We start from the raw sequence: 576716 nt of genomic DNA, 5'->3' as shown, positions 1-576716 counted from the left end.
GATCCCAACTGTGCAAGGTCATGTCAAAACATAGATATTCAGGTCAGCCGTAGTTGCATACCTAGAATTCCAAAGAGCTCTGTGCCAAGAACAACAGAGAGATTACATGCTCTTTCAATTATGGACTTTCTGGAATCACATATGGTAAAAAAAAAAAAAAAATGCAGTTGAAATGGCGTGTTTGCATATAATATTTTTAACTGAGTGATATGTTCGTCTTACTTTACCATGCATAGAAGATTGGTTTCCTAGTTAAGAATTAACTGCAATACAGTGCCTCCTAATTTACAGTGGAGTTGCCATTCTTCTTGTTAAGGTTATACTACATGAGAAAATGTATATATTAAAAACAAAATATGTCAATTTTATTTTGTTTAACTCACTATGTTGTACACTATGTTGTTGAATTATAGTAAAATATAGCCACATTGGTGTCTGAGGATGCATCAGAGAGATGCACTTCTTTTGTTTCTTGGTCCTATGTTACATGAAAGATATCTCATGATATTTTCATAAGGATTTCCCAGAAAGTCATGAGTTGTTGCCTATTATTTAATCCTCTCTGAAAATCTATTACTTTCTACTATAATGTAAAGAAGATTCCTTACTTTCAGTACTGCAAACACTGTTTAGTGATACATCTCAGGGTACTCAAAGTTACTTCAGTGTCTAATCTTTTAACATTTATTTTGAAAATATGAATTGGCAACCAAAACTAGAGATAACAGAGCTAATACTACTGGGATAGTAGTAACAGTTTTCTATCACCTTTGTAAACTCTGACATACCAACAGCATATAGGCTTGTAGTAGTACTAGTAGTAATTTATTTCAGTCAAAAATCAGATTACACATAAACTTCTAATATATGCACATGCATCTTCTCCAGTCTGATGGCCAATCTACTGGTTGAATGAGAAATCCCTTATCAAATATTTTAATGTCTTATTTCTTTTACTTAAAACAGTCTTAAGCAGCATGGGGTAAGATGCCATTTTCCTGATCTAAGTTCACTGCTGTGCTGCAAATTACTCTTATTCTCACTGAGGAAAAAATAGTTTGGCCTTGAGATTTCTTAAAAACCAAATAAAGATTATAAATCTGTCAGTCATCATCTCATAGACTTACTGTGAAAGTAAATGAATGAAGAAAATCATATATACCACCCTGGGCTCACTGAAGGACTGATGGGATAATATAAAAATCAAATACAGTGGTAACTCGGTTCACGAACTTAATTCGTTCCGCGACCCGAATCAAATTTTCCCATAAGATTCAATGTAAATATGGTTAATCCATTCTGACCCCTATGAATTTGGTCACCAACCGATTTTGGTTGTGACCCGAATCAAATTTTCCCATAAGGTTCAATGTAATTACGGTTAATCCGTTCTGAACCATATGTATTTTTTTTTTAAACCACAAAAATATGACACAAAGTACAGTACGAAGAGAGAGAACGCTAACCTTGCTCGACGCGACGTCTGGCGTGGAGGACAGGAAGGCGGGTGGGGAGGCGGTTATTGCTTGGAGGGAGAGTCCCCCTCCCTACAGGAAGCCATGACCATGTGTCACGGGAGGGAAAATGGCCGCGGATCCTGTTCGTCACCCGATCCGGCGTTCGCGAACGGAAGCAAAATTTTGTGAACGGTGCTGTTCGTGACCCGAATTGGTCATGAACAGAAGCGTTCGTGACCCAAGGTACCACTGTAAAATGCTCATTGTTTTCTCATTACAATGATTGTGACTATGAATTTGAAATGCTATTTATCCCAAGTGGAATACTCAGAACAGAAGGGGGGAAAAGTATGTAATTCTTTATGTATCAGATTCATCTGCTGCCTATTAAGACATCAAAGGCCCTGCCTTGTTAGGAGCTCAATGAGTGTAAGAGAACTCCAGCTAAGTATCTTAGACTGAATTTAAAAGGTACATAGAATTCAAGTGGAACCACACATAATGGGTGTGTTAGCAAACTCTTGAATCCTCTGTGGAATTGAGATGGTTTTACCACACTTCATCTTGCAGAATCAAACTCTTCATGCATATAAACAGCACATCTTAATCTCACTATATTTGCACAACTGCCAGTGAATTAAAGTTGTATGTGATGAAATAATGACATCAAGGGGAAGAAAACTCTCTTTTATTAAACTGAAAATAATGCACTTTTTAAATCTGGAACAACTGGTATTCAGCAGGAATTGGAAAAGCATGGGGAAGTAGGAAAAAAGGGTGGACTGAGGATCTTGCAAGGGCAAGGAGACAGAGTTCCTTACTCTGTTTTAATAGCAGGAGGATTATTTCATTTTGACATTCATGGATAAATAGACTATACAAGATCCTTCTGCTGTAGTTCACTGAAGCAGCCTGTTTAATTGCAAGGAGATAATTTGATTTGTGAAGTGGGTTTAATCAGATGTGGCAATCCATTTGCAATTTTGTGGAATAGGCTCTTGAAGATCTGTTTCGCTGATCATAACAGCAGCGATGAGAAAAGAAGCAGCAGCAGCAATATTTTCAAATATGGAAAATATCAAGTCAGAATGACAACTGCCAGTCAAACGTATCAGGGACTAAGCATAAAGCAGGGTAACCCTCACCCCCCAGAAAACTGAGTAGGAAGACAGGCACCCCCACACAGAGGGACACACAGACTGTGGGAAGCTGCCTTGGGCCATCAGTCCTACTAGCTGCAACTCCCACTGAGCTCCCCCCCCCCCCGCTTACTTCTTGGGAACTGAAAATTGCCTACTTAAGATAGCATTCCTGATAGGTAATGTCCAAAAGCAGTCAGATGCCCTGTTGTCAGATGTCATATTGCTCTTAGCAGCAAATACTCATATGCCAGCTCTCTATACAGATTTGTGAAATTAAGGCCCATGAGATGTTCTAGTAAAAACAACAACTTGAAGAAAAATAGGTTCCCTTTTGACCTTAGCTTTCCCATCAATTGACACACATTAATAAGTACATGTACAACAAAACTGCACTGAACTGGAAATGGTAAGCAGACACTGAACATTCTTTAGAGAGATCTGTGCTAAAGCTTTCATTTCCACTTTCAGAAGGCTGATTCTGCAGGCGGGTTGGCTGGTATTGGTAACAAATCTGTGGCAGGGAGTGAGGGACACAGTATCAACATCAGCACTCATTCATCCTACCTGAAATATAGTTTAGAACCCTTTCAAAACTCCATGTTAATATATTGTAACAAATTTTGTGACTGAAGTAGAAGCACGTACACATACAAATGATATCCTCACATTGTAAATATGTTTCATTTTTCTACCTGTTAATAAAACAATGCTTAATATTTTCTTTACTTTTAGATCTAGGGTTATTTATATAACTTCCACTGAAATTAATAGAAGCAATATGAGAAATCAACTACCCCAGGAAATATACTTGTCTCCGTTTAGTTCCAATGAGTGGGAATGTGATCTTGTGCAGTTCCAACTGATTTTAATTAGGCTTCTGCAAAAAAGCTAAACTTAAATAGCTATTTCAAGGATTTTTCAATACAGTCTTCCCCAGCCTGATGCAAGGCAATCCTGTCTTGAATTCTTTTTCTGCCGTATGTTCATGGCATTCTTCTATATCCCAAATGTGCTACAGTTGATGCAGGGCAGGGAAACCATGCCACTACTAAGCATGGTTTGAGCCCTAGAGGGCAGAGTAACAACTTCCTCTTGTCAAGGGTATCAGTCATCAACATCTTGGAGAGTCTGTTTTTACATGCCTCTTCTCCCTTGTGCTTCTCTTTGCATTTCCTTTCCCATCAAAGGCTTTTAAACTGATCTGCAGAAGCTTCCTGGTTCAGACAGTAAGCATCTCCACCCTGTTCCAGTTGCAGGGAGAGGGAGAGGCTGGGAGAGGAGGGCAGGACTAACCAGAAGTGCCTGCAGTGAGATCTTAATCTCTTCATTGTGAATACAGACAACACGTTCAACAGATCTGTTCTTTGATGGCAATTCCCTTGCTGCCATGAACTGACCTTGTGAATGTTGAGGCAACATCAGTCACTTCATTAGCAGCAAAATGTTCTGCAACCCATTTACAATTTCATTACAGGAACAGCTGACGACCACTTTCATCAGCATTAATTTTGTTAATCCATCACCCAACAATGTACTTCAACTCTAAGTCATAATTCTTATCTGAACATCACCAGTTTGTCAGGCCAATGGCTCTATTGCTCATACTGCACAGCAATCTTGTTCAGCTGCTCCTACACATGCTGAGCTACAGCACTGGGGCCTGCAGACTTAGGATATCACGGTGGGTAAATCAGCTGTTCCATTGAAATGCCTATTGGGGGCCATAGCTTCTTGTGCACTAAGGCAGAGGTCAGCAATCCTTTTAGGCAATTGTGTTTTTAAAAAAAAAAAAAAAGTATAAAAACTGCAAAATTTTGGCTCATATTCATCTGTCTCTTTTGAGATTTAAAGCGAGAACACGGGACCCTCAAGATGTGGCAATCTCACTAGGCATTATTATTTTAAAAACATAATTAAATTTGGTTTAATTGTGAGGTTCCACCTTTATGGAGATGTCTTATGGGTCAGATATGTACCACATTACCAACTGCTGCTCTGTGGATACAGTCTGCATTGCCACAGTCTACCTTGGCCTAATTTACCCATTGCTGGTAGCTTTGGCATGGTAAGAAAATGTTTAAGAAAATGGCTACATAAAATAGTTGCACAAGGAGAAAGCAGACACTTCTGACTTAAGAAGCTGCAGTTATTCTGACAGACCATCAACCTAGAATTGCTTGAAGAATACTCCTTGCCTTTTTCTCCCTCTGAGGAGAGGAAACAAATTGAGAGCAAGGAAAGCCTTTAGCTGGAAAGAAAGAGTCTTGCTTCTAGCTGGGCTTTTTCTTTCATCTTCTGGCAGCTACTCCTCCTTCAATAAACACCGGAAAGCCGCAGCAGGAGGGGCGGGGGGGAAGTAGCATAGTCAGCAGCAAAACAATGTCATGTCTCCTTTTCTGAAACAAGGACCTTTTCTTCCTCATATCTGTTTCCTGGAACAGCAGAACAAGGTGGGGCCTTCAGTCCCTGCTACTGGGATACATGTGGGAAGGAGACTTTGGGAATTCTAAGGGGCGAAGATTGGCCTTTTCCCCCAGACAAGGGCACAAAGGGCAGCCCGATCCCTCATTCTGAAGCCTGTGAGCAATCTGGAGATAAGCTGCAAGAATGTCAAAAGGTCCTCTTGGAGGCGCTGCACAAGAGTAGGATGGGAAAGCAGTATGAAAAAGGACTTTTATGACTTATATTAGAGATTGAGGTTTGTGGTAGCTAAGAGAATTAGAGTGCAACACTGTGATCCCCACAAGGGCATCATAGGATACTGTGGATCTTACCCTCCATGGGCAAAGAATCTGTGGAAGGAAGGTCTACCCTTGATGAAAAATGTATCTAAAGATAAATTGATAAATAATTGGGAGAAAATAGTTAAAATTAAAAAGTTAATTTCTTTCATCACTGAACTCAGCATAATAGTGTTAGTGTTGATCAAGCAGCATAGTTAAATGACAGATGAGCTCATGTGAAATCCAGGTATATACTGCAATTCAGCCATGAAATCTATTATGGCCAGTTATTCTCTTTAGACAGTGTTCTAAGTAAAATCTTTTTTGTTGTACAGAAGAAATGAAAAAAATGTAACAAACAGTTGCAAGCTGATATATTTTGTAATTGCTTGGCTTGGGTGTAATTATGAACCAGAAGTTACAGATGTTGCAGTCTTTTGTTCAAGGCATATCAAAATAGTCCAATATGACACACTGACTGCATGGTTCCTATGTTTTCTTCATGTTGGATTAGCAACACCCTAATCTGTTGTGCAAGCCTAGAAAGAGAGACAGGCAGACACTCTGATTCCACCTCTTTTTAAATGTAAATCCTTCAAGGCTGAAGAAAGAATGATAAAGGTTAAATATGCCTTTGCTATTCATGACAACTATGAAGAAGGTGGAATTGTTAAAACAGGCACACACAGATAAAGATTTATAAAAGAATGTCATTCAGTGATAAGGTACAGGTAGTTCTTGCCTAATGACTACAATTGGGACTGGAACTTCCATTACTAAGTGATGCGGTCATTAAGTGAAACATCATGTGATCACATCGCTTAGTGACCACAATCCTGGCAGACCTGGTTGCTATCGTTAAGTGAATGCCTTGGTCGTTAGGCGAGACAACTTCCTGCCGGCTTCCCACAATCAAGTCAATGGGGAAGCCAGAAGGAAGTTGCAAGCCCCAGGTGCTACTGGCTGGGGGAGGGAGCGAGGGGGTGCATGGGGGTCCATGGGAGGGTTGGGCGGGGTGCCCGGGGGCATGGTGCAGGTGAGTGTATGAGGGCCTCAGAACTGCTTGGATTTTCAGTGCTAGTGTAGTGTAGTGCTGGCATTGAAAATCCTCCATGGCTGAAAATCCTGCCTGGATTTCAGCCTCTCCACTCTGAGGCTGAAAATCCTCTGTGGCTGAAAATCCTGCATGAATTTTCAGGCAGCCCCCAAAGCTGCATGCAGTAAACACCCCGTGCCAGTGCATTTAGCACACAGAAGTTTGGGGACTGCCTGAAAAAGCTTCATGCCAAAAATCTAAGCAGGATTTCGGCACAGGACATTTAGTGCACAGAGCTTTGGGGGCTGCCTGAAAATGCCCCGTGCCAAAATCCTGCTTGGAGTTTGGCACGGAACTTTTTCAGCCTGCCCTCAGAGATAAGAGGGAGCTCTCTCGGCAGGTGGCAGCGGCTTGCGACCTTCCCTGCCTGCTTCCCCATTGACTTTTCCAGCAGGCGGCAGGGAAATTGCAAATGGTGATCACATGATCACGGGGCACTTGGCAACCGGTTGTAAAGGCGAACCGATTGCCAAGGACCTAGAATGCCGTAACTTCAGGTACAGGTCATAAGTCCCTCCATTCAGTGCCGTTGTAACTTCAAACAGTTGCTGAATGAATGGCCGTTAAGTGAGAACTACCTGTATATATTCATAGGTGCCCATTAGAAGCTACAATGATGCCATGTGTCATAACAACTTCATGTAAATGATGCTGATTATCTAATTTGTATCTATTGCATCATGGTGTCATGATTTGGACAATGTCACTTCTCCTGCCACCCCACCTCCCAATAGCCAGCTATATATCATAGTTGTAGGGAAAGTATCTAATTTTCATCTGTCTAAGGTAAGTCTGCCCTGGAATTACAACAGTCTTCAAAATGATTAAAGCTGAAAAGGTAACCATTAACTGTGTTATACATTACAGAAAAGATGGGTAACTAGATGTTGCTACATAGAAAACAACCAATAATATACATATCAAATAGGGCTTGTTAATAGGGCAGGCTTTGTGATCTCTCAACATTGAGGTTGGGAACTCTAAAATGGCAGCAGCTTTGTCATCACATCACCAGCAAGGATGATAAATTTTGAAATGTAGGCCTAGAAGTATGCCTCTGAAAACTACTTGATAGACAACAAAGTGCAAGGGTGTGATTGCATCAATATGCTGCTAGAGGGCTTCCCATAGCAATCTGGTTGTCACTGTGGGAACAGAACAGTGGATCAGAGAGGCCCTGGTCTAGTCAGCTAGTCTTGTTCTTTTTAGATTCTGCTGAATTACAACTTCCAACCTCTACTCCAAGTATAGCACATTATTCATTGCCCACTAGCAAATGTATTATCCTAGCTATTATATACTCACTCAAATATTTATAGCCTTGTTTCCCCACAATGCCTACTTATGCATTGTCTCATTTCATTACCAGTGATGACCACATAACCTACTTTACAACTCCAATATAACTAATATAACAAAGAGAGAAAAAAGAGTCTTTGTTGCCACAGCCAAAGTGGACACAACACTGAAAAAGATTATTGTATAACTTGTCTCTTTCTTGCTGCTTTTCCAATTGGAAAAGGTATCATCCATCATGTTTGCATTCCAATTTTTCTATGCATTTTTTTAGCTCATAATAATGTAATCATGTTTCTTCAATTTTTTCCAGTCACTGATAGATACTTTTTTTAATTATATGGCACTAAGCACACAGTATAAGACTGGAGGCTGTGAGGGTCTGGATGTGGAGGAACTGACTTCAACTCAACTCTGGCAAGATGGAGTGAGGTTTGGGGTTTTGGCCCCCCAGGGTCCAGTGATATGCCATCTACCTCTGGATGGGGTGGCACTCTCCCAGGCATAGCTGATGCACAATTTGGGGGTCCTCCTAGACTTATGGCTACTGCTTGATGAGCAGGTGGCAGCCATGGCTGGGTGGGCCTTTGCACCAATTCTCTTGTGTGCCAGTTGTGCCCTTCCTTGGACTGGAAGGCCTGGTCACTTCCTGTTTGGATAACTGCAACACCCTCTGCATGGGGCTGCCCTTGAAGACCACTTGGAAGTTACAACTGGTCCAGAATGCAGCAGCACACACAGTGTTGGATGCTTCTAGGTTTACCTGCGTTATACCTCTGCTATGTGAGCTCTACTGGCTCCTAGTTTCTTTCCAGGTGCAATTCAAGGTGCTGGTTTAAAGCTTTACATGGCATGGGACCAGGTTATCTGAGGCACCGCCTCTCCCTGAGGGTATCTGCCTGTCCCACCATAGTGGATAGGGTAGGCATGTTCCAGGTCCCTTCCCTTAAACATAGCCACCTTGTGGGTCCTCGAAAGCATACCTTTTCAGTTGCAGCCCTTGCCCTATGGAATACTCTCCCCGGATGTCTGACAGGCCCCACCCTTTTAACCTTCCAGAGAGCACTCAGGACCTGGCTTTCTCCCCAGGTGTTTGGATAGGGTGAGGTCAGAGCAGGATGAGAACGCAAGGAGTTGCATCAAGAATGTGTGGCTGCACCACCAGATTTTTCTCATTTTCTCATTTTTGTTTTTAGCTGTACATATTGTTTTTATGGTTGGGTTGTAAGCCGCCCAGAGTTTGGTTTTAAGATGGGCAGCTATACAAATGTTTTAAATAAAACGAATAAATAAATAAATTATTGAAAGGAAAAGCGTATGTTTCTGAGGTAAAGGGAAAACAGTACTGGGGAACAAAAGTTTTGAATTATTTTACATCTTGAGAATGACAGCAGCATGGATCATGCCCTGCCTTAGTTCCAATGAGGAAAGAACGATTTGTGTGAAAAGTCCCTCAGCTATAGGAACTAATGTGCTAAAGGACTTTGAGCACTACAGACTGAAAACCACTATGGAACTATACTGTTTTTTCTTTTTAACACATTTTGGCATAAGAAAAAAGGAAGAGGAAACAATAGGAAAAGATAGGGGGGAGAAATGTCACATGACATATTTTGGGTGCTGTAAATGTCACATGATATATTTGGGACACTGTAAATTTTAATTCTACTTTAGAAGTATCTTTTGGAAGGGCCCTCAGCAAGGTTGCCCATTTCTATAATGAACTGGTATAATATTTCTATAGGTTGTAATGAAAACACTTGGTTACAATTACAAAAACCAGTGCTAGCTTTTCACAATTTTCATCAGACCCAGGTTAGAACCCATATTTGGCCATAAAACCTATGGGATGATCCTGGTCCCTGCTCACTCACTCTGCCTCTCTCTTTCAACTTAATCTGCTTGAAGGGGCTGTTGTGAAGATAAAACAGGAGAGGAGAATTATGAGTTCCACTTTGAATTAGACTGAGGAAGGATGGAACACATGTTGCCATCATCATCATCATCACCATCATCATCATCACATATGGTGCCAAAAGCATCTATTGCATCAAATCTTTCATCATTCTAGAAGGGGCAGACATTCATCAACACATTTGACATTTATTTCCTAACAAAGTTCTGTGCAGATGACTAAAATGCATAGTGTAATCAGGCAGGTTAGTTTTTTGAATAATGTGCACTAGTAGAAAATCTGATAATACTGCTTTCCTTATGAATGCTAGTAGGAGAAATATTAAGTATTCTGAAATATATGCTACTCTTATTTTGTATGCACCACTATGTGTATCATTTGCAATCTGATCTTGTGCATGTTAATACAGAAGCAGGTCTCACTAAGTTTAATATAGCTCACTCCAAGGAGTGCGTAGGAATGCAGATTTTAGAACCTGTGAATGATATTGATAGTTACTATGTATTGTAATAACTAATCATAGATAAAGAACAGAACAGATACAAAAATAAAATACAATTTTTGGTAACAGAATTGTTATATTAACTTTACTGTAAAATAATCAGTCTATGTTATACTGATACCATCATTATGGCTGTAGCACAAAAATAAGTATCTATCTCTATCCTTTCTGGATATTGGTCAGCTTAAGGAACACACATATAACATTCCTTGATCCCACTTGGAACACTGGCTCAAAGATCAGAAATGATCAAATTGACAGAACATGCAAGTAAGATATATTTCTTGTGGTTGGAGGTTGGAATGCCAACACTGGAAATAATAAGGAAGAAAATGTAGTTGGACTGTATGGCCTAGGAAACAGAAATAAAGCAGGACAACAGCTTAACAGTTTCTGCCAATCCAATGATTCTTCAGTACTAACACAGTTTTTGAACAACCAAAATGATGTCTATATACATGGACATCATCAGATGGAGTACAGGGTACAGAAACCAAATTGACTATATAATCCATATAACATGGAGATGGAAAAGCTCAATTATAACAGCAAAGACATAGTCAGGTGCTGACTATGGAACAGATCACAAACTGCTTGTGTGCAAGTTCCAAGTCAAGCTAAATGGGAAGAACAAAGCCAACCAGTTTCCACAATAAGATATGAGCATGGGTGAAGGTTGGGAGTGGGGCTTGAGTGATCTGATGGGAGGCGACAGTTAGCTTGGTAGACTAAATGCTACGTGCTGAGTGTTGGGCAGAAGCATGCAGGTGCTAGAGCCAATTTGTTTTTGCCTAGCTGTAAGGTGGGATGTGATGGGACTACAGACCTGGGAGTGGAAGGTAAGGCTTGGGAATGATGAGTGTTGGGGGAGAAAAGGCAGGCAGTAACATCGTGGTGGTGAAGGCTTAGGGAGATATGGGGGGAGACAGGGTGGACCACTCTCAGGAAAGGTGGCCCTGGTGCCATATTCCAGCCCCCTGCACTCACTCCCAAGGCATGGTCATTGGAGCTTGGCCCTGGATTTCGCCTGTTGCTCTTGAATGCCAGATCGGCCTGTAATAAGGCTTCCCTCATCCATGATGTAATTGTGGATGAGAGCACCGTCCTGGCATGTATCACGAAGACCTGTTTGTGTGAGGAGGGGAGATTTGTTTGTGAAGCTGGGCCGTAAGGATCAGATGAGGCTGCTGCCTGTGTACCAGCCACCTTGCCGTACAATGGCTTCCCTGCCTGAGCTGCTTGACCCTGTGGCTAGCTGGGGTGTGGAGTTCCCCAGGCTTATGGTTCTGGGAGAGTTCAAACTGCCTTTGCTAGGCCTGGAGTTGGAGGCAGCTCAAAAGTTCATGGCTACCATGGTAACCATGGACCTGGTCCAGATTAGTGAAGAACCGACTCATGGGGAGGGGGTGTATGTCACATGTTAGATCTGTTTTTTGTCTGGAGCAGTAGTGACTTAATCTGGAGTTGATTGATATCAGTTTTCAGGGATGGATCATTCCATTAGCTTTGGAATTTTCTGTGGCTACCTCCCTCTGCAGGGAGGAGGGACCTTTGATTGGTTTGCCCCAAGATCCTGAAGTTCTGATGCATGGTTCAACTGAGGCTTTAGTTGCTGCTTGGAATGAGCAGGTGATGGCAGACTTAGTTTGGATCATGCCTATATCATGCCTCTCTGTGTCCTTGGATCCTGGAGGGCCCCTTGTTTTTGGAACAGCTCAGGGAGATGAAGCAATGAAAGAGATGGCTAGAACATTTGCTGGAGGAAGACAAAGAGCGAGTTCAACTAAGCTTAGGTACAAGCCTATATTAAGGACTACCTTGTGGCAATAAGGATAGCAAAATATACTTATTTCTCTGCCTTTATTGCGTCTGCAGATAGCTTTCCAGAGACCCTGTTTTGGGTGACTTGGTCTCTTCTTCTTGGGGAACTTTGTGGGGCTGCTGGGAGGTTTATGCAAAGTTTCTGTTGTATAAAATTGCTTGTATCTGTTCAGAGTTAGACTCTGGCTGTGCTGGTCTTGTGGAAATGACTGGGGCTGGGTTGACCTGGACTCACGGCTCCTACTCAAAACTATGAGTATCTTGGAATACCAGTTCCATCCACAGTTCTTTTGATTTTCTATTAAATGAATAAATAATGGATATATTTCTATTAATAAATACAATGTAACCTAGATATTATGGGTATCTAGGCTTGCAATATGCAAAACCAAATAAGGCTTTTTTGTTATCTCATTTTACAGCTTTCAGCAAAGCTCTAAATTTGTAGGTGCGATGAAAAAAAAACCAGTTGAAGAGCTCACAAGAATCTGCAAAATAGCAAATCAAGGCAAAAGGATATACCCTGAGGAGAAAAAATAACAGAATTCAGTTTCCGTGTTCTAAAATATTATTATGAATGATGGGTGCCAGATTGGAGAAGGTTAATATAAACTAATATCAGTCTGTTGATTTGGCTCCTTATTTCATTGTAAGTACTTGGGTTCTTTGGATTTGATTCCAAAAAGGTGCTTCAGAGCACACAGAGATGTGATCATGACACTTATCTGTAATCCTTTAATGCACCCATGCAATTCCAGGAAAAAGTGTGATTGTTTTAAAGAGTTGCTACCTCACGCTCTAAAACACCTTTTCAAACGTCTGAAGCATTGCACACCTCTAATATGTACTCTTGACTTGTATTTCAGAGACCCAAGGGAGTAATCCACAATGAATTCCATTGCTCTGGAGAATGTTTTCCCCACTGTCATCATTTTTGTTTCTACTTAGGACTGATTTTAAAGCTTCAGTCATTCTAACCATCTTTACTATTAGATATGAATAGTAGTAGTAGCAGTAGTAGTAGTAATCTTTATTGTCATTGTACTTCTCGTACAACGAAATTAAATGCCACCCCAGTGCACCTTTAAAAATATAAAAACCATAAAACACATAAAACACAACCTCCACATTCCATTCACCATTGCACAACCCCTGATGCTGCATTAATACTGCACTATACAGTAGAGTTCAGTATAGTTACAGCTCTGAGATAAAAGCTCAATATATTGCAGATCAGTGGTTTTTATGTTTAATATATGTATGTTTACATAAAGTAGCCATGCAGTCACTATAATGTTACATCAGCAATAAGTAAATCAATTTATAAACATGAAGAATTATCATTACCTGACTCAGGCATCTTGATAGCAATGCAGAGGCTCACATATCACTAAACAGGAGGGCACAAAAGACTGCAAATTTACATGTAATATTTGCATATGCTAATTTATACAGAGTTGTACAAATTTAGAAATAATTACTATAATTACTGCAATTAGAAATACAATAATCTCCTAATCGTGGGGAAGACTACCATAAGTTGACCTGCACAACTGTTCTCTCTGTTCTCTGGATGTTAACTGTTCATGGCAAACTCAGTGCCTCCAATTTCTGTCCTTAGGCTTGTTCTTCTTTAATTAGACAGTTTCAAACAGAGGACTGTCCACAGGTGGTCCTTCAAATGGAAGGCTGTCTTTTGTAAAATACTGTGCACGTCTTCTCTTGTTAGTAACTAACAAATTTATTAAATAAGCTGTTTCCAGTTTCCCAGCAAGACTTAATGCATGCCTGTAGTGGGATTTTTCCTATCTATGTGAAGAGGGAAGGGAGCTGAGTTGATTTAAGTGAACAGTGCAGAATTAATGTGCCTGAACATAATACCAATGGGACAATATTTATTTTAGACTGTGACTCAGTTGCCACTCTTCTCACCCTTTCTAGATTTAGAAGATTGTAATCAAATAAAAATAAATACACAGTTATCTGAGTCAAAGCATTAACTCTAAATAAAATCAGAGCAAAAATATTGGATGTGGATGTGGAGCAGGGATAGGGGGAATCAGATTCACAAGAAGACAGGGCTCTTGATACTTTCATGTTAATGCAGCAGATGGCATTTTAGCCGGTGGAGTGAGTTTGTCCAGCAAGCATTACCAGCTGGCTATTCCTCTTCTGTTAAGAAAAACGAGGCTGCCATCTTTTGTACTGTGCCATCCTGACTTTGGCAACTGCAGAGCACCATCCCTAATTTGCATCAGTTATCCCAGTCAAATTCCTTGTTGCAGTTCTGATCGAATCTCTTTAGATTATTTTCCCAAAGCTATTTTTATAAATACATGTCAACTCAGGCAGAAAAAACAGAAATGCCAGCCATCAGTGAAGGTCTCACTGAGCACCAATGTGCCACTGTCACATGACACTATTACAAGTCTCACACAGAGCCAAGTCCAATAATATTGAGCCAGACCTATTTATAACTCCTGGCTTTCACTAGATCCACATGAGACTCTAACATAGAAAGTACTGCTTTGTGTCTGATTTTATCTGCATTTGCACTGCTTTCTTCCTTCTAAGTTTCCTTAAGATTCAAAAGCCACAAAAACAACAGAGACAAAGAGACAGGTAAATATGCCTTTTAAAAAAATTAACAAATGATGAGGGGGCAGCTCAGGATTCATGGATGGCTATGTGGCTGAACGCTGAGTTTGGATGACTGTGTGATATTGTTATATAAGTCTGCAGTGGAGGCTATAGATAGGCCTTAGGAATATACAGAAGTAAGAGTTTGCACCATTTTCAGGAATAAGAGTGTTGTTGGCTTGCAGTGTCCCTTTACATCTAGCTGTCTATGGGATTCTTAGCACAAAACTATTTCATTGTACATAAATGCACATTAACATTGCCCCTTAAATGTTGCCAATTGCCTATAACAGAGCATAATCTGTGCCTCTATGAGGTGGAGGAAATATTAAAATAAGGCAAACTTGCCTCCCATCCAAAAAAGGTTTCAAACAAAGAAGCAGTTGAAAGGATTGGGAATAGACATTAGCAACCCATTTTCCAGAATTACTTTCACAAGTCATGCTCTGAGAAAAAAAATATCAGTCATGACCATGAAGTTACGATTTTAATTTGATCCATTACTGTGCAATGTAAGATTGCAAGGCAACCTATCTGACTGTGATATAGCATTAATTGCTAAATTGCTGATAGAAGGATTCTAAATTGTATGAAGATTGTTTCATGCTGATAAAATGATTAAAGTAACATACAAAATGGGCACCATTTTACAGGGGTTCTTTTTCTCTGAGGCTGGTTTCAGCTGGTGTTGGTTGTGGGGGGAGAGATTATTCCCTTAGATCCCTCCTTTGTGGTGTGATACAGGATTGTACTCTCTCCCCTCCTATTCAACATCTGTATGAAACCACTGGGTAAGGACATCTGCCAGTTTGGGGTTTTGTATCATAGTACCCTGATGATACTCAATTGTATCTTTCAACCCTGGACCAGTTGAGTGAGGTTTTTAAGGTTTTGTCCCAGTGCCTGGAGGCTGTGTGGGTTTGGACGGGGAGGAACTGTCTCCAACTCAGTCCTACCAAGAACAAGTGGTTGTGGGTGTTTGGGCCACCCAGAACTGTGGATGTTTTGTCTCTAACTGTGGATGGGTAGTACTTCCCCATTTAAGTGTGGTGTGAAATCTGGGAGTCCTCCTGGACTCACAGCTCCTGCTTGATGAATAGGTGGTAGCTGTGATCAGTAAAGCCTTTGCATAACTTCATCTGGTATGCCAGTTGTGCCCCTTCCTAGATTGGGAGGGCCTTCAGACAGTCACTCATGCCCTAGTCATCTTGACAACTGCAATGGCGCTGCCCTGTAGGACCACCCAGAAGCTTCAACTAGTCCAGAATGCAGCAGTGTGGGCTGTGATGGGCATGCCTTGATATGCTCATGTAATGCCTCTGCTTCGCGAGCTGCATTGGTTGCCAGTTTGCTTCCGAGTGCAATTCAAGATGTTGGTTGCTACCTATAAAGCCCTACTTTGCATAGAGTCTGATTACTTGAGGGACTGCCTGTCTCCCATAGTATCTTGCCTGGCTCATTTGATCTAGTTGATGCACTTCAGGTTGCTTCAATTAAAAAACACCATTTGTTAGGTCTCTGGAAGCACACTTTCTCTGTCACAGTGCCTGCCCTCTGAAATGAGGTTTCTCCCCAAGATCTGGCTGGCCCTCACCCTGCTGATGTTCAAAGGGCCTTGAAGACCTGGATCTTTGCCCAGGCCTTTGGTGAGAGTGAAGTTCCTTTTAGGTGATGTGGGTTTTTTTTGCTCCTATCTGGTTTTCTGTCTTTTATTCCTTGTTCCTATCTATTATTATATTGCTTTATTCCTTTTGATGTGGTTTATTTGTGAACCACCCAGTCATGGAAGTTGGGTGGTATACAGATTTTGATAATAATAAAAATGTCAAATACTGTCAGTGATCAATGATAAAAGAACAACATTTAACATAATGAGGTTTTTCATAGTAGTACTGGAAAAATTAGCCAGCAACTTCTGAAACGCAGCTTCACAGATGCCATTGCCAAAACATATGTAGCATCATTGTTAACTCAAGATTCTTGAGTTTAAAGATTCTTTAACACATAGGGCTGGTAAGTTCCTTTGCTAAAGGAAACTCTGGAAATGCCATACATCTTTTATGTCATGCTAAATTGACATTTATACCAAAGTCATGCTACAACTTTGTTCTGTAAAGAGTGGAAATGAAAATCACACTTGGTTATTTACTGAAGATACTCCATTTGCATTTTCTGATATTTCCCATGAAGGCTTATCAGAAAATGTCAACATTTACCAGTTTCTTTTCCATTTACGGTAACATATCAATTCCCTCAGGAGTGGGAATCATTGCATTATCTGAAATTGGGTATGTGACTCAAGAGCAGTTATATTTGTTATGAAGCTTTTCCTCATCGTGCGTACTGGAATGAAAACATTAAAATTGTGTACTATTTAATGAAAAGAAAAATTCTGAACCAGCAACATTCTGAAAAAATCTATTTCAAAGTATTGGTAAGATTATCTTTAATATGCCAATACTTGCTAATATAATCAGAATCAAGCTAAAGAAGGGCTGTATACAAGCTTTTATGATTGACAAACCATTCAGGCAGACCTATGCACATTGTAAGCCCAATTTGTTTAAGTAAAGGACCTCCATGTCCAGCTCGACTCCTGGTGACTATATCCATGCACTTTCTCAGCATGGTTTGCCATTGCCTTTTCCAGCTCCTCATTTGCTGCATTCTGAGGCCCCACGCTGGACTTGTTGCCATTACAGATTTGAGCCGCAGCATCTAGGCAGTGAAATGCCCTGCTTTTGGATGCCCTCTCTGTTGGCACTTGGTTTCACTGAGATTTTCACTTGGCTTGGTCTTTTTCCCTTCCAAATATTTTGACATATGATTAGACTGCCAGAATTGTGACCAAGGTCTTTATAAGTCATGAAAAAGAAAGACTGAATTTTCATTAATTCAACTGAATAGTTAACCATTATTTTTTTTATCACAGTCATAACAGAAATTTTTGCATGAGATGAAAGCAATAAAAATCTATATCTATCCCTGGAATGTGATCCCTGTCAATAAATTTACTTCACTGTGTCAGATCTTTGATTTGAATGCAAACCAGATCCTCAAGTCTTCAGTGGCTACAACAATTAATCAGCTGTGCTATCTAAAAACTTAGGAATTCCTTCACATTTGAATCATGCTTAATGCTTTGATGTTGGAAATGTGATTGGGGCTTACTCTCAAGTAAATGCAGAAAGTAATATGCTAAAAATATACCAAAAGTTTCAAGATAATATATTCAATCAGCAAAGAGTATTTTGAATGAGTGAGGCTGCAGGACAATCTGGATGATTATTCCATGCATACCATCTCTGGATTTAAAAAAAAAAAGGAATAGAAATTTATCAATTCTTTATTGAGCACATTTTTATGGAATCTGAAGCCAGTTTTTGTTTTATTTGGCACAAAGAATGAAAATTTAAAATTCTTGCCTTTTGCACGTGGACATAGTCCACTGAGTTCAATGAAGCTTATTTCCAAAAAAAGAGTAAACAAGGACAGTTATCAATCAAGCTGGTTAGTCAACTATGCTAGATGGGAATTTATTATGGAATGGACCAGTTGGGGGAATGTTGAGCTAAAACCTTAAGTAGAAGTACATATTCCTATTGTAATTTTGAGATTCCAAATACATGATTTGGCTGTAATAGTACAAGATGGGATAATTGTTCATTTGCTACTACCCATGTTCATTCACTTTACTGGTATACACACACAAAAAAATTGCAAATCAGTAAAAATCCTGAGCAGTAAAGCCCATGCTCTTAGGATAATATTTCTGTTCAGCATTTTTTTTACATATTTTAAATTCCTAGCATCTCACAACACAAAGCTTTGTAACTGGCCTGTGCAGCAACCCAAATTTCAAAGGGAAAAGGTGATTCAGAGCACATGTGGATGTGCATGTTGCAATTATTGCCATTTTCTGAAATCATGATCTCGCTTCAGTGGAACATTACAGAATAGCAAACTATTGTTGTTCTCAACTTTCAGAATGAATTTTCTCATAAACTGAATGAGAAACTGCAATAAATTGAAAGTATTATCAACATATCTAAGCCAGCATTTTGGCTGTAGAAAGCTAGATTCTACAGTCTCCTGCTCAAAGTTTTCTGTAAAGATATTGGCAACAGCTGGTGACAAAGGCAACCCCATAACTGTTCATTGTACTAAATCAGATGCAGAACCCAAGCATATAAGGATGCACTTTAGTGGAAACGTAAGATCTACAGATCACAAACTGTGCTGCATCTGATTATCATAATATAAAAATTGGCTAAATCAAAGATAAGCAAGCAAACATTTGGAATGGTAAAATTATACAAAAGTCTCATTCACAAAATGGCTGCACTGGGAGACTTTTCTACTCAGAAAATGGTTGGATTGACAAAACTGGACAGTCAAAAACATCATTTACCAGAAAGCAAGTTATCCTCAGAAATGTTTCAGTTTGTGGAACTTAAAAATATTGCTCAAATACTTACGATGGTAGTGGCTAGTACTTTCCTATGCAACGTACAAAGCTTGCTATTATTTTTTAGTCAAAAATGTATTTTTTAATCAAAAATGTATTGAGGTGGGGTAGGGAGTCAGGTGGTCAGCAAGGGAAATGTTTGGGCATGGCTATGCATGAGATAAAATGGTTATGGGTATTTACATAAAATTGCCTAGGTTTGGGTCACTGATCTACCTATAGTCCAGACTTTAGCTACAACGGAGGCAGTGTTAAAGCAGAACAAGATGCATTTCAAACGGTATGCTCCTGGCCCAAGCCTTTGTTTTGAAGAAGGATAGTATTGAGATATGGTTTAAATTAGAACATGTAGTTGGCAAGACAGAAAGATTTATGCTTTCCATTGTAATTTGCTCATTGAAGAACTACTAATTTTAATGTAGATTGAGAGGGATAGCTGATAAGATAAAATACTATTACTTTTACTATGATAAGACAACCAAAGTGTCATCATAATTAAGAACAATGATCCCTAGGATTTATAGCTTCCAGATATTCAGTTTGTGAGAAAAAGTCAACTATTTCTCTCCCCAGCCCCTCTCTTACCATACTTATCATACTGCCATAACTAACTACAAAGAACCAAAGGTGAGCTTGTATTAGGGGGTAATGATATTTATGTGGGAGGGAGTCTCTGTGGCAAATATATGAAAGCTGCATTCCATTATGCTTGGTTCCTTGTCCAATTGATGGTTTCATCCTGGCTCAAAAATACGTACAGTCATTCTGTTGTTGTTGTTGTTTAGTCGTTAAGTCGTGTCCGACTCTTCGTGACCCCATGAACCATATTGCGCCAGGCCTTCCTGTCCTTCACTGCCTCCCTGAGTTTGCTCAGTTTCATGCTCATTGCTTCAGTGATGCTATCTAACCATCTCATCCTCTGCCGTCCTCTTCTCCTTTTGCCTTCAATCTTTCCCAGCATCAGGGTCTTCTCCAAAGAGATCTCTCTTCGCATTAGGTGACCAAAATATCTGAGCTTGAGCTTCATTATCGATCCTTCCAATGAGCAATCAGGGTTGATTTCCTTTAAGATTGACTGGTTTGACCTCCTAGCAGTCCAGAGGACTCTCAAGAGTCTTCTCCAGCACCACAGTTCAAAGGCATCAATTCTTCGGCGCTCGGCCTTTTTTATGGTCCAGCTCCCACAGCCATACATTACTACTGGAAAAACCATAGCTTTGACTATGCAGATCTTTGTTGGCAAGGTGACGTCTCTGCTTTTTAATATGCTATCTAGGCTTGCCATAGCTTTCCTCCCAAGGAGCAAGCGTCTTTTAATTTCATGGCTGCAGTCTCCGTCTGCGGTGATCTTGGAGCCCAAATAAATGAAGTCTGTTACTGCTTCCATTTCTGCCCCTTCTATTTGCCAGGAATTGATGGGTCCAGATGCCATGATCTTAGTTTTTTTAATGTTGAGTTTCAAGCCAGCTTTTGCACTCTCCTCTTTCACCCTCATCAAGAGGCTCTTTAGTTCTTCTACAGTCATTCTAGAGATTTCTAAAAAATGACTAGAGATCTCAGCAGTGTATCTCTGCCCTGACATCTGGAAACCTTTAACTGAAGGTGCCTGGTATAATATGCAAAGCATGCAACTTACCATTATGTCCATAATGCTGCTTTCCTTAAACCCAGAATAAATACAAATTCAAGATGGGAATATGGTAAATATGATGTAGTTTGGCCGCTGCAAAACTTTATGACAGTTTTGCAATAACACTTACTGTAACTACCTGCCTGTTAATTTTAAATAAAATATACCATAAATATTTTTCAGTAGTGTTCCAGTTTCTCATCTCCATATTTCGATTACATATAGGTAGAACTTGGTTAATGACCACTTGTTCAGCGACCATTCAAAGTTATGACAGTGCTGAACGAGTAGTGGTTATGACTGGTCTTCAAAGTTCTGCGGTCACATGGTCGCAATTTGCGACCTTCCCTGACAGCTTCCCACAAGCAAAGTCAAGGCGGAAGTTGGCAGGGAAGGTCCCAAGTTGCTTGGGTAAGTCTCCCCCACCCATGCACCCTCCCCCAGCCCCTCTGCCTCGCGGGCCACCCACACACCCTTGTGCACCGTCCCCAAGCCTTGCTGCACTTGTGCTGTGCCTCCCCCACCACTTGTGCACCCTCGCACACCCTCCCCAGCCTCACTGCACTTGCACTGCACCTCCCTGGCCACCCATGCACCCTCATGCACCCACCCTGAGCCCTGCTGCATTCGCACTGTGCCTCCCCATCCACTTATACACCCTCCCTCACTCGGCAGTAGCCATCCCAAGTCCCACTGTGCTCATGCCTCCCCGGCACCCATGCACCCCATCACACCCTCTTGCACCCGGCAGCAGCCACTTACCTGCCTGCCAGCCTGCTTGCAAGCTGCCTGGGATGTGCAACTTCCTGCCGGCTTCCCCACTAACTTTGGTTAATGGAAGCCAGCAGGAAGTTGTGAGGAGGTACTCATTTAACAACCCACAATCCTCACTTAATGATGGCAACAGGGACTGCAGGGATTGCTGTAGCTAAGCGATGCAGTCATGTGATGTCATGCTTTACAACCGCATTACCTAGAGACAGAAATTCAGGTCCCAACTGCCGTCGTAACTCGAGGACTACCTGTAGTATTATGTAGGATTAGAAATGTAGAGGGATGTTTCCTCTTTCTAGGGTGAGGCAAAAAATAGAGAACAGTCTCTTTTATAATTATGTAATAGTCCGTTCCATAACAATAGTACTTTTCCAGAGCCACAACAAGAGTGATATGATCTAAAAAAAAAAAAAAGAGGTGGTTTTGTGGATGAACTTTTTATGCTTAAGGGGAAAAGTATTGCTTTTACTCCAATTTCCTCTTCATGTTTTCATTTAAACATAGACACTTCTTTGCTCTGTTGTTTCTGTTTCACCACAATGTCAATAAATGTAGAGTGGGATGATCTAAAGCCGACATATATGTGATTGCACAGGATTCCCCACAGACCCATATGCATCCAGCTGTTGTGGAATATGTGGGTGGTTCATAATGACATCATAGGATCCCTGGTAATTCCATAAATTAACAAACTACAGCTATCAATGTGCCCTGAGGCAAAGCCTCTTGAGACCTGACAAAAGTTCAAAATAAAATTCTGCTGATGCGCTTAAAAAAGAGGTATAATGCCCCCAGAAAATACAGATGATGACTGAAGATAACCCATCTTTTTCCTCCCAATAGACAAGAGGAAGAAACAAGGAAGCTGTGCATATGGCAGGAATTAGTGCTGGGAATGGGTAGGAACCAAAGGCAGAGACTGTTATCTTGCAAAAAAACTTCGTGGTGCTGTGGGTTCCTCTAGAAATCTGATGTTGAACAGGAATGTGTGGGAGTGTGAACAGCCTGTATAAATGTGTAAATAACATGGGGAAGTACTAGAATCTGTGAATTTCTCACATGGAAATGAGCTGCTTGAATATCATACGTACATACATACATACATACAACAGTCCATTCAAGCTTTCTCCAATTGTTCTGTTTCTGTGGGTACAAGAGATACCTATATATAAACTGTCCACAGAGAGGGCTGTTTATCTGTGACTGATCCTGGAAACTGAGCTTTAGAGTCCCTCTGACTGGAGAGGAGCCCCCCATGCACAGTATAAAGGGTATCCTTTATATTGAGAAGGAGTGGTGTATCACCTACACTCAGACCCTACTGCCAGAAACGTACTTGTCTGTGGACGGAGATGTGTGTTGTGTGCTTATACACCACCCTTCTTTCTAGAGAAGTCCAGACTGGTTTCTAATGCATAGTCTTAAGAAAAATTAAAACAATCTCATTAGGGGAGTTCTTATATGGAGGAATTCTATCAACATTCATTGTTACTTGTTTCATGGACTTTTTCACATGTACTGAATTACTGAGTAACTAATTGCCAACCTTGCTGGTGGTAAGGACAAGGCTAATTCACAGTCTCACAGATTCTTCAGGTGCTTTCTTAAAGCACATATACATACACACATCAACATACGGTTCATTTGAACCTTCCACATGAGTGGATGCTGCATGAAAGGCACTTTGCCGATATAGTCAAGAATATACGTAACACAGAAAAAATGTATTTGTTTACCCTAATCAAATTATGGTTCCTCAGATAGGGAAGATCCTGACTGAATGGTGCACTGAATCCTATTCTTCTAATACATGGATTGGAAGAACATGGCTGATTGGCCATATGTAGCTCATTGCAACTTGAATTCAGCCTATGAAGCATCCAGAAATCATCTCTAAAATCCAAGGTTAAGGATGGTAATGGGAGTGTAAACCCTCTGGGTGGTGAAAATCTCTTCCAACGCTTAATTCTCCTCCCAAGCTCAAAGAATTAGAAGAATGGGCCAAACATTTCAGCCCGCCCCCCCTTTGGTTTATCATTTATGGATGACTGCTGGTCAGAAGCTACATTTTATGTAATTGTTAGTTATATATTCTGCTTTCCTCAAAGCTCAAGGCATTGTATACTGTACCCCCTTCTCCAATTTTATCGTCACAAAACCAACATTGTGAGGTGGTTTGGGAAATAATACATGACTCAAGGTCACCAACTGAACTTTAATGGTGGATTTGAACTTGAGTTTCTCCACTCATGATCCAGCATCTTAGTCACTAAAGTATACTGCTCTCAATCTTGGTTGTGAGTCTCTATCCAGGAACAGATACCTACTCCTATCATTTTGGCTGTAATGGTAATTTTGCAGCATCAAGGCACAATATATTTTTTGTAGAGAAATCAATTAATTCACAAACAGCAACAAGTATTCAGAAAAGGTGCTAACAAGATGAGATAATCCTTCTCTAGTAACAGAAAGCAATAGATATGTATTATTTTTATTGTCATTTTTTTCAAAGTGTTCAGAGTAATGCAAACACACATGGTTCTTCCTGTCCAAATGTATTTCCACAATTGGGGTGAGAAATTATAATGATTGGTCCAAGATAATTCAGTAAGCATCATACTTGAGTGCAGATTTGAACTAAAAATCTATCCACCCCGTCCTATTTGCACTCAAAGACCCATATGAGTAGTGCTCCTCCATGTGAAGAAGAATTCTGCACCAACATTAACACAGGCATATGGCATCTTCACTGAATGTGCTAATCACTCCAGTGGAGTCATGGCTAGCATACGAAGTAGCAGGAGGACTATGAAGTAGGGCTCTGCAATGCCCTCAGTTGTTCATTTAGCACATAAGAATGTTCAGACAACTCTTCTATTAAGCAAACATTTAAAGTTGAATATTAATAAAAAAACATTTCTTTTGCTGACTTCAGAGCAAGGTGAATGACACTCTTTACACAGCTAGATATGAATTGTTTTCTCAACTCACTGTCCATATGCATTATTTATCTCGTGTCTATTTTTCACTCTGTTATGTCTCCTGCAGTTACCTGGCCTGACTTAGGTTTTGCTTAGACTTGTATATGCCTGCTCAGGAATTAGCATATTGAGTACAAAGGGATTAAGTCTGTTAAATAGGTTCATATAGGATTGCACTTTTATAAATAGTTATTTTTGTATTTCTCCACAGTGTTTTGAGTACTTCCTAAAACATTTAGACACAACAGATATACAGGATGCTCTTCAAGCACAGTTGCTAGAGTTTTGTTAAATAATGTGAAAGCATGCTGTGTTAACTACCCTAATAATTACTAAATTTAAGCCAGAGTTACTGAAGGGAAACAAAATTAACATTGTCAAGACAAAAAAAGGCAACCAATAGATGCAATGAAAAGGAAGCTTGAAGTTTGTCCTTTTTTCCTGTGCATTAAGGGCTTAATGCTATTCGCATTATTTACAGCAACATACTACAGATTTAGTAAGCTATTCAAGACTTAGCAATTAGAGAAATTGTAGAATTGGAAAGAGCTGCAAGTTAAATGCAGCTGACACAGTTTCATAATATATTGTTAATTTTATTATACAATTCATTAGGCAAGGAGAAGGATTTTTATTCTGCACTTTGGCACTGTACTATATTACAATGTTACAATGGCGCTGAAAAAGTGACTTATGACCAGTCCTCACACTTACAACTGTTGCAGTGTCCCCATAGTCACATGATCAAAATTCAGGTGCTTGGCAACTGGCATGTATTTACGATGGTTGCAGTGTCCTGGGGTCACATAATCACCATTTGCGACCTTCCCAGGGGGCTTCCAACAAGCAAAGTCAATGGGGGAAGCCAGATTCACTTAACAACTGCATGATCCACTTAACAACCACAGTGATTTGCTTAACGACAATGGCAAAAAAGTTGTAAAATGAGGCATGATTCACTTAACGCTTAGCGATGGAAATTCCTACCCCAACTGTGGTCATAAGTCGAGGACTACCTGTACAATCAATCCACAAGGAATAACAGCCAATAAAATTGAAACTTTAGTGGGAAGGGTATGAAACCATAGTAAAAAAGACTGTGGGAAGAAGCAATCAGGGACAGACTTCTCAAAAATCTGGGCAAGACCAAGGAAGCAAGAATTCTACAGATTTCAGTAAAACTTCCTTAATGGTAATTCTGGGCTAAATACAGAATTTTGGAAATGGTAATAAGAATTTCCCAACCTCCTTTATAGTAAGTTAATGAAAGCAGAGCTTTTTTTACTTTGAGATGCTTTTCCCCAGATTTCTCCCTGCCTGGGCTGAATTGCCATTTATGAGATTAGCTGTCAGTGACTTTGCTAATGTTTGCCAATTCCTTTCCCAGTCTTCCCACAATCTCACACATCAAGAAACAATCCTTTCACAACCAAAGTCTGCTTCAAATAATAAATACTTCAAGCCCTACCACTTGATGATTCTATCACACATCTGTTACCATGCCCATAGCAAGGTGCCAACAAGCAGTAACATGTTGCAAAGGGATGTTTTTGTGGCCTATATGCATATGTTGAGAGTTAACATGCTTTTCAGAGCTTGTTGTTTGGCACTATATGAAAGAAAGAATTGATGCTCCTCTGCATTTGGTAATAGTGTCTATCTTTCCTTGCAATAGCCCTGTTGCAGCCTCTCAGGAGGAAGGCTTTTGCAAACCACCAAAGACATGTGGATGAACACCTGGATAATCTGTTTGGGTGGGGGAGTAATACTTGCAACTTTTAAACTTCTCTTTTAGGAATGGAAGGTGAAAGACTGTTAGTTATTTCAGAAGCTCTGGAAGTTCAATGAATTCAAGTAATTGGGAAATTTAAAGTGGAGAGAATGAATGGGGATTGGTTTATATTCTGCTGTTGGGTAGTTTGGACTGAGCAATGGTTGGCTGAAAGTGCTGCCTGCAAATTATAAACTTTTGCCTGCAAGATTCAGATTTTAAAGCTCATATTCTTGTGTTCCATGTGTTGGTGGTCTGCAAATGGTGGGGAACACATGGGTTGGACTTAAAGTGGGTTGGAAATTGATTTGTGATTCATCAACCACACCGTTCTTACAAAAATGGATGGATTAGCCCAAACCTAATGTGCTGTTAATAGAAGAATCACAGAATAAGTTAACAATGAAATGAAATTGGAAATTTGTTAGAAATCAGTGGCCTGCTTCCATACCCGTCCCTGGGGGTGGTTAGCCCCCCCGATGATGCTCCCTGGAATTGCTTGCCAATTTTCCATCTTCTTGGAACTTATTTATTTTTGGGATTGTTTTTATGTTGTATTTTAATGAATTTTTATCTTGTTGTAAACTGCCCAGAGTCATTTCACGAGATGACAGTAACAAATTTGATAAATAAATAATAAAATAAAATAAATAATATTAATTTAAATTAAACAGGATGTTACTGTTTTTGTAATTTTTTTGGAAATATAAATTACTTTTATTTTATTTATTTATGCAAGTCATCTACTGCCTCAGTAGTAATGGACTTGAGGAGATATATTGATACTAGTGGTAAAATACAATAATAATAGTGCAGTAAATAAAAATAACAATGACAATGACAATATACTACTGGTGCCAATGACTCCATAGTTGTCAGCCTTATCAGGTAGACCAGACAGGAAACATGGCCAGATAAGCTAATTTTACTTTATTGTAAAGCTACATTAACAGAATCTTGCACGTCTGAAAGAACAATTCTCCCACCGTCATCTTTACAGCCTGATAACTTAAGGAGGGTCTCTCCTGAGCCTCTTGCTCCACCCTCTATGCAACTTTGGGCTATGCTCCCTCTTATCTGACTGTTCCCTAGGCAGCATTGCATTTGACCAATCTCCCAAGGTCATTCCCACATACCATTACAACAGTGAATCCCCAAATGCCTTCCAGAAAAGCAGGGTTTTTACCACCTTCCAGACAGCCATGAAAATGGGAGCCATGTTGTCTTTCAGAGAAGGCTATTCCATGGGGGAAGGACCCACAGAGCATACCTGCAGTTATGTCCACTCCTATTGCACCTCATGGTAAGTGGGGACTCTAAGCAGTCCCCACTGCTGTATGACCATGAACAAATGAATGGCTGCAAATGTTGTATCACTACAAAACCAATCTGTAACTCAAGAAAATTAAAAGATAACTCTCTGGAACTCAAATACTCTAAGATTAGATTGTCTTCCTTAGATATTTAATTCACTTTCCAAATGTAAAGACAACTATTTCCAATAAACCTAGCATTTTAAAAAAGTCAAATGTTAACTAATATTTGCAATAGTATTCACTGATGGGTATTATTAGAAGGAATGTTCACAGACAGATCTGAAAACTGAAAAAAAACCCTATGCTAAATAGGTCATTAAAAGAAGGAACATAAACATGTTTCAAAGAAGTACAAAAACATGATACATTTCTTTTGAAAATCAAGGAATGATCAGGTGGCATGAAAGAAACAATGAAATACCCTGATCATTCAGTTTAATTTGTTTAAATAAAAGCAATAATTCATAAAAGCAATACACTTACATTTTGAACACTTTGCAACTTTAAAAAAAAATCTGCATGTAGTCAGCCTACGTATTTCCAGTTATTGATGGTTAGGTATTGCTGGTTAGACTGCATAACAATGTAAACATCTTCATAGTCATAACCTTGTGCTGTCCTTTACCAGTATCACACATGAGATTTTAATTCTGACATGATATTAGAGTCATGGATTTCACCTATTTTACCAAATCACAAAAGCACAGTCCACTAATTTTTTTACTGTTATGTTATGTTCATTAGAACTACCGTCTTTGTTGTGGAGAAAAGAGGAGGCAGGAGGATTAGCTATGTTTGTCACCTTGAGTTATATAAAAAGGTGGGATAAAATATAATATTATCATCATCCCCACACCATCTCACCCATGCATCCTCTAAATAGAATATCACATCAAACCTTAGAGTAGCATTATTTCAAAATAGTTACCTATGCCTTAGTGACATCCTTATTAGATAACCTGAATTACATTCCTCATACAGTTACCCTGAAGAGAGTCCAGAAGCTTCATCTGGTGTAAAAATGAAACAAAGAGGCTGCTAAATGCTGCATAGTCCTGGGATCATATTCTCTTTGTGCTGAAAGACTTACACTGTTTTAAACTTTTAAATCTCAAGATAGCTTCAAAGCTGATTACCCAAGACTGCCTATCTCAACTTTAACCTCCCCAGCCTTCAAGATCAACAAGAGAGGCCCACTTAAAGAAACCCCCATTTCAAAGGCCTGCTTGTTGCCAGCACAAGTGAGGGGCTTCTCTCGTATCACTCCAAGCCGTGGAAGAGGCTCCCTTGAGAACTACCCTTAGCTCTCCCTTTTCCCACTGTCAGGGAAGGAATTAAGGCCTTCCTGTTCCGCCAGGCCTTTTGATTATATGATTGTTAAAACAACAACAATAAACAATCCATTTGAGGGCCAGTTTGGTGTAGTGGTGAAGGGGCTGGCCTAGAAACCAGGAGACAGCAAGTTTTAGGCCTCCCTTAAGCATGAAAGCCGGCTGGGTGACTTTGGGCTGGTCCCTCTCTCTCAGTGCAGTCCACCTCACATGGTTGTTGTGGAGAAAAGAGGAGGCAGGAGTATTAGCTATGTTTGTCACCTTGAGTTATATAAAAAGGTGGGATAAAATATAATATAATCGTCATTATCATCATCCCCACACCATCTCACCCAGCCATCGAATCATTTTCTTGGGCCTGTTCTTTTTGCTTGCTGCTTTTGGTGATCGCAGAGGGAAGGTCTCCTGAAATGCAACCGCCGAAAGGGAATTTGAGGGGTCTCTGCTGGCAGGAGGACAGCCTCGCGGAGGACTTTCTCCCTGAGGATTGTGGGTATGCAGTGCAGTCGCGTATTCATCCTTTTAAGACAGCAGCTGTGGTTGTCACCCAACCTATGCCCAAGTTGTAACTAAAGGCCTTTAACACGGGCGGCACTCAGCTTTGACAAATAATCCACTTCCTAAAATTTGTGCTCAGCATGCCTAACGTGACTGGAATTTCAGAGCGGATTGACTGAAGGCCAGCCTTGTTGTGCAGCCTTGTAAAACGTCCAGCTTTGAGGCAGGAGAAAGAATGGTCCTCCAATGTTTGGGCCTGCACCACTGAACTCAGTAGATTGCTGAGCCCCTGCAAGTGATTATGCACAGGGTGGGGTGCAAGTTGCCAGGAGTATTTTGGGATGGGGCCCTGAAGGAATGCCGGAATCTCACTGTTTTTACACTGTACAAGACAGGCTTTCTGCAGGAAGTTGAGCTCACATCTTTGCATGTGTTTGGTCTCCCATGGCAACCTGCATGTCCAGGAATAAAATAGTATGTTTTACTTATCCCCAATCCAGCCTTTCTGATAAGCTGTTAGGAGTCTAGGAAGGAGAGATGATGTTCTTTCCCGCCTCTCCTTTGTGTTCCCCGTGAGCTGCTGGATTCACAGCTCTACCTAGGTAGCTCCATCAGACCAGCTTGTCTGCTGCTTTTGTTCTTAGCGTTATCCCACTTGGTTGCAGCATCTGCTTGTTTTTGCATTGTGCTTACCTAGTTCTCACAGCAGAGCTATCAAATCATGTGTGATTCAGTGAGGGTTTTTGTTTTCCAGCTGGCTTGTTGCAGCTGGAGGCCTGGCCCAAGATCACACAGTGGGCTTCCATGCCAAAGGGAGGACTAGAACCTGGGTCTCCCTGCTCCTAGTTCAGCATCTAAACCAAATACACTGTGCTGGCTCTCTGCAAACCAGGATATCTAATTCAAAATGTTATCAAAATGTTATCTCAGTGGGAGTCTTCTATGCATTAAGAGCTGGTTTGTGAATCATATCCAGGATTTGATGGGGGTATGGAATCTAGCAATGTTCCTCTTTTAATGTTGAAAAGACATTAAAAGAGGAAAAAGTGTTCTTGTGGAAAGCTTAATGCGAGATTCTAACAGATGGATTTCACAAATAACAGCATTAGCATTTACCTATGTGTACAGCATAGAACTGGTGATTGGATTCTCTTCCATTGTAGGATTAACCAAAATATTCATACTGGACCCAGAACATTTAAAGAAAGTTGCAGCATAATTTAATTCAGAATCAAAGTATCTGTGCCAAATGTTTTGCTGAAATCCACACTGAAGATGAAAACTAAATAAGAATTTATTTTAAATAGGCATAGATGTAGTGATTAGTGAAATACATTAGATAATATGTAAGAATTTCGAATGGATAAAGACCACAATGTTTCTTTTATGAACCTATTAATATTATATAAAGACTAAAACTTACTCAATATTGCATGAATTCTTAGCATTTATATAATGAATATTGTGTATGTCAACGTAAACATTACAGTATCTGATTAGACAGAAATACTAAAAATAAACCAGCTGCAGAATCAAAATATTGTTTGGGCATGAAGCTTCTTCATAATTGTTGTTCAGTTGGAAAATCAAGCTATCCATTCATTCATTCCACAGTTTTTCCAATCCGCAAACACTGGATGGCATATAATAGAATAAAAATAGTGAATTAAAAAACAAAGAAAAACTACAGCTAAAAAACAACCCAGTTGGCCACCATACCATTATCTGGGAACAGTTTGATCCTGTTGCTTCTGAGGAAGTGGACATAATCCTGGGGACTGTGAAGGCCACTGCTTGCCATCTTGACCCATGCCCCTCCTGGCTGGTGAAAGCAGCTTGGGAGGTGACATGTGGTTGGATCCAGGAGATGGTTACTACATCCTTTCAGGAGGGAGTGTTTCCAGCTGCTTTTAAGGAGGCGTTGGTGCACCCGCTCCTCAAGAAACCCTCCCTGGATCCTACTATACTGGACAATTTTCGTCCAGTCTCCCACCTCCCCATTTTGGGGAAGGTGGTTGAGAAAGTGGTGGCATCACAGCTCCAAAGGGTTCTGGAGGAAACGGATTATCTGGATCCCTTCCAGTTAGGTTTCAGGCCTGTTCAGGTTATGGAATGGAAACGGCATTGGTCGCACTTATGGATGACCTCTGGCGGGAGCGGGATGGTGGAAGTGTGACCATCCTTGCTCTCCTTGATCTCTCAGCGGCTTTTGATACCGTCGACCACGTTATCCTGTTGGGACGGCTCAGGGAATTGAGGGTGGGCGGCACGTTCTTGTGCTGATTCACCTCCTTTCTCCAGGGCCGATCCCAATTGGTGGTGATAGGGAGCGAGAGGTCCCATCCTCGGCCCCTCCTCTATGGGGTGCCGCAGGGTTTAGTTCTCTCTCCGCTCTTTTTCAACATCTACATGAAATCTCTGGGTGAGATCATCCGTCATCATGGGATGAGGTATCATCACTATGCTGATGATACGCAGTTATACATCTCCATCCCAGTTGAAGTAAGTGATGCCATGACCGCCCTTTCATGGTGCTTGGAGGCTGTAAGGATCTGGATGGGGAACAACAGGCTTCAGCTGAACCCTGGTAAGATGGAGTGGCTGTGGGTTAATGGCTCCTCTGTATCCAGGACTTTGTCATCTTTGGTGCTGGATGGGATGGCACTGCCCCAGACAGACCTAGTGCATAATCTAGGGGTCCTCCTAGACTCACGCCTCCTGCTTGAAGAGCAGGTGGTAGCCGTGGCAAGGAGGGCCTTTGCACAACTTCGGGTTGTGCATCAGTTACGCCCTTTCCTGGATCGGGATGCCCTTCGAACAGTCACTCACGCCCTTGTTATCTCCCAGATAGACTACTGCAATGCGCTCTACATGGGGCTACCCTTGAAGAGTATCCGGAAGCTACAGCTGTCCAGAATGCAGCCGCGCGGGCTATTTTTGGAGCCCCAAGGAGGGCCCATGTAACGCCACTGCTCCGTGAGCTGGATTGGGTACCAGTTTGCTTCTGGGTCCAATTCAAGGTGGTTATCACCTTTAAAGCCCTACATGGCATGGGACCAGGTTACCTAAGGGACCCTATGACTTCAACCCGTCCCACCCGATCACACAGAGAGGGCATGCTTCATACCCCCTCAGTAAGAACTTCGATTAGTGGGGTCCAGAAACCGGGCCTTCTCTGCGGTAGCCCCCACTCTTTGGAACATTCTGCCCCCGGAGGTGTGATTGGCCCCCTCACTCCTGGCCTTCCGTAGGGCTTTGAAGACCTGGTTCTGCCACTTGGCCTGGGGTGGGGAGGGAATACCTCAAGCATGGGGACGGCTAGCCCCATAGAAGCCTCCTGTCTTCAGCCCCAGATTTTTCATTTTCTTGGACTCTCCTTTCCCTTTTTTAGAAATGTTTTTAAATTGATGTGTTATGTATTTATGTATATTTATGGTTTTAAAGTTCTGTGTGAGTCGCCCAGAGTACCCCATTGGGGGGAGATGGGCGGGAAAGAAATTTAATAAATAAATAAAATAAATAAATAAACATTCATTCTGATTAAAAACATGGTAGGACACTGCTCTTTTGATGGCTTCACAAATTGCCAAAAGGGAACGTGCTTCACAAATCTCTGGGTGCAAAGAATTTAGTATACAGAGGCCACAACAGCCTAATTCCATACCTCTGGGGCAGTGCTCCAACTGCTGCATAGATCTTTTGTTCTAGCAAAGCCACATTAGTACATATTTCTGATCCATTTGCTCAAAATATTTACAGCCTTTAGACCATAACTATATGATTTGACTGTCAGAATTTTAAACATTTGTTCATATAGCAAATTATATGTTTCTCTTTCTCCTCTCTAGGAATAAAATGATGAAGGAATTTCATTCTGAGAGCTCTCAGATGTACAAATAGCTGTTTCAAAACTCCAATAAGCACCAGAAAAGATTTAAAAATACATTCTACTATGGATTACAAGGTTGGAGGTAAAAGGAAGCAGCAGCATAGCTTGAATTTACTGGATCAAATAAAATGTATGAAAGATTTAACTGAAATGATTGATGTGGTGTTAGTGGCGGAAGAAAAAAAATTCCCTTGCCACAAATTGATCCTGGCTGCTTTTAGCCCCTATTTCAAAGCAATGTTTACTTGTGGGTTGATGGAAAGCACACAGAGAGAAGTTGTGCTACATGACATAGCAGCCGAAAGTGTATCTGTCCTCCTACACTACATGTACACCTCTGAGTTGCATCTCACTGATTGTAATGTGCAAAATGTGGCCATTGCTGCCTTTTTCATGCAGATGGAAGATGTGTTTAGCCAATGTCAGACCTACATGATGGATCATATTGAAGCTTCCAACGCTATAGGAATTTATTACTTTGCAAATCACATTGGGGCAGAAGAACTATCTGAACGAGCCAGGAAATATTTGTATCAGCACTTTACTGAGGTGAGCCAGCATGAAGAAATATTAGAGATAGAAGCTCAGCAACTGCTAAGCCTGATCAGGTCCGATGATCTGAACGTATCCAGAGAAGAGAGTATTTTGGACTTAGTCCTCAGATGGGTTAACCACAGTCAGAAGTTGCGTGTAGATCATCTCATTGAACTCCTGAAGCAAGTAAGGCTGGTACTTGTAAGTCCTTCATTCTTAGTGGAAGCTCGGAAAAGGAACACGGTGCTTCTGAGTAATTCCCAGTGTATTGACATGATTGAAGGAGCCTTAGAAACAATTAAAAAATCCAGTCAACCTTCTCTCAGCCTTCGATATGGCATGGAGACCACTACCCTTCTGCTTTGCATTGGCAATAACTCAGGGGGGATCCGATCAAGGCGGGGTAATTATGCTGAGGCCAGCTTCTGTTATGCACCTCTAACGCAAAAGACCTACTTCATTTCCTCTCCAAAATACGCAGAAGGCCTTGGCTGTATATACACTGGTGTGGTTACTGAGAACAACAGTATTGTTGTTGCAGGGGAGGCAAGTGCTGCCAAGATGTCCAGACAAAAGACCAGGATGATTGAACTTTATAGGTTTGTATCCTGGGGCATGAAGACACAAAATGTAACTGTATCATTCCCACCCCCAACACTTCAAATTACAAAGGGGCACATGGAAGGAAAGATTTAAGTGGTACTCCCCAAGAATTATTCAGTGCTGTGTGATCTAAAACTTTTCCTCTAAGCCTATGATATAACTTTTAACCTCCAAAGTTAACCACCTAATAATATCTTTCTTTGGCTTCTTTTCTAGATCAGTTGTTTTCGTAGTGCTGGAAGGCAATCTTAACTAAATGCAAAAAAGGTTTTGGACAATTCTAATTCTTTGTCCAACTTTATAAATGGTGTTTGCAAAGTTAACAGGCAATTGTCAAGGGGTGAAGTTCTTGTAGAATATTTTAAAAGATTGGATGGAACCCTGCAGGTTGTACTGTTGTTTTATAAACATTCCATTGGCTTCTGTAGTTGACTGAATATAACATATACACTATATATAAAATAGAAGTCTTTCAAGTAGAGTTACTTCAGGTTGTGAACTAAGCGATTAGGTGTTCGCCCATTCATTAATGACACAATGACTAGGTCTATAGTGCCCTCTAGGTGCCAAATATAATTCCATAAGCAACTTCTTTCCTTCTGGAGTTATTTTGTCCTTATTCAATCATGGGGACAATAAAAATGTACATTTTTAGTGCTTTTATTCTGGGCTGCCTTTGTTACTACTGAAGGAAAATGAAAAGTGTAGTCCTTGCCATAGATTCCACTGAAATTCAGGAAAATTGCTTTAAATACATTTGGTTAGGATTGATCTTCTAAGGATACACATATGCACTGCTAACTCAGGTTTTGCCTTTTTAATAAAAAATTGCAAGGGAAGAGGATAACAGATTTTCTAGCAGGAAATTTCCTTTCCTACTGATTTCATCCCAATCTCTTAATGATGGGTATGTCTGAACCTGTGCCTCAAGGTTCAATGCTTTTTTCGCAGGGGATCTTTAGCATAATTCAGCCCTTACTGTAGTGACATTAGATCTTGCTGGGTTAACCATGTGCTACCCTGACTGTTGCTGTCCTACTTAACTAACATATTTATTATTCACTTGGTGTGTGGGGTGGGGGCAAACAGAATATTTTAAAGATGCTGATTGGGTGATGAATAGCTAGTGAAAGACATTTTTCCCTGAACTTCTAATATTCAGGCACCTCTCCTGACAATAATGACTGATCAAGGCTATAATGATTTGGGGGGGGGCAGTCATTTCCCCAAACTGAGTGGGTGGGTGGAGGGAGAGACAGGATAATATTTACAAAATTTGCCTCTGTGAAATCATAGCATTTTAAAAGGCTTACCAATTTATGCCATTGAACTTTTGTCAAAATTAAAATTCTCTTTTGACCCATGTTGATCCTATTTAAAAATAAAAGATGTACTTGAGGAGAAAAAGTTAGGTATAAATACGTGTATAAACTGTGACCAAGGAAATTCTAATATGAGGATTCATTACAGGTATGAGGGTCATGGAAATCGATTTTGGCAAAGCCTGTGCACAGCTCAGTTTCGTGAGCTATATGCTTTGGGCACCATCCATCATGACCTATTCATCATAGGAGGGCAAATGAAATTGAAAAACCAATACCACATTACCAATATTGTGGAGAAGTACTCCATGGAGCAGGAGAACTGGAGAACTTTGGCTCCCATCCCAGTGCCGCTGGCTTGCCATGCAGTGGTTGCCGTGAAAAACAGGCTGTATGTCATTGGAGGATGGACCCCACAGGTAAGGAACATTGCTAAGCGTTTCAGGACATGCATCGCTCTCTGACGCCATTGTCTGCTTGTTAAAGCAGCCTTCACAGTTGGAATGTAACTGCAATCATTGCCATTCAGAAAAATTACAAAAGCCACTGCTGATGGACATGCTTGCTTTCGGGCAGTGGGGCAATACTTCTTTTCTCTTGCCTTTTTAAAAAATTCTTTTGGCTTTGTGGTCTTAGTGCATATGCTGGATCAGTCTGTGTATTCAGTTAATCCAGTTACTGTCTGCTGTAATTGGTAGAGACTCTCCAGTGTCTCCTCAGACAGTCTTTGCCACTGGCTGCCTGAGACTTTTTAGGCTGAAGAATTCTGATTTGCTCAAGATTGAACAATTATGTATTCAGAAGGAAAATGAGATTTTAACTGGACTTTCCAGCTCATTCTCTTGACTAATGCAATACACCAATTTTCACTAGTGTATCAGTGTTCAGTTACTTTGGTTTGAAAGTCACTGAGGGAGGGGGGAGATATGTCGATGAACTATATATTCTACCACACCAATGCTATCTGTCAGTACTTGATGTGACCTTATTGATGGATAGGGAAAGATAATCTGCCCTTCATGGCAGACTTTGAGACTCATTTCAGAGAAAGCAAATTATAAATTATTCTGGTTTCTTCTAGAAAGGTGGCTTCTAGTGCTACTCACTGATTGCTATTCTGTAGTAAATTAGAAGTGGATTTACAATAGATTTTGCACTTTATTAAGAATACTGCTGTTTTTATGTGAGGCTTGCCAGACTGCTAAGCTATCTGTTTCCCAAGCATTTGTCACTTATATTGAAATAAATTTTGAATACTTCTGAGTTGCCTGTACCTTTTCCGATATATGCTGCTAGTCCTAACACCATAATCATGGGCATGTCTGTATTTTTGTGTGTCTAAAGCTGTCAGAAAACATCAAACAGTGTTTCACTGCAATTATGCAGTGTGAAGTAACAAAAATCTATTCATCCTTTTGCCACAAAAATAGAATAACTTACTAACTGCCCCCTCCCCCTCTTAATACATGTATTTTATTATTCAATATGCATTTTTTACATTTATCCAGTAATTGCAAAGAAAAAGAAAAGCCTTCTGAGAGACTGCTCTGTGGAAAGCAAGGGTGAGGGAAGATTGGTTTTTAAAAAATTAAATCAATGTCCTTGGATGTAGCAACTCTATAATGTCCATGGTGATATAGCAGGAGAACTATATAGAAAGGTCCTGAGTGGCTGCAATCATGGTTGTGGCAACGCAGCCAAAAAATCCTACAACCTCTATATGAAAGCCATTATGAGTGTCCACAAGCTTGGTATTATGTTACCCTTCCGTACAGAAGCCTTTCTGAGCGGTAGCGATGAGGGAGTTAAGGAAGAACAATCAGCTGGAACACTCGCTGCTCACATTAAAACTGTCTTTCAGAAAGGATGAAACTTTGGCAATAGCAGCACCAACTGTATACCATTTTCTTCTGAAAAATACCCATACTTTTCTGCAGTTTAATTTTTCACAGGGAAAATCTAAAATATAATTACTGGATGATGAAGTGGTATTAGATGCCCTCTAAAAAGTAAGTGAGTACAGCTTGGCACTCCCTGACCAAATATATTGAACAGAAGTATCATTTCTATATTGTATTTTTACAGCTGGAAGTGAGCTCTGTTTGTATTTTCTGTCCTTAGATATGAAAATGTGTTGTGCAATTTCTGGATATGGCACTACTGTACATACGGAAGATCAGCAGGAAGCATTTTATTTAAACTTGTGAAAAACTAACGTGGATAGGATTGCAATTTGAGATTGGGTGTTCTGCTATGATGCATACTGATGCTTCTATCTCAAGAATTCAAAATACAAAAAAGTAAATTCAAATAACAAATTATATTTTGGGAAAAAGAACACTTCCTATCTTATTGTGGCATTAGCCTCTGATGCAAGAAAAGAAAAATCATATAGAAAAGTTAGGTCAACATAAAACTCATTTAATTCAGGAAAATAAAGCCTAGAGACTATTGGGCTATTTAGGTTGCATTTAGGCTATTTATGCACCTAACTTGGACTAATTCCATTTAATAAGATTTATTTCTGATTTAACAGGATTGGACTGCAGATGAGGCAATAAATTACAATAGTGATAGCTAAACAACTTTCAAAGAGCAAAAAAATTGCTTTAGGTTTGCTGACATATCAATACAAAAACTGCTGTATTGAGAAAATTTTGTGAGGTCTGTAAATATGTCTTCTTTGGCAAAGGTTAATGCAAGAAGCCTAGTTCTGGGTAGACTTTTTAGAAAATTTTAAGGCTTAAAAATCAGAACAGCTCATGGATTATGGAGTGTATGTTAGCTACCCTATTAAATCCATAGTACTGTATATTGTGGAAACCTGAGACAGAATGGGCCACAGCTAGCCCTTCCTTTGGGCAAAATGAGACAGTTGTCTCAGATAATAGGTGCTGAAGAAGGGACAAGATATTAGAGGAGAGAGTGTGTCACACACAGCCTGTGCTGCACTTCCCAGTTTAGATTTGGTCATTTTGTTATCTGCTTCAAGAGGCAAAATATATTAATCTAACTGTTGCTAGATCAAGTTCATATTCCTTTTTCCATGCTGAGGAAATTGTAGCTGGAAATGGCAGGAGCAATTGGAGCCACATATCTGCCAAAGTCCTGAAGGAAGGGCAGAAACAAGAAACTGAAATAGAGCAAGGTTGCCAAGGTTTAGCAGTTCCAGGCTAAATTGCAAGATTAGATTTGGAGGGGGGAAAAGTTAGAACCATCACATGAGGAATTTGGGAATGGGAAAGGTTGAGCCAAGCTGATAAGCTTTGCAGAAGGATTTGATGGACCTCTGCATGAAACAGGACGCAATGTGGTTGAATGATCTCATAGAGATCTTCTCATGTTCTTATGTATGAAAGCAGGGCAGGTCTTCTTAATACTGATCTTGTGTGAATCAGGAGGCTAACTGCAACTTCTCTCACAAAAATTGGAGACAATTCATTTAAAATGAACCTTTCAGTCTAGTGGATATAAATTGTGCCCCACAGAGCCTATTTGACAAATAATAAAGGCAATGGAAAGCATGAAGGCAGGCAAATTCCTATATAGTTTGCTGTAGCAGAACTGCAGATATCTGGAGATGTATTTAATACACACAAATATTGATCCACTTCCTGTTCTGTGTGAATTTTATTGTTTTATGTATTAAAGAGAAATAGTTTTGGAAAACATGGGAAAGGTGTTTAGGTATTATATTAGTCTTGACATTGGAATGTCTACATATACAAAGTGCCTAAAATTTACAAAATGCTGCATAAAGATTAGAAATAAGATAGTCCCTACTCATAGGGGATCTACAGTCTAAATGATACAATGGAAAATGAAAAGAGAATGAGGGGTGAAGAAGAAATTGAACAAATCAGTATATCAGTTTAATCCTTAGATGATATGATACCTTGCATAAAAGTACCAGCTCCTTAATCTCATAATTCCACAAAACTACATCTCAAGGGCCCTTTTATAGTTTCAGCCAATTAAAAAGCAAACACTTGCTATGGACTCAAGTGTAATATATGAGGTGAAATAGAAAAGAAGAAAACAGTGGCATTGTTGGTGCTTTAAAGACGATCTATTATTTCAAAGTAAGCATCCATCATTTTTATTATTTTAGAGCAGGCATTTTGTGGGTGAGCTTGTACATTCATATTAGTCCATTTTACCTCATTTGCAAAATGGGAAAGTTCCTTTGGAGCGGAGAATTTGTCAGATGAATGATAGTATCAGGCCTATTTATATATGGTACAGGTTGAACAAGCAGAAACAAACGCATAAGCAGTATTGCTTTCCCAACAATAGCACTCCAGATCCCTTCTTCAGGCATTTTGCACAGAATTTTAGTTTCTGCCTTCCACCATTCTGCCTGCAAGGGAGACTCTCTATATATTCTCTGAGACAAAGTGCAGTAACACTTACAAGCACTGACCATCTATGTTAAGTGTAAAGTTTTTCAAGTGTACGTTTTATAGGAAAGCTGTGTTAGTCTACACTTTATTAAAAGGCTGTAGCTTTCATGAGCATATGCCTTGTAATAAAATTTGTTAGTTGGAAAAGGTGCTATTAGACTCCTGATTTGTTGACAAGCTTAGGTTGAAAACTCTCTCTGTTCTGAATGGGACATGGTTCTGAAAATGTCCTTAAAATGAGGACCAAATTGCCCATTCTTTTTTTTACCTTAAAGTTTATATGCCATAAATATTTCATCTGAATATGCATCTCAGATGGTGAGAGTTGATTATTGGTTTATCTGCTGTCTTCCATTTAAGAGCTCAAGGTGGCATTTATAGCACCCCTTCCTCCCATTTCCCCCGCAGTAACAGCCCTGTGAGGTAGGTTGGCTGAAAGAGACTGATTGGCCCCAGCTTACCTTGTGGACTTCCATGGCTGGGAGTGGATTTGAATCTGGGCCTCCCCAGTGTAGTCAAACACCTTTACCACACTGGCTGTCATGATCACACCCTCATTACTCTAATGCAGCAAAAGCAGCTCTCAACTTGTAAGAATCCAGTTAAATTCGGTGTCACAGAATGATTTAAAGCAGCAAAAAAATCCCTTATGGTAATTTTTCCAGAATGAAAAATGAGGGATGAGGAACTGATGGCCCACCAGCTACTGTTGAACTATAGTCACCATCAACTCCTATCACTAGCTATGCTGAGTGGAGTTGGAGGGCTACAGACTATGCATCCTGTTTTAGAGTTGCCAGTACCCTCTTTTGCTTAGTTGGCCATAGCTGGCTGCAAAGAATGACTACACTCAAAGCAGTTTATTGTATAGTGTAGTATATTGTATAGTAATCATTGCAGTAACATTTCAGGATATGCTAGAAACTTAAAATGGAGACCTCAGAGTCCACAAAACCATTTCTTCTGTTAACTACTGAAACAAATCAGGACTTGGCTATCCTAGGTGTCAGAATACTATTAAGCATTAGTGCCATTAAACAACAAGCTATTAACACCATTAAGTATTATTACCATTAAGTAATAACTACATGTCATTCATTCAGTTATCAAACTGATTGTTGGGACTACTGAACAATTCTGATTTAAAAAAAAGAAATTAAAAAATCTATTAGGCTTTGTTCATCTGTTTAGTTTTCTGGAGATTCATGGTTTAGCAGCAACATGTGGCTGCATGAACCCAACTCCATCCAATCTTGTCAACATTTTTATTGAAGAATCCAGACATGTTAGTTTTCTATATGTATGTAGTTTATAAATTATATTTCCACTGGTATCATCCTAGCATTTGACCAAAGAATCTATTTGTTTCAAAGAAGGTGGCAGAGCCAGAGGTTTGAAGGCTGCCAAAAATAAAAAGGAAAAAGGAAAAAAAAACAATAACCCACAGATGGTTGTAAAGGAATCAAATTTTCATTGTCTGTGTACTTCCTCCATTGATTAAAGGTAATTGTTCTCATGAAGCTGCAGATATATGCATATATAATTGCTGGTCTTATAGCCTGATTAACTAATCTGTGAGAGTACCTTTAAATTCATCAGCCCTTGGAAGGACACATAGTGAATATTTAAGGCACTTCTTAAGATAGCTTTTGTCAGTCTTATCATGCTACAACCTGTTTGGTATGCAAGGTGTCCCTAATGGGGAACAAACTTGGCCAGCTGATCATCTGTGTTATTTCCACTGACACATTGTAATCTGCAGCTAGGAGGCAGTGAGTGTAGCTAGGAGTCAGCATGTCCAAAGTGAAAAACAAAGTTTGGGAGATGCATGACTGTGTGAACTTTCTGTAGTAGAGATGTGGAATCTCATTTCTGGTGTTTGCAGAGCAATCAGAACTTGGGGCTGCTTGAAAAGATCTGCTGCTGGATTGCAGGTGGAAGTGTTGAAAGTCTTAGGGAAGTCTCCTGGAGTAGAAATTCATGTTTCCCTATGTGTGATAGAATTCAGCATTGTCCTGTGGTATGGCTTTTCCATGGTTCAGTTTAATTAGCTTTCATTCAGTCAAGGAGCCAGGAAGTCCCCGAAGGTTTTCTTTCATTCCCTAGAATCACTCTGTATCCTACGGTTTGTGTTCTACACAACCCTAAGTCTACCTTCCAAGAATTTAAGCCCTTTGGTTTCTTTGAGACTATCTTTGATCTTGTCTTTCCTTTTCAATAATTGGTGAGAACAGGCTTGCTGTCAGAGAACTGAAGATTAGACCAGAGGTTGCTTGGTCTCCTAGCACTATGCCCATTTTACTCTGGCTCTTATCCCACTAGGTTCCTCCTAACCCTTTTTCTTGAATTACTTTATTGCTTTGTGTAATAAGAAAAAGAAAGCTGTACTACCCATTGATCCCAAGTTTATTTCTAAATATTAACTGCAGCTCCTTCTTTGCATTTTGCTTCTCACACAGCTTCACATTCTCCATATGTTGTTAATAATGAGTTAGTGCTAATGGTGAGGCAGGGAGTCTAGAGAGTCACGCACAAATATTTAATCACATTTTAAAGTTTGGAGTATTTTTTTTAGTTATTTCTTCTTTATCCTCATCAAGTTCCTTGCCTTCTTCTCCAGTCATTTGATATTGAAGGAGGAGCTCCATTTAAAATTCTCTGCTTACAACTACTGTACCCAAACACTAGAAAATCTGAGAGATCTCCATGGATAACTGCAGTCACCAGCCCCTGAGCTTTGTCCATATATTTTCCATTCCATATACTTGCCCTGCTATTTCCATTACATCTCTTGCCAATCTTTATTTGGCCAATCTTAATTTGTTTGCCTCCATCTGTAACTTACTGGTCCATGTGGTAGAATAGCGAGCTAGCTGCTGATCTTTTTTCTAACAGGTATATGTACTAAAAAGAAAATATGTGTATTTTAAACTTGTGTATTGTTTTAGCTATTTTCCTTCCTGTTCCAGAGCCACTATTTCCCAGTTTGTTAAAATATAGTGAATAAACTCTGGAAAAGATCCCCTATTTCCTAACATCTATCTTGACACACATGCATATTACAGTTTGAATACACATATGAACGGAGATACATTCATAAAATCAGGTCTAATAATTGTTTTCCTCCCTTACCCTCCCCTCCCTGATGACAATATGTGAGAAAAAGAAATGGGGCATGGCGTGCTAAAGATAAGTTCAAAATCCTTTCAAAATTAAAAGAAGTGCAGATTTTAGTTTTTACAGTTATGTTATCTTATTTCACCTAAAGCATTCTTATATAAATCTTTAAACTCCCTCTGGAAGTTGTGGCCTAATCAAATAAGAAGCTAAATCAAAATTTGATCTCAAGGGGGAAGTAAGAGGTTTTTGACTTTCTTCTTGTGACTTCATGGCATCCTTGTAAAAAGAGCTATATGCTGTCAGAGCTGTGTCTATAGATGGTTTGTTATTACCCAAATTCTCAGCTTCCTTGCTGCAGAATATAAATGTGTCGTTATTCCTGTGTCTTCTGTAACGTACTTCTAAGCCACAAGTCATGGGTTCTGTGAAAGCCTAGTCAGTATGAATCACTTCGCAGCTATAATTGATGTGTTTATGTTATTTATCTGCTCAGCTGTCCTCTGTGATTAATAGCATGCAAGTGTGTGTAGAGGGCTCCAAATGTTGTATTATTATATGGCTGTCATATTTCACACAGATGGATCTTCCTGATGATGAGCCTGATCGATTAAGCAACAGAACGTTGCAGTATAACCCAAGCCAAGACAAATGGACAGAGTGTGCACCGATGAAGTATTCGAAATACCGCTTCAGCACAGCTGTAGTAAACCATGAGATTTATGTCCTGGGTAAGAGCAAACAGATTTTTAACAGATAGAGGGACCACTTTTTATTTTTTCCTAGCAATTTGCTTCTATGAAATGAAAGATTTCATTCCCCTACCACTCTCTTTCTTGTAAGTTAAAGAAAAGGGGCAGAGAGAATATATATAAGAAGTGTTGGTTTGCCAATGAACTAAGGATGAGCAAACTTTATTTTTGCTAGTAAAGAAAACCATATAAAAGAACTGGCAGAGTAACAACAGTTATCTCCATTTTATGCACTTACTGTATTAAGCTTTTCCTTAATTTGATGTATTTCCTGCCTCACTCTGAAAACTGTATACTTTCTCACCAATCAGGGGGCATAATTTGGTCCTGCTACTTTTTATTTTAAGACAACAACAATGTAACCACTCCAACCCATGTTTTTGATTAGTATGCTGGTTGGAAATTTCTGGGAATTGCAGAATATCTGGAGGGTGAAGGTGCCATGTTGGGAATAGCCTGCAATAGTACATTAAAAATCTCTCTGCAGATTAAATTATTGTTATGACCGAATGGGATGTCAGCATAGGTATGTCATTCTGGGTCAATTTACGTACGTAAAAATACTAGGTAAAATAGTGATATAAAGCTCAGCCACCACAGGCTTCCAGTACAAAGTATAAACACAGAAACATGGAAGAAATGTGCATTGCAACGTCCCAGCATGAATCCAGGCCTTTCATATTTGTGTCCCAAGGTTGAACACAAGTGTATGAATGAGATGGCTTACATTATGACATCACATGTTTTGTCATTTTTTCCTCAGTCCCTATGGCAGGAAAATCCTGAAAAAATTTAGTCTCACCTTTATATGTTGGTGGAATTGCCACAAGGAAATTAATTACCTTTATTAATGTGTGTGGATTCATTAAATTATCTCAAACCTGCTCACTATGGCATTTTCAGCATCTTAGTCTCAATGCTTCAGACTTTTCAATTCAGTATGATTGCCCCACGAGAATGAAGCTTAGGCTACTTGAGTACATGAAAACATTATCTAGGACCTTTACTGTATATTTGCTCAGATTTTCTACTTTGATCACTATCCCACCTGAATCTTTGTGATGCTAGGAAACAACTTCCTCCATACAAAGATTCCCACAGAGTTTCTCCTCCTTAAAGATACAGGAGAAGGACATAGAAATAATCTCTGCATATGAAAAAGCAATGGAGGAGGATAAACAGGGGAGGGAAAGAATAATTGACAGCCCTGCTCAATAAATTATTATTTAATCCATTAACCAGTCATGAACTCAGAAGGGCAGTAAAGGCCTATGCCAGACCTTTGAATTGGACAGATGTATGGGATTTGGCACAAGCTAACTGCTTGAGGTATTATTTCTATTTGTTTGGATTCCAGTAAGAAAAAGCTTTTTTCTGCTTGGAAGGTCCTGCTGTTGCAGTCATTCCGGGGGTGTTGGCGGAGAGAGGTAAAAAAAGTGGAGGACTTTGATTGCGTGATCACAGCCACCATCCTGACTTTTTTTTTTACACTCACACACCATGGGCACCCCTGAGGTGTTCTAGCAAAAGAGAAAAAGAATGGGTTTTCTTTCATTTTGATTTGGAATTGAAGGATATAGACTAATGGGATTTAACTATGGAGGGTAAACACTGGGTATTGGTGGGTTTTTAATTCTAAACTAAATTATTGAGGGAACTATGAGACAGTTTATGACCCAAAAAGAGAAATGCAGGGAATTGAAGGAGAAAAAACCCTGCAAGCTATTTTCAAAGCCCTTGTTTTTCATGTTGATATATGTTTATGTGTATATAACAAGTGAAGTAAGTGAGGTAAGATTTACTAAATGTGTTAAGCTGGATCTAGGAAGAGATATTTTAGTCTATTTATGACAAGAGGAAAAATAGTTTCCAGGTCAAAAAGCCTAGAATTTCTATCCTAAAGAAAGGCCTGGGATAACAACAGTAACTGCAGAATAACGCCTGCTTAGCATGACCTAGAGGGGGATGCGGTGGCGCAGCGGCTTAATGACGCTGAAAGTTGCCGGCCAGAAATGGTCGACGCTTCAGCGGTTCGAGTCCAGCCTTCGCGTTAGCAGGGTGAGCTCCTGTTTCCTCCCCAGTTCCTGTAAACCCAACAATTCGAAAACTCACGTGAGTAGATAAATGGGTACTCTCACTCCGGTGGGAGGAAAAATGCTGGTGCGGCGCCTTGCAAAAAAGGAGTCGGGAGCAGTTGCCGAAAAACCGTGCGTGCCCAAAAAGGGCGCGAAGCAACGGAAACCCTGCCTCCTGCGCTCGCCAGCTGGGCTCTGCCCTAGGAAGGAGGCTCTGGCAAACCACTTCTGAAACAATTGCCTTGAAAACTGCAAGGACTCATCCAAGCAGTCACTGCAGAGTCGGTAACGACTGAGCGCAGATTAAAAAAAAAAAAAAAAGCATGACCTAACATACAAGATCTAGTCACCTGAAGAAAAAGGAAAATATATTTAATGAATAAATTCAATAGGCACAGTTGAAAGTGATTTGGAAGAACTACATCAGAGGTCCTGCAGCACCTCTCTGGTACTAATTAAAGTAGCTTGATTTTTTCAGGCTTTTGGCCAAAGTGCCTTTTGAAAAAAATGGGTCCTTTATGGAATCTTAAAGCAGCAGCACCTGTTTTTTTTCAGGCTCACACAGAAGCCTGAAAGAAATCAGGTTGCTTTAAAGAGTACCATAGAGGTATTGCATTCATAGGATCTCTGATGCAGTTCTTCCTAACCATTTTCAAAGTGTGCATAGTCCTGATCTATACTACCTTTGCTTCAGTTCAAGTTCTGTATACACCCTTCTTCTTTACTTTCCAGTCTGCTCTACCTTTGGACCCATCTCCCTGCCTGAAGAGATGATAATGAGCTCAGTATCCCTACCTGCCAGTACCTCCCACCTATTTTTGTCTCTATTTAAGACCGAAGCATAGGGGATACTCAATTAGTATCCCATACAACTGAGAAGAGAACAGACCATCAAGACCAATGCCCAGAAAACATGTCTAGAGAAGAGATGTAGACAACCAATGTTGGATCAATGTTTTTCAAACTTGGCAACTTTAAGATGTGTGGACTTCAACTCCCAGAATTCCCTGCACAGCATAAAAAACACTGATCTAGATACTTTTGATATCATCTTCCACCACTCCTTATTGCTTATGCTGATTGAGACTGTTAGAAGTAAAGATTAAAACATCTATCTCTGCTCTAAGACATCTCTCTGTGGGATTGTATGTGGAAGGAGATGGGGCATGCATCTGTGGGTGATCTGCCCTTAACCTTATTTTTCATGTTGATACCTCTATACCCCTTGTATAATAGTACCAGGACAGATTTATTTAATTTATATTCTACCTCTCATTGACAAGCTAAGGTAGCATTCATAGCACTATACTTGGACTATTCCCCTCAACAACCCTATGAGGTAGGTTGGCCAGAGAAAACTGACCTATCCAAGGTTACCTAGTGAGTTTCCATGGCTGAGGGTAACCTGGATTGGGGCCTCCCCTCTCTTAGTTCAACAGCTTAACCACTACACTACACTTCATTGTGTAATATACTATTTTTCTTAAATTCAGTTATGTTTTAAGGAACAGAGCTACATTCATAAAGTATAAACACATGGGGGTGGGTTGCAGAACCAAAGGTCTTGGGAGGAGAATTAAGTCCTCCCACTGCATGTGTTGGTCTCAGTCTGGACCAGGCCTTAGGATATATGTATTAAGGTAGAAAAAAATGTGGGTCACCTGCAAGCTGCATATCTACTGTATCATGTAGTTTAAACTTTGTGCCATTGCAAAGAAAGAGGATGGGAAGAAAACCGGAATTAGTTGGTTCTCCCAATCATTGGCTGCTCTTTCTTCTTCCCAACAGGCATCGTGTCACTGATCTTGATGCCCTAGTTAAAATTTCTTGAGACTCCCTTGCTACTTAAATGATAAATAATCTTTTGAATAAAAGGAACATTTCCTGAGGATCTAAATCCTTTATTCTATTCACAGTGACTGATCTTAGCTGTTTCTCCCCATTTCCCAGGAACATAACTATATTTGTTCAGAAGCCCAAGAAAGAGTGGTATTGTGTTCCTAATGACAGACCCAATTGAATTCAACTACTTTTGGAAGAAAACCAGATGGGGAAGGCACTGTTTGAGGTCATGCATTTTAATCTCTTGCATTAAAAAAAAAGGCAAAAATCCTTCACAGCTGAGTCTCTGGAAATTCATTACCAACAATTGGCAAATTAGAAGAGGCCTTGCCAAGGGCACCAGCTCAAACACTTCCAGAAGAATGGTACTTTGTGAAATATAAGTCATCAACAAGGGAAATAGCCTGACTAAAAAGGGTGTTCCTGCAACATTGTTTGTCTGTTATGTAATCCCTGATTTTTATAAATAAGAACATACAGGCAGCATTAAAGAAGAAATCCTATTATACAAAATTTGGAATATCAAAGAATCTCTGTTTATCTTCCTCAGTCTGGAATTCCATCTCATTAAAATCTTGTTTTCCCCACAGCTCTAGCTGGGAGCTTTTTAGAAAGTTTTAAGCAGTTAAATGAGGTTCAATTAAATTCTGAAAATCGCCTTCATAAAATACTTATTGAAATGGTACCAAGGGAGCTGTCTGAAAGGAAATATTAGAATAGGGAGGACACAGGAAGAGTTTTTTTTTAAAGCTACATTACTTTAGTGTGAAGAGTTAATTATACAACTTCTAAAATAAACTGATTTCTAGATTCTTTTAGGGTTTTCTTAAAGAATGAAAAGCAATCAGCTCAGTTCTGATAATGAAGTCACTAATATTACAAGAGTTAAATATGAAACAATAAAAACTGGCTGTGTTCTGTCAGTACACTTACCCATGGTTTGCTTAATCATGGTGTACTCAGTGAACTCAATGTGGGCACGAACTAGGCTAAAATGTGTCTTGCTTGATTGTGATTCAGTGTAGTACATGAAAAAAGCCAGTGTGACAAACTCTTCTAGATCTGAAGGACTCGTTCTAGCTTCTGAAAAAAGAAAGAAATGTAATAGGGATCTTTTCTCTCTCATATGTCGTTATCAAGTTTGCTATACCAATTTTATAACTATAGATTCACTCATTGCATTAAGCCATAGTTAGTTCATTATGATTTATTGAATGCATAGTAACTAGCTATGTTCACATGCTAAATCTAACAAATTCACCATAAATAAGATTCAGCATCCTAGAGGAGCCTCCACTCTTAGACATATTTACTTGGGAGTAGCTCCTATAATTGCAGAACCATAGACTTGTTCTCATTTCAGTTCTCTACAAGCTTGTCAGCTTTGTTTTTAGAGCTTCTTTATTTCTTTTTGAAGCCTGTTATGCACACCTGGATTACAGAGAATGAGGGAGCAATGCACTGAATCTCTTCGCTTGATTACTCTTAAGAACAAGTAAAGGGAAAGTTACATGAAAGATTGCAGCTCTTAAATTTTTGTATATTCCAAAGATCAATGCAATAGTGAATTATTTTGCCAGAAATTGGGGGTGGAAGCAGGGCACCTATGGGGGAAGGGGAGTGTCAAGATGGTGGCCATGTCCAAACAGCCTAAGCCCCGCTCTTTTTTTATGTGCAGTGCACGCTCATGGCTGCCATCTTTTTTGAACCTCCCCCAGCGACACCTATGTGTAGAGGGAAAGATTAGAAGTCTATTGTACTACAAACTGTGTTTGGTTGTGGGAGATTTTCCCCTTTTTCTCATCTTTCCAGAACAAAAAGTACTAATGTAAAATACTAATAAAAACATAATTTATTGATTGGAAGTAATGAGATGAATGAAATTAGAGTTATAAAACTGAAGGCTTTATTCTGCACTAAGATAGGCATAAATAAGTAGTCAAGTACTTTAAATCACATGGCGCTACTCCAGCTGTCCTAGTCTGATCCCTCTGAGGGTGCTGGGCACATAACTCCAAAATTCCCAAACAGCAAGGCCAGTCCATGGGGAGGCACAATGTTGGAGAGAACAGTATTAGCTTCCAGAGATGATGTTTTGAATTGGGGGGATCAAAGGATGCTAACTGTGCTCTTGGTCACTCAGTTGTCTAAGACAGCATGGTGGAGATTCACCCATAGGTGTAGTTTGGATGCATCTCTGCTGGATATAACTCAAATAGGAGGCATATTACATCATGCAGTAGTTTAGCCTTCCCTCCCCTGGTGTCCTCCAGATGTTTTGGAACTCAAATTCCCAGAATTCCTAACTACCACAACCTAGAATTCTGGGAATTGAAGTCCAGCACATCTTTTAAAACTACTTGTATTATATCAGGCAAACTAGGCATGTAATTGTGATTATAACGTGATACAACACTAACATTTTAAAAAAGAAAGAGGGAAGAAAAGCCCAGAATAAGCATACAACTCCTCAAAATTTGATCAAATCATTTGAAACTTTTCTTCTTTGACCCTTCCTCACCTTCCATTGGCTGTTTTCCATGTACAAAATGTACATAATTCTTGGTATCTTTGTTCCAAATACTGAGGTTATAGTCTAAAAGAGCATATGCATCTTTGAAAAGCAGCTATTGTTCTAAAGTCATGTTAACCATCTTTCTGATGGCAATAGTAGGATAAGCATGTCAGAAAACGACAGACACGGGTTCGGTTGTCCAGTAGACAGAAGTTTTTATTGGGCACGTTTGCAAAGGTGGGTCCCTCCCGCAGCAATGGAGGAACCCCGAAGCAAGGTCTGACAGGTTTTTATACCCCCTATCTGTCCTCCCCCTCCTACGAGGGCTTGGCTCACAATCTCACCTTTTTTACCGCCCCGGAGCGCCGCTAATTAACCGCAAAACCGCAGACATTCCACTCAATCAGCGCAATACACATTCCAATCCCCACTTGACCCGACAGCCGCCCCCTGCCGTTTCTCTCCACTCTGGTGCGAACGTGCCTCTTGCCTGCAGTCTTTCCTCCCTCCTGCCGCCCCTCTCCACTCTGGTGCGAGTGTGCCTTCTGCCCATCCTCCCTCCTGCCACCCCCCCCAAGGCTGCCCCATGGTGCACAGCGCTCTCCCCTAGCAAACATGGTTCGTTTGAGGCCCTCACTTCTCCCTGCCTTCTCACAATCCCCCTTTTTCTTTTCACGCCTCTGTTGGGCCTCAAACCTGGCTAACAGGATTGCTCCCTCGTCCCGGACCCGGGGCTTCACACACTGGGACAGGTAATTCCCACAAGCAGGGAGGCATTGCATTAAGCAACATACTAGGACCAGTAAGGCAATGAAGCCAATAGCTAGTACAGAAAGTTGTTTTAACCAAGCAAAGTTAGGTAACCAACTAGTGAGCCACGACCAATTCCATCCCTCTGGATCCTCGGATATGCGAGAGGCTAAGGTCTTCAACTTGGCTAGTTTTGCTTCAATATAATTCTCATTGTTGGTTAGGTTAAAGCAACAAAGACCTTGAAAAGATTCACAGCCTTGTCCTGCCCTTAATAGGAGATAGTCTATAGCTATCCGATTTTGAATGACCGCCCTCCTGATCTCAGTGACTTCTTCAGTGAGGGCTGCAATGAGAGAGGATGTAAGGTTGACACTTTTAGCCAGGAGGCAGGCCACCTTCCTTAGGTCCAGGTAAGCTCTTCCGCTTAGTGCAGGGACCCCTACTAAGGAGAGGGCCAGAGCCATGGCTTCTGTTTCGGACAAGAGTGTCACATCACTCTCACAATCAGATGGCAGCTCCCTTTTTCTTTTTTCTTTTGATGGGTGCGCTTGCATTGGAGGCAGGGCATATAGAGAGGTCAGGCGCCCTATGGCACAAGGGCCCCCTGAACTATAGGCTGGAACATAGGTGTAAGCTTCATGTCCACATAACAAAAAGAAACCTTTAGGTAGGTATAGAGGGGTTAAGGCGTAAGGGATATTATAGATCCCTCCACAAGTGAAAGCAGGACCTTTTGAGGGCAACGGGGGTACAGTTCTGGGTATTGTTGAAATATACACATTGAGTTGCATTGGTTATCCCCAAGAGATTTAGAGCCATTTGCCTTTGATTAGTCCAGGGTCTTGGTATGGGAGAAGACCCAAAATGATAGAACATCCCCCCCCCCCACGGGGATCATCCCCAGTGATCAAAGCTGTCTGTGCCAATTCTACGCCTTTATGTTGGTCATCTCCTCCCCTGCCTTAGTTCAGTTCCTTTTAAGTTTTACTTTGAGTCCGTCTCCTGGTTGGGCAGTCCATGGTCGGGGGTCGGGAGCTCGCTTAACCCGATGGTAGTGGGTCCAACCCCCCTGTCAGGTCCGAACCGCTGATTCAGTTGTCAGGAGAACTTGGTATGGTCCCTCCCAAGATGGTTTCAGCTTCTCATCCTTCCACGTCTTTATCAGGACCCAATCCTCTGGCTTGTGGGGGTGTTGGTCTTTCAGCAAGGGGGCCGTTGAGCAAGGAGTCCCTGTTTTCTTAGAGACAAGAGAGATTGTGACAGTACCAAGAGATACTTTCTTAGGAAGGCATCCTTTAGCTCGGGGATAGGCTCTCCCATTGGAGCCAGGAAAGGTCTTCCCATCATCAACTCGAACGGGGAGACCCCCACATCCTTGCGAGGGGCTGTCCGCATTCGAAGCAGGGCAACCGGAAGTGTCTTTGTCCAAGATAGCCCTGTTTCCAATCCCAGTTTGGTGAGATGTTGCTTCAACACCCCGTTGGCCCTTTCCACTTTCCCACTGGAGTCAGGATGCCAAGGGGTGTGGAGTTCCCATCGAACTCCCAGGCTCCAGTACCACGGCTTTACAGTGTCTACCAAAGCCTGCACCCCCCAGTGAGACCCTTCATGCAGTTTCTCCACCATCCCCCTCATGTCAGCACGGCTCACTACTGGGGTCCCCTCAATTGTAACCCAATGACCTGCTTCCTCCCTGCAACCTTCCCTTTCCAGCAGCTGTGAGTAAACCCCGTTCCAGCCAAATTTTCCTGAAAGTGTGCACTACTCCCCAGGCGTATCACGAGTCTGTGTAGACGGTGAGGGACACTCCCTTTCCCAACTCTAGTGCCCGTTTCAAAGCGTGCACTTCACACAGCTGAGCCGACCAGTCCGCTGGTAGTGCCCCCTTCTCTATTGTCTCTCCCTCCGCCGTCACTATCGCATATCCTGACTTCCTTTGTCCCTGCTCTACTCGGCTAGACCCATCCACAAACCAGACCTCACCCTCCTCCAGCGGGACCTCCTGCAGGTCCTCCCGGGTCTTTGTTTGCAGCTGCAACAGGGTGGAGCACTCGTGCTCCGCCGGCTCCCATTCTTTCTGCTCCCCCGCAAGAAACTCCGCTGGGTTCAAATTCCTGTCTGTTCCTACCACCACATCAGGACTTATCCGGAGAACTGTCTCATATTTCAACATCCTTCCTTCTGTCATCCAAGCAGCCGCCTGCTGACTAAGCACACTTAAGATCTGATGGGGCGAATGGACAATCACGGGGCTCCCAAAAGTGAGTTTTTTCCCTTCTGTCACTAGCACAGCAGCGGCAGCCACTGCCTGCACACAAGTCGGCCATCCCCTCACCACCGGTTCTAGGGCTTTGCTCAGGAAGGCCACTGGTTGATATTTCCCAGCCCGTCTCTGAGTCAGCACTCCAATGGCGGTTCCCCCATGGGCTGTGACGTACAGGTGAAAGGGGAGGGCCAGGTTCGTTAGAGCCAGAGCCGGGGTCGTCACCAGGCTCCTTCGTAATTCTCCCCACTTCTCTGTGTCCCTCTCTGTCCATTCTACCCTGTCAGATGATCCTTTCAACTTCTCATACAGAAACTGAGCCTTGCTCATGTACTCATCTATCCATAGCCGGCAATATCCTACTAGACCCAGAAACCGCCGCACCTCCGTTTTAGTATGAGGGGGCTTCAACTGCATTATCCCCTGTATCCGAGAAGGATCAATCAACTTCTCGCCCTTCCGGGGTACATGTCCTAAATACTTGACCTCCCTTTCCACAAATTGGACCTTCCCTTTTGACACCTTCAATCCTTCCTCAGCCAACCAGTTCAATAAAGCCACTGAGTCTTCTCTCACCTTTACTTCCTTCTCTCCAGACACCAACAAATCATCCACATACTGCAGCACCTGAGAACCCCCAGGGGCCCGGAACCCCTGGAGTTTCTCTTCCAATGCCTGTCCAAACAAGAGGGGGCTCTCGGTGTACCCCTGGGGCAGCACCGTCCATCTCAGTTGTTGCTTCAGCCCACGCCTCCCATCCCGGGACAGCGGGTATTGGGCTTGCCGCAAACCCGTCACCCCTGGTTTCAAGGGGATGCTAATTGGGGCGATGCGAAACCAACCCGCCCCCCCTTCTCCTGCCCATACCTCAGGGTTCACTACCTCCACGTCCGCCTCCCGCAACAAACACATCCTTTCTGCCTGTTCCACATTCCACAACTCCATTCCTAGACTACCCATTAGATCCCTTTCCAGCAGGTTCACTCCCGCCTGTGGGATCAGTAACACATCTGCAGTTACCTCCTTCCCATTCCACTCCAGTCTCACTCCCTCCAGTACGTCTGCCTTGACCAGAGAGCCTCCCACCCCCATCACCGATACCAACGCGCCCCGGGATTTCGCAATCCCTGGGATCGGTTGGCACAGCGATGTTCGAGAGGCTCCGGTGTCCACGAGGAACTGCTGTTCCTCGCCGGTAGGACCCACCGTGATGTTTTCCAAGGGTTCCCCGTGGGTCCCGGTTGGGGAACCATGACCCCCCTAGTCGTACAGGGGGAAACTCCTCTCATGTTCTCCCGATGTTCAGCATTATTGGGATCCCAATTTGGGTCTGCCAGAGGGAATTTAGTATTCGCGGCCGGGGCATTTAGGACATTTGCATTCCTTCGCTCCCAAGCCCCGAGCGCAGCTCGCCGAATCTGGCCCCTCTCTTCTGGCGTATAGAGGTGGGCTAAAATGTAATTCAGTTCCCCCAGGAGTATTCCACCAGGCCGAGAAAAAGTTCCAATTGTTCGGCGGCGGTATGGGCGTTCTCTTGCATACAAGGGAGGGTCTCTTTTTTTTTTTTTTTTTCCACAACTCACTGGGTTTGATGGGAACCGTTAAGTAACTGGTGACAGCCACCTCCTGTGCGTTCGTTCCATTCGGGACCTCCAGGACGGGGAAGGCACTGGCCGAACTTAGAATAAAGGGCAAGTTCTGAATGTCTTGGTTCAGCTGGTCCAGCTCTTTCCGCAGCCCGGGATAGGGTGGGGGCGCCGGAGGGGGAGCAGTAGGAAGAGGAGGAGGAGGAGGAGGTGGCGGCCCCCATTGAGGTCCAGTCAGCCAGAGGTCCTCCTCATCCTCCTGTTCTTTTTGGACAAAAATTTTGGCTAACTTGGGTCGAGGCCCCTCCCAATGAACATGGAACCAGACTTCCACATAGGGTTCCTGTGTTAACATTTTATGCTCCACAATGTAGTTTTTTAGTTGGGTCACCCAGTAATTACTGGGGATTCCAAGAGTATCCCAATGGTAGGGGAATTCGGGGTCCACTAGTGGATATTTTGGCCATTCTTTAGTGCACAAAGTTATCATGGTCGGTTTTTCCAGACCCCTGGTGAATGGACACAACCAGGGTGTCTCCCATTGTTGCAACAATTGTCCTAATGGAGAATCCGTGGGGATTCCCCCTACTGCGTTTTTCCCACTGGCCCCTGGCCTTACACTCTTACTCTGCGCCTTACCCATTCTTCCTGACTACGTTTCCCACCTTACAGAAGGTCCCGGACTCTTCTGTCCCCTTGCGGCGTCCAACGCCTCGTAACCACGCTAATCTCCCCGAGATTATGGGTAGGTTGTACTCACCAGACCTCCCAGAGGTCCCCTCGTCGGCCGACTTCCTCTTTACTTCTGTCTGACTGGCGATTGGAGTCCTGTCCCGGACCCAACTTCGGGGAAAACGGGAGACACCTCAACGGGGTGTTACGGCCGATTACTCACCGGTCCCCACAGTCCGGTCCACGTCGAGGACTCCTGGCTGGCTCGCCAATTTTGTCAGAAAACGACAGACACGGGTTCGGTTGTCCAGTAGACAGAAGTTTTTATTGGGCACGTTTGCAAAGGTGGGTCCCTCCCGCAGCAATGGAGGAACCCCGAAGCAAGGTCTGTCAGGTTTTTATACCCCCTATCTGTCCTCCCCCTCCTACGAGGGCTTGGCTCACAATCTCACCTTTTTTACCGCCCCGGAGCGCCGCTAATTAACCGCAAAACCGCAGACATTCCACTCAATCAGCGCAATACACATTCCAATCCCCACTTGACCCGACAGCCGCCCCCTGCCGTTTCTCTCCACTCTGGTGCGAACGTGCCTCTTGCCTGCAGTCTTTCCTCCCTCCTGCCGCCCCTCTCCACTCTGGTGCGAGTGTGCCTTCTGCCCATCCTCCCTCCTGCCGTCCCCCCAAGGCTGCCCCATGGTGCACAGCGCTCTCCCCTAGCAAACATGGTTCGTTTGAGGCCCTCACTTCTCCCTGCCTTCTCACAAGCACATAGCATGTAATTTAATGTTCCAACTCCTGAATTTCATTGCAAACAGTGAGGTGATTGCAATCATCTCTTACTAAATATTATTTGCAGGACATGGCATTGGAATAAACTGTATTACTGGCTGTGTTCTGCTGATCCTACATTGCCATATTAGAGGATATTTCCTTCAGACATATTGTGTGGTGGGATGATGATGATGATGATGATGATGATGATGATGATGATGTTAACCTGGTTAGATTGATGCATCTGGTTATGCCCAAAGTATCCTTCATACAAAGCTGCAGACACTGATGGCCTGTGGGATTGACTGGTTTCTTCACAAGTGAAGCTGGCACCTGCAGACTGGCCAATGTGCTTTTCAGCTGAGACTCCACCTCTGACTGGTTTAGTTTGCACACCCTCCTTGCCCAGAGCACCCATGAACAGAGGATAGTTCCCAAAATGTGTTTCAGTATCTTGCCATGGAGGAACATTACTGGGCCTGGCATTGTGCTCTATGACTTGCTTGCAGTTGAGCTGCAACATCTTCATTTTTATGCAACTCTTAGTTGCTAAACAGTTGTACCCATGGCTTCAGATTGCAGTTACAATCTTTTAAACACCCTATTTCTTTGGCTGCCCTTCCTGTATCTTTGCTTCAACCCAAATATTGAGGAATGCTACAGTTTCCTCCTTCTTCCAGGTAAAAATCATGTTGGCTCTTCAGAGGCTGGCATACCAGCTGGGTTATATTTATTGTAACTGTAATTATACAGCAGTGAGAAAAAGGGAGTGAGAAGGAGTAAACAGCAGAGCAGAGCAAGAACAACAGAGAGAGACTAAAATCTTTCTCTGGTCAAGGGCCATAGTAGCACAGGTTGAATGGATGAACTATTGAAAAAGAAAGAAAGCGGAAGACAGAAAAAGAGACTGATTTTCAGGTTTGTCTCCAGCTACTGCTGCAATCAAATGCCAGTTCTGGCAGCACTTCTAATCTCATTTCCACCATAGCAACTTACCCATGAAAGAATAGAAACAGTGACCTCAAACAACTTTGTGACACATAGATCTGGGAAATAGCCTCATAGAAGATATCACATCATACCGCCCCACACATCAATCTGCCTCTTTTCAGAGACTGTACAGTGTATTTAAATTTCAAATAGATCAATGTTAAAGAAAAAAATGGAAACCAGGGGGAAATTAATACTGAAGTACCTTGTGGAATATATGAATGCCACAGAACCCCAAAGTAATGGAACTAAAAAGACTATGTACTCCTAACCACAGCGGATTAATTATTGATTTTAGTTTAAATTCCCTTTTGTGTGTGTGCCCTCAAGTCAGTGTTAACTCCTGGTGCCTAAGGCAGGACTAGAACTCATAGTCTCCCAGTTTCTAGCCGAGCCTTAACTACTACACCAAACTGGTTCTCTTAAATTACTTAGATAGCAATGAATATTTAATACTGGGCTATGGGTCTATCCCGTGATTAATAATCCAACTTAAAAGGAGACATACACACCACAATATAGTCAATGAGAAATCATGGCATCTCTTCCCCCGAGCACAAACCATTGATAATGACTACTTTGATGAACTGGGAAACTGAATTTGGGAAAGGGGCTTTTCTGAATGAAATGAGGCATACAACTGCTAAGATGGTGTTTGCACAGGTGCAGCAATTTTCTTTCTGAGGTGCCACCCACCTCATAGGTGGATATTACCAAGCCAGAACTGAAGAGGCTGAGCAAGCCTGATCTGCAGTTTCCTTCACAGCCAAAACAAAATGGCTGTTGAGGAGCAGGGCCCAGCAACAGGAGAGGGAGTGGGCTTTCCTGCAGGAGACCTCCTCACAGGCCTACTGGAATTAAGCAGACTGCTGCCCATGACTATTTCATCCCTGGGCTCCTCCCAAAAGTGCTCTAGATTATCTGCAAGAGAAGTTTTACTGTAGGTCAGGAGGAGAGGGAAAAGGAGGAAGACAATAACTCCTTCCAAATTGGAAAAACTACAGGTGGTTCCTGGCTGCCTCAGCAGTGGGGTGGGGATGAGATGGAGCCAATGTCATGAAAGTGTTTCTCTCAACAGCAGTTAGTAAGGCATCTTCAAGCCACAACAAGCAGGACATGAGGATGAGTCCTTAGACTTAGGTGCAGTGCTGTTGGAAAACAATTAGGATGAAGCAAAGAGATTTCATAGGAAGAAAATAATTGAAAGGCTACTCAGAATTTCCATGCACCTTTCATGATAACAGTACCCCCCAAACCACACAAGTAAGCAACAGTGTAAACCTTTAGAATAAGAGCCAAATGTTTATTTTAGCATAAGGCAAAAAAGCCCAGCCAAAACTCTATAGTGCAGAACCAAACTTCCCCCTGTTGAATTTGAAGCATCTACTGTTACTAACCTGTTTCTCATACAACAGAGTTCTAGACTCATCCTGATGTTTCACTATCACAGTGGATGACGATACCTAGCTCCTACCTTTCCCCCCTCTTCCCCCTCACTCTCATTCTTCACACACACACACACAGACCTTTAACTATATCACATAACCTTATGGCATCCCTGATACACCACATTTTTAAAATGTCCACTATCCCTGTGCTTCTTATACAGTGGTACCTCGGGATACGAACGCCTCTACTAACGAACTTTTCGGGTTATGACCAGCTCCAGCCGCAAAAATTTACCTCGATGTGCGAACTCCGCCTTGGGGTATGGTCATTTTTCCGCTCTGACACGTGGTCCATGGCCATTTTTCCGCCCCTGACACGTGGTCCGTGGCCATTTTTCCACCCCTGACATGTGATCTGCAGCCATTTTTCTGCCCGACACGTGGTCCGCAGCCATTTTTCCACCCCTGACACGTGGTCCGTGGCCATTTTCCCGCCCCGCCGCCTGGCCGTTTTCCCGCCCCTGATGCGTGGTCCGCGGACACCAGAACGGATTAACAGTAATTACATTGAACCTTATGGGAAAATTTGCTTCGGGGTGCGACCAAATTCGGAGGGCGGAATGGATTAACCAGATTTACATTGAACCCTATGGGGAAATTTGCGTCGGGTTACGACCAACTCGGGATACGCCCAGAGTCACGGAACGGATTAAGTTCGTATCCCGAGGTACCTCTGTATTCAAAAACCAAAGAAAAGAAACAAGATGCATCTGTGAAAATCAAATGGAAAAAAGCACATGGGGAGTTTGGGACCTGGACTTTCTCATCTATGTTATTTCTGGAGAGTTGGCATCCATCATCATCCTTACCAAGCCACAAACAAAAACGAATTATACTGGTTTGCTATAGACTTACATTTCTTGCTACTGCTCTCTTAGATAGTAGTGCTAATTTTATTTGTACCTATAAGTGTGTTTCAAGGTATTTAAGGTATATAATATATAATATACAAAATGGAGTCTGCAATTAAACTCAAATTATTCTTCAGTATAACATCTAGTTCCATAAGTTAAAATATATCTGGCAGAATAAACTCAGCTAGATTCTAATACAGATGCAAGTAGAAATCAGCAACCAACAAAATATATACTGTATAACCAATTTCACACAATTCCAATCTCTGCCAGCTTCCATATCATAGTACTATAAAACATGACCCAGTTATATTATCCAATTAATATAAAATAGCAATAATCCACTTTCGTAGGTCATTAAATAACACTGTTTTAGCCCCTTTTTAAAAGTTTATTAACAGATGCTGACTGAAGGCCAAATACATCTGTTTCCACAAAACTGGCATCTTTGGTGGAAGTGGCCTTCCATATTTACTTCACTGACATGTGGAAGATGTGAAGATCCAAAAGATTGCTTTATAATCCCAGCATTTTAATGGCAGTAACCTTCCCATTTATTTATATATGTGTGCATGTGTTCTACAAACACAGCTGTGTTAATTTTAAAAACCATTAAACTCATCACTTATATGCAAAAGCACTTTTAATTGCAAAGCCGCTCAAGCGTGTTATGGAAAGCTTTGAGGAATGAAGTCATGAAAATATTTCTCTGATGGTTTGCTGTAGTTGCTCTGTGACATCTGAACTATTTCTTGTGGAAAAAACAAATGATGGAAGGGTTTGTACTTCACACTGTCCCCCAAAGGAGGAATATTACAAGAGTAAATTCTTTTTTTTTTTCTCACATTTTGCATGTTAAAGGGAAAAGGGGAAAAACACCGAGAGCCAATTGTGTTCAATCAAGAAAGTATTTTCTTCTGACCTACAAGCTTTCCAACTGTGTGGAGATTTTAATGCAGGCACATTCTCCAACAAGCCATTTCCTAACATACATTCTGAGGAAATAGAATAGCATGACACTTGTATTATTGAACATTGGAATTGAATTTCAAGACTCCAGGCATGAAATCCACTTCTCTCCAACCAAGGTTGCTTTCAGACAACAGATTTTCTCACATGATGTAGCATTACAGCAACTATGTGGCAGGCTGCCAGTCACCTACAAAACACATGTTTGGACAGAGAAAGATGGGAACTTCTGCATAACATTGTTACTTCACATGTCCAGTCCATTATTAATAGGGAAATGCATGTGTATGGAGGAGTGTGGATATTATTTGGGTCTTTCAGACAACTAGCCTTTTCATCTTCCAGTTTTTTCTCAATGCAGCAAATAATACCTAAGACTGAATTGAGTACTTTCATAGTGTCATAGAATGTAAAGTTTGAAAGATACCACACAGATCATCTAGTGTGATCTGCTGCCCAGTAAAAGAATCCATTACAACTGTATTCCTAACAGATGACCATCCAGCCTCTCTTTAAAAACCTCCAGTGAAGGAGAGTCCATCACTTTTTGAGGCAATCCATTCCATTGTTGAACAGCTCTTACTATTAGAAAATGTCTACACAATGTTCTACAAAAATCTACTTTGTTTATATTGAATACCTATTTTCTTTTGTAACAAATCTTAACAATTCTGTTCCATCTTCTACACAACAGCCATTCAGATACAGTGGGGCAAAAAAGTATTTAGTCAGCCACCAATTGTGCAAGTTCTCCCACTTAAAAAGATGAGAGAGGCCGGTAATTTTCATCATAGGTATACCTCAACTATGAGAGACAAAATGGGGGAAAAAATCCAGAAAATCACATTGTCTGATTTTTAAAGAATTTATTTGCAAATCATGGTGGAAAATAAGTATTTGGTCAATATCAAAAGTTCATCTCAATACTTTGTTATATATCCTTTGTGCCAATGACAGAGGTCAAATGTTTTCTGTAAGTCTTCACAAGGTTTTCACACACTGTTGCTGGTATTTTGGCCCATTCCTCCATGCAGATCTCCTCTAGAGCAGTGATGTTTTGGGGCTGTCACTGGACAACACGGACTTTCAGCTCCCTCCAAAGGTTTTCCATGGGGTTGAGATCTGGAGACTGGCTAGGCCACTCCAGGACCTTGAAATGCTTCTTACAAAGCCACTCCTTCGTTGCCCGGGCGGTGTGTTTGGGATCATTGTCATGCTGAAAGACCCAGCCACGTTTCATCTTCAATGCCCTTGCTGATGGAAGGAGGTGTTCACTCAAAATCTCACGATACATGGCCCCATTCATTCTTTCCTTTACACAGATCAGTCGTCCTGGTCCCTTTGCAGAAAAACAGCCCCAAAACATGATGTTTCCACCCCCATGCTTCACAGTAGGTATGGTGTTCTTTGGATGCAACTCAGCATTCTCTCTCCTCCAAACACAACGAGTTGAGTTTAGACCAAAAGGTTCTACTTTGGTTTCATCTGACCATATGACATTCTCCCAATCCTCTTCTGGATCATCCAAATGCTCTCTAGCAAACTTCAGACCTGGACATGTACTGGCTTAAGCAGGGGGACACGTCTGGCACTGCAGGATTTGAGTCCCTGGCGGCGTAGTATGTTACTGATGGTAGCCTTTGTTACTTTGGTCCCAGCTCTCTGCAGGTCATTCACTAGGTCCCCCCATGTGGTTCTGGGATTTTTGCTCACCATTCTTGTGATCATTTTGACCCCACAGGGTGAGATCTTGCATGGAGCCCCAGATCGAGGGAGATTATCAGTGGTCTTGTATGTCTTCCATTTTCTAATTATTGCTCCCACAGTTGATTTCTTCACACCAAGCTGCTTGCCTATTGCAGATTCAGTCTTCCCAGCCTGGTGCAGGTCTACAATTTTGTTTCTGGTGTCCTTCAACAGCTCTTTGGTCTTGGCCATAGTGGAGTTTGGAGTGTGACTGTTTGAGGTTGTGGACAGGTGTCTTTTATACTGATAACAAGGTCAAACAGGTGCCATTACTACAGGTAACGAGTGGAGGACAGAGCAGCCTCTTAAAGAAGTAGTTACAGGTCTGTGAGAGCCAGACATCTTGCTTGTTTGTAGGTGACCAAATACTTATTTTCCACCATGATTTGCAAATAAATTCTTTAAAAATCAGACAATGTGATTTTCTGGATTTTTTTCCCCATTTTATCTCTCATAGTTGAGGTATACCTATGATGAAAATTACAGGCCTCTCTCATCTTTTTAAGTGGGAGAACTTGCACAATTGGTGGCTGACTAAATACTTTTTTGCCCCACTGTACTTGAAGACAGCTATCATGTCTCCTCACAATCTTCTTTTCTCTGGGCTAATCATAGTAGCTTCTTCAAACATTCCTCCTACATTTTTTTCCAGCCCCTTATTAGTTTGGTTGCTGTTTTCTGGACATCCTCCAGTTTGTCAGTGTCCAGTTCCTAAATCGTGGTGTCCATAACTGGATATAGTTTCCTAGGTGTAGCCACAGAATATAGAGGAATGCTGATCTTCTCTTGATCTTGACACTATATTTCTACTGATGCAGCCTAAGATTACATTTGCTTGGTTCATGTTCAGTTTATGATCCACCAAAACACCCAGACTCCTTTTCCATGTATTGCTGCCTAGTATGTTTGTCCATCCTATATCAATATCTGTGATTTTTTTTCTTACTCAAATCCATTCGTTTTTGTTGAAATTCATTTTATTGGTTTCTGCCATCATTCCAACTTGTCAAGATGCTCCTCAATTTGATATTATCTGCCAAGTTTGTTTGTTACTCCCCTTATTTTTGTGTTATCTGCAAAGTTGACATCCAAGTCATTTATAAATTTGTTGAACACTACATGACCTAGAATGGAGCCCTGCAGTATACCACTTAATGGTGTTTTTAACCTATCCCACATGTTATTGTCAAAATAGCCCTGTTATGTAATAAGAAAAGCAATGGGTAACTCACTGCATGGATTTGAGTCTAGTTCTCCTAATTCCTAGCATGGCAGCACTATATTGTATCAGGCTTCTCTCACACATGGAAGTAAAAAACAAAATGGCTAAAAGAGTACTGAGGTCATATTTGGACCTCTGTATGTATATGTATGTTCATATGTGCTTGTTTACATGGACCCATAAGCACAAATCTGATCTTTGGATGATGTATTGCATCTGTCAGTTCTTAAAGGGAGTCAAGTGCTATTGCTGATAGACCAGAATTACAGTCCAAGTGCATGTCTGTGTGATTGCTGACCTTTATTAATAAAACCAAATTGCATTTTGAGTAAGTTACAAAAATAGCTTGTGAAAAGGAATAAATACATGAAAATGGCTTGTTCATGATGATTAACAAATTGGCATAGAAGAAGATCGATTCTTCTTAAAGACAAACCAAGTTCATAATTCCACGAGCTTTCACAGATATAAAAGCTTCTGCCTTTGCTTGAGATGTTGCACATTGAAAGCAATTCTCCAGCTTCTGCCCCTGACCTCTAGGTCACGACTAGATGCAGGTGTATTCACTGACAAGGCCATGACCAAAGTCTGGATCTGAAAAAAATGGAAATTTATGACTATGCCCCAAATCAATCTGTAACACAAAACAATCAATGGTATAAGCTAGAGGAACTGGAGTATAGCATGCGGACTGTTAGTTGGGCATATCCTTACATATTTCTTATATATTTCTATGTATGAATATAACTCTGATGATATCAGCTCACCAAGCTAGTGCCCATTGTTAGATGTTCTCCACAAAGCAAATAAGCAAGTCTTTTCTATAGCTTTTTGGAACATAGATATCCCACTCTCGATGTTAAGGAATACTATCATCAAAATAAACATCCTATTACCCATAATATGGATTCATAAATATGTACTTACTGCCCATCTCATTTTAACAATATTGCAAATTCTTAGAATTCACTGCAGTAGTAGAGTTCTGAGAAGGCTATTAAAAATCAGAAAACATTGCATTGAAGAGGCAGCTCCAGTGCAAATCAGTACAGTTAAAAAACAGATACATAAAAAAAAAAAGTTACTTTGCCTATTATATAAGCATCTCAGGAGGATGGGTACATCATAGATATATAAATGGGCATACTCGTATGAGGGCTTTAAATTAAATCTGAAGACCACCATATGCTGTTAAATTTAATTAAAGAATAAATCTGTTTTTAATTGTAAATGTACAAAGGTTCCTACTGAGAGAAAATAAGATCGTATCATATGCAGTTCCTTGTTTTATTGCTTCTGAAAAGTGAGTCTTCTCTGAATCTACAGTGTGTACACTATTTACTTGCTAAATCTCTTTCAGCTTGTAATATTTACAGCCAGTGATGAATAAGCTTCTGCTTTGTTCTCACCCAAAATGTGTGATCTGCTAAGTAGAAACACATTTGAGGACCTGTTGATTATCTGGCCTTGCTGAAGCCACCTGAGAACTTGTCTGTCAACTAACATTTAAAATTGACCATTGATCATTATCAGCCCTTGACTGGCTGTTTTTGTCATGTTTTATCTAGTGATATAGATGCAGGAGTTTCTGGGTGATGTTCAGCATGATTTAAAAATTATGAATTACCTACTTAATTCATACAGGCAAAAATATCAAACACAGTTCTACAATCTGATCCAGAGCAAGTTATGAAATCAGTGGTATAATTTCATATTCTCTAGGCACATGGACACATTTGAATTTTTTTTTTTAAAAAGTGTTATGAATATCATCCCATAGAACCTCACATAAACATGGCACCTCATTAAAGTACACACATCTTTTTTCACATTTCCTCCTAAGCCTGAAAAAAGATGCAGATGATTTAAGAGTTCCATTAACTTAGTGTGCATAGCCCTAATAGGCAGCATGGTCTGTGAGAAAATGGCTGCTGTGTGGATGTGGCTAATCATAAAATGTACTTCTGTGGCAGAACAGTAATTTCACCCAACAAGTAACTTGCACAAGTAACTGAGTACCAGTAAGAGGCAGGACCTGAGCCTAAGTACACAAAAACACGAAAACACAAGAAGAGTAGAATCTGAACCCGAGAACATAAAGCTAGTCATGGGAATCCTGATGTTTGCTTCAACAAAACACCCAAGTTGCAAAAAACAGCCCAGTCAAGTTAAACATCTATTAATTTGCCAAATAATTTCTTTAGCCATTCTCTCAGAATCACACTTTCCAATCTTTCCTCTTTCTTATTCTGTCTCTGTCAAGATCATTCTCCCTGTTTTTCTTTCTCCCACATACAGTATAGAGCATTCTTTCATCCACAAATGTGTGTGCCTCATTCATCTCTCTCTCACACACCCTGACCCCTATCTCTCTCCCTTCTCCCATCATCACTTTCCCATTGTCCCCAACCCACTGTCATTCTCCATCTTCCACTGTCTTCCCCCCTCCCCAGCAAACTTATTAATTCCTTTTGGGAAAAAAAATTGGTAAGTGGCCCATTTTTAATACAGAGACATTTTAAATAAATAACTGGAATTGCTTTGGATTGCAAAATGTTTCCCAGCTAAACAAATAAATGCAAATAAAAATTGGGAAGGGACACCATGACAAGGAAGGCAAGTGGAATCTGTGGAGCTCTAGATCTCAGTCTTGATGTGGCTTGCACTACAAAGAAAAGGGCTGTGCTGATATTTATATGGACATTTTTTCCCCCATCCTCAAAAAGACAAATCTTGAAACAAAGTTGAAACAAAGAATGAATAATTGTGCAAAAATAGGTAAAGAAATGAACTACGATGCCTTGCCTGTTGCAAGATCAAAAGCCAGGAATACGTCTTTGGAATCTGTCATGAGTATGCAGAAAGGATGGATCAGTAAAGCTTTGGAAGGGAAAAGCTTTAGATCTGCTTCTGTGCTGGGAAGATATGTAGGTACCCATGAGAATTTGGATGCCCTATGAGACATTCTGCTCCAAACGATGCAATGTTAGTAGCACAACATGAGTTTATCTAAGATACCTCTGGGATGATAAACCAATCAATGTCAAAACACACAGCTCAGGCCTCTCAGTTCACTTATAATTGGTAGAGTTTCCTTTTGTCAAGAGAATTATAATGAGGATGCCAATTAGCATTTACTGAATTGGTGAAGCAATTCAGAAATATTGTTATGTCAGATTTAGTGTGGGGTTCTTAAATGACACAACTTTCACTATCTTAGGCTGTACAGAGAATATAGAAACAAGCATTCTGAACCACAGTTAAATTGCTTGCATTAGCAGGGGAAAGGCTGTAGGTCAGTGATACAGCTATGCATATAATTGTTTAGTGTAGAACTCTGCACCCCTCATTTACAAAGGCACTTCCTGGTATCTCCCACAAAAAAAAGATCTTGAGTTAGGAAGAACCTCCACCTGCAACACCCTTAACCCAAATCAAGTCTGAAATAGGAATATAGAAACCCCTGCTCACTACTTTGGATTCTTCCATATACTACACATATTTGTATGCATGTATGAATATATGGCTGTATGGATGTATTTATAAATAATGGAAACATTAAAAAAAAAAAAAACCAAGGCAAGCCAAAAGCCTCGTGGGCACCAAGAAGAGTTTTTACCAACACATAGATAGCCATCTGCACCTAGTCTGAGAATCTGATTTAAATAACTAGATTAAATCAGTGCTTAGGTTTATCATACTTCAACTGTCTGACAGCCACAGGGGCAAGCTAGTGAAAACAAAATATGAAGGTCATATAGTAAAATAGATAAAAAATTTAACACAATACTTTATTTGAGTCCTTTATTATAACAGTTCTCATTTGTACAGAATGGAAAGGGCCAGCCAACATCCTTCAATCTTGGATTTTAAGCTTGTTTAAACTTTCCCAATGAAATCAGTAGGATATAAATGGACTTGCACATGCATTAGAAGTATAGCTCCCAGAATTCCCAGCCAACAAGTGAGCTGCAATTTGAGAATGTCTGGAAGGAGCAAAGTTAGGGAAGGCTGTGTAGCAAATCATGATGTAAATGTATCTGTTCCTTCAAATTGCATGGCTTAAAGCTGGAGTCTCCAGCATGGCACCTTTAAACATCAAAGTGCCTGGGGAACTTCTACAGTCTGCCAGACTCCCTATTTTACCTGTTATACCACTACTTTTCTTTTTAAGAAAAATAGTAGATATTTTTAATTAATAAAAAAGCTAGCATACTATAAAACAAAAACAAAAAAACCCACAATTTCTTCAGAAATAGTTGTGAGGCCCAAAAATGATGGGGGACTACAGTTCAGGATTTTCTTTAGATGTCTGTCCAACTGGCCAGAAAAACAAGATGAAAGTAACTGGGATGGTTGGGTTATTGTGGCGGAGAGGGGGGGAAGCGCTTAAAATAGGTGGCAAGGAGCAACTTCAACATTTTACTATTTGGAAAATGGTTCTTCCATAACTTCCCATCTCTAACACAGCAGCCACTTTGTGACAGTGGCCATGATAATCTAACCACAGGAATAAAGACATCAGCCAAACTGAACACTATTTATAACGCTTAGGTTCCATATATACATTTACCCAAAATTAAACACCATTGTAATCTGTAGGTGTCAGTTCTGGGGAATTGTTTGAAGGATCAGAGCCTGAGACTGACCCGAAGTAACAGAATCAGTTAAACGTTTTGCTGATGATTGTGGTTACAGTACATGAACATTTCTCCTTATTTGATTGTGTAAACATTTGCAAAGTGTTTATCAGAAATTTCATTTCTTGTGCATTTCTGGGTAACCAAGTAGCAAGTTTTACACATGACTTCCATCAAAATGAGAATTCTACAGATGGAGAAGTTTTATAGTCCAAATCCAAATAATGTTTCATCAAGCATTTTATTACCAGACCAGACACTCAGACAGATAATTCCCATTTCACATGAATGCACTTTTGTGCAAACATTCCATTAAACGCATGTTATCATTTCCTTCCATCCTAACTCAACATTGTGTGTCTTTTGATATGGGGGATGAGTTCTGTGCCCCAACAGCAAATATGTAGTCTTTGGTAGGCTAGTTTAAACTATTACATCAGAGGATATTCCTGTACATATACCTCTGTTTTTCAAGGGTACATATTAAGCTTCTGAACAAGCAACTTTTCCCTCCTCTTTCTAATAGAAGGAGACATTAGTTAGCTCATCTACTGAAATGAATGTGAATACCTATTCTTCCATCTAGGCATTGGAATGCTGGCCCTATAAAAAAAAAGGAGTAGGGTGTATGCTCACTTGTGCAGAGGGATATGTTTTTGCCAATAAACCCTCTCTCTCTAAAACTAGAATATTCTGGGAAGGGCTATGTGCACCTTTTCCTGAGAAAAAACCTTCATATTAATCCTAGACATTTGCTGTACATGGATGTTATTTCAAAGTACACAGTCATATGAAATTCTTCCATAGAATTGTGGGAAATCTTATATGGCCCAAGTACATAGCATGCCCATCTAGGTCCATCTGTTGATTTCAGGAGAGTTGACAAATGCATAACCATTAAGGCTCTTTCCCTTTGTTCTCTTGGATGCAGTTCTGAGTTACCATGTGAGCAATTTGGATATAAGTGCTACAAGTACATCCTAATAAACTATTTCTGCCATTTTCTAAAGATACTTCTTGCTCTAGCTGCAATTGACAAAGGGTTGTAGGAGGTTTCTTTCTGGCAGAGAGGCAGTGATTTCTTTTTTGTTCTTTTGTTTAATTAACAATATTGAAATATGAGTTCTTTCTCTCTCTGCGTGTATGTGTGTGCACATATGCATACATGATAGCTTTTGCTTTTTCTCTGTGGCACAAGACTCACATCCTTCAATTCACTTCTTTTCTGCAGATATCATATTTTACAAGATTAAACCACAGTATTTTGTATCTGGGAAAATGAGTGCATTCCTTGCTTTCATGATGACAATGAGGAGGAATATGACTCTTTGAACGTAATAGATAATGTATTCTTCAGAGTCTGTATTCCCCAGAAATAAACATTCAGAGAGACAAAGATTTCTAAATTTCTCCCATTTTATTTTCCATCATGTGGTGATTCTAGATCATTTATTCATTCATCCCAAATTCTTTAGAGAGTCTTCTGCTTTGGAATACAAACTTAGCATGTTTTTCTAAGGGGAAGGGGATATTTTTCCAATATACAAGATAATTTCTTCCTCACAGAATGTTGGATTGTTCCTTTTTGCAAAGGGGAAAGACACTGAAGTTGTGGGGTTGGATAGAAAAGGATAACTCAGCTGCCAGAAAGTGAGAAGATCCACTCTAATGAGCCATTTTTATTCTCTTTGGAATCTCTCTTTCTCTCTCCCTCTGCAGGTGGAATTGGCTGCCTTGATCGTGACAGAGGACAGGCACGACAATGTCTTGACGTTGTGGAGATCTATAACCCTGATAGGAATTACTGGCGAGACGGACCTCCTATGCCTTACCCTCTTCTTTCCCTAAGAACCAACTCTACCTGTGCTGGTGCTGTGGAAGGGAAAGTCTATATCTGTGGGGGATTTCGTGGAGCAGGTCTGGAGAAATCCAAAGAGAATGCTATGTTTGCAATGTGCTTCCTCTGCAAACTGACATAAACTTGAGATATTCCAAGTTACTATTATATAGGACCAGCAGAGGTCCACATAAAACTAAGATTTTTGTCAAAAGGATGAAAAGAACATTGTGATATCACGACACAAGATTTTGCCCCTTATGCACCCTAGAGTCACGCTAAATATCACTGTCCTAACAAACATTGCATCCCAATCAATTTGAATTATTTTTTCATATTTCTGATTCCAGCACCATAAAAAGCCTGAGCAAGCACTGGTCCGTGGGTGTTCATGAGGGGAGCAAATGACAAAACATGCATCAGTGTTGCAATACAAACTCTGCATCTTTTGTGTTTGTATGAGGATGCTGCATGCAGGTGCATAAGGGGCAAAGTCTTGTGTCGTGATATCACAATGTTCTTTTCATCCTTTTGACAAAAATCTTAGTTTTATGTGGACCTCTGCTGGTCCTATATAATAGTAACTTGGAATATCTCAAGTTTATGTCAGTTTGCAGAGGAAGTTCAAAGTCTCATACATTTCTACAAATAGATCCTTATAATCATATAGCAATTATGGTCAAACAATTTTGACCTTGATATAAGTTCTTCCACATGCATATTGTCTGAGTTCATATTTATTTATTATCTACATTTATATTCCACTTTTCCTCCAGGGAGTTCATAGCATTATATATGGTTTTCTCTCCCCCCCCCCCATTTATAATCAGAACAAACCTATGAAATAGGTAAGACTGAAAGTATCGTCAAAGTCACCCAATAAACTTTATAGCTAAGTGGGGGTTGGAGCTGGATATCCCCAATATTAGTTCTATACTGTAATCACTACACCATTGTTCTTTATTGTCATACTACAAATAACAGCTTTCTTTGCATATGTGTATGAGCAAGTGCAGAATCAGATGCTAGTTTTCTCATGAAACAGGACAGCATTCATGCTTTCAGAAATAGGACAACACTTATTGTCACTTAAGGGCAATGTAGTCCTATTTCTGTAAATGTTAGTCTACAATCCTCCAAGGAAAGCTTTTCCCATCAAACAGCAAAAAGATGGAACGCTCAGCCCACAGTTTTGCATTTTCATTGTCACAGCAGCAACAACAGAACCAATTATTGTCCTTCCTTTCCTAATTCAGCAGCACATTTGTTTTTGTTGCCTTTTTAAAAAAATAAGTAGTTTCAGGTGTTCAGTATTACTATTATAGTTGTAGGTGTTTGAGTTATAGACCATAGTCTATAACTATGTTATTGATACACATTAATTTATAATGCCAGCTGACATATGGAAAAGGCAGTGAGGAAGAGGTGATCAAAAAGTCCCAATGGCAGCCAGAGCCATTGGTCCCTAAAATGCATGTAGAAAAGGGACGGGGCTTTGATCATGTGGCTGTCATCTTTACTTTTTTGACACACCCTCAGTGGACATCCCTGGAAGGTAAATTGTCTTGCACTAACAAGTGTCGGGTTAGGTTAGATGATTTGGTCACAAACGCTTTAAACTTCACATCCATCTTTTCTGCAGCAGTGGTTCTTGCTGCCCTGTATGTCATCTGAGTTTCACATTGTTTAAACACTTACTGTACTGGATTCTGATTAATGTTGTGCCCAAACCTGGGTATTTCCACAACTAGTGTTTTTGCCTTCCCACCAAATTTCCCCACTGCTGCTGAGAAATTAACCAGTGTCTCACTAGTTATACAAGGGAAAGTAACAAAAATTGGTGCTCCAGCCAGTACTCTGTTCTTATTGTTCTTGTTGCTGCAGTTGTTTTTTAGTGGGGGGAAAAAAGGATCATAGTGCATTAGAGCAGCAATGCAGCCTCACAAATCCAGTGAGCAAGATGAAGAACGGGAGCAAGGCGCAATAGTGCCTTACCTTCAGGACAGGGGGTGATCTAAGGAGCTGGGAGAGAGACAGAGTGAGTGTTTCCCCCATGGAAAACCACCTGCCTCATAACTCCATAACAAGAACCACAATACTCTATTTGTAGCATTGGCTGTGCACCAGAACTTAGTTGCTGAAGACCTCCACAAGGCTGAGAGCATCATGGTGTCACAGGGATGTGGAACCCATCTCAGATTGGAGTAACTGAGATGTGCATGAAGGGCCTCTGTTTTCCAGTTACCTGAAAGTGTTTTTCCTCTGGAAAAGAGAACACTTTAAGGTAGGAAAATAAAGGGTCATAATGTAGAATAATAATTAATAGAAGGTGCTGCTATTTGTTATTGTTTTCTCCATTCTGCAGTCAGCTTTACTGCCCATCCTTTCACTTCTGGAATTTCTGTTTTGAAGGACATCCTTCATGAGATCATTCCTTCAATCTGTAAATTACATGTTATTCTTGGAATAACCATAGTCTTTAAACACAGAGTTCTCATAAATGTCCATAGGATTTCAGTGAATCTAAAATCAGTGGTTTGCAGGTGACAACCTCAGAGATATTTACAATCTTTCATTCCTTTTCTTGGCCTATTCACCTATGTTGTAAATTATCACTAGAAGTCTTATTAGTAAACAACATTGCACTATTAGATAGTTTTACTAAAGCTTTCCAACCCCAGGAAGGTAGCGAAGGCAATTCCTAAATAGAAAAATTGCTTGCTTACTTTGTTTATATGCTGCACGTTACCAAAGGTTAGTCAGCCAGAACAGAAACATATTGACTCTTTTCTCTCTTGTTTTCTCCATCAACATTTGCTTTTATTTACATCTGTGATAACAACAAAGTAATCTGTTGTTGCTTCATGTATATAGTACGGTAATAAATTAACTGGTATCTAAATTAGTGCTGGATACACCTGAGGACCACAATATTAGCATGAATATACAAGTCTCATTATATGTTTGTACTGCAAAGTCATCAAAATGGGGCCAAAGTCCTTGACTGCTGCTTCTATGTTTATTTAGTTAGAGTTTAGAAAGCACTTATAATTCAAAGTAACTTACAACTGATGAGATTAAAATAAAATTCAGGCAAGAACATAATTAAAACATAATAGAACATATTAACATAACAGACTCAATTAAACAGTCAACTATATTTGCAGGCCAGACTAAATAAAAACATTTTGACTGCCAGGAATGATAGCAGAGAGGGAATTAGCTTGAGTCCTCTTGACTGGTAGTTCCAAACTATGAAAGGATGTTTCAAAAAGTCACTAGACCTCTTCTCACATGTTTCCCTCAAATGTTCCTCTAATGGTGATGAGATCAAGAGGAGGACCTCTCCGGACAATCATACAGCCTGGAAAAGTTGGCTTCTCAAATAACTGGATTCCAAATAGTATGAGGATATATATATTAGAACCAGGATTCTGAATCATGCATTTTAACAGACTGGTAGCCAGTGGAATGACTTTGACAAAGGAATCACGTGATTTCTATAATTTCTCCTGATTGCTAGGGTGATTTGGCTGTAAACATTCTGGGTCAGCTGAAGTGTTTAGACCAGTGTTCTGGTCTAAACACTTTCCAAAGTCACCTTATTCAGAATGTGCTAAAGCGTTCTAAGCAGGGTAGTGACAAAAGCATGTATCATTATGACCAGAATGGTTATTTCCATTAATGGGCATATGTAGCACACCAGCAAAGGCAAAAGCATTCCTGGCCCCTGCTGAGATATGTTCACAACTGGATTCAGAAGAGCCCCAACTGGCAAGTTGAGTCTTCAAACTGAATCCATTTCCTACTCTGCCTGTGTGTTGTTCAGAAATACCTTTGCTTTACCTGGATTAAGCCTCAATTTCTTTGCCTGAGTGCCTGCTTTAGAGGAGGATGGTTAGGACAATTGCCCTGGGCTGCCCACATGGAAAGGCCTGCACCAAAATATAATTCAGTATTTGAAGTAGAATCATAGAGTTGGAAGGTATCGTAAATAAAATCTAGTCCAACCCCCTGAGCAGTACAGGATCCAGTACAACATCTCTGACAGCTGCCCATCCAGCCTGTGATTGAAGACCTCTAGTAAAGGAGAGTTCATCATTTCATGTGCTAGTCTATTCCACTAGCTGATGGCTTGCATAGTCAAAAAGTTCTTCCAGATTTCTAATCTGAAGCTGCTTCCTTGTAATTTTAACAGTTGGTTCTGGTCCTGCCCCCTGGCAATGTAGAATAAGACTACTCCTTCTCCTGGGACAACTCTTCAGATATCTCCCCTCAGTCTTTTCTGTAGGCTAAACATACCCTGATCCTTTAACTGTCTCTTAAAGGGCTTGGTTTCCAGACTTTTTACTATCTTGGTAGCCCTCCTCTGAACCTGTTCTGCTTTGCCACTGTTGTTTTAGAACTGTGGTGCTCATATCTGGATACAGTATTTCCAATGGGTTCTGACTGGGGCAGAGTATTGTAAAACAATTACATCCCATGATCTGGATTCTATGCACCTGTTAATGTGCTCCAAGAAAGCATCTGACTCATGTGGTTGACAGGGATACTCAGATCCCTACTGCCAAGCCAAACCTTCCCCATCCTACACAAATGCCTTACATTTTTCCTATCCAAATACAGAACTAAATATTTTTTCCTCCCTATTATAGTCTATCTTATTCATTTTAGCCAACTGCTCAAGCTGCCCTATTGCTTTTTGAATCTTTTTTCTATTATCTAAAGTTTTATCCATCCCTTCTAGCTTTATGTTATCTGAAGATTTTCTAAATGTTCCCTTAACTCCCTTCTCCAAGTTATTGATAAAAAAATGTTGAATAGCTCAAGGTGCAGGAAAGAGTCTTCTGGAACTTACTCAATATTTGCCTCCAAGCTGAAGTGGAGCCATTAATGAGCACTCTTTAAGTGCAGTTATTCAGCCAACTGTGAGTCTATCTGACATACTTCACCATTTTATTAAGGAGAATGCCATGAAGTGCTGTCAAACATTTTGCTGAAGTTAGGGTACACCATCATTACAGCATTCCCCTGACCTGCTAAGCTAAATACTATTATCAAAGAAGGTGATAAGCTTAGTATGGCATGGTTTGTTTGTGACAAAGCCACACTGGATCCTGTTAATTGTAGCATGCCTGTCCAAGTGCTCACAAACATGCGGCTTGATCATCTGTTCAAGGACATTGCCCAGTATAAATGTCAATCTGACAGGTCTGAAGTTTTCCCAGTCTTCCTCTGCCCCCTTTTTGAACATGGAAATGACATTTGCTCTCCTTAGTCTTCTGGAACATCATTGATCCTCTAGCCTGGGGTACACAATCTTCTTAGTAGGTCAAGCTGCTAAAGGAAGGGGGTTGTCACTTACCTTCTCCATGGTAAATCAGTGGTAAGAGGGATTTCTCTGGGGGAATCAGTTCTTGTAGTCAGAGGTGCAGGGAAGCTACAAAAAGGTTGTAGGAGGAGGTTTGGGGCACCTGCTAAAACATACAATCCTGGTGCCCAAGGATAAACAATAACCTCACTCACAAACACTCACATACACATCAACATCAACAACAGCAGAGCTCATCTAACCTCCTGACCCAAATGCCTGGGGAAAAAAATCCATTATTTTTGGTTTCTCCATAAACTTCATTTACTGCTGGCCTTCAATCCTGCTGTTTGACCTGCAGACTTAATCTACTTATGGTCCATTGAGTCATTCCACTATTCCACTCTTTCTGTCTTGTGCCAAACTGGTAAGGGCCAGAGAGTTAAGGCACTGACTATTGCTGGCAGAGCAGTCTAGCATTATTGCACAATTCTGATAGACCACTGCTTTAGGTTTATTGGCAACAGATTGCTTCCACCATTATGTGCCTCATTATGTGTGTCCCTCATGTGCCATATTGTGCTGAACAGATAGAGAGGTGCTTGTGGCTGTGAACTCTACATGCAACAAAAGCAGGGCTGCCAGAAGAAGGTGCAAATCTAAAAGATTTGTCTAAACTCTTTAGAATTTTTTTAAATTCTCTTTAAGGAGAATGGCAGCAGACAAACCTGACTGGTGACCAGAAGGGACAGGCATGCCCAAATCAGCCTGAAATGGACAAGAAATGCTTCTGTGATTCCTCCCTGCCCCCCTGCCCCTTCTGAAAGCTGGTCACCTGACTTTCTCTCTGCTTTAATGATAGAAAAGCATAACCAATTTTATACTCCTTGCAGATGTTGCTGATGCTATGGCTTAAGTGGGGAAGCTTTAACTCTGGTGAAAATAAGGACTACTTAAGTCTCACTCATGGACCAAAGGTGGGATAAGGGCAACATCAAGGGAACATGTCAGAAAAAATATGTTGACTGGGCACATTTGTGCTGTGGTTTGGTGCAAATAGTGAAAAAATTGTAGATGAAATCAAATCCCTCAATAAGTTTGCAATAAAAATGGCAATTAGTTCTTCCATCAAACCCCATCATTTTGCTCTGAGGTGTAAAAAAGGTAGGCTAGGGAGTTGGAGATACTACATTGCTGTGATTCTAGTTCCTTCTGACACAGTCACTCCTAGATGAAATAGGCTTTAGTTTAGTTCAGGTTTAGTTCTGCTAAAGTATACATATTAATTCTTACTGTGCCCAATAGTCTTTCCAGCAACTCTGGAAGATCTTGCTTACTTCTGATTGACTGTCTCTGCCTGTATTGAATTGGGCAACAGACATACTAATCTCTCAATAACAGCAAATAATATCAGTATTGTTTCTATTTTTTCCAGTTATTGGGCTTCTGCAATAGTCTTGTTGCTGTGGCTGCTGGGTGGCAATTTATTCCATAGATGTCATGCAGCAATAAACTTTACCCATTAGCTTTACAACAAGACAATTATAGCAGCTCATTAGATCCAAAAAGGGCGATGGAGAAACAGCGTAGCTATTATACCACAAGAGTAGCATTCCCATCAAAGACAGACAGTAACAAAAAGAAGGCATAAAAACCTAAACATATACAATTGTTTTCATTGTCAGACTCAGAAAAACAAACTAATAATAGTTACAGGAGAAACCTCTCATCTTCATCAGAGTCATCCTCCTCTTAACATCAGATACTTGCTTCTAGCTCAGCACTCACTCAGTCTAAGATCAATGAAGAATCTAATATACCAACAGAACTTCTTTGCCCTATTTCTCCATCTTATATGGACAGAAGGACTTTCAGAACTTACTGAAAAATATCCTTCAAGTATATCAGCAGAAGAACTGAATATTTTCAGAACATTAATGAAATCTATGGAGCTTCAGCACAATGTTATCCAAAGGCAGTGTGCTGTTTGTCATTCTATCATTTATGTCTCAGAAAATAGAGAGATACATAGTTGGAAATCTGTATTAATGGGAAATATTTTCTGCTTTGCTTGTAAGTGTTCATTCATCCATGGATATGAAAAGTATTTTTATGGAAGGAGGTTTTTTAAACTGGAAGAAATATGAACAAAATGTCAAGGAGCATGAAAAAAGAAAATATCCAACACCAAAAGAGCATGGCTTTTACAGAAGAATGATGCATATACAATAAATGAATATGCTGAAAGCCAGAAATCAGACACTGGAAAGATGTACTGAAGCATGTTGTTGCCATTTTAAAATTTCTCGCGGAGAGAACTTTCATTCTCTGGTGATTACTGGACCATCCCCAATGGAGCTTAACTTGGAACACTGGACTGAATTGCCCAGTTTAATCCTTTTCTTGAGTAGCACTTGGAAGAATATGGAAATAAAGGAAAGGGCCATGTTTCATATCATTTTTCACAGTTCTGTGAAACCAATTAAACCCATGGGAAATGAAGTTGGTATGAAAATCACTTAGGAGCTTAAAGAAGCAAAGCATTTTCTTTCATTGTTCACTTCACACCAGGCATTTTTCACATTTTTTGCTACTGCCTCAGTGGAGGTTTTTTTTTTTTGGCTTTGGGCCAGCTTACGAGAAAAGATGGTGTAAAACTGTCATCAGAATTCTCCAGAACTATGAACTTGACATCAAGAATTGCAAGGATTTAGATTCAGATCAATTTTATGGCACCCTTTAGCCAGAAAATAATTGCAAGGATTCTCTGTAAGCAGTTCAGTGTTGCAAGCTCACATTAAAAGAATGAACAATGGAGCTGTTTTGTGAAGGCTATTCTTTCAACCTGTTTGGGCATAATAATATGAACAAAAGTTTTTATGCAATAAAATTGTGCCAGTTACTTTAAGTTTTATATATTTTACCTAATTTTTATTCAGCATCTACCCACAGTATTGCAAAAGAATATTGGACACTGGTTCAAGCCCCCAAATATACCAAAGAGCAAATTTTTAAAACCTTAGAAAACAAGATGGCTATGCAGAGAAAATGCCACAGAAGCAATCTGGAAGACTAAATTAAAGTGATGAATGATTATGAAGAGAAGAAGTTGGTAAAGTCTGAAGCAAACATTTTTACTATTGCTTTATACAAATAGTGAAAGCAAGAGGGGTCGATCTCTTAGGGCCACTCCCTTCTTTTTTTCCTGAGTTGGATCACCTTCTTCCTCCTCCCCTTCTCCCATCCATCCTTAATTGCTACAGCTTGGCGGGAGGGGGGGGGGCTGCAAACTACCTGGAATACCTAAGTTCAGGCTGGAAATACAGAATGTTATATTCAGACAAATTTCACATTGAATTAGAGAAGAACTCTTCTGCTTATATAGAAGTTGATAATTTATTTGGCAACTTCTTAAGACTTGAACTGGTCTCTCAAAGTCTGAATTTTCTGGAGACAGATCTGATGAGTTCGCATGAGCTTACCCAAAGAACTTCACATTTTTCTTCCCTCCAAATTAAAATCTTTCATTTGTTTCTTAGCTAAGACCACACACAATATTTTGAAGAAAATTTCAAAAGGAACTGGTTGCAAATGATATTGTTGCTTTCTGTCTTAATCCAGTTCTGGCATTTCAAATTCTGAAGGAGAAAGAGCTTTCTCCAATCTAATCCTGATCAAAAAATAAATCACATTTTACAATACTGCAGTCAAGAAAGTCTTTATTATTTGTTCTTGCAATAGAATGAGAACTTCTATAGCGAGAAATGTTATTTGATGATCTCGTATCAGAATTCGTTATGAAGTCAATTAGAAAAGGAAGACATGACTTTTTAAATAACTCCCCAAAGCAGAACTGAGGCAATACAGTTAGTGAGATCTGAGAGCCAGTGTGGTATAATAGTTAAAGTGTTGGAGTGGCACAGAGGAGACCCAGGTTCTAGTCCAGTGTAGTCCAAACTTGGCCACTTTAAGATGAGTGGACTTCAACTCCCAGAATTCTGGAAGTTGAAGTCCACTCATCTTAAAGTGGCCAGGTTTGGACAACACTGTTCTAGTCCATCCTCAGCCGTGGAAGATCCCTGGGGGACTTGGGAACAGACACATTCATTCAGCCCAACCCACCTCACACGGAGAAAAATGGGAAGAGGGAGGTCTATGTAAGCTGCCTTGAGTGGAAAAGGAATCCAGCAAATAAGAACAATATGCAACCTCACTTTTGTGTACATTACTTATAAAACATGAAAAAGAGGATTGTTTGAGGAGCCTTATCTTTCACATGTAAAACAATAGTATATATTTATCTTTCAGTGTTAATGCACTGTTTTCTTAATTTTGATATCAATATAGATGGTTTCTATGTTGGAAGATGAAGCCTTCTCTGTGTGGATAGGAGGATTCCTGAGAGTGAGAATGTGACCTGACCAATGTTAGTAAAGCAGGTTGAATAGCTATAACAAAAAGGTGACATATTTACAGAAAATACATAATGGGGATAGGCAAGTCTAGCACCTAGTTAACTACATCCAGCCAGGAGAGAGTCCAAAGTCATATGCTCTGCATCTGTGTGCCTGGGTTGAAAGGGCAGAAGGAAGACCTGAGATTAGCAATCTCTTAGACAAAGTGGAGACACAGCTGCTGTTTAAGAACTGGCTCTGTTGGCCCATTGCCACCGTTGTGCTCTGAGCCATGGAACAGCTGATTGGCATGCTATGCATCAAGTCTCACCTCTGCTGTCAACTGGCTTGCAAAATTCCAGAAAATTTAAAAATTGGCTCTCACAAACTTGTGAAGACACACCACACCACTGGGACACAAGATACATCCTTATCTGTCTAGGCACATCCTACTACCCCCTTGGAGTCAGTAGAATATGAGGCACCAAAGAGCCTTGCCATTAGAGTCAGACTTCAACATTTTGTGATGATTGCATGCATCTTTAGTTTTTCTTTTTACCAAATGGTGAAAAAATAACATTGAAAGGATACAAACAGAAGAATGCTAAGTTCCTGGCACTAGATTGTCCCATCACCTGTCTAAAGCACTCTCTGTCCCATCACCTGTCCTGAAATGGATTTTAAAAATCTGCATCATCTAGAAGCCTCAGGAATCTGTGTAGGTTGGATTGTCATTTAAAATAACTAATTACTAGCAGTGGAAATTAATACTGAGTGCAAATGATTACATGCCCTGGGTCTCGTGGTTACTGTAACTCAACATCTGCAGATGGTGAGCTGGCCACAGACAGGATCTAGTTGACACTGAGCATGGAGTTGTTCATAGAACTTGAGTGGCTGCAACCATGAATTTTTGTCCTTAACTTACTGCTTAATATTGCTTCTTTCAAAATAATCATAATGGGCATTGAGAGAGCTCATTATAAGTAGCTTGGCATCCTTTTGCCAACCTGACACCAGGCAAGTCTTTCCCCCCATCAAAGCAATCAGATTGCAGTTTGCCTGTTAAGTGTGCCGATTCTGCTAATATTGGGCTAACGATAACATTATACACAGTGTGGAGAAACTGAAAAAGGAGAAACTATTTTCTCCTACCCAAAATACTAGAACCAGAGGTCACCCAGTGACATTGAATCCCAGAAGAATCATTGTGGCAACCATTGTGGCTGCTATCTTGATTTTTTGATCATACCAGGCAGACACCTCTAAACACAGCCCTGGCATGCAACACTTGGACAGCTGGAGGAAAAGTGGAAGATCAATCTAATAGAAATAAAGAAATATATAGAGCTAAAGTACATAAAAATAACTAAAAGCATTAGCAACTCAGGAAGGAAGGAAAGCCTAAAGAAATATCAGTTCTGACCAAGATAAAACTTGCTGGAAAATGTATTTTTATTAAATAATTTGATGGAGTAAGCCTGGTGGAATCAAACAGAAGTTTAGTAATATATCACTGAAAACACTGCCTTTTATCTCCCTAAGAGCATTAGCACTTGAAGCAAAACTTCCCCCAGGCAACTTTTATTCATCAAGAAAGAAGGCAAAAAGGAAATGCTGCCCAAAATCTCTCAGGGCCAAGTTCCCTGAGTTTCAGAGTCAAAGCTGACATCTCGAATTTTGGCAAACTTAAGGCAAAACCAGTACAAAAAATACAATTTTCACAGCATTGGTTGAATGTAATCCCCATGGCAAACCCCACACAAAAGATGTGCTGTTAGATTCTGGATCCTAAATCAGAGTAATAGGGAGAGAGCTACACTGCAGATTTCTGTGTGCGTGTGAAATCCGTATGTTCTCTTTCTGCGGCACTCTGAAATTTAGATACCTTTCTGGATAGTTTTGTGGTCACTGCAAACTCAGTCAGTGTCCTTAACTTCACCAATTTCCTTTGCTGCCATGACTGCTGAACTGTTTAGCTTTTCAGCCTATCAAGAAAGCACATTTGTCTAAAATTCTTACAGAGCTAAGAAGCTTATTGTGGAGGATTATTGAAAATATGTATTAGAGATGCAGAAGGGAGGGAAAGAAGTCTCAGCAGATGGTCCTCAGATTCCGTAGCATCTGCCTTAAGAGTGCCTCCTGCTGATGCTCTTGGAATGCAGAGGAAGGCAGATGACTTCTGGAGCTCATCTAGCAATCGCTGTCAGGAAATCAATGCACCCCATGTTACCTACACAAGATAACTGTGGCAGAAGTAGGAGGTCACATCCATAGGTCAAACTCCCTTTTTTCTTCTTCCACTTTTTGTAAAATGAAATTATCAGCTAGAGAGGAAATGAATTAGTTGGGCTTCTAATTCTTGATAGAGTTAGATTTCCAGCAGATGTTGGCGTAGCTGAAATCTCCTATTATTATTCTAGCGTGGAAGTGAAAATGTGGTCATTTGACACAGAAAGGTCTTGTCCATATCTTCTGCCTCTCCTGACACTTTATAATAAACTATTATAATAATATCACTTCCCCTCCCTGCCCTTTATTCTTATCCAAACACTCTCAATAAGATTTTCGGGCTCTGATTCATGAATTTCTGCAAGTATATTTTTTCTTTATGTACAGCTTAACACCCTTTCCTTGTTAAGTCTGGTTTTTTTTTTATAAGTCATAGTTTTCCAGGACTATGTTCTAATCATGTGTGTCATCCTATCAAGTTTCAGCAATGCATATGATATCATATTTGTCCTCCCGTGTTAGGACTTCAAATGCTCTCTGTACTGGTAATCTGTGCATTGGTGTAGAAACAGGCAGCCAGAAGGCGCAGCGCTGCGTTCCACTCTTTCCGAGCAGGATACAAGAGGAATATGTGCAAACATATATCTGGGCCAAATGATGGTTTTCCTCTCAGCCTTCCCTAACAAGATTTTGTTAGTAACGGGACTCCAGGGCAGCCTTGCTTATAAACCCTATGCCAAGGAAAAAGTGGGGCATTGGGATGTGGTGATAAGACCAAATAATAACTCTGTGGGGAGGCTATCTGGCTCATCATGCACAGACAGAAGCCTTTGGTGATTTAAGAATTGCAGCTTATCATCCCCAGTTATAATTTCCCGTATGAGACCATTCAAGACATTTATTTTCTATTTCCTTTCTCATAGCCAATCTTTATTCAATGTTTAAGGCACATTTATTTCCATGACATACTTAAACATCATTATACCCAGCTGCTTTCGACAACTGGAGCATTTTTGAATTTGGTTTCTTTTCACAAGTTTGAATCTGAAAGCAGCCATCCAGCATTTGAAATATAGCTCAGACATAAAACTTTAAAAAAAGAAGTCAAGTGTTTTAATCACTAGGCTACTTATTTCCTATTCAGTTTAAGTGAAGAAAGTATGACAATTACATGATATGCAGACATTTGACTAGAAGTTTAAGGAAACCATGAAGGTCTTTTTTTTTTAATTCAAATATCTTTCATTGAAAATTACATCTTGCCATTAAAAAACAGAATAAGAAAAAGCAATCAGTATGTAGGACCACAGGGAAAATTATAAACTCTACCTGCATATAAAATGCAATTTTAAAAAAATAGAAAAACAGATTAAATATTTATTCTATACCCTAAAGCAATCTGTCAGCCTCTGCATGCAAAGGGCAGTATTGTGTCAGGCAAATTGCAAAAGTCACACAACATTAACGCAAACCCCAGCCCATTTATGTCTGAATGGCAAAATGGGTTCTTGCTTATAGATGGAGGTTTATGAACATCTTGTGGTGTTTAAAACAGCGTCTTATGGTGATCTCATTAGTAGTGCTGGATAGAATAGGCTGCACAAATGGGAGAGCTTATAATAGTGACAGATACCAAAAAGCCAGAGGGAGTTTTCTTCCCGGAGCTAACACAGTTTCAGGGGAGATGATTTTCGCTGGAGTTGCGGAAGGCAAGAAAGGATATAATTTTTTTTAGTAAGAGGAAGCAATTTCCTTTGTGTCACTGTCCCAATTGTAGCTAGTCTTCCAATATAAAAACAGACCCACTAGCTTTCTGAGGGGTCTCTGAGGAAGATTTCAGGGCCTCCCCCCAATGACCCACTTGGTCTCTGCTGCTGCTGCCTCTCTCTTTGGCCAAAAGATCCAGAAGGCAAAGAAAGGATTCTCATTTTCCCCACTCAAGAATGGTAAGAGAGGTGTGTTCTCCCATTTTATCCTTCCAACCACCCGGTAATGTGGGTTAGGTTGAGTGACTGACACAAAGTCAGTAAGCAAGCTTCTTGGTTCAAATGAAGATTTGAGCCTGACTCTCCCTGATCTAAGTTGGCTGAGTTAATTGCTTTTGTATTTTTAAGTATCACATCCATATGGTCCTTAAGGAGACTGTACTATCTTCTAAAAGGGGTAGACTAGCTATGATCCTCCAGATGGTTTTGGATAACAACACCCAGCATTTCCAACAGTTGTCCACATTGGCCAGGCTTCCCACTCTTGCTTTAGAGGCTGAGTAGACTGAAATGAAAAAAAGCTAAACTGACAATACTGTAACAAAATAAGTAGTGAACAATGAACAGCACTATTTTCCTTTGGCAGTGGTTCTACAACCACTTGACTCTTTGTATAAACTTTTAGATTAATGTTGCAAAAGCTGCAGAACCTTTTCAGCATAACTCAGAACTCCCCTTTAATAGTGCCTTGCCAGTCTCACTTGGTTTAAAGCTTGGGAATGAAACTGACAAGAAATTATCAATTTTGCTTACATAAAAACAGATTATGATACTAAAAGGATGTGTCAAAACTGTGTCCCAGACTGATAATAGAAATGTGCATCAATCAGGAGCCTAGTACTTGAGCTGGAACAAGACACGAAGGCAACCCTATAACTGTGGTTCAGTAGGATGTGAAAAGGCTTCAGGTTATAGTTTTGTTCCTCCTCTTCCTACTGGCTCTCAAGTTTAGAGATCCCACAGTGTGGATAGAAAAAAAGGAAAAACTATCCATTTCTCTTTACAGTAGTAAAAGTTCAGATTCAAGGTTCTCATTGAAAAAGAAATGTCAAAATGAAAAAGGAACAAATAGGGAAAAATGAAAGCAACTTCTCATTTTCAGCAAAGAACTTGATGTTTTGTAAAAGGTTTCAGAAAGCTCAGCTGTGTTGCAAATCAAAGATTTCTCCACCTCCCCATCTTTACAAGAAGAAGAAGAAGAAAAAAAAAGGATTCTGAACCCAAATTCTGTCTTGTTTGATGGTTCTGTTACTGCACAGTTTTACAGCCTTCATTAAAAGCAGCTTATTGTTAAGGCTTGGCTTTGATTTCGCAGGTTTGCTTGAATGGAACTGCTTCTTCTAAATTCATTACTTGTTCCAAACAGGGAAACTAAGAAGAGAGGAACTAAACTACTGTTTGCTTTAAAGCATTTCCTGAAGCCTGGAGGGTGTTTTCTTATTTGCCCTAAAAACATGTATGAGCCTCCTTATTGTTGTCATTGCTGTTATTTCTGCAGAGAATTTGGAAAAATATACACGTTAACAATATATAAATTCTAAAATTACATTTGAAGTCAGTTCAAAGTAAGCCAATATAATCCCCATGTATGAAAGAGCCTTTAACAATAAAAGATGTAAGATGACCAGAATTTTTAAATGCCATCATAATGAAGCCATATGTCAAACTTTTTGACTCTGCACCAAGATTAGTATTAATTCTCATTGGTTCAGTTCTGTGTGGTTTGCAGCTTTCTGCAGAAGTTATTAATCTTAGCCCCAATCCCACTTGTTTTTATGTTCATATTTCTTGCAGTTCTTCCTCCCCACCCTGTAAAAGAAACAATAATTCAATTATAGTGTACAAAACTGAACAACCTTCCATGAGAAAGTCTAAAAAATACAGAAATACAGCCAGAATGACAAGACAACTACATGCACAGGGAACATTTGTTGGGAAATGTGAACTAGATTGTTTTTGTGGTATAGTTAAGGAACTCAGGAATTTTACATGTAGTAAATATAGCATTATATTTGTTTCATTACTGTATGTATGACTAAGGTTAGATTACTTAACCTGCAAAGAATATTTATGAGTATGAAAGTAACTACATCCACTGGTTTTGGATATACAAAGCTTTGTTGTTACGGAACTGCAACTTCATTTCAAATTGTCTTTCCATATTAACCCTTTTCTGCATGTTCATTATCTTTTGTCACTTAGTTTTTGTGGATAAGCTAAATGCTCTAGGTCATTGAATTTAATTGTGTTCTGTGTTGTCTTCCTCTGTTTTTACATAACTTTTTGGGTGTGTTGGGAGGTGGTATACCTAAAAACAAAGATGCAACATATATGCTTTAAAAGGCTAAAAGTCTTTTAATTAGATTTCGTCTTTGCAGGTTATGCACTTGTGGTTGTTTCAATATGACTGACAGTTGACTGAATTGACTCATTTATGAGTTGACTCATAAAGCTCCCTTGGCCATGACCAGTAGGCAACAACATCCACTAGGGAAGGTACTAGACCAGGACGAGGGAGATCCATATTCAGGTCCACTTTTAGCCATGGAAGTTCACTGAGCCAGTTGCTGTCTCTTAGCACAGTCAGCATCTCTGGGTTGTGGGGACATACTGGAAGTGGGAATGCTCTGTGGGCCACCATGAGCTCCTGGAGGAATGGGAGGATATAAATCTAACAAATAGACATAACTAAATAAATAAAAGAAACATGCCCCAATAACACCACATTTCCCCCATGACCTCATGATGTTGCCCTTGTCTCACCTCCAGCCCATAAGTAAAGCAGCACTACATCTTCATGAGCTGTAAGGTATAATGGTAGTGTTTTCTCATTTAGTCTGATACTGTCCAAAGGTAGCCCTAGGTATAAGTGCTTCTCCACCCATTACCTCAGAGTTGATGCCAGGTGATCATCAATTAGTGTGATCAGAGTGTATTTTGGGAGTGTAGGGAAAATTGGGCATGGCCCTCCCCCTGATCACTAACCAGCTTCCACTGCAGCTATTTCCTTCCCAGCTTTTGTCCTCTCTGAGCACTTTGTTTCTTGAGATCCTTTCATATCTGTCATCTCCATGTTTTTTACTATAACTTTTCTTCAGGCTTTCAACAAGGTACAGGGAGAAGAATAGACTTCCCACTGGGGAAGAAGAACGTTTGCCTTTGTGCTAATCCACTTTTACAACGTTTTTAAACATATTTTTACCATATGGTGCAGTACTCCTGCTTTTCCTCATTGCAGTGGGCAGAAAATATTGAGAAATATTGAACTGGGCTGTTGTTGCTTATTTGCAGTTTAAAGTAAAGCGTGGTTGCCCAGTAGCTGGTCAGAGTTTAGTCGCCGGGTCTACAGGACCAACTTACTTACTTGCACAATCATGACAGGGTCCATCTCCCTCTTCTCTGAAGGAGGCTATTTCTCTCTGAATATTTCCCCATAGATATACTTATTTTACCTTATTTTAACTTGTGTGATTTCCATGCTGGAAGTGAGAAGAAGGGCAAATAAACCAGTCTAGAGAAACTACCCCATTCCTATTGTGGTGCCCGGAGTGGTGGATGTTTTTCATGCTGGCTGGTGACCTGCTGAAGGGGAATGGCAGCAAAACCAGAGAAGGAAGCCTGGGGGTAGTTAAGGGATCCATCCTCAGCCATGAAAACTCCCTGCATGATTTTGGGCCAATTGCAATCTCTCAGCCCAATCTATCTGGCAAGGTTGTAATTGTGGGGGAAAATGTGAGCAAGGAGTGCTGTCTATGTTGTTTGAGCTCCTGGAGAAAAGGCAGGATGTAAATCTAACAGAGAAACATATCTAGGCTAATACAAGTTCTGTGCTCCCAGGTCAAGAAAATTCCCATATCTGGCAGTGACTCAAAACAGATGCAGTACAGGAAGGATGGGGATTGGCCATGGGGATAGCAAATTTTATGAGCACATTATTTTGTGCTGCCAGATGGGTAGACAATGGAGGGGAATGGCCCATGGAAGTCAAACTAGATCAACACAAAATGGAATGTCTGGACAAACTGCATATCTGTATATTTTGGAATGTCAAACCAGGGGTCATGCCAGCCTTGGTGATCCCTCCTTCCAAAGAGAAATTCTCCAGGGAAAGCATGGCACTAGACTTCAACCATAGCCATCTCTCTTTTTCATCTAAGTACAGCACAAAATTATTTTTGGACTATTGTTTATATCATAGACTGAACTTAGTTTCTGGATTTCTTTGCTGGCTTTGCATCTGATTTTTTTCTCCTACCTTATTCTTTTTTTATTTCAGCTCGGCATGAAGTTATCACCAAAGAAATCCTAGAGCTGGACACTTGGGAAAATCATTGGAATGTTGTTGCTGTCAATGCCCTGATGCATGACAGCTATGACGTCTGTCTTGTTGCTCAGCTGAACCCAAGGGATCTCATCCCTCCTCCTTCTGATTTAATGGAACAATAGGTATGCCAATTTTAATGGAAAATAAATAGGCCAACTGAATGGAACAAAGTATGTTGATATGTAGCAGTTTAGATGGATGCTTAGAAAAGAGAATTCCATATAGGGAATGCTTGAAAGATGACATACAACTTGGCTTCAACATAGCAAATTACTGCTACAGTAATTCATTGGGGGGGTCAAACATTCAAAGGTTATCCAATGTTTTCCCTTTCCACAACTTCTTATAATAATTTATTCTGTGTGCCAAACTGTTTCAAGAGTACAAACTCAACTTACCTTGCAAAAGTGGAATGCTAAAAAATGTTGCTTATGACATCAAAAGTAAGTCAGAGCAATAGCAAGTACCTAAAAAGTTAACTGAAGTTTTCACACTTAGAATACTTCATTCTGTACTGACATGAGTACAGTGGAACTATTTGTTTTTTAATAGAGGGCAAAAGGGAAAGCAAAACATAGCCTTAAGCTCATTAAACTGGCTTGAAAAGTCAGATATCTGGCTGTGTGTTGCTGGCAGATAAGGATCTTCTTCTGTTTTGTAGTCTTTTGTACATTCAAATTAATCCAGATGTGGAATTTAATCTACATCAGATAAAGAAGGATCATCAACATCTACTCTCCAGTTATCCCTTGATGCTCTGTTCTGCTTACCTCAAATCCCCAAAGCTTATTTTATTTGGCACCTTAGAATATAGTTTAACAGATTAAATGAAACATTATAAAGGATTGCAGGGGGTCACCTGCATTGATTAATCTAACTCAGTATTGTTTACTCTGAATTAGATAAAGTAATGGCTGCAAGTCTCCACCACTTAACAAAAGAATCTTTTCCAAAACCACCTGGAGATGCCACAAAGTACATTTTCTGCTATGCGTGCTTCACTGAGCTGCTAAATAAGTTCAAACCAACAGTTACATTTTGACCTTTCTTTGAAAACTGTTTTTTTTCCGGCACATTTTACTAACTTTCCCCCCAAATTGATCCAGCTGAACTTTTACCCCTGTCTTGGTCCACAATGTCGCCTACCTTTAATACCAGTGCATTAAGGAGGAACACCTTTGCTGCTACTTCTTTCATCTACAGATAATTTGGGGAAATTTGTGCTAAGGCAGAAAAGGCAGAAAAAAGAAAAAATGAGGAATTGTCATGGCAGATGTAGTATCAACAGGGGCCATGGAAGAATAAAGTAAAGTGGTTGTGATCAGAGGAGAGGAAGGAGTGAAGAAAGAAACACATAGATATAAAGGTCCACAATACTGTACTGTACTTACAGTACTGTAAGTCTGTTGGAAATCTGAAAGGTTTTTTTCAATACTCTTTGGATGATTTATCAAAGTTGCACTGAAATATCAAAGTTTCATTTAAACATATAAAGGCTGCACAAAGAGCAGTAGAATTTGCTTGTAACAGAGCATGGTTCTAAGATTGAATTATCTTGCATATTTACATATAGGTCTTTAGCAGACTGGTTGTAGAAAACCTTAATCTTCCTGCATCTTTCTAGACAGAATGCATCTGACATCATATAAGAGACAACCATATTTGTATGTGTAATTTTTATTCTGTCCATACTAGAAAACACTCTACCAGGTAGCCTGTGTTACTGGGAATGTGACTTCCAGCAATAGTGTTGAGTCTCTATTTCTGTGTCATGAGAAGGCACCTGGCCACTGGGATGTATGAAATGTATACACTTCATTTGTTCTGTTGAAATATCCAGGTGATCAACAGCATTTGGGAACTTTCTCCCCTCATGCCCCCTTCAATAAACATCTTAAAGTTTGATATTAATAACTTCTTACTGATTTATCCAATCAACACTACTATATTCTTAGCATCTTTTTCAGCCTTTCAAGGTACTTTAAATCAAATTTGTTTCATCTGCAAGATGAATTTTAGCAAATAAAGAGATAAAAAAGGAAAACACAGAAGATAATTATTTTTACTTTTCCAAGAAGCATTCATTAAACCCGTCTATCGCTATCAGTGTGCTTTTCAGTTCTAAATAAAAACTTGTTTACATAATTTTCAAGTCACTAGGAAATATGGAACAGTTCTCTGGTGTCTCTTGTACAGACTTGCAAAGAAATCTAACATTACACACACACCCCACACACACACCCTGAAGCACAGTGTTCCTCGCTACACTATTCCCCCCCCCCATGTTGTTGTTCTCCCCCCCATGCCTTTTTCACAGTTCCCCCACTCACTACCCTCCCAAATCATGGAGAAAGAGGGAGTGTCTTCCATTAGCGGAGAGGTTTGTTTCCATGGCATCCTGATAACAGCAATCTTCTTTCCAAATTTAACTATGGGCTCTAATGAGCGATCAAGGCAGCAGATCACCTCAGCCATTTATGTGGCCAACTCACACCCACCAGTAGGGAACAAAGGAGGTGCAAAACTGATCTACTAGCCAAAAGGTTTGGACAGGGAGAAGCCAACAAAATTGAAATGGGGGCTCCAGGAATGTTGCTTTTTCTGGAGAATAATGCCACCTATTTGTTTCCTTCACAAGTCATCTGTATATTTGGAAATAATCAGATACTTAGAAACAACATATGTTTTCAATATTGTCTCCTCAAAGAAAGGGAAGCTTGAAATATATAAAAATGTGCCTGGGGCAGCAAGAACCTGCAGTCCTTGTATTCTACAGTAATGCAATTAGTCATATTATAGAAGTGCAAGTACATAATTTTGGTACAGTTTGTTGGAGCAGTAGTATTAGAGAAATTAATTCAGTTGCATCCAAGTATTATGAGGTAAGAGAAAAAGGGGAAGCTGGGCACTGGCATTTAGTTCTTGCTATTATTGTGTTCAGCTATAAACTCGTTTATAACTGCCAAGTACCCTGATCTAATGGTGCACAATTAAGGATAGATGTACAGGGGTGTTTTATTCTTAATAATGGATAGACCTTGAAATTCAAGAAATTTGTTCTGGAAGACATAGTTTTATCTTTTTCAATTGATGGATGAAATTCAATGTCAAGTATGCCCCCTGCCTAAATCTGGTCTAGGGTGTCTCCCCATCCTGCTGAACTTTTTCAGAAGATCTGGAAGAGATCTGGTTTGTATCCCATTGACAAAAGCTATTCCATTCATGGAATGGATTAAACTAGCTCCCTAAGAATTGCTAAAAACACTTCTTAAAAATAAATGTGAAAGAATACAAGATTGTACCTCTCTGCAAACAGAAGATGTTTCAATACAGAACACTTGCTTATAAAACTGTTGAGTTATATATGGCATTGACCTAAATACTTTCTCATGAACCTTTGCAACCTGGTTTCCATGAGTCCACAATTAATATGACCCAGTATATATTTCTTGATTTTTTTTGTATATTCTAAACAGACCTCTCTCCACTTCCAAGTTGCCATCACTTTAATTACTGCCATATGTGTTTGTGGAATCTGGTTTTCTATTATGAAATATGCATATGATCTTCTGCATTTCTGGAGCAACTTTGCCATCTTCAGAGAGAGAAAGGGAGAAGTGTTTTAGGTTGCCACAACTGAAGATTTCCATCTTATGTATGCTCTAACTCTTGAGTTCCACCATTGAGGAACATTTAGTGGTTTACAACAACCCTCCCCCCCAACAATTCAATGGAGAAACAGTTTCTATTAGGCAAAACAGGGGGCTCTTCTACAGAGCTGTCTGTTTCATAATCTCAGTTCCTCTTTTTCTGCAACCATTCTCTTTTTCATACAATTTGTTACAAAACAAACAGCAAAACAGTAACCCAGTTCTTGGAGAACCATACATACAGCAGAATATTCAGCTCTGATAAATATAGGCAAATTTAATACAAATTCTATCTTGGAAAACTGAGATTGTTGTTCAGGCACAGAATTTTCAGAGTTCTTAAATGCAGAATTTCATATCCCTGGCTCAGATGACATACATTGGCCTGACTTACGCCATTTGTGGAGTGTCGTAGGGAACATCCCCAAGGATTCACTGCACACAGAAACACTTTCCACTTTACCCTCACCCCAGTGGAATTGATGTCAATGATTATTTTCCCACTAGCAACTTGTAACACCTTCTACAGTCATTCAACTATTTTTGTGCCAAAATAATAGTAATGAGGACAGGTTGTCTGTCACTTGATCAGTGGTTGGTGATGTTATGGAGTTGCTTTAAGTTACAAGTGGAGAAATGGCTAGTGAAAGCTATCTTGTGCCCAGGATGTAAGCAGACTTTATCACAACTTCATCTTCAAATGCAATGCTGTTTTTTCTTCAGAAGCTCATAAAGGATTCTCAACATGGGAAAAATTAAAGTGGAGCACTTGGGAATACAACAGGGATGGGGACTTTTACTCCTGAAACCATCCTAAATTATTGGGGGACAGACTTCTGTAAATCTTGGACAGAATCATGGAATTTGGCTCTGATACAGCATTCACTGTTTTCTTCATGTACACCCTTTATATTCAAGTTTTTTTTCCCTGTTTGAATTAGCAGTTAGGTTTAATCAGCATTTTTGAATTAAACTAGGACTTAGAGAAATAAGTGTGAAAAGGTTACATTTCATTGATAAGAGTGCCAATTAACTTGGTCTGAATTCATGCTATTACATGCAGTCAGGCATGTTAATGTAACCTACATCTCCCTAATAACGGAAGTTTTAAGAATAATGAAACCAATATGTTGTTGCAAAAGAATGAAGCAAACTGAAACAAAACCAAACCAAACCACAGACTCCAAAATTCCTTGAGGCTGCATATACTAGGGTTAGCCCAGCCACACTGGCTGGGTATTATGGGAGTTGGTCCAGCACATCTGGGGGCATAAGTTTAAGAAAGTCTGGGCTAGCCGAACTACATGGAAATGGAAAACCACATGCACATACTGCTTGTGTTATTAGCCAGTGTGGTTTGTTTGCTTATTTGCTTTGCATACATACAAACAATGGCATTTACATATGAAAATCACTCTGACTGCAAAGAGGCTGCACCATCTTTTTATATGTATTTATATAGAGACATGATCCCTGTATACACAGGGGTTTCTGTGATGGCTGAGAATAGGGCTCGTACTTCTGAACAGATGTCCTTCAAATTGTTGGCTGCATTTGGTAGAATTCCTAATCCGTTTGGTGGACCTGGAGGAAATGAAGTTGAGAAGGGCTGTCCTAAGGCATTTCCTAACTAAAGTCTTACTAAGGTTTATATCCTGCTTCAAGGTAAGAAGCCTCTGAATGACTTATAGTCCCTCTATAGCAGCAGTAAGATTTAAAAACAATAATGCACAAAACAACCTAACAACAACCCTAGCACTGAGGAACCACCAGACATCGCAGAGAAGAACTTGTATCAAGTTCTTGTATTGGATTTGCCTCTCAAGGATTCTGCTCTTGAGGCTCTCTGGAATAGCTACGATTTGATAGCTGTCCAAAACACCAGCAGGTGTTTAATTTAATTTCAGGGGAAATGCTGTTCCAAAGAAGTGGGACCATGACTGAAAAGGTTCATGACTGTGGTCTCTGAAGCTGACATTCCTAAGAGAGAAGGTCCAGAGATAGCCACCCTTCCAGATCTTACCAGATCTTACCCTTCCACACTTCCCAAAGAATGGTTAAGAATCTATAATATCTAAATGATATGTTTTCATGGGAGCTTGAGTCAGGGCCGCTCCACAACATTCTGAATAGGAAGAAAAATAAAATATGAGATAAGGATAAGTAGCATGTCTTCCATTGCAGATGTAATGGAAGTATCTATGTAAAAAGAAAGTGAAACTAGTTCCACAGACTAGGTTGAGGTTCATGCATAATCTAAACCAGGATTTTTACATTATGATATGTTGAATAAGTCACCCTCTGGGGGAGATGGGCGACATAGGAATTTAAATAAATAAATAAATAAATAAATAAATAAATAAAGGCTTGCTTCACACACAACGGAGAGCCGTAAGAAGCGAGTTTGCACACTACAGTATAATAGGCCTGGCTCACACTAGGACAAGACACTGTTAAAACCCCAGTGGGCCAGGACTCTGAAGAGATGTCTTTTCTCTCGCATCTCTGAAGCTTCCCAGCAGGTTTTAAGTAGGTCTTGCAATTGTTTTCCTATACTTTTCAAATGGATGCCATTCACTTACCAGCTGTACTCAGCTGGAGCTAAATGGCTAACATTTTACCATCATTCTAAATCTGGAAATAGAAAAAAGTGCTTATAACCTTTCCTGGAAAACATGTCTATTGTGTCTTTGGTACACCTCCTTTATTTTCATCAGCCTGGGTTTTTCAATTGGTTTACACTTCATGCTCTGAGGCTCTATGAAAGCATAATTTCTATGTTACAAAAAATAGTATTTGTCTACTATGGTACATAATGCTGACACAATAAATACTGAAACCTTTCATTCAGAAGAGATATTTTCTTTTTATGTTGTTTTTATGTTTAGAAGAAGACAGGCTTCTCTAAGCTGTGCTGTGCATCTCTCATAACAGATGTACTGACTCCTAAATCCCATCAGCCCCAAATAGCATAACTAAGTTGGGAAAAAGTGTGTGTGAGTTTTAAAATATAATTTAATTTAATTATATAATTTAATTCCTTATTATAATTTATCATTTGGTTGGCTTGCACACAGATCTATGCAAGATAGGATCTGGGGTGATGACCACTGTTACCACTGCTTTACATAAAGCCTTGATGAAGTCTAGTGAGGACTGAATGGAGGCCTGACATTGCTAAAGGCAATCCTTATAGTTCAATGGAATTGATTCCTTCTCAGTATGCCCTACTGCAGCATTCCTCAGCTTGATCCAAGCTAAAGAAGGCATATATTAACATGCCAGTAATACTCTTAATCAGACATTAAATTATAATTGTGACCTTTTAGAAGAAAATAATGCATATATCTGCTAGTTCTATTTTTAAAACAGTGTTATTTATTTATTTATTTGTCACATTTCTAAAACCATCAAATTCCATAACACTTCTGGGAAGCATGCAATATTAAAAACCATTGAAAACATCATATCCAGCAGGAAAAATAATGATGCCCTTTGAGAATTGTGTCCAGTTCTGCGTCCTGAACTTTACGAAAAACGTAGGTAAATTGAGATGGTTCAGATGAGGACAAAAAGGTTAGGGGAATGGTTCCTATAAAGAAATATTGACAGAACTAGGTATGCTTTGTTTGGAGAAGAGAACATCACATTGGGGCAATATAGTGTTCTTATGAGACTTGGCTTGCAGTTACACTGAAAATTTGTTCTATTACTCCAGAGGACAGGATGATACTTAGTGGGTTTAAGCAAGAGGACATAGATTTCAGATGATCCTTGAAAAAAACTACTTGACGGTAATAATAATTTGGTAATGTAGCCAATTACTAACATTACTAGGTGATGGATGCTCCCTTGCTGGCATTCTTCAAGCAGAAGTTAGACAATCATCAGCTGACCTGACCTGCTTGTGGCATTGCTGTATCCAGCAGGATTTGCTCTACACAGATGTCAAGGTCCCTTGACTTTGTAGATTCAGTTAGAACTTACAGGTGCAGGAACCAATTGTTTGTAATAAGCAGAGACCAGAAAGTGGTTTGTAGAAATGTAGCAGGCACAGATGGTTAAGAGATACCTGAGCTGAATGTGGTCTACATGCTACATCAGCTTTGATTAAGAAAGCAGATGGTGAAAGTCTCCTGGGACTTTCATGAGGAATAGATACTTGTAGACTTCTTAATCTAGCCACTGCTGGGACTCAGGCATTATGTAAAGAGCGCTCATGAGGCAATGTGAGGTTTTAAAACATATACCGCCTCTTGTTCATTGAAACGCCACAGGGGGATTTTTCTGTCCTCTCTTTGCCCCTGCTTAAGTGGAAGTTTAGGTTGCTAAATGTGAGCTGTGTAGGCTCAGGGACTGCAAAAGGCAGACATTCCAGGGGCTTACCAGCTCCAGCCTTACAAAGACAGTATGGTAAAAAAAATGTTCTAATGAAAACAAAGACTGATAGCCTCCTCTATTTTCCGGCAGCTTACAGAAATAAATACAGAGAGGGGATTACCCAGCAAGGCTTATTTGATCTTAATTAGGAAATCCTCTTTCTTGTTTTGTTTCCTTTCTTGAAAAAGAATTAGGAACATATGTGAGCCTAACTTGTATGAAGAAAAAGAAGAGGAGGAGGGGGAGGAAGAAGGAAGCTAGAAGGCCGGCTGGTTCGTTCCTGATCAGCAGGTGGGGAACGCAACCCCCACTGCGCTGCCTGTTGATTGGGCCCTCCTGGCTGCCTTGGGGGGGGCAGGGGCACAAATGGAGAAGCCAGAGCTGGCAAAGACCTTCTGTTCTCATTCTTAAACAGTGTAAGAACGTACAAAGTCTGCATCTTAAACCCACCCCCCTTTATCTACTTCTAGCACTTCTATACTTCACTTCTTTCGCCAACCCTCTTCACTCAGTAGCTCCTGGGCACACCCTGTTCAGGTCCGGGTCTCCACCAGACAATGTTTTTTCAGGTCTTGCTTTTTAACCCGATGCGACTTCTAGGCCCTTGCCCATCCTGCCTTTCCTCCAACTAATAACATTCAGTTTCTCTTGGGTTCATGCTTCCACATAGGTCCCATTCCTCTTAATCTCTTATCTCTGCATCTCCTTATCTGCTTTGCTGCTCTTTTTCTCAGCATAGGCATTCCTTGTGCTTCTTCTTCTGGCCTCCCAAATGTTGACTCTCTCCTTATCCTCCAGCCACCTGACAAGAGTAATTGGATTGCAGCGGGATACAAACGTAATGAATAAATAAGCAAGCAAATAAATAAATGAATTTGCCTTCTAAAACAATTTTCTTTTCAGTTTTTCTACGCAGCACTTGTGTCTAGGACTTAATCTTCATGAAAAGGAGGATGTTCTGTTTGCTTACTGAACTACACTGTACCATATGATACAGTATTTCTCAACCTTGGCAATTTTATGACAAGTGGACTTCAACTCCCAGAATTCCCCAGTTGCCAAGGTTGAGAAACAGTGATATGAGAGAAAGCTTCCCTTCCTCCATACTAACCTCTCTTACACCCAGCTTTTTATTGCTAATCAATTTTATTAATAATTTTTATATTTTAACTTTTTATATTTTACTTGTTTCCTTTTAATTTAGTTAGTCTCCTAGAGTATTCATGCAAGTACGAAAATAAAAGGTAAAGACTCCCATGTGGGTTAGAAATCAAATTCATTAAAAAAATAACTCTATTCCCACACAACATTAATTCACATTCTTTAACACTAGAATTTTAATTTTTAAAACATGAAAATGGGACTTCTCAAGAAGCTGATTTTAAAATTCACAGTACCTTTCTATATGTGTACTCCCACAGAATAATGGCAGATTATTAAATAACTGGGATATTTGTGAATGCAAGGCTGCCTGAAGGTCTGTAAATATTCAAGGCCATTTCAGCTCTTTGGCATAATAGTGGCACAAAGGTGCACTAGGATAACCATAGATGCTAACAGAATTCAATGGTTTGAGAGGATTAAACAGGGCTCAGATGGACTTCAACCATAGGGAAAGACATGGGCCTTTCCCCACTACTGAGCTGAAGTACTTTCCACCCATCCTTGAGTCAGCAGCAAACTACCAATAGGAAATCTGCTTTCTCCCTTGTTGATCTCACTTCTGCCTCAATTGCCTCTGTGTGAAGTCATTGCAGTCACTGACTTTCCTTCAAGAAAAATGGGTGACAAAGGCTAATATACAGTACCTTGGGGCTGCCCTTGGATGATGTCAGAACAACTACTTGAACACAGCTACAACTAAGGACAACTTACGGCTGTCTCACTCTGAGGCTGGGAACAAGATGAAGCTGATGTCCTATGGGCACAGCAGGAAAAAAAAAAAAAAGATGTTGCCATAGCACACTTGTGCTGTGTTTTGATGCAAGTAGGGGAAGGCTGATTGTCTTATATTGGATCAAAATCTCTATAGCTTAGTGTCCCCTCTCTCCCAAAGGAAAAGGAAAGATAAAAAGAAACAGTGACTTATCTATCACTTAAGATTTTTTGTGAAGAAAAACAAATTAGAGGCTAAGCATATTAACATGTAGCACGAGAATTATTTATTATGGTGTCAGATCATTGTCTTCTCCCAGCTGAAGGATCAGGCTCAAACGGTAATGCCCTCTTCTCACTAAACGGATGAGAACTCAACTGCCAATAAAATTAATGGAGCAGTTACTACATAAAACAATGACTGTGCTACTTAACCCTGATTTTCAGGGAGTGCATGGCACACTGAACTATAAATTAGACACATGTCTAAAATGTGGCTGACTACTTTGCCTTTCTATATCTTTTGTAAATACAGCCATAAGATTAAGAGATATTTTTGCAATAACAAAAGAAGGCAAATAATTGATAAGCAAGCTAATTCCAGAGGGTACTGACTAATATAATAAGATGCATTTGTAAAAGGAACATTACATCAGCTTTAAGGGCTAATACAGTCTTGTAAACACACGCGCTACCAGGCTTGATGCTATATTCCATCATTCGATCTAAGGATGGTGAGACTTGTTTCAACAAGGGAGCCTCAGATATGAGATCTGTTTCATTAAGGGACTCCTTTCCAATTTACTTCCATTGCTTTGTGAATCTGTCAAATATAGTCTGATACTAGGCAAGCAGAGCAGATTTTCGATGAAACCTTCCCCAATCATGTATCCTTCAGATTGATAGGTCTCTAACTCCCATCATCCCTAGCAAAGCATGATCAAAGGACAGCTGGAAAGAAAAGTCCATATGTTGGAGGTCATTCATTTGGAGAAGACTTTTATAAAGTTCGAGTTTATCGAGTAGCACACTTTTGGGTTATTCTCCTTGCTGCTGACCTAGAAATGAAAAAGGTAAAGATACTTGGTTCCCCTTACTTCTGGCTTTGACCGTGTGTCAGCAGAATCAGCCAAACCAGTTCTGGACATTTGACCTGCAGGGAAATATTAATTGCAGGTTTGGTTCACTGTAAACTTGGAGGCAGCAAATTAAAATTCAGATGCTGTGTATAATTTACACGGTAAAAGTGACAAGATTCTACTTTCTGCTGCTGGCCACAGAACTGGACTAGAAGCAAGAACTGGGTCAGAGAGCTATATGGGAATCCTCTGGGGTAATAAAAAGTAGATAGTTTTCATTTCATTCTTGAGGAGCTTTTAAGCCTGGAGACCTGTGCCCTTTCCCCAGCAACTTTACACAGGCACTTTGAAAGCTTCAACAGTCAATCAAGGAAGCTGTTCTCTGTTCCTGATTTGTGTGAAAATAAGTTAATAAAGTGAATATAAACCTAAAGCTGGATCTAAAATTAAGCACAAAGTTAATTCCTATCATATACCTCTGTATCAGAATACTCTACTATCCAAGATAAGCAATAAAAACAACAATCCTTGTAGAAGAAAATGTAATGCATGATAAGTGATTTTGAATGCTGCCTGTGGAACCATAATTAGTTGTCAGGGAAGGATGAATGGGACTACATGCTGGGGTCTTTGGTATTTCTTCCCTCTCCTTGTAAGGATGGCCAAAGGTAATTTGTGGGGAAGGAATTCAGCTGGTGAACCCCCCAGCTGTTCCCACTTCAGTCAAAATCATAGCCAATGGCAACTGCTTTAAAGTCTATGAAATAAACTGCAAAATGGAATTCCATCTTTCTCATTTGCAATTCCCTGAAATGCTTTCAACTCTGTTGATAATAAAGCCATTCCTAAGCATTCTAACCAGGAAGAAACCTTTATCTCAAATGTTCTGCAATGTCTACAAATGCATGAGTATATTCTTGTGGCTGAGCAGAACCTCCTCAATTCCTGGCTACAAGTTCCTTAAGAAATGAAAGGCATTTAGAGCATTTGTTCAAGTAAATTTGTAGACCATTTAGCCCATGTGTCAGCTGATCTATTTCACAATTGGGATTCTAAATCTTCACAGTCATTCAGTCAAATAAATAGTTAGTCATGCTTTATCAGGACCAACTATTAGTATTTTTTTTCTTTTTAGTTGACAGAATGATGTAATTTCCACAACCTAGACAGAAATCTCTAGACTAGAGACTAGAACCAATTCCATTTGAAATTTAAATAGCATTTTCCATTAGCTGTTTGAAAGTAGGAGGACATCCAAGAAAAAGAAGTTGCTGTAGCACTCAGATATATGATGTCCCTCCCAGATATGACTTTGTTGATGATTATGATGATTACATGCCATCAACTTGTTGTCAACTCTTAGTGATGACATAGATATGACTGTGTTACTTCACAACTAATTGTCAAGGAAATACCCAGCCCACAGTGGCTGAAGTCCAGAAGTACAGCCAAGATTGACATGAACTTTTTTTTCAGTTTTGACTTAGTGACTAAACCACAACTTAGCACAACACACTAAATCATAATCCATGATTTACAAACCACAGTGGCTGGATTCACCCAATGGACTAAGCCAAAACAAAGCAAAACTACATAATGTTACATGAGCCATGCCTGCGTACCATGGAGAATCCTGGGGAGGGCAAGGAATGGCATTCAATTCACATACCAATAGAGGCGAATATGTGTATACACATTCTAGCACTGAAGATGTTAGCTAGCCAGGTAATGAAACGTTTGCAAGAAAAGAACCAAGCTCAGAGAAACCAAGGACTCCACTAAACTCACATAATTTATGCAATGATATTTTGACATTATACTGGATGTGGCATCATCATGACTTATACCAATGCCCTATGCTTAATACTAGTTTATTTGCTTAAGGTAAATTACTGCATGAGCAGGAAGGGTCTCCACTGAATGGAATAAAGGGGAGTGTCTGTAGGATTTTTGAATAAATTGAACATAGAGAAATGAACATATAAGTCTTCTATTCATAAAAGGGATTGCTACTTTTGCACCCCACTGACATTACAATAAATTATACATTATCTGATCAGATGCATTTTAGAACAGGTTTCATATCAGAAATGGAATATAAGCTCTGAGATAGTAGTTATTTTGCATGATTTAGGTCTAACTAGATATTTTCTTGTTCTTGTTCCTTCATGTCACTTTTTGGCTCCTGGAGACTGCCTGGACTGGTCCCTGCAGGTTTCTTGGCAAGATTTTGGGAAGTGGTTTGCCCTTGCCTCCTTCCTAGGGCTGAGAGAGAGGGACTGGCCCAAGTTCACTCAGCTGGCTTTGTGCCTAAGGTGGGACTAGAACTCACAGTCTCCCAATTTCTATCATGGTGTCTTCATCTCTACAGCAAACTGGCTCTCTTTAACTAGAGAGTAACTAGATGTTATGCTTCAGCCAAATGTAACATTATCCCACCACCTTTTTATTTTGGTTTAATGACAACCATTGCAGGAGTTGTTACTTTTATAAAACAAAGGGCTGTTGTTATTGTTCAGTCGTTAAGTCGTGTCCGACTCTCCGTGACCCCATGAATCATATCGCGCCAGACCTTCCTGTCCTTCACTGCCTGAGTTTGCTCAGTTTCATGCTCATTGCTTCAGTGATGCTATCTAACCATCTCATCCTCTGCTGTCCTCTTCTCCTTTTGCCTTCAATCTTTCCCAGCATCAGGGTCTTTTCCAAAGAGTCCTCTCTTCGCATTAGATAACCAAAGTATCTGAGCTTGTTCATTCAAAATCATTTCTCCCCCCCCGAAGAAAAGTGGGAAGGGGATGGATGGCCACGATCCATTATTTAAACCCCATAAAGGCAATCTGCAGGGCTTGACTGTCTTGATACTGGCCTAGAGTCCTGTCCGCTTTCCCTTCTTATTCATCTCAAGTAGTCAAGAACTGATCCTTGTTTCTCTGCTGCTGTTCAAAATGGTGAGATAATAGCCATCTTCATCAGAGCTGTAGAAGGACCAGGCTAAAGCTTCCTCCCCACCCCCACCCACCCCAATGACCTGATTAAGGCAGCTCTTTTCCTGCTTTTTTTAACATAAGAAAAGAGTCTTGATTGCAAACGCGTTGTTAGAGGTGGGGAAGATGTAAACAGCCTTTCCTTGGTAGCACAGCATACTGGCACTCATTACAGCTACCTTTTGGCTACAACAAAACTATACAGAAAGCAGTAGCTCTTTGCCACCCTTCTGTGGTCATATGGACCTCTGCCCTTCAATCTGATAGCCCTCCTTTACTGTGGCAAGATAACTTCCTGTTAGCATATGACTCTTGTTATCCTATGAGTTTGGCAGCTGATTAATAGAATAGATGGGAAGATGAGTTTTTTGAGAGTGCTGATTGGTGGATCAATAGCCAATGCCATAACCCTATCTCTCATATCGATATCATCTTGATGCAGGAATTTACTCTTCACAATTAAGGCTGGTCTGGTGGCCTGAATGTAATTTCCCCAAAAGGTGCAGGAAATGAATTTTTCTTGCTGTGAGACAAAGGATCATGATGGTTTAAGGAGGAAGAATCTGAGGCTTAGCAGTACAGAAAACAGCAGGGTAAGGTGGCTGGGGAAAAGACAAGGCTAACCTCACAGACGAGTGATATTGATAAAGGGGGGTTGAGGGCAGTCTTTAATCAAGGGTGTTCATGAGGCAAAATGTCAAAGCCAATGTTACATTGTCACACAAACATTGAGACTCATCAAACATTGGAATGCAAGTTCATAATGGCGGCATCAGTGGGATATTGATCCTCCAGAACTCTGAGAGATAGAGGGGGAAAGTGGTTGCCCTGTAAACACTATTCTGAATATTTTGCATCAATTCCTGATACTTGAAATATATTTTAATCATAAACTGGGAGTGCCATTCTGAATGATACTAGATTAAAAAAAAATAAAACAGTAACTGGAAGGCTATGTTATCCAGTTGGGGCAAAGGAGCTTTTGAAAATAAGAGGGCCTGCCTGTATAAATCCTATGAGATTAAATTTGCTGGTCTATAATATGATCACCAGATGCTTTAGTTTAAATGGTTGCAGATTTGGAAGATGGGAGGGGAGATCTTACATTACCTATAATCAGCCCAATGGCAATACGGCAACCTGTTTTAAACCTAATGAGACAGGAGAAGGAACATTAATCACATTCTGAAAGCTTACCTCCCATTCTGTAACTTCTTTGGTTTACTAACTACCAGGGGTTTTAACTGAATTATTTGAGTTTTAATATATAATCCATCTTTCTACATTCTGAAATATTACTCCAAACACCTAAACATTGCAACACATCTCTATATAGAAATTAAAAGACTGATTATGTGTTCAAATAACATGAAGCAAATATTAGCAAATATGTGCCTTTTTAAGTGGTAGGGGAAGTGGGGTAGCTAGGTCTATTTTAGTGCCAATTTTACACATTTTCATTCAAGACTCCAGTCTACCCCATTTTTGCATGAAAGAAAAATCGTGCAGAAAATTCACATTTAAGCAAATAAATATAGATGTTCTCTTAATTACAACATAATTAGGACAGCTTAATTCTATGGCAGCAGAGAACTGACTGAAATTAGGCATTGTACACTGTGTGCACAATTATTAGGCAAGTGAGTATTTTGACCATATCATCATTTTTATGCATATTTTCCACCTCCGAGCTGTATAAACCTGAATGCTTATTGGATATAAGCATATCAGGTGATGTGTATTTGTGTAATGAGGGAGGGTGTGGCCTAAGGAGATCAACACCCTATATCAATGCATAATTATTAGGCAGCTTCTTTTCCTCAGGCAAAATGGGCCAAAAAAGAGATTTAACTGACTCTGAAAAGTCAAAAATTGTAAGAAGTCTTTCAGAGGGATGCAGCACTCTTGAAATTGCTAAGATATTGGGGCGTGACCACAGAAGCATCAAATGTTTTGTTGCAAATAGTCAACAGGGTTGCAAGAAATGTGCTGGAAAAAAAAGACGCAAATTAACTGCCAAATTTTGAGAAGAATCAAACGTGAAGCTACCAGGAACCCATTATCCTCCAGTGCTGTCATATTCCAGAACTGCAACCTATTGGGAGTGACCAGAAGTACAAGGTGTTCAGTGCTCAGAGACGTGGCCAAGGTAAGGAAGGCTGAAACTCGACCACCACTGAACAAGACACACAAGTTGAAACGGCAAGACTGGGCCAAGAAATATCTGAAGACAGATTTTTCAAAGGTTTTATGGACTGATGAGATGAGAGTGACTCTTGATGGACCAGATGGATGGGCCCGTGGCTGGATTGGTAATGGGAACAGAGCTCCACTTCGACTCAGACGCCAGCAAGGTGGATGTGGGGTACTGGTATAGGCTGGTATTATTACAGATGAGCTAGTTGGACCTTTTGGGGTTTAAGATGGACTCAAAATCAACTCCCAAACCTACTGCCAGTTTTTAGAAGACATGTTCTTCAAGCAGTGGTACAGGAAAAAGTCTGAATCTTTCAAGAAGACCATGATGTTTATGCAGGACAATGTTCCATCGCATGCATCGAAGTACTCCACTGTGTGGCTAGCCAGTAAAGGCCTCAAAGATGAAAGAATAATGACATGGCCCCCTTCCTCACCTGACCTAAACCCTATTGAGAACTTGTGGGCCCTTCTCAAATGGGAGATTTACGGTGAAGGAAAACAGTACACCTCTCTGAGCAGTGTCTGGGAGGCTGTGGTTGCTGCTGCACAAAAAGCTGATCGTCAGCAGATCAAGAAACTGACAGACTCCATGAATGGAAGGCTTATGACTGTTATTGCAAAGAAGGGTGGCTATATTGGTCACGATTTTTTGTTTGAAATGTCAGAAATGTTTATTTGTAAACTTTGAGTTGTTTATTATTCTCACTTTAGCAGATGAAAATAAACGAGTGAGATGGGGGAATTTTCATTTTTCATTTAGCTGCATAATAATTCTGCACACTAATAGTTGCCCAATAATTGTGCACCCATAGATATGCTCCTAAAAAAGCCAAAACCTCACTTTTACTTTCTTAAATATTCAGGTTTGAGGTTTATTAACATTTTGGATTGACCAAGAGCACTGTAGTTGTTCAGTAATGAAATTCATCCTCAAAAATACAACTTGCCTAATAATTGTGCCCGCAGTGTATATGATCATATGATACCATGACCTTCTCCAGCTCTCAGTTCATTTCCAATCCCAATTCAAGATGTCTGTATTAACCTAAGAAGCCCTTCTTAGTGGAGGCCCACAGTATCTAAAGCAGTGTTTCTCAACCTTGGTAATTTGAAGATGTGTGGACTTCAACTCCCAGAGTTCCCCAGCCAAATGCCTTGTACATTTTTGTATAGGTATCATTTTCCAAGTGGCGGGGGAGAGAAGGGCATTTGTATATATTATGCTTTGTTGAATAAGCTACAATGGCTAGAGTCACACATCACACAAAAGTAAAATCCTTGGCTTACAAAAATCGCAATGGCTGTGTTTATATTTTATTTATTTATTTATTAAATGTGTATGCCGCCCATCTCCCCTGGAGGGTGACTCTTATATAACAGGCAAACCCTAAACCAAAGAAACCATGTTATATAGAGCTTAGCACAATGTATAAACCTACCCAGTCTTGGTGTATGTAATGAATTCTTATCAGTAATTTTTGGAGTTTCTGCATTTGATGGAGAAACAGGTATGTCTTTCTCCCTGACCTCAAAGCCCGCCTGTACTCACTGCAGCCAGTAAGACTATACACACTGCAGTCCCAATGTGCCACAGGTCCAACAATCTACAACCAAGGACTCTGATTACAACTCTACAGTACTATAGTTCTCAATTTCCAAAATCAAGTCCCTGTTACCAGCAAGTAACTTGACTTTTAACACCAGCCTTTGGACCTATGCTAAGCATTCATAATTATCTCAAAAAACAATGGTAATCAGCCTGGCAATGCAGAAGGAGTAGCTAAATATTCCACTTGACTTTCTTTAAACATATGCCTACATTGAAGCCTAAACCTAAGTCTATTCCAAGAGACATTTAGCCCATATTGGCACATTGTGGAAATAAGATTTCCTGCTATATCAAATGCCTTTTAAGAATCCAACAGAGATCGAAAGAAATGCAATATTATTTTTGTTGTATTGCAAGAGACTCCCAGGGAAGTATTTTACAAGGACGTTGAAACAGCCAAAGTGAAAGATAACAGTGAAGCTAAGCCCATTCTTAGTGGATGAAATGTAATAGATCAACCGATTTCAGCTTTTATTTCCCACAAGAATCCTTGCCATGTAATCCCAGTATTCAGAGGCAATAGTGGTGAAAACTAATTGGTATCTTTATTATTCAGCCACAGGATCTTTAGGAAGGTGGTTCAGCCACCAGATAATTTCTGATTTGCTGGGTATCATCATCAGGCTATCAGAGAATCCTTTTGCTTGACTGGGCAAATCAAGAATCAGTTTCCTAAGAGGGTGAATTCAGTGATAGTGCTCAAAGGCAAGATTGAAATGAGAGAAAAAGAAGGGAAGAGGAGGTTGAACATGCAAGGAGGGCCTGCCTAGGGTTACCAGACATCTGAACAGGCAAAGGAAGACACAGACAATTGGAAAGGAGGACAAATGGGGGAAAGGAGGACACACAAAATCTTTAATTTAAGCATCCATGACAAAAATTACAGCAAAAAACTGCAAAAAAAAAAAAAAGTACTTAGGCCTACATGTCTATGAAATTGCTTTTTCCAGCTACAGAAAGACTGTTTTTTCAATTGCAAGATTTTTCCAATGAATATTTTCAAGAACATATGCTAACAATAATATAGAATTGATGATGACATGCTTTTCAAATTTTACCACAGAAATGTATGATGAATCACGTTATCTACAGACTATGGGTAGTCCTCACTTACCTACTGCTTTTTCAGTGGCTGTTTGAAGTTACAATGGCACTGAAAAAGGAGATTTATGACCAGTTCTCAAACTTGCAGCCGTCACAGCATCCCCGTGTCAGTGATCACTGACGTGCATTTATAATGGTTGCGGCATTCCATGGTCATGTGATTACCATTTGTGACCTTCACAGTTGGCTTCTGACAGGCAAAGTCAACAGGGAAGCTGACAAGAAGTCACAAGTTGCCGTAATGTGACGTCACACTTAACACAACCGCAGCCAGAACTGACGTCGTAAGTCAGGCGTGGTCACGTGATATTTCACTTTACAACTGCATCGCTTAGCGAAGGAGTTGCCGGTCCCAATTGCTGTTGGTAAGTGAGGTCTAACTGTACAGTGATCATAGATTTGAAGAGTCTGGATTGAAGCCAATTGCTGGAATCCGGAAATAAATAACGTAAATCTAGACTCTCGAGTCTATCGACAGATGAGGGAAAGAAAGAAGTAGACAATTTACAAGGTCACAATACATCAAAGTTTCAATGACTACTGTTGTGAAAACAATCTAAAATAAAATTAACTAATTAAAAAAAAAGACACTCAGAAAGCCAGACTAGGTGTGATTTTAAGGCTATGCCTACAGGATGGAGGATGAGGACAAAAAGGAGGCTAATATCCTTTTTTTGCTGGGCGTCTGGTAACCCTGGCCTCCCTAATATCATCCAATTAGGGGCCCCACATGAGCCCCCTACAAACATTCTCCCTGGAGTAAGCTCTAAACATGGGCTGAAATTACACATGAAAGCAGTAAACAAATTCAGTTAGGCTGACTGTATTTGCAATTTTATTTTTGAGACCGTTTATTCTTTGCTTTTCTTTGCATTTCTAGTTACCAAATAAATTTCTTTTTATATCTAGAGATACATCTTTATTGGTTTAATAAAGGAATTTCTCATTAAAACTTTCTCTATGTGCAGTTACACAATTACTTGCTGTATTCCAGTATTGGCACAAAGTTTGTTTGGGCTGGGCTTGCTGATTTTGTGTAGGAGGACCTAAAGCACTTCCTTTTTTTTTTCCCCCTTAGAGCTGGGGGGAAGGGAGAAGTCCTTGGCAGAAGGCCTAAGGGTCAGCCTGATAGATGGCAATCTATCATAAGTAAGAGATTTCTGAGTGAGGTTTTAAATTATTTGCCCTCCTAGTTGATAACACAGGAATATGCCTTGGGAAAGCGGGGAGGTGGGGAGTGAATTTTGAAAACATTTGGTGGACATAGTCATAAAGTGGTTGCCATGGGGATATTGCCTATTCAGAAAATGGCAGGTATTGTGGGCAAGCTATCACAAAGCATCCATTTACCAGAAGACTAATTAGCCCACCAGGATGTTCTATATCCTCTCAGTGGGACTCTCCTGAGGCCCAAAGTCATTAATGCCAAGTAACTATGATGCTCGAGTGCAGTGCTTTGCAGCAGACCAGCTTCCTATTTATTTCTTAAAAATCAAAGGTAGGATGGGGCAAGGAGACTGGGCCATACCAAGAGAAGTTTCTGGAGGCACATCGCTGTCTGTGAATATTCCACCTCTAAAGCCTTTCAGGGAATGTATTTGTAAAACTTTTGCTGCTTCATATATTCTTAAATAATAGTACAGTTCCAATGTACAGTATGTTCAGAAGTACATCCTACTGAATTCAATGAAGTTGAAGTTTACTTCATTATATGGGTATGAAGTATGAATACAATTGCAACCTTTCAGAACAATGTCCAGAGTTGGGGAACCTGTGCTTCTCCAAATATTATTGGAATATGTTTTTGAGACAATGAATGATAAGGGATGCGAGAGTCATATTTAGCAATATCTGAAGGATCACAGGTTCCATTTCCTTTTGCCTAGACTAGGTCTACAAGATCTGGATTGCAAAGATCTATATGATCACTAGATGACAGGAGGGAATTAGGTTTCTGTATCTCTTCTACTGCCATTGAACAAAGTCATATGCGTTTTGGTAAAGGAGATCTTGTAGGCCTACCTAAATTTTATATTAAAAGCATACCTATTAATGTGAGACTTATTTCTCAATCTTTTAACATGTTCCAGTGATTGACAGAATTTGCTCACTACTCTAAGCCCTAATGTGGTTTGATTAATATTGGCTTACTTTTTAAAAAATTTTTAAATCACATTTATATGGCCGCCTATCCCACAAAAAGCAACTCTGGGCAGCATACACCAAGCAATAAACAAGATAGATAGACAGACAGACAGACAGTCATTATTAAAAATGGAAAACACTATAAAAAATTTAAAATATACAAACCACACAGAGAGAATAAAAGATCAACCACAGTGGAGCCATCTAAGAGTATCTCTGGTTCCCTGGGACCCCCAGACCTGGTGACATAATCAGGTCTTGAGGGACTTCTGAAATGATAGCAGGGATGGAGCTAACCTGACTTCGGGGGGGTAGGTGGGTGGGTGGAGAGAATGTTCCATAGGGCGGGCGCCATGGCAGAGACCCACCAAATGTAGGTCCCTGGCAGATGGTACCCACAACATGCCCCCTCTGCCAGATCTAATGGGACAGGCTGATGTAATCAGGGAGAAGTGGTCCCTCAGATATCCTGGCCCCATGCCATTTACTTTACTGTCTGAACTTAGTCATTATAGTTTTAAAAGAATGGCTTAGCATGTTACGCAGACTCAACCTCAGACCTTTTGTTTAAGCATACTTTACTGAATAAATCATTAACTCATCATGTTAAACCATCAATCATGGCTTCATTTTATAGTAATTATTTATGCTCCTATCCTGAAACAAGGTTTTGTGATAGCTGGCATATGTTTTCTCTAAATGCTTGCACCCAGTTAACACTAATCTTGGGTATTTTAACAATGGTTTCAAACTGTTGTCAAGCATTGATTTTCAATCTGAGGTTTAAAAATGATGCAGAGACACAAAGATGTATATATTGTGATGGGGGGATGCAAAAGTTCTAATTTGAACAAAGCAAGGAACAAGGAATTGAAAAACACAAAACACTCATTCTTCCTGCTCTCTTGTTCTCTCTCTTGACTTTGAATTTTCTGTGGGCCCAAGGTCTCCCCCTCAGCCCATTTGTGAGTACTCAGTAAAAAAGCTCAAGTCCTATATGGAGCTTGCTTCTTGTATATTCAGGCTTATATGTATGGATCTCTGGATGCCATCATCTTGCATTTTTTAATTAGGGTAATAACTGAATATGTCAAACGTGTGCATACTGCTAAGTTTAGTAAGATGAATTTATAAGTTAAACAGTTCTCCCACCTTGTGGTTAAATTAAATATTACTGCTAAGACTTTTATACAAAGTAGTTTACTTCTAATCTATATTATATAGAATGCTTAACTAACAATCTTATTTTTAATTGGAGCAATAAATATACATGAGCAAAGTAATAATAAATAATTATAATAAGAAAAGTCTGAACTGATGTTATTTCCTTTGTGTATGTGCGTGCGTGTTTTAGAAGCAGGATAGAAAGAGTATTGGTACTTTTGAACTTTGGGTTGGAAAAGACTCCTGAGAATATCATGGATAGCCAAGAAAAGAAACAAATAGATTATTGAATAAATCTATCCAGATTTCTCACTCGAGGACCTCAAATGACCAGGCACAAATTATCATATTTTGGACAGATTAGTGAAGTTCTAGCTCTCTTGAGGCCTCCATAATGCTCGGATAGGTAGCAGGAAAGAGAAGAAGGCAGCCAGCAGCAGGTGGATGGATTTAATTCCAACAGCACCATTGGAAAGGCGAAGTTGGGGACAAATCTTGAAAAAATTATGTAGTAGCTAAGAGTCAACATCGACTTGATGGCATATAATATTTAAAATGTTTTATCAGTGGACTTACATAATATTAATAGTGGAATGGATTATAGTTCCATATCTATTAGAGCTTCAGTATTCTATGCATCTTACCAGCAACTAGAAAAAATAGAGTTTTATTAATAACTTAAATCCAATAAAATAATATCGGTAGATAGGACATGAAAGCTAGATATGTTGTAGGAAAACTGAAGAGTGCTGTGTTGCAGTATGATGCTTTTTAAAACAAGATCTTTTCTGTGATACATAGATGACTAACCAGTCATCTAATTTTCTGATTATCAGAAGCAGGGAAATTGCTTACCTTGTATATCACTGAGTTTACACATTGCCCTAAGTGTAATTTGGCTTACTGTAATGTGTGAACCCAGCCTTTCCGATTTGTAAACCATGACTTACAATTTAGCACAATGTATGAACCCAGACATTTGTAACTTATTCAACAATTTTTAGTTAAATAAATCACAACTTAGCATGATGTGTGAAAAAGTCTGTGTGTCTTGGTGGGTGTGAAGCTACATAAGCTTCAATTTATTTTAAATAGACTGGCATGTTTTTGCTGAGTTAATCTGAATAAAGCAGTTCCTTTATTTTTTATTAGTGGTTTTGCAGTTATGACTCCTATCTGTAGTTTTATCCACTATTAGCTCCTACTTCCAATATTTTAATTACTGTTGAGCTCCCACATAGCCAGCACTGTCTCCCAGATTTGTCCATCTGTAGCTCTTTCAACAGCTTAGTTTGCATTCTTTCTGAATCTGACATTCTAGTCAAAGTTACTCCACTCTGATTCTTCTCCATTCATTTCTGATCATTGCTGTGTTCTCTTGAAGTCTTCTGGATAAAGCACAATTCCAATACTTGTGTCAGATATTACATAGATTATCTGACACTATAACCAGAGGTTTTGAAGCACCAGCAGTATTGATAGGCCCAGGTCATTAATGAGAAAATACCAGTTCCTAGCAGTCCATGTCATTTCAGAACTGCTGAACTGCTAATATACTGCTGTCTTGGGTTTGTAGGGAAGGTATCTACTCCCACCAGAGTGTGTTTGTGGCCTTGTGTGCCATCTACTAGGAACCCATTACAGCAGAGGATTGGCATGATTAGCATGATTTGGTAAAGAAGCCCATGTACAGAAGATATAGGATACTAGCGCAAACATTATGTTGGACTGTACAGTTTGAAGAAAGGAGCTGTGCTCCTTGAGGCAAAGGCAGTCATCTTTCACTGTTGAGTTAGGACAACCTAAACAAGAACCTAGAAGTCCTTTTTCTGAGCCAGTCTCAGCCCACACTATTTGTAGGAAGCAGAAACACTGCTCTATAGGCTCTTAAGAAAGAATATTGCTTCTCTCCTCTGTTATCCTTCAATAAACCATGACCTGATGAGGCTTTCACATCAACTGTTTTGTGTATGTGTGTGTGTGTGTGTATGATTGCAGAATAGATAGCACTGTTGAAATTGAAGACTGCCATTTTCTTTTTTATGTTCATTGACTATTTCATCCTCCAGTTCTCTAATTGTTTAATCTTTTCCATGCATCCTTGACTCTGAATACTGGTTGTTCTCTTAAGGGATCAGCTCCAAGACCATCTCATGTATTAATGGAGGATAAGTATACACTGAATTTCCTGTTCATAGACAATATTTCTTGATTTATCAAGTCCCCTACTTTTGAGGCTCTCAGAAGTATCAAGCTGGCTCCTACTAAAGAAGAACAGGAGACTGAGAATATCAGGGAATTGCTACAATCCTGAATACTATCTCGGCTAGGGCTGCAAAATGACAAATGGGAAGGAAGGGATGGGCAACTCATGACTGAAACTTCTCTGTAGATGCCCTAGTTCTTTACTGAGTTAAGGGGCTCCACCTCTTTATTTTTAAAGAAGTCTTAAAAACACATTTGTTGAGTAAGTTTTTAATTACTGACCATTTCATTCCATTGTTAATACTGCTGTTGTTAATGTGGTTATTTTGATTTTGTCTTTTAACTGCAAGCCACCATAAAACCTAATAAATAATAATCAAGTGACAATGCATAGCTGCTGTGGTTGTCTTCCCCTTTCTAGCACTGCATCTCTCTACATGTCTTCCAAATACTGTTGCTTGAATTTTGGTTCCCTCTGTTCCTCTCCTCTGCTTTCTACACACAGAAAAAATAGTGATCCCTGCAGATGGCAAGGTTTCTGTTGGCAAGGGCTAGGCACTCAGCTCCAACACAAACACTTAAGCTTTACAGGGACACAGCCTGGATATATGGAGCTCCCCAGCCTTTACACACATTACAACTTCTTGGATGGGGAGAAAGGTGAAATACAAGCAATATTGGCTCTTTGCTGTAGAAGTTAAAATTCAAAAGAATAGAATTACCCAGAAAGTTCTTCAAGCTCTTTTCTGCACTCTTACACAGTTGCAATCACCTTAGGAAGAACAAGTGCTTGTTTCCCACAAATACAGAATCTATCCCATGTCCTATTGAGTGAGAGCAGCCCATCCTATGACCAGCATCAGTAATCTAGCTGCTCTCAGCTTTTGATCCTCAGACAGAATTCACATGTACCAAGCTAGTTTAACCATGCCTACAAACTGGATTCACACACACTAAGCCAACAAAATACATTAAAGCTTACCAAAATATGAACCACATATGATAGCTTATCCAATAAGTTATGGTCGAAACCAAGTATGCTTCAGTTCATCTAGACCCAGTGTTGTAGAAATTTGACTTAATACTTTAATGATTAATACAGTTAATACTTTAATTAGGTAAAGGTATCAATTTTCTACAACACCAGAAAGCTATTTAATCCATACATTCTTGTATACATGCAGTTAGGTTGTGTGTGAGACTCTTCTATCTTCCTTAGTGTCCGGAGTCCTCTACATTCAAACTTGAATGGAGAATGGGAGCTGCTGCTCTGTCTAGGTAGGGTTCCTCCTATATCCCTATTTTATTGTCTTTTGCTGTAATGTTTGCAGTGTAGACTTGAGTCTGGAAAGCTCTCCTTCTTTTGAGGCATTTTTTTTTCCTTTTTCCCTTGTGTATCCCAAACTTTCCTCACCTGCATCTGTTTAGTGAATAACTGGATGTTGCTGGTATCTGTGATTGAACGCACATGTCATACCAATGATGCACGCATTCACCAAATTTATTCAACTACATTTACTGAATAACCTCCAACTAGATTCACACGATACTGTGCCATAGTGTACTCTACATTGCAGTTTGCTTAACCATAGTTTATTGAATCAGCCATGCTGGAGAGGCTTGCATAAATTAAGCCAAAGTTTACAAATCACAATAGCCAACTTCATACCTGCTAAGCCATAGAAAAGCCAAACATGTTTTGGTTTAATGAACTATATTAACCAGCCTCATGCTATTTGCTTTGATTTTGTGTAATGTGTGAACTGAGTCTATAGACTATAGTTAAAAGAAAACATTGGCTTAGTGCAACAAACTAGGCCACTATGCGTCTTTGCCTCCATTTGTTGCCCCTCGGCAGAAAACCTTTTATTTCTCTGAATAAATCTTGAAACCCTAGCCTAGGAGGGCTGAGCATATTTCATGCAGTCTTCAGCTCTCCCCAAGGTCTGTGGGTGCTGCAGGAACAGCTTTTGTACAAAACACAAAAGGGGTCCTGTGGCATCTGAGTTCCCCATTAAATCCTGAGGAATAGGCAGGGCGCTCCAACCCTCAGTCCAACGAGGTCAGGTGTGGAAGATGTCGATGTCGAGCATCGTCTGGCAAAGAGCTCGCGGAAGGGGAAGTCTGCTTGCTAGAGGACCACGAGGGAACCTGGCCTTCCAGAAGGTGCTGAATGACTCCAACAGAACCTTGCAGATCTGATTCTCTACTTTATACTTTTCCATATTTTGAACTGGCTGCACGGTCCGTAAAATACTTGCTTTCCACCCTGTCTATCTATTGGACCGTCACATGAAAAACGTCTGGTTCGTTTTGTTCTTTGTTTTATAGCGGCTGCACAAATCAAAATTCCCAACTGTTGATAACACGTGGCAAACTATTCTTCGTAACCCCTGAAGCTGCCAAGAAAAAAACATTTTCCAGCCACGCTGGCGGCCGGGGGGGGGAAAAACGGCTTTTGCTTCTCCGCTCGCGGTACAAAACGCGAGCAAGTCAGAAAGCATTCCCTAGACTCCGTAATTACGAACTTCAGTGACGCGCGCCATAACATTAACTCAAGACAACCTTCCTGTTCTCAAAGGGTTTGGGGAATTGTAGTCCTAGAGAAAAGTGTAGTCTCCGAGATGTTAAGAAGCTTTAGTGCGTTTGCGCAGACGTACGGCCTTAGTAGCGGTTACCGGTGCGTGGCAGGAACCGGAAGGAGGCCGGGAGGGTGGGGCTTCGATCGACTGACGTGTCTTTCTGAGGGAAGAGTTGGAATTTGTGCTGCTGTTTGGCCCTTCCTTTTCCGTGTTGAGGGCTGCCGAGATGGGGAGTGAGTATCTCTGGCCGGTGATGTTGGCGCTTGGGAAGGCCGATGGTGGAGCGGAGTGGCGGGCGAGGGAGCGAGCGAGCGAGCTGGCCGATCGTCGGGATAGCCTCGAGGGGGAATGAGAAGCTGCTTCAAGGGGGAGCGGAGGGAAGGGAGGGACGATCCGTTATGGGGTGGGGAACTTGAGGGTGAAAGACGCGAAATGGCGGCTTCGCAGGTAGCGGGTGTCCCGCCTGTAGATGCAGGAAGACGATGGTTTGAGGACAGTCTGTGGAGCTGCAGGATCACCACCGTGAATGGTGGTCGCCGTGTGAGTTCGGTAGGCTGTCAGGCCCTCGGCTTATGGGGCCAGCGGGTCTTGGGAGGGCTTTTTGGCAAGACAAATGCTGCGGGGGGGATTTCCTCGGGGTTGAACGGTGAGTACTCCTGAGACAGTACTAATCGAACAACTGAGCCTAGTTTCCTTATCTTGCAAAAGTGGGAAGTATTTCCTGAGAAAATGGACTAAGTTCAGATTTTAATCAGAGCCTATACATAAGATTCTTGTAAGTCAAATCCGAGTTTTGAAATATTGTGTGGGTCACAAATAAAATATGCAACTATATAAACAAATAAAGGATGCCTTTATTTCTTTATAGTTCACAATATATAGAAATAGGGTTACTCTTGTGTCTTGACATGGTTGTAGTAGCAAACAGAAGGACTTTTCTTCTGCATCTCTGAGTACAACTTTTTTGCATATGTTGAAACTTAAGTGACAATTATTCACAGAAAATGACACAATGACCATCCTGCTTGACCATCTATGTAGTGATGTCAGTCTTGTGCTTCTTTCAGAAGACATGAATCCCACACAAAATGTGCTTCTTTGGTTCCCTCTGACAATGTCTTGAAACAAGCTAGTAGATTTTTTTCCCCAGTGAGTTGTATTTGAGCAGGTTTTATGTTAATGTGAAATGTTATCCAAATGTATTACACCACAGCTATTATGAAATGTGCTGATCGCTCCTATATTGATATACTAAATACTACTCATATGTTCTCTTACAATTTAAATTTCTTAGGATTTTAATCTGCATTTGTTACTGTCAGCTTCCTTTTATCATTTAGAAGTAGACCAAAGAAAGCTTAATAATATACCTCATGTAGATTCATATTATCAGCAATGCATCTGTATTTGCTTGTATGATAAGCACAAGGTGACCTGAAGGAAGTCCTGCAGTTTTAATGTTTGTGCAGTAATGCTAAAATTAACAGCAGTCATCACAATGGTCTTACAAATTGTGCTTGTTGGGAAATTAAAGAGAATGCAAATTAGATTTGCCATTGTTATTACAGACTTCTTGCTTAGGCAGTGTTTTGATTGACTTTGATTTCAGAACACAGTTCTATAGATGTTTGTTTTAGTAGAGGTAGTTACTTAATTTCTATATGATGTGATGACCTTCCAGTGATTTCTGTTCAAGTACAAAATTGGACTACTTTCTGCCTCTTGAAGATTCATGGGATTAGGCATTATGTGTCTATCTGCCCAAATCATTGTCAATATGTGATTTACTCAGGATAACTGTATAGATTAGTGATTGGTAAATTTTGAACAAGCTAAGATTTTTATTTTTGATTAATCTTCTTTGTCAATTAATGAATGTCTGCTAATTTCTCAAAACTTTCTTTACAGTTAAATTTCTTGAAGTAATCAAGCCTTTCTGTGTTATCTTGCCAGAAATTCAAAAACCGGAAAGGAAGGTAATGTATGCATTATAGAATTCTGGTTTTGCCACAATATTCATAACAGTCTAATAACAAAAGAAACATTTATTTTGTAAATATCCTGTTTTTTCAAATGTTATCTCCCAAAGCTATTCATATCAACTAAACCTCTAGGCTGTTTTAACACTTTCTTTTTTTAGAAAAAGAAACAGGAACACAATAGTAGGGTTTGAAAGGAAAGGTAGAAAGGAGTATTTGGCAAATGATGATAGTGTGATTAACTGGAAAAAGACATGTTTATTCTCTAGTTTGGATAAAGTTGCTGCAACTGACTGCATCATTTGCTTGACGGCAGAGCCCAAGGTACACGTTTCTCATTTTTATGAAGGATAACTGGCAGAATTAAATGTTGCTTCTGGAAGAAGGGAGGGGAAGCAAGCTGTCTGTAACTTCTTCTTTTTTTGCCAGTTAATGGAGTCAGTTGGTTTTCATTTTGCCATAATATCCTGCCTGAAAGGCACCAGGGAGCTGCTCTTCTAGTGCTTCCTGCCCAGTAGTATAGGTGGAAAATACACTGGATACAACTTTTGACAACATTTACTATATAGCAGTTTACTCATAGATACTAGCATTACTGTGCCTCTACTTGTGATTTCTAACTGGGCGAATGTATGAATTCATTCTATGATTGTTACCAATAATTTCTCTAGGCTCAACTGAAGAATAATTTTAAGTGGAAAAATCCATTTTTACCAAAGTCCTGCTCACGTTCTCTGTTAACCTGTTTTTGTTTTAGTAAAAGCAGCATGGAAGTGCTGGGAATTTAAACGTATTAAACATATTCCATTTCTGGACTCCAAATTATTGGGAGACATCCATTGTCATATCACAGCAATTTTCATCCAGGAGGTCCCTCAGCCTTCTATTTAGCATTTTTGGAGAGCTGCCAGGGGAAAAAGGGAATGAGGAATTTAGCTTCTTGAAACTCGTGTACAGTGTTAAGTGTGTTTCCCATGGTAATTTCATGCTTTATTCAAGCCAAATGTTGGCAATGACAATTATTTTCACAATTTCATCCCTTATTTTAGATCCAATTTAAAGAAAAGGTGCTATGGACAGCTATCACTCTCTTCATCTTTTTGGTTTGCTGCCAGGTATTTTCACTTTATTACTTCAAACCTTTCTTTAAAACCAAAACTGGAGACCCAAGCCTATGATAATTTTACTTACTTTTTTTTAAACTCAGATTCCCCTGTTTGGTATTATGTCATCGGATTCAGCTGATCCCTTTTATTGGATAAGAGTAATTCTGGCTTCCAACAGAGGTATGGAAGTCCTTTTTAACAATTGATTTGTTGCTAAATTCCATCTATTTCTATTATGTAGCAATTTGGGTTTCTCCTTTACTTAAATTAAGCACTTTGAGTTCCCACTGACTTCAGTAGTAATGAGTATCCTGTTTAAATCAGTGGGACTTAACTATGTATTCTTTTGATTTGGATATTGTAATTGTGAAATGGGATTTTGGAGGTTGGCCATAATGATGCTATAATACAATATAGAAGATAGTAGCATATTTGGGATCATTTTAAAGCAGTTCACATGTATTATTTCACTAAAGGTTGGAAAAGTTCTATAGTGTAGGCTAATTTTGCCATCGTTGCCATTGGGAATGGGGCTGAAATATTGATTGACTTAAGGGTAAGAAAAGATTGGGAATTTCCATTACTTTGTGTCGCTCAGTGTTATATGAGAGCCAGTTTGTTGTAGTGGTTAAGGCACCAGGCTAGAAATCAGGAGACCATGATTCTAGTCCCGCCTTAGGCATGAAATCAGCTGGGTGACCTTGGGCCAGTCACTCTTGCTCATTCCTAGGAAGAAGGCAGTGGCAAACCACTTCTGAAATCTTGCTAAGAAAACTGCAGGAGTCAACGCTGACTCAAAGGTGCATGTGTGCATGGACACACACAGAGTATTATATGTTTTTTTAAAGCATTTTAGACAAAGGATATACCAAAGAGGTATATAAACTCTCTAATGAAATAAAACTTTTGCCATTGGGCTTATAACCTGAAAGACTATAAGAGGGATTGAAAACAGTTTTTAGTTTTAAAAGTTCATATTAATAGCCAAGTGGACTGTATGGAATTGAAGGAAAAGATGAAACAGAAGTTGCTGGTATCTCAGCAGAGCTAATAGAGGCTTGCTTTCCTTTTCTCCCTGCCCTCAACCTGAAAAACAGCAGCTTGTAGAGGGCATAGTCCAGCAAAGCTCTCATCTCTGCAGGGCAATACGCTTGAAATATACATAGAGGGAAAGTCGGTAAGGATAATATAATACTAGCTCATATATATTTAGCTGTCTTCTGCAATTCACTTAAAGCAGATTTCTTTTTGTGTTATATATCATCTTAAACATTTTATTTACTCTTTAAATTTGTACTCCCACTTTTCCTTTTTTCTGTTATTAGTTGAAGTGCAAATTTCTAGACAGTTGAAAAGTGTATTAGAAGCATTCAAAGTACTTTGCAGTCATTCCTATAAATTTTGATTTGCCTGGAAATAGTATTAACATGTTTGCAGAATCTTTACAATCAGCATTTTCTATATGTTTAAAAAGCTGGATCAATTTATTATGCTTCAATAGGTTGGAAAACACTGTTTCTAAAGAATGAGGCTTACTCATTCTTCAAAATGAGCTGTAGCTTTAGCTCGCCTTCCTAAAGCAGCTTTTCATAATTTGACAATATAACAGAATGATGTTTTGTTGTAAAATGGCAAAGAATGAAGTTCAGTTGAAAATCTGAATGCTTTCCCCATCTTTACATCGACTTGAGATGGCCAGTTATCTGTGTAGTGCTGAGCAGGAAAGGATTGGCAGATCCTATGTTTCATTCCATTTTTGATTTCCAACAGGCACACTGATGGAGCTAGGCATTTCTCCCATTGTCACATCTGGTCTCATCATGCAGTTACTGGCTGGTGCCAAAATAATTGAAGTTGGGGATACACCAAAAGACAGAGCTCTCTTCAATGGGGCACAGAAATGTAAGGAACAGGAAACTTTAAACAATTTGCATTCTAGTTTATGCAGTGGATAACATGAATTGACCTCTTAGGAAATTTGGAATATTAAATTACATTCAGTATTTTTTTTTTGTCTTGTAATTCTATTCCAGTGTTTGGCATGATTATTACTATTGGCCAATCTATTGTTTATGTAATGACTGGGATGTATGGAGACCCATCAGAGATGGGAGCAGGAATCTGTCTCCTTATCACCATTCAGGTAACTTTTAAAATATTAAACTGCTTCTGAATGTAGACATATGATCTGTAGACACTTGAAGTTTAAAAGATTGAAACCAGACCCTCTTGCAAACTTGCTTCTCCCAGCCCTTTCTCTGCAAGAATGTTAAATGTTCTTGATAGACATCTGGAAGTTTCCATCTTAGACAGGAAATTTCCTATAGAAGATTCACATTTCTGGGTATATTAATTTCACAACCAAAGAGCTGAGATTTATAGATTTCACAAGTGTATATTTACCCTTTCAGTAATGTTATGTTAAAATTTAAGAGATCTAATCAACTTGGTTGAGGAACATCTTTGAAATATAAACATAGTACCCAAAAAGGGTACTTCATATGAATTACTAAGTGATCTCCATAGGCAAGAATTTACAGAAATTGCTGCCCCTATTTAACTGTTTCTGTATTGTTTTTAATTAATTATTTTTAATTTAAGTGATTGGTCTATTATTCATTCGTCCTTGTAGCTTTTTGTTGCTGGTTTGATAGTTCTTCTCTTGGATGAACTTCTGCAAAAAGGTTATGGTCTTGGCTCTGGTATTTCCCTCTTCATTGCTACTAACATCTGTGAGACTATTGTATGGAAGGCATTCAGCCCAACTACAGTGAACACTGGCCGAGGTAATCATATTCTCTGAAGAGACATATATCAATTCCTCTGTTGATGAACTGATTGCCCCTGTGTGGATAGGATTCTAGGTGAATCGGGGCTACTGAGAAGCAAGAGGGAGTTACTGGTATGCTTGGGAGGAAACAGAAAATACCTAAGGTCTTCCTACTTGTCCAATATCCAGTGGCACAGTATATTGAGTATCAGCTGAAGAAGAAAAATGCAAGTTAGTAAGGATAAGGAGCAGTGTACTGGTTTGCTTGAGTTCTTATTTGTTATAGTATCTTTGAGGAAGCCATTGGTGCCTGAACCCTGAACACTTCTATGAAAATGTTTGTTTCGCAGTAGATTCCACTTGTTTTGCAGTTCATGCAACAATTGGCTGGCTGGGAAAGTTTGTATCTCTCATCCTGAAGGTTTATTAGCAGTGCTGTAGTCATAGGAAGCCCAGGGAGTTTTAAGTGAGTGCTTGCCTTCTGTATGCAAAACCAAGTGACAGAGCATTTGTTTCTCTATTTTAAATCCATGTTTTAGAAGGCTGCCTCTGTGAAAGTCCTCAGCAGTTTCATCTCATGATTTGCACTGATGATGTTTGAAGTTGCTTACAGAAAGATGAGAAAATATAGCCCAGAAACAGGAAATATATTATAATACAGGCTTAGGTATTATATTTGTGTGTAAGGAAACTCCATTCCGTTGAGTGAATATAGCATACTGCTAATCACGTTTGCTCCTTACTGACTACTCTGTGAATTACACTTCAGCATGAGTGGGTTTTTTTCCCCCAAATATATTTTCCCCAGCACTTGTACAGATGAAACTCCTCAGTGATGCATGTATAGTTTGTTTTAATTATGGTTTATTGAACAAGTAATTGTTGCCTAGTTCACATAGAAGCCCCAAACCATGCAAGCCACAGTGGCTGGTTTCATACATGGTAGGGAACCAAAATATGCACACTATATTATTGCATAGTGTTTTAAGTAAAACAGCTATTTTTTACAGGAAATGGTTAGCAGTATGCAGTGGACCAATTTTGTGTGGATCAGGAATGCTGGAAAAACAGCTTCAGTAATCATGGAATGTATTTATCCCCAAATATATTTACAGTTCTTTTTCAGCCTCTCACAGAGGGCACTTATTTCTGTATGATTTGACGCTCTACCTTTGAAGGTGATGGAGGGGAGATTTTACGTCCTTTATCAAGAACACTTTGTGTATCCCCAGACACAGAGGTTGAAAAAAATCAGACATTTTCTGAGATGCCCCTTGTACGATACCTAGCAGCTAGTGTTGATTTCCTCAGTTATTAGTATATTCAGATTGGCCCCAATAAGAAACTCTGCTTTACCTACTAAGAGACTAGTTTAGAGAAATCTCTACAAATGCTGCAAAATTCTGCATCATAGCAGTCACAATTAGAAGACAATACTCATGTAGCTTTACAGGCCTTTTGTTGCTTTTTACTGTTATTGTTACTAACATTATTGTTGCTATTTTACTTTTTCTCTTTTTTATATTTTCTTAACCTGTCTGTGTTTTCAGTTTTAGATAATTTCTTACTGTCCTTTTAATCTGATACTGTAAATTTAATAAATAAGTAAATGGAAATTGCTGCTGGTTTTACAGTGTGATTTACATTAATATTAGTATTCACATGACTAAGGAAACTGTTGGGTTTTAATCTCATTTTTAGAGTATGAATCAATCTTGTTAGGAATAATTGGAGTATATGGGATATACTAAACTAGTATATTACCAGCTTTCATAGTAAATAATTTTTTATTCACCTGTTCATTAAAGGCATGGAGTTTGAAGGAGCCATCATTGCCCTCTTCCATCTTCTGGCTACTCGCACAGATAAAGTTAGAGCTCTCAGGGAAGCCTTCTACCGGCAGAATCTCCCAAATCTTATGAACTTGATTTCCACCATATTTGTCTTTGCTGTTGTCATTTATTTCCAGGTATGTAGAAGTTTGGAATGGTGATTTACAATTTAACTTATTTGTATATTCTATTTATGCGTGGAGAGGTGTTTGTTTATTAAGGTCATAAATATTCTGATGAAATGCTTATTAATACATCACCAAAATATGAAGTATGAATATTTCCACAAGGTTTATTGGAGAAATGTAAGATGTAGATTAGAATTGATATTCTGTTAATCTGAGTTTATACTGATGATTCAAAATCTTATGCATTGTCCAGAGTTTATCAATACTGTTAAACCTTGTTGATGTAAAGATAATTTCACTTTTAAAAAAAGAATAAATTTGTTTGTAAGATGTTATTTTAATCTAGCTACCGTATTTTTCCGTCAATAAGACGCCCCCATGTACAAGACGACCCCCACTTTTCCAACCCAAAATTAAGGAATCAATATTTTAAAGATAGCGCAGAACACATTTTTATTTAGTAATTAGTTAACATTGACCTGATACACTCAGTGGGAGGAGGTCCAAACCGTCTCTCTGCAGCTCTATTTCCATGCTCTTTTGCATAACTGATTACATTCAAGCACAAGTGAAACTGCCGATAGCTTGTCTCTGTAAACAGCCTTCCTCTAATTGGTTTGTTCAGCATCAGCTGACATCAGTTACATAAGGCTCGTGATTGGAGGAAGTCTGTTTGGGAGACAAGCTATTTCACTCGTGATTGGAGGCTAGCAATAGGAGGAAGCCTCTTTGCAGAAACAAAGTATGGGCAGTTTTGCAACCGCATGGTTCTCTCCTTGGATGACTTCCTTGAATAAGACACCCTTCAATTTTTAGCGTAAGGATTTTAGAAAAAAGTATCATCTTATAGTTGGAAAAATACGGTAATTGAAACTCTGGATATTTCCTGCCTTGATTACTCTACCTCTCTTCTCATTGATCTCCCTCTTTAATACCCCAGTTTTCATTTCTGTCTAGATATCTCTACCAATCTACCAATTTTATACTTCTATCCATCTGACTCTGTTTCTCCCTTCTAGAGCATTTCATAATCTTTTCAGTGTTCCTTGGTTGTATCATTTATGCACAAATGCTAGGAATAAGGGTGCCAATTGCAGAACAGCTTTTCTGTCCTCTGCAATCTTTGCACCCCTCCCAAACTAATACTAAATTATTAGATTCTTCCTGAGGTACAGTACTGTGCAAAGGTTTTAGGCAGGTGTGAAAAAATGCTGTAAAGTAAGAATGCTTTCAAAAATATATATTATAATTGTTTCTGTTTATCAATTTACAAAATGCAAAGTGAGCAAACAGAAGAAAAACCCAAATCAAATCAATATTTGGTGTGATCACCCTTTGCCTTCAAACAGCATCAATTCTTCTAGGTACACTTGCACACAATTTTTGAGAGAACTCGGCAGGTAGGTTGTTCCAAACATCTTGGAGAACTAACCACAGATCTGTGGATAGAGGCTGCCTCAAATCCTTCTATCTCTTCATGTAATCCCAGACAGACTCGATGATGTTTAGATCAGGGTTCGGGGAGAGGGGGCAAACCATCACTTCCAGGACTCCTTGTTCTTCTTTACGCTGAAGATAGTTCTTAATGACATTGGCTGTATGTTTGGAGTTGTTGTCCTGCTGCAGAATAAATTTGGGGCCAATCACACACTTCCCTGATGGTATGGCATGATGGATATATATCTGCCTGTATTTCTCAGCATTGAGGACACCATTGATCCTGACCAAATCTCCAACACCATTTGCAGAAATGCAGCCCCAAACTTGCAAGGAACCTCCACCATGCTTCACTGTTGCCTGCAGACACTCATTATTGTACCGCTCTTCAGCCCTTTGGTGAACAAACTGCCTCCTGCTACAGCCAAATATTTCCAATTTGGACTCATCAGTCCAGAGCGCCTGCTGCCGTTTTTCTGCACACCAGTTCCTATATTTTCATGCATAGTTGAGTTGCTTAGCCTTGTTTCCACGTCGGAGGTATGGCTTTTTGGCCGTAGTTCTTCCATGAAGACCACTTCTGGCCAGACTTCTCCAGACAGTAGATGGGTGTACCTGGGTCCCACTGGTTTCCACCAGTTCTATGCTGATGGCACTGCTGGACATCTTCCGATGTCAAAGGGAAGTAAGCATGATGCGTCTTTCATCTGCTGCATTAAGTTTCCTTGGCCAACCACTGCAACTACAGTCCTCAATGTTGCCCATTTCATTTCTTTGTGCTTCTTCAAAAGAGCTTGAACAGCACATCTTGAAACCCCAGTCTGCTTTGACATTTTTGCCTGGGAGAGACCTTGCTGATGCAGTATAACTACCTTCTATCTTGTTGCTGTGCTCAGTCTTGCCATGGTATATAACCTGTAACATGAAACTGTCTTCCACAACCTCACCTTAGTAGCAGAGTTTGGCTGTTCCTCGCCCAGTTTTAAGCCTCCTACACAGCTGTTTCTGTTTCAGTTAATGCCTGTGTTTCAGTCTACATATGAAATTGATGATCATTAGCACCTGCTTGGTATTATTGGTTAATCATACACCTGACTCTAATCCTACAAGATCCCTGACTTTGTGCAAGTGTAAGAATTGATGCTGGTTTGAAGCCAAAGGGCAGTCACACCAAATATTGATTTGATTTAGATTTTTCTTCTGTTTGCTCACTTTGCATTTTGTAAATTGATAAACATAAACAATTACAATATATGTTTTTGAAAGCATTCTTACTTTACAAGCATTTACCTGCCTAAAACTTTTGCACAGTACTATATATTGTGGGAAAACAGAAGTGGAGACTGTAGAGAAAGTTAAAGTGGAAGTAGAAATTTGCTTCCCATCCTTATTCCCTGCTTTTCAAGTTTGATTAGGCCATGCTCTGTCTTATCTTTGGACCTTTCTTTCTCTTAGTCTTGTCACTATTTTTCACCTTTATCACCTGTAATTTATTGCAGGTCTTCAGCTTTCTTGATTATTCTGCCACTACCTTGCTGTCTTTCTTCTAAAATACACAATGTACCATAGCTACTGCAGGGTTCTAAGCCTCCATTCTACCAGCATAGCTTCCTGAATGTGGATTGAAATTGCCTGTATCATTCGTTTCAATTTTCTATCTGAAACCAATTTTCTGTGTAGCTTTTGACTTATCCTTGTAATCATTCCAGTCTCAGTTATATGTCTTCTACATGCAGGTAGTCCTCGTTTAGCAACTGCCTCATTTAGTGACCATTCACAGTTACGACAATGATGAAGAAGTAACTTTACAACCAATCCTTGCATTTACAAGTAGTCCTCAGTTAACAACAGCAATTGGGACTGGAATTTCCATTGCTAAGCAACACAGTCGTTAAGCACAACCTCACATGGTTGCCATTTGTGACCTCCTGCCAGCTTCCCAATTGACTTTGCTTGTTGGAAGCCAGCAGTGAAGGTCACAAATGGTGCTCATATGACTGCAGGGACGCTGTGACAGCTAGAACTTCGAGAACTGGTTGTAAGTATCTTGTTCAGCGCCGTTGTAAGGTCAAACAGCCACTGAATGAGTTGGTCATTAAGCAAGGACCACCTGCACAACCTTTGCAGCTCTGTAAAGCAAAGGAAAGCCAAAGTAAGACCGTAAGCAGAGTTGCGGTTTCATTTAGAGACCGCTTCGCTTAACAACCAAGTTGCCAGTCCCAATTATGGTTGCTAAACAAGGACTACCTGTATAGGCTATGAAAGAGAAAAAATACATTTTGTTGTTTGAGATTGCTTGTTAGAAGTAACTTTGATTTGATTGACTCTTGGGGCAAGTAGCTCTGTGAATTATATTTATTTGTATTACATTTTTTTTTCTTTTTGTGATCTACAGGGGTTTAGAGTGGACCTCCCTATAAAATCTGCCCGCTACCGTGGTCAATACAATACTTATCCAATCAAGTTATTCTATACCTCCAATATTCCCATTATCCTTCAGTCTGCACTGGTTTCCAACTTGTATGTAATTTCTCAGATGCTCTCTGCTCGTTTTAGCGGTAACTTACTGGTTAGCCTTCTGGGTACTTGGTCTGTAAGTATCTTCTAAGTTCTTCATAACTATGAACTTAAAAGTGCTTAGAAAGGTGCACTAGAGAAGATAGACTTGCAGCTTTTATACCAAGATTTATTAAATCTTGGTAAACTCCCTTGTCCTTTCTTCCAAGTGGACACATATAGAACTGCACTGTATCTGATTTTTACATAACATTAGTCTTACAAGTGAGATGGCCTTCATAATGAGTCTTACTGAATTTTTTGTCTTATTACCAGCTCCTGTGTATTGTCTTCTGTTATTAGCTATAATGTATTTTATTTTACTATAGTTACAGTGCATGCAGACATCTTTGCAATGCAACAAAAGATTCATGACTATTATACATAAATCTTGCTAACATGACTGGATTGGTTGCTAGCAATTGTGTAATACTTATTCAGTCAAGAAGGTTTAATCCAGTTTTTCTGAAAAGAATCTTATTTTCACTGCAGGATACATCAACTGGAGGTCCTGCTCGTTCATATCCTGTTGGAGGGCTTTGCTATTACCTGTCACCTCCTGAGTCTTTTTCGTCAGTGTTGGAAGACCCTGTTCATGCAGTTGTTTATATTGTGTTTATGTTGGGTTCCTGTGCTTTCTTCTCCAAAACCTGGATTGAAGTCTCTGGCTCATCTGCAAAAGATGTAAGTAAATAGCATAAATCTCACATCTCCAGATACATCATTTCTCTCTCTGACAATCACAGTGTTTCCCCAGCTATGTTACTTGACAGAAAATATGCTGCTTTAAGCACTTAAAGAATTAATGGAAGGATCAGATTCAACCAGAACCATAGGATACTGCCTCACAGCAAGTCTCACTGTTGCTCTATTATATTTGGTATTGTTTAGTGACTGACAGTGACACTCCAGGCACTTTTCCCTGTGCATCTGGAGATGCCATGGATTGAATCTGGGATCTGTTGCCTGTACTCTGATTCAAGCAAACCATGACTAATTTAAACTTTTACTTATGATAGTTCCCCCTCTTTAATCCTGTGGTTAAAAAAAATATAGTTATCAGGCTTAACTTAAAGAAATAAAAGTCATGAAACAGCATAGGCAAAGCATTTGTAACTGGGATGAGCGACCTGAAGTCCCAGATCCCCTGAAGCTCCAAAGGCCTCCAGTTACAGTTGCTGAAGATTTACAGTTGCGGAAGCAAATAAAAACTAAGCATATGCCAGAAAATAGGCTTAACCCAGGTTACTTAATATCAAAACCTACTCCACCCCACCCCCCCACCCCCAAAATCTTGGGTGAAATAAACGCCTGGCTATGCTTATTCTACAGCCATCCATTGTCTATAGGACATCAGAAGCCTCTTTCGTGTATGACTTTATAAATGTTTATAGCTCATTTCGTTCTAGAAGTTATTATCTGGGGTTACTTGAGAAGTTGGCACTATGCCTTACATGAGTTTTTTTGTACATCTTTTTTTTTAGTCACCATATCCTTGTAGTGTTCCTGATTTTAAGAACTACTAAGATTCTTGCATTTTTGTAGCAACTGAGCTTACTGGTTCTCTTCAGGAAATGTTAAAAAATGACTTCTTTTGGAATACAGGTTGCTAAACAGTTGAAAGAGCAGCAGATGGTTATGAGGGGTCATAGAGAAACCTCCATGGTTCATGAACTCAACAGGTGAGTTATAAATCTGCAGGGTTATTATAATCTGTATTGCTGTTTGGGATTTCATTTACTTCAGAGGAGCAGAACTGGAAATAAACTATCTTGCAGATTTAATGGCCTTGCTGTGCTCTAGCCTTGTTCTAGCCTTAGAAAGTTTTATCCATAACATTCCTGAGAATGCTTGCTTTATATTTGGGAAGGCAAAGGCAATAACCCTCATGGTTTGCTTATTCAAAAAAGGCAGACGTTTTCACTACTGATTCTGAGGTTAAAAGAAACAAAGAATTGCCTTCATAGTTTTCTCATTGTTTCTAATAACATATGTGACACACAAATAAAAAATAACATGCAGCCTGGATTGTATATTAATTGAATATGGGAATGCTATTTCTTTGTGCCAATAAGATAATATAGTGTAGCTTTAAAGTTTGTGGAATCTTTAGATAAGGGTGTGTCTGTGCACCATAATACTTGCATGCAGTCTTAAAAATTACATTAAGTGGGACTTAGTAGGTGGCTTTCTTTGAGATGCAATTGTGAAATGTGTAGAAAGAGAGAAGCTGAGAAGGTCTGGCCTTGTAGAAAGTGGCTGGGCTATAGTTTCTTACATATTTTCTGCAATTGTTACAGCAGTAGACAATTTCCCTTCAATCTTTTGCCCTTACTTGTATTTCTTTGCTCCTCCCTTTTCAGATACATCCCAACAGCTGCCGCCTTTGGTGGCCTCTGCATTGGTGCCCTCTCTGTGCTGGCAGACTTCCTTGGGGCAATTGGATCAGGCACAGGAATCTTGTTGGCTGTCACCATCATTTACCAATACTTTGAAATCTTTGTAAAAGAGCAGAGTGAAGTTGGCAGCATGGGAGCGCTTCTCTTCTAAATGCAATATTGTCTCATGGACCTAGGGGCCGGTGAAGAGCGTTTTTAAGTTTTTAAAAATCAGGTGAAAAGATTAACAGTGACACAATAACACATGGGCATCCTGCATTAATACAAACACTTATTTTAATGTGTGTGTTTTTTCTGAAGTACATTCCTTTGGTTCAGACTTTATTGGTATTCAGTTGCTGTTTTATAAATAGCTGGAAAATGTGTAAAAAAACATTTTTAGAAAAAAAAAGTCTTTTGTTCTTTGTTATTGTTTGAAGCAATTCCCTACATCTGATTTAATTTGATAGCTTTTTCTCCCTACTTCAAACTGCACAATTTGTCCCTGAGTTGCTTGAAGTTTTTCCAGGTTCATTGTTTAAATGAAGAGTGGAAGGTTATTTGTTACAATGTGGTATTTGTCTCTTTACCTGGGGTGGGGTGGGGAAATTGAGAGATCTCCCCCCCCCACTCAAAAGCACCACCCAAATTATCTATCCGTTCTTTGGGGGGGGTGTTTTTTTATAAGCACATATATTCCCACTCTCCCCAGGATACCACAATTTGAACAGCCAGATGTCTAGTCAAGCACACTCTGTGTTTTAAGTGCTGACTACTACCTTTTGACTGTTCCCTTGCTTCTGCAGGGGATGATAATAGGCTCTGTTGGTAGAAATCTCAGGTCATGTTGCTTTACAGGAAGAATTAGAAAAATGTCTTGGAATGCTGCGCTGAACAGAGGCAGCAAATGGTGCCATAGAGGAAGCCTGAAATTTCTTAGATGGATGCTTATAGTTGAATGTGTTATTTTTATATCTTGACAAGTGTTGAATGCAGTATTTCTCTTGGAAGTTGTTATACTCCTATCAAGTTTTTATTTGCCACAAGTTCAAAATAAATCCTAAGCTAGGAGGTATGACTTAACTATTAACCTGCTGGTTGATGAGTATATGGAAGCCAGTTCCAGTAGAATCTGCATATTGCTCCAAATGCTAATTGCTCCCCAGCTATTGTTCTGGAATAGTAACTACAAGCCATGCAAATTCTTGTCCACCTAATGGAACCCCCTTCATCTCCAAACAGTTTCACCTGCTCTTCTAACCTGCAATGATAGTGCTTCTCTAGAGAGCGAAAAGCTATTGCTTGCTTTCAGGATAACTCCTACCAAATAGGACAAGTAGCCATAAAGATGTTAAGGATTATCAACTCCTTATAAAATTCCTTGAAAGCTTGACATCTGTTGGGATATATCAGTGGTTGTAAGGTGTTTTGTGTGCTGTATAGACCAAATAAAAATACATGGTATAATGAGAAGCATGCAGTTAGAATTCCTGATGATGTTGGCCCTTGAAAAGATAGCAATGAAGCACTGAGACCGTATTTCTGGCCAGTTTTCTTTCTAGCTTTCAAAATGTAGAAGTTTTTGCCTTGACGAAAACACCACAGATATTGAAATCAGGTCAGAAACTAGTACTGAAATGAAAGTGCCAAACTTCTGGCAGTTCCACCATCTTACCCAAACAGTGCATGTGACAAAGAAGCCCAGCACCAAGAAAATCCAAACACTGATGGCATGGAAGAAACTAAGTGTAATGCAGTAAGACTGTAAAAAAAAAAAAAAAAGACCTCATCAAGAGCAGATACAGATGGGAATTTGTAGATACTGATAAGGTCTCCCAAGCCAGCTTTGCTGGGGTAGGTTCTTCAGTTAATAGGCTGCTATAATATGGATATATTTGGGGCTTTGAACAAGTGAAAAACATACTTTATGGTGCTGTAGTGTGACTTCATTAATATGGTCATCTAACAGGCAGAGCTCGAGGAAGAATTTGTGTTATGGATCAGTTGCAAAGCTGAGTTTGCAAGGCTTTATTTGTTTGTAGTCCTTTTCAAAATACTTGCAAATCTTTGACTTCACAAAATATGGAACTCTTTTTTAATGTAACTCCAAGGCAAATATTAAATTGTATATTTTATCCATTCCCTCATCCATTATAGGATGTACTAAAAGGGTTAAATTCAAATAAGCTTCCATTAAAGTTCAGAACTGGAGCAGCAAAGCACCAAATTGAAGTTATCAAAGTAATTTCAAATGTCAGATCAGATGCTTTGGGTAGATTTTGTGCATCATTGAAACTCTCCCCCCTGCCCCAGCTGAAATGTTCAAATTGAAGTGGATCAGTTTTTCAAATCCTTGCTCTGTATATGAAATGTTATAGAGGTAGAACTGGGTTTTGTCCTTGAAACAAAATTAACTCTATTGTGCATCAAGCATTCTTCAAGCATGGCATCAAATATAGTTTTTGTCTCACTTCTGAAAGATGAATGCCAAACCAGTGTTTGAATTGATGGTATTAACATACCATTAACTTTCTATATTACAGACAAATCCCAATATTTTTATTTGCACGGGCAATAAAAAATTGAGATGGCCACCATTGACCCTCTTCTACTTCAGTTGAATAACATTTTAACTTCAGAATAGAATTATTTCTTTTTGCTACTTCTCAGTTCAAATAAGAGATAAGCTAAGATGATCTGAGATAAATGCTGTTGTCATTCAACTTGGCCTTATTTGAAAGGCAGGGCACTGATGTAAGGGGGTAAGCAAGGCTTTCCTTCCTTTGATACTTGAAGTACAGCAGGGATTTGGGGTGAATTTGCTGGCACACTTGTCCTGGTCACTGATTTACCTGAGATGGACATGCTTACATATTTGCATACATATGCCCGCACACACTCTTCACCACTTGTCAATTGGAAATGACTCTAGCTAAGGCCTTGGACATGAGCTATCATCTTAAATCCTGCATCAGAGGCTAATTGTCTAAGCCTCAGTGGATTGAAAAGTGTGCTATGAAATGGTTTTAGCTATACATTCATTTCCGGGATTGGTTGCCATGATAACTAAAATGGTTATCACCAGAACAGATCCTTAAAACAAAAATAAAAATGATCACTTCTGGGTTTAGGGTAGCATTTTGAATTACGCCTGATAGCTTACAAGAGGCTTCCCTGCTGAGCTGTTGATTGGCTCACAAAGTGGTCATGCCTACTTAGGAAAACTTGATAGGGTGTTTTAAAAAAACTAAATGTTTTAATTTATTCTAGGACAGAAGATACTCTAGAATGTTTTTAATCTTTTATGGTACATTCTGATTGAAATGTCTGCCTTCTTCATGATTTGTTTCCAGATTAATAGTTAATATGTTTCTTGCCCAAAGAGTTTAAAGAGTCATCCTGCCATTCATCTCATAAAGGCACAGAGGAAGAAGACCAGCAAGTGTTCGGATAAGCAGCACTTTTAGTGGTCTCCCTTTTTCTCCACCCCATACCTCAAAAGGGAAACATAATAAGCATCTGGTTTAAGAAGGTATTCATGAAAGAAACTTTCAAATTGCAACACTTAAGTATCCACTAGAGGATGCTGTTTATTGCAGATCTAAGTTCTTTGACATTAAAGTAACTTGTAAACCATATACAGTATATTTTTGTATAGGTTATACGTAGAAAAATATTAGAGATCTTATGGTATCTGTTTGAATTTTTATCCTGTTGTTTTAAAAATAGATTTGAAATAGTTGCCACAAAAGTACTTTTTAATCTTCTACAGGACTCTTTAGGACCTTTCAAGCAAGCAAAAGTATTACTGCATAGCCCTTGTGGATAAAAGTCTATTTCATCAGAGGTACAGTGTACTTCCTGAGGGAGAGGCACACAAAACCTGTAAGCAGCCACCTACTGCTAATAGGGAGGGACTGGGAAAGAGTAAAGAGATTGGGCAGGAATAGAACAATCATTGACAGCATTTGTTGGTTATAATGCAAATATGCATGCATTTATAAGTTGTTTAGTAACCATTGAGTAACCAGAAATCTTGGTTTCTGTTTAATTGCTCAAATATAGTGTTAAATCTGCTGATGATTTCTAGCTCAATTGTTTTACGGCTACTTTGTAGAAGAGTGATTTTTCACTTTACGACTGTGTTGCTTAGCGATGGAGTTGCCAGTCCCAATTGCAGTCAGTAAGTGAGGACTACCTGTGTGCAAACTCAGCTAAAAGCTACCTTGCCCACCGCACCCAGACTTTCATTGAGTTCAACAATTACAGGGAAATGTCATCAGTTTTCTAGGAAGAGCTAAGTATATTCAAATGACATTAAGCACATATAACTTGCTCTGCAATCTTCTGTGCTATGGATGGATCTACTGACATGGATTTCTTAGCAGTTTTCCTTGTAGAAAGGAACTGTTGAAAATAGAAAGCTACAGCAAAAGACAATGCTGATTTGAAGAGAGAAGCTAGACTAAAGTGTTCATGTTTTGCTTCTGATAGTTTGTAATGGAACTGAGTCCTGATACTGTGTATATATAAAATGTATTTCTATAGAAGTGCTTCACTTTATAGAGGGATCTTGGGTTGAATTCTGAACTATGTTTTGATCAAGAGTGATAGTATCATGAAAGGATTTTATTAATAAATCTTTGCTGAAATAGTATGTTTTAATCAGTACATGAGAAATCTAAAAGAACTTATAAAATCCCAAATCTGCTGTATTAAAATACTGCTACTTAGCTGAAATCAACTCTGTCCACTGCTTGTTTATAAATGACTTACTAGCTATTCTCTATCCTTCTCACATTTTTAAATAAATCACAAGTAGAAAAAAAGTTACATAGGTGTGTTAAGGGAACTGAAACAGTATCAGCACCTCTATCTTTTTGCTATGGGTGTTGAGATATTTCTCAAAACTTAAGTATCTTTCAGAAATATTGTGCTACTTATAAAAAGGTAAACATGTAGATGACCTTGAGCTCACTACATGGATGCAGTTGTCAATTTGTTTGGCTTCAGAATGAAAGTGATTTGCCATTCTCTTCTGGATTGTTTTTGAACTTCCCAGTCTAATCTACAGCCTTGGATCACTTGGTGATCGCCATCCAATTCCTAACCAGGCGTTACTTCTGAGCCTGAACAAGGTCAATCAAATGCTACTACCAGCTATGACACAGCTTATATAATTTGGCGTTTAGCGAACAAAATGTTTTCTGGGGCTGAGAATTCTTGATCAGATTCATCAATTAATTGTATGCATGAATTAACCAATGACTTAACCATTAATAAGTGTAAATAAGCCACCTTAGAGTGCCAATTTTTTTGGTGACCTGGAAAGGCATGAAATTGTTAGATGGAAGGTGGGGGATATAAAGAAGTTTTGTTTCTCTACTGATTGATTCTAATATAAGCTGTAGAGTTAAAACTTTCTTATAAAATCAGTGACAAATCCTAATCCACAACTTTTGCTGTGCTGTAATAATTCACTTGTGAAGACTTGCTATGAGTAGTTCTGATTCCAGTAAAACTAACTTGCTCCATCCTGCTTCCAAGGTAAGTGAAATACTTTTGCCCTACTTACTGACAAGTTTGCTTCATTACAAACTGGCCAGCAAGAGCAAAGGATTGCCTGTTAAAAGAGGTAGTTCAGTAGTTGGGGGAGGGGTGAGCATCAACATAATGGCTATCTAAATCTCTCCCACCGGCAGAATAAAAAGCATGTTTGCTGGTAGAATGTGTAGTTCTACAAATAACTCACATCCTGTGTTAGAACAGATTCAGCCGTTTTTAAACTTCCAGGTCGATGTAATTTCAGTATTTTGTTATGAATCTAATGTGTTCTAAATAGGCTTTAAGGACTGTAGTTACTGAAAGTAAACCTAAAGCTACAGAATAGCTAAGTAGGGACCACAGAGTTGCATAAAAGAAGGCATTTTTAATATCTCAGGAACAAAGACTAGGTTTGCAATTGCACTAAGTCATAACCTGCTTAAACGTGACTTGTTGAAAAGGCCAAACTTGGTAAGAGATACAGTGCATGTTAAGCCAACATGAAAGAAACCATGTTATGGCTTAGCATAATATATGAACCTGCCAATATCACTGTGAATGTTAATTATTTCCTCCATCTCCTACTCTTGTCTGCATTAATTCATGGTATGTTTGGGATTTTCCAAAATGCCTGAAGCTTCTGAGTTCTGTTTATCTCTTTATTCAGTGGTCTTCAACATACAGTTTTGTTTAAAAGCCCCCTGCTTTAATGATTTCCATTTTACAGGGAAAACAAATGGTTGTACTTCTCCAGCTTTTTCTAGTCTCTCTGCCCCTATTTATCCTTCCTTAAATGTGTGTAGATTACCGCACAATCTCACTGTGATAGCTGTTGCCAAACTGCTCTCATCATTTGTATTCATCTCAGGAAGATCAAGAGTTTTCTGACAATGAGGGCCATTATGCTGTATTTCCTCATCTATGTGGGTAGAGAAGGTGCGAAGTCAAAACTACACTTTTCTTGTCACCAGATGTGAAGGGCCCCATTTCCCTCCAGAGCTCCAGCTGGCAGTTGGAGACACCCTATGGTCATGAACAAAGAAACATTAAGAAGAACTTATAGTATGCCAGACCATGTGACTGAAGCTAAGTGAATAATAGTAACACTCAGTTTGAAGAATAGGCTCTTGGGTGCACAGTTTCTAATGAATCTGAAAGTGCACGAGGAGGAAGATCTTTATAGCTAATGCAGGTCTTATCTGTAGCTCATTGGCAGTATTTGTCTACATGCCTCTCCTGGGAGTGAGGAACATTCAGGTATTATCTAATGATAGGGAGCTACACGGCACCCATTTTATCCAAGGTTCATTCATGTAAGTTGATTTTTATGTTAATGTTTGGGGTATAAAATCCCCTTTCCTCTTCTGCTATGCAATTCTTTCTGTCTTATGATTTCTGTTTCTTTGCATTTCTTTTTCATTTCTTAAATTTTAAATCTACCCTAAAGATTTGATTTGAAAATTTCAGTCTCAAAGCCTTTCCCCTTTAAGATTGCTTAAAACTGGATCATCATTCATTTAATGGACGGTGTAGCTTTTCTTCTGAAGGAACAGCTGCATGGAATTTCCTCAATTCCAATCTGTCTCCAGAGGCACAAGTGGCTGCTTTGATTGGTGAGCCACCATGACCCTACCTGGAATGGGATAGCCTAGCCCCAGTGATCCATAACATCATAATCTCATGTCTGCAATCCTGAAAGAGGCTGCCCTTGAAGATGGTCCGAAAGCTGCAACTTGTCCAGATGGATGTTTAAGTGGAACAACTGAAATCGTATAACACCAATACTGAAGGGGCTGCCCAGGCTGCCTCTGAAATATTGGAGCCAATTTAAGATGTTGGCATTAACCTGTAAAGGTCGAAGTGGCTTAGGATCTAGGAACTTAAAAGGTAATTTCCCCTAATGCCATCCATGACATGAATTAAGATATCCCCACAGTGATACTTCCTGTAGTCCCCCTGGTTGATCTGGTTTACAGTGTGGTAGCCAGAGGTGGGGTATCTCAGTGGAAGTGCACCCGTTAGAGAACTGTCTTCCAAAGAAAATGTGTCTCTTGGCCCCCATGCCATTTTCTTTGAGATGGCAATTGAAAACATCTGGTCACCCAGCCACTTGTAGGTGAGATTTAAGAGTGCCTTTAAGATGTTCTTGTTTTGCTTTTTGAATGTCTCTTGATATGTACTGATTTTAAGGTTTGTTGGTCTTATTGCTGGTTTATTTAAGATTGCTTTTGTTCTTTTGTAAACGATTCTGGGCTTTTCTGGGAAGAACAGTTTTATTTATAGAAATTAAATAACCTCACATTGGACTATTGTTCTTAGTAGCAACTGTCTCCAATGTATCTTGTAGGTCAGATACTTAGTCCAAAACTAGTCCGGAACTCATCAAGCTGTGAAATATAGAATAGCCAACTACACTTTCACTTCTTGAATTATGGTTCCTTTCTCCCCTAGTGTCTTTCTTGATTTGTAGAAATGCAATTCTAAGTTAATGCTTTCAGGAAATAAGTAATGTTTACAGTAATTAAAAAATTATCAGTATGGGATGGTTGGTGCATAGACACTTAGGAAGGAAACAGGAACCACAATATACATTAGCGTGCACATTCTGGTCAGTATAAGCTCTTCACCAACACAAATATTAAGACACAACATTGCCAAAATGGAGAAAGCTCCATTCATGTTTACCCATTATTTTACCATAACCTCACTTCTGACTGCCACCACCCCTGCCACTTTAATCCTCTTCCAAGAACTGTTGTGTTAATTTCAGAAAATTTGGAAGGAAGATTTAAAAATATGGTGGGCCATTATCATTTAGCTCCTCATGGTGGCCCTTCCCTTTTCCATCCTCTTTCTGCTTTCTTTTGTCCATATCTTCCATTTCCCATCTTTCACCTCAGTAATAGGAACATCTCTAACTGCCAATTTTTTATTTCAAAATTTCAGTATCATATGAACTGAGAACCTCAATTATATCTTCAGTAAACACTTATTTTAATTCAATTGTTCTTTTCTTCCATTCTCCAGTTCTCTGCAGATTCAGGGCTATTCTCGCTAATACTGAAAGACTAAGAAGATTTTTATCGGTAGCAGCCCCAATCGAGTCAGTTCAAAGGGCATCATGACACCAGCACTTTTGGATTAAGCAAGTAAATGAGGCAGAACTTAAAAGGGTCTCTCCAGAGTCCACTGGGATGAAATAGCCAGTGAGATTAATCATGCAATCCTATGGACTCAGAAGAATGAAATTCAATTATTTTACCTGAGGCAAATACATAGAATGTGCATTTGAACTGAACATTTTTTTTAAAAAGGTCATAGCTTCATATAAAAGTAAATTCTCCCCCAAAATGAAATTGACTCCTGATAACTTCATGAGCATGTCCATGTTATTTTCTTGAGTTCATTATCAATTTACCATTGCTTTTTTTCCAGGAAATGTTTTCAACTTCCTAGTCTTCCTACAGCCCTAATATTTCCTGGTGGACTCCTGGTGGACATGCTTTCTCTGACATGGTGCCTGCCATATACAACAGTTTTCCCCCTGAGATCCAGAGAGCCCTGACCCTCTTGGTCTTCTGGAAGGCCTTGAAGACTAGGCTTTTCCCCCAGGCATTAGGGTCAGGATGTTAGAGAAGCCCAATGTATTTCTGTTTTATGTTGTGAGTTGTCCTGCAGTACCTTGGTTATTAAATTATGATTATTTTTAATTGTACCTTTGTTTTGTTTACAGGGGTTTTATTATATTGTTTTTCTCCCCTGTGAACAGGTTGCTAGCTGCTCAGAGTAATTTATTTAAGATGGGCAGCCATATACATTTTCTAAATCAATCAACCAATCCAAATACTAGCCAAGTCAAACTCTGCTTGCTTTTTAGATCACCCAAGATGAATTAGATGCTGTCACCTAGCTGAGCAGCTCCACATATACCAAAAGTAGCTAAGTGGGCTATGAATAAAGAGGTCCAGTCCACCATGCTCAATTACTATGTGAAGGTTTTGTGGGGGTACATGGGTAGCTCCACTGAATAATGAAACTAAACACTACCTTTTCTCTCTTTTGATGATGTTCATGGATATTCTTTCTCCATGTATTCAGTACCTGTTCCTGAGGTGGCTCCCTCTTATAGATTTATCTATAAGCTTACTAAATGATGATATGTACGTACAAAGGCCTTTGCATGAATGTTCCAAGTGCTTTTGTGGATTTCAGCAGGTGTCATGTATTCCCAGTGGTGAACAGAGATCCACCATTGTGCCTATCTCAATACAGTTAAGAGACAAGTGGGTGGGGATAGGATGTATGGAACTAATATGCATGGCAATTTATTGATTATAAGGCAGTTTCTAGTAAAAAAATCTGATACTCTAAAATCACTACAGCAAGTAAATAAACTTGTGTTTGTTTCAAGTATACAGGTAGTCCCCAGTTTAAGAACAAGTTCCGTTCCCAAGGTCCTTAAGTCAAATTTGTATCTAAGCCAGAACAGTATTATTGTATAATACTGTATAAGTAGTACTGTGTAATTAACTCAAACCATTGTGTATTTAATTCGAATCATTGTGCATTTAACTCAAATTTTGCTATAATAGGCTCAGTACTTAACTATGGGTCATCCTTAAACTGGGCATTCTTAATCTGAGGACTACCTGTACAGTATAGGGGTAAGTCTGTTATATGTTAATTGTAGCAGGACTTGGGAACTAGCTGTATGAGCAAAATGTTCATGGAAAACAGCAGGGGTTTAGGGATTTGAAAGTAGTAGGAGAAGATGGTTTATGCTTCAATTCTGGGAGGCAGCTTAATAAATGTGAGATAGGAAGGAAGGAAGGAAGGAAGGAAGGAAGGAAGGAAGGAAGGAAGGAAGGAAGGAAGGAAGGAAGGAAAGAAAATGAGAGATTTTTAAAGAGGAGGAGAACTTTAGACTACAGAAGCTAATAGAGGTAGAGGACCAAAGATAATAAGGGCTACACTAGATACAGAGAAGGAAGGAACAATGGAGATCTTCAAAGACCCTGGAAGCAGTCATGGTTGTTAGCATAGGAAGGTAGAACTTATTATTTTATTGCAAATTGCATTAAATTATCAGGACAAACTACAACATTGCTTACAACAACAATAATAATTTATTAAATTTATATGCCACCCAACTCCCAGTGACTCTGGGCTGTTCTCTGAGGGATTTACAGTTGTTAAAAACATTTAAGAACAAAAAACAATACAAAGAAAACAGCACAAGACAACACAAGGCATTAAACATTTTTAGAGACATCAAAACAGAAAACAGCAGTATGTAATTACTATAATGAAATATTTAAGAAATAGCACAGAAAACATAATTTAAGTCTGGGATTAGGAAGGTAAGAGAGGGGAGTGATTTTGGCAATGGAATGCTGAATAGATGTGGGAAGAGTAAGATAAGCAAAAGATAATTAAGGGAAGAAGAGGCCAATCTGATGCAGAATATTTTTTTAAGAAAGCAGTTCTAGATTTAAAAAACAGTATAATGATCAAGTGGCCATCTATAATGTGTATGTGAAAATGTGTATATATTTCTGCTCCTCTCCCAAAAGGATCCTGGAATTCTGCAAAAGGAACAGAAAAAGCCAATTAAAATAAACAAAAATGTGGAATATTTTTCCTATCTGGAAAGATGAAATCATTTGGAAACTTTATAATTTGGGAAAGATTTACAAATGGAAGAAAGTCAGTAGAGATCCCCCCCCCCTTCCTCTCTCAAGATACAGCAAGCAGGTTTGGACTTGGTTAATATGTACATGGAAGGCTATCAAGAAATACTATGGAGAAAAGTGGAGAAATACTATGTAGAGTGGAGAAAAAAAGTAGAACACAATGGCAAACTATTTCTATCAGGAAAGCAACTTGGATGTGCCCATGAAGTCATCAAAAGTTCAGCATGACTTGAATATTACATAATATTAGAACTTGGGTCAGCCAGTGAAAATGTTGGACAGTTGCTGTATTGAGACAAGACAAGAGCTATTGGGGCAGGTGGTTTAAAAGGCAGGATTCAAACATATGGAGGAATTTGATCTGGCATCCAAATAGGATTTTAGGTTCAGAGACACCATGTTTTTGGCCTCTACTTTCTAGTGGGCAGCAATGGGGAATGGCCACAGAGTTTGTGTTTTTCATGTAGACTTGAAGCATTTTGCTTCTATAACTGTAGCCTTTAGATATGTTGGACTACAACTTCCCACATGGCTCTTGGCATCTGGAGATACGGAGGCCTGGATTAGGGGGAGCTTTCATCTCCTGCTTTTATATTTGCTACCACTACATATACGCAAAGGGGAAATGTGTCTCTCTCTTCTTCTGGCATGGTAGAGTAGGCAAATAATTCTTGGCAATGCATTGTATTGCTTAATCTATTAGTGAAAGATTTGAGAAAGGTGTTATCGTACACTACTTCTGAATGCACGCCAGAAAATAGGAATCCCAATGGGAAGAATAATATATTATTGAATCAGCGACATTGTGAGCCACTTCTTTGAAAGTAAACATCACTCTAGCTTCTAATACCGAAACATCTCCTCCAACCCATTGCTGTAGAAAACACCTTCATATCGGCTTCATTATTTTAAATAGTTGTTTTTCTGTCCAGCCTCCTCCTTTCTATACTTGTTAATTCCAGGCCCACTGTTTCTATCTCTTCTTTGCATTGTGTGAATGACAGACTAATAATCTCCCCCGGCCCATGCTGAGCCCAGTAGCAGGTGTCCTAGTACCCACGCTGCGTGCCACCTTCTGAAATTTATCAAGCATCTTCCTTCAACCATGATTTATTATTGGCATAATTTGCCTTGATACAATGAGCTGGCCAACATATTTCTGTACTTGGGTGACAGGCATTTGATGGCTCTCTAGGCTTCTACTTTATTTAGTTTTGAACCTCATATGATTTGGTTACGTTTCTCCCCCCTCCCCCTCCCCCTCCCCGGCTTTCTATCCTCCCCACCCAACCTTTTCTCATTTTGTTTTGTTTTGTATGAGTGTGTGTTTCGTGTAACCCTGGGCCAGCTGACAGCGCTTGTAAAAACCAGAAGTCGATCTTGCAGTGGCTTTTCACCATTAATCAAGCTGCCTGGAATTGGAAAGTAACACTGACAGGCTTTTATCTTGGAGAGAAGGAGGATGGCAGATGTATTTTATGGTGGATGAGCCTTCACGGCTTCTATTAGGCTAGGACTTCAGTGGTACAAGGTGGTGGTTTGGGGGGAGGGGGGAGAAGGAAAAGGAGGGAGGTGGAGGTTTGGAAAGGGGGGCGCATGGGGGGGGAAGCCAGACGGGAGAAGCTGGGAGAGGCCTACAGATAAATAGATCCGTCAGTCAGGCAATGTGAAGGTCTCTAGGCGGCCAGCCATTGTAGGTGACAGAAAAGGCAATCAAAGACAAAACAAATCAAAAGGTACATCTTATCAGCAGCAGGCCAGCTGGACTTCCACAGCACTCACGGGCCCTGTGGAGGGCAGGAGAAATTAATCGTGCTGTCGAGGCCAGAGAAATTGTCGCCGCTGAAGGTCCAAGTTCAGACTAGCAGAGGTGGCCAGCATTAAAGGAGAAAGAGAAGCGGGGTGGGTGGGGGGGGTGAGAGGAGCAAGAAAGCAAGCAGGCAGTCCCACCACCGTCTTTCTCTCTTTTCCTCCCCCCCCCCCCCCGCTGCCTCGGTCTCCTGACAAGTGCATTCATCGTGAGATGATAGCTGGGCACCTATGATTGGTACCTTTAATAATATAGCCCTCGCTCAGCTGTCACCCTGAAAGAACAATTTTTCCTCCCGCTTTTCTCGATGCAAAGATACATTCATAATGAGAAGGGTGACAGAAAGTGGGAGCGCAGCGAGCCAAGGAAAGTTTGGAAGAACATTAATCAAAAAGTGAAGCCGGAGGTGATGGTAGCGTCTGGGAGTGACGGCACCATCAATATGTGGTGTGAGGGGTGCGTGGGTCTGTGCACGTGGACCTTAGGGCTTAAACTTTCTGTCATGTTTGGGCCACCCGACGCTGATGATCCCCAGGTAGGGAGAAAAGAGTGACGGTCTCTTTCCACTCCACAAACACATCAACTTTGGAAACTTCATTTTTCTTCTGTCCTGAGAGGCATTTATTAAAAGTGATCTAAGAAATACTTGGAGGGGGGGCAGATTATAGCTCCCCAACTTGTGATACTGGATTCTGACCATAACACCGTCCCTTCCTCTTCTGCTTCTTCTCTAATTCATGGTGGTGGTTGGGGAATGTCCTGTGAGAAAGGGTGCCTTCTCCTCAACATCTGTGTCTTGCTTCCTCTCTGCAAATGTTATTCTAAATGCTCAGGGCCATCACTAAGGTAATCTTTGCAGCTTCAATCCCATGGAAAATGCTACCACGGTAGCATTTTTAGTGCATTTTTATCATTAGCTGAGTTGAGTGTCCCCTTGGTAGGAAGGCAATATATACACTGTAAGAATAAATTAAAAGATAAACTTTGCTTTGATATTTTGACAAATGCAGATTATATATGGTTATTCCTACATTTGGGATACAGTATATGCTTCATTTTGGCTTTATCTAAAGCATAGAAAACATTGGAAGACCAGAGTTCTTTTTGGAATCCCTATGGATGACAACATCTGGCCACAAACATACATCAAATCTAAATATACTACCACCCTCCCAAACAGAACACTGAGATGATTTTATGATGGTGTAATTCATTTACATTCAGGACAGAACAAATTTCCCACTACCTTAAATGTCTCCACCTTAGAATAATTGGTCTTGGCACAGACCAGGCTGGAGACAATCCTAGATTTAATCCTAAATGATGACCTGCTGAGGGATGTAGTATTGTGGAATTGGTGCAGACCATGGTGCTCTTTCATTCATTATACACGCAAGTAGGAAATAGCCAGGAGGATCCAAAGCAGTCCCTTCTGACTACAAGGGAAGAAAAAGTGAGAGCTGGTGTAGAAGACAATGAAAGGAAAAGAAGGTCAAATATGCCCACAAAACCTTAGATTATTTAAAAACACAATAATTGAGGGTCACCTGGAACGTATTCCACCAAGAGGCAGCCATCTCCAGGAAAACACCAGCAGAGCTCTATCAACAGCTGGGAAAGCTGGAAAAGTAAATGGGTTTCCTTCATCCAGGAAATAGAATGCCTTTTCAAATGAGGAAGAAAAAAAATGGAGCACACCCTGGAGGAAAAATGTAAGGTAATAATAAGGTATGAAAAGAGCTGATGAGTGTATGCGGGAAAAACAAAAGGTAAACAGAACTTTAAAAAAGATATGCAAAGCAGAAAACTGAAGCAGTTCACTAGATGATAAAAGAGTGAAAGAGATGCTCAAGGAGGATCCAGGGATAATAGAGAAACTGAAAGACTTCTTTTCATCTGCCTTTGGAACAGAAGCCATAGGACAGATACCTGAAATGCACTGATTGTCTCAGAGTGGGAATCAGAACAAAAAATGCAAATTAAGGTAAGAAGAGAAGATATTCTCAGGCAACTGGAGAACCTACATAGTAACCCCTTATGGTTCCTAATGGCATCCACCCATGAGTTCTTAAACCCAAATGTGAAACTGCTGGTCTTCTAGCAAATGTATATAACTTAGTCCGCAGTGCAGGAGGACAGGAAGGTAGTTATTGTGACCCCAATTTTTAAAAAGGTTTTAAAAACGTTTGTTCAAGGCAAAATGGTGGAAACAGTAAACAAAGAAAAGAAAAGAAAAAAAATAACAAGCCTATAGATGAACAAGCTTTTCCAAAAGAAAATCAGCATGGATTCTAAGAGTTTATCAAGAGTGTCAACAGGCATGTGCATGGAGGTGACACTGTTGACTTTGTCTACTTGGAGTTTCAAGAAACTTTTTACAGATGTTCTTTATCAAGGGCTCTTGAGTAAACAATGATTGTGGGATAAGAGGCATTGTCCTTTTATGGATTGCTAACTGGTAAAAAACAGAAAGCAATGTGCAGAAATAAATGGGCACATTTCTCAGTGGAAGGAAGTAAGAAATAAAGTCCCACAAGGATCTATGCTGGGACCAGTGATTTTTAAGTTAATTATAAATTATGTTGACTTTGGGATAAGCAATGAGCTGGCTGAGTTTACAGATGATACCAAACTGTGCAGAGAGGTGGAAACCAAAAATGATTCTGAGGAGCTCCACAAGGATTGTTTTTAAATGGATGAACAAGCAATCAAATGGCAATTGCAATACAGTTTAAATAAGTGTAAAGTAAAGCATACAGGGCAAAACTCCAAAACTCCATTTATATCTTGATGTGGCTTGAAATTGGGAAAATATTTGGGGGAGATAATTGGACAATTTGGTGAATATGCTGACTCGGTGTGCAGCAGCTGTGAAAAAGCAAATCCTACATTATGTATCATTTGGAGAGAGATTGAAATTCACCTGCCAACATTGCAGTGTCCCATGGAGCATCTATGGTACATCTGCATCTAGAATGCATGGTACGGTTCTTGTCACCTCCATTGAAAGCGGATAAACAGAGCTGGAATATTGCTGAAGAAAGCCAAAAGAAAAAAGAAAAAATGATCAGGAGGTTTGGATATTTCTCCTATGAGAAACAACTAGAAAGTAACAGTTCTTCAGCTTAAAAAAGATTGATTTGGGGGTGAGGAAACATGATTGAAGTATAAAAGCATACCTTGTATGGAGAAAATGGGCAGAGCTAGGGTTTTCTTTCCCCCTGAACACACTAGGACCAGAGATCACCCAGTGAAGACGATTGGAAGATTTATAATGCAGAGGAAAAAAAGCTACTTCTTCATATAGTGCTTAATTAACCTGTGGGATTCATTATCACAAAACAAAGTGATGGGCACTAACTTGGACAGCTTTAAAAGGGGATTAGATGTATGGAAAATACATCTACTGAAACTTAAAGTCTCACTATTACTTTGGTTTGGTGGAAGTATGAATCCTTACATCCACACCAGTTGCAGGAACAATGGCAGACACAGTGTATGTGAACACCCTAGAGACATCTGGTTGTCCATTGTGGGAAACAAAATGATGCCTTGATCTAATCCAGAAGGGGTATTCTTATGTTTTTATTGCTCTCTCATCTGGTTAAGGTGAAGCATAGCCCTATAGAATTATGCATGTCTAGATCTCATTAATTCTAGTGGTGGTGGTAAGCAGTGTCATAACAAACCATGACACCAAAATGACATGTGTGAGATATCTGATGCAAGTAAATAAGATGTGATTTTTGCTGTTAAGTACAAAAATCTCAGCATTTGTGTGATGTCATCACCTATGTTATCATTTGGCCCCCAGAGACACCTCTGTTTTTAGCTCTATTCCACTGATTTAGGGGAAACATAGATCACAATTCAGTGATTTTAATATGTAGACATTAGTGTCACTGAGTTCTAAGAGCTCACTCAAAATAAAAGTGCATAAGACTGCAGCTCTAAAAGGGTTGTTTGACCATGCGCCTTCATCTTTTTTCTGCAATACTGTCATCTCTGAAATAGATCTATAATAGATCTGAGAAAGTAGTTATGATCCTTTTTTCAAGACATAATAAACATGTACATTTCAAAGTGTTGCATTGTATTTGCTGTTCTTTGTATTATTTACCACAGGCTAATATGCTTCTATTATGCACATTTTCTGTTCTTAATTAAGGAGGTTATTATTTTTTTCTGACATACCATCACAGTTTTAATACAGATGCATTATCATATTTGAGTCCTCAGCTCAAAGACTCCACTATTGCTGTAAAGTGTTAATATTTTGCATATACATTTCCATAGGCATAATGTGGTTGTTTGCTTTTGGCCTAGTGTGATCAGTGACCTTAGCTATTGTGGTCTAGTCTAACATGGTTTATGCCTTAGTGTTACATATGATCCAGATAAGGGCTTGTTTAACAACCAATAATTAAATCATGGATTAGCATGTGTGAGCCAAATAGCTGTGATAGGAAAATTCTATGCTTGCACCTCCAGATGACTATGCTCACCTGATGTTTATGGAGAAAGTTAAGTGGGGATATATATATATATACAGTACATACACACACACAAACATACACACACACACATACATATACATACATACATATACATACATACACATACACACCCACACATACACATACACACACACACATACATACACACACACAATATTCAAATTATTCCTTAGAAATAGAGGAATGACATGTATATCAACATTTCCATTATTCAAACAAGTTCTGAGGAAGACTAGCTACTGTTCAGGGCATTCTTTTGGAATGTATAGTATTGAGAAGAGGAAAGGAGAGGAACTTACCCTTCAAAAATCACCATCTACTTCAAAAGGACTTTAAAACTTCAAATTTTGTACATGTTCATTTAGAATTCAGCCCCATAACTACCACAGAAATTGGGGGCTTGTTATACGTCTCACTAGAGCGAATATTGTTCATTGGGCCATTAATAATGCAGCTGAGCTGATTAACCTCTGGATTAGTTCCAGAAGTTCCAGCATTAATGCTATGAAGGTAGTTTGGTAGCAGTGAGGCTTGATCTGAAGGGTGGGCAGTTTCACTGGTAAGAATTCTCATCTCATCTTGCCGCCTCTGTTCTCCACTGCCCTTGCTGAAGTCAAGGTGTTGTGGCTACTTGCTGTTTCCTCAGGCTTATTAAACTACTGATGTTGAGATACCAAAGTGCCTTGCTATCATTTTATCAGACTTCTTAAACTGAATTCCTCAGTTTTCCTTACAGTGAGGTAAGGATTGGCTGGATACCAATTTGTTCTTTATTCCAAAGAATTGTCCATTGGTTATATTTATTCCAGTTCCATTGGAGGGTGCATTGGTCAAGTCATGGAGGATACTGAATGTTGCACTGGTGAGGATATTTGTAGAGTAGCACAAAAATACTTCTGAGTCAAAGCTATTAGATGTGCGGGAGTGCCCTAAGAAACATGAACAATGTTGCAAAGATTTAAAATTGCAATGCAACATGTAGATTAAATGGATGTTTGGAAGAAATTCTTTTTTAATTTATTCAGAAAAGATGGTTCTTTTTATAGCAAGATGACTAAAATATTCAACTTTCTGATCCTGATTACACATAACTAAAACTAAAAATAATTACCATTTGGCCAGCTGAATTACAAGATGAAAGCATTAAAAAAAAGCTATAGATTGATGAAGAACCTTAAAAAAAATAAAATGAACTCTATTCCACAAAAGCTGATGCTATAATGAATTAGGCTTTGAGATGCTACCAGGTTAACATAACCATATCTCTGGAATTTGTGCATTCAACTTTCTAAAAAAAGTTCTTTTGTTGTAATCTGAAAATGGCACTGAGTGCATTGGGATCAACCAGCTTGATTTGGAAATAGCTACTTGCATCATTTCTAAGAATTGCCTCCAAGAAGAAATATGCAATGGGGAAATGTGCTAACAAAGATACATTCTGTGCATTAACTTTTGTATAACGTTGTATTACATCTCCACTACTTACGCTAGCTGGTATGTTCCGGTGCAGTATTCAATCTGAAAAGGGTTAAGGAGAAGTTTTAGGTTGAACACCATTCTGGATTTTTTGAAAAATTTGGCTCCAAATGAGAAGAAACAACTACAGAGATGTATGCTTTTGCGCAAATTACTATAGAAAAAGAAATAAGCCCTCACTCTGAAAAGGAAATCTCCTTTGAGTCTTCCCCTTCATGTCCATTGCTTAAGAACCATCGTTTTGAAATTGTATTCCAAGGAGTCTGTCAATAAGAATAAGGATATGCAAAATATGTAGTTTGCTCACTATCAGCCAACTTTCCCCAGGTTGCTGCAGGAGAAGGTTGGCTATGTTTTCAGAAGTATTGAGAATCAGCATCACTCTCAAACATGCATGTGCTGCAGAAGCCCCTAAATACTCTGACACACGTGGGACTTGGGAGGTGATAGCTGAAGGCACACTTTTTCAAAACCATTGATAAAAATTGAACATTAAATAGTCCTTGCCCACAAAGGAAATATTTTGCAAATATTATTTCTAACCCTCACCTTCTAGCCTGTCTGGAGTAAGACCTCGTCCATCTACAATCTGATGGTGCATGACCAGGTGCGGCTGGCAAGTGTTTTTGAGACCTGGTTGCATGGCAACAAGGAAGTTGCCTTGTCTGATATCTATCCTCCCATGTTTATGGTCCTTCAGCAACCAGGACACAAGGGGTGGTCCAATGGGGACAGCAGTGACTATTTGTCACACCTTTGCAGTGACCTTATGTGCTGCTTTGATGGTGCTGGAGCGTGAGTGCTTTTATAAGAGGCTGAACTGCAGGGACAACTAAGGGTGCTGCTGCAGTACTGTCCACTCAGTTCCCCAGCAGTGGCCTTCCCTGAGATCCTGAATATCACTGAAAGACTGGCAATGGAGTTTCCCAGATTTATAATGCTTTCACTTCCATGCCCTGGGGGTGAGATCTGATAGTGCCCTCCTTGGCAACCATGGGCTTGTCCCAAGTTATCATGGCCCTAATTCATGTTGGCAATCACATTAGACTGTGTTCATCTTAGAGCAAATGGCTCAAGATCTAAAGATGGAGGAAATTTTCATTAGATCACTTGGTCAGATCACTTTCTGGTCAACCTGCATAGTACCCCTGCCTGATGCACTTGGGGATTTCTCCAGCTACTTGCTGAGCTGTTTTGCAAAGCAACTAGTCACTCTCTGGAATTTGGAGGCAATCAGGGCACTGAATGTGATCACTCATAAGTGGCCTCTCATTAGTCACATATTGGGGGGCATAGTATGTTTTGCTGTGGAGCTCTAGAGAGATGGTGGCAAAAGACAAAAGGTAAATATGACTAATCACAAATATAAGTCTGTGTTCAGGCATACACTATGGAAAAAGTATAATGAAACAGTCTGTCTTCTCTGTTCTTGTATTTGCATCCAATGACCAGTCAGGCCAACCTATTTTTTGCTGGAGAGAAACAGTTGGGTCAGTGTTCCAGTTGACCATGGAGACATGTTTGTGAGATTCTTTGTAGATAAAATTGCTCTTTGTTGTTGTTGTTTAGTCATTAAGTCGTGTCCGACTCTTCGTGACCCCATGAACCATATTGTGCCAGGCCTTCCAGTCCTTCACTGCCTCCCTGAGTTGGCTCAGTTTCATGCTCATTGCTTCAGTGATGCTATCTAACCATCTCATCCTCTGCCGTCCTCTTCTCCTTTTGCCTTCAATCTTTCCCAGCATCAGGGTCTTCTCCAAAGAGATCTCTCTTTGCATTAGGTGACCAAAGTATCTGAGCTTGAGCTTCATTATCGATCCTTCCAATGAGCAATCAGGGTTGATTTCCTTTAAGATTGACTGGTTTGACCTCCTAGCAGTCCAGGGGACTCTCAAGAGTCTTCTCCAGCACCACAGTTCAAAGGCATCAATTCTTCGGCGCTCCGCCTTCTTTATGGTCCAGCTCTCACAGCCATACATTACTACCGGAAAAACCATAGCTTTGACTATGCGGATCTTTGTCGGCAAGGTGATGTCTCTGCTTTTTAATATGCTATCTAGGCTTGCCATGGCTTTCCTCCCAAGGAGCAAGCGTCTTTTAATTTCATGGCTGCAGTCTCCGTCTGCGGTGATCTTGGAGCCCAAATAAATGAAGTCTGTTACTGCTTCCATTTCTACCCCTTCTATTTGCCAGGAATTGATGGGTCCAGATGCCATGATCTTAGTTTTTTTAATGTTGAGTTTCAAGCCAGCTTTCGCACTCTCCTCTTTCACCCTCATCAAGAGGCTCTTTAGTTCTTCTTCACTTTCTGCCATTAGGGTGGTATCGTCTGCATATCTGAGGTTGTTGATGATTCTCCCTGCAATCTTAATTCCGGCTTGTGATTCTTCCAGCCTGGCATTTCTCATGATGTACTCTGCATATAGGTTAAATAAGCAGGGTGACAGTATACAGCCTTGTCGTACACCTTTCCCTATTTTGAACCAATCGGTTGTTCCGTGACCGGTTCTAACTGTTGCTTCTTGGCCCGCATACAGATTTCTCAGGAGACAGGTAAGGTGGTCTGGTACTCCCATCTCTTTAAGAATTTGCCACAGTTTGTTGTGATCCACACAATCAAAGGCTTTTGCATAGTCAATGAAGCAGAAGTAGATATTTTTCTGGAACTCTCGTGCTTTCTCCATGATCCAGCGAATGTTGGCGATTTGATCTCTAGTTCCTCTGCCTCTTCGAAACCCAGCTTGTACATCCGGTAGTTCTCGGTTCATGTATTGCTGAAGCCTAGCTTGTAGGATTTTGAGCATAACCTTGCTAGCATGTGAAATGAGTGCAATTGTGTGATAGTTTGAGCATTCTTTGGTGTTGCCCTTCTTTGGAATTGGAACATAAACTGACCTTTTCCAATCCAGTGGCCACTGTTGCGTTTTCCAAACTTGCTGGCATATTGAGTGCAGCACTTTAACACCATCATCTTTTAGTATTTTAAATAACTCAGCTGGAATACTGTCATCTCCACTAGCTTTGTTGTTAGCAATGCTTCCTAAGGCCCACTCGACTTCACTCTCTAGGATGTCTGGCTCAAGGTCAGTGATCACACCAGCGTGGACATCAGGGACATTAAGATCTTTCTTGTATAGTTCTTCTGTGTATTCTTGCCACCTCTTCTTAATCTCTTCTGCTTCTGTTAGGTCCCTGCCTTTTTTGTCCTTTATCATGCCCATCTTTGCACTAAACGTTCCTTTCATATTTCCAATTTTCTTGAAGAGATCTCTAGTCTTCCCCATTCTATTGTTTTCCTCAATTTCTTTGCATTGTTCATTTAAGAAGGCCTTCTTATCTCTCCTTGCTATTCTCTGGAAATCTGCATTCAGTTGCTTATATCTTTCCCTTTCACCCTTGCTTTTCGCATTCCTTCTTTCCACAGCTATTTGTAAAGCCTCATCAGACAGCCATTTTGCTTTCTTGCATTTCTTTTTCTTTGGGATGGTTTTAGTTGCTGCCTCCTATACAATGTTACGGACCTCCGTCCATAGTTCTTCAGGCACTCTGTCTATCAAATCTAATCCTCTAAAACTATTCATCACCTTCACTGTGTACTCACAAGGAATATGATCTAAGTCATACCTGAGTGGTCTAGTGGTTTTCCCTACATTCTTCAATTTAAGCCTAAATTTTGCAGTAAGAAGCTCATGATCTGAGCCACAGTCAGCTCCTGGTCTTGTTTTTGCTGTCTGTATAGAGCTTCTCCATCTTTGGCTGCAAAGTATATAATCAATCTGGTTTCGGTATTGACCATCTGGTGATGTCCATGTGTAGAGTCGTCTCTTGTGTTGTTGGAAAAATTGCTCTTATTCCCATCTTAAAACCACTTGGATAGAAAATAGTATGGTGATTGATGAAGTGGTTTGCATTTAATCTTGTCTGGTGGAAACTGATGGAATAATTAGTATTCTCTGTAATATCCTATGGGTTGACCAATGTCCTCCCTGGCTCCTTCAGGTGGCTAGAGATATGTGAACAGCTAGTGTTGATCCCTGCCCCCCAAGTCCTGCTGCCTCATCATGATGGGGTATGTGTATGTTCCTGGTAGGTATGAGTGAAAAATGTTGGGAGTATATGCCAACAGTATATATTGAAGTAAAAGTTGGACTTTGAAGAAGCAGGATAGGAAGAATATTGATGCTGTTGAACTCTGGTGTTGGAGAAGACTCCTGAGAATACCCTGGGCAGCTAAGGAAACAAACAAATGGATCATTGAACAAATTAGCCCAAGTTCTCACTCAAGGCACAAGTGACCAAGCTCAAATTATTCTACTTTGGACACATTATGGGAAGAACTAGCTCTCTGGAGAAGGCTCTAATGCTGGTAAAGGTAGAAGGAAAGAGAAGAAAAGGACGGCCTGCAGCAAGATGGATGGACTCAGTTACAGTGGCAATGAATGCACTGTTGGAGCACCTGAAAGACCAAGTTAGGGACAGATCATCATGGAGAATAATCTATTTATGTGATCACTAAGAGTCAACAATGACTTGATAGCACATAATTGATCAATCAGTTTTGAGCAGTGAGCAGAGAGAGTGTGAGGTGCATCCTTCTTAAAGGAGGTAGTGGTGCAGTTTTTGAAGAAGGCATCTCTTGATACTACCATATTTGGACAACTATCACCCTGTCTCCAATCTTCCCATTTCGAGGAAAATCATAGAGAAGGTTCAGGGAGGTAGAGAGGAACCCAGATGAAGCAGATTATCTAGATCTTGTTCAGTCTGGATTCATGCCCAGGCATGGGGTGAAAACAATTGAGCCCATAGTTACTCCAATGTGGGGTAACTCAGCTTTGTTCTCTTCCTGCTACTGTTTAATACACATTAGATGGTATCCAGTTTTATACTGCTACCTCGGACTGAGCCAGAGATACTGCGCTAGTTCTGTCCTGGTAGCTGGATGGTCTGAAGATTTGGAAGGGTAGAAACAAGTTCAGACTAAATCCCAACAAGATGCAATTGCTATTTTATTCAGAAATATCTTGGCTCAGACTGCCCTGGGGTTAGCTTCGGATGAAGTTATCCTCCCCCTGAAGGAGCAAGTGTGCAACTTGAGGGTCCTCCTGGAGTCAAGGCTCATGCTGGACATCGGGTAGAAGCTGTCACCCAAGCAGCCTTGGCAGCTGAGATTAAAAACTACCTGGTCTGTAAAACCCTGCTAATATTGACTCATGCTTTCATCACCACAGAATTAGATTGCTTAATGTATTCTACATGAGCTGCCTTTGAAAAGCAACTGGAAACTTCAGTTGGTACAAAATGCAGCAGCCAGATTAGTGGGTGACAGCTGCAACTACAATATGACATCTATTCTTCAGGTGCCAGATACATTGCTGATTGGTTCCTGTCCAATTAAAGTACTCAGTTTGAACTATAAAACTCCACATAGCTTGGCTCCAAGGTACCTCAGGGACTATCTCTCTAGACAGAATCTACCTGGCCTATGCAAGGGAAGGGATGTTCAAGATCCCATCCATGCAAGAAGGGGACATGGACCCATGTTTTCATAATGGTCCTCATATTTTGGAACACTGCCACCCCCAGAGGAATTCCTGAAACCTTCCTTATTGATTTTTGCAATGCTGTTGAGTGTCATTTGGGTATTTGGTGGTTGATTCTTACTGGTTTACTATTTTTATGCAGTATAGTCTTGTTTGATCTGTTTTATGTTTAATCCTATTATTGTAAACTGTCTGGAGCTGTTGGAGCTAGATGGTATATAAATACCTATCAATAATACTGTATGTACCTATATATTCATTTCCATATACATTTTAATTGTTCTCATGGAATACATTCCTGAAAATTGAGTAGACTAATGGAATATTGGAAACACATTAGCTGCAGGTTTTGAGTAATTTTCCTCAAGATTAATTGTTGGAGGTCACCTATGAAGAACTCTCCAATGCTTTCTCTTTTCTTTCCTGTTCATTTTCTTATTAATAATCTCACTTTCTAATAAGGAGCAGTCTGCTGGAAAAACAACAGCTTGCTATTATCAGTGATAAAGGCCAAGAGTGCAGGTGGTTACCCCCACTCTAGCATTAGCATTCAGTCTGTAAAATGGGGTCAAAATATTTCTTTCTCTAAGTGTAGGTGAGCAATATAATGAATAGTATTACCTCAGAATGTAAATCCGATTAAACAATATTTTAAATCATATTAGTTTCTGGCTTCACTTCACCCTGTTTTCTAAACAAATTTAGAAGTTTAAGCAATGACCAAAATCATTCATCCACACAGAGCAATAATGAGAAGGCTGTGCAGATAACCAAATCTCATGAACCAGAGTATGTAACATAGTTTGCATTGTAAGAAAGTTGAAAATTAAATCAGGTTGATTTTATAGAGAATCCAGACAGTTCACTAACTTGATGCAAGTTACACAAATGTTGTGGGGCTAAAAACACTCAAGTACAACTCCTAAAAAAGCCCCAGGCTTCTGATTTACATACTGATGTAATTACAAAACCCCAATGTTGTCCCAATAAACCTCCGTCTGCCATGAAGAGATGTCACAGAGATGAGACCAACTTTTCTAGTGCGTATAACTGGGTTGCTTGGGAAGAGACGGCTTCTCTTACCAGGCTCTAAGGAAGTTAATATGATTACATCTCAAAGGTTTGCTTTTTTGCCACTGAAAATACAAGTTATCATTCTGTTTAAGCAGCTATAAATATAGTTCAGGAAGCTCGTTTTACACATAAATATTTTTTTCCATTTTCCCCCCACTGGACTTGTAGATCAATGTAAAAGGCTTCAGGTTTTTTGCTTTTTAGCATTTTGAATACCTTTTTCAAAGGAGAGACTCCAGTAGAGTTTTTAAAATACATTCTTATTTTGATTTGCTTTGTATGCGAGAGTTAACAGAAAAATTTGAGTAACTTTACTCACACACTCCTTATTTCTATCTATACAAAGCAACAGAGGAAAATAAGGAATCTGGGGATTAATTTTAGGTTGGGCTTCCCCTATTTTTTTTTCTTTGTGCTGTTGAGAACTTCTAGCATAATTTAGTAACTCAAAATGAGGCCATATATGGGTTGGGTACTTCTTATGCCCGTTCTGTGCTATATTATTATGGGCCTCATTTATGGGCTGTAATCAGTAAGGGGGTATAATCCAGACTAAAACACTGGATTTAACTGTATAAAAATAAAAATAATTTTTAGTGTATAAAATGCATTCAATAACTTTTTATCTAAAGATCCAGCCCTAAAAAACTAAAATCACACTAACAGTTTACAAGTTAGGCAGAGATACAAAAGGTGTCCCAAACGGGCAGAGAGGACCCCGTGTTTTTAACAATTGCTTTCCAACGACACCATTCTATGACATGTCCTATGCCTTTCCAAGGAGACCCGCAAATCTTTAGGGTAGCTTTTTAGAAGATATAGTTACAGCAGGAAAGTGCGGGGGGGGGGGGGGATGTAAAAGCCTCCCTGCACAGCTTGCAGTAACACAGGGAAACATAACTGAAATTAGAATCAATGGATTTTGCATTTGAATATAATGCAAATACCTTTAAGGTATCTTCTATTTTAAAGTTTTGAGGGGTGTTTTTGGGTAGTAGAGATCCTTGTACATTCCTCACCTTATTATACTTGTACATTTTAATACTCAATAGCTCAAGTAATAATGAGATTAATTTAAAGGGCTGAGATGAGCTTTTACATCAACAAAACATATGAAGAATGCAGTTTCCGCATATAGGCTTATACGTGATGATCCTTCAAGTCTTTTTCCTGGCGCAAACGCTGTAATTTGCATAGGAGGCACAGACATTGACTTTACACATACTTACTTGCTTAGAGACAGTTCCCCATAATGCCGACATTCACGACCTAAACAAAACAATCCCAATTGCTGAGCTTATAATATTCATCTGGTTACTATAGCTTTCACCCACTCCAGGTTTAATATTACTACAATTTTTCACACCAAAAGTGAAATAGTACAAAATATGGGCCTGCTGTAATTGTTGTTAGATTATGTGTCACCCTGATAAGATGTAACAAATATTTTCCTACCCAGCAGGGCCCGTTTCCCCGTGGTTAATGGATGGAGAAACTTCTCATAGTCTGCAGGCAATCGGTCGTAAAAACTTCGCTCAGAAGATTAATGCAATAAGTGCAGCACTTCTTGAAAATGAGCAGAGCTGTATTAAAATAATGCAGCTATATTTTAACATTTAATAATAAACTTTAACCAATCGAAATGGGATTATTTTTGGTTGAAATGGGATTTTTGGTTGTTCACTTTCCCTTAATTATAAAAAACGAACTCTTATTTTAAGTTAAAATTATAGTTTGACTATTACCAACAGTCTGATCATTCTTTCAACTTAATCAGTTGAATATCAGTTATATGATAGTCACTTTCATGGGCAATCTGGCACCAGTAATTTTGATGAGTATCACTTAATAGACCAGATAAACTTTTAGGTATCATTCAGCATTCCAGAATTTTTTCACCCGTTATTATCATTCGTTTTTGTCTCTTCTGGACATCTTACAGCTATTAACTATCTGTGGAAGAAGGCACCGTTATGCTCTCACACTGTTTCTTAATAATAAAATATGGGTTGAATTAGGTCATATTTAGCAGAGGAAAGACAACTATGGTTAGTATTTGAAACTTCTGGGAAAATACAGGTAGTCCTCGGGTTAAGAACACCCGATTTAAGGACAACCCATAGTTAAGAATGGAGCCTATTGTAGCAAAATTCAAGTTAAACACACACTGATTCAAGTTAAATACGTAATGGTTCGAGTTAATTACCCAATACTACTTATACAGTATTATACAATAATACCGTTCCAGCTTACATACAAATTCGATTTAAGGACAGACCTTGGGAATGGAACTTGTTCTTAAACTGGGGACTACCTGTAGCACTAAAACACTCCAACTATACATTACTTTAACCAGTGGTTCTTATTTTAGACAGGAAAGCTGCCAGCTCGATTCTCCAAAATATCAACGTGTAGGTTCTAAGCCAAGAAAATTAAAAATCCAGATGACCTCTCCTGATGACTTTGTGCAGGTGTTCTCAACAGAAAAGTTCTGAGGGTAGTGCTCGTGAACTAAATAATAGCCTCTGGCACCATCATCTAGGAGGGCTCAGCCAGGTAAGACCAGACCTATTGCAAACACTGTCTTCTAGCCCCACGGATACCTTGACAGATGGAACTGAATGCTACTGAGAGGCAGAAAACAACCCAGGCAACCATTTCCCTACCTAGCTCCCCAACCAAAATGATCAAGACTGTTTTTGTCTCCTGACTCTGCCTGAACCTTCAGTCTGAAATTCACATTTGCACATCTGTGTGGAGGAGGGAGAGTATACTGATTCCCTCCTTACACAATACATGAAATTATAAGCATGTTTTCAGTAATCTTAGAAAACAAACAGTTCTGCAAACAAAATTAAGGTTATAGCATCCAAACAGCAAGTAATTATGTGATCTGCATTATGTTCTCAAGTTTGGGCATTTTAAAAAATGTAGTAAATAAAGGTTTATGAGGTTTAATAAAGGTTTTCAAGTTTATGAAAATTCCTCTCAATGTCCAGAAACTAGTCATTCACATCAGTATTTCCAGAAAATTATTCTTAACAATGCACTGGGTGTTTCTGGAGGGAAGTGAGAGAGGGAGTGCATCTATTTCTTTTTAAACAAAGATCTATTCCAACTGTTATTCATAACCAGCTTGATCTGCTGTCACTTAGCTTTAGTTGTGATACAACGAAACAAAGGCTAGTAATCTTAATCATAAGAAACCATTAGAGCTATATGAGAAACTATTACCTTAAAATAATACATGAAGACCTCAAAGGATTTAGCTGGAAAATCTGACTGGAAATATTGGTTGTATAACTAAGATTATATACAGAACTTGAGTTGGTATTTTTAGGAGCTGATTCAACTTTAAAAGGTTTAGAGTAAATACAATAAACTATGCATTTTAATGCTTGTAAAATATTAATTCATCAATTGAAGTTCAGTTTTGAGAGAGATATATGTAGGCCTGTGTAAAACATTAAGAGGTCAAAGCAGCCACTTTTCATGTTCTGCGCTTGGAACAAAACATCCTGCATTTTGTCCCAAGTTCAAAACAAAATGTGCTTTTTCCCCCCATGTACTTTTCAGTGTTCTAATTCTGTATTGTGTAATTATATTTAAACTATTTCATCCATGGACATTTGCAGACCCCATTAACCACTAAACCAAAAGGCACACATTCCTACAGCCATTTGCTGGAGCTACTGGAGACACATTAGGGGAAGGGAACACAATTTAGTATACTTCTGAAATTGAGAAATATTTTGGCTGTAAGTAAAAAAAAACCCTGCTGCCTGCCAGAAGGGAGGCATATTGGTGTTTCCTATAATTCAGAGGTTGTGATGTTATATGAGTTTTATGTGTTGTGATTTATCTTTCTAGGTAAATTCCCAAATGTAACAATAAACATGTATGGAAGTCTTAAGTTCCCATCAATTCCAAGCTTTTTGTAAACACAGATTTGGGTTTAAGCATTCATAATAGTGTTAAATAGTAGCAGCTGTCTACAGGTGTGTGAAAAATTGTTGTTTTCAATCAAATGCCCTTTCACTAGAGACTGAGTGTTATAAAAAACCCTATTTGAACTTCAGAGTGGCATTAAATCTCCCAAAGTTGGTTGCCGCATATACATTTGCAAGGCATCATAAATCATCCAGCTTTATATCTCTTTGTTGTAGTGTTCTCCATCCAAATTACAAAAAGAGCATCAACAGTGAAGGGATTCTTGATATACTGACATCCAAGACTAGTTACTGTATTTAATTAGGAATGCTGCCTCCTTCCCCAACTATACCAGTTTGGCAAAAAAGTTGCCATCCACTTCAGTTTTAGTTACAGAGAATGACAAAATAGGTAACTTTTATTGGGTTATCTTTTCTTGAGAAGATCAAAATTTCAGTCACACATCAAAATTAGTGATTTTTTTTTAATTAAACATCTCCACAATTGTTTTAACACAACACTCAAAAAGAAATATATTCTACTTAGTTTTGAGTACTTTAATAATCAGATGGACAGAAGAATTTGCCAGATGCATCCATTTCATATAAGCACTCAGTATAAGAAATAGCATGTTACCACAAGCCAAGATATCACTGCATTCCCTCTCAACAGTTAGGAACAAAGATTTGATATCCTACTGTAAAAGAATAATTTGATATTCAAGTAGTTTTCAGTTTTTAGAGATAATTTTTCTAGTCTCTTTCTTAGAAATACTTGGAGAAAGTAAAAATCAGTTCTGAATGCTAGAAAGCTGAACAAATTTCTTTACTTCATGTATTTTTCCTGTTGATCAGCCAGGATTTTTGCTGAAGATTTGGCATCGTAGAAGAGTTCATTTATTTCTTCAACGTGTTCTTTTTCTATGCTATCCTTCCCATTTATTTTGGCTAGCAGATTGGCTGGTGTGAGCAACTGCACAGCATATCTAAATAATAAGAGCAATGATCAAATTAACATGCCAATTACAAATAAAAACAGAAAATTTCCCAAAAGACATAGAGAAATATTTTTTTCCATTATGAGCACAGCAGCTTGGTCTCTAGAAGTGACCAATATATTTTGTAGTTGGAAATATTAAAGACCTAGGCCAGGTAATTATGGAATAGTTAACGAGTTACAAAAACAATCTGCAGTAGACAGTGGTGGAATAACCTGAGAAATATAACTTAAGAATCTCTTTGCTTTGCCTGCACAGAAATAACTGCAGAACTACAGAATCCGAGTTCAAAATTATGAAGTTTTACTGTAACCAATAATTCATGTTGCAAACATTCTAACCCTAATGCCAAATTTATGTATATTCAGTGGCTATGTCGCTATAACAAAGCTTTAGAAAGGTGGCATATCAAAAACTAGTTTAATCTAGCTTAATCAGTTAAACTCCATGCAATGATCTTTATAAAACAATTACCAAGAAATATTTTGATTTGGTATGAAACTTACTAAGGGCTGCAAACATTTCAATAGCTCTGTATCATTTGAAAGTTAAGTCTTCAACGTCACCTATAACAGCTATAATCTGAAGCTATAACAGATTTAGCACTTGGTTTTGATTACTTAATGAAAGAATGGTGAAAACAGTGTGAAAAAAGAAACAGGATTCCATTTATTAACTATATGACCTATCTTTATATGATATTAATTTTTGCAAAGCATTTTTAATCCTACTATTTTTCAGTTGTAAATAATTGTTTGCTTGTTAATTACCAGATTAAGGAGGAGGAGGAATAAAAATGAATCTTCAGAGAGGGAGAAGCTCTAAACTTGGTCATTATTGTGGATATTTCACCAGAAGCCCTATGAAAATTAGCTGGGTATTCCATAGCCGTCTCTTCCTGTTCAAATTTATCCCACTTCCAAACTAAATACCATCACGTGTTTATATTTTTCATGCTTACCTTAATGTGGTTTTGGTGCCAATTTCCCCAAGATGGTTCAATGCTTCCTCACTAATATTTATGCTCTCTGTTTGGGCTCGAAGTTTTATGATCTAATGAGGAAGAAAAAAGGATAAAAAATGCATTCATAATACAATGGCCTTTGGAAAATATTTTTCTTACATCTGAGTATATGGTATACAATAGTACCCTGGGTTTATAAAAACCCTTTATATGTGTTTTAGGGGAGAGTTTATTTTAATTCTGACTTTGCATCCAATTTGGAATAAAGATACAGCCTTAGATCCCTTAAACTTACAATTGGAAAAATACTAGGGGGAATTCACTGAGAATTCATTTCTAAAACATGAAAGAAATCCCCACTTGGAATACTGAGCAGCATAATTCCTTTGGAAAGTCACAACTGCTCTTTCAATGCTCAAATGCATATCAAACTTTTTAGCATCCTGATAAATAAGATGGTTAAAGATGTAAGAAATTTTGTCTGTAAGCTTTACCTACTCCCACAAAACCACTCAGATAAATCTAATCTATTGTGAACAGTCTCAAACTTGTACTGGTTTGAAGATCTTTATAAAGTTGAAGAAGAAGATATCACCAATAAGTCTGAGTATACAGAGCTCTAACAAAAGTGGCACTAGGCTCCCTGCAGTCCGTATTACCAGCTGAGTGATAAGGGGCAGACTGGATAATGATGTTGTGTTATAGTGTTGAGATAACTCTGGAACTGTGAGTCTCATATAATACAGGTATTTTTCACTTTGGCAGCTTTGTAAACAAGATATCAAGAAGCACTCGTTTAAATTAAAGCCATAAAAATGCACCAAGAGAATCAGAGTGTGGAAGAGGAAAAGGGGGTTGAGCATGGGATTGGGGATTGATGTGAAAGATATCTGGATTATAAGTTATCTTACTGAGGTTTCTTTTGGAGTGTTGAACACTGACATAAAGATTAAGAAATCATCTTCATATATCTAGATTTTTGCTTTTTTCATGCAGAGTTAACACCTGTCATTCAAAACTAAACTCACTTCTTTAAAGAAAGCAGATAGACCTTGCAATTCCAACAACTGTAATCACACCGGCTTTCAATTTGGATTTTTCCATTCATAGTCCAAAACATCTTACGGCATGTTTACAGAAGTTTCAAAAAGGGCATGTGATCAACTGCTTCATAAGCTCTTGAATTTATTTGAACTGAACAACTCTTTCTTCTTCAGATTCTAATTCTTAAAGCCAGAGGGTAATCCTTCATTGGCTAAAAGCTGCACTTTTGTTTCGTAGTAGAGAGAGTGGAGTCATGTCTCATAAAATGGCTGGGCCTGATACAAATTTTAAAGATTTGTACAACATTTTAGTGCCTTCAACTTCAAATATTAGAAAAAGATGCCAAAAACCTTTGGCAGGAAACCACCAAATTTTGGAAGAGGGATCAGAATGGAATATAAAACAGCAAAATGTAGCCTGTGGCTTGTTCACCTGTCTTAAGTTGTTTGAAGATTTAAATACAACACTATAATTTTGGCATGTGTAATTTCTTTTAAAAAAGGTAAAGATATTAAATCCAGCAAATAATTTCTATACAGTAAATAACACTTTGTTGGCTGCTGTGGTCAACAGTGGGTCACCTAACCACATGTTTACATCTCTCTAAAGTCAGTCAATTGGCTGCCAATTAGCCATCAAATCAGGCTCAAAGTTTTGACTCTGACATACAGTTGTAATCAACTTGGTATCACTTCAGCTGTTACAAATCTGGGGATGATCACCAACATCACTGGGAAGTCTTGCAGAGTGTAGCAAATTGGGAAAAAGAGGAGCACCTTTTTACCTGCCCTCTGAAAGGTTCCTCCACTCTCAAAATTAATGAGGGACTACAATTGTATTACTTAGGTCTCTCTTGAAGATCTATTTCTTCAGCCAGGTGAAGTATGATTGGTTTTGTTTTCATCCTTTCCCTTCAATTTATATAGCTCTTCAAGAGTTTTAATTTACTGTTAATCTATGATATTTTAATAGGTTTTTTTAAAATTGTGAACTGTTTCAAACTGCAATTTCAGTATATGGGGAGCAGTATATAAATAAATAATCAGTATGTAATCTCCTTTAGGTCAACACTGAAAAATCAAATATAAATTTAGATTATATAGTAATTATTACTTTTCCTTCTAAAAAAAGATTCTATCTAACATCTCCACTTAGTCATCTTTTCACAAGAGAAACATTTTTTTTTTTTTGAAGACATCTTTTCACATTGCTGAATCTATTCCAATTCCTCTGAATCCTTCTGAAGTAGGATGCCCAGAACTGGACATAGTACTTGAGATGCAGGTTGACAAATTGGTTAAGGAAATTTTGCTTCCAATCGAACCAAATCTACTTTTCTGTCCCTTCAACCAGATAGAGTGAGTCAATTCAAAAGTTTCCATTTAAGAATGCTTAGGAAGACAACATTATGGTATGAATGCACAGAACTCTATTATATTCCATTTAAAGTAAGAATGTATTGCTTTCATGAAGGTGATTTCTCTATCTCACCTCCTTGTGACTGATTAACATTCAATCAGTCACTACAGAGCTCATCTTACAAATTCTTTAAAAAGTCAACAATTCATAAAATAGACTTGTAATTATTTAACAACCTACAAGGGGAAACTCAGTGGCAACTTACTGTGATATACCATTTATAAATGTTAATAGTGAACACTGATAAACTCTATCCAAATCAAAGCTACTTGAAGTAATGCAACAATATCTTTACCATCCTTCGTGCCTCTGAAAGAGCAAGTCACAATGTGGAATGCAGTACAGGAACCCTTACTGAACTGATTTTCTTGAAAATGACAGAACTTCTGAATTATCTTTTACATTAATAAACAGATTAAGGCCTCTTTGACATCATCTGTATCCCATAATCATTTCTAGTATAATCTACATTATTCTGTCATATATACAAAACCCTCCCAAATATCAATGCTGCTACGGTTTTTAAAAAAGCAATACACAAAAGCCTCCTCATACTAAAGGAAATGAGGCTTTACTGGTATATTTACGTTCAATAAATGCCTCTGCTCCTCCTTGGCACTTATCCAGCAAGAGAGACTATTATCTGGTGACAATGCTTTCCACCACTGACACTATCTCTTAAATAATACAAAGAATTGACATGATAAACTACAGTGGCTTCTTTATGGTGTCAATCCATAGCACGGAGACACTAATGAGGGGGATCTTTGACAAGATACTTCATAATAACATTCAAGAATTATAATCAATGTTCATGCACTAAGATGGATCTGGAAACTTAAGAAATATTATGCTGCATACTGGAAAATTGTTAAGTCCAGATTTCTCTTGGGAAGTGCTAACAAAGGTTGTCCTGTCCTCTCTAGATCAATTGAATGATGGATACAGGGGTATCGTAAGGAACTAATGGTAGAAGATAAACTCTAGGAAATTACACATTCACACTCTTCAAGATACTAAACATTTAAGCATATAAGTGCTTTTGTAATCTTAAGAATGATGAAATCTTAAACATGTGTATTCCCTATTTGTGTGCTAAAGAACATACGTATAGTTGAAGATAATTATTAGAAACTGCTTTGTTAATGTAACTCACCCACTCTGTTAATGTAACTAAAAATAAAAAGCAAACTGGAGGCCTTTGCACATATTTATCTGGTGTGCCAATTATGCCCTTTCCTGGATCAGAAGGCCCTACTCAGTCACTCATGCCTTAATTGTATCTTGGTTTGACTATCGCAATGCACTCTACATGGGGTTGTCCTTGAAGACTATTCAGAAGTTACAGTTGGTCCACAATGTGGCAGCATATTGGCATACCTAATTGTGCCCTGTGACCCCTCTACTTCATGAAGTGCACTGGTTATCAGTTAGCTTCTAGGTGCAATTTAAGGGACCGAATATAAACCCTCACAGCTCAACGTGGACTCTGTCTACTACTACCCACCTGGTAAGAGCTGGAGCATTGGCACCCTCCAAATCCCATTGCTAAAGCAATACCACCTTATGGGAGTTTGGAGATGGGCCCTCTCTCTGTCTCCACCCTCCCTGGAACAGCATTCCCCTTAAGTCAACACAGCTCCTACCATAATGTCCTATAGAAAAGTGTTGAAGACTGGCCATTTTAGCAGGCCCTAGAGTAAGATGATAAGTGATCCCACTTCTGATATTGACTTGATTTTGACTAACCAATGTTTGTAGTTGTGTAATTGTAGTGAAGTTTCCCCAGCATGAGTCCTAAATACTTTTAGTAATGGTTTTTTCCTTTTCTGTTGTTTTAAATTGCATTAGTTTAGTTTCATATAGTTGCTATGGTGACTGAAGTGTTTTGATAAAATAAACAAACATGAAGTTCAAATATACACTTAAGTATAATTTTCAGTCAAGAAAGTGACTTGTTCATGCATATGACCGACAGTATAGTATACTAACAAATATGAAGACTTTCGAAAAATAACTTTTAGAAGCAGTCACACTTTAATAGTTCCACAAAGTCATTTGCTGCCCCATCACCCAGATGTTATATATAAAAGAATTACCTGTTTCATTTCCTGTGGTGTATATAACATGGTTCTAATTATCATTACCCTGTCCAGAAGATCCAGAGGTATCCCATGAGGAGAGATAATATCTTCTGTCCCTCTGAAAAAGTATAAAGGGAAATTCATGCTTCTATATAACACCTGCGTCTTAGAGCAATTTAACTATTGCCTTCCTTCCTACCAGACAGTTATTTATATAGCCCAAGAAAACAACTTTAAAAAACTTAATTTCTCCATTAGAGGGCACTCCAGTTTCATATGAAACATCTTTTATTTCAGATTATTACTTAAAAACCTTGATTCTATTTGGTGTTGATATGACAGACAGAATGGGATAAGGAATGAGAAAGCAACAGTGCTCATGTGCAGCAATGTATCTTTCCTTCCTTTTTTCCTTAAAATGAAGAGGAATTTATTTCTAAAAATGGAATTAAGAGCATACATTCTTTCTATAAAATGTTATATATGAATACATTCATAACCGGCTCCTGATACATAGGAAGTTTCAAATTGCAACAGTGTTCACTATATGGGGCCAAGATATATTTTGAAAAAGTAGACAGAATATTCAGTTCGTAGAATTTATAAAGAAGAAACAAGGCTATCTGCCTATTAAAAATAGAGAGAGGAAAAAGGATAATCAGATTATCACTTTTTGACACACCATTTTAATTTTCCATGTCATGATAATGTAGGATTTTTTGTTTGTTTGTTTTAGTGTGCAATTCAATTTTGAAAGACCACATAGTTTGAAGAACAACAAAGGCAGGCCAAAAATGGAACTATTATTATGTTAAGATTTTTGTTTTACCTATTGTTAGGGTAATAATGCTACAGCATTATTCCCAATATTTGGAGTTAACACTATTATAATAGCATTTTATAATTTTTAAAAATAGGAGACAGTACAACATGTACAGCATATAGATCAATGTCAAAGAGAAAGAAAGGGCAGATATCATATTCATAAGAAAGGTGCAGAAGAATTTCATTCATTCTTTTTCCTTGCATTCTCAACCCTTTCTTCCTGATGTAAAGTTTTATTATACTACTTATGCACTGCTTTGTGAACACTGTTTTTCTTCTATCATGATAATAAATTGAACAAAATTAACTAAGTATTCAAGACAGAAACACAGGAAAAAAACCCACATTCTTTAAGGTCTCTGTTACATACACATTACTGGTAGCTGAACCTGTAGAAAACATGGTGAACTATGAAAATATTCAAGCAAACCATGCTCAACTTCTGGAAGACATTTACAGGACCTACAGGCTGGTGGGGTTTCACCAACATGGGCCCATATGAACCATGGATGTGCTTACAGTGGCACATCGGTAAGCAAGGAAACATAATCATTTTTTTAAATTAAATTTTGACATATCAAAGACACTAAATGATTTTTCTTGATTTGTATCGCATACAGTGAATAAACACAAAAAGAGGCAAAATTTAAATACACCAATGAACCTTCGAAGAGTTTAGATATATTTAAGTAATGCCAAAAATCATGCCTAAAAACCATCTGTCTAGTATTTAGCTTTCAGCAGTACAAGTGGTCCCCAGGTTAAGAACACCTGGTTTATAGATGACCTGTAGTTAAGAATGGAGCCTATTATAGCAAAATTTGAGTGAAATACACAATAGTTCAAGTTAATTATACAATACTACTTATACAGTATTATACAATAATACTGTTCTGGCTTACATACAAATTCAGCCTTGGGAATGGAACTCGTTCTTAAACTGGGGACTACCTGTATAGCATACACCTAAATCCTGAGAAAGAAAAAACATTATGTTAAAATTAGCATTAACTGTTGTTGTTGTTATACATTTTAAAGTGCAGTGCCAAGACATGCTATATTTAACTAGTATTCCATAGCCTGTATGTAGCATAATGCAAACCAAAAACTTATTTCAACTTAAAATTATTTGAGAAGCAAAGACAAAAGCTGCCAGCATAAAAAAAGAATCTATTTCAGGTGATGAAAAACAAGCAAGTCAAAAACTGAAACACGGAGGGAGGCGGATACAGAAGCAGAACAGTCAGATAGTTTCAGTGCTGAACATTATCAAACAGCATAGAGTAAACTTGCATAGTTGGAGATAGCAAGAGAGGAGAGAAAAAAAGCTGACTTTTCAAGAAACTCACTAATACTTGGTCATTGCAATGCGAAGTGTGTTTCCCCCACCAGGAAGGACAAAGCTTTAAGCACCATACCTGATTACACAGTTTCCCCGGTTGGAAGCAAAGATGACAATTGGAGCAATAGAAGATTCCAATGCTCGATGCAAGTATGTGAAGCACTCAATGTCCAGCATATGAACTTCATCCACAAAAAGCACGCCAGGGACTAACTCTGCAATGCCTTGATCAATATATTTATTCACCACCTTGTTGATCTCACCTCGAAGCTTGTCTAAGCGAAAAAGAAACAGTGACTTCCAGTATCATCATCAGTATTCTTTTCCAAAAGTATACATATCTATACAAGCATATCTAATGTTCAAGACAATTTTTTAAAAATACATCTAAATAAATTATGTCAACTATTTTTCAGAAGTATGATCCGATCCAATTAATATTCGAGTGTTACCTTTTCAACAAAAAGAACCAATTGTTGTGATGAATTTAGTTTTTCCACTTTCACTATTATGAAAGGTATTTTGTAAGATACTTGTGTTTGACTCAAGACTTCTGGCAGCAAAATAAACATTTATACTAGTGAATTTGCTAACCCACAGATAAGCCTTGAGCCTGTTATTTGTTACCTGCCAAAAGTTCAGGATTCTTCCATTTATCTATACTATTCCCAATAGTTTCACACAGGGCATGACTCTTTCTAGTTGTTGGTGAAAAACTTTAAAACAGGCTAAGTAAATAATCACTGAATGGCATTTTCTCAAACTCACATTTTTAAAGTACTAAAATTTTGAATAATCTACTGTAATGTTGGCTTTTATATAACAAAACTATAATAAGTCACAGAAATATTAATTTAATTACAGGTAGTCCTCGAATTATGATGGCAATTGGGACTGAAATTTCCATCACTAAGCAATTTGGTTGTAAAGTGCAATGTCACGTGACCACATTGCTTAGCAATGGCAATAAAAGAGGCATTTGTAGATTGGAGGAGATACTTTTAAGACCAGAGCAGTTTCGTCTTTTAGCTGCCTCCCAGAGTCACTGGTCTGAGATGGGCGGCTATATGCTGTCGTTAAGGGAGGATCATGGGTTGTTAAGCTAGCACCTCCTCGCAACTTCCTGCCAGCTTCCAACAACCAAAGTCAATGGGTAAGCAGGCTGGCAGGCAGGAAAGTGGCTGCTGCTGGGTGGCAGAGGGAGTGAGGGGGTGTGTGGCATGAGCATGGTGGGGCTTGGGGATCATGCTCGAGGGCTGGGGAGGCATGGTGTCAGTGCAGCCAGGCTTGGGGAGGGTGTGTGAGTGGTCAGGGAGGTGTGGTGCGAGTGCAGCGAGGCTCGGGGAGGATGCATGGATGGCAAGGGACAGCGTGACTGCAGAGGAGCTGGGGGAGAGTGCACAGGTGGGGGAGACTTACCCAAGTGACTTGCAACCTTCTCTGCTGGCTTCCCCATTGACTTTGCTTGTGGGAAGCCAGCAAGGAAGGTCGCAAATTGCAATCACGTGACTGCAGGATTCTGCAACCATTGTAAGTGCGAGTTGGTTGCCAAGTGCCCAGATTGTGATCATGTGACCACAGGACTCATTAACCAAGGGCTACTTGTATTAAGATACCTTCTGTTGGTGTCCACTTAGAATTAGCAGCATGTATAATTCTATAAAATATCAATATTTCAACAAGCTACCTTATGTCACACTTTTGTGTAAGTGTAACTACGTTTATGTTAGACTTCGATTTCTAAACTACAGTGGATACGAACTTAATCCGTTTCGTGACTCTGGGCGTATCCCGAGTTGGTCGTAACCCGAAGGAAATTTCCCCATAGGGTTCAATGTAAATCCGGTTAATCCGTTCCGCCCTCTGAATTTGGTCCCACCCCGAAGCAAATTTTCCCATAAGGTTCAGTGTAATTACCGTTAATCTGTTCTGGGGTCCGCGGACCACGCGTCAGGGGCGGGAAAACGGCCCGGCGCGGCCGGACGTGGCAACGGCCGGGTGCGGCAACGGCCGGGCGCTGTGCGGCAGAAAAATGGCCGCGGACCACGTGTCAGGGGCGGAAAAATGGCCGCGGACCACGTGTCAGGGCGGAAAAATGACCGTACCCCGAGGCGGAGTTCGCACATTGAGGTAAATTTTTGCGGCCGGAGCTGGTTGTAACCCAAAAAGTTCGTTAGTAGAGGCGTTCGTGTCCCGAGGTACCACTGTATTACACTTTCATTACTAAATCTCATTCAATTTTAATGGTCCCAAGCAACACACATCAAGCTTCCTCTATGCATAAAGATTACTTTTTCATATCCCCTTTTTAAAGTTTAATGAGATATACTAAAGCACCCACAAGTTAAGTGGAATTACTTCAATAAGAAAAAGATGAAAGAGATGTTTAGAGCACCTGTGATTTCAGTTTTCTTTGGCTTCATCAGTTGTCCCATCATGGAGAGGATATCTTGTCCACCCTACAGAAAATCAATTTGTGAATTAATGAAACTTTTTTAATGCTAGTAAAGAAAAGACTGTTTGTACAGAAAGAGTTACGAAGAATATAATAATGTCAAGCTAAAAATAAGGTTTTCAGGTTCTTTACAGCAACCGATTTTCTAGTAACTGATAATTATTTTACAACTGATAGTCAGATCCACTGCTCTACTATTTTGGATTCTAAATATAATTCAGAAACATACATACATACATATATGCACACACACATAAAATCTATTAAGTTGGTTATCTATATGAAATAGATAATCTGTATGAAAATCCACCTATGTAGTTATTTTCTTCAGAATGTAATGGGACTAATTAATGTTATTTTGGAACATACAGCATCCAGAAAAAAATATATGTTGGAAATTGTATCAATGTTACTAATTTAAAATTGTAATGTGCATTTTATGGTCCTTTTAATTTTATTTTTATAGCTTTTCATTAAGCAACAAAATAGCATATACAGGCCAAATGATCTGAATCCTTTATATTATCTGAGTGCTATGAAACAACAGCATGAACTGACATTGGAGAGAAATAGTACATCAGACATTCACTGCATTACCACAACAGCCCTTTTTCAGGACTATACTGATAGCCACTTATTTATGTAACTAGTATTTCTGCACAATCTCAGTAAACCTTGAGGTGATCATGAGGTGAACATGTTAATCTTGCATCAGAGTATGATTAAAAGGCTAAAGTGTGTGCATGCTGTACCACATGACTGTTCTGGATAAGACACGTTTAGCTTATAGAACGGTGGATCTGGCATTCAAAAGCCTTACCAGTTTCCATTAAATGTTGAAGGAGGTTGGAAAAGCTGCTTATGTTCAAGTTTGATTATAAACAAAACAGTATATCGTGAAAAAAGAAGATTTTAATTCTACGTTTACTTTTGGAGGACCTATAAGATTTTTTACAGCATGTGTATTAAAACAAGGAATAAATATTTTTATTTATTTATTTTATTTATATATCAAATTTATATCACCGCCCAACTCCCGCACAAGGAGGGACTCTGGGCGGTTCACAACAAAACAATTTAAAATCAATAAAAACAAATAATACAGTATAAAATACAGTTATTAAATATAATAAAATCCAAGCGATGGTGATATTATTTCAGCCTGTGACCAGATAATATGCCTATGTATGCACAGTCTATAGGCTTCAAAGGCAACCTGCAGGGACAGCCAGGAAAAACTTACACAGCAGCTGTTGTGAGATTGGGAAAAAAGTTATGGTTAAAGATCTGAAGAGAACATTACAAAGCATCTATTTCCAAGTATTTGCCCTAATATTCAGAATGAACACACACACACACAATACAGGAAGTAATGGGCAGTGAATTTTTTCAAGACAAAATACACCCCAGTGTTTCCCCCAATAGTTCTGTTGTAGCAGCATGGCCGTTTTATCAATCCCAAAATGAATCCACAGTTAATAGATAGCATTTTAATCTTTTGTATGTATGAACATACAGTACGCATTTCAGTACCTGAGGCCGAGCATTGGCTACATCCAAATCATGCAGTGTGACATCCTGGATAATTTCTTTCTTCTTGTGCACATCACCCTTTGGCAAGGGAACATATTCTTCAGCCTCAAGGTCAAATTCTGTAGCATAGGTGTCACACCTACCTTGCCTCTGTGGAGAAGAATTTGGAAATCATACATACTATATTTATAGTTAGCGTTATTGCAAATATTCAGAGAGTGACATATAGCTGATAAACAAAAGTCTTGTTTATGAACATGACAAGCTCTGGTTGACAGTTTTGAAAACGCCAAACTTGTCCTTGAAAATGAACAGCTATGAAATTCTACTGTCAGGACTTGGTGTTTTTCTCCATTGTTCTGAGAATGAAGAAAATGGAGTAAGGGACAAATCCAACAGATTTGGTAGAAAGTAGAGAAACTGACCCAGATTCCTTTGGACATGGATGATTTATTGTTTGATACAAAATATTATGCTCGTCCATTAAACACCAAATATCTCTCTATGCTACATTTTAAATCAGATATGAGAGCATGCTAACTAATGCAGCATTTCCTTCTAGATGCATATATCTTATGACAAAAATTCTACAGGAATAAAGATTAAAAGCTCTATGCATTTCTTATAAGCATGACTGAAGTTATTTTAAATCATCTTGCCTTGCTTTTATGAATAAGAAACCCCCAAGCTTCAAGTCAGGTGTTAAAAATCAATGAGAAAACATTCAATGCAGTTGTAACCAGGGATCTCAGACAAAATGACCTTATTTATGAATTGCATTACTACTTTCTTTAGAGGTGGCATTCATGTAGGAAAAAGTGGTTTTAGACTTCCTTTGAGAAAAATGTAACATATACTAGAAGGGATTAAGGTTGTTAGGACATAAGACTTTTTACCAAAGGAGACAGGAAGGCACGTCAAAATACAGAGAGCTTCATGGCTACTTTCTTGCTTTACCTTGACAGCTCCGCTGTTTGCTTCAATATAAATTACATCACCAGCTTCTACTCTTTCCTTTTGCAAACTTTCAAATATGCTGGGATCCAACTGGAGTCAGAAAAAATAAACAACAATTAACTATATTAACATATCGAAATCAGACAACCTGGTTGTACAAAAATCATGCTGGGGTCTACAAAAAGCCATTCAAGCAGCAATATTTATAGTACTGAAAGAAAATTCTCTCAGAATTTAGATTTACCTGCATTTAGAATGAGCTAATGTGTCAAATTCAACTACTATTTAGAATGATTTAATGCATTCAGTAACTATACTATAAATAGTTTAACTTCAGCAGTGTAATGTTCAGGTATTTCAGCTGTTTTTATATATTCCTCTTTAAGTATCAGGTAAATACTGTGAATAGGAATAAAACTCCACTGAGATATAGCTGTAGTTCACGTATCATTTAAATCCCTCTGTTTAACTGGCTGCAACTGCTTCAAAGCCAGTTACATCATGTAAGCCATAAACCATGGTTTATAATCAACAGTGGCTGAATTCACACAAAATGCTAAATTAAAACCTAAACCAAAAAGCCAGTTTAGTTTAGCTGCCTTTCATATCATGGCTAACAACCCTGAATATAATCTACTGTTTTCCTTTTAGTTGGCACTATTTATATGTTTACTTCATATGTTTATTTTTAATTTTTTAATTGTTTTTAGATTATGGTGTTTTAACTGTTTTGTACGTCGCCCAGAGTCACGTGTTTGTGAGATGGGCAGCTATATAAATATTCTAAATAAATAAAAGTTATATGCATTAAAGTGGAACGTTTTATTACAATTTAACCTAACTACAACTTAGCCTACATTATTACTGGTCACAGTGCTACATGAATCAATTGCACTGGTTCTCATAGTGCAATTCTCAGCTTTCAATAACTCTGATTGCTGATGTCCGTGTTGCCACTCACTGGAGAGGATGCTTACTTCTACAGGGGTCTGCATTTGTGGTTAGTCCAGAAATTTCAATTGGTACAGAAAACAGCAGCCAGGCGGATGTCTGGAAGAACTCAAAACTTGCCGTCAGTTTGTTTCCAGGTGAAATACAAACTGTTGGTTAGTACGTCTAAATCCCTATATGGCTTGGGACCAGCTATGTAACAGAACTCTGTATATGACTATCTCTGCTCACTGATATCATGCGAAGAGATTATCTAAACTTCGCACAGGCTCATTCATAGAAACACCGAATTGAGCCTTCTCCATAGCTGCTTCAATTCATGTATCCCTTGCTGATTTGAGGCACCTAAACACTTTTTTCACTTTTTAACTCACCCCAATACACCCTTTTTAAAGAGACTTTTAACTGGCATTTAATGGCTGATTCTAGTTGTTTTTAACAGTTGATTTATCTTCTTTGGATTAACTTCCTTTTTATGTTTTATTGTGAGACCTTGGTGGCTGGCAGAGTATCAGGTTTCATAGAGGAAAAAAGTGTGAATAAGGCATGGTGATTGCCATAATCTCAGGCCCAAACTAGGAAGAAGGCTGGGGTGTTTTGTACCTGCCAAGGAAAGCACCATGGCTAGCCTTTCTGGCCCTGAAATAGCAGCAGTTAGAGAGAGGCATGACCTCCTAGTATCCTTGGGAAAGACCAGATTGCACAAAGAAACCCTGGGCTATGCTGCTTTAGGGTGCACTGAAAACTTAAAATCCAATGCATTCTTGCCTTGCTTGGCATATTAGTCAACATGTCCTGGGCAGGAAGAAGTAGCATTGTGTTCTGTTGCTCTGTCCTTTTTTCCCAAAAGCAAAAAGTGGGAAGGAATAACTTGGTGCACAGTGGGGGAGACAGTAACTGACATTCTGACTAGCTTCTAGGTCCCTGGCAATATTAAACACAAATACTTAGAAAAAGCCACGTTGACTTCAATAGGCTTACTTCCAAGTAAATATGAATAGGATTTCAGTTATATAAATGAATTATATAACTCCTGAGACCCTTTCTATTTAAGTAATTTAAAAGGCCACATTCACTTCACTCAGCAGAGGAAATATTTCAACTGTTTCTCTGAATGGAGGAGGGATAGTATCTCAAGTGCATGTGTCAAGCTAACTGAAGGATAATTGAAATTTCTAACTGGAGCTTATATCCATTTGCAGGATAGACCTATGAAAGGAGACAAGTAAATAAAAACTGCTTAGAGTTTCCTGTTTCCCTTTCTTTTTTATTTAAAAGACAGAACTATTAAGAAACTGAGGAATGTTTGAAAATGACTATAGCTACCTTCAGCTGTTTAGTTCCTTTTGCTGTTTTGAGTCCAATAATGACGTGGCTAATGGTTTTGCCGTACCCTCCCATAGGATTCTCAGTTTCACAGGGAGTTAATTCTGTGACTTCTCCTTCATAAACTTCCTTGGTTTCTTTAATTCTCAGTCCTGTAAATATTAATTGTACAAGCTACAAATTGCCATTTTTACTGGATTGTTCCTGATGTTCACCATCTTCAGGTAGGTTTCTCAATTCAAATACACCAAAAACATATCTTACAGTAAAAGACTAACCACAAGCATTGGGTACATCTATAACTCAGACTAAGGAAAGATGCAAATATAAAGTTTCCTGAAGAGCTGAATCTACTGGATTAGTTGATAATGCATTGTAACAACAATACAAAATATGCTACTTTCTCAGAAGCAGCTAAACTGTATGACTAAGAGAGCCTATATAAAATTTCTCCATCCTGTTTCACCAAGCACTTTTGATACCATAGATATTATATACATGACGGAGAAATCTCTACTGTAAGATCAACATAAAAGTGATCCTGTTGGATCTTTTGTTGGATTCCTTCCAACAAAGCTGAAAGTAATGCATTAACATGTACCATTGTGAAGGCCTTTCATTTATTCACCAATATGAGCTCACAGAGATAATAGCAAGATAGGGCATGGGCTTCAGGACAAGCACTAAGATGACCAGGAGTAAAAGTCAATAAATATAATAGCTTTCAAATAGAAGAAAGACTCATTGTATCATACATTACATAATTTTACTACAGAAGGACTAATAGTCATATATTCTACAATTATAACCAGAATACATATTAAACAAATATTCATTTGAAAGACTAAACTTGTATTTGAATAGTATTGCTAAATCAATTTTTGCACATAAAACTAGTATTAAATTTAATTTACAATTTAATCTTATGCATGCCTACTCAAAAGTAGACTCTGCTAAATAAGAATATATGACATGATAATCTTATCAGACAAAAATAACTGGCACCCTATGCTTGGTATTCATTTGAAATTAAATCAAAACCTAGTTTATGTTCAGTGGTCTTTCAGGTACAAAGAAGAGTACACATTTATAATTCAGAAAAAAATAAAAAAGCAAAATGTATTTAATATATTTTAGATCACTTTCCAGACAAAAACTTCTCAAGGCAGCTTCTAACATACACCTCTCCATAAATGTTAATAAACTGGCAATTGTAATAGCAATTGAACCTATAAATATAGAAAATAATAGTGCAACTTACCTTACTGTCTGGATGTGGAACCAGGAGGTAAACACTGAACACCAAATGCAGGAAATCCTATCCTTTTGGGGGGGAGCAGGGGGAAGTAGGGAGAAATTGCTACCCTAATGTATTTACCCTGGATTTCTCCTTTGTTTTATTTTTGATGGGCAACTCTCACTTCTATCCAGGGATATAAATCTAACTAAAATAAATAAAAAAAAGAAAGGGTCTAAAATACTCAGCGGAGTGCATCAATCACTGAACTTTGAGTAGAAAGGAGTCAGAGAAAAATGGCAAGAAGTAAACATTATGGAAAATGAATTCAAGTAACTATGTAGGAATTTTAGGACAAGGAAAAAGAAAAAAATGTTCTATTTCCCACTTTATGTCCCCTCTGTCCATGAAACAATCAAATGCTTAGGTTGGCAGTCATCCCAAGCGTTGGGGCAGGTCATAGAAAGGTGTACTTTTCTCTTTCTCTTGCGTTGCTTTATAATATTATTCCAGGATGCAAAAACACATTATTTTCCATTTGCATTTGCTATTTCTGATAGTTACCCGGTATATTTTCAATGCTTGTAAATTCATCTCAGTATCAATTAGTAAGAGCTAAATTTTTATGTTGTGTTTTGTACTATTTGTCAAAATTAACTACCATTGCTTGCATCTCCCACTGTATCATTTAAGAAATTATTAATTTAAGAATGAATAACTTCATGATTGGATAAGAATCAGACATTTTTGAAAATTTTCTGTTGCTGGCACTAAAAAAATGTTTTGACTGCCAATTAATTTTAAAACATTAATAACTTTTGAAAGTGAAATCAGCCCAATTCAACAGATGTAGAAAAATTTCTGTCACTAACATCAAATACTTGTTTAGAAGCATCCCCATCCTGACATCCAGAAATGTGAAGCACCAATAATGCAGCTGGCTGTTAAATTATTGCTATCTCTAGGAATGACAAATGTGTTTGACACAGGTTTCAACTGTTGGTTCAAATTTCCAAATCTGACAGGTAACTCTTCATCACATCAAGGAAATATTGCAGACGGTGCTCTCTCCATCTCTGAACTCTCTCTCCACGAACCCTGCCAATTTAATTGTAACTTAAAGACCATAGATGATTGAAAGTCTCTTTCTTACAAAAATCAATGAGTCACTTTTTTCAGTTGCAAGGACTGATGGAAATGTTTCTTCACTTTAATGCCATTGAATACTTAGATGATGGTCTGTGTTAAATCATATAGAGTCCAGGGGAATTAAGATGTTGGATGCAATAATAAAAACAATTAAGCTATATTTAAGCAATACAAAGGTCTAAAAGGAATAGTGGTATCAGCTGTCAGCAAAGTAACTGAAGACTTTAGATGCAAATGTTTGTTTGTCAAAAGCAGCAACTGAATTTATAAACTGAAATTTAAACAATTCAGCTAATAAATTCGGTTAAAGAGAAATTTAACCCCATCAACAAGCTATTCAACTTGTAAACACTTTAATCCAATTTGTTTGGCAACATACCCAATTAGACCGAAAAAAGTTATCATTTGTACTATTTTTGACTGGCTTCAGCTAACATGTCATAATACAGAAAACACAGGAGTTTGTACAAACATATCGGTAGACAATTCAGTCATACTACAAGAATACTGAAAATAGAAATAACAGATGTTCTTCCAATCAAAAGAATAAATGCTATTCACTGAATGTAAAAATGTTGGGTGGCACATACATTTAATAAATGAACGAACGAACAAATGAATGAATGCTTACACACACTAATTTGTTTTCTGCTTTAAGTTTCTTACCAATTGCTCGTCTGAAATTTTCCATCAAGACTTCTGTTTTCTTTATTTCAGTAGAATATACCTCACTTCCAACCATAGGGCAAAAGGGAACCTTACTTCCCAACTCCTGAGCAATAGCTAGAGCCAAAGCAGTCTGAAGACAAAAAAATACCACATATATGTATGTTATATACACATTTAAATTACCAAACTAAAAATAATTTAAATTAGTTCCAGAAAAAAATGATCACTTCATTTTTAGTTTAATTTCTACAAAATAAACATTCTGGCTTGAATCCAGAATTTCTGGGATAGGAATCTCCTTCTACAGAACACTCCAAATGTGGGAAGCTCCTTTCACCCTTTCCTATGTCAGCTCCATAAATCCTAGACTAGAGAGACAGGACTCTTTTGGACCAGTGTATTAGAAGGGAACTGACAAATAATACACATAACCTGTAGTGGGAAACTCTGCTGATCCCAGTGCTTTCTGCAAACAGAAGGAGCCATTCCATTTATGGAGAAAAGCCTCTGGATTCTAGCCATTTATTCTGACTTCAGGGAAAAGACACATAGAGGCCATCAGGAGAAAAAGTTCTGATCTTAGCTGGCAGCAATTTAGCATTTGAAAACTACAGTACTTAGAATATGGCTTTACTGGTTTATAACAAGGAGAGAAGCAATGTACACAGTAATTAAGTAGTTTTTAATACCCCTAGTACTTTATGGGTAAGGCTGAGCAATATTTGTGGCTGAAGGATGCATTTGGCTTTTGAGTGGCATGCCACTCCCCAAAAATAGACAAATCTAGGATAAAGAGATGGGTGAGAATAGGAAAAAAACAATATTTGATAATTACATATAAAGTTAAACTAAGTAACATTACTCGGATTAGAAGGTAAAGTTAGATCAGGAGCCTGGTCATTACCAAGTTGGAAGGCAACAAGAATTCAAAAGAAGCATATGTAAAGGTTCTAACCAAACTATGCCAGGAAATCTGAAGAATGACTCAGTGGCCAACAGACTGGAAGAAGCTAGTCTACACATCAATATCAAAGAAAGGAGACTTAACTGAATGTGCAAGCTACTGCATAATATTCTTAATTTCACAATAATGCTTAGGATCATCCAACAGAGATGAGAGCCCTACATTGAAAGGGAGATGTCATATGTTCAAGCTGGCTTTAGAAAAGGCCAAGGAGCAGGAAACATTATTGCTGATGCACTCTGTAAAATTGCTAAAGCCAAAGAATTCCAAAAACAAGCTAATGTCTGCTTCATTGATTATAGAAAGGCCTTCAGTTGTATCAATCACATCAAGCTGTGGAATGTGCTTAGAAAAATGGGAATCCCAGAACACCTCACTGTTCTCATGTGAAATCTACACAAACATCAGGAAGCCACAGTCTGGAGAGAACATGGTGAAATAGACTTGACTGCAGGTCAATAAAGGAATGAGACAAAGTTATATGTTCTCTTATTTATTCAACTTATATGTGATATTTATTTATATAGTGAAGGAAGCTAGATTGGAAGATGGGTGTTGTCTCAAAACTGGAGGAAGAAACAGTAATAACCTGCACTATGCTAATGATGCTACTCTGACTGCTGAAAATGCCAATAATCTGCAAGCTCTAGTAATGAAAGTCAAGGAGCACAGTGAAAAAAATGGAACTAAGATTAAATATAAAGAAGACAAAGTAATGACAACAAGTACATCAACCAGCCTTAGAATTGACAATGGAGATATTGAAGTGGTAGATAGTTCCTGCCTTTATGATTGACTATCAAATGTAAAGGAACTAAGTAATACTTCACAGCCTAGACTTGGTAGAGTAACAATGAAGACCTTGGAAAAATATACTCAGGTACATGTCTATAACATAAATATCAGAATCGTGCAGGAAAGCTTTTTCCTGTGACACTCTATAGAAGCGAAAGTTGGCCTTGGAAAAGCAGGATAGAAAAAGTGCTATTGCTTTTGAACTCTGGTGTTAGAGAAGACTCCTGAGAATACCATGGACAGCCAAGAAAACTAACAAATGGATCACAGATAAAAATTAATCTAGAATTCTTACTCTAGACACCAATAACCAGCTCAAATTATCATATTTTGGACACATCATGCAAGGACCTAGCTCTCTGAATAAGTTTAGCATGCTGGGCTGGGAAAAGTGTAGGGAAAACAGAGAAAGCAGACAACCAACAACAAGGTGGATGGACTCAGTTACAGCCACAATGGGTACACCATTAGAAGATCTGAAGGACCAGTTTGGCGACAGATTGTCCTGGAGAAAATTTATCTATGTAGTTGCTTAAAAGTTGACACCAACTGATGGCACATAATAAATAAAAAATTAGGACTATTCCTTAACGCATTTAATTATTTTCACATTTACCATATAAAATTATTTTACTGGTTTCAGGGGACTTCATATAGTCTTTAGGTTCTTAGGTAATGCATTGGATTTATAAAAGGCATCAGTAAGTAATCTGCTAATTCTTTTGTGGCTCTAAAATTCTTTTGAGGAATAAAAATTAGGAATAAACATTTTCATCCTGCACTTTCACAACTACTGTTTGACATATGTATTAGCAGAGACAGAAAAGAATTTTATAAACTGTCTTAAAAATTTGTTACTTTTTTAGAAGTACATTCCTGTGTTATACGTTAAGAAGTAAAAAAAAAAAAAGTAATTGCCCATAATACTATGGCGGGATTGTGTGTATGTGTGTTTATACAGGATACTATGGGGCTTGGTTTATATATTCTGCTAGCCAAACTTTGTTATGTCTTAGCATTTTATCTTTCTAGCTGGCATTTCTGAATGTTGCAGCTCAACACTCCTGAAGAGTACCAGTCTTACACCATACTAAAGCTTAGTCTATCCATAATAGTCTGATAAGAGGCCCAACTGTTTTTTTGTTTCTCTACCCTTCCATTTTTTTCCATAAATGGAGAATATAAGACCACTCAGTGATATCAGAAATCTAACGCTGAGCACATGCTAGTAAAAATAAGAAAGAACTTGTTTCAGCAAAGAGCAAGATAGCACTCACTGTGATTGAATGGACTTATGAAGGCCAGGCTCAGGGAGATAAGTGTGTTCTTAGCCCCCAACAGGAGCGTGGGAAGTACAAGAAGATGAGGCTGGCACCTCCCTAAGGAATTCACGGTGTTGTGGCTGGCTGGCTGGCTTGGGAACTAAGGTTCAGTCTGGTGAGATTTCTGTCTTGAGGTTGAAGCTAATAAACGCGACAGAACTGTATTTGCATTGTCTCTTGGAGTTCTTTGGGCTAAACCTGACATCAATCTCACCAGACTCAACCTTAGTTCCCAAGCCAGCCAGCCACAACACCGTGAATTCCTTAGGGAGGTGCCAGCCTCATCTTCTTGAACTTCCTACGCTCCTGTTGGGGGCTAAGAACACACTTATCTCCCTGAGCCTGGCCTTCATAAGTCCATTCCATCACACTCACAGGATATGAGTGTAATTGATACAAGATATCAATGTAATTTGGCTCTTCATCCTAAACAATTTCTATTCAGAGTGATGTTTTTCCTCTTATGGCTCTTTTTTCTTCTCTGCTTCACATCTTTGTAAATTTCTGGACAGAGATGGTTACCAAATGTTTTATGTAGTTTGTGTAAGCTATTCTTGTTGAACAATAATTTTTTATTGTCCTCCCAGAAACTACCAAACTGTTGAGCTGTTCCAGAGAGCAATTTGGGAGTGAATAGACAGCACTACATTGATTGTAATTTTTTTTTAAATTATTACTTTCGTGTTAATTTTTTTCAATTGTGTTAACTTTTTATGTCTATAAACTACAGGGAGTTAGCCTGTACCTTTCTGGATAAATGGGTACTGAACTCAGATATCCTACACTCACTATTTTAAATTATAATCTCTATAATAATGTTTTATGTTAAAAGTTGGCAAGTATTACATTCATTTTGCTGTTACTTTATGATCTCTAGTATCTCATTGTGTCTTTTTTCCAATTAAGCTATTATCAGTGTCAAACATAACAACACTAATGGCATAATACTTGAAAAGAAATGTACTTAAATATTATAACAGCAGGAGCTTCACTAATGTAACCACTAATGTATTTACAAATCTGCTAAGAAATAATTTAAGAAAAATGTACCTTGCCTGTTCCAGGAGGTCCTGCCAGTAACACAGCTCTGCCAGCCATCTTCTTACTTTTGATTAATTCCACGATAACACCACAAGCCTTAAAATAAAACTGCAGTTAACTGGAAATTTCATGGAGTTCTATGCAGCATAAGGATCAAGTGGGAGCATTCTGATTCAGTAGAGAAGTCTCACTGGGGTGCGTGTGAGTGTGAGAGAATGCGCGTGGGGGGTATCTTTGCTGCTGAAGAGAGTCGTCAAGGCATCCGCAGAGCACGAGGCTGGAATGATGTAGCTGATTCCTCTCAAACCCTCTATTTTCTGATTTTAATTTGCAGTTAGTTCGGTTCAACAATCACAATTTAGTTCATGGTTTACCTCCTCCTCGTTTCTCCTCCAAGCTCCAGGCTTTCCGCAGGAGAACCCTGTTCTTGGGAGGTTCAATCACCCGTAGCGGGCATTTAGCCTAGAGTGAGCGCTGGTTTCTAGTGAAAGTGTGCAACTGGTGGTGGCGGGGGGGGTGGGGGGTGGACCGGGTGCTTAGCGGCAGGATTTCCCAGGGACCCGAAACCTTCTTACCTCCCGCGCGTTCTCCTGTCCAACCAGCCCGGCTGCTGCTGGCTTGGCTGCACCGCTCTCGTCCAGCCCCAGCCCCTTTACATGGCTATGGGCCGCGATGCGCTGTGTCTTCGAAGTGCTTTTCACTTCCTCGATCTTCATTCCGCTGGTGGCGATTAGAAGCGAAGGCAGCCCCGGGAGACTCAGTCCGTCCCTCTTGTTCACCCTCGCGGAGGTAACGTGCGTACTCGCGTGTTGCCAAGGTTCCCGGCGCCCAAGCGTTTTATTCCCACCCCCTTGCAGCCTATTGGATAGAGTTAGAGAGATCTCTCTTTTCTTTGGGTAAATTTTTTGTCATTCAGGAGGTATGATTTAGGCCCTTGTCCGGGCAATTCAGCGTTGTGCTCTTTAGAAGACGCTCCGGTCTCACCTACTAACTGTAGAAGAATAGTACCGTTTAAGAAGTAGCGATGCGAAAAAATATTTGGAAAGCACTTTCGTGCAGCGCCTAATTATTGGGAATTATAACAGCAATATTACTAGATATATTAGTAGCATTTATAGGGTAGGATTCTTTTGATTGCAAAATAAAGTTATGTTAGATAATACTTTACAGAGGTTTTGGCTATAGCAAAAACAAGGAAGGACTTTAAAGACAAATACATTCTTTCATCAGTACAGTATTTGGATGATCAACATTCAATACATTAAAAGTATGAAGCGTATAGTTTCTTCTTTATTTGTTTTAAAAGACGAACTAATGGAAATTGAGGGGTTGTTTGTGGAAAAGCACTATAAATTAGATTAGGCTAAATTACTCAGTGATGTTCCTGAATGGGTGGCAGGAGTTTTATTCTAGGCATTATAACACACTGACTTTCATATCAGATCTCTTATTATTTACAAAAATCATTCATATGCAAAGGAGAGCTCCTTTAATAATATGTTTTCAATAATTGGTTTAGATATGTGTGGGGACTTTGCAAAAATGAACTCAAAAGGGTAAGCCCAGGAATGGGGGGGGGGGGGGTGTAAAAAAAGACAAGATTGCAACCACAAATCTTCAAAGCCCCACCCCCTTTTTATGTATGTTTGATTCCCCCAGATGCCCCTAATTAAAATTAGTAAGATTTTTTCTTTTATAATTAATGTAATCTTTTAACAGGATATGCTGTTAAAGACATGTTTTTGTCTTATCTATCATAAATACATGATACTATAGGAAAGAAGATTGCATAAGATAGTCTGAATTATTTTGTGCAAGACAAAAGTTTCTGCATTATCTTCGCCCACAGTGGTTCTTCAGGAAATCTGGAATTGCAAGAACAAGAGTTGGTAAAATAATTTGTCTATGCTACATATTTTAATTTAAATTATAACATTTCAAGTTTGAAATGCTCTTTAAAAAATAGAAATATAATGGTTCCAATAGAAGAGAATATATGTATCAAGAGTCATCTACAATATACAGCATAAGGACTGTAACAGCAACTATGTAGGACAGACAGCCAGAACATGAGCAGAGCGCATCCATGAACACCAACTAGCAGTCAGAAGACATGATGAAAACTTCTTAGTCTCATAACTCATGGACAGACTAACCATAGTTTCAACTAGGAAACTGTAAGCATCCTAGACCAAGCTAAATCCAAAAAAGCTAGAGAATTCCTGGAAGCTTGGCATTCAGACATATCAGCCATCAATAGACACATAGAGATAAACCACATTTACACACGATTCAAAAGACACAATGAAAAAGTGAAGAAGGAAACAAAAAGACCAGAACGCATCCTTTCCAGCAGCCAACACCCCGATAAGCAGGGATTAACACTAGACAAATAATCAAGCAGAAAACAATACTCAAATCAGGGAACTATCAAGGCGAAAACTACACCCCCACCAACACTGATAGGGCAACCTACTGTACATAAACAGGGAGCAAACCCCACGCTCACTAGCACTGATGATATTACCTAGTCAGGTAATGAAACATCTGCAAGCAAACAGCCAAGCTCAGGGAGCACCAAGAACTCCACAGAAATGTAATGCCTCATTGTTGTCACTTTCAGTGCTGCACCAACATAAATAACATTTGAAATTCTGACTATACCATGAATGAATTGTCTTTAGCAGAAGATTTTTCTTTTATTTCTCAGACAGAGCTGATACCTTTTCTAAGTTAATCAATTAAAAATCAAAAGGCACAATTATTTACACTTGCAACAGATGATTCATTTTTAAACTCATTTAGAGCAAAGCATATTTCTAGGAAGTACTAGTCCCTGGGTTAAAAACGCCTGGGTTACAGACCCATAGTTAAGAACAGAGCCTACTTTAGCAAAATTTGAGTTAAATACACAAAGATTTGAGCTAAATACACAATGGTTCAAGTTAATTACACAATACTACTTATACAGTATTACACAATAATACTGTTCTGGCTTACATACATATTTGATTTAGGACAGACCTTGGGAAGGAAACTCATTCTTAAACTTGGGACTACCTGTATGTCCTTAAGAACTCTATTGGATTTGTATCTTAGATAAAGGTACAAGTCCAATTATACTGCTTGATTTGCCTAATCAGACAGCTTTCTACATACTGTTTACAATTAGATATGTATTTCTATAGGTGTTAAATTGAAAGAATGTAAATTCTATGACAAATTCTGTATAGGACAGCAACATTCAAGATACCTTGCCAGGTATTCTTTATTTACAAGAACCTCTACACTGGGAGAAGAAGTTAGAGCAGCACCCTGATTGTTACCAAATTGGAACAATACAGAAATTATGGAATATCTGCAGAAATATGGAAGAGGAATCCATAAAGATTCTAAAACTAAACCAGCCAATTTGGAGAATAACACAGTGGCTAACAGACTGGAAGTCTGTATTCCATTATCAAAGAAAGGAGACTTAACAGAGTAACCAGCTATCTCACAATATCCTTAATTTAATGTGCTAGCATAATACAGTTTAGGATCATCCTAAGCAGCTGAGCCCTACATGGAAAGGGAGATGACATATATTCAAGCTGGTTTTAGAAAAGGCCGAGGAACAAGAGACATTAATGCTGATGCACATTGGATAATTGAGAAAGCCAAAGAGTAAAAAAAAGAAATGTATTCACAGGGCAGGAAGCCACAGTCCAGATGGAACGTGGTGAAACAGACTGACTCCAGGTTGGCAAAGGGTGAGACAAGGCTTTAAACTCTCTCCTTATCTATTCAATTTACATGCTGAGTATATATTGAGGGAGGCTGGATTGGAAGAATATGAGCATGGTTTTAAAACTGGAAGAAGAAACATCAATAATCTGCACAGTGCTGGTGACACTGGTCTGATTGCTGAAAAAGCAAAATGATCTGGAAGCTCTAGTAATGAAAGTCAAGGAGCACAATGAAAAAAATGGGACCAAGACTAAAAAAGACCATACCAGTGACAAGTACAGCAACCACCTTCATTGATAGGATAGTAATGAAGGCCTTGGAAAAGATATTCAGATGCTGTGACATACCTATACCTACAAAGATCAGAATTGGCAGGCAATGATTTTCCCTGTGACATTCTATAGAAGCAGAAGTTGCACTTTGAAGAAGCAGAATAGAAAGAGTATTGATGCATTTGAATTTTGGTGTTGGAGAAGACTCCTGAGAATACCATAGATAGACAAGAAAACAAACAAATGGATCACAAAACAAATTATTCCAGGGTTCTCACTCGAGGCAGAAATGATCAAGCTCAAATTATCATAATTTGGACACATTTTATGAAGACCCAGCTCTCTGGAGAAGTCTACGATGCTGGGGAAGGTGGATGGAAAGAGAAAAAGAGGATGACCAGCAGCAGTGAGAATGGACCTAATACAATGGTGATGAGTGCACCATTGGAAGACCCGAAGGGCCAGTTTGGGGACAGACTATTCTAAAGGTCTGTCTATGTAGTTGCTGAGAGTTGACAGTGACTATCACATAATCAAATGCTACTACAAAAATATGAATAACCTTTCAAGATACCAAGGAATAGATAGAAGAATGACATTTTATATCCTTTTTAAACTGAAGGATTTAAAAGAATTTTGAGTTGCTTCAGGCCATATATTGGCCTAATTTTTGAATGCACTGCAGCCATCTTGAATAGCTCTTATGAATTCAAAAAGTGATTCAGTGTAATATCTAAACCAGTTCCGCCCTATAGTGCCCTCTGTAAGAATACCATGAACAGAGAGGATGGCATCACAAATTCAAATAGCAGCAGAAAATATATTCCAAATCAGAAACTTAAACTATGTTGCATACTTTGTTCATTTCTTATCCGAAACACTATTGGTTTGACTCACTGGGTCAGAGGAATCCATTTTACAGTAATATTTCATTATTTCATTTCATATTTTTCCTACTTTGTTTTTAAGAGTATGCTTCAGATTATACAAGAATTACTGTTCATTCACTAGGTTGAGAATCAGCTACAGCAATGCTTAAGTAAGAACTTCAGACAAATCTTATGGGATCTGACATAAATCAGCAGTATTAGGAAAAAACCTGAAATGCAGCCTACTTTTCTTCTAAATATTGGTTGGGAACACAATCTAAATCAGAAGGAGCCAAGGAGGATTTTTCTGAAAAGAATAATCAAATATAAGCATTTATCTCTTATCAAAACTTCCTTAAAATTAATAATGGTTATGCTATTTTTATAACTCTAAAGTATAATTTAGCATTTTTCTACTAACTAGAAAAATAATGGTATCCAAAAATTTGATCCTTGCTTTATGGCTTTAATCAATTTATTTAGCCAACATATCTTCTGCTATTCTCCCTGCAAGCTAACTCACTTATGGTACGTGTGTGTCTGAACAACCCACCTTACTGAACACAGATGTCATGTGATAGCCAAGGAGAGACTGGAAACTTCAATTTTTACTAGACTAAAGGTTTGAGGTTACAGGACATAGCCTAGAGTCCCATAAGCTTCCAAATTTCAGTGGGACATACTGAACTCTGAAACTGTCAAACAGTATATTATTTTTGGAGAAAGAAGATTATGTGAGTGTGTGAGTGATCTTCACATTTTTAACCCATCCCAAAGGTCTGACTTCCTGCCTTTTCTCCCATGAGGTTTTGAAAATGTTAGCAATAGCAGCATTTTACGAAACATACAGGAAAGGAAATTGGAGAGGTGGATATTACGTCTAATTAACCAAAAAGAAAAAAAATGTTTTTGTGACCTCTTCCGTTTCTTTATTTGTGATTTGTAAGGGTTGTACTTAGCAATAGCAAGTTTTTCTTTTCTTTGGTCTCTTCCATATCTTTGCTGGAAGTCCTTTTTGGAGGGTCTAGGATGGTAAACTAGAACTTTCTCAGGTTATAAAATCTAGAACTATTATATTGATAATTAAACAGCAACAAGAAAAAGAAATGAAAGGAATATATTATCAGGTCCTGTTCATGTTTTATTTTTCAATTTTGTACATTTGTGAAATCGTTCTGAAACCAGGAGAATAGAGTTTAGCATAGCATGTCATTATACAATAGATAATTTGTGCGTTTGTACAAATGGGAAATTTGTCAGCAGTTAAAAAAAAATAACCTGGTCCAGACTTTTTGCAGTTGTGCAAGCTGATGAAATGAGAAACTCGGGTTATGTGTTTCTTTTCACTTTTCTTTAGGCTGACTTCATTTTTAATGAACCAATTAAAATAGAATTGAATATTTATTGTATGCTTTTCCTAGCATTTCCTTAAGTGCTGCGCCAAAGTTTATTGAACTGCACACAAGAATGTGTGAATTGTACGTGAATGTATATAATTATATGAACATAGGTATTTCTTCAAAATACATTTTATGAGATCTTTATGGATAGCGTCCTGAATAGTTATGTGTGTTTGACTTTAGCTTTGAGGAGAATGTGAGTAGCTGAGTTTTATTCGGTATTCTGTAGAAGCTAAGGATGCTTTGAGAAAGCGAGGCACAACTTCAGGCTTACCCCCTCCCTTGCTTCCACTGCTGACCGCTTGAAAAAGCTTTTCGACTGCGTCTGGCGCTTTCCTGGAACTGCTTTTATGTGGCCTGTGTTGCCGCGGGGGTGCTGTTGGGAAACGGACCGGTTTGGCGGAGAAGCGAGGAGTGAGAGACATCCATGGCCGGTGCGAGCGCTGCTCCTTCGGGCCCCAAGCCCGGCGGCCCTCGCCGGCTGAATGTGAACGTGGGCGTCCTAGGCCATATCGACAGCGGCAAGACCGCCTTGGCCCGAGCTCTCAGCACCATCGGCTCCACCGCCGCTTTCGACAGGGCCCCACAGAGCCGAGCTCGGGGCATCACCCTGGACCTGGGCTTCTCTTGTCTCTGCACCGAGCTGCCTCCGCACCTGGGGCCCGAGCCTGGGCTGCTCCAGCTGACCCTGGTGGACTGCCCGGGACACGCCTCCCTTATCCGTACCATTATTGGAGGTAAGAAGTGGAGGCTAGCGAAATTGTTCACAATCGGGTCAGGTTTTAGCCCATTTCTTCCGGTGGTGCCTACTGGCCTCTCTGCCATCTACTTTACTCTCTCCTGTGAGGAGGGATGGAGGCCTTTTCCTCGGAAGAACGAGTAGAATCAACAAGTTGCCAGTGTGGTGTAGTGTCAAGGTGCTGGACTAGGAATGGGAGACCCTGGTTTTAGTCCACCTTCAACCATGGAAGCTCACGGGGTGAGTTTGGGCCAGTCCTCCCCCTCAGCCCAGCCTATCTCACAGGGAGGTTGTTGTGGGGAGCTGTAGGTCTTGTACTGCCTTTAGATATAAGTGCACGCCAGATAAAACTATTAAGATATTCTCCAGGAGCCGTTGTTACCCTGTGGTGAATTCTTGTTCACATCCTGAATTCTTTAATCCCCAAAGTGGGGTCCAGTGGTTCCTCTTGTGCTTTCCAAAGAGAAAACGTGAACAAATGCTAGGAAGGGAGGGACAATAATTTCTACAAGAATCAACAATGCTCTGTCTTTAAATGTTCCTCCTGGACCTATCAAGAGTGATTTAATCCAACAAGCCCAGCTCCCCAGTTGCATCAACCAGAGGGCAAGTGAAAGAGAAGTGGTGGCAACAACTTTCTTTATGGCCGGAGCTGAGTGCTCAATTTTCATTGCTGCTCAGAAAAGAGCACACCACTCTTTTTCACTCACTTGCCAGTACTTTTTCTCTGGCTGGTGTAGCATTGGGATTTGGACCCAATGCCCTAATCTTTCCCAACTAATTACGTGGAGGAAACAGTGCCTTTTACTATATTGCCTTACTGAGCTCAAACTTAATCAGAATGCCCTGAGGGTGAACAGGTAGCCAGAGTTAAGAGGAAGAATGATATGAAGAAAGGTTTAAAAGTTGCTGTTGTTGTGTGGCATAAAGTGTGGGTGGTACACTGTAAGTGCAAGAGAGCTTAAATCCCCAGGGGATTCTCCTTGGATTGTGATGATTGTTATACCATAAGAGATAGTTAGACACCTATACTAGTGAACCATTCCAGCAGGGACCCCAGTGCCTCTGTTGACTAAGCAACAGAGCTTAGACTCAGACAGTAAGTCTGAGACTAGGCTTTTGTATGAAAAAGGCTTCTGCAGTGCTATCCTAAGCATATTTATTTAGAAGTGCATAACTTTAATAGGAACCAGTCCATGTTAAATCTTGTTAAAGATTACAGTCTGAGCTTAGAAATAACTACTGCTGTATGCATAGGTTACACATTGCAATGCACATCACATGGGTTTTCATTCTTGTTGAATGCAAACTATTTTTTATTTCTTGGCAGATTATGTTGAATAGTAAAGTTATTTGTAGATGAAAAAACTAGAAAATGAATTTTTCTATTGTATCTATGTTTCCTTCAAAAATAATGTTTAATGTAGCAATGGGGAACTTTTATAAAATACTAAACAAGCATAATAATTAAAAATACTCAAAACCAGAATGGACATAAATGTGTTTGTGTGTACATAATTGTTTTTCAAAAAATGGGAAATACCATTTCCACAGGAAAAGCTGTGTAAGATTCCAATCTTATATCACTTACTTACCTGAGAGAAAACCCCTCGTAGGTAAGTAATTTAGATTAACATTTGAATAACATTCATAAAATTACATTATTGCAGCTGCTGTCTATTGCAGCAATCCCCCACCCCCCAAAATCTTATCACATATTAAAAAAAATAATATAAACTTTCATAGACTGGAACCCAGTTATATTATTCCTGAGACAATAGTGTAAAAATGTTTTATATTCTGCTTGGACTTTGCCTAGAGTCTTGGGAACTGGAAGAAGGGGTTTTTTTTGGTCAAGAAACAAAAGCAAACAAGTTACAGTTTCTAAAAAAACTTATCTGCTGGCTCCTTACAGAGGAATCTTGGTATGCGAGTGCTGTAAAATAAAATAAAAACAAGCTTAAGAGTTTACAAAAAGACGGTTTTGTCTCTATTCCATTTTTCTTTGAAACTCAGAAGTGGTTAATTGAGGTCAAAATATAATTAAAAAATACATGAAGCTGTAGAGAAAGCTCAATGTGTTGCTTAGGTAGTTCTTAGTTTGTAAACAAATAATATCTGGAATAATATCAGGTGTTAATATTTATGATGTGTCTAGGGCTGCAAACTTGCATTCCACATATGAGCAGCCTGTGAGTCCCATGTAATCTCCCCTCTGAAGTTTTTTCCTGCAGCCACTAGTGCAAGGAAGATGGGCAGGACATGACAGCTCTTCACACCTTCCTCCCCATGAGTGGCATGGGGAATTTCAAAGGGAAGGGTGCTAAGGCAGTCTATCTTAAGATACATCCTATTTTCTGGAGGCCCAAATCCATCAGCAGCTATCTTTTTTTTTCAAGTTGTTGCAAAGTGTTGAGATCAGTTCACAATGTACCATCCTGCTGCAACATGAAAAGATTGGTGGATTAGTATAGTAATCCCACCCTGGCATTAGAAAAGGAAGAGGAATTGAGTGTGTTCTTTGTAGAATATGTCTGACTCCCTCCTAAAGGTATAAATAGGGAATAGGTGACCAAAATACTAGGTTCCCCCCCCCACTATTCTTCCCAAATGTTGTTTTATACCATAATGTAATCCCCCTCCCTGTTTTTAATGCTTTTCTGTTTTGAATTCCTTTTTGAAATTTTAAAATTTTGTGACGCTCCCCAGAGTAATTTTTGGAGTTGGAAGGCTTATAAATAGGATAAATAAATACAAATAAAATAAAAAATAAATTCTGGGATGACAGGGCAATAAGAATGTGCTCACTACCACAAATTGGATCTGAATCACTGAGAGTCTGCTGCAGCAAGCATTAAACTCTAACCTTGTCTTATCGATTGAGAGAAGGAAGTGCCACTTGCCTTGTGATAATAGAACATCTTGTGTTGGTAGATTCCTTCTCTTACTGTTTGTCATTGTATTAAGACTATTTTATTCTGCCAGGCTGAGGAATTTTATGTTACTGTTGTATCTATTTTCATGTTTACCTATTTTCATGTTTCATGTTTCTACCTTACTTGTGTGATAATATTGGTTCATTTATTTTTAGCTATGATTTAAGCAAATGAACTGAAAAAATGGACATAAATCTTTAAATAAGTACATATGCATCTTTTAAACTTGATGCCTCAGCTCTATTCTCATTTAAGAGGCCAGTCCTACAGTAATGATCCACTTCTGTTACTGTTCTGTGAACAAAACCCATGGAGATTACAACTCATAAGCTCTAAATGTTTGTTTTCACATTTCTGATAATTACATTGTAGCCTCTTCCTGATTGCAAAGTCCAGGTAGGTTGTAGCATTTGAAATTATGTTCTGTTCACCAGGCACCTAAATAAAAATAGGTGGATCACTGATTTTTGCATTTTAAAATTCCTGGTGTGAAGCACCATTTTATAATAGGTTACTAAAGATATTCCCAAACTTCGTAACTGTATATTTCCAATTTCTGCTGTTTGAAAAGTGCTAGGATCATGTGCAGAGCATTCAGGAAGCAGATTTATTTTTTACATTTCATAGTTGAAATATGTTTCACTAAAAGTAGAAAGAAAGAAATAGGTCAATTTGTTTCAGGATTTTGCCTTGATTAGAAAACTTTTTAAAGGAAGAAAAATATAAATGATTCCATTATAAGCAATATGTTGGCACTTCAGTTGTGATTTGAGATTTGATTGTGGGTCAAATATTGAAGAGGGATTTTAAAAATCTGCTTTGAGTACTTACTAAAGTAGAAAGGTAAGGTATAAATATAATAAATATTAATAAATAATTATATTCCTCTTATATTCTGGTTCAGAATGTACTCTGTTTATCAGACCAATCTATATTGAGGAAACCTTTTTGATAAATATTTCTTGAAATATGGATCATTGTTACTTCACTGTTGGAAAGTCTATTTAAATATTGCTGTCTTTACTCCAATTCATGGTGGAGTTACAGTTTTAGTTCCCACCATGATATCAAGATTGTTATTACACCTATAGAACTAAAGTTGCTTGGACTAAATTGATTTTTTGCACATGTTTCTAATAATATTTTCACACTTAAGACCCAGGCTTATTTAAGATAGTAGCTTCTTTGTTTACATATGTGATTAAAGGCTCTATTTTTTAAAAATCATGTTGTCTCTAGATACCATTATTCCATTATGCTGGGCAGTACTTGACCTTGCAGATACCTTTTCAAGATATCATAAAGATACTTCCTTAGGGATAAAACTTCAGCTTTAAATAAATGCGGAATATTTGAGCTGAACAAAATCGAAGAGAAATGGAAGATGGAAGTCATATTTCATTCTCCATGCTTGCATTTTTCTTATAGACTTTGCCCTTGAAACAAAGCATATCATGTTTTAAATCAAAATAATTTTTTACTTACATGCTGGAATAGAGATTACAGATAGATTCCATCCCTGACATTTCTAAAAGATTGGGTGGCAAGATTAAGTTTATAGTCAAGGTTGATTTAAATGTTAGATTTAGCCTCCACTTCTGTTCCCATTGCATTTCTATCCCAAGTTTTTTTTTTTTTTTTTTGAGATGCACTTCAGAATGGCCAGTGCTAAAATGTGTTCCCATACAAGGACAGCTGTCAAGGTAAGGCTTTTTAGCCAGTCCAGTTTTCACAATTATTCTATAAATGCCTACAAAATATCTATATTTCCAATTAACCCTGAGTGGTTTCTGCTAGAGTTCATTGATAGGGAAAGCCTGCTGAGAGGTTATACAAGTTAATCTTTCAGAAGAAATTCAATCCCCATATTTTACTTTAAGACCACTCTGTGTAGCAAAGTAGTTTAACAAGTAGCAGATTTTTTACTTGCTGATAGTTAATTTCATGCCCTACAAAGGGTCAGCACACTAATATAGAAGAACATGATTACTTCACCTTAGCCTCCCCTCCCTTCTGCCCCCCACACACAGAGCACTGGCTGCTGAACTGTTTATTTTAAGCTATCTGTTTTTAAGATGCTGTTTATCTAGCTGACTTTGTATGAACTGAGAGAGCTTTTGTAAGAGCATTATATTATGTGCCTCCAATTTACTTTTTATGGAAGTAAAAAAGAAAGCATGTTCTTAAAATATTCTGTCCAGAACCTGGCTTGACACAGATTGTCTGAACTCATGGGAGGAACATAGACAAACGTGTAGTTTTGTAATTCCTTAAACTTGTCTGAACCTTTGACCTTTTTACTTTTGACCGTAGCTTCATTGTCACTGTTTGTCCCTGCAGTTCTTTTCAAAGACTGTTGCCTGCAAGTGTCTGTTTCTACTTTGTCACTGTGTTCTTTTAAGGAAGGGTATTAATTTATACCTGCTATACTGAAGGGGCCAAGACTTTTGAACTCTTGCAAGGGGTTGGGGGAAGGAAGTGGGTACTGAATATAACAAAAGTGAGCTTGGCTGTTTTTATTACTGAAATAAACATCTTGGAAGGACAAGAAACTAAAATTGGCTAGAAAATTGGATTTAAGATTACCATAGAAGATTCCCTCCCCCCCCGATGATTGTTACATGTTATCTCTGTCATTGTTTTTTAAAATTTATTGCTGGCTTACATGTCAAGCATTTTAATTTCCATTATTCATGATTGGTAGTGCAAGAGCAAGATGTTTTCCTACTGTAAGCATTATGATGAAAACAGACTCAGTTGTCTATTTTTTTAGCCTTCAGGATACACTATATTTTTACACTACTAAGAATTTCTTACATACCAGTGCAATCATTCGCACTAAAATATGTTTAGAAAATTATACTTTCTTGGGAACATTATTTTTTTAAAAAAGCTACTATTATCTCAATAATATTTTGCAGTGATTTGGAGGAATTTATTTGAAATGAGCTCATATGGTTTTTATTATATAGGCATGTATATGTAGAATCCGAGATGCTGTCTCTTGCTCATTGTTATGCAGATTGTGTAATGTACAGAGAAGTTGTGTTTATGCTCTTAATACATTACCCATCTTCTGCTTTTACCCTGCATGTGCCCTTTTGCTGGGCTGCTTTATTTCTAGTTCTGTGTTTGCAATATTAAGGTGGGAAACAAAATTGGAAAGCTTGCAGGGAGAAAGTAGCATCCAAGAGCAGGGTGAAACATCTCTTCCATTTCTGCACGATAAAAATTGTAACCTCCAGTTCAGTCCTTTTTGTAATGAAGGACTTTGACCCTCCAAGGAAATAAAATAAACCTAGAGCACAGTTGGATTTTCTTCAGAGTAAACATTTTAGGCTAGCCCCGTGTTGCAGTCTGAGGCACAATGACTTTTGAGTAAATGGTTACACATTCTGTAAAACTGAGCTGCTGAAACTTAAGCAGTCAATACTTAGATTGTGTTTCCCAGTTAATCACACTTCTATTGGATGAGAATCTTGTATCAAGTACTTCATTGTTTTAATTTGTAAAGCTATTTGCCTCCTCTATTTAACATTTATCTTCAAAAATTTGACAAGATCCTCTGCTGGAAATTCTAGTGCACAAGAGGGCAGTGTTTGCTTACAAAGTGAGATCTTTATGATAAACACATGGGGTAACAGGTCATTGAATTTGAATTAGGACAAAATAAAATGTAGAATCTAAATAACCTGAAGTTCAGTCATGAATTTGTTTTTCTTTTCTTTGATTTTTTTCATCATCTTATTTGATTAAAAGAAAAAGTAAGTCAACACTTTGTTTGATTAATTTCCTTTCATTTTAGGCTTGTCTGAAATCTACATGCTTCTTTTTCCTGGAAAAAAAAAACTCCTAAAAAGTTTAATTAAAATATGTATGATAAATATGTTAGAAAAAATAAAATAATTAAAATGACAGATTTAATATATGCAAAGATTTATTTATATATAAAAAGTATAAGTAGTACAGTATTAATATGTATACCACGGCAGTGTTTAGGGAGCATCACCTTACACTTTATAATCAGAGCAGAAATAAAACAGAAAATGAAATAAACTAATACCTTATCCTGGACCCTCGTGTATAACACTTATGAGACCTTCAAATAAGCTAGATGCAAAGAAAAAAATAGAATGGTGTTATTATGTATAAAATACTTAGAACTTTTAATGCCACAAAACTAAATTTCTTGGACATGGTTTTTAAGTGCGTGTTTTCTGTTTAGTTTTGGTGGCCATTATGATACCAATATTTCATATTGTTCCCCCTAAAAACGTTAGATTGTACCACTTTGGGATGATGTTTTAAGAAGAACCCTAAAAACTGTAATCAAGAGTGAAATGCTACCTGTTCATGAACATGAATAGAAACATTCAATAGCTTATATTTCTAAAACTGTTAGTCTATCTGTTACATCAATGTACCTTACCTTTCTTCAGCTTTATGAGGAGCAACTGACATTCAATAGGCAGTTAACTGAGCTTTTAAATGTAATAGAACTCTACCTGAGGCTAGTTGCTAAAAAGGGGTAAAAAGAACATTCATAAATTCACGTGTAATAATGATACTTTTCCAGTCTGCTTTGGTAAGACCTCATGTGGAGTGCTCTATCAAATTCTGGGCACTGTGTTTTGCTGGAAAGATTATAACAAAGATTATAACAAATGCACATAGAAGAGAGTAACGAAAATAATGAGAGGCCTGCAAATCATGACTTAGGAAGAAAGTCTGAGAACTGAGTATGTTTAAGCCGGGGAAAACTCTATTAAATGCAATATGATAATCTTATGTCAGTAATGGAGCATGTTTGTTTTCTGTTGTGCCAGAGCAAATTTATGAACTTGGTACCTTTCAGACAGTTTAAACTTCACTGCTCATTGGGTATCACCAGCTTGACTAATGACAAACCATATGGCAGTTGTGATCCAAAATATGTAGCACACATCAAATTGCCCATCGCTGATTCCACTGGTTCAATTAGAAGAAAGAGAATTTTTGTTAAATATTGGAAAGAACTTCCTAATGATCATCTGCGCTGCAAGTAAGCTTCAAATATGTTTCCATTGAGAGGGGTTAGTGAGTTTAGACTTAACTTTCCTTTTTGTGATGCAGTTTATATTTCCAGTTGAATGCTTTTACAAAACTTTAGTTGTTGCACAGGGTGGAAAAATCACAACTAGAAATTGGGACTTTTCCCCATTGTGACTTTCCCCAGTACCACATTACATTGCATTTATGCTGGAGAAAACCAATTAATTTTGTGTCATCCTCCCAGCTGCGTGGCAGCATCCCTCACTGGGCTCCTTGATCTCTTTACACAGTGCTGGGTGAGTTCAATATCTTCTCCCTGGGATTGGGGGTGGCTTGAGAGTTCATGATCACCATGACAACCATGGGCTTGTCCCGGTCATCACTGGTTCAGTTCACATGACTGGCCACTTTTAGATCTAGTGTTTAACTCAGAGCAGATGTATCATGATCTCTTTTGAGGAGGTAATTATAATGGACAGATCACTTCTTTGTGACGGTGGGGTGAACTGAAGCTACCAATATCTGCAAGGAGGAGGGCCTGTTAAGATGGTCTGCCACAGACATCTGATGGATTTAGGAAGCTTTCTGACAGCATACATGGAGTTTCCTAGAGATCTAAAGGGTGATTATGTTGGGTGCCTTGTTGACTTCTGGAATATGGAGCAACTAGAGTGTTCAAGAGGTTAACTCCCAAGCAGCCTCTTTCAGCTCACTGATCCTATGCACCTCAATTTATTGAGCACTCTGGGATATGAAGTGACACTTGCAAAACACAGGAAGTGAATGTGACTGGACACAAGTAAGAACCCAGATTTGAGCCTATTCTGTGGCAATAAAGGAGGAAAAGTGAAATTACTTCTCCACCTTTGGTGTGTCTGTGGCATGTCAGCCATTTAGACTGTTCAGACTTTTTTCAGGAAGGATGTCCCAGAAGATCCTGTCAGTGTAAGTTGTGATCACCTGGTCAAGCATTTTGTAGATAACATTGCTCACATTCACTCAGGAAGCCAGATGGACAGAATCTATTGACTTGACAAAGGTGACATCTCATGGTATTATTTGGGAGACTTTTGAGCACATGGGTCCTGGAAGTGGACAGAGTCCTATGTAATCTTACTTTGCTACACCACTTATGAATTAGACCCCTGCCCCTGCTGGCTAATAAAATGGCCAGGGAGGGGAATAGAAGTTGCATTGGAATCAGCAACTCCTTGAGAGAAGGAAAGATGGCAGAAACCATTACAGAGGCATTGGACACCCACTCCTTAAGAGGCCAGGTTAGGATCCCACAAAAATAGACAACTACTTTCCTATCTTTAACTTTCCCTTTTTTTTTTTTTTTTTTGAGGATTCAGGATATTTTGATCCTTGGCAGTCTGGGTTCAAGCCTGGGCATGAGAAAGAGACCTCCTTGATTGCTCTAATGTATGACCTGTGGAGGTTTGGATGAAGATGACATAACCATCCTTGTCGTCCTACATTTCTCAGCTGCCTTCAGTATTATCAACCACAGAATCCTTCTGGAGGATACCACCTATGAGAGTTGGGGTTAGCACATGGTGTTGCAGAGGTTCTGCTCCTACCTCAGTGGGGGGACAAATGTTGGACACAGATGCACTTCGATATTGTCCCTCTAACCCAAACCCTATGATGGGCTCAGTTATGGTTATTCTTTATAGCAGCTCCCCTCCTTTGGAATAGCTTGTTCCTGAGGCAGTCTTAGCCCCTAGCTTTGTGGGTTTTCAGAAACAGGTGAAAACATGGCTCTTCCAGAAGGCCTTCAGGGATTAATTATACCAGTGGTGCCTTATTTAATAAATTTAATAAATTCAACTTACTACTTTTAACATTAATTAATTCCAAACTTAATTGGATTACTGATTTAATTAGTATATATCAACTGGCATTTTATTTATATGTAAATTCGGTAAGCTGCCTAGAGTCTTTTTGGTTTTAGGTGATACATAAATCTCATAAACAAACAAATAAATTGATGAGTGTGAGTGTATTTATAAATGATATGTCTGAAAAAGACTACTGAGTGACACTGACTTTCTTCATTATGGTTTTAGTCTTACCTGCTTCGGCTCTTCCTACTCCTACATCACACTGTGTGTGCAATGTTGTGTGAAGTAGTGTTTAAGATACTGAACCAGGAGCAGAAAAACCTGGGTTCAAGTCCACTGCCAGCCATAGAAGTTCACTGGGTGAACCCTTTTTTTGCTCAATTTGTGAGCCACCTCAATTGCCTGAGCAACTCTAGGTGATGTGCAACATATTTATTTGTTCATCAAATATATGTCTGCCCATCTCACAAACAATTGATATTTAAATATTAAAACAGTAACAGAAAACAGTAATAAATGAACAAAAAATAATATATATTAATATATTGGGCAAGGAAATTCCAAGAATCAAGGAATAAAAAACACAGTATCAGTGCAGAGTCACAAGTAGCCCTGCCCCAGGGCCTGGTGAAAAAGCCATATTTTAAGGGCTTTCCTAAATGATAACAGCGTTGAAAGGAATTGAGTGGGACATAAATTATATAGATAAATCAGAGGCTTCCAAACTTCCTTCATTCATGGTGCCGTTAGTGTTTCAGTAATTTTTTTCAGAGTGCCCCTAGGCCAAAAGCAATTCTCAAACTGCAGCAAACTCACAGGGATACCAGAGGATATTTTACTACTTAAACAAAACACTAACAGTTTATTAAATAGTAAAATATCCTTCAGCGCCCCTGTGAGTTCACTTCATAGTTGTGGGAACTGTGAACATAAATATTCATGATTAATGAATAATGATTCCAACTTCTCTACTGTATTTTGTGCTCATATCTTTTGTTCTTTTTGTAAGAGCAGAAATTTAACAGTGTCCTTAATCATCACTTAATTTGATTGCCTGAGGAAAGAAAAATCTTCCAATAGATGACCAGGAAGGAAACTTTTGAATAATCAGCAATAATTTTCTTCTGCCACATTATATATGATGCATCAATAACTAGTATATGAGGTACATGGAGTTATTACTGTAGTAGATTTCTTTACAAATGATAGATTGTAAACCAAATGCACTTATAAAAAATTAAGCTATGGTTCCATAGTTGCTCTTTCTTTAAAACATTTTTAAAAGTTGTCCCTAAACCATCCAATGGAATTTTTTTGGAATATAGATAAGAAATAAATATATTTTATCCTTGTCACATTTTTGCTCTTTTAGTATTTCATCTGTTAAATACAATTCATTCTTAACTAGCAACCCAGCATTAGAATGAAGGAAAATAAAATGTACTTCCCTGACAATCAGAGATTATAGAGTATTTCATATTTTACTGCTGTTCCCAGAAGAAAAAACACAGTATCTAGCTGATCCTTGTTGATGCTAGGCCATCTTTGTCATCTCAGATCAAAATTGTGTCTATTGAGAGACCCATCCATATCATTGGCAGGTCCATGGCTTTTGATTCTTATCTCATACTTGAGGTGAAATTCTAATGACAATAGTTGTTTCCTCTTTTTAAATCTGTAGTCTCTTCATCAAAGACAAATACAAAAATTATTCATTTCTGTTGTAAAATGGGAGGTCTCAATTACCAGAACCTGTGGCTGACTTTGGAAAATTCTGACTTGTACTTGGGCAGTGGTTATCCACTGTGAGATCCTAGTATGTGAAGAGATTTCAAGTGTGGCTTTTAAATGACCGCCCAGAGTCACTTCTTCATGAGATGGGCGGCATCTAAATTTGAAAAATAAATAAATGAGTTAATGATAACTTGCAATTATCATAGTACAGTGACATTTTGATTTATTGGACTCAGTGCAATGGACTTTGCATGGTGCAGACCAGTTTTCTATGCTTATTAATGTGATGATAATCTCTGTGGAACATTAGTCCATTCCATGTGAAGTTCATAGTCTTGATGTCTAGTAAATTGAAACTGTGACTTTTATAGTTTCTAGGTGATGCAGGCTCTGATATAACAGACATTTGAAATAACAAACACTCCTTCCCACAATTAATCTGTTTAAGTAAGGTTTCACTGTAATCATAGTTTGGTAGAGCTATATAATGACTTACAAAAGAAAATGGATAGAATATATAGAGAAGAAAAGAAGGAAATGTGTAGATGGAACAATCTCAAATATATTGAAAAAGATGGCTATTACAGGGAATTTGTCCAAGCTTTTCTTGCATTTTTTTCTACTTTTTTCTACTTCTACTTTTTAAAAACTCTCTACCTTGCTGTTCAATAAGATCTGAAACACAGTAAGCTAAAGTAGAACAAAAATATTAAAAAGATGAAATTATAGTATGAAAGGGTGGTATAAAGACAGCAGAAATAAAAAAAAGCAATGTGTAGAAGTAAAAAAAGCCTGAACTGAAAGAAAAGTAAAGTATAGCAATTAAAAAAAAGTCTAGAAAAAAAGGAAAATGTGGAACAGTATACCACAATCAGGTTGCTAATTCCAAGCTGGCATTTCCCTTTTATAACCTGTTACATATAAACAAGTAAAGCTTCCTTGGAAATCTTACTGTACTGTACTGGCAATTAGATATGGACAAAAGTACTAATATTCAAGTTCTAAGGTTTTAGCATTAAAAAAAAACACAGTATAAATAGAGGCTGGATATAAACTAAGTATCAGTGCAGTTTTGAAGAGAGGTGCAATGTGATCATCATAGCCAGGTGTACATTGTTGGTTGACCATCATTAGTAACTGCACATTTTATATGTAAGCATTATATAACAAATTTTCTAGCTGCATATATCATAGGATAAATATTTATGAGTAGCTTCTGAACAGCACTAAAAGAGGTACGGTGACCTTTGAAAAAATTGCCTACAACTGAGTTGAGGTGACATGCAAGCAAAGCTTTGGTTAATTCTGAGTAATTTCTCTCTTGCCAGCAGTTCCATGCACAATGACTCTTGAATCAATTTTCTAGAGAGATTTTTTGTTATATAGAGAAGATATATATCTTTGGAAATATATATTTAGCAATATTGGATGGGGAAAAATTAATTTGGGTTGCAGTGCAAGCATATTTGTCACAGAAAACTATGGAATTATGTATGTTTAACTTGGTGTTGGATTATAACCCATAATATTTAATTCTGATAAAATGCCTACAGCAATTAATCATACATATATTCTCTGTTCAGTTTCTCTAATTTCAGATAGATATAGGTGGCTTCCTACACAATAATTGATATTAAAAAGTTTGTGTGCAGTATTCTGTGAAGGATTTAATTGCCTTAGCAACCAGTATCCTTAAATCACACATGCTGTACTATTTTTGTCATGTTAATTAGCTCTGTCCTGTTAAGGCTATGAGAGGCACTATTGGCTTTCACAGGAGAAACTTTCAAATTTTTCCAAGAAAGTTGTGAATGATACTTTTATCTTGATATGGATATTGTGTTTACTAGTTTGATTTTTGAGAATATTAAGCATGATCCACAAAAAAACTTTATTTGACAGAAGTTCTACAAAAGCTCTGAAAATGTTCTGTATTAAGGAGCTTTAGATTTTTGTATACTGACTTCCAGATAATGGGTTTGTATTAAAATATCCTTTCAGGAAGAAGAGTGATGATTCACAAATTATTGTGCATATTGCTGGAATACTTCCACTTGTGTTTCCTTCCATCATTAAAGCCCTTTCTGTGGTTGTTTAGTATGAAGTGTGAATTAGTAACTGGCATATCCCCTTCAAAACAATTTAGAACAGGAGGAAAAGAATAAACCAGGGCTTCCAAGTCTTCTTTGGAGAAGAACAAGGCCACATTTCTGGTTTGTGCAATATGTTAACTTACAATAGAAGGATCTTCTGGAGTGTAAGTGCCTTTTTTGGCAGGAGATAAGCAGGGGTAATCAACGAATGTATACCAGTATGCTACTTGTTCATAATAAGTCAAAACTCTTTTTTTTCAATATAATTTTTATTAAAACTTTTTAAAAAGCAGATAAAAACTAATAAAAACTAATATAAAGTAAAGAAGAAAAGAGAGAAAGAAAGCAAAGAGAAAGCAAAAAGTGCAAGAAAAGGAAAAAAGTTAAAGAAAAATAGAAAAGAAAGAAAAAAGATACAAAGCAGTGGCTTCCGGTATTCTTCACAGCAGTTATAAGTACAATTGTATTTTAACCTCTTTCTCTCAAGTTCTTTCTATCATCTATCCTGTCTAGTCATCAAAATCATAAATCACAAGTTCATTTTTTTCATTTTTATGCAAAAAGTCTGTAAGAAGTTTCTAGTCACCAGTAAATGTAGATAGTGTCTTTTTTCTAATCAAAGAAGTTAGTTTATCCATCTTAGCAAGATCTGTCAATTTCACCAACCATTCCTCCATAGTGGATAGTGTTGAATCTTTCCATCTGTGCGCATATAATAATCTTGCCACAGTAATCATACATTGAAATAATTTTCCATGGCTTTTTTCTAGTTATTTATCCATTAGTCCTAAAAGGAAAAGTTCTGGTTTCAACTGAATATTAATCTTTAAAATCCTCTGTATCAAAGTATGTATTTGAATCCAATTTTTAAAGTTTTTTTACATGTCCACCAAGCATGATAAAATGTCCCTTCATGTGTTCACATTTCCAATATGATAAGAAGTCAAAATTCTAAAGAAATGTGTATGAACATAGTGAAATAAACCATAATTTGGAATTTGAATTTGTATTATTTTGATGTACCTTAACAATTTTGTTATTTTCTATTTATATTGGAAAGCTACTCTGTGATTAGTCAGTGAACCAGTTTCTGTCTGGATTTGCTAGAGTATTCATATTTATAGTATTTCAATCCTATTCTTGTAAATATATGAGTTGAACAATTTACAGATGCTGCTGCTAAATTAATTCTATTCATTTCAGTAGGATGTATGGTAAAGCTTAATACGTGCTACATACTTCACTGAAATGTGTGAAGAAACAATTGCACCAGCTCTGTTTAGTGAATTGCATTTAATGTTTTATGCTTGACATTTATAATTTGGTACCATACTTTTATACTATTAATAGTTGTACACTATAATTCTACTCTGTAATACCCTGTTTGTTTTTTTTAAGCAGCAAGTAACTTAATCATGATTAAGATTACATGTATTCTTTCAGTAATTGGCAATCAATATAGATGAACAGTAAGGTTTAAATCCTTGAATATCCAAAATTTTATGCAAGTGGAAATGTTTTGCCATTCTGCAGTTTAAGGGAATCTGAAATTTAATTAGATTTGATTTAGACACCAACTGACTCCAACCAACTTTGTGTGATGTACAATAAAACCAACAGAATAAAAACAGAATACAATAATTATAAAAAGAATAAAAGAATAATCAAGAACCAATAGTGGATTTGACTAACTACACCCACGCACAGTTTGGCAGAGGCTCCAACTATCCTAACCCAAAACTTGGGAGAACAGCCAGGTCTTTAAGACTTTCCAGAATGCCAGCAGGGTAGGAGCCACACAGATATCAGGGGAAATCTCATTCCAGAGGGCAGGTGCTGCACAGAGAAACCATGCTTTGGGGGTCCATAGATGACATTGTTTAATTGAAGGACCCAGAGCATACCAACTTTTATTGGATCAAATTGCCAGGCTGATCCCACATGAGATAGGCAGTTCTTCAAATAACCAGGCCATATGCCAGGTAGGGCTTTGTATATCATAACCAGCACCTTGAGCCACACCTGGAAGCATAGCAGTAACTAGTGCAGCTTGTGAAGCAGGGGTGTCACATGGGCAGAATACTCATCACTGCTATGCTGCTGCATTTTGGACCAGTTAAAGCTTCTGAGTAGTCTCCAAGGGCAGCGCCAAGTAGGGCACATTGCAATAGTTGAGCTGTGACACTAGGGCGTGAGTGACAGTCTGAAGGGCCTTCTGATTTAGGAAAGGGTGAAACTGATACACCAGATGAAGTTGTGCAAAGACCTTCCTGGCTCATTGAACAGGAGCTGTAAGTCCAGGAATACCTCCGGATTGTGCACCACTCTTGAATGGAGAAGTGCAACCTCATTTAAGGTTAAGAATGGAATATCTCCAGATCTTGGTGGCTCCAACAGGCACAGCCACTTGGTCTTGGTTGTATTGAGTTGGACATAGTTCCTGCCCATTTGTGATAGAACGTGAGGCTGGCCTTGGAAGATGGGGGGAAGAGATGCTGCCTAGGGAGTGATCAGATAAAAGAGAAAGGAGTTTGCAACAGAGTATTGCTAGAGAAAGAAACTTAGGAAGGACCCACCCTAACTACTCAGGTGGTAAATAGGGAGGGTGGGAGATTTGTACTTTCAGACTTGCAAGATTCTGCTAATGTAGCCTTACAGTAAAGTAGAATTAGCTCATCTAGTTGTGTTTCCTATCTGGTTTACCTGGGAGGGATGAATCAATCTTGCAAGCCTCCTACTTTCTTCTAAAGAGAGGATTTTTGAGAATGGCCTCTGATCTTTGAGGAATGCTGCTATCCGCTGAGCACCTGGCAGCAGCGTTGTTACAACACCAGCAGCAAGTAGATGCACAGATGACCAGTTTACTGAATGCCATCATACAGTGCAGCAACTGGGTCAAAATTTACTTCAGCCCACAGCAGCACAACTGGTGGCAGCCTAGCCAATGCTCCTGCGTTCCCATGAGAGTTTACTGGAGAAATTTGGAGGGGGCCAGAATCAATTTCGGACATTCATTGCTCAGTGTGAAATGTTTATGGCAGGTAGTCCAGTGGAATTTCCCACTGATTGCATTAAAGCAACTTTTGTGCTGAGCTTGCTAAAGGAAGCAGCAGCTAAATGGGCAATACCATTCATTTGAGGGGAACAATCTGGTGCTGGACAACTATCACGACTTCACGCGTAAACTCAAAGGACGCTTTGGGGATCTCATACAGAGAATCACAGCTAGTCGAGAGAACCAGAAGTTCAAGCAGGGACTTTATTTTGGACTTTAAATTACTTCTGGCGATGTAGGGTGGAATGATGTAACCCTAATTGATCAGTTCAGGGAAGGGCTGAATTATAAACTAAGGGATGAGCTGGTGAGACAAGGCACTCCAAATAACCTGGATGAGTTATATCAGCTTTGTGTAAGTATAGATGTCTGACTGGAAAAGATGAGACAGGGAAGGAATGGGAAGGAGAAGAGATCCTACAATCTGTCTTCCCCCATACCACCCCTCCCAATAGCCTCCTTGGAATCCAGTGTAGGAGAGCCCATGCAAATTGGTGCAGCCAAGAGATCACTGTCATCAGGAGAGAAGAAAAGAAGAAGGAATCAGTAAGATTGTGCCCGATAAAAGCACCAGCGGCTATTACAGCAATAAGATGCAAAACTTGTAAATCAACAGCACAAAACCAGCAAGTGCCCAGTGCACTCCCAAACCGTGCCTCAGGGAAACTTCACCAGCCTCCCTCCCAAGAGTGCTGAAGGGGAGCCATCCACCATTTAAGGAGAGCTCAGACAACTGACAAAAGGAAAGCATATCTAATTACTCCCTGTTGTTGTTTCTTTAGATTTCAGGCAGAAGGTAGAGCTTTCTGCTCTCATAGACTTTGGGGCAACCGCTAATTTCATAGATATAGAAACGGTACAGAAACTAAAGTTGCCAACCTAAGTTCTACAAAACCCAATGATAATCAAGACTATTGATGGTCAGAAGGCAGGACCGATTCTGCAGGGCACAGTTCCTGTGCAATTAACAATCAAAGATCCCACAGAGTTCATAACACTCTGTAACTGCCTCCTTGCAAGTGCCTATAATCTTGGATATAGAATGGCTTTAGCTGCACAACCCAGTTAAACTGGGAGCAAGGGACACTCTCATTTCCCTCCCCTAAATGCCAACAACATTGCTTACAAGCAGTGAAAGCTTACTCCCTCACTCCATTGCAGAGCAAGGGAGGATCAGTGCTGCCAGAAAAATATGCAGACTGTGCAGATGTGTTTGGGGAGGAAGAGGCATCCATGTTATCCCCGCACCAGGTGTGTGATTGCACCATCAATTTGAAGCCAGGGGCCCAAATCCCAGCAAAGAGACAGAATCCCATGTGTACCCACAAGTTAGCCATCCTCAAGGAATATCTGGATGTCAACATCAAAAAAGGATTTATTTGCCCTTCCAATTCACTAGCATGAATTGGACCCACATTCTTTGCCCCCCCAAAACAAGGAGAAACAGCACCCACGTTCTTTGTCCCCCAAAAACAAGAAGGAAAAACAGCAGCCACTCTGAAGGGAAAGAAGGGAGCCCACGTACATACTGTTCATGATTACAAAGACCTGAACAGAGTGACTATTAGAGACCTTTATCCGCCCCCACTTATCTCTGAACTACTAGACTGGCTACAGATGGCACACATCTTTACAAAACTAGACTTGAGAAGTGCTTACAACTTAATCAGAATGAAAGAAGAGCATGAGTATTTAACAGCATTTGATACAAGGTATGGAAAATTTGAATATGCAGTAATGCCATTCGGCCTAGTTAACTGTGGAGCTGTTTTTTTCTAGATTCATGAACCAGATATTTGTAGACATTTTAGATAAATATGTAGTCGTTTACTTGGATGGCATATTAGTTTATTCTGAAGATCTATCCTTGCATGTAGCCCATGTCAGAAATACATTGCAAAAATTATGGGACAACAAGCTGTTTTGCTAAATTAGAAAAATGCATTTGATCTGGCTTAACTGGACTATTTGGGTTACAGAATCTCCACAGAAGGCATATAGATGGATCCAGCAAAGGGACAGGCTATTCTAGCATGGCGCACATACACGACCCCCATAATGCAAAAGATGTGCAGTGCTTTCTGGGCTTTGGTAACTTCTACAGGAAATTCATCCTTAATTTTGCTGAGCTTGCAAGACCATTATCCCAGCTCCTAAAAAAGGGTCAGCGGTTCTCCTGGTCAACCCAAGAACAAGTGGCGTTTCAAGAGTTAAAGCAGCTCTTTGCTTCTCAAATCCTCCTCTGCCACCCCGTTCCCTCCTGTCCTTTTGTGGTGCAGACAGACACTTCAGATGTGGCAATAGAGCAGCAATAGGAGAAGGAAGGAGGGGGCAGATTTACCACCATGTGCCTTTTACTCCAGAGTGCTCCTACCAGCAGAAGGGAACTACGACATTTTCAATAAAGAGTTACTGGTGGTAAGAAATGCTTTTCAACAATGGAGACACCTAGAAGGAGAAACATACCCAATACAAGTATGTACAGATCATAAAAATTTAGAAATTTTGCAAAACATCTAATCTCTCACCCCTTGGCAAATCAGGTGGGCACAATTTTTCTCCGATTTTTACATCTCATATGTCCCAGGTTCCCAGAACAAGCTTCTCATGCAAGCCAGAGTATGAGGTTCCCCAATCACCCTCCACCCCCAGCAACAGTGCTGCAGCCATATAACTTTGAGTTGCACTGTCAATCAGACAAACAAGAGAGGCTGGGAGCAGAAAGACAAAGCTGTTGATCTCTGATTGGATTAGGACACAGCAGCAGCAGGATGCATATGCCAGGGGCCGGATGGATGACCTCCAGAGAGACCAGCAAGGTACTGCTTCACCTTTCACAGTGGAGGGAGGGCAGCTGTTCTGCAATGGATGTTTGTATGTTCCTCTTCCCCTAAGGGAAGAACTACTACAGCTGTGCCATGACAACAAAACAGCAGGGCATGGGGGGTATTTAAAACCCAACAGACAGCCCTCAGAGAGTTTTGGTGGCCTCGCATCCACTCAGACATTAAGGATTATGTTTCCTCTTGCCATGTCTGTCGTAGAGCAAGGTCAGTCCTGGTAAGCCAGTGGGCCTGTTGCAACCACTGGCAACTCCTTCTCAGTTATGGGACACTGTTTCTCTAGATTTCATCACTGATCTTCCTCCAGTGTGGGGATATACTACCATACTGATAGTAGTGGATTTATTTACCAAATTGGCCCATTTTATTCCTTGCAAGGATTTCCCAACAGCCCAGGAAACAGCTCAACTCTTTTTAGACCAGACTGAGGAAGTCAGTTCACTTCCAAATTTTGGAAGGCCCTCTTGCAGTTATTAAATATTAAAATTCATTGTCTTCCTCACATCATCCAGAGGCAAACGGAGAAGATGAGAAAGTTAACTAACTGTTGCAGCAGTATTTAAGATACAGTGATACCTCGGGATACGAACGCCTCTGCTTGCGAATTTTTCGGGTTACGACCAGCTCTGGCCCCAAAATTTTACCTTGGTTTGTGAACTCCGCCTCGGGGTACGAGCCATTTTCCGCCCGTGCCACGTGGTCCGCGGCCATTTTCTGCCCGTGCCACGTGGTCCACGGCCATTTTTCCGCCCGTGCCACGTGGTCCGCGGCCGTTTTTGCGCCGCGCCGGGCTGTTTTCGCGCCGCGCCGGGCCGTTTTCGCGCCGCGCCACACCGGGCCGTTTTCGTGCCGCGCCGGGCCGTTTTCACGCCGCGCCGCGCTGCACCCGGCCATTTTCGCACCGCACCACGCCGCGCCCGGCCGCTTTCCGTGTGGTCTGTGGACGCCAGAACGGATTAACGGTAATTACATTGAACCTTATGGGAAATTGCCTCGGGTTGCGACCAAATTCGGGCGGAGGGCGGAACGGATTAACCGGATTTACATTGAACCCTATGGGGAAATTTGCCTCGGGGTGCGACCAAATTCAGAGGGCGGAACGGATTAACCGGATTTACATTGAACCCTATGGGGAAATTTCCTTCGGGTTACGACCAACTCGGGATACGCCCAGAGTCACGGAACGGATTAAGTTCGTATCCCGAGGTACCACTGTACTTTATTGCTTACCAGCGAGACAACTGGACTGATCTCATACCTCTTGCTGAATTTGCTTACAACAACACAGCATGCTCATTGATCAGTATGTCACCCTTTCAGGCAACTTACGGATTCCACCCACAGGTCTTACCAACAACCAGGCAAGAAAGCACCTCTTTTGTGCCACAGATTTCCTGCACGAGAGGCAGGCAGCCCAAAGCCTCTTAAAGGAACAGCTTGAACTAGCAAGTGCAGTGTACAAAAAAGCAGCAGATGAACATAGACAAGAGAGAGCTAGAATTGCAGAAAGGGATGTGTGGAATTTCTACAAAATTTCTAACTTCCACAAGACCTTCCAAGAAACTGGACTCAAAATTTATTGGCCCTTTCCCAGTAATTAAGCAAATTAGCCCAGTGGCTTTTTGTTTGCAGTTGCCGGCATCAGTGAAGGTTCATCCCATGTTCCATCAGTCTGCTTGTAAAGGAAGCTCCCCCCTGCACTCTGGGTTCACAGATAGCACCTACCTCCCCATTCTAGTAAACGGGGAGGAAGAGTACGAGGTGGAAGTAGTGTTAGTCTAGATGCAGAGGGAAGTGGGCTGAGTACTTGATACACTGGAAAGGCTACCCAGAGTCAGAAAGATCATGGGAGGCAGCGATGGACATGCATGCACCATAATTGGTACCCCACTTTCATGACCAGTACTCCAACAAACCCTGTCCTCGGCAGTTACCAGCATTGCAGGAGTCAGGCATTGACCAAGAGGAGCAGGAAGAGTTTTTCTATGGTGTTTAGAGGGCCTCGGGAATAGCAAGAGACCAAGTAGGGGGAAATGAATCAGCTCCTTCCACATCAGGCATGGAGGACCAGAGGAGTGGAGGCCAACAAGTGCGAGGATGGATGCATCATTCCATCCCAGTTCCGCCATAGGACATCAGCAAGCACAAGACACAAGATAATATATTAATTCAAATAATGTAAGTTTAACAATGAAAGTTATGTTGGTATTATAAAAGCCAGTTTACTATAAATTGTTTGTGAAATGTAATCCAGTCTTAGTGAGGCAGTATTTGTTACATTAGTTATGGGCTTATGTTCTGGAGGTTTGTATGGTATGTAGAAATGGTTGCTATCTTGACCTTACCTTAGTCAAGTAACTACTTGTAGTACTTCCCAGAAAGTTCTACTAACCTCTTTGATCCCATCTAACTACTTTATCCATTGCCTTCCTCTTCTACTTCTCTCAACCTTACTAAGCATAATCTAGTCCATTATTCACTCATGAGCATAATGTGTGAATTTCTCTCTGCTAATTATTGACTCAAATGAGAAGTCACTGTTTATTTGATATTCTTAGTAACTGTCACCAGATCCATAATTCAAAGATATAATCTCTTTACACTTGATCTTAACCAAGAAAAGTTTATTACTAAATATTTGTTAAAAGGTATAGGTCATAACATGAATTGGAACTGGAAGACCATGAATAAGTGGGCCAAAATAAAATTAATGGATGAAGTTAGTTAATCTTAATATAAAAGGGTTGCAAGATCCTAAGAAACAAAATGTAATCTTAGCGTATTTAAAATCATTAAGGGCAGACACTGCTTTTTTACAGGAGACTCATTTAATGGAACATAAATCTTTATTAATGAAGGATTGGGTGGGACAGGTTTATCTTACAGATACTTTGATAAAGGCTAAAGGTGTGGCCATTTTGATTCAAAAAGGATTTTCAATTGATGTACAACAGGTTATTATGGATGTAAATGGGTGGTATTTAATTTCATGTGCTAAAGTAGAAGGGATTGTAATAGCTATGGTTAATGTTTATGGACCAAATTTAAATTCTTCTATTATGTTTTATGAATGCTTTTGACATTTGAATGAGTGTATTTATGATAAAATGGTAATAGGAGGAGATTTTAATGAAATATTGGATCCTGAATGATAGAAATATACCGGTACGGAAAAAACAATAATTAGTGAGGGACTTATATGGAAGAACTGAATTTAAGACCCTTGGTGTGTGATATATCCAACTAAAAGAACATACGTTTTATTCAAAGGTGCACCAGAACTTTTTAGGCTTGATTATTTTTTAATATCAATAGTATATCATCAAATTCAAGAATGTAATATTGATGTTTGTTATGTATCATAGTGCAATTATTTTGAAATGTGTGTTTCAGAAATTGGTCAAGGTATCCAGAAACGGGTATTTCAATGTTTCCTTATTGAATGACAAAGAATTTGTAAAACAAATGCAGGTGGAGACTTTACAATATTTTGATTTGAATGCACAAACATCACATGCCCAAATTTTTGAATGGGAAGCATATAAAGAATATATTCAAGGTTGAATTTTTGCTTATGCATTGTATGAAAATAAGATTAAAAATAAAAGGGGAAATAATTTGAAAGATGAACTAAAACAGTTATGGGCTCAGATGGCTGAATGCCCATCTAATACTCTATACAGAGAAATACAGAAAAAGTAATATGAATTAAATACTATAATTTCATAGCAGACAGAATTTTTGCTAACGTGTTTATGACAGAAATACTGGGAGAATGGTGAAAGACATGGCAAGATTTTGGCTAAAAACGAAAGATAGGGCAATGATTCCAATTATTAGAGGTGAAAGAGATGAAGTATATAAACTTCAATGGATATAAATTTTTGATTTTTAAAATTCTATTCAGAATTGTATAGTAAACCAGATTATGTTGCTTCTTTTTTTGAAAATGTATGTATTTGCATTATAATTATTTTTTGCATTATAATTATTTTTGTGTTTTTTCATTTTCTTTATTATTTTAAAATAAAAAATCAATTAAAAAAAGATATATTCTTTTTCTTGCTTTTTCTCAGTGTCCATCTTTTACAGCTGTATATTCCCACAGGAAAAACATTGCTTTAACTGATCTTTTATGACATTGAAATTTGCTTATCCTTGGGTAACTTGGGTAAATTTTTCCCTTCCTTCCTCCCAAGGATTAATTTCTTCTTCTCCAGCGTACTGTTCATCTTTATTCTTGAGCTCAGGAAAACAAAATTACTTGCTGCATTCCCATCTTCACCATCAAATGTAAATGTACTAATCATGTAGGCTGACGTTATCTTTCTCATCTTGATATTTACCATTAATACAGATTTTTCACTTTTCCAGTGAACTTGTGATTCCAGGTTCTTCCATTTCTCCATCTACTTAGTGACCACAATTGGGACTGGCAATTCAGTCGTTAAGTGAAGTGATTGCTAAGTGAAACTGCAACTGTGAAGTGAAACTGCAACTGTGAAATGATTGCTAAGTGAAACTGCAACTGCAGTGATCTTACTTCAACTTTCCTTTCCTTTACAGACCTGCGGCAGTCGTAAATGCAAAGATTGGTCATAAAGTTACTTTCTCATTACCATCATAACTGCGAACAGTCACTAAACGAGGCAATTGCTAAACAAGGACTACTTGTATTGCATTCTAGTTGCCCATTAATAGAACTGTTTTGATGCTGTATTTAGCAGCTCTTGACATTTCAAAATGTCTTCCTCCACAGCATCTGTAGTAGATGCATACTGTAGATAACATTGATAACTACTGAGTTGCTTCAGTCACGATCTATATACTATCTTCTAACTTTTGGGTTTTTTTGATGATGCAGATAAAAGCCTATTACTTAGAACAGGAAGATGCTATCTGCACATGAGTGCACATGAGTCCAATAGAGATTAATCTACAGGGAAAAAAAAAAGACTAAGCTTGCACCCATAGAGCCATCTAGTTATTTATTATGTCATTTGTATCCCACATTTTATGAAAAAGCTGATGTTAGTCTCCATGGACTCACCTCTAATGTAGCCATCACAACAATCCTTGGAATAGGCTGGTTTACTAAATGTTTTTGTTGTTATTTTGTTTGACTAATTGTTGATTCCTGGTGCTTGCCAGGACTAGTCCCTGAAGTTGTCTTGGCAAGATTTTCAGAAGTTGTTTGAAACTTTCTTCTTCCTAAGGCTGAGAGAGAGCGACTATACACCTAAGGCGGGACTAGAACCCATGATTTCCTGGTTTCTAGCCTGGTGCCCTAACCGCTACACCAAACTGGCTCTCTGCTAAACAGTTAGCTTCCTCATTTATAGAAGTCTTAATGTGAATTTAAAATAGTCTGTATAGTATGGTTAAAATGCTGGACTTAAACCAAAAAAACAATGGAGGTCACTGGGTGATTTGGAGCAGTCACTCTCAACTCTTATCAGTATAATTAATTTCAGGTGATATTGATGATACAAGTGAGATTCATACATTTTTATGTACACTACTTGATCAGTGCTAAACACAGTATATTAGAATTTCATCTGTGTAATCAAAGCAGTTTTTATTTCCTATGAAACTGTCCTCATGGCATTTAAGACACTTTTCCCAGCTTAATGCTAGTGGTGGTGGTGGTGGTGGTGGTAGGGGGGGATTTCTGCATTCTATGTTGCAGATTCTTTAATGAGTGAAAAATGTTTGATCTTTTCAATGATCCTCATATACTTGGATGCCTGTAGAACAAAAGTAGGCAAGAAGTTAAAAGTATAGCATTTAGAAAGTCAAGTAAAATTTAGGGGTCAACATAGATCATAGCAATGTTATAAAATGTAACCAATGTCTATTAATAATGTAAAAATTTGCCATAGAATGATTCGCAGTTATCAGCTTTATAATCTTTAAAGTTGGTGGTGGAATACCACACTGATTCAAATGTTGATTTGCTTTTCAGCAGAATTAATAAATTAATTTCCCAAAATAAATGAATTCATGGGTATATTTTGGCTCTGTTGAGATTGTGCTTTCTGCTCAAGTTTTTCTTTTGCTCTCTGTGCTTTTATGTACCAAAAGTTTGAGCCTAGGCTATTCTTGTTGCTCTGTGCCTAGGCTCATTTGGCAGTTTCAGCATTTCATTAAAACATATTCTGTAATCTTTTAATTAAGTATAATTGTATCTTAGCAATGTATTTTGCAGGTAGGGGCTGTTGTTGGTTTACTGAATGCGTCTGACAGCAATTTCAGCAGATTTTTGGCTGAAAACAATTAATATCCAACATTGTTCATGTGAATTGGAAAAACAAGAAAAATGCTGAAGTAGTATTTTCCCCCACTTACCTGTCCTTTTTAACAGCCTCTGAGATTTCAAAGAGCCTTTTTCAGTAAGATCTTTAACCAGCTCTGTTAGTATCTCAGCTTGGTTTCTTGGGATATATAAAAGTTACTTAGATAATTACAATTGCTTTTTTATTAAACATCTACAGAAGTGCCATTTAGACTATTGAGTCAACTTCCTGCTCAGGGTAGAAATCCAAATTAAAGCACTGTAACAAAAAGCCGTCTAGTCTCTCTATGAATATAGAAGGGGAGCCCACTTCCTCTCTGGGCAATTGACTGCACTGTCAAACTGTGCTTACATTAGGAAGCTTGCTCTACATTCATCCTGAATTTGCCTTCCTGAAAATTAAATGCAATATTCTATGTCCTGCATTCTGAGATGATAAGTAGGTCTTGACCTTCTCTGTGCCTACCTTTTAAGTTAGTGAAGAATGCCATCAGATTTTCCACTGGTCTTCTCAGTCCCTCAATCTCTTGTCACAGGACTTAGGTTTCCAGTTCCCTGATTGTTCATATTGTCCTAAAACAGTGTCTGAATCCTTCTTAAAATATGATGTCAGAATTAGACATAATACTCAAGGTGAGGTCTGACCAATATAAAATAAAATGGATTTATTCCTTCTCTTGATTTAGAAATTATGCTTCTCTAGAAGCAGCCTAAAATTGTATTTGCTTTTTTATGGCCATACTATATGGTCTTGTTCTTTTTTTAATCATTGACTGTTTCAGTATATTTCTCATGAGTACAGTTGCCAAGCCAAGTATCCTCATTCTATATCTGTATCTTTGATTTCAGTTTCCTAAATGTATAACTTATTTGTTCTGTTAAATGTCATTCTGTTATTTTTAGCCTATTTCTCTAACTTATCAAGATTATTTTAGACTTTATGTCTATTTTGTTCAGTATTTACAGTCTGCAAATTGAAGAAGTACTCACTCCATCTTTTTACCCAAGTTACTGATAAAAATGTTCAAGAATACAGGGGCCAGGACAAAACCTTGTGATCCACCCCTACTTCCCTTCAGTTTTCTTTGTTTTCTGTTTTCTGGGTTTTTTGGTTTGTTTTCTATTTTCAAGTCAGCTAACTATCCATAATTGTTTTTCTATCCAACCCACAGTTAACTATCTTGCTAATAAGAACATCATGCGATATTTTTCAAATACTTTGCAAATATATATTCTCTGATTATCTACTTGATCTTTGTTGGTATATTTGACCAAGATGATCAGGCCTGTGTATCCTGTTGACACTAGGGAAGACAAAATATGCTTTGTGCAGTTGTATATAATGTATAATTATTGAAGATTTTAATTACAATAATAAAACTAATACAAATTAACTCAGGGAAAGAAATGAAAGTAAAAAGAGAGAGTAAAAAGTGACTATTTGCCATTATAGTTAGTACACATTGTCGTGGGCCTGACCCGGTTTTTCTCTCCCCCCCCCACTTCACAGAACGGAGAGATTGCCTAAACAAGCTAAAAAAGCTAAGCTGCTTTTAAGTGCCTCACACTTCCTTTCTCTACACTTTTCTTTCCATTCCTCAGACCAATAAAAAGGTGAATTTCTTTCTGCATTCTTCTTCCTCTTTGTATTGTCAGTTTTTCTTTTTTTTAGATGACATTTTCTACTCTTACCAGTTGTATTATGCACTCATTCACTCCCCCCCCATATATATGTTGTTATATCAACAACAACAAGGGCTGAGAGAAAGTGACTCAAAATCAGCCTGTGAGCTTCTGTAGCAGGTGATAGACCGGAACCTAGGTGTCTTCACTGCTGTCTAATATCACCATACCTGTAGCGTAAGGAAGATGGCATTGATGGAAATATGCAACAACATTACCTAGGCAAAGGGTCTGAAACATTTTTTAAGCCCTGAGAAACAAGATAATATTTGGAAGTGAATATGGAGCTGATTTCCTGGTCTGGCTTACCTAGTGAGGCTGACAGTCTTACTGGCTATGTTGAAGAATAGTTTGGATTTCTGAAGACTGGCTGATTTTGGAAAGCTTTGTTTGCCTTGTCTTTGCTTTAAATTCATGCTACTAGATGGATAAAGAGCTAAGATTTATGATAGAACAATTATATGAGATTAGTGGTAATGGAGCTGAGTTGTATTATAGCATGATTAGGAAGTGATGTTGGATAAAACTATGACAAAGCTAGATTTTTTAAAGCAATGAGTTAGCATTCTGCTGAAAATACCTTTACTGTGTGTATTCAGTATCATTTTACTATGCATAAATAATACGGCCACAGATTTTTAAGGCTACATTTTCATAGAATATAACTTTCAGCAAAGCTGGATCAAGGTCTGTTTTATCAATCAATCAATCAATCAATCAATCACATTTGGGTTCCACTCCACTCACCCAGGACTCTCACAATTTCACGCTAATACAAACATTAAAACATCCAGAATCTAATAAAATCCAGCAAGGTAAAACACACAAACCAAGCAACCAAAAACAATCTAGTAAAGCAAACCAAAAGACAGACATAAGGCCCCAAATGTACTTCTATAAAAAACCTCATCTTCAACTGCTTCTGGAAGGCAACAAAAGTCAGGGCTAGTCTAATTTCCAAGGGAGGCCCTTCCAAAAGGCTGGCACTGCTATAGAAAAGCAGTTCCTCTGTGCCTTGGTCCCTGATATGTCCCCAAAGCGGGGAACCACCACTATTCTTTCATGATAGAATCGCCTGCCTTGGACGGGCTCCCAGCTGAACTACTTAAAAAAAACATGTTTGGTGGGCCCCAGTCGTTGGCTTCCTTATTTACACTCTGATCATTACGGCAAAATTCCAAACACTTGGCTCAATTCGATAATAATTCCAATTTACAAGAAAGGTGGGTTTGACCAGCCTGGTAATTTTCATCCAATCAGCCTTTTATCTATTTTAGGCAAGCTTTACGCTAAACATCTTGAACACCGTCTACTAGATTGGATGTATACAAATGATGTAATTGGGCCTGAACAGATAGGCTTCTGCAAAGGAAATCCTGCGATTGACCACTGTCTTACATTAAACTTCCTAATTGAAAAACACCTGAATTTAGGAAGGAAAAAGCTTTTTGTAGCATTTATAGATCTTAAAAGCGCTTTTGACTCAATTCTGAGGGATGTACTATGATCTAAATTGAAGAAACAAGGAATAAACCTGAGGCTGCTGTTCCTACTAAAGAAACTGCATACAGACACCTCTTGTCAAGTTAAATATTCGACTAAGGGTCATTTAACAGAGAGAATACGCAGAAGGGAGTTAAGCAGGGCTGTGTCCTTGTTCCTCACCTTTTTAATCTTTTCTTGAATGACTTGGCCCACTCCCTTAGTTCAGTTAATGGTCACCCCCCCAGTCTTGGCGATCTTCCTACTCCATTGTTACTTTACGCTGATGATACCACAGTTCTTTCCTGCTCGAGGGTGGGCTTACGAAGATATTTGGAGGCATTTTATAATTATTGTCAAAGTAACACACTTACTATTAATTTTTCCAAATCAAAGGTGGTAATATTTGCTAAAAGATGGTGTCTGGCGAGATGGTCTATGGGCAGTACAGAAATCGAACAAGTCAAAACTTTAAAATACCTTGACATTACTTTTAGCTATAATCTTTCTTGGGTAACTCATCGTAATAAGTCAATTCACTTAGCCAATTGTTCCGCCGCCCAGATCAAACAGTTCTATTTTACAAGAGGCAATCAATTTGTACCGGCAGCAATTAGGATATTTAAAGCCAAATCTCTCTCTCAAGTACTTTATGGTATCCCTCTTTGGTTGAGAGCTTTTAACGCTAAAGTGGAAGGTATACAGGCTTCCTTTCTGAGGCAGCTCTTAGGGGCTCCTAATTGCGTCTCTTATCCCATAATCTGCCTAGAAACAGGTCAAAGTTTAATCGAAACTAAAGCCTGGATATTAACAATTAAATATTGGCTCAGAATCTTATTTAGAGCAGCTCCTCGAAGTCTGCTATCATATCTCAAAGAAGACAATTACATCTCGCTGTGGTCATGACATATTATATCCAAGCTTAAACAGATTGGGATTGCAATTGAGGACCTATACCTTTCAGATGAAAGCTTTGTATTTAGCACTATTAAACAGAGACTTTTGGACTCAGAATACCATAAATTCAGACCAGGCCAACCTCGTGTATGCTCCCCTGCCATGCTTGGTCTAGAAAATCAATTGGGTAAGATGGCGCATTATTTCAACGATCTCGTGTTACCTTCCCACCGAAGGGCCTTTTTCTTGGCTAGAGTGAATGCTTTTCCTTCTAAGGTGCTCCTTGGAAGGTATAAACGCATTCCCATCCATGACAGGCTCTGTCTTTGTGGCAGCCCAGATACAATCTATCATATCATTTTCAATTGTTATTTATTTGTGTCTCTTCGGCATGATTTGCTTCTAAGACCCTTGCAGGGCAAATACCCTCTGAACGATGTGGATCCTGTGTCATCCTGCTGGTATTTGCTTTGTGATGCTATATCTGAGATTACCCAAATTGTTGCTAAGTCCTTGGAGGAAGTGTTCAAAAGGAAATGTAACCAAACTCTTCTTTGAGTATTGTTTTCCTGCTGTCATCCTTATGATATGCTAATTCCTTGTATTTTAATGTTTGTAATGCCAATAAAGGTTTGAATTGAATTGAGTCGAATTCATGATAGAAGATTTGCAATAAATTAAGTTTATAATTACATTTTGTAATAAAAGCAAGAGGAAAAAGTGATACCCCAGTTGTGTGGGTAGGTAAATGATTTGAAATAATTCAGACTTGTATATATGCGTGGAGAGCCATAGGAGTGAAGCTAAATAAGAGGCAGAGACAAGAGGAAGAGGAAAGTGACCAGAGAAGTGGTGTGTTCTGAGGGATTGGGTTCTTAACCATGAAAAAGTAATCTGAACAGCTGCTGATTGTGAGGGGTGTATTCTGAGAATGGCTAATTGCCCATTATTGATGATTAAATGACTATTTCCTGCCAAATAAGCAGAGACTGTAGGAGGAATATAAGGCAACTAGGAGTTATGAAGTAGGATTACTGAATAAATGAATTGGGAAAGCAAAGAAGGATTTGTAAGGGAGTTTTCCATTTAAAAAATTTCTCTATGACAACTTTCAGTCCTGCCTCCTGTAAAAGCATCATTACCTCATCACCTTCCCCTTCTGGTCCTCAAAGATTGATTAAAAGGTTTAAAATGTGAAGAAAGTAGCTTGCCCCTGAGGTAGACTGATCCATCAAAATAATCCTAAATACGGAAATATTAAAATCTGTATTTAAGAAGGGAGAGCCGAGGGTAATATATGATCCTGTGGTAGATTCTAGAGCACTTAAGTAGTATTTTTTCAGTGCTTTGGTTGTCAAATGTGCCTTTGGTAGGTAGAGACAATTGGATTAGTTTTCTCGTATTCTAACATCTTATCAGCCTTTACTGTATCAAGACAATTTTTCTGCATCTTTTTATCATAGACTAGACTTCTCCAGTTCAGCTGTGGGTGGTTCATGCTACAAATTAGCAATGTCGTTTTGTATCTTGGTAAGTTGCCAGTGTAGCCTGTGGGCTAATTATGCTGCCTTGTTGGTGGAAACTGTTGACCATTTGCAGTGCCTGCTGACAATTGCCTGCCTGGTAGACTGAGTTTCATAACCTTGATTTGGAATGCATGTCTAATGTCTTCCACTCGGACCTTCAGTCTTGTTCATAATGTTATGTTTAATGGACTGTTTCAAAACTTTAATGTACAATTTGGTTGTACAAGGTAATTTACCACCCTGATTATATTTTCCTAGTAGTAAGGAACAACAGAGTACAGACCTAAGCTTCCTCCCAACCATTCTTTTACTGGTTTGCCCTGAAGCTGTATTGGAGACAACAAACTTAGGTTTCAGGAAGTAACTTTTTACACAATGATGTTGGTGTTAATTCTATAATGGTTTTCCTAACTCTGAAACTTTGGATGTATTATTAAATGGTAGGGGGAGAAGAGGGTAATCAATGATTCTCATCCAATAGATAAGGGTAGCTCAGGTTGCTTGTGATGGTTATACATTGTTATAGCAATATTCAGCTGTGCACGTTTAATAATAAACTGTGTTTTGTTCCCCTTCCTTAAAAGATTCTAGGGAGTTTAGACTCTGAAGGATGCATTAACATAATGGTGGCTTAAGTTTTTCTTTTTCTTTTTTTTTACTTTAATTGATCATGATTGTTTCATCTACTATATGCATGTTTATTGCTATATCTGATTTTAATGGCTTAATTGCAGGGCTCATCTTTTTCTTCACTACACCCCCAGCTTATAAAGATACAAAGAATAATGTTATTATTGTAGTTAATTTTTATGTGATGTTTTCAGTAGTTATTAAATTGTTAGTGAATCTGTGAATGGCATGTTTCTGTCTCTTAATTTTCTGTAATATGTTCCTCTTCATCATTTGAAGGGATATGAAACTGGAAATCTTTCTTCAAATTCAAGATTAGTTAAAATATGTTTATATTAATGCCCTGTCATTGTGAAGTAGATTTTTATAAATCCAGATTGGAATTCTTTTCTATTTTACTTTGTAAGAAAGTGGCTGATAGGTTCTCAAGCTGTACTTAACCCAGCTTCCTTTGTTTTGGCTTTATCAGTATCCAGGGTTTTCTTTAATGATAGAGGCATTTGTAGTCTACACCATATATCCGCATCTCCATCACTTTCCAGGTAAAATTCTGCATTTTTAAATTGTTAAGCAACTTTTTGTTTTCCCATTGGATGAGCCAAACTTAAGAACTATGAAACTACAGCTGAAGCAAAATAATATGAATTTCACTATGTTGACTGAGCATGAAAATGATTAATTTCTTAAAGACTATCAATAAGAGCATAACCTGATATTTGTAATAAAACCTTCGATTATGAAATATTGCTTAAACGTTAAAGAATAATTTTAGATGGTCAATAGTTTATTTGCTTCCATAACATAATAATATACTTATTTTTGCTTGCATGAATGCTTTTTTGCTTTATAAATGGATTTGAATGTCATTCATTTGTTTGTTAGGGTGTCAATATCTGACATTTCTCCATTTTAATGAGAAGAGGTTGGTGAGTGAGAAGAGGTACCTGACTTGCATCATTAAACATTACAAGAGGGGAAATTAAGGCATTGGGTTGGCGTCATTTTTTTTTTCCTTTTGTAAATCTTACTTTTGATGGAAAGGCAGCCCTGTCGCCAGTAAGTCCCGCATGCGTAGACTCTCCCCCCGCTGGTAAAACAATGAACACATTCAGGCACAACTCATGTTTTCAGTTATTAAAAAACAGAGCCGTCTGTCTCTGCCTGTGACTTTAATCTTTAAGCCTTTATTCCCTGTACCCCACCCCCTCTTTCTTCCCCCAACCTTTTGTTTGTCAAATGCAGAGCTACAGGATATGTGGGCCCTGAGTTTTTTTTTCACTTTATTGTACATTCCTTCTGTTTATAACTGTGAGTGATGTTATTCCAGGGTTGGAGATGGTGGGAGGAAACTAACAAACTTGCCTCTAAGTGGGATTTTTGGTTTTTTCATTCTTATTTAAAAGATCTGTGAGAATTTTGTGAATCAGTAGGTACTTGGGACTGTTCACTTGAGGAGCAATTGTTTAAAGTATAAAAGTGAACAGTAACACTTTTCAGTGTAAATCATAATTTTTATTCTTGGAGGCTTTGGGCACAATCAGTTTTGTATGCTGGCAACAGGTCACACGTAATTCAAAGTTGTGCTTTCAGGTTTGAAGATTTACAATGCTATGTGTAAATGTAAAATATTAGAACTGATTTGAACTTTTGAAGTACAAATAATTTTAGCTGAGAGACTATATTCCTTCCAAAGAACCCATTCAGCATTATTGTCAATGTTACCTAGAATTTGTTTGAACATGTTGCCAGGATCACCAGCTTGACATCATTAATGAACAGCCGCACAATTTTTAATCTGATCTGTGTCACTTAAGGAAACTTTTTTTAATGTCGCTCATGATTTTGTTTTTTAAATATTTATATATTTTGGATGCTGTGCACATATTTTTCTATTTCATATTGCTGAATGTATATGTTGAATGTATTTTAATTGAAATAATAGAAGATGTGTGGCTGTTTGCTTGTATTCCCCTCCCCATGTAGATTGTATATAGAACTGTTGGCATAACACAAATTAAGCTCTTTCTGTGGAAAGGGAATAAAAGTTAAAGTTCTCATTGTTCATGTTTTAAAGACAGATAAAAATATCATATGACTGGTGATACTACTTGAAGAATTATCATATATAAAATTAGGACCGTAATAAACCTGAGCTGGGAATTTCCTGCCTTAATCTCTCACTTTTTTTTAAAGATTTTTTTTTATCCTGCCTTTATTTTATAAACAGCTCAAGGCAGTGAACACACCAATACTCCTTCCTCCTCCTATTTTCCCCACAACAACAACCCTGTGAGGTGAGTTGGGCTGAGAGAGAGTGACTGTCCCAAAGTTCCCCAGCTGGCTTTCATGCCTAAGGCAGGACTAGAGCTCACAGTCTCCTGGTTTCTAGCCTGGTGCTTCAACCATTAGGCCAGGTTGGCTCTCATTTGCCATAAACATACAATGTGGCCTTCAATGAAATGTCTCCTGGCTCTAATTCTCCTAATAATTATAATATTGATCTAACTTTGTGGGTACTCTAGGTGTAGTAATTTAAGAAATAAGGATCTAAAAACCCAGTATGCGCTCATTGCAGTTTAGAATATAAAACACTTTTCTGTATTGGGATGTACAGGAGTTTTTTTTTTAATTTGAAACTAAAAGTAGATGCTTTCAGTCTTCTGTGCTTGCAAGTAAAGGAGTAGATAGGTTTATCATAGTTTCTTGTGGTTTCCCATTTTGATAATCTCATAGTTTTAAATATATCTATATGTGGGAAGTACCAAAAAAATTTGTGGGTGCAGAATACTGTTGTGATCACTTGGTGGTTTCAGGTTATTGCATGGTGTTGGACGTTCTTGAACTGTGTGTGCATAATTAGCAATTATTTATGAGAAATATTTATTTAATTTTGATAAGTTGGAAAAAATTGTACTATGAAAAACTGACTGATTATTGGCATTATGGCTGTAGATATTCTTCTGAAAATGGGTAAAGAAAATAATGTGGACTTCTCATCCCAATTATTATACACAGGCCCACAAAAGTCTGTACTTGGAAATGTTAGGGAATCGCATTTGGAACCAGGTTAGTGACAGATAAGCAGTAGAACTGAGAAGCTAGAAGCTAGAAGCAAGGCGATCCAGTGGGCTCTTACATACACAAGACTTTCTACTAGAACCCAGGAGTCCAGTAACAATTATTTTCCCATTAGAGGTCTAACGCAATCGAATGCAGGGGTTTCAAACTCAAACTGTCACAAGTGCTGCATGAGAACTAGCTCATTAGCCTGAGGGCTGTAACACTGAAGCCTTTTCATACAATGATACAAAAGACTTCAGTGAGTCAGAAATGAAGGAAATGAAGAGTATATCATTCAACATAGACTGTTGCAAAACAGCTGTGAAACAGCCATTTCCTTTTGACCACTTAGCTGGCTGTGTGTTTTAATTAACCAGAATACCAATATTTGGTTTTATCACAGGGTTAATAAGTAATACAGTTTTCCAGAATCCTATCTAGGATGATATAATCTGGGAAATCCATCCCAATAAGAACTGCCCAAATCCTGCTTTTCTTTTTCTTCTCTTTCCTTGCTAAGCAGAGAGATCTTGCTTGCTTGCTCCTTTCCAGTTAAGAGATCTTCAGGGCAGAGCAGACAGATGCTTTTCTGGCTTGCTCGCTGGCTGCCTTCTCTTTCCCTCCTTAGGCAGCCTAAGCCTCCTAGTCCATTTTCACTTGCCGAGGCTCTCTCGGCTGCACTGAGAGCCTGGTACCACCTCCGAAGCAGTGCCTATCATTGAGCGCTGGTGTAAGAGGCCCCAGGCACTGACTATTGCAGGTGGCCCACTAGTTGGGCTAAGGTTAGTTGTAAGGCTGCTGCTGCTAGGCCACTCCTCTTCCCTGAGTAGCATGTGGTAAAGGCTAATGAATCCAGAATCACAAGATCTTGGAAAAGGATGGCTAGCCGTTCAATTGTGGTATAGATTCTGTATTCTTTCTCCTTGGAATCTGAAAAGTTTGGAATGCTGAACATACTTTGAAGACCCACTTAATAATGTTGGGATCTCCTTAAAACCTTTCCAAGGATATTTTCAGGGTATATAGAGATTTCAAACAATATCTGATCCTGAAACGCTGTTGTTTTTGAAGTAATAGTGATGTTGTGTGGTCTTTTAATGTAAGGTCTTTGGACCACAATACTTTTCTTGGTTTCTTTAGGATTTATTGATTAGATGTAATCAATTCCATTTGTCACTGTGCATTTAGTAGAAAACTTTGTAAAATGCATGTATAAATGTGATGTAAATTAAGACAGTGCCCTTTTGTAGAATTCATTTTTTTTCTACCCTGTTTGCACTTTAGAATGCTTGATGCCCCCAACCCCAAGTTAAAGATGCTATTTATGGTCATTTGTATAAAGCCCAAGGTTAAATGTTAAATTACATTTAATTTTTCAAAGCATCACATGAATACATATGGCATTGATCTCAAAACAAAATATCTCCCAACAAGTAGACCAGAGTTTGAACTAATAACATTTCTACTGAATATTCAGCTCCAGCCCTGCAAATCACAAGATATTTCTACATGACTGTGGATGTAGTATATTCTTTGTTGGGGAATATTTTGGGGGTATATTTTAAGATTTTATTTACATCAGGAAATATATGTTTATGTATGATTCACAGGTTAAAGCGTTTAGAGTAGAGCAATGTTTCAACAAAGTTGTATATGAGAGAGGAGATAGTTCCAATAGAAGAGAATCTATGTAGCTCAGGGTTGAACTGTGGAGTCCTTGATGCTCTCTGAGCTTGGTTGTTTGCTTGCAGACATTTCATTACCCAACTAGATAACATCATCAGTGTGAGTGTGGAGTTTGGTCTCTGTATATATACAGTAGCTTGCCCTGCCAGTGTTGGTGAGGGTGTGGCTTTCTCCTTGGTAGTTCCTTGATTAAAGTACTGTTTTCCGCTTGATTGTTTGTCTGGTGTTAATCCCTGCTTATCTGGGTGCTGGCTATTACAGGGGATGTGTTCTGGACTTTTTTGTTTCCTTCTTAGCTTTTTATTGTCTTTTTTGAATGGTGTGTAAATATGGTTTGTTTCTGTGTGTCTACTGATGGCTGATTTGTCTGAATGCCAAGCTTCCAGAATTTCCTAGCATTTTTGGATTTGGCTTAATCTAGGATGCTCAGTTTCCCAGTTGAAACTATGGTTAGTCTGTCCATGAGCTGTGAAACTAAGGAATTTTCACTGTGTCTTCTGACTGCTAGTTGGTGTTCATGGATGCGCTCTGCTCGTCTTCTGCCTGTCTGTCCTACATAGTGACTGTTACAGTCCTTACACTGTATGTTGTAGATTACTCCTGTTTTTTCTTCTTGGGCTTCTGGGTCTTTTGGTTTACTTAAGATGTTTTGGAGAGCTTTAGTTGGTTTGTGTGCTATGGTGATGCTGTGTGGTTGTAATAGTCTGCTGGTTGTTTCTGAGATGTTTCTGGTTATTGACACATGTAAATGATCTCCAGTTAGCTATTACTGAATTGCCTTTTTGGCGTCTTCTACAGGCCTAAATGTTCTGAAAAAAAATTCCTGCTTCTTTGCTTGCTTCCTGTTACCCATATTGCCATGTTTTTTTAAAATCTCATTAACACTTTGATCCTAAGCAGACAGATAGACAGGCATGAAAGCAAGTTTCACACATGACAGTGTCCCAAATTTGAAGACAATTTGCAACTTGAATATAATTTTTAAAATTTGAAACCTCTTGAATTAATTCTAAATTGTGGCATTTTGAAAGAAAATATTGGTGCTCTGTTGAGTCCAAAAATCAAAGACCTCTTTATCTTTTTAGGTGTTAATCTAAGGAATTTGAAGTTTGTAGCTGAGAATGAAAAATGTGAATATAATATACAATGCCTTTTCTCAAGGAGGGTTTGAATTCTCTGGTTGATGGACTTGGATATTTCTTATGTGAAAAAATAGTCAATGTAATTTAATTTGACCAACATGTTTGTAAGAGATACTTCATTTTGAAGTCTCAGGTTGTTTTGATATTTGCATGGGTAAGATATGGATTGCTACTCATTTTGGTCAGGGACATGTTCATGCCTTTCAGTAACCTTGTATTTCTTGCCATTGAACTGAATATTGTTGGATATTGCATCTTGTTGGACCTACAACAACCTACAACACCTGTGGTGTTAACAGTCACCTCCCCCCTGTCCTCCAGCTTTATGTCATCTTCTATCCTCTTGTCTATGCCATTTATGAAAATGTTGAACAGCATTGGGCCCAGGACAGAACCCTGGGGTGCTCTACTGCATGCCTCCCTATTAGACTAATGTCTGTAGCAGCTAGCAGTTCCTCTGTTTTTAGCTATCTTGTTCAATAACATTGGTTCAACTCCGATAGTCATCCTGTTGGACTTATACTCGATCCATGAGATTAGGTTACCATATATGAATGAAACCACACAATTTAACCCCAAAGCCCTAAATATTCTGTTGTGTAAAGTGAAATTATGAATTTGAACACAAAGTTATTACAATAGATACCTTCAAACAGATTAAGTACAGGAAGGAGACTTGGAATCCATTTAGAGGCTAAGTAAGGACTTCAGCGTGAAAAAACATTATGCCACCCTGATTTAAAATGTGAAAGTAGTTGCTCTAAAGGTCAGGTTACTGAATTACATGTCTGAGCTGGTTGTAAGAAATTGGTGGCCTCTGGTCTCGTCTGCCACTCTAACCACTGCACCATGCTATAAATAGATGGACAGATGAAGGAAGATGATAATGATGTTTAAAGAATGTAGTGGTCTCTATGATACTTAAAGCGAGTCAGTACAGATTTATAGTTGCAAATCAATAGGAAGTCATGGCATCTTGGCTTCATGCTTTTTTTGTTAAAAATTACCACTTTTTTTAAAAAACAAGGTAAGTTAGGATTTGCTGCAATTACACAATTCTTAAAAACACTCAGTTAAATCCTGGATGCTAAATACATACAGTATGTTCCAACCATTGTTCTAATGTAGTATCTTGCCTCCACGGTAATCTGTGCTGGATTTTCAGAGGAAGCAACTGAGATATTAAAAAGTGGTTGATTCCCTGTTGCTTATCCAGTACTTCTGTCCTTTGGGATTTCCATATGGAACAGCATACCTCAAAATACTTATGGGATGTTGGAATCACACTGGGAATTCCTGTTTCTTTTTAAAATATTGTCTGTCTAAAGCTCTGGTATCCGGTTCTGATACATGATTTGCATTGGTTTATAGATTTTTTTTTCTTGTATGGTTCATGCACTTTTGGCCCTCTCTCTTTAATGTGGGATTTTGAAGGTTTGCATATTCAGGAAAAATCTTTGGTGTTTGCCCTGTCAGTTTCCCAGAGGTACCTACAAAAATCCTGTATTGCTTATAGCTTCTCCCAAGGTGTTACTATATAAGAAATGGAGAATAATTTACGTGTTTCAGAATAGGGATTTTAAAAAAAGCATAAAAAATGTTAAGGGGGGGATCACAGGAGTAAGTTTCATACTCACTGCATGAAACAGACAATATTTCCTGAAACAGGAGATATTAACCTCAAAGAATTTAAAATAAAATATTTATTTTATGATTTTTTTTAAAAAAAGTTTAGTGTGGAGGGGGAAAAGAGGAGAATAATCAGTCTTTTTATCCTAAGTGCAGATGAAATTGATTAAACCTTTTAAAACTCGCCTCAGTCCACCCGGTTTATTAATTGAAGAATTTCCTCTTCCCCAGAATGGGAAGTGCATATTAAAACAGCTTTCTCCCAAATAGCAGTGATACTTGAGAACAGCAGATTTTCTCTTCTGTGCTAGAGGAAATCCTAACATGGCAAAAAGCACACAAGCACACATACAAATGTGAACACCCATCCATGCACCCACGTATTTTAAATATACTTGAGGAAATTTTATTTAGTTTTATTAAAATGTGGAGTCTCATTATAGCCCATGGTCCAACATTACTTTGTTTCTATATGCTAAATTTCTTTCTTCATTCAATGAAAGATGGGCTATGCTGCTTCTGTGAAGTGAACCAAAGAACTAAAGTAACTAGTAGCAGTAGTTTAAAGAGACAAATAGAATACAGTACTGTGTTTACTATTCTCTTATGACATGTGAAACCTCTTAACTCATTCTCACTTGGACCTTCTTCCTTTTTCCTCTTCTTGCTCAATTTTATTGTATTTCAAGATCAAGGCATCTATAGTTTTTGATATTGATAGATACTGATGGAATAGTCTGATCATGTGCCAAGGTCAAGGCACCTTTTTGTTTTTTATTTTTTAGGGGGCAGAAGTTCATATACTTTGAAATAAATAGCTGAAAATTCATATTTGATGTTCATATTCACTTATAAAAACTCCTGGATACACAACACACGCCTAGAATTTATAATTTAACTGTTTAAATTTAGTGCAGCAAGCTTACAAAAATTTGAAAATTAGTAAAGAATTCTTGAATTGTGAGAAACAAAAGGAGACTAATAATATATTATATATTATATTAATATAATAATATATTACAATATATTATATATTATATTAATATAATAATATATTATAATAAAATAGTAAGAGACTAACTGTTAAAATGTATAGTCCACAGTGATTGCAAAAAATTTCCTATGGTACTTTAGAAAAATTATGTATTGAAACAATGTAACTGTATTGTTTTATTTGATGTTGATTAGAAAGCATTTTAAGTGAGAATCCTGATTTAGAAGAAAATTCCTATGATTGATTCCTTTTGTATATGGAAGTTTAAACATAAACATTTTGCCAGGGTTAATGTTGCCACATTTTAGTCCTTTAGAGCAAAACAATCTATTGTAATTTGCCTAATAAGCAAATTATTTGATAATTATGTATCATGTTTATTGAGAATCATGGGTATTGAGAAAACAGTTACCTCTTTTGGGATTTCTTAGAAGCTTTATTTTTCTGAACTCTTAAAGCACGCATCAAGAACCTATGGCCCATTGATGGAATACACAGATTCCCCCATTTAGTTCTCAGAAAACACTGAGTTTTTCTACCTCTAGAGGATTTCCCATTTTCAGTGGGTCAGAGAGGGAATATTTCTGTGCACTGGGCAGAGAAAGTGGATTTCTTTTGTAGAAGGATGTACAGAGTGATAGCTTCCTGCCTTATTCTTGAAGAAAAGGCTGTTCTTCTCAGTGTATAGGGAGACAGGGAGTACACTGGGACAGGGGCTTGACAGAGGAAACAGGCTTCCCCTGACACTGTCAGGCTTGATCCAACTTTTTCTCTCAAGCTCTGCCTTAAAGACTAAATAAAATGTAAGGCAGTTAGATTATGAACACTTTTCTAAGAATAAGTCTATCCTTTGCACTCCTTCCAAGGAATAAACCTCAGTGAGTAATTTGCTTCCGAGTTAATTTTATATGCTTGAGTTGTTTATTTAGTTAAATAACCTTCCATTTAGGCAGTATTGAGCTTCAGAGTTTAGTGACCGTGGTCTAGAGAACAGATTTCCTGACATTTTGCCAGCAACTGTCTGACAACCCTGAAGCGCAACACTGCCCAACAGATACTGGTTGTGGAAGCCTACACCAGTAAACCTTCCATTTACTTGTAAAGTTTGCACATTTATGTACATTTACCCAGAGCCTTTCTTGGAAAGTACTACTGCTTACTTTATTTTCTATATGCAGTATGGTGCAGATGTTTGGGTCAATTTTAATATTTCTAAGTGGCATTTTTATTTCTAATTCCCATTGTTAAAAAAATACCATGACTATTTCTCCTAACTTAGAAACTATGATTCATTGTACATTATATTTTAGAAGCAATGGGTTGAGGGATGAAATCTGAGATAAGGAGGGAGGGGAATATAACAGGGTTGGGATTAGGATCATTACCAAGGTATAGAATCTGTTGCTAGAAGAATGGAGGCGAAAGCATAGAGTTGATTTATTTAATGCATCTAAATGCATTTATCTAATGCATTAGCAAGGCTGATATGGAGATTTTGGAAAAGCAGTTGCTAGAAGAGAAGCCTAGTTTCTAATTCCAAATGAGGTAACATATTTACTTGACCTGCCTATATAATGGATCTGTAGCCCTCCAGATGTTGCTGAATTGCAACTCCCAGCAGTCCCAGCCCATCTGGACAAGGGTGAGGAATGCTAGAAACTGTAGCTCACCACCATTAGAATGGTCAAAGGGTATCCTCTGCAGATTATCAAAGGGACGCTTTGGTCAAAGCCTGGGGTCAAATTTCTAAGCCTTTTGCTACTGGAAGCAAAGGGTGAATGACCAAGGACTTTTCCCCTCTTTTCCATTCTTTTGAGAGGAACCCCAGCCTAGGTTGTTGCAGCCTGTTTTGTGCCAATGGTGGCTCCACAGTATCTCTTTCCTGCCTTTACTTTGCAGGAAGAATCTGCTAACCTATCTGTCCCTCTGATGGAAGCTTCCAGACTACGCTGGAATTTCTTTCACAAAGATGTGTCTCAGTTCGGTGGTTAAAGGAAGGATTGTTCCATGAAGTTCCTCCTCTGTTTTTTTGGGAGTGGGGGAGAAAGGAGGATTATTTGACACAATGACTTTATTCCCCCAAGGTCCAAGTGTAACACGTGAAGGGGGGAGGCAATAAAAAAACTTTGCTCTTTGCTGTCTCTTCAGTTCCTCTTTTGCCAAGAAGCAGCAGCTCTCCAGACTCAGGAGAAAGTAGCAATAGAGGCAAATATGTGTAGCTCAGGGTTGAACTGTGGAGTCCTTGGGGTTCTCTGAGTTTGGTTCTTTTCTTGCAAACGTTTCATTACCCGGCTAGGTAACATCTTCAGTGCTAAAATGGGATGGGGTTTGCTCTCTATTTATATACTGTGGCCTGCCTTGCCAGTGCTGGTGGGGGTGAGGGTTTTGTTTTGCTCCTCTGATAGTTACTTGATTAACAAATGTTTACTGCTTGATTGTGTGTCTGGTGGTAATCTTTGCTTATCGGGGTGATGATTGCTTGTGAGGCGAACTTCTGGTCTTTTGTCTCTTTTGAATAGTATGGAGATGCTTTTTATCTCTATGTGCCTGTTGATGGCTGCCTTGTCTGAATACCAGGCTTCCAAGAATTCTCTTGCATTTTTGGATTTAGCTTGGTCTAAAATGCTGACAGTTTCCCAGTTAAAACTATGGTTGAGTCTGGCCATGTGTTGTGAGATTAAGGAGTTTTCATCATGTCTTTTGACTGCTAGTTGGTGCTTGTGGATGACTCCTGTTTTTTCTTCTCGTGCTACTGGGTCTTTTGGTTTACTTAGGATATTTTGGAGTGATTTTGCTGGTTTGTGTGCTACAGAGATGCCATGTGGTTGTAATAGTTTGTTGGTGGTTCCTGAGACGTTTCTGATGTAGGGCAGTGTGATCCTTTTCATAGCTTGTGTAGGTTGTGTTGTAGTAGGTTGAGTGGTCAGGCACTTTTTGATAAAATTACGAGGATATCCATTTTGTTGGAAGATGTTGTATAGGTGGTCTTTTTCCTTTTTCTGCTATTCTGGGTTGCTGCAATGTGTTTGTGTTTGCTTGAATAATGTTCTTACAAAGTTCCTCTTGTAGGAAGTTGGGTTGTTACTTTGGTAATAGAGTACTTGGTTGGTGTGGGTCGTCTTCCAATAAACTTGGGTTTCTAATTTCCTGTTGTTTCCTCTGCTGATGAAGATATCCAGGAAGGGTAGTGTGTTTTCTTCCTCTCTGGTGAATTTTATTCCTTTGAAGAATTTCAGGAGGAAGTTCCAGTCTCAAATTGGCATGCTAAAGGTTGCCAATAGACAGATAGTAACTGATTCCAAGAAGATAAAACAAAGATGGAAGGAGTATACTGAAATTCTGTATAATAGAGATGCCAACATCCAAGATACTTTAGAAAATACTCTCTACTTACAAAAACCTCTAGTACTAAAAGATGAAGTTAGATCCAGTCATTACGAAGTCAGATGGCTACAGGAACTGATGGAATACTCATAGAAATATGGCAAGCACAGAAGAATTATTATTCTAATTAAGTTATGGCAGCAAATCTGGAGAATGACACAGTGGCTAACAGATTGGAAGAGGTCAGTTTTCATACCAATACCAAAGAAAGGACGCTTAACTGAATGTGTAAGCTACTGCATTGTATCTTTAATTTCACATGCTAGCAAAATAATGCTTAGGATATCCAATGCAAATGACAGCTGTACATGGAAAAAGAGGTGCCACATGTTCAAGCTGGTTTTAGAAAAGCGTAAGGAACACGAGACATTATTTCTGATGCATGCTGAATAATTGAGAAAGTCAATGAGACAGATCAGACACAGGCAAAATCGGAACAACTGGAGCAGTCAGATGATGACGTACAGCCTCCAAGCCCTCAGACTTGGCAAGTAGAGTGGAGAGCAGAGCAAAGGCACTCAGTGAGGCTTCTTGCCAAGGAAGGAGTAATTATCTTAATTAAAGATAGCTGACTACAGCCTGATTTAAGAGGCAGCCCTGGCCCATGTTTCTCCGTTGGAAACAACTGTCTGATCTCCTGCTCTGGCTTGTCATTCCTGTGAATTCTGCTTATGAACCCTGAAACTTTGACCTTCGGACTAGATGACAAACTTGATTTGGCTCTCTGAAATTCAGACTGGATTTTGACTTCTCTTCTGCACATTCATGCTGAAAGTGAAACAACGCAGGCAAGCTTTCTTTCCCAGAGACTGTTTTGATTTACATTCCTTTCGTTATCTGTGGTTATCTACTCAGCCTTGAGTAAATTGTTATTTTCACCTAGCAACTGTGTGTGTGTATGAGTTTGAAAGCTGAAACAGGACACTTGATAGCCAAGAGTCTTCCCCAACACCAACATTCAAAAGCATTAATACTCTTTTTATCCTGCTTTTCCAAAGTCCAATTTCCACTTCCATAGAGTGTCACAAGGAAAAACCACTGCCTGTAAATTCTAATCTTTGTAGTTATAGACACATCATGGCATCTGAATATGATTTAAAAGACCTTCATTGTTGCTCTACCAAGTGCTAGTCTGAGGTGTATTTCTTGACTACTTGTTCTTTTCCTGTTGATAGCTGATCCTAAAAGAGAAAGCTACCCACCATTTCACTAACACCATTGGCTTGGTGTCTCCTGAGGCTGACATTCCACTGATTCAGCTAGAGCAGCTTATTCCTGGGCCATGACATGAAGAGAATCAAGACTCTTGATAGCCAAGAAAACAAACAAATGGATCATCAAACAAATCAACCAGAGTTCTCACTTGAGGCACAAATGACTAAGCTGAAATTATTGTAGTTTGGACACATTATATAAAGACTTAGCTCTCTGGAGATGTCTATAATGGTGGGAAAGGTGTAATGAAACAAAGAGGAGGACCAGCAGCAAGGTGGATGTACTCAGTTACAGTAGTGATGGGTGCACATTTAGAAGTATAGAAGTTTGGGGACAGATTATGTTGGAGAAAATCTATCTGTGTGGTCGCTAAGAGACAACATTGACTTGATTGTACATATTCAGTCCTTTGGCCAAACAGCTAAACCACTTCATTCCATCTGAGCTCAGAAAACTCAAATGGGTCATGAATAACTTGGGCAAGGTTGCTGACTTCTTGGTGGGGTGGTAGGCAAGAGTGCATCCACTTCTTAGCTTCAGGCATAGTGGTCATTAGGCCACTAGGAGGCAACTGTGGCTTGAGAACTTGAATGAGGAATGTGTGGAATTTGAGTCTAAGTCAGACCTCATATTGGACTTGTCAAGAACAGTGAACTATTTGGATAGTCCCAGACAATATTGTAATTGAGATAAAAGATGAAATAAAAATCCTATCCCTAGTCAATAGTTGATTTAGTTGCATACTTAACTTAGCCGGAAGTAGTAAATACAATTTCAGTGAAATCCAGAAGGGCATCTGATATAAGAATATAAAGAAAATTTGCCCCGTATATTGATAGTTATATAATGAGTCATTAAAATATGTGTTACTGGATTGATTTGTTCATTGATTGTCAATTGCCAGTTACCTATCCAAAATGCTGAAGATGTTTTTCCTGCAATTTACTATAGATGATAATATATTTTTTCTTTTTTCTTTATTATAAGATGATTACAAAAAATAAAGAGAGAACCAGAAGAGTGTATAATGTGTGTTAGTACTCCGTAGATGATAATAAAATGTGGCACACCAGTCATCTTAGCCTGGTAGGATTTTGTTCATGAGTCATTAGAACATGGCAGCTGTTCCTTGGAGACCAAAAGGCATTCTTTCAAATTGAAAGAGCTGGCAAAAGCTGTTTCCAGTGGAAATTGCCAGTATCCTTTTGTTAAATCCAAGGAAGACAAATAATTGGCTCTACCTAAGCCATCTAGACAGTCATTGACTTGGGACATTGGACTTTTGAATTTTGTTTTCCCCAGTTGGCTTTGGTACCCACATATTTGGGGAACACCAGTCATTTATGGATAGTTCTATTATAACCGTTTTGAGCATCTTTTTATTTTTTCCCTAATACCTCTTTTAAATATTTGGGGATTCTGTAAACTCACTGTCTGATTGGTCGAACTTCCCTAATATCTATATGACATTTTACTGCACCAATTAAACCCAATTGAATGGCAAATATTCCTGGAAATTTTTCCAGCACCTTTCTTTCTGTTGGGACTGGGACAACCAACTCAGTGTTCATGTTGATCTTTCCTTAGGAGGATAGAAGTATTATACAGTTGCAAGAAAAAGTATGTGAACCTTTTGGAATTTCATGTTGTTCTGCATTATATTTATCAATACTCTTGACTTAGATGACGGTCAGATCACATTTTATGACAAATTAATGCAGAACATCATGAAATTCCAAAAGGTTCACATACTTTTTCTTGCAACTGTATTTCAAGCTTAGTCTAATAGTTTGGATTTTCTTTCCCTTGGGACTATAAAAAATGTTCCAGATGTCCTTGTATCATACACTTTTTCTAATAAATTTGCATGATATACTTTCCTTTTCCCTCGTTCCAATTCAGTCCAATTATTTCTGTGTTTCAGATTGATTTAAGATTATGGTATATTCTGAATCTGTTCTTACTTTTCCATTGTGGATATAATAATAAACTATTGTTAATTGAAGACTTCCTAATTAATTATAGCATGCTAAGGAGGGAAGGAACAGCATAAGTTTACAACAGAGAAGCATAATATTCTTGCATAACTTATGAAAATATTTACATCCAAACTAGATGGTCTGTTAAATCTGTTAAGTCATTCTAATATGTTCATATGAATTAAAATGTTCTAATTAATTAAAGTTAAAACAGAGCAATAAGTTCTGATATATAGGAAGATATTCTAAAAAATATGCATTTCTAATACTTTCATTGCAGACTAGCCCTTTAGGCCAAATTTAGAGAATTCTTTGCTTTTTGCTTTTTCATTTTGATTATTTTGTCCTAGTTTTGAAATTAATATCCAGATACTTCAAATGTCTGTCTATACATTCTTATCCAAGCCATTGTAAAAAAAAACATATAAAAGGCATTCACAACCACATTTACAACGGCATGTTGCTGGTGTTTTGATTTTTACAAATTTGTTACTGTTTTTCTTTCAGGTGCTCAGATTATTGACTTGATGATGCTTGTGATAGATATAACAAAAGGGATGCAGACTCAGTCAGCTGAGTGCTTGGTGATTGGACAGATTGCATGCCAAAAGATGATAGTGGTTTTGAACAAAATCGACCTTCTTCCAGAGGTTAAGCGACAGGCTGCTATTGACAAGATGACCAAGAAAATGCATAAGACCCTGGAAAATACTAAGTAAGTAACCTGTCCAATCTACTTACATATGCTTTCTATGCCACATTAGGAGTGTTTTGATGAAATTCCTTGAATTGAGAATACTTTTTTAGAATAAATCTTTAAATTGAATATGTTAGTTAAGATGAAACAGAAGTAGATGTTTTGTTGCTGTTGAGAGCCATAGTTGCTCAGAGATAATCTGCTGGAAGCTAAATCAATTGTGGGTGGGACCATAGGTAAAAGTGAGTGGGGACACCTGTTGTCATTCTGATATACTTTTTTTTTTTTTTTGACATCCCCTGCTCTGCCACAAAGGAGTAGCTTTTAGCAGGTAGAATGGAAGAACAAGTCTTGAAAGAAAATCAACATGGATTCTGCAAAGTAATTCTCCTCACCTTCTAGAGTCTTTTTGAGACTGTCAATTGAAATATGAATGAGGGTTGACCTATACTTAGACTTTCTAAAGTTTATTACTGAAGTTCCTCATAAGAGGCCCTTGAATAAACTTTGTGATTGTGGAATAAGCTGTCCTAACCTTTTATGTAGTCCTTGCTTAACAGTGGTAATTGGAACAGGAATTTTCATCACTAAGTGATGTGGTCGTAAAGTGTGACATCATGTGACTGCACTGCTAGCAACAGTAGTTCCGACAGTCTCCAGTTACCATTGTTCAGTGAGGACCTTGCGGGTTGTTAAGTGAGGATCTCATGTGATTGCAACTTCTGACTTCCTGCCAGCTTCCCCATTGATTTTGCTTGTGAGAAGCTGACAGGGAAAGTCGCAAATTGCAATCATGTGACCACAAGATGCTGCTATGGTTGGAAATCCAGGCCAGTTGCCAAGTGCCTAGATCATGTTCATGGGGGCACTGTGACGGCCAGAACTTTGAGGAATTGTTTAGGGCTATTGTAAGTTTGAACAGTCGCTGAATGAGTGGTCGTTAAACAAGGGTTACCTATATTGTTAACTGGCTAAAAATTAGAAAATAAAGAATAGGAATAAATGGGTGATTTTCCCAGTGGAGTGAAGTAAGAAGCAAAGTTCCTCAAGGATTTGAATTGGGAGCAGTGCTTTTTAAAGTATTTATAAATGATCTTGACTTAGGAATAGGCAGTGAACTAGCCAAGTTTGCAGATGATACCAAGCTGTTCAGGGTGGTAAAAACCAAAAAAGCTTCTTTAAACTAGACAAATGGTCAAATAAATGACAAATATGATTCAGTTTAAATAAGAGTAAAGTGATGTAATTGGAGCAAAAAATTTTTTTTTATAAATAACTCAAGGTAGCAAACATACCTAATACTCCTTCCTCCTCCTATTTTCCCCATAACAACAACTCTGTCATGTGGATTGGTCTGAGAGAGAATGATTGGCCCAAAGTCAGCCAGCCAGCATCCATACTGAAGGCAGGACTAGAGCTCATAGTCTCTTGGATTCCATTGCTGGAGTCTGAGCTCTTTTTAACTGACTAGGAAAAATATCTTGGTGTTATAATGGGTATGTCAACAAAGATACTGATCAGCTATGAAAAAGCGAATTCCAGGTAAAGATCATTAGGAAAGGAACTGAAAATAAGCTCTGAATATAATTTTGCCTTTCTACAAATTTATGGAATATGTTATCTGAAATATTGTGTACAGTTCTAGTTACCACTTTTGAAAAAGGATATAAGAAAGCTGGAAAAAGCATAGAAGAGGGCAATCATGATGACTGAGTAGCCCTAAACAACTTTCTTATGAGAAAAGATTAGCATGTTTGGGACTTTTTAGCATAAAAAATGATGAAGGATGGGGTCATGATTGCAATATATAAAATTATGTGTGGTGTGGAGAAAGTGCATAGGGAGGTTTTTTTCCCTCCTCTCAAAACACTAGGACCAGGAGTCTATAAATGAAGCTGCTTGATTTAGAACAGAGAAAAGAAAATATTTCTTCACACAGTGCATAATCACACAGTGTGGTGATGGTCCTTAATTTGGTTGGCTTTAAAGGGGGATTGGATGCATTTATGGAGGACAGATTTATCAAGGTCTGTCAATTTTGAAGACCCAGTAAGTACCATCTTGGGTTGCTGTTGAGAGTAAGGAAGATGACCTTGACATAGTTATGCCAGTTCTATTGCCAAGGCATCAGTGGACAGTTGTCCCAGGGAAGTTTGACAATGTACTTTATTAAACTTAAAAAGTGCTTGGAAACGGATAAACTGCCTGGATTTTTGGGTGGAAAACATGGCAGACTGACATGTCCCCACGAAACTGGAGATGACGCTAAGGCAAATACTAATAGCCAAGTGAAACGCCCAAGCTAACAGAGCTTTCCCAGATAAGGGGAAGCCTTGAGATTGCCCACTTGAGCTCCAAAGGGCAGCTTCATGGGGGAAAGCCTGCAGGATCTGGAGGGAATCTGTCAGTGACTCCTGAGTAGAGCACTCAGAACTGTGGGAAGATACCATGTGCTTGAAGCCTCAGGTGAAGACTGCCTAAAAGACACTAGGTTCAACCAATCCACTTTCTAGTGCACATTTGACAGAAGGAATTTGACAGTGAAAAGAGACCTTCAAATCAATAGAACACCTAAAGCTACACGGGTGAGTGTGCATTCAACCCATGGGAAGGATTACAGTAAAGAGAGAAAAAAAAGGCTAAAAGGATTTAAAAAACAAATCTTTGCTTAAGATTGAGAGCAGTTCCAGAGGAATTTGATGAAGATATTAGAGAGACAATTATGGAATCTTTGATAAAATTTCTGGAATAGGATGAAGAAGATGGAATCAGAAGTGGACAACGTGTACAGAATTAATACAAAATATACAAAAATGAGAAAAGTACTAAGAGATATACTTGTGTACTTTGTCAGGAAGAAGACAAGAGACCAGGTTGTACAACAACATTTCAATACTAAATTAAGGATAAACAATTCAGAAGTAATTGTATTGAAAGAAATGCCTATTAGAATATTTAAGGAGAGAAGAGAATATACTTTTTTGTCAGGCAAACTTAAATAAAAGACACTATTTTGTTGGGGCAAATTGGAAGGAATAATTGTAACTTTCAATCAACATAGATATCAATTGAATTCAGTTCAAAAGAGAGATTTTTATGAAAGATTTAAAGAGTTGGAGAAGGCACAACTAGACCAGAAGGAACTCTGCAACAAACAAAACAGGAGGAGGAAGAAGATACTACAACATTAGGTGCTACAGGCATAGAATTTTCTAAACTTACAACATAGATATGGACCTTAAATGTTTAAATGGAATATAAATGGGGCTAATGCCCCTCAAAAGAGAAAAAAGGTATTTCATTATTTGAAAAAAAATTAAAACAAGATGTCATTTGTCTACAGGAAACACATATAAGAAAAAAAGATAAAAATATTTAATAAATAAAAATTTGGGACAAAAATTTATATTGGCCGGGATAGCCAAGAAGAATGGAGTTGTTTTGTGTATAAACTCACAACTACAACCAAAATTAATAATAAATAATGAACATGGAAGACGTAGGGCTTGAAATTAAGTGGAATGGAACTAAAATTATGATATTGGGAATATATGTACCCAATGAAAATAAAGCTATATTTTTAAAGGACTTATGGAAAAATTAATAGACTTGAGTTATTAAAATTGGTTTCTGCTAGGAGATTGGAATGGAATGATCTGCCCACAAGAAGATTTCTGTGAAACTTCTGTAAAAGGAATTAAGCCAACACAAGGTAAATTGTCAAAAATATTTTTTGAAGTGATGGAGAATTTCAAACTCATAGACAAATGGAGATATAAAAATGGTAATTCTAGAGAATATACATATTTTCTGAAAGACATAGTTCTTGAGAATAGATATTTTTGGACTTCTAAGAAACTTGCTACATGTACTAACAAAATAGAGATATTACCAAAAACCTTTCAGATCATAACCCAGTAATTTTGACACATAAGAAGAAAGAATGAACTTATAGTTGGAGGCTAAATGAGATTTTGTTACAAAAAAGAGTCAGTGATTGAGGACTGTAAAAGGGAGCTGAAATAATTTTTTCAAAATTAATCTAAATAAAGGTGCAGACATAAGGATAGTATGGGATGCAAGCAAAGCCTTTATGAGAAGACAATTTATACAATAGAATAGTAAACTGAAATGACAGAGAGAAGAAAAGATGCAAAAAATCCTAATAGAGATGAAAATGAAAGAGGATGAATTAAAAAGATCACCAGGAAGGAAAAATATTTCACAGTAAATCAAACTTACAACACCAGCTTTCTATGCTAATAAATGAAAACAAAAATTATATTTATATAGCCGCCCAGAATTGTGTGAGATGGGCAGCTATATAAATGTGACATATAAATAAATAAAATTCACTTTGCTAAAGAGAAGAATTTTGAGTTAGCAAATAAGCCAGAGAAATGGTTAGCATACAAACTGTAAAAAGAAAGTGAAAAGAAAATGATATTAAAATTGCAGAATGGGAATTTTTTGACAACAGATAATGCAAATATACAGAGAATATTTCATAAGTATTACACAAAACTTTATAAAGGAGAAGAAATTTCCATAGCAAAAGCAGGTGAATATCTAAAGAAACAAAATGTACCAAAAATAACAAACAAAAGCAGTTGATGAATGGACCTATAACAATAAGGGAAGTCTGTGAGACCAAAACAAAAACTAAAATAGGGAAAGCTCCTATTTTCAACATTTGAGGATGAGTTGATACAACCATTCCAAAAGATGAATTCCATTTCAGAAAAGGGTAGGATTCCAATCATCATCATCATCATCATCATCATCATCATCATCATCATCCCACCAATATCATTATTGAACAACAATTATATTTACTATGATTTTAGCTGAAAGGACGAAAAGTGTCCTGCAGGATTTTATATATGTAGACTAATGTGGCTTTTTGCCCAAAAGACAGCTGAGAGAGAATATTAGAAATATTCTGAATATATTAGAAATCTTGGAACAATATAATGAAAAACAAGTCGCATTGATCTTTCTTGATGTGGAGAAAGCATTTGAAAATTTGAACTGGAGTTTTCTGTTTAACTTTTGGAAAGTATGGAATTTGGAGAAAATTTTATTAAATGGGTAAGTTTGATATATACTATATAAATGTCACAAATTATAGTTAATGACAAACAGACTAAACCCTGTGAATTACAAAAAGGGATAAGACAAGGGTTCACTTTCACCACTGCTGTTCATTTTAATTCTCGAAGTTCTTAACAGAGACATAAGACAAGATGAAAAAAAAAATAGCTTGGGTGAAAATGAAAAACAAGGTATACAGATTAAGGGCATTTGTGAATGACTTGGTTTTAATTGTGGAAATCCTTTGGAAGGAATAGATATATTAATAGAAAAAACTAAAATACTTTGGTGCATTAGCTGAATTTAAAGTTAACAAGGAAAAAATGAAGATGTTAACAAAAAATATAAAGATGGAAGATCAAAAAGAGCTGATGGTGAATACTGGTTTTCAGATAGAGAAAAAAGTAAAATATCTGGGTATTACTATAACTAGTATGAATTGTACGTTATTTCAAAATGATTGTGTCAAGGTATGGAATGAAATTAAGAGAGACTTGTTAAGATGTCTTGTTAAGAGACTTGTTAAGAGAGACTTGTTAAGAGACTTGTTAAGAGAGACTTGTTAAAAATATATATTTTTATGTAAAACATTATTTACAAACAATTATTATTGTTTGTAAGAATTTCTGTGGTGAAAATGAACGTATTATCCAGAATGATGTTTTTATTTCAAACAATACCTGTTTTGAAAAATTATGCTCCTTTTAAACAATGGCAAAAAGATATATCCAGATTTATATGGCAGGGTAAGAAACCAAGGGTTAAATATTAAATTCTTCAAGATACAAAAGAAAGGGGATTAGGATTGCCTGATTTTAAATTATATTTTGCAGCCTGCTGCTTTGTTTGGATGAAAGAGTGGTTGTTGCTGAGAAATAAAAGCATGCTAGAATTAGAATAACGTAACCTGAAGTTTGGTTGGCATGGGTTTTTAATGGTACGACAAATTTAAAGTTAATGTAGATTTCAAAAATCATGTGAGAAGTGCCATATTAAGAATATGGAATAAATACAAACCCAAGCTGTTCTTGAAAATACCTTTATTAGTCTCAGGAAGCATTTTATATAAAAGAAACAGAGGGCAAAGAGAAATAATTAACATACCAAAATTTGTTAGTACAGGAAGATGGAGAACTGAAGATGAAATCAAGAGAACAATTAACTGCAGAGGGATTTAGTTTTCACTGGTTTTCATATGCACAATTAAGAGAAAGATTCAGTATAGACAAAAAGGTAACTGGAATTGAACAACATAAGATGGAATTTGAAACTGAATTATGTACAAATAATGAACATGTGATTGCAAAAACGTATAAACTTTTGCTAAGATTTGAAACTGAAGAGGAACAGGTTAAGGATCACATGATAAAATGGACCATGAATTTTGGTTATAAAATACAGATGAACAAATGGGAGAGAATGTGGTTAAATGGGATAAAATTCACATTGTGTTACAATTTAAGAGAATTTTTTTAATAAAATGATGTACCATTGGTATATGACTTCAGAGAAATTATCAAATATGTATAAAGGTACTTCAAATCAATGCTGGAAATGTGAAAAACAGGAAGGGACATTTTACCATGCATGGTGGACTTGTGAAAAAGCTAAAAAAATTGGATACAAATACATGCAATGATACAAAGAGTTTTAAAGATTAATATTGAGAAAAGGCCAGAATTTATTGGGACTTATGGACAGCCAATTAGAAAAGACTCATGGAAGATTGATTTTATATATGGTGACTGCAGCAAGATTAGTATATGCACAGGGATGGAGGAATACTGAAATTCCCACAATGGATGAATGGATTGTGAAGATGACAGAACTGGCAGAAATGGTGAAACTGACTGTTTGGTCAGAGATAAAATAACAAGCACTTTATAAAAGTCTGGAAACCTTTTATGGACTTTTTGCTGAAAAGGGAAAAAAGTGACGTGATAATTTATGGATTTGATGATTGAAAAAGGATTAAGGGGCTGAAGGGATTTTTGTAGTGTTAAATGGTGGGGAGGGATGAGTTTGTTTAAAACTGTTGAAAAGAAGGTCAGAAGTTGCTTTCTTTTTCTGATTCTTGTTTCTTTAATTCTTTTTCTTTCTTTGCCTTGTTTTTTCACACTACTTTCTTTTTTTCTTTTCTTTCTTTTAAAGATAGAAAATAAATTTTAAAGATAAAATTTATTTTATCTTTTCTTTATATTTCTCTACATTTATCTTTTATGTATGTAAACTTGCAAAACAAATTATAAATTATAATAAAAACATTTTCATGTGTATAGCACATTCTGATTCTTGTTCCTTTAATTCTTTTTCTTTCTTTGCCTTGTTTTTTCACACTATTTTCTTTTTCTCTTTTTCTTTAAAGAGAAAAGAAATTTAAAGATAATTTTTTAAATCTTTTCTTTATATTTCCCTACATTTATCTTTTATGTATGTAAAACTTGCAATAAAAATTATATATAAAGGAACTGATAAAGTAATGGCTTAGTTAAAAGCGAGGCTTATTAGTTTTTTTTTTTAGTACCAAGCAAGAGAGCAATCTGAAGAATGAAGGCAAGTTGAACTGTGAACTCGTTAAGATATAGGTCTTACTGCAGAGTTCTTTAAGAACTCAAGTTTGTTTACCTTCTTTAAAAGTTGTATATATCATGGAGAACTGGAAAAAGATAAAAGTAACCGGTTTTTAAAAAAGGACTGAGGAAGGATACAGAAAATTACAGGCCAGTAAGTTTAATTCTGTTCTGGGTAAACTGGTAACAAGCATTACTAAGGAGAACATCTTCATGTGTATAGCAAAATAATTGTACTGAGGAAAATCCAACATAACTTTTGCAAGGAGACATATTTTTAACCTGTTTTTAAAAATAAACATATAGAGACAATTCAATATTACATACTTAGACTTTCAAAAAGCCTCAGCAAGAGCTCCAAAACAAATTTAACAGACATGGGATAAGATGACATATCTTCTCATGATGCAAATTGAACACAAAATCCAAATTTCACAGATACACTAATGAGGTCTAAGATGACAATGTAGGATCTCTTCGAATCCTGGTAGTAGTCCAGTGCGAATATCAACTCATATGCACTGACGGTTTTAAAAAGTGCATTCCATGCTAGGAAGCATTAGGAAAATAAAATTTCCACTATATGGTGCAACATCTCTTCGAATGCTGCACAATCCTGATCACCGCACTTCAAAAAAGGGATATTCTAGAATTGGAAAAGAGATAGAAAAGGGCAATCAAATATTTAGAATATATAAAAATACTATCCAGTGGGGAGTAATCATTTTTAGGGTTACTTAGCTTAAAAAGGAGGTGGTAAGGGGGGAAGAATGTGATATTTGGTTTATTTGTGATATTATTTATATATATACTTGATATAAAAATAGGCAGATACCTCTCTCAAAATATTGTAATGAGGTCATTCATTAAAGCTGAACGTGGAGTGTTTTAGAAATAGATCAAAGGAAATATATTGCATAGTAAACTGAAATTTTGCTGCCATTAATTGTAAACGGTCATCAGTTTAAATTACTATTAAAGGGGATTATACAAGTTCATTGGCAGCATATTTTAAAGTGAGCAATAATGGTAGGCGTCCTTGTGTCCAGCTTGTGAATTTCCTGAGTGCATCTGGAGAGACACAAAATTTTGGTATAGACAGGCTTTTGGCCAAGTTAAAAAGCCCCTTGGTTCTTATGACTGTTTCTGCACTGGCATTAAATGTCCATTTACTTTATAGGTTTTGTTAATAGCAGTAGGCTTAGAATTGATTTGCTGGGTTCCTGGTTGTCAGTTCTGTTAATGTCTTTAGTGCCAAAATCTAAAGTTAAAAGTTCGTTTTCTGTAAATATCTATAGTTCCTTCCTGGTTTCAAGATGTTTATGGATGGAGGCATTTTTGTTGAGGACATGGCCATAGATGAAATAGCAAAATGAAAAAATTAAATACATTTTTTAAAGATCACAAGATAGAAAGATTGGAAAGTAAAAATAGTAATCTTTACCCCCTACCTATTATGTTCATTTTTTTCCCCTCTCAAATTGAGAATACTGCAGTAAAGGTAAATATTTATTTTGAGTATTTAACAAGTATAAGAGGACAAACAAAAGCAAACCAACTAAGCAAACCAAACTGGATTGCATAATTTTGTCTTATTTTGGTTGCAGGATGATGCCTTTTTGTTTCTCTGAACAATCTGAAATATCTTCCTGTTTTTATCAGTTTCTCTTTCTCTCTCTCTCTCTCTTTTTGCTCTGTTTCCTTTTTATCAGTAACTATAAAGGTCACCACATGAAATTTCTACTTGTGGATTTAATAGAGACAAAATCCCATCTTTTAAAAGTCTCCTTGAACATAGTTTTTGGAGAACAAGAAATGTAAATGAATTAAGCTTTTTTTTTTCATTAAAGTTGCAGCTGGGTTCCTCTTATTGTTGTCTTTTGATAAATTAGTATCTATAACTGCATTGAGGAATTATGACTGCAATTTCTGTTTGTCACTGAAGTCAGGATAAAGAATTTGTGAAGTCAGTTTAACTTTGGAATTATGTAAGAATGTACTTTTACTAATAACTACAAGACTGCACAAATCATTATTTTACAACAAATCAAGCAAACAGATTTTCTGAGATGTTATTTACTTGCTAGCAAATGTGGGTTACTATACATCTGGGGTTACTATACATCTGATGCATCTGTTAACATTTCACATAATGGCAACAGATGTTCAGTTGAGAGGATTGCTTAGGTAAGTTTATATGAAATTGAATATTACAGATAGTCCTCGGCTTACGTCCATTTGTTCAGCGACTGTTCAAAGTTATAGCGGAGCTGAAAAAATGGATTTATGACTGGTCCTCGAAGTTCTAGCTGTCTCAGTGCCCTGTGGTCATGTGATTGCAATCCTGGCACTCAGGTGCCTGGCTCACAATTACAATGTCACAGTGAACCGTGTCACGTGATCACCTTTGCATCCTTCCCTGCCGGCTTCCCACAAGCCAGTCAGTAGGGAAGGTAGCAAGTCTCCCCAGTAAGTTGCCACCACTGTTTTTTCTCCCAAGGAGCCTGCTATGGAGTACAAGATCCCCGGGATCTCATACTCCAAAGCACCCCTCCTGCCTGCACTCTGTAGTGGCCGCCTGCAGCACCCACGCATCCCCCCATACTCCTTGCCTGGGACTCCTGCCTCTTCCCACTTTAATGACCTGTGCGTCCTGGGGTTACAATGACAACCAGGACTGCTGGGATTGCTGTTGCTAAGTGATGCGGTCATGTGATATTTTGCTTAGAGATGGTAATCTTGGTCCCAATTGCCATCATAACCCGAGGACTACCTATACTTAGGTTTTCTCAGTTTGTCTTAGAAAACAAAAAGGATTTTCTGGCTTCTATGTGAATTGATCTAGATGCAGTACTTCAATTCTGCATTGGCTTTTTTAGCTGCCTCATACTTCTTACTTATGTTCAGAAGTTGGTTCACTAATACTAGATCTTTCTGATATGCACTGCTATTGAGTCAAGTCTTCCCAGTTCTCTACCTGGTTCTTGGGTTTGTTTTCTTCCTGTCTAAATGCAAAACCTTATAATTGTCTTTTGTGAACATCATCTTATTGGATTTGGCCTAATGTTCAAATGTGTTGAAGTCATTTTAAATTGTGATATTAACTAATCTCTCTTCCCACCAGTTCCTGCAAGTTTGTGTTATTTTCAAGTACAATAAATGCTCCTTGCATTCCATCCTTTAGATCACTTATAAAATAGCTCTGGGCCAAGGATGGAATCCTAGGATATTCTACTCAATATTTCTCTCTAGGAGCATGCAGAACCATTGATGGGCATTCTTTAGGTGCAAGTGTTCAACCAGTTAAAATCTACTTGATCACTGTTCATCTAATTCATATTTATGCATCCTGTTCAGAGAGATGAGATACTGTGTTGAACAATTTACTGAGATCATGGTACACCAGAACATTCCCATGGTCTGTGAAACAATATGTTTGATATGACTTGTTATCATAATGTTCTTTTTTAAATGCTTACAGTCATATTGCTTGACAACCTGTTCTTGTACCATGCATAGTATAGATGTTAAACTAGTTGGTCCAGCTGAATATTTGTCAAACCAAAAAAACGTCTTGTTTTATAAAGGGAAAAGCTGATTTTAGAAAATGTTGGTGACAAGTGACATCTATTGTGGCTTATGCAACAGTTCTCCACCCTTTGTATCAATCATAGATTTTTGGATCTACCCAAGGATCATCCAATTTTCCATAGCAGATTTTGGGTGGAATGGGGGATGCAAGAGGGAGGAGGAATTCATTAGACTAATGGTGTCTGTTCCATTGAAGTCCAGGGCTTCACAGCACAGTTGCCATCCAAAGAGTCCCCCAAGGAACAGAGATGTGGGAGTACTATGGCTATGCTGGAAAAGGAAATTTGCAGGATGTGAGGAAATTTACATTTATAAGTGATGGATTGTAGATGGCTCAACTACAGGCCCAGTGATGGCATTGGTACAATAAGGTTGAGCCCCCTTACTACTGTAGTGCCCTAATTTGCTCCATGACCCAAAATATAGTGTCTGATTGGCAGATGTTTATGCCAGTATTGATAGATTTAGAAAATAATTTCAATTAAATTGAAATATAGCTGCAATGTTAGAGTTGACCTCTGCAGCACTGTTTCATACCATGTGTTGTCATTCAGTTTTTCGTATCAGTGATACTGGCTTTGATCAGTCTTGAATATATTCAGCTGTATGTATGGTTCATTTTTTCAACTATAGTAGTGACATTTATTTTATTTTTATTGCTTTTAAAATAATAACAGAAAAAAACAAAAAGGAACAAAACAAAAAGGTACATACATTATTAAAAATTGCATAACAAGTGCTTAAAAAATAAGTGGAAAAATACAACAGAAAAGATAATAAAAAATATAAAGTATAATATGTTGTTACAACAGTAAACAGTTATAATTATATATATATATATATATATATATATATATATATATATATATATGATGCTAATATTATGCAACTATATATTTATTTCTAAAACAATCATATAACAATTGTGCTTTTTCCTAACCTACTGTATTTTGTATAAATGAGTTCCATATTTCATTATACTTGTCCATACAAAGTCTACGTCAAAAGGCAATCTGCTCATAGGTGGTAAGTGTAATCAGGTCTTCAATCCATTGAGTGAATGGGGCCATAGATTTATCTTTCCAATGTTGCAATGTCAGTTTTTTTTAGCCATAGTAAGGGCACAGAGAATCCATTCAAGTTGTCCAGTTGTTAAATTCCATGTACTAGGTATGTAATTCAAGAGAATATTATCCTCTCAAAATTTTAACTTTTGTCACACAGTCACATTTATATGGTCCATTACTTTCTCCCAAAACTTAGTAAGTATAGGACATACTTGTAAAAAAATATGTTTTAAAGAAGCATTGTCCTTATTACATATCCAACAAAATGCTGTCTTAGTCCTTTTCTATACGAATGTAAAGGAGTCCAATAAATTCTAAAAAATTTTGTTATTTAAATTTTACGGTCCATTGACACTTTTGTTATAGAAATTAAGACATTCTCCAATTATCTAGGCAATATAGAAACCTTTAATTCTTTATTCCACTCATCTCTGATCATCTGCATGTCAAATTGATTTACTGATAACAAATATCTATAAAAGCTAATAGGTTTTTTAGTTTTAAAGGGTTTAACAAATTGTTCTAGTATCTCATTTTCAGAAGCTGAAAATGCTGCTGGTCCAAACAATGCCATTGGGTTATATCTGGTAGATGATATTTATCTCTTAACACAGCATATGTTAAAAATTCATCTTCATCATCTATCAGTTGGTCCAAAGCCAATATCCCCGCTTATATCCAATTTTTCCATATCACCATCTTTTCCCCAATTTTTAATGTTGGGTTTCTCCATAGAGTCAATTTAGCATGGGAATAGTAGTGACATTCTTAACAAGATCTGGAAAATAGTCATTACTAAATTATATTAAAGTGTTTTCTTTTGAAGAAAAGGCACAGCCATTTACATACTACTGTCTCACTTGGAATTTTTTTTCTGGGCCCCCTCCAATCCCATATCCATTTCACAGATGTGTAAGGATATTGTGCCTATAAGAATACCCCTTCTCAGGTTAAAAGGCACTTATTTTGTCTGAATTTCTCCTCTCTTCTAATTCTCCCTGACAATAGTCTTCTTTCTCTGCCTAGCAACTCTGTTCAGCTCTTCCTTTAGGATTCTTCTTATACTGTACTTGTATCTTTTGCTTTACAAAACTTTAAGAATGGTTTACATTTTTGGTTTTTAAGAACTTCTGTCAAGGTATGTACACTGAAATTACAACTTCAGTTTATTTACATTTTTTTTTTACTCACAATCACATGGTGCAAAATTATAATACTCTAATAGGGATGGAATTTGTTTTATCAGTTAAATATTTTTCTAAACTTATTGAGTGTGTTCTTAAGGTACTTTGCTAGTACCTATCATAACAATGCCAACATCAGTTTTTTCTGGACAGTTTCAATAATGTCCAGGAGGCAATAACTTATCTAGTGTTGATAATACTTGATGTATCTTAGACGAATAAACTGAATTTAAATATACTACTGTTAGAAATAGCAATACTTAAATTGAGTAGTTAGATTAAAACTAATTATTTTTAAAAAGGATGTTTTGTTGGGGGAACTTTATACCATATATGATTTTTTTTTTTTTGTCTGCACTCAGTCATTGCTGACCCTGCAGTGACTGCTTGGACGAGTCCTTGCAGTTTTCAAGGCAATTGTTTTTCGGAAGTGGTTTGCCAGAGCCTCCTTCCTAGAGCAGAGCCCAGCTGGCGAGCGCAGGAGGCAGGGTTTCCGTTGCTTCGCGCCCTTTTCGGGCACGCACAGTTTTTCGCGCTTACCGGCAACTGCTCCCAACTCCTTTTTGCAAGGTGCCGCCAGCATTTTTCCCCCCACCAGAGTGAGAGTACCCATTTATCTACTCACGTGAGTTTTCGACCTGTTGGGTTGACAGGAACTGGGGAGGAAACAGGAGCTTCAACACGAGCTGTTGAAGATTTCTGAGGCAAGTTCCATGCCTTGTCTATGCATACTTTCCATTCCTTTATTGCTGCTAGGGCATATGAGGTACATTATAGATATTGGTGTAAAAGGTGAATGGTAAGCAAACCGGGTATTGATCAATTAAGCTGTAATTTACTTTGCTTGTTGGTAATTTGACTCTGGTTTGTTTAACAAAATATGCCTAGAATAAATGTTAGTTTAGCTTTAAGTACATCCTTTCAATGTTGAAATGATTGAGTTTCTGTAGCTGAATTTCATTGGCACCATGGAGCAAATAGCAAAGTAACAAACTTGTCTAGGTGATAGCTTAATTATGCTGGTGAGAGCAAAAAAAGCAATCTGTGATGCTACAGGAAATTAGATTATCCTTCTGTTATTTCAAAGCCAGTATAACAGGAAGGTACTAGTCTGTCCACAAGAAATATGAAAGCTCTCATGTAGGTACTTATTTCAGAGCTCAGATGGGGGGATCTTCAATGATTGGGGGCCATTCAAAACTGTATTATTTCCAGTTATGCCTCTAATTTTAAAAACAATTGTTTTAGGAACCAGTTAACTTTAGTGTTTTTGTTGCTAGAGATAGATTGAAATTTAATAATATAGTGATGTTTTGTAAACCACAATGGGAAATGATTGAGTTGTAACTTCATTGTAAAAAATGTAAATAATAACAACTGGTCTCACAGGTGGATTTTTTTGGACCAGGTTCCATGGATGTCCTATAGTTTCTGTTGCAGCAAAACCTGGTGGTCCAGAAGCCCCAGAAACTGTGACTCCAATAGGAGTTTCTAAACTAATTGAGGTATGTATCTTAAAAATGCTATTATTATTATGTGATGGCTGGTAAACAATTCTTTGATAATACAGAAGGGAAGTCCATGCAATTTATTTATTCAACTTATTCCACTTAGATGCCACCAACTCCATTCGACTCTGGGCGGTTCACATCATAAAAACAATACAACAAATATTCAAACCAAATAGAGGACAGAACAATAAACAAAATGGTGCATCTGGTCAATAGCAACATTTCGTACACCGAAAACAAAGGGCTTCAACCAACTAACCCAAAGCCTGGAAGAATTGTGGACTTCTACAGCCCTGTTCATATTAATCCCTCACATTTTCAGCTAAATATAAATGAAAAGTTTGGGCTGTTCTAGCTAGTAACACTCCAATTTTATGCAGGGGTCTCAAGCAAGACCTCTCCCCCACTGACACCAACTGGAACTGGTCCTAGAGAAAGGAGAACTACCATAATACTGTACCTCCCATCCTGATCTCCTGAGCTAACCCAGAAGGATGCCATGATTAATAGTATCAGTGGCCATTGAGAGATCAAGGAAGGCCCAGATAGATGCACCACTCCATTCCAATCCTGCCAGAGGTCATCAACCAGTGCCATCTCAGCACTATAACGGGTCTGAAACCCAACTGAAAATGGTTCAGATAATCCATTTCCTTCAGGCCTCTGGAGCTGTAAGTTGTCCATCTTCTAGATAACTTTCTCTAAAAAGGGGAAGTTGGAGAGCAGATGAAAATTGTCTAGTTTTGTTGGATCCAGCGATGACCACTGCCTCTTTCAGAGCAAGTGAAACCACCTCCTCCCTCAAAGAAGTATTCACCACTGCATGGCCCAATGACATGTTACCTCCTGGGAAGCCTTGCTGACCAAGAGGGACATGGATCTATGACACAGGTGGCTAAGTAAAAAGCTCCAAGGGTCCTGTCTACTTCATCAGATCTAACAGATTTGTTGTTCAAACAGAGTTTGCGAGATTAGATAAATGTCAGTATCTTAATTTCTACTTAATGTGATCCTGAAAAAATTGATAATTGAAAATAGGATTCATGTGCTTGGTAGAATTTCCACCATCTTTCAGCATGTCTTTTAAAAGCAAAGTTAATGTAACAAGCTTTATATAGGTAGTCCTTGGGTTAAGACCACTCGTTCAGCGACTGTTCAAAATTATGACAGCACTGAATGAGGGGGACTTATGGTTTGTGAAGTTGCAGCCATTGCAGCATCCCCATGGTCATGTAATCGCAATTCAGGCATTTGGCAACTGGCTCGCAATTACAATGATTGCAGGGTCCCATGATCACATGATAACCATTTACGACCTTCCCTGCTGGCTTCCTACAAGCAAAGTTAATGGGGAAGCCGGCAGGAGGTCACAGTTACTCCTGCTCCTGCTGCTTTTATGCCCGCCTGCGACATGCACCTGCGTGTACTCTGTAGAGCCTGCCCCCGGTACCTGCCCATCCGTGGCACCCACACACAAGCCCATGCTCTGTAGCGCCTGCCCATGGTACCTGCCCACCTGCCTGCACTCTGTAGCACCCACCCACAGCATGTGCCTACCTGTGGCACCCATGCACCAACCTGCACTCCGTAGAACCTCCCTGCAGCACCTGCCTGCCTGCAGCACCCACTCACTCATGCTCACAGTGCCTACCTGCTGTATCTGCCTGCGGTACCCGTGCACTGGCCTGTGCTCTGGAGAGGCTTCCCATGGCACCTGCCTGCCCACCCGCAGCTCTCATGTGCAGCTCTCACCTGCTGGCCTGCTTGCCTAGGACTCCTGCCTCTTCCCAGGTCGTGGTCACGTGATGTCCTGCTTAATGACCCACATGGTGTTGGGGTTACAACAGCAGCCAGGATTGCCGTCACTAAGTGATGCAGTCATATGACATTGCACTTTACAACCACATCACGTAGTGACGGAAATTCCTGTCCCAATTGCCGTCCTAATCCAAGGATTATCTGTACAAATATTAATCTTTTGCAAATGGATTTCAGTCCAGCTACACAGTTAATACAGAGTAAGTATGGCTTGTATTAATTTCATTTGAGCTTCTGAAATTTTTGTTACTGGGATTTTGGTCACAGGATCATAACTGCTTACCCACCCTGAAATTCCTTCTGCTTGTACTTAATTTGCCTTGTGTTTCCATATATGCCTACTTGGAAGTAAACCCTACTGATTTTAATAGGATTTACTCTCAGTTAAGTATCTATAGAATTGTACTTTTCTCTATTCATTAACAATTCTGCAAGTGAGCCATCTGTATTCCCGTGCCTTGGGTGAGAGCTGAGACTGGTAAATGCAGCATGGCTTGATGAATTTACAAGTCTATGGTACTTTATTCTAGACCAGCCTTCCTAATGTGGGTGTCTTCTGGATCTGTTACTTGAACTCCCAGAATTCTCAGAAAGGACCATGCTGGCTATAAGGGATCATGGGAGTTGAAGTCCATATATCTGAAGGATACTTGGTGATGTACTGTAATGTCCAAGAAGCATGGATAAAGGATGCTTCTTTAAAGAATAAATCCATTATTCATAGATTTCTGGTGCTCTTGAAATTCTTAAGAAAGAAGGAGAAATATAAGTGATTACAATACAATAAGCCCAGTACAAACTCCTAAGCTGGGAGCTTGGCTTCAATAGATCCCAGGAAAAACATCAGAGCTCTCTGTCAAGAAGAGTAAAGTGCTAAGCACAGCTAAGATACTGTGCAGAACCTCAAACTCCCAGGCCTCTGGGTAGAAGACCCGAGATTGAGGAAGACACATCCCACCCATAAGGGTGAGAGGAGGTTGGTCGATTGGTCGTCGGTTTGTCTGTCTGTCTATCTATCTATCTTAGTAATATATTTCTGGATAGAGGGAGAGTGAAACTTCATATGGTTAATGTGTCTTTATTGTTCTTCAAAAGCTTAACATAATTTTTGTATTAGACATAGTTGTAAAAATAAAGGACAGGAAAAAAGTCTGCATTTTGAGCTTTTAATTATCTATGTACGTTCTGAGAACAAGTAAGTATCCTTTTTTCCCCAGAGTCACAAATGGTTATACTTCACAGTATTGCTGCAGTATTTGCATAGGTGTTGGCAGAAACTTTTCTGTGACATATTTTGCTAACCAAGCTGATTATGCTGCACGAAACCTTTAAGGCAGAAAATCAAATCCAGTTGCTACTGCTAAGTCTGCACCTCCTGGGCAGTGCAAACAATTTATTTGACCTTGGACTGTTCCAGTCTTGTTGCAACAGAAAGCTATGCTGTGGTGAAATCAATCATGCACCTTTTCCCTTCATTTCTTTGTGTCTTATGTGACATTTTGTCAATATATAGGTCTCATTTTCTCTTGCTTTTAGGTCTTGAAGTCAGAAGCTTATATACCAACAAGAGATCCTTCAGGATCATTCCTTATGGCCATTGACCACTGTTTTTCCATTAAGGGTCAAGGCACTGTGATGACAGGAACTATTCTTTCAGGCTCTGTTAATATTGGAGACAATGTGGAGATTCCTGCCTTGAAGGTGAGTATATCATTTTTGGCTCTAACATCTTCATCAAACAGAGAAAAGGCCAGAAGTTTGTTTTTCCTTCTCCTTTAGTATTCCATTTACCTAACTTCATTTGGCTTGCTCAATAGGAACCTAAGAAATCATTTGGGAAATACTGTACAGAATTGTGTGGTTCTTAATATAGTATAGTTGGCGGGATTCACAAAGAATATAATTTGCAAGGGAAATGGATGCCTGAAGCTGACTCTACAAAAGAGGAAGCCCCAGAAACAAAGGACATAAAATTAAAAAAAAGGAAAAAGAAAAATTCAAATGGCCAAGGCACCTAAATAGAGAAAACACCTTGTCTGATTTTACTGGTGCAGAAAGATGAAAAGAGATCAAATTCAGGATATTTTAATGAAATAAAAAACATCAGATTAATACTATATCTGGCTGCAGTGAAAAGTCTTCAGGAATCCAGTTTGTGGTTCAGTCCTTCCTGAAATAAATATTGATATAAGAAATCATTCAAGAAAATATTATTATGACATGGAAAAAAGACAAATAATAACAATACTCTTTCCTTTTAATGAATAAAAAGGCCAGCAAGCAAAGATATGTAAATGAAAAAGTATCAGATTAAATGATAAATAAGGAATTTCTAGATCCAGAAAATGCCACTTTCAATGTTAGTCTATCAGCTGTCTAAACTCAATTTACAGCCCAATTGGACATGATGAATGAATTCAGTTTTATCTAAATGTTCATCATTATAGTTTAACAGTAACATAATAGAGAAGAAGAATCCAATCCTAGATGTTAAAAAAAGAAGTCAGAAAATCCAGTTTCGTCTTGAAATAGAGAATTGATATAATTTCTTTATGAACAGGTGAGATCCATTATTAATTTTAAGAAAGCTCCATATTCTATACAGGTAGTCCTCAACTAAGCAAAGTCAATGGGGGAAGCTGGATTCGCTTAACAACCATGTGATTTGCTTAATGACCATGGCAAAAAAGGTCGTAAAATTCAGCACAACTCACTTAATGACTGCATTGCTTAGCAACAGAAGTTCCAGTCCTAGTTGTGGTTGTAAGTCGAGGTCTACCTGTATACTTTGCTTGTTACTTAGGCATATCATTTTCTTTATTTATTACATCATCAAAATGCAAGAATCAAAAATAAATAAAACCACCATAGACATCAAACCCATCAGTCCTCCCACTTTCCACAATATAAAAGCAGTACTCAGATTAAAACAGCCCCCCGCCCTGAAAACAAGAAAAAATGAACTTGAGGCAGCCTGATTTATTTATATTTCAAAATTTTAGGCCACCCAACTCCAACGCCTCTGACCACCTTAACATATATATAAAAAAAAAACTCAAACCAAACCCCAGAAGACAGCGTCATCTGGAGGGAACAACAACCAACTCTCTCCTTCACCCACAGAGGTACCATCATAGTGCCCAAATGCTCCATGGAAAAAAACTTTCTTCAGCACCTTCTGAGAAAGCAATAAAGACAAATCAATTGAATCTCAGAAATAAGCTGAGAATGATTGCCATATAGAATGCCACTCAGTATTCTATATGGTAATCATTCTCAGCATAGCTGTAATTTTAAGTTTTAAGTAAGCATGCATCTCCCCATTGCACATATGGGGATATAGACAATTGAAGTTACAGTTGGAGATTAATTTTTTTTCCTGTAATCTGTTTCATGAAGTGTTTAACTAGGATACCTGTGGGAAGTTTTACCAGTTCTCAATCCTACAAAGCAACAGAAGAGACAAATCTAACACACTGTGGATTATGACACTCTGACCTTTCTTTGCCCTGACCTTTTGGTGAGATTGACAGCTGGTGCCCACTGGGCATTGGGGACATTGCAAAACAGCTGCTTTCCAAATGCAAGGAACCCTCCCAGCAAATAAAGTGGCATCGCATACCTATTCTGCTAATAGACTTCGACGTTTGTGACCGCTTGAACTTGCCGAAAGGAGGGACAGAGCAATTAAAAATAAACAGTGACATTCTCAAACGCCCATACTCTCTGATTGAGGTTGAGAATGCCAGCAGCGCACAGATTCCTTTACACTGTTGACTATGTAAATTGCCATCTGGGGTTGATTATTGGAACTGCAGTGAGCGAAGGTTGTGTGTTGTGTGTGTGTGAGCAATATCTGACGCAGCAAACAGTTCTTTAACAAGGCAGTTTAATACTACTTACTCAATAGTACTTAACATCCATGCTGAAGTGCATGAATTCCTGCTTTGTGCTATGAAAATGTGATAACACAATTTTTATTAGCCTTTGGGACTATGTACATTCTTTAAATTTCCATGCATGTGACTTGTCTGCTGCCATTACCATTTTAAGAGTGACATTTCTGAGTGCTAATATCCAACAGGACATTTTCTCTCTTTCTTAAATGTGAAGTGATCTAATACAGCTGGGATTTGCTTTTGCCTAATATTCCAATATGTGCACCACTGGAAGACCTGAAAGACCAGGTTAGGGATAGATTAGTCATGGAGAAAGTTTGTCTATGTGGTCGCTAAGAGTCAACAATGATTTGATGGTACACAATCAATCAATATTCCAATAGTCTCAAAAACTTTGAAGTAAACTCTTAACTTGAAGACTGGATAATCACTGTATTTTATAGGCTAGAGCAGGGTAGTGTCTTACTGTAAAAATACTTGTATGCCACATTACAGAAAGTAATTGAAAGTACTGTTTTTCAAATCTTCACTTTCTCTAGGTCCTGATTTTTCTAAAACTGAATTTATTAAACAGTTGGAAGTAGGTAATCTACAGTTGGTACAACCTGTGATAGCACTTTATAGGAGGCATTCTTTTGCTGTGGCAAATAGACATGACTTTCTCTTCCTTGTATTGTTCTTCTGTGGATTAAGTGATGATGGATTGTGCATATTCCTTATTTAAATTGCCAAAAATATAGGCTGTAGTAGTAATAACTGTTTCCACAAAACTTACAGAAAATAAGCGGTATAAAAATTAATCTGTAGAAATTTTAGTGTTATTTATTATTTACTTATTACATTTATAAGCTGCTCGGCTCCACTACAACTCTGGGCAACATTCAGTACACAAAATTTAAAGTAAAACAATCCACATAATACAAAAGAAGCATCCAGAGAAAAATGACCAGCATCTCATGAGTAAGGCAACAGACAAGGGGCTTACCATCTACTGTAGCTTATAGATTGGGAAATGTACCACGTCTTAAGTGCTTGTCTAAATAAGGGTGGGGAGATGTCATTCCAGAAGGCAGGTACTACAACAGCAAAGACCAGCTTCCTGGGCCCCATAAGATGGCATTGTTTAAATGATAGGACTCAGAGCATGCTGACTCAGCCAGATCATATAGGATGGGCAGCAACTATGGAAGATAGGCAGTTCCTCAAGTAACCAGGCCCTGTGCGATGAAGGGTTTTATAGGTGATAACCAGTACTTTGAATTATACCCGGAAGTCTACTTGTTACTAGTGCAGCTCCCAAAAGAGTGTTTCATGGCATAGCACAGCATGCCCATAACTGCCCGTGCCACTGTGTCCTGGACCAGCTGCAGCTTCTGAATGGTCTTCATGTAGAGTATATTGCAGTAGGCCAAATGCAAAGTGACCAAAGCATGAGTGATTCCCTTAAGGATCTCCCAGTTCAGATAATACAATAGTGTGTACAAAATATTCTTATATAAACAGTTTTTTTAAGGTTCATATAAAACTGGAATCATAATGTATGGGGTGCGATGGTTTGAGGTAATTGTGCCCCTGTGGAAATTCTGGTAGATTGCAGTCAGATGCTGGGATGTGGTGTTTGTGGGGGCTTTAAAAGAATGAATGGATTTTGATATGGTGGAGGAGGTATGGCAGGAAGTGTTGGCTAGGCTATTACCAGGCAAGGAAATGAGCAGTTTTTTGCCCTTCTTCCAACTCCACACCCTCATCCCTGGATCTGGAAGGCTAGGTTGCTGATAACCATATCTCAAATTGATGTTGATAAATGTCATATCCGTTTGCAATAAGACTTTCATCTGTGACTTGATAGTGAATGAACGTGCAAATCTAGTGTGTGTTATTGAAGCCTGGCTAGATAAGAGCAGGGAGGTGATCCTCTCGAGATTTGTTGTCTCAGGTTTCAGGTCTTCAGCATCCATGATTCCAAGGTTGCAATTTAGCTGTAACTGGGCTCCTGCTGTTAGTCATGAGATATGAGTAAGTTTTGTTGAGCTGTAGGAACAGCTTGGGGGGCCTATTTGTGTACTGCTCATTTTCTGTCCACTACAATCCTTGCTTGAATTTTTGAACCTCATTGCCAGGTTGGGGGTGCTAGTGTTGGAATTGCCCTGGGTGTTGGTATTGGAAAGGTTGTTGAGAAGCTGATAGGCTCCGGTTACAGAATACTCTAGAGGAAGCACATTGTCTGGACTCTTTCCAGTTTGGTTTCAGGCTTGGACATCGAAAAGAAATGGCATTGGTCATTCTGGGGAATGGCCTTTGCCATGATCTGGATGGAAGGATTGTATAACTTCAGGTCCTACTTGATCTTTCAGCAGCATTACATTATATTATGTTTATTTATTGTTTCTCAGCTTGTATGCAACCTGACTGACAAAGTGACCATGGTATCCTTTTGGATCAGCTGTGAAAGTTAGGGGTGGGGGGCATTGTTTTGTAATGCTTATGCTCCTTCCTAAGCAGTGGTATGTTTGGGGTTTTGCATATCTCAGTCCTGTTCCCTGTGCTAGGTAAAATCTTCATGAAACCCTTGAGGGAGCTAATCTGTCAATTTGGTATTGAAGATGATATCCAATTGTATATCTTCATTCTGGGCCAGACTGGAGATGCTGCATAAGCCTTGACTTGGTGTCTGGAGGCTGGATGGGCTTGGATGGAAGAAAACAGGCTGAATCTAAATCCTAACAAGATGTGGAGTTAGGACTGTTGGGTAACCTTTTGGAGTTACTGCTTTTTCAGCAACCCTTTGACTTCCTTGCCATTCCAGTTATGTCTCTGAATGGGGTGTCACTTCCCCAAAGGAGCGTATTCTGGACTCGTGGCTATTGCCAGATATGCAGGTAGAGACCAGGGCTATGGAGCTTTCCCCAGTTTTGGCTGGTGCCCCTGTTGCAGCTTTACCTGGAATGGGAGCCCTGGCAACCATAACTACTACCATGTGCATTATAATGAGTCTTTGAAGACTACCCAGAAACTGTATTTGGTATAAAATACAGCAGCTCATGTGCTGGTAGGTGAAAGCCACTATAGCCACATAATACCTATTTCATGGGTACTGTGTTGGTTTCCAATAGGTTTCTGAGTATAGTTCAAAGGGTTTTAACCTTTAAAGCCCAACATCATTTAGCTCCCTGCTGTCTTCAGGACTGCCTTCTCCACTTGGAACTGACATCTTGTGAGCTCATCCTGATTGGGGATACTTCCTATCCCCCATATACTTGAGATGAAATGAATAGGAGCCCATCCCTCATATACCTGAGATGAATGGTAGTGTGCCCCTGGCGTCCAGTTGAGATAGCTCTGGAAAGCCATTATGATGTAATTTTTCATTTGGGGTTTATTGTTGCTATGCTTAAGTTGGGTTGGCACCTTTTTGTTATTTTCTTGATCACAGTTGTATTTTTATATTTGCTTATCATTGCTGTTTTTCGGTTGCATATTTATTATAATTTTGATATTGTACTTTTCTTCACTGGGAATTGTTTCCAATTATGATATATAAGCATGATAGATAGGTAAATCAGAGGATATATTTTGAGTTGGAAACAGGAAAGCTGCAGAAACTTTAAACTTATTTAGTTTTGTTTCTTGCTCAACACTATAATTTTAGGATATAACACATTTATTGTGTTTAAGATTCTTAAATCATTTGTATAAGTGCAGGAAATAATTTTATTGAGAACAAACCTCTAGGAAAGATTTGGGTTGGGGTAATAGAGTGATTAAAAACTTCAATTATGTTACAAGAGAAAACGCCAACATGTTTAAAGCCCATGAATAATAGTAGTTGTACTGCAATTAAAAACAAAGCAAAGAATTTCAAATGTGCATGTAATCTAATACTCACACATTTGCAAGTGTTTGCAAATTCCAAATAGATGGTTTAGTAAAGCAAACTCAGTACTTATCTTCCTCTCTCCTCTTTTGACTAAAATATCCTTTCAAATTGTGTCGTGTTGAACTATGTATGAAGTTTTCATTTTTAAAGGAAAAATTGTCCTAAGTTGTTTCTGACAGTACACGTGATTGTTCAGTAGGCTGAAAAGTTTATAAGGTATACTTTTTTGTATTCAGGTTTATCATAAGTTCATTTTGATCTATTTTCGTTAAATCATACCTTGTTCATAGACCTGTGTTGGAGTGCAGATAAAAATCCAAACATGTTGAAGTTTGTTTATTTGCTGAATTTATGCCCCACTTTTGTATTTATTCCAGCTCTCAAATAGTTGTTCTACTTATTCCAGCAATAAAAAATAGATATGCAGTGTAACAAAATTAACACAATTAAATATAAAAGCAAAATTAAAAGTAATCATTAAAATAAATAACAATCAAAACTTGGTGAAAGAGATGTGTTTTTACCTCCTTCCTAAGTATTGGGATAGTAGGACTCAAACATCCTTCCTTAGGGAGTGCATTCTATTGTTTGGGAGCCATATAAGAGAAAGCCATTTCCAATATACCCAGTAATTTAACTTCTGGTAGCAAAAGGGCTTCTCTTGCTGAACTATGTAACCAGGTACTGTAGGTTCATAGCAGGAGAAGCAATCCTTCAGGTAATCTGTCTTTAACCCATTCAGGACATTAAAGCTCAACATCAGTGCCTTAAATTGTGCTTGTAAGCAATCAGAATTGTAAGCAATTAGTAAAAGGAAAGGATAGTTGAGGAAATACTGTTGAGTAGCATAAATGTAAACTGTACGTTAGATCTCTTCTGCTTGTGTAGTTAATGCAGTCATGTTGACCAGGAGAGGGCATGATCACTAGTATTTTATTAACTCTTCCCAGTGGAAGCTAGTGCTATAGAGGAGACCACTGACATGAGCACAGGTATATAGATGATCAACCTGGATCTGCTGTTGGAGATTGTGAGCTCTTCATCCAACCTGAACTTGCTGGGCTTCTATGCTTAAAACGAAGCAAGAGGATGTTGTTGTAGTTGTGACCTTCTCATAGATATCTTATGAGTTATTGAAAGAACAAAATGTTGGGGTGGGTAAAGCTTTAGTCTGATCCCGCACGGCTTGTCTTATGGACTTATTTCCAAAATATGTTTTGCTTAATTACTGTGTATTTTCAATATTGATCCCATTTTTCTAGATGTAGTATTTGGGTTTCAGTTTAGTTTTCATGTTGAGTTTTGCAAATACTTATAAGTAACACCATAATATACCCAAAAGAAGGCTAACACTTAACACTTAAAATGGGTCTCTTCCACTCCCAAGGATGTATGGTTGGAACAAAAATTATAAATAGAGACAAGACTCCTAGGGTTGTCAGCTCCAGTTGAAACTGTTATAAAAGATTTCTCTCTCTCCAATAAATGTTTCCTATGTTCACATGTGTTCCACAAACAAAAAACCACAAAAAGGCAGGGCCATGCCCCCCTCCCAAAAAGCAATATCTGCTAAATAATTATTGATTAAAATTAGTTGACTGTAGAATAAGAAACCCCTTTTATAAAATGAATCTCCCACCTGCATATACTGTCTATACTCACACACGCACGCCCACATTTCCTACCTTCCAGCAGAAACAAACAAAAAAAAGAACACAGGATAAAAATGGAGCAAAAGCTCTGGAAAAGGAGGGAAAGACAAAGGGGAACAAAACTGGATGAAGATAAGGAGAAGGGACATTGAGTAGGGAAAAAGCTCTATGCAGGCATTAGAAAAAGGGTTAAATTCACCAGGAAAACAACACTCTGAAATCAACAGCTTACGTTCAGTCTAAGCTTTAAAGGCAGTTGTACTTTTCCACAGCTAAATCTGTAGGTTTTTCCATCTCTTGCTCATTTCTTTGATTTACTTCTGCAGTTATCAGTGAATTTAAGATAGCCCTATCAGTTCAGATAATTAGATGGAGTAGGGGGAAGGTCTTCCTTTTTCACATGGGAGATGGCACTGCAAACTTTGCTGTGATCAAATAAAGTGATTTTAAATGACAGTTTAGTTTTATTTAAATTTATTTATTTAAAGAACTTACATGGCTGTTTGTCTCACATAGTGATCCTAGGTGGCTCACAAAAACCAGTAAAAACAATAAAAACAGAACAAGCCTTCCCTCCAGGTACCAGACCAACCAGATTATTAACCTCCTGACTCAACTGCCCCCCCTCCAATGCTGGGGGAAGAGCCAGGTCTTTATGGCCTCCTGGAAGGCTAAAAGGGTAGGGAACCTCTCGAATCTTAGGTGGGAGGCTATTCTAAAGAACTGGGCTGGCAACAGTGAAGGCGTGCTTCTGAGGTCCCATCAGATGATAGCATTTAAGGGAAGAGTCCCGGAGTGCACCCATCCTATCTGACCTGGTGGAACCGGCAGATACCCTTAGGGAGAAGCAGTCCTGCAGAAAACAGTCCTGTGCCATGTAGGGTTTTAAAGGGTAATAACCAGCATTTTGAATTGTACCCGGAAAGCAACTGGGAGTCAGTGCAGCTCACACAACAGTGGTGTAATTTGTGTGAACTGTGGGGCACCCAGAACTGTGGACACTGCTGCACTCTGAACCAATTGCAGCTTCTGGAAGGTCTTCCAAGAGCAACCCCATGTAGAGCGCATTGCAATAATCCAATTGGGATGTTTAGTTTTTGGGTTGTGATGAGCAGTCATGTTGTCCTGAATATAATCACTCAGCCAGATTATCATATGAACTAAAAAGACCTCACACAGTCTAGTCATATATGTCATGCTTTTATATATTTAAGCAAGGCAATTTAAGAGATATAGAAAAGAAGAATTCATATTTGGAATCTGTCTCGGGATGGAGTGGAGTTCTAGTTCTGAAAAGGCTGGTCATCCTTGATAATTGGCTTTGCATTTTTATCTCCAAGACTGTGTTAAAACAATCAGTAATAGTCTTCACAAAACTGAACTGATTTTAATAGGGTGTAACTTAATTTAAATAATTAATTGAATTAAGTTTAAATAAATAAATGTAAATAATTTAAATAGAGTGAACTGATTTAAACAGGGTATAAGCATTGCTACATTCTGGGAGTTTGTTTCAATGTTGCTTTCTTTTATGAAATTGTTTTTATAGAAGATTATTTTTATAATTTTTGTGAACTAATCAGGGCTCCTTCAAGAAGAAATGTATAAAAATAAAACAATAGTAAAAAGGTATCATGAATTTCTTATAGACCAAAATGATATAATCCGTCAAGAAACAGCCCACTCTGTCATAGATAGGAGGCAGTGCACAGATTAGATTACAATGTACATTAGGGAAAGTTCTGTCAGCCATTCAAAGTAGCCCAGGTCAGGAAACAGACTCCACAAGTATGACTAGAACTCTATTGATATAGGCCAGGGTTTCTCAACCAGGGTTCCACGGAACCTTAGAACTCTGCGAGAGGTCACTAGGGGTTCCCTGGAAGATCATGATTTATTTAAAAAATTATTTCAGATTTGGGCTATGCGCTGTCACAGTAATGAACAGAAACTGAACAAAAATCTAGTTACAATTCTGAGCTCTCTGGTAGTTCACTGTAGGACTGTGTTTATTTGGTTGAATCCATTCTTAATTTTTGACACAAGATAGGGGAGACCATTGATAACAGGTGAACACTATACTGCAGGAAGGGAGGAATATATTGAAGGAAGGGGAGGGAGAAGTGCATTTTTCAAGAAATTAATGGACTCATCCAACTTAGCCTGTGACATCAGTCCCTCCCGTGCCTTTTCCCTGTGGTTTTTCTGTAGTTATTTTATCCTGTTATTTTAAATAAATTTCATACACATTTATTCAGTCATGTCTGAGAATCCATTGTGGCGAATTTTGAACATGTGTGAGAGAGAAGAGGAGGATTCTAGAATGGACAATACTGATAAGTTTAATTATTTTAACGATAATGAAGAATTTAAATCTCAGGCGTTTCCCTGCACTGGTGCATCAGTGGACTCAAAAATCTGTCTTTACAGTGAAAGCTATTTATCAATGGGTTTTATATGGACTGGTGATCCAAGTTGTCCTATTCTGTTGTGCCTCATCTGTGGCAAACAACTTACAAATGTTGCAAAGGCTCCAGCAAAATTAAAAAGAGACTTAACTGCAAATCACAGCCATATGACAAGTAAAAGTTCTGATTATTTAAATGGCTATTGGAATGATAGAACGGAGTAAAGCTTTTGTTAATAAAATGACAGTCAGTAAAAAAGCCCAAGAAGCAAGTTATTTAGTAGCAGAACTTATTACACAGCAAAGGAAAAACTCATGCTTTGGGTGAGAAAGTAATCATGCCAGTATGTAAAATAATAGTGGGAAAAATGCTAGGACCAGATGCAGTACAAGCAATTGAAAAGGTTCTACTGTCAAACAGTACAATAAGTTGGTGTATTGATGACACGTCACATGATGCTGAAGAGGTTTTGTGTGATAAACTGAAGAACAACTGCTTTTCTATCCAAGTTGATGAGTCAATGGACTTTACCAATAAATGTCATGTTATGACATTTGTAAGATTTGTAAATGATGGTGAAATTCAAGAAAACTTTTTCTGCTGCAAAGAACTACATGAAACATGCAGAGGCCAAGATGTATTTAATGTTTTGTCTTCATATCTGAAAATAAAAAGTCTGTTAGGAGGAACTGATGGTGCTCCATCAGTGGTTGGCTCCATGAGAGGTTTTATTTCTCTTGCAAGTAAAGAAAATCCTGATGTTGTCACAAAACACTGCTTTCTTCAGAGAGAGGTGTTGGTGTCAAAAACTTGTGGAGATGAGTTCTGGATGATGATAGAAAAATGCTTAATTTTATTAAACAAAGACCAGTTCACTCAAGAATGTTTAAAAAGCTGTGTGAAAGCCTGGAGAAAGAGCACATAAGATACACACAGAAATATGGTGGCTCAGCAGAGGAAGAGTTTTCAACAGGGTGTTTGAGCTGAAGGCAGAATTACAAGAGTATTTTCAAGAAAATAGTATTCCACATTTTGCTACGTGCTTTGAAGATGGAAAATGGTTGCAGAAACTAGCATACTTAGTGGACATCTTTCATCACACGAACCAGCTGAACAAGTCTCTGCAAGGCACTGGAGAAAGTGTTTTGACTTCAAGATTCTTGGATTTAAAAGAAAACTAAATGTTTAGAAAAATCATGTTGCAAAAGAAAATATTGAAATGTTTCCACTGCTGGTTGGGCTCGAGAGTGAGGAAGGATACCAGAAAGTCTCAAATCTAATTAAAAACCACCTATAAGTACTGCTGAACCAAATTGATTAGTACTTTCCCTCCCTTTCAACACAAATATATGACTGGGTGAGGGATCCTTTCTCTGCATCTTCTGCTCAGCCTGAGAACTTCACTTTGAAGGAAGAGGAAGAACTTTGTGAGTTGCAGTCTGATTGTACACTCAAGATGGGATTCATTGATCTGCCCATGGACAAGTTCTGGATTTCTGTGAAAGAAGACTATCCTGCCATTCATACGAAGGCATTGAACATTTTGCTGCAGTTTTCAACTTCTTACATGCGTGAGCAAGCCTTTTCTTATTTAACAAGCATCAAACAGCAAAGGCAGAAATCGTCTTGTTTCAGCTGAAGATGAAATCCGGGTGTGCTTATCTCAAGTTCAGCCCTGAATTGAGTATTTGTGCAGCAAAAAACAAACACAGGTTTCACATTAAAGAGGTAAGTTTCATTCTTTATTTTTAGTTTAAGAACACTGTTAATGCATATGTACAGGCCTACACATGAAATGAATATAATAATATAGGCATCTTGAAAGCCTGAACTGTTTTCCCTTCCCTCCCCTCCCCTCCCTCTTATACCCCAGTGAACTAGCTTCTGCTTCTCAGGCTTAAAGCTTGGTTTTGTTTTTGTAACCATTTCTGCATAGTTTCTCCAAGCTCATCTCTCTGGCTCTCTACAAGTTCCATGCAGAAATGTATATTGGAGAAAATTACATATAGTAACAAAGATTTTCCAGTTTTTATTTTTAATTTGCCGGCAATAGAATGAAATAATATGTCAGGAATTATAATATTGTGACTGGATTCATATATCACAGTAATCCATAATTTCACTTGTTTTGTTTTGGCTTAGTGTATTTTATGAGTCAAGGAAATCTGGTTTATTCAGTAAGACTAAACAAATCATGGCTTGAATTGATATGCAAAACAGGTTGTGTCGCTGACACTTGTTGCTCTTTTTTTAGTTTAAGTTGATTCATCTCAAAGGTTCTGAAAACTGGTACCTAAGCTGTGTTCTTGTATTAGCTTCGTGTAGTAGTGTTATTCTGAAATTACTCTTCATCTGTTTCAAAACATTTCAGTGATGATCCTGACCTGAAGTGCTTATCATGACTATAAGAAATGACCTTCAAATTAAGATTCTACAGACTAATGCTTCAGCCATTATCAATTATTTTGAGCATTAAAAGTCAGCAGATGGAGCCAAAGACTTATAGAAAAATTACTAGCGCTGAATGAATGTTAAATTACAAAGTGATTTCCTTTCTGTGTAGTGCCAAAGCAACAAATACTTAGACAAGAAAAATGAACATACATAGAATGCCATTCAGCCATTTAATATATGGAGATACTAGCAATTTGGAAAGGAATGAAACTGCTGCTGAAGTTACTTTTTTCTGTTTTGTTCAAAAGGCATATAAATTATTACTAAAGATAAATTATAAAAGCCTTTAAAATATCCAATAGCATTTTGTGGCAGCTAATATTTTTGAGAATCCTGGCAGTTATTATTATGCAATCAATTCAAACTGTGAAGTAGAATTTTTCATTCTTATTTTGGGCTCTGACAATAGAGTACTGCAGTTTTTTAAAGACACCTGAATATGTCTTTTTCCCCTTGTAAATCAAGAGAAAAAGATAGGTGCACCAAGGAATTGGGGAAGCATTTAGTTCTTCATCAAGGTTAAATATTATGAAGGAATATACTACTAAGTTAATGAATGTGTATAGCTTACCAACTGGTGCTCTGTTCTTGGTGTTTTTATAACATGTAAAAATATGAGTGAAATGTGTCTGGTTAATTGGTTATTTTGCTTGTATCTACCAAACATAAACTAACATTTTTCTAGTTTCTAAACAGGAATAAAAATTCAAATACATTGGTTTGATAGGTCTCTGTGTTAAGTTTTTGCACTTTCTAGGATAAAAATGTATTTGAATAATTTATGAATAGAATAGTAACAAGCACAGTTCTGTTTTATTTTAAGAAAGGAAAATGGAGGCTTATTATAACATTTTAAAACTGAGGGGACTTTGTTAACTCAGCCTCTCTTCAAGAAATTGAAGCACATAACCACTTTTTAAAGTATGTGCAGTGGGGCAAAAAAGTATTTAGTCAGCCACCAATTGTGGAAGTTCTCCCACTTAAAAAGATGAGAGAGGCCTGTAATTTCCATCATAGGTATAGCTCAACTGTGAGAGACAAAATGAGAAAAAAAATCCAGAAAATCACATTGTCTGATTTTTAAAGAATTTATTTGCAAATCATGGTGGAAAATAAGTATTTGGTCACCTACAAACAAGCAAGATGTCTGGCTCTCACAGACCTGTAACTACTTCTTTAAGAGGCTCCTCTGTCCTCCACTCGTTACCTGTAGTAATGGCACCTGTTTGACCTTGTTATCAGTATAAAAGACACCTGTCCACAACCTCAAACGGTCACACTCAAACTCCACTATGGCCAAGACCAAAGAGCTGTCGAAGGACACCAGAAACAAAATTGTAGACCTGCACCAGGCTGGGAAGACTGAATCTGCAATAGGCAAGCAGCTTGGTGTGAAGACATCAACTGTGGGAGCAATAATTAGACAATGGAAGACATACAAGACCACTGATAATCTCCCTCGATCTGGGGCTCCATGCAAGATCTCACCCCGTGGGGTCAAAATGATCACAAGAATGGTGAGCAAAAATCCCAGAACCACACGGGGGGACCTAGTGAATGACCTGGAGAGAGCTGGGACCAAAGTAACAAAGGCTACCATCAGTAACACACTACGGCGCCAGGGACTCAAATCCTGCAGTGCCAGATGTGTCCCCCTGCTTAAGCCAGTACATGTCCGGGCCTGTCTGAAGTTTGCTAGAGAGCATTTGGATGATCCAGAAGAGGATTGGGAGAATGTCATATGGTCAGATGAAACCAAAGTAGAACGTTTTGGTCTGAACTCACCTCGTCGTGTTTGGAGGAGAGAGAATGCTGAGTTGCATCCAAAGAACACCATACCTACTGTGAAGCATGGGGGTGGAAACATCATGCTTTGGGGCTGTTTTTCTGCAAAGGGACCAGGACGACTGATCCGTGTAAAGGAAAGAATGAATGGGGCCATGTATCGTGAGATTTTGAGTGAACACCTCCTTCCATCAGCAAGGGCATTGAAGATGAAACGGGGCTGGGTCTTTCAGCATGACAATGATCCCAAACACACCGCCCGGGCAACGAAGGAGTGGCTTCGTAAGAAGCATTTCAAGGTCCTGGAGTGGCGTAGCCAGTCTCCAGATCTCAACCCCATGGAAAACCTTTGGAGGGAGTTGAAAGTCCGTGTTGCCCAGCGACAGCCCCAAAACATCACTGCTCTAGAGGAGATCGCATGGAGGAATGGGCCAAAATACCAGCAACAGTGTGTGAAAACCTTGTGAAGACTTACAGAAAACGTTTGACCTCTGTCATTGCCAACAAAGGATATATAACAAAGTATTGAGATGAACTTTTGATATTGACCAAATACTTATTTTCCACCATGATTTGCAAATAAATTCTTTAAAAATCAGACAATGTGATTTTCTGGATTTTTTCCTCCATTTTGTCTCTGATAGTTGAGGTATACCTATGATGAAAATTACAGGCCTCTCTCATCTTTTTAAGTGGGAGAACTTGCACAATTGGTGGCTGACTAAATACTTTTTTGCCCCACTGTATGTGTATTTTCAACATTTTAAGCCTGTTATTTCCTGATTTATAGTCTGGAATGCCAAACTTCCAAATCCTATTCTGGTATAGGAAGAAACAATGAAATTTACATTGTCTGATATGGGCACAGCTTGTAGTATAGGAGCCATTCCCCTGTACATACAAGAAATGTGTTTGGATGAGAACACCTAGATTTATCTATGTCCCATTCAATTGGTTCCCCGTTATGAAGGTACACATTTTGTGACCAAATGTTCATGTGACTGCTGTTTTTTATGTGATTACACTATTCTGTGGTGCAGTCCTACATACAGTATGGATTTGCATCACATGGAATTGTGTGTTTACTTATCTTTAATGCTGATCTTAGAAGTAAAAAAATGTTTCCCTTTGTAGCTTTTGTGTGATATAAGTACAAATATTTCCCTGCAGATTTTGTGGTAATGTGTCTATTTAGCTCCTGCAAATAATGAATTCCATTTCTCTTTCCATTTCAAACAGTATTAACTGTTTGGAGTATATTTTTGAGACTCCAGTTTTCACAAAAAGATTCCCAAATGTCCCATTTTAATTCTTCCCATAATGAAGACATATTAGTTGCATGTGTTGCAGCCTTTTGCTCATTTGGAATTTCAAGTACTGAATATTCAGTTTTACAAAATTTACAAATTGTTGGCTTGTAATACTTTTAATATATGAACAGAGCAGTCTTATATCAATTTGGATCATTTGTTTATCTGTCCCATTATTATGTGGCCCACATGGCACTTCCAAATTTTAAATGAGGGCTTTGCTATTTCTGCTAAAGTAATTTGGCAATTGATAAATAGGAGAGGTCAGAATTAAAAATAAACATAACCATTTTGTTTTATCTTTAATAAGTGTATTATATTGTTTAGGTTTTGATATTGGCAGATTTAGTTCAGCAATATCTTAGAAGAAAGAGTGGGATGGCAGTTTTTGGCAATTTGTCTTGCCTGATTTTTCCTCCTGAAAATTTGCTCAGATTTGCTTGTAACTTGGAGTACTCTGCCCTTTGCATCACTTCTTGCTATTTGCACTTGTAGGATATTTCTCCACAATACTTTTGTCCTTTGTCTGAAAGCCCTTATCCTCTAATGAGAAATGTATACTGGCAGACCATACTGTTCTTGTATGTGTTTTTTGGGGTGAGTGGAGGGTAAGAAAGGAATTTGTATGGCCCCAAATAGCAAGTCTTTGTTTCTCTTACTAACAAAGATCTGCTTTAGTAATGGAAATGAACTATAAACGGCTGTGTGTGTGTAGATAGATAGATAGATAGATAGATAGATAGATAGATAGATAGATAGATAGATAGATAGATAATAAAAACATTTTTATTTGCCTAAACAAAAGTGCCCCATGTGTGGCCTAGACCTCTCAAACTCTGAAGAGAGATTTCTTTGCTATGTGTGTTAAATTAATTGATGGCTAACGTATCCCATCTTTGGGATTAGTTTTGTGCCTATTAACTGTTTTGAAGTAATTGTCTGCAAACAAAGAAAAAAGATCAGTCCTTTTTTCCCCACATTTCCTAGTTTCTAGTTTCATTGATTCTAAAATGCTCTTCTGCCATTGCAGAGACAAGATGTGTTTGTAAATGGAAATATTTGAAATACACATTTCTGAAACAAATTGGCAAGTACTGTTGAAGCATGACTTAATCTCAGTCTGGTATAAACTTGTAACACAGCTCTTTCCCTAATTCCTAGCAGGTTTTGAAAAAAAAAATGTAGAATTGATTGGTGTCATTTAGGTTTTTATGGTTAACTTTGATCATCTTATATATCTGGCTGCCTGATTTTAATTATGGGCACACATAATAGCATGAAATATCTGTGTGCATATGTTATATAAAGTTCTGTTCCTGGACTTTAGATTTAGTTGATTTTCTGGAGGTTAAAAGCCTTATTCTTACATTATTGGAAATTGTCTCCTACTGTCCCTGGGATTCTGGATTGTTATTTCTCTGGTTCCCATTCAACTGTCTCACCCTATTAATTCCTCTTGCTTTACATAAAAAGTAACAAGACAAAAGAATGGTTCTGCAATAGTAGTTCTAGAAGGAACACTTTGTGTGAGATGGGCAGCTATATAAATTAGATAGATAGATAGATAGATAGATAGATAGATAGATAGATAGATAGATAGATAGATAGATACATAGATAGATAGATAAACTTCAGACTTATATTTTCTCTGCTAAGTAATGGATTAATATAGGGATGAACAACTTGAGGCCCCAGAGCTATGTGTGGTCCCTGTATCAACTTATTGCAGCCCATGGAATCTTCAGTGACTATAATTCTGAGGTGGAAAAATATGAAAACTATGATATAACTTTAAGATAGGCATTATCAGTTCAGAAATCAAAGAAAATCTGAAAGTCCCTAATACCCACTCCATCCAGTTGACGGCTTTCAGCTTTTCAAAATAAGTATAGTTCATAGCTACCAAATAATGGTCCAGATGTGTTTTAGGTCACTCTTCTTCCTTTTTCTTCTATTCTTTGTTTCAGTTATATATGGATTATTGTAGTCAGTTTCAAAACAAGTTAACTTCAAACCATGAATTATGAATCTAACTTGTTTAACTAATCAGAGTTGGTTATAAATCTGTATTTCTGGTTTCTATGAAATGACAAAACATTTATTGAACTCATATTGCTCAAATCCTTCCACCCATGTGGGAGGAAGGCAGAAGCATGCAACAGCATGCAATCCTGAGTGTTCTGGTAAACTGAACATGGATAGCCCTCAAAGGACTCCTAAAGAGTGAGGATGCTTGTTGATATTGGGCCTTAAATTTTTTTTAGGAGGTTGAGAAAGGTTTTAAGAAAATGTGTGCTGTAAGATCAGTAAAGGCCTACTATACCTGTCTTACTTTCTTTTTCTTTCCACTAAAAACATTTTTACATTTTACAATTTAATTTTTGCTTTGGATGGGTTTTAGGTGCTGCAAAATAATAAGGGGGCCTTGCCCAGGCCTGTATCAGTATTGGACTTAACATAGAAGCAGGCAACTGAGTATTTTCCAGAAGTTTTGAGTTACACATAATCCCTTGGTTCTGGGTAGGCTGGTTGGAATAGTGGGAGTTGAAGTCCAAAACATTTAGCATACATATGAATCCCACTTTTGTCCATAGTGTCTATAAGTGCTTTTTCCTCTAATCTAGAGAATAGCCTAAACCTAAATGTTGTTATTGTTATTAACATTGCTTTTGATTAGCTTAGCAAATCTGGATTAAAATCTGGATTATCTTCCCATGTATAGCAATAATGAAATACATTTGCATAAGCATCCTCAAATGCAGTCTTTTTTTCTCATGGGAGTAAACTTGCAGGCTAAGTCTAAGACCTCCCTGGACCTTTGGATTCATGGGCAAATGTCATAGCTAGACATAGGTATAAATTTTTAGCAAGGTTTCCAAAATATAAATAGAAAAATGTTATATTTTCCAGTGATAGTTTAAGGACTTCGGCATATGGATGATGTATTAAAAGATAATAATTTAGAGTAAACATTTAGCATTTAAATGCTGTTGAAGTAACAGGAACAGAATGTAATAAGCAAACTGACCCGTTTATTTAACTATTCAGGCTAATTCTGGACTGCTTTTCTACTGCATGTTTAATAAATCTCCATGCTTATTACGTACATTCAGTATTACTTATAAAAAAAACTTCGGTCCTGTTTTAAGAAAAACTATCATAACGAGTCTACTTCTGTGCTTTAAAAATGATGTATGTATACAAAAGGATATTTAAAAACTAAGCAATGTGACATTTTAATATGAACTACTGTTATCAATAAGTGAAGTCCCAGTGCTTACATCTGTTAATTAGATTACAAGGGTTGGATCAGGCTGAGTCAATGGGGTCAGTTTATATTGCTTGGTGGACCTGCTTAGTTTTTGATATGGGGTTATATCCAACTTTGTTCATTCATAAGTAGAACAGATAATTTTGGCAAAATAGATTCTCCTTCTCCATTTCATCTCCTGAATGCCTTCTACATCTCTTCTGAAGATTGAGCAATCCTCTTGAGTAGATTTGGAGAAGAGATCTAGGACTTAAATTAGAGCAGGATTGCTCAGTGAGGGTGGTTGGGTCCCCCCTCCTTTTAAAAAGACCTGTGAAAGTGAGACTAAACATTGGAAATAATTTTGATTGCAAAATCTGTACTCACACATTTGGAAGTATCCAACTGAAATCCAATGGGTTTATTCCTGAGTACTTTAATGGGATTATAATGTCATTCTCAAATTCAGTGTGGGTTAAGGTTATGTTTAGAGATTTTGGAAACGGGAAGAAAACTCAAGTTCTGACATTCTTTATTCTCATTATTGGTTAACCATGGGAATTTCATTTAAAAAACAGCATGATACTGGGCTGCCATTTTTACTAGTTGTCTTGTGTCTAAGTTTCAATTAACTATTAAATCTCCTTGGTTGAGTTATATTAAGTTCATATTTAAAATGATAGGAAGGGAAATGTTTGTTTTATCGAAATCATTGTTAACTTATTCTCAGAACTTCTTGAGTTCAGTGGTGGCTCTGAAAAAGTTATTGCATTTTAATATATCCCCTGGATTTTCATATTTGTGTGAAACAAAGACAAACACAATATTAATGCAGTTAAAATAACCTTTTCTTTCTATTGTGCTGTAATAAAAGTAAAATGTTCATTAGCTGAAAAAATGCCTTTAGGAGGGTTGATGAGAGTTCATAAACCATCATGCAGAATGGTGTTCTCTCTCACATCCAAGTTTGAATTCAGAGTGAAATATTTTGATGACGATTAAATATGATGAGGGACCTAAGAAAAAGCTCTTGTTTTGGGATGGAGATGAAGTCTAGAGAACCTGTCACCTCCCCCATCTTCAGTTCATGAAAGAAGTAAATAGAGAGCAATATACTTTAGTTACCATGTAAATTAGTTCCATTACTATTATCGCCCATTGCTGGTGCTAGAGAGTTCTGAGTAACATTAATCTCTTTTGAAGAAAGGGTAAGATTTATAAGTCAAGATCAGACCTTCCCTATTACTCATACAACTCATCCTGTTAAGTGTTTTAATGTGTAAAAATAATATTTTAATTAAACAACATCCAAGAATAATTAGTTCAGCAGTGATGACTTGGAACAAGCCCTTGATTTAGTTTTAGCTTTATAAGTTAGGCACTTTTGATGTGTAGGAACACATCTGGGGCTTTTAAGAAAGTAGAAAGAAAAATATTGAATGTTTACTAAGACTGCTGGTGAAGGTTTTCAAATGATAGTATCCCTTTGGTCCCAGAATGTTGCTTGTAGGCTAGAAATTGAATATTTGGCATATGTCAAAATATATTACGTGATGTATCACCATGATAAATGCTGCTTTTTGGTTCCTGAATGATTTTTTTTTCTGTGCTGAAAATATTAGCTATGTTTTCCTAACAGTAAATTTTTGATTTGAGCCTCTTCTAATATTTTCCCCTAGTTGAATTTATTTAGAAAAAGTCAGCAAGATGAACCTATTTTTTGTATTACAGAGACTTGTCTGTGCAAGTGCATCATTACTCATTTGTAGAAATACTACAAATGACCACTATAGAAATACTACTAATAAAACCTTTATATCCTGTATTCCAGAATTTCAAAAAGGCAAAGTTGCAGATATTTTATTATTCTGAAAACTAGATTTTCATATATTTTTGAAAGATTAATTTCTTGCTTTTTCATAGATTGCATTGTTTAAAAAACACTTGCTTTTAAAATTACACAATATAACAATTTTGTTTTCTTTTTGCCAAAGATATATAAAAAGGTGTTTTCCATTCACAAAAAGCAGCACTGAGATATTATATTTTCAGTATCTTTTAAAAGCACATTTGCATAATAATTTGGCCTAGCTTTTTTATCTCTAAAGTTCACAATTAAAGTTGTCAACTTTATCAGATTTCAAGCAAAAACTGCCATAGGTAAACATATAGATTGATTATTATTTATGAAAACAGTTCTTTAGAATTGTTTGTTTCTGAATCTTTGTTTCCTTTCATTAGAACGTGTTAATTAGCACCAAATTTATTACAATAAAATAATGTTATAGTTTGAGAAAAAATAGCATTTTATTCCCATAAAGAGAATAGTACAAGAATTGATTCCTCTTCCCAGTAATTGTGAAAACATTTTAAAATACTATTTTTGAAGTACTGATTTTATTTTAAATCATGATTTCTGTCCTCTGTGTTTTATGATGATAGTGTGGTTGTGGGTGTTGTTTTATTTTTAATTGCTCTTTTTACTACAAGATGGTGAACTAATTGTGACCTCTATCCTCCATTCTCAATTGCTTCTGACTTATTCTGCTAAGTAAAAAAAAATAACCTAACAGAGAGGTAACCAGATCACCACTGCCACACCAAGGAAACAGGCAAGCGTTGGGATGCTCTTTAATCTCTCTATCCACACAGCTCTCATTTTAATTTGCAAAATTGAACCCAGATCGAGAGCAGTAAAGCCTGAATACGGTAAATATTCATGCCTCAGTGATCTAGAGTAGCTCCATTACATTTCAGAGATTGGGAGAATTACCTTTTGGATTATGTATATTCATGGGCTGATTTTTATTTGAGATATATTATTACTCACATTGGGCTACATGTAACACATTCTACCAAAACCAGCTGCCTGACAAAGCTCCAGTGTTGCTTACACATAAAAAGTTTTACTTTTGTAGCCAGTAGTTTCCCTTCTTTTAGGCTTTTCAAAGGTTAGTAATAAACAAAACAATCTTGTTAAAAGAGGGGAGGGGGAAATCCATTCCTGTGGATGTTCTATAAATCTTTCAGCCCTATGTTTACTCTGATGTAATATTTTGTGGTGTACTTTGAAGTTTTAGGATGAAAGTGTTGCTATTGTTTCAAATCTATAACTTGAATAAAAAAGAGTAATTTGGCTTATTTCCTCAGAATAATTAATTTCTCAGCATTTAGTTTTCTTACCTGGCATTTCCTTTGTTTATCAGCTGGGAAAAAAATAATAACTTGCCAACAGTGTGATTATTTAAATAGGTATTAAATTATATGCTTATTTTATAATACTGTACGTACATTACAGAAGAACAGACTGAGTTTCCTTTATTCTGCATGGTACTTTAGATATTTGATCAGATTGTTCTAGCAAAAGCTAATTTTTCATATTTCTTAGGGCTGTGCAAATCTTTTGTAGGGCCTCTTCTTTTGCAGCAAAGCCATAAGCAGTGCACCATTGATCAAAGTATCATGACAGTCACATCATCCTCATGGAAGTAGCTGAAGAAAAAGCACAAGCTGACGATCTGGGAACTTGTGCGATGGACTTGGGAAGGCCATTTTGAACCACCAGAGGATCCAGCCATCTCCATAGTTCAAGAAATGGCACTTTGCTTGTGGTGTTGCTATGATCAAAATATGTCTGAAAGATTTGCGGTGCCCTAATATTTATGTATAACATTGTATGTATAGACAAGAACTAGTTCACCATTTTTACTATTTATTTATTTATTTTATTTATATCTCACCTTTCCTAAAAGCAGCATAGGTACCTTCCTCCTACTTTCTCTACAGAAAAACCCTGTGAGGCAGGTTGAGTTGAGAATGACTGACTCAAAGTCACCTGTCACTCTGTGAGTTCTGTAGTTGAGGGTGGACTTGAACTGGATTTGTCTGGTGCATTTCCAACTTAACAACTACATCACATTGGCTGTCTTTACATTTTCTCTGCATATGGCACATAGACACATATATACAGTCATCTGAAAAAGAAGGTACACCCTCTTTGAGTTCTATGATTTTATGTATCAGGACATAATAAAAATCATCTGGTGCTTAGCAATTCTCAAAAGTAGGTAAATACAACCTCAGATGAACAACAACACATGACATATTACACCATGTCATCATTTATTTTACCAAAAGAAAGCCAAAATGGAGAAGCCATGTGTGAAAAACTAAATATAGCCTTACTGCTTCCATAGGTATGAAGAGGCTAAGTAGCAGCCAGGTGCTGCTAATCAAATGCCCTTGATCAATTGATCATCAGCAAGTGTGACTACCTCTAGAAAAGCTGAAGTTTTAGGAGTTTGCTGGTCTTGAGCATTGAGGTGTGTTAACACAATGCCAAGGAGTAAAGACACCAGCAACGATCTTAGAGAAGTAATTGTTGCTGCCCATCAATCTGGGAAGGGTTATAAGGCCATTTCCAAACAATACAGTGAGGAAGATTATTCATAAGCGGAAAACATTCAAGACAGTTGCCAATCTTCCCACGAGTGGACGTCCCAGCAAATTCCCCCCAAGGTCAGACCGTGCAATGCTCAGAGAAATTGCAAAAAATCCAAGAGTTACATCTCAGACTCTACAGGCCTCAGTTAGCATGTTAAATGTTCAAGTTCATGTCAATACAATTAGAAAAAGACTAACAAGTATAGTTTGTTTGGAAGGGTTGCCAGGAGAAAGCTCTTCTCTCTGAAAGGAATATGGCAGCATGGCTTAGGTTTGCAAAGTTGCATCTGAACAAATCACAAGACTTCTGGAACACTGTCCTTTGGACAGATGAGACCAAAGTGGAGATGTTTGGCCATAATGCAGAGCGCCACGTTTGCGAAAACCAAGCACAGCATATCAGCACAAACATACCAGCCGTCAAGCACGGTTGTTTTGCAGCCACAGGACCTGGACACCTTGCAGACCTGGGCACCTTGTGTGATTTGTTCAGGTGCAACTTTACGAACCTAAGCCATGCTGCCATATTCCTTTCAGAGAGAAGAGCTTTCATGGTCATTGGGTCGACCATGAACTCCTCTGTATACCAAAGTATTCTAGAGTCAAATGTGAGGCCATCTGTCCGACAGCTAAAGCTTGGCCGACATTGGGTCATGCAACAGGACAATGATCCCAAGCACACCAGCAAATCTACAACAGAATGGCTGAAAAAGAAAAAAATCAAGGTGTTGCAGTGGCCCAGTCAAAGTCCAGACCTCAATCCGATTGAAATGCTGTGATGGGACCTCAAGAGAGCTGTGCATAAACAAATGCCCGCAAACCTCAATGAACTAAAGCAATGTTGTAAAGGAGAGTGGGCCAAAATTCCTCCACAACGATGTGAGAGACTGATAAAGTCATACAGAAAACGATTACTTCAAGTTATTGCTGCTAAAGGTGGTTCTACAAGCTATTGAATCATAAGTTGTACTTAGTTTTTCACGCATGGCTTCTCCATTTTGGCTTTCTTTTTGTAAAGTAAATGATGATATGGTGTAATGTGTCATGTGTTGTTGTTCATCTGAGGTTGTATTTACCTACTTTTGAGAACTGCTAAGCACCAGATTATTTTTATTATGTCCTGATATGTAAAACCATAGAACTCAAAGAGGGTGTACTTTCTTTTTCACACGACTATACATACAGAGACATGCATATATATCTACCACCAATCTCTTTGTTTTACTGTGGGGTCCATCAGTTATACCATTTTTGACACTCCTCTTGAAAATTAGGATACAGTAAAAAAAAAGGTAGAATGATTACTACAGAGAATCAATAACCTTTCTGTCTTAAAGTTACTGTCTGCAAAGCTAATGTGTCTTCTTTCAAACTGAATCATGGTTATAGCTCAAGATTTCTCAACAGATAATGTTTTTTCCATTTTGCTTTTTTTAATGGACTGATTTTTGTTTTTTAATTTTATAGTCCTGTCATCATACTCTGAATGAGTCCAACTAATCCTAGCTCAATTTTGTTATGAAGAGAATTACAATCTATAGTTATTTTGGAAATTTCTGCTAAAAAGTCTAGCTGCCCAAAAAATTACAAAGTCTCATGTTGTTACATTTTTGATCAACAAAACAGTATCAAGAATGTTAACAGTAAGAATGTACAGCTGAATCCAATGGATACTGTTAGTCCATAAACATTAGTACTGTATGATAATAAATGGGTTAGTCTTTAAAATGTCACAAGGCTTTTTTGCTTGATTTTTTCCCCAGAAAAACTAATTCTTTTATGAAGATTCATAGTTTCTTTATGCAGATTCATGGCTCATTTATCCTGAGAAATCAACCCTTAATTTGCTTATACTCTTCAGGAGATCGTCCAAGGCTAGAAGAGGTTGCAAGCGAATAAAGAACTTCCAGTTGATTAGGTGCTCTGGGCTTGCTTCATTCTGAATGAGAGATAATAGAATCAGTAATGATGAGGACGTGTACGATAGAAGCATAATAGTGTAATAAAATAATAGAAATACAATAGTATAATGAGAGAGTGATTCAGTGGAGTCTATAAAAGGGTGCAGCTAAACCATGCCTTCCTGGAGTCTCTGCTGCTCTATGTGGGTGCTTATTCTGTGGTAACTGTTCTGAATAAATCCTTACAATAAATATTGATCATTTTTCTAACTAAGGATTTAATTAGGGAATATTCTGTTTATGTGCCTATTGGAATTATTTGGTGACTTTAGTTCAGATCTCTTCCCCAAATCAATTTTTATAAACTCAATTTATATACAGTGTATTAGGGAGGTCAGTGGGAGCAGTTTAAAAGAACCTACACATCAAAGGGAGAGAGTAAGGTTTCATTTTAAGCTACTTTTTTTTTTTAAAGTTGTCATATCAACATTTATTGCATCTTACTCTTCAGTAGTGCAAAAATGACGTAGCTACACCATCTTAGATTGCAATGCAAAAATATGCCTAAATATTTTTATGAAGCAATTCATAAATATATGTAATAAGTTAATAAGTTAAAGCTGGAATAAATATTAAGGGGCTATTCATTTATTATATGTGTAACCTGTTTTTTTTTTAATCGGGCAGTATGTGTAGGATTTCTAGGTGTTCACTCATCTAGGCACTACTCAGGTAGTGAAAAGCAAGAATATGCAATTAATAGAAAGCTTCTAAATGCTAGGAAGAAAAATCTAACTTCTTGCACATTGATTTGTATAATGTGAAGATACTAAGAATGAAGTGAAAAATTTGAGAAGTTTCTGGTTCCTCAGCTGAAAAAAATTACAACAATGTACTATATGTGCATTATTAATGATGCCTAGGATGAAGTCTTCTGTGTAATGATTCTGACTCAATAGGTCAACTGTTTTTTTTTACTCTGTATTGTATAATACTGACTCAAATGTAACAAACACACAAATAAATTTAACATAACTCTAAGATCATGTATGTTCAGTCTTCCTGTATAAATTCACCTTTATTTCTTCAAGAAATAATAGAGAAATCTATGAAAACAGCACAGGTTCTCAATACAGATGGCTATCACATTGAGTGGTATAAGGCATATATTAAGTTCTGAGCCCCAGTTGTATACAGTGGGGCAAAAAAGTATTTAGTCAGCCACCAATTCTGCAAATTCTCCCACTTAAAAAGATGAGAGAGGCCTGTAATTTTCATCATAGGTATACCTCAACTATGAGAGACAAAATGAGAAAAAAAAATCCAGAAAATCACATTGTCTGATTTTTAAAGAATTTATTTGCAAATCATGGTGGAAAATAAGTATTTGGTCACCTACAAACAAGCAAGATGTCTGGCTCTCACAGACCTGTAACTACTTCTTTAAGAGGCTCCTCTGTCCTCCACTCGTTACCTGTAGTAATGGCACCTGTTTGACCTTGTTATCAGTATAAAAGATACCTGTCCACAACCTCAAACGGTCACATTCCAAACTCCACTATGGCCAAGACCAAAGAGCTGTTGAAGGACACCAGAAACAAAATTGTAGACCTGCACCAGGCTGGGAAGACTGAATGTGCAATAGGCAAGCAGCTTGGTGTGAAGAAATCAACTGTGGGACCAATAATTAGAAAATGGAAGACATACAAGACCACTGATAATCTCCCTCGATCTGGGGCTCCACGCAAGATCTCACCCCGTGGGGGCAAAATGATCACAAGAACGGTGAGCAAAAATCCCAGAACCACATGGGGGGACCTAGTGAATGACCTGGAGAGAGCTGGGACCAAAGTAACAAAGGCTACCATCAGTAACACACTATGGCGCCAGGGACTCAAATCCTGCAGTGCCAGATGTGTCCCCCTGCTTAAACCAGTACATGTCCGGGCCTGTCTGAAGTTTGCTAGAGAGCATTTGGATGATCCAGAAGAGGATTGGGAGAATGTCATATGGTCAGATGAAACCAAAGTAGAACGTTTTGGTCTGAACTCAACTCGTCGTATTTGGAGGAGAGAGAATGCTGAGTTGCATCCAAAGAACACCATACCTACTGTGAAGCATGGGGGTGGAAACATCATGCTTTGGGGCTGTTTTTCTGCAAAGGGACCAGGACGACTGATCCGTGTAAAGGAAAGAATGAATGGGGCCATGTATCGTGAGATTTTGAGTGAACACCTCCTTCCATCAGCAAGGGCACTGAAGATGAAACGGGGCTGGGTCTTTCAGCATGACAATGATCCCAAACACACCGCCCGGGCAACGAAGGAGTGGCTTCGTAAGAAGCATTTCAAGGTCCTGGAGTGGCCTAGCCAGTCTCCAGATCTTAACCCCATGGCAAACCTTTGGAGGGAGTTGAAAGTCCGTGTTGCCCAGCGACAGCCCCAAAACATCACTGCTCTAGAGGAGATCGCATGGAGGAATGGGCCAAAATACCAGCAACAGTGTGTGAAAACCTTGTGACGACTTACAGAAAACATTTGACCTCTGTCATTGCCAACAAAGGATATATAACAAAGTATTGAGATGAACTTTTGATACTGACCAAATACTTATTTTCCACCATGATTTGCAAATAAATTCTTTAAAAATCAGACAATGTGATTTTCTGGATTTTTTTTTCTCATTTTGTCTCTGATAGTTGAGGTATACCTATGATGAAAATTACAGGCCTCTCTCATCTTTTTAAGTGGGAGAACTTGCACAATTGGTGGCTGACTAAATACTTTTTTGCCCCACAGTAGGAAATCTGTAATGATGCCTTTTGAAGTAAGATTTTCCCAGCCTCCTTCAGTGAGGCTTATATAACTGAGATTTTGAAGGCTAGGAAAGATCCTGCTAACTCTGCAAACCTTTGTGTTTTTGTTAAACAAAGTACAAAAATGCAGAAACATTGACAGCAACCCTGGCACATAAATTATAGGTGATATTGATGTCTCTGATTATCTAATCTGCACAATCTGCTTTTATAAAATGTCTTCAAGCATCTGATAATATATTAATAATTAATTAAACATTTACAAATTCACATCAACATTTGTGGATTGTGGAAAAGGCCTTTGATATGGTGCAGCGGATATTCCTGAAATAAGTCTCATCTAAATATGGATTTTCTCTTTTTTGTATTAACTGGATCAATATGTGGTACTTTACTCCCTTTGCTTTGGAATTATCCCCTCATTTGTCAAAATTCTTCTTGTAATCATTAAGGATGTCCTTTTTTAATTTGATACAGGAAATGTTGACTTGTTTCATTAGACAAATGAAGGATTTCAGGTATAACAATGTTGGAGCTGAACACAAACATATCATATGCTTATCATATATTATGTCTTTTTGATATTTGTTTTTATACTAAAATCTTTTGACATTGTGCACTGGTTTGGTAATGGGTTATTCAGTTAACAGTCTCACATACTTTCTGTAGGCTCTGATGCTACTATGGAAATGTATATTAATTGGGGTTTCAGTTGTTGGTTCAATTTTAAATATCTGAGAAAAGTTATTCCAAGGAAACTTTATTAATTTGTTGTTTAAATATATCAGCATTTTTATCTCAGATAAAAATTAAAATTAGTAGATTCTTAAAAATCCCATTGGATTTAAGGGAAAGAAAAATGCTGTAAAAGTGAATATTATTCAGAACTGATAAACTTATTTAGAGGTATTCCTGTTACCATGTTTATCTTAAGTATATTGCTAAGACTATTTATTTATTTAGCAGCAACAAACCCATGGATTTTCTTCATCAGAATTACCATTTGTATGTGATTATGGGAGTTTTAACTTTCCTGACTTTCAGTTTTATCACTGGGAATGACCCATATTTTAGCTTCAACTTCTCCGTGTTAAACACATGTGAATGAGTAAAAAAAATCACTTTGGACAAAATTGGAGGATATTATGTAAGCCAGTTTGATATCATGGAAGAGGCTTGACTCCCTTTTTAGACATGCGTCTATTGCATTTCCTACACTGAGGGTTACAAGGCACATTTGGAAGGTTAGAACAAAAGTATAATTTCAGTCTTTATCTATATGACAAATATAACATTCTGGGACAATCCCAGTTTGACAGTTGCATTTTTATTTATTCATTTGATGTTGTGGATAAGTAGAGATATTAATACTTTAAATGAGGGTTTTTCAAACTATGTTTCAGAGAATCCTGGGGTTCCACAAGAACTTGATGAGGTTCCATTACAGACTAAGGGGGAAAAAAGAGGTTAACTTGAATACAGCCAGTTTCCTATTACTAGAGCTTTCCTTTTTGAGCAGGGGTTCCAGGATTTTTTTTAACTAACAGGTTCCATGGCCTGAACAAGTTTGAAAACAACTGTTTTAGATTACCAATCTAGTTTTTAAAGCATCTGAGTTATGCAAGAGGAATATAGATTATCTAACATTGCAAAATGGCTCTATATTCTGTTAAAATATCTCTTGATTTGCTTCAGATGCATTAGCAGTGTTTAAAACTCTGTTTTTTACTATCAGTATCAGAATGTGTTTTGGGTAATTCCAAGTCTATGATATAGACATTTAAATAATATCTTTAAGGTGCATATTAGTTATTTATAAGAACTCTGGATTAAAGATTTCCAATACCCCATATTATCAAATAAATGACCAATGGTCTTAAAGAATATTAAATGTGTTCCTTATCTTAAATTGAGATTAATTGAACAAAGTATTGTTTTTCACAATTCCTGGCCTCCCCAGAGCATGCTGTTTATATTGGCAGTGTAAAATGGGTTTAATTTATTTATTTATAGGACTTATATGGTTCCTATCTCATATAGTGATTCTAGGTGGCTCACAACAATCTATATGATATGGGCTTTTCCAATTATTGCCTATTTTTGTTTATCAACCATATTTTTTAAACATAGTGTTAAAAAGAGCAATATGATATAAAGGTACTTTTGAATTATATATAAAATATTTTGAATTTATGAAGAATTATGGATTTATTGCTCATGGAGTCAGCAAAAAGTTTTGCTTTTAAGTGTTAGAAAGGCAATAAAATTCCAGACTTACAATTTTGGATCACCAGTATATGTTCTCTTTCTATTTATGACCCTATACTGTCAAGGTTTAAAGATGTGTTTGAGAATTATGCTACATTATTTTCTACACAAGCTGTAAGATTCAAGGGCTGGAAAAAAATTCAAAGGTAGTCTTCATTAGAATAAATTGTAAAACAAACAACCCTCCCATTGTATTTTTAAATAATTTTTTCTAGTTTTTTTTTAATGCAAACCTTGTAGTATTCATACCATAAATTACCCTTAGGGATAATTACATGTGTTCTGCAATATTTGGGTGGGTAGAGTCAAGAACAGTTTTATCCTGGAACATGTGCATCCTCCCATACTGTTTTTATGAATTTAATTTAAAATCAGATGTGAGCTAATATAATTTGATCATAGTGTTCAATAAGAGTGTGCAAATTGTTCCATCACAAAATATTCTGATCCTGGAATGGGCTATTCTGAGTCCTGCAGAAGTGGTCTGACTCCAGGACAGTTCATTCTGATGTTGGGGCACTTTTTAGAACAATCTATTTGGGCATCAGAACATTCCATGACAAAGTATTTTGCACACCCCTAGTGCTCTGTGTGAACAAGTCCCCTTTGCCAATAAATCTCTTGAAGTTATATAATGTAATATCTCTCTGTCAGTCTTTCCTGCTTGCTTGGTGCCCGCCTGCCTGTTGTGTAAATTAAGCTTTTGTTCTTTCTGTACTTTAGTCTTTTATTATCATAGTCTTTCCCCAAGGAAACATACTGTGTATGTTTAGACTTACATTAGTACATTTAGTCTTACATTAGTAACATCCCACTTAGATGCGTGATATTCTTGATGCATCTTTTAGGGCTAAGGTCTATGCTGTTACTAAAGAAATAATACTCTGCAAATAATTTCTTGTCACACTTACAGTATTTTATTTCTCTGAAAATGGCAGCACTTTGCTGACTTTGTTGGGCTTGGAAGCTAGGTATACAAGAGTCTGCTTAGTAACATGGATGGGATTTTACCAGGGACTAGCAAGGTTGTAGGCTAGGCTGGAAAGTTGAAAATGCATCCTGGAAGATGGCAATGGCAAACTTTTTCTGTCCTTTTTCAAAGAAACTCCTGGTTATATCCATGTATCCATCAGGAACTGGGCTTGACTCAAGAATTCCTTTATTCATGAAATTTACAGAATATTGCCTCTGGAAACTGTTTCTACAGAGGCTTTTAGAGCCTGTATAGATATTTTCAAGAATTGGCATTAAGCAGGCCTTTATAGTGTTGTTGTTGTCTATCAGTGTGAAATCAAGTAAATGATCTGCATTATTTTCCTTTTCCTAATGAAGAGGTGTTAATATATTAGTTGGGCAGAATCTGTGGCTGTGCAAACATCTTTAGACAAACTTGATGTTCTTTTTCATTTTTAGCAGTCTCTCCTTCTGAAGAGAGAAGATTGGTTCTCACCACTAAGAAAACAGAGAAAGTTAGGGTGTATTTTTCATTTCTCCCTTGTGTCCACTCCATTTTATGTCTGATAATCTATGTCTCACTTAAATAGATGGCAATCTTCACGTTTTAATGGGGATGGATTATATATTATGTTAATACCTTGATTTAAGTAACTAATGGATGGATGGATGGATGGATGGATAAAACTCGTTACTATATAAACTGTGCTTAACAGTTAAACTACAGTGTTTTGTTTTGTTTTTGTGTTTTGCTTTTTAATTTATAGCAATTTACTAGTTAGCTGAATTTGCTGTGATTCTACTTATCAGAAAGGGTTGGTTGTATTTATATCTTGTATCAATAAGATGCAGTGACAACACTGGAGGTAGGAGGATGCTTGGACTCTTATCTGAAAAACCTAAGAGCTATAGCATATGGAGTACTGATAACTTAATGAAAGTTGGATAAATAAAGGAAAAGAAGCTTCATTGTATCAGAAGAAAAATCCATTAGTGGGGTTTTTGTATGCTGTTTTCTATTAGTTAAACTGCTTTGAAAATCTTAGTGAGCTTTTCCTTTGGTCTTCAAATAACAGGTTCTTTTCTTATATTGAACACATTTGTTTATCTTAAGGGCCTGAACAGTTTGGGTGCTTTTAATTTATCTCTCCTTTTTGCATATTTTATCTGTGTATGAACACATGGACTTCCCAATCCTCCTCCTCCACCAAAGCAGTTTCACAAACCTCTACATCATTCTTAGAAATATTAATGTGATCATGCAGATAAAAATATTAAACATTCTTTCCTGATTTATTTTCAGGCATTACAAGATGCTACCCCCACCCCTGTTAACATGAAGCCTCTCTGAGCAGAGTTTACAATGTCTGGTAGTATTTGTTGTGAACTCTAAAGAACTCTAAAAATTCATTGATTTTGATGAACTTGAAGTTGCTGTATGACTAGTTTTGGGCAGACACACTAATGTCTGCTGAAGTTGCTGCCCAAAACTGATATCAAAGTGCCACTTTGACAATTTGTTTGAATGGCATAAAAATAGGCGTGCAAGTGGAGTGGAAGTAGATGAGAGTCAGACATTGTGGTGAACAATGGTTTGTTGACATTTACAAATATGCTTTTAGGTTTAGCTGCATTATTATTCATTTTAAAAGGAACTATAATTTTCTTAGCAGAAAAAAACACATTCTTGACAAAGTGAAATTATCTGCTTATTCACAATGGCCCTCTTGGTTTTTAGACCCTAAATGGTATAGTGATTAAGGTATGAAGATGAGGAAGCTTAGTTTTTCAAAAGTTAATTCATGAAGCTTTCTGGGTAGCTTCAGGACTAGTTCCTATCCCTCACCCCAATTTACATCATAGTGCTGTTAGGATAAAACATGCAGTAGAAAAAGCTGTGTATACCACTCCAAACTCTGTGGAATAAGGAGAGATGCAAATACTACATGTAATAGTACAGTATAGTAATATTGGATGCATCTGGTTTTCTTTTGTAAAATATAATGAAGGTTTTTTAAAGTATTAATTTATCTGAAAGAAATTTGAACCCCTCCATCTGTCCAAATAATAATCTTTGAAATCGGAAATCATCTTACATTCACTGAGAATCTGGTAATAGAGGCAGATATTGCTAAAAGTGGAGAAGCTGTCACTGTTGCTTCAAGGGGTGGGGGGTGGGGGACAGGGATCAGCAAGCTAACCTAAACTACTGTTGTCACTCTCTGAATGTTTGTTTGCAGTGAAAGTCCTCTCTATCCATGGATGTTCTCCACATGTGACAACTCTTGATAATCAGGAATCTAGTTGAATAGAGAACTTCCATGAATAGAGAAGCTCTCAATTACAGACACTTACCCAGTATATATGGAGAGCAGCGAAGGGAGGGGGACTGCCACACTGATTGAACAGGACTTGAGACTTTAGATAAGAGCTACTGAACACTTACATAAAGCACATACACCCCTATTGATTTGTTTCCTTTCTATGTGCAGGAGAAAACAGCTCCAGTATACCACAGATCTCTCCCAGTTTCCACCACCATTGCATAAGCTAAATGCAGTTAAAGAAATTTATCTCCAGCATAGCAGTAGCCTATGGATATTTATCTGGGAATTAAAGCCACTGAAATCAATGGAACTTATTAAACGACAAACATGTATAGGTGGATGCTTGTTGAGCCCAACTTCCTACAGTCTTGTGGGGGGGGGTGTGCTTGTGTATGTGTCTGTGTATGCATATATTTATCTCTGTGGGAGTGTGTGTGTGTGTGAGAGAGAGAACATGGTTTGTGTGTATGTGAATTTTTTTTTAAGAATGACAAGGTTTCACAGTAAAAATGGGGTGAAGAAACTGAGGAAATAAAATAAGGGTAATGTTAACTTTTAACAGGAAGCAAATTATGAAATATGCCCAAATCTATCTCCTTAAAATATAATTAGCTTAGAGACGTGCATTTTTTTCTTTCCATACATCCTTCTTGTATGGTGTACCACTCAAGGGAAAACTTATATGTAGTATTTCATTCAAAGAACTGTTCTGAGTCTTAAAATTACTTTACATGTATTTTGGAACATGATGATGCTATTCTGTTTCAGTTTTTTAAAGCAGCCTGACAGTACTTTATTGCATTTAAAATTCATTCATTACCCATGCATATCACACTCATCTATACAACTCTGAAAAATCTAAAAAATGTAGCATTTTTCAGGAACTTAGAACTCTGCTGCTCTATCTCTTCGCCTTTGATGTCAAACACAGCATCATCACCAACATAAGTGTCCTGCCTCCCTACCCCCAGAATAAGATGTATTCCTTCTTTGCTTAAAACATTGTAAGCATCCAAAGAATGTGAGACCAGTTGCTCATATATGAATTATTTCCTCTTTTGTGGGGGGAAAATATGGTAGTATAGATTTCTGAAAGTTTAATGCATATAGAACTGTTTCTGTATACACAAAATTAGATGGAAAACTTCTAGAATTGTTTACTTTATACTGTTTATGGGGAATCTAGTTTTTAAATTTTCTCTTCTATAAAAAGACCCAGTGAAAACTAAAAACACCAGAGAGGGCAGAACCAGGGATTTTATACATGGTATGCTAGTTCACAGGAATTTTAAAAAAGTATTATTCCCAGTTGCAGGTAGTAAATTCTACTCCAAATTTCTATTTGACTTCTGTTCCATGGTAATACAATAGTATAAATTCAACTAACAATTTCCTCTAGAACTGTAAAATGTGATTTGATGGATGTTTGTTTTTGAACTTATACAGTCCATTTTCATTTAGTTTTTAAACGGATTTGATATTTTATATCTATCCATAGTATTTGTATATTTCACATCCTCCTATGTTTGTGGCTTATAAATCATATGAAGAGATAGAGCAGCAGAACTTCAAACTTAGAATTATTGTCTATGCAAGATACTTCATTTTAAATGCACTGAATTTTTTTGACACAACTGATAGCCTGCAAAGATTTTTGAGAAAAAAAGAGATGTTGTATTGTTCTATATTTAAAAAAAGGAGAAAAGTTCCGTAATGTGAAAACGTATTCTGAAGCTTCTAAGTTCCTGTAAAATGCTACATTTTTTAGATTTTTCAGAGTTGTATAGATGAGTGTGATATGCATAGGTAATGAATGAATTGAAAAATTATTGAGTTAGGTTTGCATTTAGTTGCAGTCATTGTGCTGGCAAGAAAACAGCAAGCACCAGCTGAACAGGGAGGGAGGTGGCATTAAGTTCTGTCTCTCTCTCTCCAGATTCCTGTACCCCCTAGATCTTTTCTAAAGGAATTAAAGGATACTCCAGAGAATAGTTAGGACAGAGGGGAGGAGAAATTGATCACTGCTGAATATAACCCTTAAGGTTGGAGTAGCCAGTTTTCAGGATTATAAGCCTTTTAAACTGCTGCCCAACAAATAGAGTACAAAATAGTGATTCAGGAGGGTGATCAAGTACTAAGAATGAAGGAAACTTTGTTTCTGGCAGTATGCTCAATTGAAGGAAGTGTGATTGGTACCAGAACTAAGATTATAAATCCTTTCACATACATTCCATTTACAATTTTGTCGCAATTAATCCCATTACCCTTTCAGAATCCTTTTCTGCAACATAATTTAGTCAAGTAAATCTCCTTAGTTCTTGCTATTGCTGGATAATTGGGTGTCAGAAATTTTGCAGTTTATTGCACATCATCTAGGGACCTACCAGTAGATAGCAATTTCTCTTTTGCCCACCCCTAGCTTAAAGAATAAATAGAAGAACAAAAGAAAAAAGGAAAAGAAAATCAAACCATATTAAACCAACTGGTTTATCCTAATCAAGCTGAACCAACTTTGATAGTTTTAAAAAGCTTATTTTCTTGTTACTATTTCTATTCTAAGATGCTTCTGAAATAGAATAACTGAGAAAACTCCAAGCTTATTAGCACCAAACTTTATATTTTTGTGGTGTTACACTGTCTCATATATCATGGAAAGATTAAAGTCATAACCAGATGATAATCATATATAATATAGTTTATAATCATAAAATAGTCCTAAAGTCACAAGGTCATATTTGTGCTTATTCTTTACAAGTTGATGAAAATGAGATTCATAAAAATCATTTTTAAACGTTATACAATATATTTTATTATTAGACGGATATATGGAAAAAAGCAAATGTGATAAAAAGGATTGGAAGCTATATAAAATCAATGATTGAGGATTATTCTTTAGAAAACATGAACTTAAGACAGCATTTTAAAACTATGTAACTTATTTGCCTTTTCAAAAAAATAAATGGGCTAATTATTTATGCTGTTGCAAACTCATCTTCTGCATATTTTTGGCTACAATAGAAGTTACTAAATTCAAAAGAATAAGATTGGGTATTGTTTTCTAGTACAAAAAATTAAGTATTCATTTAGATAATTTAGGATAAGTTTTCTGATAGTTAACAAGAAAGTTATGAAATAGTCCACGCCCCCCGGCTGCCCCCCAGCAGCCGGGAAGGCCAGGTGGAAATGGCCAGGGAGGCGATGGCGCTGCTCTTCCCCGCCCTCCCCATCATGCTGGGCCTCTTCTTCTCGGTCTGCAGGGTCGTCAGGCTCACCGACCGGATCGCGGGCGATGCCCACCAGCAGCTGAAAACCCAGTTTGTGCAGTTTGCAGAAGGCGCCTTCCCTTTGAAGGCGTTTGCCTATAAGCCAGAGCCAGTGGGCCAGATAGAACTGGCAGCAGGTTGCCTTTTAGCCTTTGGATCTCAACTGCTGCAGGAGATCAGCAATTTTGTGCTCACCATTATCATGATAGCTGCCATCTACAGCCTCTTGGCTTTGAAACAGCCTTTTGCCGTGTGCATACCTGCCACTGTCTCCTTGGGCCTTTCGCTCCTCCTCAACATCCAGCCAGGGAAGAGGGAAGTGCATGAAGTCAAAGTCTGAGTGAGGCACGGAGAAGGTGATCTGGAGAGATGGGAAAGATCCAAAATGTAGCTTTTGTTATGAAATAGCAAAAGAATATCTTACTGTTGCAGAAGTGGTGTACAAGTAGAGTACAAATATTTTAAATTAATGAATTTTTTAAAATATAACAAAAATGTTAACAGTATTTTATTATATGTTTCCCCCGAATAGGTGACAAAGAAAGTAAAGTCAATGCAGATGTTTCATACACCAGTAACTTATGCCATGCAAGGGGATAGGGCTGGAATCTGTGTAACCCAGTTTGATCCAAAGCTGTTGGAACGAGGCCTGATTTGTACACCTGAATCTCTCCAGACGATCCATGCTGCCATTATCTCTTTAAAGAAAATCCCATATTTTCGAGGTACTCTTCAGACAAAAGCAAAGTTTCATATTACAGTTGGCCATGAGACTGTTATGGGAAGAGTGATGTTCTTCAGCCCAACTCCTAATGACTTCAGTAAAGAACCTATGGAAAATTATTTTGATTTTGAAAAGGAATACCTTTATCAAGAGGAATATCTTTCCAATGATTCAAAGTCCTCAGAAGAAAACAAGGAGAATGGCCAGGTTGGAGAAAGACAGCTCCCGAAACAACAGTGGGCCTTACTTGAGTTTGAAAAACCAGTTACTTGTCCTAAATTTTGTCTTGTAATTGGCTCAAAATTGGACACTGATATTCATGCAAATACTTGCAGATTGGCATTTCATGGGATACTTCTCCATGGAATGGAAGAAAAAAATTATACAGAGGAATGTCTGCCAAAACTCAGGGTTTACAAGCTGAAACATAAGGAAGGACAAGTGGAACGGGTAAGCTTGTATGATATATTGTGAGGTTCCCTTGGATGCACAAGATTCTTAATATGGGAAAGGGAAATTAGGAAGGGAATATAAAGGAAAGGAGATTCCCTTCCCTTAATAAGTGGTTCGCCCCTTCTCAAGAAACCATCACTGGACCCAACCTTACTGGACAACTTTCATCCAGTTTCCAACCTTCTCTTTTTAGGGAAGGTTGTTGAGAAGGTGGTCACACGACAGCTTCAGAGGATTGTGGATGAATCTCATTATCTGGACCACTTTCAGTTGGATTTCAGGCCTGGCTATGGACTGAGATAATATTGGTTGTGCTTTTGGATGACCTCTGGCATAAGTGAGATGGGGTAGTGCATCAATCTTGCTCTTGTTGATCTCTCAGCAGCTTTTGATACCACTGACCATGGTATCCTTCTGCACCGGCTCTGGGAGCTAGGGGTGGGTGGTTCTCCTCCTTCCTCCAGGGTTGATTCCAGTCAGTGTTGATTGGGAGAAGTCCCACTCTTGCCCCTCTTTGTGGGGTTTCTCAGAGTTTGGTATTCTCCCTCCACTCCTGTTTAACATCTACATCTGACCAGATAGGCCAGTTAGGAAACACGACCAGATAAGCTAATTCTATTTTATGGCAAAGCTACATTAACAGAATCTTGCAAGTCTGAAAGTACAATTCTCCCACCTTCACCTTTACAGCCTGAGAACTTAGGGAGGGTCCCTTCTGAGCCCCTTGCTCCACCACTATGCAGCTGCAGGCTATGCTGTCTCTTATCTGACCACTCCCTAGGCAGCATCTGTTGCCCCGTATCCCAAGGTCTTTCCCACATACCATTACAACATGAAACTGCTGGGTGAGGTCATCCATCGCCATGGGGTGAGGTATCATCAATACACTGATGATACCCAGCTTTATGTCTCTGACTCCGGCGAATTAAGCAATATTGTCAAGATCCTGTCCCAGTGTCTGGAGGCTGTAGGGTTCTGGATGGGGAAAACAGGCTTCAGCTCAACCCTAGCAAGACTGAGTGGCTTTGGGGGCCTGCAGTTTCCAGGGAATTAAGCATCTTTGGTTCTGGAAGGGGTGGCACTGCCCCAAACAGACCTGGTGCACAATCTGGGGGTTCTCCTAGACTCATGGCTCCTCTCAAAGAGTAGGTGGCACAGTGGCCAGGAGGGCCTTTGTGCAACTTTGCATTGTGCACCAGTTGCACCTGTTCCTGGACTGGGAGGCTCTGTTCACAATCACTCATGCCCTGATCACCTCTCAAATGGATTACTGTAATGCACTCTACATGGGGCTGCCCTTGAAGAACATCTAGAAGTTGCAGTTGGTACAAAATGTGGCAGTGCAGGCAGCTATGTACACTCCTCAATCAACACGTTACATAACCTCTGTTCTGTGAGCTGCATTGGTTGCCAGTATGCTTCCAGATTCAGGTCAAGGTGCTGATACGACCTATAAAGCCCTATATGGCATGGAACTGGGTTATTTGAGGGACCACCTCTCTCCATCCCATCAGGACTTGTGGGAGAAGTACAGTGGGGCAAAAAAGTATTTAGTCAGCCACCAATTGTGCAAGTTCTCCCACTTAAAAAGATGAGAGAGGCCTGTAATTTTCATCATAGGTATACCTCAATTATGAGAGACAAAATGGGGGAAAAAATCCAGAAAATCACATTGTCTGATTTTTAAAGAATTTATTTGCAAATCATAGTGGAAAATAAGTATTTGGTCAATATCAAAAGTTCATCTCAATACTTTGTTATATATCCTTTGTGGGCAATGACAGAGGTCGAACGTTTTCTGTAAGTCTTCACAAGGTTTTCACACACTGTTGCTGGTATTTTGGCCCATTCCTCCATGCAGATCTCCTCTAGAGCAGTGATGTTTTGGGGCTGTCGCTGGGCAACACGGACTTTCAACTCCCTCCAAAGGTTTTCCATGGGGTTGAGATCTGGAGACTGGCTAGGCCACTCCAGGACCTTGAAATGCTTCTTACGAAGCCACTCTTTCGTTGCCCGGGCGGTGTGTTTGGGATCATTGTCATGCTGAAAGAGCCAGCCCCGTTTCATCTTCAGTGCCCTTGCTGATAGAAGGAGGTGTTCACTCAAAATCTCACGATACATGGCCCCATTCATTCTTTCCTTTACACGGATCAGTCGTCCTGGTCCCTTTGCAGAAAAGCAGCCCCAAAGCATGATGTTTCCACCCCCATGCTTCACAGTAGGTATGGTGTTCTTTGGATGCAACTCAGCATTCTCTCTCCTCCAAACACGAGGAGTTGAGTTTAGACCAAAAGGTTCTACTTTGGTTTCATCTGACCATATGACATTCTCCCAATCCTCTTCTGGATCATCCAAATGCTCTCTAGCAAACTTCAGACGGGCCCAGACATGTACTGGCTTAAGCAGGGGGACACATCTGGCACTGCAGGATTTGAGTCCCTGGCGCCATAGTGTGTTACTGATGGTAGCCTTTGTTACTTTGGTCCCAGCTCTCTCCAGGTCATTCACTAGGTCCCCCCATGTGGTTCTGGGATTTTTGCTCACCGTTCTTGTGATCATTTTGACCCCACGGGGTGAGATCTTGCATGGAGCCCCAGATCAAGGGAGATTATCAGTAGTCTTGTATGTCTTCCATTTTCTAATTATTGCTCCCACAGTTGATTTCTTCACACCAAGCTGCTTGCCTATTGCACATTCAGTCTTCCCAGCCTGGTGCAGGTCTACAATTTTGTTTCTGGTGTCCTTCAACAGCTCTTTGGTCTTGGCCATAGTGGAGTTTGGAGTGTGACCGTTTGAGGTTGTGGACAGGTGTCTTTTATACTGATAACAAGGGCAAACAGGTGCCATTACTACAGGTAACAAGTGGAGGACAGAGGAGCCTCTTAAAGAAGTAGTTACAGGTCTGTGAGAGTCAGACATCTTGCTTGTTTGTAGGTGACCAAATACTTATTTTCCACCATGATTTGCAAATAAATTCTTTAAAAATCAGACAATGTGATTTTTCCCCCCATTTTGTCTCTCATAGTTGAGGTATACCTATGATGAAAATTACAGGCCTCTCTCATCTTTTTAAGTGGGAGAACTTGCACAATTGGTGGCTGACTAAATACTTTTTTGCCCCACTGTATGTTGTGGGTCCGGTCTACAAAAGAGTGTCATCTGGTGGGACCCAGGAAGAGAGCCTTTTCTGCTGTTCCAAGTGAACATCATCCACTTGGAACTTAGATTGGCCTGACCCTCCCAGCTTTTAGGAAGGTCCTGAAGACATGGCTCTGCCACCATGCCTGGGGGTCTGGCAGTGGTGGAGAGTTTCTACAGTGGCTGTGTTGAACTGATGTAAGGATAGATTCTGTCGCTGATCATGATTATTTTTGTTTTAAAATGATTATTGATGGTTTCATATGTTTGTATATTGGTTTTTAAATTTGCTTTTATTGGATTGTTGTTTTTACCTGTTTTGAGCCACCCAGAGTCACGTAGATGAGATGGGTAGCCATACAAATTGAAATAATAATAATATAATGATAATAATTCTACAGTTGAAATGAACTAAGTTGCTAATGTTGGTGAGTTAGATCCAGAGTTGTCCCAATTTCTTGGCTGAACCTTCAGATATTTCAAATAGGGCTAAACGTTTACTGGAAATTCTGCAGGAAGCTTGGTTTTCTGCAGAGCTCAGGATAATAGAAAAATAATTTCTACAGCATTTTCTCCTCTTTGCTGGAGTATTTCTTTAATATAAAAATGGTTATGGAGACATAGAGGTACAGCATTTTTAATATACAGTGTAATGTTCTAATAAACGTAATTTGTGTTTACTTACAGTATGTTGTACATTAGATAGATGGTTTGGAGAAAACAGCAGCTGAATGTTTGCTCCCTGTGGGGAAAGTATGAACAAATGGGTGATGAAATCATTGAGTGCTTTAAGAAAAGTCCAGACTCTGGTTTCATAGAATACTGATTCAGACGGTCCCACCCTATTGCTGATAGATGTCTGGAGATTAGAATAACTGAATTTACAGTGTCTATTCTTGACATTGATAGAGAAAAACTGTGTTCTCTTTGTCAAGGAAGGAAGTGGGTGGTTGCCTCCTTCTCTCAATGCTGTAGGAAGGCACTAAATAATAATGGTGTTTTATACACATAGACACACACACTCTCTCACACATCTCCCCCCCCCAAGGAATTGGTATTTCCCTTAACATATTAAAGGGGGGCAATTTAGCTTCAGAATCTCTAGGAGAGTTAAAATAAAAGGACAGGCTTACTTTCTGTAGCTTGCCAGTTTCATGGGATTCTGTTTCTGAAACAAATATGGGGAAATTTCATGTAAGTTTAATTGACTTTGTTGTTCACCCTTGATGATAAAATGTATGCAGCTTCTCCCATTATTTAGTGGCCAGTTCATCATGACATTCAAATCAGGCAATGATGGATAAGATATTCCTCTAATTATTAGGTTACCACACTACTTCCATTGTACCCACAAAGTCCATGGTTTTGTTCTGCTTTTCTACAAACAGACAGAAGTTGCTAAAGATTTTACGGCACTCACCAGACAATTAACAGGTTTTTGCTCACTGTTTGTTTGTTTTCATTCAGAAATAATAATGGTTTTGATAGCATAAATTAAGTAATAGTAAAGAGTTGGCTTCAGACACTTTTTATTCTAGTGCTATAACTGCTACTTTCAACAAGATCTCCTGCTACTCACATAGCTATGGACACTATCAGCAGCTAAGAAGTATAACTGTGAGCACTCAATCAGCATACAAATGTCCTAGAAATTACATGGAAGAATTCTTAGAATTCTTAGAACTGCTTAGAATTTCACTTCTTTCAGTAGCACCAGTATAAGCACTGTAATGAAGTATTTTACCTACATTCCTGCCCAATGCTGTCCCATAGGTTTGTATGTGTGATTGTGTGTTTGTATGTGGAAGAGAGAGAGAGAGAGAGGGAGACAAGGAAAGAGACTATGTGGGCTAGGATAATAATGCCTAGATTTCTCTTACCCAGTTGAGCCTTCATAATGGCTATAAGAGCAATAAAACATTCATACTTCTCCCTTCTTATTTTGTTCGTGGATTGTTGCCCAGCAGCCTTGCTTAAGGTTGCTTTTTTGAAAAAGTCAGGCATGAAGAACTGCCTCCTGGCTGCTGCGGCTTGTAGATACAACATTTCACTGATGAAATTACTCACATTCAGTGTAGTTTTGACTTATCATGGGCAGAATCTAGGCAATGTCTTGGAGCCTTATCTAGGACTCCTTTTAGCCTGTCAACTCCAGTGACATGAAAAAAGTTATGCTTGCCCCTCCTGGCACCTTCAGGTTGTTGGGGCATGGTGAAAAGTTGGGTTTAGAAGGCGACCAATGTTCTTTGAGGGAGAGGCCATTACTGTCTGCCTTAAAGGAGAGAATGGTGTGCCACATTCTCAAAAAAAAAAAAAAAAACAACCCTTCCTGGATCTAGCTGGTTTGGATAACTAGCCCTATCTCCAACCTTCTCTTTTTATGAAGGCCATTGATAAAGTGGTAGGGAGTCCTTACAGAGTGCACTGGAGGAAGTAGATTATCTGAATTTTTCAGCCTGAATTCAAATCTGGGCATAAGATAGAAACAGCTTTCGTTGCTCTGGTGGATGACCTACATCAATACCTAGAAGTGGTTGTGGTACTTCTCCTGATCTTAGTAGGCTTCTCAGCAGCATTTCATACCATTGGCCACGGTATCCTTCTGGACTACCTACTAGGTTGGAAGTTGAGTGTAGTTTGTTGCAATGGCTCTAATTCCTGAGTGGGTAGTTCAGCTGGGATGATAGAGGAAAAGGAGTCAGCCCAGTAAGCATTCTTTTGTGATGTGCCACAGGATTCAGTCTTTTCCCTCATGCTGTATAACATCTACATGAAACTGCTGGGAGAGATCATCTGTCAATTCAGTATGAGGTACCAGTATGCAGATGATTTTTAGGTTTATGGGTTTACATTCCCACCCCAGACAAGCTGGAGATGTTGTACAAGTCTTGACCCAGTGTTTGGAAGAAGTTGGGGACTGGGTAGGGTGCAACTCTAGAAAAATGGCATTGGCTCTTTGTTCAGAAGAGATCTCTGTCATCTCCAGTGATAATTTAGAATGGGGTGACATTCCCCAGAAAGAGCAGGTCTGGAATTAAGATGTCCTTCTGGACTTGTAGCTACTGCTTAGTAGACAGGTAGAGGCTGTGGCCATAGAGTCATTGCTCAGCTTCAGCTAGTGTGACAATTGTGATTTTACTTGGAATGGGTGACCCTGGCAAGAGTCTTACCACCAGCTGTTTGGATGACTGCAATACATCTTACGTAGAGCTGCCTTTGAAGCTCACTTAGAAACTGCAATTGGTCCAAAATACAGTGGCTTATTGTTGAATGAAAGTTGCCATATTCATAAAACCTGTATTTCAGGCACTGCATTGATTGACAGTAAGTTCCTGTGTACAGTTCAGAGTCTGGACTTTAACCTAGATAGCTGCAAGATTGCTTTCTCCACATAGAAATGACCTATCCAGTACATGTTCCACAACAATATCTATTAGTCCCTAATACTGAAAAATTAAAGGCACAGTAATATTTTTCTTTTGCGACCCTGCCTATGATGGAATATATTCCCTCTTGAGGCCAAGTTAGCAACCTTCCTAATTGTCTTCCAGAATTTAATTAAAACAGAATTGTTTTAGAGAATGTTTGCGGTTGATATGTAGCTGCTATCTGTATTTTTGTTTTAGGGTGATGTATAGGAATTCTGAGTCTGGAAAAGAAAAGGGAGGTTTTCAAAACATAGCCAACTAGGAGCAGGTGCACATTTTATCTTTGGGGGGACCCGGAAGCTCACTGGCAACCAGCAACAGCTTTTGAGTGGTCTTCAAGGGCAGCCCCATATAGAATACCTTTCAGTAGTCCAACTGATTAGAGCACGAGTAACCATCTGGAAGCTCTCCCAATTGAGGAACAGGGATAACTGACACAACAGGTAGCTGGGCAAAGGCCCTCTTGGCCACAACTGTCATTTGGTCTTTCAGCAGGATCTATGAGTCCAAGATGACCCCCCAGATTGTATACAGTCTTGAATGGGAAGTGCAACCCCATCTATTTGGGGGGCTCAAAAATTCACAGCCACTTAGTCTAGGTAGGATTGAGCCTGAATCTGTTTCTCCCCATCTAGACCCACATAGCCTCCAGACCCTGGGATTGGACATTGATGGCATCACTTGGCTGGCTCAGGATCAAGATATACAAGTGGGTATCATCTACATATTGGTGATACCGGACCCTGAACTGACAGATGACTTCCCCTAGCAGTTTCCTGTAGATATTAATCATGAAGGAGAGAGTGTAGAGCCCTGAGGCCCTGCACAGTTGAGGGGCTGAGGCCACTACCCATCCCCCCTGCCAATGCCAGCTGAAACCAGCCACTGAAATAGGAGATCCGCCATGACATAACTGCCCCCAGTTCCCAACCCTGTAGCTGGTCCAGGAGGATACCATGATTGATTATATCAGAGGCCATTGCAAGATCAAGGAACACAAGGATGGACATACCATCCCCATCCCAACCCTGGCAGAGGTCATCAAGTGCTACCGATGCTATCTCTGACTGGGTCCTGGCCTGAAACCTGGCTGAAATGATGATAAGCTTCCTTTAGGATCCCCTGCAACTGCTGTCCAACTACTTTCTCATCAACCTTCCTTAAAAAGGGAGAGTTGGAGAATGGTTGACAGTTATCCAAAATCACTGGGCCCAAGGATGGCTTCTTGGGGAGAGACCATCTTCTTCAAGGCTGAAGGAACCCCATCCCATTGCTCAAAGAAGCCAACACCACTGCAATGATCCAATGACAGGTTACTTGCTGGGCAATCTTAACAACCCAAGTGGGACCTGGATCTAATAGGCAGGTGGCCAAACTCACAGTTTGGAAGACCCTGACTGCCACATAGGAGTCACAGACTCAAACTCATCCCAGATAATTCACAACACTATGCCCCAGGCATCTTTTAAGAGTTAGTCCATCTATTAGAATGTCTGTAAGAGAGAAGTTTAAACAACTCGCAGATACACTGCCTTAATGTAGTCAATAATAAGTGAGAACTAGAGTATACTTATCTAATTTCCAAGGTTCTGTAACCTAACCTCTTTTTCCTGCCATTAAATCTGACTAATGGGATTCTGTGAATGTTGCTTCCTTGGTAAAGCTGTCATTACAGGCTTGACAGGGATTACAGTTTTATAATATTGTGCTGGTTTAAATGTTTAACTTTTTATGGATAAAAACCACCAAGATTACACTAGTGTATAAATATAATAAATAAATACAAATTCTCTTATTCCCAATTTTGTCCAGAAGTGAGAATAGCCAATTAACCATGAAAAACGTAAGTTTTAGTTAGGCCCTATGTTTTCATCAGGCTACCTTTGTCAATGGGTTCTCTTCTTCCCTCTTATTTACCTCCTGTGGCCAACCCTGATTAGGAGATTAGGTTCCAATAGAGTAAAAATATAATACAATGCAATATGATATATGAATTATAAACACCTCCCCCAAGATGAACTGTGACTTCTTGCATGCTTCTATTTTGCAAACGTTTGCCCAAGGAACTTTAAATCCTCAAAATGTTTTGGTGAGGGGAATGCTGGTTAATAAGTAATGTTGTTGTAGTGGAATAAGAAGAGAAAGAAAATTCTCCATTTTATTTGTGAAGTAAAAACATCACTGCTTGTTGTTTGGGGCCTTTTTAATGAAAATAAACATAATGCCTCAAGGAGAATTGTTTCTTGCTGAAACTATAGGCAAAGACTTTGACATGTAAAGACATGCTAAAAGATCATTGGTCAGCAAGATATTATTTTAATAAGCTACTTTTTTGGGTACAGTATTTATTTAGTTATTTACTCTGGCTTGCATGCCGCTCCAGTTGTAATGACTCTGCCTGGCTAAAAGATACTGCATTTCTTGGCAACAGTAGTTAACTGTACTCTGGCTGAACTTAAATTTCTAGTAGTTTTTTTTTTTTAAACACAAAATATTCTAGGTTTAACACTGAAGTCTGCATATAGATAATTATGTGTTATAAATGCTCAAGCATTCATCATAACACACAATTCGCAAACCACAGTCTTACCTCTGATCTCTATAGTTACTTTCTGAATATATTACTATCGTGTGGATCTGTAATCATACAGTTTCTCTTTTTTTAGTGAAAAGAGGAAGTTGTCATTTTAAAAAAGGTCTCTTGGCAACACAATTATCTTTGTAGGAACTTGTATTGTCTGTGCCTTATCTTGGCCATTGTGTGATGGGTTATAGAATTGACTTAATCTTTCCTGGTTTTACCATTTTAGATTTATCAAGTTTACTCTGTATGTATATGAACAAATGTGTATATTTTGTGTTGCTTACTATGTATGTGCCTATGCGATGGTCAGCACTTGACAGTAGACTCAACTGCTTGGCAAAACCTGCTTTTGCCACAATTTATGTTTCAGCTGCTTTAAAATCTGAATACAGGTTTGCCTGGTTGTGCTTGGCTGCTGATGGCATGCTAAATATGATGATAACACTTCAATGAGGGCAGTCACTGAATAAAAATGCACAATGCTTTCAATAGTTAAAATCCACACTAAAATAAGAGCATAAGAGATGTATTTATTTTTTGGCTGCTGTTTTGTTTGCAATTGGGCAATTTTGTAGAGCTTAGGAATGTGGAGATAATTGTATTTTCATTTGAAATACCATTGTATTTAAAAATGCAGACATGGGGAAATTTCAGCTTTACTGGTAGAAGAATGAAAGATATGGGCATTAACAAATGTGCATTAATATGGCTTTGGCTAATCTGTCACCAAATTTTCTAATGAAGTAGCTGTAAGAAAACGAAAATGCCTCATTTTTTAAAAAAGTATTAAAATTACTTGCTTTGGATGGTACGGCTGAATTTGGCAGATCATAATTATTGTATAGACATTGTTGGGGTTACTATAAGATTATTTGTATAATCTTCCAAATTTTGGTTTGCAAAGGTTTTTGGACAGTTGTATTAATTTTTCTGAAGTAATGTAATAGTCACTTAGTTCATATGTAAAAGTACCCCAAGTCCTGCTGTGCTGCCTCATTGTTGCAGGGGGAGGGAGTGTTGCTGAGAGGGATGAGCAAAGAATGCTGGGAGTATATGCCCGGAGTGTATTTTCCCATCAGGATCACCCAAAGCAGAAAGGTCATCCTAGCTAAAGCAGGCAAGCACCTATATTGGGCAGCAGTGATAGAGGAAGATGCTGGAGGTAGATGATCACTTCAGTGACAATGATAAGGCAAAGCATCACTTTATATTGTGTGGGAGGAGGCAATGGTAAACTAATCCTGTATTTTTCCCAAGAAAACTACGTGGATAGAAAATATAAAATGATTGACAGTAGGTCAGAGGGCCTCAATATGCTACTGAGGAAGAGCTGAGGATCCTTTGAAGTACTAATGGTGTTAATGCATGGTTAGATTAAAACCTTCGGGATGTCTAGTTGCTGATGTTGCTATACAGGAAAAGAAAATCCAAAACTGCAAAGACAGAATTACAGTGGGAACATAGAACATAAGAAGCATGAATATGGGAAAGCTCAACACAGTGAAAGATGAAATGAAAGGACAACAAATTGACCTTAGGCTTAAATGAATTGAGATGGACTAGGAACACTTTCAGTCAAAAGATCACACTGTTTACTAAGGACAAAGAAAACATGAAAAAATGAAAAAGAAAGAAGGAATGGCATTGCTTTTATAGTTAGGAAGTATATACTGAGAACAATGTTTGGCTACAATGCAGTCAATGATCAAATAATATCAAATAGACTTTCTGGACAATCCTTTAATATGATGATTATCCAAGTTCATGCTCCAACCTCTGATACAGAAGAAGAGGAGGTTGACGAGTTTTATGATCAAGTTCAGTCTGAAATCAATAAAACATGCAAGCAAGATATCCTGCTTGTCATTGGAGACTGGAATGCCAAAGTTGGAAATATTAAGGAGGAAAATGTAGTTGGATTATATGGCTTAGGAAACTGAAATGAAGCAGGAGAATGACTTACAATTTCTGCCACTCTAATGATTTTCTCATAGCTGTCAGTGGAGAGATACTAACCAAAGACGACCAAAGAAAGATGGAAAGAGCATACTGAAATACTGTACAGTAGAATTATCATCTGAGATACCATAGCAGATATTTTTTTATTTTTATTTTATTAATCAAATTTATATGCTATCCATCTCACTGTATATTCCCTACCTCTAACACTAGAAGGTGAAGCACTCCAGTCATTTCCAAGTCAGAAGACTGCAGGAACTGATGGAATGCCCAAAGAAAAATGGCAAGCTACAGAAGAAGAATCAGCAAAGGTTCTAACCAAGCTATGCTAGCAAATCTGAAAACAACACAGTGGCAAACAGATTGCAAGAGGTCAATCTATGTTCTAATACCCCAAAAAGGGGACTTAACAGAGTGTGCAAACTATCATACAATATCCTTAAGTTCACATACTAGCCAAATAAGAGCCCTATTGGAAAGGGAGATGCTAGGTGTTCAAGCTGGCTTTAGAAAAGGCCAAGAAACGTGAAACATTATTGCTGTGAAATTAAGAAAGTCAAGGAATACTAAAAAAAAAAAAAGTCAGTATGTGCTCCATTAATTACAGAAAGGCATTTAATTGTGTCAATCATGCCAACCTGTGGAATATGCTTAGAAAAATGGGAATCCTAGAACATTTCTTTGTCCTCATGAGAAACCTATATAGAAGTCAGGAAGCCACAGTATGGAGAGAATATGGAGAGACAGATTAGCTCTAAGTTGGCAAAGGAATGCGACAAGACTGTATACTCTCCCTTTATTTATTCGTCCTATATGCTGATTACATATTAAGGGAAACTAGATTGGAAGAAGATGAGCATGGTTTTACAGCTGGAGGAAGAAACATCAATAACCTGAACTATACTGATGACACTGTTCTGATAGCTGAAAATGCAAAGGTTCTGCAAGATCTAGTAATAAACATCAAGGAACACAGTGAAAAAATGGCACTAAAGTGAAATATAAAGAAGATCAAATTAATGACAACAGGTAGAACAACCAGCCTTGGAACTGCCAGTGAAAATATTGAAGAGGTAGATAGCTTCTGCCTTTTAGAATCAATAATCAACATTAAAGGAACAAGCAGTCAAGGAATGTGCCTCAGATTAGCACTTGGTAGAATAGCCAAGAAGGCCTTGGAAAAGATATTATCTTCCTGTGGTAGTTGAAACTCTGCTTGTTTATATTTTATATTTTGCATCTTAATCGTACAGTAGATTTTATTAATCTTATTTTGGCAAGAGGCGTGAGCTTCAGTTCCCAGAATTCTCCTCAATAGCCATGCAAGATACAGATTTGAAATCCACTTACCTGGAGGACACTGGGTGTGTGGAATTTGGGGTATAGTGACTGAAAGCATTGGTCATTCTGCTGCCTTGTTTTCCTTCCCTAGTGTCAGCCCTACCAGGCAGACTAGACTAAGAAACCAGTGCCAAATAAGTCAGGACTACTTTAATTCTAACAGCTACAGTAACAGAATCTTACAAGTCTGAATGTGTGTCCCTCCTCCCTCACTTTATTTTCATGTGGGGGCTTGAGATGTTTTCTCAAATTAGTTTCTTAGCCTGGGCTCAAGCACCACTTATCTGACCGATGCCTCTTTCTCCTGTCCTTCAAGGTCATTCCCTATATCCTCCTTTTTTTGTTCAGATGAAATTAATGCTTTTGATTTTGGATTGTAAAAGTGAAAGTGGGCAATGTGGACATGATCCCCAAATGTGCTTCAACAAACAATAATGTGGTCTAACCATTAATTGCCAAGCAACCTGAAATATTGGAAAAGAACATTCTGTATTATTTTCCACATACATCCATTGAAAACTATGATTGCTTGAGAAACTCTTTTATCAAATCAATTTCAGTTTAGTCTCATAGAAGGAATTAATGGATATATGCAACAGACTTAATTTCAAATTAGAGTAGATGGATGTCTGTTGATGAATTCCAGATACAGGTAAAAAATGAATACCCATGGACTGCCTTTTCCTCCAAAAGCTTCTGGTAATTCTCATGCTATTTTCAACATTTTACCTGTGTGAGCTGAGATTTTCTGCTCTCACAAACATAAAAAAGTTGCAAACTGGGATAATTAACAAAGGTTGAGGAAGAGTGTGGTTGCCCAGTATTCTGCCTAATGTTAAAAGTCTATTTAAATCTCATCAAGCCTAAATATCCTTCCAGATGACAAAATAGCAATTTACTCCCAGTAAATTTCTGTTTGTTTCTTAGTAATTTAAAACTTAAAATATACTGGTAATTTGTTTCCTTACATGTTTTGTTTTGTTTTTGTAGTCTTCCATGCATTTCTTTCTTGTGGGTTTTTTTGTTTTGTTTTTTGGTTTGGGTTTTTTTGGTGGATTTTGTAATTTTTAAAAAAAAATCTGTAAAACTTGTTAAGAAATTTTTAAAAACCTTGTTTAAAAAAGGAAATATATCAGTAGTACAAATGAGCATAATAATTAAGCAATTTTGAACGTTACTGATTTATTTGCAACACCTTTTATTGAAGTTGTAATTGCAACAAGGTGGTTTTCTGAAAACAAACCTTTCTTAGCTTAGCTGTTTTCATGCAGTAATTCTATTCATGGCTGCAATATGCATTCTTAAGGTGACTATACTAGCGGGAGATGAAACAGGGTTGCCATAGGATACAGTATATGAGTTTAGATTGCCATCAGTGAAAAAAGTTGACAACTACTGAACTATTAATTCCACAAATTACATAGTCAGCATACAGCTGCCTCTATAATCTTTCCGGAGAGAATTCTCAGGCACTAAAGTTGTGTTCTTCAAGGGCTCTTAGGATCGTACTGTATTTATGCTTTCTGTACCTCTGCAGAGCCCTCTTTGGGAATCTTCTAAATCTCAGAGAGAGCCTTCAAGATGAATATGCCTACAGAGCGTGGTGTCTAAATTTCCCTTCAGTTCGCCTCCAACCTCTGACCCAGCCCTACAGGGAACTTCCTGGCTTCCCTGAAAGGAGTGAGTTGAGGCAAATTGTTTGTATGTCTTCTACATTTATCAGTCTCATTCCTTCACTTCTCTGATTTTCCAACAGAGCAGCTAGCTGAAACTTGCTGTAGGGACATAAGACTTAGATTCATATGTTTCTCCTACATGCCTACTTTTAAACCTTCCCCACATGGTTACATTAACAGTAATTGATTACTTCATTTAAACCCTAAACCAGGATTTCCCAAACTGTGCAGTGTACCTCTCTTGGGGAGGTGCAGACAGAGTCCAGGGGAGATGTGAAGAAGCTTTTAGTTACATTGTTACAGTAAATCCACTTTTCCCAAAGTTTCATTGTATTGTATTCATTGTTCATTAGTGTTCATTTTGGTGTTTGGATTTTTGGGGAAATACTACACTAAAGGGAGGTGTGATGACAAAAAGTTTAGGAACCCTTGCTCTAAACTGTGATTGATGTTATTGGTAGTTTATTGAAACAGCTAACAAGTTTGAGCTGGCTTTTGACAATCATATTAAAAATCCTTTTAGTGCAGAGACATGCTCTGAATCTCCCTTTATACTAGCAGTGAAAGAGAAATTCTTCTGTTACTATATTTTTCCTTGTATTCAGACCAGAACATTATAATTAATGGTTTCTAACAAGACAACTTTAAACCTAGTCTGTAGGAGTGAAGTGCCCAGTTTGTGAGTGCTCAAAAGGCTTTTGTGGCTTGCTAAGTCACAAAATGGACATCCAAGTGCAGCCTTTGTGTTAATGCAATCCTGACTCTGAATCATGATGAGTGGGGAAAAAAATAGCACAACCGTAGGATGTTATGGCTTTATTGGGTGAGGTGCTTGGGTAACATTAAATCAAATTTAGTAATAACTGAAGACAGTAATGAAAAATGATAATTGGAGTAATATCCTTTTCCGCTTTTATTTAGCTTTCTTGCAGTAATGTTCAATATAATCGTTTTTTTGCTAATATACTGCGAGATACAGAATTTGGAAGTATAGAAATCCGATCACTCAGTTAATAAATAACATGAGCAGTGCTAAGTTGAACCTTCTTTAATATGAATCTGACGAGTGCTACGCAGAAATACAAATTTTACATTATTTCTAGAGGGTTTTTTTTTAAACCCTCTTTCTCTGTTTCTGTTCTTTCCCTGATGCCTTGTTCTAGTTCTTATTCCCCATCCATTGTGTTCACTCTTTTTTTGGAAAACAGGAGAAAAATTGCACAGATGTCTTACCTTCCAAATGTCAGCAATGAGATGTTTTAGAGACAGACCCCCCCACCAATAATTAGCATTTTTCTAAGGTTAGAACTGACTTGTAGAAACTTGGAGGGGGTGGAGGAGGAGGTTCTGTTTAAGTAACTTTTTCCTGTGGAATCAAACCATGAGTGTGTGCTGAATTTCACAACCCAAAATGTAGCTCTTCATTGCAAACATAATATTGCAGTGCAAATAATATTTAAATCAAAAGGATTTTAAAACTGTGTACTCTATATTAAAGTGTGTGTGTGCAAGGGAAAGGGAGAGTGACTGATGCTTCACTTGTGTTAATACAATAATATTTTTTCCCCCTGCAAACAGAAAAGTCAAGAGGGAGGGAATATTTCATAAAATGCAATGCTAGTGTGTCCTCTAGTCTAAGCCATAAAACAAGAGCAGCAGAAACAGTCTCTTTGAACTTGAAATCCCTTTCTAAGCTGCTGATCTAACCTAAGCAAGAGAGGGAGAATTTACTAGTCAGAAACATTTGTTCTTTGCCCCCCCTTTCATTTTCCTTTTTTAACTCCTTAAGTGAGTTTGATGCTGCAACTCTGCCCATAAATTTTAAAAAAATATTGTTGTAATGTAGGTCAATGAACTGAAGCACCACTGTACACCATGGTGGATTAAAATCAGAAAGTTAACCCGCTTCCACTCCCACTAGGTCATATGACAATATAAACAAGAAATGCAAGGAGCCTTTAGCTTTTTCTTGACCTAATCCTTTGTTTATGCAGCACTTAAACTGACTTTTGGGGTCGTCTCTGTCTGGCATTAAAGGCCTTAAGCTTTTTGAAGTTCCCCTGAAGTTAATAAAATTAGTCTGCCCTCATGGCGAGGCCCCTGTCTACAGACTCAGAAGAAGAGTGTGTATCCGTTGTTGTCCATAGCGTTGGATTTTTTAGCTTCATATTTTATAACCAGGAGAAATTGGATGAGAAACTAAGAGAGAAACACAGCTCCAAAGGCTACTCAGCTAATGGCAAAGTGATAGCTCTGGTAGTTACAGAAATCCTAAGAATAATTCTGTGTAGTCTTAAAATGTGTGGCCTGCATTTTAAATGGTAATCTTGATCTAAATGTGTGGACTTCAACTCCCAGAATTCTCCAGCCAGCATGTTGAAGTCCACCCATCTTAAAGTTGCCTAGTACGAAAAACACTGATCTACATAAAGATTTGGTCTGCTTTGTTTCGTACTTCTTATCTGACTGATCAGTGTAATGTAGAACTACTATACTCATTTTAATGAAAAATCAAAAACCAATTTTCTTTAAATCAAACAACACTTTCTCTTCTTTTTTCAACATTTTCTTTTTCTTTTCATATCAGGACTCTTTGACATGACACAAAGACATAATATCTTCAGGGGTTAGTAGCAATCAGAAATATTCATACCTTGGGAATTAGGCTCACTTGGTTGCATCTTTGCTTTGCCAATGCCCAGGGAAGCACGTTTATCTTTCCCTGTGCAACAAGCTTGCTGCCTCTTATATATGATTGCTTAATTATGAATCCAAACTTGACTCCCACTGGTTTAATAATCTTTAAATTAAATTCAATGCAACTGATTTAAGACATTAAGTGTAATAAACATGATTACATTTTACCTTCAAACTTGAATTTTTAAAAGTTGGATTGGAAATATTTTGCTCTATTCAGGCAGGCAAAATATTTTCCAAATATGAAGGTAGCGTGGAGGTAAATGTGTCATTATGAATAAAGACAGGTATCTGAGGACTTTTCTTTTGAATGGTCTCCCTATTACTGGTGATTTTCTGGATATTGTTTAGTTCCTTCTTACCTTGAATGGTATATGTCTTCTTCAAAGATCCAATGAAGTAGCCCTATGGTGTTTTAATTCCCTATCTTTTCCTGTTTGTTTTCTCAGGCCTTCTTACCTTCAGCAACTATTTACTCAGATTCTTCTAACAATTACATCCAATCAAGCTAATTAAAGTAGAACAGGCTGGTAGAAATTTTCATTAAAGAGCCAGATTGCTTCCTGGTTCACTTGCTGGAAACAAGATAATATAACTGATTGACCCTCCCCTTATCTAAATCCTTTTCTTTCCAGATCTGTCTATACTGAGTCATGGCATTTAGGAAGGGGCTTCCAACTGGGGCTAATAGACTAAAAAGATCCATACTCTGGACCCATGAAGATCCCAAGCATGTGCCTACCTCTCTCCTGCTAAAAGATAGCAGTTTCACAGGGATAGAACAAGGGGTATAAGCAGAGACCTCCAGTGACAGGAGAAAATCCATCACTGGTCTATCTAGGGTTCAGAAAATCAGCCAAATGGAAAAAGCGGAGGTGCAGGGATTCTGGCTGGCGAAGGCTATGGAGGCCACGGAGGTCATGGTAGTGACCTCAGAAGCTTGGAAAATCATGGTGGTGGCCTTGGGGCTTGTGAAGGCTGTGGAAGCCTGAGGCACACCATGTGGATGCTCAAAGCAGCAGTTTTCACCCCCCCCGACATTCAACCTATGGAGGTGTGGCTGACCTGGGATCCCTGGTTTTGTTGGGTGGGGTAGAGGTCCATGGGCGCTAACCCTGTTTTTAACTTGGGGGTGATTTGCCCCACTATTGGGGTGGGAGAGGTAAGCAGGACTGAGGTGCTTTCTTCTTTCTTTTTTTCTTCCCCCACAGGGGTTTATTTCCAGTGAGACTGGTGAGTGTGTCATCAGATGCAGCCAGGGGTGGTTGAGTTCCCTGTGGGTTGGGTGGGGTGGGCTGCCAGGACTTTGGGTGTAATTTTGTGTGTAATGGTCGGGTGAGATTGATTATGTGTCCTTGGGCCTGGGAGGAGGATGTGAGGAGTGGGAGTAAACTGGGGGAGGTGCTGAGGGAGCCACTGTGAAGATTATTTAGGCTATCTAGTGGATAAAGTCATTCAGATTCACTCTGTCTTGGACTCTGATTGGGCAGAGCAGGCTGAGGTGCCTGGGGTATGGTCTGGTGGTATGATCTGGGATGAGGTTGGGCCAGTGATTCTTGAGGAAGTGTACAGGGCTCTTTCTGCTATTAGTTTGGCCACCATTTTACTGGATTTGGGTCCTTCCTGGGTTGTAAAAGTGGCCAAGGAGATGAGCTGTGGTTGGGTCCCTGCAGAGTGTTGACCTCTTTGATGGAGGGGGTGATGCCCCCAGCCTCGAAAGAGGTGGTGGTGCACCCCCTCCTCAAGAGGCCATGTTTGGACTCAACAGTTTTCAATAAGTATCAACCAGTCTTCAACCTTTCCTTCTTGGGGAAGATTTTTGGGAAAGTGGTCGGTCTGCAGCTGAGGAGAACCCTGGAGGAAATGGATTATCTAAACCTGTTTCAGTCAGGTTTCAGGCTGGATTTAGTACTCAGATAACTTTGGTCACACTTGTTGATGACCTGTGGTGGAGCTGGGATGGTGGTGGTGCATCCATCCTTGTGCTCCTTGATGGCTTGGTGGCTTTTGATACCATCGTCCATGGTATCCTTCTGAGCCAGCTCCATGGATTGTGGGTACCATATTATGGTGCTTCTCTTACTCTAGGGCCGGTTCCAGTCAGGGTTGGTTGGTGGAGAGAGTTCGTCCCCTAGGCCCCTCACTTGTGGGATGCCACAGGATTCTCTTCTCTCCCCCTCCTTTTCAGCATCTACATGAAACTGCCAGGTGAGGTCCTCTGCCAGTTTGGAGTTCAGAATCATCAGTGCCCTGATGATACCCAATTATATTTTTCAACTCCAGGCCAGCCAAGTGAGGCTGTCATGGTTCTGTCCCAGTACCTGGAGGCTGTGCAGGTTTGGATGGGGAGGAACTGCCTCCAACTCAATCCTACCAAGACCGAGTGGCTGTGGGTGTTTGGACAACCCAGATCTGGGGATATTCCAACTTTGATCCTGGATGGGATTGCACTTCTCCATTCAAGGATGGTGTGCAATTTGGGGATCTTCATGGACTCACAGCTCCTGCTCAGTGAGCAGGTGGCAGCCGTGGCCAGGAAGACTTTTTCCCAGCTTCATCTGGTGTGCAACTTGCACCCTTTGCTAGATCAGAGGGCCCTTCAATTAGTCACTAATGCCCTGGTCACCTCACGGCTTGTCTACTGCAACGTGCTCTACATGGGGCTGCCCTTGAAGACCACCTGGAAGCTTCAGGTGGTCCAGAATGTAGCTGTGCGGGCAGTGATGGGCATGCCTCAATATGCCCATGTAACACCTTTGCTTCGTGAGCTGCACTGGTTGCCAGTTGGCTTCCAAATGCGATTCAAGGTACTGGTCACTACCTGTAAAGCCCTACATGACATAGGGCCTGTTTACTTGAGGGACCGCTTGTCTCCCATGGTATCTGCCTGACCAGTTTGATCTGGCAGGGTTGGAGTGCTCTGAGTTCCATTAATTAAACAATGGCACCTACCAGGACCCTGTAAGCATGCCTTCTCTGTAGCAGTACCTGCCCTCTGAAATGAGGTTCCTGAAATTGGAATGGCTCCCACCTTACTGGGATCTCGAAGGGCCTTAAAGACCTGGCTCTTTGCCCAGACTTTTGGAGAGGACGATTGATGCCTCTTTCTTCCTTTCTGTTCTCCTCTGTCGTGGTTGTCCTTTGGTCTTGTGCTGTTTTTATGTTTTCTGTATTTTTCTTTGTTTTTTTAAATGTTTTAACTATTGTTAACTGCCCTGAGTTGCTGGGAGTCAGGTGGCATATAAATTTAATAAATTACTATTGTTGGTTGCACAGTCAGCCAATGTTTAGACTAGATTTGGCATTTTTATCCACCTATCAAGTCCTTCCCAAGGACCTGGGATAGGCAGATGTTGTTGTTTGATGGTTTATTTTTATTATTATTATTAAATGGAAAGGTGGAGGTAGAGGTAGAATTGAATTTGATGGATTATGACTTGTATCTAGTGTAAAAATGAGAGATTAAATCTTTTGTTATCAGAGATGAAGAAAACATTATCTTAGTTATCTAGTGTATGGTGCCTGAGCACAAGATTTTGTTGTTATTGTGTTGAAAAGGCTTAATTTTTAAAATTTCCTGTACATTGTTTGAGTACTTTTTTGTGAAATAGTAAAGAAGTTGTGGGTAGACAGGTGTTACAACTATGACCCAGAGGAATAATATCTCCCTTATCAGAATAATTGTGAGATAGTTGGCTCTTATTAAATATGTCTACTTAGGCTTGGGGATCAGGGATAGATTGACCAACCACCACCTAATGAAATTCCCAACAGAATTGACAGAAGTAATTGTGAAATGGTATTCCAAGCCTTTGGTGTTGATTGATTTTAGTTTCAGGATTAGTCTGTTAGGTGTGGCTCAGGAGTTCAGTGTAGCTATGACAACTGTGGGCATATCCCAGTTGGTGTTAGGAGCAACATATGTTTTTGGTCACACACATAATTTAGCTTTTTGTTCTGCTTCATGAGATATTCCAAGCTTGGGGACTCCTGTGGGCCTTTCTCACTCTCTGTGGGCCTTTCTGTCTCTCATGGATAGATCACCAGCTAGCAATGGTTGGATTTAAATAGTTAGATACTTCAGTTGAAAAAGCTGATAGAGTCCGTAGTGTTCCAGGAAGCTTTGGAAATGTTGTAAAGTTGGTTCTGTCAGTGACCCTGTTATTTTTTTTCTATTAGAAGCTGGGACTAAGAAACTCAGTAGGACATTCACACAACTGCTTTTAAACATCTCCTCTGACTTGATTCAGAATTGCCTCTATAATATACAGAAAATCTGCAGTAATTGAAGCAGTGGAACAGACACAGCTTGAATCAGATAAATATAAGGCCGAGTCCATACATGCAGTGAAGTAACAATGCCTGCAAATGTATCCAGAGATTCATATCCAAGGAAATTGTTCTGAGCTGTGAAAGGGCTAAAAATGTCTCTCTCCTCCATGAACTCAGATTTGAAATTTTGGATGATCTATGACACTTTCTGTTCTTTTTTTTTCTTCTCCCAAATTAGATGTACTATTGTTGAAAAGTAAATTTCAGAGATTCATTACAGCAACATCTCTTGCACAGTTAAATTAGCATTGCTTAGCTGACTTTGACCAATCCCCGTGGATGTCTGCAAAGGTTCGCTGTTTTCATCAGAATGACAAAAGCAGCATTGTACCACAAGCCCTACCCCTTTCATATATGCATGCAACATCACAATGCAGTTAACCAAAGAGAAGGTGCCTGCATTGGAACACCATTTTTATCATTCTGTCCTGAGTCCATACCCCCGCTCTTGTGGACACTGCTGCTATGCTGTTGCTGATCCCAAAAAAACTAAGGAGGATTGAGCCTAGTTAGCTAGTACTTGGATGGAAAACCACCAGGACATCCCAGAGCTGTAGGCAAGACTGGGAAGTAAAAAAACAAAAAAACAAAAAAAGCCTGGAAGAAGATAATGTCATATCAGTTCCATATGGCTTCCCAGAAAATTATATGGCCATATGAATTTAGTCATCATAAGTTGAACCTGACTGAAGTTTTAATGTTATCATAAAAGCCTAATTGAAAGAGGCGATTATTACGCCTTTTAGCATGTGTTATGTCTCTCAGATGGGCAATGTTACAGTGACATTTAATTTTCCGTGATTAAACAAGGTGGTTTAGAAAATTGTGGCTTTTCCAATTCACAGTCCCTGAAAGAAGGTCATTATCTGGATTCTTTGTTTTCAGTTTGAGAATCTTTTGGTAAGCTCAGTAAATAATGTTCACCTAGGAACTGTTAGTGTTAACTATTGATTCTTTTGGACTATGGTGATTTTTAGTACTGTGAACCATAGTATCTTCTGTCTTGTCTGAGGATGGTGTCCTTGTAGATACTGTTCAAAGCAGGAACTCTTTATGCTGTATGTGATGATTTCATCCTGTCTCCTTTGCTATTTAACATCTTAAAAAAAAAATTCCCATATTGGGAGTTTGGTGCTGTGTGATATCAATATACTGATGATACCCAAAATAGTTCTCCACAATGCGTACCTGAAAGTGATAATGGGCTGAATGATGGTTAATAAACCAAAATGGAATCTAAACAAGATTGAAGTGCTTGCTGAGTGTAGAGGGTAATAATTTTAGAGACATGATAGATCTTTTGCTCTAGATGGAGTTACTTTCCCACAGATAGAAAAATTGTGCAGTTTTGAACTGTTTCTGTATTCAAGACTTGCTCCATATCTCAGATTAAAACAGTGGTTAGGGATGCTTTTTATCACCTTCAGCTGATATATCGGATGCACTGGTTTCTAAAAGAAACTGGTCCTAAAATAATGGTACATAATCTTTAGGATAGTTACTGTAATGTACTAAATGTTGGACTGTTTTTATATATAGTTTAGAAAAGTTTAATGAGTTCAACAGTCTGGTTGATGATACTGGAATAATGTGGAGAGATGATTTTACATCTGCATTGCAATCATTACATTGGCTGCTGATATGTAACTAAAATCAAAAATGACTTCAGCCCAGGTCACTTAAGCTGTTATAGAAATACTACTGATGGCATAGGAATGCAATATAGAAATAATAATATATGTATATGTATACAAAATGATAACTTATTAACTTATTTGTTTAATTTGCAGCTGTGTGATGATTACAGTGTGATTGGTCGTTCATTATTTAAAAAAGAAACAAACATCCAGATGTTTGTGGGGTTGAAGGTCAAGCTATCTACAGGAGAGGAAGGTATAATAGAAGGTGGCTTTGGACAGAGTGGAAAATTTAAAGTCCGCATTCCAGGTAAGTATTTATTTTTGCCACTTACGTACATTCAGGACAGCATTTTCTAAATTCCTGAGAAGGAATTTAGATTCCTATACATGTAGGAATGTAATATAGTAGATATCATCATATGATTAACTTCAAAATATACTTCTAGGTTGATAAGCTTATGTCAGGTACTTCAATGCCACTTAATAATGCAGTGAAAAGCAGCCTGGAGCAATTTCTCAGAGTTTATTACAGGAAGAAAGTATTATTCCAGTTTTGTAGTGCAGACCATGGTTTAAAGAGTTGAGGACAGGTGCATCTGCAACAAATCACAGTGACACCAATTTGACAACACAAACTCAATGATGTAATTGCACAAATGTCATGATTATATAGGTAAATAGGTAATTTGTAATGCAAAGAAATCGAGGAAAACAATAGAATGGGGAAGACTAGAGATCTCTACAAGAAAATTGGAGATATGAAAGGAACATTTAGTGCAAAGATGGGGATGATAAAGGACAAAAACGGCAGGGACCTAACAGAAGCAGAAGAGATTAAGAAGAGGTGGCAAGAATACACAGAAGAACTATACAAGAAAGATCTTAATGTCCCTGATGTCCACGCTGGTGTGATCACTGACCTTGAGCCAGACATCCTAGAGAGTGAAGTCAAGTGGGCCTTAGGAAGCATTGCTAACAACAAAGCTAGTGGAGATGACAGTATTCCAGCTGAGTTATTTAAAATACTAAAAGACGATGGTGTTAAAGTGCTGCACTCAATATGTCAGCAAGTTTGGAAAACGCAACAGTGGCCACGGGATTGGAAAAGGTCAGTTTATGTTCCAATTCCAAAGAAGGGCAAAGCCAAAGAATGCTCAAACTATCGCACAATTGCACTCATTTCGCATGCTAGCAAGGTTATGCTCAAAATCCTACAAGCTAGGCTTCAACAATACATGAACCGAGAACTACCGGATGTACAAGCTGGGTTTCGAAGAGGCAGAGGAACTAGAGATCAAATCGCCAACATTCACTGGATCATGGAGAAAGCACGAAAGTTCCAGAAAAATATCTACTTCTGCTTCATTGACTATGCAAAAGCCTTTGATTGTGTGGATCACAACAAACTGTGGCAAATTCTTAAAGAGATGGGAGTACCAGACCACCGTACCTGTCTCCTGAGAAATCTGTATGCGGGCCAAGAAGCAACAGTTAGAACCGGTCATGGAACAACCGATTGGTTCAAAATAGGGAAAGGTGTATGACAAGGCTGTATACTGTCACCCTGCTTATTTAACCTATATGCAGAGTACATCATGAGAAATGCCAGGCTGGAAGAATCACAAGCCGGAATTAAGATTGCAAGGAGAATCATCAACAACCTCAGATATGCGGACGATACCACCCTAATGGCAGAAAGTGAAGAAGAACTAAAGAGCCTCTTGATGAGGGTGAAAGAGGAGAGTGCGAAAGCTGGCTTGAAACTCAACATTAAAAAAACTAAGATCATGGCATCTGGACCCATCAATTCCTGGCAAATAGAAGGGGTAGAAATGGAAGCAGTAACAGACTTCATTTATTTGGGCTCCAAGATCACCGCAGACAGAGACTGCAGCCATGAAATTAAAAGACGCTTGCTCCTTGGGAGGAAAGCTATGGCAAGCCTAGGTAGCATATTAAAAAGCAGAGACATCACCTTGCCGACAAAGATCCGCATAGTCAAAGCTATGGTTTTTCCAGTAGTAATGTATGGCTGTGAGAGCTGGACCATAAAGAAGGCGAAGCGCCGAAGAATTGATGCCTTTGAACTGTGGTGCTGGAGAAGACTCTTGAGAGTCCCCTGGACTGCTAGGAGGTCAAACCAGTCAGTCTTAAAGGAAATCAACCCTGATTGCTCATTGGAAGGATCGATAATGAAGCTCAAGCTCAGATATTTTGGTCACCTAATGCGAAGAGAGATCTCTTTGGAGAAGACCCTGATGCTGGGAAAGATTGAAGGCAAAAGGAGAAGAGGACGGCAGAGGATGAGATAGTTAGATAGCATCACTGAAGCAATGAGCATGAAACTGAGCCAACTCAGGGAGGCAGTGAAGGACCGGAAGGCCTGGCGCAATATGGTTCATGGGGTCACGAAGAGTCGGACACGACTTAACGACTAAACAACAACAACAACAACAAGGTAATTTGTCCTCCCTTCCCCTACGGATACCCATAAATCAGGATTAAAATACTAAAGGCGGTTCATGATAGGAGATGTACTGGTATAGCGCTTAATAATCTGTGGTTTATTAAATCAGGAATATTCTGTCTTGTTTTCTATATAATCTCCCTCTTGAAGTAGTTAGTGAATGACAATAACAACATGTTGAGTGTTTCAATTACAATTACCATTACACTAAATTAAAGGGCATTTTTAAGGAATCAGTGTTAGAACTATTTCTTAAGTGACTTTTGGAGTCTAATATCACCCAGGAATAAAATATAGTACTGTGCAAAAGTTTTAGGCAGGTGTGAAAAAATGGTGTAAAGTAAGAATGCTTTCAAAAACATATATTGTAATTGTTTATGTTTATCAATTTACAAAATGCAAAGTGAGCAAACAGAAGAAAAATGTAAATCAAATCAATATTTGGTGTGACTGCCCTTTGGCTTCAAACCAGTGCCAATTCTTACACTTGCACACTTTGTACACTTGCACAAAGAACTAGATGCTGGTTACAGCACTGATAGTAAATGTGCATTGCTAAGGAATTTTTAATTTTTTTTTCATACTATATAAGAGATTTGATAGATTTGTTTTATAAGTTCTTTCTACATGTCAGACAGAAAAGTAGATACTCTCTTTTTGAGGATCTCAATGCTATTCAGCCATGACATTCTCAGTTTTCCTTTTCCTCTTCCTTCATTTATTGGTTTGGGAATTTAAGAACATAAGAACATGATATTGTCCTGCTGGATTGGACCCCTGGCCCATCCTCTTTCATTCTCCACATGACCAAACCACCTCAATGTATTTCATTTACATTGGTCATTCACTTTTGTGTTCAATCCACATTTATTCTTGATCCTATTTTTTCTTGTTTTACCACATAAACTTGTTAAATAATCTACCCTCTTTGCATTCACCTTCCTTGAACTATCCACTATCTTTCTACCAGTATTTGCATGTCTTCTCCATTAATTTCCCCATCTTTAGTAAACATTCTACCAAGATATATAAATTCATCCACTTGCTCTAGTTTTTGGCCATTTATGCATAAATGTACAATCATGCATTGCATTTTTCCTGTCTATCATAATAATTATTAGTCTTTAATAGTTTACTTTTCAGATCCATACTTCTACCATTTTACACATTTGCAAATTTGTTGGATTCTCTGCCAGCAACATGGCACCGTCTGCATATAAATGGACATGCTTATTCATGTCCTAGCTAATGTACCTCAAACCTTTGGAATAATTAGCTTGAATTTTGTACTCTTTTAAATTACTGGCAGATTGTTTTAAAAAGTGAAACAAACTTCTTTTGACTTTAAGATGCAGTTAATATAGTAACAGAAAATAATTTATTGGACTTCTCAAGTAATGTTTGATAATAAATGCTTTCAGTCTCCTTGATGATGGAAATTTATTTTAATAATTGGTACATTAATTCTCAGGACTTGGGATTTTCATACTATTGCAACATTTTAGTTTGAAATTCATAGAATGTAAATATTGTTTTCACAAAAAATTGCAAAAGAAGTCTATAATATAGAAAATATTAATGTACCAAGCACTGTAGATACTTAGCACATGGGAGATAATTATTATACAACATTGTAATGACAAATCTGTATCTAGGTTGTAACAGTTGTTGATATATGTTTTTGTCAGCGTTTGTATTGATTTTCTTTTAATAGGGGCAGCAAGAAAGAGGATAGTTTATTTTATGTGGGAGATACCTTTAGGAATTCCAATTAATAAGGAGATTTAACATTCCAGCCAGTGAGCTGTGCAGTTCTATGTAGATTATGGGAATTAACATCTAAGCATACTTTGGTTTTAATAGAGAGATTTTATATTGGCAGCTAATGTCTTGTTCAGTAGAACCTTAGCCAAAACAAATATTTTCCAAATAACAGAAACAGTAATGTTGTATTTGGACTTTATTATATTGGAGGTGGCATGTTCTCATACTAAATGATCCTTGACACCATCTGGTAACATCCTATGATTGTCTCTTCCACTTGGACTAAGCTCCCCTCCCCTCCCCTCCCCTCCCCTCCTCTCTCTTTCTTTCTTTCTTTCTTTCTTTCTTTCTTTCTTTCTTTCTTTCTTTCTTTCTTTCTTTCTTTCTTTCTTTCTTTCTTTCTTTCTTTCTTTTCTAAACAAATTAACAGTTTCTTCTCTCCAATGTTTACACCTCATTTTGGTAGGATTTTTCAATATGGTACAACAGGTTAAATAGTAAAATATAAATTTGCCTGTTCTTTCGTTTAATGGCTTGTGGAATGAATGATAATTTTGTGCAAGAAATTGTTCCCCACCTATCTTCTTGCTGAAAACAAGCTTCAGCTTTTTTCTCCCCATTATGTAGCAATGGCAACCTAAATAAGACAGTTTTATAGAATCAAAACATTATGGTCTGTGGAAAATAAAAAGCAGGTTAAGGAGATTGCTAAATGTCTCTGTTTTTTTAAAAGCAACCAACATTTCATATGGAGAATAGTAATGAATTTGACGTTGTTTAAGTCAAATGTAGTTCACATTCCATTGTTAGATCAGTGTTGCTTTTTTATGTGTTTATATCCTGTTTGTGGGTTTTTAAAAAGTTCTTAAGTTTAGCTAGTCTTATTCCTCTTTTCTGTTCCTCTCTCTGTATCGCTTGTGTTTTTTCTCATAAAAGTTAAGTTTCATAAAAATTACTCATGTAGCCATTAAAAACTAGTTTAATCAACCTCTTGAAGATTCCTTAAGGATGCCTATGTAAAACACCTCCTATTTCTGAGACAACTGGAAAGTTTAATTTGTTGAAAGTGGTCTAAGAGAATCAGAAACAAAAACCACAAGGACATGTATGTGTACTTGAATTCTTAGAGGCAGTTGCAAAAAATAAGAAAGAAATTGGTGCAATATGAACAGCTTATATACTATATATGAATAAATTGCACAAACAAGAAAAAAAAAGTCAGGAGGAATCTGATAGCACCTTTTCCAACTAAAAGATTTATTAAAAGCCATATACTCATGAAAGCTTATGCTTTTTAATAAAATTTGTTACTTGAAAAAGGTGTCACTGAACTCCTGATTTTTTGCCACCATAGACTAACCCAGCTCCTCCTACAGTGTTTATAAAAAGGAAACATGTATATGCAACTGGTTATGAAATTGTTTTGGATAGTCACAATAATACTATTAGGACTATATTTGCATCCAGTAAGCTTATTCACATACTCAGATTGTAATCCTAAATATACTTTCCTGGGTGAGTCTTATTTTACTTCATAGAGTTTATTTCTGAGTGGACATATATACAATTTTTCTATAACTTGCATTTGCAAAATAGAAGTAACATTGGAATCTTAATGTTGGAAAGAGAAATTTTGTACTGTGTAGGTAATGTCTGGCAAGTTTAAAAAATTGTAGAGAACTGAACAGGGTCTTTGGCTGTCAAAGTGTCTTTGGCACCCTGCTTTTTCTTTATGATATTTCCTGTTTCTGCTGCTTTCCTCTTAACATGTAACATCTATGTAATTGTGCCTAAGAAAATGAAAAGATTTTTCTTTTCTAGAAAAAAATTAAAAGGACTAAAAATTGATTTGTTTTGGAAAGATAAAAATAGGTATAGTCAAAGAGCATGGTGAAAAAATCAGAATTTTAAAATTAGGCATTATAATGCATACACAAATTCAGTCATCAAAAAAAGTATGACAAAATTCACTCTGATGCACAGGAAAGCTTGTAGAGCATTATAGCTTATGAAAAGCAACAGTTTTTCATAGAAGGTGTATATAATATCAAGAATTTGACATGATTGTATTCATTTATACTTGCCAGTAGCTTCTTCCCTTTCAGGTTTGCAGTAATCACAAACATGCCTAATCAGAGACAAGATTCACTTCTGTGCAAATATTCATCCAACCAAAAAGAAGATAAATGTTTGGATGGGAACGAATCCCATTATTTGTGCTTCTCTTATGGAGCAATCGGGAAACAGGTTTCACCCTTTTGTAGTTAAGAAATTAATGATCAGGTTCATTTTTGCTTCATTTTTCTTACTATATCAATTCCTGCTACTATTTGCCACAGAGTGATAGCATATTGTTTCTCCCAAATTCATATTTTAGATCGTCTTATATTTATTTAATATTTTCCCCTAGCTTTCTTTTCTTTTCTTTGATTTTGATTTTAGTTACACTAGATAATTCCCAGGTTTCAGGCTGGTTTTCATTGTCCTGATGTGGACCTAATCAGATAGCTGTTAGGAAAAGATTTGTTCTTCCTGTTGCTCTGTGGCACTTTTGCCTTCAGGGGTTTTCTCTACTTTTTCTGAGCTGAATAATGAGATATTGCTGTATGTATGTGTTGTTTAAAACCAGCCATGTTTTTCATTCAGAAGAAACCATGCATATCCAACATATTCTTAACTATTCCATGAATGCTTCTGAGTTAGTTTGACTTTAAACATAAAACATCTTTCTTTCACTATGAAAGAACAAATGAGCCACGCTGAATATCAGCTGTGGTGGTGGGTTTTTTTCTTTCTTTTTTGGTATTAATTTCAGTAGTCTAGGGCATTTTCTTAGAGGAGGTAGACAAACCAAAAATATGGTTATTTTTCATGGTGGATTATCTTTGATTTTTCAATGCTATATTTTATTTGCACATTTACTTTCCTTCAATATGGTATTATTGCTATTGGTTTACTCAGTCATTAAAAAGTTAAAGCACCCTCTTCTTTTTAATCAAAAAGAAAATGTTGCCATTAATCTCAGCAAGAACAAAATATATTTTTTAATTTATAAAATTATTGACATAAATTAAATCTTTTGTTTCTACACTAATGATAAAGGTATGATTTTGCAAAATAAATTTACTCTAAAGTGGTAAAGAAACATTAATTCAGAAATAGTTTGTTCAGCCTTGATTTCTGAAATAAGGTATCTTACAAACTGATCAGGAAAAATGTGTATCTGCGGATTTCTCTTCTGATAGGGAACACCTTTGAGTGTCTTTTATCACTAGACATCATGGTCTTTGGATTTCATTTGCATAGTCCCAACTGAAATTTTCTGCAAAGGAAAGCCCACCTGTCTTGATCAAAATTCACCTATGAGAGCTATATTGTCCTTCTTCTCCAGGATAAAGCTTTTTTTACCCCCACTTGGGAGAGAGGAAAAAGATGGTAGTCTGCTACTTCCTTCGCCCTTCAAATGTTGGTTCTGAATGCTTCACCATCATCCCATGTTCGGTATGTTCAACAAAAACATGGGCCTAAGAGAGCTTAATTGAGCTCAAACTCTTTCCCATCCCTGGAATTCAGCATCACAGCTCTTAAGAACTTTTTATAAAGGAATACTTAATAGATGGTATAATCTCAGGATGGATCTCGTTATAGAAACTATGCAGTTCAAACATATTCAGCAACACTTGCTATCTGGAAAGGCAATTAGGGGGGAAAATGGAAGCAGAGCACTGACATTTTGAGCCCATGTGTGTACATTTACATGCATGGGAACAAGAAATTTAACATCGAGAAATCCAGAAGTTGCTTGAAACAACAAGAATTTAAATGCACGTGTGTTTTCTGCTGGTGTTTTTTTTTTTTTTTTAAGCATTCCAACTGCTCCCCAAAAAGCAAAATAAGGACAGTGTTATAAATGACTCTTTGATTGTATGTAATATTGCCTTGCTGGCCTTTTGTACATGCATGTACTTTATTTGTGTACAGTTGTACCTTGTGCCTTGGTTTCCTTTGGCATTTTGTTCAGGGAAAAAACCCCTGCAAGGCTGATTAGATGACTGCTGAGAATAAGAATAATGCCACAAAGAAATGCAGAGGGATAAGATTTTACTTGTTCATGTATTTATAGCATTGATTAGATTAAAGGGAGTAGAAGATCCAATATATGCAAATGCTTGCCTGGCTGATTACCATCTACTGCTAAGTTTCTACTCATCTACTAACACAAGAGGATATCTGTAAAATGGCAGTTTAAAGACTTGGTGTGGAAATGGCCTCAATCTGAATGATTTCAATGTCCAAGACAGTTCAGCTGGTCAAAGTACCACCTGGTATTTCTTTTGGTTTTGAACAAAGATACAGGATTGTTCCTTATAAGCCTCATCAGTCATCAGTAAATCAGAAAAAACATTTAGGATGGAGATGTTGAGGGCCATGGCAGAGGCTTTTCTGCTCAGAAGTTTGTCTTAGGTCCATTTGGACATCTCACAGACACTTCCAGCAATGCTCTTACAGTCTGTCACAGTAGAATCTGAAATTTGTTACCTTCTTCCTATCCCTAACTCCCTGAGTTTTCATTAAGTTAATGGTTGCTGTGGGGGCACAGATGATACTCTAGTTTAGAATATTTACTGGGTACAATAAAAGGAAAAATTACGTATTATACACACCAGCTTCAGTGTCAACAGAAATAAATGCTTTCTAACCCCAGTTTGAATCCTTCTAGTTGTCTGAGTTTTGGACTGCTTTCTCAAAAAAGACAAGTCTTTTCCGTGTGGGTTTACTCTGTTGAGCAGAGTGGCAAGTCCAATTTTCTATTTTATTACTGCCCAATGTATCCATATAAACTGGTTTTTATATATAATTTTATATAGGAACAATGTGTTTGAAGACAAAAAAGTATATAATTATGTTAATCTGGGTGAAGAAGCATGTTATAATTAGAGAAGTCTATATGAAGGAAGTTTTTTTGAGATTTTTAATCAATTGTTGATCTGCCAAATCAATAATAATAGTTAAGTTGGTTTTTATATTCACAATTAATAACATATGATGGTTTCTGAGGTCAGTGAGACAGTGCAGTCTCAGTTAATGTAAGTAGAATTAGATTAGTTTGGTTCTCCAGAGATGAGTTGACTTCAAAAAATCCAACAGAGAATGGTTTATCACTTAAATTTTGAGACTTCCTGTTGTTTGCAACTCTTTGCTTGTGTGTTGCATTAAAACAGGATAATCTTAGTCTTCAGGGCAAATGGAATTTAGGTGGGTTTCTTTGCATCTTGCCTTCTATTTATTTGAAGAAAAATCAGAGCCAGTGGCTGGTACAAGTTTGCTGTGTGGATGTGAAGCTGAAGCTGAGCTGGAATTCAGCTAGAGGTGAATGCAAAATTCCAAGGGCAAATTGCAGCAACTGTATGTCAGTAAATTGCATTTTATTTAAAAAGGTGAAGATAAACTTTGCTTGTTCTTTTATAATCCCCATTCCTTTTACTCTCTGAAATAAACAAAAAATGAAAATCCTTAAGAGTGTATTTGAAGCAGAAATCTTCCCATTTGCCATGTTATAGACAGAAGCCATCAGAGGCTGATGGCTAGGGGTGCACCACTTTCCTTTTATGATTCTTTTTTGAACAGGTTAAACTATGGAAGGATAAAATGGGGAAGTCCGGACTATATTGATTATGATAGCACGGACCCAAAGAAAAAAATGTCTGTCTCCTGTGTATATGGTGAGTTGGCTTTATAACATCTTAAGGTGATCAGCTGACTTGATTTCTGGATCACGACTGATATTTATTTTGTGTGCTCTTCAAAAACAGGTGTATGTACAGTGCATTCAGAAGGTATTGAGACCCCCTTCACTTTTTTCAATTTTGTTATGTTGCAATCTGATACTACAATTGTTCAAATTCATTTTTTTCTCATTAATCTACACTCAGTACCCCATAATGACAAAGTGAAAACAGAATTTTAGAAATGTCTGTAAATTTATTAAAAAGGAAAAACTGAAATATCACATTGGCATAAGTATTCAGACTCTTTACTTTAAGGTGGTCTGAATACTTTCCGAATGCACTTTATGTCCATTTCCGTTTTGGTACAACCAAGTTGCTCTGCTGTTTTAGGAAACCCAGAAACTACAACTAGAAGTTTATATGAAATAAATATAATCTTGACACAGATATACCATTCTGCACTTATTTTTCTCAGGTGCATTTGGATCTTAGTTACAGGATATGTATAATCTGAGTCTCCCTCTATGCTGACATGTCTGTGTTCCTGCTCTGTGTTACTTTTTCATAGCCAGGAGAACAAATTCAGAAATGTTTTCTGCCTCTTTTATTTAATCCCAGCTTGCTCACAGATAACTATTGTATTGACCATATTGAGAACTGATTAATATAACTATGATTAGTTTAAACTAACTTTTTGTAGAAAACATGGGTTCAATTTGGCTTGCTTTAAATTAACTATGGTTAACCACTGGGTTTTTTTTGCTTCCTAAGGCACAATAAACTGTGTTAACCAAAAGCAGAAATGCAGATGTATTAATTCCGCTGTACTACACAAGAGAAAAAGTTTGTATAAGAGATTCAAGGAATTGAAGAGAGAATAAGGATAATCGGATCTCTCCAGAATATTTGGAAGAGACCAAAAATACCAAAAGCACAGCTAGAAAGTCTGCAGCACATCAACAAAAATACCATTAACTGACCAGCAATGTAACAAGTAGTGTCAAGGAAAAAAATACAGACAAGACTTCTTTTAGAAAATGGAAAACTTGCTTAAATGATATGAACAAGAAAGAACCAAAATTGCATACAAAAAATAATATGGTGGTAGGTGGCGTAAAAACAGTTTTTGAAGAGTATGTTGTTCATGATATTAAGACAGCTAGTTATAGTTTAAAAATGGTTATATCAGAAACAGGAAAATAGCTGGTGGAGCACTTGAAGCACTGTATGACAAGGAGGAGAAAGAGATTGCAAAGAAGCTAAATTAATTCCTTAAGTATATCCATCTTTACTGCAGATATCTTTCAGTGTAGGTACCGTTGCATGAACTGTTATTTTCAGGAACAGAGATTAAGGAGCTGAGGTGTAACGGGGCATGGATGTAACAGACAGGATGTGATGGCTTGGGCCTCCCTGATTCCCATGAGGGGGCTCCAGACTTCTCTTTTACAACTTTGTGGCACCCTCCTCATGATTCCAAAGAAATCTTCTCTACCACTGATTTACCAGAAAGAAATTAAGTGGCACACCCTTCCTCTGTAGCTTTTGCTGGTGAAAGTATATATTTAAGGCTAGATCCTTCTCAGAATGAGCATTACTGGTTTATTAAGAATTCTAAACCTTTTATATGTAGCCAAATCAGACACCTAGAAGATAGTTGGATAGGATAAGAGTAGAGAAAAGAAATGAACAGTTGTTCTGAACAGGTTGATCTCAATCAGCTGCTCCTTCTAGTAAAGGAACTGACATAAGCACACCTACAGAACATATTTATACAGCCCAGATCCTAGTCCATCAAATAAAACATAATCTGTACTGCAAGTATCTTCACTGACTGTAGCTTGCTGTCGAAATTGCTAGCTCCAAGTTCTGTTATGCCAGCTGTGTTTTTGCTCTTACTTGGCTTTCAACCAGCATTGGAAAAGATTGATTGATCGATCAATTATGTGCCATCAAGTTGGTGTCGACTCTTAGTGACCACGTAGATAGATTTTCTCCATGTCAGTTGGAGAAGAGAAAACATCAAATCAATCAATCAATAAAAACAAAAGACATAGGCAAAATGCCTTCCATTCGTGTAAAACTTACTTGAGAGGGAAAACCCATGCTTTTGACTGGATCGTTCCATTTAATTTCCTGGAGCTTTAGTTTTCTCTTCCTATTACCTTGACAGATCACTGCTATTCTTTAACTCTTTCAGTGTCTGAACCTGTTGAAGTGGAATTTCTCCATATTCATTGCTTGAGGCAAAGAAACAAACAAATCACATGTTTCGATGGTATTTATCCTTTTAGGATAAAAGTAATTCCAAAACAGTTTTCAAGGAATTTAACTCCCTGTGGACAGAGAATGAGGGGAAAGACTCCAGCTCAAGGATAAATTGAGTAGTTGAAATCTAGCCTTGTTTCCAACTCCATCTTAGTACACTAATTTTATCTAGTGCCATACCAATAAGAAATTTTACAACATACAGTATTTTTCTGAACTTTTCTGTGTTTTATTAATAGGCAGTAGGATTTCACAAGTTCAACCCCCATTTGCTAGGGCAGCCTATATTGCTGTCCTCAGCTGCTGGTAGTATTTTCCCTAACATTATGACAGACTATTTCATTTTAAAACAATACCTTCATGGATAAATGTAAGGTAATGAAACCTATTCATTCATACCAAAAACTTTTTGTTCAGGAGCTTTATTTTAGCAGAGATTGCAGGTAACATGTTACTGAATTTCTTTCACTCTTCAACATGGTTGAATTTCCTACATAAAGCTAGGAAGAAAGTCTTTGAGAACTCACTGGTAACTAATAGTTTTGTTTTTTCTGTTGGAACATTGTCCATAGATAAAAATGGTGTCTAATAATTAATTTCTACACACATACCCATCTGCATTTGTATAGCCTTCGGTCTTTAAACTCTAACTGGCTTATAGAAAGCAACATACAAATACATAATATAGTATTTGTAATACATAGTATACAGGTAGTCCTTGCTTAATTATGGTAATCAGGACCAGCGACTCCATCCCTAAACGACACAGTCATAAAGGGCAACGTCACGTGACTGCACCAACTTACAACAGCAGTCCCAGTTGCCATAGTTAGGCAAATCCCACATGATCGCAGCATCCCATGGTCATGTGATCACCGTTTGCGACCTCCTGGCGGCTTCCCCATTGACTTTGTTTGTCAGAAGCCAGCAGTGAAGGATAGAAAGACAGATTTTTTTTCCTGAATAATTATCTGTGAATAAGAGGTAATATTCACTGAGAAAATTGAAGATTAGAAGATGTTGAGAATACAGATAGTCCTCAGGTTAAAAACACCTGGGTTACAGACAACCCATAGTTAATTTGCTATTGTAGCAAAATTTGAGTTAAATACACAATGGTTCAAGTTCATTACACAATACTACTTATACAGTATTTTACAATAATACTGTTCTGGCTTACATACAAATTTGACTTACCTTGGGAATGGAACTAGTTCTTAAACTGGGGACTACCTGCAGTAGAAAACATGCTGTTGAAAAAAAATGAATGGGTGGTGATACAAATGGCTGCAGATATCATCCCTGAAAACCAGAGATTTTTGAAGATTAGTGTGAAGATAATCAGTTGTTTGGCAAGGGTTTTTTGTCTAGTAAATTTAACCTTTTTTATAATATCAAAATTGGGCTTCTCCCTCTCTTTTCCCTACCGTATTGAGTGAGTTCTTTTGCTAACTTCATCTCCATTCAGTTTTATTCCTTTTTTCTTTCTTCCCTTCCCAATACAGTTAATTCTTCCCTTTAATCCATTCCTATCCTGTTGTTTTTCTTTGTTTTTCCTCTTTTTGCAGGAAGAAGGGAAGGGACTGTGGTTTAGTGTATAGTATGCTTGTAAGTATTGTGTACTCTTGACTGAAGAATGGTATGCTCATTTCTCATAACATGGCTGTGACCCTCCCTGCCTTTCAGAAGGTTCTTAAGACCTGTCTTTTGTTCCAGGTCCTGGGTTGGGAGGTTTTGGATCACAATAGTTTTTGATTGGATAAAGTAGCCTTGGGTGCAATATTTTTTATTATTTTTTTATGTTTTCTGAGTATTATATCTTGCTTTTATTTGTGTACACTAACTTGAGTTGTATGTTGATCAGGTGGCCCTATAAATTGATTTGCTAAACAAATAAAATATATATATATGAGATGGTCATCCTCTTTTAGTTAGCACACAGCATCAGGAGGGATGTGCATGGAGTAGTGAGGAAGGAAGGGGACATCAACCTAACTAGCGAGCTCATCTGATTAACACCTGGTGATCAAATGGTGACAGATGTGGCAGTCATATTGCCCTCCCAACCTGTGTACTTTCAAGTTTCTGTTTAAGAGTATATGATTGATATATGACAACAGGGGATCAATTAATTTTTAAATAGGGTATCTTATGCTCTAGGCAGTTAATTTTAATTGGTAATTACTAATTCAGTTAACAGAATTGTATATTTTTGTCTATTTTGGAATGTGGCTTTTGGCAAGTATATATACACAGTTATATATATGCATACATGCACATGATTGTGTCACATTTATTGAAGCATGGGACTCTCCAAGACTGGTCTCAGCTATTGGTTGGTAACTTTAGATAAAGTCAGAAAGTTGGTTATTACATATGAATTCGCCTGTTTGTAATTCTTAAAAAACTCTTGGGGGGGGTATTGTTTTTAATTCAAGATTTTAGGGGGTAAGTATTTCATGTTTGGTTAAGAAGGTTACTAGTAGAAAATCTGCAAGCAACATTTGGGAGAGAGTTTAATTGTTCATGATTCAGTACTTGGTATAACCATGAAGTACAGAACTATATGTTGCAATAACTATATGTTGTAAGCATTGTTGTACCTCCCCCATTTGTATTTTTCCCTTTCTTTCATTAAAGATACCTTGTGCAGAGCTAAGATCCCTCAAATCTAATGGTGGACTTGATTTATGGGGAAGGTTGGAATCTTGTGTGATTTATTACCCACCTATGTCTCCTACACTTTTTGGGTAAAAGTTCAGTTTAGAAAGCAAGTTGCTTTGCTTCAGGTTATTAGAGCAGTTGGGGGCATAGGGTGCAGATTCTCTTCTACTTTTCTTTTACAAACAAGGTAAAGAAGAAAATATAGAGAAAGTTCCTATCTGTGAGCAATCTAGGATAGAGTTTTCCAGTCCATCCCCACCAAAGAGTTTTAATTGGAGCTGTCTGAGCCAGCCTTAATACAATTTAGTTATCGTCAAGCAGAAGGATTTTATTTATGGAACAGGCCTCTCCAGAACTTCCTCCGACCTCTGAGAAACTGTGAATTTGAGAGAGCTGTTTCAGCCAGCATGCCAGGTTGGTGTATGCATTTCTTTAATAAGGCAGGGATTGATGTCTCTTGCAGTGCAGAGGTTAGGTAAACAACAGCCCTGTGCTTCACTGGTTTCCATGTTCAGTTGCTTGTCTATAGGGATCTCAAAAGGTTAGGTTAACCTCTCTTACAGCTCAGGGTAAACTTCTTACCCATGAAGCCAATTTACAACTCCTAGCATTTCTGTTTAGGTGAGACTTAAATGGTAATTACAATGTTCTCTGGGCAATGATCAAACAGACTTTAAAGATTCAAATATACAAGTGTTCACTGATTTTTTCTTTTTAATATTTGAATCTGAACTTTTTATTGTTCCATTTTTGTATGTTTTCTTGGATGTGAGCCCCATTATATATAGGGGGCATATATCTTATGATTACAACCTAAGAATCTTTCCAGATAATTTTTCCAAGCAGTTTGCTTGTTTGTTTTTTTGTTTGTTTGTTTATACAATTTGTATGGCTGCCCATGTGGTTATCCTACTTTGGACACATTATGTGAAGACTTAGCTCTCTAGAGGAGGCTCTAATGCTGGGAAAGGTGGAAGGAAAAAGAAGAGGATGACCAGTAGCAAGGTGGATGGACTCAGTTACAGTGGCGTTGGGTGCACCATTAGAAGGCCTGAAAGATCAGGATAGGGACAGATTGTCATGGAGGGAATCTGTGCGGTCACTAAGAGTCAACACTGACTTGATAGCACATAAATGGCTGCTCAAAAAAGTATAAGGACCATGGCAATACAGTATAAAACAGCACAGACAGAGGCCAAAACCACAATTTATTCAAAATCTTCATCCAATTTCAGTTTTCCATATGGGCTCAACTCCTGTCCTAATCCAGTGCTTAGGTCACAAACAAAGTTTATAAAGCCTTATAGAAGGCCAGTAGGGTTGGGGCCATCCATAACTTGGGGTATACTGTTTCAAAGGGCAGGTGCCATGACTGAAAAGACAAGCCTCCTGAGTTTGATTAGATTCATGGAGGGAATCTGATATGCCCACTGGTGGATCTTGTGGGATGGGCAGACACAACTGGAGATAGGCAGTCCTGCAAATAACTTGGCCCTGCACCATGGAGAGCTTTATAAGTGATAATCAGCACCTTGAATTATACCTGGAAGCCTATAGGAAGTCACTGCAATTTGCAAAGCAGTGGTGTCAGGTGGATATGCTGTGGAAGCTCCATAACTTTCTGTACCCTGCTGCATTTGGGGCCACTTGTAGCTTCCCAATGGTATTCAAGGGCAGTCCCATGTAGAGCATATTGCGCTACTCCAAACAGGAGGTGATCAAGGCAGGGCCTTCCAATGCAAGAGGAGATTTGGTGCACAAGATAGAGTTGTGCAAAGGCTTTCTTGGCCACAACTGCCACTTCAAGCTGGATCTGCAAGTCTAAAAGGACCTCCAAATTGAACATCAATTCTCTTTGGAGGAGTGCTATCCTGTCCAGAGCTAAGGAGGGGAATGTCTGGATCCAAGGGGTACATAAGATCCACAGCCACTCGATCCAGCTTAGGTTGAGCTGGAGTATTCTTCCCCATCCAGACCCTCACAGCCTCTAAGCACTGGGAAAGAACCATGACACCATCACTTGGTCAGCCCAGGGTAGAAATGCAAACTGCATATTGATTATACTTTACCCTGTACTGATGGATAACGTCACTCAACACCTGCATGTAGATGTTATATAGGAACAAATAGAGAGTAGAGTCTTGAGGAACCTTGCAAAGGCTTCTCTCTCTCCTCCACCCCTTCCCCAATACTGATTGGAACCAGGAGGAAGGAAGAGAACCACCATAATACCGAGCTTACCACTCCCATTCACCAAAGCTGGTGCAGAAAGATCTCATGATAGATGCAATTGAAAGCCACTGAGATATCAAGGAGTGCCAGAATGAATGCATCACCCCCATCTTGGTCTTGCCACAGATCATTTGCAAGTGCAATCAGTTGAGTCCTCAGTACTATATTCTGGTCTTAAACCCAACTGAAAGGGATCCAAACGATCTGTTTCTTTTGGGTCCCGCTGGAGCTGCAAGCTGTCCACCTTTTCAGTAACCTTCCCTAAAAAGACAGAATGAAAATTATCCAGAACCATTGGATCTAGGATGGTTTCTTACACAATTCACTGCACAGGATCCAGGCACTGTAAAACAAGAAAATTCCATTCTTCCAGCACTGATTATTAATGTAATTACAATAATATTGTAAAGAAATGATTGCATGACTTTTCTGAATATCTCTTTTTGTGAGAGCTATATTTATGATTGACACTATTCCCATAAACAATATGGTGCTTGAACCCTCAGCTACTTTGCTACTTTCATATCATATCCTTTGAAAAACAGAAAAATTAAACACAAGGCTATCTTCCATGCCCATCAGTACCTAGGTGAACTTTTTCTTTTGGGCATTGCTGCAGTGCACATTTCCTCTCATTTATTCTGAAATTGTATGTACGAACATTACTATTTCCTGCAGGAAGGGTCTTGTTCCATTATTGTGTTGTATGCCATCCTATATGGGGTTACGCAGTGGTGCAGTGGCTTAATGACGCTGAAAGTTGCCGGCCAGAAATGGCCGACACTTCAGCGGTTCGAGCCCAGCTCTGTGCAGCAAAGTGAGCTCCTGCTTCCTCCCCAGCTCCTGTCAACCCAGCAGCTCGAAAACTTACGTGAGTAGATAAATGGGTACTCTCACTCCGGTGGGAGGAAAAATGCTGGTGGCACCTTGCAAAAGGAGACGGGAGCAGTTGCCGGTAGTGCGGAAGCCGCGCCCCCCCGAAAAAGGAAGCAACGGAAACCCCGCCTCCTGCACTCGCCAGCTGGGCTCTGCTCTAGGAAGGAGGCAATGGCAAACCACTTCCGAAACACCTTGCCTTGAAAACTGCAGGGACTCATCCAGGTAGTCACCGCAGAATCGGTAACGATTGAGTGCAGATTAAAAAAAAAAAGCCATCCTAAGAGTTTTTCCAAATGACAAAATAATAGTAACAACAACAACAGAAGTATAAAACATAGTAAAAGAAATGGGAATAGAATCCTTCTGCTTGGCTGGAACCTAGAAACATGTTAGTTAAAAAAAAAAAAAGACATGTCTAAGTCCTTTTAAAGAGAGAGAGAGAGAGAGAGAGATTATATTAAACCCACATGCTTCAGTCCTAAGAGTGAGAATAGGCAAATCTAAAAAAAAACTCATTTGCTTTACTTGATTAACTCAGAAATTCATTGTAAAGAGTTTTTAGTTAATTAAATTAAATACGAAGCTGTAGAGTGGTTACTTTGACTTGATTTAAAGTGCACTGGTCTGTATTTGCTAGTTTTAATCATTTTGTGTGGGTATCATGTCATAAACCCTTTAACTGATTTTGTACATATGCCAAAATGTGCTAAAATATATTTATGATAACTTTTCATAATGTATATGTATTGTTTGCAGTAGCAGTGTTATAATTTTGCTCATCTTTACTAAGTATGTGAGTGTGTATATGCATGCACATAATTTTGGGTCACATTTTACTGTAGTCTGTTTTAAGATTCATATCCTTCCATTGTTAGACTGGCCTGTCATCCCCATTTTACAAATATAAATGGAGGAATAATTCTATTAGGTACACTAGAGATCAGGCTGTAGATTGTGAATGTTGTTTTTCAATTTTTTACTCTTTATGTATTTGATGTCTGAAGTTTTGAGCAGCATAGGTAACTGAGAAAATTATGAATGTTGACTTGCTGTTTCCCAAATGATATCCTGCAAATATTTGAGAAGAAGAGGATGTAATGATTATATCCATGATTTGTAGCTTCTTGTGCTCTGTTTAGAGGGGTGAGTAGAGGAAAAGTGTGTACTACATTATGAATAAGATTTTTGGATGATGGATCAGATCTAAAGTTTAAATTTGGCCACCCAACCTTTTTACTTCATAACAAAGCCCTTGGCTATTTATCACCCCATCACCATGTTCAGGCTGTTTAGTGTTATTGAGTTAAAATAAATACATAGGAACATAATTGCAATTGTGCAAATTGGAATTTTGTCACATGTCTTAAAAAAAAAAGTTGGCATTTAAGGAGGTAGCGCGGTTAGTTAAAGGAGAAAATGTAACACAGTCATTCTTGGTAGCCAGATGTTATTCTCTGGGGTTCAAACCCTCTACAGAGAACTGAATGCATGTACTTTGCATTTTAGATGACTATGTACAGGAGCTATCCAGGTTGTGGTGCTCAACAATTATAGGAAGGGATATCCAGAAGTGCTATCATAATGAAATATGCAGTTCACCTTCTCTTAAGCTCTCAGATAATAGAGATACAGATATTACATTTTGTCATGCCCCTAGGTTTGGGATTTTACATGACTTCCAAGGGAGGTGTGTGGAAATCATGTAAAACCCCCTACATGGGGACATGGCATAACGTAATGGAAGTTGGACAGTATCTACTATTCTGATAGGTTTTCATAATTATTTGTATAATCAAGTGAAAAGACCATTTGTGTGTTGCCCTAGTAGGAAGGAGAAAGATTGCTACTGGCTTGTGGGAATGGGCAATGCCATTATTCAATTAAACCACTAGAATTTTTCTGACCTGGGTTAGTTCCCTCCGCTATGCTATAGTCTAGAAAAGATATTGTTGCCAGAAGAATTGGGGTAGTAGCCCATTTTTTTCACCCAGGTATAGCATTTTTCTTTTTTGCCCTCCTATTGTTAGGGGGTAGGTGCCTGTCTTCTCTGTTATATCTGTAATGAAGTGCTCCGTCTTCAAGCAGGGTTGTGAGTTTATGAGGTGATCCCGTGGTGGGAATTGTGCAATAAACCTTTTGGAAATCTCTTTATGAGGCCTCAAAAACTGATAGGTGCTTGTGTTAGTTGTGCTTTACCAGTTTGATCTGTGATGGTTTCATGTAATGCCATTTTCCTTTTCCATCAGCTAATTTCTTATTCCATTTGGTGGAATGTAGCAATATGCCATCATCTGAGCCCTTTCCTTCCTATTTGTCATGCTTAATAAAACTGTTGTCTGTTACAGCCCTGATGCTTGTAGTATCAATTCTTAGTTTTCCAAATTCTCCAATTACAGTCAAAAGTTAAATGTTGCAAGAGTCTTTAATAATTCTCTTAACAATATTCTGAATGGTATCACAAGCAATTTGAATTTATTTTCTGAATTTCATTGTTGACATTTTACATTTAAAAAGTGGCTATAACTTCATTGGTTCAGTAAAACAAATTCACCTATTTCTTAGAAAGATATAGCATTTTACTTATGATATTTATTTATTTATATTTCAAATTTGATCACCACCATCACTAGGAAGTGATTCTGGGCAGTTTACAGTATAAACAAAAAATAGATATTAATTAAAATACAGTCAAATACAATAAAAACCATATTCATATATAAATAATGTTAAATGATTTTAAACTTTAATAATGTGCCTTGTTTTGTGCATGCGCTTTGGTTGATAATAGTGCTTTCCTTTTAAGTATGGGTTGTACTTCAAAATTTAGTGTTGTGCCCATTTTATTTGTTTCTCTAGATGATGAAACCCAAGATAAATCTTTGTATTACTTAAAAAAAAATCTGTTATAATTTAGAAAATCCAGGTGGCCCCTTTGGTTCTGGCTTATTACTGACAGTATTTGTGGCTGGCACAAATTTCAGCTGAAATATATATCAACTTGAGCCAATCATAAGTCAGGTGAGAATAGGCAATATGATATGCAGCAACATCATGTAATCATGCTTTGTGCATTGATGTTTCTTTATAGATCCATGCCTCTTGAAGCAGTGTATTATGGTTGCTGAAGTCGATGTTAGTGTATAGCTGCTGGTTCCTTGCATCCTTCAAATAACACCCAGTCGTTTTTTGAAACAGACTGTTTCTTTGTGCAAATCAATGTGCAGGCTCAACATTGTCTGCTTTTGTCGTCCTTAAATAATGTGTGCAGTCTCACTTAAATGTTGTGCTTTGCATTTAATCAGTATTAATATGATAACAGGGATGAAACAACTGAAGCGAGCCCAAAGAGATTATCTTTCCTTAGCCAAGTGCATCCATTACCTTGGAATTATAGGTTTCTATTAAATGAAACTGACAGATGGGCATTTGGAGGTGGCTATGGAAGAGAGCAGGAAAGAGTGAGATGAAGGGGAGAGCAAGGGCAAAGTTAAAGTTGAGGAAATCTCTATGAAAATAAAAACAAATCATCCATCTTGATACGTTGGCATTTTACCCTCCTAGTGCACTTTATTGATGCTGTTCTGATTCCTATTGAGAACATAGTGCAGAAATTGAATCTAGCAGAATTCAGAGGTTATACTGATGTGATTACCCAGAAATAAGCGGCAGTGTCTGAACAAGGATTTGCAGTTGACTAGAAAAACTCAGTCTTGTTCCCTGACAAAAGTAATGTCCTGAGCATTTGGGAGAAAACGGAGGGAGGGAACTGTATGAAAGAAAGAAAAAAAAAACATTGAAGCATTTCCATCTAGTCATTAAACAATAAATCAAATAAACTTCTCCATCTAGGAACTGTTACAACAACATTAATAGCTGTGACTAGAAAGGAACCAAGACAATAATACTATAAATAATTGTAGATGTTGAAGATTGCTCAGAGAAAATAACATAATTAAAATGATTTTACAAGATGGGCAGTTCACTGAGATAGTGTAATGCAATATGTTAAAATATCTGTTGTTTAATGCAAACATTGTAGATGGGAAGCATCTGTCTTGACAGTAAACCACCAAGAATGACCTTTGTTGCAGTTCTGTATTGGAGGAATCTTTCCTTCCTTTCAATGAATAAGGAATTATATTCATAATGTGTTTTATAAGTTAATATCAAGCCAAAAAAGTGGGTGGGGCTTTTCTCTGGAGCCCTTTTTTATGTAGGACATAAAGCAGTAATTGGTGATGTTCAGTTTGAATAAGAGTTAAAAGAGATGAGTAGGATAGGAGAATAGCCTATTCAGCTCATCTCTTGGAGTTTAGAGTTTTTGCTGTTTTATTACTGAAAAGTACCATGAAGATTTATGACAGTGCCTAGCCATCTTCCACTAATCTCCAAAAGCTAAGCAGGATCAGACCTACTTATGCCTTGAATGGGAGACCATCAGGAAATCCTAGAGTTGTAGGCTAGATAGGATTCTTTTTAAAAAATTGGCAAAACATGGCAATGGCAAACAGTATGTTCAGTATGATTTCTGAAGAAAACTACATGGATGTGCTCTCTATTAGTCACCAGGATCTGAGCCCAACTCAAGGAAGTATTTAGCATTACACATTGCTATTAACAATTACTTTACTGTATTTGTTAAGAAGAAAAATACTCTTATTATGATTATGCTCTCTTTGGTTACACTTTATGAACGTAAATCTCCCTTTTTAAATTTTTTTTGGTGAAATTGGAAACAATATGCTTTCCACTGAAATAAGCCATCTAGCTTCCTCCTTTAAAACACACACACACACACACACACACAAAACCACATTCTCTATGAAATAATTGGAAGTATAGTAAAATCTTGATTCTCCAGTCCTCCAATCAAAAGATTCCAGATGTAATGGACAAAATTTTAGTCCAGGCAATTAACATTATGTCTGTTTTACATAATTTGCATACTTCGATGAAACCGCCAGGTTTTAACTAATTTCTTGAAGGCTGGGAGAGAGGGGTCTGTTTGAATGTTGGGGGAATACTATTCTGTAGGAAGGGCTCAGCAACTGAGAGGACATGCTTCTGTGGACCCTGAAGATGGCAGTCTCTGATTAAGGGGACACATGAAGAGTTGCCCTACTAGATTTTATCAGGCATGCAGTTATTACTGGGAGAAGGTGATCCTATAGATGCCCAGGCCCTGAGCCATGTAGACCATTAAAAGTGACAACACCTTGAATAGCACCTGGAGACTACCTGGCAACCAATGCAACTCTTGGAGTAGAGATATTACATGGGTGCTGTGAGGTGCACCCATAACTACTCAAGCTGATGCATTCTGGACAAGTAGCTTCTTTAAGGATGGCCTCTTGTGGAGGAGCACGTTGCAGTAGTCCAGCTGAGTGGCATGAATGACAGTGAGTAATGCTTCATGTCCCAGGAGAGGTTGCAACTGGGGCACAAGATGGAGTTGTGTAAAAGCCCACACACTGCCACCTGCTCCTCAAGCAGGAGTTGTGAGTCCAAGAGGACCCTCAAGATGCAAACCAGCTCTGTTTGGGGAGTGCAACTGCATTCAGAGCTGATGATGGAGTCTCACTGGCATCAGTTAGCCTTTAAATCCAAAGCCACTCGTCTTGCTGGAAATGAGTCTTAACCGGTTCCTTTGATTTTGCTCATTTGACCAGGGATTAAGATATATATCATCAGCATATTAATGAAACCTGGCCCCCTGCTGACAGATTATGTTTCCCAGTGGTTTCATGTAAATGTTGAGTAGGAGTGGGGAGAATATCAAACACCATGACATCCTACAATTGACGGGCCTAGGACTTCATCTCTCCCCTTCTGCCTGAAATGTCCCTTCAGGATAGAGGAGAACTACTGCAAAATGGTGCTCTTCACCCCTAACACTCAAAGATAGCTCAGAAGGGTACCATAATCTACAATATTGGAAACTGCTGCAAAATCAAGCAGAACAAAGAGGGTCACACTACCCATTTCCTGGTCATAACAAAGGTAATAAGTGCAATCAGTGTTGCCTTCAAGCTGAACCTGGGCCTGAAACCTGACTCAAATGGTTTCAGATGATTTATTTCTTCCAGGGCTCTCTGTAGCTGCAGGCCAACCACTTTCTCCACAGCCTTCCCCCAGAAGGTGAGGTTGGAGACAGGTTGACAGTAATCCAGTATGTCTGGTTTGAGCTATGACTTTTTGAGGAGAGGGCACTCTACTGCCTCTTTTAAAGGAGATAATGTTCCATCTCTCAAGGACGTATTGACCACTGCCCCAATCCAGCTGCCCACCACTTTGTCAGAGGCTTTCAGCAGCCAGAAAAGGGAGGGATCCAGACTGCAAGTAGCTTAGCTGATGCTGTAAAGAACTGTGTCCACTTCCTCAGGATTCACAAGTTTAAACTCATAACTTCACAAGATGAAGTTATCTTCAGCCATCTCCTCTGGGCCTGCCTGGAGTGTTCAACTCCAAGTAAATCTGAATGACTTCGTCCTCCAGATGCCTAGACAAATCCTCATAGTAGTTTAAAAAAGGTTTAGTCAATACTTTAAAGGTGAGATACCTTTAAAGTATTGACTAAACCTTTTTTTAAAAAAAAAAAAGGGCAAAAGAATGTGTATTCTCTTTTGTTTGTGTGTGTGTGTGAGAGAGAGAAAGAAAGCGTCTGCATATGTACTTCTAGCTTTCCAAAAGCTACGTAATTTCCACTTCACAGCTTACAAGACTAGGTTTGTTAATATGAAGAAATTTTTGAAGGAAGGAAGTTCCTGAATGGTTAGCACCTTGATAAGGCAATTGTAAAAGATGTATAGAACTTTTATTAGGCTTCCACTCTTTTAGATGAATATTTTCTGTCTTTATGAAATCTGGAAAAACTTTTGACAGATTTAATAACAGTTTTGTTGCTTTTAACAAAATATTAAACCTACAATATTTTAGCAAAAGTCACATCAGGAAACAATTGTGATGGTCTTAAGTTTGACCTTTTGAAAAGTCTTAAATTCCCTTCTCCCTGACACAGCTGTCACTTACTTATAGGAATACTAAAATGGACTGCTATTTAGTTTTGTTTGATTCTGAAAGCTTTTCAAGGAATATTCTTTCTACTCACCTATGGTGATAACTGCTAGTTTAGATGAGGCTTCTGTTGTTCTTAGTTATGTCCCCTCAAATGCAAAAATCCTGTATTTGTGGTCAATAATGCATCCATTGATTCATCATTGCACAAAGAACTGCACTGCACAAAATTCATTAAAAATATAGAAATATAGATTCCATTAGCTATTTTTGTGAATGTCCAAATCCACAGCATGTAACACTTCAGCACTTCATGACCTACAGGCCACAAGGGGGCAGTAAGGTGTAGATAAAGAGTTACAGATTTACCCCACCTTGTCTTTTACTCTACCTACCCATGGTCTAAGACTTCACTAATCAGAGGTCACTTCCTTCTGCCTTTCTTTCCAAGAACACACACAAAGCACTTGCACTCTTCTCCTAAAAGAAGTAGCTAGCTAGGTGTTAGGCTTTCCTTACCCCTATAATATATTTCCTGTAAATAAATCTCTTTTTGGTTATAGTTATAAAACCTGCATCACTAATCAAAATGCTTTAGCCTCCAACCATGAATGCAGAAAATCTAAATTAATTGAGTTTCCTGACATTTGTAGGTCTTAAATTTCTTACTGAAAGTATTAATAGCATTTACAATAATGGGAGTTGACTGGCTTCAAATCTTACTCTTTGCATATTAGCAATTTTCAGAATTCTATGCTATAAATTTTTAACAAAGACAAAATAACTAATTATTGTAAAATATTCAATAGTATGCCTTTTATTAGGAAGATCAGGCAGAAGACAAACCAGAAAAGCTAGAGCAGAAATAATCACACATCTCTACAAAACATCAATAGAAGGCATCTGATAAACTTCATTCCTTACTATTTGTAAATAAACAGTTGTGATGAAGGGAACTTTTTGTGCCCTCCATACCCATGATGAACCCGAGGAAGAAATTTAAAATATCCATTAGATCTAACATTTAAAGTTGAATGGGTCTTCATTTGTCTTACACTTAATTTGCTCCATTCCTGCTGGGGAGTGATTTGAGAGACTCATTTGTAATCTTATTCTTGCTTAATCTCACCTAGTACTAGCTTTTTTTCTAATCACGCAGTTTGCCAGTAACAGTGTCCAATTACAGTGAAAATAGATGGAGGCTTCTGCGATGATCTCCACCTGTCTGGGGAAGGGGAGCTCTATTTAAAATGAATGGAGCAGGGAGTTGGCATGTAAAACTAAAGGACTATCAGTTGACATACTTCTCTGTTGAACACTACAGTAGTTGAAGCTGCATACTAGCTTAGTGGATCAGGGGGATGCCATAGACATAGTGTACTTGGACATCAGTAAAACCTTTGACAAGGTCTCTCATGATGGTCTCCTTAATAAAATGATTAAATATGGCTAATGATATTATGGTTGGACTCACAATTGACCAAATAATCATATCCAAAGGGTCCATTTTAGCTAGGAGGAAACTATTGAGTGGAGTGTCACAGGGCTTTCCTGTGCTGCTCAACTTAGATGAGGGAGTTGAGGGGACACATATTATGTTTGCAGATAATACTAAACTTGGAGAGGTAAATAATACCTTAAATGTAAGAGAAGGTTCAAAAAGATCTAGATAAGCTTGATCTAAATTGAATAGGATGGAATTGTAGAGGGGAAAATGTGAAGTTTTGCATCTGGATAGAAAAAATAAAAGGCATAAGTTTAAGATAGGAAAGGCCTGGTTTGGCAGTAATGTATGTGAAAAGGAGCAGGATCTCCTTGTTGACCACAAGTTAAACATGAACCAGTAGTGTGATGCAGCTGCTAAGCCCATTATTCATTTAATGTCATTTTTCGCTGCTTTCCATGTAATCACATCTTAAAGCAATTTACAAATTTAAACTACAATTTCCAGAATTCATAGTTAGCATATTAGTGTATGGATCAAGATGTCCTTGTGAACCACAAGTTAAAAATGAGCCAGCAGTATGATCTAGCTGCTAAAAAGACAAGTGCTATCTTAGGGTACAATAATAGGAGCATAGAGTCCAGATCACAGGAAATAATTGTTCCACTTTACTCTGCACTGGTCAGTCCACACATGAAAAAGGACAATGACAGGTTGGCATAAGTTCAGATGAAGGGTACCAATATAGTCAGGGATCTAGAAACCAAGCTCTGCAAGGATTGATTAAAGGACCTGGATATATTAAGCCTACAGACCAGATGAGTGATCTCAGTTTTCAAATATCTGAAAGGCTGTCACACAGAAGAAGGAGTGGACGTATTCTCTATTGCCTCAGAGGGCAGGATCAGAACCATTCCAGAACCATTTAGTTAAAACTACATGGAAGTAGTTTCCAGCTGGATGTCAGGAGGAATTTCCTAACTGATTGAGTTGTCAGTCAATACAGCAGACTGCCACATGAAGTGGTAAGTTCTCCTTTGTTGGATGTTTTCAAACAGAGGCTGGATGGTCATCTGTCTGTGATATTCTGCTGGGTCTTGTACTGTACGGAGGGTTTGATTCTATGGTCGCTTCCAACTCTATGATTCTGTGATAATGTATAAGGGTAGATATAGTAGGGAAGATGATTCAGACTTCCTACTTGTTTCATTTTAGTTGTTAATGATTTGAATAGTGTTTTAGAAGTATTATCTCAACTGTTCCATTGATGTTCTATATTAACAATACTTAATATAGTGATACGCACAACATCTACAGCCTTATAGCAGCTTGTGCTATTCATATGCAGCCAAGTGTTGAGAGCAGTGATTGAAATGAAGTATTACATGATAGGTGGAAATGTATACCAATTGCAGATATTCTGTGAAATATTTTTTATGATAAGATGGATTTAAAAGTATTGAAGCTTTTTTCATAGAATTGTGAACTTACTGAAAAGAGACTACAGAATATGTTAATTAAGTTGCAATAGAACTGAAATCTTGTTTAAAACATACCCAGTTCATACCTCCTTTAATAAGAAGCTTTGGAGAGATAAGTATGAGGTGTAAAGTACTGAAAAAGCAGCATATGCAGGCTTGAAATTATTTCTGCTTTGATAATAAAGTCATTTTTATTTTGAGTATGTATTTGCTTTCTATATATGTTTATTATAAATTACATGCATGTTATATATTACATACACATATACATGCATATATATACTTGCTATTCAGTAATGCTTACAAATAATAAATTATTTGTAAATTAATAAATTACTGAACAGATTTAATAAAGCATTACAATAAAACAGAATAGCAACAGGATAAAATACAGAGAGGCAAAATAAAATTGCATTAATTACTGTTTTAAAAGATACCATAAAATAAAAAAGTCCTCATAGAATTAAAGAGATAATAAAATGGACTCTAGGTGAGCCACTACTTCCTGGGTATAGTAAGGTTTCACGGTGCTCACATGATAGAAGCTAGGGTAGAGTTTTGTCCCTGAAAGCTGTGGAGCAGTCACACAAGCCTTGCAAAAGATGTGCTATTTAAACAATTTGAAGAGAAAAGTTTCATTCATGTTCCTGCACATTGCAAAGCACCTTTTTTAGAATGCTTTGCACAGTCCTACTAAACATACTCTAGTTGTTAATGATATTCTTCATTTTTATCTGGCTAGTACCTTATAAAAATAATTTCTTGGTTAGCATTATTATTGAATGTACTTATTTTAACATGCAGGATACACAAGAAAGACCATGTCACTTTGCTAAAGAGATGGTCTGAATTTCAAAGAAAAAAGCAAAGAAAATACAATTTATTTAGACTTAACTATAATAAGGTAACACCAAAAGTCCATTATTTTTCTCTGTACTAGTCACTTCTCCCTTTCTAATTATAGTTATTTTATTATATTTAAATTTAATTCCAATTTGAAGATGAGATTGATAGGTCCCTTTGTTATTTAATTTTTATTCCCAAAAGTTGACAAATAAACATATTGTGATCCTTTTGTATGCAAATGACACTGCTTTGGTATCTTGGACACCAAGAAATCTAAAGTGAGTCTTGCATGCCTCAGCTGCATATTGTAATGAGGAAGTTCTGAAAATCAGTCATAGTAGAACTAAGAGCTTAGTTTTTGCTAAGCATCCCAGAGCTCATACCTGACAGGTGGCAGCTGATTGGACATCCAAGAGCAAGTTAAAATCTTTAAATATTTGGGCATTATGTTTCATGCTTGTGGTAAAATGCAGGGTAGATCTGCAATATGTCATCCAAAATGCTCAAAACTTGGTAACATTGTACAAACCTGTTATCATTCTAGATATTCATTATTTATAATAGCAGCACTAAAGATATTTTCAGCTAAAGTTTGTACATAGCTTTATTTGGAGCTCAGGTGGAACTGTATAGTTCTTTTGATCTGTTGGAGAATATACAGTCAAAATGTTTAAAGAATATATTCCAAGTGTCATGGTGGGTCTTAATGTGGTTCTCTGCCAGAAAGTTGCAGTGTTCAGTGTGGAGATGAGTATATGATCATGTATTCTTATTGGCAAAAGCTACTCTTTTGTATGGGATTAGATTCTTTGATTCTTTTTATGATGATGATGATGATTACTTTAATATAATTTTATTGAAAGTTTTAAAAAGAAGAGTAAAAATTAATACAAAGTAAAATAGAGTAAGAAGGAAAAAAGAAAAAGAAAGAAAAGAGAAAGCTAAAGTGCAAAAAGAAAAAAAAGAAAAGGAAGGTAGAAGAAAAATAGAAAAGAAAGAAATAAGATATAACAAAGTGGCTTCTGATCTTCTTTACAGCAGTTATAAGTACAATTGTAAATTTACCTCTTTCTCTAAAGTTACATCGTGACTCTCTTCTTTTTATAATGTATCCTATCTAAACATCAAAACTATAGATTGAAAGTTCATTTTTTTCTGTTTTACGCAAAAAATCCATAAGGGGTTTCCAGTCAGCAATAAACATTGATATTGTCTTTTCTCTAATCAAAATTTGGCCATCTCAGCAAGTTCTATCATCTTCACCAACCATTCCTCCACTGTAGATATTGCCAAATCTTTCCATCTTTGTGCGTACAATAATCTTGCTTTGGTTATCATATATAAAAACAAAGTTCCATGACTTTTTTTCCAACTGTTTATTCATCAGTCCCAGGAGGAAAAGTTCTGGTTTCAGTTGTATATTAATCTTTAAAATCCCCTGAATCAGTGTATGCATTGAACCCAAAATCTAGCTTTTTTGCACGTCCACCAAGCACAATAAAATGACCCTTCCTGTTATTCACATTTCCAACATAGATTTGAAGTACCTTTACATATTCTAGATAATTTTTCTGGTGTCATATACCAACAGTACATCATTTTATAAAAGTTCCATTTAAGATTATAACATAGTGTAAATTTCAATCCTTTCAACCGCGTATTTTCCCATTGTTCCATATATATGTTATAACCAAAATTTTTAACCCACTTTTAACCCACATTCTATCATATAGTAGGCAGAAGGCTGGCAGAGCACATCCATGAACACCAACTAGCAGTCAGAAGACATGATGAAAACTCCTTAATCTCACAACACATGGACAGACTTAACCATAGCTTTAACTGGGAAACTGTCAGCATTTTAGACCAGGCTAAATCCAAAAATGCAAGGGAATTCTTAGAAGCTTCGTATTCAGACAAGGCAGCAATCAACAGACACATAGAGATAAACAGCATCTACACGCTATTCAAAAGAGACAATAGAAAAGAAAACCAAAGACCAGAACATCTCCTCACCAGCAATCATCACCCAGATAAGCAGAGGTTACCACCAGGCACACAATCAAGTAGTGAACAATACCCTAATCAAGGAACTACCAGAGGAGCAAAACAAAACCCCCACTTCCACCAACACTGACAGGGGATGCCACAGTATATAAACAGAGAGCAAACCCCATCCCATTCTAGCACTGAAGATGTTACCTAGCCGGATAATGAAATGTTTGCAAGAAAAGAACCAAGTTCAGAGAATTCCAGGGACTCCTCAGTTCAACCCTGAGCTACACATATTCTCTTCTATAGATACAGACTATGTGCACAGATGTTGTTCTTCCATAGGTCACGGTGTTTGTAACAGAATCTGGTATTTATGAACAACCTGAAGGATGTCTTGTGAAAAGAAAGTTATGGAAAGACATAATAAATGATATTAACGTTAATTAGTTTTAGCTATGTTTTCTTATTTCATGCCTTTAATTTCTTTGTTTTAGTATTTCTTACTCTTTGCTGCAGTCTTCATAAAGTTGCTTGCCCCAAAAGAGAATAGCCTTGTGTACGTATCTGTGTATGTATAGGTAGTCCTTGGTTAATGGCCACTTGTTCAGCAACCGTTCAAAGTTACAATGGTGCTGAACAAGTGGTACTTACAACCGGCTGTCTCAGCACCTCTGCAGTCACGCGGTCACGATCCGAGTGCTGGCAGCCAACTCACACGATGATTGCAGCATCCTGCAGTCATATGATCGCCATTTGCAACCTTCCCTGCCGGCTTCCCTCAAGCGAAGTCAATGGGGAAGCCAGCAAGGAAGGTTGCAAGTTGCTCCTGCCACTTTTTGTCCCGAGCGGCTCTGTTATGGAGTATGAGATCCCAAAGGTCTCGTACTCTGTAGCACATGCTTGAGCCACAGCACCACCTCCCCAACCCGCACACACTTGTGTCTTGCAGCAGCATCCTCTCCCCAGCCCGCACACACTCATGCCTCACAGCAGCACCCTCTCCCAACACGCACGCACTCGCACCTCATAGCAGCACCTCCTCCCCAGCCCACACGCACTCGTGCAGTGCCGCAGGACCCCCTCCCCAGCCTGCATGCACTCATGCTTAGCAGCAGCACCCTCTCCCCAGCATGCACGCACTCGCAGCTCGCAGCAGCAGCCCCTCCCCAGCTCACATGCACTTGGGCAGTGCCACAGCACCCTCTCCCCAGCCCGCATTCACTTGCATGGTGCACAGCACCTTCCTACCCATAGTACTCACCCACTGCCTTCCTGTTTGTGAGCTTGCAACTTCCTGCCGGCTTCCCCATAGAGTTTGTTTGTGGGAAGCTGGCAGGAAGTCACAAGTTGCAGTCATGTGAGGTCCTCACTTAATGAGCCATGATCCTTGCTTAACGACAGGAATGAGGACAGCTAGGATTGCCATCACTAAGCAATGCGGTCATGTGACATTGCATTGGCTTAGCAACAGAAATTCTGATCCCAATTACCATCATTAAGCAAGGACTACCTGTATATCTAATATGGTGATATATTAATATGGAGTAGGGTGATGCTCTTCAAGTTCCAGTTTGTGGTGGGAATATAAAAACTGTTGAAAATAATTCAAACTCTGGAAGCACAAACAGAAGCAAATTAATGAATAGAAATATGGCTCCAGGGAAGAGAATGTTCTTTACATCTTGTTCTAGCATAATTGACCTTCTGTAGCATGTATGGAGGCTCAGAAAGAGGGCAGGAGCTGCACAGGCTGCCTATAATTTGACTTTAAAGTTTGTTATGACCTTGAGCTATGTTCTTGTTTGACAGCACTTAACAAAAGCACATTTGATGTAACATTAGACTTTCAAATCCCCCTCCAAGAACAAAATGTTCCTTTAATATATTGTTAACTCTAGAAATTGAGCGACATCAATGGAGACATGACTGTCTTAACTTTAAAAGTAGCAGTGGCAAAAAAGCGTCACACAGAAAGATTTCACTTTTATTCTTTTCTCCTTACAATGAAAATAGAATGCCCTGTCAGAATGAAAAGTTCTCTAGAGTGTGGTCCCTAAATTATTTTTCTTATGTTGGAAAGGAAACTTTGCTGCTCCTGAAAATGAGCAGGTGGGGATGAACAATAAATATCTTAATGTACCAAAAGAACGATGTGATCTACACACTAATGCTGTCATGTGGCCTACAATGCTGTAACTCATGTGCAACATATATTTGTGCTGATTTGTTAGAAAATGTTAAATGTTTTTGCCAGTGTGCTATTAATGCAAAATTAATGCAAAGGCAGAATCAATGCATATCCTACCATATAATATCCGATAGCCATTTCTGTCATAATAGAGCCGCTATATCCACATAATCTGACTTAGTAACCTTAGAAAAACAGGTTTGTTCCCCACATCAGGATGAGATACTGCTTTACTTATAATTACCTGATTTATTCTGCTTAGTAAGATATTACTACTGCCTACTTTACTGATGGATAACTAATGCTGAGAAATAGGAACTTGGCCATAAGCATTTGATGAACTCATGGTGTACACACCCAAGCATACAAACACACACACACACACACACACACACACACACACATGAAAATTGAAAATATGTCTGTTCTCCGGGCAGATGATAGTCGTTACTATCCACCCCATAGTTGTTCTGAAATTTTGGTTCCCCAAAAGATTTTACATAAATACAGTTGTTCCTGTTGGTCATTATCATAGCTAGAACAACACTTGATTTCTTCATTTTCAAAAACTATTCTTTTTTCAGTTTGCAGATACAAAAAGTCATCCTGCTGTTTAAAACCAAGTGAGAATTCCTTTGTAGTATTGACAGAAGTAAAATGTTTCCTTTTGAAACTTCTTTCACAGAGCTAAGGTATTCATAGTCATTATGATCAATAACATTATTTTGTATGGCCCAGACTTACGTAGGACAAGACTTGCGTTTTTTTCTTGCATTTTTTTTTACATCAATCAAATAGTCTGGTTTTCATAGATTTTGCCTTCTGTAGTGTCTTTGTGCAGACTTCTTTTTCCCAGGATACCAGCTAGTGTCTTGATTGCCATTTCTTTAGTTGCTGATGTATGGGCTATTTTGTTAAACAACTTTCCTTCCTGTACTTTTTTGTCGGTTTTATGGCAACTTATTATACTTTATATTCTATATCTAATCTTATTATCTCTTTAATTTTATATTTGAGATACTAAAAGATTGCTTTGCTATGTAACAGACTAAAAAGTTTCAACCTAAGAATTATTGTTCTTATTGAGTTTATGGTGTATTATGAATAATGGCAATAGTTTTTGTTTATTCAACACACCCACACTGGCAGGCTGCTTTTTAACAGAAAATTCTCAAGATAGCTCATAAGTTTAAAAATGTGCAATGAAACGTAACACAGCCTAAAAATCAAAGAATAGAAGTATTAAACTAAAACAGAATTAAACACTAAATATTTTCAGGAATAAAAAGCTATTTTGAGGCTCTTGGGGGAGCAGCACTCTCATCAAAGGAGCAGATCTCCAACTTGGGGGTGGTCCTCTAAGTTCTGTAATAATAAAAATGCATTTTAATTTTTACTAAGGCCTTTTGAGAGTTGCCATGATATTTATGGGTTTTAGTTTTTTATGTTTTCATTTGTAAACTGTCTACAGATACATAATTGTAGGAGTATAGAAATACTGAAAATGAATGAAGAAATAAGTCTGTCTGCTGCTAAAGTAATATGGGTGCCAAGTGACTCTTTTCGGGATGGATATTCCACAGTTCAGAGGCCATCACTAAAAATGCATTTTCATTGTTAAGCATCCACTGTATTGGAGAAGAATGTATATAAAAGTTGTTAAAATTCAGTTCAGTGTATGTGGGAAGAAGTTATCCTTCTATTCTCTTGTGGATTCCCTTATTTATTTCAGCTTTGTTGTAATTTTCTTTTGTGCTTTTCTTTCACTATATGTATATAGCTATATGGCCAATATATCTAATGTCCAATGATATTTAAATTATGATAGGTAGTAAATTAAGGGTGTATCCACATGGAATTTTCTTCCACGTCTATTTTGTTATTTCTTCCACAGTCACCTTTTTGTAAGATCCATATGTCATTAAATAAGGAAACATATTAACAGAAGTAGTCAAATAGGTAATGGAATCTTTCACAAAATTGGAATAGGTGCCACGATGGAGAAGTATTAAGTGCTGGATCACCAGACACAGATCTGAGGTTCCATAATCCAGAGAACTTCCAAAAAGATGTTTGTCATATTCATATTTTAAAACAAAAGTAAACTGAAAACTTCTAAAAGAGCTCTTCCCCCATCCATCCACACTTTAACTTCTCTCACTCACACAATCCTACTTAAATTTTTAGATAAGAAAATAGACTTGCTCTAGAGGTTACTGCTGTTGCAGTTAGATTCTTAATTTCTCCTGCAGGCTTCTGGGCCCAGAGACCTTTCTGGAAATCAGGATGTTGGATGTAACTGTGTCCAACACTGTCTGTTAAAAAATTAAGGAGAAAGAGAGAGGAAAAGTGCCTGCTGCTGAAGCACACTTTTTTAGTTCTTCAGGAAAGCACTTAAAAACTCTTCTAGTTGCATCATGCATGCTTCTCTAGTTGCATCATGCATGCTGTGTTGTTGCTTACATCTGTGTTTGTTTCTGGCTGCTTGTGTCATATTCCCAGCCTTGACTCATCTTTTCATCTGGGTCCGACATTGAGGATGGCCTAGAGGTCATTTGGTCCCAAATCCCCCCTCTGCCATTGGACTTCCTGGACCAGCCCTGATGAACTATTAAGCAAAATAAGCACATGCTTAGGGCACCAAGGGAAGGGGGGCATCACAGAGTTTTTTCCGCTAGGTATTGTGCCCTTAACTCTTTCACTGCAACACTCAGCTTTAGCTTTCAGCACTTAATGAGTCTTAATATCTTGTCAGTTAAGCATTGGAAGGCTTTAGGGGCACTGTTGTTGGGCTGTGCTTAGGGCACCAGTTGATCTTAATCTGACTCTGCCCTGGGCACATCTCTTCCTCTTATTCTCAGACTCAGAAGCAGAGGGTAAGGTGCTTTATCTACTCACATCAACTAGCCAACCTAGTCACAGCACTGCTGTTCAGGACCGAAAAGCTTTCTAAGTGTAGTTGCATTGTAGCATTCTGTTTAAAAGCTCAGTAGTTAGGAGTAAGTGCTGAAGTTATACTTTGGTAGATGCACTGTACAGTATCTCTTTTTCCCCTACATGTTCCAGACTTTGCCTTACATTATGGACTGCTTTCTCGATTCCTATCCCAACTATGCTTATGCTTTGCATAATAGGCTGCACTTTGGCTTCGTATCCCTCACTACCAATTCTGTCTTTTCTTTGTACTTATTGCAGATTACAGGGCACTATCCTCTAGGCGAGTATTTCTCAACCTTAGCAACTTTGAGATGTGTGCACTTCAACTCCCATGCTGGAATTCTGGGAATTGAAGTCCACATATCTTAAAGTTGCTGAGGTTGAGAAATACTGCTCTAGACTAAGTATGACAATTTTAGCCAGCTGTTGAAAGATTGTAAATGAAACTATGGGCTGGATGAGGCTTTGGTTTGGGCCCCTAGAGTTCTTTGAGTTCTTTTCTCATTTGCCACAAAAATTTGGCAGTGATGAGGCTTGGAAACAATCACTATAGGTGTTATGGTTTTTATTTACACAAGCTAAGATAAAAAGAGCTAACTGAACAAACGAACAATACCAATGTTATGTATTTAGGACATATGAGTAACTTTTATTTAACAATAATTTTTTAAAAACATTTTAAAATTTATTTGTTTTTACATTGTATCTCTTACAGTGGGGCAAAAAAGTATTTAGTCAGCCACCAATTGTGCAAGTTCTCCCACTTAAAAAGATGAGAGAGGCCTGTATAGGTATACCTCAACTATGAGAGACAAAATGGGGGGAAAATCCAGAAAATCACATTGTCTGATTTTTAAAGAATTTATTTGCCAATCATGGTGGAAAATAAGTATTTGATCACCTACAAACAAGCAAGATGCCTGGCTCTCACAGACCTGTAACTACTTCTTTAAGAGGCTCCTCTGTCCTCCACTCGTTACCTGTAGTAATGGCACCTGTTTGACCTTGTTATCAGTATAAAAGACACCTGTCCACAACCTCAAACAGTCAGAGTCCAAACTCCACTATGGCCAAGACCAAAGAGCTGTTGAAGGACACCAGAGACAAAATTGTAGACCTGCACCAGGCTGGGAAGACTGAATCTGCAATAGGCAAGCAGCTTGGTGTGAAGAATTCAACTGTGGGAGCAATAATTAGAAAATGGAAGACATACAAGACCACTGATAATCTCCCTCAATCTGGGGCTCCATGCAAGATCTCACCCTGTGGGGTCAAAATGATCACAAGAACAGTGAGCAAAAATCCCAGAACCACATGGGGGGACCTAGTGAAGGACCTGCAGAGAGCTGGGACCAAAGTAACAAAGGCTACCATCAGTAACACACTATGCCACCATGGACTCAAATCCTGCAGTGCCAGATGTGTCCCCCTGCTTAAGCCAGTACATGTCTGGGCCCATCTGAAGTTTGCTAGAGAGCATTTGGATGATCCAGAAGAGGATTGGGAGAATGTCATATGGTCAGATGAAACCAAAGTAGAATGTTTTGGTCTAAACTCAACTCGTCATGTTTGGAGGAGAGAGAATGCTCAGTTGCATCCAAAGAACACCATATCTACTGTGAAGCATGGGGGTGGAAACATCATGCTTTGGGACTGTTTTTCTGCAAAGGGACCAGGACGACTGATCTGTGTAAAGGAAAGAATGAATGGGGCCATGTATCGTGAGATTTGGAGTGAACACCTCCTTCCATCATCAAGGGCATTGAAGATGAAACGTGGCTGGGTCTTTCAGCATGACAATGATCCCAAACACACCGCCCGGGCAACGAAGGAGTGGCTTCGTAAGAAGCATTTCAAGGTCCTGGAGTGGCCTAGCCAGTCTCCAGATCTCAACCCCATGGAAAACCTTTGGAGGGAGTTGAAAGTCCGTGTTGCCCAGCGACAGCCCCAAAACATCACTGCTCTAGAGGAGATCTGCATGGAGGAATGGGCCAAAATACCAGCAACAGTGTGTGAAAACCTTGTGAAGACTTATGGAAAACGTTTGACCTCTGTCATTGCCAACAAAGGATATATAACAAAGTATTGAGATGAACTTTTGATATTGATCAAGTACTTATTTTCCACCATGATTTCCAAATAAATTCTTTAAAAATCAGACAATGTGATTTTCTGGATTTTTCCCCCCATTTTGTCTCTCAGAGTTGAGGTATACCTATGATGAAAATTACAGGCCTCTCTCATCTTTTTAAGTGGGAGAACTTGCACAATTGGTGGCTGACTAAATACTTTTTTGCCCCACTGTATATGTTCAAATGTTCCATTTGATGAAAAAATATACATCTGGTTCAGAAACCCATACGTTTAATAAAAATTGGAAAAATGGGGCAAATAGTCTATGCTATCATGTCTGCTAAGGTTGAATTAAGTCAATTAGTTGTGAGGAACAAGAATATCTGCTTGATTATCTGAAGTTCATGATTCTTGCATAGACAAAATCAAAAACCTAAAATTTAAATTTTATTATGATCAGTTAGTAAGCTTGTTTAAGATCAAGAGTATCAATGTGTGAAATATTTGTTTAAATTAATACAAATTATTCCTTGGATTGCCCTTTATCATTTCAGTGGCAACAGCATATATTAATACAAATTCTAACATACTTTTGAATTGTAACATAGCCTTTCATTTCTTAACTGGTTGAATGTGTGTCCTTGCCAACCACATGTTCTTCTGTGTTGGATGTATTCTGAAACACATATGTACATTATATACTATTATAATAATCCTATATATTTCTCCTGCACGTAGGATTTTCTATTTGGAACATTTTCTAAAATTGTGTGTGGTATACCTCCAAATGCCTACCTAGATCCTAAACCCTTTCAGCAAAAAGTGGGGATACACTTTTGAACTTAGTCATTTCCTAACTGCAGTAATGTGTGAGGAGTACCAGACCTGGAACTTTCTGTATTTTGCAGAAGTGCCAGATACCAACCTGTATATACTACAGTCGTGTAAAGGCTGACAACTACTACTCCTAGAGTAAAGAATGATTTTTGGCGAACGCACTGTCCCTTTTGCCCTTTTCTTGCCGCTAGAAAGGACGAGTGGCAGTTCAGTGACTTTTCCTCTCGTTATGGAAATAAGACTGATAGAGTAATCAGGATGCTACATATGGAGCTTTTTAAATTACTGCTCTTCACTTCTTTGTTAACCTTCATTATTCCTGAAGATTTTTAAGTCACAAAAATGACATTCTTAATATGTAGAATTAAAAAGGCAATATGAAAAATACTTTTTTCCTTGTCAATAAGCCTTTACCCTTTAAACCAGTTATCTTAGTTTCTGCTCTAGGTATTTTAATTGAAGATTAACTACTGTTAAAGAGTATACAAATTTAGGCAGGGTATATTTGAAATATTAAAATAGGCCACAACAAAAGGTAAGAATAGGGTAGTCTGCCTATTCTAATTCAAAATTGCTAAGCATACTTACCTTTATGGGAAGTCAGTAGGCGGCTCTTAAGGTTCTGTGAGCATTTTTTAAACTGATAATAATAACTAAAAGTATATTTTCCCACCAATAAGTTTAGTGTATTCAATAAATGATGGAAGAAAGCCACATACACTATTTCTATCATAATGCAAGCCCTTGTTATTTTTGTTTAATTTGTTAAATACAGAACCTACTTTTATGGAAAAAATATGCACTCTTTCACAGCAGGTGGCAGCGCCTAACCAAATTGGCTGATCTCAGAAAGATGAAACAAGATCATATCTGGTTATTGGATGGCAGACCATCCAGAGATCCCAGGGCTATAGGCTAGGCTCAATTATCTCCTCCTCCCCCCACCCCGGATCCATAAAGAAGGCCATACTAGACCATTTCCATGTTGTGGCCTAAGAAACAGTATAGATGTGTCCATGTTATCATCAGGAGTTTTGCTCAAATCAAGGAAGACTTTACCCCGGTAATATTTTTACTATTATAATATGCCAACAGGAAACAATTGACAACAAATTGGATAAACCCAGTATATGAAGACAAGATGTGATTAGAGGAAGGATGGAAGAGACTTCATTTTAACCATATAACATACTGCAAGTCTTGCTGAGTGCTGCAGTAAACACATATTCTGGAGAAGCATTGTAACTTAGTGATGGAGGGTACATGTTTTATGTAGAAGGTCCCATATTAAACCTCCAGAATTCTCAGGAAGGCCTGTAAAAAAACTTTCTGAAATCCTAGGGAACTGCTGCTTCTCAGCATGATGGATTAGTAGTCTTGTTATATAACATGTGTCAGACTCTCAGAGTTACTGGGAGTCAGCCATCTTATAAACCTAATATATTAGCCAGATCTTTAGACTGGATTTGGCATTTTTATCCACCTGTCGAGTCCTTCCCAAGGACCTGGGATAGGCAGATGTTGTTTGATGGTGTTAAAGGTATCATCACAGGATGTAAGCTGTTCCAAGTAAAGCTAGGTATAAGTACTATGTTTGCTTTCTTTTGCCACAGTCATGCTATTTCTATTTCCAGGTCTTTGTATTTTGTAATTTTCTCCAGTTCTTTCTCTTCTCTTCTGCTGTCTCCAGGTATTGCAATGTCCACTATCCAGACTTTTTTGTCTTTCTTATCAATAATTGTTAATTCTGGGGTGTTTGGGGACAGGTTCTTGTCTGTTTGAATTCTAAAGTCCCAGAGCATTTTAGCTTCTTCATTTTCTATTACTTCGTCTGTTTGGTGGTCCCACCAATTCTTGCATGCAGGCAAATGGTATTTCTTGCAGATATTCCAATGCACCATTGTTGCTACTTTATCATGCCATTGCTTGTAGTCAGTCTGTGCGATCTTCTTGCCAGCAGCTGGCTAGGCGGTCCACTGTTTCTTCAGCTTCTTTGCAGAGACAGCATTTGCTATCTGCTGCTATCTTCTCAATTCTGGATTTGTATGCACTTGTTCTTAAAGCTTGGTCTTGTGCAGGCAGAATTAGCCCCTCTGTCTCTTTCTTCAACTTTCCTGCTCTTAGCCATTGCCAGGTCTTGTTGTTATCTGCTTTGCCTGCTAGTTTTTTTGTGTACTGTCCATGTAATACTTTGCCTTGCCATGTCTCTTTTCTATTCTTCATTTGGCCTTTCTTGTAGGCCAGTTTGGCCTCTTCAGTATTTAGTAAGCCTTCATGGTGTACTACTTTCGGTACATCTTCTTCACTGTCCTTCAGATATTCTTTCAATGCCCTTTTTTCTTCTTCAACTGCCTGGTACGCTTGCAACATTCCACACCCACCAATGCTCCTTGTTAAGTAGAGCCTATCAGTGTTGCTATGAGAATGAAAGGCATGATTCACTGTCATTATTTTTCTGGTCTTCCTATCCAGGGCTTCTAGTTCTGTTTGAGTCCAATCCATTATTCCAGCTGTATATCTAATGACTGGAATTGCCCAGGTGTTAATCGCCTTGATGGTATTTCCTCCACTGAGTTTGGACTTTAAGATCTTCTTCAGCCTTCTGATGTATTCACTACTAACCTTCTTCTTGATTTCAGTGTGCTTGACGTTGTCAGCCTAAAGGATCCCCAGATATTTGTAGTGATCTTTATCCAGACTCTTGATGTTATTTCCATTGGGCATCTTGATTCCTTCAGTTTTCACTATTTTTCACCTGTTGATGGTCAGGGTGGCACATTTGTCCAGTCCAAACTCCATTGCAATATCTTGGCTGTATATTTGGACAGTGTTGAGCAGCGATTCCATTTCAGATGGTGTTTTTTCCATACAGCTTCAGATTGTCCATGTAAAGAATGTGGGATAACCTGGCAGATGTTTTTGATGTTTGAGAGCCATGGCCTGACTTGTTCAGTATTGTTGACAGAGGAATCAATGCGATGACAAACAGTAGTGGTGATAGTGAGTCTCCTTCAAAGATTCCTCTCTTGATGTTAACCTCTCCCAGTTTATTGCCATTGACCAGCAACTCTGTCTTCCATTGTGCCATTGATCTTTGCACAAAGCCTCTTATGTTTATACTTACTCCTGTTATTTCTAGGCACTTGATTATCCAGTCATGTGGCAGGAAGTGAAATACCTTCTTGTAATCAATCCAAGCTACATTCAAGTTGATCTTCCTTCTCTTAAAGTTTTCCAAAATCATCTTGTCAATTAGCAGCTGATCTTTTGTCTCTCTGCTGTTTGGGCAGTTTCCTTTCTGCTTAGATGGAAAGAGCTTGTTTTCAACTAGATGCTGTTGGACTGCATCAGCTACGACACCAGTTAGCAATTTGAAAGTTGTTGGCAAGCAGGTAATTGGCCTGTAGTTGCCTGGTGCTGCCTTTTTTGATGGATCTTTCATTATCAGGTAGATTTTGCCAGATGTTAACCAATCTTCAATTTCACCTCCTTGCAGTATGTTATTAAACTGCTTGGCAATGAGTGGGTGCAGAGCAGTCAGATGTTTCAATCAAAAACCATGCAGTTCATCTTCACCTGGTACTGACCATTTCTTGATCTTTCTTGCCCTTTTCTCCACCATTTCTGCTGTTATTACAAGTTCTTTTATTTCAGCTTCTTTTGTATTCTTATCTACTTCCTTTATCCAAGCTGCATTCTTGTTGTATTTCTTTGGGTTGTCCCATAGCTGCACCCAGAACTGCGCTGTTTCTTCTTTGTCAGGTGTTGACTGGTTCGTTGCAGTTTCTCCTTTGATGGATTGGTAGAAACGTTTCTGATTCGACTGAAAGTGGAGATTCTGCCTGTAGTGTGTAATTCGAGCTTTGTATCTGCTGATCTTTTTGGCTATGGCTGTTATTTGCTGCTTGATCATTTCCAGTGCTTCCTTGATCTTCCTTGTTTCTAGGTGATTTTCTTGATCTGGTCTTCTTTGGTTTTCTTATACTTCAGCTTCCTTCCTTTCATCTGTTCTAGCTTGCTTGCATCTGATCGTAGCATGCTGATCTTATTTTCCAATTTGATCTTCCATTTTGGTGGTGCACTGTTTGGCTTTTTTTCTTGTTTGTTAATTTTGCATCTAAGGTATTCAGTTATGACTGCAGCTGTGCTGTTACATCAGTTGGTTTGTTTCTTGCATTGAGCTGGTGCTTATAGTTGATATTACAGTATTGGCATCATTTAATACTTGTGCTAGTTTTTTCTTTGCAAACAAGCTTCAATGCAGGCAACCTTATTCTGTTGTTTTTGTGCTGTTCTAGATGCTCAGTTATTCTTTGTTTCAGTTCCTCTTGTTTTTTAGTTAGAGGGCTTTGTTCTTTCTGAGGAGAAGGCTCTACTGTCTGAGCTACTTCTGGCAAAGCTTTGATTTCTTTGCCCTGGGTAGGCCTTTGCAGATCTTCCAATTCTACTTCTGTGAATACTTTATTTCATGTTATAAATCATCGTTGATCTACTAGCCTCTGTTCTCTTATTTCTGATTCTGGATGTTGTTCTTTCCAGAACTGGTGCATTCTTTTCAGATATCCTCTTCTTGTTGGACTTGATCTGTAATTGCAAATCATTATTTCTTTGTTTTCAGTGTTTGTATTTTTGTGACAGGTAAACAACTTTTCTTCCAGTAGTTCTGCAGCTGCTGGCCCTGGTTGCTCAGCCAACAGTCCTGAGTTCTGAGGCCCACTTGTCACCAGATGTCCAGGAACTAGAACACCTAGCGCGGTCCTTGTTGATCCGGGCTATGACCAATCCAGTATGGATCATCTATCATCAACATCATCATCATCATCATCATCATCATCATCATCGCTTCCTTTATTCCTATCCAGTCTGGAAAATTACTTAAGACAATCCATTGAATATTGTTTGTATGAAGTATCCATTCATTTTAATATGGTAGAATATTTATTTTATTCATTTAAATTATTTCTGTGGCTGGCCAACTTGCAAATTGTGACTGTTAACATAGGATTAAAAATAGAACAAGGTAAGCAATAACCTAAAAACCACAACCACACAGCATAAACTAAGATCTAACCCCAATCCAAATCCCAAACCATTTTCCAGAAGACTCATCCAGTGTCCTGGCCCAAAGCTCAGCGGGAAAACCAAGTTTTTAAAGCCTTATGAAAGGCCAGCAGAGTTGGGCCATCCAGATCCTGGGATACGGTGTTCCAAAGGGCAGGTGCCATGATAGGAGGCACCCCTTCTGGGCCCCATTATATGGAATTTTTTCATAGAAGGAACGCAAAGAATGTCCACTCCGATGGATCTTGTGAATTGGCAGCCACAATTGGAGATAGGCAGTCCTGCAAATACAGATAGTCCCCAGTTTAAGAACAAGTTCTGTTTGCAAGGTCGAATTTGTATGTAAGCTGGAACAGTATTATTGTATAATACTATAAAGTAGTATTGTGTAATTAACTCGAACCATTGTATATTTAACTCGGATTTTGCTACAATAGGCTCCGTTCTTAACTATGGGTCATCCTTAAACCAGGCATGCTTAACCTGGGGACTACCTGTAGCCCAATTCTATGCCATGAAGGGCTTTATAAGTGATAATTAATCTATAGGGAGTCACCACAATATTTGAGCTAGTTTTACATGGACACACCATGGTATGTTCATAACTACCCATGTTACTGCATTCTGGACCAATTGTATCTTCTAGATGGTCTTTAAGGGCAGTCCCATTTTGCAGAAGTCCATTCAGGAGGTGATCAAGGTATGAGTGTCTGTAACCAAGACTACCAATCCAGGAATGAGTGCAATTGATGTGCAAAGTAGAGTGGTGCAAAGGCTGTCTTGGTTATGGTTAAATAGGAACCTTAAATCCAAGAGAACCCCTATATTGTGTGCTAGTTTTACAGTTCTGCCTGGATGAGTGCAACCCCATCCAGAACTGAATTCTCCAGATCAGGGGGGAGGGGTTACTAAAACCTATAGCCACTTAGTCTAGCCAGAGCCTATCCATTCATATCCATCCAAATCCCTTCCAGATCCTCACAGCCTGGTGACACTGAGAAAGAACCTTGGTGGTATGATGATACTTGACCCCGTGCTGACAAATGACCTCACCCAGTAGCTTTCTACATTTTAAATTGAGCAAAGAGAGGATAAGGCATTGAGAAATACTATAAAGCAGCGGGCTAGATTTCTCCCTGACAAAAACAAAAACAAAACAGGTCTACTATGTAACCACTTTTGTGAGTTGGGCCTTCAATAACCTGGATTAGATCCATGGTTGCCATGGGGCTGTGAAATCCTGAACCAACTCCATCTCTGTACCTAGGGAAGGCAGATTAAAGTTCCCCAATATCATAGGTCTGGGCAGCTCCATTGCCAATGTGGCCACAGTATCCAACAGCTCAGGTAAGGAGGTCCCTACACAGCAGAGAGGCTCTTAGAGTAGTAGCAGTCTCCTCTGATCCCTAAAACCCAACCTAACCAACAAGGCGTCAACCAGATATTTTGCAGGCAGCGCCTCTTGAGAGCTATTAGGTTTCTTAGATGACTATAGTCACTCCACTGCTGCTGCTTTGGGGTTGCGGCTTTACTTACTGTTATATAACTTCTGTATCCTGTCCCAGACACATATCTGGCTTCAGAGCTGTTGCAAATAACCCACTCTACTGTATATAGCTTTCTGTACTGTACTTTACTGTACTCTACTATATTTTTTATGCACTGATACAATCAGCATTGATCTAAGACAGAAAAAAATCCAGCAGTAATAGTTTTCAGTGATGCATGTTTAGTGAATCAAAATGAAATGGAATTCTCTGATATTAAATCAAGTTCAGATTCTACATATGTCCATACTGTTGGGGAATATATATAAACCTTTCAACTAGTTGGGTGTAGCAAATTATACATGTTCCTTCTATGTAGTCAAAGCTGTTTTGAGAAGGACTCAGTTTGGAAGATGCGTTCAGATTGCCTCACCTGAATCAGAGACACAATCCTTAGGATAGTAACCTTATTGGAATACAGCTTCCATAGCCTATTCCTGCTACAGCTCCACCAGAACAAGGTAGGATATGTCTTGTTGGCTTCTTGGATGATTTACACAATGGTTTCCAATGGAAATCCTTTGAAGTCTTCATCCAGTAACAGCAGTGTGCTATCAAGTTTATTACATATCGGCCTTCCTCTTACATTTGATAGCAAACCCTGCCTTTCTGAATACTTAACTGGATTCAGAAAGAAATTTAACTGGATCTGACTGTGGACTCTTGTGTTTTTATACTGATTCTAGCTGGCAATATGATTTATACAGCCCACATGGGTGGCAACACCAAGTCCATCCTGAGAAGCTAGTCAGGCTTGGAACATTTTAGTACTTGAATGGATATAGCTGGGAAATACTAAAGCTGCAGGCAAGAGTAGGGGATTTTTTAAAAAAAGGCTGCTCTGCAAGCATGGCCAGTAACAAAATGTCAAGAATATCATCTGCCTTTGCGTGTCTATATTTGATTTTTGTTCTTTCAGTTAAGGAGAAATCAGCTGACTGGATACACTATTATCTTATGAAATCTTATAAGTGGTGTAAAACTTCAGGACTCTTGAATTATTGCAAAACTTTATAAAATCTTGCACCGGCTGCTTCCTTGCTCAAAATTACAAGGAAGGAGAAGACCGTATTTTAGGAGTCACCATTGTGTTTATAGGTGCTATTAGAGAATGCAGTTATAGTGGCTAGGAAATGATCAATAGGTTTTTTTTATTTTATTTTATTTTTATTTTATTTATTATTAAATTTGTATGCCGCCCATCTCCCCCAATGGGTGACTCTATATTTACAGAATATTTTCTGTAAAAGTTTTAAATATTTACAGAATTCTTTTTGCATAAATTTTGACACAGAAAAGAGACTCAAGCGAAAGAATGAGTGCTTCTCTTTTTAGTGGCATAGCCTGTATTCTCTTTCTCTCTCACACATACAGACACACATACCTTGCCTCTTGTGTTAAGGTAAAGGACCAAAGAGGACAGCAATATTGAAATGTTTTTTCACTGGTTGTAGGCCATTATAAAGTTAGACTTCTTAGTAAACTTTGATGCAGTTCAGAGCTTTGGACCATATGTCAGAACTGAAGACTGCTGTGTTAAGGTTTAAAATATGCATCATTCAGATTTGTGTAATGGTCTCCCAGTAGCTGCATTAGTAAAGAAAATCAGCCTCAGAAATGATTCTGGGGTAAGTATCAGCAGAAGCTGTTTGTGCGCTTATTCGTTTCACTGCTGGCAATGGTTCCTCCTCACTCTGATAAACAGATTTGCGAGAATAAACACTGTCGTGGAATGGGTAGGTTTGGAGTGGAAAACGGATGAGAACTCTTATGCTGCTTTTCTGCTCAAGATCATTTCTTCATCAAGCTTCTTGTCTTCAGAAAAGTAGCTATCAGGGCTTTATTACCTGTGTTTTCAGATGATTTAGATTTCTTCTTGCCTGAACATGATTATGTTGGAAAAAATACTTCTTCAAAAATCTAATAATATTACAATGGCCAAAACTGAAAGAAGGAATTGAATAGGGAACTAAGATAAAGGAATTGAACATGGAACTTGGAATATGGAATTGAATATGGAATTCAGCATCAATATGCATATTCTTGGGTTGGCTCATTCCATAAGTTATAAATAGGCCATTATGTTACGGAAACTTATAAAAGTCCATTTTAGGAATAGAGGTACAGAAGGCAAAACTATTTTGTGAGGTCACTTCAGCAAATGAATAAGTTTCTTCAAGATGTTAAATAGCCTTGTTGGAGTAGAAGTCTATAGCGTTCATAGACTTTTGAAACTTAAAATTTTGTAGTATTCAGTGTGTTATTATATAAACTTTGCCCTTTCCCAGTGCTTTCTCTGAAGTTCCGTTTAAATTTTTGTGTATTTAGATGGATCAAGTCATTTTCAGGGCACTTCAGGATTATTTTATTTTTTGCTTTCAGTCTTTATTTAAAATGAGGGATTTTTTAAATGACAAAAGCCATGAATATATTATAATTTCAATTTTCATTGTGTGTGAAAGATTTCTACACTAGGTCTTTATTGTTTTTGAAGAATTCCTTACTGTAGTTAAGAAGCTTAATATAAATTAAAGAAGGTATTAAGGAACATTAAGACATCAAAATGTAGAGCGCTCTTTTTTTTTTTTTTTTGCCAATGCTGCAAATACAAACAAGTTGAATAAAATGCAATCAAAGGGCCTGTTTGGAGAACATTGAGTGGCTTTACAGCTGTATGGTGAAGAACCTCTGCTAAGAGCACAATTCAAATGAAAAGCCCTTTCTTTTCTCTCCCTAATTCCCTTTGTTGTGGTGACAGCAGAGTCCAAGTCTGATAAAAATTTAATCACCTTATCTTTTCAAAGCAAATTACACATTTGTTTATACACAATATATATAACATAAAAGTCTTCTATCCAGCATCTCTTCCCTTCTAATCAAATACCTAGAAATGTCATCATCATCATCATCACCATCAGTCAATTGCAAAAACTAGCTTTACTTGGAGCAGCTTATATCCTGCGATGATACTTTTTACACCATCAAACAACATCTGCCTATCCCAGGTCCTTGGAAAGGACTTGAGAGGTGGATAAAAATGCCAAGTCCAGTCTAAACATCTGGCTGACTGTGCGACCAACCATAATAATAATGTTCTTTATGCCAAAATCCTATTGTTCAGAATTACTTTAAAAAGGCAACTTAGAGGAAGATGAATATCACTCAACTTAAACTCTGAATCAGCTCCAGGCAATTGATGCTTCCAGATAGTTCTGCAAGGTTGGTTCAGCTTAACTTGCTTCCATAGTACCTATTTTGCACTAAGAATTTCAAGCAAGATGGCAATATTACCAGGCCAGAACTCTAACTTTTTGATTGGAAGCTGTAATATATCGTCTGCTGATTTTATATCAGATCACCCTGCCTAAACATATTTTTCATATTGTTTGCATTTTTTGAAAGCTGATGAAAGAGGGAGATAAAATCGTTGCAGGCAGGCATCTGTTGGTGTGTAATAGGGATAAATGTTGGTATGAAAATATCCTGACATGGTTTATAAATATCTTAGTTGACTAAAATTGAGCATTTTAATAAATATTTTTACAGGTAAACGTCATTTGCTAGAGAAACTGGGCAGTGGAGAAAGTGTGATATTGCTGCTTTGAATATCCAATAACGTAAACAATAGCTACATAATAACTTGCATGAAATCTATATATAAGATACTGTGTATTTAATGAGCTACATCAAAATATTCAGATTAACAATTCCCCATCAATTAGTGGAAATTACAATTTTGTTTTTACTTTATATTATGGAAGCTTCTATGTTTGTGTGTGCATACACCTGCATGTGCACTGTATATTTGAAATAGATAAAATAGTGTCTGAAGTGGTAGAGAGCATTCTGGGATTAGAGAGAGAGGTGGGAAGCAATATTACCAATTGGCCTTTTGACTGGCTATCCTCCATCACAGAGACATCTGTAGTGGGTGTCATGGGGGGACATGACAAAAGCAGTTTCCTGCTCTTTTTGTATTTGTGTTATGACATTGCACATGCTTAGGAAAGAGGCTGAGCCAGTATTACAGTGACATAACACTGCTTTCAACATTTTAATGAAAGCTTCATAACCTGCAGGTAGAGGATTGCAGAGATTTTGGTGGGGATGCAAGAAATGTTACAGAACAGTTAAGCGATAATAAAGGAGAAATTAAATGACAACTCAGTCCTAGGAAAGGAGGGAACATCAAAATAACCCTGCCTTGACTCTGTATGCTATGAGAGGGGGACAGAGGAAAACTCAGACAGGCTTTCAAGATTGTGTTCTTATACCCCCCAACAATAGAGTTCCAGTAGTTCTTCTGGTCTCTAGCCTACTTCAAAAGAGTGATATGCAGACATCTTTGTCCATAGAACAGATACTTTACGAAGAAACAAGCCCCCTCCCCTAATGCAGCCATTTTCTGAGGGCACCATCAATAGGCCTTAATAGTGATCGTACCACTAGGCATTATCTTACAATGCTTCTGCTTCAGGAGCTATGCTGCTTACCAGTTACTTTCTGGGTGCAGTTCAAGATGCAAAGCCCTAGATGGCTTGGAACCTGGATATTTTCAGGACTGTCTACCCTCACTGATTTCTGCTTGTCTACTAAGATCTGGAAAAGTGGGTCGTCTTTAGATCCCTCATTAAAAGAATGTCAAGCCTACAGTGGCAGCTCCTTTCTTTTGTACAGCATCTCCCTCCAAGAGTAGACTGACTTCTTCCTTGTTAACATTCCACTAAGCGGTTATGACCTGGCTGTTCCAAAGGCCTTGGGATAGGGAATTGTGAAAAAAGAGGCCTCCTGCTATAGTGTGTGTTGATGTTTTTTCTTTGCTTTGGTGTAAAGTTTATTGCAACTTGTTGCTTCATTTTGGTTTTTCTTTTGTTGTTTTGATGTACTTTTTAATCCTCTTACAGGAATGGGTTTTGTAAGCTACTCTGAATCTCCATGGATTACAGAAGCATGTAAGCCTAAGCAAGCAAATAAATAAACAAATAATCCATTTATGCTCTCTAGTTCCAGAAGGTTATCAATTCCTATATTATATGAAATCATTCTTATCTCAAGCCCCATCTCAGCCATGTCATCTATAGTATCAAAAGGATCTTCAGAAATTCTGTTTGTTTCATCTGTCTCAGGGAAGGGCACATGATGGAAATTTACCTACCCTACTTGATGAAGTAAGGTCGAAGGAATTGTTTTTCCTGACTCAGTGCACTCAGTTGAGCTGCAGTCAGTACCATTTACTTGAAGATCAACTCTTTCTAAATCAATTTTAATAATAAACCTCAGCAGTCTGTGCCAGTTATTTCAAGATCCAGCCTCTTAAAAGCCTGGTACTGCTTGTGGTATTGAACTTAACAACCCAAACTCTGTTCCTGCTGCACTTCCATCAGCCTTGGGAAGGTCCACCATCATTCCACATTCCTCTGAAAAGAAAAATGGGAAGTCTCATGCTTACGAGGTCTTGGGCAATTCCAGAGATGAGGACTATTTGTGTTCTTTGGACTCATTGCCTAATGAACAATACTTCTCCAGAAGGTGATTTCTAATCTCTGCCATCATCTTCCAAGTCTGTTTTCCAGAGGTGAACATTTGCCACAAGATGCAGCTTTGGACTGACAGATCTTGGAATCCTCCCTAATGCCTACAGGATAACAGGGCATGCCTTAATACAGCTGTTCTTGGGATTGAAGTGATCATGTCACAGAGACACAGAAGCTCTCCAGGCTCCTATACTATGCAGTCATATTGTAAGACAGTCACCATCAAAATCTCTACTGCGTTAGTTTTATTGCTCACTGACTTGGGATCATAGCTTAAGAATGTTCATAGCAGAATCTATGACTGCTGATATTATCTTACCAGTTATTACCCAACAATAGCATCAGGAAGTTTCTGGTATAGTTTTAAGATGCTCTGAGATTGTCTCTCCACAGGAATCACATCCTGAGCAATTAGTGATAGTGCCATTTTCAACTCTACCTTAGAAACTGCTGCTCCCATGGCTTCCTTATCACTACTGGCCTTGATTCCAGCAAGTTCAAAGTCTTTTTAAGTGTAGCATATGGGTTTTAGTAGCATGGCATGGCTGCTGCTCTGGTGAGCCAGCCATTGGAGTATGGAAAAGGGAAAAAGAAGCTCACTTTTGGCCTTGAAGGGTAGCTGTGCTCTCACAAGGGTTGATGAGATGACCTGGCTGCTAGCCAGGGCTGTTGTGAGATTTTTAGGCAGCAGTCCCATTGGTCCACCCTGGTATATAGGTGATGGGGATTAGAACCCTGGTTGCTGGGGGACATGCTTTAGATTTAACCTAAAATTTGGAGAGAAAGAAAAGGAGAGGACAGAAAAAGTCTGTGCATGGAGTGAACAGAGTGGCTGGAGAGAAAGGTTGGAGAGGGAAGTTGTCAGTGCAGAGGTGTTGTCAGTTCCTGGTTGGGAAGGAAGAAGAAAGGTCTAGGGGTGGCTTTCCTGGAAGAAGGGAAGACCCAGAGGGACAAGAGCTCCACGTGGGGCTCAAGAATGGGAAGGAGAAACCTGGCTGGCTGCATCAAGTGCAGGTGGCACATCACCCAAGATCCCAGAGGGGAAGGAGGGGATTGGCTGTTGGTAGAGAAGCTCTGGTCTCTGCGGAAGGACTGGGCAGAAGTTCTTGAGAGTTGTGTCCTCAGAAGTGTTTGGCTGAATGGTTCCAGGAAGAGGTCAAGCCACGCTGAGCACACTACAGTAAATTCTAGCCCATTCCTTTCTGAGCCTGCCTGCCTGCCTGCCTGCCTGCCTGCCTGCCTGCCTGCCTGCCTGCCTGCCTGCCTGCCTGCCTGCCTGCCTTCCTTCCTTCCTTCCTTCCTTCCTTCCTTCCTTCCTTCCTTCCTTCCTTCCTTCCTTCCTTCCTTCCTTCCTTCCTTCCTTCCTTCCTTCCTTTTTCTTTATTAATTAATTAAATTTATATGGCCGCCCATCTCATACAAAGTGATTCTGGGTGGCGTACAATAAAGCTAACAGTTAAAACATTCCACAGAGACCACTTAACAATTAAATATAAATAAAAACAAGATTGCAAGAGGGAATGCATCAGAATGTTACACATGATGCAGCTAGCATGTGAGCAAATTATTGCCAGGGCATCCCCAAGCCTGTTGAAAAACCATGTTTTAAGGGATTTGTGGAAGGTCACAAGGGTTGGGGCTAACCTCATCTCGGGAATGATGTTCCAAAGGGTGCGTGCCACGACCGAAAAGACTTCTCTTCTAGGTCTGTCAGGTGGAACTCCTTAGCAAACAGGACCCACAACATTCCTCTCCTGCCAGTCTTAAGGGGTAACCTGACACCAGATGAACACCCAGTATTGTGTTGTATATACCTGTTGTATATACCTGCTGAAAATAACATCACTGTATATAGTAAAAATCATAAAAGCCTCCACTGTCCTGTTTTCCTATGTCAGTTGGCATCCTTGCAAAAGCACAATACAACTCCAGTTCAAAAAGAACCCTGTCACACTGTAACACTAGGTCTCCACATATTCCTTCATCTGCTCAAGTACAGCCTGTGTCTCCTCATTCAAATGTAAATGATTACTATTCTGACTCTTCTTCTTTATTCTTCACTTGTTGTGAACCACTCAGAGTCACTTAGATGAGACAGGCAGCCAAACAAATTGAAATTATTATTGTTGGTCGCTCAGTCAGTCAGTTGTTTAGACTGAATTTGGCCTTTTTATCCAACTGTTGAGTTTTCCTAAGGACCTGAGATAGGCAGATTTTGTTTGATGGTGTTAAAGGTATTGTCACAAGATACCTGTGCCTTTTGCAATTGACTGATGGTGATTTTGTCAATGCCGATGGTGTTCAAGTCGTGCTCCAGATGTTTTGGGATTGCACCCAAGGCTTTCTATTACTATTTGTACTATCTTTGCTTTCTTTTGCCACAGTCATTCTATTTCTGTTTGCAGGTCTTTATATTTTGTGATTTTCTCCAGTTCTTTCTCTTCTATTCTGCTGTCTCCAGGTATTGCAGTGTCCTCTATCCAGTCTTCTTTGTTTGTCTTATCAACAATTACTATTGTTGATCTCCCAGTCAGCAAATTAGACTGGATTTGGCATTTTTATCCACCTATCAAGTCCTTCCGAAGGATCTGGGATAGGCAGATGTTGTTGTTTGATAGTGTTAAAAGGTATCATCACAGGATGTTCCAAGTAAAGTTGCCTTTTGTGGTCCCACCAGATCTTATTTTCCAACCTGATCTTCCATTTTGGTGGTGCACTGTTTGGCTTTTTTTCTTGTTGATTTTGCATCCAAGGTATTCAGTTATAACTGCAGCTGTGCTGTGCTTATATTTGATATTACAGTTTTCGCATCATTTAATACTTGTGCTAGCTTTTTCTTTTTATGAGTGTCAATGCAGGCAACCTTATTATGTTGTTTTCTTTCTGAGGAGAAGGCTACTGTCTGAGCTACTTCTGGCAAGGCTTTGATTTCTTTGCCCTGGGTAGACCTTTGCAGTTCTTCCAATTCTACTTCTGTGAATACTTTATTTCATGTTATAAATCATTGTTGATCTGCTAGCCTCTGTTCTCTTATTTCTGATTCTGGATGTTGTTCTTTCCAGAACTGGTGCATTCTTTTCAGATATCCTCTTCTTGTTGGACTTGATTTGTAATTGCAGATCATTATTTCTTTGTTTTCAGTGTTTGTATTTTTGTGACAGGTAAACAACTTTTCTTCCAGTAGTTCTGCAGCTGCTGGCCCTGGTTGCTCAGCTAACAGTCCTGAGTTCTGAGGCCCACTTGTCACCAGATGTCCAGGAACTAGAACACCTAGCATGGTCCTTGACGACTGATTTGATACGGGTTTCTGTAAATTACGTCTCACCATATTATTTGTAGGAGAGACACTCTTTGTCTGGCTCCTCTGATGAGACCTGTGTCATGGTTGTATGGTTGAACCTCTGGCATACCTCTCATCCTCCTCGAAGCATGCAAGCCCCACAAGCATGTCAAGGTAGTGCCTCACTGCGGGGGGTGGGATGGGCAGATGATGATGATGATGATGATGATGATGATGATGAAACTTTTGCTCTTTTCATCTGATCAGGCAATTGGGAATCAGTCACAATCCTTTCTCTCAGAGAATACTAGAACTTAATAAAAGTAAGACCCTTTATGAAGGATTACCTTTTGGCAATAAGAGTGGCAAAACATAATTATTTTCTACTCTTATCACATCTGGAAATAGCTGGCCAGCAGCTCTTTTTAAGGCAACCCAGCCCTTCCGGGGTAAGGAGGGGCCAGAGGAACTGTTGCAGAGGAACTCTGTGAAGATTGTTTTAGGCACTTGGAGTTTGGACTCTAGTTTGCAGATCCCATGGAGCTGACTTAGACCCAATTGTGCTCAGTTATCTAGGAAGTCATTGAGCCTGTTAATCCTCACTGGGTGTTTGGGACTTGGAGCTTTGCCATTTGTGTTGTAGATCCATGTCCTCCTGGTTGGTCAGGAGTTCACAGGAGACTGCTTGTTGTTGGGTTGATACGGCGGTGAATGCTTCTGTGAGGGAGGGACAGTTCTGCTGGCTTTGAAGGAAGGAGTGGTCTGCTGTCCTCTCCTCAGGAAGCCATCACTGGATCCAGAGGAACTGAACAATTTCCATCTGGCCTTCAACTCTCCAGAGGACCCTAGAGGAAGCAAATTATCTGGACCATTTTTGGTCAGGGTTCAGGCCAAGTAGAATTATCACTCTTGTCAGTTACCTTTGGTGGATTTCAGATAGTGATGGTATGTCCATCCTGGCCCTCCTGGATTTCTCAGTGGTTTCTCTTTGAATACCATCAGTCATGGTATCCTTCTGGACCAGCTTAGGGGGTTGGGAGTGGGGGGGGGGCACGGTTTTACAGTGGTTCTCCTTCTGACTTTAAGGCTGGTTCCAGTCATTTTTGGTAGGGCAGGAGAGGTCCAACTCTAGACTGTGGGATGTTTGAGGCTCTATTCTATCTCCACTTCTGTTTCCATGAAACTGTTGGGTGAGTTCAGCCAACAGCACAGAGTTAAGTACCATCTGTATGCTGTTGATACTCATTTGTACATCTCTGCCCCAGCCTGCTGAAGTGATACCATCAAGATTCTTTCCTGGTGTCTAGAGGCTGTGGAAGTCTGGATAGGGAAAATCTGACTTTGCCTTAACTCTAGCATGACCAGATTATGAGCTTTAGGACTCCCCAAATCTTGCATACAGAGTTGGTGCACAATTTGGAGGTCTTCTTGGACTCAGAGCTCCTGGTTGAAGGGCAGGTGGCAGACATGGCCAGAAAGTCTTTGCACAAATCCATCTTGTGTGCCAATTGTGCCTGATTAGGATTAAGATTAGGAGGCTCTGCTCATGGTCACTCATGCCTTGGTTACTGTCAGCTTGGACTATTGTAATGTGCTCTATATGGGGCTGCCCTTAAACAGCATTTGGAAGCTGCATTTGGTCCAGAATGCAATTTGGGACCCACTGTAGTATGCACACATAACACCACTGATTTGCGAGCTACAGTGGCTCCCAGTAGACTTCTGAGTGTAATTCAAGGTGCTGATTATCACTGATAAATCCCTATGTGGCACAAGGCTATATTATTTGTGGGAGTACCTGTCTCTAATGGGACCTGCTCATGCCATTAGATCTGGTAGGATAGGCATGCTCCAGGTCCCTTCTGGAAACAATGTCATCTAATGGGGCTCAGGAGATGTGGCTTCTTGGTTGCGGTGCTTGTTCTATGGAACAGCATGTTCCCCAAGATTCTGTGGGCCCTGACCCTGTTAGCCTTCCATAGGCCTAGGCTTTTCCCTCAAGCATTGAGCCAGAATGTTAGTTGAGTCTGGTGTGTAATGTTGATTAAGGTTTTTTTTTTCAGGCTTCTATTAGGAGCCTTGGTGACATTGCTTATGTGTGTTTAATTATTATTATTTTATTATACAGTATATAAATTACTGTTTCTATTGTGTTGTTGGAATCCTTTCATATATAATTAGCTGTCCAGAGTCACTATGTTGAGATGGATGGCCGTGTAAATCATTTAAATAAATAAACTTATTTAGATCAGTTGATTCAGTTGGCAGAGGTACATTGGGCTAAATTAATTTATATATTGCAAAAGACATTTGGCAGTGCTCATCCTCCACAGAAAGTTCAAAACTCATCTCTGTACTTGCTGGTTGTTGTTGCTGCCCAAACAAAATTCCGGCAAAGCAATGCTACCCTAGTAGATTGTGAAGGGGAAAAAAATGGATGTGGTGAAAAAGAGAGTTTACACCAAAGCAATTCTCACTTTTCAGAATTTAGATTACCAGGTCTGCCTAGAAGCTTAGCAGTGTTTTTTTTTTCAGGAGAAAACAACCTCTTCATTTTCTCACTTCCCATGGGACAAATGGGAGGTTTTAAATGCTTTCCTATAAGAGATAGATGCTCTTTCAAAGCAGCAAGTAAACACTTGACTACTGATGGTAAGGACAACCCTGGCCAGTTTGACCACATTTTGGCCAAGTGCAACCAAAGCCCAATCTTACCCCAGGTGTGCGCAGGCTTTTCTGTGCCACTGGAATTTCTAATCTAGAAGCCACCTTGAAAGCCAACGTTTTATTACCTGTATCCACCAACCAGGAGTACTGACACACACACGCTGAAGGTTATAGGCACATTTGTGGCAATATTTGCTTCTACTTAGAGGCACATTTATGGCTATAGCTGCTTATCATATTTAGGGGGGCCATTTTTCACATCCCCATAAGAGACAATTTTTAAAAGACATCAATCCAACTTTATCCTCTCCCCTGCTTCTAGTTAAACGAGTTAAACTAAGTCTCTTTGGAATTTTGTATTTATATTTTGACTAAGAAGCTTTTTAAATCATTGAATACCACCGATAGACTTTCACTTTAAAGTTGCATTTCAGACTTTCACATGAGTCTGAAAAAGATGCAGCTGCTTTATGAGTTGTATTAACTGAGTTGACTCTACATCTTTTTTTTTCAGACTTACATAGAAACTTGCAAAAAGTTGGGTGGTTTTAATGAAAAGAGGAGAGGTGTTCTCCTGCTTGTGTGAGGTCCAAAGCACTTCTGAATTATTTCCAAAGTGTGCACAGCCCTAGCTTTTTAATCTTAAGGATTACCAAAATGTGTATCTACAGTACATGCTATAGAAACAGTTGCTAAGCAGGTGAGGGGTAGGAATGTTGGAATAATGACTTCTGCTGGAAATGATATACTATTAGTAACAGTTGTCAAAGCATTATGGTACTTGCAAGAACGAATATAGTATTTGATGGCTGTGAAAGATGAATTGATACCAGAGTTATTAAGCTACAATGCCTCAAGGCTACTCGGCTGTATATCTCTGCCCATGCTGCTGTGATATTGGTCTGATATGGTGGAGAATGCACCACTGACTCCATAAGTGTATATGCTTTATATCTTTTTACCTTAGTACCCAATGTATGTGCTTTGTGCAATCAAGAAGTAGGCTATAGGATAGTGATTCTGTATTTGAATAAGAGTTTCCAATGGCAAAATAAATCTCTCTCCACCAGAAAATTTACTTGCCAGGAAGAAAGACTCAGTCTTTTTGCTTACTGCTGCTTTGCATGGGGAACAGTATGGGTCAAGCAGAAACAATGTATTAGTAAACTTTTACATGTTTATGGTCTTTAGGCTCCTTTAGCTTTGAAACTTAAACTCTGTTATGTGCAGAACATGAAAGTAAAGGATTTAATTGAAAAGAATATTACATTATCTGCTGTTAACATCCCTTAAAAGTACTTTCCCCAAAGTTTTCTACTCTGGTTGTGGGAACTTCTGAACTGATCCTTCTGGACAGTTTAGTGTTGTAATTATTTAAGTGCTAGTTGCTGCCTTTCAATTACACAGAAACATTAGATGGCAATTGAAATTGTGTCAAGAGTGCCTGGGGACCTGTTACAGTACAAATTATCCTAAACTGTTTAGCAAAGATTTGTTCCCACTGAAAGGGTTTAGGAAAGGAAGGTCCCTTTTTTGAAAGTCTGGCTCTGCACATGAAAGTGACGCCAGCAATTGGAAGCAATTTGTGGAATTGTTTGATTACATTAATTATGGCACCAGCAAACAGTACTCGGGAAACAGTTTTGTTTTCTTGCATTCTTTCTTGATTGCTAGCACTGAAAGCCAAGACACAAATGTGCATTTCAGGACTACCAGAGAGTACTATTGTTTAAAATTGGCAGCGTGCATGAAAGAGTTATATCCTTTCTTGATGTGAGGATATACCAGACACAGCTTCAGCCTGAATCTACCTATTCTTTTGCTCTTGCTCTCAAACAGGTTCTGTCATCCCCTGGTAGCCAGAAACTCAGAATAAATTCTACTCTAGCAGTAACTCTGAAGTAGAGATGTGTAGAATATTGAACTAACAATTATACAACATACTTTTCTTTAATTTCCTGATTAGCAAAGCACCAAAAAGAAAAGTAATGGGATTCATAGTCCAACACAAATCTTAGTTTGGATTAATTACTAGTCCCCTCATATTCTTATTGCCTTTCTTTGAACCTGTTCCTGTTTGTCTGTATCCTTTATAAATTGGACACTGTACCTGAAGTGGGGTCTGACAATGTAGAATAAAGTGAAATGATTATTTTAAATGATTTAGAGATTATATTTCTGTTGATGCAGCATAAAATTGTCTTTTTTTGCAACCACTTCATACTGTTGATTCATGTTTTGGTTGTAATCAACTATTATTTCAAAATTTTCTATCAAGTATGATTGCCAAGCCAGGTATCTCCCAGGAGAGAGAAATAATTATGGAGAACCAATAAGCACAGCTTCATGTCAATTGCGCCTGTTTCTCAATTGGGAGGCTCTGCTCATGGTCACTCATGCCATGGTCACCTCCTGCATGGACTACTGTAATGTGCTATACATGGGGCTGCTCTTGAAGAGTATCTGGAAGTTTCAGCTGGTGCAGAATGCGATGGCGTGGGCAGTTACGTATGCCCCTAGAGCGGCATATGTTACACCTCTGCTCTGTGAGCTGCATTAGTTACCAGTTTGTTTCTGGGTCCAACTCAAGACACTGTTTTTGACCTTTAAAGCCCTTCGTGGCATGGGGCTGAGTTATTTGAGGGACCGCCTCTTCCCAATTATATCTGCCCCATCCCATCAGATCCAGCAGAAGAAGAATGCTGTGGGTCCCGTCTACTAAGGAGTTACATCTGGCAGGATGCAGGAGACGGGCTTTTTCTACCATGGTACCCACTCTGTGGAATATCATCTCCACCCCCCAAAGTGAGATTGGTCCCTTTCCTCCTATCCTTTCAGAAATCCCTCAAAACTTGGCTCTGTTAACATGCCTGGGGGTCTCAAGGGAATGGTGATTTCCTGAGGGGGCTCCGCTGTTCATAGTATCTAGCACTCTTGCTTAGCCTTTTTTAATAATAACATCAGTGTTTTTAATGACATTCTGTTTTAATATTGTCATTTTATGATGTTATTGTACACCACCCAGAGTCACGTTTTGTGATGGGCAGCCATATAAATATGATTTATAAATAAATAAGGTGTAGTGGCTAATAAATTGGGCTGTGCAAGGAGATTTCAGTTCAATTCCATCCTTTGTTTTGGAAATTCACTGGGTTACTTTAGGCCAGTCACTGTCTCTCAGCCCAACATACTCACAGGGTTGTTGTGGGGATAAAATGAAGAGAAATTCTTCTTGTAACTAGCCGTGAGTACTTGGACAGAAGGACAAATTAAAATAAATAAGAGCAACAATTTTGCATTTGTCGCTGTTTACTTTTCCTTCTGTATTTTCAGCTTATTTCAGTAACCAATCAAGATAGTTTTGATTTTCTTTCTATGTCTTCTAGGATATAAGCTAACCCACCAAATTCTGCATTATCTGCAAATCTGATAAGAATTTTCTACACTACTATATCCAAGTCAATAATAATGTAGAAACCAGGGGAACCAAACTCCACTCAGTATCTCCCTCTGTTTTGATGAAGAACTATTCATGAGCAATCATTTTTAATGAACCTACAGTCTACTTAATTGCCATGCCATTTAGCTCACCCTAAACTAGCTTGCTCAAGAAAATATCATGAGATAATTTGTCAGATTTGCTGCAATCAAGATATGTCTACAGTACATATTTCCAAATATTACCAGTGAAGTTCTTCTCAACTGGCAAAAAGAACTTTTTAATAATTAAAATTTGCAAAAGGAAAGTTGAGATTAGTAAGTTCCTGAATGATTTTCCAATCTTGACAGATATTTGAGCTGACACAATATTGCTACCTTCCCTGTCTGAGAATTGCTTTGCATAACCAACTGAAAAACCTTTGCCAGGCAGGGTTCATCCAGGCCAGCCTTAGAGGCCCTCTCCACGGAGGGGGGTGGGCAGGAGGAGTTGAAGTCTTAGGCATGTTTAGTTCAAAACTAGACAACCCATGACCCATTGGGTCATCTTTTTTTCCACATATAATATAGGTCATTTCCCCTCCCCTCATGACCTTCAGCAGAGCCCTGGTGGAGCCGCCACCACCACCTCCTCCTCCTCAGCTGACCTGTAGAACTGCCTGTCATTTTGTTGGGGGGAGGGGGAACAAAGAGAGCTGTGGACCTGCAAGGAAAACTGCATCCCTGCTCCCCATCCTGGCCTGTCCCCAAGGGCCCCCTCCCTTCAGGGAGGGAAAGGGCTCCCTCGACAACTGCTGGCACCCTCCAGCAAGCCCTCCCTCGCCAGCAGGCATTCGAGTTACTCCCTCGTCCTTCTTTGCAGCCCACCGCCATTAAGAGATTTCAGTTTTTGGCCTCAGTTCCAAAGGAGCCAATCGCCACTAGTCCATCAGGCCTTGCTGCCAGCTGATTGGGTGCAGGGGCCAGAGGGAGAGGGGAAAGAGGGTGGGGATATGCTCCCCCCATCTTCCCTTGTGCTTCTAGGTTTCTGGGATGTGTGGTCAGAAATCACAGTCACGTGACCACAGATAACTATGGCAACCCTGCAGTGGCCACAACTTCTGATGTGAAGAACCTTGATTTCAATTCCATGGGAGTCATCCGTCCTGGATTTTGGACGCATTCTTTCAGTTAGCCCATTTGAGATACTTTGCTTCAAAAATTGTTGCCCTATGATGCACCATTTTGCCCAATTGAAGGTTACAAACAGACAAACAGGAGAGTTTTAATAGTATATAGATGATGCCCACTCTGTGGAATTTATTTTGAGTTAGATATACAAGTGCAATTTTAATTACTGAAACCTTTTCTAAGGTACCATCTGTTATAAATTAGCAACAGCTACAACTACTAGTATTATGAACGAACTTTAAAACAGCTCCTTGTTCTCTCCCCTCCACCCCCCCCCAAAAAAAAACCCTATTCAGTTCATCTATCCATCTTGATGTAGAGGCAGGACAAAACAGAAATGGTAGCTTTCTCTCATATGCCTTCTAAATAGTGGGAAAGCTTTCACGATTTCCCTTCTAGCAGCTTTGTGGTTTTTGAATACATTTCTTATAGTGCTATTTCAAATTTTGTTTTCATAAATTTTCAAGCAAACAATATTTTAATATCTTTTTTGGCTTGCCCCTAAGCTCCTCTAATTTACTATTGACTTAGTTGTATTTGGCAAAGAGAAATAAGACTCTTGGTTTAACTACTGTCTGTTTCACTTTCCATTTGTCAGTTTGTCATCTGATAACTCTGTTGAACATTGAGATACTGGAATGAAATTTGGTATCCATTCATTCTGGATGGATTTCCTTTTGTGTTTGAATGGCACTGGAATGAAAGTTGTGTGTACCTATTCAGGACAACTCCAATTCCACACACACAGACATATGCACACAAATTCAAGAAACACGTAATGTTACTTTGAGATGTAAGCATAAATACTAAGATAATTTTCTGTATTTTTAAAGACAAAACCAAGATCAAACCCCTGCACCTGTTTTCAGAGATCCAAGATGATATTTAAAAAAAACAACTGAGTACAATATTGTCTTTGATTGTTGAGACTTTGGAATGAAAGTCTCAGGAGTGTGTTTCAGGACAGCATGCTTAATTTCAAGAACTAATCCTATATCACCAGACCCTAAATATTATACTATTTTAAAGTAAATTTGCCTTTCTGAAATGTCAAAGGGACATTTCCTATGGCTGCATCTCTCTCCTTCAGCTTAAGCCAACATAGTATTTTTCTCAGACTGCATATTGTAAAAGTAAAGATGGTCTTCCCCAAGCTGAATTCCCAGTGATTTCATGGACACTTCCTTGTTGTCAACAGTATGGAAATTGCCATTGCCTTTTTTTAAGAGTTTTTTTTCAGGTTTCTTACCTCGCCTGGGTATGTGGAGCTCATGGTGGAGAAAGTAATCGTACCCACTTCCCCTTTTGCTTTGTACTTCTCTTCATTTCTTTTCCCAGCTATCCTTCACCATACTACTTCTCCCTTCTCTGTTGCTCCTGGAAGGAGGAAAGAAGGTGCCTGCATTTGTGTCTGACAGAGAAAGAAAAGATCATTATTTACTTGTATATACACAGATGGGTGTCAATATATTTTACAAATGGGGGGGTCTTATTTTACAGGCAATTAATTTTAATCAGTAGCTATTAATCTGATTAAGGTTAATGTGATTTTTTTCCTGGTTTTGCTCTTTTTTGTAGTACGGCCTCTTGCTTGTATCCTTATATACATGCAGATGCCTCAATGTCACACACATATATTTATTCCAAGGAGAAAAAACTCATTGTTTTCAGCTGGAGCTGAGGAAGCTGCTCATTGCACAGGATTTTTGCATGAGTTCTGTTTGCTTTTCCAATCTCTGGAAGACTTTCAGAGATGTCTTTTCAGATATAAGTTACCAGTTATTACTATAATTTAAAATAAGTTCAAATATATTTTTGCATATCCATTATGGTTAAGATGATTTAATATCCACATGGTAAGAACACCAACATTATCTTGGTGGTGTTGAGTGTTGAAGTGCTTTTTGTTATAGAATAACAACAACAAAAAAAATCCTCAAGTGGTAGTATTAGCATCTATTAGCATTAAATCCCTTAATATATTACATGTCAATTGCTTTATTCTATATATCACACTTAGTTAGAGGCACATAATAACTACTATTACTCCCAGTACTACTTCCACAAAGTGAGGTATTATACAACAAGCCATCCTTTTCTTCTCTTACTCTCACTCTCATAAAGAGAGCCTTCAGAGTTTGAGCTAAAACTATTCTTATAAGAATCTTAATATTGCAGCAATATTTTATTACTACTAATATACAGTTCTGTGCAAAAGTTTTAGGCAGGTGTAAAAAACTACTGTAAAGTAAGAATGCTTTCAAATATATATATTTTAATTGTTTATGTTTATCAATTTACAAAATGCAAAGTGAACGAACAGAAGAGAAATTCAAATCAAATCAATATTTGGTGTGACCACCCTGTGCCTTCAAAACAGCATCAATTCTTCTAGGTACACTTGCACACATTTTGGAGGAACTCGGCAGGTAGGTTGTTCCAAACGTCTTGGAGAACTAACCACAGATCTCCTGTGGATAGAGGCTGCCTCAAATCCTTCTGTCTCTTCATGTAATCCCAGGCAGACTCAATGATGTTGAGATCAGGGCTCTGTGGGGGCCAAACCATCAATTCCAGGACTCCTTGTTCTTCTTTACACTGAAGATAGATACATTGGCTGTATGTTTGGGGTCATTGTCCTGCTGCAGAATAAATTTGGGGCCAATCACACGCCTTCCTGATGGTATGGCATGATGGATAAGTATCTGCCTGTATTTCTCAGCATTGAGGACACCATTGATCCTGACCAAATCTCCAACTCCATTTGCAGAACTGCAGCCCCAGACTTGCAAGGAACCTCCACCATGCTTCACTGTTGCATGCAGACACTCATTATTGTACCACTCTCCAGCCCTTCGGCAAACAAACTGCCTCCTGCTACAGCCAAATATTTCCAATTTGGGCTCATCAGTCCAGAGCACCTGCTGCCATTTTTCTGCACCCCAGTTCCTATGTTTTCGTGCATAGTAGAGTTGCTTAGCCTTGTTTCCATGTTGGAAATATGGCTTTTTGGCCGCAGTTCTTCCATGAAGACCACTTCTGGCCAGACTTCTCCAGACAGTAGATGGGTGTACCTGGGTCCCACTGGTTTCCGCCAGTTCCGTGCTGATGGCACTGTTGAACATCTTCCAGTGTGGAAGGGAAGTAAGCATGATATGTCTTTCATCTGCTGCATTAAGTTTCCTTGGCCAACCACTGCAACTACAGTCCTCAATGTTGCCCATTTCATTTCTTTGTGCTTCTTCAAAAGAGCTTGAACAGCACATCTTGAAACCCCAGTCTGCTTTGACATTTTTGGCTGGGAGAGACCTTGCTGATGCAGTATAACTACCTTGTATCTTGTTGCTGTGCTCAGTCTTGCCATGGTATATGACCTGTAACATGAAACTGTCTTCCACAACCTCACCTTAGTGGCAGAGTTTGGCTGTTCCTCGCCCAGTTTTAAGCCTCCTACACAGCTGTTTCTGTTTTAGTTAATGCCTGTGTTTCAATCTACATATGAAATTGATGATCATTAGCACCTGCTTGGTATAATTGGTTAATCATACACCTGACTCTAATCCTACAAGATCCCTGACTTTGTGCAAGTGTACAAAGTGTGCAAGTGTAAGAATTGATGCTGGTTTGAAGCCAAAGGGCAGTCACACCAAATATTGATTTGATTTAGATTTTTCTTCTGTTTGCTCACTTTGCATTTTGTAAATTGATAAACATAAACAATTACAATATATGTTTTTGAAAGCATTCTTACTTTACAGCATTTTTTCACACCTGCCTAAAACTTTTGCACAGTACTATATGCACATCCCAAAATCAATCCTGAAGTAGTCTCAAATATATTTTAAGCATGTGCAAATGTTTTTCACCAAAATACAGCAAGAAGTTATTTGCAATATCTAAAGAATTATGATTTCTTTGAAAAACGTGAGTAGAATTTGAGGTAAAAATATATCAAAGATCCAGACACCTAAGTTGTATGCTCAGAACACTACATTTAGATACTGAGTTTAGATATGGAATTTCTCAGGCTGGGAATAATAGGAATAGTTCCCATTTTTATCTTAACAAAAAGGCAAATAGAGAAAATCCTTCTCCGTTGCTTGGGAAAAGCTCAGATTAATGCTGACAGTGAATTGAGAAAACAACTCTTCAAGTTCTAAACCTCTCTGGGTTAGATAACAGTATTGTAATATATACCAATATATAATCCTCATTCATTCATTGATGGATGGAGATCAGCAATCTGACTCTGAGTTATGGACATTGTGAAATATGATACCTGAACAGAATCAATACCTAAATCATAATAAAATATTCATTAGAATTTTAAATTCTTCAGAATATTTTCAATATCTAAATGAGGGCCATATCTAATGTTATAAAAGTAGATCCTAAAACTGGTGGATGATTCTGAATCCTTAAGGGAGGAATGTGGAATCTGCAGCCTTCCTAATATGATTGGACCTGACAGTAACATATCAAGGGCTATATCTTCCCCAACCTTGAGTTACAATCATGCTGAGTTACAGGTATTTTTGAATTAAGATATCCTAAATGAAAGTTTTTCGAATTTTTTAGCTTATTTACTTCATCTTTTCAAGTATAGAATGAATCTTCCCACTTACTGTAGTAATAGTTTCAGGTTTTCTAGGCTTGGTGTAGTCATTTATGACTGGAAATCTTGTATGTGAAAAATTGCTGTGAATACTCCATTATAAATGAATAAATGAAGAGATGTTGTCTAACCTTTTCCTTGGGGGTGATAGGACTGATCAGTTTTACTGCTTCTGGGGCGGGGTGGGGGGGAGAGAGAGAAAGAGAGAGAGAAAATAAAAATGAAAGTCCATTTTTCCATTTGAAAAGCAATACATTTGCCTCACATAATCATTACTTATTAATGAGTTTTATGCTCTTTAGTTTGTTTCCTGTCATATATAAATGGAGATGGGAAGCAAGAAGCTGCTTCTGACAGAGTTCTTCCAGCCAAAGTGTACAAAAGAAGTTAATTGGGCATCCCAGTTACAATAGCAAGATAGTGACATTCTTCATGGACTTCTAATACTGTAAGTAATACAGCTCTGAATTCCAGAAAGGAGTCAGATAATGCATATGTAGAGACTGGCAGCAAATCAAGAGTAGGCTTTAGACTTTTTTGACATTGTCGAGCAGGTCTAAACTAGAAAGGTGGTTGTTCCATTTCAGCCAAGTCTTTATGCACAGTGCGACTGTTGTGCAGCAGATTGCCATAATGTGATACAAAGATCTAAGTCCTATATGTGCTAGACTTCAGGGCTTTTGCAGAGATCAGGATACACTTGTCCCTGTTACAGCTGATAGAATTAAGAGCAGTGGCACAGGGCTAGCACACATGTCAGTTTTATTCACATCGCCTCTACCACAGGGATAGGTAACATCTTTGCAGGTAGTGTACATATATCATAATTATTCCTCCAAACGTTGGAATTTTGCTCTAAGAAAAGAATTAGGGGCAGAACCTGATCCAGTGCAGCTGACTATGCACTGAAGTGGTTTCTCATGACAAAAATGGCTCAGGCACAGGAATTGCCTCTGCCGTGAATTTTTATCTCAAGGATCAAGAAGACGCACAATCTCATGCCTTATCATGCCAGGCATGGCTACTTCTCAAGCAGGTGTTTGAACTGTAGGAAGGTGGAGTTCCAGTGGATGAGGACATCCTAAAAGGTCAGGTGACAAGGTAGCTGCTTCTCAGCCTATTTCAACTACTGTGCGTGCGGTTTATCCTACCTGAGAGCATGCACCCTGCTGCTGATTAGTGCTGCTGCTTGTTTACTTCTGCCAGTAATGGGGATGATTTGGGGATTATGCCAGAGGAGGTGCTTAAACATAATCCAATGTAGGTTCCTACTGTCCTTTCCTCACTATTTATATATTATAGTAGTTGTTGGCAAATAGCATGAGTCTTCAAAGTACAGTGTGAAGTTTCCCATAATATGCTGCTCTTAGGTCCACAGCACGCTGACGTTAACAGTGATGGGATGTCTGCTGATCGTTCTGAGTCTTCTACCACTAGCATTGGATTCAGATTCAAAAGAGACCAGCTCCTTTCCATTACTCTCAGGTCCTAGAGTGGAGTGGGCTCACTAAATGAAAAGGAGCACCATCACCTCCCTTTAGCTGGTGAAGAGCCCTACCTTCTCAGCAGTGGGCCCTGCCTCAGCTTCATTTTTACTGCAAAGCCAGGTTATGCCACAACTGCTTCTGCAGGAGAAGCAGATATATTCCTAAAATTTAGCCTCTTACAGCAGTTACCCTTCCACTGTTAGCTAGGAGACCTTGACCTTGCTTTTCTTCATCTAGTCCCTTCCCTCTAACAGCTCCTCTGCCTTTCCTAGTCATAGTTTATTCTGGGAGAGGGCTTTAAATGGGGGAATAGGATAGATGTAGCTAGCTAGTTAGGCCTAAACTGGGGAGAGAAGCAGCAGAAAAATCTAAAAGCAAGAAAGAAGGATTTATTTGTATAGCAAGTAAGCAATGGCAGTGCTAATGCACACATAACACCTACCTGGAAAAATTAATTTCTTCACATAACCAAGCAGGTCTCATTTGAGGGAGTAATGTTAGTGAAGACAAATGTGCATTTAAATTTCAAAATACTGAATATGGAATGAAACATATGGAACAAAATATGTTCTGTTCCATTTTCAAGCATGGAACATTTGAAACAGCCATTTCAAGCTTGAAATCATTTCAGCCTGAACATTTTGCACATCTGTACTGCAGTACACGTCTTCAGTGTTGCTTTACTGTGGCAGACTAGCATCTGTGGGTCATGCCAAGACCAGTTTAGTAAGCTGAATATAAATAGATCATAAAGAAACTCTGGAGGTTTTCAAGAAAAGCCTAGGTGACATATGGTAGTGTCCTATGTTAGACAAGAAAGAAGAAGAATGGACTAGATCATCTTTCTGTGGTTTTTCAACAAATCACCAAGACTGAATTTAAGTGCTCTGTACAAAAAAAAAAATGTATTTACACATGCAACTTTTCAAGATAAATGGCTGAAAAACTAACATTCCCATCTGTATTAATAGGTTTATCTCAGTTCTTTCTTTTGGTTCATACATCTGTCTACCATTTGATTTTGGGTATACAGCTTGGTTCTTTTGTTTTTGTTTGTTTTCCTGCAGATATCCACATTTCCAAATGTTGTTTGGTTATTTCTGTTGCAAACAATTGGGATGTACCAATGCAGCAAAGTACATGGAATTTTCTGCTTTCTATTGGCTTAGGATCATTCACTGTGAAAAACCCTCTCTAAATTTAACCCTTGGTATTGAATCTGAGTGCAACCGTTATCATATTTTAAAATGGGACTTTTCACTCTCTGATACTTGATATGGCCAATGCACAGACCTGTTTTTCTAGCTTTAGAACTCAGCTGTCTACGTGAATCCCTCCCCAACACACACATAAAATGGCTCAGTTGACAGACTGAGCCCTCACATATATTATGGTACCTGTTCACAATATTCTGATTAGTTAATGGCTTGGCTGTTATCCCCATCTCAACCTGGCAGGCACAGAGAAATGGCTGGATCATCTTATCTCTTTCTAGAAGCAGAAGTCATTTTTGAATCACTTTCCCTCCTTCACTTTTTGGTTGGTTCACCCTTAAAAAAAACCCAAGGGTTAAACTTCTCCTTAAAACTTGACTGATAAAAAGCAGGATATGTTTTCAGGAAGAAAAATGGTTATCTTAGAAAACTTTAATCTGACCCAGGAAAATGTAGAGAAGCAATTATAAGATGGGAGGAGGAAAACATGAGGGGACTAATCTATGTTAAGAAACTAGGATGGCAGAGATAAAGGAGAAATTGAAAGCTGGAAACGAGTTCATAAAAGCATGCAGTGCCTGCAAATAGTAGTGGCTAACCCGCGCTGCTGGGCATGCTTTGAAGCGCAGCTTTCCTCAGGGCGCCACACGAGCCTGAAAACAAAGACCTTTGCTGCACTGCTCCCACTTCCACACATTGCAAAACACCTCTTTCAAATCAGCTTTGAAGTACGCGCAGCCCAGTTGCTCTCCAGTTGGATGGCTGGGTTATTCCTTGACGGATACGACTCATCAGCCATGTTTTGTAGGTCGCCGTGGGTTCTGTAAGAGTCCCGTTTCACAGACTGGAATTGCAGTGAGTCATCAGGCACTTGGCAAGTCACAAACCTTGCAAGCTGTTTTTGAAAAAGTTGCTTTTAATCCTAGTGAAACAATTGGGAATGTGCTTATAAAATTCAGTTCTTTCTCTCTGCAACACCTCTCCTCTCAAGAAAAACAAAAAATCCTCTGATGCTGCATTCATAGTTTAATCTGTGTCCTGATTAAGTGGGGAAGTGGTTACAAGTAAGGAGGCTGATATAAGGAAGGAAGTACATGTTCCCAAATCTGTTCCCAACTTTTGAATTATATCTTAAAAAACCAGGATGTTATCTGCACTGTTGCACAAGGCTAGCCCAATCCGCACATAGAGTAATGTGAGTGCCTAAGATGGCTAATTTGGAGGTGTCATGAAAAGGCAACAACTTATTAATTGTACTGTCGTTATTGCATTTTTCCTACCACTGTATCTGCCAGCTGAAGAAATGCTTATTGGGTTGTCTGCCTCAGGTGCCAAAATAATTTGGATAGTTTGGGATATTGTGCATCTTGATTTACATGCATGTGTGTAATGATAATTAGGAAAGAGTATCTACTGCTTTGTTTCAGCAGCAAAATGTTTTTGATGGGTCTTAATGTCTCATTAAAGGAAGCTTTTTAAAAAAATGTGTAAGATGAAGGAATTAGAGTGGTTTATTCTACAAGTAAAAAAAATACCAAATGAATATTCTTGATCTCATCCTTTCTGGTTTTAAGCTGTAGATTTAAAAATAGTTTGCTCTCAGTCTAGAATCCTGTTTATGCACCTGCAAATAAATATAAAATGTATCCCATGTTCCAATCCATTACAAAGTAATTATTTCTAACAGTTGAAACACCAGCATTGCCTAATGAGACTGCGAATATAGAATACAACTGTGGGCAAACTGGAATAGTCATGTAGCAGGCAAGGAAAATCTGCAAGTCACATGCCAGCCCCTTTTTGCAGCTCATGAAGCCAATCCAGATCATGGCATCAATTTTAGCAGAGCAATTTATTCAGGGGTTTTTTTTTTTTCTGAAATAAGAAACAAATTAGGTGTTTCCCATATGCTGATTTCACTTTTTTAAAAAGTTAAGCTTAAAAAGCAAAGAAAAACAGAAAAATTCAGCTATAGCCTTCTCTGATGCTATCAGTGATCTTCAGAAGCTGAACAAGATAACATAGTGTGGTCCCTGGCTGCAAAAAGGTTTCCTTCCCCATGTTACAGATCAAATTTATTTGCTTAAATAAATTGTGTGTGTGTGTTTAAATAAGCACACACACATGTGTTTATGCATTAGTGTCAAATTTTAGAAGAAAGCTTTCCTGCCCAGTAGAATATCAAGACTCAGTTGATGCCGATATTAGCTGCTGTTGGATTTTTCTAGCTAGACTTGATTAGGGAGATATGAAAAAATTGGCATTAGGTAATCGAAGAGCAGTAGAATGATTAAAAGCAACCTCTGCCTTTCTTTCAGTTTGTTCCCTGAAGAAATAAAAGCTTATGTTTTGTTGTGTGTAATTTGAATACCAAATTACTCTGATTGCTTATGTTTATATTCAGTTGAACACTCAAGCTAGAGATGAAAATTTGAATTGCCAGTATAAAAATCTGTGGTACAACTGATTTTCAGAGAACAAATTAACTGTTAAACTTAATTTAGTTTTGCTTGCATTAGGAAAGGGTTACACAATTTTAACAGGGATGCTGAAATTTTTCCTTACATTAAGCCTCTGATTAGAATAGAATTAATCTTCCTGTGGAGGTTTGCTTTTCCCATTGAAATAATTAAAGCTTATATTTAAATGGACTATGTAATATATACTAATTAGGATCTTAGGTGGGTTCTTCTTCTGCCTTCAGATGTTCAGAATATGAATGGTACTACAAAGAGGCCAGCGTGTTTACTTGCTTTGGATACAACACAAAGTAGGAGGAACATTACAAAATGTAAATTAAGGTGGTGCCTTGTAGGAAACATCAATATTCAACAGGCATAGCAACTTAAAAAGTATATTTGTGTTTGCACATTAGTTCAAAGCTAATGCACACCTAATCTGAGGAAAAGCAGTATAAGTGAGCAGACCCTGATCAAGTATGTTGATGTTAGGAGTTACAGGTATTTAAATTTCTATCTATGTATAAACAATTTATGCCAATAAGGCTACAGTAAAGTCCTTTTTTCTTTCTTTTATAATTTTGTGTATTCTTTTTCTTTGTTTTTTATATCTAGTTAATAAAAGAATGGGGAGGGAAGCTACAATAAACTTCTTAAGTGAAATGCAGGTGATGGGTGGCAAAAATTGAATTAGTTAAACCTCCTGTTCTTTCCTTGGCCCTAGAGCATTACCCATTAATAACACACTCACAGGTATAGGTATTTCTGAGCAATGAGGGCCACTTGCCTATTGTAACTTTGAAGCTAAATTCTTCTCTTTCTCACACACAATCTCTTTCTCTTTAAACACATGGACCTTTTCAATTTAATCCATTAGCAAGTTGGCAAAATAAGGTAATTGTCCAACAGAGGAAAGGGAGAGAAATCTATTAACATTTGTTACAAATCCGAGTAGTACAGACAGCACTTAATTAATGGAACAGATTTCTTACTATTTATTCAAGCTTACACAGTCATTGTTCAGAAGAGATTAGACTCTTAATGTAAGTAAGTTAAACTAGACCTCCATCTAAAAATATCCGTCATTTCAGCTATTAAGGGGCTGATGTCTTATTTGGTGAAAGATATATTTTCCTTCATTTCCTTGGTCTTGTAAAATGTAAAGTATGCATTGTGTGTAATACGAGAAATCCACTGAGGTAGATGAAACCTAGATTGTGGCTCCCAGCCTGTCTGCTTGTGCTTTCCCTCTGTGTGCTGCTTGTGTCACCGAGCCTCTTCAGCCCATAGACCTCCTGGCACCAGCGTGGAAAAAACCCACCACATGCCATTTGTCAGGGTGTGATGCCAGCAACTACCTAATCAGTTTGCAGAATAAGGGCCTTGGGATTTGATTAAGTAATTTAGATACCTAGCGGTAATACCTGAGCTACTTTTGGCTGGCAGCCCATGATTTCACTTGGTTAACTACCTACCATATTTTTTCTATTTCCCAGCCACAAAATGCCTTGGAGATAATTCCCTGCTCAAATAGATACAAATTTGCAAGCAAAATGCTCTTTAGCCTCTGTTTCTCCTCTTTTTTCCTCCAAAATTTAATGTGAAGTGATTATGCTTTTGTAAAGGTTGGTTCCCTGTCTTTTTTCTTCTTTCTCTTTGCTCTTTCTGCTCCTTCTCCATGTAAAGCGGTGTTGAATGAGTGATTATAATCGTATAACTGTTCTGAAACCATTGCAATGGTTACTGCTGGGAACAATTCAAGATGCTGTTTTTAACTTTTAAATATGGTGGTGCAGCGCTTTAGTTTCTGTTTCCGAAAGTTGCATCAGGGTACACAAGGCAGGAATGTAGCACCTCTGTACAGTTCTTTAATGCAGCAGTACTTTTTTCCCAAATTGTCCTACAGTTCTGTGGAAGGACACTGCTGCTTTAATGAGATGGAGACATGTGCTGTGATTGTGCTTCTGCATGCTCTGAAGCACATGTTTGGAACTGAGTTGAAAACACTCTGCAGCCCTGTTTTTAAGTCTTACAGAGCTTCCTCTGTGGAATTTCCCTGTAAGCATCCTTACAAAGGTTGGTACTTCCTTCCTATACAGATTTTTTTCCCTCCTACTAGGAATACTCACCAGTTTAAGTCAAAAGCTAGGAATTATATTAGGCAACAGTAGATACGGTATAATAAAAGTACAGGCTGGGGCATTTAGCTTTTTATTTACTTTTAACAAAGAGCAGATTCACTTTTGGGAGGATTTAATCATTAGATTTAGTTGTAAACTGCTTTGAATAACTGGAAAAGCAAGAAGTATATAAATATCCCTAGGTAAATTTATTTATTTATTCAGCAAACTTTTCCCCATCACAATCAGATTGATCTCATTAGTGTACATAACTGCTCACATTTCAAGCAAACATTATTGCTTAGTTATACTAATAATTACACCATAGATGGATGGATGAGCGAATGGATGGATGATGTTACATACAAACAGACATATACATACATACCCCTAATACCCATATGTGAGAACTGGCCTAATCAGAATAAATCCACACCAATATTTTTGTGTTTTTGTATTGTTCTTTGTTTTTATTGTAAACCACCCAAAGTTACTTGGAGTTAGGTGACATATAAATTTAATAAATTATTGTTGGTCGCACAGTCAGCCACACATTTAGACTGGATTTGGGATTTTTATCCACCTATCGAGTCCTTCCCAAGGACCTGGGATAGGCAGATGTTGTTTGATGGTGTTAAAGGTATTATCGCAAAATGTGAGCTGGTCCAAGTAAAGTTGCCTTTTGCAATTGACTGATGGTGATTTTGTCAATGCTGATGGGGTTCAAGTGGTGCTCCAGATGTTTTGCGATTACACCTAAGGCACCTATTACTATTGGTACTATCTTTGCTTTCTTTTGCCACATTCATTCTATTTCCATTTGCAGTTCTTTGTATTTTGTGATTTTATTCTTTCTCTTCTCTTCTCCTGTCTCCAGGTATTGCAATGTCCACTATCTAGACTTTTTTGTCTTTCTTGTCAACAGTTGTTAAGTCTGGGGTGTTGTGTGGCAGGTGTTTGTCTGTTTGAATTCTAAAATCTAGGTGGTCCACTGTTTCTTCAAGTTCTTTGCAGAGACAGCATTTGCTGTCTGTTGCTGTCCTCTCAATTCTGGCTTTGTATGCATTTGTTCTTAAGGCTTGAAATTGTGTAGCCCAAATTAGCCCCTCTTATTCTTTTTTCAACTTTCCTACTCTTAACCATTGCCAGGTCTTCTTGTTATTTGCTTTGCCTGCTAGTTTTTTTTACATACTGTCCATGTAATACTTTGCCTTGCCATGTCTCTTTTGTATTCTTCATTTGGTCTTTCTTGTAAGCCAGTTTGGTCTCTTTGGTATTCAGGTATACTTCATGGTGTACTAGCTTCAGTGCATCTTCTTCACTGTCCTTCAGATATTCTTCTAATGCCCTTTTTTCTTCTTCAACTCTCTGGCATACTTGCAACATTCCACACTCACCTGTGCTCCTTGGTAAGTAGAGTCTGTCAACATCACTGTGTGGAGGGAGGGCACGATTCATTGTCATTTTTTTTCTGGCCTCCCTATCCAGAGTTTCTATTTCTGTTTGAGTCCAGTCCACTATTCCAGCTGTGTATCTAATGACTGGAATTGCCCAGGTGTTAATCGCCTTGATGGTATTTCCTCCACTGAGTTTGGACTTTAGGATCTTCTTCACTCTCATGATGTATTCACTACTAACCTTCTTCTTGACTTCAGTGTGCTTGATGTTGTCAGCTTGAAGGATGTCCTGGTATTTGTAGTGATCTTCTCCATCCAGACTCTTGATGTTATTTCCATTGGGCATCTTGATTCCTTCAGTTTTCACTATTTTTTGCCTGTTGATGGTAAGGGTGGCACATTTGCCCAGTCCAAACTCGATTGCAATATCTTGGGTGTATATAGGGGCAGTGTCGAGCAGCGATTCTATTTCAGATGGTATTTTTACATATAGCTTCAGATCATCCATGTAAACATGGGATAGCCTGGCAGATGTTTTTGATGTTTGAGAGCCATGGCCTGACTTGTTCAGTATTGTTGACAGAGGAATTGATGCAATGACAAACAGTAGTGGTGATAGTGTGTCTCCTTGAAAGATTTCTCGCTTAATATTAATCTCTCCCAATCTGTCACCATTGACCAGCAACTCTGTCTTCCATTGTGCCATTGATCTTTGCACAAAGCCTCTTATGTTTATACTTACTCCTGTTATTTCTAAGCACTTGATTATCCAATCATGTGGCAGGGAGTCGAATGCCTTCTTGTAATCAATCCAAGCTGCATTCAAGTTAGTCTTCCTTTTCTTGTAGTTTTCCAAAATCATCTTGTCAGTTAGCAGCTTATCTTTTGTTTCTCTGCTGTTTGGGCAGTTTCCTTTCTGCTCAGGTGGAAAGAGCTTACTTTCAACTAGATACTGTTGGACTGCATCAGCTACGACACCAGTTAGCAATTTGAAAGTTGTTGGTAAGCAGGTAATTGGCCTGAAGTTGCCCGGCGCTGCCGCTTTCGTTGGATCTTGCCAGATATTAACCAATCTTCAATTTCACCTTCTTGCAGTATTACAAGTTCTTTCATTTCAGCTTCTTTTTTATTCTTCTCCACCTCCTTTATCCAAGCTGCATTCTTGTTGCATTTCTTTGGGTTGTCCCATAGCTGCACCCAGAACTGCACTGTTTCTTCTTTGTCAGGTGTTGACTGGTTCGTTGCAGTCTCTCCTTTGATGGATTGGTAGAAACATTTCTGATTCGACTGAAAGTGGAGATTCTGTCTGTAGTGTGTAATTCAAGCTTTGTATCTGCTGATCTTTTTGGCTATGGCTGTTATTTGCTGCTTGATCATTTCCAGTGCTTCCTTGATCTTCCTTGTTTCTAGGTGATTTTCTTGATCTGGTCTTCTTTGGTTTTCTTGTTCTTCAGCTTCCTTTCTTTCATCTGTTCTAGCTTGCTTGCATCTGATCGTAGCATGCTGATCTTATTTTCCAATTTGATCTTCCATTTTGGTGGTGCACTGTTTGGCTTTTTTTCTTGTTTGTTAATTTTGCATCCAGTATCTTCAGTTATGACTGCAGCTGTGCTGTACTTCAGTTGGTTTGTTTCTTGCAGTACGTTGGTGCTTACAATTGATATTACAGTATTGGCATCTTTTAATACTTGTTCTAGCTGTTTCTTTGTAACAACCTTCAGTGCAGGGAATCTTATTCTGTTGTTTTTGTGCTGTTCTAGATGCTCAGTTATTCTTTGTTTCAATTCCTCTTGTTTTGTAGTCAGAGGGCTTTGTTCTTTCTGAGGAGAAGGCAGAGGAGAGGATGCCTGGTTTGGGAATGAAAATGATTCAGTAGCTATGCTGGTGTCCTCTACTGCTGACTCCCTCTGGTTTGCCTCTATAGTCTGAGCTACTTCTGTCAAGACTTCAATTTCTTTGCCCTGGATAGACCTCTGCAGTTCTTCCAATCCTACTTTTGTGAATACTTTATTTCGTATTGTAAATCGACATTGATCTGCTAGCTTCTGTTCTGTTATTTCTGATTCTGCATGCTGTTCTTTCCAGAACTGGTGCATTCTTTACAGATATCCTCTTCTCGCTGGACTTGATTTGTAATAGCAGATCATTATTTCTTTGTTTTCAGTCTTTGTATATTTGTGATGGGTAAACAACTTTTCTTCCAGTAGTCCTGTAGCTGCTGGCCCTGGTTGCTCAGCCAACAGTCCTGAGTCCTGTAGCCCACTTGTTACCAGATGCCCAGGAACTAAAACCTAGTGCAGTCCTTGCTGACCTGGGCAGTGACCAGTAAAGTATAGATTTCTGTAAATTACGTCTCACCATATTGTTTATAGGAGAAGCACTATGCTTGGACCCCTGGCATAGCCCTCCTCCTCCCTGGAGCATGCAAACCCCACAACCATGTCAAGGTGGTGCCTCACTGGGAATAATAATAATAATAATTTTATATTTATATTTATATTGAGGCATTCTACCTACACTTTACATGAAATACGATGCTCCTGATAAAGTCCTATGTAAATTAAAGTGGAGTATGTTAAAATCTTTTTTTTTCTTTTTTTACAAAATGAGGAATCAGGAGGAGCTGGTTTCTTTCATTGCACATAGACATACTGAGAATGTAATTCTATTATGAAGATGTAGCATGTTCTCTTACCTCCTTCTCTTCTTCCTCCTTTTCTTCTTTCGCATGGCTGAACACACGTGCTGTTTTTGTTTTATTCAAATTTTGTTTATTATGAAGCTAAAATCTACAAATGATTTGTAGCCCCTTTGGATATGTTTCTGCAATGTAGTGAGAATTCTACTACTCTGTATCCAGAAGACTTTGAGCAAACATGCCTATTTATTCTTGCATGTAGTTGCTTTAATAGCATATACTGCTGTTACGTGAGTCTTATTCCACATGCATTGTGTACAGCTACGTGCCTGCCAAGTATTTGAGATTATTTTTAGTCTCTGTTAGAATTGGAAATAATGTCTTAGCTGTATTGGCTCCAGAACCATTCCTTAACAGTGAGATGGCTGGATTAACTAAGAAGATAAAGTGAACACACTAGCTGAAAAAGTTCATTTGGCCAAACCAGCTTGCAAGGATAGCATATACAGCAACAACAGCAGTTCCCCCCAATGTATTTGGCCCTGACCCTTCTGGAGCTTCATAAGTCTTTGAAGACCCAAATGTTCCCTCACACATGGGACCTGGAGGCTGAGTGAGCCTCTCAGGGTGGGTTTTTTTTCCTTTTTTTAAAAAATAAAAAATATGTATTATTTTTAAAAGAAAAAAGTGAACAAACAAGCAAAAGGAGAAAAGAAACAGAAAAAAAATTAATTGGTACAGAAATATAGTATCTATAAGTGGATAAAGGAATTACCAAGATTGTACAGTTAGTGTTCAGTGTATCTTTGATTAGAAATTAATCTTAGAAAATATTAAATTATATTTAAATATATTAAATTATTTACCAATGTATAAATTTAAATCTCTGAGCTAAGTGCCAAAATCTCTACTATTTGTTCTTTAAAAAATACAAAAAGAAACCAACTAAAAACATCATAGATAAATATCATACTTGAATTGCTAAAAAACTTGGAGAAGTCTTTTTAATAGCCAAAATAAGAGACTCCTAATATGTATGATTATGAAGCCTTGTTCAGATGTTAAACAACTTCTTTTGAGTACAGGTAATCCCTAGTTTAAGAACAAGTTCAGATCCCAAGGTCTGTCCTTAAGTCAAGTTTGTGTGTAAGCCGGAACATATTATTGCATAATACTGTATAAGTAGTATTGTGTAATGAACTCGAACCATTGTGTATTTAACTTGAATCATTGTGTATTTAACTCAAATTTTGCTACAGTAGGCTCTCTTCTTAACTATGGGTCATCTGTAACCCAGTCATTCTTAACCCGGGGACTCCCAGTATACAACAATCTATAAAAACAGTATCTTTTACACTGTTGTGATGAAATATTTACCCTAACTCTTGCAAACACATATTTTTAGCTTTCATACTTTTGAATTTAGACATAAAGCATTATCTGTATTCTTCACAGAAAAGCATGATAGCATATGGAATTGATTACATCATTCTCTTCAGTGAACACCTTAAATCTAATATGAATTTTAAAAAAAAGATCTTTGTGACTTGAAATACTCTAATTTGAAAAAGTCTATAAAAAAGATAAATTTATCTGGATCTTACTTAGTGGTCAATCTTAAGACTATTTCATGAGTTATGCCGATAATACCCACAACTGAGAGCAGCCAATTATAATTGCCAGATCAACAGCCTCTTATACTAAGTTTGCTGCATTCACATTTTACATTTTAAGTAACGTATTTTGCTCTTTTTCAAATTAACTCAGAGCCATATCTTAGATGCCCACATTAGAATTCAGTATCCTGACTGGCCATTCAACTTTTCTGGTAGTGTTTTCTTTTCATATGGCAAAACTATGCTTGAAAGAGGTGGGAATTTGACTTACATGATCATATTGCATAGAACAGGAGAATGATGAGGAAGTGTTGTATCTGAAACATGGTCATAAATATAAGGAAGAAAAGGGACTGTACTTCTTGCCCTGTTTCTTCTTCATTAGGCCTTTGTAGCATGCTGCACCTACCACATGGTGGACATATCTGCTCGACTCTCTGTATATATTCCAGTGCTGAATCAACACAATCAACTGAATGGCCATTTAGTTTGTCTGCAGTGGAACAGATCATCTGTGCATGTAGACGACCTGTCTCCAGTAAATCATAAGCATCTCAATCTTATTGCCGGGCCATGATATAAGAATCTGTCTCTGTATTTCAATATGAGAGGAGAGAAACTGATTAAGTGTTTGAGATAAGGTTACGTGACACCACAGGTTAGAAATACCTGAGCTGAAATTGGCTTACTGCCCAAGACCTACATTTGCAGCATATTCAGCTAGGTGGCACTGAATGTGCTTCTAAGGAGATCTCCACTAGCAACTTGGTGAAGAAAAGTTGCTGAGCCCTAAACAGCAGTTACTCTTTTTACGTTGGTTCAGATTACCCATGCATACCCACATAATAATCTCAGATGTCACAAGTTACATAAAGACATTTAAAAGAAAGGTTCTTGTGTAATACATGTTACCTTAATTCTTATTCCCCAGTAAAACATTTGAACTTACAAAATTAATTCTCCTCATTATCACCACTTAAGTATAGCCTGCCTGCCTGCCTGCCTGCCTGCCTGCCTGCCTGCCTGCCTGCCTGCCTGCCTGCCTTCCTTAAATTTATATGCTGCCCATCTCCCCCAGAGGGTGACTCTGGGTGGCTCACAATTAAAATCCAAAACAGTAAAAACAATAAAAGTATAAATATCTATATTAAAATTAACCAATAACAATTCTGTATAAAAAGATTATGTACAATTCAAGATGATGGGGGGAGAGCAGTATCAATCATCCCACCAGCCAATTCCAACAATGCGAGCCCCCATCAGGCCCCCAGGCCATCTGGCATAGCCATGTTTTCACACTTTTCTGGAAGGCCAGGAGAGTGGGGGCAGCCCAACCTCTGGTGGCAAGCTGTTCCACAGGGTAGGGGCCATGGCAGAAAAGGCCCTCTTCCTAGACCCCACCAGCTGAAATTCCTTGACTGGTGGGATCCACAACATGCCCCTTCTGCCAGACTGAGTGGGGCAGGCGGATGTAATGGGGGCGAGATGGCTCCTCAGATAATTCTATCCTACATACAAAGTACAAAATATCCTACATACAAAAGTACAAAAAAAAAAAAGTCAAAACATTGTAGCCTATCCTACATACAAAGTAGGCAACCTATATTCAGAAAGTTGACATATTTATCCTGTAGGTCAGTGATAAGAGATGGTAAATTTGCCCATTTTCCTGGGTTTTCTGCACTGCTGTTCTTGCTATGGAACCCTGCAAACCACTGAGATATGGAGCTCATATCCAAACCACTTTGAGATTGATATTAATACTTTTGAAATGGCTGCCTATAGATTCTTCCTTTTTAATATATTTTTTAAATTCTTCTCAGATGGGGTGAAGCCGGAAACAAAGGCACTTCTGACTGCCATCTCCAAGAAGAAGCCCAAGGCAGGGAAGGGGGACTCAGCAAAAGAGGATGAAAGCAACAAAGTTGACTCAGTCCATCCTGTTCATATCACTCTTCTTTTTAAAAGATATGTCTTTGATTCACAGAAGAAAATGATTCAGTCTTGAGCCACATCTGAACACCAAAATGACTTGATGGCAAGTTCTGTTCACGTTGGCCTTCTCTGGTCAACTAACTTCCTTTCTCTCCCCCCCACCTCCCTCTCTCTCCATGCTTTCCAGTTCCAATCTGCTGTGGTACAGGTACATGAAGGTAGATGATACTTTTTTGCAGGTGGTAGAAATGTTTTCATATTAATATATACAATTTAAATATTCATATTTTTGATAATCAGAAATTCTAATTGAATCAATAAATGAAATTAATGGAAAGCCTGATAATGAAAAGCGAAATGCAAATGCTGCATGTCTGCAATTAAATTAAGTGCTTACATTCTTTTATGTTCAAGAATACAAGTGCACTATTTATAGGGCAGGGGTTATTTTGAGAGTGAGTTTTGTATTTTGAGTACTATTTCAACTGGCTTCAGTTTCAAAACATCTTCAGGGATGTACATAATTTCATGGTATATCGTTAACCTTTGCTGTTTCATGGTTCATAATGGCTTTTGTATACATTTTTGGATGTACACCTTTCTAAATGTGAAATTAATATTTTTTTCTCTCCCTCTCCAGAAAAATTGAGAAAAGAATAATGTTTCCCTGCTCATTTCCCTGAATAAAATACATACTATTCAACATCACAGAAATGTCTCCATTTTTATTATCAAAGTATCAAATTATTAAGATTAAGATTTTTTTTCAGTTGTATAATAGTTTTGTTTGGATGAAACATTAATAACCTGTTCTTATAAAACTGTTATTAACTCACAGGTTCAGCATCCTCTTTCTCTTCCCTTACAAAATTCACTCATTCTCCAGCAAAGCCAAAAATCAGAAGGGAAGATCCAAGATCAACCATATGTAGGGAGTGGATCACGGTCAGAGTATTAGGCTTTGGATTCCACTGAGTGTGAACTGAATGTTGGAGGATCTCCCTATATAGTCTGGGGACTGGTCAGAGAGAGATTCCAGAAAGTGGAATTTTTGTGGCCCATTAGACTTAGGAGCACTAGTTATCACAATGTACATGCTTTCTTAGATTTCTGCCAATTTAAGAAATGGGAACCAATTTCCAATGATTCCTGCATATCAAATTCTTTATTTAAATTCATTTCTGAGTGTTTTGTGTATTTTGTGATGGGGAAGATTTCAAGCATAAACTGGGAAGGCTAGGTTAACGTAATGTCAAGTGTAGCTGCAAAGAAGTTTGGCAAATTTCTTATACATTTGTTCAAAAATCATTTTACTTGATGAATGAAGAGAGATTTGTGTCAAAAACCTTAAGCAAAGATTTATTTTAACCATGATTTGTTGAACATGCAAGAACCATTTTGCAAATGAGCAAAATAATCATGTGTTATTCAGGAAATAAATTCCCAGTTTCTTTCTCCTCTGTGTCTGGTGCCAATAAACAGATATAACTTCTTAGCAGCAAAAAAGACAGTTTCACCAGAATGTTTGTAGGATTCCTGTTCATTATGATTTTTTCCCCTTTTTTGGGGGGGGGGTGTTAATGTACATAATGGTATCTTTACTACTTTGTTCCATCTTTTATTCAGAAGGCCACATCCCTGTATTTTTCCCTATGATGACAACTGTGTAGAAAGTTGGATTGTGAGAAAGTAAATGGTCCAAAGACATCCAATGAGCTTCTGAGCCTAAAGGTGGACTAGAATGTGGGCCTCCCCAGGGCCAATCCAACACCTCAAGCATTACACCACACTGGCTCTCAGGTGGTTGTGTGTGCAGAGATGATGGGGTTATGTGAGGGACTAAAGAAAAAAAAAGTTCACTTGAACACAGCCAAGGCTGGCCGGACCAATTTTTCTGAGTTACAGCAAAAAGGGTGGAGCTTGTTCTCCAGCAAAAAAAAAATGCCATGGCATTCATTTTACAGATCAGGGATTGAAGATTTTTTTTTTTTTAACTTAGGAACCATGGCCTGAAAAAAATTGGAAACCCTTGCAGTAGGAAGCACACTGATTGTAGCATTCTTTTTACCTGGAGCTGATGATCTGAAAGCAGTGGAACTAGTTATAGCTTCATTGTTATGGACAAATCTTTGCAGGATGGAGAACAGATTAAAGTGGTGCAGTCCAAGACCTGGATGGATCTGGATGATTTCCTAAAAGCCTTTGGAGAAGTTTCTGCCTTGCTTGTCAGCAATACTATTAAAGCTCTAGTTGAACTATGGAACATGAAAACGGCTCAAGTGGAGACCTCAGGTTGCACCTTGGTTCACCATGGAGCTAACAGAAATGAAATGTAGAGTGTCAGAATACAATTAAAGGAACTCTTGGGATGAATCAGTTCAGATATGAAGGAAGGTTCTTGTCCCATTTGTGATCCTACTCCAAGGCGGTGGATGGACTTTGACCCATCGCATCTGAATAGAACTACAGTAGCCAACAATGCTTTTCTACACTGTGAGACATCTTCATCAAGATATTGGGAGCTGGTATCCAAAACAATCGGAGGCAATGAGCAGTTTTTATTATTGCTGCTGCTGCTGCTGCTCTTATTAGTCACACAGTCAGCCAGATATTTAGACTGGATTTGGCATTTTTATCCACCTATCAAGTCCTCAAGAATCTGGGATAGGCAGATGTTGTTGCTTGATGGTGTTAAAGGTATCGTCGCAGCTGTTCCAAGTAAAGCTGCCTTCTGCAATTGACTGATGGTGATTTTGTCAATGCCGATGGTCTTCAAGGGGTGCTCCAGATGTTTTGGGATTGCACCCTTATTACTATTGGTACTATCTCTGCTTTCTTTTGCCACATTCGTTCTATTTCCATTTGCAGTTCTTTGTATTTTGTGATTTTCTTAGTTCTTTCTCTTCTATTCTGCTGTCTCCAGGTGTTGCAGTGTCCACTATCCAGACTTTTTTGTCTGTCTTATCAACAGTTGTTAAGTCTGGGGTGTTGTGTGGCAGGTGCTTGTCTCTTTGAATTCTAAAGTCCCAGAGCATTTTAGCTTCTCCATTTTCTATTACTTTGTCTGTTTTGTGGTCTCACCAGTTCTTTCTTGCAGGCAAATTGAATATCTTGCAGGTATTCCAATGCACCATTGTTGCTACTTTGTCATGCCATTGTTTGTAGTCAGCTTGTGTGATCTTCTTGCAGCAGCTAACTATGTGGTCCACTGTTTCTTCAGCTTCTTTGCAGAGGCAGCATTTGCTGTCTGTTGCTGTCTTCTCAATTCTGGGTTTGTATGCATTTTTTCTTAAGGCTTGGTCTTGTGCAGCCAGAATTAGCCCCTCTGTCTCTATCTTCAACTTTCCTGCTCTTAGCCATTGCCAGGTCTTGTTGTTATCTGCTTTGCCTGCTAGTTTTGTGTGTGTGTACTGACCATGTAATACTTTGCCTTGCCACGTCTCTTTTCTGCTCTTCATTTGGTCTTTCTTTTAGGCCAGTTTGGTCTCTTCAGTATTCAGTAAGCCTTCATGGTATACTAGTTTTAGTGCATCTTCCTCCCTGTCCTTCAGATATTCTTCTAATGCCCTTTTTTCTTCTTTAACTGTCTGGTGTACTTGCAACATTCGACACTCACCTGCGCTCTTTGGTAACTAGATCAGCATCGCCAAGTGAATGAAGGGCATGATTCATTGTCATTATTTTTCTGGTCTTCCTATCCAGGGCTTCTATTTCTGTTTGAGTCCAGTCCACTATTCCAGCTGTGTATCTAATGACTGAAATTGCCCAGGTGTTAATTGCCTTGATGGTATTTCCTCCACTGAATTTGGACTTTAAGATCTCCTTCACTCTCATGATGTATTCACTACTAACCTTCTCCTTGACTTCAGTGTGCTTGATGTTGTCAGCTTGAAGGACATCCAGGTATTTGTAGTGATTTTCATCCAGACTCTTGATGTTATTTCCATAGTGCATCTTGATTCCTTCAGTTCTTGTTATTTGAGGACAAATTCAATCATATTCACCTTGGCTTGGATTCCAGAGTTTGAGCAGGTTATAATGAGGTAATCATTGAAATTGGTTGTCCTACTAATATGGAGTCCTTTTAGCTTGTTCATTCCAAAGATGTGGACAGCTTATGTGGCAAGATGAGGGCCACTACTTTCTTTACCCCTCCTTGCTGATTAAATCAGCTCAGTTAGAATAAGCCCCCATGGTTACACGAGTGATTAATGCCACCCAACTGTTTAAAGAAGGCAGTTGTATGACCTTCAGAAAAAGTCTGTCCTGGATCTGGAAGATCTTTGTGATTATAGGTGAAGGAGGAATTTTGGGGATTTTTGATTGAACCCAATTTTATATGTTTAATAACTAAATTTATAATTTAGTGAAGTGCTTTAATAGGGAACACTATAAACTCAGCAAAAAGCAAGCAGGTACCTGGAATACATAGATATGCCTAACGTAACAAGGCGCTAATAAGATAAGTGAAAGTGTTAACCGCAAGAATGCAAACTAGCTGCAGGGAGATTATTAGATGGCTGAGAATTTCTAGTGGCTAGCACTGGGAACCATATAGTAGTGGTTAGGGAAGAATAACAAATTAAGAGTAGATTCAAAGGTCCATTGTTTAAATAAAATCTTTGTTGTATAGGGAAGAATGATCTTGACTAATCCACCTTTATAGAATATTTTAATATGCATAACTTTAACTCATTCAGTAAAGGTTGGTTGTATTAACAGTAATGAATTATTATGTTGATGCTGATTAACTGTAATTATAATGTATCCAATAAAATGATTTACATAAATCAGTGAAGAGGTCTTAGAACCCCACCCATCTCCAGGCATTGGAGACTTCATGAGTTTCCACCCTGCAGACTTCATGAAGGGAGGGAGCTTTCAGCATGTCCTCTCTCGACAACTAGAGCAGGTGGGCAGATTCAATCCTGGCAAGGTATTGCCTGAGGGTCCCTGGTATCACACTGTTTAAAATGCTAAAGATAATAACCAGCACTTTGACTTGGGCCCAGAAGCCTACTAGCAACCAATGCAGTGACTTTTATGCAGGAGTCATTCTATATTGGTGAGGCTGTCCTACCAATAACTTGGCTGCTGTATTTTGTACCAACTGCAGCTTCCAGTTGTTTCCAAAGGCCGCCCCATACACAGTGTGTTGCAGTAGTCCAGTCAAATGGTGGTCAAGGCATGAGTTAATGAGGTATAAACCTGCCTGGTTATATCATTTAGCAAAAGAGGCCCTTTGAAGATCCCCCTACTGCCCGTGCTTGCCTATCTAATCTACAGGAGAGGGTCTTCTGAGTGGCCCCCAAGTATGAACTGCATTCCTTAAGGCATGTTTGGTTCCTTCTCCCAGGATTTAAAGAAATGTTAGTTGAACTTATTTTAATGGCATGGATGCTACTTTGCCTTGATTTTAATTGCATTGTTTTATATTTTAAAGATTGGGTTTTAAGTCATTTAAAACTTGAAATTATTAAGTTGTAAGTTGACTGGACTGTTTTAAAAAGAAAAGTAAGATATAAATGTAATACATAAATAAAATATTAATAGAGACAAGAATGAATTTCATATAAAAGCAAGAAAGTACTCTTGAATCTTAGGAGCTGTTCCATTTTCAAATTGCTCTTGTATTTCTACATGGTGAAAGGCTTGGTAAGGAGATCTATAGAGAAAAATCTAGTAATGAGGAATTCTGTTCTGTAGCCTTGCAGCACTGCAGATTTGGTATCGAACCTAACTTGGATTGGATTCCTTTAAATCAATGGGCATCTTTAAATCATTACCTAGAACTTGAGTGCTTTCTGCTGTGTGAGTTCCAGCTGAAGCTTTAGTTACAACCCCTAGGATTATGGGGTATGGTTTCAGCATAATCTGTAAGCAATTCAACATTCAGTTATTATTTACTATAACTTCTGCAACCCAGATGCACAGAAAAAATGTCATAGAGGAAAATAGACCTTTTCATGGCAGAAGCTTTCCTAGCAACCTTCACTTTTGTCATGTGAATGGCCTCTGCAGGGTAATCCAGATGGAAGAATGAGAGCATGATTTCCATCACTTCCAACTTCTTTTTTTTTTTCAAAATGCATAAATATTTGTTGTAATATAGTTTTCATACATGCATATCCATGCACACAGAGAAGCGAGCATGTGCATGTATTCTCAATAATACTTGCAACCCCCTTTTCATGCCAGTATCTTTATTTGCATTTGAATAGAGTTGTAATATTTCATTCTGTGTTGCTCAAAGAATATATGTTGGTGAGCAGCAAAATACATATTATAAAACAGGTTCTGGGGCAAGAAGGGTTCAAGTCTGCACCCCACCTAGTAATGTAAGGCTTTGACTGTGGAAACCCTCATCCGATCATGGAGAATAGTCACTAACCTATCTGGCAACTGAAAAATAAGGAGAGAAGGAACTGAGGAGAATCAGGTATTCCAGATGCAGATTCCAAAAGAAATGGTCAATTAAAATGTGCAACGTAAATGAGCTGAGCAGATGTGAACTCTGGACATCCAGCTCATTCCTATAATTAGTGTGTTACACTCTACTGACCCCCAGTGTTTCATTAAAACTGTAGTCTCCCTACTATAGCCTCAGTTGTTATTTACAGTTTATTTGCTTTGTATGTTCTACAGCACTTCCAACGTACAAATAGTAGAATAACAATTACAGAATTGCCCAGTGAAATGGCAGACTCCTCTTCTGCGAATATGTTCAAATAGAGACTGTCAAGAAGCTTTCATTTGAATCCCAGCTTAGCAGCCCCCTCCAAGTTTAGGAGGGAGAAGGGCTCACACACGTGTTCATCTATGATGAGACGAAGAGGTAAATTTTCAGTAAAAATCTGAATAATAGGTGCCTGATTTGCCATTCAAGGCCCTGAAAAACAAACCACATAAGAAATATAAATTTAGGTGTTTTCTCATTTACCGTTCACTAAGTGGATATGAATCTTTTAGCCCACTGATTGTTTATAGATGTTGAAAATTTGAATTCAGCAGGAGCCCTTATTAGAGGATGTGCTCCTGAACATAAGCAGAGTGGTGAAAAAATGCTGAGCAATTAAATTGCAGGACATTCTGTTTGAGGAATAACATATAATCGTCTCGGATGCAGATCATAAGCATGGGCTTAATCCAGCGATCAATGAACACTAAGAGATACTAAGACATCGCCAATAATGAATTCTCCTCCTGGTTCCTCCCCTTCTAATCATGAAAACATTAACAAAAACGACAGAAAATGCAGGCTGTTAAAAATGGACAACACCAGACCCTTTCCTGACACCTCTCAGACATTCCAATTGTTTAATGTCTTTGGACTGAACCTACAAATGCACTCAACTACTCCAGCAAGAAAGCTAAATCTTTTTTCATGCCATTTCTTTTCTTATGGCTAAACTGGCTTTCAAAGTCTAAACGGGAAGATCTAAAGCAGTGTTCCTCAGCCTTGGCAACTTGAAGACTGTGGACTTCAACTCCCAGAATGCAACAAATCAACAGACAACAAATCAGGAAGTCCAATGTGGTAGATTTTATTTAGCTGTGTGTGTGAATGCAGCTTAACATGATTAATTCAGATTTAATTTTCATTTTATAGCTTATAGCTAGATCTCAGGATCATTTTGTGCCGAAGCTACTGTGTACAGATGCCTATCTTCCATTTTAACATTTTTTCCCTATTTCCCCTAGTTTCCCCCCCTTGCTTTCATTACCCTCCTTTACTTTTCTGGATTGTCTGGGATTTAATAATTGCTGCTTTGTTTGGCCTTTTGAAAACTATTCATAATACTAATGAAGACCCTGCAACTGACAATGTTTAGAATGCCCTTTTTGCACTATTGTGAAAACATCTGGAAAAAAGGCATTTATAGGTATATTTCAATTTATTATCTGTCTGTCTCCCTATCTAATCTCATTTTGAATGTGGACTGTGGGCAACGAGAATAGTTATAGACAGTATACCTTGTTACCTTAAAAAGACATCTTTGCTTTTGAATTCTCTCACTGGTTCACTTTCCCTACCACTGTGAACTCTGAATTAATAAAGGAGAGAAAGCTGTTTCTCCCCCCCCCATCTACAGTAGTTAATTCTGAAAGGAAAACAGAAGTGCACCCAGGAACTTTGATTATAATGTACTATTACCCTGATCTCTGGCTACTGTCCTGAGGCTGTTGGATATACATTCAGAAAATAAGTGAAATGGTGGAACCAAATGATTACAGGAAAATCAAAGCTTTTAAAGACATTTGTAGAATGAACAGATGTTCAAATGTTCTTTTATTTGGGCTCCAGACAGACGCAGCTGAGATTTTGCTTTCATCCTGGTAATCGGTGCATTATGGCGTAATTTGTAAAAATGGCATTAAAAATATTAACAGGGTCATATTATGATCTACTGACTCTGTTTCATTAAGCCGTGAAGCTCCAGAATGGCAGCAAGGGAAAGGATTAAATGTTGTGGAACATGTTGTACCACTAGCATCTGCTGCAGGAGACAATGCCCATAATTACTGCAAGAGTAAAAGGTTTGAAGCAGATGCTGAGAAAAGCCAGAACATGCCAAGCTGATACTAATACCCAGGACTCAATGCAGCATCTTGGTTGGAGTAGAAGGTGGGTGGGGATGGGGGTGGGGGGTGGGGGTGGGCTTTATAAAGTTGTTTCTAGGAGGGGACAGCTTTTCAACAGTTTCTCCTCTCTGGTGGAATTTATTTCAGCTTTGTTTAGGGCTTGATCCCAAAGAACTCAGTTGCCACTCGCACGTGATGACAATCATGGTAATCACACGTTTAAGCTGGAGCTTACTTCTGTTTGTAGCACTCAGTAATTTGCAGCAAATGGAATAGGACTTCAGCAACACAGTCAGGAACACCCTTTATTTTGCCACAGTTCATCAGTGAAGTGTTGGGTCTGAAAGGAAATCCAAATCCTGTCAGTTGTGGCTTTTTATGCCAAGCTCATAATTATTTAACAGCAGGTCCATCATGAGAGTTGCTTCCCCATCTTGGAGCCCTTCAGGACTCCCAAGGCACAGATTGTTCTCTTATTAGCTGAAAGTGTAATACAGTGTAGATCAAATGATAGGGTGTAGCAGTTCCCTTCTGCCCAGGCAAGATACCTCTTCCATAATTGGGCCACCACAGTGGCATTTGGAAGTCAATCGGTTGTTAATATGGTGCCTTGGACACTGTATTTGTAACAAAACCCAAGTCTTGGGCTGTACTTGTGGGCGAAAAGGAAGTGCTTGGATGGTCAGGTGTTTGTTACCACTGACAGTACTACAAGAGTGGACTCCTAAGTGCTATTCCTTTTAAAGCCATTCCGAAGGGACTGCAAAACCATATGAGCTAAAGTGACTGTTTTAATGGCTCTGAGCACAGAACAAAACATTCTGGGTTCCAAAATGTTGTTCAAATTCAGGAGAAATGGAATATTTCACAATACGTTGTTCCAGCGTGCTTCAGCTGCCTTCTTTTTAAAAAGAGAGAATTTCCCAACGTGTGAGCAGTGCATTTGTCACAGGCTCATAGCTAGCTCCAAAGACTTGGGAGCAGGAGAGAAGATACTGAGGGCCTGCTCAGCCTTAGGAATAGTCACTGGGCAAATTCAAGTCAACACCGTAAACGTATAGCTATATTGCAATTTACGCACAGTTAAGAGTAGAAGCTGCATTCAGTTATCTTACTATTGCGTTGTGATCTTGTACACCCACCACAAAAAAACTCTTCCTCCATCTCAATAAAAAGTGGTTCCTCTTCCCCATCAACCCTTCAAATTAAATACAATAAAAATCACATCCTCCTCCTTGCCTCCAAAATGTGTAACTGATTTATTTACATTAAATTGTTGCTTCCTCAGGTACTTTGTTGCCTGGCTTTTTGGCTTCCTGTCACCTAAAAAAACAAAATAAACAAATAAACAAAAATCCCATCCCCCCATCACAATTAATTTATTCACATAAAAAATCTTCCACTTCTGCCTTATCTCTTGGCTTTTTTCCCCTCCCCTCCCCTCCCCTCTCCTCCCCTCTAGCCCCTACATTTGAGCTGCAACCATCCAGATGACCAGTAGATGGCAGCAAACAGCAGGCAACCACGCACCTCCTTGCTGCCATCGTGTGGTCATCTGGATGGTTGCAGCTCAAATGTAATAGCCATATTCCACATGGAACCCAACATAGAAATGAGAATCCCAATTACCCTCCGCCTTAGAATAACAACCAAACCCCCATGACTATTTTATTGACATTAAAGTGCTTGCTCCGCAGCCTTCCTTCCCTTCCTTCCTTCCCTGCCAAAACAGAGCATTTAGTTTTAAAAAAAATTCTTCCTACTAATAACAAAAATCAGAACTCACAATTTATTTACAGTAAATGTTTCTCCCTCCCCTACGGTCAACAGATAAACATCTGTGTTGAAATTGCTACTCCAGGAATTAAACTCTGAGGTGTAATAAAACAAATCCCAGCAACACAAGGAAAGTCCCTACACCTAGGAGGAGTTTAGCCCCCTCTACCACAGACGGCGCATCCACATTTTGCAAACCAGGAGAGGCAAAGCTGGAATCTCTAGGCAGGAACCGCCAATCCCAGTCACGTGCAGAGAGTTTCTTTTGCCTGCTTGGGCTGTGCCATTTAGCCAGAAAAGGGTAGATTGGGGCCGAGGAAATGTAGAAGAACCTGCTCCTTAACTATGGGTCTAATGGGCCAATAAAAGAGCTGGGAAAGATTCCCTTCTTGCTGTAATTCTCACTGGGGAGAAGCGGCTGAGGGAAAATCAGTGAAACACATGTTCAAAGACTGGGAACTATTTAGGAGATAAGAAAAATGCTGAGAGATATGTTTATTGTCTTTTAAAAACGTCTTTGTTAAAGGAAAGTTAGAGTTCATGGGTTGTAATGTAACGTTTGCATGAATTCTCTCCCCCTCTTTTCAGGCAAGTTACTAAATGCAAAAGTGTGCATTGTGCATATGGTTGTCAAATGCAAAAAACCCACAAAAAAACAACCGCAACCAAACATACAGTGTTGTTGTTTTTTAATTTTGTAAGCAGAACCAAATACAACAAATAATGTTCTTTGCAAGCATGTACATTAGGAAGAAGTGTCAAACTATTGGAGAAGTATGTTTTCACTGTTCATCCATTGTCCATGGTATGTGCTGAAGTGAATCCACTGTCAAACACTCTTTACTGTGTTTAATACCAAAGGTATTATTAATGTTTAATAATAATAATTTATTAAACTTGTATGCTGCCTGATTCTCAACAACTCTGGGCAGCCCACAACAATAATGTTTCTGAACATGTTTAAAAATCATCCCCTTGGCCAATTTTCAGTAGGTTGCATTGTACAGTGGTACCTCAGTTCACGAACTTAATTCGTTCCATGATTCTGGTTGCAAACCAAATTGATCGCGAACTGAATCAAATTTCCCCATAAGGTTCAATGTAAATAAGATGAATCTGTTCTGAACCATATATATATATATATCCACAAAAATATGAAACAAAGTACAGTACAGTACAGTATGAAGAGAGAGAACACTAACCTTGCTTGAGGTGACACCAAAAAGCTTCACAGCAAGTGTCTGTCTGCGACCGCGATCTTGCCTAGAGGAAGCCACGACCACGTGTCAGAGCAGGGAAGATGGCCGCGGGTCATGTTCGTCACCCAATGTGAAGTTCGCGAACGGAAGCAAAATTTTGCGAATGCTGCTGTTCGCAAACTGAATTGTTTGTGAACAGAAGCGTTCATGAACCAAGGAATTACTGTAAATAGAACTCAGCTTAAACTATGACCATGGGTGTCCACACTATGATGCAAATTCCATCCCTGTATATTTGCATGTGACATACAACTACAAAAGGAATAGACTTTACATCGCAACACCATGACCCACATGTTGTCATTTGTCCCTTTGTTCCTCCCATAGATGCCATGCTATGACCCTACCTCAGTGTTTCTCAACCTTAGCAACTTTAAAATGCGTGGACTTCAACTCCCAGAAATCCCCCGCCACATGCTGTCTGGGGATCCTGGGAGTTGAAGTCCATGCATCTTAAAGTTGCTGAGGTTGAGAAACACTGCCCTACCTACTTTTGTGAATCTATAATAAAAATAAGAGAATAAGGGGCTTATCCAGAATTTCTATTGTTCCCTACAGTGCAACAATAGAATTTGAATTTTCTACCATCAGAATACAGAATGCATAGAACAAATTTATAGAGTAGAGTAGAGAATCTTGAGAGGGGGCTGTTTTTTCTTTAGCTTGCAACAACAACTTCTCATTTTGTGCATTCCCTACTATTAACTACATGCATACCTCTGCATTTATGCAGGAATGCAGTTCTAACCCCCACCCCTCCAAGTTCTAGAATGCTTGGATTCCAAATAAATCTTCTCTTAGGAATTAACCCATTGTTGGTCATCACCTAGTAATTTTCTTTCTGTTCCTTTGATTTTCATTCCCTCCCAGCAGGATCTTTCTCCTCTTCTTTCTCTCTATTGTGGAAATATGTTGACAATTTTGGTATTTAAGTGTGTGAAATTTCATTGTCTATTTATGTAAAAAAAAATCTTGCTATCCACTTGATTGCAGCATCAGAGTGAAAAGATAAAAGACAAAATTGAATTAGGTTGTGTAGATGGGGATATCTTGAACACAACCTTAAACTGTTGTGCAAAGGTATCATTCGGGCTTTTGGGGTGGTTTTGTGTGTATCATTAGGACATTTTCATTCATAGCATCCAAACCACTTTTGAAGCCATATGAATATTAATAGTGCAGAAAAAAAGTCTCACTTGAAGTCAGATGTACATTCTAGCCGATGTGTTTTTCAGGAGAAAAATAGAAGGGTGATTCATAAACATTTCTTGATGCAAGGTTTCTCTTTTTAACAAGTAGCTGAAATTAATGATCACAGTTCATTATCTCACATTCAGGTGCCATTAAAGGAATTAAATGTTCTCCTTGGTTTTCTGCCTTTGTGTTCTGAAATGCCACCTCTGATTACTGTGTGAAGTAAATTCTTTCTCTGTTCTTGGTGACCCCATAAGATTCAATTGTTCACTTCTATATTCTGTAATTGGGTGAAAGGGGAGATAGAGGAAGACCCTCCAGTTTGTTCATGTTCCTATATCAATGTGCAACATGAGTCAATAGAACTAGGACTCATGTTTGGGCCAATCTCTCTCTCTCTCTTTCTCTCTCTCTCTCACTCACTGTGGCAGTCATCATCTGTAATTATGCCCCTTCCACCCATATGGGTACCACTTAGGGCCCAGTGGCTTACAATAAATGGTCCACTAGAATAGACACATTCTCCTCATGGTCTAGAGAAAATCATTAGCAATATAGATGTTTGTAGCTAAACAAGGAAAGTATTATTATTTGGTAGATTTATATCCCTGCCTTTCCTCCAGGAGCTTGAAGCAGCTTCCATGTGGATCCCCTCCATTTTATTCCTACAGCAGCATCCCTGTGAGGTAGCTTGGGCTGAGAGGGAGTGACTGTTGTCATCCAGTGAATTACCACACCTAAGAGTGGACTTGAATTTTGAATCTTCCCAGTCCTAGACTAACATCTAAACTGCTACACCACATTGGTGTACAAAAACTCAGAGGACTGAATTTGCCAGATACCTTTTCAATATGTTCTTTAAGACCAACTTCCCCTCTCCCCCAAAACTTTGATTCAGTATTGAAGTAGAAAGATGAGTCTTTTTCAAGCAGACCAAAGAGGGAGCAGACTACATTCTCCCACATGAATTTTGACTTGTATCTAATTCCAATTTTTGCTATCCCCAAATTTCACAATTTCAGATAATTGTTCATTATTATTGCTAAAGTTTTTTTCTTTCTTTTGAAAGGGAAAAATGTTATTTTTACAATTATTTTAACAACAAATTATAATGCAAACACTAACTTGTGAAGTTCCCATTTTATCCACAGTCTAGGATGATGTTTTCCTTTGCCAGTGTTTCTATTCTTTGAGCACGAGCAATACATGAGGAAGTTCTGAATGTAAAGCACAGTTAATATTTGTCTAGTTAGATGAGAAGTCATGTCCTGGGGATTATACTGAGTAATGCACTTATCCATCTTTGAGAGAAATGGAGCTCATATCATCATGTCAATATTTCTCTGTTTCCCCCTTTCCTGCAGTACAATTAGAAAACAGTGAAGAGTCTGTATTTACAAAAGAATGGATTAAACTGAGTACTGTAATATTAATCCTGTACAGAAATTCTAGGTGTTATATTCTTTCTCTTGAAGGCACCATCTTAACCGTTTGGTGCTATTTGCATAAAATGCTTGAACGCAGGACTGAAATGGAGGAGAAGAAATGTTCCTATTCATAAAGCAAATAATGGCAACTATTCTTTCAAATAAACACATAAACTACTGCACTGGAGAGCAGATAATGAAAGCTGAAGCAGTTCATCAGATTCCAATATTTATGTCAATATGCATATTGCTATTTATAACAATGTAAACATTGGTTCATATTATTTATTTAATGTGGTGAAATTATAGTAAGTCATCACAAATTGCCATGTTGCTTAAAACAATGCTTAGTCTTGGGATGATTCCAATACATTGTGAAATCCTGGTTATCAGTTTAAGGAAAATCTTTGCAACATGATTTCCAATCACAATACTTATGATCAGAAAACCCAGTCAAAATGAATGGCACATGTTGGCAACATCTATGTAATAATGAGGTAATTCTATTGAATCAACCCTAATGTTTGCCTGAGTTTTGGAACATTGGAAACCACTGGCAGACTTCAAAATAAGAAAGGAAGACCTTAAATGCTTGAAATTTCTCTTGGTTTATGACTCTGGCTTGTCAAAAGAGAAACAAACCAGAGATTCTTATCCATGTTTAAGTAAACTGCAGATTGAGCAAACATGATTTGTTTAACTGCTCCTTCCTAGAAGAAGCCAACCAGGACCAGGAAAAATAGCTTCTGATAGCCCATGATAAAGTCAGAATTCTCAAGAAATCTGACTAATTGTTGCATTTGAAGACATAAATGTCACTCTGAGAAATACACTGTGTGTGTGTTTAAATACAGTAATTACATAGAGAAAGTGATGAGGATAATTTTTACCATGGATTTATTCCTGATCAAAAATTTGGGGCAATAGGAGACTGAAAAACCTGTCTGACAAACCTTACTGACAGAGAACTGGCTGGACTGCACATACATCATGCTACGTTGCTACTCATGGTTAGCCAGAGAAAGCTAGAAGTGAGGGCAAGTTGCCTGGTATCTAGGTTTTGTTCCTGTTTAATTGGATGTGTGGTTGAGTTGTTTTTAGGCAGCCTGAAAGATGAGGCTTTACGAGATACCTTGCCCCCTGACAAAAGAGATTTGTTCAGAAAGCACTATCTGTCTCATGTTACTGAAATGGGTACCAGGAGCGGGAGGCACAGTAGCTTTGTCCAGAATCATTTACTTCAAATGCTAACACAGCATGCTCTTTGAAAGAGCAACAAAGCCTTCTTCAGTTGGTACATAAAGCTTGCTAATTTACAGCATTAGTTTTGCTGGCTAGTTCTCTTTCTTTAATTAGGAATTTTAATCAGTACATGCTGTGTATTAAGATGTTGGTGCTGTACTGATGGAAGGATCATCTGTCTCTCCAGGCCTGCTCCATCCCTGGGCTTTGGCGTGCCCCTTCTACCTGGGGGCACCTTTCATTCTGTCTGCCAGATCATCTTTTCTTTGAATAATGCATCTAAATCTCATCCAGCTTGATTAGTTGATTTTAGATTAGAAACAGTAGGGAGATTTTTCTTTCTTTGCACATTATTTTTATTAGTTGAGGTTAGCATACATAGGATGAAGACTGACACCTAAGCATTTGTTCTATTGCATGTCCATATGAAATCATAGAGAATGGATGCGAATTGTCCGGAATCCTGGGCATATTGACTAGCCCATCAAAATGTAGTTCCCAAGGACTGTCTGAGAATGTATACACCATGACAGCTTAAACTGGAAATTCAAATATTATCCTATTAATGGCACATTCTGGCAATTTAAGCAAGGAAGATTGATATGTACTGTACATTGTTCGTTTCCCCCAGAATAGCCTCCGCGTTTATTTATTTATTTATAGTTTTTTTATCTCCACAAGGCATGCATAATTCTGTAAAAAGGAACTTTTCTTCTTCTCTCAACACAAGCCTTGCCATATGAATGATGTGTATTTCCTCATGGACAACATTGGTGGTCATGCGGTCAGGGGCTGGAATCTGCCCAACTCTTATTGGCCATTTGAGGTATTGCAAACATGCCTCCATCCATGCACTGTCCTCCATACAAATTTTGGCTTGGGCTGCTGGAGAGAGCAAACCCGATTCCTGCAGATGCATCTTCTTGCACAGTGTCTAACAGAACATGATGTGGGATCTTCATATATGCAGGTTTAGTGATCTTCTGGAAAAGCACTAGATCTGTTTTTTAAACATGGGGTTAGTGCAGTTTTAAAGAGTGCTAAATTTATATTTAAAAACAGATCACTAGTCCTGCACAGACAGTCCATCTAAAATAGGAAAGAGAGCTGGGTTCTGCCAGCACTATGTTGATAATTATGTCCCAAATAAGTGCATTACAGGTTCTTAGCTGCTTCTGCTGACAAGGGGTTTCCTACAGTATGCCCGTACTTTTTGCTGCTTCTATTGCATTGCGGGGAAACCATTTTGCCTACTCTCGTCCCATTTTGTATGCTCCATGGGCCACTTTCAGGTGCTGCCAGCCACAGCCACGTACTGCAATCATTAGCTCCCAGACTGATGAGAATTCAAGAGATAGCCCATCTTGTTTTATCAGTGAAGAGATCCACCAACTTGTAGGTTCACAGAAAGGCAGTAAAAAAGCAAAAGAGGAAAACACTGTCCTAACATACGTTGAAGATATATTGTCAGTACTTTGAGAAATGTTGCAATTGCTGAAATTCTGACCTCATCCCTTTCTTAACAAATCCTCGCAAAATGGAGTCTATGAGAATTGTGCTCCGAAAAGTCATTAAAGCAGGCACCGCCATTCCATGCAGCACGTATGAACTTGCAATATATGGGAGCTGGAATGAAACGGACAGTTCTGTCTGTTTCCCTTTTAGCCTGAAGAACAGGTCAAGGTCATTGTGGAGGGGCACAGGATGAATGGGAAGGAGATGGTTCAATGGGCCTCACAACCCCTTAGGTTACCTGCACTAGGGCAGCTTGATAGGCAACCTCCCACAATTGCCCAACTGCACCTACACACCTTAAAGACAATAATTGGGTATGGTTTTTCCTACCAGTGATGCTGGGGAATCAACCAAATATTACCTTAAGTTGCCCTGATTAAAACTCTAAAGACAGCCCCTGTTGCCAGCCTCATCAATAAGGCAAAATAGGCAACTGCTAATTAACGTTGGTATTCTTTTCTGCTGGTTCAAGGACTGGAGGGAGGCGTCTTAATGCGCCTGTGAGAAGGAACCCCGGTCTCTCTCATTCCCCCTCTGTGACCAGGCAGCTGTGAAAGACTCTGGTAGACCTCATTCAGAGTACCCAGTGATATGCTAAGTTGTTGTATTTAAAGTTGATGTTTCTATTAAGTATTTTCTAACTTTTTTTTTTCATTTTCCCCTTGTCATGCCATGGAGACAACAGTGTTGCTGGTTGAAATAGTCCAGGGCAAGATACTCTCTGAGGACGTGAGTCAGCCCTCCCAGTGCTCCACCTTTTAATTTCTGTCCTCTTATCCCTCCTTTTGCCACCTCTTCTCTCCCCATTCTTTCCCTCCTTCTCCCTACTTACCAAGCAGTGGCACCCACTGCTGACTTTTTTTTAGAGATATGACATTGAGATCGGGGGGGGGTGTCAAATTCTAGCAGCACTATTGCATGGGAAGTCACAAGAAAATTATTATCTTGTTTCTACAGTAATATTCAATAAACAGGAAACGCAAGATTTCATAGCATTTAACATCTTTACGGTAATATTTAAATACTATCAATAAGAGATGGAATGTTGAGTTCAAGACCACTGTTCTAAACAAGTGTCTTCTCCATGTGATGATAACATTTAAAGGGTATGTTCATTTATTGTTGTACCTCTTACATAGAACTTCATCTTAATGGCTGTTATATCTGAAGAATCTCTGCAGGACATGCTATCCAAGGCCTGGGAAATAGCCATTAGTTCTGCCTCTTTTTTATGAAGCTCAAAAGCTGTTAAAGCCATTTTTCTAGCTTCACAAGCAGGAATTAGCCTGGCTATATTTTACACATCAACTAACAAATGAGGAGAAAATCTGAGCAGTCTTTGGGGACCAGAGTTTGTTTGCTAGTCTACTCAACTAGTCTACTCTATCCGCATCTAGCATTGATGGAAACCTGAGCACTCCATTAAAGCTCCTTGCCCTCTGTTTCTGAAGGCCCTTTGTGAACAGAGGTTGTTCATGAGATTGACAGCCTGAATCTTTCCTGTTCAGTGCTCACCCCCCTTTCCAAGTCATGGCGGACAAATGATGAGACCGGGGGGAAAAACACAACCTTGAAACTTGGAGTTATTCCTAGCATCCTACATCTGTTGTGCTAGTGAGAAAAGAATCTGTGTGTTCACTAAGTCCTTCGTTAGCAGTATACAGATACAAGCAAGTAATACGTCTAACCCTGGGGATTTTCTACAATTGCAATAGAAAAGGTAGCTTGTTTCTCCCCAGACTTGGCTGTTGGCAGATTAAGGGTTAACAATAATCATTAGAAGTGGTGAGTGGTCAGCTTTCGAACCTAACAAAAACAAAGTATAATTCTCCTTGCTAGTACTAGTATCTGTACTGTATAGTGTACTGTAGAGGTATCACCATGGCTTGACTTCAGGCAGTCAGGTTGTACTATTTAACTTGATAATCTATTAATGATGTAATGCCCGACTGTAAATTTATTTATTTATTTATTTACACTGCCACCTAAAGAGGTATCTTGGTAGTTATAATTATTGAATCAAATGCATTTAATACACGCCCATCTACCATCAATATTCACTTACTTACTTTGGCAACAGCAATTTCCTATAATCTTGTATTTTGTTGTTCAGTCGTTAAGTCATGTCCGACTCTTCGTGACCCCATGAACCATATCACGCCAGGCCTTCCTGTCCTTCACTGCCTCCCTGAGTTTGCTCAGTTTCATGCTCATTGCTTCAGTGATGCTATCTAACCATCTCATCCTCTGCCGTCCTCTTCTCCTTTTGCCTTCAATCTTTCCCAGCATCAGGGTCTTTTCCAAAGAGTCCTCTCTTCGCATTAGGTGACCAAAGTATCTGAGCTTGAGCTTCATTATCAATCCTTCCAATGAGCAATCAGGGTTGATTTCCTTTAAGATTGACTGGTTTGACCTCCTAGCAGTCCAGGGGACTCTTAAGTCTTCTCCAACACCACAGTTCAAAGGCATCAATTCTTTGGTGCTCAGCCTTCTTTATGGTCCAGCTCTCACAGCCATACATTACTACTGGAAAAACCATAGCTTTGACTATGCAGATCTTTGTCAGCAAGGTGATGTCTCTGCTTTTTAATATGCTATCTAGGTTTGCCATAGCTTTCCTCCCAAGGAGCAAGCATCTTTTAATTTCATGGCTGCAGTCTCCATCTGCAGTGATCTTGGAGCCCAAATAAATGAAGTCTGTTTCTGCTTCCATTTCTACCCCTTCTATTTGCCAGGAATAATCTTGTATACTGATATCATAATTCAGTATTTGGAGGTGTAAAGCAGTGACATCACATGTAGCATAGTGGCTTCAGGCTTGAAATAGGGACACCTAAAGGATGTCCAATTCCTGGCCCAGTTATGAAGGTCAGTGTGTGATCTTAGGCAAGCCTAATTTTACAAGCAGTGTCTGGAAGATGGCATATTTGTGTTGCTGGTCTATTAATGCAATGAAAATGTGGGTCATAAACGTTGTTGGCTTTCGGTTTTCCAGTCTCAATGAAGTGATTATTTTGTATATACTCTGTAATGGCCATCAGTAAAATTAATTACTGTTCATCATTTTTTTACCATGGGGAGTATACTTAGCATATTTTCTCCTATTTACTACATTAGCTTTCAGCTGTTTTCTATGGAAGTTTGTACAAGCCTGCTGCTTATGAAGAGCTTGCTATCTGAATTGGGAGATATCATTGCAAGGAAGTAAGGCACTGGATGTGAGATTTCTCACACAAAACAGCACTGATCCCTCTGGTTACTTTCTTTTCTGCATTTGTCACTTTATGCACTTATCATATCAAGGAACTATTACAACTATTGCAATTCTACAATCTAGCCAAAAAATTTGTCAAAAATTGTGGATACCTCATAGATGGGAATGAACTCTCTGTCAGTTCAACACTACAGTGCCTCCAGAAAACCAAGGATCTAATAATTGAAGAAGGGGAAATTATAGTTTCAGTTGATATTACAGCACTCTTCACATCCATAGATCCAGAACAAGCAGAAGAATCCTTTGCAGCTGTACTACACAACACACCAAACTTAACAGAATATATAAACATTGAAATACCCAGGTTCATGGAACCTATGGACCTTTGCCTCAGACTTATTTCCAATTCAGTGGACAAATATACAGACAAATCAGAGGAACATCCATGGGATCACCAATCTCAGGATTCACAGCTGAGACAGTAAAGCAACTCCTAGAAGCAATAGCACTCCCACACATATAGCCCAAAATACGTAGATGATACCGTCATCACAATAAAAAAGGAACAGTTAAAGAAGACAAACAAGACAATCAACATCTTTAAGGGAATACAATGTACAAAGGAGGAAGAAAACAACAACAAACTATCCTTCCTGGATATCCTAATCAGCAGAGGAAACAATGATAGACTACAAACCCAAGTTTATAGAAAACAACCCATACTAAGTGCTTTACTACCAAAACAACAATCTAACTGCCCACAAGATTGCAAAAGAACATTATTCAGATGAGTAACTCAGAACTCCAAGAAGACAGACTACCTATACAACATCTTCCAATGCAATGGATATCTACACAACTTCATTAAACAGTGCTTAGCTACAGAACCTATTGCAACACAACCATCACAGCCTATGAAAAAGAGAATTCTCCCATACATCAAAAACATCTATGAGACATCCAACCAACTGCTACAATCTCTTGGTATTACAAGAGCACACAAACCAACAAAATTCCTTCAAAACATCTTAAGCAAACCTACAAGCCAAATAAGCAAAGAAGAAAAACAGGAGTAATCTACAGAATACGATGTAAGGACCATAACTATGTAGGACAGATAGGCGGAAGATTGGCAGAATGCGCCCATGAACATCAATTGACAGATTACATGATGAAAATTCCTTAATCTCTCAAAACAGACAAATTCAGTTCTAATTTCAGTTGGGAAACTGTTGACATTCTAGACCAGGGGTCCCCAAACTGTTCTGTTCATTGATACCTTCATGAAGTTTTAGATTGTTCATCAACCCAAAAACATTTATTATATGAAAATAATTTAATAAATATTACTTTAACTAATAGTACTATTAACCCCAAACCACAGATGACCTCATGCAGCAGTTTCATGAAGATGTTGTATAGGAGGGGAGAGAGAATAGAACTCTGCAGCACCCCACAATGGAGGGCCCTGGGGAACTATCTCTCCCTGTCAACCAGCACTGACTGGAACCAGCCCTGGAGAAAGAAAGAGAACCACCATAAAATGGTGCCCCCAATCCTCAACCCACCAAGCCCACTCAGAGGGATGCCATGTCAGTGGTCTTGAAAGCCACCAAGAGATCAAGGAGCATAAGGATGGATGCACCACTGCCATCCTGGCTCTGCCAAAGGTCATCAACAAGCATGACCAAAGTTGTCATTGGCTTTCTTAATTATCCAGCATGCATCAGTAAAAATAACCCTTGTTCCTCACCCGTTTCTAAAATCAGCTGCACTGTACGGCATCTTCTTTTCCATGTAATCTGCACTGGATGATCTTAAGCATTATTTTGCTAGAATGTGACATTAAGGTATGCCAGTTTGTACAATCCGTTAAATCTCCCTTCTTTGGAATTGGTATGTAGACTGGCCTCTTTCAATTTGCTGACCACTGTGTCATTCTCCAGATTTTCTGGCATAGTTTAATTAAAACCTTTTTCTTATTTTTCTTCTGTTGCTTGCCATATTCATGTAGATACTCCTTTCATTCCTGTAACCTTCTGACTTGGTAATGACCGGAGTACTGATTTTCTGCATCATTTATATTAGAGATTCTTGTAAATAAGGAATATCTTCTAAGGTATCTTAGATACCTTAGATATCTTGGTTGTTAACATCTTTACTGTACAGAATTTCAGAATATTTCTTTCATTTTTGCTTTGTCTTTTTTTTTTTTGAGTCAATTACTATCTCACCATCTGAGTCCTTTACCATACTAATTTGAGTTCAGAGATTGGAGATCTTTTGGAAGACTTTCCTTGTTTTTGTGTCTGTTTCCATCTTTGATGTCTTTATAGATATCATTGTAATACTGCTTCTTGTCTCTTCTAACAGTTTTCTGAAATTCTTTGATAAATACCTTCCTGAGAACTTTGTTTCCCTTGCCTTTGACTTCCCTTTTTGGCAATTTCCACTGTTTCAGTTTGCTTCCTTCTGTTTCTTGGTCTTTGTCAGTCTCTTTTCACATTTACCTTAATAACTTCTTGGACTTCATTCCACAGTTCCTTTGTTTCTTATCCATGAGGTTCAGGGCTTTAAATTAGATTCCTGTTGTTCCCCTTGAAAATAATGGGTATATGCTCAAGATCATATTGTGAAAACTGGTTGGCATTGTTCTTCCACTTTAGCTTGACTTGGATCTTATACATGAGCAGTTCTTGATCTGTTCCACAGTCAGCCCATGGCTATATATTTGCTGTTATAACTGAGTTTTTCCATCTTCTTGTACCATAATATAGTCTGTTTGATTTCTGTGTACTACTCCATTTGATGATGTCCATGTATATAAGCATTGTTTTGGTTGTTGGAAGACTGTATTAGCAATGAAGAAATCACTGGATTGGCAGAAACTACCAATTCATTCTCCTGCTTCATGTTTTGTTTCCTAGAACTACATTTCCTTCCTGACTATTTATTTCGGCATTCTAGTCTCCAACCACAAGCATCACATCTTACTTGCATGTTCCGTCAATTCCAAATTGGACTTGACCATAAAACTTGTTAACTTCCTCTTCTTCTGCATCAGTAGTTGGGGCATAGATTTGGATAACTGTCATATGAAAAGGTTGTCCACAAAGTCTAAATGATATTATTCAGTCATTGGCTGCATTGTATCCAAGTACTGCCTTTGCTATATCCTTTCTGACTATGAAAACAGTGCCATTGCCTTTTTGCTTTTGTGTCCTGACTAAGAAACAGTGTGATCTTCTGACTGAAAATGTCCAATTCTAATCTATCTCAATTTGCTGATGCCTAAGATGTCAGTGTATAGTTGATTCATTTCATCTTTCACTATGTTGAGCTTTCTCATATTCATGCTTCTTATGTTCCACGTTCCCACAGAACTAGAGGTCCTGCAGACTTTAATCTAGCCATGTAATAAATGCCATTAGTATTCCGAAAGATCCCCAGCTCTTTCTCAGCAGCATGTTGGTTGCTATCTGACCTGAGGGGCCCATCATCTAGCACTTGTATCATCAATTACTTTATATTGTCTATCCATCTGGTTTTCTTGGCAAAATGCAGGAGTCATTGATCATTGCCTTCTCCTGAGCAGTATGAAATAAGTCTTTGCCCTTGTCAGTAAAGTGATCACCCACCTCCAGCATCTTCCTATATTGCTACTGCCTTATATAGGGGCCTATTTGCCTAAACTGGGCAGTTGAGTTGACCTTCACACCTTGGGTGACCCTGCAGGAACTATGCACTCTTCACATACACTCCTGACATTCTTTGCTCATCCCTCCTGGGACCCCACTCCCAATGATGAGGCAGCATTGCATTGGACATGGATAATTTTGCTTATCTTCCCCAAACATTTATTTAACATCTGAATGGGACAGTAATGCTCGAAACTGATGTGAAAGAACAGATATTGTGCTTTTAGCCTTACCGGCCCTTCCAAGATAATGCAAAAATCTCCCCGCCTTTCCCTGCTTCTTCTGTGTAGGCCCTCAGTTACCTTTTGGCTTCTGTCTTCAGATGTGTCTATAGAATGAAAGTCCAGTGATGAGGACATTAGAGAGGATTTGGCGGTCCAACAATCCCTTGAGTTTGAAATTCTCTGGCAGGCTTCCTGCATATTGTCTGCCAGGTAAGTGGATCATCTGTCCCTTTTTTGGCCTAAGCAGCTTCAGTTACTTTGTGTGGCTGTCATTCTTAAGCTGCGAAAAATAGCATGAACTATTCCGCAATGGAATTTTTATTGTCCCATTTCCAAGACCCCTTTGGGGGTGGGTGGCTCAGTGGGAAGCCCTTATATTTATCACCTATTGTTTCCAGACAGATGCCCCTCCCCATATCTATCCATTTGTTCACCCTTAACTTATGAATGCATTTCTAAAGGAAGCCGAAAATAAACATGGCATAAAAGTGCTCCAGAACTAAGATTCTTCCTCATCTCCCATTTATCTGTTTATCTTCTGATAGTGAGTGACATGAACATAAGCAGTGTGCAAAGGCCTGACATACCCTTTTCAAACATTCTGTCATTATCTGGACATAAATATCCCACTGAAAAATAAACTCCTGGAATATATATGCTTATATAGGATTTTACTGCTTCCAGAGCTACATGAGAAAATGCTAGTGTTGGGTCTATTTTAATTCATCTCCTGGCTATTAAACCTGGAGTGCTACTCCTGATTGATGATTTTATTTTATATAGCAAATCCTAAGCTTTACCATGATCTGAATGCCTATATATTTCTTACATTGTACTTTTTCAACCTTCTGCTTTATTTTTAAAATCCTGACAGGGTAACTGTTGCATTGATTCTCTGCGAAACAATGCATATTGTCCTGATTTCTTATTTGAATTTGAATTATTTCCATGGACAATTGGCAAATAACTCAAATAATTATGGCATAATTTTATATATTTGTCTATAGACATCAGCTGAAAGCATCTATAATTTCTTTTTCTACTTGCCTCATAATATCATTATTGCTATTTCAGGAACTGATTTGATTTAACCAGCATGTTTTCATGGTCAGACCCAAGTCCTTCTTACATAGAGATGAATAAAACACACGTGGAACCAAAAACACATACTATTATCTAATTGTAATTGCTTTTTACCCTTTCATCATGGACTTCAGGGAATTGCCGTTTGAGGTTAAACTGTTTTGTCTCCACAACGGCCTTCTGAAATAGGTGAGACTAATACCTAGTGGTTGGCTCCCGGATATAAAATCAGTTTCATAGCAAAGCAGGAATTCAAATAAAAATCTCTCTCCTTCTCCTTTGCCACCCTGTGCTTGGAAGGGAGGGGTGCGGGGGAGCAAAGCAAGGGGATGGCTGCTTCCCACGATGCTTGTGCCATTCCAGTAATATTTATTCTCACCAGAATCAGTAACACACTCAGTCCACGGGTAATCCTGTCTCCATTCCTGGGAGGTCTGTACCATGCAAAATCATTCCTGAAAAATAGGAAAGAACCTGTGAAACACAAATGATTGGCAGGAGTCCTTCAGATTTCTGTGGTTAATGTACCAGTAATAAGATAAGCCTTATCTTTAAATGTTCATGGAATGGAGACCTTGATGGAAAACAGGCTTTGAGGTTAATATATTTTGATAGATAAATGAGAATAAAACAGAGTGAGCAGGAAAGTCTACTGTATCTGAGAAAATAAATGTAGAAAAAAAACTTTTTCCCAATATGGGTGTGTGTGGTTAATATATATGTATAAATTGTTTGGCTCTGTGTGTGTTTGCAATGTCTGCACCCTGTAATAAGAAGCAGCCATCCCAGATAAAAATCTCTCTCCACATGCCATTCCAAATGACAAATGCCACCATCCATTGGCTTGCTTCTGCTCAAGTCAAGATACTGCTGGATTTCCACCAGCTGAGAATAGACAGGTGGGGATACCAGCAGCTTTTGCATTTTTCAGGTGGCCAATTGACTTAGCTTGAGGGAGGTGGGAGAACCTCACGTCTTTAGGATGGCAACATTCTATTGGTTCCTGTCCATTGTTTAATCCGTTTAACATACAGTGCCAGCCACAAGCCAGCATAAGAGTGTACAATGTTATCACCTCTGTTTCAAGCTGCCACCAGAACTGTGAGGCAGAGAAGGAAGGCAACTCTTGAAGGACAGTGATATAAGCTATAGACATCTGTTGCATTCCTAACCTGAAGCCAGATATTGCATCTTTACTACTGGAACATTCCTTCCCTTGCATTCAGAAATTTGCTTATTTGTACAGCTCCTGGACAACTGCTTTTGTCTATCATAGCTGATGCTGTGAATCCTACCTACGCTACCTTGCTTATTCTGCTCCCATTGTGCTGGTCAAGTGTGATTATCAGTAGTGGTAGGGATACATACCTCTACTGAAAACTTCACCATGTTGCCTCTGACCAAGGATATATCAGAAATATAGAATGTCATAGAAAGCTCAGTTCACCGCCCACCCTCTGCCCCCCTGAAGAATAACTAAAGAACATTTTTTAAAAATATTCAACTTTAGCAAGCTTGGGGTAGAGTGAGATGATCACTCCTTGACAGTAGATCTTGGTTTTCTATGATCAACGTTGGCTTATACTCTCCCCAATGTGTTCTATGTATTATCGTTTTCTTGGGTCTTGTTTTCTCTCCTTTCTTTCCACCTTTTGCTATTTTTAAATCCTAACGAAGAGTTACTTTGGTTATTGAAGTGGCATACAAGTTCATAAAATAAACAAACAAACAAACAAAGTAGTTTTAAACAACACATTCATTCATTCATGCGTTAATTTGACTTCTAGGCTGCCCAGTTGCGAAGCAATTCAAGGAGGCATACAGACAGAACGCAAAACACATAATAACAAATAATCAAACAGATAATCACATGGAGGAAAGCTGAAACTGCAAGCGTATCATGTTACAGTTGGTTCACAAATCATCCTGACCCAGCGCCTGGCAGAAGAACTAGGTATTATAGGTTTTGTGATAGCAAGGTTGGGGTTATATGGGCCTTGGGGAGAGGGGAAAGGGACATTGTTCCAGATAGCAAGGTTGCTTCTGGGTCCCATAAGATGACACCATTTACTTGATGAGACCTGGAACACACCAACCCTGTTTAATCTTATAGGATTGCAGAAACAATTGGAGAAAGGTAGTCCTACAAACGTCCAGACTCTAAGCTGTGAACGACTTCATGGATGACCACCAGCAGGTTGAATTGCACCTAGAAGCTAACTGGCAACTAGGGCAACTTGCAAAATATCTATATCTTCTGAGTGGTCTTCAAGGACAGCTTCATGTAGAATATATTTCAGTAGTCCAAATAAGAGGTGACTATTACATTACAAATTAATACCCTAGGCAGGAAAATGTTCTTACTAATCTCTACAAAAAATAATTGTCTTGTTCATTCATTGTCCTCTGCTTTTTCCTCTAAAATAATCTGCAAAATAATGAACATTAGTCCATCTACATAATTATATCAAATACAATATCAAAAGACAATAATGTAAAACATTATATGATAATTAAAGTGTTATTTTAAAAAAACTCTTACAAACATTTCACTCAATGCTTAATACTAATGCAAAATTCAAAGCCCAAAATATAAAGATAAACCATATTTCTGTAGTTAATATACAAAGGTCATTTGGGCAGACCAGTAAAAGAGACAAATTCACTCTTGAATCAGTGGGATCTGAGGAAAAGGCTAGACATAATCAAGTAATGGCTTAATATTATAGAACAGAACGAGCCACCAGCACGGGTAAATACAGAAGCAGGAAAAAGGGAGGCAGATTGCACAACTTCCATGCCAAATGCACAAGCTGCTGGAGGCAATTGTTTTTAAGATCATAATTGTGACTCTACAGCCCAGCTGAATCATAACAGGTGCCAGTGGTATGCTCCAGTTTAGGGCCAAACATAACATTGTCAGCCACTCAGTAATTATGCTCAGTGTTCTAGACAGATTACATGAGAATTGGCTGGTCTCAAGATTACAGTGGAAGTCAGAGTCTCACATGTCCTTCCCCATTCCTTTACGGTTGCTGCTTCTTTCAACTGTTATAGAATTATTCCTGATCTTTGCTGAAGTTGTCTTGCCCACCTATTCCTCTCGAATTTTAAAATTATGACGTCAATAACCTTATTATTGAAAGTAACAAACAAGCACACTTTCATGAAATCAAATGTTCAAGGCACTCTCTATTCCACATATAAGATAAGGTGGCGAAATAACCTTATTTCAAGCAAAAATAAAAAACAGATTTTAAAGCAGACTGGAGCGTTTTTAAATGATCCAAAAAATCTGGCTAGCTTCTGTCCATGTTTTCATTCTGATAATGAACAAAATAGAATTAAGAATTAAAATCAATTTTATTGACAAGACTATGAGTCAGTGACCCTTGTGGTGAGAATGTGGGGTTATCAGTTTATTTTCTTGCATATTGCATTCTGACATTCAGAATGAATTGGAAGTATTCAGCTTGTAGGGGGAGGAGTTAAGTATCTCAGAGATTTATCTCTTTGGATCAATAGTGCATAGTGGGACTTATGAGAGAAATTAGATTGATTGGTTCCTGTTTAATAGGAATTATAAAGTTTCAGGGGAAATTAAAAATGTGAATGTGCTCTGAGCTAGGATTCTTATTTGAGAAACACTCAAATCCATAATCTTCTCAGTCAAAACACTGAGCCAAAGCAGGAAAGATATTAAAATTCCATTTTGATTAGCTTGGTTCTGGAGAGGTAACCAAATGTAGACCACAAAAAACATCCCCACCTAGTATTCCCCAGATGCTGGGCTTCAACATTCTGTCTGGACCATCAAAGCCGATGGGAACCAGAAGACAATGTTAGGGAAGGCTGGACCAGGGATTCAAAAGCAATACTTAGTCACACTCTTCCCTTAGCTCTGTTTCAGTAGTCAGTATGACCTTGGGTCTGTACATGACTGTAGCCTTGCCCCACTGTTTTTATGTTTTCTTCCTTCTGCAGAAAAGATGTTAGCTTAAAATGGCTATTAACATACATCAAATTAAATGCACAACTGTATATTCATCGACGTATGTGCCAATCACTCCTTTGACATGGGTGAATCCATCTTTTTAATCTTAATAGGGATGATCAGCCATTTGGCCCCTTAAAATCCTCTGCACATACACAAGTCCGCTGTTTTGGCCTGTCTACACTGGGGGGCTCTGGAGAGAACAAAAGGCAGAGTAAACTTCTTGCTTCTTGGTGTCAGGATGGCATGTTGTAGTATGACATCAACTTCACTCTTTCTCAAGTTGCCTAAATCTCTGTTCTCATCTGCATTTTCCCAGAGCCAAATACATTTAGACGGCTCTACCCTGTGTCATTCTTTTTTTAAAAAACATGTTAATGGTTTGTTTAAATTTTTCATAGTGGCAGCGTATAAACACTCACCTAGAAATAGGAAGTTTACAGTACTTAAAATGACCAAACTGCCTTTCTATGTTATGTGGTTCTACCGCATCACCATTTGCTGTCAGCTGCCTTCATTGGCCCTGTGCCTGTCTTTATCTTTAAAAGATGTGTGAGGAGTACAATACAGTCACTTTCCCCTTTCCCCAAGCGAAATGATCTGTAGATATGGATCATGTGAAACTTTCACATCAGCTATATCAGTTGTTAGTAACAAGCAAATTGAGCAAGGCCTGCTAATTAAAATAAAGCATATCTGGACACAGATTGGACTAAGCTATAATGCAACTGCTTTCTTATCATTTACTATTGTGCTTTGCAAACCAGGAGTTATGGTTTAGCATAAGTTGTGGCTCAGCATAGTGAGTAAACTCCCTACTTGTGGTTTATTCAATAAATCATGGTTAAACAAACCACAGCTTAGTGTGATGTATAAACCAAGCCACAGCAATTTATCATATTCACAGACCTGTAATGATCATATTTACTGAGTGTGGTTCACATCATGAGGCCTTACAAATGTGTTTTGCTTTTACACGTAGATTTTAGGTATAAAAAGAGCAATACTGTGTTTCTATTAATTGTAAGAAATATTGTACTATCCCCATGTCCGAATTCTCTGTTATCGCTGCCTGTTAAACTAAACTCCTTTTGTTTGTTTCTCTGGATTATGGGCCAAAGGTTCAAGGTAGATCCACTTGGGTTCAGTTCACATAGGCATAGCCGTCAATCACGGGCAGAAAATGTTGATTTGTGGGTAAGAAGAAGTTATTACCAGTAAATCATCATAGATGAAATTATGATCCTACCTAAAAGCTTTTTGGTGGAATCCATTCCCACCTTTAACTCTGAACTAATCAAAAGATGTAAAAACATCTGTGATCCAGGTTTTAGTTTGAACATATCCTAACTTCTCCATCTCCCTTGCTATCTTATGCATTTGATCATATACATGCCTTGCAAATCTCGGCACTCCTTGCCACCATTTCTGTATCTCATGCGCACATATGACCTTTCTGGTATTTCAAATAAATGTCCCTGCACATATTTTCTGGTAGCTTCCCTGCATACGTAGTTAAAGAGTATCCAGGAAAATGGAAAATGGAAAACAGATTTCGGTTGTGCAGCACATGACAAAAGGTGTCCCTATGAAGAGCAGCCTTCTGCACAAACAGAAATCACGTTTTTTACATAAAATTCCTGTGAAACACAAAATATGGAAAAATAAATCAGAAACTGATATAGCTCCAACAGTGGCTCTTAAACTGCTTTTCTTCCCTGTAGTGCCCTCACATATCTAGAGAGTGCATTAATTCACGTGTGGATTGCAAAATTATTTTCCCTCTTACATACCACCGTAAATGGCAGTGATCCCTCAGATTAATTTCAAACTATTCTATGGGCATCTATCACCGGGTTCAATCACTGCATAATGAGGCAGGCTGCCGAACGGCCCTGCTCGGCATCGCCAGCCAGCAGGCTGGTGAGGAGCGAGGCTGGGAGCTTTAATTAGCCCCATCAGGATCGCGGGTTCTGCAGGGCCGCAATCATGTTGCCGCTGAACAGTCTTCCTCCATACTAATGCGGCCAAATAACGCTCTTTTCAGGCAACTGGGTGGCTGGAAAGTAGAAAGTGTTTGGGACCATTTCCACTCGCCCTGGACAAGCAGAGAAATGGCCACGAGCAGCAGCGGCGGCGGCTTTGAAGCAGGCGTGCGTGTCTTTCTCTGGGCGATAGAAGTGCCAGTTGGAGCGTTTCCCGGCGAGGCCGGGGTGGCCGTTTAGCAGCACATGAGCGACGCATTCAGGGAGCCAAAGCAGAAAAGTTTGCTCTTCTTTTCAGTACTTTATTGCTTTCCCCTGCGCTTAGGCCTGCTGAAAGCTGCGCTGCCTTGGAGCAGGAGCAGAGCATGGGGTGAGGAGGGGACCCGTCATTTGATGGTGGAGGCAGGAATGAACCCTCCTCTGCCGTCCTGGGCCTCTGCAGGCAGCCCAAGAGCAAGAAGATCAAGGAGGCCCCCAGTCTCCCCTTCCCGCTGACATGCCCGGGGGCTCAGCGAGCCCAGCGGAGCCCTTTATCTTTCGCACGCGGCTGCAGATCCTGCTTGCTTCCCCACCAGCCCCTTGCGTGAGGGACACCCAGGCGAAAAAGCGAGCGCGAACGAGCAACCGCGGCAGAACGTGATTACAAAAAAGCATCATTAGCATTTGCCCTCGATAAATGAGCAAAGGCATTAATTAGACTGATTTACTCTCGGCTCTTTCTCCTCCCCTCCCCTCGCCTTGCCTCTTGCTGCAGTTCCCCCTTCCTCGTTATCAAATAGCAGTTCTGCGACTGCCCCGTTGGTATATTTTCATTAGCTTGCAGTGGTTGTCAGAGCTTAACACCCTACTTTCCTGAAGCCCAGGCAGGCTGCGGGAGCTAATGGATATGGAAAGCAGCCAGAGCTGATAGCTGCTCGATCTCCTCTGCCTTACAGGTGTTTCCATCCTTCCTGCCACATTATCGGCCCTTATTTCCCCTCGCCTCCTCTTCCTCCCTATTTTGATTTGCTTTCCTCTTCCTCACCCCCCTTTCTACCAGCAGCCTGCCAAAAGTAATTGCTTTTCTTCTATATTTCTTTCCTTTCCTTTTTTTTTTTAAACCCTAGCAGTTTTCTCCCCCTTTTTCATTTAATTTTATTTTATTTTGTGCGATGTCCCGGTGATCAAATGAAAAAAAAATTTGGCATGGTAAGAAGCAGCGATGTTGCTGCTGTTGCCTGTTTGAATGTAATTACTAGGATGAAAGGGAGAATTTTAATTAAGATAATTTTCCTCACCCACGCGCATGGGTGTGTGCACGCGCGCACACACACACACACACGGAGACCTATTTTTGTCCCTGTTTGCAGTCATGAATGCTGGGCTGCTATTTTTGTTGTTATTATTAATTACAATTTAGCAATATTTGCACCAGGTAATGCTTTTTTTCATTCCAAATTGAGACCGTGTCAAAGGCATGTAATATTCAATGGGAGAAAAGGGGCCGAAATTAATAAGGTGGATATCATCCCAGTCTTGCTGGGTGCCAGTGAGGCCAACCCAGATTGAACCACTGAATAACTGATCCAACAACTGGGAAGACTGAAAAAAATGGCCACCATTTGCCTAAGTTATCCATGGTTGCACATTGAGAGTATACAGAAGTAAGTTAGCTGGCTATAGGAGGGATCACTGGGTCAGTTGTACTGTATGATACAATTGGCCATTGTGTTACTTTGTGTTCTGAGAATGTGATCTTAGAGGTGGAAGTGACGGCAGACACAACATGACCAGGGTCATTTTATGACAGCAATAACAAATTGGCAAGGAGAATTTTGTTTTCCAAACTCTAGCATCCATATGTGTGCTCCATCTTCATAATAAGATCAATAAATCTACCATTGTGCAACAGGCCTCATATTAACTATGATAATCTGGTACTGTCATGTGACAGCAATACTGTGAGAGCTTCATTGGCTGCTGGCATGTTTCCAGGTGCAATTCAAGATGCTGGTGATGGCCTTTAAAGTCTTACTTAGTGTGGAGTCCAGGGGCTGGCTATCTCCAGGACCACCTGCTCCAGGTAGAACGTGCCCACCAAGGGCAAATTACTGAGCGTCTCCACCCCACAAGAGGTACAACTCGAGGGTCTCCGAAGTGAGACTTCTCTGTGGGAGCTTCCCTCTTGTGGAATGTCCTCCCACCAAACATAAGATCTGAGCCCTCACTCCTAAATAGGCCTTTCAAAATGTGTGCTTGGGGACCAAGGCAAGGATGAGAGATGGACTTGAATTGGGATGAATCTGATTGCTAGATGTTACACAATATTACGGCGTTTAATATTACGGTTATGTTAAATTTATTTCTGTGATAATACTTGATAATTTTGAATGACTTGTAATATACTCTGTGTAAACTATGCTTTGCTGTAAGCTGCTTAGAGTTGCACAATTGAAGGGCCATAGAACCACTGGTAATAAATAAAATAAAATGTTGGTGGAATTCAGCACTTGAAATAATATATAGACATGGAGACCTAGAGATGTAGAGATCTAGAACAATTGTTTGTGTTGTAGCAGAGATAGACATCAGCAGTGGATTTTTTATTTCATCATGACATTTAATTTGTTTATGGAATGGGGACTTCCAAAGTGAAGTGTGGCGTAGAAGGTTTGGGATTCCTTGTGTGGACGGCAACTTTGCTCCTCCAGTAAAACTCCTTAAAATAACTGAGCCAGTTCCACATTGCACATATAATGCACCATGTACCTTGACCCGGAAAAAAGGGCCTGGGCTAATGATATTGAGTCAGCTTCATAACTGATCCTAAGCTGCCAATCTAACCATTACAGGACACTATTCTTCTCTTAAATGATGATTAAAATGCTAAGGAATGCTTTGGTTGATGCTTAGTGATACCATAATGTTAGGAAAGGTCCCCAAAATATGATGGCTTTCTTCGTGCTGCCCTATTTTCAGTTCTGCTGTTGCCTTAGAATGGCACATTTGAATAGTGGGTTTTTTTTTTTTAATGACCAAGGGGCAAGGAAAAAGAACTTTCAAATGATCTGGTCAGAGCTTTGGGAGGTGTTGTGTTTATAACTCAATATTTCAGCCCCAGATTTCTTCTTCTTTTCTTTTGCCCCTTTTAAAAGGATTATGATGATTATTAAATTTTAAGTTTCATCAACAGGGTTGATTAATACTGTTGTATGTATTTCCACTTTCATTTTGTTAATTAGCTTGGCACAATAAAATTATTTTAAACACATGCATATGTGATAATAAACAGGTCTCTTGGGAAAGCACAGATTAATTCTGAGGCTTGCTTCTAAGAACAGTTCGTGGGTGAACTTGAGAGTGGGAACACCAGTTGGAAAGGCTTTGCAAAGGGCCCTCTTGGGTTTGCTTGTAATGGCTGGCTGCAACTAAAAAAACAACAGCAATAATTGAAACCAGACCCAAGCCTGTCCTGCTGCGCAACGTGCAGTCTCTCAAGTATTCATGACACAAGTTCAGGTCAGGAGGAGAAAAGGGGAGAGGATGGGTAGGAGTGGCAGCAGCACAGTTTCTCTCAGTTCCAGGGTAACTTTGGAAAACTTCGTGGTAGTTCTGTTCATCTTTTATTATCCAACCTCCCTTGCGTGTCTCAGCAAGCAGATGGCAGGAATATTAGGAACCCTCTGAATGCAATTCAGGCACACGGCCTTAGGTTAGAGTGATCAAAACAGCAAAATCTGTGTAAGGGTAAAGGATAGATGCAGTTCAGAAGAAGATTCCAGATATGGCATCACTATTGGAATGGAGAAATATATAGAGTTATTACGAATTCTACACGGGTGGCATCACCTGCTGCTGCTTCATTACAGCGGGGAAGGAAACTCAGCAGGATGCGTATCATCTCTACGACTCTCTGGATGGTACCTTGCACATGGAAGTTATGAAGTACATCTTAAAGTGCAATAAATTTTTCTGTGCTTTATTGGAAGCTGTTGTGAAATAAGTATTTCTTCACAATATCATTGTGCCTCCAATTAGGCCACGTATCATCAACAGCATCATTAAGCGGCTGCTGGGCCCTTGAGAGCAGGCCAAACCAGTGAGGCCTGTTCTATGGCCTATTGTAAAAAAGCAAAACCCAGAAGCCATTGCTCCAAATGGAGCAAGGAATACACCAGAGGGCATTTTGCGGATGGCCGCTTCACACTGGGAGTGATGCTCACCTCAGATGTTGCTGACAGCTGCCATAGAGTCAGAAACTGGCCCATGGCTGGTCAGGCTTCCCTCTGGTGTTACCAGCTCCATTTTTTAAAATCAGTCTTCCTCAAACTGGTGCCCTTCAGATGCAATTTTCATTGATCCTGTTGGCTGGGCTGAAGAGACATATAGGCCAGGTATCTGAGGGGTGCAAATAGTAGATTGTCCTTTTTTTTTGCATGAGAGAGAGAGATGGAAAGGCTGACTGCTGTGGAAAGAGGAGCATGTTGGAAAAAAGGCAAGGCTCAAGTGGAGATGTTATAACTGGAGAAATGTTAAAATATGGCTGTGGTTTGATGATGGAGCAGCCATGTGACTTTATTTATTGTGTCTATAAGGACTGAATCTGTGCCTTGTGATTGGACAAATGCTATTGTTATGCCCCTATAAAAGGGGAAGGTGGCAAGAGTAAATGCCAAAACTATTGGGGAATTGGTTCATTAAATGTACCTGGGAAGATGCTTGGCAAAATTCTGATAGAAAGGGTAACAAGGTGACATTGTGTAAAATTTGGGAGGTGCAGTGCAGCCTTATGCTGGATAGGAGATGAGCACTGTTTCTTCAGCAGTTCATTCAGAAATTTATGAATGTGAGAGAGAAGTGTATGATAAAGTGAATAACTTTGAATTATGGAATGTTCTGCATGAGTATGGATCTGAAGGTTGGTTGCTGAATGCATTAAGAGGATTATGTGATAGAAATAAAAAATGTACTGTATGAGAAGAAATTGAAAGCTTAGTAACCAGTTCAACACAAAGGGTACAACAAAACCATGCAATGTCACCTTGTTTGCGTTTATGGATATGTGTGTAAGGAACACTTCTGGTAATGGTAGAGGTGTGTTGGTTGGGGACACAAACATATGTGTATTTTTGAATGCAGACAATGAGAACCTCAGTCTCTGGTCTGAGAACCTGAATGATTTGCAGCAAATGTTAGGTAGATTGTATGGTGGATCAAGGAGTTGAAAGTTAATGTATTAAAAGATCAAGATAGTTATGTTTGATGGGGAAATGAAATGAACAATAGCAAGTTATAATAAATAGTGGAAAATGTAGAACAAGTAGGAGAACTAGGGTACCTTTGTATAATGTGTACTAATGGTTGTGTATAACAATGTACTTCTGCTCTTTTTTATATGGAAGTGAGTTTGTATATGTCAGGTGAAACCTAAAAATAAGTTGAATGTAGTTAGAATGAGGTACTTAAGTGAGTTTGGTAAAACACAAAGAAATAGGATCAAGAATGAATAAGTGATGAATGATTGTAGATAGATTCACAAAAGTGAATAACCAACAAGAATTGATTGACGAAAGTAATTGATTCACAAAAGTGAATAATCAATATGAAAGAAGTATGTTGAGGTGGTTTGGTCATCTAGAGATGATTAAAGACAATCAGATTGCAAAATAAATATATGAAGGAAGAGTGAATGTATGGAGGGAAAGGAAAGATCAAGAAAGTTGTGGATGGAGTTAATGAGATCCTGAAAAAGAGCGAGGCCAGAAGTCTGAAGAACAATGTGCAATGTATGGAGTGGTATATGGACATAGTAAAAGTAAGGACAAAAAATTATGGACAGGTATAGTGAATGGTGTGGTCTGTCTATGCTTCCTTTCATGCCTGTAAATTCTTTGGCATTCCATTCCTGATTCTTTTTCTGCACTCTACTTGCCCCAAAAGAGAATGGTGTGGTGGGTATATGTATGTACAGTATGTATATCTGTAGCCTGCAATACAGAACAAAGAATCCATTATCTTGATCTGAAACAAACATAAAAGTAGACTTGAGTCACATGGGATTCTGCACAAGATTTTGTGCAGAGATGTTGCTGGTAGCGAAAATCCTATTCTATGTATTTGCAAACAACCTGATTAGTCAGAACAGCATCAATCTCTGTTTCCGAAAATATTTAGCCTAATTCAGAGTCCTATGTGACTCAAAAGTGTATAATTTCATTTTACTAAACTGGTTGACCCAAATAGAGATGCCTACAAGATTCTCACATCTTATTAGGCATTATAGGATTTGTTTAGTTTTGGCTTAGCATGTTGTCTGAACCCAGTGAATTTAGGCTGATTCAGTGATAAATAATTAAACATTTAGGACTCTGTGAGATGCGTGAACTGGGTCATGGCTGAATTCACACATTGTACATCGTCTTAATATGGTTTGTTAAGTTCAGCTTAGGTCTTCTATGAACTTAGTCATTGTGGTATGAAAACTGTAGTTTATGACTTGACTTATTGCATGAACCCAGAAAACTGGAGTTTATTCAATAACCCACCCGATTTCTGAACACCACCATTGCCTCATTTTCTCGGTGCTGCTTGCTGTTTTTTCCACAGGTTATGTGAAATGCTGAGTTAGAAGCAAGTTTGTTGGCGGAGGTGGCATGTTGTCTGGATTAATGCGTCCAGAATAAAGTACCGTGATTTCTTGAGTATTCTCAGAATGTAACATTTGGCTTTCAATGGACAAGGTACTTTCCTTAATCTTAGTGGGAGGTCAGATTGTGGACAAACCATTGAGATTCAAAGGAAATCTGACAGAGGCCCCAGCCTTACCCTGTAAAGCCCTCCGGGTCTCTCCAGCCAGAGAAGGAAACAGATTTTTGAGTTGGCAGGCCTCCACTGCACCTCCAAGCTAGGCGGGGTGTGGGGGCGGGGGGAGAGGAGGAGGAAGCTAGAGCATCTTGGCTAACATTTGATTGCCAAGCATGACTTGGAAATGGCAATTTACTCAGCCTTGGAGCTTGCTGTACCTGAGCTGGCTGGCAATGGCTGGTCCCTCCTTACTGGTCGATAGATGATGGATGATAAAACAAATTCAGTCACAATTGCATTTTAAGGAATAATTTTTAGTACATATTTGTAACCTTTGTCCCTGGCTTGCTTGGTTCTCAGAGTAGGCACTGTGCCTGAGGTGAACACACTGGGAAGAATTGACGGGAAATGTTTCACGATTTAAACAAATAAATCCGTAGGTATTTTTTCATGCCTGCTGCCCAGTTCTTCCTATCCTGTTAAGCTAAATATTTGCACAGTAGTACTAGTGCAAATGGGGGGCGAGCAAGGCATGAGTGTATTTCATTCTGGCGGCTGTGCATTGCCATCAGCTGCGTTCTCTCTCTCTCTCTCCCTGTCTGTGTGTTTTTCTTAGCAAGGTCAAGACGAGTTTTGCAGTCCAAACGGTTCACTGCAATTCTCTACAGGATATCCTCGTTTTACTTTAATGGGGAGGAAATTAATGAAACATACAGGCCCTGGGGCTTTGAATACTATACATTAATATTATCCCAACTCGTTGTGGTATGCGCTCTGTCTCAGACTAAACTTTACACTGGACGGAGGAAGCAGTGATCAGATTCAGGTGCCTGTGAAATTTAAGTTGGGGGGCTGGGAAGTGAAGGAGGAGGCATGCGGGGGGAGAAAGAAAAGCAAGGCTTAAAGTAGTTTCCTTCCGTTTCAGCTCTCGTTAGTGTGAGAAGCAGGGAGGGCCAGTTGAAACCAAGCTGATGCATTGCAAGTAGGGATGACTCTTGTTCTTGACTTAAGGGTTTCTGAGTACCAGATGTTGAGGACAAACAGTTGATTTTAAAGGGACCCGATCCACCTATTTGTTGTGACAGCTGAATGGAGCTTCCCTGTTTAGGGGAAGTGAACCTTTGGATACCAGAAAGTCGGAGCCAAATAGCAGGGTAACTGCTGCTTTCATACCTGGTTTATCACTACTAGAAGCACTTATCTGGCCACTGTCAGGAGCAGGACCCTTGGCTTGCTTCAAGAGGGTTTCCTTTCAGTTCATGGCCTTCACATTGTTGGTGAATTTCTGGTTGATAGGGTTGAAAATAAACTGCAGAACATGATCAGAGCTTAACATGATTTAGGAAGACCATTCTTTGGGGGGGGGGGTTGTGAGTCTTTTGTAGTAGTAAATTTCTTGCTGTGAGATGCAAACTCCCATCAAACCAGCCATTCAGATGTCCTAGAACTTTGTTCAAGTATATCTTGTTTGAATCGAGGGGTGAGGAAAACGATCCATTGCTGGGGTTGGATTGCTCCCCTGGTCCCTGTTAGGAGCCAAATGATGCTTGTGGGCAGAGCCTGGTCAAAGGCCATCTCTTCCATCTATCCTTTCTGGAGCCAGTATACTCTAATCAAGGTAGTGGAGGAACAAACAGTATATCAGCCACAGGGGAGAATCTTGCCTCTGTTTGGTGCTTTTGATTATTCTTCTTCTTTAACAAGGGAAAGGAAACATATGCTGTAAAGCTGGAGGGAGGGAACACACAGCTTCGGGGGGGAAAACCCTCAGGAAAACAGTGCTCACAAAATGGAAAAGCATCCTAGTGAAGGAGGTGACAGATTCTTGTTTTGCTTTCCTCTGGCACGCTTGAGTGCAGGTGCTGTGGGAGCACAGGTCCACTCTCCAGTGGAGGGCTAGGCCTCTCCATCCAGCCCTCAAAGCCTGAAGTGGGTCCTCCCTTCCTGAAGCCCTCTACACCTGGTCCCCTCATCTGAGCATTGTTTCCCTTTAATATTTCCCACCAGGAAAGATGGGAGCTAAGCTGGGTCACCAGGGAATTCTTGCTTCGAGGTTCTCCTTGTGCTTCCTCTGTGCTTTGCTTTTCCCAATAGACAAGGAGGGGCCATGCCTGTCCCACTTGATAGTAGCTACTTGAATGACCTTGAGGTGGCCATTGTCTGGTAAAGCAGCCTGTTCTATCCAGGAATTCCTCTTCCAGTCCCCTGGAATTGCAGGATAGAAGAGACCCCTGAATGCTCTGTGGGTTTTCTAGATGACCGTGCTAGTGATTCTGTGGAGGCTTTGGCCTCGCTGTGGAATGTGGAGATGGAAAGTATCATTCCCACCAGGCTCCCAAGCGTCCACTCTAGGCTTACGAATCCCTTTAATGTTTCCTGGTTATGGGCAATGAAATGAGGCTGGCAATAGCCAGGCCTGAGTGGTACAACTCAAGGAGCAAATTTGACTCTGAATTCATGGGAGGGCGCGTTGTCTGCCTTCTGTTGGAAGTAAGAATTTTTTTTAAGCCCTTATTTCTCTCTTCTGTTGCTTCTTCAAGATGTTATCCAGAAGAATTGTTTGGCGAGCAGGAGATCTGGCTCAGGAATTGAATTCTCAGTTAATGTCTGGATCAATTTGTTAAGTGCTTTAAAGAGAAACTTATTTATCATCCTATAACTTTGCATGCTGCAATTATGTCAGCATCAGAGATGCTGTCTGAAGCACTGCCAAAGTCAGAGTTTGGGGTATCAGTTTTAGTTGTTGCAGCCTAAGGAAGCAGACAAGATGCTTGAATTAGTCCTTCTCACCACATGTAGGCTCCCATGACTAATAAGATTTAACTGGATATGTGTGTTTGCAGGGGCCGGGGGTGGGGAGAGGGAATGACGGTGCTTAATTGGAGTTATCCAGGGTTGGTGAATACAGGTGCTGATAGTCGCTGTCTTCTGAAATAGGGCTCCTATTGCTAATATCTCACCTCCTAATATCTTTTTAAAACTTTTTAAAAATGTCACACTTTTTAAAAATGTAGCCTTGAAGGATCACAGTGCAGGGGATGGGATGGAGTGGGGCTGGGTGGATAGCTTTCATTTTTCTAGAGCATAAAATAGGTACATTAAGCCTACTAGAGGCTTTATACACCTAACATAGGACTTGTTAAAGTAAGAGGGAAATCATACTCTCAAAAACTGTGATTTGCCACTGAGTGTCATCTATATGATCTTGGGGGGACTCCAAGGGCTATGAAAGCAGAGCTGACTACCCCAATCTAAACCCATTCCAGAATGATTCAGACTGGAGTTTGAAACCAAAACAGCTTTGGTCACATTGACATGATCTGCTCAAAGTAAGGGATTGCGGGGAGGGCAACTCTATTGTATCTTACTGGATCAGCTCTCTAGAGTGAGAACTAGAAGCACAGACTCATAGTAATGCTGCCATTAAGCAGGGTTGCTTCTAGAGGGATACACCTGAGAGCCAAATCTGATGGAAGTGGGATAAATGTTGCACAAACAATCACTGTGAAATTTTTACTGAGCCCTAGAAACAGTGAGCTATGGCTTCTGCAGGTTTCTATCTTGTCCCCTATGCTATTTAATGTTTAGATGAATTCACTGCGTGAGATTGTCAGGGGTTTGGAGTTAGGGGTTTGGAGTTGGGGGCTTTCAGTATGCTGATGATACCCAACCCTATTTCTCTCTATTATTAGGATCAGGTAAGGCTCTGTGAATCATTAGCCCCATCTGGAAATTGAATTCAGATGGTTCGTTTCTGTGAACTAGCAGTTCCCAGACTGGGACTTGAATAAACAACCTGCTTTGAGTAGAGTTATGTTCTCCTTGAGGAAAGTGAATGCAACCTAGTTTGGGAATATTCCTAGTTTTCCCTTTCTCTCTAGAGGCCAAGGAAACCTTGATAGCTCAGAGTGTGTTTACCTGCTTTGGCTTCCCTACCCGCTATGATTGTTGCTGGACAGTGATATCAAGCAGTTCCTATTGTAGATTACCTCAATATACTTTACATGAGAATATCCTTGAAGATCATCCTGAAGCTAGTGACAGATGCAACAGATTTTGGACTGCTGTCAAAAATAGCAACTTGAAACTCTGCTGATTTGATAAAGAACGTCAGTAGCTTTCCATACATTTCCAGTTCAACATTCAGAGATGTTAGGGATGGTGTTTAAAGCCCTAACTAGTTTGAGATTTTGAAAACTGAAGGGAGATTTCTCCCTCCAAGCAACTGCCTGGGGATTAAGATATTGCAGTAGCCCTTCCACAGCTTCTCCCCATTGGGAGTGGTGCCTGAACGGGAAATATAAAACAGAACAACTTCTAGGATTGTGTGTCCAGTTACAGAATGCCCTCCCTGCAGGGATCACATCAGTTTAAATTTGGTGGCATATTAAGGCATATTAAGGCAAATAACCTTTGTCTGTGATCTTCACTGATTCTAATTCAGTTGTGTTTTTTAGTTTTATAGTTAGTTGTGTTTTGGCTGCCATTATATTATGGGCCCTATAATTTCCTGTTATTTGCCTTTACTGAGATTTCTGAATATAAGGCAGATTGGTAATATTTTATTTAATACATAAGAATAAGTGTTTTGAGGTGGCCACTCTTTGGGGCTTTACTCATCTTTCATAACAGTAATGTCAAGGGCTTGGTGAATCGGTCAGACAGATATAATTTCAAGTCACTCCAAGCTTCCCAGGCAAGTGTACAACTTGCAAGTTGACTTGAAATAAGTCCTACTGCATTTGATGGGATTTACTCCCTGGTAGTTATAGGTCAGATTGTGGCCTAAGCCCCTCCTTTCAGCTAAGGGCTCCCTCCCATGCATGGATATGGTACAGGAGAGCACCTGCAAATCACTTGGCTGTCTAAAAACATCAAGTTGATGGAGAAAGAGATTAATAAGTATTATGACCTGCAAGAAAGAGTCTGGCATTCTTGAGCTGAGCAGCATAGCTAAGTCTTCCTTTGATTTATTTCTTTGAAAAATGGGAAAGGTGGTAGTTGGGCTTACTTCAGGTCACACCAAAAGTTAATTGGAGAGCAAAGTTCTCATTCGGATTTCCATTGACTAGCCGTTTTGGAACGTCACATCTAAAGGTTGCTTCCATTTTGCTGATCAGAGATCTTTAACATATAACCGCATTAGGCCCAGAACTAGCAACAGGGCTTTCAGTTATTGTTTCCTTTATCTTCTTTTTATGCTCTCCTTCATGGTGCCAACTGACTCCGATTACAACCTTTGGTACTAGCCTTCCATCAAAAGGGAACAAAATCTTTCACATTTTTGGCTGGGAGTTAGAGAATGAAAGCTTGTTTGGAGAAATCAAGAAAAAAGAAATGGAAAGGTCACCATGGTGGTTTTTTCTATGAGGAATTATTGGGGCATTCTTTCCCTTCGCCCAGATGTTCAAATTCTGCATATTTTCTATAGGCTTGAAGAAGAAGAAAAAAACCTCTCAAATCCTTGCTTCATCCATTTGATTTTAAACATTGTTGATCTGTTTGCCTTGTGGAAAAACCACAGCTTGAATATTACCACATTTTCTAGAGTAAAGGCCCTGCCTTGGGATACAGGGACAATTTATTAAGGGAAATATCTTTAATTAATTTGTGCACAAGTTCGTATTTTTCTTTAATTCTTCTCCCCAGGCTCTTGACCCATAGTAATGAAATCTGAGAATCCTTTTCAGAAAATGACTTTCTCAGCATTTTTGTTCCTTTTAAAGTTAAGTGTATCACATAATGACCATGAAATGTTACCCTTTATTAGGAACACACTTTTCACTGAGAGTCTTCAAATAGACTTTATTACCAAAAGCTTGACTTTAAGCTGCTATCTGCTTGCTTTGCCAAATTGGATGAGGCTGGTTTGTATGTCCTAAAGCCTGTCAGAAGATTTTGCTTAACTCTCTGGATACATATCTTGAAAAGTAATCTGGAATACAGTTTGATTTAGGACACTGACCTGCTGGATTATAAGACACCTGTAACCTTCTCCAGTTTAGCAACAGCTAAAGATGCCTAGAATAATTAAGCATTCAAGTAGCACCTGGCTGAAGGGCAAGGAATGGGTTATGGGGGCTAACTTAAGGCAGAAAGAGGCAACTTGCTGCCCTCTGGAAGTTCTGAGTTACTTCCCCCATCAGGAACAGCTAGCGCAGCCCATGGTCCAGAATTGTAGTCTATATAGAGATTTGAAAAACATGTTCTTGTTCAATCCAAACTGTCATCTCAGATAAATGGATATTTCTCAACAGTATCCATGTATAAAGATGGCCTCCTTTTGAAAGAGTAGGATAAGGAGATTTTTTTGAATTCTGTGTTGAATTCTACGGAGACCTACTTCATATACTTACTGTTGGAAACTCTGAGCAATTACTGGCAGGAATTAAGTTTGCAACATATAGTAAAGAGCCTTATTTACAAATGGTTGCTCCTTTGGACGGCCAAATGTGGAGGAGTTTTAGAAGGCAGATTGTTGTAGTGAGTAGAACTGGACATGGACTAGGGTAGCTGAACTCACAGCCTTACCAAAGAGATTCTCTGCACAGCACAGCCATGAACCCTCAATCTCTACTAACTCACCACACTATTGATTTTTAGGGCTAAGAAGGAATAACCTGCCTATGCACGTGCCCATTTGCTCTTTGAAACAAAAGCAACATATACTTTACCACCTGTGATGGAATGGAATTATGAAGGCCAGGCTCAGAGAGATAAACATTTTCTTAGCTCCCCGGAAGAGCGTGGGAGGAACAAGAGGATGAGACTGGCACTTCCCTGAGGAATTCACACTGTTGTGGCTGGCTGACTTTGGGAGCTGGGGTTTCAGTCTGGGAAGACTCTTGCTAGAGGTTGTAGCTAATAAACATAACTGGACTGAATTTGCACTGTCTCTTGGAGTTCCTTGGGCTAGGCCTGACACCACCATTAATTTTCAGGGGCTTAAAATCTGAATTCCACAGGCTCTATTTTTATCGGTGGATATTCAGATGAAGTACTATTTGCTCAGTTCCACTTCAAGGCAGCAAGTCTTTTCAGATGCTTGGCTCAAACTGAGATCTTTCCTCCTTTCCAACATTTTACATCTTCAGTTTCTGTCCAAGGGCTGCAGCTTGTGTGAGCATTGGTATATGGGAGAATTACAGAACTCTCTGAGAAGCTAATCTTCAGTTTTGAACTGGCACTTAATGCTATGTGGGTCACGTTTTCCCTGTTAGATCACAGTCTGGCTTGCAAACCATTGGTGTGCTTTTTGAGGACAGACCACAGGCTCGTTGGCTGCACGTGCTTCTTGCTCAGCTGTGGCTCTCGTTGCCCTAGCCCTGCAATGGCAGCCTGTATTTTCCCCTTGTTTTGCTCTCGCTCCGTGGTTTAGACCAGTCGGTAGGCTCTCCCTGCCAACCCCCTCGGTCTCTCCATACTGGGTTTGCCCCAACTGCCACTCCTTGACCCATCCGTTATTTCAACCTTCGTTATTAAACTGGCCCCCAGTTGTTATCAGGAAGATTCAGGAAGGTGGGTGAAAAAGGAAACATAATCTTATCTGGAAATAGAAAATATGATAAGGGCCCCCTATCTTGAAGCTGCAGGGTCCTCGTGGTAGGGTTGCAGCAGTTCCTTTGAGCATAATCACTGACACCATCTCTGCTAAATCACCTTTCACACAGCTCAAGCCTTTGATACAAAGGCCTCCAGCAAAATTAGAGCAGGGTGGATGAAACCCCATAGCCAAAGTATTAAAGACGGGGCTGATCAGAATTGTAGGGAAGCACCCAGCTATAATTGCTGTAATGAGGATGGGAGGTTGGAGAGACAAGGCAGAGGTGGAGGGAGCTGGCCCGCCTGTGCCTGGCCTGGCCTGGCCTGTGGCTTGATGTGCAAAGCAAGATAAGTAGTGAGGGGGAATGAAACATTTTTTGATCTACGAGTCTGGGATAGCTTTCAGTAGGTGGCAGCACCTGGCTGGATTCAAAAGCTAAGCATGGTTCAGGGTCTAATTAGGACTTGGATGGGAGAACGGTAGGGAATACTAGCTGAAGTCCAGTTGGGGAACTAAAAAACCTGAAAACCCTTCCTGGAAGAAGGCCATGGCAAATCACTTCTGTACTGTTGGCAGTCCATGTCAGCACCAGGAGCTCAGCTGGACTTAACTTCCCCTGGTTTAAGCCCTAAGAGCAAAAAGCAGCGAGTTCAGGGTTCAAGGTTCAGTATTTCAACAGTTTTGCTCAGGATGGATAGATGCTGACTCCCTGTCCTTGTAGTCCCTGGTTAGTTCCAATAAGTGTTCCAAACTAATTAACGCAAACGTCACCTCATTTTCTTGCCTTGCTAGATTTGAAATGTCACAGTTTGGCAAATGTGTTCACAAAAACACAAAGCCCAGAATAATAAAGCAGATACATTTCTGTCAGCCCCACTAGGTAGACCAGACCAGGAAATCAACACCACAGGAAGGCTAAAGCTACTTTTATTGAGATTGGCTAGAATAACAGAATCTTGGAAGTCTGATTGTGCCGTACCTTCTCCCTGTTACTGTACTCCAATCAGTTAGGGAGGCATCTGCCTGAGCCACTTCTGAATGTTCTCATTGCCCTGGACTTAAACAATGTTTCATCCCCTTTTGCCTAGGTAATGGTTCCTGCATACAGTAATACCTTGGTTCATGAACGCTTCTGTTCACGAACAATTCGGTTCACAAACAGCACTGTTCGCAAAATTTTGCTTCCGTTCGCAAACTCCGCATCGGGTGACAAACACGGCCCGCGGCCATCTTCCCTGCTCTGACACGTGGTCGTGGCTTCCTGTAGGCGAGGGGGACTTTCCCCCCAAACAATAACCGCCTCCCCACCCGCCTTCCTGTCCTCCACGCCAGAAGTCGCCTCAAGCAAGGTTAGTATTCTCTCTCTTCATACTGTATTGTACTGTACTTTGTTTCATATTTTTGTGGTTTATAAAAAAAAATACATATGGTTCAGAATGGATTAATCTTATTTACATTGAACCTTATGGGAAAATTTGATTTGGTTGGTGACCAAAATCGGTTGGCAACCACATTCGTAGGGGTCAGAACAGATTAACCTTATTTACGTTGAACCTTATGGGGAAATTTGATTCGGTTCGCGACCAATTCGGTTCGTGACCAGAATCGTGGAATGAATTAAGTTCGTGAACTGAGGTACCACTGTATTTCCATCAAGATCACCTTCCTTGCTCTCTACAGTTTCTGAGTAGTTTTAAGGGCTGTAAGTTCTGAATACAAAGAATGGCTATATGACCCCATGAATCTTAATTAGAATCCTTGATTCAAAATGGTAGAATTATACAATTTCATGTATAGTAAGGTTTCTGCCTGGGGCATTTAAACAAAGGCATGTCATAGAATACAAGAGTTGGAAGGCATCTTGATGTTCTTCCAGTCCAAGGACCTGTCCCACTACAGCATCTCCAATCATCCATCCATCTATCCACTTCAAATACTGCCAGTGAAACAGTGACCAAGTAAGCAAGACAACTGCTGAGTTCTTACACTAAGAATATGAGCATGTAAAGAAGTGTCCTGCTGCTCAAACCAAAGGGCTATCAAATCCCTTTTTTAAAACAATCTAAGTTCGTGGCCCCTGCTTCAATTTATGGCAGCTGGCCCCATAAATTGTTTAGAACCTCTTGCTAGTGCCAAAGAAAGGCTTAAGCAGGTCTGTTAATCCAAACTATTTTTCTTTCTTTTCAGAATAATGTTCTTATGCAGAGAGGAGAAGGATGCCATGGCATTTATATTGTTGTTGTTGTTTAGTCGTTAAGTCGTGTCCGACTCTTCGTGACCCCATGAACCATATTGCGCCAGGCCTTCCTGTCCTTCACTGCCTCCCTGAGTTTGCTCAGTTTCATGCTCATTGCTTCAGTGATGCTATCTAACCATCTCATCCTCTGCCGTCCTCTTCTCCTTTTGCCTTCAATCTTTCCCAGCATCAGGGTCTTCTCCAAAGAGATCTCTCTTCGCATTAGGTGGCCAAAATATCTGAGCTTGAGCTTCATTATCGATCCTTCCAATGAGCAATCAGGGTTGATTTCCTTTAAGATTGACTGGTTTGACCTCCTAGCAGTCCAGGGAACTCTTAAGAGTCTTCTCCAGCACCACAGTTCAAAGGCATCAATTCTTCGGCGCTCGGCCTTTTTTAAGGTCCAGCTCTCACAGCCATACATTACTACTGGAAAAACCATAGCTTTGACTATGCGGATCTTTGTCGGCAAGGTGACGTCTCTGCTTTTTAATATGCTATCTAGGCTTGCCATAGCTTTCCTCCCAAGGAGCAAGCGTCTTTTAATTTCATGGCTGCAGTCTCCGTCTGCGGTGATCTTGGAGCCCAAATAAATGAAGTCTGTTACTGCTTCCATTTCTACCCCTTCTATTTGCCAGGAATTGATGGGTCCAGATGCCATGATCTTAGTTTTTTTAATGTTGAGTTTCAAGCCAGCTTTTGCACTCTCCTCTTTCACCCTCATCAAGAGGCTCTTTAGTTCTTCTTCACTTTCTGCCATTAGGGTGGTATCGTCCGCATATCTGAGGTTGTTGATGATTCTCCCTGCAATCTTAATTCCGGCTTGTGATTCTTCCAGCCTGGCATTTCTCATGATGTACTCTGCATATAGGTTAAATAAGCAGGGTGACAGTATACAGCCTTGTCGTACACCTTTCCCTATTTTGAACCAATCGGTTGTTCCATGACCGGTTCTAACTGTTGCTTCTTGGCCCGCATACAGATTTCTCAGGAGACAGGTAAGGTGGTCTGGTACTCCCATCTCTTTAAGAATTTGCCACAGTTTGTTGTGATCCACACAATCAAAGGCTTTTGCATAGTCAATGAAGCAGAAGTAGATATTTTTCTGGAACTCTCGTGCTTTCTCCATGATCCAGCGAATGTTGGCGATTTGATCTCTAGTTCCTCTGCCTCTTCGACACCCAGCTTGTACATCCGGTAGTTCTCGGTTCATATATTGCTGAAGCCTAGCTTGTAGGATTTTGAGCATAACCTTGCTAGCATGTGAAATGAGTGCAATTGTGCGATAGTTTGAGCATTCTTTGGCGTTGCCCTTCTTTGGAATTGGAACGTAAACTGACCTTTTCCAATCCCGTGGCCACTGTTGCATTTTCCAAACTTGCTGGCATATTGAGTGCAGCACTTTAACACCATCATCTTTTAGTATTTTAAATAACTCAGCTGGAATCCTGTCATCTCCACTAGCTTTGTTGTTAGCAATGCTTCCTAAGGCCCACTTGACTTCACTCTCTAGGATGTCTGGCTCAAGGTCAGTGATCACACCAACGTGGACATCAGGGACATTAAGATCTTTCTTGTATAGTTCTTCTGTGTATTCTTGCCACCTCTTCTTAATCTCTTCTGCTTCTGTTAGGTCCCTGCCTTTTTTGTCCTTTATCATGCCCATCTTTGCACTAAACGTTCCTTTCATATCTCCAATTTTCTTGAAGAGATCTATAGTCTTCCCCATTCTATTGTTTTCCTCAATTTCTTTGCATTGTTCATTTAAGAAGGCCTTCTTATCTCTCCTGGCTATTCTCTGGAAATCTGCATTCAGTTGCTTATATCTTTCCCTTTCACCCTTGCTTTTCGCATTCCTTCTTTCCACAGCTATTTGTAAAGCCTCATCAGACAGCCATTTTGCTTTCTTGCATTTCTTTTTCTTTGGGATGGTTTTAGTTGCTGCCTCCTGTACAATGTTACGGACCTCCGTCCATAGTTCTTCAGGCACTCTGTCTACCAAATCTAATCCTCTAAATCTATTCATCACCTTCACTGTGTACTCACAAGGAATATGATCTAAGTCATACCTGAGTGGTCTAGTGGTTTTCCCTACATTCTTCAATTTAAGCCTAAATTTTGCAGTAAGAAGCTCATGATCTGAGCCACAGTCAGCTCCTGGTCTTGTTTTTGCTGTCTGTATAGAGCTTCTCCATCTTTGGCTGCAAAGTATATAATCAATCTGGTTTCGGTATTGACCATCTGGTGATGTCCATGTGTAGAGTCGTCTCTTGTGTTGTTGGAAAAGAGTGTTTGCTATGACTAGCTTGTTCTCTTGACAGAACTCTATTAGCCTTTGCCCTGCTTCATTTTGTACTCCAAGGCCAAATTTGCCTGTTATTCCGATTACTCCTTGACTTCCTACTTTAGCATTCCAATCCCCTATGATGAAAAGGACATCTTTTTGGTGCTAGTTCTAGAAGGTGTTGTAGGTCTTCATAGAAGCGGTCAACTTCAGCTTCTTCAGCATCAGTGGTTGGGGCATAGACTTGGATGACTGTGATATTGAATGGTTTGCCTTGGATACGCACTGAGATCATTCTGTCGTTTTTGAGGTTGTACCCCATTACTGCCTTTCCCACTCTCTTATTGACTATGAGTGCAACTCCATTTCTTCTAAGGGTTTCTTGCCCACAGTAGTAGATATAATGGTCACCCGAATTAAATTCACCCATTCCCGTCCATTTCAGTTCGCTGATTCCCAAGATGTCGACGTTCAATCTTGTCATCTCATGTTTGACCACATCCAGCTTGCCTTGGTTCATAGATCTTACATTCCAGGTACCTAGACAATATTGTTCTTTACAGCATCGGACCTTCTTTTCGCTTCCAGATACATCCACAGCTGAACGTCCTTTCGGCTTTGGCCCAGCCGCTTCACTCTTTCTGGAGCTACTTGGAAATGCCCTCCGCTCTTCCCCAGTAGCATATTGGACACCTTCCGACCTGAGGGGCTCATCTTCCGGCATCATATCTTTTAGCCTTTTAACATTGTCCATGGGGTTTTCTTGGCAAGGATTCTGGAGTGGGTTGCCATTTCCTTCTCCAGTGGACCACATTTTGTCAGAACTCTCTGTCATGACCTGTCCGTCTTGGGTGGCCCTGCACGGTATAGCTCATGGCTTCACTGAGTTACGCAAGCCCCTTCGCCACGACAAGGCAGTGATCCATGAAGAGGGGCATTTATATTATATCACAGTAATTCATTATCTAAGCCAGCAACATTATTTCTGAAGATGCATCATGCTCTTAAATACAAAAGGCTCTCCCTTTTCTTTTTCCTCTTCCCTTCATACCCATGAGGAGCTCTATGAGCAAGACTGCATTAGACATTCTTCTTAGCTTTCTCATCCAAAGACTGTTGGTTCTACTATTCATTGAGAGAATTTGGAGAGCAGAACACCATCTCAGAGGGATTGCTGTCAAAATTCAGAGTGAACCTTAGTAACTTTCAATTTTTCAGATTTCCCAGCTGTTCTTGGATAAGGGTTTTTTTTTTAACTTTTTGCCATTATTCTTGGCTTTCAAATAAAGGCATTTTGGAGTGTTACCTGTCGATTCATAGATGGTGCTTAAAACAGCCATCTTCAACCCAATGTCTTGCAGATGTGCGTGCAGTATAAGAGTGGGGACAAAAGACTTATTGGGAGCATGTCCCTCATTGCAGTTGAATGTAATGATTCTCTTAGCAATCTCAGCTATCAATTTCCTGAACAATAATTCTTTCATTCGAAAGACAGATCTTGCTAGTGGCCAACCTGGGAATTACAGCCATAAAGTAAAACAGATGGACAAGATGGTGATACCCAAGCCTTCCAAGCATTGCAGCAGCTAAATCCCCCCAAAAAGATTGCACTCATCCCCAAGTCCAGGGAAGTTCTAGAGCTAGAGAAGGCAATGCACTCAAGCAAATGCAGGAGAGCTTGGGAAAAGGTGGAGGAAGTCTGCATGCATGAATGCCCCCTAGACATGCTGCTGCTGTCCAGTCAAGGGCAGATGTAGCAGCTGCTGAAAAATGTGCTGAGTAAGCTAGAAGGAAAGTGGTCCTAAAATCAAAAGCAATTGAGATGAAAGCACGGTAAGGCTCACTGAAAGAAGAGGAACAGGCTGCTCAGACTGTACTGAGAGCCAAAATGCTTGTGAATGCTGTAAGTCCAGAATAAAAGCTTCATCTCGGAGAGTTGGGCAACATGACCCATGCTTGGAGGGTAGCAGAGTATGTCTTACTGTACTGCAATTATACATCTTCTGGTGCTCTTAATGGAAATATCCCTCAAGGCAGAGACTTGCCAGCACACAGCAGACTTTCAGCAAATGAGTTTGGTAATGTGCTTTGACACCAACCCACAAACAACTTCTGAACTGTATCTGGCATCTCATAGACCACACCAAAGGCCTCATCTCAAGCAAAGAGTATGCAGAAGAGCACTTGATCTGGCTATGCCATTAGATAGGAGGGAGCTTGTAATTTTTGTATTCATGAAGTTCAGTGATCACCCCCAGAAGACTACAGAAGTTGGAGGGATGGCTTCTATGCAGCAATCAAAGGCATGGACCTTCTCCCCTGGACAGAGCTCAACTTCCTTATCAAATGGCTGGGGTGCAAATCCATCATTCAGCAAAAAGGACCAAGGCAGCATTTGGTGATCCAGAGAATACAGTGAAATCAGTCTGCAGTAAATTGGAGACTTCTTATGGCACATCTAAGCAATCAGAAATCACTCTAAGAATGTAATGGGCTGTGAGAATAACCTTAGGAGACAGGAGGAAGAGCTGCAGCCTACATAATGGTCTGATATTAGTATTCATGGTTTTGGTTTCCTGTTTGGACTACCTAAAAGGGCTGACAAATAAAGAGACTGAAGTATTTTCAGAAAAGAGCAGACAAATAAAAAGATTCTGAAATTAGTCTGGGAACCACACATTATCTGATGTGTGGGCTGCTTGTGCCTTATGATTGCTCATCAGTTCCTACGTTACCATTCCTTTCTTCAATTGGCAAACCTTACCTTCTGTCATCTTGGTTTTCCTGACTCCATTCTAGGAGTAAGAAAAGTCTTAAATTGTTATGATCTTCCGTGGTACATTTCCTCCTGGGTGTGGGCAGGGCCAGCTTTAGGCTAAGGCCGGGCACTGAAGCTTAAAGGGCACCTACACCATCCTTCTTTTTGAATCATCCTAAAAATGCAAAACTTTGTAATGGCGGGAGGTGGCACCATTGGTCAATGTGGCCTAGGCATACCATGTGCCCTGGAGTTGGCACTGGGCATGGTGTGATTAAAAAAAGAAAGCTTTGAACCTAAAATGTTTGTTTGAGATATTTCCACCCACTTCACTGGAGTGCAAGGTGTAAACGTGCTCTAAGCACACTTCCTTGAAAAATTATGGTGATTCCCATCTTGACACATATAGGCCTATGACATCACATATGGATGGAAATGGCATATATGCACCAGCAGAAGACGTTAAGTGATGGCCCATCTAGTGATGCATATGCTGATAGGAATTAGCACAGGAATAGTTCATTTATGTATATGAAATGCTTATATTCACCATTTCTGCCTAGAATGGCTTATCAGCTGAGGAAAAAAGACAGACCCTCTAGCTCATCATGAAAAAGGCATACCAACAAAAGGAAGAGGCAGTGCTTCTGGCTAAGGCAGAAGAAGAAAAACAAGAATATGCAACTACCAACTGTTTATGTTCTCAGCCTCTTTCATCACTCAGTCACGGGTCAAAGCCTTGATGCCAACTCCTCGGAACAGCTAAAGGTGGCCCTTCTTTCCTTCAGCTGAAATAGTTGAGAAATGTCCTACAGTGGTAGCCAGACACCTAGAATTAAGACTTCACTCGAAGCTACTTGGTATGTTGCATCATGAAGAGTGAAATCCAAATGCAGTGCAAAGTTCACTGCCTTAGGAAAGCTCCTGGCTTGGAATAGCCATAGAAATAAAAACAGATTTTTGAAATGGGATGTTAAGTGCCATCCTAGAATGGAATCCTTTTCATGTTAAGAAGTGTATGGAAAGGCGATCTGTTTCCTCCTCCCCTCCAATAACACACCTTTTGTTGTTATTGCAGAGTGATTGCTCATACTATCCCTTGTGTGCTTCCTTCTGAGCCTTCTCTTAAATTATATTTTTATCCAAAAAAGCCCCAAAATTTGATAGGAGAGATGAGGAGATGGGCAGTGACCAGGAAGGCTCATGAAGAAGAGCTATCACTTCCCTGGCAGGAGCTTTCTCAGGCGACTGCTTTGGGTGATAAAAAGCCACTATTGTTTCGGGTTCTGGATCAAAAGGCTGCTTGGGCTGCTTGATTATATAGGAGATGTTCTTGAAGGCAGATCAGTGGTGGGGCAGAAGCTGCACATATTCATTACAACATGATCTTGATATAGCCCTTCCAGAACTCTGCCGAGTGTCTTGTGCTGTGAGATACATTTAGGAGCATTCTGGGTTTCACTTACTAAAAGCAAGTCTAGATTGGAATTGCTCATTTTTGAAGCCTCAGTACAAATTAATAATTTTGATTAGTCAGTGCTTTTGAGGCAGAGTTCTGAACAAATTGGTCTTCCCCTAGAATGAATATTTGGGAGAACAATTCCTGTTCTAGACTGGAAAAGTCCTAGCAGCAAGTCCCCCCAAAAATAAAGAAACTGTGAAGAGTTGTGAATGATGATCGTGAAGAAATTAAAGATGATTTTTTAAAAAAAATTCCTGCCATCAAATACAGCATTTAAATCAAAAACATGCCACTCCACTCTGCATAAATGGTGCCACCCTTCTGTCAGATGACTCTTGAAAATGTGAAGTGTGCCCTGCAGCAAAATGTTACAGAGTACTGTCTTCTGTGAGCAAGGTCCTGGTTGGACATCCAGCCATGTCCTGGGCCAGAATACTATACTATGTAAGAAGCTCAAGCAGAATATTCTAAAATCTCACCAAGAGTTCTCTTTTCCTTTTCCACCTGATTAAAACAAAAATGAACAAAATGTTTCTGCAGCTACTAAAAGACTTTAAGTTTCAAGTTCTTTTAATTTCTAAGATGTTTCTACAATTATTTTAGTGGGATAGTGATCACTTTTGCTGCAGTCCTTGGAAAATCATCATCATAATCTTTTATCCCACCTTTCTCTTAGCGGGTGTTGATACCTCCTCCTTATTCTCAATGGCCCTGTTGTAGCTCCTTTTACTTTGTTAGCATTTGGCACTGAGTGGACTAGCCATATGGTACAGGTAGTCCTCACTTAACAGTGGTAATTGGGACCAGAATTTCCATCGCTAAGCAATGTGGTAGTAAAGCGCAATGTCACATAACCATGCCACTTAGCGATGGCAGTTCCAGCAGTCCCCGGTTACCATTGTTAAGTGAGGACCATGCAGGTTGTTAAGTAAGGACCTCACATGATCATGACTTCCAACTTCCTGGTGGTTTCCCCAACTTTGCTTGTGGAAAGCCAGCAGGGAAGGTTGCAAATCACGATCATGTGACCGTGAGATACTGTGATGGTCGGAATGTTGAGGACCAGTCATAACTACCATTCATTTAGTGCTGTTGAAGGTTTGAATGGTCGCTGGACAAGTGATTGTTAAATGAGGACCACCTGAATTCCTTCAATGTTCATTGCAGTTGTAAGTGGAGCCTCTAGGTTCAGAGACAGCATACCTCCAAATATCAGATGCAGAGGACAAATAACTGAAGGAGCTCATCCCCTTCGTGTTCTGTTTGTGAGTTTCCCAAGGGATATAATCCCCACCAGACCACATTCCATCATGGCTTGGGACAAGTGACCTGGTTCTTAAGTTTTCATTCAGCCCCCCCACCAGCCAATCTTTTGAAAACATAAAACATGGTCAGACTTTGGATATCAAATGCCAACTGCCAATCTCTCAATTATTTCTTCCTACCAAAATCAGTCCTGGAATTTTTTCTTCCAAATTAATTTCATAGATGTTTTGCCTTTTAAAATAGTATTAATAATAATAGATGTTCATCAATTTCAAACAACCTTTCCCCTTATTTCTCCAGTCCAGCTTAATTTTTTTTTTTCTTTCTCCCCCAAATTTGTTCCTGGAGGGGGAATATTCTTCAATATTTAAATTTAAAATATCAAACTTTCTGTCCTACCTTTATTTGGTTTCTTTCTTATGCCCACATTGTATGGTGAGAGGCAGCATGAAGAACATGATGTATATGTGCAGAACTGAAGTGAGAAGAAAAGTAAGGATAAACTATTCCTTATAAACCTACTCCCATATCTCATCCCAGCTACTACCTACTTTAAAATCCTCATTTTTCTCACTGTGCTTGTGGTCACCAGCAGCCACTCTTCTGTCCTAAAAAAATTCTGGGTTTGCCAGGGACGTCCACACGGTATGTTAAAGAAGTCAAGGTGGCAGCTGGCACAGCACGACTAAAATCTGCCTGGTTCTTATGGGCATTGCACACCAAAAGAAATGTTTGAGTACAGATGAAAACATTGCATATACCAATGTTGTCCAAACTTGGCCACTTTAAGATGAGTGGACTTCAATTCCTAGAATTCCCCAGCCAGCATGGCTGGCTGGGGAATTCTGGGAGTTGAAGTCCACTCATCTTAAAGTGGCCAAGTTTGGACAACACTGGCGTATACAAACCAGGCAGAGGTTCAGCTGCACCAACATGGCTGCCACCTTGACTTTTGTACCATGCCTTGCGGACCACCTCTGGCGTGAGCTGTTTAAAGAGAGGGGAGTCTGCCATGCAAAATATGCAGGAAAACACGCAGGAAAACCTCTCTAATCAACAGCTACTCCCACTAATGAGGTTCTCCCTCTGTATTGTAACTTACATTTACTCTGCTGCAGATGTTCTCTTTTGCTGCTGGCAAAAGTAGGCAAATAGTCCTTTTCATCTGGGATATGCTCCCAGATGTACATTCCCTTATGGGCAAAATACTCTGTATAAAAATACAGACTACCAACTTAAATACAGAAAAATAAAATAGCAAATTGTGAGGTATAATGTGCATTAATCCTCCTCCTCTCCACCCACCCCAAAGTACTGTTTGCCCTCATGTTTGAATAATTACAGTACCTAAAATTTCCTTGCCCTCAGAATTGTGACTTAGTACACAGCTATCTACGGTAGTGAATTCTCCGAACAGAGTCAAAATGGAACAAGAGATTGTCTGAGGAAAAAATCATGCCACTGGTCAAGGCCAAAAGCATTTACCAAGTTCATTAGTAGACCATGATGGAATAATCATTATAGTTTAGTTGCCTGAAAATTACAGGACTGGGTTGTCTACCCTGAATTCAGTATTCAGAAGTATCACACTGCTGTTGTAGTTGTAGCGGTAGCTGTAATTTTTACACCATGCTGGCTGGGGAATTCTGGACGTTGAAATCCATACATCTTTAAGTGGCCAAAGCTGAGAAACTCTGGCCTAAACAGTTTCATATGTATAATAGCACAGCCCTCGACCTCTGTGTGCAAACACCGCCTCTTGCACTCGGGAGCCTTCCAAATTCTGCTCAAGTTGCTTGTTTCCCCAGAGTTCATTTGGTGAGAGGGTGTTTTCTTCCCCTTGTTTGGGGAGGGGCTTGCCATTTCTAAACTCTGATGCCTGAAACCAGAAAACATGCCTTTGAAGTTTTATTCCCTTTCCCCCGCTGCATGTTAAAGGCAGATTTTTGGGCATGTTACACAAACAGTTGCCATGAGCCAAAGGCTTTTTTTTTTTTTTAAATGAAAGGTATATGCTGAACTGCCTCCTTCCAAAAACATTTTTTATTTTAGTAGTAATATCATGTGTAATGGTTTCTCTGAGCCTTGTTGACTGAACCACCTTACTTAATTCTCTCACTTATTGCATTTGAATAGATAATGTGCTTATCATTCCAGGGCAAGTGGGAAGTGGTGAATAACAGGGTGTAATTACCATATTTGCAAAGCAGGAGCCATTTAAAGCTACTGAGATTTTCTTTTGCTTGTTTCCATCATCAGCTTTCCTTTCATTTCACAGTGAGGATCTACTTCAGCCTTTTCCAATCTGATGTCCATCAGGAAGGTTGGACTGCACTTCCTGTCATCTCCAGCCAGCCTAGTATCTGGAGAGCACCAGGTTGGTATGAAAAATACTGTACTCAGAACCAAGATACCCTGAGATGTGGTGATGGCTGCAAGCTAAGATGGCTTTGGTATCACACTGGCTTACAATCATGTTTTTATATATGTTCACAAATTCCACTTCTGTATTCAGGGAATAAATATTCCAAGAATGCAGTACTTGGATACTTACCTAATTTTCCACATTGTGACCCTGGCCTTAAAATGCTGGAGGAGAGACTCTCTCTCCTTTGGTGAATGAAGAAACTATTCTGTCTGAGGTATTGTGATGCTGAGGCAGTTACCCAATCAATAATACAATCAGTAATGCAGAAAGCCAGGCCAAGGGTTTTGAGATTCAGAAACAGTGAGGCATCAAACTAAGATAGAGTTTAGGGTCAGCCCAAGGAACAATATGTAAATAAAGGCAACTCAAGAACATAACACAATCCAAAGCAGGTCCTAGAGTTTTGTTTTTGGGACTAGCGGTACAGAATTGAGGATTTATAATGTCAAATATTTTGGGAAGGGATTAACCCTCTGTCAGCCATTAAATTGTTCATAAGAAATTCCTCATCACAAACAGGGTACTACTCCCAAGGAAACTTGTTCTTTAGACATACGGTAATCTTTATGCGAACTTTGCATTCCTTAAACTGTCATATGGCTCTGATCACTCACTGACCATTGTTAGGCCTGAGTTTCCCTTTGTTCCTAAGATAAACAGCACTTATGGCCCATCAGTTGGTTTATTCTCATACTCTGATAAGAATTCCATAAGAGGAGGAAAAACAGAAACTAGTACATTAGCTTACTTTCCAAATACAGAGTTTGAATTAGGGAATTCCGTAATTTGGCTGCTGCTATAGAGAAGGATATTCTTGTGACTCCCCAAGAATGATCAAAGATGACAGAACAAAAAGCAAGAAATTCAAGGTTGATCATGAATTCAAGTAGAAGCATGAAGGAGGTGGCTTTTCAGACAACTGGGTCCCAAACCATTTACTTATTATAACTGCCCAGAGTCCCTCCTTGTGGGGAAGTTGGGCAGCGATATAAATCTGACATATAAATAAATATAGGAAACAGCACTTTAAATTATGCTAGAAGATGAATCAAAACTGCCAAACTATGAACCTGTTCCATCAAGGGAAGTATAAAGTCCGTATATCATTGTAGCAGATGTTCTGCTGAACAAAAGGACTTGTACCAGTATCATCTATATAGAGATGACACCCAATTCCAGATCTGCCTCTCACTATGGATCCATGTAAATATTAAATACTCAGAATGGAGGACAGGACAGAATCCTAAGGCACTATGTAAGGCTGATGTCATAGGTGTGCTGCTTAATCCTTCTGATTTCAAGGGGTCTTCCCTGCAGCTAATTTTGGCTGGATTGTGCTCAAACATGTAGTTATAAAGGTTCATCCCAGCCAGGAGAGTTGGACCTCCCTCTATGTCACTGGTGCTTGTCACTCTCCAATTTCTTGTTTAACGTGGAGGCCAGATGCAGGCACCCCTTGTAATTATTCATTTTAGGCTGAGTGGTATCAAGTGACTTTACTGACAGCCTCCAAGCTGCTGACCTTAACGTATTTTAAAAGTTTATCGGATATTCAACCTCAGCTAACCCATGGAAGGATCTAGAATAATAATTTCCATAATCCCCAATTCATTATCTTAAGAGGGAATGCATTGTTTTCTTAATTAAGTCTGTGCACATGCTCTAAATCTTCCCATGCAAATATACTACTGCACAAACTAATTAAAGAGAAAATACAGCCATAAGGACTCAAGCTGTCTTTTATACAAGCTCTTTAAACTGTTGGAAATCTCTTCCTCCTGTTCTTACCTTGTTAGGTAAAGCTTTAAAGCCACAAAGATGCACTTGTATTAAGAGCTGCTCCCATAGAAAACTAAGGCAATATTTTCATTATAGCTACTGCACATTAAATGAAGATGTGATCTACTGTATATTGTTGTTGCAGAGATAATAAATATGAAGCACTGTGTTGAACACTCTAAAGCAGTATGTGACTTTATTTTCCTTATTTTTATTTACTCAGGCATTTTAGATGCTATATCAGCATATGGTTTTATATCTTGTTGGCTCTCCTTTAAAATATCCTTACATGGATCTGCTTTTTACACATATTTATTGAATTAGTGGAATATTTCAGGGCTAAAGAATTAGAAGCCCAGAAGTTCAATGGTTGAGAGCCTGCTTTGATTCAAGCCATGGCATTTCCAGGTAGGGCTGGGATAGACTCAATGGAACATCCAGAGAATTCTTTGAAAAAGATGTAATGTCACTGAAGCAGACCTGGTGATTGTGGGTACCTGTAAGGGTTGATTTTGGTCACCCAAGATGCAGCTAGGAGAAGGGGTTTTGCTTTGATTAAGCCAGGTTAGGCACAAAGGTTACATGTTCTCCTTTTCTGGGTGAGTGGAGTATGTTGACTTCTTTCCCAGAAGATTTGCTCTCTTGGAACGACCTCTCAAAACATAAGCTAGTATAATCAATCCATTATGGGGAGGGCACGGATATTGGATACAATAATTTCTATGCTGTTGGAGGCACAATACCTGTCTTCTGAGATCATGGAAGTTGTGGCTGGCCACTAACAGTGATCTTCTATTACACACTGGGTCTAATCTTACAAGCTTAATATCTGAAGTGGTGTTTTGCTTGTGGAGACAAATGTTGAAGTGCCATTGAATCATCAAGGGTAACTGCCTATGATGGTAAGAATTTAAAAGCCCTAATACAATAAATACTGGAGTGAATTAAGGTAATAATAAGCACTTGTGGACCCCGCACAGAATTACAGTTCAGGATACACTAAAAATAACCAAGTGACAATGACATTAATAATCTGTATAAAAATAAATACATATAAATAAAAATAGGCTCCAAGATTCATAACTCCAAGGGTATTTATTGGTGGGGTTGAAAAGATAAACATGGTGGCCATGACTATGTGATTGAAGTCTCACCCCTTTCTCCCTGCTTTGATCATGCACTCATGGGAGCCATCTTAACTTTTTAAAAATTCTCTCATGGACACCCTGGAGCTATCTAACTTTCCTTGAGTTGGCAAAAAAACTATACTAGCATACAATTTGCTTTCTCCGAACAGATTTTATACACGCTGGGGATGTCTTTGGGGTTGAATAAAGGGAGAAATACTACTTCAATACATCTGTATCATTTATGACAGCTCACTGACCTGTCTCCTTGACTGTCTGAGGACAAGATGAAAACAATGTTGTGGGGACAGGGGAGGGGAAAAGGGGCATGTTTAAGCTGTGATTAGTTACAAGTGGAGGCATGGCCTGTATGACAATATTCCAGTTCCATTTCAATCTAAATGTAACTATTCAATTATTTATATTCCATTGCTAACTTTAATGAAATTTGGTTAGTGTTGCATGATTGTAATTTCAGGTCTCCAGTACCAAAGAAACCAGTGCTGTTGTACACATGTATGTTCATATACAGGTGTATATGTACTTTTTCTGCTGAGTTTATAAAAACTAGGGTTGAACTAAACTCGTGGTCAGCAAAATTCAGTGATAATGAATGGAAAGAATCATCTACCATTGGATCAAATTAATTATGATGGCAGTATTCATTTACATAGAGTTGTAGTCTCACAGAATTGTAGCTGGCCATTAAGTCTCCCAAGTCCAATCCTGTGCTTCCCCGGTCATATGGAAAGCAGGCAAAGGACTCTAATTTGAACATCAAAGGGGCAATAGAACCTTTATGACCCATTGATTCTTCAACATGCATTCTTTTTTCTGCACTGTCTGCTTAGATGTGAAAGAAACAGATATATTACTCATAAACCCTGCCTGTTTCATGCAAAAGAGATGTACCTCAGTGAAATAGTGGTCTTCTATTTTAAAATGAAAGTATGAACCAGGCTTAAATGGAAAAAAAATGAAAATGTCAGAGATCTTTGGTGAAGCTCAGTGTCTTCAAGAAAACAAAATTGCTCAATCATAATGTCCAGTTGTTTATTAGATTTACTGTATATTCCACTTTTCATTCAGGAGCTCAAGGATATGGGCATAATATTCCTTCTAGCTAGTTTTCTTCACAAGATACCCCTGTAGGGTAGATTGAGCTGACAGAGAACAACTGATTTATAATCACCCAATGTGGATGGCTGAGAGTCCACAGGACCTGGATTTCTCAGGTTCCAGGGCAACACCTTAACCATTACACCATAGTGGCTCACGATCCAGTTAATATGTATGATTGGCTATATAACTATTTACATTTAGTAAATACAATTTTACTAGATGTAAATAGTAATATACTATTACTGTTACAAGTAATAGTAAAATACTAGTAAAATACAATACTAAATAATTTAGTATTGTGGTTAGTAATACTAAATACAATACTAAATAATTTACAATTATATTACTTAATTTTTCTGCTGTGAGCAGTAGTAAAGCCCATAGACATCCCTTCCTCTTTTCTGTGGGGGTGAAAGAAAAATATGGTGGAATATGGGATGTTTTTCAATTGGCCTGGTTTTGCACGTCAAGGTTAGAACTTCTAAGGTTGCAGGTTTCATTTGGGCATCCCAATAAGTTGAAAGTGCAACATCTGTTTGCTTGTCTTCATAACAGGCATCCAGGAAGTGGGAGAGGGATGTCTTGAGGCCCCTAAAGTAGAGTTTTAAACTCAGAGGGTGAAGAAGCATGCAGGTTCCCAGCTTCCCCTTATCTGATATAGTCTCCAGAGCAGACGGATAGGTCTCTAGGAGTTAGTATGAAGGGAATGTGGGAGCTGGCAGTATGCTAAGTGAGACACACAGAAAATGAAAGGAGCTTTCATTTTGAGGATCTTCCTGCGCCTTCGTCTTTGGTTGCAGTAAGTGGGAGCATCCTTGATTTCCCACTCAAGAGACGAGATGAAAGAATGCCCTGCACTTGACACTTCATGAGTTGGCTGAACCCTATAACATGGTCTTCATAAAATCCAAACTCCAAAGCATCAAAGCTTTTCCTCCTGACTGGTGAAAGCCCTAAAAATTCCTGGAAGGATTGCCAAAGGCCAACAGGTCTTGATTCCATCAACCGCTTTTGGTTGGAGCTGGACTGTGTTATTTATGAGGGCCAGAGGGAGGAAAGATCTTTCCAGATGGGTGGTGGATTCAAATATAGCAATGATAAACATCAAGGCACACATGTGATGAGGGGAAAATGTCTGCAGTGAGAGACTGCAGCAGGCACATGCATAGGAGGGCTGCCAGAGCATCTATTAGGATGGCTATGAATAGCTTTGCACTGCTGTTTGTGCAGGACTGGGAGAGTGAGAAAAAGCACGGCAGACGGTTCACAACTCTCGAAGGTCCTGTGGTGCCATCGCTTGGGGGTAGGAATCCAGGAACAAGCAGAAGGGTTTCAGGTGCAGTGGGACTGAAGCACATCACTGTATAAAAGAGCGTGTTTAGGGCACTGGGCTAGGGGTATAAAGATGGAGGTTCTAGCCCACCATCCGCTATGGAAGCTCCCTGAGGGACTTTGGCCCAGTCACTCTCTAGCAGCCAACCTACCTCAAAGGGTTATTGGGGTGAGGAAAAAAATAGATCCTGTACTGTGCTTAAATATAAACGCATGCCAAATAAAAATACTAAGAAGATGGGGAGGCCCCTGTATAAAACCGCTAAAGTGCACAGTGGATCACAATAAGTTAAGATATATCAACATAGCCCCTGCAGTTTTTGTAGAAAATGCTGCTAATTATTGAGTGGGGAGGAGTGATCATGTAGTGATATCTTAATTCACCCTTGGGCTCAAAAGGAAAAGGGGCAGTTAATCTTCAATCTTCATGGCTAGCAAAATGGGGGCAGATGTCCAAATGTAGTAGACTTACCAAAGCTTTCAGACACCTGAGGCTTCATATATCGCCTGCCTCCAACAAGAGAGGATATTGTTGAGTACTTGGCAGAGCTTCTACCATACACAGCTATCCTCAACTTGATGGGTCACAACAAATGCCATCAGCCTCATGCAGCTCAGCTGATATCACCCACGTGTTTAGTTTAGGCATATAAACCTTCAGGCTGGCAGGGTGAATATTCTGAGCACTATCTGGAGGGCATCAGCCTTGAAGAAGCTGCCATTAAACATCTCTTGCTTCCAGCTTTCCTCCTTGATGGTTTGAAGCACCAGGGAGATGGAGACAGCAGCTCCAGCTGCCTCACCTGCCAGTTCTTTCCTCAGGCTCAGGCTGAGGGAATGAGAGGTGGCTGAGGTGGGTGCCCAGCTGGGTGCCCAGCTCTGTCTATACCTAAAAAGCCATGTTTTAGGGATCCACCAAGGGTGTGGTTGTACTAGCAGCATTCTGTGGGAAAGCAGAGGCCCCCTTGGACAAGTCTGCTCCTGCGAGGTGTCTAGCAACCTGCTGCAGCATTGAACACGTCTTTCCAAGGAAGGGCCAGCTGCCACCAGGTTCGTTCTCAAGGGGTAAATTAAAATCAAGTCTCCAGCCCCTGGATTGGCAGGAATGGTTTGAAAAGAGCGGCTCTACATTTCAAGTCTTTTCAGTCTTCAGGGAAGTGGTGGGCTTGGCGACCCTCCCTTCTCCCTTCATTGTCAGATGAGAAAGGCCTTTTCTTCCACTGTTTAGAAAGTGCACCAAAGCAAGTAAAACGTTTGATGAACCATTCCTCCCCCTCCATGCTTTGTGAACTGAGGCATAGCCCTTTAGTCTTCAGTAAATAAGTTGTTCCAGAGGGATCATGCATGTGATCGTAATTATATTCAGTTTTTAATAATCATAAACACTCTTGTTTTCCAAGTTCCTGCAAAACTGATTTCAAAATCAATTTAATTTGAATGGTGGGGGGCTGTGTGTGTGCTCTGTTTGTCTACTATCCATCCAACCTATCCAAAGTGAAATAAACAACGCATTAAAAAACAACAGCAAGAAAAAAAAACAAGAATGGGGGAAAACCACTTGGAGAACTTTAAAAGACTTTAAAGCTAAAAGGAGGGATTGGAAGGTGGGATCAGCTAATTTGTCCCTCTTTTGTGTAGTTTATTAAGGCTTTTGTTCGGGAACACATGGGTTCAGTGGAAAAGCGTTTTTGATATATAATGTATTTACTTCTTGCTAATTAATTAAAGCAGTATTCATATGAAAATGCTGACTGATAATAGCTTTCATAGCAACAACTGTGTATTTTTTTTTTTTTTTTGGTAAGTAGCAACTTTTAATTACAAATTGACTGGCAGAAATATATAAACCCCAAATATTGTTTCACTGATTTCCTTTTAACTGTGTTACTCTTGCTTGATTTATCGGATTAGGGCTTTTCACACATAGTGCATACAAGATACTGTTTTTAATGAGAAATTAAAAGATTACCAACAATACCCATAAACCATTAAAAACACAAACTCCAGATGAATGGTAATTAGACTGAGTGATTTGAGGCTGATAAATTGAAAGCAATTAATGTATTGGTTTAGGATTTACGAGATAGCTCTGAGTGTTGCAGCATGTATCTGCAAGGTCCAGATCTGCAAATGGGCAACCAGGAACGCCTGCCCTGTTGCAAACACTGTTCTCTTCTGTGGTCTGAGAAGGAGAGAAAGCCCACACACGGACCTGGATCAGACCAAAGGGCCATCTAGAAGACCAGCATATTGTTTCTGAGGTGGTCTGCTCAATGGCAGTGGCAGTCTACAGCGTGGGAGAGCAATAACACCCACCTTGCATTTCTAAAGTCCATGCCATTCTGCTGCATTGGATGGAGAGAAAGATGCCGTGTCCTCTGTTTATGTTCTTTAGATCGCTTTGCATATATATTTCCTAAACTTAATCCAAAGGCTATGTTTTGTGTTCCTCGAAAGGGAATTATATCATAAAATAACATGAACATAACTAACTTTTATTTGTTACTTGTATTTGTAAGTCTCCGGTAAAACAAGTTGCTATAATTATTTTAAAATGAAATAAAAATGGACACAGATCTAAAACAAAACACTACTACGGTAAACTTGATACATATATGAAGGCCAGCATGACCTGATCACAGCTAAAATAAAATACAATGTGCTTTTAAAGGCCAAGAAATGTATTTATTCTAATACACAATCTATAAAACAAGTCTATACAAATTCAAATTTTATAAAACAAATATATCCCTCTGCGTAAAATAAGGCAAAGTTTTTTTTACTTCAACCAAAGGGCAGCATGCATTGCAAGGGACACTCATATCTGGAGCTATCTGAAAAAATAACCATTTTTTCCATCTATGAAAAGAACTGCAGGTTGTGGGATAGAGTCCAAAACTGTCCCCATTTAATGCTCCTCCCTGGATAATAATGGGCACAAATGTGTATTCTTTGATTTTCACATTACTTGTTCATGTGGGATGGCAGGTCCCATAATTCCCAGGATCAACATTCCCCAGTCTGGAACGCCATATATTTTAAATAACGACACCCATCATTCCCAGCAAGTATGCTAAGTTGCATGGCCATGCTGAGAATTCTACTTTGAGAACTGGGGATTTCTTGCTCAAGGAAACACAGAGATGTCCTTCAAACCTCTATAGATTTGAAGATGTGAGATTTGGAGCGTATTTACCCACCCCATATGGGAATACTTGACAAACTATTCTTGAACGCCTCTGTATGACCCAGCCTTCCTCTCATCCCCGCCAATTTCAGAGGCACCTGACTTCAGGTGTTTCTGATTGGATGTAGAAACAGGATTTTCTACCTTCTCTCAACTTAAGCTTTGCTATTTGCACAATGTGTGTGTGTTGGCAGAAACCACAGAAAGGCCCAAGACCTGCCCAGCTCCTGTTGGCTGCTTTTGGCTGCAACAGGCACATCCCCTCCTGTCTACTTGCTGCAAACGTCTCTTCGTGAGCCTTTTGATTTGTCTTGCTGGACTGACATGGTATCAGGAGAGGAGCACACCACCACTAAGACAGTCAGGCACCGTGTCTAGGCACTTTCTCTAGAGATCTGAGGCTGTTAGTATTGGAACGGGTAGACCAGGAACCGCCTCTCAAAAAGCTTAGCGAGGTCTTAGTCTGTTGCTTTCTCTATCAATACCAGGGTTGGTAGCCCAGAACCTCTCTCCATCTTGTTCTGGGAGAAGTCAAGGAATTAAAAAGTTACTATAAGTTCTGGCATAGTTGTCAGTGACCTGTGACAACTCAGGAATGGTGTGTTTTCTGGGCTGGTTACTGAGGCTGTTGCTGTATGGGACACTGTTCTTGTTTTCTCCTTTATTTTTTTAAATTACATCCTTTTTTTTAATGACACCTCAATGTATATGTTCAACACAAGCCCATTCTTTCTGGTATATTTGCCACTGTATTGCAATCTCCCGTGTTTAATGCTGAGGATGGAGGGGGCAAGGAACTGCCCCCCTGCCATTTCCTGCAGGGCTCTTCAGGAAAGGGGTCTTGACCCTTAGCTAGAGACAATGAAGTCACAGGTACAGATTTCAGATGAAAAAGCAAGAAAGGCACAAGATATCCTAAAGTTCAAGAAATGGCAAGCAACCATTTTGGAGAGGTTAGCAGTTGTGTGTTGAGTTGGTCTGGTGTTCGGATATAAAAAGGTTTGAGGGCTGGAATTTTTTTCTTTTAAAAATCACTTCAAGGAAGAGTCAGAAAAACATGCACATGTGACTCCCACATCTTCACAACTCCAGCACAGCGGTTTCAGGCTTTAAAATTGGAGCCTGGAATGTGGAAGCCACCCCACCTTTATAATCCACCTCCTGAGTGTTCAAGGCACTGTACCTACTCCCGCTGCTGCAACAATTAAAGCCAGGGCTTTTTCCTAAAGTTTATTAGGATTTGGCACATCTGTGCAAAAGTGTGTGCTGTAACTCGTTGATGCCTGTAGTCGAAAATGAGCTTCACTTAATATTTCTCCAACACAGCAAATATCACTTTGAGATCAAAGCTTTTCAGAAGACAGGGTTTTCCTCTATTTCCTCTCAGGATGCACTCTCAGTGCACAGGATGAATGTCTCCTGAGAGGGGGAGATAGATGCTTTCATCACGGGGGCTGGCCTCATCTCTGGCAAACTTCTTGGGGTTTCAAGAAGCTCCTTGGAGAGGAAAGTTATGGAGATGTCGGGGATGGCTTGTGGCAGCCTAAAATGACCCATGGATTGCTAATAAGAGTTTCAGTTTAGACAATTCCTGTTCCAGCTTGAAGGCCATATGATTTTCCCATGGGGAAGCTTAGCTCCCCATAGACTTCATTAGTATGACACACATCTCTAAAAACTAGTGTTCTGGCCCTGCTGATGCAGCAGAACTGACTGCATATTGTGTGTCTGCCTCTGTGCCAGTACTCTATTTTTTTATTTATTTTTTTATTTATTTTTTTATTTTTTTATTTATTTATTTATTTGCTGCTTCCCATGTAATCACATTTTGAAGCCGTTTACAGAGTGAGATGACAGTTTCCAGAATTCCCAGTTAGCATGTGAGCCATGAGAGTTCTGGAAGCTGTAGCCCAACACATTTAAAGGGTACTTGATTGGGAAATAATGCCCCATACAATATTTAATAATTTGGATAATAATCCAATAATTTGGATTAGCAGGAGGAGTTAAAAATCATGCTCAGGTTGAATTCCTGGCATGTCCAAAGCTTAGCAATTGATTCCAGTAAAGAGTGCAATTGTCAAAGAGAGCTGGGGATGGATCAGAAAATCAGGAATTTGTGCAGAGCCTTAGTTCTGAATGTTTGATGGTTTAAAAGCCAAAACTATTGGATAAGGAACCTTTAAGTCAATGTCCTGTGGCAAAAGAAGGCCCTCCTACATTTATTAGTGGTGTTGTCCTAGGGCAGTGTTTCTCAACCTTGGCAACTTTAAGACCTGTGGACCTTGCTGGCTGGGGAATTCTGGGAATTGAAGTCCACAGGTCTTAAAATTGCCAAGGTTGAGAAACACTGCCCTAGGATGCATAGTATATAAGGGTCTGTTCACATGTTACATTGTGCTTGTTTTTGGTCTGCTCTTTTGCTTATTCAACAGCTGATACAGAGAATTCACTTGATGGATTAGCATACATGTGCCAGGATAGTATATGCTCATTACATTTACACTTTATGTTTCCAGGTATTGTATATGCAGCTATAAACACTTAGTGGAACAAATAGCAGTAAGGCAGGGAATGGAGACCAATGCTGAGCCATCGTAAGGGCTGGACTGGGACCTCTGTAATCAGAGCCAAAATATCCAAGGTTCCATTGTCTTGGAAGTGTTTTAAGGATCCAGAGTTGTCTGAATGTATCCCTGTCCTGCTAACCTGGCTTGGAATACTATAATTAGTATGGCAGATAGGGCACCTGCAGGCTTAACAGTGTTGCCAAATGGGTTAGATCATGTAATATTTCATTCATTCATTCATTCATTCATTCATTCATTCATTCATTCATTCATTCAATTTATCCCTGCCCATCTTCCCCCAATGGGGGACTCTGGGCAGCTCACAACTCGTTAAAAACAATAAATAAATATACAATTAAAAACCTATACACACAATTACTAAAAAAGAAGGAAAGAGTCCAGGAGGCCGATGGTTCAGAGTAGCAAACACCAGGCCTCTAAGGGGCTAGCCAACTCCACACTTGATGTCTTCCCTCCCCACCCCAAGCCAGATGGCAGAGCCAGGTCTTCAAATCCCTCTGGAAGGCCAGGAGTGTGGAGCCAATCTCACCTCTGGGGGCAAGATATTCCAAAGGGCGGGGGCTACAGCAGAGAAGGCCTGCCTTCTGGACCCCGCTAGTTGGAGGTCTTTTACTAAGGGGGTCCGGAGATGCCCCCTCTGTGTGATCGGGTGGGACAGGTTGAAGTCATGGGGAAGAGGCAGTCTCTCAGGTAACCTGGTCCCATGCCATGTAGGTCTTTAAAGGTGATAACCAACACCTTGAATTGGACCCGGAAGCAAACTGGTACCCAATGCAGTTCGGGGTGTTATGTGGGTCCTTCTTGGGGCTCCAAAAATAGCTCACACAGCTGCATTCTGGACCAGCTGTAGCTTCCAGATACTCTTCAAGGGTAGCCCCATGTAGAGCGCATTGCAGTAGTCTATCTGGGAGATAACAAGGGTGTGAGTGACCGTTTGAAGGGCATCTCGATCCAGGAAAGGGCATAACTGATGCACAGCCCGAAGTTGTGCAAAGGCCCTCCTTGCCACGGCTACCACCTGCTCTTCGAGCAGGAGGCGTGAGTCTAGGAGGACCCCTAGATTACGCACTAGGTCTGTCTGGGGCAGTGCCATCCCATCCAGCACCAAAGATGACAAAGTCCCGGATACAGAGGAGCCATTAACCCACAGCCACTCCATCTTACCAGGGTTCAGCTGAAGCCTGTTGTTCCCCATCCAGATCCTTACAGCCTCCAAGCACCATGAAAGGGCGGTCATGGCATCACTTACTTCAACTGGGATGGAGATGTATAACTGCGTATCATCAGCATATTGATGATACCTCATCCCATGATGACGGATGATCTCACCCAGAGGTTTCATGTAGATGTTGAAAAAGAGCGGAGAGAGAACTAAACCCTGCGGCACCCCATAGAGGAGGGGCCGAGGATGGGACCTCTCGCTCCCTATCACCACCAATTGGGATCGGCCCTGGAGAAAGGAGGTGAATCAGCACAAGACCGTGCCGCCCACCCTCAATTCCCTGAGCCGTCCCAACAGGATAACGTGGTCGACGGTATCAAAAGCCGCTGAGAGATCAAGGAGAGCAAGGATGGTCACACTTCCACCATCCCGCTCCCGCCAGAGGTCATCCATAAGGGCGACCAATGCCATTTCCATTCCATAACTGGCCCTGAAACCTGACTGGAAAGGGTCCAAATAATCCATTTCCTCCAGAACCATTTGGAGCTGTGATGCTACCACTTTCTCCTTCCCCAAAAAGGGGTTGTGAGAGACTAGACGGAACTGTCCAGTACAGTAGGATCCAAGGAGGGTTTCTTGAGGAGGGGGTGCACCAACACCTCTTTAAAGGCAGCTGGAAACACTCCCTCCTGCAAGGATGTATTAACTATTGCCTGGATCCAACCACATGTCACCTCCCGAGCTGCTTTCACCAGCCAGGAGGGGCATGGGTCCAGATGGCAAGTGATGGGCTTCACAGTCTGGAGGATCCTGTCCACTTCCTCAGGAACAATAGGATCAGACTGTTCCCAGATAACTGGGTAAGAACGATCCCCTGGTATCTCCCCAGACCCTGCGCCACACTCAGAGTCTAACTTGGAACGAATCTGAGCAATTTTGTCATGCGGATGCTCTGAAAATTCCTCCACACGGCCCTGCAAATGAATCACTAAATCCCCCTTACCAAGGAGGGATCTAGTGATCCCAAACAGGGCCGCTGGGCGGCACTCTGCGGACGCGATAAGGGTGGAAAATTATTGGTGCTTCACTACTCTTATCACCACGATGTAGGCCTTGATAGTGGCTCTAACCTGTGTTCAGTCGGATTCAGTCTTTGTCTTCCTCCAGCGGCACTCTAAACATCTCTTGACCCTCTTCAGCACCCTCAACTCCTCCATAAACCATGGGGAGTGTTGGGGCCGATGTGGCAAGAGAGGTCACATAGGCGCAATCCTGTCCAAGGCCCCGGCCACCTCCCTATTCCAGGCAGCAGCCAAGGCCTCTGCTGGACCATGCAACAGATCCATGGGAATACCCCCCAGCTCCCTCTGAAACCCTGATGGGTCCATAAGGCACCAGGGGTGGACCAATCACATGGGTCCTGCCTCCCTGCAGAGGGGGGATGGCATAGGAGAAACTCAGGGTCACCAGGACATGATCTGACCATGACAGCGGGGAAAGCTGTAAATCTCCCCTCAGATCATTTTGCCATTGCTCCGACAAGAAGATCAAATCTGGCATGTGGCCACTGTCTTGGGTTGGGTCCCACACAATTTGAGACAGGCCCATGGCTGCCACGGTAGCCACGAACTCCCCAGCCACTTTTGAGGTCCGTCCCAGGGACAGCAAGTTGAAGTCCCTCAGAACAGTAAGCCTGGGGAACTCCACCACCAGCCCCGAGATGGCCTCCAGCAGCTCAGGCAGGGAGGTTGCCACGCAGCAGGGAGGCTGGTACAGTAGCAGCACTCCTAACTGTTTGTGGGAACCCAACATAAGGAACAGTGTCTCACAGCCGGAGACTTGTGGAGCAATGCCCCTGAAGGCCACCAGAGATTCTCGAATGACAATAGCCACCCCTCCTCCCCTGCCCTGGCATCTCGGCTGGTGCCACACTGTAAACCCAGCTAGGCACATTTCCAAGAGGGGCACCCCCTCCTCAGGCCCCAGCCAGGTCTCGGTAATACATGCCAGGTCTGCCCCCTCCTTGATGATCAAGTCACATATGAGGGGGCCTTGTTTATAACTGACCTGGCATTAAGCAGCATCAGCCGAAGGCCAGGGCCCCTATGAACCTGCTGACCAGGGCCTGGGAATGAGCAAGGAGGGCCAGAACAGACCACCAGTAACACACACCAGGGGTGTCTTCCCCAAAGATGGCCCGCCCTCCAGCTCCCACAATATCGTCCCCTACCCGTCACCACCTCAATAGCCCACCGCATAGTCCCCAGAGGTTCCAGGCCCAAATATCTCCAATCCTGGACCTCCGGGATCCCTAATCCGGGGTGAAGGTCCCTCCTTCCAATCAGACATCCTCATTCAGAACCAGACACTCCCAGGTGAGGGAAGATCCTGCCCGAGCACCAGCTCGCACTCTCGGCGCCGGCTGGGACCCCCCCACACCAAACCTTACACTGCTATCACACTCTGCCCCCCTGCACGACCTCTCTCAATAGTTGGCAGGGCAGGCATCCCGTTCACTCACACCTCCTGTCTCTCACCCAGGAGGTGGATACTCACATCCTCATACAGTCCCAGACTCCCTCCCAGACTCTCACTCCCAGGAGGGAGTCCCAGATTCATACTGGAGGGACCCTGCGGCTCTCCGCTGACACTGGGTGGGTTAAGTGGGGGTGGCTAGATTCTAAAACCCCGGTTTGCCCCTCTTGAAAATAAGAGTTGTTTACTAATATGCTGTCCGGCTCTCCTATTAACAGAGTTCTTTTCAGCATGATAAATGAGATGCTAATCTTACCTGGCTATTGGTTCTTTGATGACAGTTTAGCTCAGTCAAGCACATTCAGTCCATGAATATCATTGGTGGGAAAGGAGAAAACTACCACTTAATGAGAGAACAATAGCAATGGGTAAGTTTCTGTTTTGCTTCACATGTTCAGAGCTGCCTCATTGTGGAACAGCAAAAGCATGTATAGGCTGAACACTTTTATTTATTCATTTATTTGGCTGTGAATATTTGCATGCCACCCACTGGAATGACTCTAGGCTGCAGACATCATTAGTATGAGATAAATCCATACAAGCCAGAGCTTGGGTATGGCTGATGGGGGCAGACTCCACAGGCAAGATAAACCTGGCTGCAGACTGTGTCCCATAGACTTAAAAATTTGTTTTGATCTTCAAATTAAAGGGATGTTTGGCATGAAGTTGGCAGTAGGAGCCTAACTCCCTCCTCCAAGGGGTCATTCTCATGCATTTGTTATGTGGAAAAGGGCTTATATGAGCAATGAAAATTTAGACTACCCTTAGAGGAAAGAGTCTATAGCTTTCCTTAATTCACTCCAGAGTTTTCTTTGCCACAGGGGTCATTCCAGGGGTAGTTCCTCTTTTATGTTTGCAACCTCTGATCTTTTATATACAATCTCCCAGATGATTTCTTTTCATTTTTAAAATTTTGAGGTTCCAGATTCAGGGCAATGGGCTATACAATAGGAAGCCTTTCCCTCAGCATGCAAATTATTAGTGATGTGGCATTTCCTTGCTCTGCTTGGATCCAGATGGCCGTATGAGACAGGGTGGCTGCTTATCAATTCATCATTTGGTGGCGTGGAGAGCTGTACAATGGTAGCATCCTGCTATGAAATGAGGCAAGCAGATGCCAGATTTCCCCTGCTGTATGTTTTTATTGTGCATTGTATGACTCCACAGTTGTGGGGGCCTTGGTCAAGATGACCCCCACTGAGAGAGTCATCCTTTTGAATGCCATTACTGCTCTTCTACAGGGCATTATCCATCTATTGCCCAGAGGAGATGGTGTGGAAAGTGAAGAATCTACTCTTTCTCTTTGTGTTGCCATGGCTTGTACGCTTGGAGACAGCAGAAGAGCAGGCAGAAGAGGAGCAGGAACAGCGCCAAGAGGTTGCAAGATGAGCAGTGGGGGTGGGGTTTGGCAGGTGCCCTACAGAACTGCCCCTAACACTGCCAGCCCCACAATTGCACAGCTACAAAGGATTGCCAGACAAATTTTTCTCCAGATAGTAATAGTTCTGTCTTTGTTTTGGAAATAAGCACCAGGCCAGTAGACTAATAAACCATGTGAATTTATCCATCTTCTTCATTTCCCCATGAAAGTAATGCTATCCTGCATAAGGGTAATTTGTTTTTCTGTTCCAAATGTTTTTTGTTAGTATCTGCTTTTTCTCTCTGTTTTGTTTGTTTTTTTTAATAGCAGGACTAGGTGGGATTTTACTATTTTTATTTTTACATGTTTGATTTGAAATAAAGGAATTAGCAGCTGTCCAGTACCACAGTTGGCATAGATTGGTCTAGACTGGCTGCTGTTCTGGTTCCTCTTAAATGCTGTGGTTAAACTAGGATTATTAGAGTACAGCTCTTTCCTCAGTACTATTTCACCAACTGTATGTACTCCATTACATTAAATGCCTCTCCTGAAAACTGATCAATATTACCTAACATCCTCCAACCATTACCTTTATAGATACAGGTTATTTCCAAGATTATTTAGGATTCTGACCCAAGCACATGTCTTTGGAATGTGTCAGAATGCAATGGTCAAAGTGCAGTTATAGAAACATGGGAATCAAGGAGAACTGATCACTGTAATATGAAGAGGATCACCATATGTTTTATTTGACACTTATAGAGTTAATGTTATTGCAGTAAAGATTTTTTTTCTGCTAAGATCTCTGGAAAGTCAGTGTTAGCTCAGCTATTATACAGTGTTTGATTTAAATGTCAATCACTTGAGAAATTGCACTTGCTGTTACAAACCAAGGAATGAAAATTTGCATTTTCAAGACTATGTGAACATGGATCTCTTCATGTATTTAAAGTCCAATGAAATGGTCATGCTTAGATTCAGTTGAACAGCTGTAACCCAGAGCCATGCCACCCATTAACTAAGAGCTGGTTTGGAGGGAAAATTAAATATAAAAGGCAGTAGCTGAGAAAGAAGGTAGGTGACCAGTAGTACACTGGTAGGGACAGATCAGCAGGAACCTGGAAAAAAGAAGCTGCGTGGGGACAGGAAAAAGCTAGACAAGAAAGGTGGCAAAGTTACTAACAGTACCAGGTGATCGATAGGAAGCAGGGTGAATTGAGGACAGATGAAGCCCTCTCACAGTGAGCTGGACTAAAGTCTTGAGGAGGCAATGCAAACAGGATTAAAAATGATGCACATAAAAAAAGCAGGTGGAGCTTCAGTTGCACCGCTGTGGCCATCTTGACTTTTTTGACCATCCTCAGTGGGCACTCCAGACCCTCATGCATCACGGCCATGATACAAGCTTCTCTGGACCTGTGCCACTGTTCCAGTGATGAAGTGACTCCATTCTACAAAGTCTGCATTAGTCCCATCAGTCTGAGCATATAAAGAACAGTTCAAAAGGAAAGGAGAATTTAGCCAGCCAGGTTACTGCTTTGTCTCCCTTCTTCATCCAGATGGTCTGTAACAGTAACTACCTAAAGTACACCAACATTATTTGAATTTTCTCCTACAATTCAATGTGTGTTTTGTTATAAAAAGTGCTTTTTTAATCTTTTAAATTCTACCTCCCATTAGATGGAATTCACTCCCATGTATCATGCTATCTAGGGCAAAAAGGGCAAATTGAATTCTTGTAAAAAAGGTATGGAACTACATACCTGGAAGACATCTCCTCAAAGACCCCCCTTTCCCAGCACAAACGGAAGGTAAACAAGCAAGGGAACCCACCAATCCGAGGCTGTGCTCAATGTAAAGGTACATCAGAAAAGGGATTTCTGGAGCTATTTTCATTTCTGGCTGGTGTGTGAGCAGGAGTCAAGCAGCTTAAGGCTGGAGGGCAGAAAAGCTTTTAATGAGTAGGCTGGTTGCTCAATGAGAGCATTATGGCTGAGTGGAAATTTGAATCTCAGTTTTCGTGGTCTTCCTTTAACACATTAGTCATGCTGGCTTTTTAAAAATCCCATTTACAACTACTACTATCCTGTTTTAATAACGAGGGGGTAAATGACCCTGATGCAGTTCAGTGAAGCTGTTTGTTTGTTGGTTTAACAAATGTATATGACCACCCGGCTACCAATGGAACTCCGGGGTGGCAAACAACACAAAACATAATACAAAAATCAATTTAAATACTAAAGTCACTTAGAATTCCATGAAGATGCCTCATACCGTATAGCTATTACACAGAAACTTTTATTTACTACAAAGTGAATAAAACTGACCTTGACTCCTTCCTGAAAACAATTGGACTCCCTCCCTCATAATCAACTTTTATTTAATTTGCAATGCTTCATTTGCTCATAGAAATATCCTATAAATGGTAGAAACCAGCTATGTTGGCCATTCAAAGGACTTCTGCAATGAGAAACAAACTAGCCTGGTTTCAGAGAAGCCAATTTGAATTGTATTAGCCAGGGTTATTATTCAGGCTTTGCGTAAGCAACTGCTTCAGAAGGACCAGACTTTGGAGTTCAGTTTATAGCCCTTAAAAAAAAAAATCAGTGCTTGTGATTTATATTTCAAGAAGAGGTTTTCAGTTCTCCAAGCAAGTGACATAAGTTAGCTATTTTACACTACAATATATAAGCTACCTACCTTAGTGAGATTGGTCACTCTGGCAGCATCTCTCCCTGATCTCAGTCAGAGGTCTTTTCATCACCTGCTATCCAAACCTTTGAATGGAAGATGCCATTCTGGCACTTTCTGCACGCAAGGGATGTGCTCTGTTTCTGAGCAAAACAGCCATTCCCTCTCTAGGTTAGTGTAACAGATGCTTGTTAGAGCCTGCTATTTTTCCATTGGGATCTGGATTGTGCCTGGAAACATTACTAACCAATGCAGCACCTGTAGCAGAGGTTTTATGCTGCTAAAGTGGCTCTCTGGATAGTCTTCTTAACCCTACAAGGCAACCCCATGTGGACAGAATTACAGTAGTCTAAATGCATGGTGATAAGTACATGATGCACTCTTGGTCCAAAAAGGACTGCAGCTGTTGCACCAGCCCTAACTGGGAAAAGATCCTCTGGCCATGGAGTCTAGCTACTGCTCAGACAGGGCTATGAGTCCAGGAGAATCCCCTTCCTTGCAGGTTGTGGAATTCTCCTTCAAGGTAAATGCAACCTATCTAGAGACAACCTAGGAGTTGGGATATAGGCAGATTGTTTACCTACAACAGCATCTGTCTTGCTGGGATTCAGTCCCATCCAATCCCTTACAGACCCCAACACCAAATAAGGACATCCACTGTACCTTTGGTACTGCCATCCTACCCCAAAACCCTCACTGCACTACCCAGTGGGACAACAGTCAAGATACCTGCTATCTTCATTATCACTTTCAATCTACCACACCAGCCGAATCCACAGGCCCATCTGAGAAACCTACTCTCACTAGGGCCCAGGCTGGGAGACATCCTCCTTTCCTTGTTGCCTCCCCTCAGGAAGATGTACCCTGTCGTTCAACAGTCTTTCTCATCAGACCTACAGTGTCACCACCATGGTGGGTCTGAAATAGCAGCAGCAATAACAGTGACAGGCAGCATCTCTCAAGCAGCACCAGTTCTAATGATGGGCCCATGGAACTCCATTTCCTTTGCCCATCTCCACATTACCAGCTCCAGTCCAATCTGCTCTCTGCTCTTCACTTTCCAACCACATCAGTTCCTCCAGGACAACTTCTCTGATGCTTCTGCTCCATTCCTCCTTGCCTGGCCAACAGCTCTTCTTCCTTCCTGGCTACCTGATCTCTAATGGTGGTGGCCATCACACTGACCGTTTAGTTACTGTGGCTTCATCTCTGGAGAAACCAAAGCCTTCCACCCCTGTTCCTTCCTTGTCATGTCTATTGCTGTATATAGTGGCAAACTGCCTGATCTTCCTTTGTGCTTCTGGTTCGTTCCTCTAGTTAGCCCCTTAGTTTATCCTGATATTCTCCTCCTTCTTCTGTTCTCATCCAAAACATTTCTACAGACACTCAACTCATCCCTTCTCTAATCTATTTTACCACACTCCCAAATCTTTATTTTTAACACACTTGTCATATCAGTACAATCCTTCATCCCATAATTCTTTGCCAGAAATAAGTAAATTGGCACTCCCCTACCTAGCTGTAGAGCTACTGCATATGTGAATGGATATTAGAGGCAAGCTAGTAGGTGCACAGGTACGAGAGGCAGACTGTAATGCCTCTTACACTAATTGGTGTCTCTAACAAAATAGATAGGGAGAGCTAACAAGTATTACCTCCACAATCAAGTGGGGATATGTAGAAATCTGTGGGATATCCTTTGAAACCCAGGTAAATCCATGAATTATTCAGTTATTTACATCTGCAGTTAGATCCTTTCCACCTAACAAAAGGGGGCCAACATATTTAGGGGTAAGAATTCTCTCCTGCATTTGGCTTCTTGTGCAGTCTTCCCCTATTTTGATATCCCTTCCCAGTTAAGTCTCAGTGGATTTCCCTTGATGTTATTGTGTGGTGTTGTGTTGTGATGGATGCCTGAAAGTAACTGCAGGCCAACTCAGATAAAACATATCAAACTTAGAAGATTTAATTTCATCCAGACACTGATCAGAGGGACATAACTGGAATAAGAAGTCTGACTACTTAATTGTTGCCCTAGGTTACATGAAAAAGGTGAGGAAATCTTGCAGGAGCATAGAATATGTCAATATTATCTATCTTTAAATATATTGGTCTATCTCAAAGCAGTTGGATTTGTGATCTTGACAAGATTCAGATGCAAAGGGATCAAAAGCAAAGTGACCCTATAAAGAAAATGAAAAACTTGCCATTTCTTTCCTCAGTACAGAATGCTGAAATCCTAGCCAATTCTTTCTAGAGTGACTTTATATTTTTCTATCCCATAGCAAGTTTGAGCTTACTTCTAATGAAGGTTTGACTAAAAGCATTTAGACTACCTGTATCACAATGCACTTTACATGGGGCTGCTCTTGAAGACCACTTGGAAGTACAGCTGGTCAGGAATGCAGTGACGTGGGCATTTAGGACATGCCCCAGAATATCCTCGTAATACCTCTGCTTTGTGAGCTGCACTGGTTACCTGTAGATTGCTCTGCGTAATTCAAGGTGCTGGTTATCACCTATAAAGCCCTTCATGGCATAGGGCCTGGTTACCTGAGGACCTGCTTGTCTTCTGTGCTTTCTACCTGTCCCCCACAATCAGGTAGAGTCGGCATGCTCTGGGTCCTATCAATTAAACAGTGTCATCTGATGGGACCCAGGAAACAGGCCTTCTCTGCTTCAGTGCCTCCCTAGAATAATACCTCCCCAGAGATTCATATGACCCCCACCCTCACTTTATTTAAATGAGCCCATAAAACCTGGCCTTGGGCTAGGATAGGGGCAGAGCCCTTGTGAGAAATTGGTCTGTCAATTGGTGTGTTATTTTTTCCCAGACATTTGTTTTTTGTCTTGTTTGAGGTTGTCTTGTTTGAAATTGTCTTGTACTACATGCTGCCCAGACTTGTGATGGTATAGGGCAGCCTATAAATTTAATAAATAAAATAAAACATTTTTAAAAATTAGGAAGATTTCTTCCCAAAAGGGAAGGTTGTTTAGTTTCTCTACTTTTATGTTTTTCCTTTATTCTTTTCCTGTACCTTACCATATATTTCCAATTTTTATTTTGGGAGCTGTTTGCATGTGTATCATGTGTATGGGTGATATATATTTATTTATTACACTATGTCCTTTTAAAAAAAAAAAAATCAATTTCAACAGCTGGAATTAATTTTCCTGTTACTGAATCTTCACTCAGACCTGTCATAGAGCGAAAGGCATTCTATTAGCATAAACATAACTGAAAGCTTTGGTATTTGCATTAATGTACTTTTAACAAGTTGACAGGTTTCTGGCACATATTGCCAGGATCTGAGAACCAAGGAACTAGTGTGTGTGTGTGTGTGTGTGCGCGCATCTGTGTCTGTGTCTGTGCGATGGGAACAGTGGAAGGCTGCAGCCTTCCTTACACTGGCTGAATTGTGTGAAGCTGTCAGGTAAAACCTCAGGTTTCTTTTCCCACCACAGAAATGTCAGGCAAAGTTATGCACCTCTAAGCAGATGCACAGATCTGATGGGTGTCCGTGAATCTGCACTAGGAATTTTTACCGCATTCCTCCTAGTCCAATTAGCAGAGATGTGCTTGAAACTGAAGAATACCTTTCTTTTTAACTTCTTTTAATAGACATGGTGCGTAACACTTGCTGGAGGCCCTCTCTGACACAAAATCTGCTCCTCTGTGTATGTTTCAAATGCAACTTAGTTCTTTATAAATGGATCTCTGGTAGGTTTCAAAATAGATTGGAAACGAGGGAGGCCTTTGCAAACTCAGTTGCTCACTTTAGCACATCTCATAGTGGTGGCAAAGCAGAGAGGCGGCGAGTGTCAGCAGCAGCACAGAAGAGCTGGATCACTTAGCCTGGCAGCCCAGGACAAACTACTCTTTTTTTCATAAAAAAGAATTAATAGATAATTATTTCTTAATAGGATCAGAAGTACTGTTTCACTAGTACAATCTGCTATGCTACTAAGCAGATGCATATATGGGATGATATCTGCTTAAATGAAACAAACATAATTAACCAGAATGGGGACTGTGTGCCTTTATGATAAGGATAGGAAGCCATTTTGTGCTGGTGGGCAGCACAAAATGCTTGGAATTTTGACAGTGGTTCACACATGCAGTTACAAAATGGCTGCCACGGGAATGTTGTCAGTGTGCGAATAGCCAACTCAGAACACAGGGTGGTTGGTGGTTCCCCTTCACCCTATCTATCCACTCAGGATGCTCACACCATCTTTCCAAACAAATGGATGAGTTGCAGCCATTCTCCATTTTTATGCAAAAATGCATGAAAAGTGGCACTGAAGTGGGTAAACCTAACCATACATTTTAACATTGGATTACTATGATTTATGATATGATCATGATCTACATCACTTATGTCTGAAGCCTTCTGTTTTCATTGTAAGTGTATTGGGCAAGCTGATGTTATTAATTCCTTTGGGCATCTTAAAAGAAAGAAGCATGACTCCTTTAAAAATAATCTATATAGATAAGGTCCTAGTTTCAGTTTTTGAAAATTCCAGTTTAAAAAGATCTTTAGATGACAGGACTATGAAAAAAAGGAGTCCTGCTTAGGGTTCTAAGAGATGCTGCAAGTCTGACCAGATCACTTTTCTCCTAACTGTCCCTCTCCTTGGTCATGGACATACTGCCTGGCAGATGATAGGATTGTAGTCCAACACACCCCAAAGGTATCAGGTTATGGACCTGATTGCCTGGATCAAACGTATGTGACCTTTTCCTTTCCTACTGAGGTTCCACTTGAAGACTCTCATAAAAGGGCTAGAAATTGAAAAGGCTAACAGTTCTATTCAGACTAACTCCTTTTTAAAAAGATTACTCCAACATCGGCCCAATAGGCAAATTAGAGACTGTTTTAGAGGGGACCTGGATTAGAAAACCAGAACTCCCCTTGGTCAGATTATAAATAATTGGAATATATACATTTGACTTCACGCAAATATGCTTTTGGTGAGAAAAGGTACCTGCCAATTGAATTGAAGAAGGTCATTAGGTGATCCTCTCTCTCTCATGTGGTCTGCCTCCCAGGACAAATATGGGTAGCAGAAGGAGCTGGCAAGGAAGAGGGAGATTCATTGAGAAAGTTCCCCTCCTCTCTGTGGATGTCTATCTTCTTGGAAGCAATTGTGCATTTTCCAGAAAAATCCCAGGAGAAGGAAAACCAATAGATGTTTTTCCTACAGCAGTCTACCTAGTTCCACCTACTATAGTTTATTTCAGGATCATTGTCCTAGTGAATGTAAATTCGGAGAGTATTCAGTTTAATTAAGTGAACCTAGATTCTCTTGAAATCAATGAAGCATCAGTTTAGCTATTATGACTTGTAATATTGACTTCTATGTCAGAACTAAGTTCACCCAGCTTTGATTAGAGCCAACCCATAAAACCTAAAGAAGTATTTAAATGTTTTGGAAAATTCTGTTTCTTCCAAAATGCATATTTGATAAAAAGGCAAGATCTTTGTTAAGCCAGCTGAAGGTTAATGAAAATGTTATAACCTTGATTTCACTTAATAAAGACATGGATTTTAGAAGTCCTTACAACTAAAGCCTTTACTTTCACTATAAGCTTTGCAGTTCCATCTGATTAATTACTGCATGATGCAGAATTCTGGACTAAGCTGGCCTTTTATCTGATGGGTCAGAGCTCTTATGATGTTCTTATGAAATAGGTTGTTTAACCCCTTGCATCACAGTCATTTTTTGCAGTTTCAGTAGCACACCTCCCAACTGGAAGAAGGTGTGTGGTACATACTCTAGCTTTTGTCATAATTTCTTTCTTTCTCTCTCTCTCTTTGGAAAGGACTTTAGAGGTCATCTAGTTCAATCCGCTGCTCAGTGCAGGACCTATTACCCATCTCTAACCATCCAGTCTGTGTTTGAAGACCTTCAGCAAAGGAGAATTTACTGCTTCATGTGGCAGCCTGTTTGTGGAATTCTGATGTCCTCCTGACATCTAGCTTAACCTACTTCCTTGGAAGAGAGAATAAATCTATTCCTCCTCTACACAACAATTTGTCAGATACAGTACTTAAAGACTGCTATTATATCTCTCCTCAGTCATCTCTTCTGTAGGATAAATATACTCAGATCATAGAGCTTGGTTTCCAGACCCCTCTCTATCTTAGTGGCCCTCCTCTGAACTTGCTGCAATTTGTCACTGTTCTTTCTGAACTGTAGTGCTCAGAAATTGACACATTTCTCCAAATGGGGTCTGACTGGGCAGAGTATTGTGAAACACTTCCTGCAATCTGGACTCCATGTTCCTATAAATGCACTCCAAGAAAGCATTTGACTTTTTAGCAGCTGCATCACGCTGGTAACTCATGTTTATCTTATGGTCCCTTTTCTATGTCCTACTGCATGGCCAGGTCTCCCTTCATCCTAAACTTATGCCTTTCATTTTTCTTACCCAGATGCAGAACTTTACATTTCTCCCTGTTAAATGCCATCCTATTCATTTTAGCCCACTGCTCAAACCTGTCTAGAACTCTTTGAATCTTCTCTCTCTTTCTCCCCTAAACCATTAGCCACCCAACTAGCTTTATGTCATCTGCCAACCTGATCAGTCGCCTTTCAAATCCTTCTCCAAAACATTGATAAAAATGTTGAAAAGCTCAGGGTACAGGACAGAGTCCTAGGGCCTCCATTCAATATTTTCCTTCAAGCTGAAGTGGAACCATTTGTGAGCACTCTTTGGTGCAATCATTTCTTTGTGAAAAACCTATGCTGGCTCCTGTTAATTGAGGCATACCTATCCAAGTGCTCACAAACATGCTGCTTTATAATCTGTTCAAGGCCTTTGCCTAGTATAAATGACAACCTGATGGGTCTGTGGTTTCCTTGGTCCGCCTCCTTCCCTTTTTGGAACATTTGCTCTCCTCCAGTTTTCTTCATCTCACCAGTCCTCTAGGTTAGTGTTTCTCAATCTCAGCAACTTTGAGATGTGTGGACTCCAGCTCCAGAATTCTGGGAATTAAAGTCCACACATCTCAAAGTTGCTGAGATTGAGAAACACTGCTCTAGAGTTCTCAAAGATTACTGAGTGATTCTGCAAGCACCACAGCTAGTTCTTCAATACTCTGGAATGTAATCCATCTTACCCTGGAGACTAATTCATTTAAATTAGCTAAGATTTCTCTTATCCTCTCCATGTCCTAAGCTGCAGTTCCCTCCTTCTTCCAGTGGCATAATGAGGTCCAACTAGGGCTTCATTTCCCTTCTGAGGGAAAACAGGAGTTCTGCTTTCTAAGCATCACACATTACTACTTCACCACTTTCACCATGCAATGGGCCTAAACTCTTTCGGGCTTTCCTTTTATTTCTAACATTTCTAAGAACCCTTTTTGTTGTTTTTGGTATCTCCCACAATCATGAGTTAATTCTAAGCTTTAACCTCTCTGGCAGGGTTCTTACAGTTTCTTGTCATTAGCTTGTATCCTTCTTTGATTATATGCCTCTCCTTCCCTTTCTAGTTCATGCCCTTTGTTCTTTTTAGCTCTGCTGCTATCCACACTGGACTCTTTTAGATTTTTCCCATGTATTCCTTCTTGTGGGGATTGCCAGTGATTTTGCTTGCAGTATCTCTTTTTGTAAAATTTCCCATTCTTCCGGGCCACTTTTCCCCTTCAGGATTTCAAGTAATTGGATCAGAACTATTTTTCCTTAGAGCTTACCAATATCCACTCTTATGAAGTCCAGTATGCAGGTCTGACTCCAGAATAACAATGACCACTTTCCCCCAAGGTGTCAGTCACCTTCATTTCTTCAAACAATTCTTTGGTATGGATTAGGTTGAGGACATCAGAACCCTTCTTCTTTCTTCTACCTTTTGACAAATAAAATTGTCATCAAGAAAGGACAAAAATCTGTGGACTTGTGATTCTTTGTCTTGGCAGAGTTAGATTCTCAGCAGATGTCAAGGTAATTGAAACCCCCCATTATCATTGTCACTAGTCATTTGATTGAGAAAAGCCTCATCTGTATCTTCTGTCTGACCAGGTAGCCTATAATAAACTCCCACAATGGAAGTTTTGCTTATTTATTTGTTTATTTGTCTTTGAGTTGGTGTTGATTCCGGGTGACTGCTTGGCTTGGATTACTCCCTGCAGTTTTCCTGGCAAGATTTTCAGAAATGGTTTGCCATTGCTTTCTTCCTAGGGCTGAAAGAGAGTGACTGGCCCAAGGTCACCCAGCTGGCTTCATGCCTAAGGCAGGATTAGAACTCATGGTCTCGGTTTCTAGCCTGGTGCCTTAACCAATACACCAAACTTGCTTTCCTTTTCATTCTTATTCATTATATTTCTATTTGTATTTTAAATTTGAATTAAGCTTGTGTTCCTTTTCCTCCTCCTCCTTTCAGAATTCTTCTGTCAAAATCATAATGTAAAACTTCCCTACTGTGATGATTCTGTTGTCCAAATGCACTGGCTTACAAACACTGCCTGCCCAAAGTATAGACAAACACCAACATCTGGACTAGATAATGTACAAATTATAAAGTTACTTTGGGATGGCCTGAAGCCAGTAGAAAGAAGGCCTTAAGCCACCAAGCATGCGGCCCAAGTTAGACTTGGCCGACGTTCCTGAGATCCTCCAAGTTATTTTTCAAAGGTTTGTGTACGTCCCCTTTTGACCAGCCTTTTGTTGAACACTCCATCCAAGTACTGTATATGCACAGAATAGTTTTATATTAACACCAAGAGAACTGAAAGCAGGAAAGTCGTCTTAGTTGTACTGAACTGAAGTAGGGGCAAGGTTTTCTGTATAATCAGAATTATTATAATTCTATAATAATCTATTATAATTCTAATTATAATCAGAATTTATTTCCTCCTGCAATATTTTCCTACATTTTTACTGTTCACGAACTGCTTCTCAGGAGTCTTTTGTTGTCCTGAGAGCTTTCAGGCTACATGAAACATTGTGATCGATGTGACTGGCTCTTACAGTGAAACGGCTGACTGGAGAAGCGATGCTGAAAATGAAGAGAATATATTTTAGAAGTAAAATATTAATTTCATTTGATAAAAATAGTTTTGTCAATATATTATGAACAGATGAGAAATGAATAATATACCCTAAATACCACAGTGTTATCAATTACTCACAAGGATGAAAAATAGAAGTAAAAGTAGCCATAAGAAGAGGAGAATGTAAGAAATGAAATGTGAATCTTCTTTGATCAAAATCTTAATAACAGATCAGGAGACAGATAAAAACAAGCCTGGACTTGCTGAAGATAATTAGAAACAAAAAGTACAAAGATGTGTGGATCGGTAAAAATCCAGTCAGCTTCCTTGTTCACATTTACAACTGAGTATTCTGATCCAGTATTTTAAAGGGAGTTTTAAAATCTGTAGAAACATTCATAACTGTTTATGTTTGCAGCCTCTCTTAATACAGAATGCTCATCTGCATCTCATCTAATATACCTAGCTATTAATGAAAATTGCACATAATTTTTTTAATACAAATTATCCTGCTTTTATTCACTGAGATGCAAATTCTCCAGAGGCAGGAATTTAAAATGTAAATTCCTCCAGGATAAGTCCTTTTAAAACTAGTGTTGCTTGGACAACATTTTCAGGAGCACACCTTCTTTTTGCCCACCCCACTAGTTTTCAGATTGATGAAGAAAGATGACAACGAGCAGACATCATTTGATTCTAGTAGTCACTGTTTGTACAAGGTGTGATATGAGACTCCCAGTGATAGAATTCTTTTCCATCGCCAAGAAGAGCAGAATGAGTTAATACAGGTAAGAACAATCCAAGAATGATGAAAATCCCAGTAGGATGAAACTGCAGTATTAATAAAATATACACTCACAGAGTTCAAGGGAAAACAATATGATTAAAGTTTTCATTAGCATCTTTGAAATATATTAGCCGAAGCTGCAAAGGAAGCCATCGTTCTGGCAATTATGGAGCTGGAAGGTTCAGAAGGGATCCAGGAAACACTAAAATGTCTGGAGAGAACATTAGGAAATATTTTCTCTGTGTAGCCCCTCCTCTAATTGTTGTAATTTACAGTGTTTCCCAAACTGGAGAGAAAGCCTATTTTTATAGAGGAAAGTGGATTCTATAATTCTCATTTAGGGAGAATCCCTTTATACAGTAAAATACAGAAGTTGAATTTGTTCAAATAGAGGAACCCAACATTTCATCTTTAGGTACAATTCTATAGGGGTTGATGCATTTCAAGCCATTATTTTAATGTGTATTTGAACAGATTTCTTGTTATATCTGAATGCCTTTTTAAAGCCATCAGTATTGACTGGCTGAATTCACTTAGATTAACTGAAATATTCTTGAGAGAGAGAAAAATCTTAGTTGGAAATAAAATATGCATTCTTTCCTGACATTGCAATGTTTGTATTGCTTTTTGATGCTCCCAGATTCAACTGATTCATTGTTCAAATGCCCCAAAGATGGGTAAAATAGTCCTAAATAAGTTTAATTATAAGAAGGATAAACTTTAAATTTAGTTGGGTGGAACCAGCCATTGGTGTTGTAAAAGCCAGTGGAAAAAAATATTCTAGAAATTCAGTAGTTAACTTAACCTGACCTATTGAGAAAAGTCTTTTCTTCCCTATGGTCGTGAAGAAATTTTAACAGTCCCTTTTACTGGTGACGGATTTTTTTTTTTTTTGCTAGAAGGACCCAGAAATCCTCAGAGACATATGCATGAAAAACATCCCCAGAAATGCACAAGGGAGGAAACCCAAAGCCGGAAAGGGGGAGCTTGAGATGCTCTTACAGGAAGTGATGAAGCCATTGTTTTCTAATCAAATGAACCAGTGACTGATCCTGCAAACTCAAATATAAGCATTCCTCTTATCAGCCTTAATCTCAGCTTGGGCCTGAGAATGGGGAGAGGCTGAGGGAAAGGGGCTTTGCAAAAAAATGAACAGGGTGCAGTAGGGGAAAGGAAAGGGTGTTGGGTTTAGAGATAGTGTCGGCACTGCTGATTCATTAGCTTTAATCAGATTTCAGTTTTATTTCCCCATCAAGGGTGTCTGTTGCTGTTCTTGAGAAAATCTTTTACATCTGGATTAGGTTTTCTCACCTTCTTTATTTTCTTTACTTGAAAAATATTTAAAAGCACACTACTCTTTATCCTCAGTAGTCATGTTATTGGAGCTGGCTTTGGGATATATGTCCAGGACACACGTGGCAGGATTAGTAGTAGCCCTCCCTCAGTGCAGCAAGTTTGGCTCAACTCATTTTGGCATGAAATTATACTTGTTACTAGCCCCAAGACTAAGATGTAAAAATACTGAACTAGACTGTGGCTTATGTGATGATGAATATGTGCTGCTTTTCAGAGAAGGGAGGACAGAAGGAGCCATCCACCTTGTCCCTTCCACCCTATTCCAAGTGTCATTCCATGCAGACCCTTGTTCTCATAGTAGCATTCTTGGTTTTCTACTCAAAACCCATCCTCTGCATGCCATTTCTACTACTTAACTAAATTCCTTCTGATGAGAGAAATGTGCCTAGGGGCCACCTGTAGAGTACATCCAACTATAAGAGAAGAGGCATCATGTTACCTACACTCCTATGGCACCCACTGCAATCTGATGATGGTGTATTTTGAAAAGGATATAAAGATGACTCTTAGGCAACCTGGAGAATTAACTTTTCTGATTCTATGCCTCAGAACTAAAACAAATGTACCTGCTTCCATGTTGCCCCTGTGTTTATGGTCTTTTTCTGTAGAACAGTACCCTTTTCCTCTGCATCCATAAAGTTGGGGAGCCTTGACCTGCCTCGGAGACTGAAGTGATGAGGGCAGTGTAAGGCACAGTAACACAAAGATGGCCTTGAGGTGGTTTGACCTTGCAATAAAACATAGTGTGGCAGAGTTCAAAGGCATTTTTCTGACAGAACATAAAGGTACCTAGCTAGTACATGATTCCCTGGCCATAGAAGTCCTACGAGGACCAGTAAAGGATAGGACAGTGTAAATGTTCTGTATCTGTTTGCTGCCATCCAGAAGTCATCCAGATTTGTATGCCCAAATATAGTAGCTTCAAGCAAACAGTTGTCCTTAATACTCTTGTAAACCTATGTTACTAGAAGAAAACTCATAAGAATTTATGATTCTAATCAAGTTATAGAGGCTGCCAACCTTTTCTGCTGGAAAACAGGCACCATTAGTAAGAATTTATTTCCTGCCTGTAAACCTATCTCTGATTCCTTTCATACAGAAACCTGCTGAATTCTATTTAACTCTGTCCGCTTTTCATTTTTTTAAACAGGTGTATTTATATATCCAAATATGCTTCTTTTCAAGACTGCCTATATAAGACCCTATGTGAATTGGTTACTGATGTGAATCAGAGTTTGAAGAATATCCTGGAAGATTTGTATATAAATAGGAGCATTAGCACTTGGTGGCCTAAAAGAAATGAGTGGGTATTTAGGTTCCAAAATTTATTGATGAAGTGGTGAGAAGGTTATTGTTGGGAAATTTAGCTCACAGTTGATTGAAATACCTGCTCTTTATCTTGTTGAATTAAACTACTTAGATGTTATAACCTTGTCAAATGACATCTAATTTAATGCCAGGAGCAAATCACACACACACACACACCCGCCATTGCAAAGTTTCCCAAAAATGGGCTGAACAAGAATGTGCTGATATACCATTGGGAAATACTATAAATCACCATGTTGTGATGTGGGGTTTGAAGAAGGAATGGTTTCTCTTCAAGTGACAGATGTTATAAGGACAGAGAGAGCAGCAGATGTAGGTGAAAGGTGAGAGAAATACTGCCACAAACAACTCACTCTTACTAAAAAGTACATCATTTGATTCTACGGGTGATTAGACAACGGCTGTTATTCCTTCAAGGTTAGGTCCCTAGGAATAAAATTCCTAACAATGGCAACTTAAGTCCCTTTGAGATACTGGAATTATGACAAATTGTCTGTGAGGGAACATGGCTGTTTCCATCTTCTCTTCAGCCATTCTTTTAATATGTTTTTAAAATATTTTTATTATTAATACAATTTTATTATTAATCAATATATGTCAGATTTTGGACTGCAGATTCTCCAGGATATGATAGTGCCTTATGTACAACTTTGGTACCCCATAATTAGGAAAGGCATTTATCCTCTTAATCCAAATGAAATGCAGCAAGTACCAATTCTGCTGAGACTACAGCACTATGTAGGCCATGTGTGTTTTGAAAATTATTTGGAAGATGTACTTCAGACCTCACATGAGTGCAAGCCCAGAACCTCTCTGCTATTATTTAAAGCCTTTGTATCTATTTTTCAGGCTTCCTTCTGAGCCTGAAAAGGGTGTGCCTGCTTTAAGAGTCCCTTAAAGATATACTGCTTTAATTATTTGAGCCATTAAAACATCTACATCTTTTTACAGGCACTTGCAGAGATCTGACAAAAGATGTATATGCTTTATTGAACAGTAGACAGGCTCAGATTCATGTGTGGTCTGAAGTATTACTTCTGAATCTTTCTGAAGCTTGAATAGTCTTATCTATTAATTTTGTATTGGAGAGTTTAGCTAGGTTTGGTAAGCCAGTCTTCAGGATAGAAAATAGACTTATTAGTTTTTTGTTTAGGTTCCTGCCATGAAATGGAGTGGAAGGGAACAAACACAAGAATACATGTCTTTTCCCAACTCCAAATTAATTTAAGTAACTGACCTCCACAGAGTGTGATGATAGCCATTAATTTGGGTGACTGCTAAAGAAAGAGACAAATGAGTGGAGATTACATGGAGTTTTGGTCTGGAGTTCTTTTCAGTGTTATTTGTGTGCAGGTTAAGAGAACAGTAACAGTGGGAGATACAATGAAGATATTTCCTTGGGTATTGATCTACAATCCCTGGAATTGCTTGAAGGATGTTGAATCCTAACTTCATAGAATCTGCTGCACGCCCAAGTTCTGAAGTTTCTCAGCATGCCAAAGGGTATAGTCACATATCAGATTTAGGCTTGGTTCATATAATGTGCTAAACCATCATGTAGTTTGTCTGACTTTTGCTTTGTGTATTTGTGTGAATGCAGCCACTGTGGTTTGGAATTATAGTTAACAGCTTAGCATATTGCATGAACCTTGGCTTTGCTTGGCTTTGCAATGACTATGTAAACCCTTAGTTAGTCAGAATGCTTATTGTTTGTATTACAAATGACTGTCTTCTATTCTTGCTTCTGACCAGTTAAGTAATACTGGCATAAATGACAGGAGAGAGAGTCCTCATGTGTGAAATGTTTGAAATGGATACACCTCAAGGTGATCTGCAATGCGTTCAAGTCTATTACCTGTAGGCAGAAGGGATTCAGAAAGAGGAACAGGAGGTCAATCAGATGGCATCTGCCAGTCTGATCACCAGAACAGAATGAGATAGGCATGGAGTAAATGTTCCAGGACAACCGTTTCATTACAGCGGTTGCAACTAATTTTAACAGGCAGGGTGTGGGGATGGGGGGTATCAAAATGATACTATAGGGAAAAGAAGGCTGCACCAAAGTGCTCAGGAAGTGGCCAGCCTGTACTGTGCACTCAGAAGGAAGATGTGTACGTGTGTGGGTGCCTTGAAAATAATGATTTGAGAGCTAATCAGTATGACAGGCTCAGCTGGAGTTTTTGAACATCATCTAGAAGATAAGCCTCTGATGCTTGATTCAATTCAGTCCTTTTTGAGGCTGTGATAAAAAGCTGGGGAGGGAGTTGTCAGGGTCTCTCTCTCTCTTTGGAGCAGTTTACTTAGCTCTGAGCTTGTTTAGATAAGACAAACATCTAAATGCCATTTCCGGAGATCCAGTCCACACATTGCGCTCTGACACTGCTGAAGTCTCCTGGTTGATTACCAGGGCCAAAGTCACTGATCTTGAGAACTGTTGAAAATGACTGCATAGAAACCTTTTTGAATCCAGTACAGTATATTGCTTCCTTCCAGAAATCTGATTTGGGGAGTGAGGATCAGTAGCAAATACTGCCAGCTTTGGTATAACTTGTGTTCATTATATTTCCTGTCCCCAAAACATGTATCAGTTCTCTCCCAGACGCTGAAGATTAGAGCACCTCAAGATGTACAGTGTTTTTCCAGGATCTAATCTTAAAGTCAAGAATTTCCAGGGCCCAGGCCTCCTTCAACTTGGTCTGTTGAAGTCCAATGGGCATATACTGGGGACCCAAACCAGAATTTGTTGCTTAAAGCTGTTGCATTCCATTTCTTCCCATTAGGACATTTTGAAGAACACATTCTAGTATCTCCTCCCCCCAGTTACTCCACCATCTTATGGACATGCGAACTTCAATTCTGTGAATAGCTTAGTACTGCGTTAGATAAAACTGAACTGTACCATTCACTGAGATGGCAAAAGCAGGTTTGGCTGACAATTATGTGCTGGTGAACACATGTGAAATTTTGTGACTGTGTTGTCAATGCGGTCACAAAATGGCTGTTATCTGTGGGTTGTTTATTCTCTTTTTAAAATTTATATTTATTAAGGATTTTACATAGAGTGAAAGACAAATCTAAAGAAAAAGAAGAGGTGCAAGGAAAAAAGAAAGAAAAACTAAAGTTATTAAATATAATGACCTCTGACCTTCTTTTCAATAGATATTAACAAATCTATCATCTCCCCTCCCTCTTAATTCTTCCAGAAATCCCTTCAACCTCTTATTTAATTCTCATCTGTTTCAATCATTAAATGTGGGTTATTTATTCTCGAAATAGTTGCTTCTCCCATTGCAAATGTTCTTTATTAACTAAATTCACTGATACACTTTTTTTTTTTAAACCCACCTTTATTATTTTTATAAATAACTCAAGGCGGCGAACATATCTAATACTCCTTCCTCCTCCTATTTTCCCCACAACAACAACCCTGTGAGGTGGGTTGGGCTGAGAGGGAGTGACTGGCCCAAAGTCCCCCAGCCGGCTTTTGTGCCTAAGGCAGGACCAAAACTCATAATGCCTGTGGGGCCTACGCTGGGACCAGAAGCAGTCTTGCATATAAAGATAAGGTGAAAGGTTGGTGCATTGTTTTACCGCAAGCCAATTAAAACATCCTTTTAAAAAATAACATCAGGTGGGGCGGGGAATCTAACAATTTCTCCTAGCCAAGAGATGGACTGGACAGAATCACAAGTTTGAGGTGGGCAGCCATATAAACTGAAATAATAAAGAAAGAAAGAAAAACCCCTAAAACATAAATTGACTTAATTGTCCTTAATTGCCAGACCAAATGCTAGACTAAATAGCAGAAATGGGCATTACATTAGTACAACTACGTTGGTAAGCTTGCATGGATTTTGGTGCACAGTTTCCATATCCTCATCCACATCCATGTTCCCTTCTCTGCCTTGAAACGTGAGAGATGTGGATCAGATATTATACCCGCATTGGGCAGTGATGGGTGATAAGGAAGTCTTCATAAGCAGTGCGTAGGAGGTAGGTAGGACTTCCCAATCATAGCAATGTCCTGATATCCAGTGGAATTGGGGGAGTTGTGGGGGGAGGAGAAAATCATACAATTTTGAGCTTCTGGGGATCTTCCCAAGGCATAGGTGCTGCACTCCCAAATGCATAATCAGTACATAAAAGCAATGAGCTATCCAGAAAGGTAAACATTGCTGAGGGAGAATCATGGCTAGTTAAGTAATGAAGAAAGGGACTACAATAACTGGCCAACTGCCTTTGCACCCAGCTCTCTTACCGTGGCAGTTCCTTCTCTCTCTCAGATCAAAGCCAAGTTGACCAAACCATTTGTACCCACGTCATCCCCTGCTTTTGTCTCACATGAGGGAGCTGCAGTCCAAGATTACAAAGGCAGCAGGAGCATTAAATTATTTGCCAAGTGAACATTGTCATCCTTCCATAAAGCTATTCTGACCTGTAGTTTTCTGTGCAGTCTGTTGCTCTTAAATGTGCATTGAGAAAGGAAATTAAAAATTAATCTTTATTTCCATCTCAGAAGAAAACCTTAATTCTCTGCATTCAAATTATACATGTAGTCTAGAGTAATAAATTACATTTTTAATTGCAACTAGTCATACCCAATCATGACCCCTTTCCCCACCTTCTCTTGGTAGATTTAACTTCTCAATCCTAAAATTTTATGTCTTATTAGGGATGAAAAATCAAGCTCCAGAAGCTTATTCTTAGGAAACCTGGACTCCCATTGTTCTTGTTTGGCATTGTGCATCCTAGGTTCATTGTAAACATATGTGCATACATGACAAATTACTATCTTCTGTCATTTTGTGTAAGAAGCAGGGATATGTCACTTCTGCATTTTAAAACAGATCTGTGGCAAGATCATGTTGAAGCTAAACTGTAGGAGAGGCTCTATTCTTTCTGCTTACAAGCTTCATTGGGCAGAGTGGCAATGTGGTCCCTGAAGGCACCAAAGTCCCTGAAGACATCTCCTTTGATACCACTGGGTTGCCTGCTTTACCAAACCACTTTTTAATTTTTTTTTTTTTTTTTGCAAATTAAGTAAAAAGAAGTGGGAAGCTGGCATGTTGCAAAGCGAAGCGCCAGACTTTACCAGCATCATTATTTCTGAAAATGCCTTTGGGTCTCACACAGATTGCATAGGTACTCTTAGAAAATAAAAGTCATGACTGGCTGAAACCTTGGTTTAGAAGTAGGTCTCCTTGCCCAGACAAATATAGATGTTAACTAGGGCAGTAAGAGATCCTGTGGGAAAAGGGGGGGTAGAGGAAAGCAATCTCCTTCTGGTAATTGGCATTTTCTGACTGGCCTATTGTAAATAGGCAAGCCACTCCCCAGGCAAGGAATGTGTAAAAGTGTCTAAGACATGCTCTCCAAAAAGTTTGTCTCCTTTTGCCCTACAGGTATATCTACCACAGGGGGCACTTTGTGGTAGCTTTGTGGTAGACTAAATGTTTACCCCTGCAAAAACGCTCCACATTTGGTTCATCTCCATTTAAAAATGCTTGAATAGTAGGCAATCAGATAAACCTTTCTTTGAGAGCTGTTACCAATCAGAGAAGACAAAATTTGGATTAATTTTCTGAACAGTAAGGCAGCTTTCCATATCCTAAGAGTGATTATTGGCCTATCTGACATCTTGAAACTGAGTTGTATGTAGTAGAGACTAGCCAAAAAAGATACTGGTGAGAAGTCCCCTACTACTTAACTAGCATTTAAAAAACAGGATTTTGGAGATGTGGTTCTCTAAAGCTAGTCATTACCTTCTTTTCTGATCCTGGACATTTCACCAAAACCCGAGTTCTTATTTATAAAAGGACTCTAACCTTAAAGTTACTGTACATGAATGATCAATAGTAGCATTGTATTTAATTTCTTCCTATTCAGGAACAGGCATATCATTCTGTTTCATTACAGAGGGATCACTTGTGATGAGAAGTCAACTTTGCAGCTCCACCTGGATGAAGTCTGTATGGCCCCAACAATGTAGTGCAGCCATGAACAGTGCTAATTAAGCTTTGCTGCTGCTTCTTGATTATGATCCTTCATTTTCATGTAATCTAAACTAATAGAGGCGAATATGTGTACTGTAGCTCAGGGTTGAACTGTGGAGTCCTTGGGGTTCTCTGAGCCTGGTTCTTTTCTTGCAAACGTTTCATTACCCAGCTAGGTAACATCTTCAGGGCTAAAATGGGATGGGGTTTGCTCTCTATTTATATACTGTGGCCTGCCTTGCCAGTGCTGGTGGGGGTGAGGGTTTTGTTTTGCTCCTCTGGTAGTTCCTTGATTAGCATATGTTTACTGCTTGATTGTGTGCCTGGTGGTAACCTCTGCTTATCTGGGTGATGATTGCTGGTGAGGCGATCTTCTGGTCTTTTGTCTCTTTTGAATAGTATGGAGATGCTGTTTATCTCTGTGTGTCTGTTAATTGCTGCCTTGTCTGAATACCAAGCTTCCAAGAATTCTCTTGCATTTAGCTTGGTCTAAAATGCTGACAGTTTCCCAGTAAACTATGGTTCAGTCTGTCCATGTGTTGTGAGATTAAGGAGTTTTCATCATGTCTTCTGACTGCTAGTTGGTGCTCGTGGATGTGCTCTGCTGGTCTTCTGCCTGTCTGTCCTACATAGTGTTTGTTACAGTCCTTACACTATATGTTGTAGATGACTCCTGTTTTTTCTTCTTGTGCTACTGGGTCTTTTGGTTTACTTAAGATATTTTGGAGTGATTTTGTTGGTTTGTGTGCTACAGAGATGCCATGTGGCTGTAATAGTCTGTTGGTGGTGGCATTTCAGCATGCATTGTTTACAATTGCTCTTCCTGCACTCCCAAATTTTGCAGCAGGTCTATCAAAGCTGAGCCGCAAAACTCCAGGTGACCACTATGTGACAGCAAATTGACGGAGAAAAATCTATTCATTGCCACCCAGTGGTTGTGTGAATATTTGCAGCCCAGATCTGATAACCCCAATTTGCAGCCATCTCAAACAGCTTCTGAATTCAGATTTGTTATCATGCCACCAGACAGTTATAATCGCAACTACTCAGATGGGTGTCTGCAGGCCAGTTTATTGCTATATCACTATGATTATGGAACTGCAGTGTTTAGAAATTTTATACATCAATTTGTATAAAAAAATGGATGGATCAATTTTCAATCACCACCCACCCCTCATATAACAATCTTTCAGAAGGGGCTTTTTTCTGCTGTTGTTTGCAAATCAACAGACAAATATAAATAAATATATTTAGATGAATATATCGCCTGCTTATTTTGTTTTATATTTATATCACTGTTTTTCCTAATTAATGCATAGTCCAATATACAATAGAAGTGGGATCCGGGGGCAGATATTTTGTTCGTTTTCAGCTGTAGGCAGCTAGACCAAACATTGGTTGACATTTTCTTCAGTCTTGCAAAAATCTTGTCATACCCATGATTGTGGCCTTGTGACTATCAGCCTAGATCTGAAAAAGATGGAGACCGCTCAGAAGGATTTCAAATTTACTTCAACGTGCATCGTAAAGTCTTTGAAATAGATGAGTTGATGGTATGTAAAGCATCTAAAAATGGAACTCAGAAGCATCCTAACTACATTTTGGCCTACATTGTGATGTCTTACAACAATAGCTTGTCCCACATATTAAGGAACTATTTCTTTCCCTTATGCCCACTTTCTCCGCACTCTCTTTTCCGCATATCAATCGCTCCCCACCTTGAAAGCTTCCTCAGGTAGCTGCTTATTCGAAAATCACTATTAATGAATTTGCTCAGGGATTTTGGAATTTAATTAGCCTTTTTTGAACTGCTCATACTATGTTTGACTAGAGAAACAGAAAATCCCCTGAGTTGTTTGCTTTCCGCTGCCTCTTTATTCTCACAAATAGGAACAAAGGGAGGGGTTTGCAGCAGCTCTCCTGATTTCAGCTTGGTTCTACTTCTCTGGCTTTTAAGTTATGAAAAAATGTGAAACAAGCAGTTTGCTTCCTGTGATGGGCAGATAAGGCGCACTGCTCTCAAGAGGAGCCGCAGCAATTCCATTTTGTGCACATGAGTGTCCGGTGGCTGCCGGAGCCATGATGCAGTTAAGCATCCTCTTTGCACCCAGGCTTGTAGGAACGGCAGCATATTGGCTGGTATCTCAGCCCCCCTGCATTTGCAGGATTCTGTAAAGTTCAATTTGCACACGTTGCTACCTTTTCAGTAAAGTAGCTTTGTGCCTCTGCCACCAGATTAAAACTCGGGGCTAGATGGGGGTAACCTTAGTAGGTCAGAAGAACCTCCAGTTATTGGATACTGGGCCAGTCATTAGGACTAGACTCAAGCCACCTAAAGTAATGTTTTTAAAGCCACGGATATACTGACCCTGGGAGCAGGGCAAAACTGCATCTGAGGCACATTTCTTTGGGAATAAACCCCAGAAACTCAGTGGATAGATCTTAGCACAGAGAGGCTGTTCATCTTTGGGAGAGAAGAGGAGGACCACATGGGAAAGGGCAATGAACCAAAGTAGATAGGGACACGTCGCTAATATGGCTAGCATTTTTTCTTTATTTATTTGGAGGAGACTGGGGACAGACCAGGTCAGGCTCTCTGCACCAGTCATTTCTTTGAATGAGGCAACCTAGTAGCTCAGCAGGCAGTTGGAAATGCATCCTGCAACACATCCACCATATTCCAGCGAGATGCTGAGGCATGTACTGGAGTGGAGCGGTCGGCCAAGAGAGCAACGGGAGGCACTGCAAAATTCAGAAGCGCCTTACTACCTAACGCTCTGGAGCAGAGCTGACGATTGCCTGTGCGTTTCGTTTTGCTTTTATGCCTTTTAACTGCATCTGAATCTCATTAATTCTGTGGCTATTTGTATCTTCAGCCCCTGGTTGGTCTACCCTGGAAAACAGAAAAAGAAATCAAGGTCACTCAAGACTTGTCCAGTTCTTAATAAAGCATGTGCTTTCTAACCAGCTCTTTCAAAAACTGGTGCCTCTTGGCTCCTTTCCTGCAATACACTGGTATTTCTGTATTTGTCTTTCTTTCCCTTCTCGTCAGTGTCCCACTTGCTTCTCCTTGGCAGAGATTTCCTTCTCCTTTTGGCAGGAATGGAGGGAGGTCCCCTTTCCCCATCCTGTCCCCATCATGCTTTATGAAAGGGGTAGGCCAGGGTTCCTCAACCTTGGCAACTTTAAGACGGGTGGACTTCAATTTCAAACGGGTGGAAGTTGAAGTCCAACCGTCTTAAAGTTGCCAAGGTTGAGGAACCCTGGTGTAGGCAATGTCGTATCTAAAGGCACCAGGTTACCCTTAGACACCAAACTCTTTGTCCCACCAGCCTTTTTAAATACATGTTTGAATACAAACAAATGAAGTAGGAAGCTGGCAAAGTATTAATCCCTAGCACAGTATTTGTTTGCAGGAATACCTTTGGGCTCCATAAAGGTGCTACTAGCATGACAGAGAACATCTGGGGGCAGGGGGCATAATTTAGCTTCTGATAAGTGGGGGTTTGATTGCTAGCCATGCCCACTGTAGCAGCCAATTTGCTGACGTTATTATATGGCAGCTACAAATTCCACTCTGTAAAGGCAGTCTACGCCTTCTTTGTGGGTCTTGTTTACTACCATGTACTGTATGGTCATCTTTTTATGGCAAACGTATGATGCAGAAAGTGTAAATCAACTTTTTCCATGTCCAGCCACGTGGGACTTTCAAAACTGTCCCTGCAATGCATGTCTTAAGGAAGCTCGCTCGCTGATCACCTTGCTTATTATCTTTTTTTGCCAGGGATATCACAAACCATGTTGCTGCCTGAGGTGAAAAATTAGATGGTGCCTCCCAGCCCTGGATTAACCATTAAGCCAAATAAGCATGTGCTTAGTGCACCAAAGAAAGGGGGCACCACAGAACATTTTTCTCCTTTAGCTCTTTCATTGCAACACTCACCTTTAATTTTGAGCACTTACAGAGTCTTAATGTCTTGTCAGTTAAACAATGGAAGGGCCAAGGGACCCTGTGGTTGGGCTGTGCTTAGGGCCTCAGTTGGTCTGGCCCTGGTGTCCCCCATGGCTGGTCCTGAAGCTAGATCCTCCTTCAATGCACCTGAAGGACTGAGACTGCAGGGCAAACAACATTTTCCTCTAGCAAATAGGATTCTAGCTTTGGGTTAGCTGTTGGTACAGTGGACTTTTTCATCTTTCACAATGCATCCTCCTTAAGCAAACTTTGAGAGCATAGGGATGGTGGCTGGCAAGTTAACTTACTATAAAAGGAATGAATTTGTTAAATGTAGTTTAGCAATGATCTCAGCTTCCTAAGGCCACCAATAATAGTAAGAAATTGGTCTCCTTTACAGATGAAAGTGGTTGTGTGTGCTGACTCTAAAGCTAGTTGTGCTCCTAGCTTCAGTGGCTGAAAAATAAGATTTATAATTCCTTGGTAAAAATCTAGTCATAAACCTTGGTTGGTAAGACTTAAATTCTGACTAGTTAGAAGAAGCCAACATTTTAAGTTTGCAGTTAACACACACACACACACACACACAAAATAGATAAGAGTTGTCCTAGTTTGTGTACTGAGCTGACTTGCACAACCAAGAAAGAGCAATCAACAATTAATTATGGCTTAGGAATCATAACCTTTGAATGCAAAGAGGTTTGTACAGATACGCTTCCTGTCTTCTCTGTGACCCAGTCTGGAATTCCAATTGCAGGAGCAGAATTCTTTTATTTTTCACTCAGAACATCTGGCAGAATAAGCTTGGCTCCTCTGAAAGTGGCAATGGGGTGGTTTTCCTGTGTAAAAGCTTTCAGGTATTTGGGAGTAAAGGGCTGTACAACCATGAAAACATTGTTAATAGTTCCTTCTAATCTGAAGGAATGGCAGTCTGCCAGAATGCATTGCATCCCTTGTGAGTTCCTCAAATGTCACAGTGTTTACGTGCAAGTTGCTTCAGAATTTGGTGTCCCTGTCTCTGCAGTGTACTCAGTGTGGTGTATGATGACAATTTGGCTGCATTGCCCTCTTATTTAAATGTAAGTAAAATTCATCCTAATGTCTTCCTATTATCAATAGAAAATTCAAAAGCCAGGAGTGGTTTTTTAATGTGGTTGACATTATTATCTGAATACTTCCTTTGATTTTTTTTTTTAATATGGAAGTTTTTCAGTCAAGAATGATTCCATTGTTTTTTATGGCTGAAATAAAGACAGGATCAGATAAACTAAAAAACAACATAAGTGTGTATGGGGAAGGAGGGCTGCTGTTTGCCTGTGTGTGCCTAGAAATGTTATTATAATCTCTAACCGAGCTAGTACCAGTAATCATCACACCGTCTCAGAATGAGACCCAGATCCCGCTAGGAGTCTTGTCATTAACCCCCGGAGCCAGTAGTGCTCCACATCCTGCCCTCTAAACTAGAAGAAGTGTTGGCATTAAGCCACTTTTGTACTCATCTAGGATCTGAAATAGAAAATAATGGTAATGCTGGCCATTGACTAGATAATATTAGAGACAGAAACAGCATCCTATCCTATGAATTCATTGATACAATTTTCTAGATTATAAAATCTGAGGTTGAGTAATACCTAGTTAGAACATTGTTACTGATTCCATGTTGGTATACGTGATTCCTCCACAGGACCATCTTTCTATGCTGCAGTTCTTGAGCCTAGGTTTCGAAGAGTAAAAAGGAGCAGGGAAATGAGTGATTCAGTTTGACCTTCAAAACTAATACTTTTTAAAATGCCCCTTCCCTCTCTAGATAGTAATATATTACTTCCATTATTTCAAAATGTGATAAGTCAGCCCAACTGGATCCAGCTCCTTATTTTGTTGAGGGGGGCCTGGATATATACCCTTAAGTCCAGTCTTAGTGGCATCACTGTCTGGAGCCTTCTGCTTATTCACCTGCCATCTGCAATGGAAGAAGGAGCGAAAGAGAGAAAAAGGCCAATAATCTCCACACTCCCCTTTGGGAGAAATGGAGAGATGAGCCACAGGGAAAAGGAGATGGAGGAAGACCCCCAGACAAGGGTTGCCATTCCAAACTTGCCAGCAGTGCCGTTTAACTATGGTACACCCTGTAATGGTTTGAAGAAGGACTAATGCCATTGGTTCAGAAATACGTATAGATAAACAATTGGGTTATAGCATAAAACACAGTGCATCGTGTTTTTAATCTATTATGCTACTGAAAAAGAATCCTTCTGGGAAAACTCAACATAATTTGCGGTGGGTAGAGTAAGGGATGTGCGCCTTGGTCAAGATATCCATTACTTTTTCTCAACCCTCCTCAAGGCCCCGTAAGATAGGCTGAATTCCTTGGGCTTGTCTGATCTGGGGAAGGCTGTAAAAGAGGTGCTGGGGAGAGACTGCTGTCTGTGGGCTGCAGTCTGCTCACCCATTGTATATTGTAACCCTTTCCACATTCCCTAATTTCCAATTTGTTGGGTAAGGATTTGCAATTAAAACCAACTGCAAATGTATCAGATGCATGTGTGCACAGTGGGGGTTTTGGGGGGTGGGGATGGGGGAGAGAGAAGGAATAAAATGGGAACCAAATTATTGCTGTGATCCTTGACTAGCCCTAAGATGGACTTTTTGACAAAGAGAGATGAGCATTGTACAGTGCTATGATAGCTTGTAGATTTGGTCAAATTTCATGGAGGCCCTTGAATTAACTTCAAAAGCTTTCTGCAAGGAAGAGCTCTATCCCCCTCACAAGGCAGAAGGAGATGTAGGATAGCCAGTGTGGTATAGCTGTTAAGGTAATGGGCTAGGATTGCGGGGGCCCAGATTCCAGTCTACCTTCTCCAATGGAAGCTACCAGGGTGACTTTAGGGGCTGGTGACTCTCTTTCAGACCAATCTACTTAACAGAGGTGGTGTTGGGGGAAAGAACTTGAGGAGGAAGTGCTATTCAAACTGCCCTCTGAATTCTTGGATATAGAAGGAAGGGAGGGAGGGGAAGAGGAAGGGGAAGGGGGCAGGAAGAGAGAAGGAATGAAAAGAAAAGAGAAAGAAAAGGGGAGGCTTGTCTTACTCACTTCCCTATCCTCTGCTTGGTGGCATCCATTGCACTGCGCACATTTCACCCTGGCCCTTCACCCACTGTTGTCTTCAGCTGCCAGGGGATGGTTAGGTGGCTCTGGGATAGCTGAAATCATTAGATGATATTACCTGGTCACTCTTCTAGAAGTTCTATAATTATTCTTTCTTGTGGTCATAATTTTCCAGGGAAGAAGCAGTAATTTATGTCCTACAAGGAAAACTAGGAAAAAGCACTTTCACAAATGCTGCCAATAAAACTGCATGGACTTGTCTATGTGGTTGTCAAGAGTCAAGCCTGCCTCAAAGGCCTTTAAAAAAAAGCAGCTTATAGTTGAAAAAAATTGATTATCACATAGCTTCTCTCTCTCTCTCTCTCTCTCTCTCTCTCATCACATTTATAACCTATCATGGACTCCCAGTGGCTTACAATAATAAAAACATGGTACTTAAGAAAAAACATCAGCAATGAAACATCAACAAACTCAGACTGTGTTTAAAATACACTAATCCAATATAATCTCAATAAAAATAATAATTTAAGTAAATACAAATCCTAAGTCAAACAATAGTGATGGTTATTCATTACATGCCCTCTGGAGAAGCTTCATCTTGAACATTTTCTGGAACACTATGAAGGAAGGAGCAAGTCTGATTTCTGAGGTAAGCCATTCCACAAGGCCAAGATCACAATGGAGAAATAGTGCCTTGGCTTTCCTCACTTCACCAAAATGGGAGATGATTAACAATTTTTCCCAGGATCAGTATACTAGACATGTCAATTCCAGACACTTCTCTAAGAACCTAGGTGCTAAGCAGTATGAACTGTTTAGGTCAAAAGTAGCATTTTCAATTGCACCCAGAAACCTGTTCATGTGGCTAATAGTGCTTGAATTCTGAACTTACTGTATTTTTAAGTAGTCTTCAAGTACAGTGCACAGTAGTGATGAGGGCATAAGTTACTGTACCAAGTTCCTCATGCCTCAAGTAAGACCGCAAGTTGTGCATCAAGCACAGCTATATGAAGACCCTCCTGGCCATAGCCTCCACCTGCCCATCGGGCAGTAGGCATGAGTCCAGGAGGACCCCTAAGTCATGGACCTGGTCTCTCGCAGGTAGTACCTTCCCCTCAAAAGACAACACTGGGGCAGACCAAGAATTGCAGTAACTCTGTCTTGCTTAGGATTCAACTACAGCTGATTTTGTCCCATCCAGACCCTCACAATTTGTGGTTATCGAGACAAGACTTCCACAGCATCACTGAACCAACCAAGGGGGTGATGTACATTTGGGTATCATCAGCAAACAATATTGTTTATATTGCATCCATACCAACAGATGATTTCCATCAGCAGCTTCATGGAGATACTGAACAATAGAGGGGAAAGAATTGAACCCTGTGGCACTCCATATATTAGTGGTCATCAAGCTGAACTCTCTTCCTCCTCACCATCAACTTGAACTGCCCATCAAGGAAAGGGCTGAGCTACTGCAGGGCCATGCCTCTAATTTTCAACCCATACCATATATTTGTTGGTCTGTAATGTGCTGAGAGTTTTCTCATTTTTGTTTTGATTTTTCAAATATGCCCCAACAAAATTCTCCAGGTCCAGATCAGACTTGGAATTTACCACTCCTAGCACTCCTTTATATGCCTGCATAGCCATGGATGAGTAAGAAGGAAGATTTTTCATTAAAACTGATTATACATCTTCACCCAGAGGGTGAAACTACTATTTGTATTTGATAAAAGTTTTAGATGCTGCAAGATAGATTCACTGTATGAGTGTATGCCAGTTTCAGGTAAAGATTACCAATATTTCTTCAAATTCTCAAAGAAAAGTATAATTTTATAGTATGAGCATTTGGCTACTCTTCAATTTTAGTTATATTCTACAGTATAAGGATATTTTGTTGATGCAGAAAAATATTGAAAAGAATACTGAGCCTTTATTTCTCTTTTTTTCTCCAGAAGTACACAAATTGACTACTCTTTCTTTATTCTTTACTTTTCCAGCAGTTTCTGAAAGAAGAATCCATATAAATGCAAGGTTAATATTGCTTGTATCTTGTTGTCTCAAGTGTGCCAGACTGATAATATAAAATACAAAGAGTACATTAGAGATACACAGTATTGATTTTGTTAATACATTACATTTGTTACTGGGCAAAGGACTAGTGGTTTCTTCTAAATAATTAATATTATGATCTACATTGGGATGAAGAGGCAAAAAATACATATCTTTAAATCTCTGTTGCCTTTTTCTGCTTACTCTTTTTCTTTTCCTCTACCTAATTAGGAATGGTTTAACAACACAAAGCAACACAAGAAAGCAGAAATCACTAAATCTGGCCAACGCAGCTTCTGAATAAAGGTAAGAAAGGCTACTACCAAGTCAAAAAGCTCATGGAAACGAATACGATTTAGATGTGGAAGTAGACTTCCTAGATCATAATTCTTGAAATAAAAGAGCCAACAAGTGAGGGTGTATTGGACTGTTACTGTGTCATGAAGGACTGCCATTTAGATATATTTAAAACTGAAGCACACATATCAGCACTATCTTCTTCTAGTTTCTGTAAGATTAAGTGGTCACATAGGCTTTGAAAGAGATGCAGGTTCTATGTACTGTTGATCCCTCTGGCCTTAGCAAAACACAAGTACTGTAAAACAATAAGAACATCAAAAATGTTCTTTAAAAATCAAAAATTAAAAATGGCCTAGTTTCACTCTTAATTTTAAAAAATAAACCCCTCCATAAAACTAAATTTAGGCCCCATGACTCAGCTGTATATCTCTTAAACACTTCACAGTTACCCCAAAAGGTACTTACAGCAAGAATGTGTTGGCATGTGCAGAGGACTGCAGGGAATCGGTGCAAACTGGGTAGAAAAGACCTTCCAAATTACCTGATTTTTGATGGACCATACCCATAATCTGCTCAGAATGTGTCTTTGCCCATTGTAGAAAATGTGGTTCTAAGAGTCATATTAAATGAAACCAGGGCAACTATTTCTTGCACACCATATACATTGATTCGTGCATATCCCTGCTTGGAAGAACTGTGTAAGGAAACCAGAGGAATTCATTCAGTTTCTCTCCCAGTTTGGCTGCTGGATCTGGGCTCGTGTAGTGTTGAAAGTGCAATAGCATGAATTAACTCCAAGGTAGGAGGAAGGGTTAATCCTTCCCACTTGCCCTCCTTGCCAATTATTGTTTGATCATGAGTGCTCGTTGGATTGGGAACTCAAGGGATTTTCCCAGTGGTAAAAACTGGAGCATCCCAGGCATTCTGTCTCAATGACTGTACATGGGAATTTCAGCAGAGGCCCCTAAGATTTTTGCAATATTGCAATAAATGCTGGGATAAAGTATTTGTTTTCTACTATGTTATCAGATGATTGTAAAACATTATATACAAGGCAATGAAATAACATTGTAAAAGATTCTGTAATCTGCTTCTATGATTTTGTGCAGCTTTATTGGCACCCAGAAAGATATTGCTACTTTGGGAGCTCAACTTGGATTTTTTGCATGGCTATGCCGGCTTAACTATAAGCAGTTTCGACAATTCCCATCTCAGCAAACCTCTATTGATTGGGATGTACATTAGCTTTTCTTCCCCTAAAAACATTCACACAAATAGCACACAATGGCCTCTAAGATGCTTTCAGGGCAAGCTTGCATGAGTCTGCGTGCGCTCCTAGTTAGGGACTGAACTGCAAAGCCGTAGTTGCACAGAGCTGGGGCAGAAAATGGAAGGGAAAGCATAGCCCAAGATTTCACAGATGGGTGTGAACTGCCTGTCCTGACACTGACGTAAAGAGTCCAGGGTGGAGAGTTCTTCATGCTGAAAGGCTGACATGTTTTGCGGACGACAGATATGAAGAAACATTTGTTAGAGGATAATGAAATATTAAATCTCTTCCATCAGTATTTTAATGAGGAGTCATATATTTTATTATCACATAAATGCATTTTTGAATTGGAAGTAAGAACTGATGATGGCTTTATTTCCATAAATACATATACATTTCTAAACATGTTAAAGATGCATTCTGGATTTTATTATTTTATTGTATTTTTTGGAGACAGGAGCTGCCATGCTGAATTCAGAGAAGTGTGAATGTAACGGACAATTATGTTCTGATTTGAACTGTACCCCTCATTAGTTTATAACAAAGCTCCTAATTATCAGATTCCTCTAGTCGCCCTATCTGGAGGTCTAATTCAAATCCTTGCTTAAAGCCAGATGTAGTTATAGCATCCCTGATTAGCAGTCACTCAGCTTCTGCTTAGACAGCTTTAAGAAAGGAGAAACTCAACACCTCCCAGGGGTCAACAGCAATAAATGGCATATCTAAGAAACACAGCTCTTATCATACAGCTTACATTTGAAAAATGGATGTTGGCTAAGTAATGAATTAGGCAGTCACCTGTTTGAATCTTACCTCAGTATCACGTCCTCATCTGCAACAGGTAGCAACCAACTTTGCAACAAAATCATGCATATAATTCATTTTTAACACTATAAGGCTGAACTCCAAAATTCAGTGCACTTATTTTCCCAAATATCTGTAGATTTGGTGCCATAGGTTGCTACCTAGTGCTTGAACTATCACTCTCTTGTCCTCCTATATAGCTGGAACAGTGCTGTAATCCTATCCACTCATATTAGGAAGCAAATCTTGCTGACTTCTTCATAATAAATTTTCTCACTCCTTCACATTGCCAGCCCCTCTTCCCACATTCCCTCCTCTAATATTGGAGCTGGCAGCACTAGCAAGAACTACCTTCCAGCAGCCAGTGAGTAATGAGGTGCTGAGAACAGCTCTCATCCCCCATCCCTGGATCCCACAGCATCAGCTCAGCTTCTGACAGAGCTTCTGTGCCTTCAGAAGGAGCACTGCTACCGGCGCTCCAGCTTCCCCTCCCCTCCCCTCCCCTCCCCTCCCCATTCCATTATATGAGTCTATATGTGCTCCAGGGTTAAAAGGGATGGCAGGCAACCAACACTATTTTTAAAGCATTAAAGATGGGGGAAAATAATTACAAGATGATGGGCAGAAACAGTTTGATTCTGATGTTCTTTGCCAAAGTTTCGTCCTGTAAAAGCAGTGAGTATTGAGGAAATGTCAGTCTCAAAGCTTAGAGCAGTGGTTTGCATACCTGCCCAGATATTACAGGTCATGGTGTAGTGGATAAGGCACCAGGCTAGAAAATGGGAGACTGGGAGTTCTAGTCCTGCCTTAGGCACAAATCCAGCTGGGTGACCTTGGGCCAGTCCCTCTCTCTCAGACCTAGGAAGGAGGCAAGGGCCAACCACTTCTGAAGATCTTGCAAAGAAAACTTGCAGGGACTTGACCTGGCAGTCACCAGGAGTCAGCACTGACCTGGATGTACCCCCACCCCCACCCGAGAGGTACATCATGGAGGAAATCTATCTATGTGGTCACTAAGAGTCGACAATGACTTGATGACGCATGATCAATCAAAAATCAAGAGATGCAGTTTTCATAGGGTGGACACGAGGACTCTGGATAGGGCTGTTCCTTACATGCTGATTCAGAAGGAATTAAGTGTCCTAGGTACAAGGCTGCACTCTGAACAGCTCTCCTGCCATTCTCCTTTCTTCACTTGGAAGGGAAGTGATAATCCCTGCATTTGCCACAACCTGCCTCTCTAGATGTTCAGGTAAGTGAGTAGATACAGGATTATAGCCTGAGGCAATACAGGTTTACTTGGAAATCAGCGTAGGGTAGGCAATCCTGCCTCTGTTGTTTTCACCAATGTTTTCTTCAAATGAATACCAAATTATTTCTTCCATTCCAGTCAGATAGTCTTGACAATAATAGTTACCTGAACCTAGGTTGCATCCTGATTTGAGTCCTCCCATGTGCTGTATGTGGGCCTACCCTTAAGGGCTCTGGAAGCAGTGGCATCTGGTGGGCAGGGGGAATAATGAAAGCAGCATGGCATCAATGGAGTGCAAGCTCTGCTTCTTCCGTACAGGCATCGTGAGATCACACACACTCAAGAAATGAGTGGCGCTTGTGTTGCAACCGGCAGTCCTGCTTCTGTCATTGTGACAAAAGCAGTCGATCGTACAGATGAATGTTTGGAATCTTCATGAATGCAGCTCAAATTCTAATTTTATTTATTTATGAATGTATTGCCTGCCTGCCCGCCCATACTCCATCGTGCCCGCCCGTGGTACCTGCCCCAATGCACCATGATTCTGGGTAGCTTGCAGATAGAACAGTAACAACAAAAATACATTTTGCCTTGAAAAAAAAAAAAGAAATCTGGAGAAACAAACAAAATCTAATAGACCAAAATACCACACAGTCTGTCCCCACTCTAGTCCAAGGCTTGAGGGAAGGGCCAAGTTTTAAGGGCTCGCTTAAATAAGGGCAGAAGCCCTATGAATATCAGAAGGAATGTTGTTCCAGAGGACAGACGTCCCAACAGAGAAAGGCCACTTCAGGGTCTCACCAGTAACGTAGTTTAATTGATGGGACCTGGAGTATGCCAACACTGTCAGAGTATAGATGGGCAGATACTACTGAAGACAGGCATTCCCTCATATAACCAGGCCCTATACCAAGGAGGGCTTCATAGGTGATAGCCAGCACTTTAAATTGTACCTGGAAGCCAACTGGTAACCAGTGCAGCTCTCAAAACAAAGATGTGGCATGTTATTGTGGCATGTCCATAACTGCCTGGGCCTCTGCATTCTGGACCAGCTGCTCCAGATGATCTCAGGAATGTATTATGCCTTAGCTGAAAAATCTGCATTGTCTGTTGCCAGTTGTTTTCCAGGTATAATTTAAGGATTTAAACTTTAAACCTAAATGCTTAAAACATGGCTTTTGAAAGGTAGCCCATTGCAGTATGAATCTATCCAGACACAGGTGTCACTAAGAGAGGCCTTAAAGCTGCCCTTATTTTCTGAAGCTATTGGTAGGGCACATGGGAGACGTCTTTTCCTGTGTCACTACCACGTTATGCAGCCCAATCCCAAGGAAGTTGCACTTGGCCACCACTCTTTCTGCTATAAATGGATAGCACTATTTTACAGAATAGCCAGATAAGTCCATTCCATTCCATTAGTAAAAATGCATTTTACTAATATATGGGTATCCTGTCTGGTTTCTCTATATGTTGACGTAAACCAGCCTTCATGTCACTAGGTTTGAGTAATAATTTTAACATGTTTAGAGATCTGAGGTGTAGGTTGTGCCTTACAGGTAGTCCTCAGGTTACAACTACTCATTCAATGGCTGTTCAAAGTTATGACGGCGCTGAATGAGGACTTACAACCAGTCCTCAAAGTTGCGGCCGTTGCAGCATTTCCATGGTCTCATGATTGCAATCTGGGTGCTTGGCAACCACCTTGCAATTACGATGATTGCAGTGTCCCATGATCACATGATTGCCATTTGCAACCTTTCCTGCCAACTTCCCACAAGCAAAGTCAATGGGGAAGCCAGCAGAAGGTTGCAAGTTGCTCCCGCAAGTCACTCCCACTCCTGCCGCTTTTTTCCCTGCCCACCCACCTGCACTCCATAGCACCTGCCTGTAGTATCTGCCCACCCACCCGTACTCTGTAGAGCCCGCCCATGGTACCCACCTGCCCACCCATAGCTCTTGCCCTCTGGGAATCTCTTGCTTGGATTCCCACCTCTTCCCTCTGGTCCTTGCTTAATGATCTGCACAGTCCTCGCATAACAACGGCAACAGGGAGTGCCGGGATTGCTGTCACTAAGCAATGTGGTCATGTGACATCACATTTTATGACTGTATTGCTTAGCGACAGAAATGCTGTTGTACCCTGAGGACTACTTGTAATTCTTTTGTTTACGCTGTTATCAAGATTCCTAAGAAATGTTCTTAGCAAAATTGAATATTTCTCTTGCTTTAAATTTAATACAAATGAAATTAGATTTAGACAGAATATTTCAAATTTCTTTGAGCATCTGAGGTAAGCATGATTATCTTGAAGTTAACTTTGAGGAACATTTCTATTTTAGGAGACCTTTCTATTTATATTGTCATGGCAGGTGGCAGCAGCTAGCTGGCCCTGGCAAATCTCAAAAAAGCTAAAAAGACGTGGAGCTGGGCAGTTGCTGGATAGGGAGCTGCCAGGAAATCCCAGGGCTGCAGGCTAGACTGGGAAGTTTAAAAAAAAAAAAAAAAGAACTGCCAGAAGGAAAAGGCAAACTATTTCCATATTGCTGTCAAGCAAATTACAGGGACAAATAAAATACAAGGTTTTCCCGTGTCAGTTTCCCGGTGACTGTAGAATAGGGAATATCAAAAAATAAGCATCTTCGTTAGGAGCACTGCAAAGAAGGAATAGTTCCTTTCTAAGGCTTCTTCTCTTTCCAGGCCATCGGCCTGCATCACAACCTTGGATTTGTGAAAAGTTGTTAAAGAAGCTTCCAGGCAAAATAGAGGATCAAAAGGGATCTAATTTTCAGGGTGCTTATGAATTGTGGATGTTCACCTAGTTAAATAAATTGACATTTTTCCTATTAGCTCAAAGCAAACATGATGTAATTGTTCTCCTCCCACTTTTTTCTTCTTCTTCTGAGGCTTAGGTTTAATATCTTTATCGAAAATTGGGTGCTTCTGTTACATGTCAAGATGCTTTATTCTGTGCAGTCTAAAGTGAGCCTTTTTCACGTTGATTGCGATATGGCTTAAATAATAAGGACCTGATTCAGAAAGCTTTACCTACCCACTGGCAGTCTGACAAGCAAGTTCCCAGCATACTAATAACTCTGAAAATCATATTTCTTTTTATGCTTCTGTTCACTCTTTTGGGGAGGGCAGATGTCAGCAGGAAGGGGGATTTTGTTAGCATGACACTAGGCAGTCAATGAACGATTGGTTTTATTAACATTATCATTTCTATTGCACTTAAAATGTCATAGCAATGTATAGCCTCATTTTATTCAACAGCTCAAACAATCCCTTGCGGTGGATCACTGTTGTTCCCATTTTAAAGCCGAGATGCTAAAGCTGAAAGAGTGTGACTTGCTCAAATCTGCAGCAGAAACAGGATTTAAACCCCACGTCTCCCAACTAACTGGCTTACAGTTTGCATAAGATACATCTGTATGTCAGTCTAAAGCCAGCAGTTGTGCACCTATCTTCCTTTTTAAAATCATATTTCATTGGTATATTCTTAGGTGTACAAACTGAAAAATCCGAGAGAGAAGCGGAAGGGAGTTTTCAGTGTCAGTGAAAAAAGCAGAATGAATGAAAGATCTGGTAATGAAAGAGATCTACTAAAAAGAGATAGAAAAAGAGCGGCCATTTACTCACCAGTGATTTACAGCGTCTTCACAGTCTCACTCAACCATCACTGAGCTAAAATCATGGCAACAAGGACAGGCTTCATATCATTTAGGCAAAGTGAGAATGAATCGGAATATGAGTACAGTATTACACAGTTCTGCTACAGATTATTCGCGGTGTTTTTCTCATAAGAATTGGGTAGGGTTTGATTTTGTTTTTTAAAGGAAGTTCATTGACAACATTATGGATGATCTAACATACCTTTTCCCAACCAAGTAAGCACTGGACAAATCTCATCACACTAAATGCAGTGGCTGGGGATTATGGAACTTTTCATCTTGCACATCTGGAAGGCACCAAGCTGCAGGAAGGCTGACCTAATATCTTGTACTTAAAAAGAACACAGAAGAGCACTGAACAGTCCTCTCTTTTTCTGAGTCTCCCCATTTTTGTTGCTGGATCTGCTTGTGTGTTTCATTTACTTCTCTCTGATCATTTGCTTGCACTGTGTCTAATGAATTTTCATGGATTAAATCTTTCCTGTTGGTTTAATGTGGCACCAAGACTACAAACAGCCAGCAGTGCATGACAGAAGACCTTGCATCTTTTTAATCCTAGTCAAGGGCAGCGGATGATGATGGCGATGGTGGCTATACCCTTGGAAAGTAATTCCAGCAGAAGGGCAGAGGCATTTATTTATTTATTTATTTATCCACCCACCCACCCACCCACCCACCCACCCTTTGTTCGTGCATAGCAGCTTCCTTACTCCAATACTGATACATAGGCAGCTTAAAATATCGCTTCCTCACCTCATTTTGGCAGCTTTTTCAATGCCATTGAAGTGACCAATAGCTTAGCTAATCATTCAGCTGTCTTTATAAAATGAAATGTGGAAGAACAACTTGCATTTATGCATTTTACTTGTATCCTGCCCTTCTAATGTGTATGCATCACAGAGCAATGCTGGCTTGGAGAAATACAATTCATAAGGGGCCCGCAAGGTACGCCAGCAACAGAGGGCACTTATACCTGAGAATTCTGCACCACTACAAGACCAACTCAAGACCTCTGTGATCCCATGATGTCAACTGTATTCAGGAGCCAAGCTGATTTTTTTTTTTTTTTTTTGGCTCAGTTGAGGTATATTTGAAACTACAGTAAAACTTTCTTGCTCTGAAGTTGTTTCATTCTGCAGATCTTATGTCCATTTCCCCATTTACAGGAATGTTTACTTCGCCCTGTTTCCAGTTACCTGGGTTCAGCCACCCTCTGGCCTTTCAAGCGGAAGGTGGCTTGATGGCTTTGCAGCACTCCCTCTGAGGAACCACTTGGCTTTTTTCATACCAACAGACAAATGCACACAACATGAAGTAAAGAAGTTGCGGCGGGGGTGGTGGTGGTGGAGAGTATTCATATGATTTATTTTTATTTTGCACAGAGTTTGGAGTGAGGGAATCTTTATTCCTTTATTACTCCAGAATCTGCATCTGTGCTGCTCCTGGCTATTCCTGAAGCCAACTTAAAAAAAAAAGTCTAGTCCAGATTGTGGTGCTTTAGCAAGAGGGCTGGGTTGGCGCTCAGTCCAGACTACAGACACTGTAGGCCCTGATTGGTCATTCCTCTGCTTTTTGCCCTTCCCATCCATGCAGGGAAGGTACAAAAGCAATGTAGATAACTAACTGTGTATATTCTAAAATCAGTGAAAACTGCTTATTTAATCTAATAGTAGAGCTGCATCATTCTCTCAAAACAATAGGCATTCCCTTTCATAGATTACTAAAATCCTTTCTCCAGTCAAGTTTTAAATAACACCCCTCTATGGCAGAGTGCCCATTTTTTGGTAAATGTAATGAGGCTCTCAAATCAAGCTCAGCTTGATTTTGACATAGACATGGACATTCAGTTTTCTTGCCAACAACATGCTTGTCTGTTTCCTTCTTTGGCAAAATTTTGAGTCCTGAGATTTCCAGGAGGTCTCCTATTCAAATGCTAGCCAGATGTGACCCTGTGCAGGTTTTCTGAGATTTACGAAAGGTGCTGCTACCTTCTGTGACTTTGGGGGATGATACCCCTCCAAATGGAAAAATCACAGGGAATGAATGAATATTATATATTTACATCTTCAAATTTATAGGCCACCCAATGACTCCGGGCAACAAAAAAGTTGATTACCCCATGACTAATACATTGGCACATTAATAAAATTCCCACAGGGGTGCATACTCCCTAATGCAGGTCCTGGGGAAACAGCCAGGTCTTCAAGGCCCATTTAAAGGATGTCAGGGATGGGACCACTCAAACAATTAAAGCTTGCCTTATCCACATTTAATTATGGGTGAGTGGGCTGACCCTGTTTGCATTCCCAAAACCTGTCTGGGCAGGCGGAGGAGGGGTGGTTCTCCTCTTGGAGATACACCCAGCCAGCTTTTGTGTATGGCATCAGCTTCAAATGCAGGGTTGGGGTGGAGGTGTGAATATTGTCATCCAAGAAACCTGAATGGCTTTCAAGGATGCTGCTGTGCAGATTGCCAGGTGTGAGGCCCTGTTTGTGAAGTTGGGTCACAGGATCAGAAGGGACTGTTGCTTATGTATCAGTCTCCCTGCTGCACAACCTCCCTACTGGAACTGCTTGAGTCTGTGGCTAGACTGGTGGTGGAATTCCCCAGGCTTATAATCTTGGGGACTTCAACCTGACATCCTTGGTAATGGACTCAGAGGCAGTTCATGGCCACCATGGACCTGACCTATTAGCTTTGGCCTAACTTGCAATGGGGGCCACATATTAGACCTGGTTTTTATCTTTGGGCAGTGGCAACATGATCTGGAGTTTGAAGTTGTCCTGTTCATGGACTTATCATTCCTTGTTGGCTCTGGAGTTCTCTGGTGCCACATCTCCCTGCAGGGAGGTAGGGCCTATTTGAATGGTCTGCTCCAGGTGCCTGATGGACCCTGTTGGGTTTCAGAGAAAGCTTACAATTGTTCTTGAAGCTCTGGTACATGGTTTGACTGAAGCTTTACTTGCCACTTGGAATGGGAAGGTGACAGTGGCCTTGGACTGGATTGTGCCTCTGCATGTGGATCCTGAGAATTTTTGGAGGCGCTCTGGGTGATTAAACAGCACATAAGACACCTAGATGCGCCATTGGAGGAAAGCAAAGAGTGAACCCAATCAAACTTGGGTAAGAGCCTTTCTTAAGGATTACCTTGTGGGAATAAAAATGGCAAAACAGAGTCTTTTTCTGCCCTTTTTGCATCTGCAGAGAGCTGACTGGTGGCCCTGTTTAGTGTAACCCAGTCCCTCCTGAGTAAGGAGGGGCCAGGGGAACATCTGCAGGGCCAGATAATTTTAGGCATCTGTCAGATAAAGTTGATAAAGTTGCTCGGAGTTGAAATCAGGCTGTACAGATCTTATGGAATTTCCTGAGGCATGATTTTGCATGGTTGTCTGGGAAAAGTGAACTTGTTGGTCCTGATGAAGCAGACAGGGTCCTTGAAGCTACCTGTGCTTTAGATACCATTCTTCCTGGTTGATTAAAGTCTCCTGGGAGGTGACAGGTGGTTGGGTACATGCGGTGGTGAATGCTTCTCTGTGGGAGGGGGTACTTCCACCCATTTTGAAAGAGGTGATTGTCTGTATCCTCCTTAAGAGGCCATCACTGGACCCAATGGATCTAGGAAATTTTCATCCAATTTCCAATCTTCCTCTTTTTAGGGAAGGTTGTTAGCCTACATCTCCAGAGGGACCTGGAAGAAGTATATTATCTGGACCTTTTTCAGTCAGGATTCATGCCTGATCATAATACTGAGATGGGATTGATTACACTGGTTGATGACCTTTAGTGGGATTGGGATTGGAAGTAGTGCCTCCATCCTGGCTCTCTTTGATCTGTTAGTGGCCTTTGATTTTGATATCCTTCTGGGCTCACTCAGGGGATTGGGAGTGGGAGGCACAATCTTGTGATGGTTCTTCTCCTTTCTCTGGGGCTGGTTCCAGCTGGTGTTGGTGGGGGGAAGAGATCAAGCTCTGCTCTCTCCCCCTCCTGTTTAACATCTACCTGAAGCCAGCAGGTAAGGTCATCCGTTGGCATGGGGTACAGTTTTGTCAGTATGCTCCTTTTCTTGGAGATTGATAAAGCAAAGTTCCTACTTAAAGAAGGTCACTTGCAGCTATGATCCTAAGTCCATGCCCTGTCCTGGGTCAATTATTACCTAAGCTTTTCAGGAGTTTTTAAAAGTATGAGAACTTCTTACGGCTATTCTGAAGTGATTATGATCAGACACAGAGCTCCAGACGAGCAATTGAGTGATATTCCAGTAAGTGGCCAAGCTTTTCTCTAGAGAGAATACCCAGAGGTACTGCTTAATGATCCAAGGTTAATTACTGTAGTCACCATGAAGCAATTTTAAGTCCTGTTGATTTCACTGGGAGGTTAAGCAAATGTTTTGCTTACATATTTCAGATGCAGCAACATCCAGTGCCAGAAACCTTTTAAGAATTCAGAGAGCACAGAAGTTGTAGCAACTGATCTGTGTACTAAAGGCTCCCACATGACAACATGGGAGCGAATCAACCTATGGGAGCTAAGGGCCAAAGAACACCTTCAACTTTTTGAGCAATTAGTTTGTTCTTCATGGTTATCCACCAGCCTGATTTTTTTCCTTGAGGACTCACTTTTGTTGTAACAGTTTTGCAGTCCTAGATGTGCTGTATTTTATATTTGGAAAATGAAGATAATTTACATTATGGTTACTTTGGTTGTGAGAGTAACAGATACCTTACGTTTGGTATTGTCTCTTTAGTCATTTGGTGGCTTCACAAGACCTCTTCCTGTTATGGAAAACAAGACAATTGGAGACACATCCATTTTTTTAAGTGTAGAAAAACCCCACAGGTTGTTATCCTTTTCCTGTCTGAAGATGCATTTCCAAACTGTGCACCACTAGTTCTGGAATGATCCCCTAGCCCCACAGAAAAGAAATGTTGGGGGACAGCACTTTTGGGCTACCAGTGAGAAGGTACTATCTATGCTGAATCAGAATTTGTGGAACATGTATCGATGATGGGACATCCTCTGTTGAACTGGGTGAGAAGAGTAACAGAAATAGTATTTTCCATGCAAATATTTTGACTGTTTCCCAGGATGTCAGAGATCAACAAGCTTATGCAGAAAATATATCCATCTTGGAAGTTTACTATCAGAGGCAATTGTCCTTTCACCAAGTACTTAAGGTTTTTATATGCCCCTCTTTTTTCCTGTATGCCTACCGTTGTCTTAATTTTACCAAAGTGTCACCTTCAGTACAGTTCACTTGGCCGTGTGCCAGAGAAACCATAGGCGGCCACGTGTCCTGTAAATCTCCCCGTTTTCATGACTGGAAGAAGCCTGCTTGGACAATGTAATGCAGGAGGGGAGGAAGAAGCAAAGCCACTTCTAGCATCGTGCCCTTTTGGGTAGGTTTGCCTTGCTAGGAAGAGCCCACGTGAGCAAAGGAAGCTTGTTGTTCCCTGTCCACCAAGCATGACCAGCCTTCAGGGAAACTCACTGTGGGTGGGAGGAGGCAAGGGAGAAAATGTACTCCTCTCAGAATGGAAGGGTTACTATTTAATGAAGGAAAGAAAATTAGAACAATTACGCATCGCCCATGAATGGCTTGTCCTTTATGTTCTGAAGGCATGCGTATGTGTATGTGTAAAAAAGAGAGAGGCTGTTGCAGGTAATTTAAGGTGAAGTCCCCTTCAGGCTGAGCTCAACTTCTGCTGATTCCATAAATATACCTTTGCAGTCAGTTTCCCGGACACCAGTATGAAAATGTCTTGCCACCACCTTCTTTGGGGATATTTTAAGTAGGCAGATAAAATTGCTTCAGCCTCCTTCATGGTGATATTCCAAAGGATACAGTGCGGAGAAACTGCATACTCATTCACAGCCTTTCTCCAGTTATGCCTAACTATGTCCAAGTATGCTCAGGTAACCTTTATTTTCTGCTGTGTCCCCTTCATGTTGTTTTCATTTCATTCCCAGCCCACAAGCCATCTTTAGCTGCAGCAATGTCAAAGCAGTATTTTGCCCTTTATTCCAATATATTCCCAGGGCAATCCCAATGTGTGTAATAGGCTAACCTTGGGCAGATCTGCACTTTATTTATTTAATTTATGTGGCTGCCCACCCCATAACAGGGGCTCTGGGCAGCACACAAGTATTAAAACCACAACAACACCATCACCTGCATATAGCCATGATGCTTGAAGTTAAAACAAGAAACCTTCAATCCGAAAACTAAATCAACAGCAGAGCCTGCCTAACATCCTGGCTCAAATGCCAGGGGGGACAGCCAGACCTTCGGAGCCTTGTGAAAGGCTAACAGGGTCGGGGCCATCCCAATTTCCAAGGGGATGCTGTTCCACAGGGCAGGCACTGCCAAACAGAAGGCATGACTCCTGGGTCCAACAAGATGGCACTCTTTGATGGAAGGGACTCAGAGCATCCCCTTTTTGCAAGATCTGGTGGGGTGAGAAGAAACAATGGCCACTCACTACTACTTGAGTGCAGGATCAGTAGATCTTGTCCTTCTCTGACTCCCAGCCCATTGCAAATACAGCCTAAGTCCATGTTCTCCAACTTTGTTTCAAAACATTTTGTTTCACCCAAGCTGTTTTTGGCTCTTGAGTATTTTGTTCCAATCTAGAAGCAGCTTCAGCTCCAATTGACTGCAGTGCCAGGCACACCCCCTTCCCTCCAGCAGCTATTTGCTACTCAGTACAAGCATTTCATCCTGGGTGCCAGGCTGCTATGTTCTCTCCTGGACAACAATGGCTTGCGATTGATCCAATGATGGCCCATTAAGTCAATGAACTATTCTCAACTCTAGAAGTTCATGCTCTGTTCAACCCTTACATCTGCCAGTAGGTGCTCTTTTGGCTTCTGCCCAGGCTGAGCATTCATTGCAACCTAAAGATTTTTTGGGGGGTGGGAGGAAAGATGTTTTGCAGGCAATCATGGCAGGGAATAAGAAAGTGAGGGGATCATGACGGGATGTTGCTGCTTTGATTCAATGAAGTGCTGAACTATCAGTTCTTCCTTGCTAGAAAATTTCCATGGACCTACAGAGGAACTAGGAAGAAAGAAGCTATGATGGTACCATAAGGGAAAAAAAGAAGAAGTAAGGGTCTGGTTTAGTGTCAAAGGAGATCATGGGGGAAGGCGATTTGAAGACATCTTTGTGTGCAAGCATCTGGAAAAGCAAAGGAAAGGCACGTGGACTAGTGAGGATGGAACAGTTCCTAAAAGAAAAAGGCAGGCACTGGTAGGCCAGTCCACACAGGGGCCAGCCAGTGAGGCTTGCCTTCCCTGCATGGATGGAAAGGGCCAGAAGCAGGGGAATGAACAATCAGGTCTTGCAGTAGCCATAATCTGGACTGAGCGTCAGCCTGGCCCTGTTGCCAACTCTCTGCAACCCAGGCTGGAATTTCTGAAGTTGACCTAAGAAACAGCTGGAAGCAGCACAGGAGGCCAAGCATATTGGGTGCAATGCAGAGTTGTCTTTTGTTGCTATTCTTTTGGAGAGAAGTCAGCAGCAGACCCATGGTAGGCAGAAATGGGGTATGGGAGAAGAGAAATCAATGAACATGAGTTCATGAAGGGGAAAAATAAGTTGAGAAAGATCAAGGTGCAGAAATCATCTGTAAACTCTTGACTTTTTCACTATGGGCTTCAGCATATAGTTGTCATGGACTCAGATATTTTCTTAAAATACATGGAACAAATATACTTTTCTTTCAATGATTGTGTATTCGGGGGTGGAGGGTGGGAGGGGGGTTGGGTTGAACTTTGGGTATATATCTTGGTAGACAGGGCCTCCACTTGCTCAAGAGGATTGCAGTGATGATCCTATTAACTCCTCCTCTGTGCATAAAAAGTGATATAAATATTAAGTTAACAGTAAAATCATTATGAAAAACAAAAATGAAATCACTGCTATGTGTTCTGTTTCATAAGAAGGAAGCATCTTAAGGAGATGCTGAACAAGAATCTTATTATGAAACATGTCATATCTAGAAAGTGAACAAGTATGAGATGGTTTTCATACTTCAGCTTCTCAGCATTTATGAATGGAGAAGAGGCAAAGCTCTTCTCTGAGGCGAGCTCAGAGCTGGGTGATTTCAAGTATAGATTCATGTAGTTTTCTTGAGAACACCATGGAAATATGTGTGAGTGCCTTCTTCTGGGATTTCTTTTTACTTCCCAGCCCTGGCATTTCCTGGTGGTTGCCCATCTAAGTACAAATGAGGTTCATGCCTTCTTAGCTTTTCTGGATCAGCCAAGGTCCCACCATCTAATCTTGTCCAAAATTGTGCAAATTTTATATAATTAAATGAATTCCCCATAAAAACATATGCTCTAATCCATGAAAAATGTGTTGGGATGAAGATTACAGCTAAAAGAGTAAACCCCTTTGAATAGAGTGAGATCAATTTTTGAGTAAGATGTACACTGGATTGAAATTTGAAGTTCAGTAGCAGCTTTTCAGTTTAACAAATTTTATTAAAAGGTATAAAGTTGTTGTGGATTGTAGCTCACTTCATCAGAAAAGGTTAGTCTGAAGAAGCACTACTAGACTGGACTTTTAGTTATCATAGATTAACACAACTCTTCTCTTACAATGTCTAGATTGAACTCCATGTGTGTGATCAGTTTAATCCATTGGTTTAAATAGGATTTGTTGTCCCAACCTACTTGCATTTAGTTGGAGGTAAGTAAACATTATTGAAATCAACTGAGTTATTCCTAAATTAGTGTATACAATAAAATAAAATTTCATAAAAACTTATTTTTGCTAGACTGCATGCTTAGTTGGAAGTAAATTCCATTGTACTCTATGAGATCCACTTCCAAGGAAATATGGCCATCACTGATTGCTTGTTTTAATTAATGTTACCAGCTCTCAGCTGCAGAAACCCAGACAACCACTGAATGGCAACAAAGAGTTAGAATAAGCAACCTGTTTTTATTCCCTTCCTGAATTTTCTTTTTTAAAAAGAAAACTGTCATTCCAAGGAATCTATTCTCTATGTCAGATGACACATACTCTGCAAAACTCCGCACATACAAAACGGTAAAAGAGAAGTCCTTTGGCTGCTTTAACGCTTTGTTTTTTTCTGTTCCCATGTTCCCATCTAAGTCTGCTTGACATGACAAGCACCAGGGGCCGGCTTAGTGCTTTTGCCTCTCCCCATGACTTTATTTCCCTTCTGTGGCTCTCGCTACTGACTGATCCTGTCATCGCCCTTTCATAATGCAGAATAAAGCAAGATTCCTGGTAGTGTTGCATTTTGCCTGTATCTGTTAGCCCTAGCCTATACAGAGAATTGGAGTGTGTTTCTGTGTGTTGCAAGTTTCATCGAGGAAGTTTCACTGAAACTTATTTAGCAGTGTTGACTCTATTTGCCTATCAGTATGGAGAAAGTTGTCTTTAATAGGGAACTTGGAGGTAAAGAAGCCCATAGTGACTCTCCCCTATATCAGCCTAAGCTATAATGTGATCTGTTTGGTTGTGGCTTTGCATGTTGTCTGGGTTCAGCCAATATGATTTAAAAACCGCAGCATGGCAGAGATGGGTAGCATATAATCCCTATATATCCCGTGGTCCGATTATATCTTTTAACTCTGGGCTGGCCAAGTGAGGCTGCCAAGGTTCTGTCCCAGTGCCTGGACGCTGTGGAGGTTTGGATGGGGAAGAACTGCCTCCAACTCAATCCCACCAAGACTGAGTGGCTGTGGGTGTTTGGGCCACCCAGATCTGGAGATATTTTATTTATTTATTTATTTATTATCTGTCACATTTATCTAGCCGCCCATCTCATGCAAGGTGACTCTGGGCAGCGTACGACAATATTCCAGAATTGACCTTGGATGAGGTTCCACTCCTCATTTAAGGACGGTGCACAATTTGAGGTCTTCCAGGACTCATAGCTCCTGCTTGATGGGCAGGGGGCAGGAAGGCCTTTGCCCAGTTTCACCTGGTGCACCAGTTGCGCCCTTTCCAAGATTGGGTGGTCTTTCAGACAGGCACTCATGCCCTGGTGATTGCAGCTTCACTACTGAAATGCCCTCTACATGAGGCTGCCCTCAAAGACCACCCAGAAGCTTCAACTGGTCCAGAATGCAGCAGCGTGGGCTGTGATGGGCATGCCTTGATATGCTCATGCAACGCCTCTGCTTCGCGAGCTGCATTGGTTGCCAGTTTGCTTCCAAAGGCAATTCAAGATGTTGGTTGCTACCTATAAAGCCCTACTTTGCATAGAGTCTGATTACTTGAGGGACTGCCTGTCTCCCATAGTATCTTGCCTGGCTGGTTCAATCTGGCAGGGTTGGCAAGCTCCAGGTTCCATTAATTAAATAATACTATCTTTTGGGACCCCTGAACCACACCTTGTCTGTAGCAGTGCCTGTCCTCTGGAATGAGGTTCCCCTGAGATCTGAATGGCCCCCATCTTACTGATAATGTCAAAGGGCCCCAAACATGTGGCTTTTGCCCAGGCTTTCGCTGAAGACAATTGACGCCCTTTTTCTTCCTTTTCCTTGTTTCCATCCAGATTTGTTTTCTCTGCCATCTTTGTTTTTTTCTTGTGTTCCTTGTATGCTATTTGTTTTTAAAAGTTTTTAACAATTTATAAACCATGCAGAGTCACTGGGAGTCAGGTGGCATATAAATTTAATTATTATTATTATTATTATTATTATTATTATTATTATTATTATTATTATTATTATTATTATTATTATTATTATTAAAAAGGGCTGGAAAGATTGAACCTGCAGCCCTCAATGTGTGTTTCTCTCGGTGTGTGTATTTTTCAAACCTAGGTTCTGGCTTGGAATTTTATGTGAACCTGTGTAGTTGTTGCAATAGATCATGGTTATACAAACCATGGTTTACCACAATATGCGAACCTAGTCATCTCAGGCAGGTTTTAGTGTGAGTAGTGGCATTTTTTCCAATATATCCCTTGTTAGAAACAATGATGTGAATATATCTGGTTTATAATACTTTCTACTACTTGTGGGCAGTTGGTCCTTGTGGCTCCTGTATTGCTTTAGCACATCCACCTTGCATTTTTAAGGGTCCCAGAGCAAGTATCTAATGATGCTGGAAGAGGTAAATTGCAGCAAGAAATTAAAACATATTAATTAAATATATGATATACTGACAATGCCACTTTCATAGTTGAAAGTGGGGATTTAAACAATCTCTTGTCGAAGGTGAATGAAAAAAGTGCAAAAGTCATTCTGCTACTCAGTATCAAAAAGCCAAGATTGTACCAACAGGCAATGCCAGCCTAGTTCTAATAGAGAAGAAGTTAAAGTGGCAACTCAAAAATTCCCAGGGATAATGAGAGAGAGCTGCTACTGGAGAGAAAGACCATGACAGATCTAGATCCAATAGAAGGGAATATGTGTAGCTCAGAGTTGAACTGTGGAGTCCCTGGAGTTCAAGCTCAGAGAACTCCAGGGACTCCAAAGAACTAGACCCAGTAAGTTCTCCATCATCCCAAGGCACACTGCCTCCCTGCCATTTGGAGTAGAACTATTAACTTAATATGGAAGGAGAGCTATTTTCTTAGTTTTACAAGGCATTTTCAAGCTTTTAGTCCCTAAAATTTTATTGTAGCTAATTTATCAAAATAGACTTTAAAGAGCAGGACATAAATAGCTCCCTGTTGAACAACCTAATTAAGTAATACCCATCACAGGGTCAGAGCAGGGTGAGGAAAGGCAGTTGCCTGAACTACTACTAGACTGGAAGTTGGCTAGAGAAAATTGTTGAGACTACCTTGGGCCACAAGAAGAACAAATCCATCCATACTAGAGAAAGTAAGACCAGGCCGCTTGCTGGAAAAGCTACAACCTGATGCCTGGAGAAATCAAAGGCATTTGGAAAAGAGACTGGTGGAAGATATATCATTGAAGTCACAAACATGAACATAAGAAAACAAAGCAGCAGTAACTGGGAGACATTCCCTGCAAAAAAATGTCCGTCAAGTCACAAAAAGTTGGAAAATATTGAACAACCACAACAATAACTACAGAAAGAAAGTATAGCCAAGGACTTTGTAGGCAGGAAGATGTTTAAGGGCAATGGATGGAATAAGAAGAAAGTGGAAGCTTTCTCTGGAATTGCTTTCCCCCAGAGATAAGGATGACCTTGCCCCTTATTAGTATTTCAGAGAGTTGTGAAGACCTTGTTCTTTAGGGGGGCCTCTAAAGACGGAATGGAAGATAGACTATTCTCCAAAAGGTCTGCTCTCATGGGAAGGAACAGGTGAGATTATTGTTCTTCTCTGGGTGTGTGGAGTTTATTGTGTTTTAACCTTAGTTAGTTATCAAATTGGGGTTTGTAAGCTGCTCAGGTTCAATAGATTACAGCAGTCTAGAAGCCTGTGTGATAAATAATAAATGAACATAATAAGAGGCTGAGAAGCAAATCGCTTGAAAATAAGGGATTAAAAACTGAAATTCATCTGGAATGTGTCACAAAGATAGTCCAGGGACTTAATAATAGGGAACCTGTAGCCCTCTAGGTGTAGTTAGACTCCTGCTTCCATAACCCCCAATTATATTTGGAGATTAACAACATTTGGAGACCCATTCAACACTCAAGCTAGCATTTCAGTGCTGATGTAGGATCTGCCACCATTCAGCATTATCTATATGGTACCTTGAATGACAAGCATAGAGTACAGCATCCCAGTCTCATTCTTTCATTTTTGTTGTTGTTGTTTTGTTTTTTTGTTCGTTTGTTTCTCAGCATGGCTGGATGGGAACCATAGTTCAAAACAGTCTCTTTGGATGTGACAGAAGGAAGCAATTTAGCTGATGATCATCCATCCTTTTTCTTCTGGAGAACTTCCCTTTCCTGGCTAACAGTTTAGGTAGAGATGGAAGCAGCAGTGACAACATCTGCATCTAAGAACTAGCTAGTTTATAGCTAACTAGAATCTAATATGTTGCCAATTTTTCATTTGGATGGCAGAAGTTTGAAGCCAAGGGAACACACCCTGCACCGCTTGGAGAAAAGTGAAGAAGCCGAGTCTTAAAAGAATTGAAGAAGGCACACAAATAGCAGGCACATAGCCTGCAAGTGTCCAACAGAGTGATCTCTTGACACAATGTGCTAATCACAGCTGGAAATGGGGTCTTCCTTGGGCAGCATTCTTCAAATAAGTACTGCATCCTGAATTAGGTGGTCCTGATGGTGAGGGTACGCCTCTGAGGTGCACTGTACCATTAAGACTATTGGCTCATTCACAAATATAGCCTCACCTTTAGAGCGATATCAAACGCTCTTTCACATGTTCCACCATATGGTTTTCTGAATATGCATTCTCCTACAATAGACTGATTCAGGCCATATTTTCACATACTAGAAAAATTTTGTAAATGTGCCCTTTAGTTAGCTGAGGAAGAGTTCAGAAGTGTATGCAAATAAATGACAGCTATTGTGACAGCTTCATACTAGGAGACCAGGTTCAAACTGCTGTTCAGATGTGAAGCTTTTTGAGAAACCTTGGGCCTCTCAGGTTAACCTACCACATAGGGTTGTTATGAAGTTGAAAGGCAGGAAGAAAGTTATATGTGCTGCCTTTTGTTCCTTGGAAGAGAAACAGAAAACAAGCAACAGAAAGAAATAAAATGCAATTTGTATACCTTTGTATATAAAGAAATTTGATAGAAGATAAAATCAAAGCACAAATTGTTTGGCTACAATCTCTTATGCATATTCTAATCCTGCTTTCCATCATTTGGTGTCCTTCAGATATGTTGAACTATAGTTCTTGGAACACCACTGGCTATACTTGCTTGAAATTCTAGTCCAACACATCTGGATGATGCTAGTCAGAAAAAACTTCTGTGATTTCTCAAGATTAGTTCAGTTGCTGCCTGTCACTGAATGCCACTTATCATAGAAAGACTGGATCCATCTACTATTTGGAAGTTCAATGTCTTGATTAAGAAAGCAGAAGCCAAAAAATAAGTGCATACTTTTCAGACTTCAATTTTTAAGGCCAGAATGAACAAGGATTGCCAGTTTGGTTGGATGAGAAGTGTCATAGTTTTAGTAAGGTTGGGTTTGGCAAGTTTCACATTTCCTTGAAAGTTGATCTTCATATGGCCTAATACTCAAAGCTCCAGTTTAATAAAACACCTCTGGCGTATGCTTCTTTCATGGATTCCCATCAACTTTAGCCTTTCAAGCAAAGGTCTTCCTGGTGAAGAAAGCCAGAGGGGAAGCATCAGTGAATCAATTTTTTAGTAAAGTTGTGAAAATGTAGAGTACTTCCTCTTTCCTCCATGCTGGACGGTGCATGGTGACAAGTGATGCCTGCTGCCACCATGACTCTAAGAGCATATTAAGAAACATATTATGATTTGCTGTACAAGTATTCAAAGGTTATTTTGTAATGTATGAACTCAGAAGTGTTCACAGAAGTATTTAAGTGACAAGGATAGGACTGTCCCAAGAATATCACTTCGGGGAGATATGAAAGAGCTGCTCAGTTCCACCAAACTATATTTATATATTTTTATATTTATACATGGCAGAGATTTCAATTAATAAAACACTGCATTTTTAAAATTGTATTTTTATAGAAAGCACAATACAGGGCTTGCTGATAAAACTACTTTTTCCTAAAAGGGATAGCCTTTAATTTTATTCACTGGACCAGTTATAGGATGAAGGTATTTATCGAAGATGGATAGCAGCTTCTGGCTACTAATTAGGGGATCTTTGGTTTTTCTATTATTTTTTTTTTTTTGAGGAAGTAACCATGAATAGGATTGCTTGATCATAATTTTGTATATGCAGCGATGTGGGAGTTCAATATCAGTTAGACGTATCTAGTGCCACAAAAGAAATGTAAGATAATGTTAAGAAAAATATAGAAATATTTGGTCCACAGTGATGGAGGACATCTGTTTCGTTCGGAGTCGGGTGGCATATAAATTTAATTTATTATTATGGTTGGTCACACAGTCAGCCAGATGTTTAGACTGGGTTTGGCATTTTTATCTACCTATTGAGTCCTTTCCAAGGACCTGGGATAGGCAGATGTTGTTGTTTGATGATGTTAAAGTATTGCTGTAGGATATAAGCTGTTCCAAGTAAAGCTGCCTTTTGCCGTTGACTGATGGTGATTTTGTCAAAGCCAGTGGTATTCAAGTGGTGCTCCAGGGTTCTGGGATTGCACCCAAAGTGCCTATTACTATTGGTACTATCTTTGCTTTCTTTTGCCACATTCATTCTATTTCCATTTGCAGTTCTTTGTGTTTCATGATTTTCTTAGTTCTTTCTCTTCTATTCTGCTGTCTCCAGGTATTGCAATGTCCACTATCCAGACTTTTTTGTCTTTCTTGTCAACAGTTGTTAAGTCTGGGGTGTTGTGGGGCAGGTGCTTGTTTATTTGAATTCTAAAATCTAGGTGGTCCACTGTTTCTTCAAGTTCTTTGCAGAGGCAGCATTTGCTGTCTGTTGCTGTCCTCTCAATTCTGGCTTTGTATGCATTTGTTCTTAAGGCTTGAACTTGTGCAGCCCAAATTAGCCCCTCTTATTCTTTTTTCAGCTTTCCTACTCTTAACCATTGCCAGGTCTTCTTGTTATTTGCTTTGCCTGCTAGTTTTTTTACATACTGTCCATGTAATACTTTGCCTTGCCATGTCTCTTTTCTATTCTTCATCTGGTCTTTCTTGTAAGCCAGTTTGGTCTCTTTGGTATTCAGGTATACTTCATGGTGTACTAGCTTCAGTGCATCTTCTTCACTGTCCTTCAGATATTCTTCTAATGCCCTTTTTTCTTCTTCAACTCTCTGGTGAACTTGCAACATTCCACACTCAACTATGCTCCTTGGTAAGTAGAGTCTGTCAACATTGCTGTGTGGAGGGAGGGCATGATTCATTGTCATTATTTTTCTGGTCTTCATTTTTTATTATTATTATTATTATTATTATTATTATTATTATTATTATTATTATTTCCAAATCTGCTGAACTATTAATATCTTTCTCTACTATCATGTTGATAGACTTTTATGTGTAAGCCACCAAAATTCAGTCACTGCTCAGTAGGAACATAGATACTGGCGCTAGTTTTCCAAAATTCAATTTCCGCTTAGCAGGAACATAAATACCAGATTTTTAAAATTATTATTATTATTTTCAACACAAAGTGAGTATAGTCCAGTGTTGCTTGGACTTCAAAAACTAGGTTTCAATAAACTGAATGAAATGACAAGTAGAATTCCTTGGCAGGAAAAATTAACGTGTAAGGAAACTCAAAGTGGTAGGAGTTCCTAAAAAAGTTACTATACAAAAAATAGTGAAAATCCAAAAACAAAGACACATATGTGAGGTAGAAAGAGAAACAGGCAGTTAAAGAGAGGTCCACAGAAATGGCCAGGAATTGGAGAGATGGCATTTGAACCAAAGCTCAGAACTAGCTGAAGTTGGTGAAGGATGCTAAGAACAACAAAAACAAGTCCATAGATACATTACATCCATCAGAGGTGGAGAAAGGAATCAGAATACCAGTTGCTTAATGAAGAATGAAAAATCCTAACAGATAACAAAGAAAAGGCAAAACTACCCACAGTAACTCCTATATTGTTCAGTTTTCTCCAACTCAAGAGTATATGTTTGACTAGGCAATAGTGAACAGAAGGATGAAGGGTTAAAATTTGAGAATGATGGAAACATGGTCAGACAATAACTACTTATCTTGAATTATATTAAATCTGCATATACAGATGAATTGGATCATAAATTATTACAGGTCTGGCTAAATCTTGGAGAATGGGTGAAATGCTCAGTGACTAGAAAATGGCAAATGTTATTCCTATTTTTTAAAATAAGAATGCCATATTTAGAAGAGTGATCATTAATGGTTCCTCATCTAAATAGAGTATCAAGTTGGATGCTACAAAGTCCAGTCCTAGGTCCTGCATTATTCAACACTTCATTAATGTCTTGTATTAGGTGGAAGCAATGGTAAATATATCTGTAAGTGACACAAAGTTGGGTGGGATAGCAAATACATAGGAGACAGAAGCAAGGATAAAAATGTTCTTGATTGGATAGAAAAGTGCATGAAAACAGAGATGAATGTAGCATTATTTACTTGGAAAAAAAATCAAATACATAAACACATAGTCCTCAAGTTATGACAGCAATTGGGACCAGGATTGCTGTCACTAAGCAATGCAGTTGTAAAGTGCAATGTCACATGACTGCATCACTTAGCAACGGCAATCCAGGCAGTCCCAGTTGTCAGTGTAACCCAAGATGCGCAAGTCGTTAAGCAAGAAGCAGCAGGAGTCCCAGATAAGGAGCGCAGGGGTGTGGCAGGGGTGTAGGGGAGGCTGGGGGAGGCCCACTGCAGGCCGCGTGCAATTCGGGGGAGCGGGGTACTGCAGTGTGGCATGAGCAGCACAAGCACAAGGAGGCCAGGGAAGGAGGGTGTGGGGTGCATGAGAGTGTAGGAAGGCCCGGAAAGGAGTGTGCAGGGTGCATGTGAGTGCAGGGAGGCCATTATAACTGCAAGCTGGTTGCCAAGCACCCAAATTATGATCACATGACTGCAGGGGTGCTGCAATGGCTGGAACTTCAAAGACCAGTCGTAAGTATCATTCATTCAGAGCTGTTGCAACTTCAAACAGTTGCTGAATGAGTGGTCAGTAAGCAAGGACTACCTGTAGTATATGTGATACCTGGCCTTGTATTAGTACTTATGAAAAAGATCTTGGAACAGTAGCTGATTACAATCTGAATATGAGTCAGCAATGTGATGTAGTGCAAAAGCAATCGATGCAATTTTAGTTGCATCTACAGGTAGTCCTTGGTTAATGACCACTTGTTCAGTGACTGTTTGAAGTTATAAAGTGCTGAACGAGTGGCAGTTACAGCTGGTCCTCAAAGTTCTGGCTGTCTCAGCACCCCTGTGGTCATGTGATTGTGATCTGGGCACTTGGCAACCGGCTCACACTTACAACAGTTGCAGTGTCCCATGATCATGTGATTGCTATTTGTGACCTTCCCTGCCAGCTTCCCACAAGCAAAGTTAATGGGAAAGCTGGTAGGGAAGTTTGCAAGTTGCTTGGGCGAGTCTCTCGCACCCATGCACCCTCTCCCAGCCCCTCTGCATTTGCACTGCACCTCACTGGCCACCCACATGCCCTTGCGCACCCTCCCTACCTGGCAGCAGCCACTTACCTGCCTGCCAACCTGCCTGGGACTTGCAACTTCCTGCCAGTTTCCCCAGTCTTTGGTTGTTGAAAGCCAGCAGGACGTTTTGAGGAGGTCATTACTTAATGACCCACAAACCTTGCTTAATGATGGCAGTGGGGACTGCAGGGATTGCCATTGCTAAGCAATGTGGTCATGAGATTTGCACTTTACAAGCACATCGCTTAGTGACAAAAATTCTGATCCCAATCACCATTGTTAAGCAAGGACTACCTACATAGAAATATCATTTCAAATCAAGTAAATAATTCCACTTTAAACTGGTCAGATTCCATCTTGAGTATCATGAACTGTTCAGGGTATCACACTTCAAGAAGGATTCAGACAAACTGATACAGGTTCAGAGAAGGACAGTGAAGATGACCGAGGGACTAGAAGCTAAGCCCAATGAAGAGAGACTGAAAGAACTGGGAATATTGAGGTTTGAAAAGAGAAAAATCAGGGTTTGCATGATAGGACTCTTTAAACAGCCAAAGGGATGGCATAGAGAAGGAGATCAAAATATGTCCTCTCTTGTTCCAGAGCACGGGATACTGAATAATGCATCTACAAGAAGGCAGATTCTAATTGACGGAAATAGAATTCCTAACTGTAATAGCAGGTTGTCAGTGGAACTCATTACTCAAGGAAGTGGCAAGCTTGCTCCTCTGCATTAGATGCGCTCAAGCTGAGACTAGTCAGCCACTGCCCAGGCTGCTTTAATTTGGATTCTGTCACTGAGCCGAGGGTTGTATCGGAGGGCATAAACTGACTGTTCCAGCTCTACAAGTCAATGAAATAAACAATGAAAAAAAGCCATGTGTTTTTGGTAACTTCCAGTGTACTGCAACCTATACTCTCTCTACAACCTACACAAGTTCAAATTATATTTGATGGCACTTGGAATGCGAGAGGAATCAATTATAGAAAGAGTAAATCAATTATAAGGAGCACTTCATCATGAATGAAACAGTTAAAATGAAATCAGAAAGTATGAATTGGTATCATCTACCTTATACCTATGAAATTAGGAATCCATGGGGTGGTAAGAGCTGCCTGTTACCCCCAGTTAACGGTGGTAATGGGAGAAGGAGGATGACTTTGGGGAAAAATTATGCAACATTTTGAATGAATATGATCCCAGGGAAAAGTTGTTGTCGGGTGACATGAATGGAAGAGGAAAGGAGAAAGAATGAGTTCAGAGAAAGTGATTGGACCATTCGTAGACCAAAGAATGAATGAGAATGGTGACTGGTGAGGAGTTCTTTGAAAAGTTGGTTTACTCTAGATATATGGTTTAAGCACAAGTCTATTAATATGTAGACATGACAAAAGCATGAGGATAAATATAAAAACATGATTGATTTGATTTTTCATGATGAACAACTGGGAAAATCAGTGAAGGGTATAAGGGTAATGAGAAATTCTAAATCTGGGACAGCTTGGTAGTGCCAAGATTAGACCTTGGGAAAAAATGGAAGTGAAAGAAAAGGAAGAAATGGAAGAAAGATGAGAGAAAGTAGAATGAAAGCATGAACAGGAAGAATGAGTCCTGTATGAAAAGGCTGAGAGAGAGTGAATATATGGAGAGAAGATGTGGAAGAGTAAAGAATTACATTACTAAGTGCCATAGAAGTGTGTAGAGTTATGCTATTGAGAAGCATGGAAAATGATGGATAGTGGAATGATGAAGTAAAAAAGGCTGTGGATGAGAAAATGCATTTAAGAAAATGATTGCCATAAAAATCAAGGATGAAAGATATACTATAATCTGTGAATAGAGAAAAAGACAGTTGCAAAAACATAAAGAAACAAAGAACAGTTAAGCTTAAAATAGGCAGAGAAAGTGCAGACTGATTTTGATGGAAATAAACATTTGTTTTGGAAGTGGGTGAAGAGACCTGAACAAGAAGCCTCAAGCAGGGCTAATAGAATTAAAATGGTTTGCACATGGAGTATCTGTGCAACTGGTTTAATATGAGACTGAAAGCTGCATTTGTGTCTGATGACTGGAAGAATACTGTCGTTGTTCCCCTGTATAAAGGGAGATACAGCAGGAGCAAATACAGGCACGGCAGAGGGTTGGTTTTGTTTTACAGGGGAAAGGGTTTGCTAGGATTCTGATTGAAGTAGTGTGAGAGATGATGCTAAAAGCAAGCAAAATTTGGAAAGTACAGTGTGACTTTATACTAGGTGGGAAGTGCAGGCCAGTTTTTTTGCACTCCAGCAAATCACTGAGAAATGTACAAATGTGAGAAAGGAAGTTTATTGCATGCTTGTTGATTTAAAGCATATGATGAAGTTGCATAGGCATGAAATGTTTATTGAGGTTGTTCCTGAATGCTATTAAGAGTAGAATGAAAGCAAAGTGTCTGCACTATAAGAATAAATGGAATACTTAGTGAATAGTTGGTTATACAGGGAGTTCAGCAAAGATAGATGATGTTTGTTTGATGTATTTATGAGTAAATGTATAAGAAATACATTCACTGGCATTAGTGGTGTGTTGGTTGGATGTGAATGTATACATACTTTTGTAAACTATGCCATGTTGTTGACTGACAACTTGAATTATTTGCAGCAAATGTTAGGCCTTATGATGGAGGATGAATCCGAAAATTAATGTCTAAGGTAGTTGTGTTTGACAGGGAAAAATGGAAAGAATGATTGGAGGTTATACAAATATGCTGAAAAAGTTGAGCAAGTGACCTTGGTAGAATGGTAATTAACGATGGGGAAATAGGTGGGAAATGTTATGATGTGGAAATGGTGGAAGAAAGTTAGAAGTAGTATGTGTAAGGAATTTATTTTATTAAAAGAAGTAAAAATGACTACGTATAAGAATGTGCTTCTGCCTTATATGAAAGTGACAGTTGAGCAAAAGGACTTCACTCCCAGAGGCTCAAATCCTTCTACCTTAGTTGACTGAAAAAATGGTAAAAAAATTAAAACACTGTTTTGTTTTGTTTTAAGCATAAGCAAAAGTAGGAAGCTCAGGGAATGAAGAGCATTTCAGCATGGTTTCAAACCAGCTAACTTCTGTTTGAAAGATAATAATTTTAGCCATTATGCTATTTCAGCACTCGTGGTAAAAGGCAGCTTTAAAAGGTATTAGAGAACAGGTTAAGCACCACTTCAGTCTGAAGGAGTGTGCCTGCCTCTGTGAAACAGCTGAGGAAGCCTGCTCTCTGGAACGGACAGCGGCCTCAAGGTGACACAACATGAAAAACTGTACTTCAGAAGTGGAGCAGAAAACTGCAACCCATGGTCCCTTTGATGGTGCGTGGGGTCAACAGAGGTCAGCGGAATCCACTTCTGCCCTCCAGAAACAGCTGCCTGCAAACTGTGCAGTGTGGATAAGCTCTTGGGGAACCCAATCTAGTCTATCTGGTCTCTTTAAAAGCTGATTTTGAAAAACAAAAGCCTTGTTTATACCGTTTATACCTTCCACTAATCCTGTCCCAGAAGTAAAATGGCAGTATTGCAATTTTGAAACATACAGCACCCAGCGGCGCATGTAATAAAAGCATCACTGCTTGGAAGACCCATCCTAAAAGCTCTCAGGGGGGACAGCCAACTTTGGGGGATGCCAACATTTTGTCACTTGCAAGAGCTTGTTGCACTGATAGGCTAAAATGCCCGTGAACCCCTCAGGTCTACAGAACCAAAGCCTATGCCCATAAACCTACACAGTCTTGCGCCGTAAATCCATCCATCCAAAGCATTGCCATTTGCTCCATTTTTCTTCTTAGGTTTGGGAGCTAGCAATGAAAATCTGTGTACAGATAGTCCCCAGTTTAAGAACGAATTCCGTTCCCAAGGTCTGTCCTTAAGTCGAATTTGTATGTAAGCCGGAGCAGTATTATTATATAATACTGTACAAGCAGTATTGTTTAATGAACTCAAACCATTGTGTATTTAACTCGAATCATTGTGCATTTAACTCATATTTTGCTACAATAGGCTCCGTTCTTAACTATGGGTCGTCCGTAAACCAGGCATTCTTAACTCGGGGACTACCTGTATTTGTCTATCTGTGTCTGTTACTTCAGTGAGCTTAGGGACATAATTCCACAGTCATCTTTATGGAAATATTTGCCCAACTCTGTTTAAGTAAATCTTTTTCCTGACACTTTTTATATCCTACCCTGACACAGGGAAAATGGATCCTGCCTATTTTAAGTGACAAGCATGGTGGGGAAGAGGAGGCCAGGGAGGAAGGCAGAACAGCAGCATTTGATTAAAGTACAGCCCCTCTGGCTCTACATCTGAGGAGACAGAGCTGCCCCCCTTACAAATGATTTTATTTTATTACAGAGAGCACCAGTATTAAAAAAAAAACAAAAAACCACCCCAAAACAGCAAGCTCTTGATTATGTTTTCTGTTTGCCAAGACTTTTCCTGTGTTTGACCTTTGGATAACCTCCAAGACTTACAAACATTTGAAAGGAGTAAAGGAGCTCATTTTATTGCAGGGCCTCTGCATACATTCTTTCCAGCCTATCTTTAACATCAGTTGACAAGAATTATATAATTGCAGTCTGTGATCCCTTTAAGGCTAAAACAGATTCGTTTGCTCTTGCACAACACCTCTAAGGCTTTGGCGTTGGAGGTAGGTAGGTATACAGTTTTCTTTCCCTGCTACCAGCTGGCTTCATGGGTAAAAGATGATGCCCCTTAACCAATCCTCTCCCATGGCCAAGATGCCCAGATCAATCTTTCCCTGTGCTTTCAAGCAGTATTAGCAAAGCAGAAGGAGGGCACCCAACCTATTAATGGGCATTTTGTCCATTTTCATGGTACAACGTTGACCCAGTTTTCATACAGGAGTGCTTGATTTTGTTGTGAGGCAGCACTTCAACTAATTGTGGTGACTGTGTACTGTATGCTCACTAGTTTCTAGAATAGTGCTGGCTGAGATGTGGGTATGATGTTTCAGATAAAACAGGGTGGGCAACTGTTTATTGATCACAGGCTGCACTTCAGCATTTTGTGGGGGGCTACATCACACATGTGGGTGAAGTGAGGGGTTGTGAAAGGTGCTTTGTGAAAAACTGTGATGTGAATTATTTTGGGCTTATGCTACACTTTTTAATCTGTTTCAGCTCAAAATGGAGGAAAACCATCCAATCATTTTTCAGCTTTCAAGGTCAGAAGGACTCTGACAGGTAGAAAATGTGGACATGAGGGCCATGGGCTGCAGGTGAGTCTGCCCAGGCTGCAACTGATTTACCTCAGACACAAGAGATTGGGAGTTTGTGCATGTTGCGTTGGGACTATGCAACAGGCATTCAGAACATCATCTCCCTGGTGTCTGGCCACTGGAAGACACCAAGGTTGAGGAATGGATTGAAAATCTCTCACCTGTGGAGCCTTCTCAGGATTGTATTGCTAGGAAGTATACGGCGCATCTGAGTAAATGTTTTAATGCATTAGCCTACAAAGGCTGGGAAGAAGGAAAGAGGAAGGAAGATGCTCTTTGCATCTGGTCTGGGCAGAACAATGGTTGTCCTTTTCTAGTGACAGCCACCAGAACAAGGCCAGTCTTTCAGTGCTGGAGAGGCACTAGAACTGCTCTATAGCAGTGTTTCTCAACCTTAGCAACTTTAAGACGTGGCTGGCTGGGGAATTCTGGGAGTTGAAGTCCACACGTCTTAAAGTTGCTAAGGTTGAGAAACACTGTATTGTCGAAGGCTTTCACGGCCGGCATACGATGGCTGGTGTGGGTCTTCCGGGCTGTGTGGCCTTGTTCTGGAAGTTTTGTTTCCTAACGTTTCGCCAGCACCTGTGACCAGCATCTTCAGAGTGCAGGAGCACAGACAGGAGCAGTTCTCTCTGTGCCCGGGGTTCCCCCCTCCCCAGATCTCTATAAATACCCACAAAAGGGCCACATCACCCCGGGTGATGCTCTATAGCGATTTCACTATATACACACTCTACTTCAGGCCTACTGAGTGGTGTGGTATGATGCACGTTTCCCTCCACCACCCTGCCACCCCTATTCCAATAGGTTTTACATGCATTTGATGCTTTGCGCAAAGCTGCACGAAGGCAAGAGTGCCTTTCTTCTGTCTACCTCCAGCCCTAAATCTGCAGATCCATTACGTGTGCTAATGAATGATGTGAGGGGAAGTTTCTTTTTTTTTCTTGCACCTTTTTCTTCTTTCTTCTTTAGATTTGTCTTTTACTTCATGTAAAATTCTTAATAAATATAAAGAAAAGCTCACCTGGTTCACTGTTTTTCTCATCAGGATTATTTGTTTTGTACTGAAGACAAGTTAGCGAGGTGCCAGCAAGTGGGACTGACTCTTGATGATGATACAAGCCATTAAGCTGAAATGGGGGGGCGGGAGACCCATTAGGTTTCCTAAGATTCTCCCTGCTTCAGTGATGTCTCTGTACCTGCTACACACATTCTTGTTTCTGTTTCAAACCAAAAATGAGTTTACAAGGCATGTTCCTCCACTGAGATCACAAGAGCCTTTATTTCCTCTTTCGTTCTCTCAGACGAAGGATTAGGTCATCAGTAATACCATTTGCTTCTCTCTCTCCCAGTTAATCTCCTCTTCAGGATGTCCATGTTACAAGAGAAATAAAAAGGTTTTAAGTGAGCACACGGTATTTCCCGCTTACCTCAGCAATTCAACAAGAGGCCAATTTAGAAAGGAACCACCATGTGGCAATACCAAATTCCAGGCACTTTTGAGACAAAAATATAAAGAGAGGGGCTGCAGGTTTGCTGCAGAGAAATTGGCACAGAAAACATTTCTGTAGGAAGTACAAGTCCATAAATGTGGCTACTTATGGCAAGGAATGCAGGATGCTTGGTCCATGGATGCAGCATAAGATGTAAGCCCTAGCACAGACAGCAGTCTCAAACTTCTCTCACTGCTTTTCTGTTGCCACTAGATTGCCCCTTGGGCCCATGCGTTTGGAATCGGCATTGTTATTTTCGGTTGATCATGTGCCAGACGTGTGGGCATGTTGGGGATGGGAGTTATCAGTGCCCGTTGTGGGTAATGCCAGCCATTCTTATCTCTTTCTACCACCCTCTTCTCTCTCTCAATTCCCCCCCCCCCACCTCCACTAGGGTGATGGAGGAGCAATGATTGTTCCCAAAGGTCTGACTTAATCTCTTGCAGAAGTCTTAAAATTAGTCCAAAGGCTGCATAAAATTAGGGCTGCCTGGAGCCCCGGATTGTCCACACATGACCCAGGAGGATGAGTGTTCCTAGTTCCATTCAGTGGCCATTTGTCTAGTTTGTTCTGCCCTGCACTCCACTTCTCCTGAGTTTTGTTTGAGATTAGGAATCCTGAAAATTAATTCCAGAATTGGAGAATGTGTATTTTGGCATACCTTTCCATTCCTTCAATTTACTGGCACCCTACCACCACTTTCTTCACATATGGACACATTACTGATGTGCACATGTTGCATTTATAAAAAAAGGCAAAAGTAGAATAGAAAGTAGAAAACTAGGGAAACGTTTGAAAGACCAGTCTGGATGGAAGCCCACAGGTATGTTTTACCAAGGGTAAAACAACATACAAAAAGAATTGTGATTCGATTGTGAAGTGCAATCACAGCAGACTGGCTTTCTGCAGGGTTTCAGCACTGCCCACACATCTTTTGATAATGTGTATGTGTACTTTTGTGTATGTGTGTGGAGGAAAGAAAACTGTGATACAATTCATACAATTTTCAGAAATAATAATTTTAAAAAAACCCTATGTTCTGGAGACCATGCCAAGTCATTTGGAAATACTAAAATCCTGGAGCAAATACGGCTACGTGGAATGTCGGACACATTCTTAATTTCACAATAAGTTCCATGCAGAGTGAACGGAGTAGAAAGCAAATCTGCAACTCCCTCTAGCACTTGTCCAGTTGCAGGACTTTTGAGACTGGATCCACTGATGACCTGGCCCACTGTCTCGGCACATATTCCAATATCCATTTATAATATTCCTTCATTTGGGTATCTATGTTTCCCCCCTCTCTTCCCAGGAGTTTAGCAATGATCTGGTAGACTCATATGGAACAGAAAATAGATAGAAAGGGGAAAGCAAGCTACCATTCAATGTATGGCCACTAAGCCTGGGTATCATGTCAGATTCAAAGGCACAAAGAAGTGTACGGGGGCAGGACCTATCTGCAACTCGTTAGAGCAGCCAACCCTTTTCATGCTGGCTGATGTGCATCCCTGGAGAAACAGGCACTTGGTTAAAGGAGTTTTGAGCAGATCTGCTCCAAAGCATCTTTTTGCCTTCAGATCTGAAGGCACAACCCTGATGGCGGCTCCTTTAAAACTGTGTATCTAGTCTTGCAAGCTGTGGCTGCCTGGAGGTTCCTGCTCAGTCATCCAGAAGGCTTTATTGCATCCCTGAAAACAAGTGGGAAGCATGGAAGGGGGTGGCTGATGATGAGGGCCTGGGCACACAAAGCTGCCAGAAGGATTTTTATTTGGGATTTGATGAATGGCAAAAGTGGTCTTCTGCTTCTACTTTTAAATGGCTGAGCTATAAGAATTGCAATTATAAGAAGATACAGGTGCTGATATTGCTGTTATGATGAGGAAGGACGGATAATGTATAGTCTCGCCAGCAAAGCTTTTAGACTGCTTGCTCTCAGAGAGGGGAGACCCTGGACAATTCCCGCTCCCATTTTCATTCCTTAATCCTTCAAAAACAGTTTGAGAATGAATCACAATCATCTTTTTCTGCCAACGTACAAAAGTTGAAAGCAAGAAAATTAAGTTCATTGTCTGGCCCCAATTTCCTGAACAACACAAATCCTTCACCTCCGCACTTGGCACAAAAGAGCAAGGATGAAAAGAAATAAGAAACCCACACAGCCTGACACTTTGCATGCAATTCTTCCTATTGAGAAGAAAGAGAATGTTGTTGGCCTGGACCACTGAGGGAGGGATGCAAAGCTGTCAGGCCTCCATTCCCCTTACAGAACTTCCAAGTTCTGTTTATTAGGGTGGGAAGTCATGATAAAAGATAATGTTTTAGAAAAAGTGAATAGCATGAAATTACTAAGCAAAGCAAAGCAAAGCAAAGCAGTCTCTCATATAGTGAACAACAATAGATTTCAAGTAAGGATTGCCATGTGCCCCAGCAAACAAAATATCTTTCTGACAAAAGGATAAAACGGCACTGAATATTATCTCTTCATAATAAGGAAAAAAGGCAGCCCTGGAGAATTTCAGGTATTCAACCTCTTAATAAAGAGGGTGAGTCCAAGACAATCATTAGACATTAAGAGATATAACCCGGTTTTTGAAAAGAGAAAACTTCAGTTTTAGATGCACAGATACATACTTCTTAGGCTATTCTTAAGAAAAGGAGAAATCCTCAGTCCCATCAGGGTGGGATTGCTCTGGAAATATCTTCAGTCCCTCCAGGGTATGGGTCGATGTCATAAGATATAACCACTATGCTTTGTTTTATAAGTTAACCCCCAATTAAAACCAGAACTTGTATTGACTGATGAACATGGCAGATTTGTTGGGGTGGAAATTAAATTACAGAGTCAAAACCATAGTTCTGGGACTATTGCCAAATTTTACTGAAGACTTTTTATTTGATGGACAATTTAGCTTTAGTGGATATATGGAGACAAAAAATGGTAATTCTAGAGAATATCCTTGTTTTTCAGAAAAGCATAGATCATTTTCAAGAACAGATATGATTTGGACCTCAAAAAAATTGGCTACTAAGATTTCTAAAGTTGAGATTTTACCAAAGGCTTTTTCTGCCAATAACCCGGTGAGTTTGAATTTTAAAAGGAAATCTACTTCTTTTAGGTGGAGATTAAACAAAATGCTATTACAAAAAGAGTTGATAGTGAAAGACAGAAAAAAGAAATTAATAGAATTTTTTGAGAACAACTTAAATAAAGATACTGATTTAAGAACGGTTTGGGATACAAGTAAAGCTTTCATCTGAGGGTATTTTATACAACATAATACTGAGTGTAAAAAGACTCAAGAGATAAAACTGAATTTGAAATAGGATTACTACAAATGATGAACATGCTATTGCTAAAATGTATAAACTTCTTGAAATATGAAACAGAAGATGAACAAGTGAAATAATATATGATAAAATGGGCTAAAAACTTTGGGTATAATATACAAATGGAACAATGGGAGAACATGTGGATGAAAAGATTGAAATTTACATTGCGATATAATCTTAAAGAGAATTTTTATAAAATGATGTACCATTGGTATTTGTCACCAGAAAAATTGTCTAAAATGTATAAAGGTACTTCGAATGTATGTTGGAAATGTGAACAACAAGAGGGGACTTTTTATCATATTTGGTGGACATGTAAGAAAGCTAAAAAATTTTGGACACAAATTCATACATTAATTCAGAAGATCTTAAAGACTAATATACAATCGAAACCAGATAACATTTCTTTTGGGACTGATGGATAAGCAGCTGGAGAAAACCTATGCAACTTTGTTTTTATATATGATAACAGCAGTAAGACTTTTATATGCGCAACAATGGAAGGATTTGATATTATCTACAGTGGAAGAATGGAAGGTGAAGTTGATGATTCTGGCTGAGATGGCAAAATTAACAGCTTTGATTAGAGAAAAGACATTGATTAATTTTAATTTTAAACCCCTTTTGGACTTTTTGCATAAAACAGAAAAAAATGAAATCATGATATATGAAATATATATCAATGTAAGTTATGTTGTCAACTTAGAGTAAGAGCTTAAAGCAAATTTATACTTATATTTGTTGTAAAAGAAAGTCGGAAGTCATTTTTCTTTTGTATTTCTTTTTCTTTCTGCGTGTTTTTCTTTTTCTTTACCTTTTTCTCTTTTCTACTTTCTATCTTAATTATTAGTTCTTGTTAGTTTTTATCTCTTTATCTTAAAAATCTAATGAAGTTATTTTAAAAAATGTATAACCACTATGCTGACGCTGAGCATGAATACTAGATAGGATCAGTACTTGGATGGGAGCCTGTTTACAGAGCATAGTATTTATTTTATTTTTTTATATAAAAATGTATGTCCTGCTCTTCTAATAAAACGCATCACTCAGGGTGGTTAACCATTATTAACATCACTTCAAAATTACATTAATGAAAAAGGAAAAGACTAAACATTACTAAAAGTATCTAATAAAAATATCTAATAACAAGAGAAAGAGACTTGAGTTGCATAGAAGAAAAGTGGGCTATTTCATTGTACCAACTGAACAAACCAGTCAATACTAATAAAAACTTTCCAGTTCCTGGGTTTTATCTATTAGCATGCAGACATTTGTACACATGCTGTTCAACAATGTCAGCTTTAGTGGTTCTGTGCCCCCTAAACCAGATACAGTTAAAAGTGCTAATTCTTCTTTTATGTAAGGCTACACGTTTAAAAGTTAATGGCTGGAGATCCATCTGAGAAACTTTGGAATCAGAATTTGGACTTTCTCCATCTACCACTGATTTAGCTGCTGGGATGTCCAAACCAGGCACAGTAGCCTTGGAGCGGGTAGGCAGCAGAGTAATAGGAACCTGGTGCCTGTTGCTATTATTAAATAGCACCTTTAAAAAACATAATACTGACCATGATTCCAGCTCAGGTTGAAGCTTCGCTGATGCCAGGGAAAGGAATAAGTCATCCATGTTATCTCAGAGAAATGTATTGGTCAAGAAGAGAAGAAAGGAAACAAGACAGGAGCTCTGGAAAAGGAAATCTCAGCAGGGCTTTCAGATGATACCTTGTTGATGCACATGGACCAAGTGGTTGTGCAATCTTTTGACTAGAAAGCCATTGGCCCCAGACAGACAACATTTGCCTTATAGTGTGTGATGGATTTGGCTTTTGCACGTGATCAGAGTGAATAGGTGTTAATGAGCACCATGCCTTGAGCCATACAAGCAAACAAACATCAGGTCTTTGGAGCTGACTAAAACAGTTTTAATTTACAGGGATAAATCTCATTAAACCAGATCCATTACATTCTACCTTTTTATTTATTTGTTGTGAATTCAAGCAGCTATCTCAAATAGCAGGACCAAACTGAAAACACATTTCGCTTTGTCACTCAGGGTCCCCGTCCATCCCAGCCCCTGCGTTACAGCTAAAAGTGGAATTACCAGCATGTGTGAAAGAGTTGCAGATGTCCAGGACTGTGAGGTTTGTGTGTGCTTGTGACAAGCCATCAAGGTTTATAACGGGGTCACAGAGGCAAAAGAGCCAAGAACTGTGTCTCCTTAACTTTATCTGTTTTCCAAAGGTAATGAGGATCAGAGAGATTGAAATACTGATTCTGCAGTTACTGTTTTTATAGTCCTTCCCCTGATTCTCACCCCCTGACTTCTCCTTATTTAGTTAATATGACCAATTTTCTTTTTCAGGGCTAAATATGCTTGTCCAGACCAAGAATATTATGAGGTTGATCTAACAAGCTCAGCTTAGATTAGCTGTGTTGAGATGCCTAGGTATTCAAGGAGCTGCAATCTTGGAGGGGCCCAAGCATAGAAGATTGGCTTGGATTGCCAGCTGGGCTCTAGTGTGAGGAAGGGCAGTATAAAAATAAAATAAATGACCAATAATAATAATAAATGTGGTCTGTTAATTGCTATGTTGGTGCAACTTAGATTCTTCTTTATGTATTATATTTCATATCACTCCAGAATAAGAGTTCGTTCAAAGTTGTAATATGCAAATAATGACTTGACATATTGTAATTAACATAAAACATACTGTAGTTTACTTCACTGGGTTACTGAAAACTGCTTTTGATGTAGTGCAGTCACTAAGGATATGAACTTCAAATCCTCATTTTATATGTGGCATTATCCATAAATTTATTTGAAGCTCTTAGGTAAGCAATAATTCTCTAGGATAGCTTTCCCCAACCTAGTCACCCTCCAGATATATGGATTTTACTCCCACAATTCCCCAGTTAGCATGGCCATTGCAGGGAATTCTGGAGTTTAGTCCATGCTTTTGGAGGGTGCCCAGGTTGCGGAAAACTGCCCGGTGGTCTCTCCCCTCCATTTATTATATGGGGATACTACAGTGGTCAACCCTCTAAAGTCAGAGTGAGAAAGAATAAGATGCTTGGTACGTGGAAAAGCTTCATTTTCTTCTCCATAGCAATCTTCTCTAACATGGTGGCCTTCGGATGTGTTCAACTCATTTTTAACTGAGAATTTTGAGAGCTGTCATGCAAAATTCAACTGGTTTAAGTGAGGGGAGCTGCTGTGGAGCCTTGAGGTCATATGAGAGAACCCACTGGCATTGTGGCAGTTTTATCGTTGTATTTTTGCTATTTTTATTTTGCTTGATAGATGTTGTAATTAAGAGGGGTAATTTGGATTGTTATCCCCTTTTCCTTCCCTTTGCGTATGCCCCAGCTCAAGGGAACCTACAAGAAAAAGGAAAATATTGCAGTGCAGAATCTTCCTGTCTAGGTTTCCAGCCATGGCCTCTTCCAGCATACTCCATTCCATTCTGCTTCCCTCTCTCTTTTACTTTCCCTCTCAATACAAAGGAAGTAACATGGCCATTGAATGATCTAAGTCCTTACTGGATTATTTTTGTGAGGGCTTGTCCTTCCTACATTTTCTCTGCATTTTTTCTACTTCTGTAACCTTGGAATTCTTCTGAAATGACTGATACCTCTCTCATATATGTTGGCAGCATCATTTGGAGTATGTAAGGATTGGCCCTGAACAATCAGGCCCAAGCTGGTCACAGCTACAAACTGCAAATACCCATGGACAGAGAGTTTGCAAGATGAATTAGAGTGCTCTTTCCTTAGCCATATTCTCTTTCTGAGTTTCAGAACCGCTTCAAGCAAGATTTTGTCATGCTCCATTCCTCCATTATCCATTGGCATTACCTGCTAAACTTCATGGCAGAAGCACCACCAATTGTGCAGCCTGGATGTGACTTGGATGCACTATTCCAATCTTACTAGTCCTCTTCTTGTCTGATCACCACAAGAAGCCCCAATCCTGCAGTATCCATTAAAAGCAGAAAATAGCCTAAATACACACATTACAGTATATGACCATTTTCTCAGCCCAACAGCCATTTGTATTTGTTTCAGTTAGGGTTCATTTTATGCTGCTGTTTTAGATGTTACAATTTAGATCAGGGTTTCTCAACCTAGGCAGCTTGAAGATGTGTGGACTTCAACTTCCAGAATTCCCCAGCCAGCTAAGTCCACACATCTTCAAGCTGCCAAGGTTGAGAAACACTGGTTTAGATGCTGATTTTAAAGTGTAAGCCACCCTGGAAAAGGTTTAGGTACACCATCACCAGACCAGGATAGAGTTGGGGCATTGCTGCAAACCGTAAGACTGGCTCTATCATTCCACAGATGGCTGCCTCAGATGACCAGTGAATGGGGACAGGAAATAGTGATGGGGTGTTGGAAGACAGAACAACGTGCCACATAGCCTGCCCCATTCCCTAAGCTTGCCTACTGCCTTCAGGTGTGATAGCTGCTTTCTTGTGACTACATTCAGTGTCAGTTCAGCTAGCTTCCATACATAAATCTGGAGGAGAAGGGATCATGTTTTTCACCTGCAGCAGCAAAATGTTTTTTTTCCAACCTGACCTTCTAAAAATCATAAAAATTGGGCAATGGTGCACCCAGCTGTCTTCTGGAACCTGGGGCCTTTGACCAAGTCGTAAATAACGAATTTCTATTCCAATAAGGCAAGTAAAAACCAACCCCCCCCCCAAATAGGCTGCAGCTTACAGTCATATGGAACTGAACAGCCACTGAAGACGAGCAGACGAGTGTATTCGTTTTGCATGAGAAAAATGGGAAATCCAGCGCAGATCCAGCATTAAAACCCTCTTTGCGCTGAGACCATGCTGACGAGAGATTTGTAGTTATTCTGCAGTTGCAATTCTGTGCTGGAATTCTTTCCATCTCTCTTTTCCTTCCTGTTCTCTTTTGGCGTTGGTGAGCCCTGCATCTTTTGCCTTGCTTTTGAGATTCTTTTGCACAAATTTTCTTCCTCGCCTCTTGTTTCCTGGATGGTCTCTATCACTTATCTGGATCATTTCATAGCACATAAATAAAGTGGTGAGATAAAACACAAAGGGTTCTTGATAAAGTCCAAGTTTTGTTTAACAGTTAAGATAGTGAAAGTTTACAAGAGTTGGGCTGGGAGAGATTGTGTTGTGAATAGAGCTATTATTGCCATTATCACATTGTTTAGACTGCAGGGCAAAAAACACAGGCATTTTCATACTTGTTTAACAGCTTCATCAGGCTGTATATTTTCATTGTCCTCTGGACTCAGTTGTCATGGGGATGAAACTGACATAATAAAAAGAATCACTGATTCTTTCATGACAACTGATAGCTCCAAGAAGTCTTTAATTAGCAGGCAGTAGAGATTAAGCATGTCAGTCCCCTTCCTTCTCCAAAAACTTCTCCAAGAAGCTGCTTTTCCCCCAAAGACCAATAGAGGGCAGTGCTATCCTGTTTCTTCCCACGGCGGGCATTTCTGTTTTGGTCTATGCTCCTGGTAAATAATCCAGCTGCAAACAAACCAAAGCTTTTGCTACATTGGCCTATAAGCTAGATTCCCTAGGAAATGATCACAGATTTTCTTATGGAAGCAACTGCTTGCTATGTGCAATGATGCATTTACAACCAATTTTCAGGGTTAATTCTGATTGCCTCCCCTCCACCCCAGCCGGATTTGCGCTTGCTCTGTCAGTCACAAAAATAAAGTTGTTTTCTTCAAAAATGGGAAATGCTATCCCACGTCAATCCAAACAGGAAGCATACTTCTCAAAAGTTTAGTTAAAGAATATAAAATGTGAATTCAAATTAGCATTTATAAAGCTTTGTATCAGTTCTGAAAGGTAAAGTGAATGTTTTTGTTTCTAATAAGGTAAGATTTACCATTAGTTATAGCTATTCCAAATATGTATTAATGAAAGTTCTGTCTAAATTATTTCAATTGATTACTCCTCCTCCTCCTCCTCCTCCTCCTCCTCTTATTGTTACTCAGTCACCACTGGCAAATATATCAATGGTTGAAATCTATTTCCCAAAGATACTCTTATTTATAAATAACAAGCGGAGTAGAAAAGTCCATGCTCAGTGCCCATAACCATTTATTTAGCTAGATTTATACCAGTATAGTTCCCTCTCATACACAAAATAAAGAAGGGTGGTCAGAAAGTATCAAATTTGATCCTCTGGGTAAAAATACATGTCCTGCTTTGTGGCAAAGGTTGCATTTTACTCCTTTGCATTACTTGAATATTATTAATCGTCTATAGTCAAGGCGTTTTACCAGAGAAAATATCTCCATTTATTCACTTTATTTTCATGAACGGTGGTTCTGCCCTGGATCATTTTGCGAGGGTCTTCTAAATACAGGGCAGCCTCTTGAACAGAAAGGAAAAAAATCAGGCTTGTATTCTTTGGCGCTTGTAGTCATATTTGATCATGTGCTGGAAATAACTATTCCAGATCTTCAGAAGTCATACAGGTTTTTAATCTTCTCCAAGGTCACAGGTGAAGCAGGCAACAACCTGGTGATAACTGTTTTACCTATGCTTTAGTTGGCTTCATGTCTTTAACATACACATAATGACCAACTGTTGACTGAACAGCAAAAAAACCTGGTGCTGATTCAAAATGCAGTCTACCTATCAAGGCATTAACTCTTTTGATTTTAATGTAACAAGCCTCAGATTGTAATCCTCTTCTTGTAAACTATCTTTTGAACAAAAACATTTTTTTAAAGTTGAGACGTGTATGGTCAACCTTCTGCAAATAAAATATTCAACTGACTATCTTTTATCTCACTAACATGGCACGTATGTGGCCAATTCCTTATACACCATGGGGCCAATTTTACAATCCCTGTTGTATTTCTCTTCTGTTTCTCATCCACTGAAGAAGCTGGGAGTTTTGCCTACGGGTGGAGGCAGGTGGGAATAGCAACTGGATTTTAGACTTTCCACATTGGTATCAAGTATTACTTGTTTGCATTTTCATTCCAGCAGCTCTATGAAAAGTGCTAGGGGCCATTTGAAATCATCACGGTACTTGGGGGCCTGCTTTTAATGCCTGCAATCACCTCCCAGGTTTCACCCTTAAACGGTGATCAAACACAGACTCCACGGCTCCAACGTCTACTACTTTTCCCCTTCTTCCTTCCTTCTGCTTCATTTTCCATCTTGCCTAGTGAAGAGTTCTTGGGAACTCAAAAGCTGGCGCACTGCTTCATGCTCTTTGTATTGGCATAATAACGGTATTGCTTAATATAGATTTGGAATCTGTTTAGCGAGATGACAGTGTCTAGCCAAACTCTTCCTTGACTAATGCAACCTCTGGGAGTGCAAAGTTACCCAATTAATTGCAGCCAGAATTGTAGACTCTGGGTCTGTGGGATTGTTTCTCTGTTCATTTAGATGAAGGCATTATCAGCAAAGGAGCTGATCTGGAAGGCATGTTTACCGTCAGGATGATATATCCTGCATTATGTTATCTGTAAATATTTTTGCCATTATAGAAACTTTTTCTCCTGGCTGGAGCATTTTGTTGTAGCAAATTGCAGAGCAAAAAAGAAAAAGAGGGGGAAAAAGGAAGGGAACTTCATTTGGCGGCACAGAAAATTTGCATAAAATATTGCTCTAAGCACTGAAGTATCTTATTACATAGGGTTTTGATGATAATCTTTGTTGAAATAATATTTAACACATGCTGCACTTTTAATTAAGTATCTGAATAATCTCAAATTAATACCAGAGGTTTAAAAATAAGTTTTCATTTTAGTGAACTGTAACATAATAGCAGGCACCATGACCATTTCTCTCTCCCATACCCTTTGATTTAATTAAACACCCCTTTGTGTCTTTCTTGTCACTTCAGAAATGAGCATCAAGGAACACAGGCTGGTAACATTTTTATTTGTGATTTAAAGCAAACGTCTGTTTATATTGCGTATCTCATTTATAATAAAAATAATGGTGGTGGTAGCAATTATGCATTTTGTTCTGGAATTCAGTGTTCTTTGATTAGGGCATTTATTAGGACTCAACTAAATGGGTGTTTTGCAATTTGCCTAGATGCGTAAAGGGCAATTAGACCATGTTACCTTTGTGGGGAAGTTTCATGGTATTGGTGCTGAGACAAAGGACAGGGTTTGGGAGCAGCACTCTGGGCAGGAAAGTTAGTTCTGATGGGTGAGTGTGTGTAGACTCTTACCTCCTAGCAGGCTGCACACCAGAGTTCCTCTTTACAAATTTTGGCTGATTAAGTTGGAACATAAGCAAGAGCTTCAGATTTTTTTTGAGAGGGATCAAGTTGTTGCAAATAAATACCCATTTATTCTATTTATTTTTTCAAATTAAAAAGCTCTGATCTGTCAGATGTGTTTGTCTTCCACTTCAGCATATTTGACAATAACTGCTATATTATTTCCTCTGCAGAAATTCCATTTGAATAAAGGTTCGCGGGAGTGAAATTTTTCCATTGCAATCATTTTGGTCTCTGCCTCTCTAACACACATGGAAACACATTACTTGCTGTGCATAAGGAAAAAAAAATATTCACCATTTGGAACAGAGAGGATGTAATCAAACAGGCTTTGAAGGTTTTCTGTTAGATTCCCCCTTTATCCCATCTCATCTATCATTGTAAAGGAGACATATATAACTGCTGCACTTTGTATATTGAGGGAGGCTGCCTGCGTTTTCCCTTTGCTGAGATAATGACACTGTGGGTTGTTGACTGCTGTTATCTCTGATGACAGCCTTATCTGCATGGCTCTGATTCTAGCTTACAGAGTTGGAGATATACAGTACTTATGAAACTAACCAGTGCTCCAATTATATGGGAGAGAAGAATGGAGTTTAAAACAAGCAAGGGAAAAAACTTCAGAACTACTTCTATGGAAGAATACATATGCTGTATGCACACAAGTGCACAGACCCACATATACATGTAGAAATACAAATACGCGCACACACATATGCATACACACACATTAATTGCAAATGCAACACAGAGAAAAAGAAAACACATATGATTAGAAAAGAGTGGTCAGGGTCAGGCCAAAATAGAAGCCGATTCAGATATACTACAGCTTAAGTGCAAGAAGTGACTGGTGGAAGGTAGAAATGTATAACCCGCCACTGCATTTTGGGCACCATTTCCTTGTTATTTAGGTGGGCAAAGAGAGCACAGTGGCACCCAGATTCAGCCTGCCAAACAGCTGACCCCAGCACTGCCTCCCTGATCATCACAATTATCTCTTCATCCAGACAGGTAAAATAATAATTCTGAGCTAATCTAGGTAGCCTTATTTTCTCTTTGTTCATCCATGTTAAAGGAGCATAATTACAAGGATGGGTTTCTTTATAAGGGAACTTTTTCCCTTTCTTCACATCTCTAAAATTTGCAAGCAGTTCTGGATAAACCTGGACTTCATTCCTAATATGGGATTCATCCTGTTAGATTTTTTAAAATCCATTCTGGATAAAATGGATTTTCCATTCCGGCTCAGGAGTTTTCTTGCTTTTTATTCAGTCCAGTGATGATCTGGTTGGCTGTTCCAACTGTTTTGGAATAACTCATAAATTCATGTAGCAAAACATACATTGTGAAATTGGAAAGGGAAGCCAGTTAATAGGTCTCGAGATCATCTATGTGTACAATATGAGGAAACGGTGACTCTGAAAGCATTCCAAGTTACCACCATAAGTACTTTAAAGCTAAAGCAGAATTTCAGATCACTATGGAAAATGTGGGTTTAGTATTATAATGTGAGAAATTTAAGGTGGCAAATCTTATGCCTTTTCCCAAATTTTGTTCCCATATAACCTTTTCTTTTCCCTTGGGTATAAACTCTGCAACTGATACACCCACTACCACTTTTTTAATTGAATACGCATCCTCAAATAAAGATGATAAAGATTTCATTAAATCTAGAAGTAGTATGCAAATTTAGAAGTAATTATTATCATTGATATAGGAATATAATGGATCATATTCTCCTGGAGCAAACTATGATCAAGTGACATACAAGTCTGCTATCATGAGGCTCCTGATTTTTTTCTATTTCCTTGCTCTTAAGTCTGATTTGGATTGATTAATCTTCTAACAGAAGACTGTTAGAATTAAGTGAATAGTTTCATCCACCATGTTTGGGTGAGTTATAGTAGTTCTGTATCGTGCCCTAGAGCTACTTTGCATTATCTCTCTGCAGGCAGTTCTGTGTATTATGATTCAGCTGCTTCAAATCATGGATAAATGTAGAGACCTTGCCAGCTGATAGGAAATATGGGTCTGCTGCCCAAGAACATAGTCTCTTAAGTAAATGACATTTATGCTTTAACAGTTTCCAGTTCAATCATGGACACTGTGAGAACAATTCTGATGTTCTCGGCAGAAACCCCAAAAGCACAAAAAGAAATGGGGGAAATAACACCATGTTTCAAATCACTGTGGGATGTGTAATGCCTTTATTGATCAAGTTGTTAATGTTCATCAGCATCAACTAAGGGAGGGGAAGAAAAAAGCTCTATGAAAGTTAGAACATATTTTTCTAAGACTCTTTCTGTGCGAACAATCTGCAAATACCAAAGAAGGTCAGAAGTAAAGCTTCAAAATTCATTTTGACCCAGTTATATATTTTCAGAGTAACAGGTTTATTGTTTAGCAGCTGACTGAAGTATTTCAACTTTAAACAACAGAGTTGGTTTGCAATGGTTATTAAGCCAGTTTTGCAGTGGAATGGAAACTTTTCTCTGCAGTCTCAAAACACATGCTTTCCCCCCATTCCAACACGTGCCTGATCTGACCACAAATGGTCACTTTTCAGCAAGATTGCTTTGAAATGATGTCAGTAATTAAAACCATTCTCCCCTAATAGACTTCATAGTTTTTTTCATGCAGAAGAAAGCTGCTTTCTCACGTCATGCCTCTTCTGCCCTGGGCGGCCTTTTCCTTTGCTGGGCCTACATCCCACAGCAGCCGTGTCTGCATTCCAGGGGAGCCATTTTTACTTCGGACTGTAAATCTGGGCAATGTGAAGTCAGCAGCCTTTCTAGAGCAAATATTATTCAAATGAGGAAACATAGTTAAATGAAACATGCAGCATTGTTCTGGGGGACGGGGGAGCATAGGAAAGATGGAACAGACATGGCAGGCAGGAAGGCGGCAGTCTGAACATCAGAAAGAAGTACTACAGAAGCAGAGTGGGGAAATGTTTGCAGACTACAAAACAGCAGCGAGGTTTGGGGACTTCCATCCCATTGTCTGCCTGTCATAGACGTTCCAGCAAAGTCAAATAATACCAGCATGTATTGAAAGCAACCACATACTTCCATCTATTATAAAATAGCAACTCTGGACCATATGCCAGCTTACTAAAACCTCTGCCATTACAGAGTAAAGGTTTTAGATTTCAGGTGCTGTTGTTTGGAAACAAAGGAGCTTGGAATAGTATGCAGATCTGAGTGTCATTCAGAACTGCCACCCAACTTAAATGAGTCACAATTGCTCCCTAAGTAAATAAGTCTTCATGCCCGAAATATCTACCTTTGTCCTTTACAGTTGATCAATAATCAAAAAGAGAAAAGTAATACAATGCTCTTTCATTGCATAAAGTTCCTTTTCCCCTGTCAGTTGGCCAATCCTTAGTTACTAGTCAGAGGCAGCCTGGAGGTTATTTGAAATTAAATTAGGCGTAAAGGAAGGACAAGAAAACCACTTTTTCTTTATAGTGACTTGCCAAATCCACAGGAAATCTGGCAATATGTGAATAATGTTTAAATATATAATCTATAACAGTGTTTTTCAAACTTGGCAACTTTAAGATGCGTGGACTTCAACTCCCAGAATTCCCCAGCCAGCATGCTGGCTGGGGAATTCTGGGAGTTGAAGTCCACGCATCTTAAAGTTGCCAAGTTTGAAAAACACTGATCTATAAACTCTTTTGGCAGCATTCAGTTTCATCAACCATGACAGGCCTTCAGAATTACCTATAAGGAATGGGAGTAGGGAGGTACTGTTTTTTTCAGATGAAGCTGGTAAGATTATCCTTTACTTCACAATACTTAATTCTAAGTGATTCCACAAAGACTCTGTTTCATCCCCAAGTATTGTTTAGCACCTACAAGAAACTGCTGGGAGACGTCATGTACAGACTTAGGTGAAGTGTCCTAATGATGTGGCTATCGCTTAATTCAGTGTCTTCCTTTCATCCGGTTCACAATTCAGGCATTTTGGTAGTCAAAAACACAGAGAATGGCTGGAATTCCATTCCTTTAACTTCAACCTCTCCTATTTAGTGTAACCACAATCAGGACACATAATTAAACATAACAGTAGTTTCAATTAGTGATTCGTCACCTGTAATGGTTATCCACCAACCAAACAGGTTGGGAGGCCATGAATAGTTCTTTTAAAAAAGTAATTTATTTTTACATAATAATAATCCATTCTATCAACAAACACTTTTAGGAGATCTTAAAATGATTATCCCAGTACATACAATAAAGCACATTCTGTGTTAGTTTCCAAACAGGGATCCAACCACAATATGTCCATTGGTTTTAGAATGGCACGATCTATCTACACGTTGTGTAGTCTAGACTGAGAGAACCTCTCTCCTCCCACTTACACACAACTTCACTTTGAACCTTAGGTCAGCATTTTGCCTCTGCCATCCTCTACTCATCTATGCTGACTGTGATCAGGAACTGGAGAAGGGCAGCTGCTTTTTAAAAAGCTCATCTAAAAGTCTTCTGTAAAGATGATTTTGATTGTCTACAGCCTTTTTGAAGGGACAAGGTTAAATCCATTTGTATTCATAATATGGAATGAGACATTCATACCAAATGAACAACTTTTCCTTATTTACTGTATTTCTTATTTAAAATGGACCAAAATGGCTAGTCAATTGTCAGTTGGGAATGCCATGGGATGTTCTACATCTATTCCTCTCTAAAGCTCTTTATCTTTCTCTTCGGTATATTAGAAAATTTCTAAAGTCCTACATTTATTGTCCAGTTTTCCAGCAGAATGCTGAAATGGAAATAATGCATCACCTTAAAGTTACACAAAAAGTAACTTTGTTCCAAAGTTGTTCGGTGGAATGGAATGCAATCCAATACGGTGTAATCCTCTAATACCAGATGTTCTTTTTTGACTTCATTCTGTTTGTTAGAAGAGATGGGCCATGTTGAGAAATGAACACCACTGAAGGGCTTTTAAAATCTGCTTTTCCCATTTTACGGGTATCGTTCCTATAAAATCATTGCTAAAATCTGGGTTTGAATCTGGGGTTAGAATAGGCTTAACCTATTATTACTGTACTAAGAGAGACTAACGTTAGAAAATAGCTTGGACTGATATAATGCTTGACTGAAAGGTAAAGTACCGGAAGGAAGGTGGCTCCTTTCACTGCGGGAGTTTATGGAACTGTCATTTGCTGACCTTGTTAAATTTGGTCTGCCATTCATACTAGCAGGTATCAGAACAGATCCAAAAACTATGGTGAATATTCTCTGGGGCAAGGAGAAATCATCTGCTTATCTTCTATCAAAAGCCTTCTGTGGCAGAATGGCTTAATGCATAGGATAGAAGGCTAAAAGTCTCAAACCTCTTCTCTCAGTGGGTATGAAGTGGGGGCTGTTGCTGTCGGTGTGCCAATCAGCTGTTTGAGCAGCACAGCTATGGAGATGGAGCAAGTAGGCTGGCAGTGGTGTGGTTGGGCCAGATTGCATCCTGCAGCTACTGCTCAGCCCTATGATCTGCTCTGGGTATAAAACACACAGTCATACTCTATCCCACCTCCACTCCTTTAGGACAGTGGCTTTGTAGTTCCTGCTTTTACCACCTATCTCCCACGGGGCACCCACCTGGCATCTCCCACACCATGGTGTGTGAGAAAGGTAGAGGTCTCACATCCAGTGCTGTTTTTCTGGTGATTAAAAGATCAAAATGCAAACACTGAAATACTTTCTATAGTGGAAATTCCTGGCTATGTGTCTACCCTCTAGGATTCAATCTTTCCTTTGCCAATTTCATGAGAGATTAACAAAATCAAACTTTATTTAAAAAGAAACGATAAAATGTAAAAATCCCTTTTAACATTATATATTAATATGCAAAATTCACCGCTGTAGAAGATGAACCCAGAGCTGCTCAGATCATGGGATACAGCATGTGCCAAGGTTAAACAAGAAAAACCAAAAAGAAAATTAGAATTCTTTGGACAGTTCACAAGATGGCACCTGTCTACTACAAATAAGCATCTTCTGGCAGAATCTTAGAAGAGATTTAAAATTATTACTGATCACAAGAATATATGGACATGCCTGCAGTATATATACAAGGCTGAAGCTATACAAAAATCCTTAAATTGTAGAGAGAAATAAAAACATGCAATCATGAGACTCTAGCACTATACAACAAACAAATCAAATCAGTCAGTTTATCTGTTTCTACAGAAATAGAAGACTCTTTAAACAAATGTTTCCTTTGCTTCCAGCTTTGGGGAAAAGATTCTACAGGAATCCTAACCAGGAGATGTTGGTTCCATGTCAGGAAACAGAGACAGTCTTTAGGAGGCATATATTCCTTTCAGATCATCTTGAAACATATTTCACAAGCATGGCATATCTTGGTATAAGCAGAGATGAGGAAGCAACATTAGCTCTTCTGTACATCTGCAGTCAGGATGGATCTCAGCAGCCAATGAAAAAAATATAGTTCACATTCCTCTGTTCAATCCTGACACAAGCAAATGCTTTACTACATACAAAAGTAGATATGTGATTATTTCTCATTCTTCCTCTTCCCCTTCTCCTTATAGTAGTTGTGGTTGTATCATCATCTGCGTAATCCCATTTGTTTTCGACAAAGCATAGTGGCATAAATATGACTGATACCATTTTATGCTTACCATGACCCAATAAAATAGATTTGGATGAGAAAGAGGAATTGTTTATAAATCATGCTGTGGAGTTCATGACTGCATGAGACTTTAATTGGGCACCTACAGCAGAGATACCTGATTGTCTCAAGAATAAGGTTAGTGGGTAATAGATAGCAAATCTCAACCCTAGTGATATTTTTCCCCTTGAAGCAGCGAGACATCTCAAAGAACATGGCAGGGCTATTAGGGTCTGTATTTTTTGTTCCAGATAGCTCTGGAACAGAATTTTTATTTGTGCAGTAGTTTCCTGAAATGTTATTGGAATTGTGTTTCATTCACTGACCAGGAAATGTGCTGGATACTTCAGTGTAGAAATATAAGGATCTTAAGGAATCTTGTCCCAGACTGATCATAATCATTGTCATCCTCTGCACAGCAAGTTTGCCTTCTGCTCCGGATGAAGCCTCCTCAACTGTGTAAGATTTTGCTAGGCTGCTCCTGCTTGTTCCTTTTTCTTTCCTCCCCCATACTGCAACTTAAATAAGCTTTCAATACATGTATCTTTATTTCAATTCTTTCTTGTTTCAGTCAAGCGGTAAATAAGGCAGCATGGATACTCAGCTCTCACTGCAGCACAACATGCCAGTGTTCCCAATCTGTTCCTCTGAGCCTCTGCCAGAGCCCTTATGCAGATAATGCCTGTTGTTCCCTGCTGGGTACATTCCAGCTCTTCATGGGTTCTTCTCATTTCTCCTACAATGGAGTTTTACTCCTGGAATCCCATCTGCTTTCCTTTTTATCCCAAGAGGTTACAAAGAGCTGCCCTGGAGAACAACTGGGCACCTAGAGTGGGTCATCCTTCCTTGGGGCAGAAATTCTCAAGTATTTGCTGGGGGTGGATCACTCAGTCCACGTGATGTTTTCTGTCTCTTTCCAATATGCTTTAAAGAATTTAAAGCTAAATGTACTTCTCCACCTTTGAGCTGATATTTGTTTTCCCTGAAATCACTCTGGTCACTTAAAATGTTCGTGTTCCTTTGCTTATTCTTAACAGTCAGTATGTCACTTCAGCTAATATTATTGCTCCTTCAGAGATTTTCACACAGCAGCTATCTGGGTGCAGGGATTCAGTCTTTCCATCCCAATAATGATCATTTTTGGTCCAATTAAGTTGGATTGTTTTACAATAAACAAACAATGCTGCGGGTGGATCACAGTTATTGCAACCATTATCTATGCAGAGTTTTATTTAAAGATCACCTGAAAGTTTCAATTGATGTAAAAAGTAGCAAAACTAGAAAAGGGGACTTAATTTTGAAGGAACTTTGATGAAATTGATTCACAGTGTTGAAATCAAATCAGGATCCTTCAAATTGCTTCTGAGAGATCTGAAGGTAATTTGGAAATTCTGTGAGTTTTACAAAGTCTTAACCTGTCCAATTTTCCTTCCATATAAGGAGAAATGCTGTGATGGAGGTCACCAGTGTGCTTAGCTGCTTGATACTAAAATGAATAGTGGACCAATTAATTTGGTCGCCTTTGCAAACCCTGCTACGAAAGCACTTGTAGTAGTGGTACCTAGTTTGTGCCTTACTCCTATGTTAGATTTATTTAGGCAGGTTCACGTGCAAGGGGGTAGAAAGAGAGGGGAAGATTTATTCTACTGCTTTTTAAAATATTTGTTTTCTCTTGTAACTCTCAATCTGTTTGTCCAATCTATATTTTAGTTCCTATTAGTCTCTGTGTCCAGAACTGGCTGTAGATCCTCATCACTTTTAATTCTCCTTTCATTTGCCCCACTCTCTCCCCACAAATAATAATTTTAAAATCCTTTTTTCTTTCAACTACTTGTCTGTCCTATACTTAATGAGTCTTCTTCACTGCAAGATTGGTTGTGACGTAATGTCCTTGCTCTTAAACTACTGCATATAGATAGAGTATTTCTTTATATCATTCTGTATTATATGCACAAGCAGCACACATTATTTCTAAACTAGAGTAACCTTGCCCATGAGCCATGCCAACAAGCCTGCCAGGCAAGAAAACATCAGTGGACTTTTTGATCTTTAGTTAAGATTTACTTTTTGAAAGCTTTCATTTTTAAACTGAAATAAGACACATCTGAATTGGTTTAGCACAACTTCTTTACAGGCTCTTTGCTGAACACACTGAAGGCTGCTGTGCTGTGTTACTTCTCCATCCCATTTGTCTTAGGAGGTGCATAGCAAGTATTTTCAAAAATATTGTGGTAATACCCTTGAATATACCTGACTGAAACTTTTCAGGGCTATCACCCCTGCTACTGTCATCCTACTCTGTCAAAAATATCAAGTAGCTACAGTCTTTTTGATACTTCTCCATCATAGTCTACAACCAGATCTATAACTTAGTTGAATCATGTACAGATTCCCATAGAATCTTGTTGATCCCAAATTTCAAACCAAATTTAACTTGAATCATATGTCTTCAAATCTTGAGGTGGCTAATTTGCATTCCTCAACTAAACACAGTAACTATGCTCCTAACAGATACATAGTATAGAAATCATATTACAGTACATTGATATTGAAAGCCCTATTTCATTTTTTATTCATTTCTAGGTGTTGATTGAAGTGTGGTTATCAAAGAACTACTTACTTTACTATCTATTCAATATTCAATATTATATTGATATTCAAATATTAAATTTTAAAGAGGTTACCCACTTTCAAAAGCCCACTACTAGGTGCATGGGAAAGGATGCTCTCCAATGCTGTCTCTTTTGACTGGCCCTATTCTCTTGATCAAGGTAGCTTCGGGGTTTCAGTTACTTTGATTTGTGTGGGTGTGTGCACCCAAGTGTATGCACCACTTTGATGGCTTATAAGTAAAGTATGCTGAAGAAATCATAATAATAAATAGAAGGAATGCTGAAAGGCTTAAGTGCTATTCAGATTTGATAAACAGCGTTAGACTTTAAAAGGTATGGTTCTTTCAGTGTTAACTTGTTTGGTGGATCAGAAGGCAATAACTGATCTGGAGCAGTAAGGAATTTGTACTGTGCAGCCAGACTTGCCTTTAAGAAATGTAACCCCTAATCCTAACCATGATTTAATGGTGTGACTTTGAGCAAGCTTCAATTTTCCAATGTTTATGGGAATAATTTAGTGAAGATCTGGAGGAAATCTGTCTATGTGGTTGGTAAAAGTCAATACCTACTTGAGGGCACATAATAAAAAAATCAATAATCTATATCATATATAATATGAGGGTAAAAGTGAAAACTGGGAGGCAAATGTGCATTTAGATAACCTAAGTATATATGTCACCCTTCTTCAGTCTGGCACCTTCCAGATATGCTCAAGTTGCAACTCCAAGTGTGTTGGGACCACAACTCTCAGAATTCCTAGCCAGCATGGCTAATTTTCCAATAAAAGAAAGTAGTAATTCCACTTTATTCTGTACTGGTCAGATAACATGTCTACCTATTTGTTTATACAAAATGTGTACACAGTCCAGTCCAAAAACATCAAGCAGTTAACACTGACAATGACAGAAATCCCCAATATAAGTAACCTCCCACAAATAAAAACAGCAATAGAACCTGAATTGCAAAAATAGATCATATCACAAAGGTAGCCCAGATTCACCCTCAGCACCAATATTGTGTCTTATTTTGGGAACCCCATTTGAAGAAGATCCAGACAAACTGAGCCTACATTAGAAAAGGGCAACAAGGATAATCAAGGGAGTAAAAACTAAATCCTGTGAGGAAAGATAGGAACTGGTAAAGTTCAGTCTTAAGGAAAGAACCCTAAGGCATTTTTTAGAACAATGATAGCACTTTTCAAGTACCTGAAGGTATGTCGCACAGAAGAAAGTCAAGATCTGTCTCCATCACCTTAGAGTGCAGCACATGAAGTAAATAATTTTTCAATGATAGGAAAGCGGATTCCAGAAACCTCCTAACGGCCAGAGCAGTTCAACAGTGGGACCAGATGGTGTGCTCTCCCTTACCAGGTATTTTCAAACATAGGCTAACCATCAGAAATGATTTACAGTAGTCAGAAATGGATTCCAGTCCTGAGCAAAGGGTGTATTTGATGGCCTAAAGGGGCTCCTTCCAATTCCACAACTGTGTCCTCAATCATTGCATGACATGATCTTTAAGTGATTGACGGAATATCTGGGTTTTGATTTATAAAGGCTATCTGCTATAGCTACTGACTTGCGCCAAGACAGTCGATACTGGGACCTTGTTATTTTGTGGACCAAATCAGAGATGACTGTAACCAGCCTGTGTGTGGAAAAACTAGAGAAGACAGATAGGCATTTTTAGAGGGGTTCCTTTTTTCAGGGGTCTTATTGGATTTTTTCAAACCGTGTTCTGTGGAACTCTATGGTTCCACAAGAACCTAAGAGCAAAACAACAGTCTACCTGAATGCAGCCAATTTTCTATCACTAGAGCTTTGCTTCTTAATCAGGGGCTCTGGGAATTTTTTTCAGCTAACAGGTTTTGCAGTGTGAAAACACTAGAAACCCCTCAACTAGGCTATCATCAAGGCTCTAGAGGAAAGTCAGCTAATACGTCTGGTAAGCAGTTTGCACACAGGTGGAGAGTTAGTTCATTTTCAGACAAATGTTGGAGTTTGGGAGTCTAAATCCAACCAGCCCTGGGTTAGATAAAAGTGTAATTCTAATTATGAAATTACCCTTGCCCAGATGATCCTGTTAAACAGCCTTTTTTTGCAAGTCCTGCAAACAGGGCCAGGATTTAACTGTTGCATAAGGTGAAGATTATTTTAATTAAAATAAGTACAGGTAGTCTTTGGTTAATGACGGTAATTGGGACCGTAATTTCCATCGCTAAGCAGTGCGGTCATAAAGTGCGACATCACGTGTCCGCATCACTTAGCGATGACAATCCTGGGGGTCCCCATTGCCATCATTAAGCAAACACCACCTCACAACTTCCTGATGGCTTCCAAGGACCAAAATCAGTGAGGAAGCTGGCATAAATTTGCAAGTCCCAGGCAGCTTGCAAGGAGGCTGGCAGGCAGGTAAGTGACTGCTTCCAGGTGGGAGAGGGAGCGAGGGGGTGCACGGGTGGCCAGGGAGGCACAAGCATAGCAGGGATTGGGGTAGCTGCTGCTGGGTGAGGGAGTCTTATGGTGATTACATGACCATGGGACACTGCAACCATCATAAGTGCGAGCTGGTTGCCAAGCGCCCAGATCAAAATCATGTGACCATGGGGATGCTGAGACAGCTGGAACTTAAGAGGACCAGTCATAACTACTACTTATTCAGCGCTGTCTTAACTTTGAACGGTCACTGAACAAGTGGTCATTAACTGAGGACTACCTGTAAATGAAAAGGTCAGAATGTCTACTCAGGCAGAGAATCTTCTCTTTAGGTTGCCTGTTATCTTTGGTACCATCATTTTTTCCTTCATTCTAGGAACTTCTATTGAAAAATCAAATCAGTAAGTAACCTACTTGCACTGAATTTGCCTCAAAGAAAGACGACACTGAAATTAAGCGCAAAAAAGGATTAGAGCAACCCCCCCAAACCCTTATTATCAACTTCTCAACAAATCTAAGCCAATTCCTTCCTTTTAAAACTTTGGGCAGGTGGGCTGGGAGGCTTGGTTTTCCTTTCAGTTACAGTCAGTCTGTCCTGGACAGGCTAGGGCTTGGTGCAACAAGCGCCATTTAAAAATATTATACCAAGAATCCAAGGGCTATTATATTTTATTTCCTATTTTCGAGAAATCGGAACCGCTCTCAAGGGGAGGAGCGGAGAAACTGCTGGCCCTGCTTTGCTTTCGTGCTAAGGGGGACGCGCCTCCGACCCCAGCCCCCCATCAGCGGAAGAGAGGTGGAGGGTGCAGAACGGGGCTAAGCCGCGGGGAGGGCAGGGATTGGGGTCCGAGTGCTCCCGCACGTCCCAGAGAAGGTGGGGTGGGAAGAAAGAGAAGAGCCACCGCTGCCGTCGGCCTTCAGCCGCGCCGCAGGGCAGGGTAGGGCAGGGCCTGCTGGCCACGGGGGCCTCCCCAGAGCTCCCTTCCCTCTGGAGAAGCCACCACGTGCGCCTCTGCAGGGCAGAGCGGCCGCGCCTCCCGACGCGCTGAGCCCTGCCCCGATCCTTACAACGCACCGCCCTTGCTAATTGTGGGCCTCGTGGCTCCAGAGCGGTCGGTGGTCTCCGCCTCGCAGACACCTGCAGCTTTCTTTCCTGGCGCGCAGGACGCAGGTCTTTCCTTCTGCCTGCCTCTCTCCGGCGCAACTCGCTCGCTTACCTCCTTTCTCTTTGCCCCTTTCATTAAACAAATACAGCTGATCCGGCCCCGGCCCCTCCGCACGTGCCGGATGAATAAATCGCACGCCTCGACCGCAGTCGCCTTTCTGCCCCGCCGCGGTGTTTGCTTATTCTCACTGCAGCTGTGGGGTTGCTAGAGAGAGAAAAATGACCCATAGGCTGGCTTGCCTAGGACTGCTAGTGTGCAATCCCCTCAGCCCCTTTGAAAGCCGCGGTTGTAAGCCCTCGCTGCGTGGCTCATGCATTGTGCCGTACCCCTGGCTTTTTGTTGCTAAGTGCGAACACAAACCCCGCAAGCTCGGCAAATGGGGTGGGGGTGAGGACAGGGTGCAGCAGCCCCACTGCAATCTATTGCCCTGTCCAAAGCCCACGGGTTAAAACAAACATCAACAGTGCGTCAAATAGTTTGCCCGTAAGACTCTTTTGTTATGAAGATAAGCTTGTTATCTCTTTCATTCAGATTTTAATCTGACAGGTCATTTGCATACTGCCAGCTGACTTCAGGGTGTGTGTTAGATCCACTTTGCATTTAAATCCTCTGTCACTCAGCAAAATTAAAGAGAGAGAGAGAGAGTAAAAGCCTTTCTTTCAGTTCCATTACTTTTTGTCTGAGTGTAATCGTCTAAAAGGAAGCGCTTTCTTCCAATCTCTTGAACATCTTTGTTTATTTTCAGTGCAAACCCAAAATAGAGATAACTGGTTAGATTTATATTTGAAATGGCTGCAGAGTAAGTAATCTGCAAATTGTAATGAGACTCCAATGTCCCACTTGTAGGAACCAACATAACAAGCTTTACAGCAAGGAAGTAAAATATGCCCATATCTTAGTGAAACTTTGAACAGTACAAGCTATCAAATTTGGGGGCAGGCATATGAAGCTTCCTGAGATGATAGCTTAAACTCCCTTGACTTTTCATCTTTCAAGATCCCAAATAAGCTGCTTGAAATGATAGGCTAACTTCACATTTACTAAAGCTGATAGGTGCTGAGTTGAAATTCTCTTCTGGACTGCTACATCTTTGCAGACCTTGTAATCATCTCTCCTCTGGCTTGCACATCGAGAGTCCTTCCAGACAGAAGTTAATCTTCCAGAAATTCTTGAAAACCATTTCGTGCATCACATTATATAAATAAGAGTCCAGAATGCTGGAAATTGCACAAATATACAAAAACATATATGTGTCATTACACATTTGGTTGCCCAGATCTTACGTATTTATGTAAAAATATTTTTATGCTGGTTTATCATAGTGCTAATGCTTATATCCCTTATTGTTGAAGCCCAATGTATACAAGTAGATACAACACATCTATTTGTGTAATATTTTTCCTGCAGTCCCATGCACCATTATGCTAACTGCATAATAGACTTATAAGCATATTAGAACATATCTGTATTATGTATGTGTGTGTGTGTGTGTGTGTATGTGTGTGTGTGTATGTATGTATGTATATATATATGTATGTGTGTGTGTGTGTGTGTGTGTGTATTCATTCATTCATTCATTCCAGGGGTTCTCAAACTGTGGGTTGGCACCCCCATGGAATTGTAAGCAGCTGAGAATGGGGTTACCAAATTTTTGTAAATGTTGCCTAAGCATGGTAGTCGAATTCAGACTCCTGAGCTTTACTAACCCTAAGGAAATAATTTGTTTTATTCCTGGGTGGAGCGGGGCACAAATTCATGGTATCACAATATTTGAAAACTCAATTATTCTTTTTTGGTGACCTTCCCTTGTTTTGAAAAGACTAGATGAATTGTTGATTATGCCGGTCCTTTATTGTGTTTGGTCTTGGACTGTAAATAAAATTTTGATTTGATTTAAATTGTTGATTGCTGTTAATTCAAACTACAGGAAGACATCTAGTAAGATCAGTGCAATAGCACGATCCTAAAGATTGACTGTTGTGCAACAGACACACTATTCAGCCTCACTTCTTCCATAACTCACTTCTGATTCAACACAGTGGGAAGCTGTACCCAGAGGAGCAAGACAAAAGTGAGAGAAAACATCAACCATTTTTCGATTTTTTAACAAGAAGAGGAAGACTTTTGGTCTTGTCTCACCTCATCTGGATATGTTCTTACGCTGCTTTTTTGGCATGTCTTGTCCATGCCATCTGCCCAGAGCAAAACACAGCTCTACAGAACATTTCTTTATGGCAGATATGAATAAGTCTGGAACAGAGATCCATTCCCACCAAAAGAAAGAAGGCTGACTAGTGACTGAAACTTGAATAAAACTATGCTTTCAGGTGTAAACTTAATGACCAGCATTTACAAAACATTGTACATACTTCAATATTATTTCAGAAGTTTTTGTTCTTTGGTTAAAAGATCAACACTTGATATTGCAGTTCATTGCTTTATATGTCAGCCTGGAGCACCTACCTTAATTTTAAGCTTGTGAGGAAGAATTGTACATTAGTAGGAGAGGCAGTGTCCTACAGCCTCCTCAATGTGAACATGCAAGTGAGAGTTGTTGTTCCAGTCCTACCAGAAGAGTGCCAGTGCTGTTCCACTCATTTTGGAAGTATTTCAGATGGAGTGTCCACAGGGGTGTGTGTCAAAATCTGGAAGATGGTTGGCAGAGCATTGACATAGAAGCCTGTCCACCATCTTGAGGATTTTGACTCCCACTCCACGAATACTTCTGGCTCCACACTCAAAGCAATCTTGTTTTGAACTCATGTTTCTAGCTGGAGACAGGACTGATATGGGCTCGGAGCATTTTCAGAATGGTCTGAACACTATCAGAACATTTCCACCTAAGACAGAACAATTGATTTAAACTTGAAAGGAAGAGTTGGGGGGAGCAAAAATTGCAGTTGATGAGTTTTTGAGGAGAAAAAAATCTGATCTGTCAAATGCTTCAAAGGCACTCAGAGAAAAGAAAGTGACATTTTGTGGGAGTGGGTAGAATGATGACAAATTTTTGATTTACCTATTTGACATAAATCTGCCTTATTGCAACAAACATATGTGGAAATCTGTTTGCTGGAGTTACTGTTTGCGTTTGGCATTTTGATTTAAAACTAGAATGAAATAAGCCCAGATATTTAAAGTATTCCCCATCTTTGGATCCCAGGTTTAGTCATGCTTATTCCCAGGTTTCCGGGACCTAAGTGTGCCCTCCTCTCCAAATGTCATTTAAACGGATTTTCAAATGGGGAATTGATCCATCACTGAACAATTTATAGAATTCCCCAACAAAACCATCCATGCCAGGAGATTTTCCATGCTTTACTTTGGTAATAGTTGCTTTAATTTCAGTTCCAGAAATTGGTTGGTTTAAGCACTCCCAGTGGTTGTGCTTAGAAGATTTTATTTCAGGACTGTTTAAAAAGGAATCGATGGAGTGCAAGTCAGGAGTGCTAGATGTGTATGAATTCTCACAGAGTTTGGCAAAAGCTCAGTTTATTTTCTTTTGTGGAGTAGGGGACCTTTCCATTTCCGTCTTTTATATATACAGAATAGATTTTTCTGGCTCATTTTTCCCCCTCTTCTTTTCTTCACTGCTCTTGTTAATAGTCTAGAGGGTTTGTTGCCAAATTTCTAGTCGTTTCTATTTAAGTAAACTAATGCTGCGTGTATTTTATTTATCTCCTAGTTCTTGCTGTTTTCTTATTAATGGTCCATACATTTTGTTATTATTTGTGGGATTTGCTGTTTTGTTTTGGTGTGTATGTATATTCTAAATTCTGTATTTTCTTTAACAATTTTGCTTAGCTGTTGCTTTTTTTTCCTCCCAACTATTGGATTCCTGAATACAGAGTGTGCATATTACGGTCTTCATAGTGTCTCATATACTAAAGCTTAGTATTTTCCAAGCAGTGCCTCTTTCTCCTTTAGTGTTTTTCCCCAGCATGCTGGCTGGGGAATTCTGGGAGTTGAAGTCCGCACATCTTAAAGTTGCCAAGTTTGAAAAACACTGATATACACTCACAAGGGGGTGATTTTATTGGGTCCTTCTCTTCTGCTACTAATGAAAAGTTGCATTTCCCCCATGCAGATGTAATTTTGTTAATTGCCCTGCTAATTCTGACTGGCACTGAGGAAGAAAGTTCTGACTGACATCTCTAAGGGCTCATTTCAAAAGCCCCAGAGCACATCTGGAGGGAAGGGAAGAATGATTAAACGTCCACTTCCTCCCCTCAAAAAAAAATGATTTCCCACATATATTATTATTATCAACCTGAATCAATCTGAATGCAAGATGAAGTCCTCTTTACTGAAAATTAGGGACCATAATCTATCACACTGGTTCAGCGTGGGTTGATAGAGAGATGTTTTTCAACTTCACAGTTTAGGGCTGAGAGGGAGTGACTGCTCCAAAGTCAGTCATTCTCTCTGGCTTCCATGCCCAAGAGAGGAGCTGAACTTGAGTCTCCTAGCTTCTAATCCAGCATCTTAAAAACTCCACACTGACTCTCATCCTGTCTGTCTATCTATCTATGCATTAATGTGGATATGTATATATCAAGAGGCTGTGGCTTTTGATTTACTGATAGGACCATATTGTCTCTTGAGGTAACGTTAATTCTAGCAACATACAATGATAATACATTCATGAATATTATTTGTATCTTGGGAGAAAGAAAAGGTTCCTAATTTGGGAACGACACACTCTCCAGATTCAACTATACCAGCCTTCCCCAGTTTGGACCCCTTCAGTATGGGACTGATTAGAGCACCAGATCTGGATGCAGTAGGATGCTCTGCAATGCTCAGGATACACATGTAGCATCACTCTGCAGCTCTAAAGCCAAAAATATCTTTCCCCTAGGAACATGCAACAACTTGAAAAGACAGTTGTACAATCCCTGGGACAGATGCAGCTGCTTTTAAGGAGCTGCAGACAGTTACTGTGTGTAAAGGAAATAGGGAATGGCCTTGAAGGACAGGAGGAAGAGCTAGCTGCTACCAAGGCAATAGTCAGATGAATGGGGCTTAAGCCTGGGCCAAGAAAATAACTTGATAAAATGTCTCAAACAAGCTCCTCCCTAATGTACACAAAGATAAAATGTAGGAGTTGTGTGGGTTCTTTGCTATCCAGGGACTGGACACACCACAGCATAGCCAATCTGTACAAAATGCTTTATTGCAGCACACACCTTCCCCCAACAACAGACTATTGCTCTTCACCCAGCAGGACTTGCAAGGTGATGTTGTCATGTACATATGTCTTGAATACTCAGTCCTTTAATATTTAGTTCAAGCAAAAGTCTATAAAATACATAAAGTCTGTAACACATTCAGTGTTGCAAGATTCTGTTACTATAGCGGTTAGAATAAAAGTAGTCCTGACCTATATGTCATTGGTTTCTTAGTCTGATTTATTTTGTTGGGCTGACACTATATGAATACCCAAGAAGCCCCTTTTAGCCTTCAGATGAAAAGCACTGAACAGCCCTACATCAGATATGTGGACCAATTCTGAATTTTCAGCAGTGGCTATTATTGGCTGGGGAATTCTGGTTGTTGAGCATGCCCAGATTAGGGAAGGTTAAGCTGAGTCAAGTTCATGAATACATATGGAAGCCTTCTCCAATCAAGATGCTTCTGGATATGCTGCAACTGTAATTAAGAATGATCAACTCATAGGGTTGGAATGACCTTAGAGTTAATGTAGTCTAACCCTCCATCTAGTATAGAATCCAGTTTCAAACTCCTGGCAGTCCCTCACTGGGTAGAGATTCTGGCCGTTGTTCCTTCAATAGTTCTGGAAAGCTCCATGTTAGGAAAGCTACTCTACCAAAAGTTAGTGAGATGTTATGATGAATACATTTGCTCAGAATAAGATAAACTGCTTCATAACAATCTTATTCCCTCCTTACTGACATCTCTACCCTAAATCTGCCCAACATCTTCCCTAAAGATTTCTGGTGCTCACTTGCCGGGACTGCATGGAGCTCAGTATGATCAGGGAGGTTTACTGTAGTGGGAAAACAGAGAATCACAGTGACCCTGTCCCCTTACAGAACTGAGCTTTGTGATGGCTTTGACTATCCTGCAGGTAAGGTGGAAAAAAATAAACTCAACAATCCAACACTGCTGACATTAGATATAGAGGTCTAACTATCTAGCTAGCTTTCAGATTATTGCAGAATCCTTTTGTGATAGTTGCTATAGATTCCTGAGGAAGAATTCATGAGGCTAAGTCAGATCAGGTTCACCCTTGGATTTCAGCTGTAATTGTCAGCTTGTCAGCCTGCCTGCCTGCCTGCCTGCCTGCCTGCTTATCTATCTATCTATCTATCTATCTATCTATCTATCTATCTATCTATCTATCTATCTATCTATCTATCTATCTATCTACCTACCTACCTACCTACCTACCTACCTACCTACCTACCTACTTCCCCTATCATGATTAAAATAAAACTGATAAGAAAAAATAATTATCATAAATTTAAGTAATATAAAAGCAGCCATAGCACAATAATAAAGAGGAGAAAAGGCATATATGGTTGATAAACAATCTCAGCAGAAAAGAAATAATTCCCTGTTAAAACCAGGAGGAATTCCAGAAGTTTGATACATTATGGCCGTGTTCACACAACATGTTTAACCTAGTTACTAAATTAATTCATTTGCTAGGATCACACAATACAATGAATGAGTTGGATTCACAAACCACAAAAAGGACTGGACTGGAAAGGAAGGTTAAGATTCACCAGCACAGCATGTTATGTAAATGCGTCATTTAGGTCTTCGTCTCCATAGCCTATTTCTCTTTGCTCTTGTGTCGCATGTGAGTATTGGTCAACTTTTTTTTTTATTTACTAGGACATTCAGTACCAGTTCCGTGTGATATTCATTGTGTGTCTTCCAGGGTGTGATCAACAAATAGGCTAGACATTTCAGAGCTTGACGACACTATTGAAAATTTCCATTGTGTTTGACAAAGAAACCCAAGATTGCCACTCTATATCTGCTTCCTTTTTAAAACTGTTCTGCACAAAGATGCCTGCATAATATCTCTGGTGAAAGATCTTAGAGTTTCTGCACAGTCTACTACATGATATCTGCAGATTGCCAGGGAGATCCTTCCCTTCACTTAAAACGTTTGACTGGTCATTCCCAGATGAAGGTTCCATCCTGGCAAGACATCACAGTGAGCCCACCTTGCCACAGCATCCTGTAACTGGATGGATCAGATGGTGTGGGTGCTTTAAGAAAGTGATTTCTTTTCTTTTCTTTTGCAGAATGATAGTAAAATAACATTCCCCAGGCATCTTGTTTGTGCTTTCTGCTGGGAGGAGGAGTGATTTGTGCTCTCACTACTGATAGAGTCCAGCTCACCTACCTCCTTGTTCCTGGTTTTACCCTTACCACAATGCAGTGGCTTGCAAAGGACCTCAAATACAGAGTTTCTGGCATGCCAGCATCAGCTGTTGAGCAGTGGAAGAAGGAAAGTCACTGGGGAAATGCAACAGAAGTAGTTTGTTTATATCTTTAAAGACACAGAAGGGGAATGTTTCAGCATGAACTGGGGGTGGGTAATAGGGCTATTAGCAAAGCATAGGTTGGTTGGTTCCCTCCAAGTAAACAGGCCTGTACTCAGCGTCTTCTAGTTTCTGGAAGTTTGGAACTGGCCCGAACAAACCAGAGCAATTATCATCTGAGCTTTTCATTAGAATGGGAAAAGTCTGTGGGTGGACAAGGTCACTGTCTGAAAGCGCCCTATGAAATCTCTCGATTGTGTAGCTTTTTGAGGTTCTCAGATTCATATATCAGTGAATATCTTGGGTGCATATTTCTGCCTGCCTCTTGTTCTGCAGTTCCTTGAACACAAATCTTCAGTTCAGATGGTGTTTCTCTTCTCCATGTCCTGGAGAATTATTTTATTTTAAACCTCTTGGGCTATATTTGATTATTGTTTCTGTCTGAATTCACTATCTCAGCCATATCCGAAACATCATGGTAACTTCATTTCACTTGGTTTCCTATGGGAATAGAACTGTCTCACTGTCTTTTTCAGTTTTGCCAACGCTATTAAATCCCCGAATATTTGATCAGCCTTTGGAGATGTTATACAGCTCAGTGCTATATCTGAACTTCCTTCTCCCAACTGAAAGAGTGCCTGAGTGTCCTTGTGGTGGAAAATATGATCTCAGATTCTGTTTGGGCTGTAGAACGATGCTTCCATAATAATTAAGAGCTTGCTCCTTGTTTGTTATTACCATTGTATTTTAAAGGACTGGTATATTAGAGAATTATCATTGCCTGTTGGGCGGCTATACCCCAACAGAGGGAGATTTTCTTAGCCACAGAGGTAAGATTTAGTGTTTATTCAAGAGAGGTTAAGCAGAGGACTGAGGTTAGATATGAAAGGGCATGTATCCATTTTCTCCCTTGTCCCTTAAGACTGTCAGCACTTAGCAATGTTAAGGATAAGGACAACAAATGAATGAAAGAATGAATGACAGCCTTGCAAAATGTTCTGGTTTTAGGCCAGGTCTCACTTTGTTCAGCCAAGAGAAAAACCTTACTTGAAGTCTCCAGACAAAATGCTGCTGCCTTGTTTACTGGATTCACACGCACACTCATTATCTAGTACTTATACATTTTCCCTATCACGACTGGCACTTCCATTCGGCAGAACAAGGCATCTTTATCAGACAGCTGATTTGGGATTCCAGGAAAGGACAGCAAATCACCAGTTACTGAAATGGCAAAGCTTAGAAGGAAGTTCATCGCAATGTGCAGAAGCGTGTATGAATTACCTCTTCATAAATCATTAAAGCAGCCGCGTGATCTACAAAGATCATGCAGTTGCTTCAGAAACTGCTCCCAGCAGTCTTCACAAGTGTGTGCATGCATGGCACTTCACCTCAGCTTTGCGTCTGTGGAGACAGCCGGGAGCAGCTTCTGGAGCAGCCCCACGAAGCTCGCAAATGACATCCCTGTTTGAAAAGAAGTGCTTCATACCACACTCTTGCATAGTGTGAAGCACCTCTTTCAAAGGCTTTGCACAGCCCAACTACTTGCAGAATTTATTACAGTATTCATGTTTTGCCAGGGGAGAGTAGAGGTGCTTGAAAGATTTTCTACCTCGTGCACCAAAAAAACGGATGATTTGGGTTGGCCTTAATTTGGTAGGGGTGAGAGCAAATGTTTTGAGCTGGTCTTGAGCTTGGTCTTGAAAATAGCAATCCCACTACAGATTTGATGCACTAGTTTCAAGCACCTCTGAGATAATATTCCTTATTTCTATATTTCCACTCAAACGGTTTAAGCCAGATCCACACCTACAACATTTTCTATGGTACCTACCATAGGACTGAGAACAAGTTTCTTTTCATTCTTTGTTCCATTTCTCCCTCTCTCCAATCCTTTTGCAGCTATGCCCCCTCAGTTTCCCCCTACATACTCACATCTGACACTTTTTATTAACACAGGAAATTGCCTTAGAATTGATACTGATTTGCTGTTCTGGGCTTATAATGGTCATTTCAGTTGTTATCAAAAACAGCGATGGTGGAATGGGTTCCAGGGTTTCCAGGCTGAACAAGATGAATTGGATTAAATTTAAAGGGGAAAGTGAGAGATTGTAGTTCACATGCAATTTACAGGGAAACAATCAAATGTGTAACTTGGAGCAACAAAATGTGTCAGCCAGAAACCACAACATCTTTGAGAAATCATTTACTCATGTGAATGCCTTTCGTGCTTGATGCCCTTCCAGCAAATATGCTCTAGTTGACAGAACATGAAGGAATGTTTTATGGAAGTGGGATCATTTTTTTATGTGCATGCTAACATCTGTTCCGTAGAGCACCTCATTAATGATATGATGGACTTATTTTGTAAAGATTTGAGAAGTTTTAGCCATCAGCACCAAGCTGATGATATATTCAGCATTCTGCCTGAGCTTTAGGAAGAGGGAGATGGTAGGAAATGGGAGGCTAAGAATAATTCTATCTTGGCCACAGTCTTGCCCGCCTACAGTGCTTGAGAGGGATGGTGGTGAAGAAAGATGCTTCCAGCAAAAGGAAAACAAAAGTCATTTTTGAATATATTCGACTGATGTGAATTATAATTCCCTGGAGAGAGACATGCTTGAAGTCTTTAGTTCAGTTCATACTGTATATGTATATATTCCGAGAGATGCACAGCTGCATAAGCTATGACTGAATCCCTCTGTGAGTAGTATATATTGGGCGGGGGGGGGGCAACCGCATTTACAAACACGGAGGCTGCATCAGCAGGAGTGATGATAGGTGTTACACATCAGGGTAGCTCTCTATTGGTTGTGTTGCTTTTGGAGTTGATTTGCACTGCCCAAACCACTGAATTTTTACGTGGAATGAAGTCTCAGTGGCTTCATTCAGACATTATAAACCACAGTTTATTGTTCTAAAACAAGCTATGGCCAAGTTTTAAGTTCTATGCTTTTAGAACATTTTGTATTCATTGGTTTGGAACTCACAGCTGCAAAGTATATACCAGAGGTATAGCTGAGACATATACAGTAAACAAAAAACTTGGCCAATGCTATGCTGAGAGACATATTGGTAGAAGAGATCAAAACACCGAGCAAATATTTTGGCCACTGCAACTCCGTATTAGTTCATCATAACTAGGCAAGTAGAGCCAATTATGAGTTGAACAAACTCTTGGTGTATTTGCTGTTGTCTTTCTATATTGCTATGTTAAAAATAACCCCCTGATCCTATGCTCCACATACATACCTAGAAGCTTCAGAGAAATATCAACTTTATTGTGTTACATGCTCACCAGAGCTAAAGCTTTCAAGATTCCTTATAAGTTTACTTAGGCATTTAAATACACTTGTAAAGAGAGGGAGAAGGAGAGAAGAGGAAAAGAGTGAGAATGATTCCTGCAGGCTTGAGATGGGTTCCAAAATTTTTGATTTGGGCCTTGTGGAACATTGATTTCCAGTTAAGGAAGAGGCAGGAGAACATTAAACACTACAATTGCAGGATGCCTTGCAAAATGCAGGAAATAGGAACTAAGACAAGAAAAGATCTCTGCTTCAGAATGAGAACCTCATGGTCTGAGCAGAAGAAAATTGGTCTCCAGCCAACAAGTGACTTAAAACTTACAAGAAACAAAGGAAAATGATTATGACCCCAAAGTCCCCCCAGTTCTAGTCCAACACCTTAATCTGAATACCATACTGGCTCCAGAAAGCTTTCAATCAATTGTCTGAAAAATATAGATTCACATGTTGACTAGCCGTGCCAAAGTCTGTGGTTTTTCTTTTTTCTTTCCTTGAATTATGACCCTTAATGCTAGATCCTGATTCACTGAATGCATATGTTCAACATCAACTGGGTATTTTTGCTGTAAAAACTTGCACATGATGGTGCTAATCTTAAATACTGGAGAGGGGTAATACCTACTTCTTCAGCCTGTTGAACTGTCTCATGGAATGTCTCCAAGTCTTCACTGAATCCAATCTAAATCTAGAAGTATGACGTGCAAGTGCTGGGTGCTGTTCAGACGTGGCTTGACATCCGTGCAAAGCCCTTGCCATCACCATAGGGGCCTGGTGTGACACTGTGAATTAATTGGTTCAGAGTTCAAGATATTTCCTGCATGGCTTTGAAACTGCATCTAGTAATGCAGAAAATGGCTGCATGCACCCAGATTTAAATAGTACAGGATCCATTCTACACCATTGTGAAAGCAAGAAATTCTTTTTGCCTATTGCACATCTGCAGTTAGCTGCAAAATTTCTGCAACAATAGTCTTCTTTTGATATTGATATTGATCTCAGTTACTTCTATTATTGTTAGGCAATTACTGCATACCATTTATTTAGTGCTGAAAGTGAGAAGTGAGCTAAATTCCAAAGCCAAATAATGGCAATTAGGGTTTGTCAATAACTCCAAATTTAGTTTTATGGTTTTACTGCATTTTAAATAATAAGCATTAATCTTCCTTTAATGTTATTTTAACCATTGTTGTTTGTTATTAGTTTAATTTTGTATTGATTACATGTTAGCATTCAGCTTATGATGATTTTGTGTTGATGGTATTGCTTTTCTATTTGTTGTGCTAATATTCCATCTATTGTTTGTATTATTTTTTATGATTTATTTGTTTATTTATTACATTTATACCCTGCCTTTCGTCCAGGAACCTGAACCAAAGACTCTTCCAAATTTCTTCCACAACAGTGACCCTGTGAGATAGCCTAGTCTGAGAGATACTGCTTGACTCAAAATCATCTACTGAGTTTCCACTCAATTGCCTGGAGGATTTGAATGCTGGTTTTGTAAATGTACTAATAAATATAAGAAGGGGGTGCACTGGGTAATACTCCCGTTTCCTTTAGATAATTCCATCTACTGACTGTTCACACAACATAACCAACATTGTCATCTCCGTGCACCAAAGAGATGAATGATCAACACATTGCTCTTTTCTGCCCCTCATGGCTACGGAGGAGACAAGGGCACAACATGGAAGCAGAGGTGGGGTGCCTCTCTGATGGGGAGTGCTCTAAAATTCTGAATACCAGCCCTGACAGAGAAAAAGTAAGTTAACCAAGGGAATACATGATAGCGGTCTTCCCAGAGATGGAAGGATGTCATAGGACAGAAAGTGAGGATTTATCCTCCGTAGCATCCAAGGGTAAGACAAGAACCAGCAGGTGGAAACTTAACAGGGAGAGATGCAAACTTGCAATAAGGAGGAGTGTCCTGACTGTGAGAGCTATTAAGCAATGGAACAGCCTGCCTCCTGAAGTCGTGGGTGCCCCATCACTCCAAGTTTTCAAGAAAATATTGTACAACCATTTGTTGGGGATGGTACAAGGATTCTTGTACTGGGCAAGGGTTTGAACTAGATGACTTCCAAGGTCCCTTCCAACCTTATGATTCTATCAACCCACCACCACTAAGTTATTTGGTAAACATGGCTAATTGGGACAGAATCACTGTAGCCTGCAACAACCCTAGGCTTGCTTAAGGCTAAACTTAACTCACTGAGGGTTACTTGACTGGTTCAGTTGTTTGGGTTAATCTCCTAGTTAAACGCGCTGTGAGTACTCAGCCACTGTGTTGAAAGGAAAGGAGTGTAACTTTCTCAATACTCATCTGGCATTTGGGTCCAACCCCTGGGGGGGGGGGCAATGTCAAAAACAGAGCCTAGGCACATAGAATCCAGTGCCTGTAGACCAAAACTGTGTATTCAATGCCTATGAATAAAACAATCTAGTAAACAAGCATATCATAGTGGTCCACATATCTGGAATTTCATGCACATAAGCTGTCTGTAGATGTGATACAACTATGTGGACAACTCAGGGTTGTTCTACAGTTGGGCAGAGAGAACAGACATTAAGTCAATGTACCTAACTCTAAAAGAAGGAAAACACTGTGTAAAGTTGAGCATATGCAGACCAAATATAAATGCAGTCTGAATTTCTAAAAAAACCCTGAGATTCCCGTTGATGGAATGATCTTTCAGTTCTTCAGATCACTGTATAATTAACTGGATGTGGGTGTTCTTCCATCCTTATTATATCAACCTTCTTGCACTCATACAAGCAAGCGGTGTCAATTTCCTTTATCCTCTTGTTAATTTACACTTTTGGCATGTAGTTTAAAATAGCATTACTGCTGACAAACACCAAAGAGTCTTCCAAAACATTTTTTTTATGTGAGATAACTTGTAGCCCAGAGGAAATCATCATAGCACAAGCTTGCATCATACCAATCAATGTTGCATTTTGAGCATTAAATCTCCAGTAATTAGTTGAATCCTTCAGATTCTTCCAGAAAGATATAGATATAGATATAGATATAGATATAGATATAGATATAGATATAGATATAGATATAGATATAGATAGAATTGATTGTAATCTATGGAATACAACTGGATGCAAAATAGTTTTCCAGTGGCATAAGATGCATTTGACACTCCAATACCCTATTCCATGCCTCCCTATACTCTTAAATATATATACTAATATAATTGTATACTTGCTTTTAAATAATAGTTGTAAGTTTATTATTTCATGAAGAATCTGTTAAACCTTCTATAACTAGAGAAAGTTTTGAAGCACTGAGGGCTGCAGGCTCATATCTAGAAGTCAAAAGAACTTTGAACTGACTACTGTATATGGCTCTCGGTGCTTTTTGATAAATGGCATTTTTGTTATTCCTTAAATGGCAAAAATTAATGGCTTGGTTCTAATAATTGATCAAAATATGATTTTTTTTCCATCCTAGCATTTTTCCCACATGTGCAGGGTCCACTTTCCCCTCACTCTGGATCAACTGAATGTTAAGCTGTTGGTTGTGACAGGAATTGACCGACCAGCTTTTTGCCCAAGCCTGATGTTGGGCGACAAGCCAGTCAGTCAATTGCTGTCGCAATCAAGGGATCAGCATTTGACTGAATGGCCCATGATATTTTGTTGTCTGTGTGCTTATGTCATATACTGGTGGCCTTCATTGTTCAGATGGTTCTGTTCCAGCCTTCAATCATAGATAACAGGACCTTGTATCTATGGGAATTGGGTAATAAGATTCCAGAGCCCTGGAAAATGCTTGAAAAATCACCAAACGTGCAGGGAAAAAGCAGAAAGAAGGCTGAAGAACAGCAGAGGACTATGGCTATATCAGATCTTCCACCTTCCAGGTGCTGCAGCAAGGCTCCCTGCCTCTTCCAGTAATTTGTAATCATGAAGGTTCCCCAAACCAATTGTTCAAGTCCAACACCCAATGGTGCAAACTCTTAGGCTGCTTGATTGGTAAGCTGGCTGAAGAGGAAGTACAGAACTAAATCCACATAGGAGAATTTCTTCACCTTCAGCATTTAACTCTTAAGACCTCCTGGCCTGAATGATTGGCAGGTTAGCCAAAGAGACAGCACCCCCCCTTCAAAAAAAGCAGGGGAGTTTTTCTACTCCCAGGGTTATCAGCCCTCCATCTCCAGCCTTCTGCCTGGAGCACAGATCACACAGCTAAAGCAAGCACTGCAGAGATAGATCTACTGCTGCCATTACCATCATCATCATCATCTTCCTCAAAGCCATGGAAAGCTCTGGGGTCACTTTTCTGATGATGGTTTTGCAGCTGCGGTGGGAAAGCTTTCATGGTGCTTTCCTTGGTCTTGCTTCTTTAAGTCCAGTAGGTGTTCAAACACTTTGTCTGCAAAAGTCTTTACTATGGGTAATGAGATCTGGTCTGTATTTATCACTGTGGATATGTAAAATCTGAAGAACAGAACTGCAGATAATGAGGGCAACCCATATAGAATCTGACTGGCATGGCTGCTGAAACATACAAGATAGTGTGCTCCACTGTATTTGAGGCAGCAGGATATCATAATGGACAAAATATGCATTGCTCTGTCTATCAATCTTTATATATATACACATACATGCATGCATACATACATACATATATTTAGATGCCATTCTCTAAGGCAGTGTTTCTCAACCTCAGCAACTTTAAGTTGTGTGGATTCCAACTTGCTGGCTGGGGAATTCTGGGAGTTGAAGTCCACACATCTTAAAGCTGCCAAGGTTGAGAAACACAGCTCTAAAGCATGTAAAGCATGTTTTCCCAATAACAGCTTATTTCTCTTAAAACCCATATCTAAAAATTGTAAGCACCGTGCTATGCTAAATATTAAAAAAGGTATTAAAATAATTAAATTCAAAGTTCTGGGAGAACCGAAACATCTTCATCTAGTGCCAAAAAGATTTTAAAAAGGAGGTTTCAGGTAAGTCTCTTTCAGGAGGTTATTCCAGAGCTTGGGGCTCCGGAGCTTGTCTCCTTGCACAACATCTCTGTGTGGGTAGGCATGTTTAGCAAGTCCTCCAAATATGAAGTTGTGTTCAAAGAGGTATTTCTTCAGATATTAGGCCCCAAGCTGTGAAGGCTTTAAAGATATTTGAATTGTGCCCAGAAACAAGCTGGAAACTAGTAGAACTGATGCACTGCTGAAATAATGATGACAATGGTCATTTTCACTTAATACTGTAGCTGCCACGTTTTGTACTAAAATCAAATTCATAAAGTGGCTTTGCCAAGCTCCCTGCCAATTTGGAACCATCAGGAGCTCCTGCAATTCTAAAACTGCTGCCCTTACCACATATCTGGCATGGATTTGTGCTGTGATGCTGCCCAGATGCTAACATTCTGAGGGTCAGTGATTGGTGGTCCCTCAGCTGAAATTCTGGCAGCATTCAACTTCATTCAGTACATGAAGAGCCTCCTCCATCATCATGCACAGTGCTCTGCTTACTCTGTGCACTCTTTTGTCTTGTTTTGTTTTTTTATCTTCTTACTATCAACTTGTTTATTATTAGGGTTGGTCAGCCAGATGTTTAGACTGGATTTGGCATTTTTATCCACCTAGCGAGTCCTTCCCAAGGACCTGGGATAGGCAAATGTTGTTGTCTGATGGTGTTAAAGGTATCGTTGCAGGATGTAGGCTGTTCCAAGTAAAGCTGCCTTTTGCAATAGACTGATGGTGATTTTGTCAATGCTGATGGCGTTCAAGTGGTGCTCCAGATGTTTTGGGATTGCACCTAAAGCGCCTATAACTATTGGTACTATCTTTGCTTTCTTTTGCCATACTCATTCTACTTCTATTTGCAGGTCTTTATATTTTGTGATTTTCTCCTGTTCTTTCTCTTCTCTTCTGCTGCCTCCAGGTATTGCATTGTCCACTATCCAGACTTTTTTGGCTTTCTTATCAACAGTTGTTAAGTCTGGGGTGTTGTGGGGCAGGTGCTTGTCTGTTTGAATTCTAAAGTCCCAGAGCACTTTAGCTTCTTCATCTGTTGTTGTTGTTATTTTATTTGGTGCCTCTGAGTCAGTGTTGACTCCTGGTTACTGCCTGGACTAGTCCCTGCAGTTTTCTTGGCAAGGTTTTGGAAGTGTTTTGCCATTGTCTCCTTCCTAAGGCTGAACAAGAGTGACTGGTCCAAAGTCACCCCACTGGCTTTGTGCCTAAAGCAGGACTAGAATTCACAATGTCCTGGTTTCTAGCCTCGTGCCTTAACCACTATATGGTAGTCCTTCAGGTTCAAAGAAGACATGCTGTTGTGCCATTCATCTGTAAATATGGAGCTGGCTCTGCAGTCCCAGTCTGGAAGTGCAGAATCTAGCACAATTGGGGCACTGGAAGTCCATTGTTGTAGTAACTGTGGGTGTTATTCTGTGACACTGCTCACGGTTTTTGGCAGTGCCTGTCTTCAAAGCTGGTGGAGGCTTCATAGCACAGGACTTGCCAGCAGGTTCTGTCAGCAGCCACATTCTTGGCTGAATGTCACAGTAGTCTGGAGGTTGAGTTATGGCAACTTCTTTTTAGTTAGAGTCGTTTCACTACTTGTCCAAGCAGCTTCTTCAGCCTAAAAAAGTTGGTTGTGACAAATGTGAACATTATTGTCCTCAGATGAGTGTCCTTTTTCCTTTAGATGAAGGTAAACTGCTGATTCTGGTCCGGTGTTGTACAAGCCTCTGTCTCAGTGTGTTAGTGGGTTTGAAAAACACAGGTATGTGGTCTTTTCCAAAAATCTGTTTTATCTTTTCTGACACCCCAGCCATGTAAGGAATGACAAGATTCTTCCTTTGACTGGGGTTCTCAGCTCTGTCTGTTGGATCTAGAAGTAGATTTAATAAAGGCCCAATTTGGATACCCACAGGCCTTAAGCGCTGTCCTCTTGGGTCTGTTTTCTTTCTTTTTGGTATCTATGGTGGTGGGGATGGTTTCTGCCCTGTGGTGTAATGTCCTGATGACTCCTAGTTTGTGCTGCAGTGGATGGTGGGAGTCAAACTGCAGGTATTGGTCTGCATGTGTGGGTTTCTTGTAAATCCCTATTTCTAGCTTGCCGCAGGTCCCAATTAAAACCTCACAGTCTAGAAATGCCAGCCTGTTGTCCTTGGTGTCCTCCCTGGTGAATCTAATGTTTGGGTCATTAGAGAGACAAAGGCTTATACACCCTAAAGTTCGAACACCAAAACATAAGAAGAGCAATGTAGTATATGCAGTCCAGTGCAGTGAGGAATGCTCAGAGCTCAACACTGGGGAAACCAAACAGCCTTTACACAAGAGAATGGCCCAGCACAGGAGGAGCAACAGCACAGGACCAAAATGTTAACAGAGAAGATAGGTGGTTTGAGAGAGGAGTGAAGGAATCCATTTATGCCAAGGTGGAAAATTCTTCCCTCAATAGAGGTAGAGGCCTCAGGCACAACTTGTCTCCCATTTTCCAGGCTGCCCTTTCAAAAATCCCCAGGAAGATTAAGAACAGTTCAAAAGTTCACCAGGAAGGCAACAGTTAACATCCCCCTGGGGATGAGTG

General features: G+C 39.2%; 4 protein-coding genes and 2 pseudogenes across 10 annotated transcripts; 4 read left to right on the top strand and 2 right to left on the bottom strand.

Moving 5' to 3' along the window:
• Window positions 1–14437: 14437 nt before the first annotated feature.
• On the top strand, window positions 14438–94959 carry KBTBD12 (kelch repeat and BTB domain containing 12). 3 transcript variants are annotated; one of them, XM_088134252.1, is made up of 6 exons: window positions 14438–14574; window positions 33210–34383; window positions 35858–36128; window positions 43810–43960; window positions 70047–70244; window positions 88144–94958. In XM_088134252.1, the coding sequence occupies exons 2-6, from the start codon at window positions 33314–33316 to the stop codon at window positions 88311–88313; spliced, it is 1860 nt and encodes a 619-aa protein (XP_087990378.1). In that variant the 5' UTR covers window positions 14438–14574; window positions 33210–33313; the 3' UTR covers window positions 88314–94958. The 3 variants fall into 3 exon arrangements, with proteins under 3 accessions (XP_087990378.1, XP_087990379.1, XP_087990380.1); XM_088134254.1 differs by lacking the exon at window positions 14438–14574 and having other exon boundaries at window positions 33210–33332; window positions 33650–34383; window positions 88144–94959; XM_088134253.1 differs by lacking the exons at window positions 70047–70244; window positions 88144–94958 and adding an exon at window positions 46789–48268.
• Window positions 94960–115274: 20315 nt separating this feature from the next.
• Window positions 115275–130826, top strand: SEC61A1 (SEC61 translocon subunit alpha 1). Its single transcript, XM_007428612.4, has 12 exons — window positions 115275–115400; window positions 117076–117143; window positions 118196–118261; window positions 118354–118432; window positions 120023–120154; window positions 120286–120395; window positions 120885–121038; window positions 122831–122991; window positions 126815–127012; window positions 127468–127659; window positions 128581–128657; window positions 129339–130826. The coding sequence occupies exons 1-12, from the start codon at window positions 115394–115396 to the stop codon at window positions 129523–129525; spliced, it is 1431 nt and encodes a 476-aa protein (XP_007428674.1). The 5' UTR covers window positions 115275–115393; the 3' UTR covers window positions 129526–130826.
• A 28430-nt stretch (window positions 130827–159256) lies between these two features.
• On the bottom strand, window positions 159257–182862 carry RUVBL1 (RuvB like AAA ATPase 1). Its single transcript, XM_007428611.4, has 11 exons — window positions 182590–182862; window positions 182024–182110; window positions 177890–178022; window positions 174838–174989; window positions 172561–172650; window positions 171604–171753; window positions 170011–170074; window positions 167692–167890; window positions 165464–165566; window positions 160899–160990; window positions 159257–159925 (listed from the first exon to the last, which is right to left on the bottom strand). The coding sequence occupies exons 1-11, from the start codon at window positions 182728–182730 to the stop codon at window positions 159766–159768; spliced, it is 1371 nt and encodes a 456-aa protein (XP_007428673.1). The 5' UTR covers window positions 182731–182862; the 3' UTR covers window positions 159257–159765.
• A 5784-nt stretch (window positions 182863–188646) lies between these two features.
• On the top strand, window positions 188647–533405 carry EEFSEC (eukaryotic elongation factor, selenocysteine-tRNA specific). Of its 5 annotated transcripts, XR_015794902.1 has the most exons (9): window positions 188648–189021; window positions 236672–236879; window positions 251776–251872; window positions 255233–255397; window positions 292835–293476; window positions 316425–316581; window positions 455075–455173; window positions 501916–501990; window positions 532306–533405. XR_015794902.1 is itself a non-coding variant. In XM_088134249.1 (7 exons), exons 1-7 carry the CDS (start codon window positions 188712–188714, stop codon window positions 455413–455415), a joined length of 1920 nt encoding a protein of 639 aa, XP_087990375.1. In that variant the 5' UTR covers window positions 188647–188711; the 3' UTR covers window positions 455416–457176. The 5 variants fall into 5 exon arrangements, 3 of the variants coding, with proteins under 3 accessions (XP_087990375.1, XP_087990377.1, XP_087990376.1); XR_015794903.1 differs by lacking the exons at window positions 501916–501990; window positions 532306–533405 and adding an exon at window positions 443879–444139 and having other exon boundaries at window positions 188649–189021; window positions 455075–455205; XM_088134249.1 differs by lacking the exons at window positions 501916–501990; window positions 532306–533405 and having other exon boundaries at window positions 188647–189021; window positions 455075–457176.
• Window positions 292238–292646, top strand: LOC148216725 (transmembrane protein 35B pseudogene; annotated as a pseudogene).
• Window positions 461242–469608, bottom strand: LOC148216724 (uncharacterized; annotated as a pseudogene).
• Window positions 533406–576716: the final 43311 nt, after the last annotated feature.

This window comes from Python bivittatus, unplaced genomic scaffold, assembly GCF_059951505.1.
Source record: "Python bivittatus isolate LINGU-HERP-01145 unplaced genomic scaffold, Pbiv_v1 ctg000080_np1212, whole genome shotgun sequence".
Lineage (NCBI taxonomy): Eukaryota > Metazoa > Chordata > Lepidosauria > Squamata > Pythonidae > Python > Python bivittatus.
Note: the sequence above shows the minus strand (reverse complement) of the source record. Positions and strands in the feature narration are given on the sequence as shown.

Coding starts and splice junctions, on each gene's coding strand:
- RUVBL1 (XM_007428611.4), bottom strand. CDS start 182,730: ATGAAGATCGAGGAAGTGAAAAGCACTTCGAAGACACAGCGCATCGCG. Junction 172,651..174,837: donor AAGGAACTAAACAGCTGAAG/GTAGCTATAGTC, acceptor TTCTGACTCCAG/TTGGATCCCAGCATATTTGA. Junction 165,567..167,691: donor CGGGGAAACTGTGTAATCAG/GTATGGTGCTTA, acceptor ATACTTTTTCAG/AGGGACAGAAGATATTATCT.
- SEC61A1 (XM_007428612.4), top strand. Junction 127,013..127,467: donor GCCTTCTGGGTACTTGGTCT/GTAAGTATCTTC, acceptor TTTTCACTGCAG/GATACATCAACTGGAGGTCC. Junction 128,658..129,338: donor ATGGTTCATGAACTCAACAG/GTGAGTTATAAA, acceptor CTCCCTTTTCAG/ATACATCCCAACAGCTGCCG.
- KBTBD12 (XM_088134252.1), top strand. CDS start 33,314: ATGGATTACAAGGTTGGAGGTAAAAGGAAGCAGCAGCATAGCTTGAAT. Junction 43,961..70,046: donor CCATGAGATTTATGTCCTGG/GTAAGAGCAAAC, acceptor CTCCCTCTGCAG/GTGGAATTGGCTGCCTTGAT. Junction 70,245..88,143: donor TGGGGGATTTCGTGGAGCAG/GTCTGGAGAAAT, acceptor TTTTTATTTCAG/CTCGGCATGAAGTTATCACC.
- EEFSEC (XM_088134249.1), top strand. CDS start 188,712: ATGGCCGGTGCGAGCGCTGCTCCTTCGGGCCCCAAGCCCGGCGGCCCT. Junction 236,880..251,775: donor AAGACCCTGGAAAATACTAA/GTAAGTAACCTG, acceptor TTTTTGGACCAG/GTTCCATGGATGTCCTATAG. Junction 293,477..316,424: donor AGGAAGGACAAGTGGAACGG/GTAAGCTTGTAT, acceptor TTTAATTTGCAG/CTGTGTGATGATTACAGTGT.